Raw genomic sequence first — 576,716 nt, 5'->3', positions numbered from 1 at the left:
GATCTTCCACTTAATGCTTTCAAAGTGGTTTTCAACAGTCTGTTGTACCTCTCTGCTTTGCTTGCAGCTGGTGCATGGTAGGGGATATGGTACACCCACTCAATGCCATGTTCCCTAGCCCAGGTGTTGATAAGACTGTTCTTGAAATGGGTCCTGTTGTCTGACTCAATCTTCTTAGGGGTACCATGCCTCTAAAGGACTCGCTTTTCAAGGTCTAGGATGGTGTTACGGGCTGTAGCATGAGACACAGGGTAGGTTTCCTGCTGCATTGTTCACAGGGGTCTTAGGATGAGGGAAGAGACGAGAAAGTTGACTCCATGTTTCAGAAGGCTTGGTTTATTATTTTATCATGTATAATATATTAAAACTATACTAAAACTAACTATAGAGGAAAGGATTTCATCTGAAGGCTAAGCTAAGAATAGAAAAGGAATGAATAACAAAGGCTTGTGTCTGACCGAGACAGTCTGGCCAGAGGACTGTGATTGGCCATTAATTGGAAACAACCAGATGAGACCAATCACAGATCCCCCTGTTGCATTCCACAGCAGCAGATAAGAATTGTTCTCAATTTGTTCCTTAGACCGCTCACCTTCTCAGGAGGGAAAAATCCTAAGGAAAGGATTTTTCATAGAACATGTCGGTGACAGGTTTCCAACCACCTAGTGGCGGCTTCTACTATGGTCAGCACGTAGCGCTTCCCTTGGCATGTCTGGGGCAGTGGGAAGTAGTCAGTGTGCCAGGCATCTCTATACTTGTACTTGGACTACTGCTCACTATACCATAGGGGCTTCACTCGCTTGGCCTCCTTGATGGCAATACACGTCTCGCAGTCATGGATGACCTGAGAAATACTGTCCATGGTTAGATCTACTTGTCGGTCTCGTGCTCGCTTTTAGGTGGCATCCCTGCTCTGATGGCTTGAGGCATCATGGGCCTATTGAGCTAGGAATACCTCTCCCTTGTGCTTTTAATCTAGGTCTATTTTGGATACTTCTATCTTTGCAGCCTGGTCTACGTGCTCATTGTGTTGGTGCTCCTCATTGGCTCTACTCTTGGAGACATGGGCATCTACATGGCGGACTTTCACAGGTAGCCTTTCTACCTTGGTAGCGATGTCTTTCTACTCATTAGCAGCCCAAATTGGTTTTCCTCTACGTTGCCAGTTAGCTTCCTTCCACTTCTCTAGCCATCTTTACAGAGCATTGGCTACTATCGATGAATCAGTGTAAATGTAGAGCTTTGGCCACTTCTCTCTGTCAGCAGTGTTTAGGGCCAGTTGAACGGCCTTGAACTCTGCAAGTTGGCTTGATTTACCTTATCCTTCAGTGGCTTCTGTGACCTGTCGTGTGAGGCTCCATACGGCTGCTTTCCACTTTCGTTTCATTCCTACAATGCGACAAGAACTATCAGTGAAAAGAGCATAGCGTGTTTCTTCCGCTGGCAGTTGATTGTATGGTGGAGCTTCTTCAGCACGTGTCACTTCTTGTTCTTCTTCATCAGCAAGACTAAAGTTTTCACTTTCTGGCTAGTTTGTAATTATTTCCAGAATCTCAGGGCGATTCAGTTTTCTAATATTGGCGCGCTGTGTAATCAGAGCGATCTATTTGCTCCGTGTAGCACTGGTGGCATGGTGCGTAGAGGGAACCTTTGCTTTGAACATCTACTTCAGTAATGGTAATCGGGGTGCCGGGAGGAGTTGTGCTTCAGTGCCTGTTACCTCTGAGGCGGCTTGGACTCCTTCATAGGCTGCTAAAATTTCCTTCTCTTTTGGGGTATAGTTGGCTTCAGACTTTCTATAGCTTTGACTCGAAAATCTTAGTGGTCGGTCTCGAGTCTCCCCAGGCAACTTCTGCCAAAGGCTCCAGGACAAGCCATGGTTCCCGGCTGCAGAGTAGAGCACATTCCTCACCTCTGGTCCTGTCTTGACTGGGCCAAGGGCAACTGCATGAGTGATCTTCTGCTTGATCTGGGTGAAGGCTTGTTGCTGCTCGGGGCCCCAGTGGAACTTGTTCTTCTTACGGGTGACCAGGTATAGAGGGCTCACGATCTGACTGTACTCAGGAATGTGCATTCTCCAAAAGCCTATGGCACCTAGGAAAGCTTGTGTTTCCTTCTTGCTGGATGGTGGAGACATTGCTGTGATCTTGTTGATGACATCAGTGGGAATCTGACGCCGTCCGTCTTGCCACTTCACTCCCAGAAACTGAGAAACTGCATCTTTTGAGCAGGTCTTTTGACCTTGTTCTTTTTGATGGCGAAGCTGGCTTTCAGGAGAATCTGGATAATTTTCTTTCCTTTCTCAAACACTTCTGCTGCCGTCTTTCCTTAGACAATGATGTCATCAATGTATGGCAGATGTTCTGGAGCTTCACTCTTTTCTAGTACACTCTGGATCAGTCCATGGCAGATGGTGGGTCTGTGCTTCCACCCCTGGGGCAGTCGGTTCAAGGTGTACTGCACACGTCTCCAGGTGAAGGCAAACTGAGGCCTGCATTCTGCTGCCAGAGGAATGGAGAAAAACGTGTTAGCAATGTCAATAGTGGCGTACAACTTTGCTGCTTTGGACTCCAGCTCTGGAGTACTGGAGTTCCAGCATGTCTGGCACAGCAGCCCTCAGAATTGATCTAAACTGTCTTCTCAGTGGTGGAGTCACTTCATTCAATGCACGGTAATCCACAGTCAATCTCTATTCTCAGTCTGGCTGTTCAGTCCAGAGCAGGTTTAAACAGGTCTAAAGAAAAGGGAAAAAAGGGAATAAAACCCCACAGGCTAGGGAACTTCTTTGCTTCAGCTAGCTAAACTAACTAAAAGCAAAGGAGAGCTCTGTCCCGCTGTCTGCCCATCCGCAGGCAACACAGTCTAGGAACAGGAATGTGTAGGAGTGAGTGCAGTGTCTGAAAACAAACTGCACGCTTCTTTTCTCTTCTATTCTTTCTCTGGAACAAGTCTTAAAGGTGCAAAACTTATTATTCAGCACAAAGAGAACAAGACGATTGGGGATAAAAGCATCAACCTAGGACACGTGACCAAGAGAAGAGTTTTGCTTTGCTTTTAATTCAAACAAGCAGCAGAGCTGGAACCTGTTGAGAAGAGTCTTTTCACTTCACAGCTAAAGAAAACTGCCACGGTTCTTTATTGAGCAATATAAAATCTATATTTTAGGTATATACTCCTGGCAAGTAACCGATGGAAATGAGGGATTTGGGCTCTTTGGGAAGTACTGACCAGTTGGGCATTGGCTCTCTGAAGCTCAGTCTGTAATAATCAGTCTTTTTCAGAAGAGAATGTTCAGTTTCTTCCTGGTACTCACTCTTGCGTTTGTATTCAAAAACACTCTTGAAAGAAATTTACAACAGCTCTTTATGGTCCCTTAGTTGACTTTTCTCTGTTTCTCCATAGACGCCAATGAAAACCTGGATGATTCCATTAAAAAAGCTGCAGAGCAGATCCTGGAGAAGAGGGCATACATCTGCTCCCACCCTCTGGACAGGACCTTCTGAACCCTCCCTGACAGCAGGCACTCAAGAATGTCAGTCAGGGAGGAATTCGCTGCAGTTTCCATATTCGACACCTTAAAAGCATCTGTTATTTTCTGTCTTTACTAAATGTATCTCTTTAAAATAAAACTTCTTTCTAACTACTACTTCATAGCAAAAGGATAAATAAAGAGATTTTATTTAAAGCTGAAGTTATTTTGTTAGCTAGATAGATAGATAGATATAGATATGTCTGTTCCTCTTGGAGCTGGATAAAGACAGGGGAGGTTTGGACAGGGAGATGTTTCTTCCCATGGAAGGGATTGTGTGGTTTCTCAGTATCTTTGCACTTCAATCAGCTGCTCATTCACTGAGCAGGTCTGAAAGACTTGGGCAATCTGAACACTTCTGTTTGAGAGGCACCTCCATCTCTCTTGTCCAGCAGCACCATCAGGACACTGAGTTCCCAGTGTCCAGGGAGGTTTTGCTGTCACCCTGAGAGAGACCACTGAGCACTGACATCCACTGGGCCTCTGAGCCATTGACCACAACCCCCTGGATGTGACCAGCCAGGCAATTCCTCCTTCTCCAAACTGTGCCTCCATCAGATCCACAGCTCACCAAAGGAGGGACAAGGATGCTGGGCAGGGCTGGTGTGTCCAGGGCACTACAGAAGTCCGGAGTGGTGGCATCTCTACCTCTTCCCTTGTGCACTGGGGTGTTGTGGAGTGTTTCTATTGTGTTTTCAATTGCAATTCAGTTTCAATGGTCGGTTCTATAATCCCCCACCCTTGTCATTTGTATTCCTATAGCATATTTTATCCTTAATGGACTGTTCCTTTGCACCTCTGTGATTAATTTTGCCCTGGTTTTCCATCTTCCCAAAGACTTGACCTTTGTTCCTGAATGTTCCCTGTTCCTCCTCCTAGGAGGAACCATGTCAGTCCCTCCTGCCCCTTTCTCCAGAAACTTTCCTGTCATTATTGTAACCCTCGAGGTCCCATTGGGTTGTTTAAACTGTTCCCCTCCCCTGTAATTCCCAATTAGTTTAAGCACTGTATTCCCTGCCTTATGCTTCTCCCCAGGTTTCTCCCAATTGGTTAAAGTTCTGTACCCTCCCTTTGATGCTCCCCTGTTGAAAAACCCCTTCTACAGCCTGGATTTGTGTCTTTCAGTCCCTGACCTTCCTGGGAATAAACACCTTTGGGAATGATACAGAAGGCCTCTCCTTGTTCCTTGTCCCTGCCCCCGATGCATTCCACCTGTGCCATAGAGCAGTTGTGCCCTACAGCCGCACCCCGAATTGTGTGGCTGTTTGGGGGCGGCGCCCTCCTGGTGACAGTGCTGGGAGCAGGCCCGGCTGAAGAACTCTGGCACCGCGTCCCTGAGGCAGCCACTCCGTCATGGGAGGCCTCTGGCTTGCTCAGCCTGCACAGACCCACCGTGTGCTCCTCAAGGTTTCCTTTGGCATATCAAAGCATTGAAGAGGTTGGGTGGTTTTCCTCCCTGTTTTATTGACTGACTGTGTCCTTTCAGGACCAGAAGAGGAAGCAGAGCCTTCGATGAAACCAAAGGGCTGTGTAAGCCATGGGCCCCCCAAGGTACCGAAGTTCCAGCTGGGAAGCTGCTGACAGGAGGGAATGTGGCACTCGTCTCCAGCCAGAGACCACTGACTCCTCAGCATCCTGGGCTGTGGCTGACAGTGCCTGAGGAGGTCAGAAATCCTAGGATGTGATCTCCTGTGCCAGTGCCCAGAACACAGAGCAGTGAGCTTGAATTCGGGGGGGCAGGCCAAGCCTTTGGACACAACTGCCAGGCAGGATGAGCTCCCTCCCCAGGAAGGAAAATTCCAGTGCTGAGGTCCATCCCCACCCAGGCCATGAGGTCACAGCAGGATTGTGAAGTCACAGCAGGCTCTGAGGTCACAGAGCCCTGTTGTTCTACAGCATCAAAATATCCAGCTCCTCAGTCCTTAACAACGGTTGCTGACATTGGGACAGCGGTGTCAGGACAGCGGTGGCAGCAAGAGCTGCGGGACTGGCAGAGGGCAAGGCACCATGGCCCTTGCTCTGCGCCTCTTCCTGCTGCTCCTCCTGGCCGTGGCCCTGCCTGCCAGGGCTGCCCAGGCTGCTCCGCTGCAAGTGCGGGGAGCAGGTGAGCCGGCAGCGTGGCTCCCCTTTCCCGGGACAGCGCTCCCTGCTCCCCGGGAAGGGCTGGGGATGCTTTTCCCCAGGCCTTTAGGGAGGGTTTCTTCTGGGGGAGGGAGAGTCCCCACGGGGCTGGGGCTGGCCCTGTTTCCTCTCCAGGGATGTTGCAAAGGGCCTGCAAAGTGGGTGGAGAGTCAACAGGAGCCAGCCCAGATCTCCTCAGGCCCTTGTGGAGTTTTGGCCTTGTCCATTCACATCTGGTTCCCGCGGCCTTACCTGATCCCCTTGCAGTGCCCAGTTCCCTAAGGCATGAAGGGGATCCAAGGCCATCATGTAAATGGGTCTGGTCTTCGCTCCCTTCTAGATGAGCATGCTAGCATGTTTTCTCCAGCAGCTCGGCTCCATGAAGATTTGCAGCCTCTTAAGCCTCCTGCCGGTATGTTGTCCATGTTCCCCTCAGAGAAAAATCATTGACAACCTGGCAGGAGTCAGGTGACAGAAGTTTCTGTGGCTGTTGGGTTACAGGGGTGTCTGCAGGGAGGACTTTTCAAGCTCCTTTCCTGGTTGCTGCTCAGAAGCCCAGCTCCCATCGCAGGGGTGAGTAGTGTGTCCCTGCTGACCCCACAGGCAGAGCCCTGCTTTTGTGGGATCCATCTTGGGGAAAATGCAAGTACATCTCTTAAGGTCCTCCAAGAGAGAGGAAAAACCTAGAGGAGACAGTAAGCTTCTAGAGGCATCCAAACATACGGATAAGAAGATGAGTGATCTGGAGGGGTGCCGTGGTGGGTGCGTTTCCCTCAGCCTTCCCCTGGGGCTCAGCAGCCGGGGGCTTTGGCTGCACAGCTGGACACGCCGTGCCAAGCACAGCGGGAAGGGATCCATGGCAGCCTCGCTGCCCTGCTGCTGCTTCAGCACCCTGCAGGGCTGTTCCCCAGCCTGGCCTGGCTGCAGCTTCTCCCCAGCCTCTGCAGGAAGGCATTTGGCATCAGCTGACAGGGAGCCCAAATTGCACCAGGGGCCGGACATGCCTTAAGATCACCTGCAATTGCCTGGCAGATCTCTGGGCAGATCAGGAGGGGTGGTGGTTTGCAGAAGGAAGAGCCCTGGCCCCGCTCCAAGGCTTGGATGATTTCCTGAATGTTATTAATGACTTTGACAAGCATTGCCTCCTGAAGATGCCACCTTCCCATTGGGAACACACCCACCTGATCCTGTTCTCCCTTTTCCTTCCTACAGAGATGGAAAGAGAGGCTGTGCTGAAGGCTCAATTTCCCAGAGGAAGCAGGGGCTCATTGGCAGCCTCCGCTGCCGGAAGGGAGGCGATGCCCAGCACATTCACAGGAGGTAATTGCTGTGCCTCTGGGCCTGAGCCCTGCTGAGGCTTGAGCTGCCTTCTCTGCTGCTTGGCACTCCTGGCACACAGCATCATCTGACCTCCTTGGAGTGCTGGGTTCCCTGTAGAAGAAGGAGATCCCAGCACACCATGGAAATGGGTCTGCTTTTTGCTCTCTCCTAGACTGGCATCGTGACATGGCATATATGGAAAAGCTGGTGAAAGACAGTTTGAAGATTCAGGGGCATGGTAGAGGCAAGTTCTGTGTGTGCCTTTCCTGACAAAATAATCAGTATCCATGTGGCAACAGCTCACTCATGGGCCAATTCCCGTAAGTTAAGCTCGGAGAATAAGGAATCTGGAAATCTTGCCCTGCTCCCTTCTGGAGGCCTGAGGGATCCCACAGGATCAATGTCAGTGGGCAGAAGGAGCATTTAGCTGTCCATCTTCCTCCCATGTACAATGCCAGTGTATCTTTCTGCGTGCTCTGTGCAGCCATGCAGAAGAGCAGAGAGGGAAGGGGCTGGTCCCAGGGTTGTGTCCTGGGGCTGAGCCTTTCACATCTCCTGTTCCAGCCCAGGGAGCCTGAGCTGCTCCTGCTGCCACTGCCAAGGCCTGGCCCTGCCTGGGGCTGGGTTTAGAGCTGCTGGCAGCTCCAGGGAGCCCTTTCTGCCCTGACTGCCCCGCAAGGGGCTCCTTCCATCCCAGTGTGGGGCCACTGCAGGGATGTGGTCCCCCTGCCCCTGTTCCTGAGTGGAAGGCAGAGCCAAGGGAGTGCCTTGGAGGGCAGCAATCACCCAGGTGCCTTCACTGCAATTCAGACCTGAAGGAGAAATGGAACTACTTTCTATTAAGGTCCTCCGAGATGGAAGAATCCAGACACAGGAGAAAAGAAATCCCTAGAGGCAGCCAAACATCTGGACCAGATGCTGAGCGATCTGGAGAGAAGCCGTGGTGGGTGCATTTCCCTCAGCATTGTCCTGGGGCTCAGCAGCCGGGGGCTTTGGCTGCACAGCTGGACACGCCATGCCTGGCACAGCAGGAAGGGATACATGGCAGCCTCGCTGCCCCACAGCTGCTTCCACGCCCTGAAGAACTGTTTCCCAGCCTGGCCTGGCTGCAGCTTCTCCCCAGCCTCTGCAGGAAGGAATTTGTTTGCATCAGCTGAGATCCCCTGCAATTTCCCAGTCTCCAGGCAGATCAGGTGTAGGGCCTGATTCGATGAGGGAGGGCCCTGGTCCAGGCCCAGTAACCTGGCCATTTTCCTGATCCTTATCTATGACTTTGACAAGTATTGTCTCCTGAAGATGCCACCTCCCAGAATGCTGAATCATTCCATCTGATCCAGGTGTCCTTTTTCTTTCTCAAGCAATGGATCAAAAGTCCGTGCCATATCCTACAGGAAGCAATGGCTCTGTGCCAGCCTCTGATGCTGGAAAGGAGGAGATGCCAGACATGGGCACAGGCACAGGAGGTAATTGCTTTGCCAGGCTCAGCCCTTGGCGGGGCTGTGTGGCAGCAGCTCTTCCCCCAGGGCCTGCCCTCACACGGCCTGGCAGCAGCCAAAGCTGGAGGTGCCCCTGGAGGCTTGGAGGCCTCTGGAGCTCGTTCACAGCCCCGGGGAAATGGGATTCATGCACCAGCGTCCCTCTCGCTGCAGCTGCTCTGGAGCTGGCCCTGAGTGCCCAGAGGCCCAAGGCACAGGAGCAGCCCCGAGCGGGAGCCCTGCTGTGAGCCCAGGGCCAGAGCCAGCCCTGGCTCCCGACTGGGCAGGGGCTGCGCTGGGTCCTGACAGGGCCTGACTCTGTCCCCTGGGGCTGGGGGAGCTGTCACGGGGCAGGGAGGGCCAGGGCTGGCAGGGGCTGCTCAGGGATGGGTTTGGCCCGTGTGCCTCGAAGCAGCGACTGCCCAAGCAGCTGCGCTGGCCCCGGGCTCTCCTCCCGGCCTGCTGGGCTTGGTTGGGAGGCACAGCCTGTGCCAAGGGGCGGCAAGGTGCCTGCAGGCCCCAGCTCTGGGGGAAACGGAGAGCGTCCTGCCCGGATCCAGCGTGCTGCCAGCTCAGCAGTGCAGCACAGCACGGGCTCACACTCCCCTTGCTCCCACAGGAGTGGGAGCAGACACAAATGCAGACACAAATGCCCAGAATCCACGGAACACCCTGAGAATATTCTGCCCCTGAGATGTGCGCAGGTCCTGCATGATAGGCACGGTAGTGACACTGTTCACTGTGCCAGTTTCCATGGTGATCTGCTATGTTGGGTTCCAGTGGTGGAAGGAAAAGAAACGGTAAGTTGCTGCTGATCTCTACCCTTCAGCTTCTTTAAATGCAGCTGATAGCAAGGGAACATTCCTAGTGAGGCTGCAGTGGAGTTGTGGCCAGTCCATGACTGTCCAAATAACTCTGCTGAGGGTTCTGCTGCTGCCCAGTGCTTTCTGTGGCCTCTTCATTGCTGGGCCTTGTCCTGGGGGGCCCGCTGGGGCTGCAGCCAGTGCTGGCTCCCACTGAGGCTGCCTGGCCAAGAGCAGCCCCAGGGGCACAGGGCAGAGGCAAAGCAAGATCAGGAGGAGAAAGAGCAGGGATGAGCTTGCCCTGGAAAGGCAGAGGCGCTCTGGGGCCCGCTCCTGGCCAGGGACCCTGCCCAGAGCCGTCCCCTGCTCGCCGGGGCCGTGAGGGGCAGCTGTGCAGCTGGGCCAGGCTGTGCCAGCAGCTCCAGCCGTGCTGGGGAGCCTTGCCAGCTCTGGGCCCTGCTGTGCAGGAGGCTCCCTGTGTGCCACTGGCAGCTGCGGCCTCAGCCACCTCCTCTCTCCACAGTCGCACCTCTGGACAGCCACTGAAGGACAGTGGCTCTATCTCACACCCATATAACTTGAGCAGCTCCTGCAGCAGTGAAGAGGACCCTGGCAGCCCCATCAAAAGCCCTCAGAGGACAACCCCAGAACAGCTGCCATCTAGGAGGAAACAGCCAATCCCCGTGGAGATCCCCGTGCCACCTCCACTCCCCACAGGAATCCCTGAGCCTCCTCCACTCTCCACAGGAATCCCTGAGCCTCCTCCACTCCCCGCAGGAATCCCTGAGCCTCCTCCACTCCCCGCAGGAATCCCTGAGCCTCCTCCACTCCCTGCAGGAATCCCTGAGCCTCCTCCACTCCCTGCAGGAATCCCTGAGCCTCCTCCACTCCCTGCAGGAATCCCTGAGCCTCCTCCACTCCCTGCAGGAATCCCTGAGCCTCCTCCACTCCCTGCAGGAATCCCTGAGCCTTCTCCAGTCCCTGCAGGAATCCCTGAGCCTCCTCCACCCCCTGCAGGAATCCCTGAGCCTCCTCCGCTCCCCACGGGGATCTTCAGTATGCCTCCACGCCCTCCCAGTCCATTCTAACCTGTGCAGCGAGCCCCGTACCAGTTCGGCACCTTCCATACCCAGCTGAGACCACCACGTCCCACTCCTCCATTCCCAAAACCTTCTGACCTGCCCTCCAAATGACACTGAGGGTGCCTCCCCCACCCCCCACCCCCATTCCAAAGCTTGGCCCAGCTTTTCTGTTGAAATAAAGAGATGGAGCTGTAACCTCAGTGTCCGGGTGCTAGCACCAGCAAAGCCCACCAGGCACCAGCCCTGGCTGAGCTCCATGCCCAGGGGCAGCCGTGGATGCCCACGGTGTGGGCAGGCAGGAGCCAGGCAGGGGCTGCTGTGAGCAGCGGCGGGGCCCCGAGGGCTGGGGGAGCCCAAGCTGAGCGTCCCTGGGCTGAGGGCACATTTCCTTCCCTGGGATCATCTGGGCCTGCACCTCATCCAGTGGCAAGGCCAGGAAAAGAGGGAAGACATCAAAAGCATCTCCAGGGACACAGCCTGACCAGCAATGTCAGCAGGAAAAACAAAAGTTTTGCTGAGCAATGGCCCTTTGATGAAGGAAAACATTTACAATCAGAGCAGTCCATTCATACAGATGGGGCTGCACTCTGGGGGTACAGCTAAGGCCATGAGGTCATAGCAGGCTCAGGGGTCACAGCAGGCTGAGGTCACAGCAGGCCATGAGGTCACAGAGGTCCCAGAGCCCCGTGGTTGCACAGCAGCACAAGGACCCAGCAGTCAGTCCCTGAGCACAACTGTTGCGGCAGCAGCGGCGGTGGCAGCAGTGGTGCTGACATTGGGACAGCGGTGTCAGGACAGCGGTGGCAGCAAGAGCTGCGGGACTGGCAGAGGGCAAGGCACCATGGCCCTTGCTCTGCGCCTCTTCCTGCTGCTCCTCCTGGCCGTGGCCCTGCCTGCCAGGGCTGCCCAGGCTGCTCCGCTGCAAGTGCGGGGAGCAGGTGAGCCGGCAGCCTGGCTCCCCTTTCCCGGGACAGCGCTCCCTACTCCCAGGGATGGGCTGGGGATGCTTTTCCCCAGGCCTTTAGGGAGGGTTTCTTCTGGGGGAGGGAGAGTCCCCACGGGGCTGGGGCTGGCCCTGTTTCCTCTCCAGGGATGTTGCAAAGGGCCTGCAAAGTGGGTGGAGAGTCAACAGGAGCCAGCCCAGATCTCCTCAGGCCCTTGTGGAGTTTTGGCCTTGTCCATTCACATCTGGTTCCCGCGGCCTTACCTGATCCCCTTGCAGTGCCCAGTTCCCTAAGGCATGAAGGGGATCCAAGGCCATCATGTAAATGGGTCTGGTCTTCGCTCCCTTCTAGATGAGCATGCTAGCATGTTTTCTCCAGCAGCTCGGCTCCATGAAGATTTGCAGCCTCTTAAGCCTCCTGCCGGTATGTTGTCCATGTTCCCCTCAGAGAAAAATCATTGACAACCTGGCAGGAGTCAGGTGACAGAAGTTTCTGTGGCTGTTGGGTTACAGGGGTGTCTGCAGGGAGGACTTTTCAAGCTCCTTTCCTGGTTGCTGCTCAGAAGCCCAGCTCCCATCGCAGGGGTGAGTAGTGTGTCCCTGCTGACCCCACAGGCAGAGCCCTGCTTTTGTGGGATCCATCTTGGGGAAAATGCAAGTACATCTCTTAAGGTCCTCCAAGAGAGAGGAAAAACCTAGAGGAGACAGTAAGCTTCTAGAGGCATCCAAACATACGGATAAGAAGATGAGTGATCTGGAGGGGTGCCGTGGTGGGTGCGTTTCCCTCAGCCTTCCCCTGGGGCTCAGCAGCCGGGGGCTTTGGCTGCACAGCTGGACACGCCGTGCCAAGCACAGCGGGAAGGGATCCATGGCAGCCTCGCTGCCCTGCTGCTGCTTCAGCACCCTGCAGGGCTGTTCCCCAGCCTGGCCTGGCTGCAGCTTCTCCCCAGCCTCTGCAGGAAGGCATTTGGCATCAGCTGACAGGGAGCCCAAATTGCACCAGGGGCCGGACATGCCTTAAGATCACCTGCAATTGCCTGGCAGATCTCTGGGCAGATCAGGAGGGGTGGTGGTTTGCAGAAGGAAGAGCCCTGGCCCCGCTCCAAGGCTTGGATGATTTCCTGAATGTTATTAATGACTTTGACAAGCATTGCCTCCTGAAGATGCCACCTTCCCATTGGGAACACACCCACCTGATCCTGTTCTCCCTTTTCCTTCCTACAGAGATGGAAAGAGAGGCTGTGCTGAAGGCTCAATTTCCCAGAGGAAGCAGGGGCTCATTGGCAGCCTCCGCTGCCGGAAGGGAGGCGATGCCCAGCACATTCACAGGAGGTAATTGCTGTGCCTCTGGGCCTGAGCCCTGCTGAGGCTTGAGCTGCCTTCTCTGCTGCTTGGCACTCCTGGCACACAGCATCATCTGACCTCCTTGGAGTGCTGGGTTCCCTGTAGAAGAAGGAGATCCCAGCACACCATGGAAATGGGTCTGCTTTTTGCTCTCTCCTAGACTGGCATCGTGACATGGCATATATGGAAAAGCTGGTGAAAGACAGTTTGAAGATTCAGGGGCATGGTAGAGGCAAGTTCTGTGTGTGCCTTTCCTGACAAAATAATCAGTATCCATGTGGCAACAGCTCACTCATGGGCCAATTCCCGTAAGTTAAGCTCGGAGAATAAGGAATCTGGAAATCTTGCCCTGCTCCCTTCTGGAGGCCTGAGGGATCCCACAGGATCAATGTCAGTGGGCAGAAGGAGCATTTAGCTGTCCATCTTCCTCCCATGTACAATGCCAGTGTATCTTTCTGCGTGCTCTGTGCAGCCATGCAGAAGAGCAGAGAGGGAAGGGGCTGGTCCCAGGGTTGTGTCCTGGGGCTGAGCCTTTCACATCTCCTGTTCCAGCCCAGGGAGCCTGAGCTGCTCCTGCTGCCACTGCCAAGGCCTGGCCCTGCCTGGGGCTGGGTTTAGAGCTGCTGGCAGCTCCAGGGAGCCCTTTCTGCCCTGACTGCCCCGCAAGGGGCTCCTTCCATCCCAGTGTGGGGCCACTGCAGGGATGTGGTCCCCCTGCCCCTGTTCCTGAGTGGAAGGCAGAGCCAAGGGAGTGCCTTGGAGGGCAGCAATCACCCAGGTGCCTTCACTGCAATTCAGACCTGAAGGAGAAATGGAACTACTTTCTATTAAGGTCCTCCGAGATGGAAGAATCCAGACACAGGAGAAAAGAAATCCCTAGAGGCAGCCAAACATCTGGACCAGATGCTGAGCGATCTGGAGAGAAGCCGTGGTGGGTGCATTTCCCTCAGCATTGTCCTGGGGCTCAGCAGCCGGGGGCTTTGGCTGCACAGCTGGACACGCCATGCCTGGCACAGCAGGAAGGGATACATGGCAGCCTCGCTGCCCCACAGCTGCTTCCACGCCCTGAAGAACTGTTTCCCAGCCTGGCCTGGCTGCAGCTTCTCCCCAGCCTCTGCAGGAAGGAATTTGTTTGCATCAGCTGAGATCCCCTGCAATTTCCCAGTCTCCAGGCAGATCAGGTGTAGGGCCTGATTCGATGAGGGAGGGCCCTGGTCCAGGCCCAGTAACCTGGCCATTTTCCTGATCCTTATCTATGACTTTGACAAGTATTGTCTCCTGAAGATGCCACCTCCCAGAATGCTGAATCATTCCATCTGATCCAGGTGTCCTTTTTCTTTCTCAAGCAATGGATCAAAAGTCCGTGCCATATCCTACAGGAAGCAATGGCTCTGTGCCAGCCTCTGATGCTGGAAAGGAGGAGATGCCAGACATGGGCACAGGCACAGGAGGTAATTGCTTTGCCAGGCTCAGCCCTTGGCGGGGCTGTGTGGCAGCAGCTCTTCCCCCAGGGCCTGCCCTCACACGGCCTGGCAGCAGCCAAAGCTGGAGGTGCCCCTGGAGGCTTGGAGGCCTCTGGAGCTCGTTCACAGCCCCGGGGAAATGGGATTCATGCACCAGCGTCCCTCTCGCTGCAGCTGCTCTGGAGCTGGCCCTGAGTGCCCAGAGGCCCAAGGCACAGGAGCAGCCCCGAGCGGGAGCCCTGCTGTGAGCCCAGGGCCAGAGCCAGCCCTGGCTCCCGACTGGGCAGGGGCTGCGCTGGGTCCTGACAGGGCCTGACTCTGTCCCCTGGGGCTGGGGGAGCTGTCACGGGGCAGGGAGGGCCAGGGCTGGCAGGGGCTGCTCAGGGATGGGTTTGGCCCGTGTGCCTCGAAGCAGCGACTGCCCAAGCAGCTGCGCTGGCCCCGGGCTCTCCTCCCGGCCTGCTGGGCTTGGTTGGGAGGCACAGCCTGTGCCAAGGGGCGGCAAGGTGCCTGCAGGCCCCAGCTCTGGGGGAAACGGAGAGCGTCCTGCCCGGATCCAGCGTGCTGCCAGCTCAGCAGTGCAGCACAGCACGGGCTCACACTCCCCTTGCTCCCACAGGAGTGGGAGCAGACACAAATGCAGACACAAATGCCCAGAATCCACGGAACACCCTGAGAATATTCTGCCCCCGAGATGTGCGCAGGTCCTGCATGATAGGCACGGTAGTGACACTGTTCACTGTGCCAGTTTCCATGGTGATCTGCTATGTTGGGTTCCAGTGGTGGAAGGAAAAGAAACGGTAAGTTGCTGCTGATCTCTACCCTTCAGCTTCTTTAAATGCAGCTGATAGCAAGGGAACATTCCTAGTGAGGCTGCAGTGGAGTTGTGGCCAGTCCATGACTGTCCAAATAACTCTGCTGAGGGTTCTGCTGCTGCTGCCCAGTGCTTTCTGTGGCCTCTTCATTGCTGGGCCTTGTCCTGGAGGGCCCGCTGGGGCTGCAGCCAGTGCTGGCTCCCACTGAGGCTGCCTGGCCAAGAGCAGCCCCAGGGGCACAGGGCAGAGGCAAAGCAAGATCAGGAGGAGAAAGAGCAGGGATGAGCTTGCCCTGGAAAGGCAGAGGCGCTCTGGGGCCCGCTCCTGGCCAGGGACCCTGCCCAGAGCCATCCCCTGCTCGCTGGGGCCGTGAGGGGCAGCTGTGCAGCTGGGCCAGGCTGTGCCAGCAGCTCCAGCCGTGCTGGGGAGCCTTGCCAGCTCTGGGCCCTGCTGTGCAGGAGGCTCCCTGTGTGCCACTGGCAGCTGCGGCCTCAGCCACCTCCTCTCTCCACAGTCGCACCTCTGGACAGCCACTGAAGGACAGTGGCTCTATCTCACACCCATATAACTTGAGCAGCTCCTGCAGCAGTGAAGAGGACCCTGGCAGCCCCATCAAAAGCCCTCAGAGGACAACCCCAGAACAGCTGCCATCTAGGAGGAAACAGCCAATCCCCGTGGAGATCCCCGTGCCACCTCCACTCCCCACAGGAATCCCTGAGCCTCCTCCACTCTCCACAGGAATCCCTGAGCCTCCTCCACTCCCCGCAGGAATCCCTGAGCCTCCTCCACTCCCCGCAGGAATCCCTGAGCCTCCTCCACTCCCTGCAGGAATCCCTGAGCCTCCTCCACTCCCTGCAGGAATCCCTGAGCCTCCTCCACTCCCTGCAGGAATCCCTGAGCCTCCTCCACTCCCTGCAGGAATCCCTGAGCCTCCTCCACTCCCTGCAGGAATCCCTGAGCCTTCTCCAGTCCCTGCAGGAATCCCTGAGCCTCCTCCACCCCCTGCAGGAATCCCTGAGCCTCCTCCGCTCCCCACGGGGATCTTCAGTATGCCTCCACGCCCTCCCAGTCCATTCTAACCTGTGCAGCGAGCCCCGTACCAGTTCGGCACCTTCCATACCCAGCTGAGACCACCACGTCCCACTCCTCCATTCCCAAAACCTTCTGACCTGCCCTCCAAATGACACTGAGGGTGCCTCCCCCACCCCCCACCCCCATTCCAAAGCTTGGCCCAGCTTTTCTGTTGAAATAAAGAGATGGAGCTGTAACCTCAGTGTCCGGGTGCTAGCACCAGCAAAGCCCACCAGGCACCAGCCCTGGCTGAGCTCCATGCCCAGGGGCAGCCGTGGATGCCCACGGTGTGGGCAGGCAGGAGCCAGGCAGGGGCTGCTGTGAGCAGCGGCAGGGCCCCGAGGGCTGGGGGAGCCCAAGCTGAGCGTCCCTGGGCTGAGGGCACATTTCCTTCCGTGGGATCATCTGAGCCTGCACCTCATCCAGTGGCAAGGCCAGGAAAAGAGGGAAGACATCAAAAGCATCTCCAGGGACACAGCCTGACCAGCAATGTCAGCAGGAAAAACAAAAGTTTTGCTGAGCAATGGCCCTTTGATGAAGGAAAACATTTACAATCAGAGCAGTCCATTCATACAGATGGGGCTGCACTCTGGGGGTACAGCTAAGGCCATGAGGTCATAGCAGGCTCAGGGGTCACAGCAGGCTGAGGTCACAGCAGGCCATGAGGTCACAGAGGTCCCAGAGCCCCGTGGTTGCACAGCAGCACAAGGACCCAGCAGTCAGTCCCTGAGCACAACTGTTGCGGCAGCAGCGGCGGTGGCAGCAGTGGTGCTGACATTGGGACAGCGGTGTCAGGACAGCGGTGGCAGCAAGAGCTGCGGGACTGGCAGAGGGCAAGGCACCATGGCCCTTGCTCTGCGCCTCTTCCTGCTGCTCCTCCTGGCCGTGGCCCTGCCTGCCAGGGCTGCCCAGGCTGCTCCGCTGCAAGTGCGGGGAGCAGGTGAGCCGGCAGCCTGGCTCCCCTTTCCCGGGACAGCGCTCCCTGCTCCCCGGGAAGGGCTGGGGATGCTTTTCCCCAGGCCTTTAGGGAGGGTTTCTTCTGGGGGAGGGAGAGTCCCCACGGGGCTGGGGCTGGCCCTGTTTCCTCTCCAGGGATGTTGCAAAGGGCCTGCAAAGTGGGTGGAGAGTCAACAGGAGCCAGCCCAGATCTCCTCAGGCCCTTGTGGAGTTTTGGCCTTGTCCATTCACATCTGGTTCCCGCGGCCTTACCTGATCCCCTTGCAGTGCCCAGTTCCCTAAGGCATGAAGGGGATCCAAGGCCATCATGTAAATGGGTCTGGTCTTCGCTCCCTTCTAGATGAGCATGCTAGCATGTTTTCTCCAGCAGCTCGGCTCCATGAAGATTTGCAGCCTCTTAAGCCTCCTGCCGGTATGTTGTCCATGTTCCCCTCAGAGAAAAATCATTGACAACCTGGCAGGAGTCAGGTGACAGAAGTTTCTGTGGCTGTTGGGTTACAGGGGTGTCTGCAGGGAGGACTTTTCAAGCTCCTTTCCTGGTTGCTGCTCAGAAGCCCAGCTCCCATCACAGGGGTGAGTAGTGTGTCCCTGCTGACCCCACAGGCAGAGCCCTGCTTTTGTGGGATCCATCTTGGGGAAAATGCAAGTACATCTCTTAAGGTCCTCCAAGAGAGAGGAAAAACCTAGAGGAGATAGTAAGCTTCTAGAGGCATCCAAACATACGGATAAGAAGATGAGTGACCTGGAGAGACGTCGTGGTGGGTGCGTTTCCCTCAGCCTTCCCCTGGGGCTCAGCAGCTGGGGGCTTTGGCTGCACAGCTGGACACGCCGTGCCAAGCACAGCGGGAAGGGATCCATGGCAGCCTCGCTGCCCTGCTGCTGCTTCAGCACCCTGCAGGGCTGTTCCCCAGCCTGGCCTGGCTGCAGCTTCTCCCCAGCCTCTGCAGGAAGGCATTTGGCATCAGCTGACAGGGAGCCCAAATTGCACCAGGGGCCGGACATGCCTTAAGATCACCTGCAATTGCCTGGCAGATCTCTGGGCAGATCAGGAGGGGTGGTGGTTTGCAGAAGGAAGAGCCCTGGCCCCGCTCCAAGGCTTGGATGATTTCCTGAATGTTATTAATGACTTTGACAAGCATTGCCTCCTGAAGATGCCACCTTCCCATTGGGAACACACCCACCTGATCCTGTTCTCCCTTTTCCTTCCTACAGAGATGGAAAGAGAGGCTGTGCTGAAGGCTCAATTTCCCAGAGGAAGCAGGGGCTCATTGGCAGCCTCCGCTGCCGGAAGGGAGGCGATGCCAGGCACATTCACAGGAGGTAATTGCTGTGCCTCTGGGCCTGAGCCCTGCTGAGGCTTGAGCTGCCCTCTCTGCTGCTTGGCACTCCTGGCACACAGCATCATCTGACCTCCTTGGAGTGCTGGGTTCCCTGTAGAAGAAGGAGATCCCAGCACACCATGGAAATGGGTCTGCTTTTTGCTCTCTCCTAGACTGGCATCGTGACATGGCATATATGGAAAAGCTGGTGAAAGACAGTTTGAAGATTCAGGGGCATGGTAGAGGCAAGTTCTGTGTGTGCCTTTCCTGACAAAATAATCAGTGTCCATGTGGCAACAGCTCACTCATGGGCCAATTCCCGTAAGTTAAGCTCGGAGAATAAGGAATCTGGAAATCTTGCCCTGCTCCCTTCTGGAGGCCTGAGGGATCCCACAGGATCAATGTCAGTGGGCAGAAGGAGCATTTAGCTGTCCATCTTCCTCCCATGTACAATGCCAGTGTATCTTTCTGCGTGCTCTGTGCAGCCATGCAGAAGAGCAGAGAGGGAAGGGGCTGGTCCCAGGGTTGTGTCCTGGGGCTGAGCCTTTCACATCTCCTGTTCCAGCCCAGGGAGCCTGAGCTGCTCCTGCTGCCACTGCCAAGGCCTGGCCCTGCCTGGGGCTGGGTTTAGAGCTGCTGGCACATCCAGGGAGCCCTTTCTGCCCTGACTGCCCCGCAAGGGGCTCCTTCCATCCCAGTGTGGGGCCACTGCAGGGATGTGGTCCCCCTGCCCCTGTTCCTGAGTGGAAGGCAGAGCCGAGGGAGTGCCTTGGAGGGCAGCAATCACCCAGGTGCCTTCACTGCAATTCAGACCTGAAGGAGAAATGGAACTACTTTCTATTAAGGTCCTCCGAGATGGAAGAATCCAGACACAGGAGAAAAGAAATCCCTAGAGGCAGCCAAACATCTGGACCAGATGCTGAGCGATCTGGAGAGAAGCCGTGGTGGGTGCATTTCCCTCAGCATTGTCCTGGGGCTCAGCAGCCGGGGCCTTTGGCTGCACAGCTGGACACGCCGTGCCTGGCACAGCAGGAAGGGATACATGGCAGCCTCGCTGCCCCACAGCTGCTTCCACGCCCTGAAGAACTGTTTCCCAGCCTGGCCTGGCTGCAGCTTCTCCCCAGCCTCTGCAGGAAGGAATTTGTTTGCATCAGCTGAGATCCCCTGCAATTTCCCAGTCTCCAGGCAGATCAGGTGTAGGGCCTGATTCGATGAGGGAGGGCCCTGGTCCAGGCCCAGTAACCTGGCCATTTTCCTGATCCTTATCTATGACTTTGACAAGTATTGTCTCCTGAAGATGCCACCTCCCAGAATGCTGAATCATTCCATCTGATCCAGGTGTCCTTTTTCTTTCTCAAGCAATGGATCAAAAGTCCGTGCCATATCCTACAGGAAGCAATGGCTCTGTGCCAGCCTCTGATGCTGGAAAGGAGGAGATGCCAGACATGGGCACAGGCACAGGAGGTAATTGCTTTGCCAGGCTCAGCCCTTGGCGGGGCTGTGTGGCAGCAGCTCTTCCCCCAGGGCCTGCCCTCACACGGCCTGGCAGCAGCCAAAGCTGGAGGTGCCCCTGGAGGCTTGGAGGCCTCTGGAGCTCGTTCACAGCCCCGGGGAAATGGGATTCATGCACCAGCGTCCCTCCCGCTGCAGCTGCTCTGGAGCTGGCCCCGAGTGCCCAGAGGCCCAAGGCACAGGAGCAGCCCCGAGCGGGAGCCCTGCTGTGAGCCCAGGGCCAGAGCCAGCCCTGGCTCCCGACTGGGCAGGGGCTGCGCTGGGTCCTGACAGGGCCTGACTCTGTCCCCTGGGGCTGGGGGAGCTGTCACGGGGCAGGGAGGGCCAGGGCTGGCAGGGGCTGCTCAGGGATGGGTTTGGCCCGTGTGCCTCGAAGCAGCGACTGCCCAAGCAGCTGCGCTGCCCCCGGGCTCTCCTCCCGGCCTGCTGGGCTTGGTTGGGAGGCACAGCCTGTGCCAAGGGGCGGCAAGGTGCCTGCAGGCCCCAGCTCTGGGGGAAACGGAGAGCGTCCTGCCCGGATCCACCGTGCTGCCAGCTCAGCAGTGCAGCACAGCACGGGCTCACACTCCCCTTGCTCCCACAGGAGTGGGAGCAGACACAAATGCAGACACAAATGCCCAGAATCCACGGAACACCCTGAGAATATTCTGCCCCCGAGATGTGTGCAGGTCCTGCATGATAGGCACGGTAGTGACACTGTTCACTGTGCCAGTTTCCATGGTGATCTGCTATGTTGGGTTCCAGTGGTGGAAGGAAAAGAAACGGTAAGTTGCTGCTGATCTCTACCCTTCAGCTTCTTTAAATGCAGCTGATAGCAAGGGAACATTCCTAGTGAGGCTGCAGTGGAGTTGTGGCCAGTCCATGACTGTCCAAATAACTCTGCTGAGGGTTCTGCTGCTGCTGCCCAGTGCTTTCTGTGGCCTCTTCATTGCTGGGCCTTGTCCTGGGGGGCCTGCTGGGGCTGCAGCCAGTGCTGGCTCCCACTGAGGCTGCCTGGCCAAGAGCAGCCCCAGGGGCACAGGGCAGAGGCAAAGCAAGATCAGGAGGAGAAAGAGCAGGGATGAGCTTGCCCTGGAAAGGCAGAGGCGCTCTGGGGCCCGCTCCTGGCCAGGGACCCTGCCCAGAGCCATCCCCTGCTCGCCGGGGCCGTGAGGGGCAGCTGTGCAGCTGGGCCAGGCTGTGCCAGCAGCTCCAGCCGTGCTGGGGAGCCTTGCCAGCCCTGGGCCCCGCTGTGCAGGAGGCTCCCTGTGTGCCACTGGCAGCTGCGGCCTCAGCCACCTCCTCTCTCCACAGTCGCACCTCTGGACAGCCACTGAAGGACAGTGGCTCTATCTCACACCCATATAACTTGAGCAGCTCCTGCAGCAGTGAAGAGGACCCTGGCAGCCCCATCAAAAGCCCTCAGAGGACAACCCCAGAACAGCTGCCATCTAGGAGGAAACAGCCAATCCCCGTGGAGATCCCCGTGCCACTTCCACTCCCCACAGGAATCCCTGAGCCTCCTCCACTCTCCACAGGAATCCCTGAGCCTCCTCCACTCCCCGCAGGAATCCCTGAGCCTCCTCCACTCCCCGCAGGAATCCCTGAGCCTCCTCCACTCCCCGCAGGAATCCCTGAGCCTCCTCCACTCCCTGCAGGAATCCCTGAGCCTCCTCCACTCCCTGCAGGAATCCCTGAGCCTCCTCCACTCCCTGCAGGAATCCCTGAGCCTCCTCCACTCCCTGCAGGAATCCCTGAGCCTCCTCCACTCCCTGCAGGAATCCCTGAGCCTCCTCCACTCCCTGCAGGAATCCCTGAGCCTTCTCCAGTCCCTGCAGGAATCCCTGAGCCTCCTCCACTCCCTGCAGGAATCCCTGAGCCTCCTCCGCTCCCCACGGGGATCTTCAGTATGCCTCCACGCCCTCCCAGTCCATTCTAACCTGTGCAGCGAGCCCCGTACCAGTTCGGCACCTTCCATACCCAGCTGAGACCACCACGTCCCACTCCTCCATTCCCAAAACCTTCTGACCTGCCCTCCAAATGACACTGAGGGTGCCTCCCCCACCCCCCACCCCCATTCCAAAGCTTGGCCCAGCTTTTCTGTTGAAATAAAGAGATGGAGCTGTAACCTCAGTGTCCGGGTGCTAGCACCAGCAAAGCCCACCAGGCACCAGCCCTGGCTGAGCTCCATGCCCAGGGGCAGCCGTGGATGCCCACGGTGTGGGCAGGCAGGAGCCAGGCAGGGGCTGCTGTGAGCAGCGGCGGGGCCCCGAGTGCTGGGGGAGCCCAAGCTGAGCGTCCCTGGGCTGAGGGCACATTTCCTTCCGTGGGATCATCTGAGCCTGCACCTCATCCAGTGGCAAGGCCAGGAAAAGAGGGAAGACATCAAAAGCATCTCCAGGGACACAGCCTGACCAGCAATGTCAGCAGGAAAAACAAAAGTTTTGCTGAGCAATGGCCCTTTGATGAAGGAAAACATTTACAATCAGAGCAGTCCATTCATACAGATGGGGCTGCACTCTGGGGGTACAGCTAAGGCCATGAGGTCATAGCAGGCTCAGGGGTCACAGCAGGCTGAGGTCACAGCAGGCCATGAGGTCACAGAGGTCCCAGAGCCCCGTGGTTGCACAGCAGCACAAGGACCCAGCAGTCAGTCCCTGAGCACAACTGTTGCGGCAGCAGCGGCGGTGGCAGCAGTGGTGCTGACATTGGGACAGCGGTGTCAGGACAGCGGTGGCAGCAAGAGCTGCGGGACTGGCAGAGGGCAAGGCACCATGGCCCTTGCTCTGCGCCTCTTCCTGCTGCTCCTCCTGGCCGTGGCCCTGCCTGCCAGGGCTGCCCAGGCTGCTCCGCTGCAAGTGCGGGGAGCAGGTGAGCCGGCAGCCTGGCTCCCCTTTCCCGGGACAGCGCTCCCTGCTCCCCGGGAAGGGCTGGGGATGCTTTTCCCCAGGCCTTTAGGGAGGGTTTCTTCTGGGGGAGGGAGAGTCCCCACGGGGCTGGGGCTGGCCCTGTTTCCTCTCCAGGGATGTTGCAAAGGGCCTGCAAAGTGGGTGGAGAGTCAACAGGAGCCAGCCCAGATCTCCTCAGGCCCTTGTGGAGTTTTGGCCTTGTCCATTCACATCTGGTTCCCGCGGCCTTACCTGATCCCCTTGCAGTGCCCAGTTCCCTAAGGCATGAAGGGGATCCAAGGCCATCATGTAAATGGGTCTGGTCTTCGCTCCCTTCTAGATGAGCATGCTAGCATGTTTTCTCCAGCAGCTCGGCTCCATGAAGATTTGCAGCCTCTTAAGCCTCCTGCCGGTATGTTGTCCATGTTCCCCTCAGAGAAAAATCATTGACAACCTGGCAGGAGTCAGGTGACAGAAGTTTCTGTGGCTGTTGGGTTACAGGGGTGTCTGCAGGGAGGACTTTTCAAGCTCCTTTCCTGGTTGCTGCTCAGAAGCCCAGCTCCCATCGCAGGGGTGAGTAGTGTGTCCCTGCTGACCCCACAGGCAGAGCCCTGCTTTTGTGGGATCCATCTTGGGGAAAATGCAAGTACATCTCTTAAGGTCCTCCAAGAGAGAGGAAAAACCTAGAGGAGACAGTAAGCTTCTAGAGGCATCCAAACATACGGATAAGAAGATGAGTGATCTGGAGGGGTGCCGTGGTGGGTGCGTTTCCCTCAGCCTTCCCCTGGGGCTCAGCAGCCGGGGGCTTTGGCTGCACAGCTGGACACGCCGTGCCAAGCACAGCGGGAAGGGATCCATGGCAGCCTCACTGCCCTGCTGCTGCTTCAGCACCCTGCAGGGCTGTTCCCCAGCTGGGCCTGGCTGCAGCTTCTCCCCAGCCTCTGCAGGAAGGCATTTGGCATCAGCTGACAGGGAGCCCAAATTGCACCAGGGGCCGGACATGCCTTAAGATCACCTGCAATTGCCTGGCAGATCTCTGGGCAGATCAGGAGGGGTGGTGGTTTGCAGAAGGGAGAGCCCTGGCCCCGCTCCAAGGCTTGGATGATTTCCTGAATGTTATTAATGACTTTGACAAGCATTGCCTCCTGAAGATGCCACCTTCCCATTGGGAACACACCCACCTGATCCTGTTCTCCCTTTTCCTTCCTACAGAGATGGAAAGAGAGGCTGTGCTGAAGGCTCAATTTCCCAGAGGAAGCAGGGGCTCATTGGCAGCCTCTGCTGCCGGAAGGGAGGCGATGCCCAGCACATTCACAGGAGGTAATTGCTGTGCCTCTGGGCCTGAGCCCTGCTGAGGCTTGAGCTGCCCTCTCTGCTGCTTGGCACTCCTGGCACACAGCATCATCTGACCTCCTTGGAGTGCTGGGTTCCCTGTAGAAGAAGGGGATCCCAGCACATCATGGGATGGTTCCCAACTGTGCTCCTTTCTAGACTGGGATCCCGACTTGCGTCATTTGGAAACCCTGATAAAGCACGGCTTAAGGATCTTGGACCTTGGTGGAGGTGGGCTATCAACAACCCTTTCCTAACAGGGTAATCATTGCCCAGAGTAATGTTCCTGCGTCATTTCCCTTAAGATCCTCCAAAGTTTGATGGATTCTGGAAATCCTGGCCTCCAAATTTCTCCTCTTGTGCCCAACCATGAACCCGCAGGATCACTGTCAATGGGAGGACGTATTTAGCTGTCCACCTCCCTCCCGTGTGCAATGCCAGTGTGTCCTTCCGTGAGCTCTGTGCAGCCACGGAGAAGAGCAGAGAGGGAAGGGGCCGGGCCCAGGGCTGTGTCCCGGGACTGAGGCTTTCACAGTTCCTGTACCAGCCCCAGGGAGCCTGAGCTGCTCCTGCTGCCACTGCCAAGGCCTGGCCCTGCCTGGGGCTGGGTTTAGAGCTGCTGGCAGCTCCAGGGAGTCCTTTCTGCCTCGACTGCCTAGCAAGGAGCTCCTTCCACCCCAGTGTGGGGCCACTGCAGGGATGTGGTCCCCCTTCCACTGCTCCTGAGTGGAAGGCAGAGCCAAGGGAGTGCCTTGGAGGGCACCAATCACCTAGGTGCCCTCACTGCCACTCGGGCCTGAAGGAGAATCTTCAGCAGTGTCACGGGAGTTGTTCTGTCCTGCCTTTCTTTGCAGATGAACCTGATTATGAAGAAGATCCTGATGATGACGATAATGCTTTTTACAAAGAGGATCCTGTTAATGAAGATGATCTGGATTCCCAACCAATAGTCATTATTGAGCCCCGGAGACATGGTGAGCATAGGTCAAGGCCTTTCCCTCTGGGAGAGCTGCCAGCTCAGAGCCCAAAGCTCGGCCAGGGGGGCATCGCTGCAGGTGCCAGGACGGAGCCATGCACGTGTGTGCCCTCGCCCTGCGCCATCCCCTCACCGCTCCTGCGGCTCAGTGGTGCCTGTGCAGAGGAGCAGAGATGGCAGAAGCTTCTGTGGCTGTTGAGTTACAGGGGTGTCTGCAGGGAGGACTTTCCCAGGTCCTTTGCTGGATGTTGCACGCAAGCGCAGTTCCCATCGCAGGCGTGAGTAGTGTGTCCCTGCTGACCACACAGGCTGAGCCCTGCTTTTGGGGGATTCATTTCTGGGAAATGGAAATATTTCTCTTAAGGTCCTCTGAGAAGGAAGAACAAACCTATAGGAGCTAGTATGTCCTTGGAGGAATCCAGCCGTCTGGAAAAAAAACGGAGTGATGTGGACAGCCAGCGTGGTGGGTGCATTTCCCTCAGCCTTCCCCTGGGGCTCAGCAGCCGGGGGCTTTGGCTGCATAGCTGGACACGGGGTGCCCGGCACTGTGGGAAAGGGATCCATGGCAGCCTCACTGCCCCGCTGCTGCTTCCACACCCTGCAGGGCTGTTCCCCAGCCTGGCCTGGCTGCAGCTTCTCCCCAGCCTCTGCAAGAAGGTATTTGGCGTCTGCTGATAGAGAGCCCAAACTGCACCACGTGCCTGAGATACCTTGTGATTTCCTGCTCTCTGTGTAGATGCAGAGAGGCAGCTGTTTGCAGGACAGAGGGACCTGGAGCAGCTCCAAAGTAATGGGCATTTTCCTTGTCCTTATCTATGTCTTTGACATGTATTGCCTGGAGCAGAAGGGCACAGCAGAGAAGAATTATGGTGCACAGGCTCAGCGGTTCGCTTACTCAGCTGTCCTGTGCCAAGGGGCAGCAAGGTGCCTGCAGGCCCCAGCTCGGGGGGAAACAGGGAGCAAGAACGTCCTGTCTGGATCCACCGTGCTGCCAGCTCAGCAGTGCAGCACAGCATGGGCTCACGCTCCCCATTGCTCCCACAGATGCAGCTGGCACCTCAACACATGCTGACAACATCGGGAGAAGAGTTTTCTGCTCAGGAACATCTTGTTTGACTAAGTTTATGGCCATTGTGGCTGGTGCAGCACTTTGCCTGATGATGTTCGGTGCCAGAATCTGGTATTGCTGGAAGAGAAAAGAGTGAGTGTTTTGTGATTCTCTACCTCACACAGCTTCCTTTAAAGGCTGCTCATAGTCAGGGAGCATTCCCAGTGAGGCTGCAGTGGAGTTGTGGCCAGTCCATGGCTGTCCAAAGAACTCTGCTGAGGGTTCTGCTGCTGCCCAGTGCTTTCTGTGGCCTCTTCATTGCTGGGCCTTGTCCTGGGGGGCCCGCTGGGGCTGCAGCCAGTGCTGGCTCCCACTGAGGCTGCCTGGCCAAGAGCAGCCCCAGGGGCACAGGGCAGAGGCAGAGCAAAGTGGGGAGGAGAAAGAGCAGGGATGAGCTTGCCCTTGAAAGGCAGAGGCGCTCTGGGGCCCGCTCCTGGCCAGGGACCCTGCCCAGAGCCGTCCCCTGCTCGCTGGGGCCGTGAGGGGCAGCTGTGCAGCTGGGCCAGGCTGTGCCAGCAGCTCCAGCCATGCTGGGGAGCCTTGCCAGCCCTGGGCCCTGCTGTGCAGGAGGGTCCCTGTGTGCCACTGGCAGCTGGGGCCTCAGCCACCTCCTCTCTCCTCAGGTGCTCCTGTGCATCTTCAGAAGAGGAGCCTAACAACTCGGGCAGAGAAAGCTTCCCCTGTGATCCCAGCTGTCCACTTATGCCCCTATCTGCCCTGCCATGGCTGCAGCACCGTCACGAGCCCTTCCCAAAACCCACACCTCCAAAAAGAGACCCTCTGCCCCTGAGCCCCCTGGTCCTGTTCCCTGGCCAGGAGTGAAGGTTGGCAGGCTGTGTCTGCCTGGGCAGGGCTTGGCCCCCATTTTTTCTTGGAATAAAATATGGAGTTGTTACATCTCTGTCCGGATGGTAGCAGCAGCAAAGCCCAGCCGGCACCAGCCCTGGCTGAGCTCCATGCCCAGGGGCAGCCGTGGATGCCACAGTGTGGGCAGGCAGGAGCCAGGCAAGGGCTGCTGTGAGCAGCGGCAGGGCCCCGAGGGCTGGGGGAGCCAATGCTGAGTGTCCCTGGGCTGAGGGCACATTTCCACATTTCCTTCCCTGGGATCATCTGGGCCTGCACCTCATGAGGCACACAGAGAATTTTTTGGGTTTCTGCTGAGGGTGCAGTGATCCCTTATGAAGCACAAAGGAGTATTGATGGCCTTTCCTAAGGTGTGCTGGGATCCCTCATGAGGAATGCAGCGGGGTTACATTTGAGGGGGTTTTTTACGCTTCTCAGCACAGCAAAGGGTCCCTTGGCCGAGGTTTTGCAGAGCTGGGAGAAAGCCTCTTGCAAAGCCTCGGGCCCGGCCTGTGGGCACAGCGGGCGGGCGGAGCCCATCCCCTGCGGCCACTCCGGGCTGCTCAGGCCGGGCCAGCCTCGGGCCCCGGCAGGGAAGGGCCGCGGCCCTGGGCTCTGCTGAGGCTGCTGAGCTCCGCCCTGGCCCTGTGCTGCAGCCCAACACATTTACAGCCAGGGCCGGGCCGCAGGAAGGCACCCGGGGCCACAGCTGAGGCCGTGCCTTCTCCCACTCAAGGGGGCTGACTCTGTTCCTTCCGAGGATCCAGAGCCCTGTACCTTGGCCTGATGGTGCAAAGATCCCCCCAGCATCCCTCAGTTTGCAAAAATAAAGGCTTTGTGCTGATTAATATGAAAAGCTGTGTGGGTGGCCTGCAGGTAATGTTCTTTTGCTGCCTGGACCCCAGTCAGTGCTCGAGTCTAAATCACTGACCCAGCCCCGAGCTGCACTGAAGACTGATTTGATCAAAGGGACTGAAGCTCTGTTGACTGCAAATTCTCCAGGAAAACAAGTACAGGAACATGGATAATGTTGGTGACAAAAGCAGAGTGCAGAGTTGAACCTGTGAGGCCATCTCACTGCCGCCTCCCCCAGCCCTTTTAATTGATTTAATATTCTGAGTGCCAGCTCTTGCATGAAATGGGCCCTCAGCAAGGAGCTGCTGGGCCTCCTGGGTGTGTCCCTTTGTGCTCCCAGTGCTTCTGGTCTGGTTTGGCTGGGAAACTTGTCCATCCTGCCTCTGTGTCTGTTTCCTGTCATTCCAATGCAGAGCCCTTTCCCGCTCCATGGCATTTAATTACTCTGAATATTTTATTGGATAACTAACATCTTGCACTTCATGACATTAAATTGTGTTAATCAGACTCGGTCCTATCATCAGTTTCTGGAACACATTTACAAGCCTTCCAGCTGTAGCCCAAAGGAAGTTGTTTCTGTTTTGCGTGACAAAATTGGAAGGTTTTTTGCAATGACAGCCCTATAAAAACAAATTGCTTTGTGCATTATCATCTCAGGGGCTGCTTTTAAAGACAGACGGGAAACAGCCCTGCAGGGTGAGAAAGCAGCAGCGGGGCAGCGAGGCTGCCAAGGATCCCTTCCCGCTGTGCTGAGCCCGGGGTGTCCAGAAGTGCAGTCAAAGCCACTGGCTACTGAGCCCCAGGGGAAGGCTGAAGGAAATGCACCCACCACGGCACCCCTCCATAGCACTCAGCTTCTTGTCCAGAAGTTTGGCTGCCTCCAGAGATTTCTCGCCTCCACAGAGCACACGGAAGGACACACTGGCATTGCACACGGGAGGAAGATGGACAGCTAAATGCTTCTTTCTCCTACTGACATCAATTCTGTGGGATCCCTCAGGCCTCCAGAAGGGAGCTGGGCAAGATTTACAGATTCCTTCAACACTGAGCTTATGTTTAGGGAAAGGGCACATGAGTGAGCTCTTGCCACATGGACACTGTTTATTTGGTCAGGAAAGGCACACACAGAACTTGTCTACACCATGCCCTAGAATATTCATACTGTCATTTACCAGCTTATCCATATAAACCATGTTGTGATCCCAATCTAGAAGAGAGCAAAAAGCAGAACCAGTTCCATGGTATGCTAGGGTCGACCTCTGACTTAGGAAAATGAGACCTGCAAGTGGGTGGGTAATTTTGTGGGAGACAGATGTCAATGGACAAGGCCAAAGCTGCACAGGAGCCTGAGTGAACCTATGGCCTCCTCCTGCACATTTTCCACCCTCTTTGCAGGCCCTGTGACACATCCCTGGAGAGGAAATGGGGCCAGCCCCAGGCCCGTGGGGGCTCTCTCCCTCCCCCAGTGGAAACCCTCCCTAAAGGCCTGGGGAAAACCATCCCCAGCCCTTCCCGGGGAGCAGGGAACGCTGTCCCGGGAAAGGGGAGCCAGGCTGCCGGCTCACCTGCTCCCTGCACTTGCCGTGAAGCAGCCTGGGCCGCCCTGGCAGGCAGGGCCACGGCCAGGAGGAGCAGCAGGAAGAGGCGCAGAGCAAGGGCCATGGTGCCTTGCCCTCTGCCAGTCCCGCAGCTCTTGCTGCCACCGCTGTCCTGACACCGCTGTCCCAATGTCAGCACCACTGCTGCCACCGCCGCTGCTGCCGCAACAGTTGTGCTCAGGGACTGACTGCTCGGTCCTTGTGCTGCTGTGCAACCACGGGGCTCTGGGACCTCTGTGACCTCAGAGCCTGCTGTGACCTCATGGCTGGGGAAGGATTTTGTGGGAATGGAATGGATCTCAAGAGGTGCCTTTCCAGCAGGAGAGTATGTCCCTCCCAGTAGATCTTTGCAGTGTTGTGTTTTTTCACACAAGTGACTCTTACAATATTGGACAAGTGAGACTTTTCGTGGTTCTACATACAACAGCAATGTCAATTCCACAAGTTGGTGATTCCCCCTATTGCAGGCAGCAGCAGCCCTGCCACACTGACACCGAGTCCCTGCTGTGTGATGTGCTGGCCTTTGGCCCGCATTTAAGAAGTGAAGGACTTGAGGCCATAGCTTCCAAAAATAATGCACCACAGGCCATCAGGGGAACTGCTCGCTTTAGGGGACACCCTAACCCACTGCACATCCTATGGGGGTCCTCAGCCGTCCGAAACTCCCTCTGTGTGCCTCATAGAGACCCCCAAGCCCTGCTCAATTTACAGCTGTCCCTCGGCCCCTGCACACCTTTGGACATACATTAAATTCCCTGCACAACTTTTTTGTGTCCTCAGTCCCCTGCACAGCACAGAGGTGACCCAAAGGCCCTGCATGCCTTTAGAGGGCCCCAAACATAACACTCAGGGGGCAGCAACAGTGCTGAACCATCTTCTGTGTGTGTGTTCACCAAGTGTCCCTGGGCGAACAGGTGAGGCCTGGGGGGCAAATCCCCACTCTGCTCGAAAGAGATCCGGGGCTGCCACAGGCCCAGTGTCTGTGGGCCTCTGAGCTCATCCCTCAGGCTATAAAGGACTTCCTTCAAAGTCCAGCCTCACACCATTGTTCTCAAGGCTAGCACCTACTGATGGCTTCCCTCTTTTCCTGAACTTGCCACTGGAGGAGATCCAGTCTGACATGATCCCAGGGAAGGAAATGTGCCCTCGGCCCAGGGACGCTCAGCATGGGCTCCCCCAGCCCTCGGGGCCCTGCTGCTGCTGCTCACAGCAGCCCCTGCCTGGCTCCTGCCTGCCCACACCGTGGCATCCACGGCTGCCCCTGGGCATGGAGCTCAGCCAGGGCTGGTGCCGGCTGGGCTTTGCTGCTGCTAGCACCCGGACACTGGGGTGACAGCTCCATCTCTGTATTGCAACAGAAGAGCTGATTTGGGAAGTGCTGCAGTGCTGGATTTCTGCACTCTGACTAGCTGCCAACACCAACAGCGAGCGTGGGCTGTCCCCAGAAAACTCTCGGCTCTGGGCTTTGGCTGCAGGGCACAGCTGCTTTACAGCACAGGTGGGCGGCATTGGGCATAGGGAGAAGAAACAGGGAGAGGTTTTCTGTATGCTCACTGCCCAGAGAGTAAGGGACAGAAAAACGCTGAAAAAAAGGCACACACCAATTTCTAAACTGAGGAGGTCCCAGGGCAGGATTCAATCTCTGGCCAATTGGGAGAAACTGAGGGTGGAACACAAGGCGGGGAATACAAGGTTTAAACCAACAGGACATTACAGGGGAGGAGGACAACTTAAACAAACCAATGGGGTTTCAGGGGATACCAAATTGATAGGGAAGTTTCTAGAGAAAGGGGCAGGCTTGGGGAGGGATTGACATTCAATGGGAGGAGGAACAGGGACAAAAGGGCAGGTCTTTGGGGAGATGGACAACCAGGGCACAACCAACAACTCAGGGGGGAATGGAGTAACTCATTAGTATGCTTTAATAGTACAAAATAAAGGGGGGCTATTACAATACAAAATAAGGGGGAGTTTTTAAACTGACTACTAGGACCTAATTACAGTCAAAAACATGCAACGCAACAGGGAAGCTCTCAGTCAGGTTTCAGTTTAGCACTTCCAAATCCCTTCCTGGCAGAAAAAGAAGGCGACACTTGCCCTTATCTCAAGCAAACAGAGTGTTCCCCAACAGCAACCCCTTCCGAGCCCCTGTGAAAAATGCGTATTTTATGTTTGGCTTTTTGCAAATATTAAAATGAATATTATATGTGTTCTGTTAGTAACTTATGCTGTATTAATTTTCCTAAGTAGCGTGTTAAATATAGTTTTATGTTTTACCATAATGTTAAAATAGAAACTACGCTATGTAAGATACTTTTTTAAAGACTCGCAGTGTGATAGCAGCCACAGGACACCTAGGTCTTTCAGAGAAAGAGAATTTATTGCTCTCCTGTCAGAGGAAACAAACTTCTTCCTGCCTCACTCAGCCATGAAGACACTGTTAGGATGAAGAGGAAGAAAGTGACGATGACCAGACAGAATCCTGTGTTTGAATGGAATTTATGCATCGTGTATGAGATGTGTGAATATGCAGCAGATTATTGTTTGGAAGGGTAAATCCTCTGTTAACATGAGTCCTTTTTCGGGCTTATGCTGCCCAGGAAAAGGTACCGGATGTCTGTAACTCTCTGCTTTGATTGTCTCATGTTGTCCTAATCCAAATTGTCCAAAATTTTAATTACTCTAATTATATTGCGATTTTAAAACCCATTTTATTACTAATAAACTTTAAAAATTTTAAAAACAAGTGATGGGCATTTTTCACACACCTTCTGGGAATAGGGAACACGTGCTGTGGGGCCGGCTGCACCTGTGGGAGCAATGGGGAGTGTGAGCCCGTGCTGTGCTGCACTGCTGAGCTGGCAGCACGCTGGATCCGGGCAGGACGCTCTCCGTTTCCCCCCGAGCTGGGGCCTGCAGGCACCTTGCCGCCCCTTGGCACAGGCTGTGCCTCCCAACAAAGCCCAGCAGGCCGGGAGGAGAGCCCGGGGCCGGCGCAGCTGCTTGGGCAGTCGCTGCTTCGAGGCACACGGGCCAAACCCATCCCTGAGCAGCGACTGCCAGCCCTGGCCCTCCCTGGCCCGTGACAGCTCCCCCAGCCCCAGGGGACAGACTGATAAAAAGTCTGCAGCCAGCAAAGAGATGGTCCCAGTAATTGTGTGCTGCATTTTCTCCCTGCACTTGGTCCCAGAATCATCCCTCACACTGCTGTATATGCCCACACATGGGCTGACCAGCCTCTATGCTTTTCCAGTCTGCTCTCAGAAAGTTTGCAACAAATCCACCAATAAATTCCAGGCTACTTCTGTGAATTGCACACTACAGTTTCCTTCATTTTTTCCCCAATACCTGGAGGCTCCTGTACATAGTACTGGTCTTGAGGATCTCTGATTCATTTCAGCAATTTTTTTGTATGGAGACAGATAAAACAGCCCTATTGGTTTTAGTTTTGGCAGGTCTGGTTTTTTCTTAGCATGATGATTTACCTATTATCTACATGTAAACTTATTTGCATAGATGTTTTTTTATTCCCCAAGCAATTATTTTGACAATCTCTCATCCAGTTCTTAGTGAATGTTCCATAGATGAACAATTTGGACTCTCTTTTAATAGGCATAGAACAATCTCAGCAAGCTGTGTTTTTAATTTTGATGACACCCTTTCTCCCCCCTCCCAGCTTCTACAATGATCCTTTTGGAAACATCCCTGAGGATAGGTAGAGTTGCTTGGGAAATGCTTGGCTTTACCTGGGAATGGATTATTATTATTTTTCGTCCTATAAACCTACATTGCTTCAGGCTCCACAGCCACAGTACTGATTTGGGGCTCAATGCATGGATGCCTGCCTGAATTAAAACAGTGTTTGTGAGGCAGCTGAAGAGCTTAGACCTCAGAGATGAAAATTCCTGGGAGGAGGAGGAGGAGGAGCAGGAAGAAAGGGTAAAATCGTGTTTCAAAGTCGGTTTTTTCACTTCTAGTATGCCAGAAGCAGGGTAGACTACACCTGTCTTCAGATGTCATTTCATTACAGAACAACTCTCTACAGTGCCAGACACCAGGACAAATTCCTCAAGACTTTGCCTCCCAATGCATCAGCTTTAATTCTAGTGAGAGGCAGGCCTTGCTTGCAGTCTGATTAGAGCAAATCCACAAAGCAATCTTGCCACTGTGGGAATGGCAAGAAGAATTTGCTTGTGAACACATGAATACGTCCCACTCAATCAGGAACAAAATTTGCCTTGACTTGGAAGAAAGTAGACAAGGAGCAATGCAGTATTTGGGTTTTATCCAGTGATAAATGGGGCAAGAAGCTGTAACAACTTACCTGTTTGACAGAACACACGTACGGATACAGCCAATAATGCACCCACACGAAGGGAGGATCTTCAGGACATTCCTTTATTTCTTAACAAGGAATGGGCAGCAAAATGCTGGCATTTTCCTGAACTAGAAGGTCTGCCCCTCTCCTGTTTCTCCTTGAGCACACTGTGTGTTATTTGCAGATTTCACTGCGATGCCCATGAATCCTGTTGTGGCCAATTGCTAAATGACACAACTACCAAAATACAGGGGCCAGCATAATCACCCCAGCACTGACCCAGCCCTGCTTTGCTGGTGCACAGGAGCACAGAATGGCTTGGCTTGGAAGGGACTTCTAGAGGCCATCTAGTCCAATGCCTTGTAGTGAGCAGGGACACCTTTAACTAGGTCAGGGAGCTCAGAGCATGAGCTTGAATGTCTGCAGGGATGGATGTCCACCTCTCTGAGATACTTGTGCCAGGGTTTCAAAACCTCCCATGTAAAATATGGCTTTCTTTCATCTAGTCTGAATCGTCCATCTTTTAGATGAAAACCATTCCCCCTCTGTCTGGTCACAAAAGGCTCTACTAAAAATTCTGTCCCATCTCTTTTACAAGCGCTCCTAATGTCCTGAAAGGCAGCAATCAGGTGTCCCTGGAGTCTGCTCTCTTCCAGGCTGAACACCGCCAGCTCTCCCAGCCTGTCTCCAAAGCAGAAGGGCGCCAGCTCTCGGAGAATTTTGTCCCTCCTCCGGACTAGAACCAACGTGACCATGTCCTTCCTGTGTGGGGAACCCAGAGCTGGATGCAGTACTCTGACGTGGTAGAGCCGGAGACAATACAAAGACACATACTCCGTTTCCAGAAGGCTTCAAACCCTGTTTCTATTGTAGCATGCCTGCTTTTTCTACATTCTTACAAAGCTCCTAAGTTTACACTTTGCTCATCGGTCACGAGAGACAAGCAAAGTGCTTCTTGGATTAGGCAGTTACACGTTTCTCCTATTTATCCTTCTTTTTTCAGGTTTCTATGTCAACAACCGTGGAAAAAAATTCTTTCAGGAATAAACACGGATCCTCTTGTCAAACATCTCAATGGCTCAAAGAAGTCCCTGTAAAACCTCTTAGACAGTACTCCAGGTGGAGTGTCACCAGAGCAGAGGGGTGGAATCACCTCCTTCAAGCTGCTGGGCACTCTCCTTTGGATGCACATGCCTGGCTCATGTCCAGCCTCTCATCTAGCAGCACCCACAAGTCATTCTTGGCAGGGCTGCTCTCCATCCCTTCATGACACAGCCTGTGAGATCAGCGGGGATGGGACTTTGTCACAACCCTTGGACAGAGCAGCTGGGCAGGATGAGCTCCCTTCCGAAGAAGGCAGATCCCACTCCCCACACAACTCCACCCTGGCCCTGAGGTCACAGCAGGCTCTGAGGTCACAGAGGTCCCAGAGCCCCGTGGTTGCACAGCAGCACAAGGACCCAGCAGTCAGTCCCTGAGCACAACTGTTGCGGCAGCAGCGGCGGTGGCAGCAGGGGTGCTGACATTGGGACAGCGGTGTCAGGACAGCGGTGGCAGCAAGAGCTGCGGGACTGGCAGAGGGCAAGGCACCATGGCCCTTGCTCTGCACCTCTTCCTGCTGCTCCTCCTGGCCGTGGCCCTGCCTGCCAGGGCTGCCCAGGCTGCTCTGCTGCAAGCACGGAGAGCAGGTGAGTCGGCAGCCTGGCTCCCCTTTCCCGGGACAGCTGGGGAAGGGCTGGGGATGGTTTTCCCCAGGCCTTTAGGGAGGTTTTCTTCTGGAGGTGGGGGAGAGCCCTCATGGGCCCTGGGAGACCCTGTTTCCTCCCCAGGGATGTGTCACAGGGCATGGAAAGAGGGTCGAGAGTGAACAGGAGCCAGCCCAGAGGTCCCCCCAGGCCCCTATGCAGCCAGGCCTTTTTCATTCACGCCTTGCTCCCACGGCCTTACCCGACCCCCTTGAAGTGTCCAGTTCCCTAAGGGACATGGGGATCCCAACACAGCATGGAAATTGGTCTGATCTCTTCTCCCCTCCAGATTGGGATCGCAACTTACTTTATCTGGATGACATATTGGATGAAAGCTTGAAAATATTGGAGGATGCTGAAGGTAATTGCTCCGGGTGCCTTTCCTAAGGGAATAATACATGTCTATGTGGCAACAGCTCACTCATGAGACATTTCCCTTAGCATAATCTCATGGTTGAAGGATATTGGAATTCTTGCCCTGCTCCCTTCTGGAGCCCTGAGTGATCCCACAACATCGTTGTCATTGGAAGGATGGAGCATTTAGCTGTCCATCTTCCTCCCATGTGCAATGCCAGTGTGTCCTTCCGTGTGCTCTGTGCAGCCATGGAGAAGAGCAGATAGGGAAGGGGCCAGGCCTATGGCTGTGCCCCAGGGCTGAGCCTTGCCTGCAGCCTGAGGGTGTCCTGCAGTGCCACGGGTGCTGTTCTGTCCTGCCTTTCTTTGCAGCTGAACGTGTTGGTGAAGGTGATCTGGCTTCCAAGCCCACGACCTGGACCGAGCCTCTTGGAGATGGGCAGGGTAGGTCAAGGCCTTTCCCTCTGGGAGAGCTGCCAGCTCAGAGCCCAAAGCTCGGCCAGGGGGGCATCGCTGCAGGTGCCAGGACAGAGCCATGCACGTGTGTGCCCTCGCCCTGCGCCATCCCCTCACCGCTCCTGCGGCTCAGTGGTGCCTGTGCAGAGGAGCAGAGATGGCAGAAGCTTCTGTGGCTGTTGAGTTACAGTGGTGTCTGCAGGGAGGACTTCTCCAGCTTCCTTGCATGTTACTGCACACAAGCCCAGCTCGAATCGCAGGGGTGAGTAGTGTGTCCCTGCTGACCCCACAGGCTGAGCCCTGCTTCTGTGGGATCCATTCCTGGGAAATGGAAGTTTTTCTCTTCAGGTCCCCTGAGAATGAAGAACAAACCTAGAGGAGACAGTAAGTCCTTGGAGGCATCCAAACACACAGAGGGGATCCTGAGTGACCTGGAGGGACCCCCTGGTGGGTGCATTTCCCTCAGCCTTCCCCTTGGACTCAGCAGCCGGGGGCTTTGGCTTCACATCTGGACATGCCATGCCCAGCACAAGGGGAGGGATCCATGGCAGCCTCTGCCTGCTGCTGCTTCCATGCCCTGCGAGGTGGTTTCCCAGCCTGGCCTGGCTGCAGCTTCTCCCCAGCCTCTTCAGGAAGGCATTTGGCAGCAGCTGACAGGGAGCCAAAACTGCACCAAGGGCCATTCACACCCTGAGAGCCCCTGCAATTTCCCAGTCTCTAGGCTGATCAGTGAGGGCGGGTGTCTTGATGAAAGTAGGCCTGGCCTCCCCAGAAGGTTTGTGCCTTTGACAGGCATTGCCTCCTGTAGATACCACCTTTCCATTGGGGAAGAGCCCCAGGGGATCCAGCTCTCCCTTTTCCTTTCTCCAGAAGCAGATGGAGAGGCTGTGCTGAAGGCAGCATTTCCTGGAGGAAGCAGTGGCTCATTGGCAGCCTCTGCTGCAGGACGGGAGGCGATGCCAGGCACAGTCACAGGAGGTAAGTGCTGTGCCTCTGGGCCTGAGCCCTGCTGAGGCTTGAGCTGCCCTCTCTGCTGCTTGGCACTGCGGGCACAGCCAGGACAAGATGGGCACAGCCCAGAGGAATTATCTCTAGCAGGCTCAGGGCACTCGGGTACTGAGCAGTCCTGCTGAGGTCCCTTAATGGGAGACACGTCCCAAAACCTGGGAGCGGCTGCCCGTTGTGGGGAACGGGCAGAGGGGGAAAGCAAGGCTGCAGTGGATCCTGAGAGGGCCTGGCTGTTTGCCCTTGGGCTGTGGGAGCTGTTCCACAGGCAGGTGGGCAAGCAGGAGAGAGTGACAGAGGGACAGAGGGTTAGTTGTGGCACTGCCTGCTGCAGATTTCCCCAAGCATTTAGTGAGGGTTTCCTGTGTGGGAGTGAGAGAGCCCCAGGGCCCTGGGCTGCTCCAGCTGCGCCTCCTGAGATCTCTCACAGGGCCTTCAAAGAATGGGGATCGACCAGGAACTAGCCCAAAGCTGCCCAGGCCTCTCCGCAGCTTTGGCCATGCCCATTCACATGTGGCTCCCACGGCCTTACCTGACCCCCTTGCAGTGCCCACTTCCCTGATGCAGAGGGGGATCCCAGCACACCATGGAAATGGGTCTGGTTTCTGCTCCTTTCTAGATTGGGATCGCAAATTGCATTATCTGGATGCCCTGCTGGATGATGGCTTGAAACTCTTGGAGAATGCTGGAGGCAAGTTCTCCTTGTTCCTTTCCTAACAGTGTCAATATCCTGGCATCGCTGCAGGTGCCAGGACAGAGCCATGCACGCGTGTGCCCTCACCCTGTGTGATCCCCTCACCCCTCCTGAGGCTCAGTGGTGCCCGTGCAGGTGAGCAGAGATGGCAGAAGCTTCTCTTGCTGTTGTGTTACAGGGGTGTCTGCAGGGAGGACTTTTCAAGCTCCTTTGCTGGTTCCTGCAGAGAAGCCCAGCTCCCATCGCAGGGGTGAGTAGTGTGTCCCTTCTGAGCCCACAGGCTGAGCCCTGCTTTTGTGCGATCCATTCCTGGGAAATGGAAATGTTTCCCTAAGGTCCTCCAATGGGAAAGAACAAAGGTACAGGACACAAGAAACCCCATGAGCCACTCAAAATCATGAGGCAAATGCTGAAGGAAATGCTTCAGGCAGAACAAGGTGGGTGCATTCCCTCAGCCTTGTCCTGGGGCTCAGCAGCCGGGGGGTCTGGCTGCACATCTGGACACGCCGTGCCTGGCACAGCAGGAAGGGATCCATGGCAGCCTCACTGCCCTGCTGCTGCTTCCACGCCCTGCAGGGCTGTTTCCAGCCTGGCCTTGCTGCAGCTTCTCCCCAGCCTCTGCAGGAAGGCATTTGGCAGCAGCTGAGAGGCAGCACAAATTGCACCAAGGGCATGAGATGCCCTGCAATTTTCCATCTACAGTCTGATTAGTAAGGGTGGGTGTTTTGATGAAAGTGGGCCCTGGCCTCCCCAGAAATTTTATATGATTTCCTGATATTTAATCATATCTTTCACGAGTACTGGCTGCTGAAGATGCCACCTTCCCAGTGGGGAGCAGCCGCACCTGATCCTGCAGTGCCTCTTGCTATCTCCAGAAGCGGATGGACAGGCTGTGCTAAAGGCAGCATTTCCCAGAGGAAGCAGGGGCTCATTGGCAGCCTCTGCTGCAGGAAGGGAGGCGATGCCAGGCACAGTCACAGGAGGTAATTGCTGTGCCTTTGGGCCTGAGCCCTGCTGAGGCTTGAGCTGCCCTGTCTGCTGCTTGGCACTGCAGGCACAGCCAGGACAAGATGGGCACAGCCCAGAGGAATTATCCCGAGCAGGCTCAGGGCACTCGGGTACTGAGCTGTCCTGCTGGGTTCCCTCCGTGGGAGACACGTCCCAAAACCTGGGAGTGGCTGCACGGGGTGCCCTTGGTGGGGAAAGGGCAGAGGGGGAGAGCAAGGCTGCAGTGGGTCCTGAGAGGGCCTGGCTGTTTGCCCTTGAGAACTGGGATGTGTCCCAGCAGAAGGAGGAAGGGCAGTTGGGAGGAGAGGAGGGAGAGAGTGTTCGTGGGATATTTGCAGCACTGCCTGCTGCAGGTTTCCCCAGGGATTAAGGGAGGGTTTCCTTTGTGCAACTGAGAGAACCAAAACGGGCCCTTGGCTGGTCCGCCACCACTGCAGGGATGTCACACAGGGCCTGCAAAGCGGGTGCAGAGCAACCAGGAGCCAGCCCAGAGCTCCCCAGGCCCCTCTGCTGGTTTGGCCATGTCCATTCACATCTGGATCACAGGGCCTTACCTGAACCCCTTGCAATTCCCAGTCCCCAGAGGGAGAAAGAGATCCCAGTACACAATGGAAATTATTCTTTTCCATGCTCCCTTCTAGATTGGGATCAGGACATGGATTATCTGGAAGCCCTGCTGGATTATGGCTTGAGTCTCTTGAGAAATGCTGGAGGCAAGTTCTCAATGCACCTTACCTGACAGAATTTGCAGTGACCAGGTGGCAAGAGCTCAAACATTGGCCCTTTCCCTAAAGACCATCTGAGGGTTAATGAATTCAGGAAAATTTGCCCTGCTCCCTTCTCATGCTCTGAGTGAACCCACAAGATCTCTGTCACTGGGAGGAAGGAGTATTTAGCTGTCCATTTCCCTCCCATGTGCAATGCCAGTGTGCCCTTCCGTGTGCTGTGTGCAGCCATGGAGAAGAGCAGAGAGGGAAGGGGCCGGTCCAAGGGCTGTGTCCCAGGGCTGAGCCTTGCCTGCAGCCTGAGGGTCTCCTGCAGTGCCATGGGAGCTGTTCTGTCCTGCCTTTTTTTCCAAATGAACCTGTTGGTGAAGGTGATCTGGCTTCCAAGCCCACGACCTGGACCGAGCCTCTTGGAGATGGGCAGGGTAGGTCAAGGCCTTTCCCCTGGGAGAGCTGCCAGCTCAGAGCCCAAAGCTCAGCCAGGGGGGCATCGCTGCAGGTGCCAGGACAGAGCCATGCACGTGTGTGCCCTCGCTCTGTGCCATCCCATCACCGCTCCTGCAGCTGGGGCTTGGTGGCTGTTGGAAAAGGGAGAGCCTTGACCCTGCCCCAAAAGCCAACATATTTTCTGAACCATATCCCTATATCTGGAAAGCATTACGTCCAGAAGATTCCAGCACCCAAATCAGGAACGCTTCCATCTGATTCAGCTTTCCCTTTTCCTTGATCAAGGAATGGAACAAATATCTCCACAGAAGGGGGCACATCCTGGAGGAAGCAGTGGCTCATTGGCAGCCCCTACTGCAGGAAACGAGGAGATGCCAGACACAGCAACAAGCACAGGAGGTAACTGCTGTGCCAGGCTAAGCCCTCGGCAGGGCTGTGTGGCAGCAGCTCTTCCCCCAGGGCCTGCCCTTGTCACGGCCCGGCAGCAGCCAAAGCAGGAGGCACCTCTGGAGGCTTGGAGGCCTCTGGAGCTCGTTCACAGCCCCGGGGAAATGGGATTCATGCAGCAATGTCCCTCCCGCTGCAGCTGCTCCGGAGCTGGCCCTGAGTGCCCAGAGGCCCAAGGCACAGGAGCAGCCCCGAGCGGGAGCCCTACCGTGAGCCCAGGGCCAGAGCCAGCCCTGGCTCCCGACTGGGCAGGGGCTGCACTGGGTCCTGACAGGGCCTGACTCTGTCCCCTGGGGCTGGGGGAGCTGTCACGAGGCAGGGAGGGCCAGGGCTGGCAGGGGCTGCTCAGGGATGGGTTTGGCCCGTGTGCCTCGAAGCAGCGACTGCCCAAGCAGCTGCGCCGCCCCCGGGCTCTCCTCCCGGCCTGCTGGGCTTGGTTGGGAGGCACAGCCTGTGCCAAGGGGCGGCAAGGTGCCTGCAGGCCCCAGCTCGGGGGGAAACGGAGAGCGTCCTGCCCGGATCCACCATGCTGCCAGCTCAGCAGTGCAGCACAGCACGAGCTCACGCTCCCCATTGCTCCCACAGGTGCAGCCAGCCCCACAGCACCTGTTCCCCATTCCCAGAAGGGCACTGGACAGGGTTTCTGTAAGGGAACAGGCTGCTGGCTAGGGTTAATAGCAGGCCTGCTTTTTTTGGAGCTTATCTTCATTTTATTCTGTGTCCGAATCTGGAACCGACGTAAGAGAAAACAGTGAGTGTTTTGTTCATCTTTCCCTCAAACAGCTTCTTTTGAAAGACTAATGTAGACAGCAAACATTCTTAGAGAAGCTGCAGTGGAGTTGTGGCCAGTCCATGGCTGTCCAAAGAACTCTGCTGAGGGTTCTGCTGCTGCCCAGTGCTTTCTGTGGCCTCTTCATTGCTGGGCCTTGTCCTGGGGGGCCCGCTGGGGCTGCAGCCAGTGCTGGCTCCCACTGAGGCTGCCTGGCCAAGAGCAGCCCCAGGGGCACAGGGCAGAGGCAAAGCAAGATCAGGAGGAGAAAGAGCAGGGATGAGATTACTTTTGAAAGGCAGAGGCGCTCTGGGGCCCGCTCCTGGCCAGGGACCCTGCCCAGAGCCATCCCCTGCTCGCTGGGGCCGTGAGGGGCAGCTGTGCAGCTGGGCCAGGCTGTGCCAGCAGCTCCAGCCGTGCTGGGGAGCCTTGCCAGCCCTGGGCCCTGCTGTGCAGGAGGGTCCCTGTGTGCCACTGGCAGCTGCGGCCTCAGCCACCTCCTCTCTCCTCAGGTGCTCCTGTGCATCTTCAGAAGAGGAGTCTAACAACTCGGGCAGAGAGAAGTTCCCCCGTGTTCCCAGCTGTCCACTTCTGCCCCTATCTGCCCTGCCCTGGCTGCAGCACCGTCACGAGCCCTTCCCAAAACCCACACCTCCAAAACGTGACCCTCTGCCCCTGAGCCCACTGGTCCTGTTTCCCGGCCAGCAGTGAAGGTGGGCAGGCTGTGTCTGCCTGGGCAGGGCTTGGCCCCCAGTTGATGTTTAAATAAAGAAATGGAGTTGTTACAGCTGTGTCCGGGTGCTAGCAGCAGCAAAGCCCAGCCGGCACCAGCCCTGGCTGAGCTCCATGCCCAGGGGCAGCCGTGGATGCCACGGTGTGGGCAGGCAGGAGCCAGGCAAGGGCTGCTGTGAGCAGCAGCAGCAGGGCCCCGAGGGCTGGGGGAGCCCATGCTGAGCGTCCCTGGGCCGAGGGCACATTTCCTTCCCAGGGATCATGTCAGACTGGATCTCCTCCAGTGGCAAGTTCAGGAAAAGAGGGAAGCCATCAGTAGGTGCTTGCCTTGAGAACAATGGTGTGAGGCTGGACTCTGAAGGAAGTCCTTCATAGCCTGAGGGATGAGATCAGAGGCCCACAGACACTGGGCCTGTGGCAGCCCCAGATCTCTTTCGAGCAGAGTGGGGATTTGCCCCCCAGGCCTCACCTGTTCGCCCAGGGACACATGGTGAACACACACACAGAAGATGGTTCAGCACTTTTCACTGTTGCTGCCCCCTGAGTGTTATGTTTGGGTCCCTCTAAAGGCATGCAGGGGCTTTGGGTCACCTCTGTGCTGTGCAAGGGACTGGGGACACCCAAAAGTTGTGCAGGGAATTTAATGTATGTCCAAAGGTGTGCAGCAGCGGGGGACAGCTGTAAATTGAGCAGGGCTTGGGGGTCTCTATGAGGCACACAGAGGGAGTTTCGGACGGCTGAGGACCCACATAGGATGTGCAGTGGGTTAGGGTGTCCCCTAAAGCATGCAGCTACCCTGATGGCCTGTGGTGCATTATTTTTGGAAGCTATGGCATCAAGTCCTTCACTTCTTAAATGCAGGCCAAAGGCCAGCACATCACACAGCAGGGACTCGGTGTCAGCGTGGCAGGGCTGCTGCTGCCTGCAATAGGGGGAATCACCAACATGTGGAATTGACATTGCTGTCGTACGTAGAACCACGAAAAGTCTCACTTGTCCAATATTGTAAGAGTCACTTGTGTGAAAAAACACAACACTGCAAAGATCTACTGGGAGGGATATACTCTCCTGGCTGGAAAGGCACCTCTTGAGATCCATTCCATTCCCACAAAATCCTTCCCCAGCCATGAGGTCACAGCAGGCTCTGAGGTCACAGAGGTCCCAGAGCCCCGTGGTTGCACAGCAGCACAAGGACCGAGCAGTCAGTCCCTGAGCACAACTGTTGCGGCAGCAGCGGCGGTGGCAGCAGTGGTGCTGACATTGGGACAGCGGTGTCAGGACAGCGGTGGCAGCAAGAGCTGCGGGACTGGCAGAGGGCAAGGCACCATGGCCCTTGCTCTGCGCCTCTTCCTGCTGCTCCTCCTGGCCGTGGCCCTGCCTGCCAGGGCTGCCCAGGCTGGTCTGCTGCAAGTGCAGGGAGCAGGTGAGCCGGCAGCCTGGCTCCCCTTTCCCGGGAACGCGCTCCCTGCTCCCCGGGAAGCGCTGGGGATGGTTTTCCCCAGGCCTTTAGGGAGGGTTTCTTCTGGGGGGAAGGAGATAGCCCCCATGGGCCTGGGGCAGGCCCTGTTTCCTCACCAGGGATGTGTCACAGGGCTGGCAAAGAGGGTGGAGAGTATGCAGGAGCCAGCCCACAGCCCCTCAGGTCCTTGTGCAGCTTTGGCCTTGTCCATTCACATCTGGCTCCCACGGCCTTACCTGACCCCCTGGCAGTGCCCAGTTCCCTAAGGTGGGGGGGATTCCAGCACACCATGGAAAGCTCCCTTCTTTGCTCCCCTCTAGATTGGGATGACAGCATGGATTTTCTGGATGCCCTATTGGATGATGGCTTGAAACCCCTGGAGAATGCTGGAGGCAAGTTCTCCTGTGCCTTTCCTGACAAAATCATCAGTGTCCATGTGGCAAGAGGTCACTCATGAGCCCTTTCCCTAAACATAATCTCACGAATGAAAGAATCTGGAAACCTTGCCCTGCTCCTTTCTTTAGCCTGAGGGATCACTCTGTGGAGGTCCTGGGGGGCATCCCCTAAGTTACAGCCCTTTGGCTCTTTCCCCTGTCCCTATGTTCCTGAGCCACTGCCTCCCCTTTCCTTCATTGGCCCTTATCTTTGTAGTGCCTTGAGACCAAGGTCAGCCCCCAGGCCCCCAGAGAGAGAAAGCTGGACCCACCCTATTTGTGTGTCTGGGATCTGAATATATCACCGCATGGCTGAAATAAACATCTGTGGATAGTTTGCAAAGGCCCTTTTTGCTTCTTTATCATGGACTTTACTAGCAGCAATGAAGGCTGCAACATCCCAAAGGATCACTGTCAGTGGGAGGAAGGAGCATTAAGATGTCCATCTTCCTCCCGTGTGCAATGCCAGTGTGTCCTTCCGTGTGCTCTGTGCAGCCACGGAGAAGAGCAGAGAGGGAAGGGGCCGGGCCCAGGGCTGTGCCCCGGGGCTGAGCCTTTCACAGTTCTTGTGCCAGCCCCAGGGAGCCTGAGCTGCTCCTGCTGCCACTGCCAAGGCCTGGCCCTGCCTGGGGCTGGGTTTAGAGCTGCTGACACCTCCAGGGAGCCCTTCCTTCCCCAGCTGCCCCGCAAGGGGCTTCTTCCAGTGTGGGGCTACTGCAGGCACGTGGTCCTCCTCGTCCTTCTCCTTGGGGAAGGCAGAATCGAGGGAGTGCCTTGGAGGGCACCAATCACCCAGGTACCCTCACTGCCACTCGAGCCTGAAGGAGAAATGGAACTACTTTCCATTAAGGTCCTCCTAAATGGAAGAATCAAGACACAGGAGACAAGAAATCCTTGGAGGCAGCCAAACATCTGGACCAGATGCTGAGCGATCTGGAGAGACGCCGTGGTGGGTGCATTTCCCTCAGCCTGCCCCTGGGGCTCAGCAGCCGGGGGCTTTGGCTGCACAGCTGGACACACCGTGCCAAGCACAGCAGGAAGGGAACCTTGGCAGCCTCGCTGCCCTGCTGCGGCTTCCACGCCCTGCAGGGCTGTTCCCCAGCCTGGCATGGCTGCAGCTTCTCCCCAGTCTCTGCAGGAAGGCATTTGGCATCTGCAGATAAAGAGCCCAAACTGCACCATGGGCCACACATGCCTGAGATCCCCTGCAAATTCCTGGCCCCTGGGTAGATCAGGAATTGCAGCTGTTCAGAGAAGGGAGTGCCCTGGCCAATCCGAAAAGTTTTTATGATATCCTACTCCTTATCCGTCAAGTTGCCCAGTATTGCCTCCTCAAGATGCCACGTCCCAGAAAGGGGAACATCTCCATCTAATCCAGCTGTCCCTTTTTCTTTCTCCAGAGATGAACCGAAAGGCTGTGCTGAAAGCAGCACTTCCTGGAGGAAGCAGGGGCTCATTGGCAGCCTCTGCTGCAGGAAGGGAGGCGATGCCAGGCACAGTCCCAGGAGGTAATTGGGCCTCTGGGCCTGAGCCCTGCTGAGGATTGAGCCACCATATCTGCTGTGTGGCAGTCCTCCAGGGATGTGTCACAGGGCCTTCAAAGAAAGTGAGGAGTGACCCGAGCCAGCCCAGAGCTCCCCAGACCCCTGTGCAGCTTTGGCCTTGTCCATTCACACCTGTCTCCCATGGCCTTACCTGACCCCCTTGCAGTTCCCAGTTCCCAAAGGCAGAGGGGGATCCCAGCACACCATGGAAATGGGTCTGGTCTGTGCTCCCCTCTAGATGAGAGTGCTGGGATGGCTTTGCCAGCAGCTGGGATGGAAGATGGGTTGGAAACATTGGGAGCTTCTGCAGGTAAGTTCTCAGAGAATATTCATTGACAACCTGGCAGGAACCAGGGGTCAGAAGCTCCTCTGGCTTTTGAGTTACAGGGGTGTCTGCAGGGAGGACTTTCCCAGGTCCTTTGATGGATGTTGCTCACAAGCCCAGCTCCCATCGCAGGGGTGAGTAGTGTGTCCCTGCTGACCCCACAGGCTGAGCCCTGCTTTTGGGGGATCCATTCCTGGAGAAATGGAAAAACTTTCTCTTAAGGTCCTGTGAGAGGGAGGAAAAAACCTTCAAAACAGAATATATCCCTGGAGGAATCTAAAAAACTGGAGCAAATCCTGAGTGACCTGGAGAGACGCCGTGGTGGGTGCATTTCCCGCAGCCTGCCCCTGGGGCTCAGCAGCCGGGGGCTTTGGCTGCACATCTGGACACACCGTGCCTGGCACAGCAGGAAGGGAAGGGATCCATGGCAGCCTTGTTGCCCCGCTGCTGCTTCCATGCCCTGCAGGGCTGTTCCCCAGCCTGGCCTGGCTGCAGCTTTTCCCCAGTCTCTACAGGAAGGCATTTGGCATCAGCTGACAGGCTGCCCAAACTGTACCATGGGCCTCAAATCCCCTGCGATTTCCTGGTCTCTTGTCAGATCTGGAGGGGCAGCTGTTTGGTGGAGGGAGTGCCCTAGAGCAGCCCCAAGAGCCTTGGCCTTTCCCTGATCTTTATCCATGTCTTTGAGAAGTGCTACTTCCTGAAGATGCCACCTCCCCAATGGGGAAGGGCTCCACCTGATCCATCTGTCCCCTTTCATTTCTCCAGAGATGGAGCAAAAGGCTTTGCTGAAGGTAGCACTTCCTGGAGGAAGCAATGGCCCCATGCCAGACACCAATTCAGGAATCAAGGAGATGCCAGACAGTGCCACAGAAGGTGATTGCTGTGCCAGGCTCAGTCAGGCTGAGCAGTCCTGCTGGGGTCACTCCGTGGCAGACACGTCCGTAAACCTGGGAGTGACTGCAAGGGGTGACCATGGTGGGGAAAGGGCAGAGGAGGAGAGCAAGGCTCCAGTGGGTCCTGACAGGGCCTGCCTCTGTCCCGTGGGGCTGGGGGAGCTGTCACGGGGCAGGGAGGGCCAGGGCCCTATATATCTATCTAGCTAACAAAATAACTTCAGCTTTAAATAAAATCTCTTTATTTATCCTTTCGCTATGAAGTAGTAGTTAGAAAGAAGTTTTATTTTAAAGAGATACATTTAGTAAAGACATAAAATAACAGATGCTTTTAAGGTGTCGAATATGGAAAGTGCAGCGAATTCCTCCCTGACTGACATTCTTGAGTGCCTGCTGTCAGGGAGGGTTCGGAAGGTCCTGTCCAGAGGGTGGGAGCAGATGTATGCCCTCTTCTCCAGGATCTGCTCTGCAGCTTTTTTAATGGAATCATCCAGGTTTTCATTGGCGTCTATGGAGAAACAGAGAAAAGTCAACTAAGGGACCATAAAGAGCTGTTGTAAATTTCTTTCAAGAGTGTTTTTGAATACAAACGCAAGAGTGAGTACCAGGAAGAAACTGAACATTCTCTTCTGAAAAAGACTGATTATTACAGACTGAGCTTCAGAGAGCCAATGCCCAACTGGTCAGTACTTCCCAAAGAGCCCAAATCCCTCATTTCCATCGGTACTTGCCAGGAGTATATACATAAAATATAGATTTTATATTGCTCAATAAAGAACCCTGGCAGTTTTCTTTAGCTGTGAAGTGAAAAGACTCTTCTCAACAGGTTCCAGCTCTGCTGCTTGTTTGAATTAAAAGCAAAGCAAAACTCTTCTCTTGGTCACGTGTCCTAGGTTGATGCTTTTATCCCCAATCGTCTTGTTCTCTTTGTGCTGAATAATAAGTTTTGCACCTTTAAGACTTGTTCCAGAGAAAGAATAGAAGAGAAAAGAAGCGTGCAGTTTGTTTTCAGACACTGCACTCACTCCTACACATTCCTGTTCCTAGACTGTGTTGCCTGCGGATGGGCAGACAGCGGGACAGAGCTCTCCTTTGCTTTTAGTTAGTTTAGCTAGCTGAAGCAAAGAAGTTCCCTAGCCTGTGGGGTTTTATTCCCTTTTTTCCCTTTTCTTTAGACCTGTTTAAACCTGCTCTGGACTGAACAGCCTGACTGAGAATAGAGATTGACTGTGGATTACCGTGCATTGAATGAAGTGACTCCACCACTGAGAAGACAGTTTAGATCAATTCTGAGGGCTGCTGTGCCAGACATGCTGGAACTCCAGTACTCCAGAGCTGGAGTCCAAAGCAGCAAAGTTGTACGCCACTATTGACATTGCTAACACGTTTTTCTCCATTCCTCTGGCAGCAGAATGCAGGCCTCAGTTTGCCTTCACCTGGAGACGTGTGCAGTACACCTTGAACCGACTGCCCCAGGGGTGGAAGCACAGACCCACCATCTGCCATGGACTGATCCAGAGTGTACTAGAAAAGAGTGAAGCTCCAGAACATCTGCCATACATTGATGACATCATTGTATAAGGAAAGACGGCAGCAGAAGTGTTTGAGAAATGAAAGAAAATTATCCAGATTCTCCTGAAAGCCAGCTTCGCCATCAAAAAGAACAAGGTCAAAAGACCTGCTCAAAAGATGCAGTTTCTCAGTTTCTGGGAGTGAAGTGGCAAGACGGACGGCGTCAGATTCCCACTGATGTCATCAACAAGATCACAGCAATGTCTCCACCATCCAGCAAGAAGGAAACACAAGCTTTCCTAGGTGCCATAGGCTTTTGGAGAATGCACATTCCTGAGTACAGTCAGATCGTGAGCCCTCTATACCTGGTCACCCGTAAGAAGAACAAGTTCCACTGGGGCCCCGAGCAGCAACAAGCCTTCACCCAGATCAAGCAGAAGATCACTCATGCAGTTGCCCTTGGCCCAGTCAAGACAGGACCAGAGGTGAGGAATGTGCTCTACTCTGCAGCCGGGAACCATGGCTTGTCCTGGAGCCTTTGGCAGAAGTTGCCTGGGGAGACTCGAGACCGACCACTAAGATTTTCGAGTCAAAGCTATAGAAAGTCTGAAGCCAACTATACCCCAAAAGAGAAGGAAATTTTAGCAGCCTATGAAGGAGTCCAAGCCGCCTCAGAGGTAACAGGCACTGAAGCACAACTCCTCCCGGCACCCCGATTACCATTACTGAAGTAGATGTTCAAAGCAAAGGTTCCCGCTACGCACCATGCCACCAGTGCTACATGGAGCAAATAGATCGCTCTGATTACACAGCGCGCCAATATTAGAAAACTGAATCGCCCTGAGATTCTGGAAATAATTACAAACTAGCCAGAAAGTGAAAACTTTAGTCTTGCTGATGAAGAAGAACAAGAAGTGACACGTGCTGAAGAAGCTCCACCATACAATCAACTGCCAGCGGAAGAAACACGCTATGCTCTTTTCACTGATAGTTCTTGTCGCATTGTAGGAATGAAATGAAAGTGGAAAGCAGCCGTATGGAGCCTCACACGACAAGTCACAGAAGCCACTGAAGGATAAGGTAAATCAAGCCAACTTGCAGAGTTCAAGGCCGTTCAACTGGCCCTAAACACTGCTGACAGAGAGAAGTGGCCAAAGCTCTACATTTACACTGATTCATCGATAGTAGCCAATGCTCTGTAAAGATGGCTAGAGAAGTGGAAGGAAGCTAACTGGCAACGTAGAGGAAAACCAATTTGGGCTGCTAATGAGTAGAAAGACATCGCTACCAAGGTAGAAAGGCTACCTGTGAAAGTCCGCCATGTAGATGCCCATGTCTCCAAGAGTAGAGCCAATGAGGAGCACCAACACAATGAGCACGTAGACCAGGCTGCAAAGATAGAAGTATCCAAAATAGACCTAGATTAAAAGCACAAGGGAGAGGTATTCCTAGCTCAATAGGCCCATGATGCCTCAAGCCATCAGAGCAGGGATGCCACCTAAAAGCGAGCACGAGACCGACAAGTAGATCTAACCATGGACAGTATTTCTCAGGTCATCCATGACTGCGAGACGTGTATTGCCATCAAGGAGGCCAAGCGAGTGAAGCCCCTATGGTATAGTGAGCAGTAGTCCAAGTACAAGTATAGAGATGCCTGGCACACTGACTACTTCCCACTGCCCCAGACATGCCAAGGGAAGCGCTACGTGCTGACCATAGTAGAAGCCGCCACTAGGTGGTTGGAAACCTGTCACCGACATGTTCTATGAAAAATCCTTTCCTTAGGATTTTTCCCTCCTGAGAAGGTGAGCGGTCTAAGGAACAAATTGAGAACAATTCTTATCTGCTGCTGTGGAATGCAACAGGGGGATCTGTGATTGGTCTCATCTGGTTGTTTCCAATTAATGGCCAATCACAGTCCTCTGGCCAGACTGTCTCGGTCAGACACAAGCCTTTGTTATTCATTCCTTTTCTATACTTAGCTTAGCCTTCAGATGAAATCCTTTCCTCTATAGTTAGTTTTAGTATAGTTTTAATATATTATACATGATAAAATAATAAACCAAGCCTTCTGAAACATGGAGTCAACTTTCTTGTCTCTTCCCTCATCCTAAGACCCCTGTGAACAATGCAGCAGGAAACCTACCCTGTGTCTCATGCTACAGCCCGTAACACCATCCTAGACCTTGAAAAGCGAGTCCTTTAGAGGCATGGTACCCCTAAGAAGATTGAGTCAGACAACAGGACCCATTTCAAGAACAGTCTTATCAACACCTGGGCTAGGGAACATGGCATTGAGTGGGTGTACCATATCCCCTACCATGCACCAGCTGCAAGCAAAGCAGAGAGGTACAACAGACTGTTGAAAACCACTTTGAAAGCATTAAGTGGAAGATCTTTCAAAAACTAAGAGCAGCATCTGGCAAAGGCCACCTAGTTAGTTAACACCCGAGGCTCTACTAACCAAGTAGGCCCTGCCCAATCTGAGCCTTTGCATTGAGTAAATAGAGACAAAGTCCCAGTGGTACATGTCAGAAGTTTGTTAGAGAAGACAGTTGAGATCAATTCTGCCTCGAGTGCAACCAAACCCATTTGTGAAGTTGTCTTTGCTCAGGGACCAGGTTGCACATGGTAGCTAATGCAAAGAGATAGAAGAACACGATGAGTACCTCAGAAAAATCTGATTGTTGAGTGAGACCTATGTGTAAATATGTCTAAATATCACTGTTTGCTAAATGTTGCTACCATTGTCTGTGTATAGCTGTATATTGAATGTATGGTGTATGTGTTTATAGAGTTAAAATATCTAGTTTTAGTAGTAAGCTGACGATATGAAAATAAGAAGTAAAATGTCCTAAGTTGACTACATGATGCTTTTATCCCCAATTGTCTTATTGTGTTTGTGCTGAATAATAAGTTTTGCACCTTTAAGACTTGTTCCAGAGAAAGAGGAGAAAAGAAGCGCGCCGTTTGTTTTCAGACAACGCACTGACTCCTACACATTCCTGCTCCTAGACTGTGTTGTCTGCAGATAGACAGACAGCAAGACAGAGCTCTCCTTTGCTTTTAGTTAGTTTAGCTAGCTTAGGCAAAGAAGTTCCCTAGATTGTAGTTTTTTTCCCTTTTCTTTAGACCTGTTTAAACCTGCTCTGCACTGAACACCCAGAAGAGCACCAGCAGCTCACATCTGCGGCCACCGGGCCAGGCCTGGGCCGCGGCATTTCCATTGCCGGAGAGACTGATAAAAGACTGAGTGAGCTGAGCTAGAATCTGAAGAAAAGATTTTCTGAGTTTGTCATCACTTTTAGAGCAGCAAAAAGTTTTATTGTTTAATATTTTTTACGCTTTATTGCTTAATAAACAGGCTTTTTTCCACTTTTCTCCAAAGAAGTATTTTCTCCCGGACCAGTTGAAGAGAAGAGCCAATGAAATCTGCTTTCCTAGAAGAGCCCTTTAAGAGTTCTCTCCCAAATTTGCCCTGAACCAGGACATCACGTCAAAGCAACATAAGTTTCATGAGTCTGTGAAAGATGTAAGAGGGAAAAGATAATTTCATTTTTTAGTACTTACAGTCTTCTAATTCAGCCATGGGATAATCATGCCATCATTCACTATATCAAATAACTGTAAAAAGCACTGAAAAAGAAGTTATTTTCAAAACAAAGTTTATAAAAAGTGAATGAATTTCATCAAGAAAACCATGTGGAAAAAACACAGCAATTTAAACTTCTCAAAGCCCTTTGATATTGGAGCCCTGATGCCCAGTCACGTGCAGTGAAGCCTCAGCTGTCCCTTTGAGGCCAGAACTGCCAAGGCTCAGGGCTGGGATGAGCCTTCACCCAAAACCAGCTCCCAGACTGATTGGTAATCGATCCAGAACAGGGCTCACACAAAGAGCAAAGTCTCACAGCCAAAGCCAAACCTTCATCAGGTTGGATTAGTTTTAACACTGAACTGGAGCTAACTTGCGTGTCCTGCAACACCAGTGTTCCCAGGAAACTTTACATGAGCTACTAAATGAGCACTGTCCTGTCCTGAACTGTGCTGCCCAAACACTGTTGAGAACTTGCTCTGCCTCTGCCCTGTGCCCCTGGGGCTGCTCTTGGCCCGGCAGCCTCAGTGGGAGCCAGCACTGGCTGCAGCCCCAGCGGGTCCCCCAGGACAAGGCCCAGCAATGAAGAGGCCAATGAAAGCCCTGGGCAGCAGCAGAGCCCTCAGCAGAGTTATTTGGACAACCATGGACTGGCCACAACTCCACAGAACATGACTACGAGTCAGGCTACCAATGCCATGAAGCAGAGTTACAACAAAACAGTGGAGAAAATCAGCAACTGACCGTCGCATCTCGTACAGCTTGCGAATGCCAAGATAGCAGCATATGAGCACAAGTGGCACAGTGATCACTGTCACCACCGTGCCTATCATGCAGGACCTGCGCACATCCTGGGGGCAGACAATTCTTGGGAGGCGCACTGGATCCGGGGCATATATTCCTGCTTCAGTGACAACATCTGTGGGAGCAATGGGGAGCGTGAGCCCGTGCTGTGCTGCACTGCTGAGCTGGCAGCACGGTGGATCCGGGCAGGACGCTCTCCGTTTCCCCCCGAGCTGGGGCCTGCAGGCACCTTGCCGCCCCTTGGCACAGGCTGTGCCTCCCAACCAAGCCCAGCAGGCCGGGAGGAGAGCCCGGGGCCAGCGCAGCTGCTTGGGCAGTCGCTGCTTCGAGGCACACGGGCCAAACCCATCCCTGAGCAGCCCCTGCCAGCCCTGGCCCTCCCTGGCCCGTGACAGCTCCCCCAGCCCCAGGGGACAGAGGCAGGCCCTCTCAGGACCCACTGGAGCCTTGCTCTCCTCCTCTGCCCTTTCCCCACCATGGTCATCCCCTGCAGTCGCTCCCAGGTTTACGGACGTGTCTGCCACGGAGTGACCCCAGCAGGACTGCTCAGCCTGACTGAGCCTGGCACAGCAATCACCTTCTGTGGCACTGTCTGGCATCTCCTCAATTCCTGAACTGGTGTCTGGCACGGGGCCATTGCTTCCTCCAGGAAGTGCTACCTTCAGCAAAGCCTTTTGCTCCATCTCTGGAGAAATGAAAGGGGACAGATGGATCAGGTGGAGCCCTTCCCCATTGGGGAGGTGGCATCTTCAGGAAGTAGCACTTCTCAAAGACATGGATAAAGATCAGGGAAAGGCCAAGGCTCTTGGGGCTGCTCTAGGGCACTCCCTCCTCCAAACAGCTGCCCCTCCAGATCTGACAAGAGACCAGGAAATCGCAGGGGATTTCAGGCCCATGGTGCAGTTTGGGGTGCCTGTCAGCTGATGCCAAATGCCTTCCTGCAGAGACTGGGGAGAAGCTGCAGCCAGGCCCAGCTGGGGAACAGCCCTGCAGGGCATGGAAGCAGCAGCAGGACAGCGAGGCTGCCATGGATCCCTTTCCGCTGTGCCAGGCACAGCGTGTCCAGCTGTGCAGCCAAAGCCCCTGGCTGCTGAGTCCCAGGGGCAGGCTGAGGGAAATGCACCCACCACGGCGTCTCTCCAGATCACTCAGGATTTGCTCCAGTTTTTTAGATTCCTCCAGGTATATATTCTGTTTTGAAGGTTTTTTCCTCCCTCTCACAGGACCTTAAGAGAAAGTTTTTCCATTTCTCCAGGAATGGATCCCCCAAAAGCAGGGCTCAGCCTGTGGGGTCAGCAGGGACACACTACTCACCCCTGCGATGGGAGCTGGGCTTGTGAGCAACATCCATCAAAGGACCTGGGAAAGTCCTCCCTGCAGACACCCCTGTAACTCAAAAGCCAGAGGAGCTTCTGACCCCTGGTTCCTGCCAGGCTGTCAATGAATATTCTCTGAGAACTTACCTGCAGTAGCTCCCAATGTTTCCAACCCATCTTCCATCCCAGCTGCTGGCAGAGCCATCCCAGCACTCTCATCTAGAGGGGAGCACAGACCAGACCCATTTCCATGGTGTGCTGGGATCCCCCTCTGCCTTTGGGAACTGGGAACTGCAAGGGGGTCGGGTAAGGCCATGGGAGACAGGTGTGAATGGACAAGGCCAAAGCTGCACCGGGGTCTGGGGAGCTCTGGGCTGGCTCTGGACACTCTCCACTTTCTTTGAAGGCCCTGTGACACATCCCTGGAGGACTGCCACATCGCCAAAGTGGCGGCTCAATCCACAGAGGGGCTCAGGCCCAGAGGCCCAATTACCTCCTGGGACTGTGCCTGGCATCGCCTCCCTTCCTGCAGCAGAGGCTGCCAATGAGCCCCTGCTTCCTCCAGGAAGTGCTGCTTTCAGCACAGCCTTTTGGTTCATCCCTGGAGAAAGAAAAAGGGACAGCTGGATTAGATGGAGATGTTCCCCTTTCTGGGACGTGGCATCTTGAGGAGGCAATACTGGGCAACTTGATGAATAAGGAGTAGGATATCATAAAAACTTTTGGGATTGGCCAGGGCACTCCCTTCTCTGAACAGCTGCCATTCCTGATCTCCCCAGGGACCAGGAATTTGCAGGGGATCTAAGGTATGTGTGGCCCATGGTGCAGTTTGGGCTCCCTGTCAGCTGATGCCAAATGCCTTCCTGAAGAGGCTTGGGAGAAGCTGCAGCCATGCCAGGCTGGGGAACAGCCCTGCAGGGCGTGGAAACAGCAGCTGGACAGCGAGGCTGCCAGGGATGATCCCTTCCCGCAGCACCGGGCACGGCGTGTCCAGATGTGCAGCCAAAGCCCCCGGCTGCTGAGCCCCAGGGGCAGGCTGAGGGAAATGCACCCACCACGGCGTCTCTCCAGATCACTCAGCATCTGGTCCAGATGTTTGGCTGCCTCCAAGGATTTCTTGTCTCCTGTGTCTTGATTCTTCCATTTAGGAGGACCTTAATGGAAAGCTGTTCCATTTCTCCTTCAGGCCCAAGTGGCAGTGAGGGCACCTGGGTGATTGGTGCCCTCCAAGGCACTCCCTCGGCTCTGCCTTCCACTCAGGAGCAGGAGCAGGGGGACCACATGCCTGCAGAGGCCCCACAATGGCATGGAAGGAGCTCCTTGCAGAGCAGCTGGGGAAGGAAGGGCTCCCTGGATGTGCCAGCAGCTCTAAACCCAGCCCCAGGCAGGGCCAGGCCTTGGCAGTGGCAGCAGGAGCAGCTCAGGCTCCCTGGGGCTGGCACAGGAGCTGTGAAAGGCTCAGCCCCGGGACACAGCCCTGGGCCCGGCCCCTTCCCTCTCTGCTCTTCTCCGTGGCTGCACAGAGCACACGGAAGGACACACTGGCATTGCACACGGGAGGAAGATGGACAGCTTAATGCTCCTTCCTCCCACTGACAGTGATCCTGTGGGATGTTGCAGCCTTCATTGCTGCTAGTAAAGTCCATGATAAAGAAGCAAAAAGGGCCTTTGAAAAATATCCACAGATATTTAATTCAGCAGTGCGGTGATATATTCAGGTCCCAGTCACACACACAGGGTGGGTCCTGCTTTCTCTCTGGGGGCCTGGGGGCTGACCTTGGTCTCAAGGCACTACAAAGATAAGGGCCAATGAAGGAAAGGGGAGGCAGTGGCTCAGGAACATAGGGACAGGGGAAAGAGCCAAAGGGCTGTAACTTAGGGGATGCCCCCCAGGGCCTCCAGAGAGTGATCCCGCATGCTCCAGAAGGGAGCAGGGCAAGGTTTCCAGATTCTTTCAACTGTAAGATTATGTTAGGGAAAGGGCTCAAGAGTGACCTCTTGCCACATGGACACTGATGATTTTGTCAGGAAAGGCACAGGAGAACTTGCCTCCAGCATTCTCCAGGGGTTTCAAGCCATCATCCAATAGGGCATCCAGAAAATCCATGCTGTCATCCCAAACTAGAGGGGAGCAAAGAAGGGAGCTTTCCATGGTGTGCTGGAATCCCCCCCACCTTAGGGAACTGGGCACTGCCAGGGGGTCAGGTAAGGCCGTGGGAGCCAGATGTGAATGGACAAGGCCAAAGCTGCACAAGGACCTGAGGGGCTGTGGGCTGGCTCCTGCATACTCTCCACCCTCTTTGCCGGCCCTGTGACACATCCCTGGCGAGGAAACAGGGCCTGCCCCAGGCCCATGGGGGCTATCTCCTTCCCCCAGAAGAAACCCTCCCTAAAGGCCTGGGGAAAACCATCCCCAGCGCTTCCCGGGGAGCAGGGAGCGCGTTCCCGGGAAAGGGGAGCCAGGCTGCCGGCTCACCTGCTCCCTGCACTTGCAGTGGAGCAGCCTGGGCAGCCCTGGCAGGCAGGGCCACAGCCAGGAGGAGCAGCAGGAAGAGGCGCAGAGCAAGGGCCATGGTGCCTTGCCCTCTGCCAGTCCCGCAGCTCTTGCTGCCACCGCTGTCCTGACACCGCTGTCCCAATGTCAGCACCACTGCTGCCACCGCCGCTGCTGCCGCAACAGTTGTGCTCAGGGACTGACTGCTCGGTCCTTGTGCTGCTGTGCAACCACGGGGCTCTGGGACCTCTGTGACCTCAGAGCCTGCTGTGACCTCATGGCCAGGGTGGAGTTGTGCGGGGAGTGGGATCTGCCTTCTTCGGAAGGGAGCTCATCCTGCCCATCTCCTCTGTCCAAGGGTTGTGACAAAGTCCCAGCCCAGCTGATCTCACAGGCTGGGCCATGAAAGGATGGAGAGCAGCGCTGCCAAGAAGGACTTGGGGGTGCTGCTAGATGAGAGGCTGGACATGAGCCAGGCATGTGCATCCAAAGGAGAGTGCCCAGCAGCTTGAAGGAGGTGATTCTACCCCTCTGCTCTGGTGACACTCCACCTGGAGTACTGTGGAAGAGGTTTTTCAGGGACTTCTTTGAGCCACTGAGATGTTTGACAAGAGGATCCGTGTTTGCTCCTGAAAGAATTTTCTTCCACGGTTGTTGACATAGAAACCTGAAAAAGGAAGGATAAATAGGAGAAACGTGTAACTGCCTATTCCAAGAAGCACTTTGCTTGTCTCTCGTGACCGATGAGCAAAGTGTAAACTTAGGAGCTTTGTAAGAATGTAGAAAAAGCAGGCATGCTAGAATAGAAACAGGGTTTGAAGCCTTCTGGAAACGGAGTATGTGTCTTTGTATTGTCTCCGGCTCTACCACGACAGAGTACTGCATCCAGCTCTGGGTTCCCCACACAGGAAGGACATGGTCACGTTGGTTCTAGTCCGGAGGAGGGACAAAATTCTCCGAGGGCTGGAGCCCTTCTGCTTTGGAGACAGGCTGGGAGAGCTGGCGGTGTTCAGCCTGGAAGAGAGCAGACTCCAGGGACACCTGATTGCTGCCTTTCAGGACATTAGGAGCGCTTGTAAAAGAGATGGGACAGAATTTTTTGTAGAGCCTTTTGTGACCAGACAGAGGGTGAATGGTTTTCATCTAAAAGATGGACGATTCAGACTAGATGAAAGAAAGCCATATTTTACACGGGAGGTTTTGAAACCCTGGCACAGGTTGCTCAGAGAGGTGGACATCCATCCCTGTGTTAGCGTTCAGGAACACATAATCACGAGAAATGATTATATGCAGGTGCTTTTATTGAAGAGCTCTGGGTGTCAGGGGTAAAGACCCAAATCTGACTCCGACATGGGTTCGGGATAGATATGCTTTTATATTCTATCGTTATATAACTTTCATGTTAATTATTAAACTTACATTGTTCTATAGTATACATAGGTTTCAGCCAAGCATGGCCACCTTAGACTAGGAACATACAGTTTCTCATTGTTCTTCTTATGATTATACATTAATTATTTTAATCACTAAACAATCATTTCAGCTAGCAATTATACTACTTACACAGGTAAAACACAAGGCTTAACATTTCAGAGTTTATCTTAGCATTTTCCAGGGCACCACTATCATTATCCCCCCTTTGAAAGCATTTTCACTTCACTATAGGTGTAAATGTTTTCACTTGATACAGTCCTTTACTTCTCAATTTATGCTTGATGTTCTTCAAATCCAGGGTTGATGTAAAAGTTGTCGTGGATGCTATCACGGGCTGGAGAACCAGAAGATAGTGGGTGTGGATCTCGTGTCAGTGCCTTAATTATTTTCTGGTTCCAGGACGTTTTCTTCTGTATTTCTCTCCTTAAAATGCTGTAAACTAACCAAATTGCCAAGAGTACAATTAGTAAGATTATCACACTCTCAATGATAGATTTAATCCATGAACTCACATTCCACCCTAACCCTTTAAAGATTTTTCCTAACCAGCTTGTAGTCAAATCCTTCTGCTCTTCTTGTGCCTCATGCTCTATTTGTTTCAACTGATTGATGTCATATCCTACATCTGCAGTTACATTTGGGATGTGAACGCAGCAATGATCAACTCGTCCCTTTAAAAATCCACATACTCCATGCTCCTTCAGGAGTAACAAATCTAAGGCTAATCGATTTTGCAAAGTCATTTTTGTGGTGGCTTGTAATTGTACATTTAATTCTTTAAATCCTTCCCGGGTGATTCTTGCTAGTCTATCTACTTGGCCTGTAAGTTTGTACAGCATCTCTCTATTCTGATAGTTTGCTATAGGACCGAGTAAAGACTCTCGGGCCCACCCAAGTTTCACTCCACTAGAGGGTTCTTGCCAAGTGTCATCTGGATTTTTGTTGTCTAGAACTTCTCGTCTTGCTCTTATCTGCAGAAGTTCATGTTTTCCATTAAATGGGGACTTTTTCCAAATTGGACATAAGGTTGGGAGGCCCAAAGTAATTTCCTTTACTTTCCCATCTACCGGCAGATGTGTTGTCCAGGTACCATCGCTTGTTGCCCATACAAATTGTCCTGGACTTTTAATTGTACTCCTGGTACATCCTATAATCACTTTATAATTCATTTTGCCTTGTTTATGTTTGATCCCTCTGCAAGCACAACCAATCTGTAGGGCTATTGCCAGGGGTGGTATCTGTTTTATCTCTGCATCATCAGAAGTGCAGTCATAAGTTTTATTGCATGCCCACCAACTTACTTTGTCTGCCCACGTTCTGCTACTAGTGGCAGTGTATGTTACTGCTGGATCTGTTTCACTCTCAGAACCTTCCCACTTAATACACCAAGGGGTGTTTGCCATATATTGGAATTTTTGAAGTATACTCACAGACCACGCACTGTCCCAAGGCTCTATCTGATCTTTCTGATCCTCGGCCTCACACTTCCATACCAGAGTGGTTTCTGTAACATTTTCTATGATCTTTTTATAGTGTGGCAAATAGCATTGCCATTGTGTGGTGCCTCCTGACTGTCCCGTAGAGGTTCCTAGTATGCCATCACTTAGAATACAGTCTTTCTGGCTCATAGGTCTCAACCATGTTCCTACTTTCTCCCAAGTTTCCTTGACCACCTGTCTCGGTTCAAGTACCTGTTTGCATGCAATTGTTTTGTTCTTTTGTATTTCAGGTAGTTTTGATGTTATGATTCCCCAGTTTACTGGATCTCCTGCTGCCTTAGGTATTGGCAGACAGGCAGTTATTCTACTGGTGTTTTGTATTTTGGCAAAATCTTTAACTAATCCAATCATTACATTCTCAGCTCGAACTGCGTTAGAGATTTTTATCACTTGTGTTTCTGCCTCTCTCTTCATTCTAGAATGAAGAGTGGTTAGTTGATCTTTTTGCATCCCACATCCCAAAGACGTTAATGACCATAACATTAGCACAATTACTAATAACATTCTCAAAGTAATTAAACACATCTTATCTGCAGTCTCGGTTCCACAGTTGACACAGTCTGTGATCCAGGATGGACTTTCTTCACTCGGGTATAGTGAATCCAGGGGTCCACACCGGCTACTTTCACTGCTGTAAAGGTGGTCAGCAGTACCTGATAGGGTCCATTCTACTTTTCTTTCAGCGGTTCTTCGTTCCAGTTTTTAATGTACACCTCGTCTCCTGGAAGTATGTTATGAGCTGGGTTCTCGAGAGTTATTGGTCTATTCTACACGAGGATGCTCCGGAGCCGAGCTAAAGTTTTCCCAAGAGACAGAACATAATTATACACTTCCTGTTTTCCTGTAACGTGTACATTAGGGTTAGGCTCAGGAGATTCATATGGTTTCCTATACAATATCTCATCCGGACTGACTGACATCCCGCTCCTAGGTTTTATCCTAATCCTTAACAGTGCTATTGGCAAAGCTTGGGGCCACTGCAGCTTGGCTTCTTGGCATATTTTACTGATTTGCCTTTTTAGTGTCTGATTCATCCTCTCTACCTGTCCACTTGACTGGGGTCTCCACGGTGTGTGGAGGTCCCAAGTTATCTCCAGCAATCTACTTACTTCTTTTACTACTGTAGCTATGAAATGGGGCCCCCTATCTGATGATACCCTTAGGGGTACCCCGAACCTGGGAATAATTTCCTGTAGTAACCACTCAACTGTTTCCTTTGCTTGGTTTGTGCGACAGGGAAGGGCTTCTGGCCATCCGGAAAATGTGTCAACCCCTACTAACAGGTATTTGTATCCTCGAGTTCTCGGCAATTCTACGAAATCTACCTGCCAATAGTCTCCTGGCTCTATTCCTATCCGAATCCTTCTTAGCTGGGCCTGTCGCCTAGCCACTGGGTTGTTTTTCAAGCAGATATCACATTTTGACATGACTGATTTTGCCATTGTTAACATCCATACCGAAATTAAATTCTGCTTTAGCAATTTTACCAATGCCTCTGCACCCCAATGACATTCGTTATGTTTAATTTGTAGAACTTCTCTCATTATCAAGGGGGGTACCACTATTTGTCCTTGTGCAGTTAAATACCATCCTTCCGAGTTCTTCTGTGCATTTAGTAAACGTGCCAGTCTCTCATCTTCTACTGAATATCTTGGTTTTGGGGGCAGATTAAATTGGGATATATTGAGCTTTGAAGGTATCAATGCCATTGTTGTTTGCACCTCTCGAGCAACTTGTCGGGCTGCCCAGTCTGCCTTTCGATTTCCTTCACAGATTTTGGAGTTTCCTGATTGGTGTGCTTTACAGTGTATAATTGCCACTTGCTCAGGTTTTTGTACTGCTTTTATCAATTGCAGGACTGCATCTTGGTGTTTAACGTGTGTACCTCGAGAAGACAATAATCCCCTTTCTTTCCACAGTGCTCCGTGTACATGCACCACCCCAAAGGCATATTTTGAGTCAGTCCGTATATTTACCTTTTTCCTTCACTTAATTCTAGTGCTCTGGTTAGAGCAACTAGTTCTGCCTTCTGGGCAGATGTATTTGGTGGTAATGCCTTTGCTTCTACTACTGTGCTGACTGTTGTTACCGCATATCCAGCGTATCTGGTTCCGTTTTCCATGAAGCTGCTCCCATCTGTAAATAGCTCCCACTCTGGCTGCTCTAGCGGGACGTCTTTCAAGTCTTCTCTTGCTGAATAGGTGTACTCTATTACCTCTACACAGTCACGTTCCAATGGGCCTTCTTCAGTTGTGGTACCTAGGAACAAAGCTGGATTCAAAAGGTTAGTTGTTTTTAATGTGACATCATCCTGCTCAGGCAGGACTACCTGGAATTTTATCATCCTGCTTGGAGATAGCCAATGGCGCCCCTTTTGTTTTTTGTTCTAAGACAGTGGTTACCATGTGTGGCACATAGACATCTATGTGTCTTCCCATAGTAAGCTTCCTGGCTTCTTGTATCAGCATCACAGTGGCTGCGACCGCCCGCAGACATGGAGGCCACCCCGCACTTATGTTGTCAAGTTGTTTGGAAAAGTAGCCCACCGGCCTTTTCCAACTTCCCAGACGTTGGGTCAGGACTCCTAGTGCTAGGCGTAGCCTTTCATGTACAAACAGCTGAAAATCTTTAGACAGATCGGGTAAATCTAATGCTGGAGCAGTCGTCAGTGCTCTTTTAGTTTTTAGGAAGGCTTCTTTCTGTGGCTTGCCCCAGGTGAATGGCTGCATCCTCTGAGCTTCATACAGGGGTTTCGCAATCAGTCCATAGTCCATGATCCACAAGCGACACCATCCTGCCATCCCGAGGAAGACTCGCAGCTCATGTAAGTTCTGGGGCTCTGGAATAGCACAAATAGCTTGGATACGGTTAGTACCTAGTTTTCGTTGCCCTTGTGAAATTTCACATCCCAGGTAGATCACAGTCTGTTGGGCAATTTGTGCCTTTCCTCTGGATACTTTGTAACCTCCCATTCCCAGTGAATTTAAAATCTCAATGGTTACCTTTATACAGGTTGCTTTTCTTCTGTAGCTATTAGTATATCATTAACATCCTGCAACAATAGGTATTGGTCTCTTGGTACTTGCCCATTTTTGTTCTAAATCTCCAGCTCCTTTGCCGGTTGGTTTCTGAATACGGTTGGCGAGTTCCTGTCCCTTGTCGTGTCCAGGTGAGTTGGGTCTTTCTTCCGTTCCCTGGGTTTTCCACTCAAAGGCAAACTGTTTTTACTTTCTTTGTCAAGGGGGATGCAGAAAAAGGCATCTTTTAAATCAATTACACTAAACTATTTCTATATCTCTTTTTCACGGATGTTAGCAATGTGTAGGGATTTGTTACCACTGGCTAAATGTCTTTTGTTATTTTATTTATTGCTCTCAAATCTTGCACTAATCTATATTCCCTATTTGGTTCCTTTACTGGAAATATTATGTCCTAACCTATTTTACAAATTCTATGTTTAATCAGTTGCTATATTCTCTCAATACCATCGCCTTGGTAACGTTTTCTTGCCGTAACTGATTGCCCTGGTGAAACTTGTCTGGGCACTCTCGTTTCCAGTGCTCTTCCCGCTTGCAATACGCACTTTGATTTAGGCTTAACTTTTGCATAACTGGTCCTCTACTACGACTACCTCCGCCACGTCCCCCGAAACTTGGGTTCTCTTTTCCTTCTACCACTGCTAAAGATTTTGCTGCTGCCCCCCACCAGCTTCTCTTTCGCAATTATTATACACTCTCCAGGCCACCCCCAGGATTCTGAGTTTTCATAACTATTTTCACTACTGGTGCCACCTTACCAGGACTTTCTCTACAAGTTTTAGCTGACCGCCTCTAAATAATCAAATCTGCAGGGAAAAAAAAGGCACTTCTACAAACACTGACCCCTCCACTCTCACAGCTTGTCGCAAGGGAGCAATCACAGTCCGTTTTTGTCTGCCTGTGTCTTTTCCTTCCACAACCAGGGCAAGCTCCAACCGGCTTCGGGTTCCGCGGGCCACTGGGGTCGCTGATTCATTACCACCACCATCTTTTCACCTGCATCCCTCTCCCTCCTTTCTATCATAGCCAGGCTTTGCCCAGCTTTCAAGGAAGAGGAATCAGGTGACTATGGGAGAGGAGGATAAAGAGAGAAAGGCGTACTAGATGAGACAGGTTTAGGATCAGGTGAGGTAGGGGCAGGCAGTGGGACAAGGACAGATGAAGCAGGTGGATAGGGTTAGGTTCTCTTGATCTTATTGGAGCTACCTGTAAATCAATATCTGTATAATTTTCCCTATTCAACGCCAAACGTTTTAGACAATGTTTCTCGCAAACTCCACACTTATCACTTGCTCTAACCACCATTAATCTACATTCATCCCACCATTCTGGCTTTCCCGTAAATAGAAAAACAAATCAACATACGAAACCTCATCCATTGTTGTTTTTTTTTTTTCCTTGTTTTTTTCCTTTTCTTCTTCTTTTTTCTTTTTTTTTTTTTCCTTCTTGCTTACGAAACGACATTAACTGTGAAATACTGTTATATTGCAAAGTCCCGTATTTTGGCCATTTTCTGCCATTCTCCAAGATATATTCTGGCCACCATGTATTACAATAATCAATCAACTTAGCTTTACGTAATTCTTCCCCAAAATTACCCTGTTTCCAATGTGCTAATAAGCACCCCAAAGGAGAAGTTTGTGGAATAGAGGCATTGCTGCCCAAAATTCCTTTGAGTTTCTCCATCCAGAATACCAAATGCCGAACCAGCAACGCTTTCGCGATTGTCTTACGGACGGTGCCTAGGCAATACCACCAGGAATTCCTTAGCCCAACTAAGCGTAGCTTTCGCTGCGTCTTACTGGCAGGCACCCAAACCAGAATAAAAGCACCTTACCTCTCTCCCGGGGACGTTGTGAGCGGCAGAGGCGGTCGCGGCCGATGGGCTCCCCGAGAATCCCTCGGTGCCGGCTGGAGCGTGATCGAGTCGCGAACTCGCCCAGCAGCACTCACAGGGTCCCACCTGGGTCGCCAAAAATGTTAGCGTTCAGGAACACATAATCACGAGAAATGATTATATGCAGGTGCTTTTATAGAAGAGCTCTGGGTGTCAGGGGTAAAGACCCAAATCTGACTCCGACATAGGTTCGGGATGGATGTGCTTTTATATTCTATGGTTATATAACTTTCATGTTAATTATTAAACTTACATTGTTCTATAGTATACATAGGTTTCAGCCAAGCATGGCCACCTTAGACTAGGAACATACAGTTTCTCATTGTTCTTCTTATGATTATACAATAATTATTTTAATCACTAAACAATCATTTCATCTAGCAATTATACTACTTACACTAGTAAAACACAAGGCTTAACATTACAGAGTTTATCTTAGCATTTTCCAGGGCGCCACTATCACCTGCAGACATTCAAGCTCATGCTCTGAGCTCCCTGACCTAGTTAAAGGTGTCCTTGCTCACTACAAGGCATTGGACTAGATGGCCTCTAAAAGTCCCTTCCAAGCCAAGCCATTCTGTGCTCCTGTGCACCATCAAAGCAGGGCTGGGTCAGTGCTGGGGTGATTATGCTGGCCCCTGTATTTTGGTAGTTGTGTCATTTAGCAATTGGCCACAACAGGATTCATGGGCATGGCAGTGAAATCTGCAAATAACCCACAGTGTGCTCAAGGAGAAACAGGAGAGGGGCAGAGCTTCCACTTCCAGTAAATGCCAGCATTTTGCTGCCCATTCCTTGTAAAGAAATAAAGGAATGTCCTGAAGATCCTCCCTTCGTGTGGGTGCATTATTGGCTGTATCCGTACTTGTATTCTGTCAAACAGGTAAGTTGTTACAGCTTCTTGCCCCATTTATCACTGGATAAAACCCAAATACTGCATTGCTCCTTGTCTACTTTCTTCCAAGTCAAGGCAAATTTTGTTCCTGATTGAGTGGGACGTATTCATGTGTTCACAAGCAAATTCTTCTTGCCATTCCCACAGTGGCAAGATTGCTTTGTGGATTTGCTCTAATCAGACTGCAAGCAAGGCCTACCTCTCACTAGAATTAAAGCTGATGCATTGGGAGGCAGTCTTGAGGAATTTGTCCTGGTGTCTGGCACTGTAGAGAGTTGTTTTGTAATTAAATGACATCTGAAGACAGGTGTAGTCTACCCTACTTCTGGCATACTAGAAGTGAAAAAACAGCCTTTGAAACAGGATTTTACCCTTTCTTCCTCTTCCTCCTCCTCCTCCCAGGAATTTTCATCTCTGAGGTCTAAGCTCTTCAGCTGCCTCACAAACATTGTTTTAGTTCAGGCAGGCATCCATGCATTGAGCCCCAAATCAGGACTGTGGCTGTGGAGCTTGAAGCAATGTAGGTTTATAGGACGAAAAATAATAATAATCCATTCCCAGGTTAAGCCAAGCATTTCCCAAGCAACTCTACCTATCCTCAGGGAGGTTTCAAAAAGGATCATTGTAGAAGCTGGGAGGGGGGAGAAAGGGTGTCATCAAAATTAAAAACACAGCTTGCTGAGATTGTTCTATGCCTATTAAAAGAGAGTCCAAATTGTTCATCTATGGAACATTCACTAAGAACTGGATGAGACATTGTCAAAATAATTGCTTGGGGAATAAAAAAAAATCAATACAAATAAGTTTACATGTAGATAATAAGTAAATCATCGTGCTAAGAAAAAAACCAGACCTGCCAAAACTAAAACCAATAGGGCTGTTTTATCTGTCTCCATACAAAAAAATTGCTGAAATGAATCAGAGATCCTCAAGACCAGTACTTTATACAGGAGCCTCCAGGTATTGGGGAAAAAATGAAGGAAACTGTAGTGTGCAATTCACAGAAGTAGCCTGGAATTTATTGGTGGATTTGTTGCAAACTTTCTGAGAGCAGACTGGAAAAGCATAGAGGCTGGTCAGCCCATGTGTGGGCATATACAGCAGTGTGAGGGATCATTTTGGGACCAAGTGCAGGGAGGAAAAGCAGCACACAATTACTGGGACCATCTCTTTGCTGGCTGCAGACTTTTTATCAGTCTGTCCCCTGGGGCTGGGGGAGCTGTCACGGGCCAGGGAGGGCCAGGGCTGGCAGGGGCTGCTCAGGGATGGGTTTGGCCTGTGTGCCTCGAAGCAGCGACTGCCCAAGCAGCTGCGCCGCCCCCGGGCTCTCCTCCCGGCCTGCTGGGCTTGGTTGGGAGGCACAGCCTGTGCCAAGGGGCGGCAAGGTGCCTGCAGGCCCCAGCTCGGGGGGAAACGGAGAGCATCCTGCCCGGATCCAGCGTGCTGCCAGCTCAGCAGTGCAGCACAGCACGGACTCACACTCTCCATTGCTCCCACAGGTGCAGCCGGCCCCACAGCACGTGTTCCCCATTCCCAGAAGGTGTGTGAAAAATGCCCATCACTTGTTTTTAAAATTTTTAAAGTTTAATAGTAATAAAATGGGTTTAAAAATCGCAATATAATTAGAGCAATTAAAATTTTGGACAATTTGGATTAGGTCAACATGAGACAATCAAAGCAGAGAGTTACAGACATCCGGTACCTTTTCCTGGGCAGCATAAGCCCGAAAAAGGACTCATGTTAACAGAGGATTTACCCTTCCAAACAATAATCTGCTGCATATTCACACATCTCATACACAATGCATAAATTCCATTCAAACACAGGATTCTGTCTGGTCATCGTCACTTTCTTCCTCTTCATCCTAACAGTGTCTTCATGGCTGAGCGAGGCAGGAAGAAGTTCGTTTCCTCTGACAGGAGAGCAATAAATTCTCTTTCTCTGAAAGACATAGGTGTCCTGTGGCTGCTATCACACTGCGAGTCTTTCTTTTAAAAAGTATCTTACATAGCGTAGTTTCTATTTTAACATTATGGTAAAACATAAAACTATATTTAACACACTACTTAAGATAAATAAAACAGCATAAGTTACTAACAGAACACATATAATATTCATTTTAATATTTGCAAAAAGCCAAACATAAAACACATTTTTCACAGGGGCTCAGAAGGGATTGCTGTTGGGGAACACTCTGTTTGCTTGAGATAAGGGCAAGTTTGGCCTTCTCTTTCTGCCAGGAAGGGATTTGGAAGTGCTCAACTGAAACCTGACTGAGAGCTTCCCTGTTGCGTTGCATGTTTTTGACTGTAATTAGGTCCTAGTAGTCAGTTTTAAAACCCCCCCTTATTTTGTATTGTAATAGCCCCCCTTTATTTTGTACTATTAAAGCATACTAATGGGTTACTCCATTCTCCCCTGAGTTGTTGGTTCTGCCCTGGTTGTCCATCTCCCCAAAGACCTGCCCTTTTGTCCCTGTTCCTCCTCCCATTGAATGTCAATCCCTCCCCAGGCCTGCCCCTTTCTCTAGAAACTTCCCTATCAATTTGGTATCCCCTGAAACCCCATTGGTTTGTTTAAGTTGTCCTCCTCCCCTGTAATGTCCTGTTGGTTTAAACCTTGTATTCCCCGCCTTGTGTTCCACCCTCAGTTTCTCCCAACTGGCCAGAGATTGAATCCTCCCCTGGGACCTCCTCAGTTTAGAAATTGGTGTGTGCCTTTTTTTCAGCGTTTTTCTGTCCCTTACTCTCTGGGCAGTGAGCATACAGAAAACCTCTCCCTGTTTCTTCTCCCTACCCCCAACGCAGCCCACCTGTGCTGTAAAGCAGCTGTGCCCTGCTGCCAAAGCCCAGAGCCGAGAGTTTTCTGGGGGCAGCCCATGCTTGCTGTTGGTGTTGGCAGCTAGTCAGAGTGCAGAAATCCAGCACTGCAGCACTTCCCAAATCAGCTCTTCTGTTGCAATACAGAGATGGAGCTGTCACCCCAGTGTCCGGGTGCTAGCAGCAGCAAAGCCCAGCCGGCACCAGCCCTGGCTGAGCTCCATGCCCAGGGGCAGCCGTGGATGCCACGGTGTGGGCAGGCAGGAGCCAGGCAGGGGCTGCTGTGAGCAGCAGCAGGGCCCCGAGGGCTGGGGGAGCCCATGCTGAGCGTCCCTGGGCCGAGGGCACATTTCCTTCCCTGGGATCATCTGGGCCTGCACCTCCTCCAGTGGCAAGGCCTGGAAAAGAGGGAAACCACCAGTAGATGCCAGCCTTGAGAACAATGGTGTGAGGCTGGCCTCTGAAGGAAGTCCTTCATAGCCTGAGGGATGAGCTCAGAGGCCCACAGACACTGGGCCTGTGGCAGCCCCGGATCTCTTTCGAGCAGAGTGGGGATTTGCCCCCCAAGCCTCACCTGTTCGCCCAGGGACACATGGTGAACACACACACAGAAGATGGTTCAGCACTGTTGCTGCCCCCTGAGTGTTATGTTTGGGTCCCTCTAAAGGCATGCAGGGGCTTTGGGTCACCTCTGTGCCATGCAGGGGACTGAGGACACCAAAAAGTTGTGCAGGGGATTTAATGTATGTCCAAAGGTGTGCAGGGGCCGAGGGACAGCTGTAAATTGAGCAGGGCTTGGGGGTCTCTATGAGGCACACAGAGGGATTTTCAGATGGCTGAGGACCCCGTTAGGATGTGAAGAGGGTTACGGTGTCCCCTAAAGCGAGCAGCTACCCTGATGGCCTGGGGTGCATTATTTTTGGAAGCTATGGCATCAAGTCCTTCACTTCTTAAATGCAGGCCAAAGGCCAGCACATCACACAGCAGGGACTCGGTGTCAGCGTGGCAGGGCTGCTGCTGCCTGCAATAGTGGGAATCACCAACATGTGGAATTGACATTGCTGTTGTATGTAGAACCATGAAAAGTCTCACTTGTCCAATATCGTAAAACTCACTTCTTATAAAAAAAACCTAGATTGCAAAGAGATACTGGGAGGGACATACTCTCCTGGCTGGAATGGCACCTCTTGAGATCCATTCCCTTCCCACAAAATCCTGCCCCAGCCATGAGGTCACAGCAGGCTCTGAGGTCACAGAGGTCCCAGAGCCCCGTGGTTGCACAGCAGCACAAGGACCAAGCAGTCAGTCCCTGAGCACAACTGTTGCGGCAGCAGCGGCGGTGGCAGCAGTGGTGCTGACATTGGGACAGCGGTGTCAGGACAGCGGTGGCAGCAAGAGCTGCGGGACTGGCAGAGGGCAAGGCACCATGGCCCTTGCTCTGCGCCTCTTCCTGCTGCTCCTCCTGGCCGTGGCCCTGCCTGCCAGGGCTGCCCAGGCTGGTCTGCTGTACGTGCAGGGAGCAGGTGAGCCAGCAGCCTGGCTCCCCTTTCCCGGGACAGCGCTCCCTGCTCCCTGGGAAGCGCTGGGGATGGTTTTCCCCAGGCCTTTAGGGTGGATTTCTTCTGGGGGAGGGAGAGAGCCCCCACGGGCCTGGGGTTGGCCCTGTTTTTCCTCTCCAGTAATGTGTCACAGAGCCTGCAAAGAGGGAGGAGAGTGACCAGGAGCCAGCCCACAGCCCCTCAGGTCCTTGTGCAGCTTTGGCCTTGTCCATTCACATCTGGCTCCCACGGCCTTACCCGACGCCCTGGCAGTGCCCAGTTCCCTAAGGTGGGGGGGATCCCAGCACACAATGGAAAGCTCCCTTCTTTGCTCCCCTCTAGATTGGGATGACAGCATGGATTTTCTGGATGCCCTATTGGATGATGGCTTGAAACCCCTGGAGAATGCTGGAGGCAAGTTCTCCTGTGCCTTTCCTGACAAAATAATCAGTGTCCATGTGGCAAGAGGTCACTCTTGAGCCCTTTCCCTAACATAATCTTACAGTTGAAAGAATCTGGAAACCTTGCCCTGCTCCCTTCTGGAGCATGCGGGATCACTCTCTGGAGGCCCTGGGGGGCATCCCCTAAGTTACAGCCCTTTGACTTCTCTCCCTGTTCCTATGTTCCTGAGCCGCTGTCTACCCTTTCCTTCATTGGCCCTGAACTTTGTAGTGCCTTGAGACCAAGGTCAGCCCCCAGGCCCCCAGAGAGAGAAAGCTGGACCCAGCCTGTGTGTGTGACTGGGACCTGAATATATCACCGCACTGCTGAATTAAATATCTGTGGATATTTTTCAAAGGCCCTTTTTGCTTCTTTATCATGGACTTTACTAGCAGCAATGAAGACTGCAACATCCCAAAGGATCACAGTCAGTGGGAGGAAGGAGCATTAAGCTGTCCATCTTCCTCCCGTGTGCAATGCCAGTGTGTCCTTCCGTGTACTCTGTGCAGCCACGGAGAAGAGCAGAGAGGGAAGGGGCCGGGCCCAGGGTTGTGCCCCGGGGCTGAGCCTTTCACAGCTCTTGTGCTAGCCCCAGGGAGCCTGAGCTGCTCCTGCTGCCACTGCCAAGGCCTGGCCCTGCCTGGGGCTGGGTTTAGAGCTGCTGGCACATCCAGGGAGCCCTTCCTTCCCCAACTGCTCCACAAGGAGCTCCTTCCATGCCAGTGAGGGGCCAATGCAGGCATGTAGTCCCCCTGCTCCTGCCCCTGAGTGGAAGGCAGAGCAGAAGGAGTGCTTTGGAGGGCACCAATCACCCAGGTGCCCTCACTGCCACTTGGGCCTGAAGGAGGAATGGAACAACTTTCCATTAAGGTACTCCTAGATGGAAGAACCCCGACAAAAGAGGCAAGAAATCTCTGGTGGCAGCCAAACTTCTGGACAAGAAGCTGAGTGCTATGGAGGGGTGCCGTGGTGGGTGCATTTCCTTCAGCCTTCCCCTGGGGCTCAGTAGCCAGTGGCTTTGACTGCACTTCTGGACACACAGCAGGAAGGGATCCTTGGCAGCCTCGCTGCCCCGCTGCTGCTTTCTCACCCTGCAGGGCTGTTTCCCGTCTGTTTTTAAAAGCAGCCCCTGAGATGATAATGTATACAGCAATTTGTTTTTATAGGGCTGTCATTGCAAAAAACCTTCCAATTTTGTCACGCAAAACAGAAACAACTTCCTTTGGGCTACAGCTGGAAGGCTTGTAAATGTGTTCCAGAGACTCATGATAGGGCCGAGTCTGATTAACACAATTTAATGTCATGAAGTGCAAGATGTTAGTTATCCAATAAAATATTCAGAGTAATTAAATGCCATGGAGCGGGAAAGGGCTCTGCATTGGAATGACAGGAAACAGACACAGAGGCAGGATGGACAAGTTTCCCAGCCAAACCAGACCAGAAGCACTGGGAGCACAAAGGGACACACCCAGGAGGCCCAGCAGCTCCTTGCTGAGGGCCCATTTCATGCAAGTGCTGGCACTCAGAATATTAAATAAAATAATAGGGCTGGGGGAAGGCAGCAATGAGGTGACCTCACAGCTTCAACTCTGCACTCTGCTTTTGTCACCAACATTATCCATGTTCCTGTACTTGTTTTCCTGGAGAATTTGCAGTCATCAGAGCTTCAGTCCCTTTGATCAAATCAGTCTTCAGTGCAGCTCGGGGCTGGGTCAGTCATTTAGACTCGAGCACTGACTGGGGTCCAGGCAGCAAAAGAACATTACCTGCAGGCCACCCACACAGCTTTTCATATTAATCAGCACAAAGCCTTTATTTTTGCAAACTGAGGGATGCTGGGGGGATCTTTGCACCATCAGGCCAAGGTACAAGGCTCTGGACCCTCGGAAGGAACAGAGCCAGCTCCCTTGAGTGGGAGAAGGCACGGCCTCAGCTGTGGCCCCGGGTGCCTCCTGCGGCCCGGCCCTGGCTGTAAATGTGTTGGGCTGCAGCACAGGGCCAGGGCGGAGCTCAGCAGCCTCAGCAGAGCCCAGGGCCGCGGCCCTTCCCTGCCGGGGCCCGAGGCTGGCCCGGCCTGAGCAGCCCGGAGTGGCCGCAGGGGATGGGCTCCGCCCGCCCGCTGTGCCCACAGGCCGGGCCCGAGGCTTTGCAAGAGGCTTTCTCCCAGCTCTGCAAAACCTCGGCCTAGGGACCCTTTGCTGTGCTGAGAAGCGTAAAAAACCCCCTCAAATGGAACCCCGCTGCATTCCTCATGAGGGATCCCAGCACACCTTAGGAAAGGTCATCAATACTCCTTTGTGCTTCATAAGGGATCACTGCACCCTCAGCAGAAACCCAAAAAATTCTCTGTGTGCCGCATGAGGTGCAGGCCCAGATGATCCCAGGGAAGGAAATGTGGAAATGTGCCCTCGGCCCAGGGACGCTCAGCATTGGCTCCCCCAGCCCTCGGAGCCCTGCCGCTGCTCACAGCAGCCCCTGCCTGGCTCCTGCCTGCCCACACCGTGGCATCCATGGCTGCCCCTGGGCATGGAGCTCAGCCAGGGCTGGTGCCGGCTGGGCTTTGCTGCTGCTACCATCTGGACAGAGATGTAACAACTCCATATTTTATTCCAACAAAAAATGGGGGCCAAGCCTTGCCCAGGCAGACACAGCCTGCCAACCTTCACTCCTGGCCAGGGAACAGGACCAGGGGGCTCAGGGGCAGAGGGTCTCTTTTTGGAGGTGTGGGTTTTGGGAAGGGCTCGTGACGGTGCTGCAGCCACGGCAGGGCAGATATGGGCAGAAGTGGACAGCTGGGATCATGGGTGGAGTTCTCTTTGCCTGAGTTGTTAGTCTCCTCTTCTGAAGATGCACAGGAGCACCTGAGGAGAGAGGAGGTGGCTGAGGCCGCAGCTGCCAGTGGCACACAGGGACCCTCCTGCACAGCAGGGCCCAGAGCTGGCAAGGCTCCCCAGCACGGCTGGAGCTGCTGGCACAGCCTGGCCCAGCTGCACAGCTGCCCCTCATGGCCCCGGCGAGCAGGGGATGGCTCTGGGCAGGGTCCCTGGCCAGGAGCGGGCCCCAGAGCGCCTCTGCCTTTCCAGGGCAAGCTGGTCCCTGTTCTTTCTCCTGCCCACCTTGCTCTGCCTCTGCCCTGTGCCCCTGGGGCTGCTCTTGGCCAGGCAGCCTCAGTGGAAGCCAGCACTGGCTGCAGCCCCAGCGGGCCCCCCAGGACAAGGCCCAGCAATGAAGAGGCCACAGAAAGCACTGGGCAGCAGCAGAACCCTCAGCAGAGTTATTTGGACAGCCATGGACGGGCCACAACTCCACTGCAGCCTCACTGGGAATGCTCCCTGACTATGAGCAGCCTTTAAAGAAGCTGTGTGAGGTAGAGAATCACAAAACACTCACTCTTTTCTCTTCCAGCAATACCAGATTCCGGCACCGAACATCATCAGGCAAAGTGCTGCACCAGCCACAATGGCCATAAACGTAATCAAACAAGTTGTTCCCCAGCAGAAAACTCTTCTCCCGATGTTGTCAGCATGTGTTGAGGTGCCAGCTGCATCTGTGGGAGCAATGGGGAGCGTGAGCCTGTGCTGTGCTGCACTGCTGAGCTGGCAGCATGGTGGATCCAGACAGGACGTTCTTTCTCCCTGTTTCCCCCCCGAGCTGGGGCCTGCAGGCACCTTGCTGCCCCTTGGCACAGGACAGCTGAGTAAGCGAACCGCTGAGCCTGTGCACCATAATTCCTCTCTGCTGTGCCCTTCTGCTCCAGGCAATACATGTCAAAGACATAGATAAGGACAAGGAAAATGCCCATTACTTTGGAGCTGCTCCAGGGCCCTCCCTCCTGCAAACAGCTGCCTCTCTGCATCTACACAGAGAGCAGGAAATCACAAGGTATCTCAGGCACGTGGTGCAGTTTGGGCTCTCTATCAGCAGATGCCAAATACCTTCTTGCAGAGGCTGGGGAGAAGCTGCAGCCAGGCCAGGCTGGGGAACAGCCCTGCAGGGCATGGAAGCAGCAGCGGGGCAGTGAGGCTGCCATGGATCCCTTTCCCACAGTGCCGGGCACCCCGTGTCCAGATGTGCAGCCAAAGCCCCCGGCTGCTGAGCCCCAGGGGAAGGCTGAGGGAAATGCACCCACCACGCTGGCTGTCCACATCACTCAGCTTCTTGTCCACGTGTTTGGATGCCTCTAGAACCTTACTGGCTCCTCTAGGTTTGTTCCTCCCTCTCGGAGGACCTTAAGAGATGAATTTGCATTTTCCCTGAGATGGATCCCTCAGAACCATGGCTTAGCCTGTGGGGTCAGCAGGGACACACTACTTACCCCCGCGATGGGAGCTGGGCTTTTGAGCAGCAAGCTGGAAAGGAGCTTGAAAAGTCCTCCCTGCAGACACCCCTGTAACCCAACAGCCACAGAAACTTCTGTCACCTGGTTCCTGCCAGGTTGTCAATGATTATTATCTGAGGGGAACATGGACAACATACCTGCAAGAGGCCTAAGAGGCTGCAAATCTTCATGGAGTCGAGCTGCTGGAGAACCCTTCCTAGCACGCTCATCTAGAGGGGAGCAAAGACCAGACCCATTTCCATGGTGTGCTGGGATCCCCTTCATGCCTTGGGGAACTGGGCACTGCCAGGGGGTTGGATAAGGCTGTGGGAGCCAGATGTCAATGGACAAGGCCAAAGCTGCACAGGGGCCTGGGCAGCTCTGGGCTGTCTCCTGGTCACTCTCCTCCCTCTTTGCCGGCCCAGTGACACATCCCTGGAGAGGAAACAGGGTCAGCCCCAGGCCCGTGGAGGCTGTCTCCCTCCCCCAGTGGAAACCCTTTCTAATGGCCTGGGGAAAACCATCCCCAGCGCTTCCCGGGGAGCAGGGAGCGCTGTCCCGGGAAAGGGGAGCCAGGCTGCCGGCTCACCTGCTCCCCACACTTGCAGCAGACCAGCCTGGGCAGCCCTGGCAGGCAGGGCCATGGCCAGGAGGAGCAGCAGGAAGAGGCACAGAGCAAGGACCATGGTGCCTTGCCCTCTGCCAGTCCCGCAGCTCTTGCTGCCACCGCTGTCCTGACACCGCTGTCCCAATGTCAGCAACCGTTGTTAAGGACTGAGGAGCTGGATATTTTGATGCTGTAGAACAACAGGGCTCTGTGACCTCAGAGCCTGCTGTGACCTCACAATCCTGCTGTGACCTCATGGCCTGGGTGGGGATGGACCTCAGCACTGGAATTTTCCTTCCTGGGGAGGGAGCTCATCCTGCCTGGCAGTTGTGTCCAAGGGCTGGGCCGGCCCCCCCAAGTCAAGCTCACTGCTCTGTGTTCTGGGCACTGGCACAGGAGATCACATCCAAGGATTTCTGACCTCCTCAGGCACTGTCAGCCACAGCCCAGGATGCTGAGGAGTCAGTGATCTCTGGCTGGAGACAAGTGCCACATTCCCTCCTGTCAGCAGCTTCCCAGCGGGAACTTCGGTACCTTGGGGGGCCCATGGCTAACACAGCCCTTTGGTTTCATCGAAGGCTCTGCTTCCTCTTGTAGTCCTGAAAGGACACAGTCAGTCAATAAAACAGGGAGGAAAACCACCCAACCTCTTCAATGCTTTGATATGCCAAAGGAAACCTTGAGGAGCACACGGTGGGTCTGTGCAGGCTGAGCAAGCCAGAGGCCTCCCATGACGGAGTGGCTGCCTCAGGGACGCGGTGCCAGAGTTCTTCAGCCGGGCCTGCTCCCAGCACTGTCACCAGGAGGGCGCCGCCCCCAAACAGCCACACAATTCGGGGTGCGGCTGTAGGGCACAACTGCTCTATGGCACAGGTGGAATGCATCGGGGGCAGGGACAAGGAACAAGGAGAGGCTTTCTGTATCATTCCCAAAGGTGTTTATTCCCAGGAAGGTCAGGGACTGAAAGACACAAATCCAGGCTGTAGAAGGGGTTTTTCAACAGGGGAGCTTCAAGGGCAGGGTACAGAACTTTAACCAATTGGGAGAAACCTGGGGAGAAGCATAAGGCAGGGAATACAATGCTTAAACTAATTGGGAATTACAGGGCAGGGGAACAGTTTAAACAACCCAATGGGACCTGGAGGGATACAATAATGACAGGAAAGTTTCTGGAAAAAGGGGCAGGAGGGACTGACATGGTTCATCCTAGGAGGAGGAACAGGGAACATTCAGGAACAAAGGTCAAATCTTTGGGAAGATGGAAAACCAGGGAAAAACCAACCACAGAGGTGCAAAGGAACAGTCCATTAAGGATAAAATATGCTATAGGAATACAAATGACAAGGGGGGGGGGAGGATTATAGAACCGACCATTGAAACTGAATTGCAATTGAAAACACAATAGAAACACTCCACAACACCCCAGTGCACAAGGGAAGAGGTAGAGATGCCACCACTCCGGACTTCTGTAATTCCCTCGACACATCAGCCCTGCCCAGCATCCTTGTCCCTCCCTTGGTGAGCTGTGGATCTGATGGAGGCACAGTTTGGAGAAGGAGGAATTGCCTGGCTGGTCACATCCAGGGGGTTGTGGTCAATGGCTCAGAGGCCCAGTGGATGTCAGTGCTCAGTGGTCTCTCTCAGGGTGACAGCAAAACCTCCCTGGACACTGGGAACTCAGTGTCCTGATGATGCTGCTGGACAAGAGAGCTGGAGGTGCCTCTCAAACAGAAGTGTTCAGATTGCCCAAGTCTTTCAGACCTGCTCAGTGAATGAGCAGCTGATTGAAGTGCAAAGATACTGAGAAACCACACAATCCCTTCCATGGGAAGAAACATCTCCCCATCCAAGCCTCCCCTGTCTTTATCCAGCTCCAAGAGGAACAGACATATCTATATCTATCTATCTATCTAGCTAACAAAATAACTTCAGATTTAAATAAAATCTCTTTATTTATCCTTTCGCTATGAAGTAGTAGTTAGAAAGAAGTTTTATTTTAAAGAGATACATTTAGTAAAGACATAAAATAACAGATGCTTTTAAGGTGTTGAATACGGAAACTGCAGCGAATTCCTCCCTGACTGACATTCTTGAGTGCCTGCTGTCAGGGAGGGATCAGAAGGTCCTGTCCAGAGGGTGGGAGCAGATGTATGCCCTCTTCTCCAGGATCTGCTCTGCAGCTTTTTTAATGGAATCATCCAGGTTTTCATTGGCGTCTATGGAGAAACAGAGAAAAGTCAACTAAGGGACCATAAAGAGCTGTTGTAAATTTCTTTCAAGAGTGTTTTTGAATACAAACGCAAGAGTGAATACCAGGAAGAAACTGAACATTCTCTTCTGAAAAAGACTGATTATTACAGACTGAGCTTCAGAGAGCCAATGCCCAACTGGTCAGTACTTCCCAAAGAGCCCAAATCTCTCATTTCCATCAGTTACTTTCCAGGAGTATATACCTAAAATATAGATTTATTATTGCTCAATAAAGAACCGTGGCAGTTTTCTTTAGCTGTGAAGTGAAAAGACTCTTCTCAACAGGTTCCAGCTCTGCTGCTTATTTGAATTAAAAGCAGAGCAAAACTCTTCTATTGGTCACGTCAAACCAGTAAATTTAATGAGTCTGTGAATAATGTAAGAGGGAAAAAATGATCTCATTTTTTAGTACTTACAGTCTTCTAATTCACCATGGGATAATCATGCCATCATTCACTATATCAAATAACTGTAAAAAAGACTGGAAAAGAAGTTATTTTCAAAACTGAGTTTTTTGATGAATTTCATCAAAAAAAACCATGTAGAAAAAACACAGCAATTTAAACTTCTCAAAGCCATTTGATAATGGAGCCCTGATGCCCAGTCATGTGCAGTGCAGCCTCAGCTGTCCCTTTGAGGCCCGAACTGCCAAGGCTCAGGGCTGGGATGAGCCTTCACCCAAAACCAGCTCCCAGACCGATTGGTAATCGATCCAGAACAGGGCTCACACAAAGAGCAAAGTCTCATGGCCAAAGCCAAACCTTCATCAGGTTGGATTAGCTTTAACACTGAACTGGAGCAAACTTGCTTGTCCTGCAACACCAGTGTTCCCAGGAAACTTTACATGAGCTCCTAAATGAGCACTGTCCTGACCTGAACTGTGCTGCCCAAACACTGTTGAGAACTTGCTCTGCCTCTGCCCTGTGCCCCTGGGGCTGCTCTTGGCCAGGCAGCCTCAGTGGGAGCCAGCACTGGCTGCAGCCCCAGCGGGTCCCCCGGGACAAGGCCCAGCAATGAAGAGGCCAATGAAAGCCCTGGGCAGCAGCAGAGCCCTCAGCAGAGTTATTTGGACAACCATGGACTGGCCACTGCTCCACAGAACATGACTACGAGTCAGGCTACCAATGCCATGTAGCAGAGTTACAACAAAACAGTGGAGAAAATCAGCAACTGACCGTCGCATCTCGTACAGCTTGCGAATGCCAAGACAGCAGCATATGAGCACAAGTGGCACAGTGATCACTGTCACCACCGTGCCTATCATGCAGGACCTGCGCACATCCTGGGGGCAGACAATTCTTGGGAGGCGCACTGGATCCGGGGCATATATTCCTGTTTCAGTGACAACGTCTGTGGGAGCAATGGTGAGCGTGAGCCCGTGCTGTGCTGCACTGCTGAGCTGGCAGCACGGTGGATCCGGGCAGGACGCTCTCCATTTCCCCCAGAGCTGGGGCCTGCAGGCACCTTGCCGCCCCTTGGCACAGGCTGTGCCTCCCAACCAAGCCCAGCAGGCCGGGAGGAGAGCCCGGGGCCAGCGCAGCTGCTTGGGCAGTCGCTGCTTCGGGGCACACGGGCCAAACCCATCCCTGAGCAGCCCCTGCCAGCCCTGGCCCTCCCTGCCCCGTGACAGCTCCCCCAGTCCCAGGGGACAGAGTCAGGCCCTGTCAGGACCCAGTACAGCCCCTGCCCAGTTGGGAGCCAGGGCTGGCTCTGGCCCTGGGCTCACGGCAGGGCTCCCGCTCGGGGCTGCTCCTGTGCCTTGGGCCTCTGGGCACTCAGGGCCAGCTCTGAAGCAGCAGCAGCGGGAACGACGTTGCTGCATGAATCCTGTTTCCCTGGGGCTGTGAATGAGCTCCAGAGGCCTCCAAGCCTCCAGAGGCCCCTCCAGCTTTGGCTGCTGCTGGGCTGTGTAAGGGCAGCCCCTGGGGGAAGAGCCGCTGCCACACAGCCCCACCAAGGGCTGAGCCTGGCAAAGCAATTACCTCCTGTGCCTGTGCCCATGTCTGGCATCTCCTCCTTTCCTGCATCAGAGGCTGGCACAAAGCCACTGCTTCCTGTAGGATGTGGCACCATCTGCACCGACTTTTGATCCATTGCTTGAGAAAGGAAAAGTACACCAGGATCAGATGGAATGATTCAGCATTCCACGGCCGCCCCTGGGCATGGAGCTCAGCCAGGGCTGGTGCCGGCTGAGCTTTGCTGCTGCTAGCACCCAGACACAGCTGTGACAACTCCATTTCTTTATTTGAAGATCAAATGGGGTCCCAGCCCTGCCCAGGCAGATGGGGCCTGCCCAACTTCACTCCTGCCCGAGTGACAGGACCAGGGGGCTCAGGGGCAGAGGGTCTCGTTTTGGAGGTGTGGGTTTTGGGAAGGGCTCGTGACGGTGCTGCAGCCACGGCAGGGCAGATATGGGCAGAAGTGGACAGCTGGGATCATGGGTGGAGTTCTCTTTGCCTGAGTTGTTAGTCTCCTCTTCTGAAGATTCAAAAGAGCAGCTGTGGAGAGAGGAGGTGGCTGAGGCCGCAGCTGCCAGTGGCAACACAGGGACCCTCCTGCACAGCAGGGCCCAGGGCTGGCAAGGCTCCCCAGCACGGCTGGAGCTGCTGGCACAGCCTGGCCCAGCTGCACAGCTGCCCCTCACGGCCCCGGCGAGCAGGGGATGGCTCTGGGCAGGGTCCCTGGCCAGGAGCGGGCCCCAGAGCGCCTCTGCCTTTCCAGGGCAAGCTCATCCCTGCTCTTTCTCCTGCCCACCTTGCTCTGCCTCTGCCCTGTGCCCCTGGGGCTGCTCTTGGCCAGGCAGCCTCAGTGGGAGCCAGCACTGGCTGCAGCCCCAGCAGGCCCCCCAGGACAAGGCCCAGCAATGAAGAGGCCACAGAAAGCACTGGGCAGCAGCAGCAGAACCCTCAGCAGAGTTATTTGGACAATCAAGGACTGGCCACAACTCCACTGTGGCCTAACTGGGAATGCTCCCTGACTATGAGCAGCCGTTAAAGGAATCTGTTTGAAGTCAAGAATCACAAATCACTCCCCATTTTCTCTTCCAGCAATACCAGATTGCTGCACTGCAAATTAACAGGCAAAGTGATGCACCAGCCACAATGGCTATCAACTTCAACAAACAAGGTGTTCCCCAGCAGAAAACTCTTCTCATGCTTTTCCAGATGTTGTCAGCACGTTTTGAGTTGCTAGCAGCATCTGTGGGAGCAATGGGGAGAGTTAGCTCATACTGTGCTGCACAGCTTAGCTGGCAGCATGGTGGATACGGGCAGGACGTTCTCACTCCCTGTTTCCCCCCGAGCTGGGGCCTGCAGGCATCTTTCTGCCCCTTGGCACAGGACTGCTCAGTAACTGAACCCCTGAGCCTGAGTGCCATAATCTGTCGTAATAGAGCACGACATGATACAAAAGTACACAACTCCATCAAAAGGTGCAAGAGGGCGATTTATTTTAGCAACGTTGCTTTTATACTTTTCAAGACACTTACACCCATCCAGCATACACATTCAGTGCCCATTGGTCATATAAGAGAAACAGAGTTTCTGGTAGGTGACCTGGGAGCCACATCACTCTGTGAGCTAGCCAGAGTCCGTATCTCTTAACTTTCTCTCCTCCACTCTGTCTCCATGGTGACAATCTTGGCCTTCCTTCAGGAGAGATATGGGGCTTCTCCTTTTCTTCAGGAGGCCTTTGCTAGCTCACGAGAACAGAATGTCTTTCCCACAGTTCCCCCTTTTTGTATTTGACCAGCAAATACAACTGCTAAGGACTTCTGCAGGGCCCTTGCAAAAATCCAAGCAGATGAAGGATCCATTCTTCATTCACTTACAAATAACCAACCTCTACCAACTTCACAACACATACCCTCACAATCTAAAGGTTCATATACAAACAAAGCACATCAAGACAGATCTTCAAACACCATTACAGATTTCGCAATTTCCGATGACACATTTGTAGCAGAATGACGTCTTGACCTCTAATCAAATAACCTTCTCCTACACAGAGTCAGAGACCAAGTCATCTGCCTAGTCACCACTCAGAACTAAGTAGCATCCACTTAACCTTGCAACTGGTTGCTGCTCTCATAATGGGCAACCAACCTAGTTGCTCAAAGTGTGGACTTCAGCTACTAATTCGATTCCTATGCAAAGGCAACACTTCTCCCTTAGGTACATTAAATTCCCCTATTTTGGGACCGTAGGTGCCCTGCAAATGGAAATGGTACAAGACACATTTCTCAATACTACCAACCTCTCTATAAGAGAATTCAAGGAAACGAAGCAAAAGTGACATTTACTATTTTAAATTTTGATTTTTCCAGCGTAGGCCTGTAACTTCCTTTACTCTGTCTTGGATTACCATCTTTATCACACATTCCTTGAGGGTCCATGCTTCCATCTATCTAATAACCAATGCAATTACCACTTCATTTTTCTCCCACTGTAGAACCACTCCTTCTGTCCTTTTCTGTGCGCTCCAAAGAAGGTTTGACACAATGGGCAGAGATCCAATGAGGGCCATTTTCTGTTAAAACACACGTGTATCCTCTTCCCCATGTTACTAATTCTACTGGGCCAGTCCACTTTCCCGTGATTAAATCTTTCACCCATACCTTAATACCTTTCTTAAAGTTCAGCTGGTTTGAATTTAAAGATGAAAAACAGTAGAATATAGGGGAGACTTGTAAGTCAGGTAAAGGACACAAAAAGTTTAAGACATAAATGGGTTTGTCTAATCTCACTTGAGGCGACTCCTTCTGCATTCCCCCTTTTTGTTTTTGTACCTGGCGCTTCAACACACCATAAGCACGTTCAATAATTGCTTGGCCTGTTGAAGCATGAGGAATACCAGTAGAATGACCAACACCCCAGGCACGAAAGAACACTTGCAATTTCTTTGAGACATACACCGGGCCATTATCCGTCTTTACATGTGATGGCACGCCTAAGATGGAAAAGGCGTGACAGAAATGACGAATAACATCCCAAGCTGTTTCACCTGCCAATGCTGAAGCAACCATGGCATGAGAAAAGGTGTCACTTGTGACATGAACATACTTTAAACGGCCAAATTCGGGCCTTTTTGTAACATCTGTTTGCCATTCTTGCAAAGGGAGTAAGCCTCTAGGATTAGTGCCGTAATATTGTGAAACATGAGACATATGACAATGAGGGCAAGAAGAAATAATTGACTTTGCTTCACTATGTGATAATTTAAATTGCTGCCGTAGTGCCTGAGCACCCTGGTGAAAGAATTGGTGAGATAGAACAGCTTGCTGTAACCCATTAGGCACCATTTTTACTGCTGAGGCAGCCACAAGGGAATCCACATAGGCGTTACCTTCAACAAAGAATCCAGGTAGCGATGTATGGCTACGAATATGCATAATAAAATAAGAATGCTTTCGATTACGAATAACGGTCCACAATTTCTACAACATAACAAAAAATGGTTTCTCCTTTACATTATACAACACAGCTTGATCCAACTGCTTCACTAAATTAGCAACATAAACAGAGTCAGTAACGATATTTACGGATCTAGGAAATAAGGTAAATGCTAAAAGTACGGCACAAAGTTCAATTAACTGAGAGACCCTTGTTAACCATCACTTCATGTTCCCAGTGGTCATCTTTCTTCCAGGCTACAGCAGCTTTAGCAGCTTTTCCAGTTCTTCCAGATCCATCTGTAAAAACTGTTGTGCCTTCCACTGGTACTCAAGAGCAAAGTTGTTTCCCCTGAAAAGGAATCGTCTTAGTAAAATTCAAAATTGGATGGGAAGGCAAATGATATTCTATTTGGCCTGTAAAAGAAGATAAAGCAGATTGCAGCTCATGATTGTTTCGAAAACACAACTCAAAATACCATTGTTGTACTGGTATGAAAATAGTTACAGGATCACGGCCTAAAATCTCACGGCAGCATCTGTGACCTTTAGTGATGATGTCTGCAAAAAGCTCGTACAGACCTGGAGCGGTCTTTCGGGTCCTGAAAGACAAGAATATCCACTCCAAAAGATGCAATTTATCTTCCCATTCATCATTCCATTGACACAACAATCCGCATGGAATTTCATCATCTCTCAAAACAAATAATTGCACACCAACAGAAACATCTATCCTAGTAACAAATTTAGATGCCAACGCCAATTCAATATCTTCTACAGCCTTTTTTGCTGCAGCAGTCAAATGTCTCTTGTCCATAGAGGAAGTTATCCCTGATAATAAGTCATACAAAGGTTGCAGTTGATGATTGGTTATTCCCAAGTAGGGCCTAAGCCAGCCTATTGCACCAACCAATTTCTGCACGTCTACAGTGATTTTAATGTCAATGTCCAATTTTACAGGTTGAGGCACAATTTATGTATTGGTGATTATCAACCCCAAATATTTCCAAGGCATCTGTCTCTGAACTTTCTCCGGGACGATAACCAAACCAAAGGCTTCTAAATTTTTCCCAGCACATTGTTCAAGAGCCAACAATTGTTGTTTGGTTTTGGATGCCAACAAGATATCATCCATATAATGATAGCAATAACAATTGCTAAATTGCTCTCGGACCGTGGATAAAGCCTGTGCCGCAAACCATTGACAAATACTCGGATAATTTCTCATTCCTTGAGGCAAAACGGTCCACTGATATCTTTGGGCCGGTTCCTCATGGTTTACAGAAGGCACAGTATAGGCAAATTTTTCCTTATCCTGATCAGCCAATGGAATTGTAAAAAAGCAATCTTTCAAATCAATGATAATTATTTCCCATCCTTGTGGAATCATTGTAGGTGTTGGGAGACCTGATTGTAAAGCACCCATTGCGGCCATCACAGCGTTTATCTGCCACAAATCGTGCAAAAGTCTCCATTTACCAGATTTCGTTTTTATTAATAACACAGCTGTATTCCATGGGCTAAATGAGTTTTCAATATGTCCAGCTAGTAATTGCTCTTCCACTAAGCCTCGCAGGGCAAGAAGCTTTTCAGTAGGCAGGGGCCACTGATCAATCCAGACAGGCTTATTTGTCAGCCATGTCAAGGACACAACCAGACGTTTAAAGCCCTGCATCCCAGTGGCCCCCACTAAAAATCCGTGGTAATTTTAACACCTCATTGGGTTAAGCAATCACGTCCCCATCAACTAGGTTGAGCATTAGTAACATATGGTCTAATGTTAGCTTGTTGGCCTTCCGGATGTGTTACAGTGATCGCGATCGCAGATAAAGCACCCGCAGTTGACCCACCTAACCCAACAACTCCAAAGGTTGATTGGGTGAGGGGCCATGTTGGAGGCCAAACAAACTGCGAAATTATAGTTACAACTGCTCCTGTGTCAAGTAATCCTGATATTGTTGTAGTTTCTGGGTGACATCCCTTAGCAGAAACCAAACATTGTATTACCGGACGTTCATCTGTCACCTTTTGAGTCCAGAGAACCTGAGGTGGTCCTGTAGATCCAAAACCTCCTGGGCCACGACTCCATTCCACTACAGTTGGAACACAACTCATAAAAGGAACAAGTTGACCTTTTTGAATCACAACAGGAGGCTCACTAACAGACACCATAGCCTGAATTGGTCCCACATAATCAGAATCAATAAGACCCAAATGGACATTAATATCTTGAATAGTGCTACTAGATCTTCCCATCAAAAAGGCACTCAAACCTTGGCCTATAGGACCATAAGCATCAAGAGGCACTTTACACATACCTCTTGTCACTGTGTCAGCTATTGGTATATCAATCCCTGCCGAGCCTCTTGTGGCCCCTGTGTATCGGTCACCAATGGAGGGCCTTGCAGTGCGGGCAGGGCTCGCGATTGTCGTCAGGGTATTTCTATCTCCATGCGCCCCTTCACGTTCCTCCTCCAGTTTCCCTGCGCGTGTCGACCACCTGGAAAAGATCTTAACTTACAGAATTTAGCAATATGGACAAAGTTACCACAGCAATAACAAGGCACTTTACTGGTCCAAATTACCCTAGAGTGTGCACATCGTCCAGCAGTTTGAGGGCATTGGGTCTTCACATGCCCTGATCCTTCACAAGCAGGACATCTGGGTGAGGACTTCATGACTCTTGCCAAAGCAGCCACTTTATGTTCAACCGAACCAACCTTTGAGCAAGCAACTACAAGATCAGACAGTGAAGGATCTCCTGGCAAAGAATCAATAATTCGCTTACAATTGTCATTCGCATTTTCTTGTGCTAGCTGTCTGCATAAAATTTGCCTCAATTTGTCATCTTCTACTTGCTTCTCAAGGGCTGCAGCAACCCTCTCCACAAACTGCAGAAAAGGCTCCTTCACCCCTTGCTGGATGGTAATGGGAGCTGCCATCTCCATTGTCTTTTAAGCGAGGCACTCATACCCAGCTGCTGGGCCTGTGCAAGAACCAGGGGGTCCCATCTGGCCTGCACATCTGGGTTAGAGAATGGTTAGAGAATGCCATTGCCCAGCAAGGCATCAGCTCCCACAGCGTGACATGGATCCTCCTGAGGGAACTGCATATTGTCCAAAGCTGCTCTTTCAACCATTTGTCTCCATGTAGCTTGAAACACACCATACTGCACTGGTTGAAACAGAATTGTAGCAAGGTGAATATCATAAGGTGCAAGTACATCAGCATTTAGGACACGAATCACTTGCATCACCTGCGAAGAGTTAACACCATACTGATCTACTTTAGACTGCAGGTCTTGTACAACCCTCCATGCAAAAACCTGATGGCTAACTTCTTGGCCTGAATTAGGAGCAGCTTTGAAAACAGGAAAAGCCACAGGCCCACCAAAAGCAGTAGGAGCAGCCATCCCCATCTTTTTAGGTGGACCTATTTTCTGCAACAAATTCCAGTCTCCTATTTCAGCTGCTTTAATTCTCACGTGCTCCCAAAATTGCAAAGGGTGTCGAGGAGTCACAGCCACGTGGCAGGGAGGCAGAGTCCAAGAAACAGCAGACCTGGATCTGCTATGATGTCTAACAGAAACAGATTCCTTTGTCTTTTTTGATGTACTTATAACCGGCAGTTCATCTAGACAGGGAAGGACACAATGTTAAAGATTGCATTTGTTCGATCAGTTCGGGGTGGGGGGGTGGGGGGGGCGGGCAGAGGCTCAATGGGGGCTGGAGCAGAGGCAGACAGCTCGAAGGAGGGCAGTGCGGAGGTGGATGGGTCAAGGGAAAACGGAGACGAGGCAGATGGCTGGAAGGAGGGCAGTGGTGGGGTGGATAGGTCAAAGGAAAACGGAGACGAGGCAGATGGCTCGAAGGAGGGCAGTGCTGGGGCAGACGGCTCAAGGGATGGGTAAAGGAGGGGCAGCTGATCCGCGGGAGGGTGGGGGGAGAGCAAACAGCCCAGGGCGAGACAGAAGGGCTGATGAAGCAGCCTGTTTTTCACTTCACTTCTTCTGTAACTTCATTTCTGCTAATTGCTGCGCCGGCGTAAGATACTTTGGTTTAGCACTCAGCTCAGCTAACTGCTGAGCAGGTGAAGTAGACACAGGTTTAACATAGTCTTTTGGAGATAAATACGGAGGAACAGTTTTAGCCTGCCGTTTGATTCTCACGATCACAAACCCTGGGGGACTTTCACAGAAACTGCAGCAGCCTCCTCAGGGGGAGATACATGGACAGGCTCAGCCTCATCTTCCTCCTGTTCCTCTACTCCAGTTTCTTGCTCTAATTCCTGTTTCTCCAATTCATCCCCTCTATCTTGTTCTACTTTCCATTCCTTCAGTGCCTCATACAACAGTCTTCAGGTAGTAGCCAAATCAACAGCTGTCTTATCCCCCTTGCATATCACTTCCCATAGTCTCTTCCCAACCCTTTTCCATGCACGGACACTGAAGGCAGTGTCGGCATCGGCTTCAAAGTCCTGTGATTTGCACCATACCAGTAAACTACGAAGATCATAATCAGAAGTTTGAACATATTTTCTTTTCAGTACAGTTTTCCACATGGACAAAACAGCATTTTCCTCGTTTGACAAACTATTTCCCATTATTTTCCCACTTGCTCACCTCAAATCAGACGTCTGAATTAGGTCCGGAGCACCGCAGCATCCCTGCTGCCTTCACTCATTTTTAGGGTCCCCTTCAAAATTTTTTTTTCTTTTTTTTTCCTTCTCTTTCTTTTTACAGTCCCGTTGCAATCACGGCGGACGGCCACCAGGTGTCGTAATAGAGCACGACAGGATACAAAAGTACACGACTCCATCAAAAGGTGCAAGAGGGCGATTTATTTTAGCAACGTTGCTTTTATACTTTTCAAGACACTTACACCCATCCAGCATACACATTCAGTGCCCATTGGTCATATAAGAGAAACAGAGTTTCCAGTAGGTGACCGGGGAGCCACATCACTCTGTGAGCTAGCCAGAGTCCGTATCTCTTAACTTTCTCTCCTCCACTTTGCCTCCACGGAGACAACCTTGATCTTCCTTCAGGAGAGATATGGGGCTTCTCCTTTTCTTCAGGAGGCCTTTGCTAGCTCACAAGAACAGAATGTCTTTCCCCCAATAATCCCTCTCTGCTCTGACCTTGTGCTCCAGGCAATACTTGTCAAAGACATGGATAAGGACAAGGAAACTGTCCAAGGTATTGGAGCTGTTCCAGGGCCCACCCTCCTGCAAACACAGCTGCTTCTCCGCGTGTACCCAGAGACTGGGAAATCACAAGACATCTCAGGCCCGTGGTGCAGTTTTGGCTCCCTGTGAGCTGATGCCAAATGCCTTCCTGCAGAGGCTGGGGAGAAGGTGCAGCCAGGCCAGGCTGGGGAACAGCCCTGCAGGGCGTGGAAGCAGCAGCAGGGCAGTGAGGCTGCCAGGGATCCCTTCCTGCTGTGCCAGGCACAGGGGCTGGACATCGTGATGCTCTAGAACCAGAGGGCTCTGTGACCTTAGAGCCTGCTGTGATCTCATAATCCTGCTGTGACCTCATGGCCTGGGTGGGGATGGACCTCAGCACTGGAACTTTCCTTCCTGGGGAGGGAGCTCATCCTCCCTGGCCGTTGCGTCCAAGGGCTGGGCCTGTCCCCCGAATTCAAGCTCACTGCTCTGTGTTCTGGGCACTGGCACAGGAGATCACATCCAAGGATTTCTGACCTCCTCAGGCACTGTCAGCCACAGCCCAGGATGCTGAGGAGTCAGTGGTCTCTGGCTGGAGACAAGTGCCACATTCCTACCTTTCAGCAGCTTCGGAGCGGGAACTTCGGTACCTTGGGGGGGCCAGGGCTAACACAGCCCTTTGGTTTCATCGAAGGCTCTGCTTCCTCTTGTAGTCCTGAAAGGACACAGTCAGTCAATAAAACAGGGAGGAAAACCACCCAACCTCTTCAATGCTTTGGTATGCCAAAGGAAACCTTGAGGAGCACATGGTGGGTCTGTGCAGGCTGAGCAAGCCAGAGGCCTCCCATGACGGAGTGGCTGCCTCAGGGACGCGGTGCCAGAGTTCTTCAGCCGGGCCTGCTCCCAGCACTGTCACCAGGAGGGCGCCGCCCCCAAACAGCCACACAATTCGGGGTGCGGCTGTAGGGCACAACTGCTCTATGGCACAGGTGGAATGCATCGGGGGCAGGGACAAGGAACAAGGAGAGGCCTTCTGTATCATTCCCAAAGGTGTTTATTCCCAGGAAGGTCAGGGACTGAAAGACACAAATCCAGGCTGTAGAAGGGGTTTTTCAACAGGGGAGCTTCAAGGGCAGGGTACAGAACTTTAACCAATTGGGAGAAACCTGGGGAGAAGCATAAGGCAGGGAATACAATGCTTAAACTAATTGGGAATTACAGGGCAGGGGAACAGTTTAAACAACCCAATGGGATCTTGAGGGTTACAATAATGACAGGAAAGTTTCTGGAAAAAGGGGCAGGAGGGACTGACATGGTTCATCCTAGGAGGAGGAACAGGGCACATTCAGGAACAAAGGTCAAGTCTTTGGGAAGATGGAAAACCAGGGAAAAACCTCCAACAGAAATGCAAAGGAACAGTCCATTAAGGATAAAATATGCTATAGGAATACAAATGACAAGGGTGGGGGAGGGGTTGTAGAACCGACCATTGAACCTGAATTGCAAATGAAAACACAATAGAAACACTCCACAACACCCCAGTGCACAAGGAAGAGCTAGAGATGCCACCACTCTTGGTGAGCTGTGGATCTGATGGAGGCACAGTTTGGAGAAGGAGGAATTGCCTGGCTGGTCACATCCAGGGGGTTGTGGTCAATGGCTCAGAGGCCCAGTGGATGTCAGTGCTCAGTGGTCTCTCTCAGGGTGACAGCAAAACCTCCCTGGACACTGGGAACTCAGTGTCCTGATGGTGCTGCTGGACAAGAGAGCTGGAGATGCCTCTCAAACAGAACTGTTCAGATTGCCCAAGTCTTTCAGACCTGCTCAGTGAATGAGCAGCTGATTGAAGTGCAAAGATACTGAGAAACCACACAATCCCTTCCATGGGAGGAAACATCTCCCCATCCAAGCCTCCCCTGTCTTTATCCAGCTCCAAGAGGAACAGACATATCTATATCTATCTATCTATCTAGCTAACAAAATAACTTCAGATTTAAATAAAATCTCTTTATTTATCCTTTCGCTATGAAGTAGTAGTTAGAAGGAAGTTTTATTTTAAAGAGATACATTTAGTAAAGACATAAAATAACAGATGCTTTTAAGGTGTCAAATATGGAAAGTGCAGCGAATTCCTCCCTGACTGACATTCATTCACTCTGGCCACCCACAGGCATCAGGCGCTGGCAATTACACACTTTTGATACAATACCAATGGTAAGTATACAATTTCTTGAGATGTCTTTTTCCTCTGAAATGAATTGAACTCCAGCTTTTCAGGAAGGAATTTATTGAGGTTTACCTTTATAGTTGAACTGACTCACTAACTTAACAGGAATCGAAAAAGAAAAGCTGAAAGATAGTCCAGACAGAAACCTGAGACATTCATCAGAGTAGGAAGATCAGGATGGGCACCTGAAGAAAAGAACGATGAACTATTTGGTCAACTAGGCTGGTTTAGGAACCCAGTGATGTGACAGGGGCAGTTCAAGCCCTGGCACAGGAACCTGTGCACTCCGAAAAAGATCATGTTTAAGTCATACAGATTGCAGGAATATGAATCTGGAATATGAAATCAGGAATAGGTGATTATAATTACACACTCCAATTTAGGGCAACATTTAATCACTTGCAGGTACTTAAAGACTTGCTTGACTAAATGCAAACTGTTGTTTCCTGCATTAGGGATTATAACTTAAGGGCACGGTTGGGATTTCAGATCTAAGTGATTGCAAGTTGATGAAGGTCTAGAAGAGGGATTTAGATGCTAAAAGAGCTTTTAAAATCTGATCCTAAAAGAAGAAAGCATTTCCTTGATAAATATGAAACTATAAACAGGAGCAGTGTGTAAAGCTCATAGAGTCATTCTTGAATATGATCCTCTCTGGAAGAAACTGGACTTTAGCTGGAGGAAACCTGTGGCTCACCAAGCCAGACAGGGTGAATTCTCAGCAGAGATACCTGCAATTGTCAGTGCTTTCTGCAGAACACCCAAATCCCCCCATTCCTCTCCAGCCCTACCTTGCAGCATTAGCTCTTGCCAACTGCAGACCCTGCTCACAAACTCTGTGTGGCAGCTGGCAGGGGAGAAAACTGCTCACTGGAAAGGTGACTGAAACACAGGCAGACTTTAACAGTAAAGGTAACAGCAACCAAAAGACAGCCTGACTTAAGCAACAGGACAAGTGACACTCTTGCCAAGTGACAGCCAGAACCCTGTGGATTCCCAGCTGTCCCTCCCTCTCCATGCCTCAGCCAACCCATCTCTTCCCCTCACCAAGCACTCCCAGCAGCTCACCCGAGCCACACCCATGGATGTGGGCTCCTGCAGGTCAGGAGAAGGTGATTCTCTCGCAGCAGGAGGCGTTTGGGCTGCCTGAGCAGCAGCGTGAGCAAGCAGAGGGAGTGGGACAAGCTGGGACAGCCAAGGCTGCGTGGGGCAGAGCTGCTGCTGAACCCTTTCCTCACCCTAACACACAGCTCTGCACCGCTTATTCACCATTTTGTGCCGGTTTGGGCCCCTTGTGTGCCACTCCGGGAACACGTGGAGTGGTGGGATTCCCTGTGTTATGGAATATGAGCACAGGCATGCAAGTCCCAGTTATCATTATGCATCTCTAAGTTAAACTGTTTGCACCGAGAGCTGTTTCACTGGATGGGGAGGTGCAGGTGCTTTGTGGCCAACAGAGAATCTCAGAGGCTGAAAGCTGGCCTGGGCCACTGCTAAATGTGCTACAGGGCTAAAAAAGGGGTGTAGTTCCCACATGGTCAGTCCAGCACCATTCCTGAGCTTGACACTCACTTTAAATTAGCATGCAATTAAAAAAGAAGTATTACAAATGAAGGTTGTCTTACAAGGAGCATATAATTTACATTTCTAAACTGGCACTCTTTGTTTTGATGTAACCCATGAAGTTCCTGTTCTGCAAGGCCAGTGGACATTGTTGATTGCCTTTAACCTGTTTCAAGGTGATCTTTTTATCCTTCATGGTACTTTGGAAAAGCAATTCCATAGGACAAGACCCCATCTTAAACCTTTGGTGCCCATGCCAAGGAGAAGGTGACAGCCCTGACAAGCTGTGTGATCCCTTTTAGCACCAGGAGTTGTGTCATTCCTCCAGAGTCCCCTGACAGTCACCTTGAACGTTACATGCCCTCGCAGGGGTTTTTAAATCCTACAGGTGTTTAAAGAAATGCTTCTATTTTCTTTGATCTTCTGCAACCATGCATGTATTAACATTCACAATGCTGCCAGAAAGACACTGGATAAAATGGTTCTTTTTAGAACTTCCTCACTTCATAAAACACTACAATAGCTAGGATGCCACAAATAACTCACTATGAATTCTTCTTATAAGCAAACAGAGGAAGTGTGAGTTTAGGAAGAGGCAAGGACTTCAGAAGGTGCAATTTATTAAAATACTAGATTTAGCGTGTAAGTAAAAATATGTCTAGAAATACTGATTTTCTTTGGGTCAGTGAAAATATAAACTAGATTTTATTCCTTAGGTCAGTCTGGAACTTGGGCAGAAATGACTAACGCTTACTAACCATCGGTGAGTCCAAGTTTGGTCTGAGGTTAAAAGCAACAAAAGCAGTGGACTATTAAATTTGTGACCAACTTTCCGACTTCTGGAAGGATTTGTTTATGCCGTTGCAAAAGTGGGGTTTAGTTGGCAAGTGTTTTTTGAGATTCCCACTCTATTATTTTGTGGGTTTAGGAACGTTTCAGCTTCCCTCCTCTATCACTTGTTCTCTCAGTGAAGAAGCAATGAAGTCACAGCAAGTTTCCAACCAGCAGCCAGAAGTTGTCCTTGTGTGCTTTTCCCCAATTCCTAGGACAAGCTGAAGAGCTTTTATACAAAATGGAGAGTCAGCCATCTGATTACAGCTTGGGATGGGACCTAAGGACCAGGAAAGGCAGCGGAAAAAGTCTGTTGGAAATGGTTTCTGAAGGACGTTCAGCAATTTGTGTTGGGGCTTTCCTGAAGCATTAGCATGCTGAGTTCTGTTGTTGTGTGTCTGAGGAGTGACTTCAGCTCTCTGCAGACCAGCACCCTTTGGCCTGGAAGACTGCTAGATCTCCTAAAGACCCCTACCAAGAAAATGGATGAGCAGCTTCTAATTTCCCTCTGGCCAGATTTTACAAGGTGTTCTGGAGACATCTAATAAGCCCCAACCAGAGATTCTCAAACTCACCTGTGCCCCAACACTGAATTTATAGGCACTTTTTGTCAGACTCCAACCTACCTGCAGTGCTGCAGTTGTGATTCCAGCTGCTGGATGTGTATTTGCAGATGTGGCACCTCCTTAGCTCTCACTTCCAGCTCCTTCACTTTGCCAAGACTGTTCAGGACAGCGTGTCTGGCCTCTTCCACCTTCCTCCTCGTCTCTGCCTGCTCCCTCTTCAGGTTACGGTTGCAATCTTCCAGGCTGACCAGAGCTTCCTGAGAGCTCTTCAGCTCCTTCTCCAGCTCCTGGCTGAACCTGATGGCTTCTTCAATCTGCCCATCCCTGGAGCTCCGCATGAGCTCCATTTCCTCCAGGACACTTTGGAGGCACTTGGTTTGGGGAGTGCTTCTGTGTTAATGGTCTCTTCCTCCCTATGAAGCAGGATCCTCCTTCTCTATGGCTGGCATGGCTCTTCCACAGTCCCACCTGTAATGACCAGGAGCACAAAGCAGGGAGAAAATGATGGGCTTTAATGAAGACTGAAAGTGGCTGGATTGTGCTTTGTTGGTTTGGTTTTTTTTTTCAATCACATCGAGCTGATCAGTAACTAACTTTGCCAAATACAGAGACAAGGAAACAATCTCTGGAAAGTAGGTTTTAATAACTAGCTATGTATTTAATTTTCAACCTACACACTTATCATATTAGTGCACAAGTTTCTGTGTAGCTTTCATGTCATTACTATGGTCTGTACTCAGGAGTCAGGCAGTCTGCTGAAAAAGATATTTACAATGAAGTTGTGTTCAGAAGAAGAGAGCAGGGAGCAGCTGGGGGTGCTCTGAAGCTCTCCTCTTTGTCGTTTTCATTCATCCTGGGACCTCTGACTGGTGACTTTGTGTTTGCTGTTGATTTCCTTTCCCTTTTGCAGATGAAAATGGTAAAGGCGTCTCTGACCTGCCTTGCTGGACATTGGGAAGACAACAGTCATCTACTGCAAGTGGAAGTGTCACAGGTGGAGCAGAGTTCTGTCAGTGCTGTGTTAGTATCAAATCACACCTGGTGAGACCTGCCAGAACAATGGGTCCATGCTGCCCTTCCCTGCTCTGCCTGTTCCACGCTATTTCATGCCAGAGGAATTTAACTGCTGTTAAGTGTCTATGTGTGTCACTCGAGCCCGTACAGCAGAACCAGCAGAAACCAGCCCCGGAATTAATGGGGCTGTGCAGAGGAGCCCCAGACTATTCATCAGCCTGCCTGCAGAACTGGCTCCAACTCTGAACTCTTGTGACCACACTCTGAGGAAAACATCCTTCTAATATTCCTTACAGGCGCTTCTGACTGAGACACCGCTTGTGCTTGTGCAGGCAGGAATCCAAAAGTTCTGTCTCACTTCAGGAAAAACCCTGCACTGGTGCACATCCAGCGTATGCTATCAGCACATCCCGACTGCGCGTGCAGTAGAAGAAACAGCAGCATTGTACGCGTGGGTTTGTTAAGCCGTAGTCCCCTACACTGTAAACAGAGTGCTCTTCACAACTATATTTATGGTACACGGGTGCCATACATTTCTCCTTAAAGCCTCCCTGTAACCAAACTTTGCTAAAAAGTTAATGCCGAGGATGAACGAGCAACTTCGGTCTCAGTCTGGCAGCGGAGGGGTTATAAACACCGACTCTCCGAGAGCAGCATCTCTCCTGAAGCACTCGGGGCCAGCCGAGCCGCCCCCGGGAGGCCGCTGCAGAAGCCGGCCCGGACTCACCTGCAGCGCCAGGCACCGCGCATCGCTGCTCTGCAGGGCGGCGCGCATGTCCTCCACCAGCTCCCGCAGGCTGCCGTTCTCCTCCTCCAGCTTGGCCATGCGGTCCTCGGCCTGCTCCAGCGCCACGATCTCCTCGTAGCACTCTCGGGAGCGGGGCCCCGGCGGCCGCCGCTCGGCGCTGCCCGCGGCTCCGCGGCCGGCGGGGTCGGTGCGGCGGCGGCGGCGGGGGCTGCGCAGGCGGATCTGGGTCTCGATGTGCTCGCTCTCCCGGCCCAGCGGCAGCCGCGGCCCCGCGCGGGTGCTGAAGTGGCCGCAGAGCCGCGCGTGGAACTGGCGGAAGGTGAGCTCGGCCGAGAGCCCGTCCCACAGCTCCGCGCACTCCTCGGGCTCCGCCGCCTCCTCCAGCCCCAGCACCTGGCACAGCGTGCGGAAGTCCTCGCCGGGGATGCGGCCCGAACCGGCGCGGTCCAAGCGGTGGAAGATCTCCTGCAGGTACTGGTCCAGGCCGGTGGCCAGCACGACGATCTCGTTCTCCACGCCGCGGTCCAGCCCGTAGTGGTAGGCGAGGGCGCTGACCAGCCACTGCGTGCGCCGGGCCGGCCGCCCGTAGGGGTCCCAGCCCTCAGGCGGCTCCATCGCGCCCGCCCGGCCCGCGGCGCTGCCCGAGCATCCTGAGCTCCCGCCCGGCCGAGCGCTCAGCCCCGGCCCGCGGCGGGGCGGGACGGGCGGGGCGGGGCCGCCACCGCTCCAGCGCCGCTCGCCGAGCGCCCGGCTCGCCCCGCAGCGGAGCCGCGTCCGCCTTTGTCCGGCACCAAAGGGGATTCCGGCAAAGCGGCTGGGTGCCATCGTGCTCCGTTTGGCTGCCAAGCCTGCGCCCCAAGTGTCTTTCTCATTTCTTAACTCATTTCTCCCTTCTGCTTTCTCTTTAGCCCAAGCAACACAATGGCATCGCACAATCCACTTTGACAAGGAAGGCTTGTGAACGAGTGAGTGCTTCCACTAAACTAAAACCCCAATGTGCGTGAAAGCCCACCTTCTGTTCGCTCAGACCTGCTCCCCTATGTAGATGAGGTGACTTTATGGTGTTGCTGGGTGGGTCTAAAGAGGTCTGGGACAGAGGTGAGTAAGCGTTAAACTCGTTCAAACGAGCTGCCCAGAGCAGCGACTTTAGTCTCTCTTTGGCTGGGGAGTAGGACCGGCGTTGTTGAACGCAGGCAGCAGCACCAGCAGGGCTCCTCCACCAGCAGGGACATGCCAGGAGTCAGGAGGGGACCGTGGCACCAGCCGTGCCCAAAGGCTCAACAGGGTGCCAAAGTCAGGTGCTGCTAACAGGCTGCATTAAGAGCCCAGGCAAGGCGTGGTGAACAGCAACCAGTTTGGGAGCCATCCAAGGAGTTCTGTCAAGAGCAAATCATTCTAATATTCTCTCTAGGACAACAAAGGAGCAACCCAGTCTGGCTGATAGGTGAGGAAAGAGAATTCAACTTCATTTAAAGCGCTGCTCAATTCAGGGTTGGTTTTCTTTGAGTGAACTGATGCTAAGAAATATTTGCTCGCGTCTGATGGGGTTTCTCTGCAAACAGGCTTGGATGAGAAATTTCTGACCACATTTGCTTTTGCCCTTTAAGATAAGAACCTGAGTAGCTTGGTTGAGGAATGGAGAAGTGTTTGTAGCTCAGGAGGAGCCTTACATTTTAGCACAGGAGGAAGATAAGGCAAAGGTTGAAAAGCTTTCCCCTCCTGGACTGACACACTTCCAGAGGAGTCTGTGAGGAAAAGTCCCCTCAGCCACTGCCAGGGCTGTCTGCCTCCTCTGCAGGCTCAATATTCTGGGAGTTCAACAAGTCTCGGCTGCCACTGTATTTTCCTCTGAATATTTCTTGCTGTGCAGGACACAGGGGGAATATTTTGTGCTAGATTCTCCTCTGGGCTTTGAGGTAAATCTCAGTAATTCTGTTGATTGTTATGTCCAGATGAACATTTTATGGATAGCAATGAAAAGGGAAGTAGTAGTACCATGGAAAATTAAGCGCTCAAAATTTGAGTGTCATGGTTTGAGCTTGGCGCAATGCTAGTGCTTCTATGAGAATACTTTTTTTCTTGGTATCTATTGTGAGATGCGATCAGAGACAGAGCAGAGCAGGCTCTAACTTAAGATTGAAAGAAAAAAAAAATTAACTTAAAACTACAAGGAAAAACACACAGAACACAGGATGAAAACTTTCTAAATTTCCTCCTCCTCCCCCCTCTAAATTTCTAATTCTGTTACTACTCTTTAGATTAATTCGCTCTCAGTCTATCACCACCTTTTAGATAATTAATTCTCAATTCTTCGAGAAGAGAGGAATCTTTCCCTCACTACAGACTTCTCCAGGAAAGAGTCAAAATTTCTCGTGTTTCTGTGTCACGTGTGGCACCGCCCGAAAAACATTTGCCATCGTGACCTTTCTATGTCCTGTGCTCTCACCACTGCACATGGACTAGAGCTGCTTCTAGGGTTTTCTTCTTTAAGGACGTTTTATCCAGTTTTAAAAAGAGCACAGTCTCTCTCTTTTTGGGACACTTGTCCCCCCCCAGATTTCACTCCTTGGGGTTGAGGGGTCTCTTGAACAGAGATCATCTTCTTCTTCTTCTTCGAAGATGGAGGGCACTACTACTACTCTCTTCACTTGTCGTCTCTGTTTACACACTTTCACCGCACTCTCCTGGCTCTGAGCTATTGCTTTTCTCTAGAATGCAGTCTCTGTGTCACAGGAACTCAAGGGTTCTGCCATGGCTATTCAAGAAAAGTCCAGCCAAAGGCTACTCTATCACCTCTTCTTACCTAGGATTCTTCTCAACTTCTCTCAATGTCTTTCACTTGCTCATTTTCTTGCTATTCTACTCTATCTCTTCAACTTCAGGAAGAATCAGCATTTGCAAGGTTTCTATCATCTCAAGAAGGGTTAAAAGTCTCAGGCTCTGCCGGTTTGGTTCATGAACTCCCACGGCTGGCTGCCCTGCTGGGCACCCCCCTTCTCCTCTTTCACTCCAGCCACGCTATCACAGGCACAGGCTGCTCTCTCTCTCTCCCTCCGGGGGGGAAATGGGGGATGGCTGCCCGAAGCCTCGCCGTGCTCTCTTCTACTCTTCGGCCCAGGCTTGGCCTACCTCCCTCCGGCCACATGGCTCCCCTCCCCCACCACCCAGCTCGGAGCAGAGCAGGGGAAGGTCTGCTCTCTTCTAAGACTGGAACTCAAAGAGAGTTTCCTCTGGGAGTTCACAGCTTTTAACTGCCTGTGTTCTCAGAGGCGTATCCATGCTCTCAGTGGACAAACTAGGTGCCAGTATTAAAATCTGAACACCGACTGGCATGACTACACCATCCCACAAAAACTTCATTTCCTCTCAAACCACGACAGTGAACAGCCCAACCGCACTAAAAATGAAATCTAAACTGAAGAATTTTTTATTTTTTTTCCAGTGACAGGTAAGGTAAAACATGCAGTGTAAATAAAGTCTTTAAGAGATGCAACCAGCTCCCAACTGTATGAAAATCAAAGTGGTAAAGGATGAGAAAGGGCGTGGGAAGAATCTTCAGTCCTTCCTGTTGAAGGTCCAAGGGAATGAAAAGTGATTCTGGCTGTTGCCCATAGGTAACAGGGGCTATTTGTAGAGGAGAGCAGGTGCCCCAAGCTATTGGTGGCCCAAGCCCTGCGTGGCTGGCCCAGCTGCAGTCCTAGCTGGACCAGGGTGCTGAGCTTGGGAGGGGAGGAGGTGGGGGGATCTCGGGAGGCTTCTGCTTCAGGGCCAGGCTGGGGGGCCATGGGGGAGGCACGGAGGGCTGGTGCTCTGCTTTCTTGGGCAGCTGCTGCTGCCGAGGCCACGTGTGAGAGCTGGCAAACCCGACGATCTCTGGGCTCTCTGGGGGAGAGGCAGAGGCACGCCTTCTAAACCAGGATACTGGAGCAGCGGCAGCACGACTGTGGAGAGAGGAGGTGGCTGAGGCCCACTGCCAGTGGCACACAGGGAGCCTCCTGCACAGCAGGGCCCAGGGCTGGCAAGGCTCCCCAGCACGGCTGGAGCTGCTGGCACAGCCTGGCCCAGCTGCACAGCTGCCCCTCACAGCCCCGGCGAGCAGGGGACGGCTCTGGGCAGGGTCCCTGGCCAGGAGTGGGCCCCAGAGTGCCTCTGCCTTTCAAAAGTAATCTCGTCCCTGCTCTTTCTCCTCCTGATCTTGCTTTGCCTCTGCCCTGTGCCCCTGGGGCTGCTCTTGGCCAGGCAGCCTCAGTGGGAGCCAGCACTGGCTGCAGCCCCAGCGGGCCCCCCAGGACAAGGCCCAGCAATGAAGAGGCCACAGAAAGCACTGGGCAGCAGCAGAACCCTCAGCAGAGTTATGTGCACAACTATGGAGTGACCAAACTCCACGGCAGCCTCACTGGGAATGCTCCCTGACTCTATGCAGCCTTTAAAGAAGCTGGAGGGTGGAGATTAGCAGCAACTTACCGTTTCTTTTCCTTCCACCACCGGAACCCAACATAGCAGAGCCCAATGAAAACTGGCACAGTGAACAGTGTCACTATGGTGCCTATCATGCAGGACCTGCGCACATCCTGGGGGCAAAAAAGTCTTGGGGTGTTCGGTGGATTCTGGGCGTTTGTGTCTGCCTTGCCAAGAAATCCTGTGGGAGCAAGGGGAGCGTGAGCCCGTGCTGTGCTGCACTGCTGAGCTGGCAGCACGGTGGATCCGGGCAGGACGCTCTCCGTTTCCCCCCGAGCTGGGGCCTGCAGGCACCTTGCCGCCCCTTGGCACAGGCTGTGCCTCCCAACCAAGCCCAGCAGGCCGGGAGGAGAGCCCGGGGCCAGCGCAGCTGCTTGGGCAGTCGCTGCTTCGAGGCACACGGGCCAAACCCATCCCTGAGCAGCCCCTGCCAGCCCTGGCCCTCCCTGCCCCGTGACAGCTCCCCCAGCCCCAGGGGACAGAGTCAGGCCCTGTCAGGACCCAGTGCAGCCCCTGCCCAGTCGGGAGCCAGGGCTGGCTCTGGCCCTGGGCTCACGGCAGGGCTCCCGCTCGGGGCTGCTCCTGTGCCTTGGGCCTCTGGGCACTCAGGGCCAGCTCCAGAGCAGCTGCAGCGAGAGGGACATTGCTGCATGAATCCCATTTCCCCGGGGCTGTGAACGAGCTCCAGAGGCCTCCAAGCCTCCAGGGGCACCTCCAGCTTTGGCTGCTGCCAGGCCGTGTGAGGGCAGGCCCTGGGGGAATTGCTGCTGCCACACAGCCCCGCCAAGGGCTGAGCCTGGCAAAGCAATTACATCCTGTGCCTGTTCCCATGTCTGGCATCTCCTCCTTTCCAGCATCAGTGGCTGGCACAAAGCCACTGCTTCCTGTAGGATGTGGCACCATCTGCACGGACTTTTGATCCATTGCTTGAGAAAGAAAAAGGACACCTGGATCAGATGGAATGATTCAGCATTCTGGGGGGTGGCATCTTCAGGAGACAATACTTGTCAAAGTCATAGATAAGGATCAGGAAAATGGCCAGGTCATTGGGGCTGGGCCAGGGCCCTCCCTCATCAAATCAGCCCCTACACCTGATCTGCCTGGAGACTGGGAAATTGCAGGGGATCTCAGGGTGTGCAGGGCCCATGGTGCAGTTTGGGCTCCCTGTCAGCTGATGTCAAATGCCTTCCTGCAGAGGCTGGGGAGAATCTGCAGCCAGGCCAGGCTGGGGACACAGTCCTGCAGGGCGTGGAAGCCGCAGCAGGACAGCGAGGCTGCCATGGATCCCTTCCTGCTGTGCCGGGCACGGTGTGTCCAGATGTGCAGCCAAAGCCCCCGGCTGCTGAGCCCCAGGACAAGGCTGAGGGAAATGCACCCACCCCGGCGTCTCTCCAGATCGCTCAGCATCTGGTCCAGATGTTTGTCTGCCTCCAAGGATTTCTTGTCTCCTGTGTCTTGATTCTTCCAATTAGGAGGACCTTAATGGAAAGTAGTTCCATTTCTCCTTCAGGCCCGAGTGGCAGTGAGGGCACCTGGGTGATTGGTGCCCTCCAAGGCACTCCCTCAGCTCTGCCTTCCACTCAGGAGCAGGGGCAGGGGGACCACATGCCTGCAGTGGCCCCACACTGGCATGGAAGGAGCTCCTTGCAGAGCAGCTGGGGAAGGAAGGGCTCCCTGGATGTGCCAGCAGCTCTAAACCCAGCCCCAGGCAGGGCCAGGCCTTGGCAGTGGCAGCAGGAGCAGCTCAGGCTCCGTGGGGCTGGCACAGGAGCTGTGAAAGGCTCAGCCCTGGGACACAACCCTGGCTCGGCTCCTTCCCTCTCTACTCTTCTCCGTGGCTGCACAGAGCACAGGACACACTGGCATTGCACACGGGAGGAAGATGGACAGCTAAATGCTCCTTCTGCCCACTGAGAGCGATCCTGTGGGATCCCTGAGGCCACCAGAAGGGAGCAGGCACGATTTCCAGATTCCTTACACTCTCAGCTTAACTTAAGGGAAAGGGCACATGAGTGAGCTGTTGCCACATGGACACTGGTTATTTTGTCAGGAAAAGCACACAGAGAACTTACCTCCACCATGCACCTGAACCTTCAAACTGTCTTTCACCAGTTTTTCCATATAAGCCATGTCACGATGCCAATCTAAAAGAGAGCAAAAATCAGGCCCATTTCCATGGTGTGCTGGGATCCCCCTCTGGCTTAGGGAAATGGGGCCTGCATGGTGGTCATGTAAGGCCATGGGAGCCAGGTGTCAATGGACAAGGCCAAAGCTGCACCGGACCCTAAGGAGCTCTGGGCGGGCTCCTGGTCACTCTCCACCTCCTTTGCAGGCCCTGTGACACATTACTGGAGGGGTGGCTGGAGCAGACCAGGGCCTGTGAGGGCTCTGTCCCTCCCGTGCTTTACCAGGGTTTCACAAGTCATGATCCCAGTCTAGAAAGGAGCACGGATGGGAACCATCCCATGGTGTGTTGGGATCCATTTCTACAGGGAACCCAGCACTCCAAGGAGGTCAGGTGATGCTGTGTGCCAGGAGTGCCAAGCAGCAGAGAGGGCAGCTCAAGCCTCAGCAGGGCTCAGGCCCAGAGGCACAGCAATTACCTCCTGTGAATGTGCTGGGCATCGCCTCCCGTCCTGCAGCAGAGGCTGCCAATGAGCCCCTGCTTCCTCTGGGAAACTGAGACATCGGCACAGCCTCTACTTCCATCTCTGCAGGAAGGAAAAGGGAGAGCTGGATCAGGTGGGGCTGTTTCCCAATCGGAAGGTGGCATCTTCAGGAGGCAATGCTGGTCAAAGACATTAATAACATTCAGGAAGTCATCCAAGCCTTGGAGCGGGGCCAGGGCTCTCCCTTCTGCAAACCAACACCCCTCCTGATCTGCCCAGAGATCTGCCAGGCAATTTCAGGAGATCTTAAGGCATGTCCGGCCCCTGGTGAATTTGGGCTCCCTGTCAGCTGATGCCAAATGCCTTCCTGCAGAGGCTGGGGAGAAGCTGCAACAAGGCCAGGCTGAGGAACAGCCCCGCAGGGCATGGAAGCAGCAGTGGGTCAGCGAGGCTGCCATGGATCCCTTCCCGCTGTGCTTGGCACGGCGTGTCCAGCTGTGCAGCCAAAGCCCCCGGCTGCTGAGCCCCAGGACAAGGCTGAGGGAAATGCACCCACCACGCTGGCTGTCCAGATCACTCAGCTTCTTGTCCACGTGTTTGGATGCCTCTAGAACCTTACTGGCTCCTCTAGGTTTGTTCCTCCCTCTCGGAGGACCTTAAGAGATGAATTTGCATTTTCCCTGAGATGGATCCCACAAAACCAGGGCTCAGCCTGTGGGGTCAGCAGGGACACACTACTCACCCCTGCGATGGGAGCTGGGCTTTACAGCAGCAAGCAGGAAAGGAGCTTGAAAAGTCCTCCCTGCAGACACCCCTGTAACCCAACAGCCACAGAAGCTTCTGTCACCTGGTTCCCGCCAGGTTGTCAATGATTATTCTCTGAGGGGAACATGGACAACATACCTGCAGGAGGCTTAAGAGGCTGCAAATCTTCATGGAGTCGAGCTGCTGGAGAACCCGTCCTAGCATGCTCATCTAGAGGGGAGCAAAGACCAGACCCATTTCCATGGTGTGCTGGGATCCCCTTCATGCCTTAGGGAGCTGGGCACTGCCATGGGGTTGGATAAGGCTGTGGGAGGCAGATGTCAATGGACAAGGCCAAAGCTGCACAATGGGCCTGGGGAGCTCAGGGCTGGCTCCTGGTCACTCTCCTCCCTCTTTGCAGGCCCTGTGACACATCCCTGGAGAGGAAAAACAGGGCACACCCCAGGCCCGTGGGGGCTCTCTCCCTCCCCCAGAAGAAATCCACCCTAAAGGCCTGGGGAAAACCATCCCCAGCGCTTCCTGGGGAGCAGGGAGCGCTGTCCCGGGAAAGGGGAGCCAGGCTGCCGGCTCACCTGCTCCCTGCACGTACAGCAGACCAGCCTGGGCAGCCCTGGCAGGCAGGGCCACGGCCAGGAGGAGCAGCAGGAAGAGGCGCAGAGCAAGGGCCATGGTGCCTTGCCCTCTGCCAGTCCCGCAGCTCTTGCTGCCACCGCTGTCCTGACACCGCTGTCCCAATGTCAGCAACCGTTGTTAAGGACTGAGGAGCTGGATATTTTGATTCTGTAGAACCACAGGGCTCTGTGACCTCAGAGCCTGCTGTGACTTCATAATCGTGCTGTGACCTCATGGCCTGATTGGGGATGGACCTCAGCACTGGAATTTTCCTTCCTGGGGAGGGAGCTCCTCCTGCCTGGCAGTTGTGTCCAAGGGCTGGGCCGGCCCCCCCAAGTCAAGCTCACTGCTCTGTGTTTTGGGCACTGGCACAGGAGATCACATCCAAGGATTTCTGACCTCCTCAGGCACTGTCAGCCACAGCCCAGGATGCTGAGGAGTCAGTGATCTCTGGCTGGAGACAAGTGCCACATTCCCTCCTTTCAGCAGCTTCCCAGCTGGAACTTCGGTACCTTGGGGGGCCCATGGCTAACACAGCCCTTTGGTTTCATCGAAGGCTCTGCTTCCTCTTGTAGTCCTGAAAGGACACAGTCAGTCAATAAAACAGGGAGGAAAACCACCCAACCTCTTCAATGCTTTGATATGCCAAAGGAAACCTTGAGGAGCACATGGTGGGTCTGTGCAGGCTGAGCAAGCCAGAGGCCTCCCATGACGGAGTGGCTGCCTCAGGGACGCGGTGCCAGAGTTCTTCAGCCGGGCCTGCTCCCAGCACTGTCACCAGGAGGGCGCCGCCCCCAAACAGCCACACAATTCGGGGTGCGGCTGTAGGGCACAACTGCTCTATGGCACAGGTGGAATGCATCGGGGGCAGGGACAAGGAACAAGGAGAGGCCTTCTGTATCATTCCCAAAGGTGTTTATTCCCAGGAAGGTCAGGGACTGAAAGACACAAATCCAGGCTGTAGAAGGGGTTTTTCAACAGGGGAGCGTCAAAGGGAGGGTACAGAACTTTAACCAATTGGGAGAAACCTGGGGAGAAGCATAAGGCAGGGAATACAGTGCTTAAACTAATTGGGAATTACAGGGGAGGGGAACAGTTTAAACAACCCAATGGGACCTCGAGGGTTACAATAATGACAGGAAAGTTTCTGGAGAAAGGGGCAGGAGGGACTGACATGGTTCATCCTAGGAGGAGGAACAGGGAACATTCAGGAACAAAGGTCAAGTCTTTGGGAAGATGGAAAACCAGGGAAAAACCAACAACAGAAGTGCAAAGGAACAGTCCATTAAGGATAAAATATGCTATAGGAATACAAATTACAAGGGGGGGGGGATTATAGATCCGACCATTGAACCTGAATTGCAATTGAAAACACAATAGAAACACTCCACAACACCCCAGTGCACAAGGAAGAGCTAGAGATGCCACCACTCTTGGTGAGCTGTGGATCTGATGGAGGCACAGTTTGGAGAAGGAGGAATTGCCTGGCTGGTCACATCCAGGGGGTTGTGGTCAATGGCTCAGAGGCCCAGTGGATGTCAGTGCTCAGTGGTCTCTCTCAGGGTGACAGCAAAACCTCCCTGCACACTGGGAACTCAGTGTCCTGATGGTGCTGCTGGACATGAGAGATGGAGGTGCCTCCCAAAAAGAACTGTTCAGATTGCCCAAGTCTTTCAGACCTGCTCAGTGAATGAGCAGCTGATTGAAGTGCAAAGATACTGAGAAACCACACAATCCCTTCCTTGGGAAGAAACATCTCTCTGTCCAAGCCTCCCCTGTCTTTATCCAGCTCCAAGAGGAACAGACATATCTATATCTATCTATCTAGCTAACAAAATAACTTCAGCTTTAAATAAAATCTCTTTATTTATCCTTTTGCTATGAAGTAGTGGTTAGAAAGAAGTTTTATTTTAAAGAGATACATTTAGTAAAGACATAAAATAACAGATGCTTTTAAGGTGTCGAATATGGAAACTGCAGCGAGTTCCTCCCTGACTGACATTCTTGAGTGCCTGCTGTCAGGGAGGGTTCGGAAGGTCCTGTCCAGAGGGTGGGAGCAGATGTATGCCCTCTTCTCCAGGATCTGCTCTGCAGCTTTTTTAATGGAATCATCCAGGTTTTCATCGGCGTCTATGGAGAAACAAAGAAAAGTCAACTAAGGGACCATAAAGAGCTGTTGTAAATTTCTTTCAAGAGTGTTTTTGAATACAAATGCAAGAGTGAGTACCAGGAAGAAACTGAACATTCTCTTCTGAAAAAGACTGATTATTACAGACTGAGCTTCAAAGAGCCAATGCCTAACTGGTCAGTACTTCCCAAAGAGCCCAAATCTCTCATTTCCATCGGTTACTTTCCAGGAGTATATACCTAAAATATAGATTTATTATTGCTCAATAAAGAACCGTGGCAGTTTTCTTTAGCTGTGAAGTGAAAAGACTCTTCTCAACAGGTTCCAGCTCTGCTGCTTATTTGAATTAAAAGCAGAGCAAAACTCTTCTATTGGTCATGTCAAACCAGTAAATTGAATGAGTTTGTGAAAGATGTAAGAGGGAAAAAATAATTTCATTTTTTAGTACTTACAGTCTTCTAATTCACCATGGGATAATCATGCCATCATTCACTATATCAAATAACGGTAAAAAAGACTGGAAAAGAAGTTATTTTCAAAACTAAGTTTTTGATGAATTTCATCAAAAAAACCATGTAGAAAAAACACAGCAATTTAAACTTCTCAAAGCCCTTTGATAATGGAGCCCTGATGCCCAGTCATGTGCAGTACAGCTTCAGCTGTCCCTTTGAGGCCAGAACTGCCAAGGATCAGGGCTGCGATGAGCCTTCACCCAAAACCAGCTCCCAGACTGATTGGTAATCGATCCAGAACAGGGCTCACACAAAGAGCAAAGTCTCACAGCCAAAGCCAAACCTTCATCAGGTTGGATTAGTTTTAACACTGAACTGGAGCAAACTTGCTTGTCCTGCAACACCAGTGTTCCCAGGAAACTTTACATGAGCTCCTAAATGAGCACTGTCCTGTCCTGAACTGTGCTGCCCAAACACTGTTGAGAACTTGCTCTGCCTCTGCCCTGTGCCCCTGGGGCTGCTCTTGGCCAGGCAGCCTCAGTGGGAGCCAGCACTGGCTGCAGCCCCAGCGGGTCCCCCGGGACAAGGCCCAGCAATGAAGAGGCCAATGAAAGCCCTGGGCAGCAGCAGAGCCCTCAGCAGAGTTATTTGGACAACCATGGACTGGCCACTGCTCCACAGAACATGACTACGAGTCAGGCTACCCATGCCATGAAGCAGAGTTACAACAAAACAGTGGAGAAAATCAGCAACTGACCGTCGCATCTCGTACAGCTTGCGAATGCCAAGATAGCAGCATATGAGCACAAGTGGCACAGTGATCACTGTCACCACCGTGCCTATCATGCAGGACCTGCGCACATCCTGGGGGCAGACAATTCTTGGGAGGCACACTGGATCCGGGGCATATATTCCTGTTTCAGTGACAACGTCTGTGGGAGCAATGGGGAGCGTGAGCCCGTGCTGTGCTGCACTGCTGAGCTGGCAGCACGCTGGATCCGGGCAGGACGCTCTCCGTTTCCCCCAGAGCTGGGGCCTGCAGGCACCTTGCCGCCCCTTGGCACAGGCTGTGCCTCCCAACCAAGCCCAGCAGGCCGGGAGGAGAGCCCGGGGCCAGCGCAGCTGCTTGGGCAGTCGCTGCTTCGAGGCACACGGGCCAAACCCATCCCTGAGCAGCCCCTGCCAGCCCTGGCCCTCCCTGCCCTGTGTCAGCTCCCTCAGCCCCACGGGACAGTGGCAGGCCCTGTCAGGACCCACTGGAGCCTTGCTCTCCTCCTCTGCCCTTTCCCCACCATGGTCATCCCTTGCAGTCGCTCCCAGGTTTACGGACGTGTCTGCCACGGAGTGACCCCAGCAGGACTGCTCAGCCTGGCTGAGCCTGGCACAGCAATCACCTTCTGTGGCACTGTCTGGCATCTCCTCAGTTCCTGAACTGGTGTCTGGCATGGGGCCATTGCTTCCTCCAGGAAGTGCTACCTTCAGCAAAGCCTTTTGCTCCATCTCTGGAGAAATGAAAAGGGACAGATGGATCAGGTGGAGCCCTTCCCCATTGGGGAGGTGGCATCTTCAGGAAGTAGCACTTCTCAAAGACATGGATAAAGATCAGGGAAAGGCCAAGGCTCTTGGGGCTGCTCTAGGGCACTCCCTCCACCAAACAGCTGCCCCTCCAGATCTGACAAGAGACCAGGAAATCGCAGGGGATTTGAGGCCCATGGTACAGTTTGGGCTGCCTGTCAGCTGATGCCAAATGCCTTCCTGTAGAGACTGGGGAGAAGCTGCAGCCAGGCCAGCCTGGGGAACAGCCCTGCAGGGCGTGGAAGCAGCTGTGGGGCAGCGAGGCTGCCATGGATCCCTTTCCGCTGTGCCAGGCACGGCATGTCCAGCTGTGCAGCCAAAGCCCCCGGCTGCTGAGCCCCAGGGGCAGGCTGAGGGAAATGCACCCACCACGGCGTCTCTCCAGGTCACTCAGGATTTGCTCCAGTTTTTTAGATTCCTCCAGGGATATATTCTGTTTTGTAGGTTTTTTCTTCCCTCTCACAGGACCTTAAGAGAAAGTTTTTCCATTTCTCCAGGAATGGATCCCACAGAAGCAGGGCTCAGCCTGTGGGGTCAGCAGGGACACACTACTCACCCCTGCGATGGGAGCGGGGCTTGTGGGCAACATCCATCAAAGGACCTGGGAAAGTCCTCCCTGCAGACACCCCTGTAACTCAAAAGCCAGAGGAGCTTCTGACCCCTGGTTCCTGCCAGGCTGTCAATGAATATTCTCTGAGAACTTACCTGCAGAAGCTCCCAATGTTTCCAACCCATCTTCCATCCCAGCTGCTGGCAGAGCCATCCCAGCACTCTCATCTAGAGGGGAGCACAGACCAGACCCATTTCCATGGTGTGCTGGGATCCCCCTCTGCCTTTGGGAACTGGGAACTGCAAGGGGGTCAGGTAAGGCCATGGGAGACAGGTGTGAATGGACAAGGACAAAGCTGCACAGGGGTCTGGGGAGCTCTGGGCTGGCTCTGGTCACTCCTCACTTTCTTTGAAGGCCCTGTGACACATCCCTGGAGGACAGGCACTGCCACACAGCAGAGATGGTGGCTCAATCCTCAGAGGGGCTCAGGCCCAGAGGCCCAATTACCTCCTGGGACTGTGCCTGGCATCGCCTCCCTTCCTGCAGCAGAGGCTGCCAATGAGCCCCTGCTTCCTCCAGGAAGTGCTGCTTTCAGCACAGCCTTTCGGTTCATCTCTGGAGAAAGAAAAAGGGACAGCTGGATTAGATGGTGATGTTCTCCTTTCTGGGACGTGGCATCTTGAGGAGGCAATATTGGTCAACCTGATGGATAAGGAGCAGGAAATCATAAAAACTTTTGGATTGGCCAGGGCACTCCCTTCTCCAAACAGCAGCCATTCCTGATCTCCCCAGGGACCAGGAATTTGCAGGGGATCTCAGGGCATGTATGGCCCATGGTGCAGTTTGGGCTCCCTGTCAGCTGATGCCAAATGCCTTCCTGCAGAGGCTTGGGAGAAGCTGCAGCCAGGCCAGGCTGGGGAACAGCCCCGCAGGGTGCTGAAGCAGCAGCAGGACAGTGAGGCTGCCATGGATCCCTTCCCGCAGCGCCGGGCACGGTGTGTCCAGATGTGCAGCCAAAGCCCCCGGCTACTGAGCCCCAGGACAATGCTGAGGGAAATGCACCCACCACGGCGTCTCTCCAGATCGCTCAGCATCTGGTCCAGATGTTTGGCTGCCTCCAAGGATTTCTTGTCTCCTGTGTCTTGATTCTTCCATTTAGGAGGACCTTAATGGAAAGCTGTTCCATTTCTCCTTCAGGCCCAAGTGGCAGTGAGGGCACCTGGGTGATTGGTGCCCTCCAAGGCACTCCCTCGGCTCTGCCTTCCACTCAGGAGCAGGAGCAGGGGGACCACATGCCTGCAGAGGCCCCACAATGGCATGGAAGGAGCTCCTTGCAGAGCAGCTGGGGAAGGAAGGGCTCCCTGGATGTGCCAGCAGCTCTAAACCCAGCCCCAGGCAGGGCCAGGCCTTGGCAGTGGCAGCAGGAGCAGCTCAGGCTCCCTGGGGCTGGCACAGGAGCTGTGAAAGGCTCAGCCCCGGGACACAGCCCTGGGCCCGGCCCCTTCCCTCTCTGCTCTTCTCCGTGGCTGCACAGAGCACACGGAAGGACACACTGGCATTGCACACGGGAGGAAGATGGACAGCTTAATGCTCCTTCCTCCCACTGACAGTGATCCTGTGGGATGTTGCAGCCTTCATTGCTGCTAGTAAAGTCCATGATAAAGAAGCAAAAAGGGCCTTTGAAAAATATCCACAGATATTTAATTCAGCAGTGCGGTGATATATTCAGGTCCCAGTCACACACACAGGGTGGGTCCTGCTTTCTCTCTCTGGGGGCCTGGGGGCTGACCTTGGTCTCAAGGCACTACAAAGATAAGGGCCAATGAAGGAAAGGGGAGACAGTGGCTCAGGAACATAGGGACAGGGAGAGGAGTCAAAGGGCTGTAACTTAGGGGATGCCCCCCAGGGCCTCCAGAGAGTGATCCCGCATGCTCCAGAAGGGAGCAGGGCAAGGTTTCCAGATTCTTTCAACTGTAAGATTATGTTAAGGGAAAGGGCTCAAGAGTGACCTCTTGCCACGTGGACACTGATTATTTTGTCAGGAAAGGCACAGGAGAACTTGCCTCCAGCATTCTCCAGAGGTTTCAAGCCATCATCCAAAAGGGCATCTAGAAAATCCATGTCGCCATCCCAATCTAGACGGGAGCAAAGAAGAGAGCATTTCCTTGGTATCCTGGATCCCCTTTATGCTTTAGGAACCAGGCAGTGCAAAGGGGGTCAGGTAAGGCCGTGGGAGCCAGATGTCATCGGACAAGGCCAAAGCTGCACAGGGGCCTGGGGGGACCTATGGCCTCCTCCTGCACATTTTCCACCCTCGTTGCAGGCCCTGTGACACATCCCTGGAGAGGAAATGGGGCCAGCCCCAGGCCCGTGGGGGCTCTCTCCCTCCCCCAGTGGAAACCCTCCCTAAAGGCCTGGGGAAAACCATCCCCAGCCCTTCCCGGGGAGCAGGGAACGCTGTCCCGGGAAAGGGGAGCCAGGCTGCTGGCTCACCTGCTCCCTGCACTTGCAGTGAAGCAGCCTGGGCAGCCCTGGCAGGCAGGGCCACGGTCAGGAGGAGCAGCAGGAAGAGGCGCAGAGCAAGGGCCATGGTGCCTTGCCCTCTGCCAGTCCCGCAGCTCTTGCTGCCACCGCTGTCCTGACACCGCTGTCCCAATGTCAGCACCACTGCTGCCACCGCCGCTGCTGCCGCAACAGTTGTGCTCAGGGACTGACTGCTCAGTCCTTGTGCTGCTGTGCAACCACGGGGCTCTGGGACCTCTGTGACCTCAGAGCCTGCTGTGACCTCATGGCTGGGAAAAGATTTTGTGGGAATGGAATGGATCTCAAGAGGTGCCTTTCCAGCAGGAGAGTATGTCCCTCCCAGTAGATCTTTGCAGTGTTGTGTTTTTTCACACAAGTGACTCTTACAATATTGGACAAGTGAAACTTTTCGTGGTTCTACGTACAACAGCAATGTCAATTCCACATGTTGGTGATTCCCCCTATTGCAGGCAGCAGCAGCCCTGCCACGCTGACACCGAGTCCCTGCTGTGTGATGTGCTGGCCTTTGGCCTGCATTTAAGAAGTGAAGGACTTGAGGCCATAGCTTAGAAATATAATGCACCACAGGCCATCAGGGGAGCTGCTCGCTTTAGGGGACACCCTAACCCACTGCACCTCCTAACGGGGTCCTCAGCCATCTGAAAATCCCCCTGTGTGCCTCATAGAGACCCCCAAGCCCGGTTCAATTTACAGCTGTCCCTCGGCACCTGCACACCTTTGGACATACATTAAATCCCCTGCACAACTTTTTTGTGTCCTCAGTCCCCTGCACGGCACAGAGGTGACCCAAAGGCCCTGCATGCCTTTAGAGGGCCCCAAACATAACACTCAGGGGGCAGCAACAGTGCTGAACCATCTTCTGTGTGTGTGTTCACCATGTGTCCGTGGGCGAACATGTGAGGCTTGGGGGGCAAATCCCCACTCGGCTCGAAAGAGATGCGGGGCTGCCACAGGCCCAGTGTCTGTGGGCCTCTGAGCTCATCTCTCAGGCTATGAAGGACTTCCTTCAGGGGCCAGCCTCACACCATTGTTCTCAAGGCTAGCACCTACTGATGGCTTCCCTCTTTTCCTGGCCTTGCCACTGGAGGAGATCCAGTCTGACATGATCCCAGGGAAGGAAATGTGCCCTTGGCCCAGGGACGCTCAGCATGGGCTCCCCCAGCCCTCGGGGCCCTGCTGCTGCTGCTCACAGCAGCCCCTGCCTGGCTCCTGCCTGCCCACACCGTGGCATCCACGGCTGCCCCTGGGCATGGAGCTCAGCCAGGGCTGGTGCCGGCTGGGCTTTGCTGCTGCTAGCACCCGGACACTGGGGTGACAGCTCCATCTCTGTATTGCAACAGAAGAGCTGATTTGGGAAGTGCTGCAGTGTTGGATTTCTGCACTCTGACTAGCTGCCAACACCAACAGCGAGCGTGGGCTGCCCCCAGAAAACTCTCGGCTCTGGGCTTTGGCTGCAGGGCACAGCTGCTTTACAGCACAGGTGGGCGGCGTTGGGCATAGGGAGAAGAAACAGGGAGAGGTTTTCTGTATGCTCACTGCCCAGAGAGTAAGGGACAGAAAAACGCTGAAGAAAAGGCACACACCAATTTCTAAACTGAGGAGGTCCCAGGGCAGGATTCAATCTCTGGCCAATTGGGAGAAACTGAGGGTGGAACACAAGGCGGGGAATACAAGGTTTAAACCAACAGGACATTACAGGGGAGGAGGACAACTTAAACAAACCAATGGGGTTTCAGGGGATACCAAATTGATAGGGAAGTTTCTAGAGAAAGGGGCAGGCTGGGGGAGGGATTGACATTCAATGGGAGGAGGAACAGGGACAAAAGGGCAGGTCTTTGGGGAGATGGACAACCAGGGCACAATCAACAACTCAGGGGGGAATGGAGTAACCCATTAGTATGCTTTAATAGTACAAAATAAAGGGGGCTATTACAATACAAAATAAGGGGGGGTTTTAAAACTGACTACTAGGACCTAATTACAGTCAAAAACATGCAACGCAACAGGGAAGCTCTCAGTCAGGTTTCAGTTGAGCACTTCCAAATCCCTTCCTGGCAGAAAGAGAAGGCCAAACTTGCCCTTATCTCAAGCAAACAGAGTGTTCCCCAACAGCAACCCCTTCCGAGCCCCTGTGAAAAATGTGGTTTATGTTTGGCTTTTTGCAAATATTAAAATGAATATTATATGTGTTCTGTGAGTAACTTATGCTGTATTAATTTTCCTAAGTAGCGTGTTAAATATAGTTTTATGTTTTACCATAATGTTAAAATAGAAACTACGCTATGTAAGATACTTTTTTAAAGACTCGCAGTGTGATAGCAGCCACAGGACACCTATGTCTTTCAGAGAAAGAGAATTTATTGCTCTCCTGTCAGAGGAAACGAACTTCTTCCTGCCTCACTCAGCCATGAAGGCACTGTTAGGATGAAGAGGAAGAAACTGACGATGACCAGACAGAATCCTGTGTTTGAATGGAATTTATGCATCGTGTATGAGATGTGTGAATATGCAGCAGATTATTGTTTGGAAGGGTAAATCCTCTGTTAACATGAGTCCTTTTTCGGGCTTATGCTGCCCAGGAAAAGGTACCGGATGTCTGTAACTCTCTGTTTTGATTGTCTCATGTTGACCTAATCCAAATTGTCCAAAATTTTAATTACACTAATTATATTGCGATTTTTATAACCATTTTATTACTAATAAACTTTAAAAATGTTAAAAACAAGTGATGGGCGTTTTTCACACACCTTCTGGGAATGGGGAACACGTGCTGTGGGGCCAGCTGCACCTGTGGGAGCAAGGGGAGTGTGAGCACGTGCTGTGCTGCACTGCTGAGCTGGCAGCACGCTGGATCCGGGCAGGACGGTCTCCGTTTCCCCCCGAGCTGGGGCCTGCAGGCACCTTGCCGCCCCTTGGCACAGGCTGTGCCTCCCAACCAAGCCCAGCAGGCCGGGAGGAGAGCCCGGGGGCGGCGCAGCTGCTTGGGCAGTCGCTGCTTCGAGGCACACGGGCCAAACCCATCCCTGAGCAGCCCCTGCCAGCCCTGGCCCTCCCTGCCCCGTGACAGCTCCCCCAGCCCCAGGGGACAGACTGATAAAAAGTCTGCAGCCAGCAAAGAGATGGTCCCAGTAATTGTGTGCTCCTTTTCCTCCCTGCACTTGGTCCCAGAATCATCCCTCACACTGCTGTATATGCCCACACATGGGCTGACCAGCCTCTATGCTTTTCCAGTCTGCTCTCAGAAAGTTTGCAACAAATCCACCAATAAATTCCAGGCTACTTCTGTGAATTGCACACTACAGTTTCCTTCATTTTTTCCCCAATACCTGGAGGCTCCTGTACATAGTACTGGTCTTGAGGATCTCTGATTCATTTCAGCAATTTTTTTGTATGGAGACAGATAAAACAGCCCTATTGGTTTTAGTTTTGGCAGGTCTGGTTTTTTCTTAGCATGATGATTTACCTATTATCTACATGTAAACTTATTTGCATAGATGTTTTTTTATTCCCCAAGCAATTATTTTGACAATCTCTCATCCAGTTCTTAGTGAATGTTCCATAGATGAACAATTTGGACTCTCTTTTAATAGGCATAGAACAATCTCAGCAAGCTGTGTTTTTAATTTTGATGACACCCTTTCTCCCCCCTCCCAGCTTCTACAATGATCCTTTTGGAAACATCCCTGAGGATAGGTAGAGTTGCTTGGGAAATGCTTGGCTTTACCTGGGAATGGATTATTATTATTTTTCGTCCTATAAACCTACATTGCTTCAGGCTCCACAGCCACAGTACTGATTTGGGGCTCAATGCATGGATGCCTGCCTGAATTAAAACAGTGTTTGTGAGGCAGCTGAAGAGCTTAGACCTCAGAGATGAAAATTCCTGGGAGGAGGAGGAGGAAGAGGAAGAAAGGGTAAAATCCTGTTTCAAAGTCGGTTTTTTCACTTCTAGTATGCCAGAAGCAGGGTAGACTACACCTGTCTTCAGATGTCATTTCATTACAAAACAACTCTCTACAGTGCCAGACACCAGGACAAATTCCTCAAGACTTTGCCTCCCAATGCATCAGCTTTAATTCTAGTGAGAGGTAGGCCTTGCTTGCAGTCTGATTAGAGCAAATCCACAAAGCAATCTTGCCACTGTGGGAATGGCAAGAAGAATTTGCTTGTGAACACATGAATACGTCCCACTCAATCATGAACAAAATTTGCCTTGACTTGGAAGAAAGTAGACAAGGAGCAATGCAGTATTTGGGTTTTATCCAGTGATAAATGGGGCAAGAAGCTGTAACAACTTACTTGTTTGACAGAACACAAGTACGGATACAGCCAATAATGCACCCACACGAAGGGAGGATCTTCAGGACATTCCTTTATTTCTTAACAAGGAATGGGCAGCAAAATGCTGGCATTTTCCTGAACTGGAAGCTCTGCCCCTCACCTGTTTCTCCTTGAGCACACTGTGGGTTATTTGCAGATTTCACTGCCATGCCCATGAATCCTGTTGTGGCCAATTGCTAAATGACACAACTACCAAAATACAGGGGCCAGCATAATCACCCCAGCACTGACCCAGCCCTGCTTTGATGGTGCACAGGAGCACAGAATGGCTTGGCTTGGAAGGGACTTCTAGAGGCCATCTAGTCCAATGCCTTGTAGTGAGCAGGGACACCTTTAACTAGGTCAGGGAGCTCAGAGCATGAGCTTGAATGTCTGCAGGGATGGATGTCCACCTCTCTGAGATACTTGTGCCAGGGTTTCAAAACCTCCCGTGTAAAATATGGCTTTCTTTCATCTAGTCTGAATCGTCCATCTTTTAGATGAAAACCATTCCCCCTCTGTCTGGTCACAAAAGGCTCTACTAAAAATTCTGTCCCATCTCTTTTACAAGCGCCCCTAATGTCCTGAAAGGCAGCAATCAGGTGTCCCTGGAGTCTGCTCTCTTCCAGGCTGAACACCGCCAGCTCTCCCAGCCTGTCTCCAAAGCAGAAGGGCGCCAGCTCTCGGAGAATTTTGTCCCTCCTCCGGACTAGAACCAAAGTGACCATGTCCTTCCTGTGTGGGGAACCCAGAGCTGGATGCAGTACTCTGTCGTGGTAGAGCCGGAGACAATACAAAGACACATACTCCGTTTCCAGAAGGCTTCAAACCCTGTTTCTATTCTAGCATGCCTGCTTTTTCTACATTCTTAGAAAGCTCCTAAGTTTACACTTTGCTCATCGGTCACAAGAGACAAGCAAAGTGCTTCTTGGAATAGGCAGTTACACGTTTCTCCTATTTATCCTTCTTTTTTCAGGTTTCTATGTCAACAACCGTGGAAAAAAATTCTTTCAGGAGTAAACACGAATCCTCTTGTCAAACATCTCAATGGCTCAAAGAAGTCCCTGTAAAACCTCTTCCACAGTACTACAGGTGGAGTGTCACCAGAGCAGAGGGGTGGAATCACCTCCTTCAAGCTGCTGGGCACTCTCCTTTGGATGCACATGCCTGGCTCATGTCCAGCCTCTCATCTAGCAGCACCCACAAGCCATTCTTGGCAGAGCTGCTCTCCATCCTTTCATGGCCCAGCCTGTGAGATCAGCTGGGCTGGGACTTTGTCACAACCCTTGGACAGAGGAGATGGGCAGGATGAGCTCCCTTCCGAAGAAGGCAGATCCCACTCCCCGCACAACTCCACCCTGGCCATGAGGTCACAGCAGGCTCTGAGGTCACAGAGGTCCCAGAGCCCCGTGGTTGCACAGCAGCACAAGGACCCAGCAGTCAGTCCCTGAGCACAACTGTTGCGGCAGCAGCGGCGGTGGCAGCAGTGGTGCTGACATTGGGACAGCGGTGTCAGGACAGCGGTGGCAGCAAGAGCTGCGGGACTGGCAGAGGGCAAGGCACCATGGCCCTTGCTCTGCGCCTCTTCCTGCTGCTCCTCCTGGCCGTGGCCCTGCCTGCCAGGGCTGCCCAGGCTGGTCTGCTGTACGTGCAGGGAGTAGGTGAGCCGGCAGCCTGGCTCCCCTTTCCCGAGACAGCGCTCCCTGCTCCCCGGGAAGCGCTGGGGATGCTTTTCCCCAGGCCTTTAGGAAGGGTTTCCACTGGGGGAGGGAGAGAGCCTCCACGGGCCTGGGGCTGGTCCTGTTTTTCCTCTCCAGTAATGTGTCACAGAGCCAGCCCTGAGCTCCCCAGGGCCCTGTGCAGCTTTGGCCTTGTCCATTGACATCTGCCTCTCACGGCCTTACCCAACCCCCTGGCAGTGCCCAGCTCCCTAAGGCATGAAGGGGATCCCAGCACACCATGGAAATGGGTCTGGTCTTTGCTCCCCTCTAGATGAGCGTGCTAGGAAGGGTTCTCCAGCAGCTCGACTCCATGAAGATTTGCAGCCTCTTAAGCCTCCTGCAGGTATGTTGTCCATGTTCCCCTCAGAGAATAATCATTGACAACCTGGCGGGAACCAGGTGACAGAAGCTTCTGTGGCTGTTGGGTTACAGGGGTGTCTGCAGGGAGGACATTTCAAGCTCCTTTCCTGCTTGCTGCTGTAAAGCCCAGCTCCCATCGCAGGGGTGAGTAGTGTGTCCCTGCTGACCCCACAGGCTGAGCCATGGTTCTGTGGGATCCATCTCAGTGAAAATGCAAATTCATCTCTTAAGGTCCTCCGAGAGGGAGGAACAAACCTAGAGGAGCCAGTAAGGTTCTAGAGGCATCCAATCATGTGGACAAGAAGCTGAGTGATCTGGACAGCCAGCGTGGTGGGTGCATTTCCCTCAGCCTTGTCCTGGGGCTCAGCAGCCGGGGGCTCTTGTTGCACATCTGGACACGGGGTGCCCGGCACTGTGGGAAGGGATCCCTGGCAGATGCGCTGCCCCACTGCCGCTTCCATGCCCTGCAGGGCTGATCCCCAGCCTGGCCTGGCTGCAGCTTCTCCCCAGCCTCTGCAAGAAGGCATTTGTGATCAGCTGACAGGGAGCCCAAAGTGCATCAGGGGCCGGACATGCCTTAAGATCACCTGCAATTGCCTGGCAGATCTCTGGGTAGATCAGGAGGGGTGGTGGTTTGCAGAAGGGAGAGCCCTGGCCCCGCTCCAAGGCTTGGATGACTTCCTGAATGTTATTAATGTCTTTGACCAGCATTGCCTCCTGAAGATGCCACCTTCTGATTGGGAAACAGCCCCACCTGATCCTGTTCTCCCTTTTCCTTCCTACAGAGATGGAGAGAGAGGCTGTGCTGAAGGCTCAGTTTCCCAAAGGAAGCAGGGGCTCATTGGCAGCCTCTGCTGCAGGAAGGGAGGCGATGCCAGGCACAGTCCCAGGAGGTAATTGCTGTGCCTCTGGGCCTGAGCCCTGCTGAGGCTTGAGCTGCCCTCTCTGCTGCTTGGCACTCCTGGCACACAGCATCATCTGACCTCCTTGGAGTGCTGGGTTCCCTGTAGAAGAAGGGGATCCCAGCACATCATGGGATGGTTCCCAACTGTGCTCCTTTCTAGACTGGGATCCCGACTTGCGTCATTTGGAAACCCTGATAAAGCACGGCTTAAGGATCTTGGACCTTGGTGGAGGTGGGCTATCAACAACCCTTTCCTAACAGGGTAATCATTGCCCAGAGTAATGTTCCTGCGTCATTTCCCTTAAGATCCTCCAAAGTTTGATGGATTCTGGAAATCCTGGCCTCCAAATTTCTCCTCTTGTGCCCAACCATGAACCCACAGGATCACTGTCAATGGGAGGAAGTATTTAGCTGTTCACCTCCCTCCCGTGTGCAATGCCAGTGTGTCCTTCCGTGTGCTCTGTGCAGCCACGGAGAAGAGCAGAGAGGGAAGGGGCCGGGCCCAGGGCTGTGTCCCGGGACTGAGGCTTTCACAGTTCCTGTACCAGCCCCAGGGAGCCTGAGCTGCTCCTACTGCCACTGCCAAGGCCTGGCCCTGCCTGGGGCTGGGTTTAGAGCTGCTGGCAGCTCCAGGGAGCCCTTTCTGCCTCGACTGCCCAGCAAGGGGCTCCTTCCACCCCAGTGTGGGGCCACTGCAGGCACGTGGTCCCCCTGCCACTGCTCCTGAGTGGAAGGCAGAGCCAAGGGAGTGCCTTGGATGGCACCAATCACCTAGGTGCCCTCACTGCCACTCGGGCCTGAAGGAGAATCTTCAGCAGTGTCACGGGAGTGGTTCTGTCCTTTCTTTGCAGATGAACCTGATTATAAAGAAGATCCTGATGATGACGATGATCCTTTTTATGAAGAGGATCCTGTTAATGAAGATGATCTGGATTCCCAACCAATAGTCATTATTGAGCCCCGGAGACATGGTGAGCATAGGTCAAGGCCTTTCCCTCTGGGAGAGCTGCCAGCTCAGAGCCCAAAGCTCGGCCAGGGGGGCATCGCTGCAGGTGCCAGGACGGAGCCATGCAGGTGTGTGCCCTGGCCCTGTGCAATCCCCTCACCTCTCCTGCGGCTCAGTGGTGCCTGTGCAGAGGAGCAGAGGTGACAGAAAGTTCTGTGGCTGTTGAGTTACAGGGGTGTCTGCAGGGAGGACTTTCCCAGGTCCTTTGCTGGATGTTGCACGCAAGCGCAGTTCCCATCGCAGGCGTGAGTAGTGTGTCCCTGCTGACCCCACAGGCTGAGCCCTGCTTTTGTGGGATCCACTCCTGGGAAATGGAAATATTTCTCTTAAGGTCCTCTGAGAAGGAAGAACAAATCTATAGGAGTTAATACTTCCTTGGAGGAATCCAGCCGTCTGGAAAAAAAACGGAGTGATGTGGACAGCCAGCGTGGTGGGTGCATTTCCCTCAGCCTTCCCCTGGGGCTCAGCAGCCGGGGGCTTTGGCTGCACATCTGGACACGGGGTGCCCGGCACTGTGGGAAAGGGATCCATGGCAGCCTCACTGCTCCGCTGCTGCTTCCATGCCCTGCAGGGCTGTTCCCCAGCCTGGCCTGGCTGCAGCTTCTCCCCAGCCTCTGCAAGAAGGTATTTGGCGTCTGCTGATAGAGAGCCCAAACTGCACCACGTGCCTGAGATACCTTGTGATTCCCTGGTCTCTGGGTAGATGCAGAGAGGCAGCTGTTTGCAGGACAGAGGGACCTGGAGCAGCTCGAAAGCAATGGGCATTTTCCTTCTCCTTATCCATGTCTTTGACATGTATTGCCTGGAGCAGAAAAGGCACAGCAGAGAGGGATTATAGCACACAGGCTCAGGGTTTTGGGTCCTGAGCAGTCCTGTGCCAAGGGACAGCAAGATGCCTGCAGGCTCCAGCTCGGGGGGAAACAGGGAGCGAGAAAGTCCTGCCCGGATCCACCATGCTGCCAGCTCAGCAGTGCAGCACAGCACAGGCTCACGCTCCCCATTGCTCCCACAGATGCAGCTGGCACCTCAACACATGCTGACAAAGTGTGGAGAAGAGTTTTCTGCTGGGGAACACCTTGTTTGATTAAGTTTATGGCCATTGTGGCTGGTGCAGCACTTTGCCTGATGATGTTCGGTGCCGGAATCTGGTATTGCTGGAAGAGAAAAGAGTGAGTGTTTTGTGATTCTCTACCTCACACAGCTTCTTTAAAGGCTGCTCATAGTCAGGGAGCATTCCCAGTGAGGCTGCAGTGGAATTGTGGCCCATCCATGGCTGTCCAAATAACTCTGCTGAGGGTTCTGCTGCTGCCCAGTGCTTTCTGTGGCCTCTTCATTGCTGGGCCTTGTCCTGGGGGGCCCGCTGGGGATGCAGCCAGTGCTGGCTCCCACTGAGGCTGCCTGGCCAAGAGCAGCCCCAGGGGCACAGGGCAGAGGCAAAGCAAGGTGGGGAGGAGATAGAGCAGGGACGAGCTTGCCCTGGAAAGGCAGAGGCGCTCTGGGGCCCGCTCCTGGCCAGGGACCCTGCCCAGAGCCATCCCCTGCTCGCCGGGGCCGTGAGGGGCAGCTGTGCAGCTGGGCCAGGCTGTGCCAGCAGCTCCAGCCGTGCTGGGGAGCCTTGCCAGCCCTGGGCCCTGCTGTGCAGGAGGGTCCCTGTGTGCCACTGGCAGCTGCGGCCTCAGCCACCTCCTCTCTCCACAGTCGCACCTCTGGACAGCCACTGAAGGACAGTGGCTCTATCTCACACCCATATAACTTGAGCAGCTCCTGCAGCAGTGAAGAGGACCCTGGCAGCCCCATCAAAAGCCCTCAGAGGACAACCCCAGAACAGCTGCCATCTAGGAGGAAACAGCCAATCCCCGTGGAGATCCCCGTGCCACCTCCACTCCCCACAGGAATCCCTGAGCCTCCTCCACTCTCCACAGGAATCCCTGAGCCTCCTCCACTCCCCGCAGGAATCCCTGAGCCTCCTCCACTCCCTGCAGGAATCCCTGAGCCTCCTCCACTCCCTGCAGGAATCCCTGAGCCTCCTCCACTCTATTCAGGAATCCCTGAGCCTCCTCCACTCCCTGCAGGAATCCCTGAGCCTTCTCTAGTCCCTGCAGGAATCCCTGAGCCTTCTCCAGTCCCTGCAGGAATCCCTGAGCCTCCTCCACCCCCTGCAGGAATCCCTGAGCCTCCTCCGCTCCCCACGGGGATCTTCAGTATGCCTCCACGCCCTCCCAGTCCATTCTAACCTGTGCAGCGAGCCCCGTACCAGTTCGGCACCTTCCATACCCATCTGAGACCACCACGTCCCACTCCTCCATTCCCAAAACCTTCTGACCTGCCCTCCAAATGACACTGAGGGTGCCTCCCCCACCCCCCACCCCCATTCCAAAGCTTGGCCCAGCTTTTCTGTTGAAATAAAGAGATGGAGCTGTAACCTCAGTGTCCGGGTGCTAGCACCAGCAAAGCCCACCAGGCACCAGCCCTGGCTGAGCTCCATGCCCAGGGGCAGCCGTGGATGCCCACGGTGTGGGCAGGCAGGAGCCAGGCAGGGGCTGCTGTGAGCAGCGGCGGGGCCCCGAGGGCTGGGGGAGCCCAAGCTGAGCGTCCCTGGGCTGAGCGCACATTTCCTTCCCTGGGATCATCTGGGCCTGCACCTCATCCAGTGGCAAGGCCAGGAAAAGAGGGAAGACATCAAAAGCATCTCCAGGGACACAGCCTGACCAGCAATGTCAGCAGGAAAAACAAAAGTTTTGCTGAGCAATGGCCCTTTGATGAAGGAAAACATTTACAATCAGAGCAGTCCATTCATACAGATGGGGCTGCACTCTGGGGGTACAGCTAAGGCCATGAGGTCATAGCAGGCTCAGGGGTCACAGCAGGCTGAGGTCACAGCAGGCCATGAGGTCACAGAGGTCCCAGAGCCCCGTGGTTGCACAGCAGCACAAGGACCCAGCAGTCAGTCCCTGAGCACAACTGTTGCGGCAGCAGTGGCGGTGGCAGCAGTGGTGCTGACATTGGGACAGCGGTGTCAGGACAGCGGTGGCAGCAAGAGCTGCGGGACTGGCAGAGGGCAAGGCACCATGGCCCTTGCTCTGCGCCTCTTCCTGCTGCTCCTCCTGGCCGTGGCCCTGCCTGCCAGGGCTGCCCAGGCTGCTCCGCTGCAAGCGCGGGGAGCAGGTGAGCCGGCAGCGTGGCTCCCCTTTCCCGGGACAGCGCTCCCTGCTCCCCGGGAAGCGCTGGGGATGCTTTTCCCCAGGCCTTTAGGGAGGGTTTCTTCTGGGGGAGGGAGAGTCCCCACGGGGCTGGGGCTGGCCCTGTTTCCTCTCCAGGGATGTTGCAAAGGGCCTGCAAAGTGGGTGGAGAGTCAACAGGAGCCAGCCCAGATCTCCTCAGGCCCTTGTGGAGTTTTGGCCTTGTCCATTCACATCTGGTTCCCGCGGCCTTACCTGATCCCCTTGCAGTGCCCAGTTCCCTAAGGCATGAAGGGGATCCAAGGCCATCATGTAAATGGGTCTGGTCTTCGCTCCCTTCTAGATGAGCATGCTAGCATGTTTTCTCCAGCAGCTCGGCTCCATGAAGATTTGCAGCCTCTTAAGCCTCCTGCCGGTATGTTGTCCATGTTCCCCTCAGAGAAAAATCATTGACAACCTGGCAGGAGTCAGGTGACAGAAGTTTCTGTGGCTGTTGGGTTACAGGGGTGTCTGCAGGGAGGACTTTTCAAGCTCCTTTCCTGGTTGCTGCTCAGAAGCCCAGCTCCCATCGCAGGGGTGAGTAGAGTGTCCCTGCTGACCCCACAGGCAGAGCCCTGCTTTTGTGGGATCCATCTTGGGGAAAATGCAAGTACATCTCTTAAGGTCCTCCAAGAGAGAGGAAAAACCTAGAGGAGACAGTAAGCTTCTAGAGGCATCCAAACATACGGATAAGAAGATGAGTAATCTGAGGGGTGCCGTGGTGGGTGCGTTTCCCTCAGCCTTCCCCTGGGGCTCAGCAGCCGGGGGCTTTGGCTGCACAGCTGGACACGCCGTGCCAAGCACAGCGGGAAGGGATCCATGGCAGCCTCGCTGCCCTGCTGCTGCTTCAGCACCCTGCAGGGCTGTTTCCCCAGCCTGGCCTGGCTGCAGCTTCTCCCCAGCCTCTGCAGGAAGGCATTTGGCATCAGCTGTCAGGGAGCCCAAAGTGCATCAGGGGCCGGACATGCCTTAAGATCACCTGCAATTGCCTGGCAGATCTCTGGGCAGATCAGGAGGGGTGGTGGTTTGCAGAAGGGAGAGCCCTGGCCCCGCTCCAAGGCTTGGATGATTTCCTGAATGTTATTAATGACTTTGACAAGCATTGCCTCCTGAAGATGCCACCTTCCCATTGGGAACACACCCACCTGATCCTGTTCTCCCTTTTCCTTCCTACAGAGATGGAAAGAGAGGCTGTGCTGAAGGCTCAGTTTCCCAAAGGAAGCAGGGGCTCATTGGCAGCCTCCGCTGCCGGAAGGGAGGCGATGCCAGGCACATTCACAGGAGGTAATTGCTGTGCCTCTGGGCCTGAGCCCTGCTGAGGCTTGAGCTGCCCTCTCCGCTGCTTGGCACTCCTGGCACACAGCATCACCTGACCTCCTTGGAGTGCTGGGTTCCCTGTAGAAGAAGGAGATCCCAGCACACCATGGAAATGGGTCTGCTTTTTGCTCTCTCCTAGACTGGCATCGTGACATGGCATATATGGAAAAGCTGGTGAAAGACAGTTTGAAGATTCAGGGGCATGGTAGAGGCAAGTTCTGTGTGTGCCTTTCCTGACAAAATAATCAGTATCCATGTGGCAACAGCTCACTCATGGGCCAATTCCCGTAAGTTAAGCTCGGAGAATAAGGAATCTGGAAATCTTGCCCTGCTCCCTTCTGGAGGCCTGAGGGATCCCACAGGATCAATGTCAGTGGGCAGAAGGAGCATTTAGCTGTCCATCTTCCTCCCATGTACAATGCCAGTGTATCTTTCTGCGTGCTCTGTGCAGCCATGCAGAAGAGCAGAGAGGGAAGGGGCTGGTCCCAGGGTTGTGTCCTGGGGCTGAGCCTTTCACATCTCCTGTTCCAGCCCAGGGAGCCTGAGCTGCTCCTGCTGCCACTGCCAAGGCCTGGCCCTGCCTGGGGCTGGGTTTAGAGCTGGCAGCTCCAGGGAGCCCTTTCTGCCCTGACTGCCCCGCAAGGGGCTCCTTCCATCCCAGTGTGGGGCCACTGCAGAGATGTGGTCCCCCTGCCCCTGTTCCTGAGTGGAAGGCAGAGCCGAGGGAGTGCCTTGGAGGGCAGCAATCACCCAGGTGCCTTCACTGCAGTTCAGACCTGAAGGAGAAATGGAACTACTTTCCATTAAGGTCCTCCTAAATGGAAGAATCCAGACACAGGAGAAAAGAAATCCCTAGAGGCAGCCAAACATCTGGACCAGATGCTGAGCGATCTGGAGAGAAGCCGTGGTGGGTGCATTTCCCTCAGCATTGTCCTGGGGCTCAGCAGCCGGGGGCTTTGGCTGCACAGCTGGACACGCCGTGCCTGGCACAGCAGGAAGGGATCCATGGCAGCCTCGCTGCCCCACAGCTGCTTCCACGCCCTGCAGAACTGTTTCCCAGCCTGGCCTGGCTGCAGCTTCTCCCCAGCCTCTGCAGGAAGGAATTTGTTTGCATCAGCTGAGATCCCCTGCAATTTCCCAGTCTCCAGGCAGATCAGGTGTAGGGCCTGATTCGATGAGGGAGGGCCCTGGTCCAGGCCCAGTAACCTGGCCATTTTCCTGATCCTTATCTATGACTTTGACAAGTATTGTCTCCTGAAGATGCCACCTCCCAGAATGCTGAATCATTCCATCTGATCCAGGTGTCCTTTTTCTTTCTCAAGCAATGGATCAAAAGTCCGTGCCATATCCTACAGGAAGCAATGGCTCTGTGCCAGCCTCTGATGCTGGAAAGGAGGAGATGCCAGACATGGGAACAGGCACAGGATGTAATTGCTTTGCCAGGCTCAGCCCTTGGCGGGGCTGTGTGGCAGCAGCAATTCCCCCAGGGCCTGCCCTCACACGGCCTGGCAGCAGCCAAAGCTGGAGGTGCCCCTGGAGGCTTGGAGGCCTCTGGAGCTCGTTCACAGCCCCGGGGAAATGGGATTCATGCAGCAATGTCCCTCTCGCTGCAGCTGCTCTGGAGCTGGCCCTGAGTGCCCAGAGGCCCAAGGCACAGGAGCAGCCCCGAGCGGGAGCCCTGCCGTGAGCCCAGGGCCAGAGCCAGCCCTGGCTCCCGACTGGGCAGGGGCTGCGCTGGGTCCTGACAGGGCCTGACTCTGTCCCCTGGGGCTGGGGGAGCTGTCACGGGGCAGGGAGGGCCAGGGCTGGCAGGGGCTGCTCAGGGATGGGTTTGGCCCGTGTGCCTCGAAGCAGCGACTGCCCAAGCAGCTGCGCTGGCCCCGGGCTCTCCTCCCGGCCTGCTGGGCTTGGTTGGGAGGCACAGCCTGTGCCAAGGGGCGGCAAGGTGCCTGCAGGCCCCAGCTCGGGGGGAAACGGAGAGCGTCCTGCCCGGATCCACCGTGCTGCCAGCTCAGCAGTGCAGCACAGCACGGGCTCACGCTCCCCTTGCTCCCACAGGATTTCTTGGCAAGGCAGACACAAACGCCCAGAATCCACCGAACACCCCAAGACTTTTTTGCCCCCAGGATGTGCGCAGGTCCTGCATGATAGGCACCATAGTGACACTGTTCACTGTGCCAGTTTTCATTGGGCTCTGCTATGTTGGGTTCCGGTGGTGGAAGGAAAAGAAACGGTAAGTTGCTGCTAATCTCCACCCTCCAGCTTCTTTAAAGGCTGCATAGAGTCAGGGAGCATTCCCAGTGAGGCTGCCGTGGAGTTTGGTCACTCCATAGTTGTGCACATAACTCTGCTGAGGGTTCTGCTGCTGCTGCCCAGTGCTTTCTGTGGCCTCTTCATTGCTGGGCCTTGTCCTGGGGGGCCCGCTGGGGCTGCAGCCAGTGCTGGCTCCCACTGAGGCTGCCTGGCCAAGAGCAGCCCCAGGGGCACAGGGCAGAGGCAAAGCAAGATCAGGAGGAGAAAGAGCAGGGACGAGATTACTTTTGAAAGGCAGAGGCACTCTGGGGCCCACTCCTGGCCAGGGACCCTGCCCAGAGCCGTCCCCTGCTCGCCGGGGCCGTGAGGGGCAGCTGTGCAGCTGGGCCAGGCTGTGCCAGCAGCTCCAGCCGTGCTGGGGAGCCTTGCCAGCCCTGGGCCCTGCTGTGCAGGAGGCTCCCTGTGTTGCCACTGGCAGTGGGCCTCAGCCACCTCCTCTCTCCACAGTCGTGCTGCCGCTGCTCCAGTATCCTGGTTTAGAAGGCGTGCCTCTGCCTCTCCCCCAGAGAGCCCAGAGATCGTCGGGTTTGCCAGCTCTCACACGTGGCCTCGGCAGCAGCAGCTGCCCAAGAAAGCAGAGCACCAGCCCTCCGTGCCTCCCCCATGGCCCCCCAGCCTGGCCCTGAAGCAGAAGCCTCCCGAGATCCCCCCACCTCCTCCCCTCCCAAGCTCAGCACCCTGGTCCAGCTAGGACTGCAGCTGGGCCAGCCACGCAGGGCTTGGGCCACCAATAGCTTGGGGCACCTGCTCTCCTCTACAAATAGCCCCTGTTACCTATGGGCAACAGCCAGAATCACTTTTCATTCCCTTGGACCTTCAACAGGAAGGACTGAAGATTCTTCCCACGCCCTTTCTCATCCTTTACCACTTTGATTTTCATACAGTTGGGAGCTGGTTGCATCTCTTAAAGACTTTATTTACACTGCATGTTTTACCTTACCTGTCACTGGAAAAAAAATAAAAAATTCTTCAGTTTAGATTTCATTTTTAGTGCGGTTGGGCTGTTCACTGTCGTGGTTTGAGAGGAAATGAAGTTTTTGTGGGATGGTGTAGTCATGCCAGTCGGTGTTCAGATTTTAATACTGGCACCTAGTTTGTCCACTGAGAGCATGGATACGCCTCTGAGAACACAGGCAGTTAAAAGCTGTGAACTCCCAGAGGAAACTCTCTTTGAGTTCCAGTCTTAGAAGAGAGCAGACCTTCCCCTGCTCTGCTCCGAGCTGGGTGGTGGGGGAGGGGAGCCATGTGGCCGGAGGGAGGTAGGCCAAGCCTGGGCCGAAGAGTAGAAGAGAGCACGGCGAGGCTTCGGGCAGCCATCCCCCATTTCCCCCCCGGAGGGAGAGAGAGAGAGCAGCCTGTGCCTGTGATAGCGTGGCTGGAGTGAAAGAGGAGAAGGGGGGTGCCCAGCAGGGCAGCCAGCCGTGGGAGTTCATGAACCAAACCGGCAGAGCCTGAGACTTTTAACCCTTCTTGAGATGATAGAAACCTTGCAAATGCTGATTCTTCCTGAAGTTGAAGAGATAGAGTAGAATAGCAAGAAAATGAGCAAGTGAAAGACATTGAGAGAAGTTGAGAAGAATCCTAGGTAAGAAGAGGTGATAGAGTAGCCTTTGGCTGGACTTTTCTTGAATAGCCATGGCAGAACCCTTGAGTTCCTGTGACACAGAGACTGCATTCTAGAGAAAAGCAATAGCTCAGAGCCAGGAGAGTGCGGTGAAAGTGTGTAAACAGAGACGACAAGTGAGGAGAGTAGTAGTAGTGCCCTCCATCTTCGAAGAAGAAGAAGAAGATGATCTCTGTTCAAGAGACCCCTCAACCCCAAGGAGTGAAATCTGGGGGGGGACAAGTGTCCCAAAAAGAGAGAGACTGTGCTCTTTTTAAAACTGGATAAAACGTCCTTAAAGAAAAAAACCCTAGAAGCAGCTCTAGTCCATGTGCAGTGGTGAGAGCACAGGACATAGAAAGAAGAAGTCACGATGGCAAATGTTTTTCGGGCGGTGCCACACGTGACACAGAAACACGAGAAATTTTGACTCTTTCCTGGAGAAGTCTGTAGTGAGGGAAAGATTCCTCTCTTCTCGAAGAATTGAGAATTAATTATCTAAAAGGTGGTGATAGACTGAGAGCGAATTAATCTAAAGAGTAGTAACAGAATTAGAAATTTAGAGGGGGGAGGAGGAGGAAATTTAGAAAGTTTTCATCCTGTGTTCTGTGTGTTTTTCCTTGTAGTTTTAAGTTAATTTTTTTTTTCTTTCAATCTTAAGTTAGAGCCTGCTCTGCTCTGTCTCTGATCGCATCTCACAATAGATACCAAGAAAAAAAGTATTCTCATAGAAGCACTAGCATTGCGCCAAGCTCAAACCATGACACTCACCTTTTGAGCGATTAATTTTCCATGGTACTACTACTTCCCTTTTCATTGCTATCCATAAAATGTTCATCTGGACATAACAATCAACAGAATTACTGAGATTTACCTCAAAGCCCAGAGGAGAATCTAGCACAAAATATTCCCCCTGTGTCCTGCACAGCAAGAAATATTCAGAGGAAAATACAGTGGCAGCCGAGACTTGTTGAACTCCCAGAATATTGAGCCTGCAGAGGAGGCAGACAGCCCTGGCAGTGGCTGAGGGGACTTTTCCTCACAGACTCCTCTGGAAGTGTGTCAGTCCAGGAGGGGAAAGCTTTTCAACCTTTGCCTTATCTTCCTCCTGTGCTAAAATGTAAGGCTCCTCCTGAGCTACAAACACTTCTCCATTCCTCAACCAAGCTACTCAGGTTCTTATCTTAAAGGGCAAAAGCAAATGTGGTCAGAAATTTCTCATCCAAGCCTGTTTGCAGAGAAACCCCATCAGACGCGAGCAAATATTTCTTAGCATCAGTTCACTCAAAGAAAACCAACCCTGAATTGAGCAGCGCTTTAAATGAAGTTGAATTCTCTTTCCTCACCTATCAGCCAGACTGGGTTGCTCCTTTGTTGTCCTAGAGAGAATATTAGAATGATTTGCTCTTGACAGAACTCCTTGGATGGCTCCCAAACTGGTTGCTGTTCACCACGCCTTGCCTGGGCTCTTAATGCAGCCTGTTAGCAGCACCTGACTTTGGCACCCTGTTGAGCCTTTGGGCACGGCTGGTGCCACGGTCCCCTCCTGACTCCTGGCATGTCCCTGCTGGTGGAGGAGCCCTGCTGGTGCTGCTGCCTGCGTTCAACAACGCCGGTCCTACTCCCCAGCCAAAGAGAGACTAAAGTCGCTGCTCTGGGCAGCTCGTTTGAACGAGTTTAACGCTTACTCACCTCTGTCCCAGACCTCTTTAGACCCACCCAGCAACACCATAAAGTCACCTCATCTACATAGGGGAGCAGGTCTGAGCGAACAGAAGGTGGGCTTTCACGCACATTGGGGTTTTAGTTTAGTGGAAGCACTCACTCGTTCACAAGCCTTCCTTGTCAAAGTGGATTGTGCGATGCCATTGTGTTGCTTGGGCTAAAGAGAAAGCAGAAGGGAGAAATGAGTTAAGAAATGAGAAAGACACTTGGGGCGCAGGCTTGGCAGCCAAACGGAGCACGATGGCACCCAGCCGCTTTGCCGGAATCCCCTTTGGTGCCGGACAAAGGCGGACGCGGCTCCGCTGCGGGGCGAGCCGGGCGCTCGGCGAGCGGCGCTGGAGCGGTGGCGGCCCCGCCCCGCCCGTCCCGCCCCGCCGCGGGCCGGGGCTGAGCGCTCGGCCGGGCGGGAGCTCAGGATGCTCGGGCAGCGCCGCGGGCCGGGCGGGCGCGATGGAGCCGCCTGAGGGCTGGGACCCCTACGGGCGGCCGGCCCGGCGCACGCAGTGGCTGGTCAGCGCCCTCGCCTACCACTACGGGCTGGACCGCGGCGTGGAGAACGAGATCGTCGTGCTGGCCACCGGCCTGGACCAGTACCTGCAGGAGATCTTCCACCGCTTGGACCGCGCCGGTTCGGGCCGCATCCCCGGCGAGGACTTCCGCACGCTGTGCCAGGTGCTGGGGCTGGAGGAGGCGGCGGAGCCCGAGGAGTGCGCGGAGCTGTGGGACGGGCTCTCGGCCGAGCTCACCTTCCGCCAGTTCCACGCGCGGCTCTGCGGCCACTTCAGCACCCGCGCGGGGCCGCGGCTGCCGCTGGGCCGGGAGAGCGAGCACATCGAGACCCAGATCCGCCTGCGCAGCCCCCGCCGCCGCCGCCGCACCGACCCCGCCGGCCGCGGAGCCGCGGGCAGCGCCGAGCGGCGGCCGCCGGGGCCCCGCTCCCGAGAGTGCTACGAGGAGATCGTGGCGCTGGAGCAGGCCGAGGACCGCATGGCCAAGCTGGAGGAGGAGAACGGCAGCCTGCGGGAGCTGGTGGAGGACATGCGCGCCGCCCTGCAGAGCAGCGATGCGCGGTGCCTGGCGCTGCAGGTGAGTCCGGGCCGGCTTCTGCAGCGGCCTCCCGGGGGCGGCTCGGCTGGCCCCGAGTGCTTCAGGAGAGATGCTGCTCTCGGAGAGTCGGTGTTTATAACCCCTCCGCTGCCAGACTGAGACCGAAGTTGCTCGTTCATCCTCGGCATTAACTTTTTAGCAAAGTTTGGTTACAGGGAGGCTTTAAGGAGAAATGTATGGCACCCGTGTACCATAAATATAGTTGTGAAGAGCACTCTGTTTACAGTGTAGGGGACTACGGCTTAACAAACCCACGCGTACAATGCTGCTGTTTCTTCTACTGCACGCGCAGTCGGGATGTGCTGATAGCATACGCTGGATGTGCACCAGTGCAGGGTTTTTCCTGAAGTGAGACAGAACTTTTGGATTCCTGCCTGCACAAGCACAAGCGGTGTCTCAGTCAGAAGCGCCTGTAAGGAATATTAGAAGGATGTTTTCCTCAGAGTGTGGTCACAAGAGTTCAGAGTTGGAGCCAGTTCTGCAGGCAGGCTGATGAATAGTCTGGGGCTCCTCTGCACAGCCCCATTAATTCCGGGGCTGGTTTCTGCTGGTTCTGCTGTACGGGCTCGAGTGACACACATAGACACTTAACAGCAGTTAAATTCCTCTGGCATGAAATAGCGTGGAACAGGCAGAGCAGGGAAGGGCAGCATGGACCCATTGTTCTGGCAGGTCTCACCAGGTGTGATTTGATACTAACACAGCACTGACAGAACTCTGCTCCACCTGTGACACTTCCACTTGCAGTAGATGACTGTTGTCTTCCCAATGTCCAGCAAGGCAGGTCAGAGACGCCTTTACCATTTTCATCTGCAAAAGGGAAAGGAAATCAACAGCAAACACAAAGTCACCAGTCAGAGGTCCCAGGATGAATGAAAACGACAAAGAGGAGAGCTTCAGAGCACCCCCAGCTGCTCCCTGCTCTCTTCTTCTGAACACAACTTCATTGTAAATATCTTTTCCAGCAGACTGCCTGACTCCTGAGTACAGACCATAGTAATGACATGAAAGCTACACAGAAACTTGTGCACTAATATGATAAGTGTGTAGGTTGAAAATTAAATACATAGCTAGTTATTAAAACCTACTTTCCAGAGATTGTTTCCTTGTCTCTGTATTTGGCAAAGTTAGTTGCTGATCAGCTCGATGTGATTGAAAAAAAAAACCAAACCAACAAAGCACAATCCAGCCACTTTCAGTCTTCATTAAAGCCCATCATTTTCTCCCTGCTTTGTGCTCCTGGTCATTACAGGTGGGACTGTGGAAGAGCCATGCCAGCCATAGAGAAGGAGGATCCTGCTTCATAGGGAGGAAGAGACCATTAACACAGAAGCACTCCCCAGACCAAGTGCCTCCAAAGTGTCCTGGAGGAAATGGAGCTCATGCGGAGCTCCAGGGATGGGCAGATTGAAGAAGCCATCAGGTTCAGCCAGGAGCTGGAGAAGGAGCTGAAGAGCTCTCAGGAAGCTCTGGTCAGCCTGGAAGATTGCAACCGTAACCTGAAGAGGGAGCAGGCAGAGACGAGGAGGAAGGTGGAAGAGGCCAGACACGCTGTCCTGAACAGTCTTGGCAAAGTGAAGGAGCTGGAAGTGAGAGCTAAGGAGGTGCCACATCTGCAAATACACATCCAGCAGCTGGAATCACAACTGCAGCACTACAGGTAGGTTGGAGTCTGACAAAAAGTGCCTATAAATTCAGTGTTGGGGCACAGGTGAGTTTGAGAATCTCTGGTTGGGGCTTATTAGATGTCTCCAGAACACCTTGTAAAATCTGGCCAGAGGGAAATTAGAAGCTGCTCATCCATTTTCTTGGTAGGGGTCTTTAGGAGATCTAGCAGTCTTCCAGGCCAAAGGGTGCTGGTCTGCAGAGAGCTGAAGTCACTCCTCAGACACACAACAACAGAACTCAGCATGCTAATGCTTCAGGAAAGCCCCAACACAAATTGCTGAACGTCCTTCAGAAACCATTTCCAACAGACTTTTTCCACTGCCTTTCCTGGTCCTTAGGCCCCATCCCAAGCTGTAATCAGATGGCTGACTCTCCATTTTGTATAAAAGCTCTTCAGCTTGTCCTAGGAATTGGGGAAAAGCACACAAGGACAACTTCTGGCTGCTGGTTGGAAACTTGCTGTGACTTCATTGCTTCTTCACTGAGAGAACAGGTGATAGAGGAGGGAAGCTGAAACGTTCCTAAACCCACAAAATAATAGAGTGGGAATCTCAAAAAACACTTGCCAACTAAACCCCACTTTTGCAACGGCATAAACAAATCCTTCCAGAAGTCAGAAAGTTGGTCACAAATTTAATAGTCCACTGCTTTTGTTGCTTTTAACCTCAGACCAAACTTGGACTCACCGATGGTTAGTAAGCGTTAGTCATTTCTGCCCAAGTTCCAGACTGACCTAAAGAATAAAATCTAGTTTATATTTTCACTGACCCAAAGAAAATCAGTATTTGTAGACATATTTTTACTTACACACTAAATCTAGTATTTTAATAAATTGCACCTTCTGAAGTCCTTGCCTCTTCCTAAACTCACACTTCCTCTGTTTGCTTATAAGAAGAATTCATAGTGAGTTATTTGTGGCATCCTAGCTATTGTAGTGTTTTATGAAGTGAGGAAGTTCTAAAAAGAACCATTTTATCCAGTGTCTTTCTGGCAGCATTGTGAATGTTAATACATGCATGGTTGCAGAAGATCAAAGAAAATAGAAGCATTTCTTTAAACACCTGTAGGATTTAAAAACCCCTGCGAGGGCATGTAACGTTCAAGGTGACTGTCAGGGGACTCTGGAGGAATGACACAACTCCTGGTGCTAAAAGGGATCACACAGCTTGTCAGGGCTGTCACCTTCTCCTTGGCATGGGCACCAAAGGTTTAAGATGGGTTCTTGTCCTATGGAATTGCTTTTCCAAAGTACCATGAAGGATAAAAAGATCACCTTGAAACAGGTTAAAGGCAATCAACAATGTCCACTGGCCTTGCAGAACAGGAACTTCATGGGTTACATCAAAACAAAGAGTGCCAGTTTAGAAATGTAAATTATATGCTCCTTGTAAGACAACCTTCATTTGTAATACTTCTTTTTTAATTGCATGCTAATTTAAAGTGAGTGTCAAGCTCAGGAATGGTGCTGGTCTGACCATGTGGGAACTACACCCCTTTTTTAGCCCTGTAGCACATTTAGCAGAGGCCCAGGCCAGCTTTCAGCCTCTGAGATTCTCTGTTGGCCACAAAGCACCTGCACCTCCCCATCCAGTGAAACAGCTCTCGGTGCAAACAGTTTAACTTAGAGATGCATAATGGTAACTGGGACTTGCATGCCTGTGCTCATATTCCATAACACAGGGAATCCCACCACTCCACGTGTTCCCGGAGTGGCACACAAGGGGCCCAAACCGGCACAAAATGGTGAATAAGCGGTGCAGAGCTGTGTGTTAGGGTGAGGAAAGGGTTCAGCAGCAGCTCTGCCCCACGCAGCCTTGGCTGTCCCAGCTTGTCCCACTCCCTCTGCTTGCTCACGCTGCTGCTCAGGCAGCCCAAACGCCTCCTGCTGCGAGAGAATCACCTTCTCCTGACCTGCAGGAGCCCACATCCATGGGTGTGGCTCGGGTGAGCTGCTGGGAGTGCTTGGTGAGGGGAAGGGATGGGTTGGCTGAGGCATGGAGAGGGAGGGACAGCTGGGAATCCACAGGGTTCTGGCTGTCACTTGGCAAGAGTGTCACTTGTCCTGTTGCTTAAGTCAGGCTGTCTTTCGGTTGCTGTTACCTGTACTGTTAAAGTCTGCCTGTGTTTCAGTCACCTTTCCAGTGAGCAGTTTTCTCCCCTGCCAGCTGCCACACAGAGTTTGTGAGCAGGGTCTGCAGTTGGCAAGAGCTAATGCTGCAAGGTAGGGCTGGAGAGGAATGGGGGGATTTGGGTGTTCTGCAGAAAGCACTGACAATTGCAGGTATCTCTGCTGAGAATTCACCCTGTCTGGCTTGGTGAGCCACAGGTTTCCTCCAGCTAAAGTCCAGTTTCTTCCAGAGAGGATCATATTCAAGAATGAGTCCAATCTATGAGCATTACACACTGCTCCTGTTTATAGTTTCATATTTATCAAGGAAATGCTTTCTTCTTTTAGGTTCAGATTTTAAAAGCTCTTTTAACATCTAAATCCCTCTTCTAGACCTTCATCAACTTGCAATCACTTAGATCTGAAATCCCAACCGTGCCCTTAAGTTATAATCCCTAATGCAGGAAACAACAGTTTGCATTTAGTCAAGCAAGTCTTTAAGTACCTGCAAGTGATTAAATGTTGTCCTAAATTGGAGTGTGTAATTATAATCACCTATTCCTGATTTCATATTCCAGATTCATATTCCTGCAATCTGTATGACTTAAACATGAACTTTTTCGGAGTGCACAGGTTCCTGTGCCAGGGCTTGAACTGCCCCTGTCCCATCACTGGGTTCCTAAACCAGCCTGGTTGACCAAATAGTTCATCGTTCTTTTCTTCAGGTGCCCATCCTGATCTTCCTACTCTGATGAATGTCTCAGGTTTCTGTCTGGACTATCTTTCAGCTTTTCTTTTTCAATCCCTGTCAAGTTAGTGAGTCAGTTCAACTTTAAAGGTAAACCTCAATAAATTCCTTCCTGAAAAGCTGGAGTTCAATTCATTTCAGAGGAAAAAGACATCTCAAGAAATTGTATACTTACCATTGGTATTGTATCAAAAGTGTGTAATTGCCAGCGCCTGATGCCTGTGGGTGGCCAGAGTGAATGAATGTCAGTCAGGGAGGAATTCACTGCACTTTCCATATTTGACACCTTAAAAGCATCTGTTATTTTATGTCTTTACTAAATGTATCTCTTTAAAATAAAACTTCTTTCTAACCACTACTTCATAGCAAAAGGATAAATAAAGAGATTTTATTTAAAGCTGAAGTTATTTTGTTAGCTAGATAGATAGATATAGATATGTCTGTTCCTCTTGGAGCTGGATAAAGACAGGGGAGGCTTGGATGGGGAGATGTTTCTTCCCATGGAAGGGATTGTGTGGTTTCTCAGTATCTTTGCACTTCAATCAGCTGCTCATTCACTGAGCAGGTCTGAAAGACTTGGGCAATCTGAACACTTCTGTTTGAGAGGCACCTCCATCTCTCTTGTCCAGCAGCACCATCAGGACACTGAGTTCCCAAGTGTCCAGGGAGGTTTTGCTGTCACCCTGAGAGAGACCACTGAGCACTGACATCCACTGGGCCTCTGAGCCATTGACCACAACCCCCTGGATGTGACCAGCCAGGCAATTCCTCCTTCTCCAAACTGTGCCTCCATCAGATCCACAGCTCGCCAAGAGTGGTGGCATCTCTACCTCTTCCCTTGTGCACTGGGGTGTTGTGGAGTGTTTCTATTGTGTTTTCAATTGCAATTCAGTTTCAATGGTCGGTTCTACAATCCCCCCCCTTGTCATTTGTATTCCTATAGCATATTTTATCCTTAATGGACTCTTCCTTTGCACCTCTGTTGTTGGTTTTTCCCTGGTTTTCCATCTTCCCAAAGATTTGACCTTTGTTCCTGAATGTGCCCTGTTCCTCCTCCTAGGATGAACCATGTCAGTCCCCCCTCACACCTGCCCTTTTCTTCTCAAACTTTCCTGTCATTATTGTATCCCCCCAGGTCCCATTGGGTTGTTTAAACTGTTCCCCTGCCCTGTAATTCCCAATTAGTTTAAGCATTGTATTCCCTGCCTTATGCTTCTCCCCAGGTTTCTCCCAATTGGTTAAAGTTCTGTACCCTGCCCTTGAAGCTCCCCTGTTGAAAAACCCCTTCTACAGCCTGGATTTGTGTCTTTCAGTCCCTGACCTTCCTGGGAATAAACACCTTTGGGAATGATACAGAAGGCCTCTCCTTGTCCCTTGTCCCTGCCCCCGGTGCATTCCACCTGTGCCATAGAGCAGTTGTGCCCTACAGCCGCACCCCGAATTGTGTGGCTGTTTGGGGGCGGCGCCCTCCTGGTGACAGTGCTGGGAGCAGGCCCGGCTGAAGAACTCTGGCACCGCGTCCCTGAGGCAGCCACTCCGTCATGGGAGGCCTCTGGCTTGCTCAGCCTGCACAGACCCACCGTGTGCTCCGCAAGGTTTCCTTTGGCATATCAAAGCATTGAAGAGGTTGGGTGGTTTTCCTCCCTGTTTTATTGACTGACTGTGTCCTTTCAGGACTACAAGAGGAAGCAGAGCCTTCGATGAAACCAAAGGGCTGTGTTAGCCATGGGCCCCCCAAGGTACCGAAGTTCCAGCTGGGAAGCTGCTGAAAGGAGGGAATGTGGCACTTGTCTCCAGCCAGAGATCACTGACTCCTCAGCATCCGGGGCTGTGGCTGACAGTGCCTGAGGAGGTCAGAAATCCTTGGATGTGATCTCCTGTGCCAGTGCCCAGAACACAGAGCAGTGAGCTTGAATTGGAGGGACACGCCCAGCCCTTGGACACAACTGCCAGGCAGGACGAGCTCCCTCCCCAAGAAGGAGAATTCCAGTGCTGAGGTCCATCCCCACCCAGGCCATGAGGTCACAGCAGGATTCTGAGATCAGAGCAGGCTCTGAGGTCACAGAGCCATCTGGTTCTAGAGTATCAAAATGTCCAGCCCCTGAGAAAGATGCCTGCAGGACCCATCTCGGGGGGAAACAGGGAGCAAGAACGTCCTGCCCGTATCCACCATGCTGCCAGCTCAGCAGTGCAGCACAGTATGAGCTCACACTCCCCATTGCTCCCACAGAGGCTGCTAGCAACTCAAAATGTGCTGACAACATCTGGAAAAGCATGAGAAGAGTTTTCTGCTGGGGAACACCTTGTCTGATGAAGTTGATAGCCATTGTGGCTGGTGCAGCACTTTGCCTGTTAATTTGCAGTGCAGCAATCTGGTATTGCTGGAAGAGAAAATGGGGAGTGTTTTGTGATTCTTTACTTCAAACAGATTCCTTTAACGGCTGCTCATAGTCAGGGAGCATTCCCAGTTAGGCCACAGTGGAGTTGTGGCCAGTCCTTGATTGTCCAAATAACTCTGCTGAGGGTTCTGCTGCTGCCCAGTGCTTTCTGTGGCCTCTTCATTGCTGGGCCTTGTCCTGGAGGGCCCGCTGGGGCTGCAGCCAGTGCTGGCTTCCACTGAGGCTGCCTGGCCAAGAGCAGCCCCAGGGGCACAGGGCAGAGGCAGAGCAAGGTGGGCAGGAGAAAGAGCAGGGATGAGCTTGCCCTGGAAAGGCAGAGGCGCTCTGGGGCCCGCTCCTGGCCAGGGACCCTGCCCAGAGCCGTCCCCTGCTCGCCGGGGCCGTGAGGGGCAGCTGTGCAGCTGGGCCAGGCTGTGCCAGCAGCTCCAGCCGTGCTGGGGAGCCTTGCCAGCCCTGGGCCCTGCTGTGCAGGAGGGTCCCTGTGTTGCCACTGGCAGCTGCGGCCTCAGCCACCTCCTCTCTCCAGAGCTGCTCTTTTGAATCTTCAGAAGAGGAGCCTAACAACTCAGGGAAAGAGAACTCCACCCATGATCCCAGCTGTCCACTTCTGCCCATATCTGCCCTGCCGTGGCTGCAGCACCGTCACGAGCCCTTCCCAAAACCCACACCTCCAAAAAGAGACCCTCTGCCCCTGAGCCCCCTGGTCCTGTCACTCGGGCAGGAGTGAAGTTGGGCAGGCCCCGTCTGCCTGGGCAGGGCTTGGACCCCATTTGATCTTCAAATAAAGAAATGGAGTTGTCACATCTGTGTCCAGGTGGTAGCAGCAGCAAAGCCCAGCCGGCACCAGCCCTGGCTGAGCTCCGTGCCCAGGGGCAGCAATGGATGCCGACGCGTAGGGCAGGCAGGAGCCAGGGAGGGGCTGCTGTGAGCAACGGCGGGGCCCTGAGGGCTGGGGGAGCCCATGCTGAGCTTCCCTACGCTGAGGGCACATTTCCACTTTTCCTTCCTTGAGATAATCTGGGCCTGGATCTCAGGAGGCACTCAGAGAAGTTTTTGGTTTTCTTGCTGAGGGGTGCAGGGATCTCTCAGGAAGCACAAAGGAGTATTGATGGCCTCTCCTAAGGTGTGCAGGGATCCCTCATGAAGTGTGCAGTGGGGTTCCATTTGAGGGGGTTTTCTACGCTTCTCAGCACAGCAAAGGGTCCCTTGGCCGAGGTTTTGCAGAGCTGGGAGAAAGCCTCTTGCAAAGCCTCGGGCCCGGCCTGTGGGCACAGCGGGCGGGCGGAGCCCATCCCCTGCGGCCACTCCGGGCTGCTCAGGCCGGGCCAGCCTCGGGCCCCGGCAGGGAAGGGCCGCGGCCCTGGGCTCTGCTGAGGCTGCTGAGCTCCGCCCTGGCCCTGTGCTGCAGCCCAACACATTTACAGCCAGGGCCGGGCCGCAGGAGGCACCCGGGGCCACAGCTGAGGCCGTGCCTTCTTACACTCAAGGTAGGCTGGCTCTGTTCCTTTGGAAGGCACATCCTAGATCTCAGTTCCTTTTGTGAACCTGCTGGGGTGTCGCGGTGCACGAAGACCAGGGTGACCCAGCTCGGTGATAACAGGGGCACAACAGGCCCAAACTCAGCAGAATCCTAGCTACCAATAGAGGTTCTGCGCAGGAACAGAAAGGGAGCAGCACTGGTCCTGCGACTGACCTGGGATGGTTTTATTCAGTGATAGTTTTCCCAAATCTAGGACTCCAAGACACCCCTACCCCCTGAACACTCAAGACCTCAACTCAAGGTTAACAAAAGTTTTTATCGCATTTTTCAGGAGGAGGGCTTTAGGATACAAACCAATAGGGATATGGTTGGGGAGGGGTCTGAGGGAAGGTAATTCATACTTAGACCAAGGAAAGAGCATGAGGGAGGGGAATAACTTGGGTAAACCAATGGGGTTCTAAAGGATACAAAAGTGACAGGCAATTTACTAGAAGCGAGGGCAGGTTCAGAGAAGGATTGACACCTAGGGGGAGGAGGAGTAAGGAAGGTTCTGGGGAAAAGGGTAGGGACAGGAGAGATTAACAACTGGGAAGGGGAAGGCTTTGAAACTTGGCAGGGAGTGGCCAGATAACAAACAGGAGGACTGACAATTAACCAAACTGAATAACAATGAGGGGGCAAGTCCAAGTTTAGAAACATGAGGTACAAAATGGGGAACCTGTGCCACTCCAAAGGCAAGGGGAGAACAGTAGAAAGGGATTGTAAAATCACAAATTAGCAGTGAGCCTGCCAAGAAACAATTAAAGAAAACACACTGCAACATCTCCCCGTTTCTTTTTATAAAAGCAAGGGAAAGGTGTTGGAGTTTAAATAGTTTAATTAAAGGTATCAGCATAATTAAACACAATTCTTACTTCAGATGACCACACTTGAATTCATAGATAAATACTTTACAACATAAGATACGAAACTGATAGAAAAATTGAGAAACCATCAGAAAAGAAACCATTGATTAGAAATATGCTTAGTTTGATAACTGCTGGATAAATAACTCAATGAACCTTTTGTGAAATAAAGTAGGTTTCTCTGCAATGATTACCAAAAAGAACTGAAAATTTTCTGTGCCTTGTAGTTGCTCTGGGGGTCAATTATCAATAAAACTAAACTAAGATATTCCACCGAACAGTCCACTGGGAGAAATGTTAGAAAATTGGGATAATGATAAAAATTTAAAGGAACTGGATAAAATTAAAATAAAATACTGTGTTGAAATTTGGCCGCAGGAAAGTATTCAAGAGGGACCCATCTATTGGCCTTGGTACGGGTCAAAAGAGAAGTGGTAATGCCTAGCTTTAAATAGACATGTCAATAGAAGAGAGATTCCAAATGAAGAAGAGATACAATAAACAACCTGTTGGTTAGAAAATGAAATTTGGGATAAGAAGATTAGAGTACATAAAGTATCTAAAGAGACTAAAGAGGAATTTGCAAAGAAGGGGAATCCATTGGACTGTCTCCCACCCCCCTCCCTCTCCTGTGTTCCCAGCAGCCCGTTCTCCTACTCCTCAGTTACCTCTTCCTTTCCAACCCATAACCCTCCCTGCCCCTCCAGTACCCCCAATTGCCCCTCCCCTATTATTCTCCCTATGCCCCTCCCTACTCCCACTGTCCCCCAGCCTCTCCCCCTTAATCCTCCTCAGATACCCCAAGTTTCCCCTGTACCTCCTCCTGCTCCTTCTATATTTCCGGCCCTCCTCCCTAATATCTCCTTAACACCCCAGGTTTCCTCAGGAGTGTCACTGACTAGTAAAGAGAGTGAACAGGATTTACAAATCAACAGAATTCCCTTAGTGAAGGTGTAGTTCATTCTTGTGATTGTACAATTGTGGTGTGACCAAAGGAAGAAGCTGAAGTTTCAAGGGTCCACTTACAATACCTGATCCCAGGCGGGGAAGTGGTTACGAAAGGGAGAGATAGTGGAAAAGTTACTACCCTTAAGGGAAGTCCCTGTGGGAGGGGATTGGATATGTGAATGTGCCCTTGACTGCCTCAGAAATTTTAAGAAAGAGAATAAAACCTTATTAGAAGATCCTATAGGTATAGCCAGCCAGGTTGACCAGTTTTTGGGCCCAAGTATATATACTTGGGAGGAACTTAATTCAATATTAGCATTCTTTTTTCCTCGGAAGAAATACTAATAGGCTAATAGGAGCTGGTATGAGGATATGGGAAAGGGAGAACAGGCCTGGCTCTCCAGGGGATGAAAAGATATCTATCAACCAGCCTGACTGGGACCCAAATGACGAGGTTGGACACAAAAACATGAGAGATTATACATCGTAATTATCAAAGCTCTTCGGGACTGCTATAGGCAGTCCCTAGGAGCAGTAATGCAAGGTTGGCTTTTGACAGCCAACAAGAAAAAGATGAAACTCCCAGTGCTTGGTTAGTGAGATTGAAGTGAATTTTTCAATTGTATTCAAGCACAGATCCAGAGGGTCCTGAGGGGCAAGTGCTAGTGAGGGTGCAATTTGTGACAAGAGCATGGAATGACATCAGAGGAAAAGCTAGAAAAGATGGAGGATTGGAAGCAGAAAGGTTTGAATGAGTTGTTGTGAGAGGCACAAAAAGCATATTTGAGAAGGGAGGAGAAGAAGATGAAGTCAAAGGCGAGGATCATGGTTGCAGTGGCTAGAGTGAGCCGGAACAGAGAAAGGGAGGAACAAAAGGAAACAGATAGACAGAAAAGGAAAGAGACTCAACAACTGTACAAGGATCCCTGAGAGGGGAAGTGTTTCTACTGTGGAGAAAAGGGTCACTTCAAAAATGAATGGTTATGGAGAAGGGGACCAAAGTGTATCTCCTATGTAGGTGAGTTATCTTGCAAACAGTATCTAGTAACCAATGACACCCATCAGTGGTGGATTCCCTGGGCTACCCATTCATATTGGTCTAAAAGACAAAACTAAGGATGCTCTTACATCAAGTACGAACAATTATATTAATGCATTACCAGAGAGCCCAACCCTTTTTATGATGAACCCCCAGTCTCTAAATTCTGAAGTAAGAATGTAATTATTACTATAGAACCTCTGAAGTTTTGGAGGGCCCCCCCGAAAGAACTCTTTTGGCTCTGTGGAAGAATGGCTTATGTAATGTTACCCAAAAATTGAGCAGGAAGTTATACCCTAGGTATTATCAGACCTTCCTTCTTCTTACTCCCAAGAGGTAAAGGTCAACATTTAGGAGTATGTCTCTATGATGAATTGGAACGTAAGAAGAGAGATTTATTTGGTGGAACCCAAAAGTGGGGGAAGAGGAATGGCCCCCAGAAAGAATAATAGATACATATGGCCCTGCCCCCTGGGCCCAAGATTGTTCATGGGGTTATAGAACTCCTGTTTATATGTTAAATCGAATTATCCAGTTAAAGTTTACTGGAAATAATAACTAATCAATCAGCTCTAGTCTTAAATTTTGTCAACGCCCAATCATGCCAAATGAGAATAGCTATCTACCTGAATCAACTAATGTTGTATTGAGATTGATGATCACGGGGAAACTATTAAAAACATAATTACTTACATCAGAAAGTTGGCGCCTGTACCTGTACAGAGGTGGACCCCTTTATTAAAAGCTAATTGTGAAACAACCTTAACCTTCAGGAAGGAGGGTGGTAGAAAAAGATCTTACTTGTCAGAGGAGGAGGTGTATTAATGAGCGTTAATTTTCTCCCTCTATTATACCTTGTTTAATCTGCATGATTACTAACATTGTTCAGAATTCTTTAGAGAAGTTAACTGATGACAAAATTGAGAAGATCATGATGGTGCCCTGACAGGGCCTGACTCTGTTTCCTGGGGCTGGAGGAGCTGTCACGGGGCAGGGAGGGCCAGGGCTGGCAGGGGCTGCTCAGGGATGGGTTTGGCTTGAGAACTGTCTTTCTATTCCATCAGCGTAATTCCAGGTTGTCACCATAACTCGACAAGAACTGGACCAGGGTGAGGACCTTACACAATGAACAGAGAACGTCCTGCCCGGATGCACCGTGCTACCAGCTCAGCAGTGCAGCACAGCACGGGCTCACGCTCACCATTGCTCCCACAGACGTTGTCACTGAAACAGGAATATATGCCCCGGATCCAGTGCGCCTCCCAAGAATTGTCTGCCCCCAGGATGTGCGCAGGTCCTGCATGATAGGCACGGTGGTGACAGTGATCACTGTGCCACTTGTGCTCATATGCTGCTATCTTGGCATTCGCAAGCTGTACGAGATGCGACGGTCAGTTGCTGATTTTCTCCACTGTTTTGTTGTAACTCTGCTTCATGGCATGGGTAGCCTGACTCGTAGTCATGTTCTGTGGAGCAGTGGCCAGTCCATGGTTGTCCAAATAACTCTGCTGAGGGCTCTGCTGCTGCCCAGGGCTTTCTGTGGCCTCTTCATTGCTGGGCCTTGTCCTGGGGGACCCGCTGGGGCTGCAGCCAGTGCTGGCTCCCACTGAGGCTGCCTGGCCAAGAGCAGCCCCAGGGGCACAGGGCAGAGGCAGAGCAAGTTCTCAACAGTGTTTGGGCAGCACAGTTCAGGACAGGACAGTGCTCATTTAGGAGCTCATGTAAAGTTTCCTGGGAACACTGGTGTTGCAGGACAAGCAAGTTTGCTCCAGTTCAGTGTTAATCCAACCTGATGAAGGTTTGGCTTTGGCCATGAGACTTTGCTCTTTGTGTGAGCCCTGTTCTGATTTATTACCAATCAGTCTGGGAGCTGATTTTGGGTGAAGGCTCATCCCAGCCCTGAGCCTTGGCAGTTCTGGCCTCAAAGGGACAGCTGAGGCTGGACTGCACATGACTGGGCATCAGGGCTCCATTATCAAAGGGCTTTGAGAAGTTTAAATTACTGTAGTTTTACTACATGGTTAACTTTATGAAATTCATTCACTTTTTAAAAACTTAGTTTTGAAAATAACTTCTTTTCCATTGCTTTTTACCGTTATTTGATATAGTGAATGATGGCATGATTATCCCATGGCTGAATGAGAAGACTGTAAGTACTATAAAATGAAATAATTTTTATACTCTTATGTCTTTCACAGACTCATGAAATTTATGCTGGTTTGATGTGACCAACAGAAGAGTTTTGCTCTGCTTTTAATTCAAACAAGCAGCAGAGCTGGAAGCTGTTGAGAAGAGTCTCTTCACTTCACAGCTAAAGCAAATGGCCAGGGTTTTTTTTTCCAGCTCTGGCCAGGAAGATAAAAATCTCTCAGCAGTAAATACTCCAGACAAGTAACTGCTATAAACTAGGGATTTGGGCTGTTTGCTCCCTAAGCCCTGAGTTCCTGAGAGCTGCAGCTCCCTGTTCTCTTTGCAGACAGGGGCTGGCTATGGATGACAGCCACATCTCTGGCCTGCTGCACACCAGGTCCACACACGAGCAGAGGATCATCCTTGCACACCGCATCCTGGAAGAACCCAGTTCATTGATAAATCTGACACAGTTTTTTGCATGGCAGCGACGGAAGGCACAATAAAGGCTGGAAATGGTACCATTCCAACCGCTTGACATTTTGCCGTGTGTAATGGAGACAGGAACTACAAGTTTCCTATTCATGCACAATTTGCTTTCTGACAGCACTCTGTTCTCAAAATCAAAGGGTCTTGCAGGTCTGTGTCTGAGATGACTTTAAAACCAGAAAACCACATTTATTTGCAACACCTGTGTATCAAAACTTCACAATACAAATCACATTGGTTAAGATTTCTGTTGTTAAAAAGATGAAAACAAATCTAAAAAACAAAAAACAAAAGCAAAACTGTGACCAAATAAACCAGGCAAACAAAGCAACCCCCAAGAAAATTCAAAACCCCACACAAAATACAAAAATCCCCACAAATCCAGAAAAAGATAACAATCAGGTGAAGGAGGCAGAGATCCAAGAGCAACAAATGGGCAGAGGAACTACAGAACTACAGAAAGAATAGAAAGGAAAGGAGAGATAATAAGTGTGATAGATGAGCAACGCAATGATTGACTCTCACAAGTAAAAGACAAAAATCATGTATATATGTAAAGAAAAATTTTACAGATTTATAGTTATGTTGTACCCCCTTGTGTGGTTTTCAAGGGATGACTGGAGTTGGGACATCTAGGAGGGCCAGCTTGTCACTGTGGCGACACCTGGCCTCCAATCAGGATTTGAGGAAGAGATCTCCACCACTGGGCAGCGAAGAAGGGGTTGATGGACAGAACTTTGGGAGGAGTTAAAGGGTTAAAAAGGGAAAACCTCCATTGTGAGGGGGCTGAGCACATGGCAGGGAAAATCTTTTGCTCTCAGCACCATAACTGTTTTTCTTTATTCAGTCTTCTGTTGTATTTTTTATAAGGTTTAATAAACCTTCTTAACTATGTAGAGTGAGTGGCTATTTCTCACAATAAGTGGCTATGGCACCAAAATAGCCAGGGGACCTGAGATATTGTTCTCACCCTTCTGAAAACATTCTGGCATCAAAAAAAACTGAAAATCAATTATCAATGATTCTGATAATGAGAATCTCCAGGTTTAGCTTTAATAAATCCATTGTGTGTGAGTTCTGTGTTTCTTATTAAGTGACATCATCTGGCAAGGGAGCTTTTCTGTCCAAAGAAAAACACTAAAGTGGAAAAGGTGGCCAGCTGGGAAAACATTAAAAACAAGAGCTAAAAATAAAGTACTTTTCAAAAACATGTTGGTTAGTTGGTTTGCTGTTTGTTCCTGGGCTTTTGTCATTCTTTGAAAGCAGCCCCTGAGATGATAATGCACACAACAAGTCCTTTGTAAAGGGCTGTCTTTGCAAAAAACCTGCCAATTTTGTGATGCAAGACAGAAACAGCTTCTCTTGGGCTACAGATGAACAGCTTGGAAATGTGTTCCAGAGATTCATGATAGGACCAACTCTGATTAACACAATTTAATGTCATGAAGTGCAAGATGTAAGTTATCCAATAAAAAATTCAGAGTAATTAAATGCCATGGAGCGGGAAAGGGCTCTGCATTGGAATGACAGGAAACAGACACAGAGGCAGGATGGACAAGTTTCCCAGCCAAACCAGACCAGAAGCACTGGGAGCACAAAGGGACACACTCAGGAGGCCCAGCAGCTCCTTGCTGAGGGCCCATTTCATGCAAGAGCTAGCACTCAGAATATTAAATAAAATAAAAATAATAGGGCTGAGGGAGGCAGCAATGAGGTGACCTCACAGGTTCAACTCTGCACTCTGCTTTTGTCACCAACATTATCCATGTTCCTGTACTTGTTTTCCTGGAGAATTTGCAGTCATCAGAGCTTCAGTCCCTCTGATCAAATCAGTCTTCAGTGCATCTCGGGGCTGGGTCAGTCATTTAGACTCGAGCACTGACTGGGGTCCAGGCAGCAAAAGAACATTACCTGCAGGCCACCCACATAGCTTTTCATATTAATTAGCACAAAGCCTTTATTTTTGCAAACTGAGAGACGCTGGGGGGATCTTTGCACCATCAGGCCAAGGTACAAGGCTCTGGATCCTGGGAAGGAACAGAGCCAGCCCCCTTGAGTGGAAGAAGGCGCAGCCTCAGTTGTAGCCCCGGGTGCCTTCCTGCGGCCCGGCCCTGGCTGTAAATGTGCTGGGCTGCAGCAGGGTTTCAGTAGAAACCCAGAAATTTCTCTGTGTGCCTCATGAGGTCCAGGCCCAGATGATCCCAGGGAAGGAAACGTGGAAATGGGCCCTCGGCCCAGGGACGCTCAGCATGGGCTCCCCCAGCCCTCGGGGCCCTGCCGCTGCTGCTCACAGCAGCCCCTGCCTGGCTCCTGCCTGCCCACACCGTGGCATCCATGGCTGCCCCTGGGCATGGAGCTCAGCCAGGGCTGGTGCCGGCTGGGCTTTGCTGCTGCTAGCACCCGGACACTGGGGTGACAGCTCCATCTCTGTATTGCAACAGAAGAGCTGATTTGGGAAGTGCTGCAGTGCTGGATTTCTGCACTCTGACTAGCTGCCAACACCAACAGCGAGCGTGGGCTGCCCCCAGAAAACTCTCGGCTCTGGGCTTTGGCTGCAGGGCACAGCTGCTTTACAGCACAGGTGGGCGGCGCTGGGCGTAGGGAGAAGAAACAGGGAGAGGTTTTCTGTATGCTCACTGCCCAGAGAGTAAGGGACAGAAAGACAGTGAACTGAAGGCACAGACCAATTTCTAAACTGAGGAGGTCCCAGGGGAGGATTCAATCTCTGGCCAGTTGGGAGAAACTGAGTGTTATGAATGGACTCAAAAGGAGTGAAATTTCCAATTTGAATTTATTAATTCAGGGCATACAGCATAAGCAAAAGCTTTAGCGCTGGACGGCAGGGGAGTCTCCGCTCCACCAACTGCCGCACCCTCATCCCCAAGGACCCCCCTTTTTAAGTTCTTAATGCTTCCGGACTTCTATGTCATCTTGAAGTACTCTGCGCCTGCGTTGATTGTTGCTAGGGGGTCTTCTCTCGCCTCCTGGTGGTCGATGATGAAGGTCTTGGTTGTCTTCCTCGGTTATGTCCTTTAACCTGATTTCATATTTAGTAAAAAGCTTTGCCTTTTCTTCTATAAAACTTACTTAAAATCTTATGATTATCACGCGATTATGCAAGCAAAAAAAATTGTGCAAGCTATTGTGCAAGCTACATGAATCAAACAGGCACTTAACCACAATTTCTATTTTTGTAACGAACAAGAGGTTTTCATCTGCTTCAATCCCCCCTTTCTCTTTTATCCTTTTGTTCGTCAAACCTAGCTAATGCGTATCGACTTAGTTCTAAGTATTCTCCCCCTTCGGCTTCCCGCAAATTTTTGTATTCTGAGCGTATCACCATAAGGTGAGCTGCTTCTAGCCTTCCTTTAAAAATATTCACTATTTTATTAAAAAGGCAAGGTCCAAACGTAAGTCCTAACATTAACAGTATTACTGGTCCTGTAATAGTTGACAACAAAGTAGTAAGCCAGGGGGAGTAATTGAACCAAGCTTCATACCAGCTTCGTTGAGCCTCTCTTTCTTTTTTCCTCTGTTCTATCCCTTCTCTAAGTTTTGCCATTGAGTCTCGAATGACCCCACTCTTGTTGACATATGAGCAACATTCCTCTCGTAAAGCCATGCATAGCCCTCCTTGTTGTAAGAATAAAAGGTTTAGTCTCCGCCTATTTTGTAATGCTATTTCTGCCAGGGAATCTATGATTCTGTAAGATCTCTTATGGATTCTTCGATTTTTTTCAAATCTTTATCTACGGATAGTCTAAGTTCCTGAAACCCTTTATGTTGTTGTATTAATGAGGCTACTCCTGTTCCTGTTTCAATTACTCCGACTCCCAATAACATGGCTACCGTGAGAGTAGTGAAGACTTCCCTTTTTACTAAGTGATGTCCTGGCCCCTGATATTGATCATAAACGTAGTCGGGTGAGTGGTAAGTTATCCTGGGCACGATTAACACTTGAACACAGAATTTACTGGTTCTGTTAAATTTTTTTATATTTATACAAGGAGTGACTTCTAAAGTATTGCAAACCCATTTTGTGTTTATTGCCGGGAGTAGCCATTGTGCTGGCTTTGCTAAATCTCTAAGTTTCTCATACTCAGCATACAGATGGTGTTTTTTTGGGGGTATTTGTCCTCCACATTTCCCCTTTCCTGTGACTTTTGCTAAAGTTATTCCTTTCTGAGTATTCTCTTTCTTCCACAGGCATCTTGCAGGGTTGGTGTCATTTATTCTCTTAGCTTTTGCCGTGATTTCTATTGCCTCATAAAAAGGGGGTTTGAGTGTGTAGCATAGTCAACAGTCTGATGTCAAATTTGGGTGGGTTTCGTTCAGTACTTTAAATGTGGCTTGCAAAATTTTTCACAAATTGTCATCTCCCATTCCTAGTGAACTGGATGTAGGGGTTGGAAATGTAAAATTTACATCAATGCTGAAATCATCTTCCTGTTCTGTAACCATCTTATTACTTATCACTCGATTTGGTCCCACAGCTTCTGGTGGGTCATTGGGTATAGGACTCTTCTTTATCAGGAAATGTCCCCCTCTGTCTCTTCTTCCTGGCTCGTAAAGTCTAGCCCCCCACATCTTCCCTAGTAACCACACAGAATCATCAGGATTGGTAATATTGATGTAAATGTGATCGCAGTTACTGTCTTCTACGCTTTCTTTTGCTTCTATTCCGCCAATCGGACTTGGTGTCGTGCACCCGAAAGGTCCCCACCCAGTGGTGATAAACTTATCAGTGCTACCCCATCCTGAAGAAATAGTTTCACAACCCCAGTAACCACAGTAATAATGCCCAGGATAATTACAATAACTCTTTCCAGGATTTGAGCTTGGGCAAAAGTAATAGTTATTTTGATTCAAACATGGTTCCACAGGTATAATGTCGCACAATGTAAGCAAAAAGCTAGGTTTTCCTGAAGTAATTTTTGTTTCTAAAACTTTCTGATCTTCCCATCTAATTAGGGACCATTTAAAGGGTTCATGGGTCTGAGCACAGGATATCCTAATCACTATACACATCAGTATTAGCTTTGTCCAAACCGGGTGGTCCACATGGTTGGAATAGGACTCATTTGTTGTCTTTTCTTTTTCCCGTTCCCTTTCCCTTAGTGGTGGCTCACCAATCTTGCGGTAGGACTGCCAGCATCTCCTGAACTTCCCACGGAGGGGTCGAGACTTCTGATTGTCTCCACGGTCTATTACCCCTCTGCCTCGCTCGACGACTCGGTTGCTGCGAGCCTCGAGGGTGACCATCTTCTCGGCAGCAGGGGTATTCTTCAGGAATCAGATAATTATGATTGTCTCTTCCCCACCTTCTCTCTAGGCTAGCAGCCCAGTTTTGGTATTCTTGCTCCCACTTCCTTTTACTAGCAGCCCAGTTTCTGGCTTTTATTAGTGGGATATCACACCGTATGGTGGGAATACTTCTCCTGCACACCACTTCGAGAATGTCTAGGATGAAGGGGGCCGGTCCGTTTGAGTGATAACAGAACCGCTCGGGGTTTATACCCTTTGAGAAAATCTCCCACCACTGATTTGACCCAAGCTTTATTTCTCCTGAGTCTATTTTATAATTAAGGATTGTAGAAGTTAGTCTCCTTTCATTAGTATAACAGGGGTTGCAAATGCCCCTAGGAACCTGTCCTCTCCGACAATGAGTCCACCACGGTTTAAAACACAGCTTACAAGAAAAGCATAAAAATGGGTAACAATCACAGTCTAAATAATTACATTTGAGTCTTATTTCTTCACATCTAGCTGACTCCCCTCCCCAGGTTTGTCCTTTATATTCGAGGCGAGGAGACTTAAAGTAAGGCTTTCCCAGTTCGTCCTCTAATCTTTTACAATATCCCGGTGATTGCCTGTTTCTTGTTAAGAGGTCTTGAAGATATTGATTGTCCCCTACCCAGACTATGGTCCAAATCATGAAGTTCGCTTTAATTTAATCGTGGTTTCTCCAGGGACACTGCAGACCTTCCAGTTGTCCGGGGGTTTTACTGGTCCTTTGATACGGCTAGCGTGAGTCCACCCTTTCTCAACAGTTCGGACTGCTGCATCTGTTGTAATAAGTACTTGGTAAGGTCCTTCCCACTTTGGTATCAAGGGGTTTTCTTTCCAGCTTCGGACCAACACCCAATCCCCTGGTTGCACTTGGTGTAAGGTAAAATCTAAGGGGGGTTTTTGTGCAAGCATCCCTTTTTTCCACAAAGTCTTTTTAAATTTGTTTAATTCTGCTAAGTATTTATTTATGTATTGATCATTAATAACTGAATGCTCCTGAGGTCCCTCAAAATTGTATGGCATTCCATACAGCATTTCAAAGGGAGATATCCCCATATCCACTCTAGGTCTGGTCCGTATAGTTAATAGGGCTAAAGGGACACATTTTACCCAGGACATTTTTGTTTCCATTACTAACTTAGTTAGTTGCTTTTTTATTTCTCCATTCATTTTTTCTACTCGTCCTGAACTTTGAGGATGCCATGGAGTATGTTGTTCCCATTTTATTCCAAGGGCCTTGGCTAGGTTCTGGGTTACCTGAGATGTAAAGTGTGGTCCCCGATCTGAATCTATAACTTCTGGGACCCCATATCGAAAAATTATTTCTTCTAGTAATGCTTTCACAACTACTTTAGCAGTTTCCCTCGGGGTCGGGAATGCTTCTACAAAGTGAGTAAGGTGATCTACCAGGACTAACAGATATTTTATCCTTCCTACCTTCGGGAGTTCAGTAAAATCTACTTGAATGTGCGAAAAAGGTCTTTTCGCCAAAGGTCGCCCTCCTTCTGGCAACTTCCTTAGGTTTTTCCTATTTGTTTATAGGCACAAAAGGCAACCCCTAGTTACTTGTTTAGCTATGTCCCAAATCCCCATACTTATATATTTGGTGGCAAAATAATCTACTAATCCTTGTGATCCCCAATGGGTCTTCTGATGAACTCTTTCTAATAATCTATAGGCCATAACTTTCGGTAATACTTCCCTTCCATCAGGTAGAAACCACCTCCCTTCAGAATTTTCGGTTGCTCCGATTTTTAACAGCTTTTTCTGTTCTTCTTCTCTAAATTTTATAATTTGGTCCTGGCTTTTTAAATCAGCGATGTCTTTGTCTCCCTTCAGGGTCAGGATTCGTAGTGCTGCTCGCTTTGCTTCTTGATCCGCTGCATTATTTCCCCTACTCTGCAAATCTAATCCCCGTTGGTGCCCTTTTAGATGGACTACTGCCAACCTTCAGGGTTTCCTTAGTGCTTTTAAAACTTCTGCAATAAGACTCCTGTGAACTAAATCTTTTCCTTGAGAATTGACCAGCCCCCTTTCTTCCCATATTTTTCCAAATGTATGTACTATTCCATAACAATATTTGGAATCTGTAAAGATAGTTCCCTCTTTTCCTTCCAAAAAATTTAATGCGCGCAGTAAGGAGTATAGTTCACATGCTTGGGCCGACCAAGATCTATCTAGTGGCCCTGACTCTAGTATTTGCAACTCAGGTCCCCTAATGATAGCATACCCTGATTTCCTTGTCCCTTCTATAACCCTTGAGGAACCATCTACAAATAACTTTTCTCCTGTGTCTAATTCTTCCTCTTCCAAATCGGGTCTTATTTTTACTTGTTCCTTTATAGTAATTATGCAATCATGTTTTAATGGTTCTGCGCCCCATCCTCCATATAGGAACTCAGCTGGGTTTTGCAGAGCTGGGGTTTCAATTGTTAAATTTGGGGCTTCTATTAGGATCCCTTCGTATTTGAGGAGTCGAGCATCAGATATCCATTTATCAGCTTTTTGCTGAAGCACCCCCCTTATGTTATGGGGAGACATTACCCTCAATGTACTGTTTAAAGTAATTTTTCGTGCTTCTTCCACTAACAAAGCACATCCTACCACTGCTTGTAAACACGTGGGCCACCCTTTGCTTACAGGATCTAGGAGCTTAGATAGGTACCCAATAGGTTTCTTTTTTCCTGCCCAATCTTGGGTTAATACTCTGAATGCAATTCCTCCACTTACATTTATGAACAAGAAAAAGGGTCTGTTTGTGTCTGGGAGACTAAGCACTGGTGCATGCATTAGGCTCTCCTTCAGTATTTGAAGTTTCTCAGTGTCCTCCTGATTCCATTTTAAAATTCCTTTTTGTGTTAACTTTTGATATAAAAAGGCTGCCTTTGCACTGTAATTATCGATCCATTGTCGACAATATCCTGTTAGGCCTAGAATTTGCCGAATTTGCCTCTTATTCTTGGGGATCGGTAATGCCAAAATTGCCTGAATTCTTTCTGGATCAATCCTCTTTTCCCCTTTTGTCAAATAATGTCTTAAGTACTTGACTTCCTTTTCTACAAACTGTAGTTTCGCCTTTGAAACCTTTAATCCTTTTAGGCCCAGAAAATTTAATAATTTAATGCTTTCTTTTCTCACTTCCTCTTCTTGTTTTCCGGCCAAAAGCAAATCATCCACATATTGCACTAATGTGACTCCTGCGTCTGTCTGATAATCTTGTAGAATTTGTTCTAAAGCTTGCCCAAATAAATTAGGAGATTCCGTGAACCCCTGTGGTAATACAGTCCACCTCAATTGTTGTCTCCACCCAGTATCTGGATCTTCCCACTCGAAGGCAAAATAGTCTCGGCTTTCCTTTGCCAGGGGACATGCCCAAAAGGCATCCTTTAGGTCTACCACACTGTACCACAAGTTATCTGGCCCCACTTTACTCAAGAGTGTATATGGGTTAGCCACTACCGGAAATGGGGCTACTGTGCGTTTGTTTATTTCTCTTAAATCATGCACTAGACGGTAAGTACCATTTGGCTTCCGAACGGGAAGAATGGGCGTATTAAAAGGAGACATGCAGGGTTCCAGTAGCCCTTTGTCCAATAATCTATCGATTTCAGGTTTTAATCCTTTCCGCCCTTCCAGAGACAAAGGGTACTGTTTTATTCTAATCGGAACATCTGGATTCTTAATAGTTACCGTAAAAGGAGTAATTTTTAACTGGCCAACACTCTCAGGAGTGTACCATACTTTGGGATTGATTTTTGCCTCATCCTCCACTCGCACGGGACAAAGTTTTATTTTAAGTTCTTTTTCTTCCACATCAATTCTAATTCCTAGTTCAATAATCATATCTCGACCCAATAAATTATATTCTGATTCGGGAACCAACAAAAAATCCCCTATCCCTATTTTTAAATCTGTTTCTATTACTACACCCTTAATAATTTTTACTTCAAATGGTTCCCCTTTTGCCCCAATAATGGTTGCAACCTCTTTAAACAAATTACATCCTTTTGGTAAAAACTGAATAGTTGACCTCTCGGCCCCAGTATCTACCAGGAAAGGTATTTCCTGGTGTTGGGGACCCACCTTAAGTTTTATCAAGGGCTCTTTAGGTGTTTTTCGGGTCCCCAATAAATAGAGCCCCTGACCCCTCTAATCCATCAGGAATTCCTTCTCATCTTTAATCCTCACCCTACATTCCTTTTTAAAATGCCCTCTTTTTCCACAATAAAAACAAATCCTCTGACTTGCTGTCTCTTTGGGCTCTCCCTTTCTGGGATTCCCAAACCTCCTCTCTTCTCTTTCATTCCTCCTATTCTCGCTTGTTGCTGCCACCATCAGTCTAACTTGCTTCCGATATAGTTCTCATCCTCTCTCCTAACATACACTTTCTGTGCTTCCCTTAAAAGTTCATCCAGCCCTCGGTCTTGCCAATCTTCAATCTTTTGTATTTTCTTTTTTATATCTTCCCATTATTTTGAAACAAAATGTACCTTTAAAAGAGCTTGTCCGGCTGGTCCATTAGGATCCATACCGGAGTATAGCTGGAAGTTTCGTCTTAACCTTTCTAACCAATCTGTGGGTGATTCATCTCTTTTCTGTCTGTCGTTGAAGGCCTTATCTATATTCTGGCCCCTCGGGACTGATTTCCTAATTCCTTGGACTATAATAATTCTTAAATCCTGCATATGCGTTCGATGGGCTGGGTTTTGATGATCCCATTGCGGATTTTGCAGGGGCCACTTAGTATCCGCGGCGGGACCCTGGGCATGTTGCGCATCCCAAATACGCATTCCCTCCCTCCTAATCATATTTCGTTCTTCAGCCGAAAATAAAATTGTTAAAATCGACTGGAGTTCTTCCCATGTATACATGTTTGGACCCAAAAATTGATCTACCTTATCAGCTACTCCTAAAGGATCTTCTAGTAAATGTCCCATTTCCTTTTTGAATTCTCGAACATCAGTCGAACTCAGGGGAACTGAAATAAATCCTATTCCTGCCTGCGGACCCCCCATCGGCATTTCCCTTAAGGGAAAAAAAGCCCCGTCTGTTGTTCCTTAGTTCGACTCCTGGTGATTGGACCCCTGTAATCTGGTTGGTCCGAATCACTATCATTACTTTGAGATGGGGGCACCGGTGCATTTAGCACTGGAGGAGGTGGGGGTGGGACATAAGGAGGGGGTACTATTATAATTTCATCTCCTTTTCCCTTCTTCTCCTTTTTCTTATTTAGTTCCCTATTTTCCTCAGTTAACTTAAAGATGTATACTTCTGGTCTAAACACCCAGATTTCTGCATACTCGCTTTCTTCTGGCGAGGTATGTTCTTTAGAGTTTACCCAAATATTTAATGTCTGTCTTACCCAATCTTCCGATGATCCGAAGATGGGCCAATATACATTCTTAAAAATTTCCTTCCCGCCCCAAACTTCTACACAATAGTGTATCATTTTAGCCCTATCTTTGCTTTCAGTTCCTGGGAGGTGTTTCCAGTTACTAAGCAAGTATCCCAGAGGGCTGTCCCTTGGAATGGGAGGGAGCTTAACCCGTACAGGGGGCTTACTCTTCCCCTGTCCCATTCTTCCGGAGTGCCTTCTTACACACACGTATCTTTCACTTCCCCTCTTTCGTGGCCCGAGCCCTCGCGGGTCTGCGGGAACCGCACTACTGGAAGGTCCGCAATCGCTTGGAAGATCTGGCTACCAGTCCTCCTCTCATTCACACATCACATCACCGCACTCCGGGATCCCAACCCCAACCGGACGGATCCCGTTCCTCCGGAGTGCCCCCGCACTCCGGGATCCCAATTCGCAAATACTCACGCGTCCTGCGTCTTCGTCCGGACCCTGTGCACAGAAGATTAAGGGGTTCACCGGTGTCTCCCTTTTGTTTATGAGTATAGTTTAGGTTCGTCGGATGGGGAGGTGGAGGTCGTCCAGAGGGGCCACCTAATTAGGTTAGGTGGGGCGCCTCCCTCTCTGGAACAACTTATCCAATTCAACTCCCGTATCCGAGTCACGGCACCAATTTGTTATGAATGGACTCAAAAGGAGTGAAATTTCCAATTTGAATTTATTAATTCAGGGCATACAGCATAAGCAAAAGCTTTAGCGCTGGACGGCAGGGGAGTCTCCTCTCCACCAACTGCCGCACCCTCATCCCCAAGGACCCCCCTTTTTAAGTTCTTAATGCTTCCGGACTTCTATGTCATCTTGAAGTACTCTGCGCCTGCGTTGATTGTTGCTAGGGGGTCTTCTCTCGCCTCCTGGTGGTCGATGATGAAGGTCTTGGTTGTCTTCCTCGGTTATGTCCTTTAACCTGATTTTATATCTAGTAAAAAGCTTCGCCTTTTCTTCTATAAAACTTACTTAAAATCTTATGATTATCACGCAATTATGCAAGCAAAAAAAATTGTGCAAGCTATTGTGCAAGCTACATGAATCAAACAGGCACTTAACCACAATTTCTATTTTTGTAACGAACAAGAGGTTTTCATCTGCTTCACTGAGGGTGGAACACAAGGCAGGGAATACAAGGTTTAAACCAACAGGGCATTACAGGAGAGGAGGACAACTTAAACAAACCAATGGGGTTTCAGGGGATACCAAATTGATAGGGAAGTTTCTAGAGAAAGGGGCAGGCTTGGGGAGGGATTGACATTCAATGGGAGGAGGAACAGGAACAAAAGGACAGGTCTTTGGGGAGATGGACAACCAGGGCACAACCAACAACACAGGGGGGAATGGAGTAACCCATTAGTATGCTTTAATAGTACAAAATAAAGGGGGGCTATTACAATACAAAATAAGGGGGGGTTTTAAAACTGACTACTAGGACCTAATTACAGTCAAAAACATGCAACGCAACAGGGAAGCTCTCAGTCAGGTTTCAGTTGAGCACTTCCAAATCCCTTCCTGGCAGAAAGAGAAGGCCAAACTTGCCCTTATCTCAAGCAAACAGAGTGTTCCCCAACAGCAACCCCTTCCGAGCCCCTGTGAAAAATGCATATTTTATGACTGGCTTTTCGCAAATATTAAAATGAATATTATATGTGTTCTGTTAGAAACTTATGCTGTATTAATTTTCCTAAGTAGCATGGTAAATATAGTTTTATGTTTTACCATAATGTTAAAATAGAAACTACGCTATGTAAGATACTTTTTTAAAGACTCGCAGTGTGATAGCAGCCACAGGACACCTATGTCTTTCAGATAAAGAGAATTTATTGCTCTCCTGTCAGAGGAAACGAGCTTCTTCCTGCCTCACTCAGCCATGAAGGCACTGTTAGGATGAAGAGGAAGAAACTGACGATGACCAGACAGAATCCTGTCTTTGAATGGAATTTATGCATCATGTATGAGATGTATGAATGTGGAACAGGTTATTGTTTTTAAGGCTAAATCCTCTGTTAACATGAGTCCTTTTTCGGGCTTATGCTGCCCAGGAAAAGGTACCGGATGTCCGTAAATTTTTGTTTCTATTCTCTCATATTGTCCTAATCCAAATTGTCCAAATATTTTATTGATGAAAGTATATTGCTATTTTTATAACCATTTTCTTACTATTAAACTTTTAAAATTTTGAAAACAAGTGATGGGCGTTTTTCACACGCTTTCTGGGAATGGGGAATACGTGCTGTGGGGCCGGCTGCACCTGTGGGAGCAATGGGGAGTGTGAGCCCGTGCTGTGCTGCACTGCTGAGCTGGCAGCACGCTGGATCCGGGCAGGACGGTCTCCGTTTCCCCCCGAGCTGGGGCCTGCAGGCACCTTGCCGCCCCTTGGCACAGGCTGTGCCTCCCAACCAAGCCCAGCAGGCCGGGAGGAGAGCCCGGGGCCAGCGCAGCTGCTTGGGCAGTGGCTGCTTCGAGGCACACGGGCCAAACCCATCCCTGAGCAGCCCCTGCCAGCCCTGGCCCTCCCTGCCCCGTGACAGCTCCCCCAGCCCCAGGGGACAGACTGATAAAAAGTCTGCAGCCAGGAAAGAGATGGTCCCAGTAATTGTGTGCTGCATTTTCTCCCTGCCCTTGGTCCCAGAATCATCCCTCAGATACTGTAAATGCTCACACATGGGCTGACCAGCCCCTATGCTTTTCCAGTCTCCTCTCAGAGAGTTTGCCACAAATCCACCAAAAAATTCCAGGCTACCTCTGTGAATTGCACACTACAGTTTCATTCATTTTTCCCCAATACCTGGAGGCTCCTGTATATGGTATTGGTCTTGAGGATCTGTGATTCTTTTCAGCAATTATTTTCTCTTGAGATGGATGAAACAGCCTTATTGGTTTTAGTTGTGGAAGGTCTGGTTTTTTCTTAGCACGATGATTTACTTATTATCGACATGTAAACTTATTTGTGTTGATGGTTTTTTTGTTCCCCAAGCAATTATTTTGACAATCTGTCATCCAGTTCTTAGTGAATGTTCCAAAGATGAACAATTTGGACTCTCTTTTAATAGGCATAGAACAATCTCAGCAAGCTGTGTTTTTAATTTTGATGACACCCTTTCTCCCCCCTCCCAGCTTCTACAATGTTCCTTTTGGAAACCGTCCTGAGGATAGGTAGAGTTGCTTGGGAAATGCTTGGCTTTACCTGGGAATGGATTATTATTATTTTTCTTGCTATAAACCTACATTGCTTCAAGCTCCACAGCCACAGTCCTGATTTGGGGCTCAATGCATGGATGCCTGCCTGAACTAAAACAATGTTTGTAAGGCAGCTGAAGAGCTTAGACCTCAGAGATGAAAATTCCTGGGAGGAGAAGGAGGAGGAAGAAAGGGTAAAATCCTGTTTCAAAGGCTGTTTTTTCACTTCTAGTATGCCAGAAGTAGGGTAGACTACACCTGTCTTCAGATGTCATTTAATTACAAAACAACTCTCTACAGTGCCAGACACCAGGACAAATTCCTCAAGACTGCCTCCCAATGCATCAGCTTTAATTCTAGTGAGAGGCAGGCCTTGCTTGCAGTCTGATTAGAGCAAATCCACAAAGCAATCTTGCCACTGTGGGAATGGCAAGAAGAATTTGCTTGTGAACATATGAATACGTCCCACTCAATCAGGAACAAAATTTGCCTTGACTTGGAAGAAAGTAGACAAGGAGCAATGCAGTATTTGGGTTTTATCCAGTGATAAATGGGGCAAGAAGCTGTAACAACTTACCTGTTTGACAGAACACAAGTACGGATACAGCCAATAACGCACCCACACGAAGGGAGGATCTTCAGGACATTCCTTTATTTCTTTACAAGGAATGGGCAGCAAAATGCTGGCATTTTCCTGAACTGGAAGCTCTGCCCCTCTCCTGTTTCTCCTTGAGCACACTGTGGGTTATTTGCAGATTTCACTGCCCAGCCCATGAATCCTGTTGTGGCCAATTGCTAAATGACACAACTACCAAAATACAGGGGCCAGCATAATCACCCCAGCACTGACCCAGCCCTGCTTTGATGGTGCACAGGAGCACAGAATGGCTTGGCTTGGAAGGGACTTTTAGAGGCCATCTAGTCCAATGCCTTGTAGTGAGCAAGGACACCTTTAACTAGGTCAGGGAGCTCAGAGCATGAGCTTGAATGTCTGCAGGGATGGATGTCCACCTCTCTGAGATACTTGTGCCAGGGTTTCAAAACCTCCCGTGTAAAATATGGCTTTCTTTCATCTAGTCTGAATCGTCCATCTTTTAGATGAAAACCATTCCCCCTCTGTCTGGTCACAAAAGGCTCTACAAAAAATTCTGTCCCATCTCTTTTACAAGCGCTCCTAATGTCCTGAAAGGCAGCAATCAGGTGTCCCTGGAGTCTGCTCTCTTCCAGGCTGAACACCGCCAGCTCTCCCAGCCTGTCTCCAAAGCAGAAGGGCGCCACCCCTCGGAGAATTTTGTCCCTCCTCCGGACTAGAACCAACGTGACCATGTCCTTCCTGTGTGGGGAACCCAGAGCTGGATGCAGTACTCTGTCGTGGTAGAGGTGGAGACAATGCAAAGGAACATCCTCAGTTTCTAGAAGGATTCAAAGCCTATTTCTATTCTAGCATGCCTGCTTTTTCTATATTCTTACAAAGCTCCTAAATTTACACTTTGCTCATTGGTCACAAGAGACAAAAAAAGTGCTTCTTGGAGTAGGCAGTTACACGTTTCTCTTATTTATCTTTCTTTTTTTCTGGTTTCTATGTCAAAGACCGTGGTAGAAAATTCTTTCAGAGGCAAACATGGATCCTCTTGTCAAACAGCTCAATGGCTCAAAGAAGTCCCTGTAAAACCTCTTCCACAGGACTCCAGGTGGAGTGTCACCAGAGCAGAGGGGTGGAATCACCTCCTTCAAGCTGCTGGGCACTCTCCTTTGGATGCACATGCCTGGCTCATGTCCAGCCTCTCATCTAGCAGCACCCCCAAGTCCTTCTTGGCAGAGCTGCTCTCCATCCTTTCATGGCCCAGCCTGTGAGATCAGCTGGGCTGGGACTTTGTCACAACCCTTGGACAGAGCAGCTGGGCAGGATGAGCTCCCTCCTGAACGAGGCAGATCCCACTCCCCACACAACTCCACCCTGGCCATGAGGTCACAGCAGGCTCTGAGGTCACAGAGGTCCCAGAGCCCCGTGGTTGCACAGCAGCACAAGGACCGAGCAGTCAGTCCCTGAGCACAACTGTTGTGGCAGCAGCGGCGGTGGCAGCAGTGGTGCTGACATTGGGACAGCGGTGTCAGGACAGCGGTGGCAGCAAGAGCTGCGGGACTGGCAGAGGGCAAGGCACCATGGCCCTTGCTCTGCGCCTCTTCCTGCTGCTCCTCCTGGCCGTGGCCCTGCCTGCCAGGGCTGCCCAGGCTGCTCCACTACAAGTGCAGGGAGTAGGTGAGCCGGCAGCCTGGCTCCCCTTTCCCGGGACAGCGCTCCCTGCTCCCCAGGAAGCGCTGGGGATGCTTTTCCCCAGGCCATTAGGAAGGGTTTCCTCTGGGGGAGGGAGAGAGTCTCCACGGGCCTGGGGCTGGCCCCGTTTCCCTTCCAGGGATGTGTCACAGGGCCGGCAAAGAGGGAGGAGAGTGACCAGGAGCCAGCCCTGAGCTGCCCCTGACCTCTGTGCAGCTTTGGCCTTGTCCATTCACATCTGGCTCCCACGGCCTTACCCGACCCCCTGGCAGTGCCCAGCTCCCTAAGGCAGAGGGGGATCCCAGCACACCATGGAAATGGGTCTGGTCTTTGCTCCCCTCTAGATGAGCGGGCTAGGAAGGTTTCTGCAGCAGCTCGACTCCATGAAGATTTGCAGCCTCTTAAGCCTCCTGCTGGTATGTTGTCCATGTTCCCCTCGGAGAAAAGTCATTGACAACCTGGCAGGATCTCGGTGACAGAAGTTTCTGTGGCTCTTGGGTTACAGGGGTGTCTGTAGGGAGGACTTTTAAGACTCCTTTTCTGCTTGCTGCTCAAAAGCCCAGCTCCCATCGCAGGGGTGAGTAGTGTGTCCCTGCTGACCCCACAGGCTGAGCCATGGTTCTGTGGGATCCATCTTGGGAAAAATGCAAGTACATCTCTTAAGGTCCTCCGAGAGGGAGGAACAAACCTAGAGGAGCCAGTAAGGTTCTAGAGGCATCCAAACACGAGGACAAGAAGATGAGTGATCTGGAGGAGGTGCCACAGTGGTTGCATTTCCCTCAGCCTTGTCCTGGGGCTCAGCAGCCGGGGGCTCTGGTTGCACATCTGGACACACCGTGTCAAGCACAGTGGGAAGGGATCCATGGCAGCCTCGCTGCCCTGCTGCTGCTTCAGCACCCTGCAGGGCTGTTTCCCGGCCTGGCCTGGCTGCAGCTTCTCTCCTGCCTTTGCAGGAAGGCATTTGGCATCAGCTGACAGGGAGCCCAAACTGCACCAGGGGCTGTACATGCCTTCAGACCACCTGCAGTTTCCTGGCAGATCTCTGGGTAGATCAGGAGGGGTGGTGGTTTGCAGAAGGGAGAGCCCTGGCCCCGCTCCAAGGCTTGGATGACTTCCTGAATGTTATTAATGTCTTTGACCAGCATTGCCTCCTGAAGATGCCACCTTCCCATTGGGGAACACACCCACCTGATCCTGTTCTCCCTTTTCCTTCCTACAGAGATGGAAAGAGAGGCTGTGCTGAAGGCTCAGTTTCCCAGAGGAAGCAGGGGCTCATTGGCAGCCTCTGCTGCCGGAAGGGAGGCGATGCCAGGCACATTCACAGGAGGCAATTGCTGTGCCTCTGGGCCTGAGCCCTGCTGAGGCTTGAGCTGCCCTCTCTGCTGCTTGGCACTCCTGGCACACAGCGTCACCTGACCTCCTCAGAGTGCTGGGTTCCCTGTAGAAGAAGGGGATCCCAGCACACCATGGGATGGTTCCCATCCGTGCTCCTTTCTAGACTGGGATCCCGACTTGCGTCATTTGGAAGCCCTGATAAAGCACGGCTTAAGGATCTTGGACCTTGGTGGAGGTGGGCTATCAACAACCCTTTCCTAACAGGGTAATCATTGCCCAGAGTAATGTTCCCGCGTCATTTCCCTTAAGATCCTCCAAAGTTTGATGGATTCTGGAAATCCTGGCCTCCAAATTTCTCCTCTTGTGCCCAACTGTGATCCCACAGAATCACCGTCAGTGGGAGGAAGGATCATTAAGCTGTCCACCTCCCTCCCGTGTGCAATGCCAGTGTGTCCTTCCATGTGCTCTGTGCAGCCATGCAGAAGAGCAGAGAGGGAAGGGGCCGGGCCCAGGGCTGTGTCCCAGGGCTGAGCCTTTCACAGTTCCTGTGCCAGCCCCAGGGAGCCTGAGCTGCTCCTGCTGCCACTGCCAAGGCCTGGTCCTGCCTGGGGCTGGGTTTAGAGCTGCTGGCAGCTCCAGGGAGCCCTTTCTGCCTCGACTGCCCAGCAAGGGGCTCCTTCCATCCCAGTGTGGGGCCACTGCAGGCACGTGGTCCTCCTGAGTGGAAGGCAGAGCCGAGGGAGTGCTTTGTAGGGCACCAATCACCCAGGTGCCCTCACTGCCACTCGGGCCTGAAGGAGAATCTTCAGCAGTGTCACGGGAGCTGTTCTGTCCTGCCTTTCTTTGCAGCTGAACCTGATGATGAAGAAGATCCTGATGATGACACTGATCCTTTTGACGAAGAGGATCACGTTAATGAAGATGAACTGGATTCCCAAGCCATAGCCATTACTGAGCCTTGGAGACATGGTGAGTGTAGCTCAAGGCCTTTTCACCCTGGGAGAGCTGCCAGCTCAGAGCCCAAAGGTCCGCTGGGGGGCCATCGCTGCAGGTGCCAGGACGGAGCCATGCAGGTGTGTGCCCTGGCCCTGCGCCATCCCCTCACCGCTCCTGTGGCTCAGTGGTGCCCGTGCAGATGAGCAGAGGTGACAGAAAGTTCTGTGGCTGTTGAGTTACAGGGGTGTCTGCAGGGAGGACTTTCCCAGGTCCTTTGCTGGATGTTGCACGCAAGCGCAGTTCCCATCGCAGGCGTGAGTAGTGTGTCCCTGCTGACCACACAGGCTGAGCCCTGCTTTTGGGGGATCCACTCCTGGGAACTGGAAATATTTCTCTTAAGGTCTCCTGAGAAGGAAGAACAAACCTATAGGAGCTAGTACGTCCTTGGAGGAATCCAGCCGTCTGGAAAAAAAACGGAGTGATGTGGACAGCCAGCGTGGTGGGTGCATTTCCCTCAGCCTTGTCCTGGGGCTCAGCAGCCGGGGGCTTTGGCTGCATAGCTGGACACGGGGTGCCCGGCACTGTGGGAAAGGGATCCATGGCAGCCTCACTGCTCCGCTGCTGCTTCCATGCCCTGCAGGGCTGTTCCCCAGCCTGGCCTGGCTGCAGCTTCTCCCCAGCCTCTGCAAGAAGGTATTTGGCATCTGCTGATAGAGACCCCAAACTGCACCACGGGCCTGAGACGCCTTGTGATTCCCTGGTCTCTGTGTAGATGCAGAGAGGCAGCTGTTTGCAGGAGGGAGGGCCCTGGAGCAGCTCCAAAGTAATGGGCATTTTCCTTGTCCTTATCTATGTCTTTGACATGTATTGCCTGGAGCAGAAAAGGCACAGCAGAGAGGGATTATAGCACACAGGCTCAGGGTTTCGGTTCCTGAGCAGTCCTGTGCCAAGGGACAGCAAGATGCCTGCAGGCTCCAGCTCGGGGGGAAACAGGGAGCGAGAAAGTCCTGCCCGGATCGGATCCACCGTGCTGCCAGCTCAGCAGTGCAGCACAGCACGGGCTCACGCTCCCCATTGCTCCCACAGATGCAGCTGGCACCTCAACACATGCTGACAAAGTGTGGAGAAGAGTTTTCTGCTGGGGAACAACTTGTTTGATTAAGTTTATGGCCATTGTGGCTGGTGCAGCAATTTGCCTGATGATGTTCTGTGCCGGAATCTGGTATTGCTGGAAGAGAAAAGAGTGAGTGTTTTGTGATTCTCTACCTCACACAGCTTCTTTAAAGGCTGCTCATAGTCAGGGAGCATTCCCAGTGAGGCTGCAGTGGGGTTGTGGCCAGTCCATGGCTGTCCAAATAACTCTGCCGTGGGTTCTGCTGCTGCCCAGTGCTTTCATTGGCCTCTTCATTGCTGGGCCTTGTCCTGGGGGGCCCGCTGGGGCTGCAGCCAGTGCTGGCTCCCACTGAGGCTGCCTGGCCAAGAGCAGCCCCAGGGGCACAGGGCAGAGGCAAAGCACGGTGGGGAGGAGAAAGAGCAGGGACGAGTTTGCCCTGGAAAGGCAGAGGCGCTCTGGGGCCCGCTCCTGGCCAGGGACCCTGCCCAGAGCCATCCCCTGCTCGCTGGGGCCGTGAGGGGCAGCTGTGCAGCTGGGCCAGGCTGTGCCAGCAGCTCCAGCCGTGCTGGGGAGCCTTGCCAGCCCTGGGCCCTGCTGTGCAGGAGGGTCCCTGTGTGCCACTGGCAGCTGGGGCCTCAGCCACCTCCTCTCTCCTCAGGTGCTCCTGTGCATCTTCAGAAGAGGAGCCTAACAACTCGGGCAGAGAAAACTTCCCCCGTGATCCCAGCTGTCCACTTCTGCCCCTATCTGCCCTGCCATGGCTGCAGCACCGTTTCGAGCCCTTCCCAAAACCCACCCTGCCAAAACGAGACCCTCTGCCCCTGAGCCCCTTAATCCTGTTCCCCGGCCAGCAGTGAAGGTGAGCAGGCCCTGTCTGCCTGGGCAGGGCTTGGCCCCCATTTTTTGTTGGAATAAAAAATGGAGTTGTTACAGCTGTTTCCAGGTGGTAGCAGCAGCAAAGCCCAGCCGGCACCAGCCCTGGCTGAGCTCCATGCCCAGGGGCAGCCGTGGATGCCACGGTGTGGGCAGGCAGGAGCCAGGCAGGGGCTGCTGTGAGCAGCAGCAGCAGGGCCCCGAGGGCTGGGGGAGCCAATGCTGAGTGTCCCTGGGCTGAGGTCATATTTCCTTCCCTGGGATCATCTGGGCCTGGACCTCATGAGGCACACAGAGAATTTTTGGGTTTCTGCTGAGGGTGCAGTGATCCTGCGGCGGAACCTGGTGTGTTTTGTTCATGTTCTGTTCACTAAAGGGCTAAAGATAGAGGGAATAAAACACTTAGACCTAAAACCACGTGTAACCAAAACCGCATACAATCACAAGTATATTCTTGCTTAATGCTTGCTCAATAAACCATAAGTTCTAGAATTTTAAGTATGAGCACTAGATGAGGAGGAGTCGACCGGAGGACGGCCGGGGAGGACTAGCAGCCTTCATCAGACAACTACCAGCAGAGGAGGACCCCTTAGCACCAAGAAGACACATGGGCAGAGTACTTTCTGGACACGTCCCCAACGAGAAGAGATAAAGTATAAAAGCTAGACTGTATCAAACAGTGGGTGCGGCAGTCCTTGGTGAGCGAAGGCTCCCCTGTCGTCCAGCGCTGATTTTGCTTATGCCTTGCTTGCTGTAATTAATAAATTCCAATTGGACTAAGCTTATTGGAGTTTTCTTCAATTCATAACAATCCCTTATGAAGCACAAAGGAGTATTGATGGCCTCTGCTAAGGTGTGCTGGGATCCCTCATGAGGAATGCAGCTGGGTTACATTTGAGGGGGTTTTTTACGCTTCTCAGCACAGCAAAGGGTCCCTAGGCCGAGGTTTTGCAGAGCTGGGAGAAAGCCTCTTGCAAAGCCTCGGGCCCGGCCTGTGGGCACAGCGGGCGGGCGGAGCCCATCCCCTGCGGCCACTCCGGGCTGCTCAGGCCGGGCCAGCCTCGGGCCCCGGCAGGGAAGGGCCGCGGCCCTGGGCTCTGCTGAGGCTGCTGAGCTCCGCCCTGGCCCTGTGCTGCAGCCCAACACATTTACAGCCAGGGCCGGGCCGCAGGAGGCACCCGGGGCCACAGCTGAGGCCGTGCCTTCTCCCACTCAAGGGGGCTGGCTCTGTTCCTTCCCAGGATCCAGAGCCCTGTACCTTGGCCTGATGGTGCAAAGATCCCCCCAGCGTCTCTCAGTTTTCAAAAATAAAGGCTTTGTGCTGATTAATATGAAAAGGTGTGTGGGTGGTCTGTAGGTAATGTTCTTTTGCTGCCTGGACCCCAGTCAGTGCTTGAGTCTAAATGACTGACCCAGCCCCGAGCTGCACTGAAGACTGATTTGATCAGAGGGACTGAAGCTCTGTTGACTGAAAATTCTCCAGGAAAACAAGTACAGGAACATGGATAATGTTGGTGACAAAAGCAGAGTGCAGAGTTGAGGCTGTGAGGTCACCTCATTGCTGCCTCCCCCAGCCCTTTTATTTTTCTTTTATTTAATATTCTGAGTGCCAGCTCTTGCATGAAATGGGCCCTCAGCAAGGAGCTGCTGGGCCTCCTGGGTGTGTCCCTTTGTGCTCCCAGTGCTTCTGGTCTGGTTTGGCTGGGAAACTTGTCCATCCTGCCTCTGTGTCTGTTTCCTGTCATTCCAATGCAGAGCCCTTTCCCGCTCCATGGCATTTAATTACTCTGAATATTTTATTGGATAACTAACATCTTGCACTTCATGACATTAAATTGTGTTAATCAGACTCGGTCCTATCATGAGTTTCTGGAACACATTTACAAGCCTTCAAGCTGTATCCCAAAGGAAGTTGTTTCTGTTTTGCGTGACAAAATTGGAAGGATTTTTGCAATGACAACCCTATAAAACAAATTGCTGTGTGCATTATCATCTCAGGGGCTGCTTTCAAAGACAGATGGGAAACAGCCCTGCAGGGTGAGAAAGCAGCAGCGGGGCAGCGAGGCTGCCATGGATCCCTTCTCGCTGTGCTGAACCTGGTCTGTCCAGAAGTGCAGTCAAAGCCACTGGCTACTGAGCCCCAGGGAAAGGCTGAAGGAAATGCACCCAGCACAGCACCCCTCCATAGCACTCAGCTTCTTGTCCAGAAGTTTGGCTGCCTCCAGAGATTTCTTGCCTCTTGTGTCGGGGTTATTCCATCTAGGAGTACCTTAATGGAAAGCTGTTCCATTCCTCCTTCAGGCTCAAGTGGCAGTGAGGGCACCTGGGTGATTGGTGCCCTCCAAGGCACTCCCTCAGCTCTGCCTTCCACTCAGGAGCAGGAGCAGGGGGACTATATGCCTGCATTGACCCCTCACTGGCATGGAAGGAGCTCCTTGCGGAGCAGTTGGGAAAGGAAGGGCTCCCTGGAGGTGCCAGCAGCTCTAAACCCAGCCCCAGGCAGGACCAGGCCTTGGCAGTGGCAGCAGGAGCAGCTCAGGCTCCCTGGGCTGGCACAGGAGCTGTGAAAGGCTCAGCCCCGGGACACAACCCTGGGCCCGGCCCCTTCCCTCTCTGCTCTTCTCCGTGGCTGCACAGAGCACACGGAAGGACACACTGGCATTGCACACGGGAGGAAGATGGACAGCTTAATGCTTCTTTCTCCTACTGACAACAATTCTGTGGGATCCCTCAGGCCTCCAGAAGGGAGCTGGGCAAGATTTACAGATTCCTTCAACCCTGAGCTTATGTTTAGGGAAAGGGCACATGAGTGAGCTCTTGCCACATGGACACTGTTTATTTGGTCAGGAAAGGCACACACAGAACTTGTCTACACCATGCCCTAGAATCTTCATACTGTCATTTACCAGCTTTTCCATATAAACCATGTTGTGATCCCAATCCAGAAGAGAGCAAAAAGTAGAACCAGTTCCATGGTGTGCTAAGATCCACCTCTGCCTTAGGAAAATGAGATCTGCAAGTGGGTGGGTAATTTTGTGGGAGACAGCTGTCAATGGACAAGGCCAAAGCTGCACAGGGGCCTGGGGGGACCTATGGCCTCCTCCTGCACATTTTCAACCCTCTTTGCTGGCCCTGTGACACATCCCTAGAGAGGAAATGGGGCCAGCCCCAGGCCCATGGGGACTCTCTCCCTCCCACAATGGAGACCCTCCCTAAAGGCCTGGGGAAAAGCATCCCCAGCGCTTCCCGGGGAGCAGGGAGCGCTGTCCCGGGAAAGGGGAGCCAGGCTGCCGGCTCACCTGCTCCCTGCACTTGCAGCAGACCAGCCTGGGCAGCCCTGGCAGGCAGGGCCACGGCCAGGAGGAGCAGCAGGAAGAGGCGCAGAGCAAGGGCCATGGTGCCTTGCCCTCTGCCAGTCCCGCAGCTCTTGCTGCCACCGCTGTCCTGACACCGCTGTCCCAATGTCAGCAACCGTTGTTAAGGACTGAGGAGCTGGATATTTTGATGCTGTAGAACAACAGGGCTCTGTGACCTCAGAGCCTGCTCTGATCTCAGAATCCTGCTGTGACCTCATGGCCTGGGTGGGGATGGACCTCAGCACTGGAATTTTCCTTCCTGGGGAGGGAGCTCATCCTGCCTGGCAGTTGTGTCCAAGGGCTGGGCCTGTCCCCCCAATTCAAGCTCACTGCTCTGTGTTTTGGGCACTGGCACAGGAGATCACATCCAAGGATTTCTGACCTCCTCAGGCACTGTCAGCCACAGCCCAGGATGCTGAGGAGTCAGTGATCTCTGGCTGGAGACAAGTGCCACATTCCCTCCTGTCAGCAGCTTCCCAGCTGGAACATCGGTACCTTGGAGGGGCCCATGGCTTACACAGCCCTTTGGTTTCATCGAAGGCTCTGCTTCCTCTTGTAGTCCTGAAAGGACACAGTCAGTCAATAAAACAGGGAGGAAACCACCCAACCTCTTCAATGCTTTGATATGCCAAAGGAAACCTTGAGGAGCACACGGTGGGTCTGTGCAGGCTGAGCAAGCCAGAGGCCTCCCATGACGGAGTGGCTGCCTCAGGGACGCGGTGCCAGAGTTCTTCAGCCGGGCCTGCTCCCAGCACTGTCACCAGGAGGGCGCCGCCCCCAAACAGCCACACAATTCGGGGTGCGGCTGTAGGGCACAACTGCTCTATGGCACAGGTGGAATGCACCGGGGGCAGGGACAAGGAACAAGGAGAGGCCTTCTGTATCATTCCCAAAGGTGTTTATTCCCAGGAAGGTCAGGGACTGAAAGACACAAATCCAGGCTGTAGAAGGGGTTTTTCAACAGGGGAGCTTCAAGGGCAGGGTACAGAACTTTAACCAATTGGGAGAAACCTGGGGAGAAGCATAAGGCAGGGAATACAATGCTTAAACTAATTGGGAATTATAGGGGAGGGGAACAGCTTAAATAACCCAATGGGACCTCGATGGATACAATAATGACAGGAAGGTTTCAGAAGAAAAGGGCAGGTGTGAGGGGGGACTGACATGGTTCATCCTAGGAGGAGGAACAGGGAACATTCAGGAACAAAGGCCAAGTCTTTGGGAAGATGGAAAACCAGGGAAAAACCAACAACAGAGGTGCAAAGGAACAATCCATTAAGGATAAAATATGCTATAGGAATACAAATGACAAGGGTGGGGGAGGATTATAGAACCGACCATTGAAACTGAATTGCAATTGAAAATACAATAGAAACACTCCACAACACCCCAGTGCACAAGGGAAGAGGTAGAGATGCCACCACTCCGGACTTCTGTAGTGCCCTGGACACACCAGCCCTGCCCAGCATCCTTGTCCCTCCCTTGGTGAGCTGTGGATCTGATGGAGGCACAGTTTGGAGAAGGAGGAATTGCCTGGCTGGTCACATCCAGGGGGTTGTGGTCAATGGCTCAGAGGCCCAGTGGATGTCAGTGCTCAGTGGTCTCTCTCAGGGTGACAGCAAAACCTCCCTGGACACTGGGAACTCAGTGTCCTGATGGTGCTGCTGGACAAGAGAGATGGAGGTGCCTCTCAAACAGAAGTGTTCAGATTGCCCAAGTCTTTCAGACCTGCTCAGTGAATGAGCAGCTGATTGAAGTGCAAAGATACTGAGAAACCACACAATCCCTTCCATGGGAAGAAACATCTCCCTGTCCAAACCTCCCCTGTCTTTATCCAGCTCCAAGAGGAACAGACATATCTATATCTATATATCTATCTAGCTAACAAAATAACTTCAGCTTTAAATAAAATCTCTTTATTTATCCTTTTGCTATGAAGTAGTGGTTAGAAAGAAGTTTTATTTTAAAGAGATACATTTAGTAAAGACATTAAATAACAGATGCTTTTAAGGTGTCGAATATGGAAACTGCAGCAAATTCCTCCCTGACTGACATTCTTGAGTGCCTGCTGTCAGGGAGGGATCAGAAGGTCCTGTCCAGAGGGTGGGAGCAGATGTATGCCCTCTTCTCCAGGATCTGCTTTGCAGCTTTTTTAATGGAATCATCCAGGTTTTCATCGGCGTCTATGGAGAAACAGAGAAAAGTCAACCAAGGGACCATAAAGAGCTGTTGTAAATTTCTTTCAAGAGTGTTTTTGAATACAAACGCAAGAGTGAGTACCAGGAAGAAACTGAACATTCTCTTCTGAAAAAGACTGATTATTACAGACTGAGCTTCAGAGAGCCAATGCCTAACTGGTCAGTACTTCCCAAAGAGCCCAAATCCCTCATTTCCATCGGTTACTTTCCAGGAGTATATACCTAAAATATAGATTTTATATTGCTCAATAAAGAACCATGGCAGTTTTCTTTAGCTGTGAAGTGAAAAGACTCTTCTCAACAGGTTCCAGCTCTGCTGCTTATTTGAATTAAAAGCAGAGCAAAACTCTTCTGTTGGTCACATCAAACTCACCTTTCTTTCAATCTCACAGTCTTTCTCACAGAAAGACAGGAGAGTGTAAGAGTTATTTTATAGTACTTACATTTTTCTAATTGAGCCAGGGCATAATTATTCTTGAAATAAGCTTCTGTGCAGAAGATATTTGTAAGAAGCACCTGGAAAAGCAGTAAAACTGAGTTAAAAAACAGTGAATGAATTTCATCAAGAAAACCATGTAGAAAAAACACAGTAATTTAAACTTCTCAAAGCCCTTTGATAATGGAGCCCTGAAGCCCAGTCATGTGCAGTGAAGCCTCAGCTGGCCCTTTGAGGCCAGAACTGCCAAGGCTCAGGGCTGGGATGAGCCTTCACCCAAAACCAGCTCCCAGACTGATTGGTAATCGATCCAGAACAGGGCTCACACAAAGAGCAAAGTCTCACAGGCAAAGCCAAACCTTCATCAGGTTGGATTAGCTTTAACACTGAACTGGAGCAAACTTGCTTGTCCTGCAACACCAGTGTTCCCAGGAAACTTTACATGAGCTCCTAAATGAGCGCTGTCCTGTCCTGAACTGTGCTGCCCAAACACTGTTGTGCTTATGTGTTACTATTAATGATTATATGGAAAGAGCTTGGGAAGAACTGCATGGTGTTAAAAGATTTTAGAGAACATGCAGAGTTGTGGTGAGGTTCTAAATGTCTGTGTATGGGTTAAAGAAGTATTTTAATAATGTTGAGAGTGTGCAGCTCAACAAGCAGAGCCCCTGAGAGGCTCCTGCACTCTGGCATGTTTAGCCACGTTCTGCTGCACTTTTATGGGAGAGTTTGGTCTAATTCCCCAGAGATGCAGCCTGCCTGCTCCCAGGAGCACAGCCTGAGTGGGAATGGCTGGTCCTGAGGGACACTCACCTCGTGGTCATGGTTCCTGAGCCCGATGCTGATGGAGCGGCTGGCCCGGGAGATGGCTGCAGTCATTGCATACAAATTAATCACCACATCTGCCACTCTCTTCAGCACCAGCTGCTCCTCCACTATTGTCTGGGAGAGGGAAAATCATTATCAGCTTGTGGTTTGTCAGTTCAAAACTTTAACCAGATATTACTGTCCCTACTTTGTGTTTAGGTCCAGCTTTATTTTGCATAAACTGGTTCTAGCCTAGGTCAGAAATTATCATAGTTAGTTTTGAGTTTACTAAGCTGCATGTTTTAACAGTCTGCTTGCAAAACTGTAATATTGATGGGTGCCTTAAACCACTTTGCTAAATGCCTGCAGCAGCAGGATTTGTGCTTACACGAGGAGAAGAAAACAACCAATTCACTGAGGGTGCTGGTGCTTTGGCTTTGGTTCTGACAACATAACTTTTCCATTACAATGAGGTACAGAACATCAGTGTGTTTTCTCACACCCAGTGAGAAGGTGTCATGAGAAGGAAGTGCCACACTCAGTCCCTTGCAGGTTCCAGACAAAATAAATAGTTACCTTGCCAAACCTACTTAGCAGGCCCCTGACTGTAGTTCCAAAATAATACACATTTTCTTCAAGTTTCTTGGCATTCTCCTATAAAATAAAACACAAAATAGAACAATTTGAGTAGTCTTATAATAGAAAAGCAACATACCCCCACCCCCTTTAAAGAGGACACTGGATTTTCTCTTTTTTAACACCTTGCTGTTGAAAGCCAGACAGGCACTATTCTTTCTCTCAAACATCCATTAAAATTCTCTGGAGTTTACTCTTGGTAACTTTCAGTATAGGCTTATGCTGACAAAAGTAACTAGCAGAACACCCCATGAAAAATATACCTTATCTTTTTGCTATTAATAGAACATTCATTTTTGGTCATAAAAACCTTTTCCTAAGTGATTAAGCAAGTACGTTTATGTGTAATCCACAGAAATTCTTACCTGAAACTCTGTTCAAATTAAAAAGGAAAAACTCCTGTTTTGTAACTCCTTACAACAAAGGGCAGTTATTACAGACACTTTAATATGATGAAGGATCAATTTATACAAATTATCCAAATGGATCTAAACCTGGATTTGGTATAAACACAGGCTTAGAGCAGTCTTCATCCTCTCTTGATACCTGGACAATAATTGTAAATTCTTACCCTGTCATGGTGCCAACATTTGCTTACCCTGGAAAATCTCACTGCCCCTAAGCACACATTTTGGTTTGCAAAAACAGGAGATTAAATTGTGACAAGGAGCAAAGGGAGCAAACATGAGAGCTCAGCAAAGAGGCCCTTACCTGGAGGCTGGGATGCACCACCCCAAGGTCACCTACAAGCCCCAGATCCACCTTCCTGCCCAGGGTGTCCTGTAACCTGGTCAGGAACTCCCCCAGCGCCACTCCCATGTTTCCTTTCTTGATTGCTCTGAAATGTTGGGGAAAGAACAGCTGTTAAAAAAATTCCAGGAGGTTCAGACACTGCCAGTTGGAATTCCAAATGCTTTAGCAAAATGCCTGCAGCTTGTCCGTGAATTACCAAGTCCTGATCCATTACTGCATTACTGTGAAGTCTGGAGAACAACTGAAGAGCCTTAAGAGTCATCAGCTGCTCTCAAAGACACCCACAAGGAATTTCAGAGACCAGTAACTCAATATGCACAATGCAGCTGTTGTGCCAATACAGCTTCATTCAGCTACAAAATATTCATTACTGGTCTTGAAAGAAATAATTACAGCTTGTGTAACAGTTCAAGATAAAATGCATTAGATGCTACAACTCCTAAATCTATGAACCCTCCCATTAAAAAGACAAAGAGCCCCTGTAACACTGAACTTTTACAGATAATAAATAGAAAACACTGTAGGTTTTCCCTGCAGTTTCTTCTCTTATTGATAAAGTTATCTGATTCTGTTTAGTTTATTTAAAACTATTAACAGTAAATAAGAACATACTTAATTTTGTCAGTTAAGATCTTCCCTGCATGCTGCATCCCTGTCAGTGCAATGTATAATCTCAGGATTTCATTGGTTCCCTAGAAAAAGTAGAAGAGAAAGTGAGACAGGTGGGTAACCAGAGTTTACAGCAGTGAGTGTTTTCCAAACAGGTCTGTTGTGCCCCTGTGCCCTTCCCACTGCTCCAATCCCCACACACAAATTGCTGCCTTTTGCTTTATCTCAGTTTTAATTCTGATTTCATGGGGCATTGCAGAAGTCAAGCCCCTCATCATTAAACACACAAATATACCCCAATGAAAAAGAAACCAGACTAAATGCATTTTGATTAAAAATGTTCTGCACTGTTCCAGTAAAGGAACATTTGAATAGTTGTAGAGCTGCTCAAAATGAGCTGAGTTAAAATCAAGTCCGGCAGTGACTCTGATGTGCACTCGGTGGGTCACTGACAATCCAGCTTGGAAACAGAACAAGCTTCAGAACCAACCTTTCTTTTAATTTAAATGCCCATCAATAAGTTAATTAAATGTCTGAGATCTTTTATGAGTTTCCCTGCTTCACTTGTGAGAAGCACAGAAGAGGAAAGGTCACTGCTGTAACTCACACTGTGGTCAGTCCCTAAAAGCCATCATAGCGTATTTTACTACAGGGAACTACTATTGATATTCCAAAGAACACAAGGTTAGTCCTGCAGTCTTACTGTTACAGACTTTGCAGCTGGAGGAACAAAGTCCTGGTCAATCAAACCTTCAGGTTTCTGCTCACCTTTATAGGAGGTGTGAACTGCAGTTTGCAGTAAAAACAGGATCCTGGTACTTGCCTCAAAGATGAGCAGGATCCTGGTGTCCCTGAGGAAGCGCTCATAGGGATAATCCTTCATGTAGCCAAGGCCTCCAAGGATCTGCAGAGCCTCACTGACACATGCCCAGGCACCTTCAGAGCTGAACACCTGCCATGGAACAGGGTTCGATCAGCAGTGAGAAGATAATAAACAAGCAATAAACACAGGATGCCCTGCTCTGGGGTTCTAGCCACAGGACACTGCTGCAGTGTTTTCCGGGTGTTACACCAGTCCTGGAACTGTGTCCCTGCACCTCAGGGGGTTGTCAAATTCAGTGATGCAATGCACAAGGCACTCTCCAAAAGGGCACATTCTAGGGACAGGGGCAGCCCCACACGGGCAGAACAGCTGCAGTTGCTTGGCTCGAACCCAGAGCAGGAGTTTTCTGCAGTGACCATGAGAGACACCCTGGTAGCCACAGCCTGGATATTCCACAGGGTTTGTTGTGCCACCAGCTCCCTGGGAAAGCTGGCACAGCAGCAGCTTGGCCAGGCTGGCAGCTGGAGTGTGAGTGTCCCTGTACTCGTGCAAGGCCTCCTCAGACCCCAGCTCAGGGGCTCTGACATTCCCAACTTGTTCCCTGCAGGTTTTGCACGAGTCTGAGCTTGTGGGATACAGACAGACCAGTATCTGTCATTTCACCTAGCTGCAGTGCTTCTCTCATCTGTCTAAATGCAGCCCTGAGCTCTCAGCCCTCTGCAGCCTGAACACTGAGCCCTTTCCCAGCCCTGGTTACCTTGACCATGGCAGCCTCCACGGAGCAGTCAGGGAAGCCTGGCCTGTCCATCATCCCTGCAGTCAGGTAAGCCATGCTCTCCATCACGTAGGCTTTCACAGCCATCAAACAGAACTTCTCCTGCCACACAGCAACAGGAGGAATCATACAAAAGTTCAGATGCAAAAGTCCACAAACAACCCTCAAATTTTAAAAAACCTGCATTTTTTAAAAGTTTTACATAATCAAATTAATCAATCAATAAAAAGTACCACTTCGAAACAACAATAAATAAAAAAATACTTGTATCATTCTGGATATTTAAAAGATCAGTGTACAGAAGTCAGCACCAGGTTCACAGAAATTTCTAGCAAATCCTTTAAACCAGTACAGCCAAAATACCCCCAATGCAATCTGTGTCCTGGCACTTAGCACAGAGATTTAGGTGTTTCATTTTTTGTTACCTGAATTAATCCAAACTGGCTGAGTTTCTTATTGAATTGTTTCCTGGTGCAAGCATACTCTGATGTCATCTCTTTAAAGAAAGAAAAACAAATCCATCTCAGAAGGGCTGTGACAGACCATTCCAGCTGCTGGTGTCCTTCCCTGGATGGTGAGGCTCCAGTCCATGCCCAGGAGCCCCCGGCTGTTCCACAAGCAGCACTTTGTGAAAATCACCCTCACACTGATGGTGTTGACTGAGTCTGGGACCAGCCTGACACAGGCTTTTGAACCAGAGGTGTGAACTTGTACTCTTAGAGAAGGAATCAGTTTTGCTGCTAATTGATTAGAGACTTCTGTTACTGTTTTGGCTAATTATTGGCAGAAAGCAGTTTTAGTCCTAATTACTGTGTCCAGCTTTGAGCCAGTTATTCAGGTGGGGGGTTCTAGGAGACATTATACCTTCTGAAAGCAATAGTACTGAGGTTTTTTTCTTGGGAAGAACATTTTACCTCAAGGAAGTCCAACAGAGGCAATAACCTCCCACTCTATGAACTGAACCTACACTCTACAAAGGGAAAAATATCTTTATTTCATAACCTCTACAAGCAGGCTTTTAATAACTATTTTTCAAAACCATATTTTAGTGGTTTAAAGATTTCAAAGCGTGTTAGGACAAGGTCAAGACTCCTGTTCCCACTCTGAATGTCCTGCATGATTTGCCTCAGGCAGAGCAGTTTCTGCTGGCACCCAGCCATGCAGAGCACCCACTTCACCCACCTATCAACTTCTTAATCATTCCAGCAGAAGCACTGCCCATGCTAAATCTTCCACTGTTGAGGATATTCATGGCAACCTGTGAAGAAACAGATGGGGTTTAGGCCACATTCTCCTTAGGCCATGCTGGTCACTTCTGCCTGCTTCAGTGTTCCCTGGATTTCATTCCTCACTGGGACACACTGCCAGTCCTGGGAAGTGCCCTCACATCAGCCACCACAGCTCTCAGCATCCCAAAGAGACTGCTTCAAAATTGGGCTTTTCCTACCACCCACTGCATCCAATTTTACATCTGAAGTAGATGATCCAGTGACTTGGAAATAATCTCTATTCTAATTACATGAAGGTAAAATGTAGATAAAAATGCATTTATCTGCAGCTGACAAACAACATTCCAGCTGGACAGCACTGTTCCAGTTTATTAGATGAAGAAAACCACAATATTTCTCCCTGCAGCTGACCTGTGATGGCTGCTCTCTGCCTCAGATGCCTTTCAGCAACACACCACAGAAGGGACAAGAATGGAGATGTAGAAATGAAATACAGACCAATAATGTACAAAAACAGATCTTGGAGTCTGGTGCTGTTTCTCAACATGGGTGATTCAGGTCAAAGCCTGTTAGGAAAGAAGTCACTGTCCTACATTTTAACTTGTCAGGAAGACACCATAACAATCTTCTTTTCATCTCTACTACATTAAGGAAAATTATTTCATTTAGCACTTAGGCCTGGACTTGCCTGCTACAGCAGGAGTAGGAAATGGAGAAGGAGAAAGAGCAGTTTTGCCAACCCCCAGCTGACACTCTCAGAGAAAGCCACAGGTGGCCTTGCTGTGTAACCTTTCTCTCCCTGAGTCCTGCCAGCATTTCCCTGTGCAACAGTGCAGCCCTGGAGAAGCAGCTGACATGCAGGGCACCTTGGAGCTGGGCATGTCTCCAGCACTCCCTGTGACACTCACTGCCCTGACTCCCTTCCCACATGCTGCTGTTAAACCAGCAGAGGACATGTCCCCCATTCAGGGCAGAAGGGCAGCTGAAGTCACTCCCTTTTCTGAGGGGACACCACGAAAAACAACCAAAAGCCCAATAAGAAGAGAAAAAACACAGAAATCTGAGGTGATGGCACACTGTGCACTGTCCAGTGACACCAATGTACAGATCAGTGGGGGAATCTGTCCTCCTGTACCCTGCAGTGTGGCAGTGCTCACACCACCCACGAGGAAACTTCAGCACAGGGGGAAACAGCCTCCTTCAGGCTTCTACAAATCACCAGTAGTTATTCTCCACAGCTTACCTTAAATCCCCCTCCAACTTCTCCAATTACATTCTCTATGGGCACTTTGGTGTTTTCAAAATGTACTTCACAGGCTGAAACACAGAATTAACACTTGATCAAATATGACACAGAAATATTTAAAAGACATTCAGGAGCAAGTCACTATTTGTAGCAAGAAATTAAGTCTTCCTAATGCACTGTTTATGACAGAATTATACATGCTTTGCCAAAGAAGTGGGAAAAGGCTGTAGTTGATCACCTCATCAATTATTGATGTAAAATATTGAAAATGTTATGAATATACACCGTGTAAACAGATAACTACAGTTTGGTCTTTATTTTTAGTTCTGAGGAACTGACTGAACAGTCACCAAGATGGTGAAAAGATGTAATCACTACAAAGCTTAGAAGAGGTGAAGAAAGTGGAAAATAGATAAATCTATTGGCCACTGAATCTCCTGAGTCACTTCTTTCACCACACAGTGAATGAACTCCACAAAATGGATTCTTATTTCAGACCCTGTGTCAGGAAGGACTCCTAGGAAAAGCCAGCTAAAGAAACAAGAAACTTATACTGTAACATGGAATAGGTATTGATTTGCCTCTGAATTCAGATGATCCAACCAAAATAAAACTTTAAACTAGTAAAACAATTTCTGCTAAAAATGGTAGGTGGTTCTTACTGTTGGAGCCCCGAATGCCCAGTTTATCCTCGGGCTTGCCGTGGGTGACGCCCCCGAAGTCCCGCTCCACGATGAAAGCAGTGATTTTATCCTTCACCTGCCCGTCCCTGTCCACAACCTCTGTCCTGGCAAACACTGTGAAAATACTGGCCAGGCCACCATTGGAGATCCAGACCTGTTTTGAGAGAGGGATGATGTGAAAGAAATGTAACTGTGCTGATTTTGTGAGCACAGCTCTCCAGGATTCTGTAATAGGCTGAGCAAAGAACAGAGTGCTGAAAAAATTGCTGCTCCTTCCCTTCAGCTCTAATGAGGGCCTGCTCCCACCGTGAGCACATTTCTGAGGAGAGCTGACCACACGTGTTAAGCTTAGAGCTACTTTAAAACCAGAATGTAGTATCAATATGTATTAAATTAAAATCCACAGTGCATTTCCACAAAAGCTGGTGCCTCCTGCTGATGGCACGTGAGAGATACAGGGGCAATGTGGACTGGACAAACCCTGTGCCCAAAACTTAACTCTGATGAGAAATTCTCTGATCAGCCTCTCCCCAAGGGTAGGTCTCTTCACACCACAAATGAATCAACATTGCATCCAATGCATCCAATACTGCTGAATCCAGGACATCTCAGATTTCTTCAAGACTGGCTGTTGTCACTGTTTCTTTCAACAGAAAGGTTCCAAGCAGCCCTATTTCTAATTAAATATCAATAGCCTGAAAAATGAAGAGATGCCAAATACAGGTTTAAGTTTCCTTTTACCTAAGCTGTCATGGAGGGGGCTGATTTGCTAACTAACCAACCCTCCCTGAAGCTGAACACACAAGTGGGCAATAGAGAAGGAACCTGGGGTAGTTTTCTATTTTTCTTATCAGGAGTTTAATGCAGTAATTCTCTAACAATAATTTTCTGTTCCTTTTGTGCCTAAACCAACAAGAGTTATCCTTTTTGACAGGGTCCTTCTCCTCTAGCTTGGAAACCTCCCAATTCCAGACTGGTGCAAAGACAAGGACATTTCCTAGACTTGTAACAAACCCCTTTCCTGTTCCCAGTCTGTGAGTGGGTACCTTGGAGCCATTTAACAGGAAGTGCTTCCCATCTTCACTCAGGGTTGCTCTTGTCTGGATGGATGCAGCATCACTCCCACTAGAAAACAAACAAGTTATTCCCCCTCTTCCCATTATGTGCAAAGGAGGCAGCCTTAAATAGCAGTATATCAATTTTAGCTTTCAACTAACAAGGAAGCTCACTAGATTGAACAGCTCTAAAAGTTATCTGAGGGGACATTTCTTCTCATTACCATGTTATCTGGATTATGACCTGACCAGAATGTGCAGAATGCCACAACAGCAACATTTTGGAGCTACACTTTGAGCTATGTGAACACACAGTGAGCCTCTCACTTAAGTGACACCAAAAATTCTTCCTTTTGTTTTTGGTAGCTCCTTCAAAACAGGCTTTTATATTTTGAATAGGAACTGAAAGCATCCTAGAACAGTCAGAGCACATTATTTCTGACATAGCACAAAGCATCCTTTCAATTCATGGGAGAAATTAGGTAAATTAATTCCTGGGATGAGAACAACAAGAGTCAGGGATTTCACGGACACTGCCAAAAGAAGCATGCTGGGGAAAGAGTAATTTGAGTGTTTCTTTAAAAACTAAAACTAAGCCACAGATTTATATACTGAAGCCATGGGCCCCAAATAATGAAGATTCAAGGTATGAAGCAATGCAGCTAAGGCAGTGAGCCCACTGTGGAGCTGGGGGCAGCAGCACCTGCCAGGCTCGGTGAGGCAGAAGGCAGCAATGTGCTCCCCCGAGGCCAGGCGGGGCAGGTACTTGGCCTTCTGCTCCTCGGTGCCAGCTATGAGGATCCCCTGCAGAAACAAGCACAGGAAACTTGGCAGCACCACCCTGTGGGAAAAGAGAGGGAGCTGAGAAGCTCCAGCATGTTCAGAAAGCTTCATTTGCAAGTATTATGGGACAGCAAGAGACAGTTTAATAAACAACAGACTGTATTATTTGTCAGTTGTTAAACTATCTTTTCATTAGCATTCTCTGCTCAATTCCACGAGGAATTTTCTCTTACTATGACAAAATGAGTGTGGTTTCAAGCTTCTTTCTGCCATCCATCCACCACTAAAAGGTAAACACCCATGGCTGTATTCAAGTTCAAAACTGACACACTTGCTCTCAGATGAATTATCTCCTCTAGGCCCCCCCAACACGCAGCCCCAGCCAGCCAAAGTTGCTCTCTTCTGAATTCTGTCCTTCCTTACCACCTGAGCCCCCCTGATATTCTATTTCAATTCTATTTATTCTAGCTATTTTAAACAAGTTTGGTCAATTAAAAAAAACAAACAAACAAAAAACATCAACTTGGACTCATTTAAAGTAGTTTTCCTAAGAATAATTATCCTAATAGTAACTTTCTTGTCTGCTTCCTATCCAGCCTTTCTGTCTTACACTGAACCAGTGGTACAGGCTGCTGGGGACACCAACAACCTGACTTTTGCTTCCCCAGTAATTCTGATTTGCTCCCTCCAAGCCCCACATTTTTCACTTCACCTTTTCCATGCAATCTGTGCAGAAGCCCTGGCCCCAGAGCAGCAGCATTACCTTCAGCCCAATGGCCTGATGAGCTGCCAGGGTCACTGCAATGGAGCCATCCAGGGAGGTGATTTCTCCCAGACGTGCATACATGGTGTTTGACAGGCCCAGCCCACCTGGAACAGGCACCAGGTTTTATTGTAGTACACTTTTTGTGCCACTTCCCCACTTCCCCCCCAAAAAATGAATTCCAAGCACAGAAATACAAGAATGTAGCAGCTTTAACTGGAGAGCTACAAAAGTGGCACAAAATGCACCCCTAAATGCTCAGGGTGTTCTTCTGTGATGTTTACTCACCATATTCCTCTGGAATCTGCATGCCAAAGAGACCCAGGTCCTTCAGTCCTTGTAAGGTTTCAGGTGGGATTTTTGCATCTTGATCGATTTTCTTAGAGTCCACTACAAACACAGGATTTTTCTCATTTAACACTGTGTTTCTCAGTGCCCAGGGCAGCTGGGAGGCTGCAGGATTCCCCCAGCAGGGCCAAGGTCACTCATGAGACTTCTCATCCCCAGTTCCACAAGAATTTCTTCTTTCTAGCTTCAGCCTGATTCTCCTGTTTGTCCTCACAACATATTCAGAAAAAAGACTTTGAAGTGGGAAAAATCCAGTATTTATTTCATTTTCTCAAACATTTCTACTGGTTCTGCATGCCAGCAGATTCCCAGACTGTAATAAGCAAAGCATTTCCAGGATTTTCTATCTGAACCAAGTCTAGGTCATGAATACAAGGGAAAAAAAAAAAAAAAAAAACCAAACATAAATGAGGTAATTAGAAAACCTTGCTCTTAGGAGTTTTTAGATCCTTGGGGAATTAAGAGAGCTGTTCTGTACCAGGGCAGTGAAAACAAACAGGAATCATATTTTCTCCAGACTCCATAATTTCACCCTTTTATTCCTCCCCTAAACATCAGGTTGTGTACTCCATAAATCATGTTCCTCCACAGAGCAAAGAATTAAAAAATGTAATTTGAATAAATTCTTTATTTACTGTCAGTGAGCAACACTACAAATTTGCCCTTAAAATCACCTGGATCTCACAAATTGTGATGTGTGACAATCAGTGGCTTCTCCAAACTCCTATAGTGTTTGGAAAACCTCTGTCAATGGGAAGTCTGAGTCAGTGCTGTTTAACTGCCCCAGAAATTGCTGTCTGTGCAAACCAATGTTCTGCATTGCTCTGGAATTGGCTTATCCATGGCAGCACTAATGGAAGGAACACCCTGCACTGCTCTCTGGAATGCAGATGGGTAATAAGGCCTTTCCCATATAGAATTATTACTCTAATGCTGAAAAAACAGAACTGCTTTTGATTTTTCATAACTCCTCAATGAGCCAGCATTTTTGAGTATCTTAGCTGCATTCTGCCACAGTCAGTTTTAGCAGAGTAGGACAGTTAAAAAGTTTTAGGAACTAGAACTAGGAAAAAAAAAATCACAATATATGAAGTGGTTAGAAACACAATTCAACTGAGCTAAAACCAATTTCACATCCTATCTTTATCCCAGAATTCTTATACATCCTTGGTTTTTTTCCCTGTTTTGGAGATTTAATTCTTCTGATCAGCACCAAAATACTTCCCAAAAAAAGCCATAAATGGACATGCTACAGAATCAACATCACTATGTGAGCAGCAATAAATGTATAAACTAAATTAAATGTTTTAAGTATAATAATTTTATTCAACTGCTATAGCTAAATCATTTGTAATCACTAAATCCCTTGCATGCATAAAACCACAATAATATACCTTCTTCATTGAAGAACTTTTCCACAGGTCCCACAAACTGGTTGATTTCTGCCAGTTCTTCATTGCTAATTTCTGGGTAAGGAAAAACTTCTTCCTAAAATAGGAGATTTAATAATTTTTAATACATGAGCCATGCAGGTGAAATAAAAATCATGGGAGATATGCCTTGCAAAGACTCTAAAACACTGTGCAAATTAAGAATTGTGGAAAATGTTCCAAAACAGAGCTCCCCAGGACCCAACTTTATTACACACCAAAACCAGACCAGAGGGTGTTACGTGAACAGCAGAAACATGAGGGAGAAATCGAGAGATCTTTTAAGAACTACGAAGACCCAAAAATCCTTCATCACCCATGAGCTTTAGCCCTATTTAGGGACTGATAAAAAATGATGTTTTAATGTTTACAAAGCTCAGTGAACACTGCCCCTTGCAAACACCTGGCACGTTTCACCTGTTAATGCCTCGAGGACAAAGGTGAGCGAGTCCCACCACTCCTTATCATCCCCAGGGTGTTCTGGCCATGAACTGGGAGCAGCATGGCCTGACAGGTTTGAATTGGTAAAAAATCCAAGCAAGGAGCACAAGGAGTGGGAGGCTACATGAGAAGCACACTTCTGATTTTAACTGCCTTTCCCCTTTCAAGCACAAGAATTTATCTCTGTCTACACAAATCTGTTCATGATACTCTGAGCAATAATATCAGCGTCAAAAATTCAGGACCTGGAAAATGCTGGAGGTTTTCAGAAAGCTGTTGTATAGAAATTTGAGAGAAAAAACACCCCAGACATATCTGAAGAGGGGTTTAACACAGTGGAGCCTGAGTGCTGCCTGTTGGAACACCTAACCTGACAAGCCCCGTTGCAGGAGACTTTACTGTTCAACTCATTTCAGTGGATTTGAGTTATTCCTTCTTTTCATTTACTTCACCCTGCAATCTCTGATAAATGCACACTCTAAGCCTTGCAGTAACAAACTGCTTAATACAGCGTTCTATCTCAGACTTTAACTTCTTTGTCCAGGGCCATCTCAAGGCACCACAAGAACTTCAATCCTTCCTATCAAAACTGTAGGAGGCAGAGATTTACATGCATCCTCGATCCTTGAAGTACAAGCAGAGGATGAAGCGATCCAAGCTCAGCGGCGTGCCCAGAGAGGGCGCACAGAGACACGCGTGTGCGCCGGGGACCTGAGGGGCCGGCAGGCACAGGGGGCTGCGGCGGAGCGCAGCTCTCGGCCACATGGTTGTCTGGGTCACTCTGAGCTCCATCGCGTGTTTTGTCTGCAAAGGGTCCCTTCAGATAACCCGGCTGCAGCTGAGGGGCACCGGGACACACAGAGAGCCTCTCGTCCCTCCGTGCCAGGGCAGGGAGCTCTGCAGGGCACCGGGCCGGGCTGGACCCGCGGGCTGCGGGACAGCCAGGCCGGGGCCGGCCCTGCCGTGCGCTCACACCAACGCCGGCAGCCCCGGGCTGGCATGAGCAGCTGGAAAAGGCCCTGGCGGTGCTGCGGACGAGCCCGGGCGGGCGATGACTCGGTGTGTGCCAGCCCCGCCGCGCCCTCCCCCCTGTCGGCCGGTGAAAGGGCAGCGACCCCCGGGCACGGACGGCCCCGGCCCGCCCCCATCCCCACTCGCATGCCCGCGGACCCACCTTGCGCAGGGCACCGAGGAACAGCTCCTTGGCGAAGGCACGGCGGAGCACGGCCGTGTGCAGCCCGCGGGCTGTGGGGCCGGCCCGGGGCCGCGGCCGGGGCCGGGCGGCGCGCAGGGCCCGCAGCAGCAGCAGCACGGCGCTCATGGCCGCGCTCGGCGCTCCGTGACGGCACCACCGAGCGCCCGGCCCGCCCCGGGGCGGGGCATGGCCCCACAGCGCGACAGCCCCCACAGCGCGACAGCCCCCACAGCGCGACAGCCCCCACAGCGCGACAGCCCCCACAGCGCGACAGCCCCCACAGCGCGACAGCCCCACAGCCCGACAGCCCCACAGCCTCAGTGAGCGGTGCTTCGCTCGCCGGGACCGCGGGGATGGGGGCATCCCATCAGGGCCTGTCCCACCGGCCCCGGGGCGGGCACGGCCCCAGGGCCCCACGGGGCGGCGCCGGGCTCGCAGGGCCCGCGGGCACGGCAGTAACGCCGCTCACGGCTTCTCCCGCCCGGCCCCGGGTCCGGTTCGGGCCGCCGTGCCCTCCCCTCCCCGGCCCGGCAGCTCCTGCCTGAGCCGCACGGTGCCCCCGGGAAACAGCTCTTGGTGCATGCAGGGTGCCTTTGAATCGCCTTCCTGAAGCGAAAGCAGCGGCGCAGGCCAGGCGGGGAGCACCGCCACAGGCAGGGATCGCTGCATTCCCGGCTGGAGCTGCGGGATGCGCTGGGCTGCAAACCGAGCGCGTGGAAATCGCCCCAAAATCTCCTAAATCCAAGCCTAAGTGCCCCTGCTCCGTGTGTCAGGAGCCGGAGCAGGATGGTGTGGGCAGCTCCAGCCTTCCCCTGAGCGGCCCTGCACTCCTGCAGCCCTTTCCCCGCATAAATAAGTGTCAAAGGCCTGAATGCTCACTGTGCCCTGCGGTGAGCGCTGCCCTGCACCGAGCATCCCCTTTCCCCCTTCGCTTTCCCTGCCATCCCTCTGGCAACGGCTTTTGTCTTTTTAAAAAACCTAGGTGCCAAAGCCGTGTGAAATTACTGATGTTCAGTGAAATCTGGCTGAGAAGCACTCACTGCTCCCGTTCTGCTGGGAGGTCACGGTTTGTGGCACCATCACCCCACAGCCGCTGCCTCACCTGCAGGTGGCTGGCACTGCTCACCGACACAGAAGGGCTTTCTGCGTGCTAAGCAGAAAGCTTAGCAAGGGTAGAATTAATGTATTTGAACTATTTCTTTCAGATGAAGTAAGCCCTTTAAAAGCTGCTGCTACTCCCTCATTTTAGTCATCTCCACGTCCACCTGCCTTCACTTTGCTTTGGTCTGTGTGGAACTGCAGAATGTGACAAAATGGCATTTGCAAAAAGAACAAGTAAACACAGGCTTAATGAACTCATTTTACTTGCTTTGCTTTTGACTTGTAAAATAAAAAGCCTTTAATCTTGTAACCCAAATAAATTGCCATGTTGGTTTCCTCTCGACTGTACTGCAAGTAAAGACCAAGAAGGGCTGAGAGTGAGGGATCAGGAAAAGGTGACGATGTGCTCAGCTCTAGTTAAGTGACATTATTCTGCTTCTTTTTGTTTTGAAGAGTGCAAAAACAAGACGTGATGTCTGATCCTACCAGGCAGGAAACAACGGGTGGGGAACGCTGAGCTGGGTGCAGCACTTGGCAATCTTTGGGGTGCAGTGATGAGGTGTCAGTGCCTCCAGAGGGAATCCACAGGTGATTGATGGTATGGATAGAAGGGGAAAAGCCTCAGCCTCTTGACATATGGGGTTAATGGGGCAGAGCCACACCATGTCCCTCTGAAGGGACCTGGGTGTCACTGCCGCACCAGTGTCACATCCCAGCTCTGGGCAGGAGAGGTAAAAAAAGGTAAAAAATGAGGGTTTTTTATCTTCCTGGGGGTCAGGAGAGGTGTAGGTCCCACAACACCTCCCAGACTGAATGTCAGGGATGAAAGGGCTGAACTGAGGCCACCCTCTCCTGAGACAAGTTGGGCAGGTTCTGGTGATGTAGGGGTGATGAGGCAGCTTGAAAGAAAGGATAAGCAGAGCATGGTAAAAACTGCGTGAAGAAAATGATCCAAAGAGAGAAAACAAGGCTGGGCAGTTGGGAAGCTCAGGGAAAAGATGCCTCATCAGGAAGTTCACAAGAACTGAGGCAGCAGCCAGCACACCCCACCTTGTGTGTTCAGTCAGCAAGCATGAGGAAGGCATTGGGAGTGTATCCTAAATAAGTAAACACCTGGGGTTTTCCAGTCACAGGGGATGATATCACACCCACAGCATGAAACTGCACGTGGGCCATCACTGGCACAGAGAATGCTCTGTCCCTGTGCTGGCATCAGTGGTGCCACACCACAGATTTTGTCCCATCCAGTGCTGTGTGCAACCACAGCTGAAATCACACTCTTGGCAGCTTCAGTTCCCTGCAGAATCCCTCCACCCTGACCTGACACTTCTTCAAACTGCCTTGCACAGAACTGCACCATCTACTGAAAAGAAGAAATATAAAAGTCAGTATTTTTGTCTTTTGCTTCAGCAACATGCCCAACCTTTTCCTTTCCCTGCTTTTATTTATGACTCCTCTCTGCTGTCTCTGCCACTGAGGAATTCATCCACGTGTTCCCATCATTTCAGATTCCCTCCCTGGGCCAGCTAATCCCTCAGCTGTTACAGCTCCTCATAACTCACATTTTGTGAACCACCACAACTCCCACAGTGATGTCCATTTCAGCCCATTCCACACTGAAGTGGAAGAATTCCTTCCTGAGAAGGAATTAATGCAAGAGATGTAGAGATAAGTAAATTACTACAATAAAATTACCCTTCAGTTTTCCTTTTTATTCTTCCATATTTTTCCAGCAGCTGCTTAAAAAGTGATGTTCAATATTAAAATGACCTGATAACATTTAGCTCTTTGAGACATAGATATTTTATTTACTGAAAATGTGTCACTAAGTTACTTTACAAAAACATTCACCAGGCTTTGCAGCACTTCCAGGAAAATGCATAAAATTCCTCCTCTCTTTATGCAATCATTGTTTGCTCCTGACAGATGGTATGAAAGTTTTGCTCTTGACATCCATTATTGTCTTTCCCACAGGCGTGTGCTCACTGATGATGTGCTCATTGCATCACCTCCTGGCTTGGGATATTTTTTTAAAAAGCTGGTTCACAAATGAAATCCTGGGAAAGGTGAGGACAGGAACAGGTATTTCCACTTTTGCTCCTGGTTACGTGCTGTGCAAGTGATGTGATGTGTTTGAAACCCAGATGTTAACATGGTCACTGTATAAATACATCAATAAATTTGTCCAAGCTCTTGTCCATCCACACTGACTGCACTGTGGCCATCTAAAAAAACACCTGAAAAATGAAGATACATTCTGTTAGTGAAAGGGATTCCTCCCAACACCAGGTGGCACTTGCAGGGAAATTGTCAATCAGCTCTGCCACGTTTGATTAAAAGGAAGCACTAAATTGCCTCATTATTTGAAGTATTTTATATTTTATTTCACATTATAATTTCTTTTTAACAGCCAAGTAAGATTTAACTTTTTAAGCAAGGGAAAATGGGCCAAACAATGTATTGAAATCAAGTGTCTGGCTCAGCGAGGGGAGATAACCTGAGCTCAGTGCAGGAGAGAAGCTGTTGCTGCGGGATTGCACCCAAGGAGCTGCAGGCCAGCCTGGAGAGGGCTGCCTTCATGTCACACAGGGGACAGTGATGAGTGAGAGGCCAAGGCTGGCTATAAAAAGACCTTGCAGTAACTGGATAAAGCACATCTTGGCACTATTAATGAATGCAGAGGGGAGATGGGTCAAGAACCTCTTTGCCAAAATAAACTCCATTGCACTGTCATGCTGGAGAGAAGGAAGGAGCTCCATGAGCTCAAGAACATTTCATTAATAATGATTAGTATAATAATAATTATATTAATTTTTTTGTATTATGTTACATAATTTAAGTGTTTATATTATTTATGTTAAATAATTTATATATTTATATTTTTATATTCTTAATTTAATTAATTATTTAATTATTAGTCCAATGAGGCATCTGTTTTTCCCTTTTCACATCTGGGAAGAGAAACAGATGACCCAAAATGCCAGTGCTTTTTCACCAGCTTTTTTTCAAAGTAATTTCAAATTCCTGCAGTCAGAGGAATTGCTCAGGACATGTCCCCTGTGGTTCACTACTAACTACTAATATATAGACAGGTGTGTATATATTTTTTTTTAATTAGTTGTTTTTTTTGTTTGTTTGTTTGTTTGTTTGTTTGTTTTTTTTATGAAGCTATGCTGGCAGTCTGGAAATTTGTGAGCAGGGTCATGGAATATTGCAACAGCCCAGAAAGCCACTGTTGCACTAGTAAGAAAAAAATAGGAACAGCAAAAACAAAGTGTCCTCCTCCTTCAGGCATAAAATATGCAAACAAATTATTTTGAAAATGTACAGACGGGCATAGCAGAGGAGTTAGCATATCATCAGGGACATTTTTAAAACCTGCTGAAAGGCCATGAAAATTCAGAGATATGAACACTTGGGATGCTCCAAGTCTGAACTGGACTATTCTGCACATTTGTCACTGGGCTGGAAAATGTTGCTGCTCTTCCAAACTCAGGGGTTGAAGGACAACAGAAGCATCTCAAACTCTGGTGATTGCAGGGGTGTGCCTGGTTGGTTGACTTTTTGGGGTTTGGTTGGGTTTTTTTGGATGTTATTTTTAATTATAGCAGTCATTTTTTGGAGCCTGGTGTAAGGGCTGAGGCAGAAGCAGAGACATGAGACTACCAGAAAGATGGCAAGGACAATATACAGGATGAATCCTTAAATAAAAATGTTCTTTCTTGTTGGAGATGGACATAAAGAAATATTAGCCAGCAAAGTGAAGGAATTATCAGCCAAGAGCACACAGGGAGCTGTGGAGGGGGAGGATGCTCAGGGGGTGGGCACCTCCCTGCAGGGCCCCGCACTCAGCTGAACTCTGCTCCTATAAAAAATCACTACAAAATCAGACTGGCAATGCTTAAATGAATTAATTTCACTCTGGTCCCACTGCTGAGTCACAGAACTCCTGCACAGTGCCTGCTTTTCCCACTTCCCTGGACACACACCCAGGGCCCATATCCTTGTCAGAAACCAGGCATTGTGCTGGGGCAGAGCTGAGAGACTGCAGAGAAAAGACATTTCCATCATGCATTCATTTGCCTTGGAATGAATGTCCCCTGCTCATCTCATTAAAGACAGATTATTCTTGCTTTGCTCATTACACAGACCTGTCTAAAGCACTGTGTCCAAGTATGAAAAATAAAGGAAAGCTCCAGTGGTGCCATTTCCCAGCAGAGCTGATGGATTGCACTCTCCTGTGGCTGCTTTCAGCTGCTGTGTCTCCTGAACCATGCTGCTAATTTCACAAGTCAGTTACTGCAAAAATGCTAAATAAAGGCTTTTTTTTTTTCTTTTTCATTTTATCTCTAAAAATGTGCATTTATTCACATGGCAAAAATGATAAATCTCAAGATTTGAAAAAAGTGATGGCTTCAAGTCAGCATCACCCACACAACTTTCATTTAAGTCTTGCTTAGCTGAGGAAGTACTTCCAGCACAAATATTAATTTAAGTTTTCCCTAACTTTCATGACCAGCCTCATCCTGCAGTTGATTTACTTTTGCTGAGTAATACAGGATTTGGCTTTAATTCTTGAAATCATAGGAAACAGAAAGAAGGCCTGCTAAAAATTTACACCTAAAATGAAATTTTTGTGTGGTTTAGATATTTCTATTAGATTGGTTGTGCTATGTTTCCTTCCAGGAATTTTATGTCAACAAAATACAGCAGCAAAAATCACTAAGTAGGGTAAAAATCCAGAAAGATTCCTTTGGAAAAGGCGTATTTAATGCAGCTGTAACATAGGGTGGAGATGAATAAAACACTACACAACTATTAAAATAAAATAAATATATGGTTAAATACCATACCTGTTTTTATGAAACTCTGAATGAAAATCAATCATTAAGGCCAACTGCAAAAAACAAAGTTAAATAGAATTCATTGATTGTTAAGTCAACAAAAATCTGAAGAAAAATACATTTAAAACATTTAAAGTTCTTTATTTTGTTTTTCTGTCCTTTTAATCTTGCATTTCTTTATTTCAATTAAAAAAATGCAAAAAATACTTGGGGAAGAACCTGTTATTAAAAAGCTGCTATCTGGAAGAGCTTGAGAAGTTGTTTATTACATGACAACTCCTTCCTGCAATCTGTGTGTGCAGACCTCTTGTCTTCTCAAAATCTAAAATTCTACAAATCCTAATTTCTAAACCAGGAATAGAAGCATCAGTGAAGAACAGCTCTGCAAATTCTTCTTTTTCCACTAGAGGACCTTTCTATGACCAGAGGCACCAGGCACCTTCAAAGGGGCCCACAGCTCAGAGGGTGGCACAGAGGAGGATGGAAAGTGGGTACTTACCTATAAAAAAAAATCATTGATGAAGATGCACATCCTGAAACTACAGCCCTCCAGAAAGAGGTCATAGTTGACTATTCCCACAAAATAATTCAAGAATCTCCTAAAATTCATAGAAAACAGAAGCACACACAGTGTTTAGTTTAATTGTCAGCTGAGCATTAGCTTGGCCAGGCTTTCCAGAGCACACTACAATCCCTGGCAAGGCTGGAAATGCACCAAGGTCAGAGCACAATGGATTGTCAAACTGGTGATTGTCAAACTGGAACTGCAGTTCAAATACTGGGAGGCCCCGTGAGGCAAGGGATCCTTCAGGGCTGGGAGCTGAGACACACAACAAACAGCACAAGGAATAACTGGGAAGTACTTACTCAGGACTTACTCAGTGCTGGGCTGAGGGCTCCAGGGCTCCCTGCCCAGGGCCACAGAGGCACTGCCAGCTCCTGGGGTTCCACAGAGCAGCCCAGGACTTGGCCCTGGCAAGGACAAACAGGGCCCTGCCCAGGCAGGACACAGGTGCCCTGTACGGGAGCTCCTGAGGCTGCCTGGGGTCAGCTGGACACACAGCCCCTGGGCCAGAAGGTTTCAAAGCTGCCAGCACTGCCCAGGGCTCCAGGGCTTTGGGAATTGTCCACCAGGGCCTCTGCAGTGCCTCCCTGTCTGCACACCTGGCTGCTGGAGTCACTGTCTCCCTGTCTGCACACCTGGCTGCTGGAGTCACTGTCTCCCTGTCTGCACATCTGGGTGCTGGAGTCACTGTCTCCCTGTCTGCACATCTGGGTGCTGGAGTCACTGTCTCCCTGTCTGTCTGCACACCTGGCTGCTGGAGTCACTGTCTCCCTGTCTGCACATCTGGGTGCTGGAGTCACTGTCTCCCTGTCTGCACATCTGGGTGCTGGAGTCACTGTCTCCCTGTCTGTCTGCACACCTGGCTGCTGGAGTCACTGTCTCCCTGTCTGTCTGCACACCTGGATGCTGGAGTCACTGTCTCCCTGTCTGTCTGCACACCTGGCTGCTGGAGTCACTGTCTCCCTGTCTGTCTGCACACCTGGATGCTGGAGTCAGTGTCTCCCTGTCTGCACATCTGACTGCTGGATTAATTGCTCTTTAGTTACTCTAGAAGTCAGTTTATTTCAGCACCACCACACCAATCCAAGCCGAGTGAGGAGGGGTCACAGACTCCACTCACCACCTCCTCCACCTGATCCTCAGTTCCTGGCCCCTCTGAAGTGAGCAGCACAAATCCCACTGCCTCAGCTGGACCAGGATAGCATTGGAAGGAATTTCCTTCATTTCAGATGTGAAGAGTTGAAGCTCTTGGATTGCATGAAATGAGAAACAAAGAGTTTTAAATGATTTATTTGATTTCTCCACATGATCACAGTTATAGTTTTACATCAATAGGGTCTGTTACTACTTACAAACAGAATGCATATTAAAATGAAAGCACTCCTTTCTTCCCCAGAGTTACAAAAGGGGTCTCGAGCCTCCCCAGAACAGAAGCTTCTTGTAAGCATAATGATTTTTGAAGTCTTTAACAGTCTGCATTCAAGACCTAATTCTAACAGTTTAATACAACTCAAAGCTGATTTAAGTTCCTAGCAGGAGATAGGCAACCTCAAAGTGACTGCAGACTTATAGTAATGCTAATTTACACACTATGTACAATTTAGAGAATTCTCTGTTCCCCCTACTGGTCCCATTTTCACCACCCCCTTTTCTCTTTTCTCTTTTCCAAATTGAATCTTGTTATTGGTTCCACTTTTCTTTGAAATATATACACGAGAATCCATTTTGCAGGCAAGAAGTGCGATGGTATTTTACAAGGGAACAGCAAAATGCATGCTTAACTGCAGAAAACACACAGCTTCATATGGAACAGCAAGTCAACATCTAGAGATTCAGTGTTTAAATATCTGCTGACTGTCTTTCAGCTCATTTTATCAAGAAACAAGAGGCTTCTGCTGCATGCAGTACATGATGGGAAAATCATTCTACACTGTATGTTAGACTCTTTTTGTTTTAGCAATACAAGATGCACATTATATTAGGATGAACTTTGATTTTTTGTTTTTTACATTGTTTTACATTTCATTCTTAACTTAAAAAAATAAAAACCCCAAATATATATTTGATTGTTGTCCCAGAAAAGATTTTTTTTGTTGTTGCCACACCTTCATTTTTTACATTTCCCTTTCATTTGTTCAAATCAGCATTACTGCTTTGCCACATTGTTTATGGGAAGAGAGAACCACGGCCACTCTATGCAGTTCTGTACCAGTTAGTAATTGGAAATGGCACCTAAGAAAAAACCCTCTCCATTCTACTCCTGTCTGCAGGCTGAAGAATTCATTTTAATTCATTTTCTTAACCCCATGCAATGTTAAGTGCTGGATATCTCCTACTCTAAGCATGACCCACACTGCTCTAAGCAACTGTTGATCAAGGATGGAGTCAGAGAGGTTTTACTATGACCCTAAACAAGCAGCAAAGGTCTGGAGACTTGTGCTGACACCAAGACACATTTGTTTGGTTGGAGTACATAGAAACACACAGTCTAAGAAACAAAAAAGAACAAAACTAGGGGGTAAAAAAAGTCAAGTCCACTGATTCTCCTCCTTGACTTGAAAGAACAGTTTCCAAATGCTGTGCCCTCAGGTGACGAGTTCTGGTTTGTAACCAGCCTCCAAATGATCTGTGATTTCACACTCCCTGCACACCCAGGGCAGGCACAGCCTCCTCCCCAGTGTCCATGGAACCATGTGGAAATGTTCTGTACATGCACGTTTGTGACATCTCCTCAACACTTTGGTTCACAAATACATTGCACATGGAAAATCAGTGGGCAAGCATTAAACTGTGGCTCACTGTTCAAGCACAGAATACTTAGATGTAACTCTAATTTAAATGAATGAAAGGGTTTTTTAAGCATAAAGCAAATGCAGATCTGGGAGATTTAACATCTTCAGTGTTAATCAACACAGTGAGTCAGATTTTCCTCTCCACTGCTACTGCATATTCTGCCTTTATTCCATATACAGAATTTTACTTCCATTATGCCTCTGCATCTGAAACAAGTACAGACTCTGTCACCCAGTGAAGAGGAGCTTTCTTACCTCTGTTTTAATTAAAAGATGCAGTTTCTCAGAGATGTTTGCACCTAAATGGTTCTTCATCTTTTCTGGAACAACCTATAAATTACAGTTAGACTCTACTATTGGTACAGATGTATGAAGAAAAGTCTACATATTGAAATATGTTATCACTTTACTTCAACTAATATCAACAGGAACACTGATATATTTTGCAATTATACAATATGTAGAGTGTAGCCTCACACTACTAACATTAGATGACATGCAGACAGTTCTACTTTCCCTTATAAGAACAGTATATATTTTTTAAACTGCAAGGAACAGAGCCTCAGGGGACCCAGGCGAGCCCTCTAAAGGTAAGCCGCAGAATTTAGAATAGAATGAGTGACACAGAAAAATAATAATCACTTGTTTTCTTTTCATGGAGATCATTCTGAGGAGAAGGAGCAGAAGGGGAAAACATATTGCACATGTGTGAAACAAACGTGGACTGCTGGAAACAAAAGGCTAAACTCTAGATTGCTGTATTTGCTCTCTGTGGAGGTGAACAAAGTGCTCAGTTTGCAGTTTTGCTGGTATTGTGGCATCCATGGTATGAAAGGGGAAAAAATGACTGAACCTCTCCCATCCTCCCCACGCTAGAGATGCCATGAACAAGCCAACAGGACAAGTCACTCTGTTGCTCCCATGTTCTCCCGATTTGGGACACTTTTATTAGTTTGTTTTCTGTTACATGGAAACCTGACGGGTTGGAGCTGTGATTACTTTTACCCATCTCTCACTGGAACTTTTTGCTCATCCTCTTCAAAGTTTGCTTTTAGGCTGGTACAGTTTTGCAGTTGTGATTCCTTTGTCTCTACTGTTTAGGTGTTAAGTCCTTGCAGTGGCTCAAAGTGCTGAAACTACAAAGTAGGCGCCATGGATAACTTTGTACAGGATTTCGGGATACAAATTGTAGAGAAATTTGCAAATTGTTTGGTTACAACACATAAGCAACAACAGCACAGCCTATTTTATGTGATGTCTTGCAACTAACTGGACTATGGAAGTGAGGGTTTGAGCATAAACTCAGCCTGCTGAGTGCTGGGTGCTTCAAACTAACAAATGTGATGAGTAAAAATGGTAAAGCCACTTCGTTGCTAGCACATGGCTACATGGAATTACAGATTTTAAATTTTTTTTTTAATATATATATATATATATATATAAAAAAACCCTATACTAAATTCTAAAACAAACCTTCAAGTTTTAGAGCACTTCCACTGGAAACACTCTGGACTAGAATTCAGCTTTGCTGGGGGTAAAAATGAGCAGTTATGGTGAAGAGGAACCAAAGTAGCTGAGAAGGATGGAGGTTTGCCATTTTCATGTTTGAGATGAATGTTTTTGCAGTGTTTACATGCACCTGGCGGAACTCTTCCCGTGTGCTCGTTCAATCCATATGCTTACAAAAGAAATGTGGATCATGTAAATTCACAGTTATCACAGCCTTTAAAGTGTCTAAGAACTCGTGTGACCAATGCTTGGAGGTGCCCTCTGGTAGGTGGGCACCCTCCATTGCTACGGAATAATTACTGCATCTTAACGAGTTTGCTTACCTGAAATAGCAGAGCAGCTCTAATACTGATTACGTATGATATCATCGTGTTAATAAAATAAGGATTTATACAAAGCAGTATTGGACTACAACATTTAAATGCTATGTTACTTGGCACATTTAGTAATGATTGCTTAGAAATCTTAACAAGTCCAGGGGACTTGTGATGAAAATACTGAAATGTTTGAAATTGGTTTCTAACGTTTAATGTTTTTGGTCTACTCTTTCATATGCTATTCATCTATTATACTGTCCTATCAAGTAAGTGGAATTCCTTGTAAAGTCTATATTGCTAGTTTTGTGGACTGAAAAAATTTCTTTCCAAGCACAAATGTTAACTATACAGTATATATATATATATATATATATATATATATATTTATATGTATATATTTATATTATATAAAGTTTACTTACGTACTTTCATCAACCATATCAGGTCTACTTATTTTTTTTGCCCATTGAGAATAAAAGAGCAAGAATGCAACACTTGGTTCTGTCTGATTTTTCTCCCTGTTTTTGTTTTTTTTTTCCATAGGCTAGCTTTTCATTATGTGTGTAAAACTGTCCAGGAGTTTGGTGTAAAAGGTAGCTTTCCTCAGATTCAGCAAGCAGCACATTTTCAAGGCAAGTTTGGAAATAAGAACTAACCAGATGGCGGTGAAACATCTATCCAGTAGATAAGTAAAACCAGTATGGCCTGGGCTAACTGGAATTATTTTATTTAGTAACAGCAAGCCTTTAAGCTCATTAAACGGCCTAGGTAAAAACTGACGGTGTGATTTTGTTGCTTCCTGTAAGTGCCTTTGCAGCTGGGTTTAGAACTAGAGTCACGAGGAGGGTCTTTAGGCCTAGACTATGGTGCTGATGCCGCTGTGTTTGGGCTTGGTGCTGGAGGCAGCGGGTGGCGGGGGCGGCCCGTGGTGGTGAGGGACGTGGTGTGGGGCGTGGTGCGGGGCGTGCGGCAGGTACGGGCCGTGCCCGTGCCCGTGCCCGTGCTGGTGGTACTGGTGCGGGTGCGGGGGCGGGTGGTAGTGGTGGTGGTGGTGGTAGGGCGGCGGGTTCTGGTGGCAGAACTGTGCGTGGTGCGGGTGCGCTGCTGCCGCCGCGCCCTCCACGTGGTGCGGGGGCTGCGCGGCCGCGTGGCTCTGCGAGGGGGGCTTGCCCCTCTTGCTACCGAACAGGGACCCTAGGAGTGAGGAGGAGTTGGGCATAGTCTGGTGAGGGCGAGATGGACACTCTCGGGTTGATGTAGCTCTTCGGCGCATGTGAGGACTGCTAATGATGGACCCCTAAAAAGAAATTAATAGAAAATAAAAATTAAAAAAAAATCTTGAAATGTTCGAAAAGGAAAAAAAAAAAAAAAAAAAACGCAAAAGTTCACACTGACCCACAAACTCCTCCTTTAGGTTTGGCATGTGTGGATTATGTTAGAGAGTTCCAGGGGAAATTTTATCTCCACCTTCCCTAAGTGGCCAATGGGGCACTCATGGCCCTTCTTGAGGGATGTTAAGCACTGGGTGATTTTCTCTCAGTATTTTGACATCAAGAGACATGACTTCAAATTAAAAAAAATGTCACGGGAGAGCAACATGATATAAGACCTATGAGTGTGTTTTTAAAGGAAAAACATGTTTTAAAATACTGCAAAAAACACCATACTTGCTTTTTTACCACCAAAAAAAAAAAGCGCTACATTAAATGCAACCTAAATAGTTCAACATACAGCAGCAAATATTATAGTTACAGCTCAGATTTTAAAATGGTATTTAAATCTTTATTTATAGCAGTTTTCCACTACTATACATGACAGTGCTGCTTCTCAGGCCTACCTCTGCATTTTGTGTTAAATGGAACCATACCATTTTTGCCACTAAGATTTCTATGTGCTTGTCTTATTCTGACCTGTATTCCATCATTCTCTATTATTTAGCCTGGAATTTAGTTGCTGAAGTTCGGGGTTTGTATTTTTAAAGAGTTACGGGACACAACAGTACTTAGGCAAAGTGTGCTAGATTTAAACTGTAATCTACCTAAAGCGAACACAAAAAAAAAAAAAAAGAGAGAAAAAAAAGAAAAAATCTGCAAGCTGAATTCAGAGACATGAACAGTATATATAAATGGTTTGAAGATGAATGAAATCTCATGAAATCCACATTGAATTCACCTATCTGAATAATTTTTTTATCCTCCCATGCCCTATCTGTGCAATTCCATGGTGTCATGACTGCATACATTTAGCAATTGAACTCGAAAATAAGCAATGGGGATGGAGCATGACAGTCAATAGTTGTAGCTAAATATCAAACAGCAAGAACAGTGTACTTGGTAACAAAGAGCAAGTGGGCTTTTAAGCTGGGACCAGACTGAAATGGTGGCAAAAGGACACATCATATCCATTTAACCATGCTTGCAGGAACAAAGGGAACAAGGTTAGCTCAAACCAAAAATGGCATTGCTCTAAAACAAGCTGTCAGTGCTTTGTAAGCTGGAAGAATACAGAGTGAATAGCCTAGGCATGCATTTTATTGATGGCAGGCAGGTTATATATATATATATATATATATGTTAGAAGAAAAAAGAGCAAAAAAATATGTATGTATATAAAAGAAAGGTTTGAAATGCACATCATCACATCCAGCTAGACATCAGGAACTTCCTACTTACTTCCATATTGCTGTCTAGCGATCCTGCACTGCTGCGTCGCCCACGCTTGCCTGCCCAGGACATGCAACAGCAGAGATTAGAGACTGTGACACGACCGGCGCCCAGAGCTGCGGCCCCACAGCCCCACAGCTTTGGGGCCAGCAGGGACTGCAACCCTCTGCACTGCCTGCGGTTCTGGGGGGCACTGGGAATTTGGAGAGGTGGTGGTGTTGTTGGGAATAGGCTCACATGAGCGGGGTGTGATGTTGTTGGTAATTTGCACAACTCTCGAAGTAGGTGTGTTTGGGCAGCTGGGTTTAGTGCGGCGCTGGTGATGCTGAGCAGCGAGGATTCTAAAGGGTTTGGTTTCCTGGAATCTGATCGGCCATGAAGGTGTTTTTTTTCTTTAAACATTGAGATACAGTTGTGGGGTGGCATTAACTCAAATGCAAAATTTAATGCTGAAATATTCTGAACTTCAGTGTGGGGCACTGTGAGGGGCATCGCTTTTATCACTTCATCGGTTTTATCACTTCATTGGTTTTATCATTTCAATTTCAGCTTTGAACCTCAGTGGATTTCATATAATCTTCTTTCATGAGGTTTTAAAAAAACTAAACTTAATTTTTGATCAGTAAATCTGGAATCTGTCTTGACATTATGGCTAGATTTTGTTTGTTTAGCTGTGCAGTGCTTTATCTTTAAGCAGGTTAGATTTGTATTCCAAGAGTGTCAAACTGCAAAAACTTTTGCCTAAACCCACACGTGAAACTCCAGACTGTTTCCCTAACGATACAGAAAACCTTAGTGGCTGTATAGGACACAGGATCCCAGATTTTCTTTCTCACTTCACAGCAGAGAAAAATAGCATCTGGCTGCAGTGGAATCAGAGATTTTTAGAAGACAGCTTGTGGAGCTTTGCTTTGAAAAGTTTCAGAACACTTTCCTGGCAGGGTGCAGAAACAAAGCTGAGCTTTGAGGAGCCCTCCTGGTGCTCAGAGCTTCCCTAAAATCTGCACGGCTTTAGAAACCAAAGCTTTCTCAGCACTCTCTCCTTGTTTTCCTGCAAGGCCAAATAGCAATCTCCACCCTGCGCTGGCATGTTGCTGCCTTCAGAATCTTCTACTCTGAGAAGTAGTTTTGGGGGAGAATCTGAGGATTTCAGCATCACTGAACCAATTAATGACGTACACTCATCACAGACACCCCAAAAGCACCTGGGATCAGAGCTAGGGAGCAGTGGAACTGCTCATAGGGCAATTCAGATTACCCAAACGATCAGGATGATCAAAAACTACCACCTGCTGGATTTATAAGCATAACATTGACCTGGTTGGTCACAGGACACTGCCCTGAAACAAGTTTCTCTTAAGAGCTACAGTTCCAGGCTACTGGAACATTTTCCACTCTTAAAAAGAGTTGCTCCCCAGTACAGCCCCCTCTGCAGTGACATTAAATTGAGGGGAAGGTGTTTGTGGTCAAGGTGTTGTGTTTGACTTGTGAAATTTATTGAGATTTGGAACAATTCCCCTGGGTGGGCTCTTTGTCAAAAGCTCACTGCTTCTTCTCCTGCTGCAGTTTTAGCCTCAGCCAAAGCAGAGCTGTGCTATCTTATGAGTCCTCCCAAGAAAAGCTGGGTTTGTTCATCCCTTATTTTGACTCCGAGTCAGGTTTGATATTTTTCTGCTCTGATAACAGGATTAGTACTGATTAACACTCCAACCACTCTTGCTTGCTGATGCAAACACACTGCAGCAGCCACCTCAGAACTTAGCAGTCAGGGTTGCAAATAAGACTGAGAGCTGACACAGGGCATTAAATGTGGCCAAAATGAAGGAAAACACAACAATCCAATGCCTTTTGCATATGGCAGGAGTCACAGTCTGATCAGATAACCACGGACACAGTAAATACGGACAGAGAGCGACAGATGGAATTTTGCTCAGAATAATTCCAGGGCAAAGTAGTACTTGCAAAGCCAAGAACAAACAGAAAAATCCTCCTTAAAATGCCTGTGATTTCCTTCAGATAGGCACTATTGCTGTGCAGAGGCTTCGTTCATTTTCTTAAAAACAAACCAAACCCAATTCTGTGCTGACATGCAGTGTGGTGGGTTTACTCAGTAAATCCCCTGGAGCATTACCCCTGCCAATGTGTGTTTATTCCAGACTGTTCCCTGTTTGGGATAGCATCCCATCCCAGAAATGCCTCCCTGCAGCTCCAGCCTCACATGCACCTCAGGGAAATTCTCAACTAGAATTGCATCTAAGCATGTACGGCAGGATAATTCGTAGCTGTGGTGCAAAGCAAGGTGGTATTTATCAAATCTGAAGATTAGTTTTGCTTATTATATTATGCTTACTTTAATTTTTTAAGGCTGTTAGGGTGGACTTTAATTTATAAAATTAAATTTCAGTCAATTTAACCTTATCTGTTAGATATTAATATTCCTTGTACGAAGTATCTTTAACTTACACAAGTCCACAAATGAACATATGTCCCACATATGAACATGCATTATATGGGTCCAAGAATATTTCAAATTTATAGTAGAAATATGAAGTGATTACAAGGTTTTTACAAACTTAACCATGCCAAAAGAATATTGAGCTTCATTAATAAAAGCCATTGCACCTTGCAGAATGGATGTGTGCAGGACACATCACAGGATGTGTGGTGATCTCACAGCTCAGGCTGCAGATCAGCTCAGTACATGGAAATATTTCTCACTGCTCCTCTGTAGCTCTTGAAACTCTTCTGGGCCAGTGAGATAATTGATAGCTAAACACTATCAATGATTTGATATTATGACTTTGTATTATGATTTGGCTTTGAGTGTCTTGGGGGAAAAGCCTGGAAAAATGTTTTAAATTAAATTGCTCACTCCAATCATTAGAGAGACCACTTTTGAGGGGGAAAGTACTCTTTGTCACATTTTCATCTTGTTTCTGTGTGAAACCGGTAGAATCTTAAGATCTCACACTGAAACAGAATTATTTTAATCCTGGAGATACTTTTTGTTTGGTTTTGCAGTAATCTTTTTTGGTCTGTGGCTGTTTTAGACAAGCCCAGTTCCCAGTAATAGGAACCACTGGGCCACCCTCACCTGGGCAGTACTACCTGGCTGTGCCAGATGGGGAGTACTGAGGCAAACAAGAAAATTGCATTTTTTAAACCAGTTCAGGGTGTAAATATTATTCCCACTTTACAGGTTTGGGGATGTGGGAATAAAGTTTGAATTACACTGTAAACTCAATGTAAAAGCACTGGGTCCCCCAGCAACTCAAAGTGGCTGGAATTCAAATTAAAGAACCTAAAATCAGTCCAATGGGACTGTTTCTGGGAGAAACAGAATGGGAAACAGACCAGTCCAACCCTTCCTGCTCTGCTTTAGTGACCAAATCATTCTTTCTGTGGAACAATAGCCATGAGGGGACATCACACTTTTCCCATCTTTCTGTAAACTCATAAAGCTCAGATTTAGATGGATTAAAATTTGTCTGGCTTCTAATATTTTTATAAAAATTAAGAATTTCAAAGTCTGGAACAAATAAATTCAGTTCTTCCTTGACTATAGCTCAAGAATGTTCAATAAAAATGAAACATTTCTCTTTAGAGAAAAATAAAGCTCTAAATATTTTTAACATATTCGCATCTTGAAACACTTGGATGCCACATTGTGTTTTATATTCCATGGAAAGAACTGGCAATGCACAAGGAACAGCAGCATCTCTCAAGTGAAGAGATCCTCAGCACACCCTTCCCACAGCTGGGAGTTGAGCTGTTGTGGCCAAGGCATGGAACCACTCGCAGGAAAGGATTCCTGATGGACAAATCCTGCTTTCTGTGCATTCCCAGCTTAGGAGCAGAATCAGTCAGGGTATCAGCATTTGTTAGATCTCAGAAGCTTCTGAATTGTCACTCAGAGAAATTTAGTCACTTTCCACAGCCTCCATTTACTGGGATGTCTGGGGGACAGCAACGGATTGTTTACTTAAATAATTCTGTCAAGTACCTGTGCAGCCAAATGCTGTTCAGTCACATTTCCTTTCACTGAAAAAAGTTAAAATTTTGAGTTTGCAACGTTCACTGGACATTTAACTGCCTTCCTGCGTAAATATGCAACCAGGTCATTTTCTCATGTTTGTTAGATTTATTTCTGATTATATGTAGAAAGGGTATCTCTAAAAATCCCCTTTCCTACAGGCCCACACACTCCTGTTCCTCTTCCTTGTTCATCCTGTGCTTCATCCACAAAAGGATTTGAGGCAACCTAACTCAGACCTGTTTTAGAGAAGCAATTTAACATGGGATAATCACTGGGTGCAGTATCTTCCTAACTGAAAGAGATTTCTTTGCTTTTCTATGGATTACCTCTCCCACATTAAAAATAAAATTATCCTCACATGCAAGCTATTCCCTGAGAGAAGGCAGGGAAGTTATGGATCATCTCCCTGAAGTCACTCCACCAAACAACAAAGCAAATAACAGGCTGGTTGTTTCTCAAGTCATTTGCACTGCACAAGACCAAACAGAAGCTGTCCATAATTCTCAGCTATTTCAAGTTAAAATTAAGTTTAGTTGGGTTTAACAAACTCATTGATAAACCCTGCAGTCTGTGAGTGATTTCTAGTTTTTGTCATGGAAAAAGGTTATTTTTAGTAATAAGCATGCCAGTTGTAGGCATGCCCTGTGAAATGTGTTTGTGATTACAAATGCTGGTTTGTTGAATTAAACCCATAATATGAATTCAAATACATGGCAGTGTTTGAAAGAGAGGGATGAGTAATTCTGATGGAATGAAAAAATTAATCAGAAATCACATTTAAGGGTACAGATACCCACTGAACTCACATATTGACAATATGGTAGTTCTCATTCTAATGAAATAAAAACAAAACAACAGAAAAGGATGATGGAGTATCCTCAAATCTGAGAGATAAAAGTGGTTAAGACTAGGGCTTGATCTAAAATCCACTGGAGCCAAGCAAGCACCAATATTCAACTTCAGCCTGATTTTGGATCAAGGGCCTAGGTCTTTTTAATGAAGCACATGGAGATGTGAGTATGAAAGCCTAAACAGAGAAGAAAAGAATTGAAAGAGCTCACTCTCTACATATTTGTATGCACATACATATACCCACAAAACACAGGCTATCATTTCAGTTTACAACAATTTTATTTACTGCAGTATAGCTAAAATCTCTTCTTTAGTTAAAAGAAAAGGAAATAGGTAAGTAGTGTCTACTACCAAAGACATACAGAATATTGAAATTATGACTACACTGTACATCATCACTGCAACTGAAAGAACAAAGCAACACAGCCTAGGAACTAAAAAACAAAAAAAACAGAGTTGCTACTTTCTCTGGAAGTACTTTCAGAATAGTGGACATAGTGTTCAGATAAGTTCTTGTCAGTGACAGGACTCTCTAACACTGAAAGATTACATGGCTATGCCAGGTGTGAGGCAAACCATCAAATAAAAACATGCCCAACTTCCCCTGGCTTGCTTTGGCTAAAAAAATCACATCACCACTGCTTTCCAGTCTTTAATCAGTTAATAAAACTTAAGACTCATCAGTGGTTTTGTGGGTTATCAGCATCCTTGTCCACTAGGGCTTCTTTGGTTCTGTTGCCAAGAGGACTTCACAACAACCTCTTTTTGCAAGAATTAGGAACTGTGTCTGAGTTACAGAACAAGAAAAGGGCATCAGGGGCACACTGGTGATACACAGATCTAGAAAGAATTTAGTAGGGCTTCACTCAATTTCATTCATCCAGGTGGTAACACAGGTACACTTGAGCACAGCATTCACAGAAAGTGCTCGTTACACAGAGACCAGGAGCTTTCCTTCCCTTTCTAGGCCTACTCTAGGAGGGGGGAAAAGCAAAGGAGATGAAAAAAAAAAAAAAGAAAGGAAAACTAAGTGAATCGCTCCTAGCACAAGTCAGTCACTTCAGTTTTAATAAAAACTTACAATTTTTCCTCTGTCTTCACTGTCCTTTAAAAGTTTCTATAGCAACCTACAACGGCTTAAATGCTTTCAAACAGTGGCCGCTTAACAGAACAAAGGTTAAAAAAAAAAACCAAACAGAAATTAACCACGAGCCGGGGCTGGACGGGGAGAGTAAGGAGCTATTTGGAAGTGTGAGATTCCAGCACTGCTGTTTGTGGAAGCCCAGAGCGAGCTGGGCTTTGCCGGCACGCTGGAGGCAGCGGTGCGAGGCGGGGAGGAGAGGCAGCGCTTACCTGCTTCGGACAGGTCCCGCAGGGAGGAGCTGAGTGCACTCCGCTTCAGCCCCTCGCCGCCCGCGTAGCTGTCGTCCAGGCACGCCCGGGGCAGGCTCCCGTTACCCGAGTCCTTCTTCAGGCTGGAGCACTGCGACATGCTGGGACGCACCACTCCCTTCTGCTTCTCCAGCTCGGCTGCAACACACACGGGGCTTTTTACATTGGTGGTTGTGGGCATGAAACGAGCCAGAACATCCCTTGAGACATAAACTTTAGGGACTTGAGAGATTTTAGAGGAGCTAAGATTATAGTTAGAGATAAGCTTTATTGGAGTTAATTAAAATAAATGGGTAGGCCTTGATGAAGTTAAGAGTTAGTAATTAACTAATAATTGATTGCTTGTCAGCACGATGTTTGGTTAGCTGGGTTTCTAATGAAGAATACAGAAACTGATAAATAGCTTTTAGGAACATAAGACAATTACAGGCCTCCTCTGTTCTAAAACCAATTGAAGGCAGGGAATGGGAGTTCTACCAAGGGTTCATTTGTCATATTTGCATTGAAAAGGTAGAAAGGTCAGAACGAGTAAGACTTCATTTACTCCCTCATTTTGGGACCCCTCTCCATGAAAGGGACCACCGACCCATTTCGAGGAACAAACGACGCATGCTTAATGGCTTTTGAACTAACCAGCATATGGAGAATGGGATGTGCCAAAGTTATGAATATGCATTTGGATTTGGGGTATTCAATACTTGTATAGATAAAAGGACTCTGTAATCACCTATAAATTGCAGTGTGTATTTGGGAGCTATCCCACAATAAACATACACTTTCTAACTCTAAACTGTCAGAGAGTTTTGTCCATCACAGTTGGAGATTGGTACTAGATCAATATCTGTATTTTTAATAAATCACCCTGTGCCCAAAGGCAGCTTCACCCCTCTGCCCACAGCTGGATGTGGAGCAGGGCCTTTTTTTGGAAAATGGGATAAAATTTCATCTTCAGACACTCACGGGACTACCAGCAAAATGTATCAGTTTGGACCATGACTTCCTTATTGACTGCTGGAATTGTAACACGGAAATGAAGAAAAATTCAATGAAGCTTATTGGAAGGGTCTTCATTGGGAATTTCAGTGTGAGGTAAATTCCCCCTAAAATTCCTAATTTGTGATACAAATCACAGATCCACCTCTCCTCTGTCCACATAATCCCTAAAATTCTTACTGGAATTTATAGTACAAATCACAGACCCAGCTCTCTTCTGTCCAAATTATTCCTAAAATTCTTGCTGTAATTTATGCTACAAATCACAGACCCAGCTCTCCTCTGTCCATTGTTAGTTGCAGCTTGTCCAAGATAAATTCCACTGCAGCTACACTGCAGTAAATAGGAGTCAATGAACTCAGCTGGGGCTTAAGCCATTATTGGCTTTTTCCTCCTTCTTGAGACAAATTTACAGAAAAACCCGCATTATTTTGAACTTTTAGGGAGTTCTAATATGTTATACACTTATATTATTTTAAATGGTAATTTTTAATTTAAAATTTAATTTTTCCAAGGGCACTATTAGTTTCTATTATTTTGATAGGCTGGAAAATGCTCCATTATATGTACCTTTGTACTTACACTCTATTCTGTGCTTTTCCATTTCTTGAACTTCTGCAATTGATTCCCTCAAATCATCTGTAAACTTCTTCCTGTCCTGAGGATTTGGTGCATTGAAATTTATGAGTACTTTGATATCTGCTCCTGGAACAGCTGATGTGAGCCGAATGCCATTGGGATAATCTGGAAGAAAAAGGCAAGAAAAACTAAGCTCTGATTATTACAATTACTTTTCTTTTAATAAAAATACCCACCAAAACTGAAAGCTTTTAGTGGTATTACCACAGAGGATACAAAGTCAGAGAAATAGAAGTCTGACAGCACAAAATTAGAATAAAAATCCCTAAGGTACATTGGAACAGCTTAACTGTCAAATACTGAACAAATATTGAGAGATATCTTTATGAAGCTGCTACCCTTAAGGTATAATATGCATTATATATCAAAAACAGTAGGAAAAAAAAGGCAAAAAGCTAAGGGGATCATTTTTCTTTCATGGAACAGATCCCATGACCTACCTTACCCACTTGTGACCAAAACTTTGCTGAGTGTAAAGACTACTTGAAGACATTTCAAATGCTACAAATTGTCTTTTACTTTTAACTCACCATTTGCAGGAAGAAAACACACAAACAGGTACATTTAGTATTTCCTATTGGATTGTGCTCCCTGTACATCCTACTTTCCTTTTTTCTTTTAAATAAAATTAAAAGTATCTGTGAAATCATATACTGAAGAAGTAAAAGGACTGATTTGGTTTTTTCACCCTTCTTTGGACCCATATTATGGACTTTTAATAATAAAAGGCAGATGTTTCAGGAAACTGTCTTTGCCTCTTTTCTAGGTGTACTTCTGAATTTTAACAGCTGGTCAAAAATATCTCCTGGTTGAGACAGAAGGTTCATTTACAGAAAGATACTCAGAATGAAAATATGTTCTGCTGTAGAAAACAAATCAGTCTTTGCTTGAAGCACGGACCTGGAGCAATGGGGTGTCAGCAAACCTCAACGTGTGCATTTTAACACAATGTTTTCTTCTACTCAGCTGCCTTCCCCTCTTGGTTTGCTAAAGCTCTCAAATATTTACCTCAGTATTTGAGCCCAAGCTCAAGGGCTCCCATGTACCAAAACCTCCTTCCCTCTCTCAAGAGCCAGCAGATGAGGTGAGGCACTCCCTCCCTCAAAGCCATGAGGTTTCAACAAGACTTCAGCTATTGAGAAACCAGCACATGTGCTTGGCTTTTTTAGGGTACCTAAATTCCCAGATCAAATCTGCAACTAAAAGTGAAGCAAGTCCATTTACAGCCCCCAGGGAAAATAGAGGAACTGCCCTGAGGCTCAAATGGTCCTGAGGGGAAGGAGGGAGGGAGGAAGGATTTGGGTGTAGAGGGTGATCTTGTCCCCCAGTGAGTGGCAGCTGGACCAGTTGCTGAAGATTGGAGGCGGGCCTGATCTTGACAGGCCACACCTGTAACCAGCAAGAACGAGTGATATATGAGTAAGGAAAGAGGAGTAAGGGGAGTCAGATTACTACTGCAAGGACCTGGAACAGTCAGTGTGTGGAGGAGCTGCCTGTGAGGAACATCAAGAAGGTATGAAGCTCTGACAATATGAAATCCTTGCACTATGATGATGCTAGAACTTGTGATATCTAAGACAACATTTGGGAGTTTTGCTGGGATTTGCTGCCAACACCTCACACAGGAGAACAGGCAAAAGGTCCCAGAGCTGGGCAGGCTCAGGTAGGGTGCTGGGAACATTGGCACAGGGAATGCAGCAAGCAGCTCTGCACCACTCCAGGGGAAAGAATAAAAACGTTTACAAAACCTGGCAAGCCCAAAGTCACCAGGGCTGCCCCCACACACGAGCCAAGAAAGAATTTCCACATAAAAAACACATGTATTTTATTACCAGAGGTACTTCTCTGCACTTTATTGATCAAGTATCAGGAAACCCTCACATCAGTATTTCTTGATTTCAGTCACACTCTCTCCTAAGTGATCTGCTCCCCCTCTATATTTTGTTGGTGATTTTGACTGAAAATGGAAAATATACTTTCCATATGGCCTATTTATTTACTAGAGGTATGTGACATTGTTTTTGCTTTTGCAGCTCATCCATCCCTCAACATAACTGACTTCCATCATTAAAAGCCAATTTTTCTATCACCAGTGCCAGTCATTTGTTCAACCTCACCAGCAGCCAAACCAATATTTTTGTTGCTTCTGTTTTAGCAACATTGACTTTTATTCCCTTGAAACTAGGGAACAGCTGCTCCTCGCAGAGTTACTGATGGCTCTGGACAAAACAGCCCAAAGCTTGCTGGGGACAGGGGAGACCAAGAATATTGACTTTTACAAATCAGAGGGGACAAATACTTCTCTTTCCCAATTGGAAAATTGTGCATCCCACCTGAGAGGCACCAATATTAGAGTGCAGTCTGTTCACTGATTCACTGCAGTGAATTCAGAAGCCCTCCTGAAGTGCCTCAGTTAAAATGTCTCCAGTTCCCTGGCAGGAATCCAATCCTTTACTTCTTGTTTCGCTACAGATATTTTTAAATTGATCTCATTAGTGTTTCTACTTATCATGCTTTATTTTTAAAATATATTTTATTTAACATGGCATTAGAGAATTATAAATCCTTCTATCTTTAGTAGAATCCAGGATAGATGTATTTGGCCTTCCCCTCCAAAACTGAATTTTATATCATATAATGTGCTCACAAGAGAGAGAGAATGCATGTGTTAGCACAGAAACAATCTATGGGCTACAGAGCTGCTGTGAGCTCTGCAAAACCTTCCCTTTGGAATCTCCAGAGGCTTGTAGTAACAGCAATGAATTTTTAGGGAGCACATTCTCAAGGACAAATTAAACCTAAGAACCTTCCATGACAGAACAGCACAGGAACAGCTCACACTGGGCTGTACCCAATTTATCAGGGGGTGAAGTTTTGATCACAAAATATGAGTTCAGTCAGGCTGTCTCCCTATGTACCATACCAACAACTCTGCTCTGCTGTCACTACTGATGCTGTATTTGGGCTCAGAAACAGAGTTTGAGCAAATTATTTGGGTTTTTGTCTGCTAAGAAGCACTAAATATAAAAAGAATATTGGACTGATGTGGATTGTAAGAGACATAAATAAAAGGTGCCAGAAAATGAAAGTTTATGCTTTGTATTTAAATTTGAGGTAGCATACATTATCTAGGCAAAGTTAAGCCATAAATCAGGAAATAGTGTTTTGAATTACAAATATCATTATAAGGGTCATTATTATCACTCAGTTCCAGCTAATGGTACCACTGACTCAGCAACAGATGTTTTTTTTTCTTGGCAATCCTTTTATTCTTTACAAGTAATCACAAACACATTTGGGGAGATTTGACTCCTGACTACAACCAAAAACCTCTGGTTTCTATACTGACAGCAACTTGTTTTAAATGTCAGAACAAAGTTAAATCCAAAGCAATTTTATTCCTAAACTCAGGATCAAGTCTTGTCCACCCCTTTCACTTAGACCATTTTGTTTTATTTATGGACAAAGTGGTCCTCTAAAAAGAGAGGAAACACTTACACTGGTTCTCAAAGAGAAGAACTTGCATTCCATAGAGGGAAAAGGACTGTCGAAAACTGTATGTAACAGAGTTCTTCTTCTTCTGAAAAATCTTGGTCACCTGAAAGGGATCAGATAAACAAAGTGAAATACTCATTCTACCAAAGGTGCCTGTGGAAAATCAATGCTCTGAAGAATTAGCATAAGAGAAAACATTTTATTTAAAAGAAAGTTATGAATCTGTCAGAAAAAATGCACTTGTCATTTTTTCCCTTTTTTTTTTTAATGAAACTGATGTATAATCTCCTGCTACTGAAAAAAACCCCAAAGCTCTGTAGCATCATCTCTCTAAAGCAGAAGGGTTAATATTTTATCCAGACACAAAGCCTTTGTGTTCTCTCTCCTCCAGAACTCTGCTTCTTGAAATTCCAAAACCTTTGGCACACTTTGGACGCATCCTTTCTGTGCTAGCAAAAAATGAAAATACATCTAAGTTATCCTTAAACCCCCCAAATTTAGGGGCTACCACACTGACAAATTTGGTCTATATTATTCCCCAAACAGTTTGATAGAACTACTGATATCTGAGTAAGTAATAAAAAATAGCAGAAAACAATGTTCCATCAGTTTCCACTCAAGCTCCCATTTACAACTCCTAGGTTATACTCAGAAGCAAGAGGATTAATGTTTTTTATTTAATCCCTGGTTTAAGGTCTGCAGGTAGGCAAAAAAACACACAGAGTAAAATTGTGTAGATGAGATGTGCCTTTTTCCCAACAAAATATGAAATATTTGGTGTAGTTCTCCGTTTTCAGGTAACAGCCAAGTGCATTCCAAATGGGCTGCAACAAATTTTCCTATTTTTAAGAGTAACTCAACCAAATAATTCCAAGCTGTCCTGAGTTCTGTGTGTCTGCTTTTCAAAAGACTGGGTCAAGTTAAAGTCTTTGAAGGTAAATGCACACTAAAAAATAAAGTCAACTGTAAAATCTATTTCAACAGATCCTATTCCTATTTCAATGCACAAACTGATCTGGTTCATAGAACATCTGGGGAACACAAAGGAGGATGTAATTTTGGTTTTCCACAAGTACCTTGAATTCATTATTCATGAAATAAATAATGTCTCTGTTTATCCTTTAGGACAACGGGTGAACTGGAGGTGAGGGTTTTTTTCTCTGTAGTAAAAGCTACTGCATCAAATACCTTCTTGCAGAGTGTAGCCATTAATAATAGACTTCAGTTTAAAAGCAAATTATACAGAATTTAAAAATTAAGATACAAATCTCTTAATGATCCCAGGATTGTTGGAATAGAGGATAACGGATATTTATTTTTAGGAATGCTCATGTACTTAATTGCCAGTGATTTCGTGGAGATAGGATTTCTGAATACCTCATTCTCTCTGCCTGGAAATACATACCACGAGGAGATCATTAAATAAAAATATTTCTCGTTGGTGCAATCCAAGCTTCTGAGGTTTATTTGGATCTGGAACTTCAAACAGCCTACAGTAGCAAACAAGCCTCCGGTGGGGGAGAGAGAGCACCTGCAATACAAAAATTCACAGTTCATATAACAGCGTCTAGCCAAGAAAGAGCATTTTTATACACAGAATCTTTTTTCTTTAACACTTCAAATATTTTTACCTCTAAGCCCATTAGACCTTTTCATCAAAGGACCAACAACAGGAACATAAAGAATTTATGCCACAAACTTGCAGGACATTCAAACTTCATCAAAGTTCCTTTTCACGAGCATTTTTATTATCATTAGAAGATAAGATGCAAAGCAAGTTTAGCTTCTGTGACATGCTGTGAGTTACTTTTTGTCAGCCACCAAGTTAATTCAATTTTCTCATTCCCAAATACCAAGAAAATGGTGACATCAGGACAAAGCAAATGCATTTTCAATCTGCCTTATTTTCTCAAGCCAGCAAGAAAATCAAGACTGAGTTTCCATTTTCTTATTGGAAATGTCTGCTGAAGGTGTCTCTGAAGCTGACAAGTGAGACTTAATTTCTCTCAAGTGCAATGATGAGATCTCGTTAACAACACCAAAAGAAATCCATAAATTGGTGCATTATAAGAACAGTTTATCTTTATTACTGACCATGCCTTTAATTTAAATCTGGAATCAATATTTTCAGTGTTCATCTACCATTCAGAAGTGAACTTTAACTGGCAGTATCTTCCCAGAGTATCATTAAATTCTCAAATGGACCAGAAAGAATAAACACACCAAAGCTCAGGTGGAAGGTGAGGTGCAAACTGTGATTTTAATAATTTGTTTATTCCTTACTGGCTAACTTCTACAGTGATAATAATATTTCAAATAAATAAAAAGTCTACTAAAAAGGTCTAGAAGACCCTTGACAATAAATTAAGCAGCCTCTGAGAAATAAATTTTTAAGAAAATCTTTATACTTTGGAGAGTTTTTATTATAACACAACAAAAATTTTGCCTGAAAGAACATCAGTAATTTAAAATTTTAAAATGTAACAATGTCTTATTTCCAGTTTAGGAAAATGCCAGTTAAAATGACTATAAATTTTGAAGGAGTAGGAGAGAAATACCTACACAACCAAGTCCATGGTGCAGAGATCCAATCTACAGTAGAAAGACACATACAAGTTGATTAAACTTCAGAGAAACACAGAACTGTATCATAGCAAGTAAACACGGCACACTCTGACTATGACTAAATGCCTATAAAGTAAAAACAAATAGAGCTATCAATAAAGACTCTTGCCTGGTCCCCTGAATCCCTTGCACACAGTTAAAAAGTCTCCCACCAGAAGAATCCTTCAAGCTAGGACTCCACCAAGGGCATTGTTTTCTTAATCCCATTTAATTTACAAGGTCAGGATTAGTTTTAGGATTTGAATTGCCACATGTCTGAATAAAAAAAGAAACATGGAAAGAAAACAACTCCCACAGAAGCCTTTATATAAACTTAAATCCCCAATTACAGAAACAAATTTTCATATTAAGCGCATGAATACTGACTTCAGAATATTTATTTCCCTTCCTCTCAAAAATAGATACAAGCTTCTATAAAAATTTTGCTTTCTTTCCTCTGCTTCTTCAAAGAGATCTCCTCAGCATATTCTTTACTGGAAACAGACCAAAATTAAATTTTTAGTGGTCCCTCATTCCCTTCCCCCATCCCCTGACTAAGGCTTGTCTGAGAAGAGATTACAGTTCAAAGCCCTTTAACTGTAATAGGGAGAATCCTGAGATCCACATTTGGAGGCAAAATGCTGTGGCCTTTCTTTTCTCTCTCCTTTTCCAAGAGATGCTTTGAAGATTCATTTATACAGCAAAATATTTCAGGACTCTTCCCACAACAACCTTATCTTTGGATGTTCAAACCCAGCACCAGAATCCCTGGGACCTGATTTCAGATATGTCCTGAGATAAAATGACCCCATGTCCCCTTACAAATCCCAGGTCATGGAGGCAGCTGAGCAGGTGACAAAGATGCTGATGTGAACAGAACTTCTCTGTTACTCTTGTAAATTATGGAGCCATAACTGGCAGTGCACATTTTGAAATACAGTTCTCTACAATATCACAAAAACAAAGCACTTTGATTCTTTAGAAATAAACAAGAGAACTGCCTAAAATACAGATATTTCAGAATTGTAAAGCTTCACAATAAAGGATTTTAAGACTCCTAACATGTGACCCCTGACTGCAAAACCAAAATTCATCTGCATGGACACTCCAGAATTTAAGTCAAGCTTACAGGGAATGATTTTGACAGTGTCTGCCCTTTGCCATCAGTGGGCCAGTCTGCAGTGGGGAGCAGCCCAGCTCTGCTCCCCTGCCCTGCTCTGCCCTGTGGCAGAGCAGAGGGCACTTGTCACTGACATGTTTATGAAAAATCCTTTCCTTAGGATTTTTTCTTCCTGAGTTGCTGAGAGGCCTCAGGAACAAACTGTAAACAATGATTACCTGCTGCTGTGGAAGGCAACAGGTGGATCTGTGATTGGTCTCATCTGGTTGTTTCTAATTAACAGCCAATCACAGTCCAGCTGTCCAGACCGTCTCGGTCAGAGACAAGCCTTTGTTGTTCATTCCTTTTCTATTCTTAGCTTAGCCTTCTGCTGAAATCCCTTCTTCGATTCTTTCAGTATAATTTTTAATATAATATATATAATAAAATAATAAACCGAGCCTTCTGAACATAGAGTCAACTTTCTCATCTCTTCCCTGATCCTGAGACCCCTGTGAACAATGTCACAGGCACTCACCGGTTTCTTGCCCACGATGAGCTTCTCCACCTTCTGCACCTGGGACACGTGGTCCTCGTTGGTCTTCAGCTCGCGCTTGCGGATGCGCTCGTAGATCCCGATCAGCATCTCCCGCGGGATGTCCTCCCCATCATCCACCCCTGCAGGGCCAAGCTGCTGTTAGCAGGGATCTCACCCACACAGAGCATGAAATCCTGGCACTCTCTGCTTTCCTGCCCTCCCAGTGCTGCCTGCCTGGGTGTTCATGCTGCTTTCTCCCAGCTGCCAGCCAGCTCCTCCTGTGTGTCCTTGTGCTGCCTCAGCCATGCAGAAGAAGTGGTGTGAACATGATTTAAACACTGGTTCTGGTCCAGAAGCTCACTGCCCATACACCAAGACATTGATGGAGATCACCTAGGTCTGGGGATGTTTTGTTTTAAAACTCCCATCTAGAACTAAGACATAAAAAGGCTGATTTCCTAAAGGATTGTTTTCCTTTCACACCTCTGTTTGGTATTAAAGCTACAATGAGTTAAATTCCTTTTTAGACACTAAAACCTCCATATGACATTCTCCTAGGAATAAACCCCTGGGAGGAAGCAGAAGAACCATTTCATTTTGCCTCTGTCTCTTACTCAAGGTTCATGAAATAATTTCCTATGTGAGAACCTTATGAATGCATTAAAATTATTTAACCAATATGTCATATAACTTTTCAAAAAGAACTAGTTTAGTCTGGACAAACAAATCAACAAAATAGCCCAGATCCAATATTATTGTTTAGCACTGTGTGATTATCATTGGCATGGCATTCTAACAAATGCCACATCAATGGCATGAATGCTTGATCCTGAATTTTTAATAGCAATGGAAGGAGTCCAATTTCACTAAGTGACTTTAAGTTGGATTTTCTGGGGACAGAGGGCTGCATGTCTCTTTTTTAAACATGTTTAAAGCAATAAACTCTTATCTCCCCTTCAGAAGCAAAGATACAATATTTTGTCACTCCAGTGCAACAACTGCTCCCATAAAAAACACAGTGATAAAATACAATTTGTTTGCAGATAGAAGCAAGCAGAGCCACCTCTGTTCTGTGCCACATGGCCAAGCCTTCCACAGCCCACCCTTTGTGATGCAGTGATTTACTGCAGCAAGGTAGCCTGTTACAGAAATGGCTGCAGTATCAAGAAGTGCTGGTGTGCATACTGCAGTTCAGAGAGAGTGTGCTGTGGCTAACTCCACAAATGTAACTGCAACATTATGCTAAGAGATGCATATCAGGCCTTTGGAGTATTTGTAGATTTTACAATGAAATCTCAGCACTAACTTAAACTTTGCTAAGCTGGAACATCTGCTAAGCACAGGTTGTTCATTGCTGCCTTATATAAATCTCAGGGAATAAAATCACCAACCAGGACTTTCATTTTCAAGATCTGAAATTCCAGAACACCAAAGGTATTTTGGTTTTACTGGTCCTTAAATGAAAGGTCCTGACAATACATCCATCCACTCAAGAAAGACAAGATAAAAATGACAGGATATGACACAATTAATTCTGGTTTTGCCGTTACAGAAATGACTGAAGTCTGTCCAAACGGCAGCCAGGGGACAGCAGTGTGAAGTTGTTCCCAGAAGACACAGAGTGTCCCTGCAAGGCCAGTGACAGGGAAAAGCTTTGAGGAGCTTTGCCCTGAGGGTCTCTTACCCCTGAGGTTCTTGATGAAGTCCTCCAGCTTCATCTTGCGCTCGGGTTTGACGTTGGGGCTGTACATGTCGGTGTTGAGCAGGATGATGGCGAAGGCCAGGATGAAGATGGTGTCGGGGTTGCGGAACTGCCGCACCACGCCCGGGTTGCAGATGCAGTAACGCTGGCTGGGAACACCAGGGAGGCTGTCAGGGCTGGGAGGCACTGCTCAAATGCACCAAAGAACCCACCTGCTGCATTCCAGAGCCTCAGCAACCTACTGCTCCCTGTCCACACACAGCTTTAGCTTTCCATCCACATGTTTTCCTTGAATGTGCAAGGAGTTTGTTTGTCCTTAACTGTAACTCCACTTACTACCATAACTTCTGTATCCCATTTTTTTCAGTGATTAATACCCTGACAGCAGGTAAGAACACAGCATTGATTTTGGCTTACTGCCGTGTGGTTATTTCCACCTTATCCTGCCCTGGATACACCTCTGTCAGGACTGATAAGTGACTCCTCTTTCTCCCACTGTTGTTGAAGTATTTAATGAAAAGTCAGGAGTATACATACCCTAGAAAGTGCATGGGCTTTTACTTCCACTCATATAAACTACTAAATCCAAACATATTATTAGAGATGTTCAAAAGTCCTTGAGTACCTTTTCAACTGAGGCCAGAAAGAACTTCTGAGAAAGTTCTATTAATACAAATGCCACATGTGAACAACACCAGCAAATGAAACTTCCTATTCCATACTTAGCAGCGTCCCCGCCCAAAACAAAACATATTTGAAAGTGTTTGTACAACATGATGACACTGAAAATACTTAGGAAAGTAACTTGGATAAGCCCAAGTTCCCCAGTTCTGCAGTCTGAGTGTAAAGCAGCAGGTTATGGTGACTGAGGGATTTACTTCACATCCTACCTAAAAGCTTCAATGAGCCGCTCCACCTTCTGGGCTTCTCCTTGGACACGGATGTGGGCCTGAAATTTCCTGAGTGCTTCATCCAGCTCCATTGTGGAGAAGTCCATCTCATCCACCACACAGCTAGGACAAAAACAGATTCACATCCTGTCTCTTCATTTCTAACAACACAGTACCAAAGGGAAGATTTTGAAACGGAAAAAACTTCTCAATTTTCCATCTGACGGAGATTCATGGAATTGTTTTTTAAACTTTCAGCAGCAATTGCAATAATTGCAGGTAAGCTGTGAAAGGAGGTTGAAAATAACAGCTCAATCAGAATGTGCACATGTGAGCAGACCCTTGTGTTTTTTAACTGAAGAGCCACTGGAAGGACAAATGTCTGATCATTGTAAATGATGTACCACTGCCACAAATAATTATTACTTCTGTGCTTCCAGGCCCATCAACTATCACAATGCCTCCAACAATAATAAATAGTTTATATTGCTCAAAATATAATATCTCAGACAGCCTGCAGCAGGCACAATAATCTGTACCAAATGGCTCTGTGTCTAGGAACATTCTTAATTGCAGAGAGAAAAAATAACCTTGTTTGGATACTCTCTTATTATTACTGTAATTCTCATCTCCCCATCATTTGCCATGACTTTCAGTTAACATTTATAGAGAAATAATTATTTTCTTGCTCTGAAAATACAGTGCTGACAAAAAATAAACGGGTACCATTTTAATATAATCAGCAACGTGAATGATATCTAGTGATTCTAGTACTTTGTTTAAAGACTGCTTTAAAATCAGAGGCTTATAAATTTCCTTTAAGCTTAGCTTTTAGTTTTGAAATGACCAGACATGAATCACTGCAAGTAATGCAGCACTGTAATGCAGAAACCACAGAAAGCACCATCCACTTTTAAAAGCTTTTTCTTAAATGTATAGATATACAATGACAAATTGCAGTAACTCGTATTTTTCTTCCAGTAACATTGTAGCTAATGTAGATTAACAGCAAGTAATTTATTCCCCTTGCTTTTACTATTTTTCCTTTTATGCAAAAAGCACAACGAAACAATGAGCCTGGCATTTCTCACACCCTTTCCAATCCTCACCTAAACTTTATTATCAGTTCTGCAGTAATGCTCACAGGCTTCCCATTATTGCAAGTTCTGTTAGAGTGTCAAAAGCTCTTTTCCTATTCCTGGTGTAAATGGTGCTTTCCCATTCCAAGGTGTAAAGCACGTGTGCAGACTCCAAATGAAGCAATTAGCACAATTAAGGACCCCCAGGAACACGCTGGCCCACAACAGGACGGGGAGGGGAATGGAAGAGCATTTCTGTGACCGTGCAGACAGCAGGTGTAGCAGGGAGGGCAGGGCTCACCCCTTCCCCACACAATACTCACTCCAACACATCCCTGTTGAACTGCTTCTGCCGATTGCCCAGGAACTCTCCGATCATCTGCCTGCTGAGCCCCTTCCTCTGCAGCAGGAAGTGCGCAACCCCAACCGGAGTGTCGGGCACAAAGCCCCGCTCGATCAGGTACTGGACTCCTTTCTCGGGTTTTCTGAGGAGAAATGACAGGGCAAAAGTATGACTTTCCTTCCATTCCTCCTGATCACATTTGATTAAAATGCCACAACAGTTCTGTCAATGATGGTCAATATATTCAGCCACTTTTAACCAGTGTCCCAGCAGGATGGGCTAGTGCAGCTGCAGGAATGCATCCAGCTGAATGCATTGCTCACTGCTAAGAGCTGACAGCTCTGAGATACATCTTCGCCTGTTTTCACACATTCCCTGCTCCAAAACCCTTCCAGGGAGAAGCTCTGGATGCAAACAGCCTCCCTTGCCAGTGAAACAAAGCCCAACACCAGCTACTAAAAGCTCCTGTTGCTGGGAGAGAGGCACCTTCCAGAAACTGAACTGAAAAGCTGCTGCTGAAAAACAAGAAACAAGGAGCTCCCCCGACCTCCCCCTGCCTGCTGGCAAAAGTTAAACTTCTTAAATAAAAACATCTGAAGTGGTGTCACTTGCAAGCCAAGAGAACAAAAAATAAGGGGGAAAACTACAGCCAGTCAAGCAAAAAATCCCCAATTAAAAATGGTGTAAGTCTCATCAAAGACTTTTAGTTCCTTCCTTTAACACACCCACTGCCCAGATTTCCCTCCCTCAGACAAGCACCTTCCCAGTTTCTGCAGTGTTTTACATCTCTTTACACAGCTCCAGATTTAGCTGTAACCACTTTCACATCCCAAAACAAAGCAAGCCAAAGGCACTCATTTTAACTTATTAAGAAGTGTGTGCTGAGGAGGAGGGATGGGACAGACCTGGCAATAAAAGATATTGCTTATAAAGCCAAATGCTGCTTTATTCTCAAGTGCTGCAAAATCCCCCTTAGAGCACACACTGTGCACTGCATCATCCAGCAGTGCAACACAGCAGAAAATCATCATTGCTTTTAAAAATATTCAAGGAGAATCTTTACAGAACCAGTAATTCCATCATCAGCTTTATTTTGTATGGAATTATGCTATAATGCCCACCTGTAAGAGTGGGTGGTTTGCAGCTTGCTGGATGACCTAAGAGATATTTCCTTTAAGGCAAGCAAAATCAATCAGAGAGGACAAGGTGACCGTGCTATTTTTACACAAGGTTGATCACACATCCATAACCCTTCCCCAGGGTTTTAATTGCAAATAACATTGCTAAATACAGCATCATTCAGTTCTCCTACTCTTTTACATTCCATTATTATATACTTAATACCCTATTAAGAATTAGACAGATCAGAGAAATATATATAATTTAATCAAAAGGGAGTTCTCAAATCTCAATTTCTTGCATCAGCTTTGTGGCTCTTTTCATCTGAAATAAGATTACACACACGGTCATCTTCTAAACCTAATCTCCTTCATCCTAAAAAGTCCCTTTTCTGTAAGTAATGTAATTGCTATGTTCATATGCTTTTAAACTGTATTTCAGAATACTTAATCTTTCTAACTTTAAATTCACAGCACCCAACAAAAACAGGAAGAGTTTTCTCCATCCCCCTTGTTAGTGAGCTGCATTTGTCCAGTAATTCAGAGAGATACAAACCCAGGAGAGCTCCTCTCCAGTAACTGTCAAAGTAGAAAACAGCACTCAAAATCCACAGCCTAATCCAAAGATCACCTTTCCCTGACATATATAAAATGCTGGATCATTACTTACTGTACTAAAAACCAGTTTGAATTCCTAACACCTGCATAAGCCTGAACATTTAAAATCATCACAAGATAAAATAATTTCTTTTTCATCAGCCCCTCTCTGGTTGTATAATTTTACATAAGTCAGGATCTGCTTTTTCACCTAAGAAGCTTTGCCCTGGTTTGGTAATATGAAGCCACTTGATTCAAACACCCTTCAAACCAGGCTAGATGAGTGTCCAAAACAGAGTTAAAAATCCATTTACAAAACCCTGGAAGCCAAGAGCTCTTTTCCCATCAATATTCCCCTCATACTGGAGTGAAATATCAGGGAGTTTTGCAGTCTGGGATTATTTGAAAGCAGTCTAGGATTATTTAAAATAGTCCAGTTTGTTACAAAAGCTGTAACCTGGCAGCAATAATATGAAAATAACACCTGAACCCCCAAGCTGTAAGAATGAAGCCTGCTCCTTCCCTGTTTGATCAATCACTGGTAAGTAAGGCAGGCTCAGGGTTTATTGCTGTTTTAAGCTCCTTCCCACCTCCCACCAGGAGGGACATTATCTTATTCACCAGGAAAAGTACTTACCAGAAAATGATGACTCTTCCAGAGTGTTCTGAAGTGCTGTATTTCCAAGGAAATTTTACTTCAAAAGTGAAGTTAACAATAGGTTCAGAGAAAAATGTACTCAAGGGGGCCTTCCCTTTCTGCTTTTAACATAAGCAGCATTTTGTCTCTTTTCAAAGTCAGAGAAACTGCAGAACTAAATAGGATAATGGAAATTTAAGTCACCTCCAACACCAGAAATTTCAAATACCACCAAGTCTGAAGGAGTAGCTCCCTAAATGCACCAGGAGGATGTGAAGCTTGTGGTGCTGATCTCCAGCAAACCACCAGAAACTCATTTGCTCCTTCCCAAGGTGTTTTTTCACACCAGGGATCTGCCAGGCTGTGGGGAGGGCAGGTTTGAAAAACACAAGCAGCCAGGGATTCTCTGCTGGCAGACCCAGCTGTTCTAAAAACCTTCCTTTTCAGCAGAGCCTGACTTTTTCAAGTGTCTGACTGGATGCAGAAGGAGGATAACTTATCCAGGTGTCCTGTCCTCTTCAATCCTGACACAAGGGTCAGGACACCTGGATAAGTTATCCTCCTTTCTGTCTGCTCACAGTTGGGCACAGACAGTTTTGTACTTACAACTAAGAGTCTTTTGTGATTAGGAAAATTCCCACTGATGGCTTGTTAATTACACAGACCAATAACAGACAAGATAGGAAATCTATAAATAGCAATGGAGGAAGCAGCAGAAGCAGAGCAGTTATTTTCAGTTTTGAATACATTAACTAATATCAAAATAAACCCTCTAACATTAGCACCTTGCATAGCTGATGATGTAGTTATTTAGAGAACTTTTGATATTTACAAGGTTGCTTCCAAAATAAGTTTAAAAAGGTCTTCTGTCTCAAAAAATCTCAACAAAACAACCTAAAATGAAACAACCAATCAAAAAAAAAAAAAAATCACAAGGATCTACTGAAAGAAGAAGAAAAAAATCAACACCAGAAGATGTGCAAAATTTTGTCATAAGATTCTCAGAGGTTGATTAAAGGACTAAGGATCTTTCCAGAAACTGATTAATATCAAGATATTTAGGCTAGTTTAAAGTGACTTCTAAGGGAAATAAAATGATGGAAGGATTAATACAAACTTCAAAATAACAGATCAAGCCAGTATATTTTAATAAACTCATTTCTTAGAGAGTACTGGCCAGATCCAGAAGTGCTCAAGACCTTCCAGAGTTTGAGAAGGGAGGCAGACACAGCTCCTCCTTGGAAGAAGGGAAGGGTAAAACCTGACTGACTTCCTATACATATCCAAACTGCTCTCCTTAAATTTTCAAGAAATATTGCTTTTACAAAAACACTGCAGTAATTCTGAAAAATTAATTTGGTGGAGGAAAAGCTTTTACTTGGATTCTGGATGGGAAGAGGGATCAGCACAGGATGCCCTGGTATCTCCTGGGTTTACTGGTGCAGCCAGTCCTGGGGCAGGACAAGCCCAGTAAACCCCAGTGCTGAGCTGGTGAGCACTCCAGTGGCACTGCCAGCAGGCTCTTCTCACATTCCTGTTGCTGACTTGGGACTCCTGACAAACTGAACAAAGCCAAAAAGGTGTTTTGTGTGTTTTGGTCTTGGGTTTATTTTTTATTTCTTTTTTTGTTGTTGTTGTTGTTTTATGTTTTGATTTTGGTGCTTTTTTTTTTTTTTTTTTTTTTTTTTTTGCCAGCTTGGTTTGATTTGGCTTGATTTTTTGGGGGTTTTTTGTTTGTTTTTTTAATCCAGTCAAGCACTCCCCACAGCTACACTATCATTGCAGTATCCAAGCCACAGTGTGGATAAAGGGCCTGTGTCCACAGCAGCCAAGAGGAGAGAAGGAGTAACAAGCACTGCCTCAAACAGAAACCTGCCACAAAACCACAGCACAAAGGTGGATAAAGCCTTGCCCATTCCTGATGAGCTGAACATGTAAAGCTTACAAACACCCAAAACCACACGAAATCTTTGTATTTCCTTTTACAGCTCAGACAGTAAGAGAGCTGTAAAATGAGAGCATTAATTAACAAATGAGCATTGGCCATTTCCAATACCCAGCAATGCCAGAAGCATCATCTGAATTAAAGCAGGGATTTATGAACAGTGTAAATAACCACAAGCACACTGCTCCAACAGCTGACTGAGGCAAGGGGGCAAAGCCACCCTGACTGAGAGTGAGAAGCTTGGTGAAACTCCTGTAACTCCAGGGTTTCTGAAGGCATACCTATGTTTGCTGGTTCCTTGTCTCTGCTACAGGGAAACTGAGACAATTTGAAAACGAGCAAACCAGAAGTACAAACATTTCTTAGAGGCTGTTAGAAACCCATTGCAAACAGGAACACTTCACAAACATACAGCTGCCAAAGAAATCTTCTCATGTCAGAGGTGGAGTGTTTAATGCAGCTATGATGCCAGCCCTCTGTAAAAAAAGAAATAATAATAATAATAATCTAACTTGCCTTTGATACCAGCGATCTCACTTTGAAAATATTTACAGATGTCACAAAAATAAGCATTACTTCAACACTAAAAAACAGGGATGGCTTTTTTAATGCAAGAACCTAAAACTTTTCTTAGAATCATTTAAGAAGTTAAATATTTTTAAATAACCAGGCTGGCAATAACAAGCTAGTTGAACATTCTCCTTAGTCTGGCACACAGCTCAGTTCTGTTCCTATGGTTGTACTTCTTGCTTTGCTTTTGCTGAAGAGCCCACTGCTGCTGCAGTGAAGCCAAGAGAATCCCTAGGTCTATTTTAAACCTTCTAGCTAAGAAGGAAAAAACCAATATCCTTAAAATACTGCCCAAACTAGTGCCAAAACAACTTGTCAGAGTCCACTCCACAGTGAGGCAAAAGGGGATTGAGAGGAGGAAAATGAGAGGAACTGAGTGGGAACCCTGAGCTGTACTTTTCTCAATTATACAACTGTTCAATGAAGAGAAGGAAAAACTGGCTGTAAATTGCATCTTCTGGTAATTACAAGAAAAAATCCCAGGGTGGGGAAAATAAGCCAGGAAAGAGCACATTTCTCCCCTCTGCATCTCATGGAAACAGGAAGATAGTTATTCCCATGATTTGGGCAGATGCACTACAGGGGATGATTTCTCCCACATTAGGATATTAATTCTCTGAAGTTCATTGAAGACCTTCCACCACAGATGGAAAGGTCAAGGTACACTTGCAATCACACCAAATTACCTGGAGCAACCTCTGTTCACGAAAAGTTAATTTCCACTCATGCCACTAAGGAAAGAATTCAGCAGGAAGTGATCTCAGTGCCTGGTTCTGTTTGGTGGGGGAGCAAAATAAAGAGAGCAAAACTCTGTAGATGTATATTTTCATGAAATTGGGCAACTGACCTACGTGGTTCTACCATGACTTTCTGCCTGGCCAACCAGTGTCTTTATGGCATCATTTCCTAATAAGGTGCCAGGAAATTATATATTGAACATTATTACTGCTACTGGATGTTTAGGTTGGTCTGAAAAGTATTGCTTGAATCAGAGCTGATTATAAATGGGTAAAAAGTGTATCAAAGGGCAAAAAGTGTATCAAAGGCACCTAAAGGCCCCCAAGCAGAAAGTCTGGCTCATTCTATGAAAGGAGTGAAAAAGGATTTTCCTGTGCAAGAGGCATCACTCCTGAGGAACAGAGCAGGCAGCACAGTGGAGAGGCACAGAGGCACACCCCAAGCACTCGCAGTGCAGTAGCTGGACATGTCCTTGCTAGTGAAAACAGCCCTGAGTCATCCTGCCTCAGCGTTTCCTACCTCCTCATCATTCCCTCTCTTGGCTATGGGCAGCCTGCTTTTTTTGTCCTCCCCACTCCTTCCTTCCTCACAAGAAAGAAGGCAATAAGAAGGAAATATTTTAGTTAAATTAACCGACCAAAACACTCTGTGAGGTTGCTCTCACCTCCTCTGACCCTACTGCATTTCTCACAGAGCAGGGGCAGGAGTTTGTAGCTGCCAGCAGAGCAAAGCACATTCCAGTTCGGGACAAGAAGTATGGAAAACTGGCTGCCTCTCTCAGAACTGTGTGCCAGGGCTGAGTATTGCTCTCATGTTTATGCAAGTGTTGTCAGGAACAACACTTTAGGATGACTGTGTCCTTTAAATTAAGGAACAGTCCCTGTCTTTATGTCTTCTCGTGTCCCTGCCCTAAATCCTCTTTCCACACCCTCACCACACTTACACCAAACAGAAGAACTTCAGCTTCAAGTTCTGCAACTCTTAGAGTAAAAATGGGAAACTCTGACAGTCACATTCCCTTTGAAAGGGACACCTTATGTGCAAGGACAGTTTAAACATCTCCTGATTTGCCAATTACAAAACCCCAATTCAGTTGGTAGATATGAACTGTTAGACAAGAAAATGTTGATGGGACCCTCCCTTCTTCTCAACTCTTTTTTCTACACAGCCTTCCCATGTCCCTATTCCAACTGTCCCCTGCATTCCTGCAAAGGCAGCTGGTCACATTTGTCACCCTCAAAATCTGACCACTGGAGATGTTTGGCCAGAAGGAATTCCAATTCAGGCACCTGGAGCCCCATCAGCCGCTGTCTGGAGCTGCTCAGCAAGCAAAATTCCTCCATTCATGGGCTCATTTTCCAACAGGAGGCACGCAGGCATTGTCAGAGCTCAGCTCCCATTCCTGGCACGTAGCAGGGAGGCAGGAGTGTGCCTGGAATGTTTAAAGGCAGCAGGAGCTGGAGGCAGGGATGAGGTAATGGCTTGCAGGGACTCAGGGCCACTCACACTCACTATTGCTGCTTCCAGCAAAGCCACATTTGCTTCCAACATTTAAGAAAGTTTATATTGCCTTTTAATGGCAATAAAAGGAATTCCCGTGCCCATATTTGAACCCAGCACTTCAATTTACTATTGGTTCTACATTTCAGCTGGTTTGGATGGGATATAATTTATGCTAATCCAAGCACTTGTTTTGGAAAAGAAAGGAGGAAAAATGGCTCCTCCGGGAGAAAAGATAAAACATGCACAGAACAAAGCAAAACACACAAAGCTTTTTTTTCTTTGGGTGTTCTCACTTAGGGCTAAATGTTTTTAGAAATAATGAGAGTCATACTAAGAACATTCTTCTCCTCTTACTAACTCCTCGGCATGTTAGAGGACGAGTTACATGGAGTGCTTTGATTTTAATTTTTGTTGGAACCGACTGCGCCTGAATAATCTGCAGTCCAGATGTTGTAACAACAGTGGAGTCCCTCTCAGCACACACACGAGGACAGCAAATGGCTCTGTTGTGAAATCCTGGCCGAGCTTCTTCTTCCCCCTTCCTCTTTCTATCAAATCATTCCAAAAAATCATTGAAGATATTAGGGATCAGCTGGCAAAATAAAAAAATCGGTCTAAAGGTAAGGAGAACGAACTCAGTTTGATTTACACATTCTCCCTCCTACTCAATCTGTATTTACAAAGTTTAAAATCATTAGAAATGTCTCCAGTCAGCTTCCAAATTCAAATTGAAAGGAGGACAGTCCAAAAGCACATGTTTAGAGACCAGGTATTAGAATGGATGAGACTGACTCTAAGCAATACAGAAGTATGTTCAGCATCTTAACTGAAATTCATTATGAGTATGATGGGTGTAAATTGAGAACACCAGATTAGTGCACTTATTACAGGAGTTAAATTAATGACTACTTGCAAAACTATTTTTTAAAAACCAAGTAAGCAACATTTGGCAACTTTTAAGGATTTCAAATAGAAACCAAGCTTGCAGCACTTTCTGAGTGTGACAGTACTCAGGAATCCATATTACCTTCAGTCTCTATCTGGAGATGGAAAATGATGGAAACCTCATACCTCTGTTGAACAGTTAAAGCTGCTTTCATGGAAAATGAAAAATGTGCTTTCTCACAATATTATTATTGTGTGACTCAGATTTCCAACAAGAATTTATCTAGAAATTGTAATTTGTAATACTGTCTTTGGTATAATCCCACCAGCACTCAGCAAATTCCTTTCATATCTGCTTAGTAAAATAAAAAAAAAAAAAACTTCTCAAATTAATATTCCGGGGAATCTAGAAATGTTGGAAAAAGTCTGCTCCTGGAATTAGTATCCAATTCATATCAACAGTGGGTTTTAAATTGGAATAAAATCATCCCCAATGTGCAATAAAGGAAGCCAGTAGGGCTTTCAGGGCTAATGATGATACATCATTGCATATTGCAAACAGATACTGAAGACTTTTTATCTCTGTCAATAAATCCTTCAGGAGAACTTTGGAATAGCAGGAACCTTGATAATGGCCCGTTATAAAAGAAGCTACAGCAAACCCTTCAGCACAGAGCATTGTAATGCACTTAGGACACATGGGGAACAGTTCTCCATCTGTCACTGCCCTTTCCAGAGAGGAAAAGAGCACAAAAGAAGGGAGGTGGAGGCTGAAAGGCATCTGGGAAAATTTACTGTAAAATTATTGCTGGCCCAGGCTCTGTTCTAGCACTGTAAAGTGGTGTCATGTTCATGTATCCCCAAGAAGCACAAGTAGGATTAGGATGAAAACCTAAACTATGCCCTGGCATCAAGCTCAGAGCAGTGAAACAGCCCCTGACCTGTACTTTGCAGCCTCTCTTCACCAGCAATGTCAGCAATCAGCATCAGCAAGACTGGCTCCCATGGCAAGGAACACAATGCCACAGGAACCCTGCCAGATGGGAGGACCATTTACAGTGCCTGCCAACAGCTGATATCCCAAAGGAGACGCTAAACATGACTCCAGGCTCTGCCAGATTAAAAACTGAGTCTGAGCAATGCCAACCCTTATCTCCCATCTTCTATAACACCAGGCACAGCTGCAACAAGTTTTCAAACCACTCGGCTGTTGTCCCCGATTTGCTGACACTGCTTTGTTAGCTCAGAAGGTGTTTGTGCCCCGTGCCCAGGAGTGCTGAGCAGGCACTGCCCTGTCCCTGTCCCTGTCCCCACCACTGCCCTGCCGGGTGTGTCACCGCGGGCAGGGGACACAGTAACCCCAGGCAGTGATAGCAACAAACACACCTGGCAGCCACAAACTCTTGGCAGGGACCCAGAGCTGCTGTCACCCCCCTGGTGGCAATCCCCGTGCACAGAATGCCAGCCCTGCACTGCTGACCCATGGGCAGGACACATCTCACACTGCTGAGGTTAAACACTTCTAGTTTATCTCTCAGAACCATCAGTGCATCAGTAGCAGGATGGAACCTGAAAATCCTAGCAGAATGGGGTGCAATAACTGGTAAACCTGGTATTTCCAGCCTGCAGTCAAAACAAACAGGAGAATGAAGTCACAGCTCTTTTTTTCTCCTTGTTTTTGTTTTTAAAGCAGCAGTCAAAAGGCCTCTTGAAGCCTTGTTTATAAGCAAACCAGTCTCGAAGGCTGGATTTGCATTGGCAGGATTTGCAGCCTGCAAAATAAACCTTTCTAGGTAGTGTTTTCCTTCTGCCTGTGAGGGAGGAATGATTTCCAGTGCATTTCTCCCAGTCCACATCTCTTTCCAGCTCTGCTGAAGAAAAAGCCTAATTCAACACAGCTGGCCTGCCCAAGGCTCCCTGGGAGCTGCTGCACTCTGGGCATGCACCTGCAGCCCTTCCTTTGGAGAGGAATGAATGGGAACACACTGCCAGCCCACTGCCAGGGGGAATCACTGCTGCCATTCAGAGCCACGGCAGTGCACTGAAGCTGTTACTCACTTGCAATTTCTTTGGCAGAAATCATTCCATTTTGGGGGATACTTTACATTCTAGCTTAGGGGCCACTACAAAATGCCTTTGAAAAGTGAAAGTGCACTTCTTTAATCAACACTCAGGTTCCACATTGAAGGCCAAGTTGCACTTTGAAAACAATTCCATGATCAAGTGATGATCATGGAGTCACAGAATGGTTTGGGCTGGGAGGGATCCTGAAGATTTCTTCCAAACCCTCTGCCATGGGTAGGGACACCTTCCAATAGAACTCCCAGAAAAGTGATTTTCAATTACCTATAATTTTTTCCCAATGTCCTGTGTTGTCCATTCTCCAGGGAGCTCTGTGCTACTGATGTTCTGCATCTATCAGTTATTAAGTGAACAGGACCACCAGCTGTGCTCAACTTTTACCCTACCCATAACTGCCTATCCTAACAAAGAGCCTCTGATAAGAAAACTGTCCTTTGGCTTCTGAAAATTGTTATTAAAATAGGAAAGCCAGAAAAGCTAAAAACTGAAATTTCAATTGAGATGATAGTGACTTTCCATGCTTTTAAAATCTTAATCCTTTTTACCACTTCTGCTGAACAAAGCAGAAGTATTTGCTATAATTCATGCACTTATTTAAGGTTCTTAATTCTTTGCATTTCAGCCAAGCTTCATGTACCACAAAGAAAGGACATTTGTTAATTAAGGCTTGGGATCTTAATTTGCAAGGAAGATTTCAAAGACACTACAAAATTAGCCTGAACTCCTTGTAAAAGATGTGCCTAAAATTTCCTCTGGTAGATGCAGACATTTGGGGAAAAAAGTTGCCTTCTTGTACTAGCTAAGTTCAAAGCCACTGCTTTCAGAGCTTCCTCCTGGGTGGAGCACACATCCTCCCTGGAGCTGCTGCCAACGCTGTCACTGCTCCCTCGTTTCATGATCACAAATCTGTTGTGAAGATAATGTGGTGAAAAGACAGTGAAGTGACTCTGCTGCACTGACCTGGCCACTGCACTGACCACGTGCCTCAAGATGCAATTTGCAATCCCACCTCATGCACTCTCTAGAGACTCCTGAGGCTGAACAAGAATAAAGCTTTGAGAGTTCTCCAGCTCCCTTTTGAAAAGAATTTATAGACTTATGTACCATCACACTCTATGATAGTTCAATACCTGACACTGCATATTAAGGAAAATGTCACAATCCTCAGACTTGAAGGGCCACAATCAAAACACAAGACATGTGGGATGTTTGGGAACTGTCTGAGGAATCAATAGAACCACACTGACTTAGCAGACAGTAATGACAATCTTCACTTTGCTTTCAATGCTGGAGATAAAATGCAGTGGAGAAAAGGAAATCATACAGAGCAAAATTTGCCACTCAGAGGTGCTGCCTGGAGTTCTGCAGAGTCCTGTCCTGCAGCACTCACTGCTGAGGAGCTGCCCATCACCTCACAATAAAACAGAAAGCAGGTTTATCTTTGTGCAAATCTGTGCAGCAAGGTCACTTTGATCTGTTTCAAACAACTGCCTCTATTCTTGTCTGTTCCTGATGTTTATTTTTCACTTTCAGCCTCCTACTGATGTGTCACTAACAGCACCTGACAGCTTCCAATGCTCTCATTCACCCCTGCATGCTGTCTTAGCACTTTTTCCATTCACTTTTTCCCTACACCTTCCTGCAGCTGACTCAAAAGACTCTTACCAAGCCTGAGGCTCACTGAGCATTGACTGCTCCAGGTTTAATTGCTGTTCAAAACCCCAGCAAACACCAAGTGTTAAATGTCAGCCAAGACTTTCCTCCCCACCTGCCCTGCCAAGGATGTTATTTTCAAATCTTCTAAAAAAGAGCTAATTGATGTATTTTCCTACCCATTCAACTTCACAAGCAGCAATCCTATGACTTGAATAATTCCAATTGGCTGGAAGCTCCCATAAAGGCATTTTCACCCTGATTAAAAACTAAACCTCAAAGTGTTTACAGCCAAACTTGGGGCTGTAATGCACAGCTCATGTGATGGCACCAAAACGCTTCAATTGACTGCAATGTTTTAACAAATACATGATGAACCACCAGCCTATCAATCCAAACACATCAAAGCATTGCTATCTGAAAAGGAGGCCTGAAATCACTCAAGCCACAGGGAAAACATAGGAAAACTATTAGTCATAGACAGAAATACAAATTTTGTGATAGTTCTGTGATAAATGATAAACATCCATTTAGTATAAAAAATATTCAGTGCATTGGCTTTTAGCATCACAGTTTTAATGAAATCTACTGAACAAATTCCAGGCCCTGCCAGTGTTAAACAGGAAACTCATCATATGCTGCATGCTGTTTCTAATTCCTGTCTGATGAGTTTTACACCACCTACATGATTAGGGCAGGAAGAAATCTGATTTTTTTATAACATAACACCAAAAAATGGATCAGGATCAAGCCACCATATTTTTCCCCAAGAAGGGAGTTGGATTAATCTTCTGGTAATTTACTACTACTTCTATACTTATAATTATTTATATTTTTCTCCTGAAGCTGTTAGACTATGAAGACATCAACTTAAACTTGAACATAAACAGTCACCACAAGCACTTTGTCTATTCACTGAAAGGTCAGTACCAGACACCAGTCTTACCTTACTTGATACAAGAAGAATATTCCTGGTTCATTCTCAGTGACCCTGAGAGGAAGGCAGGAACTGCTGTACTTACTTGTTAAAAAGATTCAGCCCAATCCTATAATGGCGTTTCCTGATAACATCGTTACTGAAGGCAGGGGAATCCCAGCTGTTGCGAGTCTCTTTGTGGTAGGTTTGTTTGCTCAAGGTTTGCTCCCTTAGGCTGTCCCTAGAAGAGGATTCTGAGCTGCAATTTATTGTATCATTGGAGTTGGAAGTGCTGTTGATGCTGTCGTTGTCTCCATCAGAGTAATCAGACTCTGATTTGCTTTGCCTGTTTGTCGTGCCATTGATGGCCAAGTGACTGTCTATGGGCCTAGCCCTGTGCCTGGCCTCCTGCTCCTCCCGGGTGATGATCTTGGCAGGAATGCTGTGAGGGATATGTTTAGGGCTGCCTTGCTGGCTGGTGATGCCTCGGTCATACGCATTCTGTCTCTTTAATGAGCCCCTCTCCGAGCGATCGCTCAAGTCCACGGAACTGTCACTGGGTGGCTCGATAGTGAGCAGGGGGAGGTGATCCATCCTCATCCTCTGCTCCTGGCATTCCAGTGATGGGGTACTCCTGCAGCTTGTATCAGTGTCTATCTTATCATCTTTGTGGGTCATGGACCAGTACTCTTGGGAAGAGTTCACGGAGCGGAGCCTCAAGTCCGACTCTGTGCTGGACGGCCTGTCCACGGACTGGGAGAGCGGCAGGGGTGGGGACAGCTCCTCCTCGTCGATGTACAACGTGACGTCGCTGTAGGATGCCGTCATCTCGTCCAGCTTCCTGTGATCCACATTGTGCATCACTGGTTTGCTCGGGACACAGCTCTCCCTCTCCATCTCCCGGCTCCTGGCCTGCTCCGCGCTCTGGATTTCATCCGAATGCAGGCTGCGGCAGTTCAGCGCGTCGTCGATGGATTCCGCCAGGGATTTCACCTGCCTGGAAAAAGCATCCTCCAGTTCTGTTATAGCATCAGTGAAATCAGTGGACGCTGCCGGGGACTTCATGGTAGCCGTCTCCCCGAGCTCATTGCACTCCGACGGTACCAGGGAGCCCAGCTTTGACCCATCATTCGTAACAGAAACTTGCTTCCCCTCGAAGTAGGAGCTGTGGACTTTCTCAGGTCCTTCAAAGGAAAACTGCATTCTCATATTGGACAGGACGATGCGCCTTGACATGCGGTTCTCAGACATAGAACTGCGCAGGCGCTCGAAGTTCTTGTTCATCTGATACTGGCGGAAGGCGGTCTGGATGGTGCGGGCAGCATGTCTGGTGATCAGACGGCCCCCATACTTCCGTTCTAGCATCTCCACCTGCCAGGGAACACAGGCACCCCTCGTCACTTTGTGCAGCTCGGGACAAGGGTGAAGTCTCACAAAAACATTTAACTCTCGTAACCTCTTTAATATACTTTATACGTATTGGTTTTGAAAGTATAAACTCAAAACTGCAGTGATGAATGGAATAGTCATCTGCAAATTCCACCATAAAATACAAAAGTATATTAATTCACCTCACAGATATAAGAGAGTATCAGTTGCAATAAGTTCTTCCTTTCTGTGACAACAAAAACACCTGGGTTTCAAAATGACTCATTTTTTTAGAAAATATTTTGCATGATTACATTCTAGTACACTCCTGGAGCCTAAAATCTCAGTTCCAAGAACTGTTTTTACTTCTAACAGTATTAACTGCTAAAACGACTCTATCTTAATTAAACTGTTAATATCTTTTACACTTTTCTCTCGGAGGTGGGAAAGGTGTATGAGACAAAGAATAACAGAATTAAAAGTCCCAACTGAAGTGATGCTAGAAAAGACTCCTCCCAATTCACAGACACAAACGAGGTACCAGAGCTCAAATACCTGCTTATCCTGTAGGTCTGAAGAGAGTTCATAGCTCTCGGAAAGCGATCTGGACCGTTTGATGGCCTCCTCCTCGGCCTGTTTGCGCAGGATGGAGGTGGAGTGCTGCAGCTTGGGCCGGCGGGCTCGCTGCTGGCCAGGCGCGACGGAGTAGAGCCCGCAGGGGTGCTCGTAGTGCTCGGGGCTCAGGGCGGAGCTGTGCGTTATGGGGCCCTGCGGGTAGCCGGACGGGCTATCCAGAGACGTGCCGGTCTCGCTGCTGGGAGCCTCCCCCTCAACGCTGCACAACAAAAGAGAGACGGCAAAAGCCCCGGGTGAGCCCAGCACACCAAAATTCTCCACAGCAAACAGCACGGTTCTGCTTCAGTTTCATTTTGTGTAGGCATCTATCAAGTTTTGCTGTGGGCATGCAGGTGTTACAAGTAACGTGGCTTTCATGGCAAACCCCTCAGTTTTTCTGCAGTTTTTGCTGCAGTTTTTGCAAGTCTCAATCTGTCATGCCTGTGACATCTTTAGAGCACGAGTCAAACAGGAGAATGGAGGTTTCAAGCATTATTTAACTTTATACACTAATTACTAATAACATAGTTCCTGAGTAAGTCCTCAGGAACTATTCTGTAAAATGAATGAAAACTTCTAATTTCTTATAAGACTGCTTATTTCCAAGCTTCTCTAATCAAAATAACAGATGCTTATTTATGTCTTTCTTTGCTTTGACCAATTAAGCAACATTTTCTTATATTACCCTTATATTACAATTTAACATAAAAGGATTACTTTCATGGAGATGGGGATTTAATTTGAAAGCTATGATGTTTCCAAAAACTGAAGTTGGGGAAAAGTACTTGCAAGAGAAATCTCATTTATTTCCCTGCTAGTGAAAGACTGCTCCCATGGGATACTTTTGGCAGGTTTTGGAGTAAAAGCATCCCAAAGAACAGTGATTCTAGCTAATGAAAGCAACATGGTTTCAGGTGAAGAAAGCTCAAGAGCATCTATCTAGCAAGGAGACTACTTTGTTTTCACACAAATGCTGTTATTGCTAAGGAATAAAGGAAAAGAAAAACACCTTTTCTATTAAAAGGGTTGCACACAATAGGAAACATTTTAAAACTGAGCCCTAGATGTATTCTGAAGTAGTGATGACTAACAGCAATTTGTATTTGGGTTGTATTTGCAGGAGGGCACGCTCACATTGCAATACATGCACTTTCACTCTTCCATCTTTTCATGTTTCACTGCACTATTTACTGTCTCATCCTGTGTACACAGAGCATTGACAGTAAAATGAAACTGTATTTTTTTTTTTTTTAATTCCTGAAAAGACTCAGTAAACACTTCATACATGCACCAATACAAGCAGCACTTCTCCTACCTTTTGTTTTAGGAACGGCACATCCAAACTGAAAAGAAGTAAAACTCCACATTCCCACCATGCCCTGTATTTTTTTCCTTCATTCATCTATACTTAAAAACCAAAGCCCTCCTGTTGTCTTTCAGCTGTCCCTTCAAAAAGTACAGAGCAGTTTCTGAAAGAATGTTCTCCACCAACTGAAGAACTGAGGGTTAACCCCGGCCAAACTCTCCCAGCTTGAACAGTCTGTACTTTTTAAAGGGAAGGAGGAAAAAAAAAAGCCCCTTAGATTTCTTAAAATGCTTCTATAAACATGTAAAACTGAAAGCAAATCCTCTCTCTTTGCCCATCAAAATATGACTCCAACCAAAAGGTATTTTCAAACATACTTAACCCAAGCTGGAAATATTTGCAGTGTACACATTGCTTTTTCCAAAAAGGAAGCTGACAGGAAACTAATCCCTTTCCCTCTGTGATACAGCTGGCTTTCAACTTAAAAATGATAAACTATCCAGAGTTCTGCTGGTGACATTGAAACTGGGTAACCACCCGCTAAAAACAAACAGGTCATTCTCTCTGAAGCATCCATTAAAGACATGGTACGATACTGAGCTGCTTCACTTCTCTCTTTAAACACTGAAATTCCTTCCTCTGTTCTGCCAGCTGTGAGCTGTGCTATTTTGGACACCACATCCTAGCTGCAAGTTTATTTGTAAGTACTTTCCATACAAGCATGGCAAATTTGTTTTTAACAGGAAGGCTGGAATTATCTTCTTAGGTTCTGTTGACGTGTTCTGCCTTCCTCACCCTTGCATTGTGAACTATTTAATAACCTTCCATGCTGATTATAACCTCCTGTTGACATTTTAATAACACTATCTTCGATGGATCCCTTAACCTTTTCCTCAACAAAAAGGGCACTGCCCTAATCACAAGAAGTTGGAAGGATATCTGCCCAGAGTTCTGACTAAAGTTAAGGGTTTCTTCTTGATTTTTAGTTTGCCTTTTGTACTTTTTCCAGATATGAATGTGATGCTTGACTGACTGTAATGCTCGATCTCATTTTGCTCATGGGCCTATTCCCTGCCACCTGACCTTTGAAGCATGGAAGTGATTACCTTTCACAAGAGGCACAACAACAGCCCTTCCAAGCAAACACACGTGCACAGGCTTTAAGGCTTGCCCCCATTCAGCTCTTCCCGGCCTCCCAGGAGCAGCTGAAGCTCCATATGAATTACTTCATTAAAGTGAAACTTCACTGGCAAAGAAAAGCAGCTTGCTTTCTCCTTCTTCTACTTTACATATGTTTGGAGGAGAAAAGTATGTCAACAAATATGACTTGTGTGAAGCTGCAAGGATGGCAAGTTGGCTTGCTCCACTGAGGGAGCAGCACAGAGCTGGCAGCAGAGCTCACTGAACCAACTCCCAGCACTTCCCAGCAGGCCTGGGTCGCTGGATGTTATCAAACATGAAACACCCATCTGCAAGAAGGGTGGGAAGGGCAGTCTGGGGAACTCCAGATGTGCCAGCCTGACCTCAGTGCTGGGCAGGTCACAGAGCAGGTCACCCTGAGTGTCAACACAGGACAACCTGGAGATCAGGTCTGGCCAGCTTGGGGCTGGGAAAGGCAGGTCCTGCCTGACGGACCTGCTCTCCTCCTGTGACAAGGTGACCTGCTTTAGGGTGAGGGACAAGCTGTGGATGTCACCTGCTGGGACTCCAGCAAAGCCTTTGGCACTGTTCCTCCCAGCCTGCTCCTGGAGAAACTGGCTGCTCTGGACAGGTGCTCTGTTCCCTGGGTGGGACAGTTTAAAATCCACGTGGATGTGGCACCTGGGGACATGAGGCAGGGATGGCCTTGGCAGTGCTGGGGAATGGTTGGACTCAGTGGCCTGAGAGGGCTTCTCCAACCCAACAATTCTGTAACACAGACTCAGAACATGAGCCAGGCAATGCAGGGTTACAGGGGTGGTTTTTATCTATGCACTTACTAAAACTGCCAGCACACAAAAATGTCAAGGACTCTGCTCCAGGCTTGCAGTGAGAACCAGGAGAAGTCTCCCTGCGGCTGAGGGAGTAGCTGAGACACCTCTCCAGCCCTGCTTCACCTCCACACCCTGCACACACTGCCTCTCTCTGATGGGTGAGACATTAAGTATATTAAGCACACTACAAAAATGGACAATGTAATACTGTTAATTACTATTATTTATGCTTTTACTATATATACATACATATATATTATATTAAAGAAATGTTAATTAAAAATCCCAACTGGAATTAGGAATTGCTTCTTAATAAAGGTGTCCAGTTTGAGGCATCTGCTACCTACCAGACATGTCCAATACAATTACTGATAATTTCATTGTTTAAAAAAAAAGTTCTAGTGGATTAATTTGGTTTATCTCCCTGCAATGTGCAACTGCATCTTACTAGTAAGCCCAGCAATCTGTTGAATATTCTAATTGTGTATTATTAGGAGAATGCAAAACAGCTGAAATTAACCTATAAGTCCAACTGTTTTATTACACTCCTGTTTCAGCAGAAAATAGACATTCATTATCTGCCAAGCCAGAAAAAGTGAAAGGCTGCTAGCAAGTATTTTACAAAGAAGGAGAGAATGGAACAGCTAAAGAATGAAAATGAAATATTTAAAAATAATTAGTATTACTAATATGACTTTGCATGAACAAAAATTTAAAACAGGGCCATTGAAAAACTTTATACAACTAAATAACTTTTTGAAACAGTTGCCAGCACTGATTGAATCAGCATTTTGTCGGAAACTGAAAATTTCTTCCTGCATAAACCTCGGCTTATAATGCTGTTAAAAAAATACAGGCTGACAAAAAGGAGAGGAGCTGCTGTTGCTAGGAAAAGGTCCTGATTTTACAGGCATTTCCCACAATTCAGGGATGAGTTCCTTTCAAGAACCTACCGAATAAGAAGAAGCTCTGTCTCCTCTCTCCCTCTCCAGTTGTGTGGTTAGCCATGACCAAAGCAAAACATTTTCTCTCTAGGCATTTTAGCAGCACAGGCCTGGCAGGTCTTTTCTTCCCTGGCTCTCATTTTACACTTTCAGTTATTACTTCTAATTACAAAGGCTGTAATTAGCACCAGTACGTTAAATCCACTACCATATCTTAAAACAATAACATATTATTCAGGATGTTTGACTATCTACTGTCGTTCTTTATTTTTCATTTTTATATTCACACCTCCCTTTTCCTTCAAATCTTGCCAAACTATTAGCAAAGCAAAGGAAAAAAAAAGTACAATAAAGACAAAATAAGAGAACTTCAACATTTGAGCTTAAAATGGAAACCTTAAAAAAGACCTGAATTCCAGTAAGGAGCAAACCCCAAGCTTTTCCCCAAGTATGGATTTATCTGTTCCACTGACTAATGGCAAAATGACCAGAGGAGCTGCTGGCTTGGATGCAGAGGCACAAGAATTTATCTGCCAGAGAATTTATTCTATGAAAGACAGACATTTGATAACCAGAAAAGCAGAAAGTCCCTTTCCTCCTGAGGCCCAGAACCTTATCTTTAAAACTACATGCATATAAAAAGGAAGTATATAACAATACCATCACATGCAAGCAATGATTCAGTGCTGCTTCTCACCCCAGAAACCCCCCAGTTTACAAGCAGTCAAGTGTCCCTGTGCATTTTTAGAACTGAAATATGAAGATAATGGGAACATATGCTTACAGAAATCACCCAAATGTTCAAACTGGTTTGCTGCAGATTTAGTATGGAACAAAGAAATGAAACATTTTTCTAAATAATGCAAATGCCAAACCCAAACTGCATGCAGCATTCTAAAATAGAAGAAGATCCTCCCAGCAGAACAGAGCAAATGCTTGAGAAGCTGTTTTACAATGAGCATTCTCTGAAATCAGAATTATTTTCATCACTCTTTCAGAATGGACTTTCAGCAGTGTAATATGAAGACATGAAATTGAAAACAGGCCCTAACTGGATAGTACACACATGAGAACCAATCAGCATTATATTAATCCTGTTAAAAAATTGTTTTGGACACAAAGAGAAGTATGGCAATATAATAAGTTTGTGCTGTTACATCTTTAAAGATTTTTCCACAGCATTTCAGATCCTTAGAAGCATGAACACATGGGTGCACAGAATAAATTTCTTTTCTTCTACATTGTGGAAAGGCAGCATGAGTATTACAAATACAGCAACAGAAACATGCCTAGTTTAAAATTCTAGTCAGCACAAGGTGATAAAGCCACTCAGCTTGGCCACGACCATGCAAGGGCTCTGTTCTTCGGGAAGCAGGGAGGTTTTAAAGCAGGGCTGTGGTAGAGCAGCAGTAAAACTGCAGGTAGTCAGCACAGCCTGATTTCAAACTGAGATGAATGAAGAATCGATACTTTATTTTATTTTTTGCAACAGCAAAGCATTTGCATGAGTGGATCTTCACGAAATTCCTTCTCTCACTTGCCTCCTTTTCTCTGGGTCCATGTAATTTATTTCCCTCTTCAAGAAAAATGCATGTAAAGCTGGTTCCCTTGAAGTCACATCTACTCACAGAACAATTCAGCAAATTTATCTTCTTCCTTTGTCCCAGAAACTTTTCTGCCCATAAACACCAACATATCCACAGCTGAAGTATCCAGATACCTTCTTGGGACACTGCCTTAGGATTTATGAGATGGATTTAAATGCAAACCACAGAGTGAAGCTTTTTGCACTAAAATCTCATTTCATAAACATCAATTCCAGTAAAACTTCTGCCTCACTTAAAAATAAATAATCTGTATAAAAAGGTCCAAATGCCCAGGGAGGAAGAATTGCTACGCATCTGTTTTACACCAACCATCTTTTAAAATGTGGAGGTTAAAACCAGTCAAACTGTGATCTTAGCTCCTAATTATAGATTTCCACTTGAAATAGATCCAAATTCTCTACCTAGCCCAGAGAATGCAGACCAGAAGTCGCCCGTGGAACTAAGTGGGTAACAGAGAGAAGCAGGATGGCAGCTGCTGCAGCAGCTGGTGTGGCCAGACACTTCCAAAATGACGGCTGAAACAAACCACTCAAATTTCAAAAATGTTTAGGCCAAATGTGGGCATTCCACATAGGAACAAACCTCTCCTAAAGTCAATGTCTTGCACATAACTTTGCTTTTACAAGTGCAACAAAGCCCTGGTTTGAATGTGTAATTTTAAGTGACAATTGCAAGCAGAACTCTGCTCTCCAGAGCTGTGCCTCCCCACACAACTTCACCTCACAGATTACTCCTTTGGCACAGGGTACACCCCACTGCTTCAAAGCTGCCTCGTGCTTCAGTACCTGTGCTGCTCTCTGCCATAAACGAGGAGGTGCATTTAATTAAAGCTCTGATGTGTGCACTGTATTATCTCCAATTATCCCACCAAACGTTCTCCATTAACTTCTCAAAATGCAGAACTGGCCATATGTACTTCACACAAGCCATGGTTTAGCATTTTTCTCCACCCCCTAATACCATATTCCCCACTGGAGTGAGAACATTTGAGCAGAAGTTTATTATTAGTGGAGTTTGAACTAGAACCTAGTCCTTACTGCCATGGCTGGTTTGTGCTGTCTAGTAAACAGAAGTCAATTATATTAAGAATTTACATAAATCCCCGAATTCAATAAGCACAATAACATTAACAAACCAATCTACTTTCAAATACACCCTGCCAAGAGTTCAAAGCCATTATGATGGACAACAGCATTCACAGGCAGTGACAAAAGCTTTGATCCGGGAGAGAAATATTGACCAATGTGTTTCACTTCCAATGCACTCTCAATTCAGCTGTTTCTGTTCAAAACAAATGAAACCTTTGAATGCACATCAAAGTAATGTCCCAGGTAATTCATCTGACTGAAGTTAAATATCATTGCAAGAAAAATCCAGACACCATTTGCATGTGTCTCAGAAGCAAACCCTTACAAAGCAGTCACTTATTCTGTAATATTCTGTGGTGAGAGTGCCAATAACAGCAGCCTGACTCAAACAGTCTGAGAGCCATTGAGGGAGGGCAGAGCTCCACAGGCAGGTACCCCTGCGTGTCCTGTAAACCTGCAGCTGTTCCCTGCTCCAAGCCCTGATTCCCAAAGCACACAACAACCCCAGTGCCCATGCCCTGGCCACTGCCAAGCTGTAATTCTCACCAAGTAACCCCATAAAAGGCATTATCAAGAACACTTTTTGGAAAAGGGCATTTTGACCCACACTCTTAGATGCCATCAGTAACAGCAGAGAGCAGAGTGAAAGATGAGAGGTTATTTTCTCCCCACTGAAGCAGATTGCAGGAATGAATTCACTGTCTCTTCTGACATGGAGATGGACAGCAGCAAGATGGAAATAGAGCCAAACGACCCACCCATTTTAGGCAATAACACAACAGGGTTAAGAACTAAGAATATCCCTTTGGGAAAAGCTTACTGAGACTACCTTCAGTTTCCAAGGAGCACAAGGAAGGTTAACCAGCTCTCAGATCACCTCTGTCAAACAGTGGCAGCATACTGGCCATCAGACACAAGAACGTACAGAAGGATCCACCCAACCAACCCTCCCCAGTACCACTCAATGCCTCCTGAAACTCCCTGCTGAAGGCAAAGCTGTATTTTACTGTCATTATTTAACAAGAGTAACAAGGGGACTAGCAGCATCAACAGAACCTGGGTACAGCTTACAAATGTTCACTTCTATCTCAGGTGAAGTCAGCCAGCATCACTCGCTGCCAATCTGTGTTAATCATCACCCAGCATTGGTTTATTCAGTAACAGCTCTTTAAAAAATGGGTATTATGAAAAGATGACTATGGGGTGATAATTTGAGGCTTGTGGCTCAAACCAGCCCAAGTTTTAGAATTTCTGAAGTTTTTTTTATGGCCAGTTCTTCTTTTTGATGTGTCAGCATAAAACACATTAACATCCGAAAATGTCCTGTATGCTTCAAAAGGATGCTTTGTTTCTTACATGGACTAAAGCTAACAATTTTAATGTAACTGTGGTGTCTGTGGGATGGATCACTTCACAAAATCTGTGAAGGTCTGCCTCCCACTGCAGACTTTGTCCTGTCCCTGCTATGCAAGCTTTTACACAACATGATAAGCTTGAAAAATTTGTGGAGTTTCTCAATGCAGCTGTAGTAGAATTTGACCTCAACTCTTTACAATTTATTTAGATACACCATTCAGCAGCAGAAATCCTCTTAATTTAGCAAACCCACACTATATATGACATGTACTGAAGATAGCAAGATATTAGCACACATTCCACTGTCTATATGACACGCCCTTCAGACACTGCTAAGTTTAAAAAGGAAGATTTAGTGTCTGCAGCTGAAATACCCTGATCTGCACACGCAGCTGAAGCAGCATTGATACAATGCAAGAATCCTTGGTGTCCTGTGCCAGCCATCCTCCTCTTTCACCTCTTCAGCTGTTGTGTCAAGCCTGTCCCAGGAAGGGTGAGAGAACAGCACTGCTGCTGGGCAATCAGCTTGCTGGCAATCAGGTTTTGTCAGAGACCAGCACTAATTTCCTCTTCCCAGTCAGGTCTTGGTGGATAAAACCCTTCTTTCCCCTTTTCTGTTCCATGTATGATAGAAACATGAACTGCTTTGAAGATGCTTAAAAAAATCCTGTTTAATGAGCCAATGTTTCAGGCCTGGAAATGTCATACCTAGAACATTCTAGTTAAATAGATAGTTAAAACTATATCATCTTAGATAAAATATAAATCAAATTCATATAAATCAAATCAATGTAACAAAAAATAAATATAAATCAAATTAGATCAAATATCGATCGAATAAAGCCTAACACTTGACTCATTTTAAAGGTTTGTCCCTGCACCATTTGAGATGCTTACAAGTACAACACAGTACAGAGCAGTAGGAACAACTTCAGAGTAGACCAGTCTTTCCCAGTCTGTGAGGGAAATTAAAAATCAGCATAAAAAAAAGCGTGTAGAGGGTCCATGCAGCAGAAATGACAACAAAACCATCTTTCTCTACTGGACACTGCATTGAGTAAAGTCTCAGAGCACTAACAACTGTGCTCATTTAGACCATATTTTAACTTCTGTAACAAATGAATATTGAACAGAAGGACCTATTTAGAACAACCAAAGGATTTCCTTTCAAAGACTTATTCTATATTGTTATTATCTAATGAGTTGTGCTCTCAAACAATAGCACTGATGAACATGAGATACTTTGCTGTCTCTCTAGGATTTAAGAAATAGTTGGTCAAAATTATCTTCTTTTAAAATAAGAATGGGACTGTTCAACTTCTAGTGGTTGGTTGACTTCCCTCTGTAGTTACATATAAAACTCAAAAAATTACCGAGTAACATACTTTAAAAAGCCAATCCAAAAGGAGGATGGGCTGTTACAAGTCTGATCAGAGAAACCTTTCACTGACCTAACTGAATCTGAAAGTATATATAATATACAAGTCCCACTCCATTTTAATCACTGCACACACCCTCCACTTTGCCAGCTTTGCTGTGCCAAGTCTCAAAAACTAAAAACCAACCCAAAAAGAGAATGAAACCCTACCAGTTTTCTCTAAGGGAAAACAATGTAATTTTGAAATGCTTAAGTGCAAATGGGCATGGGAAACTCTCAGGTAGGAAAGCAAAGGATGAGAACACAGCACTTGTTCCAGCTCCCAGGGAAGCTCAGGGTGTTGTTACCCAGCCAGTGAGAGCAGGAACTGGGCTTGAGCACTCTGCCCACACCAGGAGAGAGGTGTTGTAACTCACTGGAACAGGAGCACTGCTCACCTCTCTGTAATCACAAGCATCCTCATAAAAGGGAGATTTTATCCTCTGCTGCACACCCAAGGTTTATATCAGAGTGTACAGAACATAGTGTTTAAGGAAACCAAATAATAGGAGATTTTTTGTTGGAAGTATGGGGCTTGGTGAAAAACAGTGTTGTAGATGATCCTTAGGTTCAAGGCAATGTGTTCAAACACAGAGGGTATTTGCAGACATACTCAAAGATACCACACATAAATCTTCCCTCTTGAACAAATGAGACCTCAGAAGATTGCTCATAACCTCTAAATCAGCCAAAGAGCTGACAGATGCTTTTTCTCATTCACAAACTTCCTTCCTTTTACATTTCCTCCCCATTATGCTGAGTCTATACATTTTACAGCTCTTTCTCTGTCAGAGAGGAATTAAGTGTAGGCTTTCAATAGAACTTCTGACTCACCTCAGTGATGACAGAGTAACCCAGGTAGCAGTTCCTGCCTTGGAAATCTTTTACTGCACACACAGAGAAGAGGAGCAGTTTCTGGGCTGTGCAGGCCATGTTGCAGCTTCCTCTGGGTGCAGCACAGCTGCCCAGCGCTGCCTCCCAGAACCATCAACACCCTGCACTGCCTCTAGCTTACAGCTGGACTGAGGATCCCTGCGGGTCCTCCCAGCTCAGGAATATTCTGTGACAGTGTCTGTGATGGGGCTGCAACTTGGCTTAGCTGGGCCTGCAAGTGAGGCTGCTCAACAACAACAGGAGCCTAAAATACACAACTTGGGTAACTCTTGGTCATCTGTAGGCTCTTCATCACAGCAAAGTTCACAGATCTTTCCACAATGGAAAAGTGTCTTTTAGGACAGGGGTAGAAGTCAGGTTCCTGAAAACAAGGGTCACCACTTTGTGAAATGAAAATGTGATATTGTGCAAAGACAGATTTTGAAAATTGCAACCAAAGACAGTGAGAAATGGTCTTGTGTAACATGCTGCACTGTGGTAGGAAAACCTGGAACACTTTTCTTCTAGACTAATCAAAAACATCTTAATGACTTCTTAATAACAAATAAAGAATCCAAGTTTGCATCACAGTGTCATCATCTGGGACAAGTTCCATTAAGTCCAGGTAATCCTCTGTTCTCTCTCCCTTCACAAGGTATTAATGACTAGTATTAAGAGAAAACTATCAGCTGTAAAGTCCCATTTTCTCAAATCTAAGAGAATTAAAATCAGCTCCTTCTTCAGTTTCTACTAATGCTCAACATCACTGCTATCTTCTAAACATGACTCACAGAGTAGAATACAAAAAATAGAAAATACAAACAATAATATTGTTCTTGGATTCATTAACTTCCTTTCGTGAATCCAAGAACAGCTGACATTATCTAACATTTAACACCTTGTGAAAAGGTAACTTTGAAGCAGAGAATCACCCCAGACACGTCTAGAATGGAAATTACAGCCAATTCACAGCACATTACTATAATGAAGAACCACACAGAAAGAAAAGGAATTTTATTTCTGATTGAGAATATAGAGTGATGTTAGATTGAGAGAAAGCCTATTCTTAGGCTGCAACATGCCCAGGGATTTGTGCAGGCCTGTTCTCTGTACTCAGATCCCTGGGAGCTGCAGCTGGATCAGGAACACTGCTGTCCCTTTCGTTTGAAGGATGACTTCCTGAGCACAACCCCCGAACCAGGAGGGAAACCCAGTCTCTGGTACTGTCTTTAAAGGCAGGCCAGCTTCCAACTAAATCATCCATTCCTTCCCATGGGTGTACCCTAGGGATTCTGTGCAGGCACTGCCATGGCCTGTCCCAGCCTGACCGTGGCAATGGAATGATCTCTCCTGTAACCACTCCCACTCCAGGCTCCCAAAAAGCATCACTGCACTCCACTTAAACCCAGCTCAGGGTCCTGCTGCTGTTTCCAGCTCTCTGTGTGATCTGAGATGGAGCTGGACCCATTCTGCTGTAAAACTGGGGAGTGAAAATTAAATTAAAAACAAACTGTGAATGCTCCTGGAGTGCAGAGTCAGGGCTGGCTGCAAACATTCCCTGTGACAGAAAACCCTTCAGCTTTGCATCCTCGCTGCCTTTGCCTTGTGTGAGGATGACTGGAAAGGTCATGGATATATTAACAAACAGAAGGAAGTTAGTTTTCTTTTCCTGTGTTCATGTTCTTGTTAACCTGGTGAGTTTTAAGGGCCACTGCAATTTTTTTGGACTAAATAATGCAAGCATTCCCTCAAAACAAGCTTAGGATTCTTTTTCTATGGCCATGCCCTGTATGCAGCCACTGGTGTAAATGCAAGTCAGATCATAGCTGGGGCATTTTGTTTGTGCTTGCACAGCAGAAGGCAACTGGGAATTGTGTCCTTTGTTTATAAGCACAAGTTTAACTGGGATGACACTGAACTACTGAAAGAATCTTATTAACAGATATAATACATCAATTTCCTGCACTAAAGGCTATCAAAGCCATCATTCTAATTTTCTGCTTCTCTCACAGGGACTAAATGGTTTGGGGTTTTTTTTATAATACCAAAGCTTGTCTTTTTTACTTTATTTTTATTAAAGACATCTCTACAACTATTTCATGAGAACGATTCTAGTCTTTTGTCTATTGTAAGGAAGCAAAAGGATTTATTTAGCTAAATTTGCATTCCCCTTTAATGTAATACTGGGGCTTTGTGCTACAGTGGATTAAAGCAGCATCTGTTCTTCTCTGGAAACCTGGAGTCAAATCACAGCAGTGCAGTGAAGTTGCCATCTCTGTCTGTACCCTAAATGGAACCTAAATAAAATTCAAATGGATTCCCAGAAGACACGAGAAGGGCTATGTAAGTGAAATATTTTTGATTAATAAATCTTGCTAAAAAGTCCATGATCAGTAACTGGTTTTGCATAACAAAGATGCAGGAATTAAACAAAACCTGTATTTACATAATTTTTGACATAAAGTGGCAGTATACAAGACACTAAAAGTGAACTTTTAGTCCCAAACACAGGGCTGATTCTGCTCTTGTTACTACACAGCCTTCTGAGGCAACAGAAATAAAGCAGCAAACTCAGGAATATAAATTTGGCTTGTGGCCTGTACCCTGTTTAAACACACATGACATCTAAACAAAGCACAGTTCACAAAAGCAATGCACCAACACACTTTCCCCCCTAACTCATGAGCCACCTCCTCATAATTCCAGGTGCTCTGTGGATCAGGCAGTGTCTGGGTTAGGGGCACATCCTCACAAATTTAATTTAACAAACAGAGCAATCAGGGCTCCACCTTGGTTACAGTTTCTGAGGTCTCCTGAAGTTCTGTTATTAAATAAACATTAAAAGAAATAATTGATTGACAGCTGCTGTGATTCAAATATGCCTGACTCCGAAATGAATGATAAAATTACCATCAGGTCTAACAGAGGAAGAACCATGTAAACGCTGAAGGAGCAAAAAAATTGCATCCTGAAAGACCTTAATGAATTATGCTAAATCCTTGCAATGAAAAGCCACAACAACCCAGACTCGGGCTGTGGTGCTTCACAATTTTTTTAAAAATCCAATTTTCAAAAATACAGTACCTTAAACCCTCCTTTGCACCTCTCAGAATCCTGCTGGAGCTGGAAGCCTCATGGCTGAGAAAGCAGCTCCTCACTTCCAGCACTTGTGTCCCAAGGTTTTTTTTCCTGGACTTTGAAAAGCAGCGGTGTTAAGCACCAAGGAACACAAGTGTGTGAGCAGCTGTTTAATACCTACAGCTAATGGCATCCACCAGCAGAGCACTGACTACCTCTAGGCCAGCTTTATTATTCTTCTTCTCACTGGTGCTCAGGGCAGGCACAGTTTGCAGGCATCCTTAGAGCAATCACCCAAGGGTGCTAATCAGCTACACCATTATGGGATTTGCCTCTTCTCAGAGCTGGAGCCCTGAATTGACAACTTTAGACTCCAGGGAAAACATACCTTCATCAGTATGAAGGTAAAGCGTTGTTTCAAAGGAGGTGTTCCACCCAAAGTCCTTGCATGGCTCTTGAGGCCCTCAAAGGCATCAAACAGCCCCAGCCTCCAAGCAATGGAGAAGTTTTCTCCTCATGAAGACCCAGTACTGGGAGAAACACTTTCTACAGCCATATGAACACATTCTCTTGAAAGATTTTTCATTTTGCAAACATGAAATGGTCACAGGGTGAGAAAACCCATGTAAGACCATGAAATCCTAAGAAATCACTTCCCATTTCTCCAGAGGAACACCCAGCAAACCACTGGTGAAGGCACCTTCTCCAGCAAAGAATGTCTCCTTGCCCAGCAGGCACTCCCTGGATCCAGTCCCTGCAACCTTCCAATACAGGAACAACAAATCAGAGTTACTGTTCAACTTGGTATTTGCACTTTTCAGTGCAAAAACCAAATCCTTGGGCTTCCTTGCCTGAAAGCTGCCAATTATTCCATGAAACTGAACTGCAGGTTGTTTATTAACTGCACCAGGACTCCCAGAGGGCTTCTAAAGGGGCAAAGAAGCTGAATGCTGTTGATGCTGTTTTCACTGGTCAGCTCCAGATCTTGGATTACAGTATCTTGGATGATAATGAATTATTTCAGATTGGTAGAAATAGAAAAAAAAAAGGATGATAGATGACTTCTCATGGGAAACCCAAACATTGAGCTTCTATTTACCCAGGAGAAAAAAAGCCTAGCTGACTACTTTGTAACAGTACTCTCAATATCTTTCAGGAACTAGAACAGGACATCTCAACGGCAAAACCAAATCTGGTACAAAAGTAGAAGTAAAATGGAAAATGGGTCATTTTATTCAGCATGGCTGTAGTTCTCCCAAAGCACTCGATAGATGTAATGAATTCTGTGTTGATATGAAGGATATCTGCCACAAGAATAGACACAGTTAAATACCACCATCCAAACTAAGTACTCAGCAATTCCTCTTTTAGCACATCAGGCAGAATAATCAAGTTTAACTGAAAGGAAGTGCATAGCAATGTACAAATGGAGGAAAAAAGTCTGAAACAATGATGAATAACAGAACATTACTGTGTAATAGGCAAATCTGTCACTAAAGTAACTGTTATGAATTATGTTTTTAACAAGCCATGCAAAGGTAACATCACTTATGCAAACATTGCCAACTCCACACAGGAAACTTACATTATTCTTTTCCTTAAGGGTAAAAAATGGGCTGAAGGATCCTTAAATGTATGACTAAACTGTACTATGAAACACTTCTCTTTATCAAAAAATATTTTGCCTTTTTTTTCCTAGAAAAGCAACTGTTGCATTCATACACAGTTACACTGAATCCAGTCATTTCCTCCTTTTATATTTTTCCACACATGCCCACACCCAATTTAAGATGTTTTCTATCTTTAGCTAAATTGAATTTTCTTTAACAGTCAAACAGTTCAGCATTTGGCTGAATTACTTCGTGGAATGAACTTCCCCAGTGCATCGGAGATAAATTCACTTTGCAAGTGCACTGCAAGTGCAGGATAACTTTTTTTGTTTATCATAAATCCACACACAGCATCACACCAGAAAAAAAAAAACTCGTTTGTGCCTGGAGTTTTCAGGCAGTTCATGAACAGAGCTCTGTGTTGCTGTGCTTTTGACAGACATTGTTTTGGTAGTTAAGAACATCCTTACAACAGGGACCATATGTGTTAACATGACAAATTCGCACTCTGTTTCTTCTGTGTCAGTTATTCAAGTATCTGTACTTTAAAGGCCTTTGAGCTGAACTTTTTTTTCTTTTATCTTATTTTCTGGCTGAGGGCACGAGTGGCAAATGTTGATTTACCCCTCTGAGTGTGACACACCTTGCTATGCAGCCAGGACAAGGCCAGGTCTCCGGCCGGCCCCAGACACCGGGAACAGCCTGTACCAGAGCTCTGCAGTCAAACTCACACTGGTTTGACACAAATCATGTGATTCCTTGCTCTCTGCCGAAAAGCAGTGTTTACACATCGGTGTCTGGAGCGGCACACGCCAGGTCAGCTCACAGCCTGCTGCCACAGCTGCCGATTTATGGCTCTGCCTGTCACCCACAGCCAGCACAGCGCGGCGGGGCCGCCTGGGACGCTGCCGTTGAATCGCGGAGATTATTTAACCCTCGACTCCTGCAGGGCAGACAGAGCCTCCGCCTGTCCCCGCTCCCGAGCCGGGACACGGGGAACGAGCTCCCGATCGCCGCGAGCCGGAGACATCCCGGGGACAGAGGGGGTGACCCCAGGGCCAACCCCCAGGGACAATGGGGTGACCCCCGGGACAATCCCCAGGGACCAAGGGGTGCCCCCAGCGCCAGCAGGACCCCCCAGTCCCATCCTCCCGCACCGCCCCACAGCGAGCCCGGGCAGCGGCGGCGTTGGCAGCGCGGAGCCCTTTGTGCGGCAGCGGCGGCGCGGGGCTCACCCCCGCACCCCTCGGCAGCGCTCACCAGCTGTCCAGCTCCAGCTCCAGCAGCGACTGGGTCCGCTCCGAGCTGCAGTGCAGGCACCACATGGCCGGGCCGGAGTGTCGGGCGGGGAGCTCCGCGCCACCATAGCCGCCCCTCGGGCCGCCCCGCCCCGCGCCGCTCCCGCTCCCCTCAGCCGCCGGCGGCCGGGCAGGGACGCGGGCAGAGCGCACGCGTGGGGCGGGATTCCCGGGAAAAGCGCGGCTGTGAGGGTCCCGTCACTCCAGCAGCCCTCACACCGCTGGCTCTGCGCGGGGAGTTTTCTGTGCGGCTCCAGCGGGCACGGTTCTCCAAGAGCTACCCTCACTCCAGCAGCCCTCACACCCCTCACCGTGCCCGGGGACTTCTCGGTGCGGCTCCACCGGGCACGGTTCTCCAAAACTCCGCTCACACCAGCCGCCCTCACACCCCTCACCCTGCCCGGGGGTCTCTTCGTGCGGCTCCAGCGGGCACGGTTGTCTAAAATTCCGCTCACACCAGCCGCCCTCACACCCCTCACCGCGGCCGGGGGCCCCTCGGGCCGGGCGGTGCCCGCCGGAGCCCGGCCTGAGAGGCCCCCGGCCCCCCGACAGCAAAATCGCAACACCCTTCCCACCGTTTCATACCCTGTAATAACACAGCAAAGCTCCGTACGCCAAGCTCTGTATTTTGGGGAAACTTCAGTCAGGAACTGAAAGTACTGCTCGGGCGAACCGGGTGCGAGGAGGAGCACGGCGCAAAGATGCGCGTACGACATATCTCGTATTGCTGCATGCCATGAGGGCTGATCACGTCTTTCGGGGTGGTGAAAAGAATCGAGGCAATTTTAGTTAAACCCCCTTAAACATTTGGATGGAGCGCGTATTGTGCATAGTTTCCTAAGGAAGTGTTAGCATAGATTCCAATAAGCCTGGGTTTAACTAGCTTTCAGTGAAACTCAAACACGTTAAGGAAGGACACACCTACACCGGCTGTTTTCTTAGGAATGTCACTGCAAGACTCTAACCAGAGACTATTTACGCTGCAATGCCTGCTTTCAACATCTAATGATTATCCAGACAGCCTCTTCCCCGAAGAACGTCTGGGATCCACAACAACCCCACGTTTTTCTGGTCCTGACTCAACGCCTCCTGCATCAAGCTTCATCTCTACTTGTAAACAGAGACAAATCCAAAGCAGACACAGGCAGTTCCCAAAAGTCAACTTCTCCCTCGGAAACCAGTTTCCATTTAGGAACCAAGTGCAGACAGTTTTAGCGTGGGCTGTGAAGGAAGGAGACACACTGGAAAGTGCGGCTGGAAAGCTCTGACCTCCAAAGCAGTCACAGAATTTTCTGAAGAATGTGCTTTCCTGAAGCCACTTCAAACACAATCTTCCTTCCACAGATACGATCACGCTAGATCAGCAAATAACCAAGCAATACAAACACATCCCATTCCAAACACTGCATTGATAGTTGTTACAGATGGCTTTCCCCCCATCAATGTCAAGCATCCAGAATTCCCAATTTAGTTTTGATCATTCAGGTACAAAGTTTTTGTTAGATCCCTTTTTACTTGAATATGTTGTTAAAGTTTAATGTGGAGATTAAATGCCCAAATCATCTACACATTTAAGATCTCGCATGTATTCCAACGGGGGGAATTGAACACAGAAAAACAAATTCTTGCTGCACTACGCAGACAACATTGTGGTTTCTGAGTTGAGGAAGCCTGTTGCAGTTATTTTTGGAGGGATTTTTTCTGAATGTTTCAACATTCCAAAACCATTTTAATTCAACCATAATCAATAGCATACATTCAATTTTCCCTGGAGTAACAATAACTGTAATGCACACTGCACAATCCACCCTGTCTCAGGTGGTGATTTAGCAGAGATCTCAAAGTCTATGACTTCTTAAGACAATTTTTGGTGGCACTTAGCTAAGTATCTTTGCCATCCTGATGGCAGAGGTGCTGAACACACAGAGCTGATGTTTCAGGCTTCAGAAAACAGGGGCAGGAGAGGCTTTTCTACCAAAACAGAGCCAAACCTGGGCTTCTACAGCACTTTATTGATCTGCACTTCACATAGGAAGCTCTGGCAGAACCAGTAGGATGTATACTCTCTGTTGTCCTCCTGCTGCTATTTTGACACCAACTAGCATTAGATATTGTGGAAATTTGTAGTGCAGCGTAAGGAGGTCAAAAAGTGACTTTTCATGTCCTACTATCCTTATTCCTGGCAATTTGTTGGAGCACAACTAAGAGCACAACACAAAGTGATCTTTGCTCCGCTAGATCAACCTGACTTAAGCACAATTGAAGGAGTTGGGAAATCTCTCTGAAGAGGAAGTAAAGAAAAATTTTAAAGTGTGATTTTATACTTTCCAGAGCAGCCCAGAAGTCTGAGGGAAATAATTGTGAAGCAAGTGGGCTGGCTGACCTCGGGAAGAGTTTACTGTGACAAGCAGCTCACTCACTGCAGCTGCTGCTTCATTCACTTTGGACCACTGCAGTTTCCAGCCAGTTGCCCAACAAACAGCACTCTCAAACTACAACATCTCAGCAGTGAATGACTTCCTCAGACCATTCAACCCTCCTTGCTAAAGCTAAACCTATTTCATTTCTAATAAAGAAATAGAATTAAACCTTAGATTAAACACAACACTGAAATTTTGGTTTATCTAGTAATTTACATAAATCACTGCTATTTAATGTGTTAATGGCTAAAACAAAGTTTGTAAACCCCCAGAGTGCAACAAACTCAATTGGTAATTATGAGCATACAGCCATTTGTACAATATGCCATCTACAGTAATTATGACCCTGCTTAAAGGGTAATTCCCACTTTAATCACATTTAATACACCATTATTTCCAAGATCTGAGAAGGCTGAAAAATAGGCATTTGTTTTGCATTTTGCTTGAATAAAAGCAAAGGGTTACACAGGCAAAAAAAAAAAAACCCAGAAGAAACTACTAGGGAGTAGTTTTCTTCCTGCAGAGTATAAATACAGCCATGCAGCATTGTACAATAAACTGCATATACAGGTCAAAATACCTGTTATTCCTCTCACAGTGGGATTTGAGGAGATATTAATGAAAAAAATATGGTAACTCATGTGGATCCTCCACGTCCTGCCTCCCATGGTGAATTCTGTTTCTCATGCTCTCCCTCCACCCATGCTTTACCTGTACACCTAATGTAAACCTAAATATAATAAGTATTCAGTAAAAAAGATTGGGATAGATCAGTTTCAAGGATGTACAGCACAATCCTCTTTCACATTATTCTCTTCTGTTGCACAGTGAGAATTATCAGTGAACAGTAATCAATCCTCTAACCATATAAAACATCATAATGTTCCCACATGACCTGGAATGACATGGGAATTCTCAAGTATGCCAAGGAATTCTTCAAAAGCTAACATGCTCCTGTACTCATCCCAGTTTTGCGTCCCCCCTAAGTGGATTTATCTTTTCTCATACATATTTCTGCATTTTCCATGGCTCTGTACTAGATTATTTAATTTTTAATGCCAACACACAAAAATCAGCATAAAAACAATAACTACAACTTCAGTTCATTTCTTAAACTGAACTTATAAAGCCTTTAAACAAACACATCTGGGAAAAGGCTTTATGCTGTCAGTTGCTACAGAGAAGGCAAAACAACGAATCTTTGTAGTCTTTTTTGCTCTCCAAAGAACAAATCCTAAGTCTATTTAAGGCAAAGGAAATCTTCACTGGTTTCAAGGGTTTGGAGACCCCAAAGTGGTGCTTTTCTTCCATGTATCTCAAAGCCTCTTACCTTTACAAAACCTAAACAAGTTTATTGCTGTGTGAATGATGGGAATGCTGAAGCATAATGATTATAAACCATAGCAGAGGAAAATTAGAGTACCTTCTCTCAGTTGCCTTTCAGATCAGTGGGAGAACTAAAGTGAAACACATCTATCTACGTGTTCTGCTTCTTTATCCCCTCCCACAAAACAAGATGCTGCACTCTACAGAGGGAGGAGAGTCCGGTCTGTGTTGTTGGCCCTCAAAAGAAACCTTGCCAGAGAAAGGCTGTGCTCTCCAGCAAAGTGTCTCCATACCCTGGCTAGAGGATCTGGATAAGAGCAGCAATTTTGGGACAAAGAAGGAAATTCCACGTGATAACAAGGTTTCAAAATGCTAAGATACACTGATTTACAAAGGCTGGAGCATGCAAACCAAGCAACCCTGCAAACTACAGCAAGTTATGAAGCACATATACAAAATCTCAGCGCTGAGAGAAACAATGCCTAAAGAGGCTTAGACTGCAGACAAACCATCAGACCAGAGCCAGGATTCCTGACTGAAAATTCCCTGCTGTCACTACTCTGACCTGGTTTTGTCTCTCAGAGTCGGTAGTTGATCCTACAAACCCTCATTTGTGCTAGAAGCTATTGTAAACTGTATTAGTGGTGCACTATAACACTGCCTGACTACATCCACGGCAACAACACTGGGAAAAGTAACATTAGGCAGAGCTTTTTGAACATGATTTAGGTTTGTCTCTCAGACAGCTCTGAAATGCTGCTCACGCTGCTTCTGAGCTGATGTGTTCATCCTCTGGCCCTGTCTCTGCTCCCCATAGTGTAGCTCACAGCAAGACACAGTTTTGGTTTTCCACAAAATCAATTCATTACTAGATAACTGCATTTCATTATAACACTATCAAGAGATGTAAAATTTCTCTTAACACATCCATAGGCACGTTAATTTTTTTTTTTTTTTTATAAATACCAAATACCTCCCTTTGAAAAGAATTTAGGAGAAGCCTTTCTGCAGCTGTCACTGTTGCTGCCACTCACCCCAGCAGTGAAACAATACCTGAGGAGCAGAAGCTGCCAGAAAGGTCAGTCAGCACTGAGGGGTGGTTCTTCAAGAGGAAACATTTCTTTTTCATAAATCCATGGACAGAAGGATAGTCTATACTTGGAAATCCCCCAAAGGCAGTACAGAGGCTGACAAAGAGCCAGAGAGCCCCCTTAGAAAAAAGTTCATCTGGAAGCTAAGAAAGCCACTCTGTTCACCAGAAATAGTAGATGGAGTAAAAGGGAAAGGGAAATCTCTGTTCTGAATCAGTGGGGCAATAAAGGCAGGACTCTGTACCAGGAATGCAAGGTGACTGCAATTATAGCTCTGCAGATACCCTTACGTGTATAAAACTCCTTCATTCCTTCCAATGAAATATGTGCAGGAGGGGCTCCTTCATTCTTCTCACATGGAGTGGCACCTTCTCTGTGGAATCCAGAGTTCTCACAGCCCAGGGCACACCTAGACATTTGCAGCACCAGGTCACTGGGCTCCTGTGGCTGTGTGTTTGGTGGCACTGCTGAGCAAGAGTGGGGGGCACCGAGGCCCTGGGGGTCAGGATGGAGAAACTCAGGAAGTAAGGAACATATCCTGCTGCTTTAAACCAGCAGACCTTACAGAGGGAAAGCTGAAACCATGGGCTCCCCCTTCCAGAATGTTACTTAGCCTTAATAAAAGTCTGAAAAAGTAATTGTTACTGAATAAAATACCTTGCAATGAATTTGGACAGAAAACACACATTGAGATGATACAAATAATGGAGGTGGGGTTAATGCTCTTGAGCACCCTGTGTAAACCAACTGAACCCAAATCAACCTTTAAAAATATTCCAGACCAGAAGGTTCCTCAGAGCTTCCTCTTTTTTTCCTGCTTTCATTTCATGGCAGTAATAATGTATTTTCTGCAAGAAGCATTTCTTTGGGATTAATGGCAGTTGAGATTAAACATTTTCTAGCTATGCTTCATGTCATCAACATCTCAAAAGCTCTCCATCCCCAAGAAAAGCACAATTATGTGTACTTGATATTTAATGTTTGGGGGTTTTTCCCAGTTTGAACAATTCATACATTTACTGAGATGAGTGAGCTTCAGTGTGCACACTAAAATCAAGCACGAAGACACATGACTGATTTTAACATGTTTTTACAAATATCTTCCACTTCTAAAAAATACAGAATTGTGTTTCTTTGAACACATATGTGAAAATAATTACAAACCCCACAGACAGTGGCTGAAAGCTTGGGAACATAATTACTATTTAGCATTAAAGTAAATACTGGAATGTTGCTACTTCAGATCCTGGACAGAACTGTCTCTCCAGCAGCATTTGTGACATCTGGCTCAGGATAATGTGCTGCTCTCAGAGATCATGTGTGCAGCGTGTGCCATGCAGAAGGACATATTTTCCATGAGTGCCATTCTGCAAGCACCATTCGAAACCAAGGAATTTTTCTACTTGAAGCTCAGACTGTGTTACAGTTGTTTATTTTAATAGCAACACCAAGTTTAAACTGTCAGTAAAATGACAAGCATCACTGCAATTCCCATATATAAATAATAATTTTTGTAAAAATTAGCAAAATCCATTTTTAAGGTAAAGAAATCACTTTTTCACTAACTGCATATTTAAACACATGGGTAAGAAGAAGATTACAAGGAAAATCTTACTATTTACCTAATAAAGTTAGATTTAAAGGCATTTCACAGAAATAGTTTCATGGTTTCTGTATTAGTGCATGGCTGCGCAGTGCAACCACTTTTAAATCCAGAAAAATATTTGTCTACACTCCCATTTTGTCAAATCCATCAGCACTGAGTTGCACTGTAGTACTCAGATAGAAAACTTGATTAAAATGCAGGAATATTTACAGACACTTATTTTTGGCATTGCACATCTCTCAGCCGATCCTGCAGGTGACTGTGCCACCAGTGTCCCTTTGCACACAATGCAGCAGAGGCCTTCTGCTGAGGCTTTCTGCAGAGTGCAAAGGGTGTGACCATGGCAAACCAAACCAACAAACCCACATTCCCCAGCAGTGTTCATGCAGCAAAATGAGTCCTGGGCTAAGGTTACCTCTGCAGACACGGGTCAGGGTGTATGTGTGTGTGTGTGACAGAACTGTGCCAACAGAGCTCAGCCTCCAATCACCGACTTCAGGCCATGGACCACACTCAAGAACTATAAAAACTCAATCCTAGCTGAAAGTAACAATAGATATTGACCTTTTCCATGGTAATCTTTACAGGGAATAGAAACTTTCATGATGTAAACAAAAGCAGGAGTGGAAACAAGTGGAAACAACACACCTTGGAGAAACACTCCATACCAACACAGAATGAAGAGCATAAAAAAAAAGGAGTATTTTTGTTCTTGCTTCCTGACTGGAGGCTGGAGGGTAGCACAGCAAGTTCCAGTGCCCTCTCTATGGAACATGCTGAACTCTCAGAAAAAAGGCTGGGCAGCTCAGACTGCTTTCACAGGGAGACAGGGCACCTCTGCCCATCCTGCCCGAGCTCTGGATAAAATCTGGAATAAAAAAGCAATCTGGATAAAAAAGCAAAGGATCCCTCTTGCTTTAAGGGGAGAACAGAATGGTTTCACTGAATGGCACAAAGACAGGGCAGCCTGACCCCCTCTCCTTTTCCCTCTTCTGAAGGGGTATTTCCACACACCACCAACCACCACCTGCCCCACAGGGTGTGGGGTAAGGTACCTATACTTAAACCAAAGCATATTTTAAATCACTGCCTTCAAAAGGCAAAAAAAGGGCAAAAGAAAACACATTTCTCACACCCAAAACAGCAGGGCTAAGACAGGGCACCTCTGTGTGCCCACTGAGCTGAGACAGAGCACCAGTGTGTGCCCCTTGTCCCACTGGCTGCTCCAGCCAGCTCCCCATCCCTATCATAAACTGAAAACACACCTACTGTCCATCCCTCTAAACTTGGAAAAAGAGGTGAGGTGTGAAAGGGTAGGACAACAATGCCTTATCTTTCCATCCACTGTTAAACCAGAAGGAAGAAGCAATCAGAAAATACCAAATCTAAATGGCACTGCTGCATTTTACATGCAATGCATCAGGGACTGAGAGGCAGGGCATTTACAGAGGGATCAGTCCAAGCTAAGGAGACAGGTATTTGTTGCTTGGCACCAGTCCTGCTGAGTGTGCTAGTCCAGAGCACAGAGCACACGTGACACCTTCCCATTGTCTTCTCTATCACACTGACCTACACAGGGTGGTAAGGGGAAAAAGGACCAGGAAAACCCCTCTTTCAAACTCTTGGGTGCACATAACTGATTACATTTGCCAATATGTTAAATGAAAGAAGAAATGTGTGTCCCCAGTGTTAGATCTCTGGGGAACACCCAGATTTGCCTTAAATCTCTCCTAGGCCCCATTAGCAAAATACCAACAGAGAGAACAATTTGCACATGAGTATGCACAGTAGATCTTTGTTCACAGATGAGCAAGATATATTTTGTTTCCTTTTGTAAATGCATAACTCCTGAATTTTTTAACAACAGTTATACTCTGGCAAAACTGCATACTGGCACCGAAGACATCAGGGTGCTGAATTTTCATCTTTTAAAATTGTTACTTATTTTGCAGTCCTTGTATTGAATCTGGATAAAAAGGCAAAGGATCCCTCTTGCCTTAAGGGGAGAACAGAATGGTTCACTGAATGGCACACACACAGGGCAGCCTAACCCCTGGATAAAAAGGCAAAAATGGCAAAAGGAATCACATTTCTCACACCCAAAACAGAAAGGTTATTTTGCAATAAACTATAGCACTGAAGTGAAAATTCACTGATGTGAAAATTCACTTTTAACTTTTGATTGACCTTTTGTCCTGTCACAGAAAACATTTAATGAATTAAGTCCCATCTAAATCTTAGACAAAAAGAAAATTAAAATCCATTATGTTAATTAATTACATGGCACAATTCAGGGTAGGTGTCCTTTCAAATGCAAACAGTTAATTTACAACTAGAACCACCCCAGGTGCCCTAGGAAAAGCTGCTAACCAATCTGGAGATTAGGAATGGGAAGTAATTTGAAATGTGAATTCATTTGCTTTATATGTTCTTTCCTCCCCACACCCCCAGTCTAGGTGCCCATACAACTTACAGTTTGTATCTTAGCAAATAAAACTACCCTGAGGCAGTAAGAGAGACAAAGAATGCATTGTAAAGGGATGATCTTTGGCATTCACCAAAGATTGCTCAGTGAATCACTTTATATTAATGTTACTTATCTTCACCAATGTGCAGGAAATATAGTCTGGACTCAAAGGGACTCCAATCTCTGCTCCTCCTCCTCCTCCTCCTACTCTTCAGCACACACAGGACTGCAAGAGCACTGGCAATTTAATCAATTTGTATTTTGTGTTATCTGACCAGAGAGATTTCCTCCTCCTCTAGGGTAGGATTTATCCTGCTGCACTCAAAGCTCTGTTTGCTGAGAAGCCAAAAACTGAATTACAAGAAACACTTTATTTTGTTGATGGGATTGCAGAGAGGTGACTGGGGGCAGAGCACGGCCATTTCCTGGTACCTGCCATCATGGGCAGAGGATGATGGAGAGGAGGGATGCAGTTCCAGTCAGGGCTGTTCTATGGAAACCACAGTGAGCCTGACAGGGGCTGACAGCAGAGCTGAAGATGGAGCAGGCTGTTTCAGAGAGGGGGAGCCATCCAGAATCCTCAGGGGGTTTCTAGTATGAACAGCATTTCATGGCCTGTGGATCTGAGCTCCTATCCCAAACCAAAATTTAGCTAGGCTTAAGATGCAAACTTGGCTATGGGTAAGAGACCCCAGCAGGGGAGACCAAACAGGTGACACAACCTAACACCTGCTCACCAAACCCCTTCTCAGATGCTGCAGGTGTTCAGTTCCTGAACAACCACGAGGATAAATTTTAGTCTTCTAATTCTCCCCTACGAATTCTCCAGCAGTGTCAGAGAACATCACCCAAATGTGATATACAGGGAGCAGGCCCAGAGGGACATAGAGAATATTTACAGTATCAAACCTCCCATCACATTCACCATGAGCATTGTAACATAAAACCAGCACACTGAGGTTTGCAACCGCACTGCAACAAAGCAAACAGTGGAGGACAAGCACTTCCATGTGTAGTTATCAACTAAAAATATTGTTTAATTCTAGGAAGAGAATTCTGACTTGCTAGAGACAGAAGAAAAATGAAGATAACTGCAGCTCAACAAGAAGTGTTGGAAACCTGTTCCATTTCCTTGATTGGATCACCAGCTTGGATATTATGCCATCTTTCGTTTAAATTATGAATTGCAAAGTAATTGAAATGTGAAGTATTGCTCAGTCAGTTTAAAATTTAATCTCAAGAAATTCAGGCATACTTGATTTACAATTATTTTTCTTCCTACCAAAAATACCAGAAAAATCTGAAAAATTAAGAACTTTTAATCTTACAGCTCTGTATCTGATACTCTCAACTGACAACACAAAATCCTCCAGTTTTTACAGAGAGATGAGCACAAAGTTTACTGAAACAATTGCCCAAGCAGTGGAGTGTGTCCAAAGTGTATCAGGTCCTTGCTCTACAGCCATTCCAGGAGCTTCTCTCCCACATCACTCCACAGGCTTTTGTTACCCACCACAATGAGTTTCAACAAGTAACTTAAAACTGGCAGCAAAGATGCACCTTTATTTACAGGGTTCTCTTTCCACACGGTGTAGACAAAGCACCTTCCAGTGCTCAACAGAAATTAAATCATCCATTTTGCTTTCAGGTTGCTTATAAAGTCAGCAGAGCCTGTCCTGAAGTTCTTTAGTGATGTTTTCTTACACTTATTTTATATTAAATATCTACTTACAGCCTATTCTTGCTATTGAGGATGAGGGTATTGATAGCAGGAAGGTATTTGTTGTGGTTTGGGGTTTTTTAGTCATCAAATTAGCTTTTACCAATGGAGAAATACTCAAAGCATCCCTTTTCCTACTGTCCCAAAACCTCCCCCATAACCCAGAAGGAATGAAACAGCCAAACAGTCCAACTGGAGTTATTTCCAGTGCATTCTTTTTGACATTCACAGCAAAATGCACATTCTGAACAACGTGGAAAGATCACCTGACAGACAATCCAAAATTCTGATTTTTTTTTTCCTGGAATGGATTCTGCCAGTGGCACCAATGGAGCTGTTGCCAAGAGAGGAGGAGTTTAAAGTTCCTGCCATCAGCATTCAATGACACAGAGCTGAGAGCTGGGATTTGGGCTTTGGTTAGGTCTGAAGAAAGCACTCACACTGCCACACACCACAGCAGCAGCACAGTTCTCTGTGTTAGGGCTGTTGAGAGCAAGTTCCACTTTAGGATTGCTGGAAGGAAGAGGCACCATTAACACCGAGGAAAGGTGACCCTTCCACGCTGTGACAGAATATTCAAGGCTGGCCTTAATCTACACCTCCTCTAAAACACAACCTTGAGAGCTCTAACAAAAACCTGCCTGTCCACAGACCTGGATTTACCCTCCCTACAATGCAAACAAATATAAGTAGAGCAAAAAAGAACCCCAGACATTCAAAACGAAGCACGCTGAATTCAAGCCCCACAGGCACTCTGCAACAATATTCCATGCAGAATCAAAGATGGACTTCAGAGCAGAAATCTTCTGAAAATCCCTGCAGATGCTGTCCAAGGCATAATGCTACAGTGGTGATGGGACATACACCCTTCAATTATTTCACTTCTAAAAATGAAGGATTAATTATTTTAAACCTGATGAAGCCCAGACACTTCGGCAGAGTTTTCAAATTAAAAATATCATCTTGTCTGTGATGAATTTTATCACACTAAGAAAATCACCATAGAAAAATCTCAGGGATTCATTCTTTACTCAGACTAATTCCAACTGCTTGCCAGATTTTCTCCATGCAGAATAGAGTTTTCCTTAGAAAACTCAGCTCTGTACTGAGAGGGCTCCACGTGCCCATGTCCTCACACAAACTCTACAGAAAGCATTACATGAGCTCATCTACAACTGTGAGATATCAACAGCAAAAGGGAGGCAATAAACATTCCAAAAAATTCAGGGGGTTTTATTTTGGAGAAGATATCCCTGCATTTATGCTCCCAGAACATGCTGACTCACATGTGCAGCTTGAGCTGGCAGAACAGCATCTCCCTCGGAGGTGACAATTCCCTCTGTGTTTGTGAAGGAAGCAGAGAAGATGTGACTTTGCACGAGAGGAAAAGCAGCAGAGTTCGGAGCTAAAAGCAGCTAACCAGGCTGTCTGGATGTCTGGTCACCACAGGCAGAGCTCTGAACAGCTCTGCCAGAGGAGAGGAGTTTGGCAAAATCCCAGATGGGGAACAAACGCCCGGAGCAAGTCAGGCTCTGCGAGGGAAGCACCCGGAAACACACTGAATGTTCCCAGTCTGCACCACTCAAAACACAATTTAATCCATTTACCAATGCCATTAGAATGTTTCCCTCTGGGTAAAAGACAAAGGCACAAAAAGCATCTCCTCTTGGCTCGTTTCTATGAAGTGTGGTCAGACGTACTTCCATCAAGAGGCCAAACAAAAATGAGCATGAGGCTGAAATTAAGTCTTCCTGGCTGCTCTGGTAAAAGAATTTAGGATGCAATTTTTATTTTAAGTATACACTGTTAGTTGGTGCATTAGCCATGTTTTGAAAGTTTTTCTTCTCTGCACCGTTCTCTCTTTTTGGACCCCAGAGGGTTTATTAGAACCAAGCTACCCAGACTCTCTCTGCCATGCTGTCAACACAGCAGTTATGTAAACCTGATCCATTTAATTTGTTGTGCTCAAAGCCCAGCTACTGCAGCCAGTTTGGAAACAATGCTAATATTCCATGGGCTCAAACAACAGGCACCATCAGTTCCAAGGGAGCAGCCTGCCCAGCAGCTGCCACAGCTCCCACTGCCTGGCCTGGGAAGGGGGCAGGATGCTGATCTTAACCATTATTGTTCTATTTATGGCTAAAGCATAACATACATCAGGTATAAACCCCAAATCTGTGTGCAGCTCTTGGGAACTGTTCCTAAAAAGCTGCAAATCTAAAGCTCTGAAAGTAAAATGCAATCTCAAAAATGAGTGGAAGTTTGCTGGGAGAAACAACCTCTTCATCTAATTCTTTTTAAATGGTACAAAATAATATGGGTTTTCCAATTAATTATTCTAAAATAGATTAAAGACTATAATTTCCAATAAAAGGTTCAACGTGGATGCACAAGTTTGGTTTGCAGCATAAATAATCCAAGTGACCTTTCAGGTTGAAGCAAGCAACATGGTGCCATAATTCCTCACGCAGGATAAAACCACCACAGAGCTGACAGTAAGCAGAATAACCTGAGAGCTTTGAGACAGCTGCTGGAACAAAGACTCTACTGAAATAGCTCTGTATTTATACCCAGCTCCTAGAAGAACATAAGAGATAAAACTCAACCACCTTTGCTCGACGAAAGAGGAAACAATTTCACTTTGAGAGGCACGTCTATCTCTGCTGCTTTCTGTTCAGGTAAACCTGGCACTTTGCATTAAAATCCTGCAGCCAAGCAGACTGGTTATTATTTCACCTGACACTGCTAAAGAGCATTTAGGTCAGTCTGCACAAAGAGCCAGACCTTTCCTGATGCCAGTTTTCAGCACTGCTGGACGTTGAAGGGTTTTGTGATGAAGCTGTCATTCTCCCACCTGGGAGAACTGAAGATCCGGTGACACACCACACATTTTGCTGACGTTGAGCTGGTTTAGGAAATTAAGAGCTTATCAATATTTGCTTTGGGAAACGTTTCTCCCCAAATCTCTCAGATGCAGCTTGCTAGAACTTCCTCCTGCTGGCAAGAAAGCACTGTGCAGTCACTGCCACAATGATGAAATGAGGTCCCTTCGTGTTCACAGATAAATATGCATTGAAATCATCCTGCTGCAGTGGGGTGAAACACACAGCAGCTTTCACAGAGCCTTCCCTGAACAAAAGATTCAAACATCTTTAGGGACTTTGTCTTACCCTGAGATGGAGAGAGTATTCTGGTTGTATGAATATGCATATGGATAAACAGGATTTTTAGGGCATGAGACCCCAAGAAGGTCATTATCTGCAGCATTATTCAGCTGGTTTTTTCCAATATGGTTTGTTTCAGAGTTGTTCTTGATAAACAGATGAATAATGAAACAGGTGTGATTCTGCTGAAGCAAAAATAAATAAAATGAAGGCAGAAACACTGGAAAATGAGACAAAAACCACAGTAAATGCATTCAGCAATGTCCAACACTTTAAAAAACCTTGGTAGTTCCACTGAAACCGCAGTGGCTGTTATCAGCCACCAGCTGGGAATCCCAACTGATGAGAGTCACAAACACTGTGCTATTTTGTTCATATTTTCCAAACAACAGACGGAAAAGAGTGAATTTCAGAAGATTAATAAACACATCATGTTGTAATTATTTTGTTCCTTCTGCATGTAGTAAAAGCTAATGTTTTTTTTTACTACATGTTCTAACTGAGATTTTGTATTTGCTAGATTAAGGCACTGTAAGGAAATATAAAACCTACATTAATGCCTTATGTGTGAGCCTATTTTGTTGAAGGATTTATAAATATTAACAAGATAAAATTTACAAACGCAAAAGACACCATTTGCAGCTGTAAATGTTTAATTCTGAGGGAACAGGAATAACATTTTCATCTTCATGCAAGTCATGAGCTATATTAGAAGAATTCTGATGTACAAAGTGTTAAAATAGCAGGACAAGCCAGAAGTGATCAGAGGTGATTCAAAGTCTTTTCTGCTGCCCCTTCTAGCCTCAGTTTAATGTATGACTTTTAGGTCCAAAAAATCTGCTTGGTATTGGCACCAATCTGGAAAGTGGAAGCCCAAATGATAATATTAGCTTTATTAATTCAGTATCCCCTTCCTCCAGGTCAGTGGTCACTCAAAGTCAACATTTTAGATGGCTAAATGGGAAGTTATGCCATAAACTACTAAAATCTAAACTCCTTATGAAGAATACTTCCAGCATGGCAAAGGGATAATGGAAGGCCTTTGTAATCACTGCAAAGAGAACTATTTATTTAATTTATTTAATTTATTTCTTCACTCTCACTAGCATGAGGCGTGGAGATGGTTTTATTCCCTTGCATCTGTCACTTAACACAGAAGTAAAGAAATGACAGCACAGAAAGAAGAATGCAGGGTAGGAGAAGAAGAGTCCCCACAGGCTGTGACACAGAGCAAGCACCACACAAAGCAAAGCATTCAGTATGAAATGGGAAGGAAAAAGAAGATTCTTCCCTGTAATCAACCTGCCATTCTGCCTAGGCCAACTCCTGCACCATCAGCAGTAAATACTTGCTGATGTGACACATCACCCAAGTGTCATACCGTCTCTGAAGAGAATTTGTTGATGAAGGTATTTTCCAGACCGGTAAATAAACAACAACATCACAACCTATTTCTCAGGTATAAACACCCAGGCAAAGGGAAGATGAGCTGCATATTGTGCTATTAAACTCTTTAAGTACAATTTACAGCTAATTGCCTTTCACAGTGGGGGAAACCCATCCCTCCCCAACCAGCTCCACGCTTGATTTTTTTCTCCAGCTTCCCCAGGCTTTAATTGCCTGCTCAGACTGGGATGGGAGGCTCCAGCAGCACCATCAACAGGGGCAGCTCAGCAGAAATGTGCAGTTTTAGTGCTTTGCTGCAGGCCAACAGTTCCAGGGAGGGACAGCCTCGTGTCTTCTCCCCCTCATCAAATACTGGCACACCATGGTAATTACACAATACCACCCGAGAGGCCTTGCAGTTTTTTTCAAGGTCCAAAAGGCAGCTTTGACATTTTAGTTCACAAACAGAAGAATTGAAATATGGTGTTCTAACAAACATTGCAACTATTAGGGCTGCATTTATGAGGTGATGGATGCCCAGAATCCAGTTGGCTCTTTGGCTCCAGTCATTTCACCACAACACAAAATGCTGTAGTGGGGTCTGGAAACTGCTGGAATTACAGAGTCCTCTTGGCCCTGAATTACCCACGGTATTATTCTTAAATCTTTCAAGAGTAAACAACCCTTTATTGATGAAATTGCTTTTAAACCCGTGCTTTAGTCCCTTGATTTTAGGTGTGTACATGTAATTTTGCAGACAGACACAATATGCTTGGGTTTTTTTTATCTCTACAGAATGTACTTGCTCTCAAACCCCAAGGGTGAGGGCAATGAGACAGCAGTGCAGGCAAGGATGCAACAGCAGTTTTAAATTATGCTGCATTTGACTTGAGAGCAGCATGTGAAGCAATGTCCTGACAACTGCTGAAAGGTCTTTAATGATTTCCAAAGCAAAAACATTCACTTCTGAATTTTCCCTTGAGCAGGTGCCCAAAATGGTGCAGTGCACACTGTAAACAGTTCTGCCCTGTGAATGATAATAAAGAGAAATCATTTATGAGATAGCCATGCTCCACAATATGTGCTGTACATCACACACTGCAGGGACTGCTTGGCTATTTTAGGAAATGTTCTTATGCTGACATATTCTCCTTTAGCCCATGTGTACAGACACAAACATCTCCCAGCTCTCACAGCTCTTTACCTGCACCAATTCCCCACAGCCCCTGGGCCTGTCCTTACCTCCAGGTTGTGTTCATCTTCAGGTCAAGCCTATGATAATAAGGAGCATTTTCTTCAGCAGTTTTATATTGTTAATCTGCTTCCATTATCTTCAAATCAAGCTGTAAAAGTGCATTTAGAAGTCCTCACCTCAAATTTATTTACACAGCATGGATATACACTGGATAGAAACTGAGCAAGGTCTCATCTGGCTTTCTGGAAGGAACAATAAAACTGCCCAGTCCCCAGTGTGAGATTAGGTTTTCTTTATGATCCTCTGTCTAGGAAGTACTCCTGTTTTTACAGCCCAGCACAGTGAGGATGAGATGATTTTGGATATGGGCATTGCCACATGTCAACCCATCCACAGAAGAGCCAATTTCAGTAAAACTGAAATATCTCCTGTTCTTTGCCCTGACCCTCCCTCCCACCTGCAGGAAATAAATTCTGTGGGAGGCAATTCATGATGTAGGGGAAGAAAAGGTCACATCTCTGTTTTGAAAGCCTTTCCTGGACCTCCTCTCTTCTCTACACATGTTGGTATTTTACTCTGCCTCGGAGGGGCAAGGGGAGAGTCAGCTGGTCAGAGCAGGGTGCTGGTAACACCAGCTGGGGCTTCAACCCCTGGATGGGCCATTCTCTTCAGGACTTGGTGGTGCCTGTGGGTCCCTTCCAGCTCAGAATATTCTGTGATTCTGTGTGAATCTGTGAATCCTGAGCCAGGTTTCTGTGAGGGACAGGGGCCACTTCCTCGCCAATGCTGCAGCAGCTCAGCAGGACAATGCCCAGGCAGGGGGGACAGCTCCAGGTGATCCAGGCTCCTCCACAGGGAAAGCACAACTTTTTCTCCACCCAGCAGAGCCTGCAGCAATTTCAGGAATGAGGAACAACAATGTGATCCCTTTCTGCCTTGCTGTCATGACCCAAAGACAGGCTCACAGCCTGGAAGATGCTCTGGGTGTCCAAAGCAAACCTCAGCCATGCTGTGGGTCACTCCAGGGCACATGTGGGTGTCTGGGGCTCCTGGCTTTGACCTGTCCCAGGGGGCTGCCCGTGACACAGGCTGGGAGCAGTTTCCAGGGTGTTGGTGATGCCTTGTGCAGGCTGCCCTAGAGCAGAGGCTGGACAGAGCAGAAGAATAAAGCAGGGATTTATTAAAATGCCTCCATGGATGCACCTTGGGCAGCACCAGAGCCCAGCCAGGGCTGCACCCAGGATGACCCAAAATGGCCCCAAAATGCACGGCCGGGCACGGGGTCTCTCCCTGGGATCAGCTCTGCTCCATTGGCACCTTGCAGTTCATTGTCCCAGCCCAGCTTTAGCCCAGGCACTCCCACCCTGCTTGTTTTTCTCTCTCCAGCCCACGGGGTTTGTGCTCCTGGGCTGGGATTTGGGTCATTTGTCCTTGGTGCCCAGCTGGAGCAGGAATTGTTTTGTCTCCCTGCTCTGTGCACAGAGCTCACCATCCCCTCATAAAAAGGCCAGACCCACACACAAAAGCAGCACAGAATCTGTAAAATAGAAAAGCTAAAACCTGAGACATCATTTTCCCCCTGGAAAGGACTCCTCCAGCCAGGCAGTCTCCCTGAACTTGTTATGCAACAGGCCCACAGACAGTTCATTCAGCACAGCCTGAGGATTAGTCTGGTTCAGCTGGACACTTGCAGCTTAATCCTGGCCAAGCAAGAGAGTGTGGCAAAGGCATTCCTCGGATTTGCTGACGGGAAGAATCCATGGCCAGAAGCCAACCAAATATGTAAACTTTGAGAAAGCAGCATTTCCTCAGACACTCAGAGTGTCCATTCTCTATTCGCCTCCCAGTAATCACATCAGGAAGTGTCAGGAGCCCAGCTCGCTCCAGGAAAAGCATGGAAGGTGGCATTTCAGTCCTATTGCAAACGACAGCTCAGGGTCAGCAGCAGGCCACAGCTGGAGGGAGCTGAGAGAGGAGAATCTCACAGTGCTGGCACTAAAAAGGGCTCTGCCTCAAATTTTACTCACAGTTTGCTCTGAAGCAAAGCAACAGTTCTGCTCTCAGTGAGCGAGGACGGTGTTGTCTTGGCTGCCTGTCCATGTAGGCACATTTAATTATCACAGATCCACAAAAGAACCAATTATGTTCCAAATTAAACTCCCTCTCTTGTTCCTGCCCTTTAATGTGCTGACAAATAAAAGCATGAAATGATTTGTATTCATCATCAGGATGGCTGGGAGAGGTTCAGAGCTTGCAGATGCAACCAGGCCAGGAGAAAAATGTTTGTGCTCAGAAGGGAATTTTAATTGCAGATGTTTTGCACAAGGTAACGAGGGACCTGTGTGTGAGGCTGCAAGGAAAAAATACTCTGAGGATTCTCTTCCAATTTAAACTAAATTTATAGAATTAAAAAAAAAAAAAAGGACATTAAATTAGGATTACATCACCACTGAGCCAATACCTCATCCCTCTTGGTGATGGTGATCTCAACCACAAAACTCACTACTCCACCCTGTTTTGGCAAATAAAAGGAAGCAGTTGTTTGGAGCATTTTATGAATATTGAAAATGTATTTCCTCATACTTTGGCTAAAAGTTTTTGTTGGTTTTTTTTTGTGTTTTTTTTTTTTTTTGTGATAAAAATTAAGAGAGAGAGAGCTTCAGTTATTAGAAAACTGCATTTCAAGTCCTCTAAGGATGTTTCTGGAACTTTACTGAGAGGGATCAAACCTGCATTTGTAAAGTCCTGCTTCAGATCTCTATATTGAGAAATAAACAGATGTTATTCTAACCAAAAATTCCTCCCTCTAAATTTAGAGGTCCATCAATGTGCAGTGCTTTGGCAGCCAAACAAAACAGGTATTTTCACACAAAGAAACCCTTCTTGACTGTGTTATAGAGAGAGCCTTGGCACGAATCTGTAGCAGAGCTAAAACTGGTCCTGCACTGAAGGGAAACTGCCTGGTGGCTCCTCCATGCTGACAAGGCAGCTGTGCCATGGGGGTGGGAGGCAAAGGCTGGTTTAAAATCAATTGTTTAGTGTGGTAGCCAGGCCTGCAGATGCAGTGAGCTGATGTGCCCTGGTGTAGAACATCCCCTGGAGGTCCTGCTGAGCAGGGGCAGTCCAGGGCTGCTGGGCTTTGCAGGAGCACCACGGAGCTATTTCAGCTTGGAGCACAGAAATGTTTGTCCAGTTAAAGCCCTTGTCCAAGAGCAGCTTTTGTGGTTTCTTCACACACTGGGGCCACACAGCCATAAAGCCATGCCCTTATGGCAGAGCTGCAGTGCTGAGCTGAGCTGCCCCACGTCAGGAACCCCCCCAGCAGTGTGCAGGGATAGGACCCTGCTGTTCCTGCACCAAAAGGCTCTGCCACACAGCCTTTACCTCAGAGTGGCTCAGCTGGCCAGGCTGAGCTCACCCCGGCTCAGAAGGGTGCCTCAGAATTGGGCAGATGAAGGTCAGACACAGAGAAGGGAGCTGGATCCTGCACAGGCATAATTTAGTGCCACAGAAATGCCTTCCAGAGCTATCCCACCATTCTTCAGCTAATAGGGGGCTATTTAAAGAAAGAAGGCTCTTTGCAGTGATCCAATCATTTGGAACACGACTGCTGTGTGACCAGCTTTGCTCACACATCTTTCTATTCTTATTTAGGGAACCGAGACCATCTAGTTATTTCTGCTCAACTGAAGGCATCAATTAAAATATTCATTCCCATTAGCTCTGATTCTCTAGAACACTTGCAGACAGAGCACCTGCCAGAACCACACCACAGCCAGCAAAATGCTCAGGAAGGGCTGAATAGTTTGGTATGAAGTCTCAAGTATTTTCATTTCACTTCATGCCCACAAGCCTTTCTTTCTTTTTCACTGCAGTACGAGGCAGTCTCTGCTCTGTCTGTCAGGAGAGTCACAAATTAGTGTCTCTATGGCTGGTGAAACAGTGCAGTGACAAGTACAATAAGGCAAGGCAAGCTCTCTCATTAAATGTTCAGATGCATGAAAACAGCATTTTTTCCTCTAGGACCTGCAGGAGTTGAAACACACCAACCTGAAGCTGTGAAAGATCACATATGCAGGTTTAAGAGCTGCAGAGAAGTGTGGGAGATGCCCACCACATCTCCTCAGAATGTCACTGGTTTTGTCCATACTCAGACTGCTCACAAAATAGATTGGGAGGCAGAAACACAAAGTATCACACAGCCAGTGCAAATTCCCCTTCTCCAGGAATGGCATTTCCTGGCAGACTGTGTCTGATGGCTTAAGGACTCAGATGCTCATTATTTGGCCATTATTACCCACTGCTCCAGATCAAACCCCCCAGTGTCCCTCTTCCTCTCCTCAGCTTTTCCCACGGAGGTACCAGAGGTGTGTCCCAGCAGGGGAGGGTCTCTGCACACCCTGAACAGACAGAAACCCTTGGGCAGCACTTTTCAGCACCCAGCAGCCTGAGGTTTGCCCTCAGCTGCTCTTGGTACAAAGCCTCAAATCAGGGTTGCACCTTCCTATGCTTGAAAAGTGTGAAGGTTTCTCCCCTCAGACACACCTCCTTGTCTTCTGCTTTGCTTTCAGCTGCCTCAGACTGCATCTCCCAGCCCTCAAATTCAACACTGTTGGGTGAGGCACAGGTGTGCACTGAGGTAATGCTCTAAAGGGGGCTCAGCAGGAGCACTGACCCACCCAGGAGGTGCTGGGAGCCCCACTCGTGTCCCTCACGGTGCCCTCGGGGTTGCTTGAGACCACCCTTGGTGCCAAAACCAGCCAAGAAACCCCCCCAGAGAAGGATCAGCCACGTTGAACTCAATCCTGAAAGTCTTAAGTCAGACAAGTTATGAAGGGGATGGAAGTAACAGCACAAACCTGGGGAGGAGAAAACATCTTCCAAGCCAGGAATTGACAGGAATCAATTTGAGAGCATCCCACTGAGATCTCCATGGGGGCAACTGCAGAGAGAACTGGTCCTGCAGAGGAGCTACACAGCAAAATATGGATTTTCTCTGATGTGCCTCAGTAACCTCATCACTGCCCCCTGCAAAGGAGTTGCTTTTGCCTGCATTTCCTGGCATGATCCCAATGAATTTTCCTCACGTGCAACACTGGAGAGAACAGACCAGCAGCTCCTGGACAACCTCCTGGGCAGCTGGAGAACTGAGATCAACTGAGAACATGAAAATGGCACGTGTGCAGGAGACCCACACCACCACATCTACTATATTTGTACATTTTTAGAAAAAAATTGTTACATGGCATATATTTTTTCACCCAATAAACTACGTATTTACAGCAAAAAAACCCTTTTTCAAAATTCTAAAGCACAGAAAAAGCATAAAGCCAAACCTATGCCTATAATGCACATACTTTTAAAAAAGTGTACAGAAAGCATTAATATTTGATTTTCCACATGCGGCCTACTATTTCACATTTTACAATTTGTTACTCCAAGTAACCCAGCTCTATTAGATACAAACCTAAATTTAATCCAGAGCACCCAGACAATCACTACACAGCCTGTGAATCTGAGAGACAGAATTTACTCAATTCAATTTTAATTTCTATTGTGTGTAAAAGTGTTTAGAGTGTGAGCCTCGCTAAGAAATGACAGTATATCATTATACAGTAATTCAAATGCTTTCAAGACTGCTAAGAAACCTCTACTATAATGACAGGCCTTGTGAAGTGCTTAAGAAATGCTGTTTCATCCTTTCCAGACGGGTTTAGGATAAGAAAATGCATATAGTAAGATGATATATTTGCAGCACACAGGTTAACCTTTAAACTTGCTGCAATCATATTATCCAGCACGGGATCAGACCTGCAGCACTGGCATCACATGGTCCTCCTGAGCTGAGATTTGGTTTCGTTTGCTACGAGAAGCAGAAAATCTGGGAGGACATTCTCACGAGATGGGCTCGTTCTCCTTGTCCAGGTCCTCCTCTCAAGGGCTCTGGAATTCCTCAGCAAGGCTGAACATCAGCTTCCCACAAAAGCACTGAGCTCAGGAAAGGGGAAACAGCTTGACTTAGTCTTCATGTGCCAAGATAAATAAGAATGTCAGAGGAAGTGAACGTTTTAGAAGATTGGGTAAACACACCCTGTGAGGGTGGCTCACTTTTCCTAGAATGTTCAAACACCCACACATTTTTCATACAAAAATATCAACTGGAAATGAAATCTCTTCCATGGCACAATTCCACTGTGATTACAAGCAAACAAAGGAATGCAGCCTGTGCCCAAGATCACATTTGGCTCCCAGCAGATACAGTTTCTTTTCCCCAGAGCTAGATTTCTGGTCCTACCATGATCTGTGTGGCACCCACAGGCTGCTCTGTGCTCTCCAAAATATCAGCCAGCTGAAACTGGGATTTACAGAGAACCAATCTTCTCTGGTTCAGCCAAGAAATAAGTCAATCCAGGCAGTAACCACTATATACAGCTTTATCTATTGAGTTCTGAGCAACAGATAAGGGAGACAGAGCAGCACCATGATGATAAATCAAGGTACACAGTTCTCCAGGTTTCCTTCAGAGAATAAATGAATGAATGATCTCATCAGGGACTGCCCCACTCCAATACCAAACTGGAGACCTGAAGGATCCTGCCAAAGGAAATCCTTTAGAAATATATTTATATATATAGATCTCAGGATTGTGTTAACCTTGGGTTTGAATGCTGCTTTCCCATTTACAGATAAACAGTTTTCAAACTGAAACAAATTAATAAAACTCAACTTCTTACATATCTCTGCTGCCACACTTGCACTGTGAGCTGCAGTTCATGCTCTGAGCAATGAGAGGCTCCTTGCCCAAGCTTCCAGAACAGCTCATAATGACAGGCTCAGGAACACTGAGTGTGCCAAGGCAGCTGGAGAAAGGGACAAACCTGGCTGTTCACAATCCAATTAAAATCTAATTGTGAAGAAAAAAATTCTCATTTGCTGGTTTGGTGCACAGGCTGGATTCCTTTGAAGAGGTCCTGTTTAGCTCCATAAGGAGCCAGCTCCTCCAGGCAGAAGCAGCTGGGCTCTGCTTTGCTGGGTGCTGGGATCCTTGTTCAGCGGGCACAGCGATCAGATGAGGTGCTGTGAGCAAAGGATGATGTAACCCTACCCAGAGTGCCATGGGGAGGCTGGAGCCTTCACACAAATATCTGGAGCTCACCAGAGAAGAAAGCTTGCACAGCACACACAACACCGACTGCAGGCTCAGGGGTCTCAGCCCTGCTGCTGCTCCTGACCTCCAGCACCAGGTCTGTTCTGTTCTGCCTCAAAGCAAGCCAGCAAACCCTTCTGCTATTGATATGCAAACATGCACACCAGGCATTTGCTTTATTTCAGCCTTCCCAGACCTGACACTGCCTAACAAACAGCTTGTACTGGGTGCAGAAAGCTCAGCAATGTGAATTGCTCCAGTTTTGCTCCTTTTGCATACCAACACTTTGTATTCTAGAGCTGACAGCTCCCTCATTCATTTCCACTGAGGGCTGAGCTTGGAGCCAAACAGAAGTTGCACATAAATCTCCTCTCTGGTTTTCCTTATCTTTTCACAAAAACAGCGGCTGTGAAGGCTGAACTGGAAAGCTGGGGCTGGGCTTTTGCTCACTGCCCTACAGGAATGGGGACAAGAGCAAAATCAAAGCTCCTGGAGCTCTGTGCAGGCTGGAGGCAGAGGGGTGCAGGCATCCAGCCAGGGACTGCTGCTGCTCAGAACTGGACTGGGACTCCTGGGGGAATACAGAATTCCCGCCCTCGTCCGGCTGTGGAGCACCTGAGCCAGCACCTGGGAGGGAACAAAGTGCTCTGCTGTTCTGTGCCCTGCCCACCCTGTCACTGCAGCCCCAGCTGGAACGTGAGCCCTGTGAGCCCTGTGAGCCCTGTGAGCTCTGTGAGCCCTGTGAGCTCTGTGAGCTCTGTGAGCTCTGTGAGCCCTGTGAGATCTGTGAGCCTCTGTGAGCCCTGTGAGCCTCTGTGAGCCCTGTGAGCCTCTGTGAGCTCTGTGAGCCCTGTGAGCCTCTGTGAGCCCTGTGAGCCTCTGTGAGCCCTGTGAGCCCTGTGAGCTCTGTGAGCCTCTGTGAGCCCTGTGAGCCCTGTGAGCTCTGTGAGCTCTGTGAGCTCTGTGAGCCCTGTGAGCCCTGTGAGCCTCTGTGAGCCTCTGTGAGCCTCTGTGAGCCTCTGTGAGCCTCTGTGAGCCTCTGTGAACCTCTGTGAGCCCTGTGAGCCCTGTGAGCCTCTGTGAGCTCTGTGAGCCCTGTGAGCTCTGTGAGCCCTGTGAGCTTTGTGAGCCCTGTGAGTCTCTGTGAGCCTCTGTGAGCTCTGTGAGCCCTGTGAGCCTCTGTGAGCTCTGTGAGCCTCTGTGAGCCTCTGTGAGCTCTGTGAGCCCTGTGAGCTCTGTGAGCCCTGTGAGCCTCTGTGAGCCCTGTGAGCCTCTGTGAGCTCTGTGAGCCCTGTGAGCCCTGAGCTCTGTGAGCTCTGTGAGCCCTGTGAGCCTCTGTGAGCCCTGAGCTCTGTGAGCTCTGTGAGCTCTGTGAGCCCTGTGAGCCCTGTGAGCCCTGTGAGCCCTGTGACCTCTGTGAGCTCTGTGAGCCCTGTGAGCCCTGTGAGCCCTGTGAGCCCTGTGAGCCTCTGTGAGCCCTGTGAGCTCTGTGAGCCCTGTGAGCCTCTGTGAGCTCTGTGAGCCCTGTGAGCCCTGTGAGCTCTGTGAGCCCTGTGAGCCTCTGTGAGCCCTGAGCTCTGTGAGCTCTGTGAGCTCTGTGAGCCCTGTGAGCCCTGTGAGCCCTGTGAGCCCTGTGACCTCTGTGAGCTCTGTGAGCCCTGTGAGCCCTGTGAGCCCTGTGAGCCCTGTGAGCCCTGTGAGCTCTGTGAGCCCTGTGAGCCCTGTGAGCTCTGTGAGCCCTGTGAGCCCTGTGAGCTCTGTGAGCTCTGTGAGCTCTGTGAGCTCTGTGAACCTCTGTGAGCCCTGTGAGCCCTGTGAGCCCTGTGAGCCCTGTGAGCTCTGTGAGCCCTGTGAGCCCTGTGAGCTCTGTGAGCCCTGTGAGCCCTGTGAGCTCTGTGAGCCCTGTGAGCCCTGTGAGCCCTGTGAGCCCTGTGAGCTCTGTGAGCCCTGTGAGCTCTGTGAGCTCTGTGAGCTCTGTGAGCTCTGTGAACCTCTGTGAGCTCTGTGAGCCCTGTGAGCTCTGTGAGCTCTGTGAACCTCTGTGAGCTCTGTGAACCTCTGTGAGCCCTGTGAGCCCTGTGAGCCTCTGTGAGCTCTGTGAGCCCTGTGAGCCTCTGTGAGCTCTGTGAGCCCTGTGAGCCCTGTGAGCCTCTGTGAGCCCTGTGAGCCCTGTGAGCCCTGTGAGCCTCTGTGAGCCCTGTGAGCCCTGTGAGCCCTGTGAGCCTCTGTGAGCCCTGTGAGCCCTGTGAGCTCTGTGAGCTCTGTGAGCCCTGTGAGCTCTGTGAGCTCTGTGAGCTCTGTGAGCCTTGTGAGCTCTGTGAGCCTCTGTGAGCCCTGTGAGCTCTGTGAGCTCTGTGAGCCCTGTGAGCCCTGTGAGCTCTGTGAGCCCTGTGAGCCCTGTGAGCTCTGTGAGCCCTGTGAGCCCTGTGAGCCCTGTGAGCTCTGTGAGCCCTGTGAGCCCTGTGAGCTCTGTGAGCTCTGTGAGCCTCTGTGAGCCCTGAGCTCTGTGAGCCTCTGTGAGCCTCTGTGAGCTCTGTGAGCCCTGTGAGCCCTGTGCTGACAGGGCTGCTGAGCTTGGACATTTCCAGCTCAGTGCTGCACAGCCCCCCCTGGGAGCTCCACAGCAGCAGAGCCCTCTGGAATCCAGGCTGGGCACCTGCAGCACCACCTGCTCCAAAGGCTCCTTGTCCTCCCTGCCAAGCCGGGCCAGCCCACAAGGCACGTTCCTGGGCCCTCAGGGGCTGTGCAGGGTGAGCAGCAGCCCTGGATGGTGCTGAGCCAACACAGCCACGGTTCCTGAGCCACAGAGAGAGGAGATGAACGGAGCAGGCAGGAGAACTGGGAAGAGGCAAAGTCCAGGTGAGATGAAGAGACAAACAAGTGGCACTGCAGAGGAGTCCCATGACAACGGGGCTCACAGCAACACACAAACAGGAGGGGAAGGAGGGAGAGCAGAGCGAAATTTAACCCCACAATTATTTTCTTTGGCTTGTTTCCTTTCCAGCCAGCTTTCCACACTTGGATCAGCAGGTTAATGCTCCCATCACTGATCCCCCAGCAGTGCTTTAGAAATTCGGGTGTGCCACTGATTTAGGAGCAAAAGGGCCCAGACAAGCTCCTCTCTGGATACAAATGCCTCATGCTCTGACACCTAAACCAGGGTGTTGCTCTGCCCTGCCCCTTTCCCACCTCATCACTTCTGTTCCTGATAACAGAACGGTGTTTTATTTTTCCATTGGGCTATTCATCACATTAATCAAGAGATACAAAGCATCACGGTTATACTAACATGTCCCACAAATAGTATCCACCTAGTAAGGTCTGGTTACCAGGAAATATTTTCCTGTGGCCCTTTGCTGGAAAGAAACACATCTGAGGCCACCCCTCTTTGGCAGCAGCTCTCAAACAGGGAAAACAAGAGCAGTGTCTAAAAGGAAATACAATTTTTTTTCCCCTTTTGGAACTGAATCCAAGAATATTCTCTGGGTGAAGCCCCGTGGAAGGGGCACACAGCTGCACCAACAGCCTTTGCTGCACACTGAGTAACACAATAAACACACACCAGGCCATTTTCTCTTTGATCCCTGCCTTCTCCTCTGCTGATTGCTGCCTTGAAGAATCTCAACTGATCCAAATCCTGGCTGAAATCTTAGGAAAATGCTGTTGGAGTGGACAACATGAGTATGAAAGGCTCTGCCTGGAGCCCAAGGAGGTCTTCACAAGCCATCCCCCTGAAGCAGCTGGGGCTTTGTCCTTCAGTGTGATCCCACCACAGCTGTGCTGCTGATGCTTTCTGCTTCTGCACTGTGGACTGCAGCACTGCACTAATGCTTGAGAAAATTGGGAGCACTGGGAAAAATCTTTTCCTGAGTGTCCTTTCCCCGTGTGCCTGCAGATATTGGTTGTTTCCAAAGCTATTGGAGCCATTCTACTGCTGTGCTCATTGTGGGAGTTCAGGGCAGTGCAGCTGTGCTCCCCTGGATTTTAACTACACCAGAAGGAGCAGGATGCAGCCAATGCTGTCATGTGGAACACGTGATTACACCCACTCCAGTTATCCTGTCAATTCTGCAAGGCACTGAGGGGAGCTCACCTGGAGAGCTGCTTGTACCTAGAAGAGCTGGAAGTGTTTGCCAGGCTCTGTGTTCTGCACATCTCACGGGCACACACACAGAATCACACCTGTAAAAATGCATTTCTCCATCTCACTGATCAAGCCCGTGAAACTGATCCTGCCTAGTGCTCCCAGGCTGCTGGGAGAGCACAGAACTGAAATGAAGGTTTCTAAAACCCAACTCTGCCTCTAATATCAACTTTCCCCTGCAGCTGAACAAGCTGTCCTCTCCTTTCCTCTCCCTCAGTCATTCCATCTGGAAAATGAAGACATTTGCATCTGTGCTGTGCATTTCAATCAGCAAATGTTTATAAAAATCATTTCAGGAGGAAAATCTACACAGCTCTGATTTAATACCTTTATTTATGTTTTTGTGGAGCAAAACAAAACCCAGCAAAGCCCACAAACCCGGGATCATTCACCAGGGATCTGATTCATTGTCCGTGGAATTAATTTTCCTTAAGGTTATGGCACAGGCACCTCAGGCCTGATATTAAATATGGAGGAGTTCTTATTGCAACTCCAGATCCACCAGCTATCACAACAGACAAAATGGTAGCAGGCAGCAGAGTTAACTCTCCTCCCCCTCCTCCAAACCACATCCCAGTCCTGGAGCTCTGGATACCTCCCCACTGAGCAGGGCTGGCAGCTCCCACACTGGCAATTCCTGCTGGAAAAGGAACTTCCCCCTGGACAGCATCTCCTTGGTACATGTTCCACTGCCCACATTAGAAAACTTCTAAGTGCCCAAAACACTTCCTGAACTCCAGGCTGCTCAGTCCTCACAAGGTCTGTGAAATTTTTTTCAGAGACCTAAAGGAATGAGGAGTCTGGATTAAACTGAATTTCAGCAGGATTTTTTACTTTGGTGAATGCAGCTGTTGGAGGAAGAAGCCAGCTAAGCTGTTTCTTGCAAGAGGCACAGACATACAGTTTTGCCTTGCTGAAAAGCAATTTTTTTTCCCCCCCAAGTTGTTTCTTTTCCTGTCATCTCCCTTTTCATGCTCAGGAGGTGACTTTTTTCACCTTCAGGAGGTGAATTTTCCAAAGGGCACGGCACAGCAGCCTGGCAACCTTCTGTGCTTTGCCAAATCTCAAGTTCCTGTTCCTGAAGGAGCCCCCTCTAACAAATGCAGAGGCAAGACCCAACGTCCCTGCCATTCTTTCCTTCCCAATTAAAAATTCTCTCCTGGAAAATGTGAATTTCCCTCCAAAGGTTTTCAGTTCCCTGCAGGCTGGGGAAGGAGTGATGTCAAACCCATGGGATTTTTAACAGCACACCTGCACAGCTGAGTTTAAACCTGAGCTGCTCCTGGCACTGAACTCCTGGCTGCCCTTGCAGAGGATGCATTTCTGCCCTGACAGCACTGCCAATCACAGGCAAGAAGTCCAAAAAAACGGTGCCTGCCCATGGAATGCTCCCCAGCAAAGCACTGGGTGCCAGGAACACCCTTCCCCTCCCTGCACTGCCCAGAAGAGCCTCCTTGGTGCCCACAGCAGCACAGAAGCCCAGGGATGCTGAGCAGCCCCAGCCTGCCCGGGGTGCCCAGCCCTGGTGTCACACACATACTCCAGGCACAGCAGCACAGGGTGCCCAGCCCTGGTGTCACAGACACACCCCAGGCACAGCCAGGCTGCTCAGAGCCCTGCAGGGGTGCCCTGGCTGCTGGCACTGTCCCCTGTGCCCTTGCCCAGCCTGGGCTGGGACTGGGCTGCCCCTCAGCACTGTGGCTGTTCCCTTTTCCTGGAGCTCCTGCAGGGCATGGCTTGGCTGGGAGTGAGACCTGCCTCGTGTCCCTGCCCTCCAGAAATTCACATTCCAGCAAGGACCTGAGAGCCCCCAGTTTCCCCCTCAATATGTGTATGGAATACCAAACTTTCACAGCCAATGTGCACAGTCTTCACTGTCCAGGTTACAGGAAAGCCAAAAACATGCTCTGGATGTTCAAATACCTGATCAGGTATATAACTACAAGTACAAAAACTGCAATGCATTTTTAAATTATATATATATATAAATTATATATTTATGCATTATATATAAATATGCATTTATAAATTCAAGACCTCGACTTTTCCTTAGGCTGCAGACCAGTATCTTTTAGTACCATTTAACTGACAAAACCCCTGTTTTAACTTATTAATTAAAAAAAAATAGAAAAAAAACCAAGATTATTCCTTTCAAATGGTTCTGTGTTTTAAACCAAATGATAATTTAGTGGGGGAATAAAGGTCATTTTTAGTGGTATTAAGCAGTATTTTTCTCTTCCTCAAGCACTTAAAAAAGCACAAAGCAGAGTTTCTCTCTTGCTGGGGGGACCCCTGGATGCTGCCCATGGGTGAGGTGAGTGACCCATCCCTCAGGGACCCAGCCCAGACCCTGGCAGGCACTTGCCAAAGTCCTGCCCTGGCTGAGAAGAGCAGTGCCCACATTCCTGGGCTGCCCAAGGCCTAGGAAAACACAGGAGAAAGGGGAGAGTTCAGACCTGAGTGTCCCTGTGACCTTCTCCCAGTGACAGCCTTTGAGCCAGCGACACCTCCCAGTCAGCTCGAAGAGAGCCCAGATTTCCTGGCACTGCCATCCCACCCCCAGCCGTGCTGCCCATGAGCCCTCACCGTGCACAGCACTCAGGGCCAGAGCCCCGGGGCTCATTCCCAGCCCTGCTCCTGCTCCACAGCACAGAACTCTGCTGCCATTCCTGCCAGATTCCTGCCAGCCCATGACAGGCCAGGGCATGTCTCATTCTGCCCCCGAAGATCCCCATAAAGCAGCACCCTGGCTATGAATTTTAATCCAGTTTATGACTCCAGGGGGGTTTCATCCCTTTACTTCCAGCGGCATGTGGAAATGAAAAGCTCCATAAGATCACCATCTCCCAATCAAACTGCTGTGCAAAGCCTGACAGCATCGGCTGTGATCCCGTGACTTTCTGACCAGCAGCTCCTCCAGACCTTGGGTTTTTAAACGGGAATTTGTAACTTCCTGCCCCGGTGCTGAGCTCGGGCTCCTGCTTCCCTCGATCCGTTCCCCGCAGCTTTCAGGGAACGCGGCCAGACCGAGCCCGAAGCAGTCCCACCTAACCGGTACTTGGCAAACCCAGCAGCGATTAGCACCTCATTAAAATAAAGATATATCAATCTACTATCACTAATCTAATATCTCTTAAACCCAATGACTCTGACAGGAATTAGAAAAATTGTCGTAAAAATGTATTATGCCCAAGAAATGTATTACATACACTAAGAGCTATAAAAACAAACGACGCCCCCTAAATCCCAGCCCTTACATAAGGACAGAGCACCCACGGACACAGGCTGTGCTCGGGGACCTCTGCTGAGAATCCATTCTCACGTCTGTCCCATGGATCCGCACCTTCCCATGGACAGCACGGCCGGGAGATCGATTTTATCCACCTGAACCACACTCATGGTTTGCATAAACCCCTCCTTCCCCAACTGCATGGATTGCAGCGATGGAACCGAAACATTCTGCTCCCTCTGCTGTAGGATTGCTTGTTGGCCCGATGATTTATTTAGAGGCAGATACACAAAGAAGAATAAATACATCCAGCAACAAAATCAACAGAAATTCACCCGAAGGGATTCAGGGTGGGCACGGGCTTGATTGACTAAATGCAAATAAGAAACCTGAACCTCCAGCCTGGAATCAATGCCAGCAATCTACATAACACAGCACATCAGCTGCGATGATTAACACCCTTATTTTTCTGCTGAGAACTTGATATGCATTTCTAAGGATGAAACACGACATTCCGTTAATTCCAGCAAGTTAAATGAGTAGCTCTGCCTTGAAAAGCCTGGCTTTCTGTCATTACCGGGGAAGCAAAACCTTCGTACATGACTACTTCAGGCATAACAGAAAGCTGTATAATTAGAAAATGTCATCTGCTGCGCCCAGAACGCCGGGCTTGCCTCCCCCCAGCCCAATACACGCAGAAACAGAATTTATTAACATTTCCCCCCGCCGCCAGCCCGACACATTGAATCACCCCGGTAGCGAAGCTCCCGCTGCAGCAACTTCTGCACTGCATCATTCACCCACCTCTGACTTCATTGTTCCGCGGGCCGGAATGAGCGAAATCCCCGCTCCAGGTGGGGCTGCCACAGCTGCCGAGCGCGGCGGGTGCGCAGCCGGAGCTCGGCCGGGCGCTGCCGGGGCCGGGGCTGGGGCCGGGCAGCGCAGGGCTGGGGGCTGGCCGGGCTTCTGTGCAGCTCAGCACATTTGCCGAGCATGGTGCGAGGGGCCGGCCCCAGCGGCAGCCCCGGCTGCGGGCACAGCCCGTGCAGCTGTGCGGGAACAGCCGCACTGCAAGGTCAGCGCCCCGCCAGCCCTGCAGCGCTGCCGAGCGATGCTGCTGCCGCCCGAGCCTCCCCCAGCTCCGCCGCCTCTGATCCCCGGCGCGTTCGCAGGTGATGCTCGCCTCCCGTGCCGCTCAGCCCAAAATGGAGCGTTGTTAGCATTGTTAGCAACTCGGGCTCGGGGTTTGGAACAATACCGGCGACGCAGAAGCGGCAGAATGCCGTAGCGTAACTTTCACGCCCAAGCAGAAAGTGTTTTGTCTTCTGACTGCAATTTTCTTCGTCATTATTTTTCCTCCGGGTTGTCCTCTAAAACGCCCCTGGAGCAAGCAGAAATGTATCAGCCACTCCGAGCTCCCACGGTGCTCCCTGAACGTGCCCCTGGCCTTGTGAAGCTTTGTGCAGGGCACTGGGAGGGCTGAGCTGGGCTCAGGACCTGGCTGGGGCTCACTGGAGGAAGGCACCCACCCTCCTCCCTGTTAGACCCCCCAGGCTCCCAGGCTGGTCTGTTCTACACTCTGAGAACCTCTCAAAAATGTGTGGGTCAGGCTTCTCCTCCACCCAGAGAAAACAACTTTGCCCCACGTCTTCTCTCCTGCAGAGCCCTCTCCTTTACCACCGAAATGCCGGCTCTGTGCTCGTGTTACTGGGGCATTTCAACGCTGCTTGAACTCATCCCCAGAGCACAGGTCAGATCACTGATGTTTCTGGGTGCAGGGCAGCCCAAAGAAATTTAGGGCTTAAAATCGTGGATTACATTAAAAAAGTAACTCTGTTTTTGCTGTTTCTGGTCAAACTTGAGTGAAGTATTCACGTGTGCTCTTTAGCACAGTCTCAGCACAGACTCTTCCAGTGATGCTCACCAGTTGTCATGGTTCAAACAGCAGCAAATTACACACATGTAAAGAAAACAGTAAACCAAGGTCTGGCCAACCAACTGCCAGATCTTTTCCACTTTCTCAGAGAAATCCCTTGGAAAGGAAATTTTTTGAACAAGAATTTCTCCACTACTTTTTTGGAGTTTTGCAAATGGGGTGGCAGGTCAGGAGCTTGATGTTAGGAGTAGAATCCACAGAAACAGCATCTGAAGGACTTCATGCAGTCTCTCAGACATCTGTGCAGCATCTGTGTGATGATGGTACCTGACTGCAGCATCCTACTGACTGCCTTTAGCCAGAGGTGGGGAAGTGCCCCTGTCCATATCTGGGACAGAAATACCACCAGTTCAGCTGGGCTGGACTCAGAGCCCGAGGCTTTTACAGCCCTTTTCTCAAATCTGAGAAAGGGTTTCTGTGAACTGCTACAGTTCTTACTCCTCTGATGATAAAATCACTGCATTTCATTCAGCTCTGTTAGTTTTCTGGGCTGGCATCACTAATGGTGACTTTCAAAGTCACTGCAAGGTACTGGAAGCTCCTCCAAGGGCTGGGAAGCATGGCAGAAATGTGACTCAGGACTGACAGCCAAGGTGTTCCCCCTGTGACAAACCATCCCCAGTCCCTGGAAAACAGGGGCTGCACCAGGCTGCCTGTCCCAAACCCCACTGGGTCATCTGCTGGCTGTTCCCTCTCCTTCCCTAATTTTTGTCCTGGTCCCTCCTCAGGCACAGGAAATCTCTCCAGTTTGCTGTCCCAGGGACTGCTCCTTCCTACACCCCCATCACCCCCAGCTCTTGGCTCTCCTCTGCAGGGGCACATGGAGTGGATGCTTTTAGGAGATACAGGGGATTTTTCATCCCTTTAAGAAGAAATGTCATGCCATTTTAGGAGAAATGTGATGTTCCAAGGGCCTGGGAGCTGAGGTGTGTTTGGGACAAAGCCTTGGCCACCAGGTGAGCTCCCTGCAGGGCCATGGCCACGGGAATGTGGCCACACAGAACCAGGAGGTAGGGAATTCAGCTGGGAAGGGAAGTCCAGAAACACAAAGACCACAGGAGCAGCCCTGTGTGCTGGGCTCCTGTCCCCTCATCCTTCCCAGGTGTTGCTCTGGCACGAGCCCAAGCCCTCCAGTGCAGCCAGGACCTGTGTCCTGTGTGAGTCCCTGCTGGATGACAGCCCCTTCTGCAGAGAGGTGATCTGGGACAGGCTCCCTTCCTCATCCTGGCCATGCAATCTGTCACTGAGCAGCACACAGCTCTCTCCTCAGGGTTCAAGGTCAAAACACACCCAGCTCAAAATCTCAGAACTCTTCCCCGTGACTGAGGCACCTCCTGCATCCTCCTGGATCAGCTTTGCAGTAAAGATGGGGGAAAAGAACAGCAAAAAAACCCTAAAAAATCTGAATGTGCTGCCTCTCCAAAATCAGAGAGCTATCAATCCACACCAGAGGTCCTGACCAGCCTGTTTCAGCTCCCCCTGAGGAAAAACTGGAGATGATTTCCACTGCCTTCTGTTCAGCACTTCTGAGATTTTCAATGCAAAGATGCAGAATAAGTGCAAAATGTTATTGAAATCCATATTGGTAAGAACAATTTCTATCACTGCTGCAATAATTAGAATAAAACCCAAGAGTATCAAGGCTGCATGCCTCCAGAGCAGCTGGAGCTGGAGTGAGGGTGAGCAATGAGCTGGCTGGGGCTGACTGGAGGAGGGCATCCATCTCCTGCTCCCTCAGAGCCCCGAGCTGCAAACCTGATCCCTTTTCCACTCTGGGAACAGCTTGGCTCCTTGGAGTTATTTTTGCTGCACTGCTGAAGCTGTTTGGGGAGATGGAGGAGGTCATTTTTTCATAAGAGCTGATTCACTTCTCCTCATGTTTTCATCCTGGAACCTCGCACTGACTCTGTGGGCTCAGCCCGTTTGGAAGCACATCACTTGTGATGTCACCAGGAGGATTTTGACCTTCAGAGGCAGAAAAGTTCCCAGTGTGGAGCTCAGACACCTGGGATGAGGCACAGGGGCACGGGAAAACCAGTCAGAGTTGAGGAGTCCAAAAGGGCTCTGCTCCCAGGAAAGGCAGTGTTTGCAGAAATCCTGATAAAAGTTGTGCAGTGTCACTGGAGTGGCTGTTTGCTTTTAAACAGCATCATTTGCACCTTTTCATCAGCTAAAAGTCCAGCACCTTCTCAGGGGGGTTCTCCCTCAGAGTCAAAGCAGGCAAAGCTCAACACCACGCAATTCTGACCTCACTTTTCTTCACTCCTGGAAAGTCAGGAAAATCCTAACAAGCATTTATCAGAATTACTCTTGTCCTAAAGCAGGCCCACAGACAAGATAAAAGTGTCAGGAAGCTTTGCCTTGACTGGCTGCAGATTGCAAATGGCAGCTAAAAGAGCATCAGTCTGAACTGTGCTTCCTTCCTGCCCCTGGGCTGCCCCAGCTCCTGCTCAGAGCTGCCATCCTGTGTGCCTGCCCCTCCAGGGGTGTGGGACAGGCCAGGTGAGGGATGGGCCAGGTTTGGGCTGGGCCAGTGAACAAAATCCCCATCCCAGCCCTTCCTGCCCTCCCCAGCCCCCTGCACAGGCAGGGCACACAGCCTGTGTATTTCACATTTTAGCAGAGCCGAAGGAAACAATTCCCAGCTCCTCCCCAGCCAGAGCCCCTTCTGTGCCAGCACTGCAGAGAGCCAAGGCAGCTGCTGGCCACCAGTGACCAGGGCTGACCAAGCCATTCCAACAACCCTTTGTTTCCTGTGTTTCCTTGGGAAACCTCAGCCCAGGACGTGGCATCATGCTCAGACACTGCCTCGGTTCTGCAGCCCAGAGCAAACCACTCCAGCCTGGCCTGTGAAATCCAGCACTGCAGGGCTGGACTGGGGCTACCCCAGCTGGGATGGATTTAATGCCCTGGAGGTGAAGGGTGAGGTGTCCTGGCTCCAGTGCCTGGCCAGGATGGTTCTCTAGCCCATAAACACAACTGCAAAAGGTCTTGGAACCTTCATGAACTCAGAAACCTTCCCTCCATAAGCATATTAATAAAAGCAGATCAGCTCAAGCAAATGTTACCTGCTGGGTGCAGCTGTGGCCTCTGAGAGTTACAGGGGTCACAACGAAATCACTCCTGAGCAATTCATTTTCTCTATGATTTTTTCACCATAATCTCACAGGATTTAATTTTTTTAAGATAAATTCAAATAATTTTTTTTTTTTTTTTATTCTGGACTACTGGCTGCCCAAACAGAGCTGAAGGGAGCACCTATGTGCTGACACCCACAGTGCCATTTTAATCACCTTTAGAATAATGCCCAGGCAAGAGGTGAGAGATGACAGCACAGAGGGCTGGGAATTAGAGGACAGATAGCAGCTTTAGCTGTATTGCTGGCAGTAATTTAGCACAGCAATGGAGATATGCAAGAACATTCAGCCAGATGATTTCATTGCTGCTGTCTGTGGAAGCAGTGATGAATCCTGTAGCTGAACCTTCCAGCTCATCTGCAAAGAGGGGAAACTGCTGGGGACTGAAACAAAGCTCAGCCAGTGCTGGGCCCTGTGAAAACCTGGGAAATAGAGAAATATGTTCCCTGTATATATTTTAATTTTCATCCTGGCTGATCTGGAGGCAGCCCAACAGTGAGTGAGTGGCTGTGGCTGTGGGCAGCTAGGCTGGAGCTGTGCTGCTGGAGGTTCAGCTCAGTGAAACTGGCTCTGCAGACAGGGGCTCTGGTGCTGCTGCAGCACCTGAGATGGGATCAAACATTCCCCACTGCAGGGAAGGAGCTGCCAACCCTCAGAGCACTGGCTGAGAGAGGGGCAGCAGCCCTCAGCACTGGCTGTGCTTCACAGATGGGGAAGCACAGGAAAAAAAAACAAAGAAAAATGTCAGAGACAGAATTTTGGTTAAAAATGAAGAATCACTGCACACCCCATAAATTCCTTAAAAATAAACCCCAAACAAGTGGTATCCATTCAAATGCTGAACAGCCTTACCAGTGCCAGTGAATCACCTTGGGGCTGCCTGGAGTTTGTACCTGCTCCCCTCCTGCAGGCTGGTGACTGCACTCTGCAGACCCTGCAGCAAGTGTGGGGCATTTCCCAGGGATGAGAACAATCCCTGCCCCCTTTGCTGGGAATGTTGCTCCCTTCCCAGAGGAGAGATCCATTTGTTTGTGTGTGGGTGAAGGCCCCCCTCAGTCAGAGGCTGCCACAGGCTCTGTAACATCACTGGCCTTGCAGGGACTCTTTTTGTCACTTTGCTGCAGTTTATTTGATATATGTTCATTCCTTTAGTGAGGCAGCCTCAGCCATGTTCTCCTTATTTCCCAGCTGGAAGTTTAATTGCTGGCAGGGCACACATTGAGGGGGGCATGGGGACCATGAGGATGGGCCTGACTGCAGTCACTGCACTCCAAAATCAGAGTGATCCAAACCAACCAAGCCACCCTCAGCAGCACAGCACTGCACAGCTGGGAAAGCACAGCACGGGAAAGCTGAAGCAGATTCAAATGTTGACACAAATATATTTGAGGAAATGCATCAAAGAGTTGGCTGAGGGCACTCTCAGGGCAGCATAAACTGGGATGTAATAGAAGAAAGAAGTTTTTTTACAATGAGGGTGGTAAAACATGGGAACAGGGTGCCCAGAGGAGCTGGGGCTGCCCCTGCATCCCTGGCAGTGCCCAAGGCCAGGCTGGACAGGGCTTGGAGCAGCCTGGGACAGTGGCAGGTGTCCCTGCCATGGCAGGGGTGGCACTGGATGGGCTTTGAGGTCCCTCCTAACCCAAACCAGTCTGGGATTCTGTGGATTAATACTTGCATTGGGTTTAGTGCAAGCAGAAATTGTTTCTAAATATCCAAGTTTTGCAAGAATTTGACCTCTGTTATTTGGTTGATTCCACTTTGATCTTCCTTATTGAGACTGGTCACCCTCAGCCAATGCTCCCTCCTTCCTCCCCTATCCATGCTCCACATCCCCCAAAGATGGGCAGGTCCAGGAATTTGGGCAGTTCCAGGAATTTGGGCAGGTCCAGGAGCACCCTTCCACCCTGCCCGTTTTGTGTCTCACAGCCTGACCTGATGTTGGCAGGTCCCAGCTCCCCAGGTCTCCCCTCCACCAGACCCTGGAGGATTCTGCTCTGTCAGTTCCCATGGAGCCTTTCCCACCCTGGCCTCTCCCAGGACCCTTCCCTGTCCCACTGCATTTGCTCCTGGCTCCTCATCTCCTCTCCCCAGGGCTTTGGGAAGGTTCTCAGCAACCTTCCCCTCACCTACTGCACCTCAAGTGCTTCCCAGAATTCCAGTTACTCCTGCTGTTCCTGAATTCCTTGGCACTCCTGCCCCACAGCCTTGGCAGCTGCATTTGGAATATCCTGATCATGGTTATGTTTAATTGCTTACTGAAGCAGAGGTTGTGATTTAGCTGCACCTTGAGGGCTTCCAGCACCAGGTGAGTCAGGCAAACCCTCTCATGTCTTGCTGGGATAAAGAGCCCACCTGCACATGACCATTCCTCAGGAAAACAAGATGAATTTGGTCCTTTTTCCCAGTTTCCAGTTCTTCCATGTTTGCCTTTTTTTCTCTTCTATACTTATGGCCACAAAAGAGCAAAATCTCCATTTAATTTTTAAGACTTCTCCATATTTAACTACAGTTTGTTAAGGCTTCCCAGCACAGCCCTGCTCATTTGTATCTCCTCAGAACTGGTCCAAAATGCAAGTCACAGAAAATCATCCCTAGGACCTGTAGCCCATGAATGTACAGTCGTGACTGATATAAAATTTTAATACTTGACTGTGACTAAATGAGATAAGCATATTACAAAGAGAGAGGTTCATAATAAAATTCATTTTCAAAGATCCATTTTGCAAAAAGCAGCTCATCTCTTTCTCACAGGGAACAGCACTTAGACTTGAAAAAAGGGTTTTGAATCTGAATCATTGGGATTTGCTTTCTTTGTTATTGAGATTTTCAGCCTTTTTTTTGTTTTTAACTAATTTTTCAGAAAAAAGGAGACTCGGGTGCAGAACAGCCCAAAGGAAAAAAAATGCACAAGAAAAATATTGGCCTAGAATAAAAAGGAAATTGGAGTTTAACAGAAATTTTTCTACATTCTTACAAGGAGCAACAACTGGAACAGAGGTTCTGGGGGCTGGGCTGTGCTCAGGTGAGAGCCTCTCACTCAGGTGTGCTCAGGGGCTTCTAACCCCCACCAGTGATCAGTGAAAAGTGCAGACCTTATGGAGACTCAAGATTAAAATTTTGTGGGCAGCTTTTGCTTTGCAGGACAATTCTGTGGATTGTTTGACTGGGCCAGAGTCTTGTATAGTTCAAGGAAACCACATTAAAAGATAAATATTTTGAATAAAATAATTTCAAATCTCTTCTTCCCCTTTCTGCAGATAAGACACAAGATGGGGCAAGGTTAAGATTTTGACACTACTCTCAGCTGTTGCACAGTGACAAGGACCAGGCAGATTTCTGGGTGGAAAACCCAACCCCCTCATCCATCCCCAAACCCTCCTTGCTTTCAGGGGTGTTTTTTAGGGTTTTGGTTGGGTTTTTTTGGGAGGGGGGTTCAGTTCCCCACTGGTCCCTGGCTCTCACGGGTCCTGCAGCTGCTGCAGCTCATCCAGGACCAGGAGCTCTCCTTTCAGAGCCCTTTGGAATGTGTCCCCATGCCAAGGAGCAATCAGAAGCAGCCACAGAGCTGGAAATAGAGCCCTTGACTTTCAGTCTGGCTGTAACAATTAATTTTTATTCACTTTAAAAACCCTTTTTCTCCTCCTCCTCAGTAAAGAAGAGAGGGTCTCTTTCCATCTTTCCAGAAAGGAAGAGCAAGGGAAATAGGGCTAAAGAAGGCTGTAGGAAGGTATTGAAAAAATATTTATAATACTGGAAAAATTTTGGAAAAGAGGAAAAATATTTACAGTTCTACTTCCTGTCTGCCAGACTTGCCCAAACCTTCTCACTGAGCTGCTTTCCCCCCTCCCAGCACAGACCTGCACATGCCCAACAAATGCACAAGTTATTATGTGTAACTCATTTTCAGAAACCTGTGACTTTCAGTGCCTTACAATCACAAACTACCAGAAAAATCACCAAAAAAAGAACATTCCCATCAATGTCAACATTGCCTAAAGGAGAGATTTAACAGGCAAAGTGCTCCTTCCTTCACCTGCCCCTCTGTGCTTTCTGTCTGATGGGCTTTTACCTGCAGGCTCCTCCTCCCACTCTCTCCCAGAAGATGAAGACAAGAACTTGATTAATTTTTCAGATAATGTGTTAAAGGACTTGATCTATAAAATCAGAGATCTTGTAGCAGGTGCAGCACAACTGTGGATCTTCTGTGCTACTGCTCTGCCCCATCTCCGTAGATTAAATGAGGTATTTTGGAGCAAATGATGAAATTTATTTCCAAAGCCTTTTCTCTTTCTTTCTCTTTCTCTTTCTCTTTCTCTTTCTCTTTCTCTTTCTCTTTCTCTTTCTCTTTCTCTTTCTCTTTCTCTTTCTCTTTCTCTTTCTCTTTCTCTTTCTCTTTCTCTTCTCTTCTCTTCTCTTCTCTTCTCTTCTCTTCTCTTCTCTTCTCTTCTCTTCTCTTCTCTTCTCTTCTCTTCTCTTCTCTTCTCTTCTCTCTTCTCTTCTTTCTCTTCTCTTTTCTCCTAGGACTTTACTCCTCCAAAGTCTTTAAAGTGAAGAAACAGAGGGAATGCCTGTGGGATGTGGATGCACAGGTAGAGCTGCACAGCTCCTCCAGTTCCTGAGGAGTTTGTTGGAGCTCCCTGGCAGTTTTCCCACAGCAATGAAAATCCCAGAGAAACAAATGAGGCAGGCTGATGCTGCTGTGGGGATTTTCAGGTGTGGTACAAACCACAAGTTGTAAAAATCACATGAGGCTGGGGAAGGTTTTGTTTATTTTTTCAGGAGAACTGTCAATCCAAGATCAGGGACATGAGGAAAAGCCTGGGAATTAGGCACTAAAAACCCTGAGTTCATTAATGTTGGAGTGCCAAGGGGCTGCCTGGCCAGGAGCCCCTGCTCTGGAACCCTGGAAAATGAGAATGTCAGTTTCTGTGCTGCCAGGCACTGACCCCCAGGAGAACACTGCATTGACCTCAGGCCCTGGAGAAGCTTCCAGAATGGAATGACAGAACTGGGACTGTGCGTGTGGAGTTTGATCAGAAGTGTGGGATATCACAGGTGGGAAACTCAGAGTTTAAGGGTTTATAATGTAGTAATAAATATAAAGCAAGATGGAGGTTTTAGGGTGGAGGCTGCTCCTCCTTCTTTACCTTCTCCTTCCCCTTCTTCTCCATGGTTTGGGTGGTTTTGTGTCATTGGATAAAAAGTCCCCATTGTGGGCACAGCTGGTTGGTTATTGGGTTAAAAGTAACAATAATTTCGGTGTCTTTTCTTAATTGGACAGTTTATCCTTAAAAGGCCTTGCAGAGTGGGAGATGGGGCTCCATTTTTTGTTTGTTGGAGTGAAGTGCTGCAGAACTCAGAGTCTGTGAGACTGTAATGTAGATAAAACCAATAAACATCTGAGTCCCAACCAGAAATTCCATCTCACCATTTAATCCTGACCCTGGCAGAAAAGAAGATAAAACTTCACAACCTGCCAGCTGCCCAAGGGTCTCAGCAAGGTCCCTGCACCAGGACTTCCCTCTGGGAATGCTGCTTGCTCCTGATTTAACCTCACCACCCTGTCTGCTCTGCTGTGGGACAGGGCTGAGCCTCTGTCCAACCCAAACCTGAGGAAAAGCAAATCCCACCTGGCTCCTGGAGGAGTGGGAGCTTCTCTGTGGGCAGCCAAGGAGCCCAAGGGTGCCTGAGCCCCACAGAGCCAGAGGAAGGTCAGAATGGCCTTTTCAGGGCAAGCTGGGGTGAGAACATGGGCTGGAAATCCAAAATTAGCATTGTCACAAGAGTGCATGAGCTGGAAGCGAATTAAGACAGAAATGAAAAGATTTCTAGTTCTGTGAGCAGCAAAATGTCAAACATGACTGAATTATGAAAAAAAACCCATACAACATCCTTGCTTGAAATGGAAGGGATTAGTGCTGAAAGGCCAGAAATTCTCATTCCAGCCTCAGCTCCCTGGAATTGCTGCTTTTCCCATGTTTATCCATCACCCAGAGCTCCTGCCCCTCTCACCAGTGCCAGGGCTGGCACACCCTTCATTCTCCTCCTGTCAGGGTGTGCAGGGCTGGCCAGGGGCTCAGGGGATTTCCACCTCCCACTCTGGCCCTCCTGATGTGCCCTTTGGCCAGAAATGCTGTCACCTCTTCCCCAGGGGATCCCTGCCCCAGGAACCACCCAGCACCAGCTCTGACAGAGAGCACAGATAGAGCTGCCACTAAAAAAATGTAAAAATCAATATATTTTGAAAAGAAAGCATAGGCACAGGTGACTTTCAAGCTGCTGCAATTTTCCCAGGGAGTAGCTGCTCTTTGGAAATAAATACCAGAGTGACAAGTGGGACAGGAAGAATAACATTTTTCCATTTCCCTCTTGATGAGTGTGCTTTACAGTCCATCAATCCAGCATATGCACAGCTCTTCCCAGGTGTAATACTGATTCAAAAGATCAATTCCTTAAATTGATCTGCTAGAAAAACTGTTTTATTGTTTTACCAGCCCTTTCTCCCCTAAATGAAAGAAATCTGGTGCTACATACAAACTCAGGAAGCTGCTAAGGAGAGCTGGAAATAGAACTCTTGACTTTCAGTCCTGGATATGATAATTAGTTTTTATTCACTTTAAATAACTTTAAATAACCTTTTTTTTCCCCTCCTAAGTAAAGAAGAGCTGGTCTCTTTCCACCTTTATAAACAGGAAAAGCTGGGAAACAGAGCTAAAGAAATCCACAGGAAATATCAATATTGGGAATAACTTTCCTTTGTCTGTACTAGTGGGTGTGTGTTTGCTTGTGTGACTGCTCAGAGCTTTGGAGAATCAAGCAAAGAGTTGGATCATGAAAAATGATGCCCAGCAAACAGGAATTTATCCTTTAGTTTGGAACCAGGTCAGCTCTAAAAACCCCTCCTGCTAAAAAGCCAAGTGCTCAGCTGAAGGATGGAAACACAGAAAGAATGGTGCTAACTCACAGCTCCTAAAAATAGCTGTATTTTCAGATGTGGAGATGAAGGTAGGGCTGGTCTGGTGTCCTCTCATTATGTCAGCTTTGCCAGAGCCATCACCCCAAGCCCTGGAGGGATCCTTCAGCCCCACCCCAGCCCTGAAGGACAGAGGCTAAAGCTCTTCCAAAGGCCAGGGCTGGAGGAACATGAGGGCAGCTTTTCTATTTCTGTTTCCAAATGCTCTTTCCGTGCCTGTGGGAAGAGCTGAGCCCCCAGTTAACCCCCCATGACCTGCACTTCCATTTCCTACAGGGGATGTGAAGCCTGGCAGCAGAAACCAGAGCCAGAGCAGCACTGCAAGAGGTGGGGAAAGGGAAATGGCTGCATTCAAAGGTGTCACTGAGCAGGGCTCTGTGCTGAGCTGGCACAGGCTGCAGCCTGTCCCCTTCTCCAGCAAATGAGCAGCATCCATCTTCCCTCCCTGCTCTTCAGCAAGCTTTTCCTCTGGGGGATGAATTGGCAAAAACAGCACCCTGGGAATGTTTTCCCAGGCAGGAACTGTTCTGCTGGACACTGAGAGAGGGAATCAGCTTTCATTTGCTGTGGGAGGAGCAGGCTGGAGCCAGGACCAAGGACACAGCCCACCTTGGGCAGTTTGGGGCTCTGGTGCCAGCAGCAGTGCTCAGTGCTCCAAGTGGTACCAAACTCCCCAGGGGGAGGGCTTGTGCCTCTCTTTATAAAGACTTCCTGCTGTGAACAGTAACAGCCAGCAGTGCTTAAGCCCAGTGTTGAAGTAAAACAATTATTTTTTACAGTTAAGATATTCAGAATGAATTATGAGGCATGAGAAAGACCTGCCCATTTTCAGTGATGGAGCCCTGTGGCACCAAGAGCTGAGGTAATGCTGGAGGAAATCCCCTGGGGAGCAGGGCAGTGGAATGGGAGGCTCTGAACCAGCACTCTGCCCACAAACTGGGCTTTTTTTAGCCCAAAATGGGATTAGTTTGTACCTCTGCAAAGCAGGTGCACACCCTGCCCAAATCCCAGCTAAATGAAGTCATGGTGGGGCATAACATCGATTTACACAAATACCCAGAACATGCAGAGGTCAGACCCTTGCAGGGGGTGCCCAGCACCTCATCCTTCCAAGCCAAGTGTGATGTGTGATGTGTCCTACAGAAACCCAGGAATGTACAAACTGGACATTTGTCATTTACATTCACTCCAAATGTACAAACTCCCACTGCCCAGGGGTGGCAGGAGGTCCTTCCCCAAGAGCTGGAACTCTGAAGGCATTTACACATCTTCATTACAGCTGGAAATGCCTTACTTATTTATACAGATTTTTTTTTAAATTTTATTTATTTAAATAGATTTATTGCAGTCTGACTGCTGGTAAAGCCTGGCCCCAGGCAATAGTAAGGGAGAGTTTGGTTTGCCATGGGAGGAAATCATTAGAAAACAGAAAAACCATCCTCAAACCCCCAGCCAGGGCTGATTGTGCAGCTGAGGGTGTCAGTTCCAAGGCCTGAGTCCTTTGTCTGCAGCAGCAGCTGATGATGGGTGCTCCCCATCCCTGTGCTCAGCCTGTCCAAGCTGCAGCTGCCTCTGAAGCATCCCAGCCTGTGTGCTGGGGTTATTAATGACACTGTCTGGCAGAACACAAAACTGGATCTCAGCAGCAATTTGTCCTGATACCTGAAAACACATCCCACACACTGAGTTTCCTTGGGGAGAAGCCACCAAAATCCTTCCAAGCCTTCCCAAACTCTGGAGGGACTCAGAGCAGGTCTGAGACAACCTTATCATATTCAGTCTGTCTCCACCAGAGCTCCATCTGCCTCTCAGCAGCTTGCTGAGCTTTACAGAACCAATTCCTTGGGACAGGATTCCCACTCAGTGTGGGCTCCAGCCCCAGTTACAGACTCTCTGCTTTACATTCACCTATTACCTATTAAAATTAAGATTGCCTGTCAAAATCACCTATTAAAATTTGCACATTGTTTGCTGGGACTCTCCTGCCCAAAGTATCCCAGAGCTGTCACCTCTGGCCCTCTGTGTCCCCACAGACTGAACCCTGATTGTGGAACAGAAAATTAACATTTCTGTAGTGCAGATCCTTGTGACTCCACTTGAACTCAGCTGCTCTGCAGTAATTCTGATTTTCAGCCATCGTTGGGGAATTATCAGAACTCCATCCAAGGGTTTGGAGAGCACTGCCTTGGACACCTGGCACTCTGCACAAACCCACAGCAGGCTCTGAGACAGAAGTCAAGTCTATTTCAATTCAAGCCCATAAATGCCCCATCAATTACAGAGCCAGGCCAGCAGAATTAAGTTGCATTCTGGCTGTTCCACAGTTCTGTCAAAAATCAGTAGCAGGTTCCCACACATTAGCAATTGTCTAAATCATTCCTCTCTCCTCCAAGATCAAAATTACATTAACTTGCACTGCTCTGGCTTCTGTTTTCCCCATCCCCATAAAACAACTAATTACATGTTGGAGAGAATTCCTTGGCCACTCTTCTGAAAGCATTTGGATTCAGTTTATCCAGATGTGCTGCTTGGACAGGTGCTCTTTGTCTTGTGGAAAGCAGAATAGAAAATATTACTCTGCAAGAAGTGACAACATTTCCTCACCTGCCTTCCAAAGCACAGGAAATGAGCTGAATTCCCCTTTTCTGCTTTTAGTCACGAATTTACCAGCTGCAATTAATGCCATTCAAATTCTTTTTGCATTAATAATTAAAATATTGCCCTGTGATTGCATGGATCTGCAATGCTCTGCTTATCACTGGGAGCAGCTCCTGGATGATGCATCCCCAGTCACCTGCCTCTCCTCCACGTGCCTGCACTTGGATTTTTATGGGTGCTCACATCACCCTGAGCCACTTAGATAACACAGCAGCTTTTATTTGATCACAGCAGAGCCACTGCTGCTCAGAAATTAATCATTACCATTCCTCAGCCCAGGTTAACCCCTAAGCAAGTACTGCAGGTCACAAACCACTTGATCTATGTGGGTTCCTTCCAGCTCAGACTGTCCTGGGATTCTCCCTCAAAAATCTGAACTTGGGACCATTCAGATGCATCAAGACTGCAGGACTGGCTTGTGGCAGAGGAAATGATAAATCAGGATTTCTTTCATTATTAGTTAGATCAGATGACAAAATGCATGGTGGGTTAAATTTTAAGGGAATTGAAGCAAAAACTGAGTCTGTTCTGGTTTAAGGGCACCAGCAGCTCCATCCCTGGCTAAGGATAGAGCAGCTCCCTGGAAGCTGGGGGGGATTCCTGGGTGATGGCACCACCCTCATCCTCCTGCCCAGGCAGCTGGGACTGAGCCACTTCTGCTCCCACACACATCCCTCCTGAAATCTTTATTATTGCATCCCTTTTGTTCCCACTGGAACACAAACTCCCTTTTTCACTAGAAAACGAGGAAGATGTGCACTGCTTGTACAGGACACACACTGTACTGTTCAAATTATCATCTAATTTTTTGCATGTATGTTCCAAAAAGTTGCCTTTCCTTGCACAGAACCTCCTGAATGCATGATAAAGCAGAGCATTTTTAGCTTTTCTAATTTTCCACGTGCATCAACACTAAATGGAACCTTCTGCAAGAATTAAGCCTGTTTTGTAGTACTAAATTTTCAGGTTCTCAAGGTCTCCTGAGTGGGAGTGAGTGCAGAACAGAGGATTTTCCACGAGGCCAGCAGAGCACTTTAATGGGACTTTAAAAGGCTGAATAATTCCCCCAGCCAGGGACACTGGGGGTACTGGGCAGGGCTGACTGTCTCCTTCAATTATCTGTTCAGCTGTGGCATTTCACACTTCATATTCCTGCTAAATAAAGAACTTCCCTTCAGATGCCACAGCATCTTCCTTTAATGGTACAGCTGATGCACTCACTGCATTTTTAACTAAAACCAGCTCAGAACCAATACTCAGCCCTCCTCAAACCTATTAAAGGTCACACCTGGGTCTCAATTTTGGCCATTAAAGTTTTCAAAGATTTTTCTCCATCTCAGGAATTTCAGCCTAACTCATATATGAGGATAAACATGAAATATCCAGCCCAGAGAGCAGGCAGGACAGACAGGCTTTGCTGGGGACTCCAGCACTGAACTGAATGAATTTGGTCCCACTTTGAAACAGTAAAACTTCTTTTGAAGTCCTGTATAGATTGTTTTATCTGTAAATACCCACTGACACACACATATAATGCAGTTCTCCCTTACCTGGGCAGGCAAGGTTTCATACTACAGGTTGGATGAAATATTTAAAGTGTAAATATCTTTCAGCTCTTCATACTTTTTCTTTTGGTATCTCCTGCAACAATTCCACTAGCCAGATGTGTGATTGCCTGAGTGTAACTATAATTGTTACCTCTGTAAAGCAGTGTAATTGCCTGTGGCTGCTGTTGCAGCTCTTTGCCATCTGAGCACACACTCCTGAACTCCAAGCCACCAAAATATCCCCATTATGTGTCCCTGCAATGAGGCCCAGAGGAAGGATGACCTTTTGCAAAGCAGTTGATGGCAAAGGAGGGCAGCTTGGCTCAGTAATAAAGACTCAGGGCTTAAATGATTCCCTTCAATCCCTCAGGAGATTTGAGCTCTCCCCAAACATCTCTTTCCCCCCTGCTCCAGCTCCCCATTTCTTCCAGAGCCTTGTTCCAAGCTGACATTGCCTCTTCCAGTACTTGGTGCTTTTTTCCTCTTCATCTTTTCCATTCTCTGTTAACCCCCAGTGGAGGAATAATGGCCTGAACCCCATGGCTGAATACAACGTGACCACCCCAATTACCAGTCACCCCTTGGTCTGCTTTTGTTCCACCTGAAAATGCTGTGGGATGCCTTGTAGATAACATTTTAGAGAAGGGGTGAGAGGGAAAGAAGAGGTGTGGAGTAAAGAACAAAGTGAATTTCCCTGTGCTCCCCAACATGTGCCAGATCCAGTTCCCTCAGGAACAGTCCTGGATGTGGGGCAGGTTTGGGCAGAATCCCAAATCACACCACCTTTTATGGCCTCTGGCATCACACAACCTGCCAGGACCCTCTCAAATGAGCCCTGGCAGGACACCAGCCCTGAGTTACTGCTCCCAGGCACAGACAGCACGTGTAGCTCTTCCTGCAGTCTGGAGAAACCCAGTCTGAATTCCCAGCACTCCCCTGCCCTGCCCCACCAGGCAGTTTACTGCTCTATCAAATACACTTCTTGTTTCATTTCAGCCCCAAAGCTGCTAAAACTCACCCCAAACCCAACAGAGAGCAGTAGCTGATGAGGCAGAAGCAGAATCCCAAATTTCCATTGCTGCCAAAACATCTGCATCTTCATCACATGAAGGTTTTGCAAGCTTGCTCACCATAACATAAAGAATTTAATAGCCTAGAAATCACAGAAGATAGAAAATCACTGCTTTATTGTTAAAGCATAAACAATCTCTGCAATCCTACCATCTCTGGCTGCAGTTTGTGCATTTGGATGATTGTTTTCACATCACATCTGGAGCTGTGGCACTAAGGAACTGAAAACCCACGTGTCTACAGTAGCTGACATTTCAATACTGCCTTGATAGAATTTCCAAACTGCTCTTTGGACTCTCCAGCTGGGCTTGGGAATACTGGAGGAGGAAGGAGGGGTGCTTTGAAGAGGGGAACAGATATAAAACCTATACAAGTACAGGGCAAGGGCTGGGAAAAGCAATTATCTCAATGTCTCAGCTGCAAAGTACCAGAATCTTTTTTTGGGGGGGAAAACCTATTCAGGCACTGCGTGGGTTAAAGGGAGGACTATTAAATAGCAGGAAAATTAAAGCAAAGGCAAGAAAGGAATGTCTCTTGCAGGGTTATCTCCAGCCCCTCACAGTGAGAGCAGCCCTGGGAGCCTCAGGGAAAGCTGGAATTCTGCACAGCACCCGAGATGAAAGGGGAAGGTTTAGCATCTTTTGTTGCTCATTATTGATCCTGGCTGAGCACACTTCACACTGAACAGGGGTAATTTTCAGCAAACGACTGTCCTGAGCTGCAGAACACAAATGAGGGGATGCACACACATCCTCCTGCCTGCCCACTGCCTTTGTTCCCCACAGCCCCGGGACTGCTGCATTACACAGCTAAGCAGATGCTAAAACTGGTTTTAATTTTGCCTGGAAGACAGATTGCTGTCCGTGGGGCGCTGGGGGGAGCAGGGTTTAGTTTACATTGAACTGAGGGAGTGAAATTCAGCAGCTGCCCAGGCAGCCAGTCAGCCCCTCTGCTACTGCAAGCAGCCAGGAAGTTCAACACATGCACAGCTTTCATTTCTACAGCCAAATTAAAAAAAAACAATCAACAAACCAAGCCCCAGAGCAGGAGGCATCACGTGCAGAGCAGCCAGGACCCCTTTGGGGAAGGGAATTATCAATTCACATCACTCTGTTCACCTGCTAACTGGGCTGAGCACTGGAAATGTAAAATAAGTGGAGTTGCTTGGTGTTTGAAAGGGGAATCAGGGATGGAGGACAGGGAGAAACTGAGAGGGGGGAATAAAAATCAATTAGATTTCCAAAACTCACCCATTATTCCCTGCAGATCAGCAGAAGCCAAAGTGCTCCTAGGAGAGCTCTTATTTCCATTCAGTTCCTCTATCAAGTTTTTAATAGATTCAAACTGCAATTTATTTCTTTTTTTTTAAATTTTTAATTCTTCCTTCAAAGCCAGTTTTGGGTAAATAATTTAAAAGCCTGTGAGCTGGAGGCTGTATGACTGCAGCCAGGCTGGGAAGGCAGAGCTGGAAAACTCTTTGGAACCTCGTGTCAGCTTTAAACATCACTTCTGAAATTAAGCACGTTAACTATAATTAAAACAGATTATCAGCCACCTGTGCTGAGGGCTTTAGCAAGGTGCTTGGCCGGGGCACCACTCCATTAGAGCAGGCAGAGAAGTGAGCCCGCATCCCCAGGAAGCTGTGGATGGAGAGGGGAGAGAGGGAACTCAGCTGGCAGCTCCTGGAATTGCATAAGGTGCTGATTTTATCGAGGTCTGAGTGTACCTGGGAGGGAGAACTGCACTTCTTACCCAGACACAGAGCTCATCAGCCTCAGGCCCAGTGCTGAGCAGCTCTTCAGAGGCAAAGAACTCCTTAAACATACCAAAGCCCATCTATTTTCGTGGCTAATGTCATATAAGTGTGTATCTATCGATATCTATCTATATGTGTATATATACATATACACACACATATATACATATATATGTATTCTTATGCATTACCTACACTATATAATCCATATATTAGGTATTTATATGTATTTTTTGTAGGTGTATATATTCTTTTTACCCCAACTTTGGAGTTATTTTGTCCTTGAACACCCTGTTTTTGTGACAAGCCAAGGTGTTTCCTCAGAGCCACCTCTCCCCTCCCAGCCAGGCTTGGTGGTTTCAGGGACTGAGGATCTGCTCCTAAACCTGCTTAGAGGAGCTAAGCACCAGGGCACAAAATGAGGTTTTCTCTCCATTAGAGCACCCAGCTGGGAGGTTTGCTGAGGCATTCAGCACATCCCAAATCCAATTGCTTAAGCAGCTTTCCTGGGATCTTGTCTGCTGCACTCCCTGTGCTCCTGCCCTGAGCCACACAGGCACAATCAGAGGGTGCAGAGGAAAAGCTGGAAAAGCTTTCCCTTGGAACAACCACCCAGTGAATGTTTGAATGTTCCTCTGGGACAGCGCCATGCTGCTGCACACCTTTAATTGAATCCACCCCTGGAATGTCTGAAAGCTAAAAGAGAAAAAATCAGCAGAAGAGAGACAACACAAAATTGGCCAAGTGAGTAGAAATTGTTACCTGCAGACAAGAAAGAGGATTTTCTACTCATCCTGTTAAACCAATTGCTGCAGCTTTGGGCAGCCCAATTTGGATCTGGTGGTACCTGCCCTGCTCTGCACAGTCAGAACAGACCAGACCACAAACTACCTCATGTAAGAAATATTTCATTGCTACTGGAGCAAGAGCTGCAATGTTTGCTTTATTTTGAAAATAAAGATAACTGAAAACCATAAGAAGCAGAATGATTCCAAAAGCCATCAGCTTAAGGGTACACTCTGTACCATTCTCCAGGTTCACTGGTTGTCTCCTGAGGGCAAATGTGAAATCCTGGTTGAGTTAGTGGGAGTTTCCCCTCTGACTCTCAATGGCATCAAAGCAGTCCCTTAAATTGCATTTTCATTCACTTGAACCACATGTAAATAACAGGTTTATTCAGAGATGGACCTAACAGAAGAGTGATCACAGCAACTGGCAGGAGGAAAATTCCTCCCTGCTCCTCATGCCCTGTGCAGACACAAATAGCACGGACAGACTTCACAGGGCACCACAAATGTCCTGGCAGAACCCTCCAGCCTTGGCATAAATGTGCAAACCAAGGAAATTCATGCATGTTTATGCAAGTTTCAGCTTTTAAAGTGGGGATTGGTTGATTTTTGTTGGCTTTTTTTTCCCTCCTTTTTTTGTGTTTGGCTTTTTTCCTCAATGCCAAAGCAGAATACTGCACCTTTCCAACACAGACCCACAAAACAACTAACCAGCACTTCTCCAAAACATTTAACTCAGCTTCTAATTTAACCTTGAGTTTGATCTGTAGTTTTGAAGGTATTTTGAATACTCTGCACTGTTTGGGAATGGGATCAGTTTGGCCTCTGCACTCCATGCAATGTAAAATAGATCACAGAAGAGCACTGATGCAATACCCAGCTTCTGTTCAGACCTCCTTGCCAGACTTCCCAGAGTTCAGAATCTCTTTCTGTCTTGCTTTCTGCTTATATGCAAACACTGAACCACAATGTCTGGGGAATTTGAAGCAAGAGAAACTCCCACCACGCTCTCTTCCAAAACTCAGAGAGGCTCTAAACATCAGGAATTAGAAATCTAAGTCCTCATCTCCATGAAAGAACTCACTCTACAATATTGAAGATTATTTTAAAAATAGATAAATCAACACATCACCACATCCATTACCACAGTCACAGGATCCCAGACTGGTTTGGGATGAAGGAACCTTAAAAATCATCTTGTTTCCCTCCTGCCATGGGCAGGGACACCTTCCACTGCCCCAGGTTTCTGCAAGCCCCGTCCAACCTGGCCTGGAACATTCACAGGCTGTTTAATTGTAGAATATAATAAAAAATAACCCCAAAGACAGAAGCTGCATTGCTGCATTTTTGTTTAGCTACCAGTGATGATAAACTTTACAGCCAAGCTGTGCTTCAGCAGTGCTGAATATCAAAATGCTTTGAAATTTGTATTGATCATCCTATGAAATCACACAGGCTTTAACTGTCCACAGAAACAGTAAAAGTAAACATTAACATTATCTTCATCTGATGCTTCTTATTCCTGCCCTTTTTTAGGGCACCCTTGGAAACTCCAGCTGTAGAAATGGATGGCAAGGGGGTGCTGAACAAAGCAGCTCCCAAGCAGCAGAACCTGTGCTCTGGGGAAAGCTCCCTCCCAGCCCAGCAATCCTCAGGAAAAGTCAATGGACAAACCACATAAATAATTGATAGCAACATAACAAACTGCCTCAATACTGGAAGGGTGAGGGGAAAGAATTAAAAAAATCCAGGGCACATGTGAAGCTCTCTGGTAGATAAGTCATGTCCTGATATCACCATCTGGGATCTGAACCCTGGAGCTGCCCCTCAGCTGGACAGCATTTGTTGCCTGAGCTGATTAATTAGAAGGGTCTCCAGCTTGAAGAGGAGGAAACACTTGAAAAATATTTGCCAAAGAGCCACAAGACTCAGTTTGAGACTTTTCCAGAGCCTGTCTTCCATTCAAGAACTAACAGAGTTATGTTTATTTGCATGTGAATTGATTATATTAAGGCTTTTGCAGCCTCTGCAAGGAATTACTTTGTGACACATAGGTTGGAGGGGGGAAAAAAAGCTTCAGCAGCAGCAAATTCCCCAGACACACCACAGATTCATTCAACAGAAGTAATTACTTTAGCAAATGTTGGTGGATTTTAATGCCAAGAGGAGGATTCCAGGTACTTTTAAAGCTTGTCAGCCCGGCTGATACCCAGAAACATCTTTAGTCAGTGTGATGTAACATTGACACAGCACTTAATCAGAAAAATAGGCTGTTTCTCCAACAAAGGGATTTTAACAAATGCCACATTTCATTTTTATTAATATATTCCAAGCTGATGTCATGTGGTCTCTAGATTTCCCCTGGAGATACAGATTTGAAAAGTCCTGAGGGAAATGATAATTCTGTACACTGCTTTGTTGACATATGAGCTCTGAAATTACCATTGGAAAAAAATCCCAAGGTCTGCAAAGATAATTTCACAACCCAGAGTGCTCCTAGCCCTGTGCTGAGGAGTTATAAAAGCTTTTTGAAAGGAAAGTTATGAAGAATGTATGACTAGCACAGATTCGGGCCACATTTTAAGGCCATTTTTTAAAGCACTGAGCAAAGTTCATCTCCCTTTTTAATGAACACCGACTGTTTGGACAAAATGTTTCCCTCCCTTCCCTCTCAGCAGAGTCAGACACAGTGAAATTCATCTTCTGTGCTTTGATAGACAGGAAAAATTAGAGACAGAGATGGAAAAGGCCGAGACTTCCTCCGGGTCTCTTGTTTTCTTAGCAGTCCATCTGTTCCAGACACATCTGGACATCAGCACCCCAAGGACATGGATGGCTCCTTTCTCTGTCTTCCCTGAGAAATCAGGGACACAGCTCCTCTTATTAATGGCATCATTAGGCAGGGGCAGGGAGGAGGCACAGAGCAGGGTCTGACCCCTCAGTCAGTGGAATGAGGGCCACAGGAGCCCTGGGAGTTACTGCTCTGAGCACAGGGCAGGTCAGCCCCTCACCCAGCTGGGAGGGAGAGGGGCAGCAGTGCTTTGTCACTCCCTGAAAGTGGAACAAATTCAGGGAAGGTTGTCCTCTCCTCTGCTCAACTTCTTTGTTTGCATTTTGGAAAGCTCGTCTTTACCCTGCCCCAGAATTCCTGCAGAGAACCAGAGAGCCCAGGAACTCCTTCAGAGCCCAAATTCAGGTCACTGACAGCCACCAACCACCAGGAGAAAATGGCTATAAAATTATTGTATTAAGGCTTGAAGACTCCATGTCTTAAAGGCCTTCTGAATGCTCATCTCCAGGGTTTCCTAATTCATTATCTAAACTACTCACTGAACAAACCCCAGCACCAAACCATCCACCCTCAGTGTACTTAAAATACAAACCAGGGGATTTCTCCTCCTCAAAACAGCTTCACACCATTGAGCACTCAAGTAGGTACCCTCGGGTGCTCAGAGCTTTCCCTAAGGCTCTTAAGTGCCTTAGTGAAAAGTGTAGTGAAATACACTTTTCTTTTCCTCAAAGTCAGAGGAAACGATCAAATATTGATACAAAACTCTGCAAGCCTGCAAAGCTCATTGAACAGTTGAATACATGCTATGAAATACAAAGTATCAGATACAGAAATAACTTGCAAAAGGGCTTTTTGGGTGTGGTTTTTCTTTTCTTGGGTTTTTGGGGTTTTTTTACTTGGTTTAAAGAAGCAGCAGAACAGCCACATGCCTGCTATAGTGCTGTTTGATGTCTGAGTCCTCCCTGAACAGCACTGGGACTTGGATTAACAAGGAACCACAGAACCCCAGACTGGTTTGGGTGGGCAGGGCCCTTAAAGCCCATCTCATTGCAACCCCCTGCCATGGGCAGGGACACCTTCCACTGCACCAGGTTGCTGCCAGCCCTGTCCAGCCAGGCCTGGAACACTGCAAATGTATGATTTTAGTTCTGGATATCTCTGCATGAACACCCAGCCCCATCTTTGTTTGAAAGGGCACACACAGCACAGGCATTCAGTGGAGTCCGCTCCCAATTTCCATGAAAGCTCCAGTGTTTCCCTGTTTTGGAGGAAATGGCCCTTCCAGCCTGTTTTTATGTGGATTCTTTTCCTTATCTCTCACCATGGATTGTTACAGTCAAAAACCAACGTGTGGGGACAGAGAACACAGGGCAGCACAGCAGGGGCACAAAAGGCACTTACAAAGTGTCATTTACACCCTTTCCAGCGTAATTTTTCACTCTCCATCCCACTGTTATCCCGAGGAACACCAACAAGACAGGCATTAAAGGGATTAGTCTCCCTTTAGACCTGGATTTGAGCTACTGTGCAAGACTCAAATCATCTGAGACACAAATCTGCTCAAGCACTTAGAATGTGCAGGTGGAATAAGCTGCAAAATGCAGAGGTTCCAGAGCCTGGAAAGAGGAGAAACAGCGTGGGACAAGTCTCTCAAGAAGCTGCCTTTATGGTCTGAGTTCTTCTGCATGTGTTTGTTTTTAAGGAATTAATGCTGGAAATTTTAAAGAATTAACCTTTGGAAAGCAGTCAGGTATTTATCTGCATTCGATGGCCCCTTTCCTCCTCAAGTGTTTGCTACATTAACTTGGAAATGCAGTCAGTGAAATTCTACCATCAGGTCTTTGTGTCCATGGCCAGAAAAAAACCCCAGCTGAGCACTCCAAGGCTCCTTGTGGAAAAGTGCTTAAATTCAGGGCTGTGTGCCCACTACAGCAGCAGGGTTAGGCTCTCCTAAATAGTCAGATTAAGCAGTGTGCCTGGCTTTCACTCATTTTGAAACATCAGGAGATAATTTTAAATGGGTAATAAGGTGCTGAATAGATTGATCTGCCCCAATCTCTGTGATTTGGTGGAATCACAACCACTCTTGCTGGTTTAAACATGGAAGAGGATTAAGCCATACAAACATCTGCTGATACAAACACACCTACCTGTGCAGAATCCCTGTGCAGCAGTTGCAGATCCTTGGTGGACACCCAACAGTTCCAAGGAAATTGGAATTGAGCTTTAACCCTAAGCTGAACACACAAGACTAAAAATATGTAATTTAACACATAGTATCTCCTAATTTCATTGTGAGACTTCTGTTAAATCAGCTTCTATTTCTTAGGAACACAATAAACCCCACAACAGCAGCCTGGGGGCTTCTTGATGGGTTTTACAAAGGCTTTTTTGTAACTGGATCTGCCAATAGCTATTGCTTCTGTGCCCTTCTTCCCAAAGGCAAGCAGGGCTTGCTCTTAGATAAGAGCATCCAAGGCAAAGTACAAATGTGCCTTTTATCTTCCCAGAGGCATCAGAAGCTCAGCATCTCCTTCTCACAGCTTGCTCTGAAGCTGCCTGGATGCCTCGGCTGCAGGAGCGCTTCCCAGCTGGACCCCGAGATAATCACGGAATCATTTCCCAGCATCACAGAGCCTCAGAATGGCTTGGGTTGGAAGGGACCTTAAATGTCACCTTGTTCCACCCCTTGCCATGAGCAGGGACACCTTGAGCTGGGCCAGGCTGGTGCCTCTGGCCATGGCAGGACTGACCCTGGGCACTCCCTGCCCCAGCAGCTCCGAGAGGAGAAAGAGCTGAGGAACCACTCCAGGGTCAGAGCTGGGACAAACCTTCAGAACACCTGAGACAAAGAGATCCTCACCCAGGGCTGTGGGCAGCAGAGGAGACTGCAGCACACTGTCCTTTGAACAGGGACATATGTTGTCCACAAGGCTTGGAACACATTCCAAAGGCTCCCGAGCGGCACAAAGGTCGCGCTTCCCTCCACACTGGCTCCCTGTGGGCTGAGCCTGCCCAAAGTTTTGGAAATGCCTCTTGCTCTAGCCCAAGGAGGCAGTCAGGCTGCAGGGAGAAGAGCAGGATCAGTCTGTGCCCTGTCATGGGGGCACAACGTTCTGGCACTGCCGAGCTCTGAGCTGCCTGAGCTGTCCCCCAGCCCTGCGCCGCTGCCCTACACTCTCTGAGTGTCACAGGTCCTGCAGGGGCACGTGCCACCTCACTTCAGCCTAAGTGCTCCAATTTCTTAAATCCTAATTTCTTAAACCTTAAACCCTAGGGAATCCTGATTTCCAAGATCTCCTTGGAAAGATGGCTTTACTATAGCATCCAAACACAGTGAAGTGGCTCTCAGGAAGGTGAATGGTGACACAAGTGTGGCTGTGATTCAGCCTTCAGGATGATGTGGGAAAGCAGTGTCAAAGAGGACTCCTGTGTTAGAAAACCAATTTATGTGAAAATAAATGGCTTTCAGGAGAGCTGAACCAGAATGCTCTGTGTCAGGATGTAATTCCCCCGTGTAATTCCCAGACATGGAGTTCTCCCTGTGCAGAGCAGCCCCATCAGACCATGAAAGTGGCCCCCTGATGCCATGAAGGAGTATCATTCCTTGCTCTGGTACCACCAGCTAATGAGAATTCATTGAATGCAAAATGCCATGCACGCTGCTGAGACTTTTCCAGAAGGCCAAGGCAGGTGTGACTAAGTCAGGAGCATATTTAATTGTTAATTGATCAGCTTGCAGCTCCACACCCCAGCACCCTCAGCATGGAAATGCAGCAGCTCGGGCTGCCCTGCCTCGCCCACCTCCAGCTCTGCTTAAGTGTCATTAACCAGCCGGTAAATAGGAACGTGAGGAGCTTTGATTTTATTTTAATTTATTTGTCTGTTCCTGCAGTTGTCACCAGAGCCTCATTAAGCAGCTCTGCCACGCCCCCCCCAGCAGTGGTGAGCACAGGAAACCCCCCAACAACCCAAGCCCACTCCAAACACCTCACACACTCGATACCTGTCAGGCAGTTAATTATAAACATGAATTATTGTCTCTGCTAAAGATGACTGAACGTGTGACACTTTGCTTACTGCATGAATTCCTGCTGGTTTTATGATTACTGTCAAGGAAAATGATTAATAGGCAGATATTGCATCAAGGACAGCAAAAACACAGCAAGAATTAGAATCTATAGTTGTATAGCAAAATTAATTCCTATCAGGAAAGGAATAAAACTCTTACCAGACATTTAAGCAGAAGACAGTTTCCTTAAAATCATTTCCCACCCCACTTTTTCATACTATGACCAATCCCCAGCACAGATGTTAATGATATGATTCATAAGCTTTACATTGATCAGTACTTACCAATTCCTAAAACGTCATCTGACTCCTTCTGGAAAATGCATGATCTTGTTAAAAGCAGATAAGCTCAGAGCTTTATGTTCTCCCTACCTAATTTGCTTTGCAGTCCACTGTAAAGGTAATTCTGTTCAAGCTGAAGAGCAGGGAATGCTCCCATTTAATTTATTTCTTTGGACATTCAGAACAAAAAGACCCAAGCTCACAGGCTACTTCAGGAGTTAAAAAATATCAAAAATACAAACAACTGAGTAATTGAAGGACAGCAGCAGCAGCAGCACCCTTTCAGAGCAAAGCCTGAATGCCAATTTCTAACTCAGTCTGAGGAGACAAGGAAAAGCAGGAGCAGCAGTGGAAGCAGCAAAAAACTCAAGCTAATTCTGCCCAAAAAGCTGCCATGTATATTTTTACCATGTGCCTCACCTCCAGCAAGCACTGAAGTACAAAAAGCTGCCTTGAACAGAATGAAACTCCTCCACCACTAGACAAACAATTCTACCAGCTCAGTAACCCATGGTTCTGCTCCAGCAGGCTCTTTGGAAAGGTCTGTGTAAATAAATAATAAAACAGTCTGTTAACTTCTCTGGACTGCCCTGGATTAGGTTTCTGACTTCTAGGGTTTCAGTGCATGTCATTAGACCCTGCACCCTGCAAGCACAGAGCCCTGACAGAGTCCAGCCCAGGGTTGCTGGAAGCTTGAGCAAAACTTTGATGCAGTAATTTTAATGCAAAGACATTAAAACTCAAAAGAGTGCTGGAAGTTGATTTAATTTTTAGCTACTTAGCCAAGCTGGCTTCTGGCCCTTTCATACCTTTCCTTTCCATGGAACAACATAAGCTTGGAGATGCAGGGGGTGAGGGCAGCCTCTAGCCCTCACCCATCACTTCCACATTCCAGAGTCAGGGATTGGGTAGGGGATCATCCATTCCCACCTCCCTGCCCCAGAATATCTCCTGCAATTATCTGAGCTGCCCTAAAACCCCCACGTGGGAGTTCCAGGAGCCCCCAGCAGCAGCAGTGCTGCAGTGACAGTGCCTGTTCAGGGCAGCCACCCTCACCTCGAGGGTTCTGTGCAAAGAAACACTTAAATACCTGCAAATATTGCAAACTCTGGTGCTTTCCACCATCCCTCAAGCAAGAATTAATCTGCAATCACCTGCTGCCTCTACCAGCCCCTGCCTGTGCATGTCGAGCTTTTATCAATAATAATGCAGAGTGCAAGACAAAAAGAACACACAGAAGTAAAAGTGGGAGCATTTTAACGAGTGCTCATGACAAAAAAAAAGGGCAGGAGGAGCTGATGAGGTTCTGGCCCTCTGCTCTAAGAGGGCTGTAACCCGTAACCAGCTGAAGCTCACTGAACCTAAACCACAAACCTCTCATTTACATGAACTATCAGATTGAAATAACCCAGCCGTGTAAGCACTCACCCACCCTGGCTGAACACAAGCAACATTTAAATGACTTTTTAAAAATAACAATTCCAAGCAGAACCCAGCAGAGTAATTCTGCCCTTGAACGAGCTGCTCCAGGTGGAGGAATTAATGCCACGGTGATTCCCTGCAGCTGCCTGTGCACAGACCCGGCACAGCAGGGCAGACACTCACCCAAATAATTCATTTTAGGATGCAAAATGCACTGGACACACTCACACACCCCCAACACAGCGTTCTGAGGGCACCAAGATGGTGCCACCCTGGCCATGATTCATTCCACTGGCACTGGGAGTGCATCAAACATTCCCCAGCAGCGTGGGGCTGCCAGGCTGAGCACATCTCCCAGCAGAGCAAGGCTCTGGGACAGCCACAGCCCCACCACACCCAAACACGGCACTAAAGCCTCCAGAAAACCATCCCTGCCTGAGGATTAAAGCTCAGAGATCAGTAACAATGACTGGCATTTGGCTTTGTCTCATAGCTTCTCAAGTGCAGCATTTTGCAGTTGACAAAGAAACCCACTTAGAAGCTGAATACAGAAATATACAGGTTGTGGAGATAAATACGGATATAGCTGGGTTTGGGGCTCTGGCTTTTCTTTTTATTCTTATTAATGAATTTTTAGTAATTCTCATTAGTGTTTAAGCCATAAAATGGCTACGGAAAATCACACTGGAAATGTCTGATCTTAATGAAAGGTGCCAACTCCACTGCTCCCCACTGTATCAATACAGAACAGATATTCTCCTTGTCCAGGGGAGCTTCACAAACATCAACCCTGGAGGTGCCAGGAGGAACAGCTGAGGTAGGTGCTGGAGTTGCCATTACAGGGGAAAACTGACAAGCACAAATGAAATATCTGATTATCTACCCCATTAGCTCTGGTCACATGTCAGCTGCTGATGTTTGCCCATGAACTGCAGAGCAAACTGTGCTCAGCCCTGGCACCCAGCCTACACTTTTGCACTGATCCCAGTGTAATTTAGAGCAGTCTGGAAGTTCAGAACATTTATGAACAACCCCCTACCCAAGTTTACACCAAATTTTATGTGCTCCAAGCTTCCAAATTTTATGAGCTCCATCCCGACACCCCAGCTCCAGTAGCTGCCCAAAGGCCACCAAAGCCCAAAGGGGACCTGCTCGGGGTGTTGGTTTTCTTTGATGAAATCACTGCATTGTTCCATCAGTCTTCAGAAAAAAAAGAAAAAAAAAAGCCCAAGCAGACAACTAAAAATAAAGTATGACCAAACCAAAATGGAAAATGTTTGTAGCAGAAGGAAAATGAGGAAAGAAACTCCCAGACAGCTCAGACTGAGGACTAATTCTTACTTTTTTCCAGATGTGTGGAGCACTAAGAAGTAACTATTGACTGTTTTCCTCCATTACTTGCACTAGAACTTGAAGATGCAAGCTGAAAACTATGTGTTACCCTGCTATAAACCCTGTAATTTATTCTCTGTGGGCTGGGATGTGCTGATTCAGATGGCTCCAGTCTCCAACCACTAACCCCTTGCTCAGAGCTGGCTGGCACAGGGACCTCAGCAAGGATGAGCCATTCCCCTGCAGGGTCTGCTCCCACTCCTCTCCAACACTTGTTCCTCTGCCTCAAAACTGCCAGGATCCTACAAACAACCGGGCCAACCTGAACATATGGACAAACAATTCCCTGATTGTGCCTCTGCCTGTCCCCCAGCTGGGGGGGGGTCACTGTAGTGCAGCTGCAACAGAAATAAAAGGTGAAGGGAGCTTCCCCAGCCCTGCTCTCAGGCTTTGCCAGCTCCCTGGTTTTGGGGAAGTTTCCCCTCTGTAAGTATCACAAGTGGGGACCCCCAGAGGAGGAGAGCATGGCTTTTTAGTGCCACAGCCCCTCACTTCAGGGGCTTCAGAGGAGTGGAAGGGCAGGGTCATCCTCGGCAAAAGGACTGGGACAGTGATGGAGTGGCATGGAGGGCGAGGGACTCTGCAGTGCTGTGGTGACAGCACAGCCACTGCCACCCCTGCACCTCCTCGGGGGCTGGCACACATCCCTGATCCCATCCCAGAAACATGGGAGACAGAGCTTTGGGCAGAACACTGAGCAGCTTGGTGCAGGCAGGGACTGCAGCCACCAAGGAGAGCCCAAACCCCTGGTGTGACACGAGCCACTGCTGGGCAAGGGAAGGGACAATCACCCTGCATCCCGCCAGTACCAGGACAATCACCCTACATCCCGCCAGTACCAGGACAGAAATGACAACTCTCCCCTTGGGCACTGTCCTGGGGCTCAGGAATTACCCTCTTCTCTGCTGTAGGGCTCAGGCAAATCCTGCCCCTCTTGCCCAGAGCAGCTGTGGCTGCCCCTGGATCCCTGGCAGTGTCCAAGGCCAGGCTGGACAGGGCTTGGAGCAGCCTGGGATAGTAGAAGGTGTCCCTGCCATGGCATGGGTGGCATGGATGAGTTTTAAGGTCCCTTTCAACCCAAGCCATGATGGGATTCTCCCCTGCTGTGCCTTGGGAAATAACCTGGCAGTAGCGAGGCTTCCCTGGCTCAGAGCAATGAGCTCTGCAAGGACACAAGTTCCACGTTAAGTGCAACAAGCTCAGCTTTGGCACAACAGCAGAGAAATCCCTCCATCTTTTTAACTGTTGCAACTGTGCTCTAGGAGCTGGCCAACAGCCCCCAGCAGGAAAAAAGGCACCATTATTTTTAAGCAGTGCAGTGTATTTCCACACTGCTGTCTCCTAAGCTGATTCCAGCACCCCCAGGACTCCTCTGGGCCTGAACCCTTTCCTGTGCACAGTGCCTGCCCTGCAGACGGCCATGGCCCACAGGGCTGGGCTCTGCCCTGCACACCCAGGCACAGGACGTGGCCATGGCCCCACAGGGCCGGGCCCTGCCCTGCAGACGGCCATGGCCCACAGGCCTGGGCCCTGCCCTGCAGACGGCCATGGCCCCACAGGGCCGGGCCCTGCCCTGCAGACGGCCATGGCCCCACAGGTCTTGGCCCTGCCCTGCAGACGGCCATGGCCCCACAGGTCTGGGCCCTGCCCTGCAGACGGCCATGGCCCCACAGGCCTGGGCCCTGCCCTGCAGACAGCCATGGCCCCACAGGCCTGGGCCCTGCCCTGCAGACAGCCATGGCCCCACAGGTCTGGGCCCTGCCCTGCAGACGGCCATGGCCCCACAGGGCCGGGCCCTGCCCTGCACACCCAGGCACAGGATGTGGCCAAGGCCCGCAGGCCTCACAGCCCAGAACAGGCAACAAAGGTTCAGTCAAATATGTTTTCCTAAAGCTGCTGCAGTCCAATGCAAATAAGATCAACCCTAAAGCCTCGTTTTCCTTTTGGAATGGGGCTGTTTTCTCAGGCAGGCACAAATGCCCTCATTCATCAGGGCTGCAGGACAAGCGGCCCAGTGTGTGCAGGCAGGGGCTGTGCCCAGTGTGGGGCACCAGGGTGGGCAGGGGGATCCCAGCAGGGCAGGGCAGGGCAGGGCAGCACCAACCTCCCTCTGCTGCTCCACAGCACAGCCAGGCTCACTGCAACCTCCAGCAAGGGCTGCACAGGCTGCAGTGCTTCCCAGAAAAAAGAGAAGAGGCAGAGAGGGAGAAGGACTTGGATGGATGAGAACCAGAGCCCCAGGGGCTCTGTAGTCTCCCAAAACACAGGGAGAGTTCCAGGGTCTCTGAATTGTGTCACAAAAGCAGCTAAGGGTGGTAGAGAACTTTTTCCACTTTTTTTAAAATTCTCTTTAACTTCTTGGTGTTGCTGCCAAAGAAAGATAGGATCTGTCAAAACAACCAAAAACATTCATTGAAAATGCTCTTGTTAGTCTGCATCTCACTGCCTGTAAGAGCCACCAACAGCTCTATAAATAAGCCCTGCTGTGAATAACTCAGCTAATATTCAACCCACCCCACACAGCACTAAGGTCACTGAAGAAATAAAGAACTGGCTGTTTACAGGACATCACAGTTTGCATGTCAAACTTCAGGAAAATCACCACACCCAGGCCTCTGAGGAACTTTTAAAGTTTAGTTTTCCTGGGATCATCCACCCTCAGGGCTGAGGGGTTTGCACAGGACTTGTCTCAGGCAGTTCCAGCAGCACCAAGCCTGGGATTAACATCTGGGCTGCAAAGACTGCACTCATGTGCTTCTTTCAGGCTTTCCCTCTGCTTCTGGTTCTAAACCCAGATCATAAATAAAATTATTTTTATCTTAATCGAATCCTCTCTTGGGGATTATTGCCAGTTTCTATTATATTGACTCTGCTGGGAACCAAGAGATTTCTTAGCCTTATTTTGGTACCCCGGTGATAAAAAGCCTTCCACAGTCTCATTCCGAGCTGTAATGAGAGTCCATGCAGGAATTCAGGCTCTGTAAACTATTTCCTCAGCCCGGAATAATTATGCAGTGTGAAATGCAGTAATTACTTGGATTACACGACCTCTCCAGGGGATCTGGCATGGCCAAAGGTACCACTTAGCCCAGGCAGCTGTGTCCCCCCAAGAAACCAAGGCCTGGGACTGGGAAACTGTTTAGAAATACACAAAAAAATCGCGGTGAGGATGCACAATCATCAAGTGTCTCTCATTCCTGCCATGAGCTCTGCTGGAATCCCGGGCAGCTGCTCCTGGCAGGGAGCAGTGTCCAACACCCCGGGCTGTGCCCAGCTGGGCTCAGCACCCACAGCCCAGCCCCTCCTTCAGCCCCTGGCTTTGCCCAGGTGGGCTCACAGAATACACCAGCCTGGAGGCAACAGACACTGAACCCAGGGATTTACCCTGCCCTAAAAGCCACCTTCTTTAGACCCCCCTTCCCCACAAGTGATGCTTGAAGAGCGCCAAGAACAGCTGCTCAACCTCTGGATTCGGGAGACAGGACAAACACAAAATTATGACAGGCAAGCATTCAGTAGAGAAGCAGAATTTTTGAATTTTCACTTGCTAAAATAAAGTTTCTTTCGTATTCCTATTTTCTCCTGCTTGCAAATGAGACAGAAAACTCCACAGTCCTGGAAGATTTTTTTTCAATAACCATATAATTTTCTTTCTGTACATTCAGTATAAGTCTGAGGAAGAAGAATTTACCTTAACAGCCCTTACAGGCTGCTGAGAGTTAACTCTGCAGGGAGCAGGAGCCCTGCAGCAGCTCAGGCGAGCTCTCACACATGCACCACTCAGCCTCCCAAAACAGAGCTTTACAAATGTCCCCATACCTGATCGTCCTGACAGAAATGCAGTATTTCCACATCAGGTTCCACATGGCACTGCCATCCCCCTTCATGGCCTTGCCCGTGGTGTTTGCAGAGGAGAGGATCCCAGGAGCCCAGGACGGGGCTCGGCAGCACAGCAGAGCCAGCCCCAGCTCAGGCAGCAGCCCAGCTCTGATTCACCAGCTCCAAGTGATTCCTCCGACCTCCACTCAAGTGAACTCCCAGGGAAGGCAGCTTCCCATCTGAAGGCTCGGGTTACTCCTTTCTCTGTGATTTATAAGATTTGGTGTTTACATTATTTGCAAGCCAGAAGAGATTATTAGAGGCTGTTCAGAAAGCGCCGTGTTACACTCGCTGCTCTGAGCTGCCAAGTCAGAAAACCCTACCTAGGCAGCACCTGCAGAAAGTTATTCCCATTTATTCCACTTCAAAAAACCCCCCAGCCCAGTAACACTGCCCTAGAAAATCCCTTATGAGAGCTGCAAGTGCTAACCCAGGACATGCTCCATCAAATGCCTCAGGCTGGAGGAACCCTCAGCTGTTTGCAGAATTTTCTGTGTACTGTAATAAACTTTTTGGTGCCAAAAAAAAAGTAGTGAGTCATTTTCCAAAGCTGGATTTGAAGGCATACGAAGAAGTCCTGGCTCTCAGTGGTGAGTATCAGCTGTGACACTCAGCCTGGAAATGACAGCAACAGTAAAATGGCAAGATCTGATTAAAAAGAAACCCCAAACCAACCAGCCAACAAAAAACCCCTGAGAAAACCCCCAATCAACGAAAAAAACCTCCCCAAAATAGATGATGTATGTGGAATCCTTTTGCTGTGCTGTGTAAGTTCAAACACACAGCATTTACTGCCAAAAGTTTCAATGAATTGAAGCCCCAGCACACACTCACATGGCAAAAACTTTAGAAAAAAGTATTGTTACTGTTGTTGTAGAGACCAGCCCTTTAATCCTGCCCTGGCATCTCCAAGACCACCCTGAAAGTCAGAGCTGTTGCTCTGACAGATTAAAGTTCCCTGAGCCTTTGCTCAGCCCACACTCCCTTCTCTGCACAGGTCAACAGCACCATTATCAGGGGCCCTTCTGGACATCAGATACATGTTTATATTATAAAACTTAATTAAGCAAGAAACCAAGTTCATGCTGTTTCTTCACAGAGCAGAATCAGCCCGTGATTAACTGTCTGTTTGCTGTTGCATAACTCCATTTTCTCTAAGGCCATTTTGCCCAGGGTCTCGTGACTGTTCCCACTCTTTGAAATACATTCTGCTTTGGGAGTTCCTGATAACTGTTCCTGGAGCAGGCTATTAGATGGCTGGTTAGGAAAAGTCACACCAAGTTCCACAGCACGCTGTACATTTAAATCAGCTGCCCTAATGAAGGAAAATTACATTAGAAAACTTTTATACATCTGTTCCTAACATAATCACAGAAATACATTTCAAAGCTGGAAAAAGCTACATAAGATCAGGCAGCCCAGCTGAACCCTGTCCCTTCCCTAAGTTCAGAGATGAAGTGCCTACAGGAGAGATTTTCTGGGTTTTGTACCCTGTACACTTGCAAGATTTCATGTGGCATAAATAAACCCATTCTATAAAGAGAATAAAAGCAGTAGATTCTTTCCTGTGCAGCACAGAGGTATCAAACAGCACCCTCAGCTGTGTCCCTCCCTCCCTCTCCTTGAGCTCAATCCTGAGCCCTCAGTGTAATTGATGTATTTAGATTACACCCTCCTTGATTCCCCTGCAGTCCCAATATTTTGACAGCACCAGCATCTGCAGGAATAGTGTTTTTATCTGTCTCTAAAGATAGATTCAGTGGATGAGTTCTACAAGAGAGCAGAGTTTTCATCACCTCCTTCAGCCACGTTTCTAAATTTTGTGCACAACCAGTGACCAAAGGAATTAAAACAACGTGAGAACATCATGGGGCAGAGGTGAGATGCTGCAGGGGACTGGTTTTTTATTTGGTTTTTAAATCATTGCTGCAGCACTTCCCATGAAAACCAGTCCATTAAATAGTGTAGAGTGTATTTCAGCTCCTGAGCTGAGCTTGTCCACTGATTTCCCAGAAGACCTGGACAAATCCAAGTAGCGTCTCCTCTAAGTAAGCAGGGAATATTATTATTATTTTTGTTATTATTATTATTATGCAGGAAATACATATCATTTAATACACATCCAGAAGATGCTGCCCACTGTGCAAATCACACCATGTGCTAATATAAGTCATAGCTCAGTTCTGTGATTAGAGCTCTGCTGTGAGAAAGTGCTATTTATTCTGCTGCAAATGTGAAGAAAGGATTGATGTGAGATGCTCCTTGGGATGATATTTGAGGGGAATATTCAAGCCCACAGCATCCTGCAGAGCCCGGGGAGGGCAGGGCCTGGCTGGATGTGCCAGCAGCACCAGGGAATAGCTGCTGATTGCTGTGAAGAACTGGATATTAATGCAACCTGATTCAGTCTCTCATTTCCTCCAAAAGCAGCTTCTCTGGGGTATCATCACTGAGGAGGTCCTAGAAGGGATGGCCAAGAGGAACTGGGCACATGAGCTGTTTGTCAGTAGCCAGAACAATCCCACCCAGGAACAGAGGAGCTTTTCCAGGAGCAGTGGGACAGTGAGGCCCTTTTGTCTGGGCTGTTTACTTCCCTCCCCTTTGTTCCAGCGACATCACTGTGCCCCAAACAAGGCACACATTTGCATGTCAAGTGATTTCACTGTTTGGAAGCCTTGTTTGCCTTCCCTTCAGGACAACCAGGATGAGCCCCAGCGCTGCAGGGGCCCTGTCTGCCCTGGACATGGATTTTCCATTTTGTGCACCCATCACCACCTCTTGTCACCACTGCAGTGACACTGCACCCCACACTCACACAGGCTGGGCTGTTTGGAGCTGCTTGCCTGGGCTGTTCCTCCCCTCTGGGTGTGGATGAGAACTTCATCACTTATCTCTTTCCCTTGCAATAAAACAGATTCCATTCACAGCACATCACTGCACCCACCCGAGCTCAGCTCCCCACACAGATTTACTCATTTGCTGATTTTTTTTTCTCCCTGGAAACATTTTAGCTCTGCCCTGCTTGCAAGAACCCACAGCAGCTCTCCCTCCCTGCAGCCCTGTGTGTCTGGACCCATGACAGTGCCCCATGGAACACAAGACTTGCAACAGGAAGGTGCAAGAAGTTCTGCCTCCTTCCAAAATTTCTTCCCACTTCAGGACTGTTTTTTCCAAACCCAGCATCACTAGTGGCCACACTGGATGCCTTGGCCTTGCATGTTGCTGCCTGTAAACCAGGGAAAGTGACTCTCAGCTTTGCAAAACATTTTGCATCTCTTCTAGGATGAAATCTTTAATTGCAACAGCCACAACCACTTACTCAGAGATGATGCTGTGGCTTTTGGGAGCTGTGCACACCATGGAGGCAGCTGAAGGTGGGTCCCCCTGAACTGCAGGGTCAGCAGAAAGGCTCTGCTCAGCTGCTGGGGCTGCAGGGGAGCTGCTGATGCAGGAGGGTATGCACCACGGCAGACACACAGCTTTGGTTCTGCTGACTGCACACAGGATGAGTGAGCTGCTGCAGGGCAGGGAAAACAGCTGGAAGAAGCAATATCACAGAAACACTGGGAAAAATTCACCGAGTTTGTCAAAGCCCTCAACTTGGCCAGTGGCAAGCAAATGCCACCCATTTTAGGGACAATAATGGGATTCTCCCAATGGTTTTGATTCCTAAGGGAACCCAGAGCAATGCAGAGCAGTTAGAAATCCCCCAAAACCCCAGTATTGGGGGATGGGGAGGGAAGGAAAGGCAGAATAGAAGCACAGAATCATTTAGGTTGGAAAAGCACTCAAAGATCATCGAGCCCAACCATTCCTCAGCACTGCCAAGGCCACCACTGATCCATGTCCCCAAGTGCCATGGGGGCTCCGCCACTGCCCTGGCAGCCTGTTCCAACCCCTTCAGTGAAGAAATTTTCCCTGATATCCAACCTAAAACCTCCCCTGGCACAGCCTGAGGCCATTTCTGAGGAATGGGAGGTTTTTCATCTATTTTCTAATTTTCACATTGGAAACAAAGCTGCTGCAGGCAAAGACACCACAAGGGACATAAATCACACTAAGTATTTAAAAATGCTGGAGCTGAGGTTCCTTTACAAGTTGGAGGTGGTGTGTTACTTTTAAATGCTATTAATAGAAATGCAGGGCTCAATTTGGAGTCTGACACTCCATCACTCTCCCCCCTCTAGAGATCCACTCCTGCTTGGCAGCAGGGCTTGCAGGAGGATAAGCAGAGCTTGGTGGGTACAAGCAGGGAGAGGAGCCCAGAGCAAAGCAGGACCCAGGACAATGAATCTGGTTTGGCTCTGGATAAAGCTGAGTGCCCTGGATGGCAGCATGCCCTCACCCACAGTGTGTGAAGAGATCAGTGCTGCCCCTGTGCCCAGGCCCAGCCTAAGTGAGCTCAGCACAGCATCCCTGCCACAGGGAACCTGCCCTGCTGCAGCCCTCAAGGGGGAGGAACACGATTTGCCTGGATTTTTGAAGCGTTACCACAATGAAATGGTCCCAAACCAGGATTTGACAGCATTTCTGTCCTGATGTATATTACATTTGTAGGTCATTTGACAAAAGGAAAATGTGACTGCTGGAGCCAGCCTGGTTTGAGTTGTCAGTGCACTCCCAGACCTATTTTTAACTTAGGTAGCACTCCCCTTATACAATAGCTATTACCAATTAAGGATTGCAAGGAGTCTTACAAATAGATGGAGTTGAAATTTTTCTCTGAAAAAGCATTCTGGCTTTTTGGACTACTTGGGGCATCTTTAACTCTTCAACCTGCAACAAGCCAACATTTTGACTTAGAAGGTTTTAATAAAATATCTTCACCACTATTTTCTTCCCAGCCTCCACTGCATTCTTTTCCATTCACTTTGAAACCTCCTTTGCTGATTTTTCACAAACATTCCTAAGGAAATGCAAACCCTGGTGTTTCCTGGGAGCTGACAGCAGTGACATGCACATGCCAGTCCTGCTGGGGAACAAAGCCAGCCTGGACTTGGCATTTTGGTAAAGGGCATCTCCCCTCACCCCAAAATGCTGGAGAGTTTGGGATCCTTGGCAGAGCCCCTCCAGCACCCTCCAGGCTGCAGCTTCTGAGAGACTCCTGGGATGTCTCCAGGCCACCACCGGGCTCCCTGTGCTGTGACTCAGACTTGGACAACGATCAAAGGGAACTCAGAAAGCTTCCAATTCCCCTCTGCAGGGCACGGAGCCAGAGGCACAATTAAAATGTGACTGCTCCAGGGGCTGCCCATCAGCTGCATCCAAATACAGGAGAGACTGGAGAGGGAAAGAAAAGCCTGGCAAACTCTTGAGTGCTCCAGGGATCCAGCTAAAGGGCAGGAACTCTCAGCACAGGCACCCCAGTTCCAAAAAATCCCCCCATCAGCCTTCAAAGGTGTCTGTGGAAGGTTAAAATCTGTGCAAGAGTGAGGAAGGGAGAACCTGAGGGGTCACAGATGGTTCCTGGGTGAGAGGGAAAGGGGTGGAGAAATGGAAAGTTTTAGGAAGCCTGGAGGATTGATGTCATGAGGACTGCAGAGAGGCAGGGGAAAGGTGGGAAAAGATGGGAAAAGTCGGGGGAAAGGAAGGAAAGGGAAAGGTGGAAAAAGGGAGGGAAAAGGGAGGGGAAAGGGAGGGGAAAAGGAGGGGAAAAGGGAGGGGAAAAGGGAGGAAGAGAAAAGGCAGGGAAAGGGGAGGAAGGGGAAAGGTGGGAAAAGGCAGAGAAAAGGTAGGGAAAGGGGAGGGGAAAAGGCAGGCACACACACAAGGAACTGTCAAACTAGGTTTCAGACCTAACCCAGTTCTAGCACAGGTCCAGGGAGGCATCACAGCCCAACAAACTGGTGCAGGATTTGGCTCAGCCATGCCCGAATCCCACAGCTCACCTCGGTGAAAGCAGAGGTGTCCCAGGCAAACCAAAAGTGTGGATTTCAGGCATGTGAGCGATGAACACCTGCACAAAGACTCTCTTTCAGACACAGAAAACCATTAATGATATGGCAATGAAGGATTCCACCAGATTAGCAGGTATTTGGTGTATTTTCATGAAATTTCTCAACTTGGAATCACTCCCCCAAACACAGAGAAATCCTCTGATGGCTTTTAAGGCATTTTGTTACTTTGTGCATTTATTTGAGGGTTTGCTCCTGATAATTTTTCTGCTGACTCTGGGAATACTGCAATGTGTGCTGCTTGCAGGCTGTGCTTGCAAGAGGGAATGGATTTGAGTGGTGGGGGAAGCTCTCAGCTGCTCTGCAGCTGCAGCAGCCTGGCCAAAGGATCCTCTGGAGAGGGAGCTGCTCCAGGGGCACATGACTCAGCCCTGCTCTGGATGAAGTCACTGTCGAGTGAAAGCAAACTCTATTTGTTTCTACCAACATATACGGTGAACTCCAAATGCGAGTTCAAGGCAGAGCCCCAGTAATTCTCCCCACCCACTTTGTTTTTGTTTTGTTTGAGATGCTGCAAAGGAGCTCAGTTTAAGTGACAGCAAGGAGATGCACAAACCCACTGACAGCACTGCCCAGCACTGTGCAAAAGCACTTCCCTGCCCTCATGAACCAGAACTTCAAAGATTTTTTTCCTTACTCCTGTTCCTGAGGTCTGTAATTAGTATGCAGCCATCACCTCCAGGAATGTGGGATTATAGGATTGTATACAAGATTTTCCCCCTTCATTAAATCTGTTTTTAAATAATTAATTTAATTATGTAGTGACCCGTGGCCAGGGAGTTCTTTACACTTTTTTTTATGCTGCCTTCCCCTTAAAGGGAGCAGCAGCATGCTCTGTGCCAGTTACCCAACACATCTGAGGCCACCTCACACAACCCCAGAATCAGAGTCCACGCTGGCAACACCAGGAATGAGGAACAAAGCCTCTCAAAGCACATTCTTTTTAACAAAGAGTTAACCCAAAGGACAGCCCTGACACAGATCACTTCAAGCCCGTGTGCTGCCTTTGAAACAGCATCTAAATTAAGGCTGGCAATTCCTTTCATGGCTTCAAATGCTACACATTTTTCTAGGATAAGAAAGTGGGAGAGAGGATGAGCACAGAGCTGCAGGTGCCCTGCAGAGTGCAATATCAGAGTGGCTTCAAGTAGCTTCTGACACTCAGATATTCTGATATTCCAGGGTGGCAGCAGTAAGCTGCTCCTAACAAGCCAATTCATGAAAGCATTTTCATTTTTAATCAACACTGAAACATCCTCATGGGAATGAATCATACACCAAAATACAGACCTATTTTGCCCAGAGATGGGCTCAAGCACATGAATCACCCTATCCTGAAGCAGGGTGCTGGAACTGTGAGTCCCAGCTGAAGGGTGGCAGAAACAATTCCAGCTAATCCCTGGCTTCAAAGAGGCAGCCACCTCTCCCTTTGCTTATTCCACTGGGGTGGCTCATTACAAATGGCCCTAATTGCTCTGGAAGGGACTCGTGCCTCCTTTGGAGAGACCAAACCAATGAAAGAAAAATTGAAAATGACAAGAAATAATTTAAAAACAGTTTTGTTTGCCAAACAAGGCATTCCAATAAAACAGCCTTTACAAACTTGGCACTTGCTTTATGTTTTTTGAAATCCTCCTGTTTTAGCCAGAAGAGAGAAGATATTCTGGGAGGGAAAATCTGCAGATTACAGCTGCCCTCAGTGCCAGTCACACATTTCCTCACCTTCTGCTTGATCTTTAATGCAATGCTAATGGTAACAATTTCTAGCCTGGGCTATTACCCACCAGCTGGCAGCAGCACAGCACGGAGCTTTCCCCCCTGGCTAAGGAAAATCTTCACTTTCACATGCTAAACCTGGACTCACATGGGTTTATAATAATCCTGGAAGTAAAGCACGAGACGTTCATCCTGCCAAGCCCACAGGAACCTGGCAGTGATTTGCTCATCTTACACTTTGATCTGCCACAGAAACACATCTCAGCATCCTCAGTGTTTGTATTCAGAGGGTACCAAAAGCAGCCCTCAAGTGAGGGGCTCTGACCAAAATGCACTCGCTGTTACTGGCAACTGAAGAACACTGAAATCTCATTTTCATGAATCACTGAATTACCAAACATTTCCTGGAGCAGGTTTCTACCCCAGTCCCCCGAGTCTGCTTTGTGCAATTTGCTGACACTTGGATAAATCAGTTTATCTGCTGGTTTACAAACACATTACTGGAGGCACAAGCACTCTTACCTTGCAGTAACTTTGTTTTGTGAACATACATGGGATGGGCAAAGTCCTGGTTACTGCAGGTGCTGCCAAATTCAAGGAACAGACTGCAAGTGTGGTTGGTGAATTTCTCCCAATTTCCCCCTCCCCTGGCTGTGCTGAGAGAACAAACTCCAGAGAGGCTCTCTCTGTACAAGTGGTGTTTGCCCTTACCTGGCATTTCTTTAGGAGTGCCACATGCCCAACTTGCTATTTTGGAGCTGGATTTTATACCCTGTATACATAAATAAACTTAAAAACCTGCCCCAGTTCTCCTTTCTCCCATCACCCAGGCTCAGTGTTTGCTTGCAGTGCCCCAGCTTGCACTACAGCCACAGCCAGGGAGGGGGAATGGATCATTTTCCTTGTCCCCCATCTCTCCCAGCCCCACAGCTCTGGGCAGTGGGGCCACCACAAACCCCACCACACCCTGCATGGAATCCTCTTCAAGCTCATGAATTTTGCTTCCATAGAAGTGCACCCCAGACCAAGATAAAATTATACCAAAAATCAGAATTGCCCAGGCCAGGCAGCAGACCCAGAATCACTGAATTCTGGCTGGAAAAGCCCTCCAAGGTCATCGAGTCCAACCATTCCCTCAGCACTGCCAAGGCCCCCCCCAACCCATGTCCCCAGGTGTCACATCCATGTGTTTTCTGAACATTTCCAGCAATGGGGACTCCACCACTGCACTGTTCCAATGCCTGACCACCCTTTCCATGAAGGAATTTTCCCAAAATCCACCCTGAGCCTGCCCTGGCCCAGCCTGAGGCCATTCCCTCTCCTCCTGTCCCTGTTCCTGGGAGCAGAGCCTGACCCCCCTGGCTGTCCCCTCCTGTCAGGAGTTGTGCAGAGCCACAAGGTCCCCCCTGAGCCTCCTTTTCTCCAGGCTGAGCCCCTTTCCCAGCTCCCTCAGCCACTCCTGGTACCTCAAAACCTTCCATAGCTCCATTCCCTTCTCTGGACATGAACCCACAAGAATTCCCTGAATAACAAAAGCTGGAAAACACAGCTGGACATCCCATCATGGAGCAGCAAGTCACAGCTTCCAAACCAGGAACATTTTCCACAGCTCTGAGCAGTGACTGCAACTGAAAATCAGAGTCAGGCAGTGCACAGAAGGAAAGAGCACGGTCACTCCATGGAAATGTTACCCAAGCCCTGCTTTGGCTATCTGTTACCTCATTTTATACACAAAAATAGGAAATATACACACGGGGCACACACAGATCCTCCCCACTGCCCCTGGGCTCTTTTCCAAGAGCATTTTAAACAATTTACAAGCACTAATAAAAAATAATTGAAAGTCTCCAGAAAGTTTTTTCTTTCTTTTTCATATGAACTTCCTTGCATTTAAAGTTTGTTATTCTGCAGTTTGTTATTCTGCTTTTCACCCTTGTTTATGCTTTAACCAACAAATTATTTTGTTTCAAACGTGAGGAAGTCACAACTTTCCTTCAATTTTCTTTTCTTCTCAAAAAGATCAGAACAAAGTGCCTCTATGTGATGCTGAAGTGCTTAAGGCCTGGTTTAGTGCTGCTCATGCAGACAGAAGATTCAAGCACATCCAGGCTGTGATGGCAAGTAAATTAATTCTCTGGAAGGAAATAAATGGGCAGCCCTATTGCAGGGATTTCCATTAGGAGATGTAGAATAACTCCCCAGTAAATTCATTTGCCACAAAGCTGGGATTTTGCCAGGAACCCAAGACAGAAAGCTCAAGTTCAGTATTTATTTGTGTCAAAACAGTCTGGCTCCATTTCTATTATTTTATATGGTTTCTCAGCAAGGAACACATCACAATGGGCTGGGACTAGGTTGGCTTGGCAGTGGAATCTGTGAAAAACTCCAAGGAGAGGAGAATAAAGCTATCTTTTGAAACTTCACGAGCCAGTGGTCACAGATGAGGGTCCCGTGTTACTCAATGCAGAGAGTGCGGGGCACCCCCGAAACCTTGAAAAAGATTGGAACAGTTCCCTTTGCCAGCCTTCAGTCGCTGCATGAAAAATTCAACTGCAATTAGCATTTAGCACAAAGCACTTTCTGTAGGCTGACAATAGGTAGCCAGGGCAGAAAGTGTACGTAAGGAGAACGGAATCCTGTTTTAGAGAATCGCACGGGTTCGGTTCACAGCAAAGGGATCCCCACTTTACCCCCAGCAAATTCAAACCCATCCAATTCCCTCTGCTCAGCAGCATAAATCAAGAGCAAGGAAAACGAAGTGTAGATTAAAAACCATCAGGGTAAGTTCAGGGACATGTTAAATGGAATTGCTTATTTTGCTGTTCCATTAAATGGGCAAGCTCAATGCATCTGACACCCAGACCTATTCTTTAGGATCACCATTCACCATCAATCATTTAAGCTGGGTGTCAGACCTGTCTAAGTGAAGTGCCCACTGCTCTGAATGACTCTGATGTGCACTTTGTGCTGGGAGGGAGAGGAAAGATGAACTATTATATTGCTAAGTATCTCAGGGAAATAAAGGGTCTTCTCTGAGTTCCATAAATTTCCATGACATTTCAATTAATCTGCCAGTGTCGTGTACAGTGTGGACACTCCAGCACGAGCTACTGTGCCTAAGGATAAAACAGCAGGGAAGAAAAAGTCCTGAGTCTTAGGTGATGCGACCTAAAGTAGAGGTTAAAACCAAACAGCACTCTCACCTTCACATCTGCATGCACAGAGACAACAGCAGCTGATAATTAAAGCAATTAAAAAAAAAAAAAAAAGAAAGAAAGAAGCAGCTTTACAATCTTTGTCACAAGTTCTAATTAATTGCTACCACTCCCTTCTCCCTGGGAGCACAACAGCGAGGAAAAACCCTGGTGGCATTATGTGCTGAAGAGCATTGCAGAGTTAACGTTTTCTTACCTTTTATAGAAACCATGGAGAGGCTGGAGACATAAAAACTGCCAGTAATCCAAGCAGAAGGCCTTTAACTTCAGCATTTTCCGGCACTCCTGCCGCCGCCACCGCGGTCTGCAGCGGGCTTTTAGCGACACAAGACTTTTTTGTTAGTGTTTGAATGACTCAAGCCCGGTGAGCAGCCGGGTGTCCGTGGCCCATCCCGGGGCTGTGGCATCGCCCGCAGCCGGGGCAGCCCCGCCGCCCGCTCAGCACCTGCAGCCCCCGTGCCCGGCTCGTACAAAGAGGCGGGCGCACAAAGGACACGAATTCATGGGCGCTCTTTGATCCCGCTTGCCGCTCGTCTCTCCCACAGCCCCCAGTCCTACCGGGATCAGTGGTGTTACACAGAAATCCCACTTCTGCTTTCGGCTGTTTTAGGCCGTTCTGAGAGCTCCCCGGACTAACAGCGTGGAGAAATCCCAGCTGGGGGCTTTGACGGAGCCTCGGAAAGCATCCTTAGAGCTCCCAGAACTTCGGAAAATGCAGGCAATTATCTCGATGGGCTGTGACACCACTGCCCGGTACCCAGAGCAGAGCTGTGATCTCAGCACACGGGGCTGCAGGCGTTTACCCTTTTCCCTGTTTTTCCCCTTTCCCCCCCTCGTTAATCAGCTCCTCCTGTATCAGCACATCAGTTCCATTGTCTGCGGCACCTCGGGAGCCGGGGGCTTCTCGTGAGGGGAGGGGAAAGGAGCGGAAAAAAGGAAAAAAGCAGAAGAAGAGGGGGAAAAAAAAAAAGAAAAAAAAAAGAAGGCAGGCAGGAGCTCAGACCCTCCCGCTCGCACACCAGATTGTGCTTATCTGTTCCCAACGCGCTTTGCCAGGGAGCGCAGGGGGGAGGATGAACCAACCCCGAAGCGCGGGGCGGCAGCGGGACAGCCCCCGGGGCGCGGGCACGGACGGACGGACAGAAGGACAAACGGACAGAGAGCCAGGCGGACAGACAGGCAGCCTGCGGCAGGACAGACAGCCCCTCCGGGGAATCCCGGCGGAGCATCCCGGGGGATCCCGGCAGCCGCAGCCGCACCGGAGCCACCCCCGAGCCGCAGGCTGGGAGCTGCCGGGGCTGGGGATGGCAGAACAGCAGCGATTGCTACCGAAACCTCTGCCGGGCGCGATAAACGCGGGTTGCTTTTGTTCTGAGAAGAAAGGAGCACAATTCTTTAACAATTTCTATATTTTACCATGGCCCAATTCTACTGACTCCCTCCCCTCCTCCTCCTTCTTTCCTCTCTATCCCAACGTGAACTGCGACGGCTGAGAATCCTGGAATGGAATCACACAGGGCAGGGTTAGACTGGAGATTATGTGGGAATTCCTCCTGTGAGGGTGGGCAGGCCCTGGCACAGGGTGCCCAGAGCAGCTGCGGCTGCCTTTGGATCCCTAGAAGTGTCCAAGGCCAGGCTGGACAGGACTTGGAGCCACCTGGAATAGTGGGAGGTGGCTTTAAGGGCTGGGCTTTAAGGTCCCTCCCAACTCACATCAGTCTGGGATTCTATCAATCTCCTGGGATGGAAGAGACCCACAAGGATCATTGATCCAGCTCCTGGCCCTGCACAGACACCCCAAAAATCCCACCCTGGGGACCCTGGGAGTGTTGTTCCCTGAGCTCTGGCAGCCTCGGGCCGTGCCCATTCCCTGGGGAGCGTGGGCAGTGCCCACCACTGGGGGAAGAACCTTTCAGAGCTCCAGCCCTTCCCTGGGTGCTGTCCCTGGTCAGAGAGCAGAGATCTGTGCCCATCCCTCCCCTTCTCCAGGCTCACAGGATACTCTGTGTTGCTTCATTGCAACACACAGGACTGGCACACAAGAACTTCAACAGCAATTTATCTTTTGAAAAAAAAAATTAAATTGTTGCTGTTGTTGAATAAGAAGCGTCCTGAGGGAGACCAATGCTGGTGTGCAGTTTGCTGTAAGTTTACTCTTCCAGCAACTACAATTTAGCTGTTTTTGATTCTGTTTCATTTCTGAAAATCCCTCACAGGGAACACCTAGGCTACAGCTTGCACTACTGTCAAACAGGTATAGAGGGACTTGAGAGTTCAACAGTCACAACAACAAATGCTTCTGACTAAATGCTTCAAAACCACTTTGGCACTTGGACAAGTGTTTAAAACAAAACCAACAAACAACCAACCAAACAAAAAAACCCCAAACAAACCATAAAACACCCCCACAATCCCATCCCCAAAATGCCACAAGAATTTTAACACTGTTTCAAAAATATGCAAAGAAAACCAAAGCCCTAAGCCTCAACCTGAGGCTCTTTTCCATGTGGACCTATCTAGTTCCCCAAGTGCCTGGATAATAAGCTATATTTAGGGATCTATATAAGCTATATTTAGGGGTTCTGGTTTTTCTCATTGTCACTGTGCAGTTACAGAAGTGCCTTGAATCTTCTTAGAAAATTGCCTTGTGCAAGTTTAATTAAATGAAATTATAAATACATGTGAGTAAGAACTAGCAGTTTCTTTAGTGCAGTAAAGAATTCAGGGGGTTATGCTTAAACAGGGTCACACTTTGTGTGGTATCTCCCTAAAAACACCTTATACAGGACAGGGCAGGTGGTGGGAATGACCAGATCATGAGAAAAGCAACTTGGAGTGAAAAAATATGTATTTGACTGGAGCCTTTAAAAAAATTTTCTTGTGAAGATTCTCTTTCAAGTACATCTTTCTGTCCTTTCCTTGTGCTGCCTGCACTTATTTGCTGGGATTTCTTTCAGAGCAGCACCAGAGCTGGTGACTCCTAAGCAAACACAACTGGTTATCTGTGAGAAGCAACATCCCCCCAACAACACAAAACACTGCCCAAATCCAAGCCTATTTATCTTCCTGGACTCATATTCCCTTGGGCTTCATTAGCTTGGCAATTTTCAAGTCACTGATGCCATCATGGTGAGGATATTTAGATCTCCTTATCGAAACTCTTTCATCCCTGCTTTTCATCCCTTGTTCTCCAGGGTGGTTTTATCTAAAGAGGAACTGAGGGAAGGCCCTGGAGACCCAGTGGCTGCTGGTGAGCCCCAACCTCCTGGCACTGCCTCCTGCCCTGGGTTTGGTACTGCCAAGATGACAATGGGAAACCCTTTTTCCTTTGTTTCCACAAAAAAAAATCAGCACAAGAAAAAAAAAAAAAAGAAAAGAAAAGAAAGAGGAAAAGAAATTGAGTTTTCCCAGTTGTAACATTCTAAGAAAAAAAGAAGGAAAAAAGAAAGAAAAAAAATGCTACATCCCATAATCAAGGCCAGCTATTCCCAGGATCAAGGAAAAAGGGGAAAGCCAGCCCAAGACAAGTAAGCTCAGGAGACGCCAGCCAAAGACTCAATCCTGAAATGAGACTTTTCAGGAAACTTCCCTTTTGTCTGTTCACACTGCAAAGCTATTTCTTTCTCAGCATCATATCCTTTCCAGAAAAAAAAAAAAATCCTATTTATCACCCTAATTATCTATTTCTAAGCAGTGGGCTGGAGCAGAGGAGCCATGTACCCATGGATTTCCTGACAGCATCCAGCCCCGATTATCCCACCCTGCAGAGAAAATGCTAATGAGGACTTTTGCAAATGAAAAGCCCCACGCTCTCAACACGTTCTTCATTTTCACTTGTCTTCCAGAGGAAAACAACAAAGGAAATTAAGCTTCACCTCACGGCTCAGCCGGGATGTAGAACTGGTTCTTTCAGAAAGGCATTTACCGAAACCTTTGACTTGGAATTCCGAGGCCTAACACAAGCAGGGATTTTTGGATGTGCTGCAGCTCCAGCACTGGAGCTGTAAGCAGTTTGCTGAGAATTTCTGCAGTCACTCAGAGTTCAGCCTCTGACAAGGTTTTCAAAAACAGCCCCTAAAAAAGGACCAAGTGGAAATCGAACATTGCACCACCTCCTTTTTTAGGGGTGGTTTTCTTGCCAACCCCTGGAGCTCTGAGGCTGAAGGAAAACAATCCACTGAGGGATAAAATAACCCCAGCATGAAGCCAGTGCCTGCTGGAGTTCCTGGGGTACTGCTTTCAAAAGTTGGGCAGACCAAGAAAATTTACTTATCTGGTGACAATCTTTCACAAAGTACTAATATTGAACTGCTGTTATTTACTTAGTTAAACTTTCAGAGTGATATGCCAGGAACAATCCTGAAAGATATTTCACTTTCCCAGAAAAAGTGTATCTCCCTATTTAGGTGGAGCACAGAAATTGCAGTAGTTCAATTGTTTTCCACAAGTCTTTCAAGACTCCAGGGTGAAACACTCAACTGGCCACACACAAAAATTCATGGTAGCCACTTGTGTATTGTGGGGTTCAGGAACCTCACGGGACCCAGAGAGTGTGGATCCCCCATTCATCCATGATACCCTGCACACACCACATTAAAAATGGGGGGAGTACAGAGCAGGGCTACAAACCAAGGGTTTGGGCTAGTGAAGAGATGCTGAAGTTCCTCCTGGAAGTTGTAAGGCCTCGCTGCTCACAGGACACCACAGCACACAAAAAAAGGGCACTAGGTGGTCTCCACATCAAAGCTGGGGGGAAAATTCCTGGGCTGCACAAAGAATAAGGCAAATGTTGGTGTTCAAGGCTCTGGCAAAGCAGATGTCCCTCCCTGCCCCTTGCAGGCAATCCTGGGTAGCACCCCTGGAGCATCTCTGCCACACCAGGGCAGGTGGAAGAGCTCACACAGAGCCCTTAGGCTTGGGGACAACTGGAGACACCCCAAGGTGTTGGTGACAAGCTCTGCAGAGATGCCCAGAAAGTCAGGACATAAATCCAGGTCTCTTCCTTCCATATTGACTTGAAGGGCAGCTCTGCTGCCTAGAAACCTTCCAGAAACTCAAAACAAAGTTCTTTGGCTTCAGAGTTCTGCACTCCCCTGCAGATGAATTCTAATCACCACTTGATCCCACCCTTTATTTTTGGTTATTAAGCCACTCAGCTGCCAAAGTATCCATGCAGAAGGGTAGGAAGAACTTTGCTGTTCTCTTAATCCTGACTGTCCCTTCTGCACATCTGTTCCCTGGGCTCACACAACCACTGGCTGATCATTTGCTACAGAAGATAACAAATCCGCCCCAAATATCTGCAGAGCTCAAACATTTAAATTTCCAGCTAATTTGGAACAGGCCTGGCAATTCAATCCTCCAGAAGGGCCATGTTAAAATTTAGATACTAGGAAACAAAATATTTTTAGATGCCAGCTGAAAGCTGACAGAGGCCAACTCAAAATATCCAGAATAAATCCCATGCAGGCTATGAAAGAAATTGTGCCAACCAACATATACACAGATATAATATGCCAATTTTTACATGTTTTCCTCTTTATAATGGACAGAAGTAATATATTCACATTAACATTTACTCTTTCCAGCACTGAGGGGAAATGTCCCTTGTGATGAGGATAGGACACTTGTGAGCAGGTAAAATGCAAATAGAGTACCCTGACAAGGAAATATATGACAGGGCACTGGGTAGGGCCATGTTAATTGGTACATCCCATTTTCTGGGTTGTTCAAAGGCCAATTTGCTCAACAGCTTCATGAGAACACATCCAGGAACAAGAAGCCTTCCATTATCTTTCATTGTGCTTAATAAATAATGGCCTTAATTCTGTTTAATTACAGCTCCAGAGCAGGCTTACTTGACTGGCTGAAGTATGACATGCTCTTCCCTCTGTAACTATTTAACACAAAGAAAAATTCTCAATTTTATCTGATAAAATCTCAACAGTTTTCTTCAATTTCTCCTCTGTGACTGTTTCACTCCATATTTTTTACACTTCACAAAATTATTCAATTTGTAGTTAAAGAGTGGCATTTTTACATCCTTGTCTGGTCACCCCCAGGCATTATTTCAGCCCAGTCCTCAACACTCAGAAGGATTTACTGCATGCATCTAATTCTTCTATATTCCTCACTGATACCCTCCTCCCATGGGAAAAAATACTCCATGGAAGAAAAAACATTGTAATAAAATCCACTTCCAGACTGCAATAAAGGTGGCAGCAATACCTGGCTCTGGTAAATCACACCCCAGCAACATGGTGCTCTTGTTAAAACAGATTTGCAGAGGAGCAGAGCAGGGGGAAGCTGGGATTTTTGCTGCATTGTCCTGCCAGACAAAGGCCCAGTGTTCCCAGCACACTGGCAATGGGACAGAAGTACAGTGGGGACTGAAGGTCCAGTGCTGTGAGAGGACAAAGGGAATATCACAGCAGAGGGGGAGGCTGCTAGGAAATGGCAACAAGGCAAATGCTTCACTTTCAGAAGACTTTACACTGGGTAAGAATGGAAGATTAATTACAGAGGGGCCTTAATTTGAATAAGGTTAAACAGAGCAGCTCCCACCGTTGTGTTCAAGCAAGGTTCAAATGACATCATGTGGGAAAAAGTCACATCCTCAACCCAGAGCATCTCCAAGGGAAGACTTGTACCAAACCAGCTGCCAATTTGAGAGGGAGGGACCCTGCCCCAGCTTTATCAAAGGAAATCTGTGCCTTTGATGCACTTTTCAGTGTGTAGGGATGAGAATAAAAGATGCAAGGTACCCATTTGATATGCAGTGTTAACAGGGCCAAACATTTCTTTCTAAATGGAGTGATCAAAGTAAAACCCCAGTTCTGGCAGTGCCTCCTGTGACAGAGCTCCCTGAAGGGTGGGTGCTTTTATCAGAATGCTGAGCAACAGAAACACCAGTGACATCTCCACACAACTGTCCCAAGGCAGCACAGACCTGCCAGGACAGGACAGGTCCAACACTGGCAGCATGGAGGTTGTAAAAGTCTGAGAGAGGTGGTTTGTGCACAGACACACCTTCTGTCCCTCCCCTTTGTGTTCCTCCCAGAACAAACCCAGGCCTGAAAGCTAGAACTGAATTTCAAGTGGGAATCCTGGAAAAGAGCAAATTATCCACTCTTAGGAATATCCAGCCATCAGGTCAGTGCCTTTGCTGGCTGGGCATGGCAAGGTGAAGCTGTGAGATGTGCAGCTGCTGCAGAGCAGAGCATTTCTGTCAGCTCAAACCTACAGCTACCAGCTATGATTGCTACAGTACCTGAGTGGGTCAGTGGAGACGCTGCTTCCTGTTTCCAGTGAAGTCCTGAGGTGACAGCAAAAGAATAAAATTATGAAGCATTAAAGTATAAACCAAATTAAAGCATGAACTATTCAGAAATTCTATGTCCTTAAATATCAACAACTTTACATTACCTTCCTTCTTACTGACATTTCAGAGTACTTAGCATGCCATTAAACATGGGAGTAAATAAAAAAACCCAACCAAAAAAACATCACTCTTTCCTAGATTAGAGAAGAAGGAATTAGAGAAACATTTGTCTGAATAAGCCACAATCTGATCAATCTTCAATATTCTAAAAGCACTCCATCCTTCTGTATCTGAGTGACTTTTACACTCTGGGGCTTTCTGCTCTCTACCCAAAAAGGCACCTGTGGAGTTGTCCTGCAGAATTATTGCAGCACAGGGTTCAGGTAATTGTAGGAACTGAAGAAGCTCTCTAAGTATGCTGACTTTTGAGCAGCAATATTTAACATGCAGTGTGGTGTAATTGCCCTTGCTCTCTCTGAGCATGACTCCAGGTTTATTATAGCAACATTATATATTTATAACATAGAGTTATATTTTGAGGGTGAAGCCAGTTTTTTTCACAGGCTGTAATAAAACATCAGCCAAAGCCCCATCATTTTTAAATGGTTACTTACACTCATCCAATTCTATCCCTTACACAAATGGCCACAGATCAACCTTTGCTCACTAAGCCATAAACATGTACAGTCCGTGGAGGTTCATAAAATTCACATTAGAATTGCATTAATTATATTTACAGCAGCCATTCATAAATCAATGGCAAATCTTTACTTGGAATCCCAAGATTCCTAATTTGTTGACAAAAATAAACAGGGCGGTGTGAAGGGAGGAGGCCACAAAAGCAGCAAGAATTAGCTGTACAGGAATGGAAACAAACCATATTGTCCAAATAGCTTTTAACTAAAGCACTAAAGCTTGAAAATAGATTTGGGGAGCTTCTGCCACCCTGTAATTTGTTTGTTACCCCAGCTCAGGGTCTGTGAATGGTGCTGAATTTTGAGGGGGTGGCTCACATATGCCAACCTTGTGGCTGGGTGTTGGTTTAACCATGGAAAAGGGTGAACTTCACTTACTTATAATTCAGTTTCCTGCTTCCCTCCGTGTGCTGTGGAGGTGCCAGCCTGCTCACCCAGTGGGGCTTTGCCCTGCTTTTAACCCAGACTTGCAGAAAAAATTGGCTGGGAGCAGTTTTGGCCCTTGGTGCTATGAATAAATATTTCTCAGACAGTGTCTTTGTGCAGCAGGGATGTGCTGTGCATATTGAGGAGATGCTAATTAGCAGTGATTAGCCCCAGCCCCAGCACAGCCCTGATGACACTGAGCACTCCTGACCTGGGGACTCCTTGCACAAACCCCAGGAGCAGGATTACAGCTTCATTAGGAATCCTGGCTGTCCTTCCTGAAGTCAGGCATCTCAGGTACTCCCCAGCACCCAAACCCTCAGTCAGGAGAGGCACATGTATTTCTGTATATAAATACACCTATTTTAATATATAAATAATATCTTATTATATTAAGTAGTTTAATATATAATAAATAATGTACAATATATAATATATTAATATACATTAATGAATACTATATTATATATATTTCTATATTAATATATATAAAGAATATATATATTTTAATATACAAAAATACACCTGAGAGCTCAGCTTTGAGCAAAAATACCCCTCTTATGGTCACAAACCACAGGCTCATCAGGGCTGGAAAAGCCCTCCAGGATGAGTCTGTTCCCCTGACACTGCCAGGTCCATCCCACCACGTCCCCTCAGCACATCCAGATGTTTTCTGAGCACTTCCAGGGGTGCTGATCCCAGCACTGCCCTGGGCAGCCTGGGCCACTGCTTGTCAACCCTTTCAGGGAAGAAATGTTTCCTAATGTCCAACCTAAACCTCCCCTGGTGCAACTTCCATATGGTTTTTTAGGTGAAGATCAGATATAGGAACGGTGGCAAAGACAGGAGAAGCTTCTGGAGCTGATGTGGAGAAATTCCCTGGATGAGACAGGTCCCCACACTGTGGGAAGAAAGATGGAAAACAAGCCCCACACAGGAGGGCTACACCCTCAGAATTCTTATAGCTCAGCCTTTTTACCTGGCCACCCAACCCAGACTCAGCCTGGAACTGTGGAAAACCTCAGGAGCAGTCTGACAACATGAAAACCAACATTTAGTGGCCAAAAAACCCCCCAGTAGAAACAGGAGAAATCAAATTTAAATTCTACCAAAAGATCTGGATTTAGGGTACAGAAAGTTATTTAATTCTAATTGAATTTACAGAATAATATAATCACATCATCACTCCCCTTCTTTCTTCCCAGCTAAAATCCCATTTAAGTATTTTGGTTTCGATCCAAACTGCTCAAAGATGGAAAATTAATTAAAAACATAAAAATAACCCAGATTCTGAACACAATGTCATTAAAGCTGCAGCAAACCAAACATCTCATTGCTCATGGGGTCACTTCAGGAATGATAAAAATATATCTCATTTAGGTTACTTCAAAATAAGGTTTGTTAGTTTTGTTCTGCTTTTTAACAAATTGACTGGACAGGAAAATAGAATACTGCACTGCTGTGAGCAAAGTGAGCTGGAAGGGCTGATACTCCTGTTTATTCCTAATGGGCACTGGCTCAGGACATCTGTAGGCCAGAAAGAAGCACAGACAATATCTAATGATGAAGCCATTAAAAAGTTATTGTTAAATATAACAGACTTCTCTATGTATAATTTCCATGGGTATTAATAAAGATAATTTTAAAAATTCCCAAATTACATTAACTGCAGAACTGTGCCCAAGGCTTGGAGTGAAAATTGAGCTGAGACAGAGCACAGACTGCAGAACTGCCTGGAATTCTCAGGGAATGCCCCAAACCACCCTGGGGGCTGTTTGGTATCTCCAGTTGGTTTCCATGGAGTTTGCAAGGTCCTTCCAGGTGTGAAGTGGAGGAAATCTGCCCCAGTTCCAGGGTGACTCAGCTGAACTATGCACATTCCTGGCATTTCAGGGAAAGGCAGAGGAATGGTGGCATGAACTGGAACTAAACTGGGCACACAGAGGGATTATTCACTGCTAACGTGGTCAGCCTGGAACCTGAAGAATGTGTGCAATTGTTGGTAGTAACAACTGCTGTCAAGGCTAAAAGGATTATCCAAAGTAAGGTTATCCTCAGCTCCTGGGTGAGGAGCTTGCCCAGAGCTTCCATCTGTGTCCATCAGCACAGGAATCCTGACCAGCCCACTTCTGCAGTGCATCATGCAGGAGAAGATACAAATATTTCCAAGAAACCATTGATCTAAAATCCAGACAGTGGGCTTTGGGTATCCACAGACAAAAACTATAAACACAATTCTAGTGGGGAGTTCTGTCCTGGAGCACAAAACAAGGCCACAGGCTCCAGCTCTTGTTATTGGCACTGTGTGGTAAGCAGGGAGCATTCCCAGCAACTGGGTGTCTAAAAGATGTTACTCCACAATGGTTTAGCAGATTGAAGGGAAACACACAATTAGCTCTTGGCATCTTGAGCCATCATACAAAGCTCTGGTTTATTTTGCTGGGTTTTGTGATGAAAGAAGCTGGTTTTTGTGAATACAAAAATCAGTATGACTGCAGATTATTTTGGAAATAGTCCAAGATGGAGCTCCTTATATTGTGTGACACAGAGAGGGTAGGGAATGAACACTGCAGAAGTGAAAACCTCCAGAGGTGTTTTGCCCAGCAGTGACAGCAGACAAGGAGTGTTACTGATCTGGGACTGCTACAGAGCCCTTCAGCTCCTGCCTCCCTGTTTGCAGCAGTGACAGTGGGAAGCACTGAGGGTTTGGAACATGTCCCTGTGACTGCAGCAAGCCCCAGTGTGACAGAGCCACCCAGAACTGTGCCCTGGCTGAGGTGGATGAACAGGGACAGTCCCTGCACAGCCCAGCCCTGTGCCCACGCTTCAGCCTTGGGTTTACCTCTCAAGAGGGAGGGCAAAGTTCTGAGGAGGTTCTTGCTGGGCTGAGGGGATAATCCTGGGGGAGTCCCCACTCTGATGGCTCAGCCCAGCTACCTGCCCTCCTCAGGGTCCCCTGGGCAGCCTCACCCTCCAGGCTCAATTTGCCTGGATAATGCTGAGCTGGGGCAGCAAAGTCCCTTCCCATCAGTGCAGATGGCTGCAACTGCTTCATTAGCTGCTCACCAGAGGACAGAGGAGACCCCAGCACTACTCCCTTACTGCTGGCAGAGCCTACAAATAACCACACAGCACAAGCACACATCGTGCAAGCAGCCAGAAAAATATCCAATTTGAGCAAAGCCAAGATATTCTTCTGGCACAGAAATGCACAGTGGTGACAGATGAAATAATTGCAGTTGAAGCAAACCCCCAGCTTGATCCCAAATAAAGACTGCTTAAATATATCATCTTTTGGCCAAGAAGGGAGATTCACTTGGAGCATCAGAGTACAAAGATATGCTGTCTGCAGGCAGCAGCTCAGAGGGGTGTGAGGGGAAAAGGCAGCTCTGAGCTCTGTCAGAGCCTCGGTGCTTGCAGCACAGCATCCCTCTCACACTGAGGGAAGGAATGCAGAATAACACATTAAATATTTAAGACCCTGTCTGGGGTGTTGCTCAGCGAATAATTGCTGCTGCTTGGCACAGTTTCTCCCCAGGAGCTGGCAGCTCACAGAAGAAAGGGAAACCTGCTTGCTGCAGGCTGGTGCTGTGATGCTCCACATGCTCACATACAAAGGAGGACTTAAACTATTTCTTTGTACTCCAAAGTGCAGCTTCACCAAATGGAAATCTTCACCCTTGCTAGAGGGTGGTCTGGCACACCACCCCAGGGTCAGTGCTCCGTTTGGAAGGAGAGCCCAATGCATCCAACCCAAACAGGCAGAACGAAGAGGACAGAAGGATCATTCTCAGCCAGGACACCCCATCCTTCAGAAACAAACCTGGAAATGATAATCCAGCCATTTAAAGAAAATCATCCCTTCATATGCCTTGGCAGAGATCTGGGAGGGCTCATTCCCAAAAAACCCCAAAGACCCTGAGCTCAAGGGACCCAGGGCCTGGCAGTCCAGCTCCTGTCACTCTCCTTCACCTGACCTCCCAACAAAGGCTCTGACGGAGCAAGCTGAGGGCAATTCTCACTTTGGTATCAGGAGCAGAAGCTGCTGAAGGCCTCGGTCTCCTCCAGAGCTCGGGGGGATCTGAGGGAGCCCCGCAGTGAGTCGCTCTGGCTGGAGCGGCCTTCACCAGCCCTGCAGCCATGGCCTGCACTAATTATTGCACATTAACAACGGGAGTCAGCCCAGGCACTGCCAGGGGCCCAGGGCACTGCTGCCTTCCCTGGCCCAGCCTTGGCACTGCCAGGGCCTGTGCCAGCCATGGCTGCGGTGCTCACACGCCCTCCCGGCCGGGCCGGCGTCCCTGGGCCGCCCTGCAGGGACAAAGCCGGGCTGGGGCACAGGCAGCAGCTCCCAGGGAAGCTGCAATGGCTCCGGCAGCTGCTTCAGCACATCCAGGTCAGCAAAGCTGCCTCAGTGCAGAGGTAGAAGTGGAACGGCCCTGCTCCAGAGGATCCCGCAGGATTGTCCTGCCCTGCTCCTGCAGGTGAGCGGGGCAGAGGGAATCAGCACTCCATGGACAGCAGTCATTGGACACAACCTGAAAATGCACCTCCAACTCAGCCTTTCTGCTGCACAGACAGTTTAAAAGCTGTGCTTAAAGAACTGGCACTGCTCACCTATGGAAAGGCAGCTTTCAGAGGGAAGGGCCTTAAAGGATACCATGGAAATTCCTGCTTCTCATTTTCTCTTCTCATACATTTTGTTCCAAATATTTTAATGAACCGTTTAGACAAGGCAGTATTTAAACACATGCTTAATGCTGCTCTTAGAAATAAAAAACTTTCCTTGCTGGGGGCTGAAGGGAATTGCATTCCCAAAGCTGGGAATGTGCAGGACCCCTGGCTGGGTCTAAAGTGCTCCCAGCACTGGAAATGGAAAGCAGCTCCCCTGCCTGTCCTCAGAGCACAGCTTGTTTGCCCAGGTCACTCACACAGAAGTGTGCCCAAACACTCATTTTTATAACATGCTTTCCAAATCAAAATAAAATTGCAACATCTCAAAGAGATTTTAGATCTGTAAGAAAAACAATGTCCAGGAAACAAAGACCAACATGACCCTGAAAGCCAGGAGGAAATAGCCAGACTAGCAAGGCTCAGCTGGCTTCCTTAATTTCAGAACACTGTGCAAAAGTGAAATTGAATTTCTGTGCAGGGGCAACAGAATTACATTAAATAAAAGCCATTTGTGCTTGCAAACTTGGGACCTGCATTCCTAGAGCAGTCTGCAGGAATAACAACAGGGGGACCTGCAGAAGCAGAAATGCTGTAATTTCTGATTTGTAGTAACACACACCCTGTACAGTGAAAATGTTCCTTGAAAACTTAAATTCCAAAAACTTCCATGAGCTAAATTAACTCCTAGAGGTTAATGGCCCTGATGTTTAGGATTTCACTGCTGTGACTGCCTGGTATTCAGGCAGCCCAGCCTTCTGCTGGGTTTTCCAAAGAAGCTGTGAGCCCTCAAGCCCTGAACTCTGAGAAGAAAAATAACTTTATCAGGGACCCATTCCAGTGACAAGAAGCAGTTTAGAATTTATTATCTGCTGAACATCTACCCGGCATTGTTTTTCAAGGTGCTATCTTGCCAGAGGCACTGATTTCATATTGAAATATTGCAGTGATGTGGGTTTGGCTCTGTTAGAAGTGAAGCCCATCATTTAAATTGCACTTATTCCCAGAGTTACACAAAGATCAGATGTTTATTAACAAGCTTCTCTACTATTTGCAGCTCAAATTTAGAACCCTGAAAACAAAACCAACCCATACATGTGGCGTGGGAATTGGGGTTTTCCAAAGAAGGAAGAGAAGGAGCATTGTTATAGCAGCAGCCAATTGTATATAACTCAGTTTGAAGACATAAAAGCTTCCAGATCTGTGTTTAATCCCCTGTGAGACCAAGGTCCAGCCTGCTAATGTAATCTGAGAGATGAACTGTTTGAAAACATCTTGTTCACCAACATGGTTGGACAAACTTGCTCTCCACCAAGAGGCCTCACTGGTGTCCCTGGCCAGCAGCAGCTTTCCCTTTTTGTTTGTGCAGCATCTGCACAGAAAGTGATGCTTGTGAGAGCCACAAATCCCAAAGCACTTTCACATTATGTGAAAGGTTCCCTGATGGCTGTAAATGGAGCACTGGGAGTACCCGAGTTAGGCAAACTGCTCTTTTCTGGGTGAGCAAAATCCCAGCCAACAGCCCAGAGAGACACCCTGCACAATTTCCCACAGCAGGACCCACCCAGGGACCACAAACATCCCAGGCCTCCAGGTATCCTCCCATGGCATTGGAGAACACCCTGCTGAAAAACAACAGAAAACAAAGGCTGGGGAGTAACCCTGACCTGGAGGTGTAATCTGTGTTTGAATCTCACGTGTCCTTTCAGCAGCTCTATCACTGTCTTCCAAAAGCAGCCCCCAGCAGCTCTGTGCAAGTGATGCAGGGGAGGATAAAACCCTCCCCAAGGTGAGCACACAATGAACACACCCCAGCCTGGCCACATCACATCACATCCCAAGGCAGAGACTCACCACAGCATCACCTGAAACTCAGCCTGTTCTCTTGGTGCAGGTGCTGCAGGTGTGTTGAAGCTGCACACTGTGACAGCTCCTGCTGGCACTCAGGGCTGGCTCAGGGACACATTCCCCTCCACTTTTCCCTGGTTTTTAGTCCAAAGATTTGTTTCTCACCTTCCCATCAGCAGCCTCTACGTGCCCAGCTCAGAGTGGGAGCTGGGGCATGTCTGCAGCTGGAGCAGCTCCCTGCACTCTGCATCCCACAGGGACAGAACAGGGGGTGGGCAGGAGAGCCACAGGCAGCAGGAGCCCAGTCTGCACTGCCAGGGCTCATCCATCACCTGCCATGACAAAGCCACTCATTCCTGCAGCTCTCCAGAACCATCAGCACTGCCAGTTCAGCACTCACATGACTTCCAACCTGTTTCCATACATCCCCTCCCAATCAATGAACATTCCCCTGCACGCCAGTGCTGCTCCTCTGCTCACCCAGAATTTCACAGAGCAGCACATTACAAGACTCTGTGGATCAATGAGCACCCCTCTTTTGTTTCCCAGGAAATACACAGAATTACACATGCTGCTAAGTGCTTTCAAAGACCTACACTCCATGCACTGCTTCCCTATTATTCAGCAAAGCTGCATTTATTATCTTAATCCCATCATTTCTCAAAAGGAAAATTGACAAAGATATTTCAGATAAGCAGATTCAATGGCTTAAATTCTAGTGCACTCTGTCAGTCTGTCAGAGGTTATGATGCTTCTTTTTAAAGACAGAAAACAACCTCTTTATCACTACACATGCACAGTCAATGTTTCAGTGATCCCACTCCTCTGCAGGCTCAAACCTACAGGCTGCAAGCAGGTTTAGATTTTTTTAAAAAAGCATCATTGCTTTCTGGAAGCAAAGGCTTACAAACCTAAGTTAAATAACATGCAATTAGCAAGCTAGCACAGAATCCAAACCCAAACCCAAGTGGAGCTATGTCAGCAGGTCTGTGGCCAAACAACAAAACGTGGGGTTAGTGGTGTGTATGCTGGGAAAGGGATGGGCAGCTACAGGGCAGCTCCTCAACTGAAAGGAAACAGGATTTTCCAGCAAGTAAACTGGCAGTTTACTTTTATCAACTTACAGTAATAATAATTCTCACTGCCCTGAACTTTGATATTTAAACAAACCAGTTGAAACCACAATAAAATGACCATGGGATTTACACAACTCAAGAGCTCCTCAGTGCTCCTCATACTCATCCTGAATTCCAGTACTTACAGCAGAACAGCTCAGGGTGCCTTTGCACCCAGTAAAACTCCTGCAGCTTCAGTGCAAACCCAGAAATCAGGATGTGCAGCCTCAGATGCATCCAAAGGTTCTGGCTGCCCTCTGGATACAGCTGGATGTGTTTGGAGGCCAACCCTACCTGGAAAATGCTCTGTGTTCTCACACACACACACACACACACACACAAACACACACACACACACACACACACACACACACACACACACACACACACACAGAGACAGAGAGAGAGAGTGCTGAAATTCTTTGGAAAAGTCTTCAAAACACAAAGAATGTGGAAGTAAGAATGTCAAAGTAAGCTTCAAATGAGTCCTCCCCATTCTTCAGTTTTACTCAAAGTCCATTTCATCATTTACCTTTTCCACAGCAGAGAATCAGATGGAAGAAACACCTGGCAGAAATCTGCCCATCTGCCTGGAGGAGGCACCACTTCATCTCCAGTTTTGACCTCCACAGCCCCAGGTTTTCCCACTCCAGGTTACAGATAAAGCCTCTGACATGGACACTACCAAAAACTGCCTCCCAGTGCTCCTGCTCCTGACCAAGGTAACTGTGGGCTCTCTGCAGGGGGCTCAGTGCTGCGGCTAAGACAGGTCCTGTAGTAATTACATATCCTCTGAACAGAGAGAGACATAGTTCTCCCAGGATTTTAGAAGCTGTGGGAAACTTAGAGGAAAGAATTCAAACTGTTATTATTTCTCTTTCTGTAACCATTGTTTATGGATATGGTTCTTCAGAGTGTGCTATTCATGGTTCACCAACAGTGTGAAAGGCCAATCAGGTCTTAGTCCACCATTGTTTCTATAAGAACTGTAGATTTCTAATAATAAAGAGTCTTTTCATGCCTTCTGATGATGGAGTCTGTATCACCTCTGGCTGTCCCTGATGCCCCTTCGGTGATAAGGTCCCTAAAAGGAACTTGATAGCCAAGCTCAGCATCCATTTGGCCTCATCTGGAATGAAGTCACAGACTTCCTGCTGCTCCACCACACACCTGAACCTTTGCCTCCCTTCAGGGCTCTTTGATCATCCTTCAGTCTTTGATGAAAAGCATCAAATGAGTTGATAATGCCTATTTGTCGCTTTCAGCTTTACTTCTAAAAGCAGCGGTTGTTTCCTGCCTTAGCCTTGGCTGTTTCCTTCCCTCCACCAAGGGAGCAACTGTCCCGACCCAAGGACAGCTCCTGTCCACATCTGCCTTGGAATCCAGCATAAAATGAAACACAAATCAAAAAGAAGAACAATTTTAAAAGATGACTCAATACTAAAGTTATAAAGTGTGGAAGAGGTTTTACAGTGACTTCTGTGAGCCATTGGGAAGTTTGATAAGAGGATCCATGTTTACCTCTGAAAGAATTTCCTACCAAGGTCATTGACATAGAAACCATGAAAGAAAGAAGGATAAATAGGAGAAACGTGTAACTGCCTATTCCAAGAAGCACTTTGTTTGTCTCTTGTGACCGATGAGCAAAGTGTAAACTTAGGAGCTTTCTAAGAATGTAGAAAAAGCAGGCATGCTAGAATAGAAACAGGGTTTGGAGCCTTCTGGAAACGGAGTGTGTTGCTTTGTATTGTCTCTGTCTCAATTAAAACAATAAAGAATGTCATGGTGAGAGGACAATAAATAATGTCCTGAAGAGCTCCAGGCATGTGGAGAGCACCCCATCCCCAGGCTGGATGCTGAAGGTACCTCCAGCACTCCTGAGAGTGGTGGGCACAGCTGAGAGTCACCCTAAGAAAGGATTGAAGTGACTTTAACGAGAGCAGCCTGAGCCCAGCACACAACCTGGTCTGTCAGGGCCATCTGCCTCGGCAGGGACGGCACTGGCAGAGCCCCCGAGTCAGGAGACAGCTCCTGATTAATGACAGCCCTCGCTGGGTGACAGGGAAAATGACTGGAGCAACACTTCCTGATCGAGATTAATTATCTCCCCACCCCAGCCCCTGGCAAACGCCTGGGTAAAGCAGCAATTACAACTAATTGAATCCTCCGTAAAAATGAATTTAATTGAAGAGAGCAAGATGGATTTCAATGCTATTTCATTTTCAGGTGTGCAATGCTCCAGTGATTGGCTTGGAAAAAAAATTCAGAGGTGAATGAGATGTGACATACTTTCTTTAGGATAAAATGCTTACATTAACGGGTCATAAATTGGGTTGATTTTATGCATTTGTTCTAGGAATGCATCAGCCAAAGATCATTAAAGGCCAAAGAGCACACAAATAACATAAAAAAGGCTAAATACTTGAATGGGTAAGAACAGGAAGGACATGCTTGAAGCACTTGAAATTAGAAAGGGACATATTTTCACTATATTGTTTTGTACATTTTCACTTGAATATGGGAAGTAAACGTAAACCAAAGGAAACAGCTTTTGGTTATTTGAAATTCCAGCTTCCCAGCTTGTTTAGCAAATAAAGATAATTATTTTAAAATCTTCTCAAATCTCAGGTCTAAAGGGAAAACAGCAACACCAGCTTTTTACAGAAATGACTGAGAGAAAACATGAATGACACATAAAGGTATTAGCTGGGCACAAACAAGGGAGCCTTGCTCATCAGAACTCCCAGAATGACCAGGCTGGAAGAGACCTTCAAGATCATCGAGTCCAACCCAGCCCCAACACCTCAACTAAGCCATGGCACCCAGTGCCACATCCAGGCTTTGTTAAACACACCCAGGGATGGTCACTCCACTACCTCCCTGGGCAGGCCATTCCAGAGCTTCATCTCTTTTCCGTGAAAAACTTTTTCCTAATATCCAACCTATATTTCCCTTGGCACAGCTTGAGGCTGTGTGCTCTGGTTCTGTCAGTTGCTGCCTGGAAAAAGAGACCAAGCCCAGCTGAGCAAAGCCACCTTTCAGGGAGCTGTAGAGTGACAAGCTCACCTCTGAGCCTCCTTTTCTCCAGGCTAACAACCCCAGCTCCCTCAGTATCAGGGTCTGTGGAACCCTCCCACACCAGCACATTTATATCACAGAAACTTTAACCCCAAATGTTTGCCTTGCACTCACTATGGAACCAAAATATTTTGGGTGGGGCCTGAGCAACCTGCTCTGGGGAAGGTGTCCCTGCCCCTTGCAGAGGATGATTTTTCAGGTCCCTTCCAGCCCAGCCCATGCTGTGATTCTGTTTCATTCCACATCAGCTGCACAGTTACTCTCTTCTTCTGACCTTGCAGTGTTCTAAAACCAAAACTGACTGTGAGGAGTCCCTCCCATCCCCAGGAAGGTCCCCAGGGTCTCTTTGGAGGGTCAGTGCCCGGACAGCTCTGGGTCACAGCCAGGGAGCTGGGTGGTGGCAGGGCTGGGGCACAGAAGGTCAGCTCATGGCTGGGAGCAGAAGGCTGGAGAGGATCCAGACACAGCCAGAAAAACTCTCCCTGAAGTCATTAATGGCATTTCTCCTTGTGGATGGACTCAGTGCAGTTCTGCCTCTCCTCATCCATCCATCTGTGGCAGCTCAGCACAAGGAGGGATCCCTGATTCCAGTGAGGATCTGGAGTCCCAAGCTCCCTGTCCCAACCCCGGGCTCATCCTGAGCCCCAGAGTCCCTTCCCTCTGCCAGAAGGGTGAGCAGGGGGAGAGAGGGGGATAAACACCCAGAGAATGGGATAAACACCCACAGAATGGGATAAAACACCCAGGGAATGGGATAAAACACCCAGGGAATGGGATAAAACACCCAGGGAATGGGGATAAAAACTCAGGGAATGGGATTAACACTGGGGAATGGGATAAAACACACAGGGAATGGGGATAAAAACTCAGGGAATGGGACTAACACTGGGGAATGGGATAAAACACACAGGGAATGGGATAAAACACACAAGGAGTGGGATAAACACCCAGGGAATGGGATAAAACACCCAGGGAATGGAAAAAACACTGGGGGAATGGGATAAACACTGGGGGAATGGGATAAAACACTGAGGGAATGGGATAAACACCCAGGGAATGGGATAAAACACCCAGGGAATGGAAAAAACACTGGGGGAATGGGATAAACACTGGGGGAATGGAATAAACACTGGGGGAATGGAATAAACACTGGGGGAATGGGATAAAACACTGAGGGAATGGGATAAACACCCAGGGAATGGGATAAAACACCCAGGGAATGGAAAAAACACTGGGGGAATGGGATAAACACTGGGGGAATGGGATAAAACACCCAGGGAGTGGGATAAACCACCCAGGGAATGGGATAAAATACCAAGGGAATGAGATGAAACACCCAGGGAATAGGATAAACACTCAGGGAATGGGAATAAACCCCCAGTGCTGTTCAGCCCAGCCCCTCCTTGACAGGACCCTCCCATCCTTGAGCAGCTGCTGCAGTTTGGGGAGTTAAAAGAAAATGGGAAACCCAGCTGAACCATGGAATCATTGAAGTTGGAAAAAACCTCTTAAGATCTGAAGTCCAAATATCAGCTGAACACCCCCATGACAATAAACCATGTCCCAAAAACTGAGGGGAAAGGCTCGGAATGCCAAACACCTTGTAAATACAGGTGTGATACCATTAGCTATTATACATTACTTCAGTAGATGTAGCACAATTAACCTGGATTTTCTGCTGATTTTCAGCAGATATGCTCATCTAGCAGTATAGAATCATATTGTTTCATACCTTTTAATAATCAATTTCTTTATTGGAAGACCTACTAGCCTAGGAGAGGTATTGCTGTGTGTCTGTCCTGTTCTCATAGCCTTTCCCAGACAGCCACCAGTGACAGTGGGATGTGACACACCCCCTGTGGCTTTTCCTCGGCTTTAAACACAAACCTTCCCTGGAACACATCCTGCATTGCACTCCAGAATGGTGGGGGCACAACCAAAACAGCCTATTTAGGGTAATAATTATAAAATTTATAGACAACATTTATGATAACTGTTATAAAACATATAAATGACATTGACTGTAGGGCATCCTGGGATATATATCCATAGATATCCATAGATATCCCATCTTTAGTGTTCACAGGGTGCAGAAGTGAATGGAGCTGGCTTCCTCCCTCCTTTGCAGCTCCAAGGATGAAGCCCGGCAGCAGTGATTTACCGGGAAAGCTCCGGGAAGGCTGCATTGGAGCTCCCTCTAGCCCCCACGCCAGGAAATAGTCAATTATTGCAAAAAAAAAAAAAAAAAAAAAAAAAGGTAAAAAAAGAAAAAAAATTCTATCAGCACCCGCACGCAATCCTTGCACAACACAAAGGCAGCTCGGGCTCCCACGGATGTTGGGATTTGTGGTTTTGGGGTCGGATTCTCTGAGACTCCCCACTCCATCTCAGCATTCCAGGTGAAAAAGGAATTGGTGCTGCACATCAAATGGGCCATTTGGCAACTAAATATTCCAGAATGCAAATGTTCCTGTTCCGCTTGCAAAACTGTGGCTCGCGGGGTTCCAGAGGGGGCTCAGCCTTTCCAAGCAGGGAATTCCAAGTCCAGACCTCTCACCAGTGACCTCAAGTGATGTCCCTGTGCTGCTTCATTCCACCCCTGATCATCCCATTCCATTCACTGCCATCCCTGGGCACTGCTCAAGGATGGAGCTGCCTTGCCCATAAATCACTTTATCATTCAAACTCCCCACGAGTCCTGAGCTGCCTGGAATGGTGGCAATCTCTGTTCCATGGCACAGCTGCTGGCTTGGCTAAGGGAGCATCTGAAAACCTTGACTGCAGCCGTGCTAAGATCTACACCCTGCTGCATTTTTCAGGGGATAATTCCTTCTCCTACATTACACAGCATTTTCATTCAGCTAGTTAAAATCTACTTTGAGAGATGAATATCTTAATTTATCTCAGTTGAACTGGTTTGGTTTGGGCTCTTTTTTTTTTTTTTGCTCCATCTAGTGGTGCACAAAAATCCATCCCGTTCCAGCCCAGTGTCCACACACTGCTCTGAGCTGTGTTAGGGAATTCCCACAGCTGTTAAAGGAGAGAAAATAACACATGCACAGAAAATAACAGCAAGGCAGTGGTTGCTGTGCAAAGCTGGAGTCTCACACACCTATTTCAGGCAAAACCACGTAAGAGCTGAATATGTTTGCACAGGAAAACTCCACACTGCAGAAAAAACCAAACCAGCCTGATCCTAAACAGTGCAAGTGTCTAAAGTGCTGAAGGAGAAGTTTCCCATATGAACTTCCTCAGAGCACCAGCCTTCTCGAAGCCCTCTGAGTTCATGGAAGGAGAAAATAAGAAAAAAATTAAAATGCCATTTCTACTTCACCTTCCATCTCAAAATGCACAATAAGGCAGCCTTCACGCTTCACAAAAACAGTGCAATTCACCCAGGAAGGAGAATTTTTCTGCTGGTACCTTTCCCTGTTTTATAATTTTCTGCTGGTACCTTTCCCTGTTTTATAATAGCATGCAGCATTTTAGGTCATCTACTTCTAACTCTGGTTAGCTAAGAGAGCCCCTACCAGCCTCTGCTGCTAAACCCAGGGATGCACAGCATGTTTTATTCAGCCAGCCATGATTTATTCAAAGAGGGAAATGTTTACTCCTGCATTTCTGGCTTCCACTGCAGCAGGGAAGGTCAGCTCTCTGTGTGCTCCTGAAGAGAAAATGCCACAATTCAGGGTTACTACAGCTACAAACTTAAACTGTTCCAAATCCCAGCAACCCCTAATTACCTTATTTCCTCTTAATTGGAAAACTACTGGATAGAAACACCCCATGCCAGTGTCCTGTGACAGCCAATAGTGCTGGGCAGGCTTTGCCTTCATTTATTCCTGAGCCTCATCATTAACTGCAGCCACTTCCAGGGTAATCAACGCTGGCCCTTCAGGCTGGGGGGCTGAATTTGCAGGATTAAATCAGTCTTGCTTCTTTGTTTTCCCTTGCACAAATAGATAAAAGGTACTCATTGAAAGATTGGACAAACCCTCCCCTCTGCCAGGGAATAATTACAGTGCTCCACAGTTCAGTTCACTGAGGAGAGAGTGGTAATCACTGTTTACATCTGGGAGGGAGATAAGCAAGTCAAAATATCAGAAATTCCTGCTGTTTCCATCTTTGGGAAGCAACTCTGAGAAACTTAATTACAGAGTAAAAGACCCAAATGGTGAGCAGTGTTCAAACATTTCAGTGTTTTGCTCTGCCCAGTAAACATCAGAGGGATATATATATTCCAGGGAATATAATTCCAGATATATATTCCAGGGATATAATGAACTGCAGTAAGCCACTAGACTATTTTTACATACATTATTTTGAAATTCTACAGTGGGAATGAGTGTTCTTCCTCTATATTATAATGAAAAGTGATTAAGAAACGTGTGAAACTGAGAACATTCAATACCAAGGCACAGCAGCAGCCACAGAGTGTGAGCAGTGAGCAGAAATGATGCAGAAAAACTTGCAAAATCATGAAGGCAGATTATTCTTGTGCCAGCAAATCCCTGCCCAGGCCTGGACACTGCACAGTCACAGCCAAGGGAAGCACAAGGGAACATTTCACAGACAGGACAGAGACACTGGATCAAACCTCACAGAAGAGCAAATAACCTGTATTCTGTATTTTTGGAGATTCCTTTGGGGAGAATAAAGCACATTGTAAAGATGAGAGAGAGCCTCAAGCTGCCTTCACAGTTCTTCCCTCCTTGATCCTGGTGATTCTCCTTTTATCCCATCCTCAAAGCCACACACAAGTACAAATAAATTCCTGCTTTTCACCTGCATCAAGCCACTTCTGCCTGTACACCAGCCCCAGACTGTGGGGAGCAATATTTTGCCTCGTGACAGCAACTACAGATTTAAGATTTTGCCCCCCTCTCCCAGTCCTTCTTCCCCATTATTTTCAGGGTAGTAAATGCCACTGCAGAGAAATTCTGTTCTCTGCTGTATCTGCTTGCACTGGTTAAGCTGGAAAACCCAACCAGCAGAAATTGTCTGGTTATTTTAGAGCCACAGGATGTGTCTGGAAAGGTGCAACCAACCAAGAGCCTTGTGAGCAGTGGGGACTTGGACACCCATGGACACAATCTCATTTCTCCAGCTGAAGTCATGGGGCTGTGCAGCTGCAAGTTCATTCCTTCAGTGACAGCTGAACCACAGCTTTGAGAGAAATATTTTCACTGATGAGGCAACAGAAGCAGTGAGCAGCGACCTTTGGTTGATCCAAGCCTTGCATGGAGGCCAAGGAAAGGAGAAGACAGAGCTCAAAGCAGCTTAGGATGGAAGCAGGCATGGAGAGAGATGTGCTGCCACAACAGAAAGGTGCTGGCTCCTCAGAACCAGCACCAAGGAAGGGAAGAAGGGTTCATCTCCAGCAGCAACATCCATAAAACATCCCATGGTGGTGTTTGCCCGACCTTGAAACAAACTCAAACCAGCCCAACAGAGATCTCACAACAGCTGCCCTCCCACCCCACATCTGGCAGAGAAAAAATCCCCTTGGGCTGTGCCCTCCACACCACAGAGCCACGTCCAGATAGCAACAAAACTCACACTACACCTCAGGGCTTATGGTACCATTTATTTGAGCTCAAAATAAACTGTGCGCTGGAGGAATCTGTTCACAGCTGGAGTGTGTCCTCAGCACTGGGCAGGAGGAGAGAGCTGTGGGGAGCCTGGAGAGGAGGCATTGCTCAGACTGGCAGCACGGGGTCCCAGGGCAGGTGTGCAGTGCCAGTCCATGCCCACAGAGAGGGAGGAGAGGAGCTGGGCTGGGCAGAGGAGCAGGGGCTGCAGCAGAGCCCAGCTGCGCTGTCATCTCGAGGAGGGGCTGCTAGAGCCCGAGGGTGGGCAGCAGAACTGGTGCAGGACACTATCCTCCCTGCCAAGGAGGGGGGCAAGAAAGAAAAGAGACAGAGGAAGAGAATCACAGGGAGCAGCATTAGGAAAATTCAGCTGGAAATCTGTTTGCTTTTGTTTTCACATCCACAAATACTGTGAGCTGTTTGTAGGCACCACCCAGTTAACCCATTTCCATCTCAGAGACAGGACTCTCCACAAAGGGAAGAACAGCCCAACGAGCCAAGGCCAACGCCGATGACTTAAACTCTGAGAAAAACCCTGCTTTGAAAGAGCCACTTCTGGTTTTCCCATTAGAAAAATTACATTGGGCTGTCATTTACATACCCAGCCTAATGTGGCCAAGGCCCCTTTATTTTTAACATGCTCAGAACTTCCCACAGGTATTTTCACTGCCCACATTCTACTGGAAATGCAGAACAGATACATCCCCTCTCTGAGGGAGGGTCACACACAGAATTCCTGGTGATGACCAGGTCTGCTCCCCACCCCCTTCCCTCCCCAGGGGTGAGGAAGAGCTCTGTCTCCAGGAGGAGTTGCCAGCATCATGAATGGTGCCACATGAGGCAGGAGCAGTTTGGAATACCCACATCTGTAATGCTGGAAGTGCTTTATGGCAGGGAAGGAGATGCTGGCCTAGCAGAAGGCTCCAGCCACTTCTGAACCAGTGACACAACCACAAGGGGCCACTTCCTTTAAAGTAAAGAACAGGCTAAAGGAGGAGGATGGAAAGGAACACAATGAAGGAAGGAAAACAAGAAAATCCCAAACCAAATTTCAGGCTGTTCTGCCAGTTCTCCTGACTGTGCTCAGGAACAATCCACCATTTGTACTCCCTGCATCACGTAGGCATCAAGTGGAAAATTACAAGTATTACTCTAATTATGCCAGCTTTCCCTTGCCATAGGGTTTGAGCACAGATGCCTTATGCAATCAGCTGAACCTCACACTGACTTGGGGCAGGATTTGGTCACAGTTTGGATCTGGTTTGCTCTGTCCATCTGCATCCTGCCTCTCTGGGCAACGTGCTGCTGGTCTGGGCCATGCTGCTCTCGCTCCTTTGCTCAGTCTGAGAATTAAAATACCACCAAGCTTTTATATCTCTGCATATTCTAGAGAGAGCTTAAACAGGCTGAGGTATACAGCTAGGCAACTGCAGTTAGAAATCAGATCCCTATTCAACATTTTTTGGTAGAAAATGTCAATGCATATTACATATGAAATGCCATATCAGTACTAAAAAGAATTCTGAAGTGTAGCTCCTTCAGATATGTCCTTACCTGGGACTAAGCACTGACTGGCACCTGCCACAGGGCCAGGGGCTCTGCTGCATGGTGTGGGATGTCTCCAGAGGTGTTTGTAGGGAGGACACAAGAAGTATTTGCTTGGTGTCTCAGGGAAGAGAATAGTGCCCAGCAGTGGGAAAAAATAAACGGAGAGTTGCAAAGTACATTTATCTATAAAGAGATATTTTTTGTGTTAGAGGTATCAGCTATTTCCCAGTTTTCCCTGGCTGTGTTAGTGTGCAAAAATCCCCACTGTGCTCTTGAGAAGAGTTAAGGAAAACCAAACCACTCAAATACATGATGGAAGCATCTGGAAGCTCAGCATTGTTGCAGGGGAGCCTCTGTGTTAACCAGTTATGGTGGCAAAACAGCTCCAAAGCCTCCCAGGGGCTCAGACAGAAAGAAATAGCACAATCAATCTTTCTATCATTGTCCACACTGTGGTTTGTTGCATGTAAGCCAACATTACCTGGTGAAACAAAGATTCCACATTAAAATTTCACACAAGTACAGTATTTTCAGAATGATGGTTTTACCTCCCAGAGGTGCTGATTAAACATTAAGCAGGCAGAGACTGCAAGAAAATGATGGGATTTCTTTGGTACTATAACATCCTTTGCATTATCATTTTGTTTTCACAGGTCTCACTGGGGAAAAAAAAGAAAAGAAAAGAAAAGAAAAATCTCTAGCTTCACAATTTAAAAAATGGTCTTTGGACATGATAAGGGCATCTAATTTGAGATTAGAAGGATGGAAGGTAGAGTGGATGGAGACAGGAATGAGTGACAGCCAACATTTCATGCAAATCAGGATGAGGAAGTCACAGTTATGAAAAAACACATCAGATGGAAAGATGCTCAGACATTAGTGGTAAGCAAATCTGTCCACAGTTGCAGTTTGCACACATCAGCCTTTCCATACCCACACAGGGAAGGCAGAAAGGAACAGGGCTGGATATCCCGAGCAGGGGCACTTCTGTACATGGAATTTTGCTGTGTGTGAGGTTCCTGCACAGATGGGCTGAGGGTCTGACTGAAGTTTGCCTAAGGATGTGTCACAGAACCCCAGACTGGTTTGGGTGGGAAGGAACCTCAAAGCCCATCCAGTGCCCCTCCATGCCATGGCAGGGACACCTTCCACTGTGCCAGGCTGCTCCAGCCTCAGTGTCCAGCCTGGCCTTGGGCACTGCCAGGGATGCAGGGGCAGTCCCAGCTGCTCTGGGCACCCTGTGCCAGGGCCTGCCCACCCACCCAGAGAAGAATTTCCTGCCCATATCTATTCTAAACCTACTCTTTGTCATTTTAAAGCCATAGAAAGCATGTTTAGAAAATGCTGTGAACAAACTTCCTCAGCCAGGACACAGAGCTGATGAAATTCCCTTTCTGCAGATGCCATTTTGGTTCTGGGCTTTGCTCAGCTCCAGCTGCAAGGTCTCTGAGATGATGTTGCAGCTGGATCAAGCTAGAGGCTCAGCAGCTGAAGTACAGGACTACCTGGATTTCTATTTTGGAAGTCTCTCTGGGTGTTCCACACTTCCTTTACTTTGCTCTTCACACCAGATATAAAATCTGCATTCCAATGGTCTCTGACAAACTCAGAGCAGCTCCTGGAACCTGCAGCTTCCAACCAGAGGCTGTTGTTTTCAAGGCTCTACTCGGGAGGCAGGAAGGGGAAGGGAGTCAGAGAAGCCAAGCTACAGACATTGCTGGTCTATTTTTTAATTCCCAAACAGAAATAACCCAAAAAGAGCAAGCATAGGAGGCATATGGGCTAACTGGAACCCAGACAAGCATCTAGCTGGAAGGACACAACATGCTCAGGCTTCCCAAGATTTCCCTTGTAATAGGAGAATGCAAGATAACTTGTATTATTTCTGTCTCTTTTGAGCATTGTAAAATGAGTGAGGGATTTACTTCAATAGCTGCAGTTATTAAAAATGCATTATTTCCCTATTAACGATTCAAAACAGATGCCAAAGATCGTCTCGACTAGAAATAAAACTGCTGGAGTGAATAAAACATCCAGCAATTAGCTAACAGCAAATCAGAGATGCTCCAGATTTCACTGTAGTGCATTCATTAATTGCTTCTTTCAGAGCAAATTTAATTTTTAATTCTGGGCTACAAAATTAATCCCTCAGTGTATTTTCTAAATAAAGCCTCAAAACTGCAGCCAGACCAAAGCATCCACGTTTGTTAGTTTTGTTTTAATGGTTTCTATTTATAAATTGATAAATGGGAAGACTAAAAGCTAAATTTAATACCATCATGTGTATGTAGGAATGCAGAGCCCAATCCTGATAGAGCTCTAGTAGCTCATTTTCATTCACAGCAATGGGATCCCCATGTACAGGTCCTGCACAAAACCAGGTGCATCATTTGCACTTGACTAAGAGATCACAGTTGTGGGGATGGCAGTTTGGATTTAACAACTTCAGAAATTGAAATTATGGGCAAACCAAACCAATTCCTGCCACGAGGATAATGGTAACAGCCTGGCTCCAGCACAGTAGCACATCTGTGAGCAGGGACAGCATAAACATTGCAGTGTAATTTGAAATTCAATCCTATAGACTAAAATATTCTGGTTTGCAGCTCTTTTAATCCTTCCCAAGAAGAGAGTGCTGTGGGGTGAAGGATAATTTCTGTTAGGAGGGACTGGTGGAGGTGTGGACAGTGCAGTCCCTCCTCAGAGCAGGTACAGTCAGTGGTGTGCCACTGACCTGAGCGTGGCTGGGGACAGAGACCCCACGTCCTCTGCTGGCCTCTGTTCCAATGTTTGGCCAAGCTCATGGTGAAATTCCCTCACTCCCTACCTTGTGTCTAATTGGAATTTTCCTTACTGCAATTTGGTTTGGTTGCCTCTGGGAGAAGCTGGCTGCAGCTTTTCCATATTCCCCCTGTTCACAGAACCCCAGACTGGTCTCTGGTCTGGGTTGGAAGAACCTCAAAGCCATAGGCAGGGACACCTTCCACTGTCCCTCCAACCCCTCTCCAGCCTGGCCTTGGGCACTTGCAGGGATCCAGGGGCACCCACAGCTTCTTTGGGCACCTGTGCCAGGGTTGGACAGCTCTGAGTGAAGAATTTTCCCTGATGTCCACCCAGAGCCTCCCCTGGCCCAGCCTGGGGCTGTTCCCACTCCTCCTGTCCCTGTTCCCTGGAGCAGAGCCCCATTTGCCCTGGATGTCCCCTCCTGGCAGGGAGCTGTGCAGAGCCATAAGGTCTCCCCTGAGCCCAAATCTCCTTGAGAGCAAACAAGGCCAGGGATGAGCTCCTTCCCACTCCCCAGTCCTGAACCATCAGCTGGAGGTCCCACAGCACTTTGAAACTGCACAGGCTTTACACCCCCAGAGCAGGGAATTCCTGTCTTCACTGCACAAAAAAAACCCCAAAGAAATTCAGATTTTTCAAGCACAAAGTTTAGCTGCTCTAAGCTTTAATTCCAGAAGAAATATCACTGATAAAGATAACACCCTATGTGGAGCAAGACACTGAGACATTCAAGGAACAGCTGGTTTTCCCATCAACATCCCAACAGGAAGGTCCTTAAAATTAAAGCACTATCAACTAAGGACATAGAAAAACTAAAAGGCTCACTAAAAAGCAAGCAGAGAATCTAAGAGTTTTCAGACCCTGCTCCTCACCAAAGGAATTTGAGCTGTCTTACAACTCAACTATGGACTCACTACCACCAAATAAATGAAGGGCTCTGATGGGAGAAAAAAACCAAACACACAAACAGATGCTGCAACACAAACCAACAGGGTGAATCCAAGCATGCATGGATAGAAGTAACTAGGGGATGAAATATTCAAACCAGAAATATGTTTATGCATTTACAGATTTAGGATTCATTGTTTGCTTTTGTCTTTCCTTATTACCCGTGCAAAGTGATTTTGATTTTTCAGCACCAGGCTTCCAATATTTTGATGTTAATATTATTCATGAGCTGGCAATTATCACTAAGTTAATTGCTAATAGCAGAAGTAAAAATTCAAGACAATATTTTCCATGGCATGCACAGTTTTTTAACAGTTTTCACATTTCCAATGACTGAGACTAGCTGCCCCCTGATGCTTCTCTAAGATGTTACAATAAACACTGGCATTGACAATACACTGTACTATGGGATGTAATTGCTGCTCTCTGCTTTGGATCAAAGAGAACACATAGATAGTAAAGGCATCTATGTTAAAAGAAGCAATTTGAGCTGGAAAATGTGTATTTTTGGTGTATTCAGGGCCTGGATGTGTTTAAAACCCCCTTATTTCACTCAAATCCAAGGCAGTGCTGAGCCCTGGGCAGGTCCATGCCTTTAACCTTCAGAGGGTTAAGCACAAGGATGAATTCCTCAGCTACTGGCAGGGGTGAAAAAAAAGTCTTGCTCAGGACAACATCAATAAACTCCATAAATTATATAAATATTTCAGTGTATTTGTCACGTGAGAGCTCAGCCTGCGCCTCCCTTCTCCCTACCCTTGCAAGCCCAGGGGGGATGTGCCCCTTAAAGCACATGACACTCATTTTACAGAGTAATTCCAGAGTGCCTGAGAGAAGGACTCACTGTAGTGATGGTTCTATCCACAGCTACCCTACAAGACCTCAAAAATATTGGCTATTTATTCCAATATTCTTTTTTTGTTTTTTTTCCTTTTAAAACTTAAGCAACTATTGCTTGTCTCGTGTCAAATGGCAGCACCAGATCTCCCTCCAAAGAGCAGCAGAGGGTGGAGCATGTCTACTCTTACCTGTACTCTGAGTGTGTGGCAGGGACAGCTAGCTGGGAATGGTACAATGGAGCTGGACAGCAAAACTGGTGCAGAGTATTTAAAGACCTACGACACAAGGAAAAACACAAAGTCAAACCAGCAGCTGTTGAGAAAGGGGCTCTTGAGGGGAAGGCAGGTGCTGACAGGATATTGGAACTCACAAGAACTGAAATTTGAGGCACAGCTGTCAGCTCTGGATCTGGGGGACAGAGGGGAACAGTGCCAGGGTTAAATGCACACACCACAATGACGGTGAGGAGCTGTTGCAGTGAGGAGTCAATCATAGGTTTGTTGCAGGATTAAGATCAAATGCCAATTTAAGGCTTGGGGTTTGCCTTGCCACAGGAAGGAAGGCAAAGCTGAAACACTGAGGGTTAAAATCCCTGTGGAAATGAAGCTTTAGGCTTGCACCTTACTCTGCACCAGTCAGGCTGTTCTCTGGTCGTGGAATTAATGCACAGTGCTCTGCATGAGGAGGGACAATGCAATGGACATGGACACAAAGCTTTCTTCAAGCCCAGTAATGACAAACATATTGCAAAATAAGCCACTTGAAAATGTGAAAGAACCCAAGTTTCACCCGTGTTTTAAGCAATATTCAGACCTGTGCAATAGCAGTTTGATTGTTCAAATTTGTTCATTTGTTCAAAGCGCAGAAAGAAAACAAAAAAATCCTTTACACACAAAGATATCCTGCACCCCAGATCATCAGACTGGTATTGTTTCACTAAAACAAAACCAGACAAGGGGTTTCCACCTCTGAAGGAAAGCTTGGAAAATCTTTAAGTGCCACACAGAACACATCTCTGTGTTCCTGGTGCTTGTGCCAGGAAACATTAAACAAGGCTCAGCACAGCAAGTCCTCCATGATAAATCCACCTAATCAAATTTCTCAGGACACAGCATTCTTCTAGGAAATTATAAAAAAAAAAAATCAATATCTCTTAGCTCTTTGAGTGGAAGAGGGAGCTGTTAAATTGAAAATCCTTCTTTAACTTGTGAGCATCCAACCTGACAGTTAACAGAGGGGGTGTGTGTGTGTTTGTGTACACAAATGCACTTTTTAACCCCCCATATTGGGGTTTTGACAGAAGTCTCAGAAGATTGATTTTGATTCTTCTGCATCTCTGAGGCTTAAAGTGAATCCTGTGAGGTCACTCTCTTACGAGATCAAAGAGAGTGGTTAAGCAAAAAGAAGTCAGGCTTTGTTCAGGAAGGAGTAAGTTACTAATCCTTAGGAAAAAAGGCAAGGTCAGCCTGTTCTGATTCCTGCTGCCAACACTGTGTCAGCAATTGCATGGCCAGGATCAGCTGGATTTTCTGTTCCAAGGTGGTAACTCCTGTAAAGTACTCTAGCTTTTGGGGACACTGCTCAGCCCAGACACAAGGCACCACCCCAGCGTGTGATGTACCCTCCAACACCTCACGGGGCACAGGTACACATGGGGGAACCTTCAAACAGCTTGGAAAGACAAAAAATTCAAACCGAAGATGGAGAACAACACTGAAAACACTGATGGGCTATATCAAAGCAACCAAAGATGGATTTTTCTGTCAGGAAAGGCACACAATGTTCCACATGAGCTGCTCCACTCAGTCCTTGGGCTGCAGGGCACGAGTCTCACACTGGGCAGGGGAACTGCTCTCATGGAGGAACCTGCTCCTGCCTTGGCATACCTGTTTTTTTTTTCCAGCAAAAGCAAAAGAAGGAAATGGAGAAAATCAGCAGGAGAGTGCTCCAGATTCCATTCCCACCATTGTTCTTTTTCCACACAGATGTCTCTTTCTTCAGAGAATTAACCAGTGAAATATGAAAGAATATGAAAGAATCTCTCTGGATTCAGCTCTGCTCAACAAAGCTTTTTGAACAGAGCTTGCTCCTGCCTCTTTCAAAACCATTCTGCCCTCAAGGCTCCCTGGACCTGTCCTACTCCATCATTCCTGGGCTCCAAAAGAACCTGAACAGAAAAAAAGGTGGTGGAATCTTGTCACCATAGTATTTTCTGAAAAATCCTCCTTTCCCAGGATTCTTCTCCTGGGAAGCTGAGAAGACTCAGAGAAAAAGGAAAACAATATTACCTCATTTGCTTCTCCTGTGTTTTGCTGCTTTGGAATGTGGTTTGGACATTGTTTATCCAACAGGTGCTTGTTTGATTGTTTTCGTGTGAATTGTTTTTACTTAATGACCAATCATGGTCAGGCTGTGTTGGGACTCTGGAAAGAGTCACAAGTTTTCATTATTATCTTGTTAAGCCTTCTGTCTGTATCCTTTCTCTATTCTTTAGTATAATATAATATAATATAATATAATATAATATAATATAATATAATATAATATAATATAATATAATATAATATAATATAATATAATATAATATAATATAATATAATATAATATAATATAATATAATATAATATAATATAATATAATATAATATAATATAATATAATATAATATAACCTTCTAAAAACATGGAGTCAGATTCATCATTCCTCCTCTGTCTGGGGACCCTGAAAATACCACAGAATCTGAAATGTAAGGAACCCGTAGAATTTTGGGGTTGTGAACTAAAGTTTAAAATTAAACATTTCATTTGAGACCTTGGAAAAGGTTTCTAAACTTAGGTGTTAGAAATGAGAATGTGGATTTATAGTTTGAAATAGAGGTATGTCAAGTAAAGGAAAGTTTAGAGTTTTAGAGTTTAAGATGTAGAAAAAATAAAGTAGTTACAGAGGTAAATAAGGAGCTTAGAATGCAGTACTGTAGGGTTGTGTGCTATTACATGATTGGTTAAGAAAGTTAATGTTGTAGAATGGGTCTGTAAGATGAAATATTTAAGGACTGGGTTAAAAACATAAATATATTTGTTAGTAGTGTTTTATTAGTCAATAATTCCTTAAAAGGTCTTGTCACTAAGGGTCTTGTGGCCTTCTGCACCATGCTGTAACAATGTGAGCCAAACTCACCCTTCCTGCCCATGTAGACGATAAGAAATAAACCACATCATCCAAAAACCAACTCACAGATCCCACCTCAAGTTCCTTCTGTAGTTTCCCACGAGTGAATTATCACAAAGAGAAGCTCTGCCCATGCTCTGGTTGTGGTTTGTACACACCTGTGGCACAGCCATGGGCTCAGGAGCTCGCCTGCCCCGAGTTCCCAGGAGCAGCAGGAGCGCAGCAGTCCCGTCCTGAGAGCAGCAGGGACCTGTCCAAGGAGGTCCTGACACTGCCACAGGCTGAGGAGGTGACACGGGGGACAGGGCTCAGCTGCAGGCTGGCACTGAGGGGCCACCAGGTCTCTGCTGTCCAACACAGCAGGCTGGATCCTCAGACAGGATCCTTGTCCCACCACAGGCAGAGGAAACACAAGGTCTGGGCTCTGCTCTGAACTTTGAAATTCAGAATAGATCAACTCTGTTTGGGTTCCCCCAGATCTCACTGACTCATGGCAGCCTGACAATGATGAGGCTCAGGCTTTACAGCCCCTGACTAATACTAATTCTACCCAAGGCAATGGGGTAAATCTGCCAATGCAATTTAAGATTCACATGTGCCATTTTGTGCCTTCAATCACCTGCCAAAACAGCACTTGCAGTCACCTACCCCTCTGTAATATACCAGAGAATGTTTACAGTTCCAATCGATCTCTCTTTTTTTTTTTTTTTTTGGTTTGGTTTGGCTGGAGTTTTAATTATTTTTTAAACTTCATAGCTATATGTTGCAATCAGCCTTCAACACAAGTTTACATTCAAACTAGAATTCATTTATTGATTTTTAACACCTAAAGACATCAGAAGAAATCCATTTCAATCATTTGGAGGAGAATTAATCACTTCTCCTGTTCACAGTCTCACAGATACTCAGCCCTGTGAAGATGAGTTTCCACATCTGTAGCTGCTGTTCTTCAAAGGATGATTTAGGATTACAAAGAGAGCACAGGTACTTCAGCACCACCACAAGACAAATGACAGCTGACAAATGCTGCTGCTGGTCATCTCAGTTTCTGGCCCATTACTGCAGCATCCCAGTGCCCATGGAAGTTTGGCCATTTCCCACTTCCAGGCCAAGTTCCTTCCAGCTCTTCCCTTGTGAGAGGAACCCCCTGTGAATCCCTGGACGAGGTTCTTGGAAGAGCAGATGAGTCTGCCAGAAAAACCAGAGCCAAGTCTGACCCAAACCCTTGAATCTCACTCCCCCACAGAACAGGAGGAACCCAGCTCCTAACGGAGCACACAGCCCCCAGGCAGCCCTGGCTGTGCCTCTCACCCCTCTGTAAATCCCTTTGTTTGCCATTAGAATCCACTCGTTTCAACAGCACTCTCCTGTCCATCAACAAACAGAAATGACAATTCTTTTTAATCTTCCAGTTTTAGAGCCTTGCTCAGATGTACAAATAAAAAGAAATTGACTACTGGTCATCACATATAGTCAGAACTATTTTTATTTTTTCTTTCATTTTCTCTTGCAATCCCCAACAAGCCTCCCAAACTCAGCAGACAATTTTCTCAGTATTGGTTTTTAAACAACCTGGGAGAGCAGAACACAAGGCCATTAACCTGGAATTGCTTTTGCTCTAGCAGGTCATCCTCTGCTCTCACAATGTGCTCAGAGCCAGCAGATGCTCCTGGCAGGATTGGGAGCCTGGGGGCAGCTTGTCCCCTCTCCCTGCCCAGGACACCATGGTGGCACAGGACATCCACTCACCCCTGCTCATTCTGCTGCTGTTGGATTTTCAGCAGAATTATTAAACTATCACTGTCTGAGAGCTTCTTCCTACAAGAGCTTCCAGCCAGAAACCCTGAGACTGAGGGGAACAGAAGCAGGAGCACAGCTGGAAGGAGCCCGTCTGGAGTTAATGATGTGGCTGATGAGAGGAGCTGCTCAGTCCCTTCCCTGTCCTTTGCTGCTGCCCTCTCCAAGAGCCACGACTCCATTCACCATTCCTCCTGTGGTCTGGAACAACAATCTGTTCCCCTCCATCTGCCAGGATTCTTCCCTTTCTTCTGGCACATTTTTCCATAAAGTGCACGTTGCAATAAGTATGTGGAAAAAATAACCCCAGCACAGGCTGCTGTCCTGGATACCTGTGTGCACCTATCCTTCTGAAATCAGCTTGGGAACAGCAGGAGGGACAGACAAATCCATCCCCTGCTTCAGCCCATTCCCTCCATGTCAGCTGAGGTAGCCAAGGATGGTTTGTTTGATTGGAACTATTAAAAGGAATATTTGCATTTCCCAGTGTTTTAACCTGTTGAAGAATAACCTTATTTTACAAGTAGAAATTTTCTTTCTCAAGTTGATCCAGAGTTATGGCAACAGCTGAGATTAGAAAATACTGTAGTTAGAAACAAATAAAGTCTGTCCTGTTCTTGTTTAATAAATCCAACCATTAATTTCATGAGGAACAACATTTGAAATATAATCAAAGGATACCCAAAGAAGAGATGAACAGTGAACTCACATCAACTCCAGCTAAATGCTTGATTAATTAACAATTTTAGTAACCTGCTAGAAGGGCTTCCAGAATGAAAACCCTGACCCAGGCCACAGGACAAGATTTGCAAAGCAGAGAAAGCAGCAGGAAGCTTTTCATGGCAGTTCCCACTGTCCCAGCCCAGCTTTGACTGCAGCTGTCTGTGGCTGTGGCCACTTCCAGGTGATTAAGCACATGACACATTCCCATTTCCAAGGACAAATTCCTACTGTCCTTTACCCAAAATACACAGGGCAGTATATGATTTTGGCTTTTGCAGCAGCACTGTAAAACCTTCTCTTCTTTCCTCTTCATTTCACCCCACTGTATGTCCAGCACTCTTGCAGCCAAGCACATCACTGAGGGGCTGTGGGGCACACAGACAATATTATGGTTTTTTCACACTGTTGTTATTATTAATTAATTTCCTGGCATGGCACTCTTTTGGGTGGCGACCCCACAACACTAAATGCTGCCATTGCTTTTATGGTTGCACCCATAAAAACCTTCCAGTTCACAGCAGAGACCAGCACACCCTGCAGGAGAAGCACAACTCCTCCCTTCATTGCCTGGGCACGATGGGAACGTGCCCAGGGATTGCTCTTTGAGCAAGCCTTTGGTTTGCTCTCAAGGAGCCCAAGATGGCTCTTTGGGCACAGCTTCTTGGACACCAAGTGCCAGGGAGGCAGCAGGACAGCTCCTGGCAGATAAACACCAGTGTAATTACTCTGCAGGAGTTTGAGAGTCAAAAAACCTCACCCACACATCACAAGCAGCACAGCCATATGCTGCAAAGCTGCTCTGCTGGCATCTCCCTCCTCCCATTCCTACCTCCCCTTCCATGCAATAGTCAGAACCTGGCTAACAGCATTCCAGAATTCCATTTCCTCTTCCCAGCAGTGAAAGATGTTTTCACCAGCAACAAGAATGCTCAATAAAAGCTGCAGTTCCAAACGACCAGCACACACAGTCCAGAGTACAGACCACTGAATTTTGTTCCAGAATTCATCAAATCTGGTTGTCACTGAAAAGATTTAATAGCAAGATTTGTACATGGCGCAGCAGAAATGCAGACTGGGAGCTCTTGTCTGGAATAATGCTTCCCTTTGTGTATTCCCAGCTCAAGTGCCCACAGCTGGATTTTTCAATGGAATCATCAGGCACACTCTCACTGACCTCTCCTCCATCAAAGGGCCTGTAAATAATTATCATCTCCTGGGAGAATGGAACCACCACAGGCCCAGCATACTAAACAAGAAACAGCCATTATTTTGTCCCATCCTAGAACACAACACTTATTAGCATTACAGAGAATTAGAAATAATTATTATAAACTTTTTTTGGTTTCATGAAAATGCAGTACCAGCCTACACAAACAGGCAGGAGGGATCCTTATGCATCCCTGCACAGTTTGCTCCAATCCTGGGTTAGCTGGAACTAGGGTGAATTTAATTAAGACTATTAATATGTAGATGCTTTTAATTAGAAAAAATTCCTTTTAAGTCTTAACTAGAACCCCATCTATGGTGCAGGGTGATGTAGAATAATTCACAGGACTCGTAAGATGCACTTGTGTCACTTGTGCTTACTGGGAGCTGTCAAAATCTGTAGAAAAAACCCCACACAGTCCAAACCCAGGAATAAAGGGCAAAGAGAAATGAGAGAAGGAAAGCATCTTTTAGATTAAATCAGAGAGTGGATATATTCACCACATCTTTTCTTTATGTCCCACATCATTAAATCAGGTTCCAGAAATCCTCAAGAAACTACAACTCCCATTGCAGAGCACAGGCACGTTTATAATCTCACAGAGCAATAACCACAGCAAACCCAAAGCTGAGCAGTGCCAGTTATACATATTGGATTTGCAGCTGATGAAAGAGGCAAAATAGCAAAGTACAAAGAATGAAATTACCCAGATACAGCACGAGAGATTTACAGCAAGGCAAATCCTGTTACTTAAAACAATGCTCCAGTGACATATGTTCCATTCAGTGCAGCAGCTGAAAAAACTGCTTTCACTAATCCAAGTAGTGTGACACTGTTGTTCAGCTTTTCTTTGAACAGCAACAACCAGGCTTTCTACACTTCAGGATGAAAAATATATTTTTATCTTAAAAAAGATACTTTCAATGGCAAAGATCTTTGGCATATATATATATATATATATATATATATATATATATATATATAAAAATATATATATTAAAAAAAAAATATATATATATTACAATATTACAAGAACACTGCCAGAGTTGTTATATGTAAGGTTTCATCTGAAAACTTACTCAAGCATTGAAGGACTGGTGTATAACAGTTTAACAAACATTTTCAGTATTGAGGACCCATTAGTTTTAAAGAACATGAAGATTTTCATTATACATGTGTTCTTAAGAGTAAGTTCTTTAAAAAAATTCCCAGCTTGCATTTTCCCATTTCCAAACATCAGCATCAGCTCTCTTACATAGGAGTTAAAACACAGAATTATAGTAGGAGGCAGAACCCACATCTTGTTTTCTACAGCAACGTGCTGAGGTGGGTACAAGATACCAAAGGTGTGAGCAGCAAAATAGGAAAATCCTACAGAAGATGGGTCTGTAAATAAGACTGCAAGCTCACTGTTAAAGACAGCAACATACTGGGATTAAATATCCCTTACCCCCACATAATGAGCACTCTGTGAAATCCATTCCCTGCTGAGAGTTACAGAATCCCCAAATCCCAGGACCCAAATTAAAATGGAGTCCAACACAACCAGAACTATTCTTCTGTGGATAAACACACAGCAGGATGTTTCAGGCTGATCCATGCATACCTGGGAGGCTGCAACCTGTTCTCCAAGTTTACTTATTTCAACTCCCTACAAAAGGCTCCAAATTTATTTTGATTTTAAAACATTTCAACTTTACCATTCACCCCTTCAGCCCAACACAAAAGCTAAAGAAAACTCTAAGATATACACTAATATTCTTTTGTTATTGTATTTGAGGAGTCTGGTTTTGAATGGTTTTATTTACCCTGCCTGTGTGTGGATGGTGCTGCTGAATGTGGAGCAGATTTACTCAAATCAGGCTGCTCAGAGGCACTGCTAAAATAACTGGAAAAGGCTGGGGGTGACAATTACATGTGTTTCAGGCAGGATCCTCTGGAAACCCCAAATTTAACCTAAAGGGAGTGGATGGTTAACCAGGGTTCAGAACTCCAAAAAGAAGTACAGCAATTCCAAGCCCCTGGACTGGGAGTGAAGACAAATCCAAGGGCCCATCCCTGCCTGGTTTGGTGCATTTTGGAGCAATCCTCCTGTGTGTCCCATCCATCCCTGCCTGTTTGTGCCCATTTTGGAGCAATCCTCCTGTGTGTCCCATCCATCCCTGCCTGGTTTGGTGCATTTTGGAGCAATCCACCTGTGTGTCCCATCCATCCCTGCCTGTTTGTGCCCATTTTGGAGCAATCCTCCTGTGTGTCCCATCCATCCCTGCCTGTTTGTGCCCATTTTGGAGCAAACCACCTGTGTGTTCCATCCATCCCAGCACCAGCATCATCCTCCAGACTGGCTGAGTCCTGAGCCCCAAGCCACGGGCTCAGCTCCCACCAGAGTCTCCTCAGCCCAGAGGAGAATCAGCTCCTGTGTCTGGCCTCAACCCTCCAGAAACTGCTCCAGGGAATAATAATCAATGAATGTTTCACCTTCATGTTTTGATCAGCACAAAGGAACAACAAAAACACAGGGAATTTTGCCTCCTGGCTATGACACTGCTCAGGGCTGCACTGCATGTCCTGCTGCTTATATTTTATTTCTGTACTGAAAAGACAGATTGCACTTTAATACGACAAAGCATTCCAACAAAATGGAAGAGAGATCCTTGACTCATCACAGACAGAATTCCTAGCACCCTGCATTGCTGCTTAGGTGCAAAGTGAAGAGTTTCCTCTTTTTTTCCCCCTGCTAAACACAGACTACTCACTTTATTACGCTGTATTTTTAAATTCCCATATGCACAATCATCATCCTCATCATCTGAACACATTCAATATACAGAGCATTCATCTACCAGAAAAGGTAACACCCTAAAAATGGTTCATGGAAATAAACGTACCCAACAATAAACTGATCACTACTCCCACTTCTGGAATCCTCAACACAGAAATCAGAGACGTGACGACAGATGAAGAAGGAAAAGGTACTCACAAATAACACCTTCTGCAAGCCATTCTTGAAGGGGGGGTGGCCTCGGAATTTATCTTTTCTTTCACGCAATCTGAGGTAGAAAAGCTCTTTCTCAAGGAAAAAAAATAAAGTAAAAAAAAAGCCAATCACATTCACAGCTTTTGCACACTCATTCAGGCTCAGCCACGGTGGAACATCACTGATAAGTAAACTGGTGATGTAACCAGCATCAAACACTGCATCAGATAAACCCAAAGGCTCTACAGGGTTATATTTTGCAAAGCCAAAAGGTTTTTCCCAGAGAGGAGGTTTAGCAAGCATAAACCAGCCACGCTGTCCTCACATTCCTGGTGGGCTCGCTTTCTGCTTCCAGAAAAAGTCCCAAAGCTGTATTTATTATTCAACTTCATCACCAAGAAGGAACAATATGCTTTCTCATTTGCTATTTAGACGGAAATATCAAAGCACCAAATGTTGCATTTTCGAATGCACCATCTCTGCCTGCTCACTGTAGTACAGTCCAAACCAAGAAAAGGCCATTGGTCCTTTTATCTCCATGGAAACAGCAGCATCTGTGAAGACGAACGTATTCCCTCCTCACTGCAAAGTCAATTTATAGTCACACACTATGACATAAACTGATAAGACAGCAAAGCTAATCAGCAACTAGGAGAAACAGCAACCTAAACATGAGATTAAGCTCTTGCTCAAGAGGATATTCCTCTGTATACAGCATTTCTCCTGTGAAAACTGCAGAATTAAGGAGCAAATCAAGCTGTTCCTGAGAGCTGCTGCAGGTTGGGGATTTGTGAACTTCCCAGTTTGGCTAAGGAGGAGAGTGGCTGAATATTTTATACAATTAGCTTCTGGCTTGAAAATCTAGTTAAATCCTACTACATGGGAAGAGATTTAAACAAAGTTGCTCATTGCAAAAAAAAAAAATTACTGAAGAATTATTACTCCAGTGTTACCTTTTCCCTGCAGAAGAGCTGTCATCTTTAATAGCAACAGCAGAGTGAGAAGTTTCATAACTCTACAGACGACTGCCTCCCCATCTCCCCCCTTTTTAGCACCACCAGAGGTGCAAACACTTCAGCACCATCCTGCTTGTGCTCTACAAACCTCCTCTCCAGGGAAGGATCATTTCTGCAGGCCTGATGAGTCACCTCTACTTGATTTTATTGGATGGTACTTTGTAAAGGAGAAAACCAAAGTAAAAGCCAAACCTGCAGACCCCAGAGAGTACAAAACTGAGCTCTGTTCCTCCCCTCCCCTGCCTCCTGCCTAGCTCTGATGCTCAGCACTCAGCCCTGACGTTCCCAAGCCAAGCTGCCTCCCTTCCTTCAGGAATCAATGCAATGACCATCTGCTCACATTATTAAGTTAGATATGCACCAGGACACACTGATGAGGGCGGCTCATTTGCCATGGTCACGTGATCAGCTCCATGGCCATTGTCCCATTTCCAGAGGGGCAGGGGGCAGCCAACCCTCCTGATGCACCTACACAGCTCCCAGGGCCCAAGGGGAGCAGGAACTGCCAAAGATGCTGCAAAACTTTAAAAACATAAATAAAAAATGGGGGAGGCAGGAGATCTTTGGTCTAAACCAATTTGCAAATGAATTAGGCTGACCTAACTGCAGCTTCACTGTACCTGAAGGAGCCAACAAGGAAGATGAACTATTTTAAAGGGCCTGGGGCAACAGGACAAAAGGGAATAGCTTAAGACTGACAGAGAGTAGGGATAGATGGGATATTGGGCAGGAATTGTTCCCTGTGAGGGTGGGCAGGCCCTGGCACAGGGTGCCCAGAGCAGCTGGGGATCCCTGGATCCCTGACAGTGCCCAAGGCCAGGCTGGACACTGAGGCTTGGAGCAGCCTGGGACAGTGGAAGGTGTCCCTGTCATGGCAGGGGTGGCACTGGGTGATTTTTAAGGTCCCTTCCAACCCAAATCACTCCCTGATTCCATGGCTCTGTCTAGCAGAGGAGCACTTTGGTTTACAAAATTAAATTTGATGACAATTTATAGAATTGTCAGAGCAGGTACAGTCCTCAAGTCACATCAGCATGTGCTGGTGCTGTGGAATGCAATAAAAACCAGAGGGGAAGCAAAAGACCCCAAAATTCCCCATTCCCCCACAGAACTGGCCCGTAGGGCTTGGATCCAGCACCAACAGTGCTCCAGCAGGATTCCTCTTAAAAAAACTCCATAAATATCCACTTGATGTGGTGCTGCCCCACCCAGCAGAGCGAGCTCCAGGGAATCCAGACTGGTGTAGCCATCCCCAAATATCTTGGGGCAGTTCTGTAATCCTCCCCTGGGAGCTTGATCCTGTAACTCCAAGCCCATGGGCTCATGGCAGGGGTCAGGCTCCAGAGCAAAGTGTCCCCATGCCACCCTGGAGGCCTTGGTTGGCACAGCCATACCTTGAATACAGATAAGCTACCCCAGGAGGCACTGACATGATCACAGGTACCTGTCAGCTTTGAAAGTTGAATTATCTTTTGCACAAATTAAGGTAATTCAGAGAAATACAGATTTAGATGAGTGGGTTTTTTTTCTGCTGCACAGCCTAAAGGCATCCTGCCTTCCAGGGAAGCTTTATAATGATTCAAATACTGCTTCATTTTTAGCAGATACCAAACACAGAAGACTGGAAAAGTACAATTTCAAAAGGTGCTTGTGTGTCCTGAACTTGCACATCACAGCCACCAATACATCAGATAAATGATAAATGCCTGCTGAGGAAACAACACCATTCCATAAAGAATGCCATAAAACAGCTTTCCAAGCCACTGCAAAGTCAAGTACCTCAATCACCAGCAGCATATGGGGAAGAGAATAAACAGGCTTGGCAGCTTGCATTCTTCTGGTGTTAATTCCAGTTTTCTGCAGATGGCTGGCAGGGCACAGGTCAAATGAAAAGTGAGGAATGACTCAGCCAGGTACTCAGAAAGGTGCTCCCTGGGTGATAATCAATCCAGTTCAAGGAGGACAGGATAATAGGAAGCTTTTCAGGGCATGGCATTGTTGCTTGTGTTTGGGACAAGCTTTCAGTTCAGTTCTTGGTTTTGGTTTTATGTGTCTGGATAAAATTACTGAGGAAACAACTACCTGGCTCTAAACTCACCTAAACTCCACAGCTTTATTCAAGATAACAGACTCATTTGCATGATTTCTGTTAAACACTGCTTTAGCCAAGCTCAGTCTCCCTCAGCTCTCCCCTGGAACAATGGGCTGATGAGTAAGTGTGGGATAAAGCCTGCCCACGTCTGTGTCTTAGCAGAATGAACTCAAATGTTTCACAATTGATTGAGTACTACAAAGTGAGGAGTTAGTAACTGCACAGGCTGTTAGGCCTTAGCTTTTAACTTTAAAAAAGGCTTTTCTTTATCAAAAAATGCAGTAAGTAGGGCAGAACTGGGGACACCAGGGCCGAGTCCTCCCCAGCACTACAAAGTCAGCTCAGCAAGACTCTTGAACAGTCACTGGATGTCACTGTGTGAAAAGAACTGGACATAAAATGCCCAAGTCATTATCCCAATCACTGTACAAGCTACAAGTATCAAAGACAAGGACTCTGATCCCACTGAAGAGCCTGGGAAGAACTCCACGGGGCTCAGCACAGCCAGGCTGTCCCAATAAATGCCCAGTGACAATGCTGAGGGCTCTGGACACTGACACCCTGCCAACATCAGTGACCTGCACAGCCACAGGACTGGCTGTCCCCAAAACCCAGTTTTCTCTGCTGAGGGTCCTGCTCTGCCCATGGCTGTGAGGAATAAACAATATCAAACACAGATCATTGTTTGTTTCCAATGAGGGCCTGAATTCAACTTCAAGGTTTTGAGACAGACTCAAAAGCAAAGCCATTTGTTACCAAGCCAGTTATTGCATTTTCCTGGTTATTATTAACATGCTGGTCTCTGCAGGATTAAGAGGCTTGGCTATTGATTCATCCTAGAAAACCAGAGCAAAGGCAGTTTGTGGTTGGAATTCTGGGAGAGGCCACAGGGCACGAAGGACAGAGCCCTGCCCCAGCCCAGGAGGTCCCAGACCATCCACTCAGACACAGGATGAATGCTCAGCTCCTCCTCGCTGATCCCCAAATAAAACCTCACCCTGCCTGCTCCTGGCGCAGCCCCCAGAGGTTGTCACTTGGAGCTCAGAAGCAGAAGTGGCTCGATGAGGGCTCCTTCCCCTCAGGTGGCACACACGGACACAGAGCTGAGCGCCGCGGTGCTCACACTGCGGCCTGGGAGCTGAGAGACCACTTTTATTATTACAAGCTAAAATAAACATCCACTCTCCCACCTGGGACTGATCTCTGTGTGGGAGCAGGCTGGCCTGGTGAAGGTGTCCCTGCCATGGCTTTGATGTCCCCTGCAGCCCAAACCATTCCATGGCTCCAGGCCTGCAATCCTGGGCCTGTGGAGGCTCCATCCAGCTCCTGAGGAGCAAGGCTGCCACAGGATCCAAACCACTCCTCACCAGGCTGGCTCCAGCCCCTGAGCCCCAACTATGTGATTACACACTGCTCATTCCTCTGGGCACTTGTACCTGTAATGCACAAGCTGTGTCTCAGAGTGAGGGGGAGAAGCCCAGGGGCTGCAGCAGAGATGCTGATGCCTGGAATGGGATGGGAAGGATCCAGCCCATGCTCCCTTCCCTGCAGGCTTGTGTGCCCCCCGTGGAACATTCCCTGGCCATTGCTGCACTGATAGAATATCGAAGCTCAAAGCAAAAGTAAACAGCTGTAGAAGAACTGCCAGAAATGTCTCAGGCCAGAGTACAGTATTTTCATTTTCAATCACATTTTGAAATGTTTCTCATGAGCGTTTGTAGTTCTGTCTGAAGCCTCTGAATTATTTTTTCCTACTGTTTATTTTAGCAAGATGCCCCCAAGCTTGTACTGGAAGCTGCTTTTAATTTTTAGCTTGGTTGTTACTGATGAGTTGATGCACATTTGCTTGTGTTGAATTTCCTCTGTAATCATTTTAACCCTGTATGTTCTGAGCTTTATACAGATGCTAAATGCATTTCTCTCTTGTATCTTATATCTTACATGCTTTCCATTTACCCAAAATATAGTTAGAAGTGGTTATTAAACCTACTCCTTGACCAAAATGAGGCCTCAGCTAAGCATCATTTCAGTGTCTCTTGAATTAATTTTACTGTGTCTCATCACACACAAAAAAAATCCCTTGCAAGTATTAAACAATGCTGGCAGCAGTTAGAGTTGTGGAAAAAGCTCTGTGTTATCACTCACAATAAATCCTTTTCCAACTTGTACCCTGACATTACTATTAAAACACCATTTGTTTCCTGCTAAACAACCTGAGCCCCAAGTAACAACCTCCTTTTAAGAACTCTGCTAAAACAAGGCTCTAACAAAGTATTTATACCTCCTCCCACCATGCAGAACAACTGCTTTTAAAAGGAAGCCTTTGAAAAGTAAAAGTCTTTCCCAACCAAATTAAAATTATTTTGCAGCCTTCAGTCAGCAACTTCCACTGAAAATGCTAAAATGCTTTGCATTAAATTGATCACCTTAAAAAATCTCTCTGTTAAGATTTTATGTGACAGCTCTCAATTCCCCTTTTGGCACCTCTGGTTTGTGCAGTTTTGCTCAGTTCTCCAAGCTCCTCAAGCTCCTTTGCACTGCATGTAACTCTGGAGAAAGGATCTCCTCTTTAAAGTAATCTGAACTCTCAAGTAACAAATTGGTACATTTTAAGGTAAAATGTTAAACCCTCATGATCTGCAGGCCCTTAGTTCACTCCTGACCCTTCCCTGGGTAATTCCTTAACTGTCCTAGACTTAAAGGCATCCCATGGATTTGCTTTCTCCAGGATAATTGGTTCCCTGGCTGGCAGGAGGTGGAACAAGATGGGCTTTAAGGTCCTTTCCAACCCAAACCAGTCTGGGATTCCATGAAAATGCCAAGAACAGAGAACAAATAAAGAAGTCTATAAATTTACAGTTGTGCATGACTGAACAACAGAATACTGAGGAAAAACCCAGGCCTGGACTATTTCAGACAGAGGCAGCGCCAGCAGCAGGAATCCCTGGAACAGCCTGGGAACAGCGTGGACAAGGAGCCAGGAGGGGTTTGGGCCTGAGTGCCCAGTGGGCAGCTGGCTGCTGAAAAAAACAGCAAGAAATAATCTGCCTGGAGTCCTGGGAAGCAATCCTGATGCTGCAAGCCTGGGAAAGGATTTTCATTGCTTGGGTTAATTTGAGACCTATTTCATCCCCTATTCATTGCAGAAGTACAAAATATTTGTTTTGATGTATTTGTTGAGGTGCATTCCTTCATCCTCAGGACAATGGAGCTGCAAAATCCAGGATGGATCCTCCTGCATGGACCTTTCAGCTGGGAGGTGATGCAGGTACAGCCCCAAAAAAGGGCCAGCAGCAGAACAAACCCTTAATGAGTAGGGTTCAATTAACGCCTGCTCCTGGTCTGGTCTCTAAGTGGAGCCATATCTGCCACCAGCAGAGGTTTCCCAAACATCAGGGAATTAATGGGCACTGTAATCATTAATCACTGCACAGAGGTGAGAGAAGAAGCCTCCAGCCCAGGACACCACGTGTCCCTGACACTGCAGGTGGTTTTATCCTTTAATGTGTTTTTCTGCCCTAACCCAGAATGACAAAGTCATTTACCCAACAATTAGCCCAGCCAGAAAAGCAGCCAACTGGGCTGCAAATGGATCAAAGAAGTTCAGAAGTGTTTCCTACATCCTTGGTGCACATTAATCATGTATTTTATTCCTAGCTTTAAACTCTGACTGCAGCTGCTGTTCAATGGGTCTTACATAACACACTGGCATTAAATTTATTTGTTTCATCTTTTCTACATAAAAATAAGCTGGGATTTTATGATTATTCCTCTGCATTTATTTTCTGTGAAGGCATTTTAACTATTTTGTCCTTAACTGTTGCAATAAAATCCAGCTTAAGCATTTTAGATAAAGCAAAACCACAAATTAAGGATCATTAAATTATTTTGGCAACCACACTCAGGCAGATTCCACAATCAGAGGCTGAAATTCCATTTTAGTAACAAGACTAGCAGGAATATTTGTGCCAGAATTATTAGCTAGATGTTCAGCAGATCAATTTTATTAATTAAACAGGCAAGACTGAAGACAACTGATGTCAATAAATCTGTCAATATGTTAATACAGACACCAGTGTCACCTCTCTCCACAGGGTAAATACAAACCAAACATCAGTTGGGTATTCCATGGATTCAGTGCTGAAATGTAAATTCACTACAGGCTCATAGGAGAACATGAGGATGAGATAAAGAAATCCCAGCTGAGGTCTCGAGTCACCTGCTTCCCCAAGGGACTCCTCCAAGTCATGCATTTACTGTATTTGTTTTTAAAATGTGTTTTTAACTTAGAGGAAGGTCAGCAAAGGGATTTTCTGATTTGGTCACATGAAGTGACACCAGTTTGGTGCTGTTTGCTGATGCAGGGCCATCCAGTCAGTAATTCCAAATAAGAATTTTTCAGTGGTATAATCCCAGAATCACAGGATGGTTTGGGTTGGGAGAGACCTCAAAGCCCATCCAGTGCCACCGTGGGCAGTGGCACTTTCCAGTGTCCCAGGTGGCTCCAGCCTGGCCTTGGACTCTTCCAGGGACCCAGGGGCAGCCACAGCTGCTCTGGGCAATGAGGAATGAATTTCAGAACTGGAGGAATGCAGGAGGAGAACAGCTCACTGCACGGCTTCACCTGAAGTTGTAACTCACAGAAGGAGAGCAGTGGGATATCCAAAGGGGATTTCCTGGGAGAAAAAGCCCTGGCAATTATACATGGCACACATAGAGAACCTGTGTGATGGGCAAGAAAACCTCAGCTGCATGTGGAAAAGCATCTGGAATATTCTCCTCATCTGTTACCTGTAGAAAAAGCAGGGGACTGACACTGCACAGCTGAATCTGCAGAATTATGGCAGATTTTAGACAGGAACTTTTGGACAGCTCTAAGACAATGGAAGTTTAAGAAGCCCCACTTGTATTGCCTAAAACACTCAAGAGCACCAATATTCAATGTATGCTCTCAAACCTGCATTCTCCTGCAGCCAGAGTGATTTGAGATGAGTCAGCTGAACACGAGAATCCAAACAACATGTGCCTCAGCACGTGCTGCCCAGGGCTGCAACAACAAACCCACAGCTCTCTGCTTCCAGCCATCCATCCAAACACCTTCCCCCCGAGAGCCCACCCCACATCCCACCCCACCAACACCCCAGGTGCCTCCTGCCCCTGCCCCACAGCCCCACACACAGAACTCAGCCTGGGCTTCAGGGACAGAGGAGGCAACAACAGCCTGTGCTTAAAACAGCTCAAATCTAAAGGCATTTAACTCTCAAAGTTTCTTTCCACCAGCATTTCCCCCCTACACACTAATACATTTTAAAAAAATTATTTAAATTACTAACACCCTTTAAAAAATTATTTAAATTCATTGACACCCTTAAAAATATTATTTAAATTCACTAACACTCCTTTTTGCTCCAAATGATACAGAACTGTGGATAGTGGTAACTCTTGGAATATTTTTGGGTTTTCCCACTCTGGTAGAGGATTCCCTTGCCAACCCTCTTGCTCTTCCCCAATTTTTGTTTATTTTTACAATGCAAGTTATGATTGGGATAAAGTCTTCATGCACACCACAACTCCCAGCAGTACCTGAAACAGGATTAATTTTTTCCACCAGGACTCTTCAGTTTAATAATAATTTTAATAGAATTTTAATAGTAAGTTTAGCTCCAAACCAAGCATGTAGATGCCAGTGCTGGTTCTCTGGAGCTTCTAATATAGAATTAGGAGGGCAGGAAGAGACCTACAAGACCAAAAAACCTCAGATCCACTAAGCCACATCTCCCAGGGCAACATCTGCTCCTTTCTTGAGCTCCTCCAGGGATGGGGATGCCACCACTGCCCTGGGCAGTCTGTGCCAATGTTTAACTCTTCTCTCAGTGAAGAAATGTTTCCTGACATCTAACCTGAACCCCCACTGGCCCAGCCTGAGGCTGTTGCCTCTCCTCCTGTCCCTGTTCCCTGGAGCAGAGCCCGACCCCCCCAGCTGTCCCCTCCTGTCAGGGAGTTGTGCAAAGCCACCAGGTCCCCCCTGAGCCTCCTTTTCTCCAGGCTGGACAACCCCAAATGTCCCCAGGCAGATTATTTTGGTGAATGAAGAGCAAGTGAAAAACCAACCCTCCATCCCCTCCAGGCCCTCCGGCACGTTCCTCACAATCCAGCCCTTGTGCACCGAGCTCGGCGTGCCAGGCAGCAGCTCCCAGCCTGCACACAGCAGGCTCTGTGCCTCCCAGAGCAGCACACCACACAACCACTCCTGCAGACACAAAACCCCCTCGAGTGGCCTTGGCCAGCTCTGTTTGCTGGCAGCAGCCTGGGCTGGCCAGCAGCTGCTGCTCATCCCAGAGCCGGCTGGGTGCCAGCCACGCTGGGAACTGTTGACCTTGGGAATGCAGGGATGCACCAGAATAATCCTAAAAACCTCTACACACCAGCTTTCTTTAATACATTAGCTATTGCAGCTCTTCCTTATTCATAGCTGCAAAGCCCTCTCTGGTTATGCATATTAAAAGCATATTTAAGGAACTTAAATGAACTTCCAGACCAACAAAAGCAATTAGGACAGCTCCTAGCAAGCCTCTGTTGTGAAACCCCCAGAAATGGGAAAGCTGCAGCAGATGTTCCCATTTCAAACTGGAATTTGAGATATTGAGCAGTTTAACCAAGGGCAGCATCTTGAAAAGTTTGCAGGTACAGGGTCAAGCCATGGAATTTTCTGTTATTATTCTTTTATGTGCAGAAGTGGTTTGAAACAATGCCAGAAATTCTGATACTATGCCAGAATAATTAATACAGGAGCAGTCCTGTGTGTTTATCCCATTTCAATTTTCCTCTGCAGAAAGCAGCTACCAACAGCACACACTAGAAGTGATTTGGGGAATTAAATATAAAGTGCATACCAAATTTTGAGTTTAGTGTACATGTCAGAACTCTTTTAGGGCATAATTAATAACACAATTAGAATATATTACTGTGATGTTTGTTCTGCTTGTCATGAAATTCAAAATAAAAACACTTTCAAAGCAATTCTTATATAAAGTGCACAATTCTATAAGAGTAGAAACCATAGAAATATTATAATGAGTTCTAACCATAAGCTTCTTGAACAGCACTCTGTCTAAAGCAATGAGTCTCTCTCCCATGCAAATATCTGAAAATAGAACAGCAGGTTATGAAACAATTTGTTGTCTATTTGTGTTGTGGATCACCAGAGAACACCCTTAGCAGGGACCACACCATGGGGACACACTTCAGTTTGGTGATTTCAAAATCCATGCACAAAACATGAGAACAGTACTCAACTTCACCATCTATTATTATTAAAACAACCAACCAGGAAAAAAAAGAAACAACCCAAAACAAAAAAAAGAAAACCAACCAAACAAAAAAAATCCCACCAAACCAACAAAACCACACACACACACACACACACACACACACACACACACAAATCACCCAAGATCCCGACAAGAACTGTAAATTTTTTTTTTAAAGTAATGAAAATACAAAGTTCTTGACCTTTGTTTCTGACAGAATAAAAGTCTTCCTAAACCAGCAATTCCTGAGGAAGTCTCAGCTTGGCAAGGTCAGTTTTGTCCAGCAGACCCCACATCTCACAGACCCCCCAGGGAATGGGACAGGAGGGAAGGAAATTGGGGCTGTTTGGCCTGGAGGCAGCAGCAGCTTTGGGGTACCTGGGAGGAGGTGACTGAGGATGGGGATGGGACAGAAGCCAGGCTAGGACAGGGAATTCTGGACTGAAAAGTCCTTTCTTCCTTCTGAGGGTGACAGAGCACTTGAGGAGAGCCCCAGGGCAGTTGTGAGACCTTCAGCTCTGGGGGTTTTCAGGATCTCCCTGGACAGCCCTGAGCAAACTGCTCCAGCTCCAGGCTGATCTGACTGTGAGCACGAGGCTGGAGGAGATGCTGCCCAAGGTCACTTACACTGCACAGTGCTGCAATTTAATCATATTCTGCTACTCCCCTGTGGCCAAGAACTTACAGCTCAGTGAGTCCCCAACCATGGGAGCATCTCAGAAGTTAATAAACCTGGGTACATTTTTTCATCCATGACTGTCTTTGAAATCTGAATGGATTCAGTATCAAACACCTTCTGGGGCAGAGCATTGCAAAGTTCCACTCTGCTTTACAAGAAAAAAAAAAGTATATTTTCTTAAGCAAACTCACTTTGAGCTCAATAGCTATGGTTCCAGGAGAGGGTGAATGGCTGCTTCTCATTCCCTCTCTAAAATCCTCTTTAGAGAGCCTTGCCCACACAGTTGCCCTTTGCAAAGAAAAGACCCAACAAAATTGTATTGCATGGCAGGATCTGTGTTTTGTTTCCTCCGAGGAGGAGGATGATTGAAGGCCCCTGAATAAAAATGCTGAAAGGAACTTCACCAAGCAGATTCTTGGGATGTAACCTGCAGACATGAATAGCTCTGGGCTCCTCAGTGCTCCCCTGTGCCACTGTCACCAGTCAAGAGGGAGCCAGATGGCACTGGAGGCAGCTCAAAGCTGCAGCAGGTAAATCTGTTCTGTCTGCAGAGCTGGGGGATTTCAGCTGAACTCCAGAAAATCATCCCTCTTAATCCCAGCTCCGCCAGCCACAGCAGGGCAGGGTTTTTTCTTTTTAAAAATGCATATAAAGATGTTTCAATGAATGGTTTGTGGTTGGAAGAAAAGTTCATTGGCTTCCAATTTAAGAAATAATAAACTAGAACTTTCTTGTAATGTTTGCTCCAGAAAAATATTAATTTTAGCCTAACTTAAAATGCAACCAAAATAAAAATCTAGAACTAGCTGCAAATATATCAGACCACCCAGCAGTAGTTTTCTGACAATGCTAATACAATTATGATGGACTATCCAGCTGGCTCCTGACCTCTCAGCCTCATCAAAAAGCTTTTTCTTAGTGATAGTTTTTCTTTATGCCTAGAAAATAATGGAGAAAACAAAAAAGAAACAAATTCTTCATATTTAGCCTTGTATTTCAGATAACAAAGTGGAGCTGTGGCCTTCTAGGCTGCAGGCTTTGTGAGAGAAGCACTTTCCTCTGCCTTTGGATGGGCCCAAACTGAGAGCTGACACACTTAGGATTGGAATGTTCAACTCAAAGGACTTTTAATGTCTGAAGACAGTCTAAATCTTTCAGTGCTGAGGAAGATTACAAAGATACATGTGGATTGCTTATATAGGACAAAATCAGCATTTCCTAAGGCTGCTGGGAGAAATCCATGGGCAGAACAAAGGCAGCAGCTCCCGAGGCAGCTCAGCAAGCTGAGAAATCCCACAAAAAGCCTGTTCAGTGCCACAGCAGAGGGGGAGAGGGCTGGAGGTCATGCCTTGAGAGGGATGGCAAAGCAGGAGGAGTGGGGTTTTCCTTTCAAATCAGCCCTGCATGCCCTTCCTCTGAGGGGGCTGCACGAACTGGGACACACAACCCCAAGTGAACATGGAGAGAAAGTTTCATCAGCCAAGGCTAATAGGGTCAGCTTAGGCACAATAAATGCTCTACATTTGAAAAGCTTCTCAGCCCAGTCTGGATTTCATAGACATGGGTAAACACAGGCCTTTTTTCATTTTTAAGCAAACAGCTGAATATCTAAACCTACAGGCTCAAACCCAAGCTCCTGCAGGCAAGAGAAGCTTTCCTGAGTGTTTGGCGCAGAGTCCAAAGCCTCACTGCTCAAACCCTGGCTTAGTGTAAGTATTTTGGAGTGATGGTTGGACTTGATCCTAGAGTTTTCCAACCTTAATGATACTGTGATTTCCTTAGTGATCTGTCATGAGATCTTTTCCATCTTTCATGGGAAAAATCTTGCTGGGGTTGGGACTAAACTTCCAAGCAATCCATCCATCCTCCCTAAGCCACAGCAGGTTTGCCTCTGTGAGACCAAAAGGGGAGCTGAGAGCTTTGGAGGCACAGCCATCCACCCTGGGAGAAGGTACATCCACTCTGGGGAAGAAAGGAAAAGGAGAAATGAAGGCAAAAGGAGAAATGAAGGCTGTGCCATCAAACCTGACGTGGCCACTGAATGTTCTGCCTGCTTGAGTTTGGGCAAGGCTGGTTCTGGCAAATGAGGAAATTTAAATGCCAAGAGTGAGTCATCCCTTGTAAGCAGAGCACAACAGACTTGCCAGCAGCTCTGAGCTGATCTCTCCTTTCTCAGTGTCTGGTGAACACTTCATTACCAGTCTGGGGAGCTTCTCCAGAAGGTTTAATTAGAGGCACAGATATAAGGGAGGCTTTAAAAATAAAAATAGAATGGAGGCAAGTTATTAATGTAGGTGGTTCAGATTTTAGTCTTTAATTGAAACTGAAGGTTAGTGTATGTGAAATAATAAGTCTGGAACTCCCTATAGTGCTATTCCATGACAATAAAGTGGGAAAAACAGAGGGCTGCACTTTAATCCAGGGCAGTGTGTGTTCCAGGAATAGTCATGGTGCAGTAATACATAATTTTGTTGAGGGAGCAGGTCTGCACAAAATGCAAAATTATTCAAAGTGCAAAGGCTCTGCTTTGCCACAATCAAAGAGGAATCTCCTCGTTGCTGTAACAACAGGACCTGCCAAGGTGGGAAAACCCAACTGCTGGCCTGGGGCAGCTCTGGGGCACCACAGGCACTGCCAAGGCCCAGGGAAGCCCCAGTTCCTCCTCTCAGGAGGAGGGATTTCAACCTTAATGCTTCCTGTAGCAAGTGAAGGGATGAGTCCAGCACCTCGGGAAGGGCCAGATGGCCACAGAACGACTCAGGGCGAGGACAAAAATGGGCTCAGAAATTATCTCTGCTGCAGACAAACCACAGCATCCTCAAAACCAGAGCATTCCCTGCTCCTGACAAACCCCAGGTTCCTCAAAACCACAGCATCCCCTGCTCCTAAAAACACAGAGCATCCCTGCTGCTCCCAAAAGCCACAGCATCCCCTACTCTCAAATAAAAAGAGCATGCCCTGCTCCTGAAAAACCCAAGCATCCCCTGCTCCCAAAAAACCAGAGCATTCCCTGCTCCTGACAAACCTCAGCATCCTCAAAACTACAGCATCCTCTGCTCCCAACAAACCCCAGCATCTCCTGCTCCCAACAAACCAGAGCATTCCCTGTTCCCAGAAAAACCAGAGCATCCTCAAAATCACAGCATCCCCTGCTCCTGACAAACCCCAGCATCCTCAAAACCTCAGCATCCCCTGGTCCCGAGAAAAGCCCAGCATCCCCTGCTGCTGCCAAAGCCCTGTTCCCTGCCCAGGCTGCCTTCCCCAGCAGATGGATGCTGAGCAGAGCCCAGCTCTGCCGTGAGTCACCGCCGTGAGTCAGTTCTCACCCGCGCTGCCTTCAGACACTGATACAATATGGCACAAGTCTGCCTGGGCTGGGGTATTTATAGCAGCCTGACTCACGGGCTAATGAGAGCTGCCCTGCTGAAATTAAACATTGGTTCTGTGTGCACAGGATCCCAGCTCGGGGCTCCGCAGCACCGGGAGCCTCTCACGGCCACACCCGAGCCCAGCCGGATGCAGAACTTGCTCAGCACTGCTCCTTAATGAGCTGTGCCTTGCCTTCCTCAGGGCCACGGCTTTTGATGTGTGTTTGGGTGACTTCAGATAAACCCTCACAGCTTTCACTGTTTCTCACTACTCTTCAAGCAGCTATTGCCCAGAAGCTTTGTTTTGGGAATACAGTCTATTACCAACACTAGAGCTGGTTTAGGATCCACCTCCAGCCTAACTTCTTGGGGACAGGAAAGGTGCAAAGCCAAAATGAACAAAATGGGAATTTTTAAACAAAGATAAAAGGATGAAAAGCTTTAGGCAGGAGCTCATCCTTTTTTCAGAGCTTTCTACCCCAAAACATCACAGCCCAGACTGATTTTAAAAGCTGATGGAAACAGGATTCCCCTGCATGGGGTTACAAAGCATTCTGATAAACAAACAAGCAAAAAGTGGTACCTGTTATAATTTGTATAGGATCACTTTCTAGATGAAAATAACACCTGTAAATGGCAAAAATGCAGTTTTAAAATGTGCTTTTAAATAAAAATTATTTGCAGAGCGTGTGTCTGTCTAAATCTTAAGGGTTCAGTGAACATATTAGATAACTTAAATGTAGAATTCAGGGCAAGGTTTCAAAGTTTTCCGTGGCAATAACTCAGCTCATATAATGCAGGACCATTCATTCATGATGATCCTTGCTATAAGAGGTTAACAAAAATCTGTGACTCCATTTTAGAAAGAATTGCTGTACATAAAACTGTGAAACCTCAGAGATTAAGAGGTGAAGGAGTTGTCTAGAGACAGAGCAATTCAGCGTGATGGTACTGCAACTGGCTGGCCAAAAATCCTGCCTTTAAGAGGTGCAGTCCCTGCAGTTGCATGGTGCAAGGAGAGAGGTTTGCAGCAAATAGAATACACATAAAATCTGTCTGGATGCAAAAGGAGAAGGTTTTGGAGTTCAGCTTCAGGTTTGTTTTGTTGGGTTTTTTCTGGTTTTTTTTGTTTTTTAATAGCTCAGAGAAGTCCAGCACAAAGCCTATCTCACCATGTACTCAATGTGGTTATTTTTGGTGGTCTCAAAATTAGAAATGTGGTTATGAAGGGGTTTGCTGCTTCCACTCTACTCCCACCCTCCCTTCTGCTGCTGCTTGGAGCAGGATCAGATGTGGAAGCATTTTGTTCTAACAGAAGCAATTCCCATACCAAAGTGCCTGTGGAGGTTTTTACAAGTACTCACTTTGCACTACTTAAGAGAGTATGAAAATGTCAGATATTTTCAAACCAGAATGAAGCAAACCAGTGAGATCCCACTGCATCAGAATAAACTTCTATCCCTGGTACCAGAGATCCTGAACAAAACAGACACAGCTTCTCAGGAGACTCAGGGAACTGCTGAAGTGCTATTTCCCCCCTTTTCAATACAAAAAGCTGCTGTTAAAGCAGTTGTTTTGATCAGCTGCTGACTGAAGGCTATTCACCAAGCCCGTGTTCTTCAGAAGTTAAACAACCTGGCAGGTTTCAATTGTAGATGTTTCAGAGGAATACTGTCATTATCTTCTAAACTCTTCCCTTACCTATAGCAGATTTTTTTCTTCCCCCACAGAAAGAGATCTTAACACAGTCTATAGAAAATATTTTAGTCCACTAGTCAAAGTTCATTCTAAAAAAGAAGGCTAGATGTTCAGCAAAACATCCAAATGTGAAGCTTCAAAGCCCAGCCTGGTTAACAGAAGGGTATTTATAGTGTGCATATACTCCACGATCCCAAGGATCCTATTGAACTTTTTATAAGTAGGGTATTCTCTCACACAAAGCATCTGCTGAAGGGAGGCAGATGAGCAGATTGCTTTCTGCTAAAAACAATGCTGCTTGAAGCACCACTCCATTAAAAATAACCCTGCTGGTGAGTCAGCAGATGAGCCCCTTGTTCGAGGAGTTTTGCTAAGACAACGCTTTGAATGAAATCATTTTATCCCCTCAAGCGCCGTTCTCTCACCAGACACGTTCTATTCAATTCCTGCGGTTCCTCAAGGCGGGAAAGGGATGATGGCAGGGCAGAGAGATGATGGATTTCGAGAGGCTGGGATGGCGTTTCCCAGATTTTTCACGGTTCCTGCAGGATCCAGGAGAGGGCAATGTCTGCCTTCGGAAGAGATCCCTACTCTGCCACGGTGTGCCGTGTGCCGGAGGGGATGAACAGCAGCGCGGGCAGAGAAATCACAGCACCCCTGGGACAGGAGCTGAGGGCGAGACCCACTCGGCTCCTGCTGCTCCTTCCCAGCCCAGACACTGCACGAAGGACAAAACCCAGCCAGCAGGGCAGCACCTCATCCCTCCTCCCGACCAGGGGACCAGAGACCATCCACCCACAGCTTCCAAACCCACATTTTAGTTTGCTTGGCACAAAAACCTTGTAGAAGTTATGCCAAGTCTCTGTCCCAGCACTCTGGGGTTTCTCCTGACTGCATGGCCAGAGACCATCGGATACAGGGTCACCCCAAGGTTTGGGAATGATTGGCAGCTGACTCCACTGCCTCAGAATGCTGAACAAATGCTTTATTAAAACTATATTATATTACATTATTACTGTATTATAACTGTACTAAAGAGATATAGTTTTTGTATAGTATTATACTATACAAAGATACATCCTAAAGAAAAACCCATGAGTGTCTGAGACAGCCAGGACACAGCTTTGACCCAACAGGCCAATTAATATAAACAACCATCACCAGAACCCAACTGAGAACTCTCTTCAGGTAAACAATCTTCCTAACACGTTCCACGTGTGCAAAACAACAGGAGCAAAGAATAGAGATAAGGCTTGTTTTCTCGTCTCTGAGGCTTCTTGCTGTTATTCCCAGGAAATGTCCTTGGGAAGTTGTGCCTGCCTGCTCTCTATGAAGACAGCTGTGGCTACACAGAGACCATCTACCAACAAACCCAAAATTAGTTAGCTAAAACTCAAATTTTATTTAGTTTTCCAAATGCAAATTTTAGTTAGCTTGACACAAAAACCTTCTGGAAATTACCCCAAGTCGCTACCCCAGCACTCCTCTGAGCCCTTCTGGTAATTTGAGGCTCTCACCAATGCCCAGAGAAACACCAGGAAATTTTTCTTCCAGGGAAGGAGCAACAGTATCTGCTTTAAAACTCCAATCTTTTCTGGCACCACATCCTATAAGCTCCTCATGGTCAGGTAGGACAGACCCAGAAAACCAACACAAGGGAATTGAGCTAATTCATTCATCTCCCACCATTTTCCAGGACCAGTTTGGGCCTTCTCAGACACCCAGAAAAGTTTTTAGCATGGCAAAAGTGGGTACATCAAAACATTGCTTCAGGAACAGTAAAGTCTGATGATTTTATGTACTACACTTGGGAAACTTTTAAGTCCATTCAGCAGAAAATTCTGCTTGAAAGTGCTGTGAGAGAAAAAAAAAAAAAACCTGAGGAAATTAAGGAAAAGTACTTGAGTATTTATCAAAGCACCTAGAAATTCAGGGGATTTTTGAGGTTTAAAAATGTAAATGTTTTCAAAATTCATGCAATACAGGACTCCATCAGTAAACCTAAGATCAGAACCAGCTGTGGGAGATGCAAAAGGAAACTTTACAAATTGTGAATAAAATAAAGAAGAGCAGCAGACCCAGTTTTTGACCTGATGGATGCCAAGAGCTGCAGTGTTGGTCCAATTCCTGATTAAGCTCTGCAAACCAACCCTTATGCTGCCTTTTCCTTATGGAAGAATAGTCCATACATCAGGACCACCAAATTTTGTCAGCCAGGATAGTTTGTTTGGGGTTTGGTTTGGGGTGAGTTTTTTGTTTTGCAGGAGTTTTTTGGGTTGGGTTATTTTGTTTTGTTTTTGTAGGAGTTTTTTGGGTTGGGTTATTTTGTTTTGTTTTTGTAGGAGTTTTTTGGGTTGGGTTATTTTGTTTTGTTATTTACAGCCTCTGAAACCCAAGCTCTCCAATGTGTGACTGCAAGAGATTGCTGAGAGCTGCCTTGAGACACCCCAATTGCTGTAACTGCATTATAAAAATCGATCCCTTTTCACAGCACAATAAACCATTACCATGGTGCCCTTGATGCATTTCAGAGGCTGAAAAAAAGTGTTGTAAAGAGTGATGAACTTCAGCTCCTTGAGGTAATAAGTTGTTGAGTGCAGCCTCAATGTCCTGAAACGCAGCAAAACTTCATGTATCAAATGTGTCAACCACACATATATCAAGTGTCCATCTTCATCTTCACTCACTTATTTGTAATGGCATAAAATATTTCAGTGTTATTTTTAAAAATTTGTTTTCAGGACAGAGAAAAGACTACTGCAGTGAAAAAGCATAATTTCATTAGCAGAAATAGGTATGAATTGGCAAAGATAAGTAGGGACTGGATGGAAATGGGGCAGTTTGAAGTTCTAAGACAGCCTTGGCACAAGGAACAACCCTTGTGAGCTCCAGCCAGGAGCAGGGAACAGGGAAATGGGACTTCACACTCAGTCCTGAGCTGGAGTTAATGGATATGAAACAATCTGAGTGAGCCATGCCTTGTTTCCTTTCTTTGGAGAAGGAGCCTCAATTCATTGCCAGCCCCAGAACTGCCCTCAGACACTCTACAGCTGTGGTGAGCAGCAGAAAACACTCATTCCCTGAAGTTTGTAATGAGCATTCACTTGTGCTCTGGCAGCAGGACCTGCCAGGCTTCTGCCACAGGAATATGTGTGCTGGATCATCTAAAGCTGTCAGCTCCCTTTCACATTAATGTTTTCCATAAAACACCATGTCTTGACCAATAAATGGCTTCAGTTAATGCCATTGACCCAAACTCCAGTACTATACAATTTCAGCAAAGCTTCTGTGCAGCTGAACATAATTTATAATTCATCAGTCACTTCAAGTATTTAAATCAAGTGTGTGAAAGTAATGAAGCTGAAGTGTTTATTTTAATGCCAAGTTAGACAATATGAATATTCCTTAGAGGGTTTTCTGAGCAGGGAGATAAAAGATGGAGAGCAAACTGAATGAGAACTGACCTATGGGGTACATAACTTAAACTTGTGGTTTTGACATGCCTCAAGTACGCTGAGCTTCCCAGAATGACATTGAGAGGAGCAGTAAGCAAAGGGAAAGAACAAGGAATTTAATTGGATAGAAATCTTCACCACTCCATTGGGTGCAGTTGTGGGAAGTTTGGGCTTCTGACCCAGCTCAGCATCCATCATAATGAGACAGCAAAAGATAAAATAACGTCAAAAAGAAATTACTTTGTACCATCTTTTCACAAAAGCACCACAGAGCCTCCAAGCCCCTCCCAGCCCTCTCAGGGGTTTTGCTGGTTTTACTGATCTCTAGGAACTCAGAATTTCTGCTGGTTTTACTGATCTCTAGGAACTGAGAATTTCTGCTGGTTTTACTCATCTCCAGGAACTCAGAATTTCACCTCCCCAGCTGATGCACAAGGGAAAAAGAGACACCAGTGTGTGAGCCAGATAGGATCACTGCTCCCACAGAACCTTTCAAAGGCAGGGTGAGCCCTGCAGTAAGATGTGTTTCTGCCCAGAAAGAGAGAAGTTTTACACCTGAGAATACAAATTGCTTGGAAAAGATCTGAGAGGTGTGGGATCACTGACCTTCATGTCCATCCATCACACACCTGAAAGTGCTGGGAGAAGCATGGCTGAGAGCACAAGGTTTTTCTCCAATTTTAAGTTTTTCCCCAAACCATGCTGGTTATGGCTCACTGGGGGAAAAAAAATCACCTAAAAATAGGAAAAAGTTCTTTTATGCTGCTGTTTTCCAGCCAATTCCTTTGGAGTGTGGCCATCTCCCTGTACTAAGAAACAAAAGAGCTCAGCTCAGTGCATCCTCAGCTCTCCAAATGTGCTGCTGGGACAGGTGATTGACTTGAAATACTAATGCTGCCTCTGGCAAAGATTTCCATGGGTAAGAGAAATATAGATCTGAGCTTTTAATTACTCACCTCTTGTATTATCAGTTTTTTATACCAATTTATATAACAGTGAACTACACAGAAATATTACCATATGAAATATAATAGCTATACAAATTCCTGAATTCCTGTTTAGCATTAGAAATCAAAAGCTTTTTTAGAGGTTATGACAAGCTCAGCCTAACTAGGCATGAAATAACAAAGCATCAGGGGTGTTTAATTTTATGCTTTAATTTTTCACATTATGGGGTTTTTTTCCACATGTGCTGATTTTTGCTGCCTTCTCAAGTGCTTGCAGTGGGTTCTCCAACCTCCAGCACAGGACAGAAATGCCCACAGCCTGCAGATGGCTAAGGCAGCACCACTCTGTGGCCTGTGGCTCCCAATCCACACAGACCAAACTCCAGCTGCCTTCCCTGGGTCACTACTCTGGCAGCTTGGGAGTATTAAGCTCTTAATGCTTCTTTTCTTAAGCCAAGTGTTCTGCATTGTTTGGATTTTCAATGACTGTAATCAGCTCATGTAGTGCTACAAATTACACTTTTCTACAGGAATATTCCTCATAAATAGGGGTTTTACTGCCTTCTCTCTGGAGCTGGCTGGTGACCAGCTAGGTGGATAATAGCTCTCACAATGCTTGGACAGCATGGGGGCCTCCTACTTCCCTTTGAGTCCAGTGTCCATCATCCAAGTGCTCTGGGACTCCAGCAGTCCTCTGGAGGTGTGGGAAACATGACCCCCCTCAGGTTTTTGCCACACCATTCATCAGCTGATATTTAAGCATCAAGGTGACAAACTTTTTTAAAATCAACAGGAGAGAAACATTTTTCCAGATTCTTTCTTTGGACATTACTGGCATGACCAAGGTCTAGAACTGGAAGATGTTGACCCACAGCCCACCTGCAGGTGGGACAAGGTGCCAACAAGATTGTTCAAATGATCACCTTCCCATCACCACCTTTTATTTGCTTCTCTCTCCAGATAAGCCCCAAACCCTTTTAAGACTTGGGGGGGGGCTGCAGTCAGTGCCCCGTCCCAGGAACAGCAACCTGAGGGATTTTCCCTGCTGGAAGTGAAACCCCTCCCTGTTAATGCCATTAATTAGGTGACTGCTTCAAGTGAAACATGGATCTGGCTCACCCAGACAAAAATCTGCTCTGAGCAAATTATCTGCAGGCAGATTTGTTACAGGCCAGGGCTGGACTGCTGCACCCCAGCTCATTAGCAGATGCTGATCCCACTAAGTAATTAGCAGGTTTCTTTAGCTCTTAATCCTGCCCTGACACATAGCAGAGGGAAACATCCATGGGAAAGACAGGCAGTGGTGGGGACAGGGAGCTCTGGGGGAAATTCAATGTAAATCTGAGCCTCAGTGGCTGAGCTTGGGCTCAGGCTGGGCCCTTCTGCAGCCCGGCAGGGCCTGGGAGCGAGGGACACTCCTGGCAGGGCCCGAGGGCACAGCTCTGCCAAGCCAGCAGCCAGAACACCTCTGCAGGAAGGACTGAGGGCCTGCAGGGCTGGGGGGTCACCGGGGTGAATTAATTGTGAACTTCCAGTGCCTGGAGGAGCCAGCAAGGAAGGTGGGCAGAGACTGGGACAAGGGCCTGCTGTGACAGGAAAAGGGGAATGGCTTCACTCTGCCAGAGGGCAGGGATGGGTGGGATATTGGGCAGGAATTGTTCCCCATGAGGGTGGGCAGGCCTGGCACAGGGTGCCCAGAGCAGCTGGGGCTGCCCCTGCATCCCTGGCAGTGCCCAAGGCCAGGCTGGACACTGGGGCTGGGAGCACCTGGGACAGGGGAAGGTGTCCCTGCCATGGCAGGGTGGCACTGGGTGGGCTCTGAGGTCCTTCCAGCCCAAACCATGCCAGGGTTCTGCAATCACCACAGCAACAAGCTGCTTTGCAACTGCTCCAAAACCTGTGAGATTTTCAGGACTTCACAAAATGATATCAGCTCTGTCTGGGAATACTCAGAAAATTCACTAGACCAAAGTCAAGGCAAAACTGCTGGGCAAGCATCCTAGGTGCTCTACAAAACCCAACATCCTGCTTTAAAAGAAAAAGTCCATTTAAAAAACCCAAAGCAGCCACAGGAGTGGAAGGGAGTTTTCCTCTGTTACCTGAGGGAAAGCAGCAGGCTCTCAGCAGTGATGGAAACTCAGAAGTCTAACATGGCCTGCAGGACTCAGCTCTCCAGGGCTGCAGGAGGAATTCCTCTGGGCTGGGACAGGAACCATCCCTGGCCACTGGCCTGAAATGCTTACAGCCCTTGGGAATTCCCCACTCCATGACACAAACCTGACACTCCTGAGTCAGCCCCTTAAGCCCTGTACACTCAGAGAACTTCTGGCTAAACACATCTGCAATTAACTAATTACAGCTAAAGGCATGTAGGTTAAAATTCCTGCTATAAATGCAGAATCCACTGAAAACCAAGCAACCCCACTCACTGGTTGTGACTTACTGGATATTGATCAAGAGTTCCCTGTTGTTACCATGGATTCACTCTAAATGGTCCCAAGTCCAGTGATTTGTGATAAAATCAGATTCCTGTGCTCAGCTGCAGCAGTTCAATTCCTGAAGTGATTGGTGCCAAGAACAAGCTTTTATTAATTTAAGGGACAATATTGCCCAGCCCCATTACAGACACCCCAAAAGAGAAGGCAGGTGGGAACGGTTCCCACCTGCCATAAACCAGGTTATCTCACTTGCACAGATAACTAAATTTTTTCCTTATCAAATGATACCGGTGAGATGATATTTTTAAAAATTTTAAAAGCAGTCATCCAGTGGTACTTGAAACCAGTTTCATTCAGACAAAATGAGCTCCTATAAATATTAATGCTGTTGATTTTATACTCCATGTAAAACAAAGGTGCTATCTGCACTTTTAAAAGCAGTTCTTTCAATCAAGTCTGTTGTAATTGAATAATTCAGCTTTAATAAACTCTCCCTGAAGTGTACAAAGTAACATAAATCTCAATGCCCATCCTCTCTCTGCAAAGAGACTGAGTGTTTCCTACCTCCCTCTCTGCTTTCCATCAGTGTTATCAGCTCTCCATTAAAGGGATCTATAGCTTCCTCCAGTCAATTTTTTTTCCCCATCAACTTCTCTTTCAAGAGCCTTAGAAATTCCTGGCAGCAGTACAATAATTCCTTCCATTTTCACAGGCACAGCTGAAACAACCACATGAGTGTTTATCTTGGAGTTACACTGAAAATTAATTGAGGAGTGTGCAGCAGGAAGGCTTGAGATGGGAGATAATCAATGCAAAGGCACTGGAGGTTTAATCAATTGTTGTTATCTGTGTCCTGTCAATACTGGTGAATGAAGGCAGGTGAACAGGACCAAGGTGTGTTTTCCAAAACAATCTGAAAGAGTCGTTGAGCAATTAATGGTGAAAACACCCAGGCATCCCTCACCCCCAGCTGCCACCCATCTCCAGCAATTTTAAATGTTAATTGCTCCTCACAAGATGGCAATCTTACAATCATTGAAGAGTTTTAAGCACCTGTCACTGCAGACTTTTCATTGATTTGATGCACAGTTGACCCCAATTATTTATTAACTCAAGTTCTACTAACCACAGGGCTCAAAAAGCTGCATTCTTGAGGAAAGCAGGAAAAAATCCGAGTGCCAGTGATCTGACATTATTTATTCATAGATCTGCACTCACTCACACACTGTAAGGCACCACTGATCTCCAGAGTCAGGTTTAAGTGGAGTCATCTTCACCTGATCTTGTGCAGAGTCAGGGAAACAGCAAGAGTCAGTCAGGGGGCAGAAGGGCAGGAAAAGAGCAAAGAGATGAGCAAGGCTTTATCTCCCACCCCCTCCAGAAGAGACAGGGCTGCAGCCTGGAGGGAAAAGGGAAAGGCAGGTCCTGCCCAGGGAAAGCCATGGTGAGAAGAACCCAGGCAGATCAAACCACTGCACACAAATTAATGACAGGAAAACAGAACTGTGTATTTTCCAGGCAAAGGAGGAAAAGTCAGAGCTGCTTGTTACAATAGCAGACAAGGAATTAGAAGCACATCATCTTAAACTATGAGATAGCAAAAGGCAAAAGCAGGAGTTTGAGTCCCTGGAAAGCTTCAGAGGCTGACAGACACCTTCAGAAACCTGGAAATATTCAAGAGAATTTTTAAGAGATGGTACAGGTCAAACTGCAGTGAGTTTTCCCCGTCCTTTTATAAAGTTAAAAACCATGATGTTTTCAAAGAATAGTATTTTTATATACACCAAATGGATTTTAAAGTAGTCCAGGAAAATGCAGTTCACTCTTTATGTTCAAATGTATTTGCTCAGGCCTCCGAGAGGCAAAACCATATCAGTTCTTATAAAATAACTTCTTCCTCTCCTTGATGTTTTCCACCTTCCCCACACCCACATGAAGCCCAGTGTCACACCTGGCTGTCCATTTCCAGCTGGTAGCTCTGGATCTTTAGGAGGAGGGAGTGGTGCAGACCTGTCCCTGCCCTAGAAAGCAGCAGAGCTCTGTGTCTGCCCTGCTACAAGGCAGGGAAAGGGAAAGCAGGGCCAGTGACACAGGGGACAGCTGCCACCACGGCTGTGTCACACTGAGTTTCAGTCCCCAGATGCAGTGACAGCCCAGTGGTGCCAGGCAGGGGTTACCCAGCTGTTGAGTTTGTGAGGTTTCCAGGATGAGGTGAGAGCTGAGAATCTGACTCTATGTTCTCAGAAGGCTGATTTATTGTTTTATGATGCTAGATTATATTAAAGAATGCTATACTAGAACTATATTAAAGGAAGAGAAAGGATACAGACAGAAGGCTTAACAAGAATGAATAATAAAAACTAGTGACTGACTCCTCAGAGTCCAACACAGCTGATGGTGATTGGTCATTAGGTAAGAACAATTCACATGAAACCAACCAAACATTGACCAGTTGGTAAACAATCTCCAGACCACATTCCAAAGCAGCAAGCACAGGAGAAGCAATCAGATAATTATTGGTTTTATTCTTTTCTGAGGCTTCTCAGCTTCCCAGGAGAAGAAATCCTGGCGAAGGGATTTTTCAGAAAATATAACAGTGACACCCAGCTGCTTTGTGAGTTCTGGTTCACCCATTTTGCCAGACTCAGGCTGGACCTCTGAGGTCACCTGGGCACTGCTGGGCCAGGCTCAGTGGCAGACAGGGTGTCCCCACTGCCTCCAGCAGTGCAGACCGAAACCAGGCTGCCCAGCTGGACTATCTGCCAGAGGGGCAGCCTGGGATCAGCATTTTGTGTTGCTCCTCCAGAGCCCCTGTGAAATATGTGTGGTTTATGATTGGCTTTTTGCAAATATTAAAATGAATATTATATGTGTTCTGTTAGTAACTTACGCTGTTTTATTTATCTTAAGTAGTGTGTTAAATATAGTTTTATGTTTTACCATAATGTTAAAATAGAAACTACGCTATGTAAGATACTTTTTTAAAGACTCGCAGTGTGATAGCAGCCACAGGACACCTAGGTCTTTCAGAGAAAAAGAATTTATTGCTCTCCTGTCAGAGGAAACGAACTTCTTCCTGCCTCACTCAGCCATGAAGACACTGTTAGGATGAAGAGGAAGAAAGTGACGATGACCAGACAGAATCCTGTCTTTGAATGGAATTTATGCATCGTGTATGAGATGTGTGAATATGCAGCAGATTATTGTTTGGAAGGGTAAATCCTCTGTTAACATGAGTCCTTTTTCGGGCTTATGCTGCCCAGGAAAAGGTACCGGATGTCTGTAACTCTCTGTTTTGATTGTCTCATGTTGTCCTAATCCAAATTGTCCAAAATTTTTATTACTCTAATTATATTGCGATTTTTATAACCATTTTATTACTATTAAAATTTTAAAATTTTAAAAACCAAGTGATGGGCGTTTTTCACAGCCACAAACAGCCCTGTGCCTTTGGCAGCTGCACCTTCACCATGGCATCCACAGGAAGGCAAAACCCCTGCATGTTTTAATTGCTACATTGATAACACTAAAGCAAAATTCAGAGTTTACCAGGCCCTTTTCATATCTAAAACTTGTACTTGTCATATTATACACAGTAGGAGAGGCTTCCAGCCTTTCCATATTCTAATGTGATGAATCACACTGTGTTACTGAGCTACTCTCAGAAGTAATCCAAGCTTTAGAATAAAATCACTGACTACAGCAGCCTCAAGAAGAAGAAGAAGAGAAAAAAGATCAATAAAAGAGATTCACTGGAAAATAAGCTTCTGTGAATGAGGGTGAAGCAATTTCATGTCAAAAGGAGAAGATCTTTCATGTGTTGTGTGTCTTTGTAACAGGTTACTTTTAACTGAAGCCTTTCTAGGAAGGCATCAGTTGCAGAATTGAGGAACTTCAGTGACCCCATGATAGGCTGGCAGGGTTCACCACTCGTAGGGAGCTTCTCCAGCAGGGGAGGAATCCAGCCTGACCACACCTGGAGTGCTGAAACAGGCAGGATTGGATCTGGGACAAGCAGCAGGATTGTTTTGACTCAGGGTCAGGGCTGCACTGCATCCCTGCCTCCATGCCCACGTTCCCCTGGCATCACTGCACATGGACAAGGCTCACCTGACCCTGTAAACCCACCAAGGCTGCCACCAGGTGAAAATCAGACCTGACAATGCTTTGGTAGAAGTTGAAAATCAAAGGGGAGAAAAACCCCAAACCAGCTTTGATCACTTGTTTTTGTAGGGCTGAGGTCTGATGTGCCCTGTGGGAGGCAGCCCTGGATGTCAGGGAGCAGTGCAGGTGCCACCTGGGAGATGACAAACAGGAGGAGGCAGAGACCAAGGAATGATGCTCCTTCCAGGTGAAACACCCAATTCCCAAAGGAGAGACAGTGAAACAAACAGAAACAAACAGAATTCAATGCAATGGCTCATTCCAACCCTCTGAAGCAGGAATAACCCATAATAACCCATCAAACCCACAGCAGGAGGGGCTCAGCCCCAGAACCTGCCCAGTCTGGGTCTGCCAGACTCCAGCTGGGAATCCCAGGCCCACTGCCACTCCTCCATGCCAGCAGCTCCTGTCCCACTGCCACTCCTCCATGCCAGCAGCCTCTGTCCTTGGGTTAGTTTTCTTTGGATGCAGTCAAAGTGCAACAGCCACCTGCTCCCTTCCAAGGGATCCATGTGCAGGTGTCCCTTGGACAGCCCAGAGCAGGCTGGGCTCTGTCTGAGCAGGATTTTATACTGGGCACATGAGATGCTACACATTTCTGCCTCCTGCTCTTCAAGTCCACCCCAGCACTGCCAGGTAACAGATAGAGAGCAGATTCCCAAACCACATTTGTCTCAGGCAGGGCTGAAGCTCAGTGCTGGAATTCAAATTACAGAGGAGCCCATTATTCTGAGTGGGTTGAGGCACAGGCCAACCAGAAAGTGAAAATTAGTCTAATGGCAGGAAAAGTGTTTTCATTAGAGAAATGCTTCTAGGAAAGAAGATGGGCTGAAATGAGCTGGATGATTTGAAAGCCTGTTTCAAACTTATTCAAGTTTCTTGGATGGCTTATTTTTTTCAGTTCTATCACATCACTAGAACAGTAGGGTTTAATTTTCTTTTCTTTTTTTTTTTTTACATGTTATTTTCTTACTTATTTCCCTGACTTTTATGAAATTGGTTCTGTAACACAGTATGGCAGGTCGCTTTCTTCCCTTGGCAACCAGCACAGGACTGGAGCCTGCACCTGTTTTGGAGCTGAGGAGGTGTCAGTGCCCAGTTTCCATCCCTGCACTTCTCTCCCAGTAACTTCTCCAGCACTGACGCCAAAGCTCCCTATTGAACTGCATCCATGGTAATTAATTCTAATTTTAGTGCCACCTCTTTTAGACCACCAATAAATCCATGTTGCTTTGTAACCCAGAGCTGGGATATGTTCCAGCATGACAGAATTTGGCATTTTAAAACCATTTCTGTACCTCCACCCCAGCTGTCAGAACCCTCAATGTTTGGCAGATGAAAAAAATCTACCTGTGTGCTTTAGGGTTAGGTAAAGCCTGTGGGGTGGCAATTCCAGCTGCAATTCCCTCCTGGAACCCTAGGCACTGCAGCCCAGCCATGGCCTTTGGTGAGGAAATGGCAGAAGGAACAGGAGCTGGGTGTCATCACAATGAGCTGGGATTCCTCAAGGGCTCAGCCACTGGAAATGGCAATTCTCCTTCAAAAAACCACACTCACTGAAAATCCTTCCCTTGCTCCTTGTGTTGCTTTTATACAAGACAGAATTTTAATTCTAATAGCTAAACACCCTTTCTTTTCTTCTTTGGAGCCTTTTGGAGATCAGTAATGCAGAAAGATTGTTTTATTTGACTGCAGGCTGTTGTCCAACTATTCCTCAGGCATTTTCTAATCTAATTGTATTTCAAAGAGCTGCCAAAAAAATGTATTTTATTTAATTCAAGCAACAGATCTATGGATCCTAAACTATGCCTTGCTCAGAATCCTTCTGTGATGACAGCTATTACCTGCTGCTTTCATGGCAGGCAGCACCCACCTGAAATTTGGGGTTATTCCTGAGGAAATTGTTACAGCTGGTGTCAGACCAAGCTGACATGGTTTCAGCTTCCACACCCTCAGGCACCTTCCAGTTAGGCAGAGAAGACTTGCACTAATTTGAAATACAAACCAGTAAATAACTGGGTCTGAGTGGGGGAGCTCAGCCTACTTCCAGCAGCCAGCACTTGTCATGCTCAGCTCATCCAAAGGCTGCAGAGCCCCCGGCAGGGACAGCCACCCCCCGCCCCTGGGGGGGTCCCAGCCTCTCCTGTTGCCCTGGCCCAGCTGGAATTCTCCAGGGCAGAGGAAGGATGCTGTCTGCTCCCTCAGAAGCAGAGGAACCTGGATAATACAGTAAGAACACAAAGCACAGTAAAAGTGTAATTGTATGAAACACTTCAGACAGACTTAGAGCATGATACTTGTCCCACTTACACACATTTCCAACCTAAGTCACCACTCTGTAAACAGAATTTTGATTAATCCCACTGAGGATTCTCTCATCTGATATATATTCTGCAGCTCTCTGTGATATTCCAAACAAACACTCACAGCTGTTATATTTATATGAGGAAAGCTCAATTATTTATCCTGCTCAGCCCCTGCCTCACCTACTTTGGTAAATGAAAACCCAAAATACCTGACACTACAAACCCCTCCTGTTCCAGCTGCACATCCCAGAGCAGCTGTGGAACTTGTCCCACCTGCCACCCACCATGATGAACATGCAAATCTTTCTGTGTTTTGTCTTTTTCATTCAGAACAGCAGCACGAGACAAGGACAGGAGGGGGAAGTGCTGCTGCTCATGGGTACAGGATTTGCCAGGAGGGCTTTGGTTCAGCTCCCACTCCGTGCTGCCCTGAGGAGGTGACATGAACGGGGTGCTCAGTGTGCACACACCCCTGATCCTGCCTCCAGCTCTGAGGGTCTTCCTGAGGAGCTGAAAGGAATCCCACTGTTCCCCAGGCACCTGGAACAAGAGAACTTCACAGAGATAAGCTACACAGAATCCCTGCAGGGTCAGGCTGAAGGGAGCACAGTGGGCAGCTGGTACCACCTCCCTGCCCCAGCAGGGCCATCTCAGAGCTCAGGGCACAGCAGGGTGTGCTCACAGCTCTGGAATATCCCAGGGAGGAGACCCCACGGGCTCTCTGGGCACTGCCCAGGGCAGAAGTTCTGCCTCCTGTGCAGGGGGAATTGCTGGGATCAGTCCCTGTCCATCCCTCTGGTGCCATTCCCACATGCTGCATTCTCCTGGCAGCATAAGGAGAACGTGGCCTTCACTGTAAAGAAGGCAAAAAGAAAGAAAAGTCTTGTTTTACAGAAGTCTTATTGTAAAGAAAAGTCTTTCTTTGCAAACTACAATCAAAATTGAAACATCTGCAGATTAATAAATGCTCTAATTAATATGCTTTTAAATCACTGCATGCTGAGCTATTATAAGCTTTGCATTTATGGGAGGTTACCCCGGCAGGTCTCATTACAGTGGAAATCAAACCCTCATCTCCAACCTGCCACCACAGCATCACCCTCTCTCTGATTTAGCTATTTATGGGATAAAACCCTTCCTCTTGAACACCAGACAAGACATTTTCTTTGAACCTCTTTGCAGCTTCTTGTAAACTGAAGAACATTCAATCCCTCCTGAGTGTTTTCTGAGAAATAACAGCACTTGATGCTGTAAGAGAGATGGAGGTGTCCAGGGTTAACAAACACTCTGGTGATAGAATGAAATGAAATGAACCAGGGGCAGGCTTTTGTCTCTATCAAAAGAGTTCTGATCCCTCTGCAAAAGGACAACAGCTTTATTTGAAGCAGTTTATTTCAGACAAAAATTATCCAGATATGCTCAAAGTCTCCTCCTTCCCAAACTTGTTTTTGCAAGCAAAAAGGGGTGAGGATGATGCTGGGCCACTGTTTTAGAAGTCTAAATTGAGGTATTTCAATTTATGCTGCTTTTAGGCAGAACTGCCATTTTCACTGTAACCTGTGCTCCTGATCCTTACCTGGAGGAAATGTTCTGGCTTAAGTCTTGAGGGAAAAATCCAGATTGCTTTGAGATTAAATCTGGATTTAGCAAAGAAGACCAGAAAGGAAGACTCATGGGGCTTCCAGAGCCAAGCACTTCTTTCCTAGGTTGGAACTTGGGCATCCTGAACTGACACCAACCTCTGCTTCCCTGTGTGCCATAAAGGATCCCAGAATCATTTCCCTGGATTCTTCCTCCCTGGTAAGATGGGGAAAACCTCCCCCAATTTTATAAAGCCAAGTACAGCAGTGTTTATAAAGCCAGGTACAGCACACAGAGCGAGGCCCACAGTGCTGGTTGCAGAGCACTCACAGGATTATCTCAAGGTATTGAGATAAATAAATATTTATTTAAAATATTCACTGTCCCCTGCATGGAAACTCTCAGACAGTTGCAGCCCAGTGGATCTGGGTCTCTGCTGAACCTTCTCCAAGGCCTGGTTTATGCAGTGGACCATGCAGACAGGACATGGCTCATTCCCCTGCACTAAATCCCTCCTGCTTTTGAAATGAGCCACGGAATTTGGGACTGCAGCACCAAGTCAGGGTGAGGGTCCCAGCTGCCCAAGGGATTTGAACATGCACAGGAATTATGTGTTTGCATGAAATCTTCATGCACCTAATTTTGCAGAAAATATCTGTATTTTTGCCAGCATTGCTAAAAAGTAAATAAATACTGTGACCATGCTGTAATACCAGGGGCTTTAGATACTTCATGGCACAGCTGTGAGCTGACCCATTTTCAGGCCTCTAAAGCTAAAACTGCTTGGCAAAGAGGCAGAAATGTGTGCAGACATATCCTGCAGCAAAGAAACAGAATGACCCTGGTCAAAAAGATCTGAAACCCAGGAGAACAGGCTGAGATGCAGCCCTGGTGGCAGGGGAGGAGTGGGTGCAGCAGCACAGTCAGCACGGGGGTGTGACACAGGCTGCAAAGGCTCAACATCCTCACCTGGCTGGAACTGCCCAAGGCAGGGGGGAATCCCTGTCCCTGGAGGTGGCAAAAGCCATGTGGATGTGGCACCTGGGCACAAGGGTCAGTGGTGGCCTTGGCAGTGCTGGGGGAATGATTGGGCTCTATCCTAGACCTATTATGGCTGGGAAAGCCCCCTGTGATTCTGCTTTTCCTGCAGCTTGGGTTTGGTTTGTGAGCTCTGACAAAGACCCCTGCTGCAGGGTCACATAATCCAAGATAATCCATGCCAGGATACTGCACCAGAACACCTCCCTTCAGTGCTGGAAACTGACACCCCAGCAACTCCAAAGCAATCCTTCTGGATCCTGCTGGATCCCATCAGGGTCCTTGGCCTTGCAGGAACACAGAGCTGCTGGCCCAAGGAGCTTCAGCTGCAACGTGAAAAACACAGCTGTGAACAGAATTCCCTGCTGGAGCTGCCCCTCTGGCTTGAAGCCAAGATAAAATTTCCATTGGTTTGTGCAGGGGCTGGACTTGATCATCCTTGTGGATCCCTTCCACTTCAGGATATTCTGTGAGATATATAGATATCTTTATTTATTGAGACATGTATATTTATTTATTGTCCAGTGAAGAACCATCAGTGGTGAGGAGTCTGAGCCAGCCTGAATGAAGCACCTGGACACCGGGATGGTCCCAGGACTCAGCCCAGGGGAAGCAGGGTCCCTCCCCAGGCTGGACAGCTCTAGGGGCTGACAGCCCAGCCCAGGAGCAGCTCTGCTGAGCCCGGTCCCACAGGGCCAGCTCTCACCCCTGCTGGATTCAGCTCACTGAGCTCTTGCTGCCACGCACACTTAATCCCCTACTGCTCAGAGCCTGATGGCTCTTCCTGATCTGCTCTCTCTCATTACTAAAGATGGAAATTAATGAGCAGAACCTCTGCCACGGGAGCTCATCCCAGCACAGGAGCCACGGGAGTGGTGGGACCTACCCAGAGCCTCCCACTGCCCTTCTGCACAGTGACCAGCCCAGACTGATGGGATGGCTCCCAGAGCCCACTGAGCATCGCTGATCCACAGCCCAGGGACACTAAATTCCTTCCTGTTCCCTCTCAGGAAGACCAAATATTCCTCATGGTTTGCACTGAGGAAGCAGCTGCCCCTCTGTAGCCCCACATTTCTCTTCACAGAGAAAAGGAAGGCACACTTCTTCCCAAGAACATTTCTGGGTCTCACATTCTCTGAACAACAGAGAGAGAAAACACAATTCTTATAATTTGCTGTGCCTGTGTTTGTGCAAAAGTAGAATGCAACATGGAGATTGTTTACCCAGAGTGATGCTGTTTTGTTTCCTTGGCCTGTCAGGACCAGGTGTGTGTGTGTCAGGGGACAGTCATGAGATTCAGAGCAGTGTGTGCAGGGTTGGGTGCTTGGCAGGTTCAGTTTTAGAAGTACAGAATAATGAAATATAATGAAGTAATTAATTAGCCTTCTGCTATCCATGGAGTCAGATGCACCATTCTCTCCCCTCGTCAGGGCCCTCCCAGCATTGCCATACCCCTCCTTCCCCAGAGGCTGTTCCCATTTGGAGAGGGCTGCCAGCAGAACCAGGCTGGCAGGAGACACCTCCTTCAAGGAGCTTTGTCCCAGAGCAGCACTGAGGGGGCTTTTGGCAAAAGGACTTTTCAGGGGAATTGGCAGGACACGGGTGGCAAAGGTGTCCATCACACAAAGAGAAGGAGCTGGTGTGATGGACACCTTTGCCACCTGTAACCTCCCAACCTCAGCCCATTCCCAGGAGCCAAGGGTTTGGTCACCAGTGGGAACTGCTCATGAGACACTCACAAAGGGCAGCCTGGGAAAGGGCACGTGGCTTTTGGGGTCAATCCAGGAAAAACACAGGAACTGCAGGAACTGCATCTTCCTCTCTGAGCAAAATAGAGAGGGGAGAGTTTAAAGCTTCTCTGAGGTGAAGCAGCAGTTTTTAAGGCTGAACCATGACAGTGACAGCCCCTGTGCCCACATCCAGCCTCAAATCCTCCTGGCACAGGGGAACAGAAGCCCTGGAATGCACCAGAGATGCAGCAGCTCCTGCCCAGTCCTGGAGACACTCAGCTTGACCCAGCACTGCTGAGGGAATCCCTTTCCCCCCTGCAGGAGCCCCAGCTCCTTCTCCCCAGTTTCCCAGGAGCTCTCCCAGCAGGAGCAGGTACCAGGTGTGCTCTTCCACACACCCCTTGGTGGGAGGATCATTCCTTGGAAATCACATTGCTGCTCTTTGTTCAGCTCAGTTGTGTCCCAGAGACAAATATTTTGTTCCAAACTCGAGGTTGTTCTCAGCAGCCTTTCACAACCATTCAGAGCCCAGCAGGGCTGGCTGGTCCTGCCCCACTCAGCTGGATCACTGATCTCCCAGCACCACAAGCATTTTCCTCACAGATCACACCAGGAATGCAGGATCTCCTTGGAATCACAGCCCCACTTCTGCCTCGCACACAGGCAAGCTCTGGCACCATTCCTCAAACTTTCTACACAGAAATATTAATTCTGAAGCTGAAAAGCAGAAGGTCCAGCAGGTCTGAGGCTTCACCTGGACCATGAGCAGTGTTGCTGTTAGTACCACTCAGAGGAGCCCAAAACACATCCAGGTGATCCCTGTGGCTTCCAACAGTCTCAGAACACCTGAATGAGTCTCACTCCCCTTGGCAGCAATCTCAAAGTCACTTCCAGGCAGGTCAGCACGGTTTGTTTAGCACAGTGGCCACATCCTGGTCCCAGTGGCTCAGGAATTGCTCCCATGAAAGCAGAACTAATTCAGCAAAGCCATTCAAGCCCCACACACTTATTTAACAGATGTGGCAATGTCCGTGCAAGTCCACAAAGCTGATCCTGCCTAACAGTGGCAAAAATTGCAAATTCCATCCTCTAATTTAATACAGACACTCCAGGGCACAGGGGCTCAACCAAACAATCCTCACTCACTAAGGAAAATATCCTGGCTGCTTTCTCCATCAAAGGTTTGCACTTCCCAGCACTGCAGACTGCTGCACCCAGAGGGAGGAATGTTTTTTCTTCTTTCATTGATAGACTTCCTACAAACCCACGTTCACAGTGCTCAGGTGGCTCTGAGAAAACACAGGAAGATGTGACAGAGGCAGGAGAAACACAGTTTTTCCCCAGCTGCACCCAGAATATTTCCAATGAGCAAAAGTTGAACTTCCCCTCACATTTTAAATGTCTGTGAATATGTAAGGAAAAGCATTCTTGGGAAAATTTCCCTGATTTTTTTATATCATTTTTCTTGTAATCCTTATGTTACAACAGCAGGAAAAAAAAATTAAATATTAAATTCTTTTCCTTGTTATGGCTTTGCTGAAGGATGGGAGAGAGGGAGACTCCTCCCAGTAACATTCCAGGTTATTGCAAAGCTAATTCCAGTTATAAGCAGCAGGTAGATGAGGCTGCACGTTGCTGGACAAGAGCTGCAGGAAAAGTCCTAAGAGATTTTTGTTATATTTGCTATCAGCCAAAAACAGAGTGAAAAATGCTTCTCCAACATTGCATGAATTTGGTACCTCAGTGTTTTTCTTCATCCTAAAATTACCCTACTGATTTTTTTTGCATTTAGATTGCTGGGTTTTTGTCTAGCCATTTTTCAGCCTCAAAATTAACATTTGCATCTATTTGTTTGGGCAGTGGTGCACAGGAATAAAGAAAAGCTCTAAAACTGAAGGACTCTGGAGCTCCAAACCCCTGTAATCTTAAAATGACTCATTCCCAGTGCCAGAGCTTCTCAAAATCCTTCAGATCCTCTGAGCTCAGCAGCTCCTCCTCTGGAGGGATGGAAGATTCATGGCAGTGGGATTTACAGCACTTGGCTCCTGTATTTCAGCCCATTTATTCACCATAAGAGAAATTTAGAAGCTGCTCAACACCTGACAGTAGCAGCACAGAACAATTTAAGAGAATTAAAGACAATTTCTGTATTTAATTAAGAACCATCCAGGCAGCTAGAATGGCACAATACCAGAAGATCAATGGTGAATTTTGTATCTCATTCTCTGCAAAGATCAATGAGGCCTTTGCAAAGACCAGGAATAGTTCAATTTAACATAGAGGAGAAAAAGATGGGGTTTTTTTTGTAATTTCTGCATTCAGTCCCAAGTGTTACCCATTTTATATAGTTATAGGAACATTATTTTTGTGCATTAAGATTGAGATACCCAGAAATAAAATCTATTTTGCACAGGAGAGCCAAGAAAGGCCATGTCCTGCTGAACCCCACACAGGGTTTTGCCCTGCTTACATCTAAATACCATCTCCATAAAACCTTCACCTTTGCTGCTTTTACAACCAGCTCCTCTCAGCCACATCCTTTACATGCTCAGCTGTCCAGCAGCAGCTCCCAGGGTTGCTGGGTCATTCTGCACAGCCTTCCCACGGCTGGATGTGAGACAGGGAAATCATTTGGTTGCCAAGTCTCTCTCTTGCTGGAGTGCTGAAGCCCATTAAAGCCATGTCTCAGGGAGGGAAAACACGTTCTCTGCAGAATTTCTTGGAACTCAGAGTAGTTTCAATGCTGTACCATTAAAATCTGTATTATAATAAAGGTCAGGCCTCATTTTAATGCCATGAGCAGGTGGTAATGTCCACGTTGTGCTGCACTCACAGCAGGTCACTCATTAACACCCCAGCACCCCTCAGCCCTGTGCTAACAAGCCCAGCCTGGAGTATTACCCATGTCTGGAACAGCTTTTCAAGCACCACAAACAGAACATAAAATATCAGTTTGTGCCACCATTCAACATCACTGAGTTCATTTGCTGTGGATTTTTTAGCTACAGAGACCATTTCTCCTCCTAACGTGCCTAAATGTGAGAAAAAAATGCTGCAGCAGCTGAAACCCTAACACATAAATACAGACTGTTTTCCTAAAATATGTACTTAGGTTGTTTTCTAGACAATTAAACTTCTCAGAGGAAAGTATCAGCTGAAGAGAGCAAATATTTGAATGATATCCAGTGCAAAAAATGATGACTAATGGAACAGAATGGTGTAATTTCAGGAGCTGTACTTTATAATCATCATTTTGAGCAGAGCAGGGAACAGTGCTATAAACCACAGGGTAGAAACCCAGCACTGCTGCAATCAGCTCCTGCTCCTTCAGAGATTCTGTAGCCTTGTGGAGCTGACAAGTTTTTAATTCATTCTGCCCATCTGAAAAAAGAACAACCCCAAGCCACAGTTTATCACGAGTGCTATTGCAGGATGTGCAGCCATAAATGCACCACTCCAAGGGTGGGCAGGCCCTGGCAGAGATTCCCAGAGCAGCTGGGGCTGCCCCTGCATCCCTGGCAGTGCCCAAGGCCAGGCTGGACAGGGCTGGGAGCACCTGGGACAGTGGAAGGTGTCCCTGCCATGGCAGGGGTGGCACTGGAGGGGCTTTGAGGTCCCTTCCCACCCAAACCATTCCATGGACACTGCCTCTGGCCCTTCCTGCATCTCTTCCTGCTCTTTAGCTGGGTTTGGCTCATTCCCCGTGGGACATGAACCACTCCAATTGTTCCCTGTCCTCCTGGACCTCAGTCCTGTGTCAGAACTGACTCCTAGAGCTCTGGAGCAGCAGAGCAGCCCCAGCACCCCATGGCTTTCCTCAGGGGAACGCTGCCACACCACCCATCCTCAGAGGGGAGGGCAGAACGTGCCAGGAGACCTGTTCTGAGAGACCTGGCACCCTCAAGAAGTGGTGAGACAACCCCAAGGAGGATGGAGAACATCCCTGAGAGGGGATTTGCTGCAAGGAACAGAGCAGCACGTGAGGAGAGCTCCTGACCTGCCTCTGTCCTAGACTGCAAGGCAGTGTATTTGTGTAAATGTATTCTATTTGCCATCTGTTAGAGGTGGGGCAGGTATCTGCTGCTCATGGGGCAGTTTTCTTTATCTCTTCCATAGCCAATCCTCCTCCAGGAGATCTCTGCTGTTCATGGCCACTGAGTGTCCCTGCATGGCTGATAAAAGTACATCATCCCATTGGGAGAAGCTCTGCCCAGAGGGAGGAGCCAAGCATTCCTGTCTGGATAGAATCTGAGATTTTTGGGACACCAGAGCAGCCTTTCCATGGGATTCCCAGAGGAGCAGCTACCTCTTCCACTGGATCTTCAGAAGAAGACTACACCCTTCTACAGGATCACTGCTCCAACAGAACCACACCTGTCACTGTAGGAGGACTGCAGCCACCACTTAATGGGACTGTTGCCACCACCCTGACCCACTGGGTATCAGGTCCTATTCTTCCTCTGTCAGTGTTTTGCATTACTGCATTGTTTATTTTATTTTCTTCCCTAATAAAAGAACTGTTATTCCTGCTCCCATATCTTTGCCTGAGAGCCCCCCTTAATTTCAAATTTATAACAGTTTGGGGGGAGGGGGTTTACAGTTTCCAGTTCAGGGGAGGCTACTGCATCCTTAGCACACACCTGTCTTTCCAAACCAAGACAGCCCCTCAATCCTGGGAAAGGCTGGCTCCCATCCTGGGGGATGTCTCTGCCTCAGACACAAACCCTGCAAGGCTGCTGGAGTGTTTCAGGGCTGCCTTCCTGGGCTCAGCCCCTTTCCAGAGGCACCCTTGGGTGGAACAGGTGGAGCTTGGCTGCTGGACACTGGGAGACAGGACCCAGCAACCACACAGCTGAAGGGTCATTTCCCCTTCTCAGGGTGTGGGAACTCTTCCACAGACATGGAAGGGTTTGATTTGCAGCCTTGGAAGAAGCTTGGATTGATGTAAAAATACAATACACAGACATCAAGCAGAAAAATCATAAATTTATATTTCTATAGTTGTAAGTGAGAATATGCCTTAAGTGAGAAACTGTACTGATAAGATGGTGAAGGGTTTGTAGTGTAGTAATGTAACAGTATAGAGTAATAATTTTAAGTTATAATAAGAATTATTTAAGAATTTAAAAGTTATAATAAAAGCATATATTTAGACATGAGAGAGAAGCCCATTAGATGAAAGTATCTGCAGTGCAGCAAAATTAAATAAAGGTGATAAGTTAGAAAAGTAAAATAAACCTTGTAGCATCTATTCATTGGGTAAGAGAATTATAAATTGTCTTGTAACAAACAACTTGTGACTATTCTTGAGCTATGGCTGAATGCTTGCTCCTCTAAAATCTCAGGGCATGAGACTGCTATTTGTCTGAGCAATAAATTGTTCCTAGCTTGACAGTGGTCCCATCCTTTCATTAAAAGCAGTGATAACAATATCAGGGGTCTTCATTAGGGTCCCATCCCCGAGCATCCCCCCCATGCCATGGGAGCTGACAGCCCCAGGTGTGCTGGGAACCACTTTGGCCACCCCAAACTCCAGTGCCCCAACAGGAACAGGAGTCACTTGTGGTGCTGGGCTGCAAACTGGAATAAGGGCCTTTAGAACATCCTTTCCATCCCCACCAGGTGAAGGATCCCTCACTCAGGCAGGCAGCAGACTGCTCATGCATAATTTAAGAGCCTCCTCCAGTTTCCAGCAAGTCATTGAGAAATCTCCTACAACCCTTAATGTCAGGTGAATGGTGCCACAGGGAGCAGCTGCTGCTGGGGGCAAGAGGAGCCTGGCAAGGGGAGCTGAGCTACACAATTAAAGCAAAAGCAGCAAAAAAATAAAAATTAAACCAAATAATTCTATAGAGGAAACAGAAAGGTTACTTCCAATGGTTATAGCTTTGTGTTTCAAGTGACTGAAGGGTTTTTTATGACATTGCAGGACTTCTGGAAGGGAGCAGTGGCACAGCTGGGTGGGGATTCTCAGTGCAGGGATGCTGCTGGCACAGGACTCAGAATCTCCAGGGAATCTGTCAGAAAGGCAAAGATGCTTGTGCCACCCAGATCACACCAAACTCAACCTCAGCCATCAGGGTTTTGCTGCTTTTTCTAATTAAAAGATAAAACCAAAAAGCCCACACAAACCCAACCCACCAACAAGGAGAAAAAAAAAAAGGGCAAAAAGAAAACCTAAGTTATAAGCTTTTTTTATCCCAGTTACAGTATGAATTTGAAGGAGGGGAATGAGGAGGAAGGGGAACAGAACAATTTCCTGGCACATAAAGTGGCTGTTTTCTGCCAAGCAGAATTCTGCCCAGGCCCTCAGTGCTGCCCCTGCACTCTCAGATCCTGCCTTGAACTCCAGCACTTGCCAGGGCTCAGCCAATTTGACACACCAGGCTCCCTGCAGAGCAGACAGCTTGGATAACACATTTTAAAAGCTCAAAAAGGAGAAAATGCCACTTATGGCACTTTCTCTCCTCCTTGCTGGGGACTCCAGCCCTGTTTCCCTGGCAGGGACTCTCAGGCACTGGTTTTTAAGGACCACTGCCAGGTGGGAACTTCAGTCATCTCAGACACATCTGTGGAGTAATCTCAGTGTAAATCCACACCTGCCTGAGCAGGCCAGCCCTCAGATCTCTCACATATTTCAATATCTTCTTGGATCTGGGTTTCCCAGGAGCCCAAGGAAATCAAATCCTTCAGGAGCATGGCGACTCTGCCCTCCTCCAGTGTTTGTCCCTTGAAGCAGGAGGTGCTTGGCCTGATTCCACCTTTATACCATTCCACCCCTCATCTCATTGGCACAAGCTCATGGCAGTGCTTGAACAACTCCATCCCAGACAGAGAAATGCAGTGTTTCACAGATTAATCTGTGTGTTAAAGTGGAAGACAAAACCCTTCTTGCCTCGTGGCTGGACTGAGAGCAAGTGAAGTTTGTGCCACACCAGCAATTAACACTCATTTCCAAAAGGAGCAGCAAGTCCCCCCCAGCATCCCCCAGTGCATTTCCACCTCACAAACCCAACTACAGGTACAGCTACTTCATCCAGCTCACTTTTGTGATGACACAGGGTTTTTAAAGATCAATTTCAAGTACCCAGGGCTGCATTAAATTATCCATCAGCTCTCCCAAGGATCCCTCAGTGAGCAGCTCCCTCCTTGCAGGAGAGCCCAGCCCAGCCAGGACTGGCAGGGGATGACCTGGAGCAGTTAAATCAGCACTTCCAGACCCCATCAGCTCCTCCAAGCCCAACAGAAGCCCACCCCAGGGGGCTCTGACCTTGGCCTTGGGGTGAGCCCACAGGTGTGTGCAGGATGTCTGTCACAGACATATTTCCTGAAAAATCCTTTCACTAGGATCTTTTCTCCTGAGAAGCTGGGAAGCTTCAGCTTCTTCATGTCTGGCTGCTTTGGAAAGTGGTTTGGAGAACTGTTTACCCAGCATGTGAATTGTTTTTACTTGATGACCAATGACAGCCAGCTGTGTCAAGGCTGTGAGCAGTCACAAGATTTTATTATTCATTCCATTTCTTTCTTTGCTAGCCTTCTGATGTCTCCTCTCTCTTTCTTTAGCATAGTTTTAGTACATAATTTTCTTTTAATATAATATATATCATAAAATAATAAATCAGCCTTCTGAAACATGGAGTCAAGATTCTCATCTCTTCCCTTGCCCTGGGGACCCTCGAATACCAGCACAGATGTCTCCATGGACAGTCAGCACTGAGTGCTTTGCTGTAAATTCAAGTTCACTGCAGTGTCTCAACAGCTCTTTGAAAAGCAGGAGGTAGAGCAGGCCCACCTGGGCAGGTAAAACCAGCAAACAAGGGAGACTTCCCCAAGGGCAACACTGATCCTCTCATATTCCCAGAAAGAAAAGGGAATTTCAGCAGACAGCAGCCTGTGAATGGACCTGGAAATTGCATCTCCATCAGAAAGAAATTATTTCCAAGATTATTTCTTAGCTATAGTGCAGATTTAGGTGTTGGCTGCTTTTTTTTTTTTTTTTTTTGCTGTTATATGCTATGGAAAGAGTCCTGCAAACCACATTACAAGTGTTTACCCAGGTTTTGTTGCTTAAAAATATGATTTAAACAAAGGGAACAGAGAAAATGTAAAGGTTATTGAAGGCATCTGAATCTTGAGTATTAGTTTGCTTACACAATTTCTGGCATACTTTCATTTTCCTAATCTTATTGAAAGTACAGTAAACACATTTCAGGTAACAGCTTTTCCTACAGAATTACAGCTGTTCCTTCACTTCAAAATGTAGGACCTGTAGATATAATTTAAAGCTTTATTACTAGCATTCCTGTATTCATAATGAAAGTGATAACATTAGGATTTAAAATTTTCATTATACTGTTCACTAGCTGTTCCACATGACTAATAACTTCTATTTCCTACACAAAGTACAGCAGCTTTGGGGCTCTTCATGCACCATGCTCAGCTTCAGTATCATGAACAGGATTTCTTGAAAAGAAAAATACAATAAATGGTGCTAAAACCCTCCCCCCCCCCCCCAACCCATCAATATTCCCACCATGTGAATATTAAAGAAAAAAGAACTTTTTGAGACAGATCAGGAATCTTAATAAGTGGAAATAAAAATATGTTATTCATCCAGTTCTGTAAGGAAGTGCCTAAAGCATCAAAACCATCCTCTAACACCAGGACATCCCATCCAGATCATTCCCAAATCCCAGCCCACCTCCCATGGCCACAACAGCAATTCCTTCCACTTTGCAGAAAATGGGACAAAGCAGGGGGAAAGGGCTGGCACAGCCCTTGCACAAAGTGACACCAAAAAGCCACTTCACACATTCCAGCATCAGTTTCCCCCATCCACTCAGCATTTCACAGTGGGAGCTGCCCTGCTGTGACGTCTGCAGGCTGCACTTTTCAAAGCAGCAGATCTGTGTTGCTACAGGCAGGAGCTTGCACTGAGCCAGGTCCTTCCAAGGAATGAGCACATCTCCCCCTCCCAAATCCAGTTATGTAACAGGACACCGACCAGCAGCAGCAGCAGCATTAGTGACTGAACAGAGATCTCTGGGATTCTGAGATGGGAATTCATTATTCACAAACAAGCCCTCCTTAACTAAAGCCATTATTACCCACTTACACTGGAGAGCTGGGGTTTAATAAGCAGTGCAAGCACTGCAAACGGAAAATTACTCAGAGACAGCTCAAATCTGCTTCCAGAGCCAGCCCAGCTCCTGGCAGGACACACCTTAGGGAGCTTCTCCCAAACCCACCCCAGTGAGGGCTGCAAAGGCACTTCCACAAGGATCTCCCACTCAATGGAAAATCAGAACGAGCTCTCTGCACTGAAATAATCTACAAAAAACCTCAAATGCACCTCTGTGCCCTGGGCAACCTGGTCAAGGGAAGGTGTCCCTGCCCATGGCAGAGGGGTGGCAAGGAGATGAGCTTTGATCCCAAACCAGTCTGGGATGACGACTCAGAAAACAATTCCTCAGCAAGAAATGCTTATTTAATGATTTCTGAATGTAAGTGGTCAATATTCATTCCAGATCTCAAAAATCTCACGACTGCCAGCTTCAAAATTTGTTGTTATTAAATAGCACCTATCACACAAGAGCCAGGGAAACAGGGGCAGACTGCAGTGCTGGATAACCCCCTTTCCATGGCATTGTTCCATTATTCATCAGAAGGTGCTGAGGAACATGATGTTTGTTACTTGATCAAGCAGCAAGCTTCTAAAAATATTTTCAGTTCTATTTTATTGGGAACTTGTGTCTTTTTTTTTTTTTTTTTTTTTTTTTTTTGTATAAACCACTTGCGTGGCAAAGTGCAACACAAGCCTGCAGCCAGTGTCATAAACATGCCAAGGAGGAAGAAAAAGCTCAGAGGAATCATTTATGTGGCAGAAATCCCACAACCTTTAATAGGAAATGGAACTCTTTATCCAAACACAATCCCTAGGAAAAGAAGAAAGTGAGATTCCCTGCCCTGCCCCATCTGTGCCCACCACGACCCTCCCTGATGTTCTCCCTTCCCAGAGCTCATGCCCAGGAAAAGGATGGAATTATGGAATGTAGGACCACGGGATATCCTGGAAAGGAGCCACAGGGATCCCTGAGTGCAGCTCCTGGCCCTGCAGAGCCCACCCCAAGAAGCCCAGCAGTACTCAGGACATTGGTCCAACACCAGGACAAACTTCAGCCACGGCTCCTCCCTGCAGGTCAGTGCAGGCACTGGCTGAGCCTGTGTGCAGGCAGCACCCAGAACAGGGGCCCTGGCCAGCTGGAAGGGACTGCAGCCATCTCTGGAGGTGTTTCAGTCTAATGAGGAGCCTGAGGAGTCACCCCTGTGTGTCTTGGGACAGCCACTCAGGGGAGGGACACAGGAGAAACTGATTCACAGCCAAGTCAGCTCTGGGGGCATGGGGGGAGGCAGAAGAGTTGCACCTCCAGCCTGAAGTGAGAAGGAAATCAGGCAGTGATGGGGATAGGTCTTGATCTGCCAGCAGCTCTTACAGAGCCCTGGGACATGTTTCTGAAATCCTCAAAGCAGCTCATTTCTCAAAACAACCAGAAAGCCCAGCACAACACTGGTGAGAAATCATTCTGCTGTACCTCCAAAGCACCTGAGAAATCATTCTGCTGTACCTCCAAAGCACCCCTTCTTCCCCACAACCACCCACAGCCCCCCAAAGGGAACTCACAGTGAGCAGCCAGGAGTGCTAAAAGGCAGATGGGACAAAACCTGATTAACAAGAACAAGCTGGGCTCCTGCCCCAGCACAGCTGCTGGGTATTTATAATAACAAACATCAGAACAATCAGAGACCATTTCAAGCACAGAGAGGAGCAGTCAGGGCAGGTTTTCAGCCTGCATGTCCAGATGCTCCCTCATAACTGCTCACAGGAACAGGGACTGAAAAGGGACAAGGTGCTTCCAGCCAAGGTTCAGCAAGGGGGAAGAGGCATTTTACAAAATGTTATTAACTCAGCAATAAACAGACATAGTTTTATTCTCTAATAACATATAGAACATATATTACATATCTATGTTAAGCATCTCTAACCCAGCTAAAGCAGTGCACTCCTAGGTATTCATATGAGGATCCCAGGGATTTGTTTCTGAAGAGATTTTCTTAGGCACTTACAAATCCCTTCATTTTTAGACTAATGTCTTGGCTGCAGATACCCAGAGCTGCTTGCAAGTGGCCATCTGAGCCTCCACAGACACTTGGAAGATGCTTAATTTTTACTTAATGTTAACATCTAATGAGAAATAGGGAGAAAGAATAAGACACTTCAAAGTAATAAATTCTGGCTTGTTTTTTAGCCAGGTGTTGAAGTTGTTTCTAAGCCAGTTTAAAGCACACAGAGTGGCAGTGAATGAACTTTTGCTGCACAGTGCCTTTTTAAGAGTGAGGGACATCCATGATGAAACTACAGAAAGCAGCAATAGTAAACTCTATTTTGTGTTTATCTTATCACTTGACATATCAAAATACCCACTTAGTATCAGCATAACAGACAAAAGTGTCCACAAAAGCAGAATTCTGCTCTGTGCTAGGAATACTTGCCCTTATTTCAATGGCAACTCTCACTAACAGGAAAGACTCTTAACTGCCCTTTCTGAGCATTTGTGACCCTGCAGCCCTTCCTGCCTGCAATGAGAAGAAAGGTGAGATGTGAATGGGGTTTAAGTGCAGCTCAGTAAATATTTGGCAAAGGCTGCTGTTCCTGATGCATTCAGCATCATCACTTCACACCACAGCTCCTCGGGGAGTGTTTGGTCAGGACTGTCCAGGGACACACTTTGGAAGGGAATTCCTAATGAGCAACTGCATTCCAGCATTCACATCCATCTGCTTTCATTAACCTTACAAAGGAGATGATTTATTCATCATAAAGATATTAAAATGCACTAAGCTTTCTCTTATCTCGAGGTATCTGTCATTGTTTTGTACAGAAAATGGCACTTAGGAGGCTGTTTGAAGTCACAGTCACTTCTTTTTAATTTCAGTTTACAGTTAATGGGCTCCTAGGGGAGAGACTCAAAGGGGCTGTGGCTGAACCAGGGCTCTGAGAGGGCACAGGTCTCACCCCAGCAGCTGGCAGGTGAAATCCCACTTTCCCTCACCCCCTCCCTTGTGCTTGGTTACCTCCAGCCCCTCCTGCCCCGAGCAGAGCCCTGGGCTGGGTCACAGCCCCAGTGCTGCTCACACAGCCCCCTGTCCTCAGGAATCCCAGGACAAAATCCCTGCTTCACATCAGGCAAGGTTATTTAAAACCAGCTGACCAAAACCTTGAATCACAGAGTGCTTTGAGTTGGGAGGGACCCTAAAGCTCATTTTGTTCAACAGGCAGGGACACCTGCCACTGTCCCAGGCTGATCCAGCCCTAAATGTCCAGCCTGGCCTTGGGCACTGCCAGGGATCCAGGGACAGCCACAGCTGCTCTGGGCACCCTGTGCCAGGGCCTGCCCACCCTCACAGAGAGGAATTTCTTCCCAATATCCCATTTAAGCCTCTCCTCTTTCAGCTTAAATCCATCCCCCTCTGTCCTCACCAGATTCTGTGGTCCTCAGTGGGACTGAGCTGATGTGGAAGTTACCTGAGGTCATCAGGTTACCAAGAGCCATCAATGCCAAGTTTATCATTTCCTGCCAATTTGCTTTTTTCTGAACGTTTTTCCACCTCCCCACCATGGACACCCTGCACTATTTTATGCTCTACTTGTCCCTGTAAGTACAGGCATCTTTCATTATCATAGATATTGAGGTAATAGAATGCTGATATTCTGTGCTATCTTCTTCCCAAATACCAGCCCAGTAAAATACCTCTTCTGGAGACAGAGATTAAAAATCCTATTCATTTAACGTGCACACACACACACACAAAATCAGTGTTCACCTTTTCTTCCTAATTTAAAGTATTTTCTGTTTTGTCCAATCAGTTTTCCTGCTTACTGCAGCCTCAGTTTAATCACTTGGTTAAATTATTGATCAATCAGCTGAATCACAGATATTTTACAGCACAGGGCCCTCCAACAGGATATTCCCAGCCCTCCAGGGCAGAGCAAATCTTCAAGTGATTCCTTAATAGCTTTTTGGATTCAGCTGCGAGTTCAGGGACAGAGCAAAAATAAATTGGAAAGAATATTGGAATTCTTGCCCCGTTGCTGCTCTGGTGGAGCTGTGGAACAGCTTTTCCCTCCGTGCCCTTCACACTGCTCTGCCACCTCTTTTCTGTCCCCACTTTGCAACCTCACCCTCTCTAACCTGCCAATGCCCAGAGGAGAGGAAAAATGCTTTGAGATTCCTGGCAACTCTGTGGCTGTGAAGCAATTACACTTGGGAAGAGGAGAGAGGAAGGGCTACAAACACCTGGTTTAAAATCACTGTCCTAAAAATCTCCTCTCACAGCCAGCTCATCCCAATGCCCAAAGCAATAAGGAGCTTCAAGGTACTTTGGTTCTGATAGCAAGAGATTATCCCAGCTATGGTGCTACAGCTTTTTTCCTAATAAAAAACAAAACAAAACAACAACAACAACAACAAAAAAAACCACCAAAAAAACACGAGAAGCTAACCACAAATGAACCCAGACACAAGAAGCACAAGTCTGTCCTCACAGATCTCCAGGGAGAATCTTCCCCTGACACTGTGCTCCCACCTCCAGGGAGCTGCAGGAACAAAACCCCAAATAACTGGTATTTTCAGCTATTATGGACTCCCTGGGTGAACAGTGCTGCTTTCCTGCCCTTCAAGGTGGTACATGCCATTTTTAATCCAGACCCATCCACATGAATCACCCTACAAGCCCAAGCAGGTCATTCCAACTCCATTACTGGCACCCCAAGCTCTTCCTTAAGCTCTTCAGAATAATAAAGACACAGAAAACCAATTTCTTGGGCTGTTTTTTTTTTTCCTCTCTTTCCATTTCCACAACTTTTAGAATCAATACTTTCTCTCAAGGAGAACAGCTGTTAAAATTGAGTGTTGAGCTCACCATCTGTGAGGTGTTCTCTTGAACAGAGAATTTCTGAGTGTTTGGCTGATGGCTCCTGCCAGTGCTGCTCACATTTGCAAGTGCTTGCATGCAAGACAAAATGAACAAAGCCCAAAAGAAAAACCTTTCTGTTTTCAATAGAAATTACTGAGTAAGGTGGTACCAACAAGACTTCACGGAAATTTTCTAAATCTGGAAACCTAAAAATATCTCTCCACTCTAGAAAGGCTCGAGCATTCAAACCCTTCTGCTTTCATTTCCTGGTGTTCCAAAAATCAAATCGACATCACACCATCTCTCAACACCCCTGTTTTCATCTGGATTTTTACCAGCAGTTCATCCAAGCATCACTTAAGTGCACATGAAGCTTCAATGTGAAAGATGCTGCGTGTGCACAGCAACTGAAGGGTAAGAGCTCTACAACTCCATTTTTTAAACTTGTACCTCCCCAAAAAATGGGCACAAACAACAAGCTTCTGCTTCCTAATGAGAATTATTTACAGCTGCATGGGATCCATGTGGCTTGGACAGATGTTTGACCTTCATCAGACAGGCAGGAGTTCATTTGCTTTTCTAATGCTACAGGAAAACAAAGATGCTCCAGCCAGAGATCCCACACCACTTGGGGAATTTATGGAACGAAGGAAGGATGAGTTTAATTGGAAATAGCCCGGGGGTCAGTGCTGACTGTCCAGTGCTTAGTTCTTACATTTAAGAGGAAATTTCCTGCCCATCACACTCTGCACTACTGTTAGGAGAAAGGAGGACAAAGCAAGAGCTCAGGGTTTGTATGGCAGGAGCCAGAAATGAAAACTCTTCTTTTGCAGACCTGGTTAAGGGCACTTATTTCCTACCTGCATAATTTTATTCCCTAATATTGCCCACCTGTAGCTGGCACTGAGAACAGACAAGTTTCCGGAATCACGCTGTCCTTTCTGAATAAAGAACCTTAATTAATTTACAGTCTTATTGTACCTTCCCACCCTCCTTCTATTGTTAATTATCCACTGCCTAATAGCCTCCCACATCCTTTCAAGGAGTAGGTATCAATTTTGCCACTGGCTAAGTGCAAAAAAAAAAAAATTAAGAAATAATCAGCTTTTATGATTCCCATCTAATCCTACACCTTTAGGATTGACCTGTTCTGGCTGAGAAACAGCACCAGTACGTTTGGCCTCCAAGTGATAATTAAAAAGCTCATTACTGAACCCCATTAAAGACCTCCATAAAAGCCTGAGCCTGGCTGAGGTGAGGGAGGGCAGGGCTGGGGAGGACTCAGAGCCCCGGCTGCCCCTGGAGTTTGGGGGGCAGCACTTCCCTGTTTAACTTGGTCCACGAGGGAGCTGATCCCACCCAACCCTCCAGCATGGGCTGTGGGACTTGGGGGTTATTTCAGGTTGTGGTTTTAATGATCCAGTGTAAATTAGAACTGGGGTCACTCTTGGAGGGCACAAGGTACAGGAGGACTCAGTGAGCACAGGCTGAGAGTGTCCAGGACTCAGCAGCACTGAAACTGAAACACATCTGGGAAATCTCTGCACTCAAACACTGCCATCCAGGAGGCTGAAGGTGGGAAGGACAATCCTGCTCCTCCTACATCAGGTCTGTAAGTCTGTCTGTCTGTCAACAACCTCTCCAAAATAGAGACACAGTGAGGTGAAGAGTAACCCTTGGGCTTTTCCTCCAGCCTTGCTCAGCACATGTTGGCACTGCTCTACTACAAAATGAATTCAAATTAAAAGGAAAGAAAAATATATTAAAGTTTCCACTCTTTTTGCCTCCACAGTTCCACTAACAAGCACATACATATGTCTGCATCTGCTGTGGAGCTGAGACAGGAAACTAGAAGAATATTCTTTTTAAGATTAAGATACATGGAGTAATGTGTATTTAAATGCCTTAACAATTCTCAAAAACATCTTTAAATACTTAAGTCATTACCTATATTTAACACTGACATAAACCAGGACTGCTTCTCACTAGGACTTAAGTCAACTATTTCTTATGAATCTGGATTTGGAAAAAGTGACTTTTCTTTGACTTTCAAATGCAGGTGAATCTCCAGAAGAGATGGTTTAGGCTATGAAGGGAGCTCTATTTGTGTTATCAGTTTGAAGTGCTCTTTGCCTGGTTCCTCCTCATCAGCCCAAAGCATCCCACACAGAACTTCCCTCCCCTGCACAGTGCACACCCCTCAGTGATGGCAGCTTTTCCCAGCTACTCCTCTGTGCTTCCCCAAGGTCTGTCAGCCAGGCAGTGAAATGGCTCTGGTACCTAAATCCAGCAGTGCCACCTAACTCACACTGCAATCATTTGTGGAAGTGCAGCCCATTTCAGAGCCATGGGATTGCCAATTCCATTGCAGTGCACAGCCACAGCTCTTGAAAGACCAAGGGTTATTCACAGCAGAGGAGGTGCACGACCAAAGCAAGGCTCCAACACCCTCCTGTCATCTCCTGGCTGCTCTTCACTCCTCTGTGGCTGTGCCTCAAAGGCTGCTGTCCCCTGGCAGGGGCACACCTTGGGCAGGAAGTGATTTACCAGCAGCTCCTTTCAAAACCAACAGCAGCAGAAATAGATAATGACAAAAAATCAAGAGCTGTAACAGCCCAGGCAAGGCAGGCTTATCTCAGTGCACTGTGAGCACATAATAAATGACAGTGGGGGAGCTGCAAGGCTCATCTTCATTGCAGAGTGGAAACTTCCCTCAATTTATGCATCAAAGCAGAAGGGTTATGAGAAGGCCAGCAGCTGAAATGAATTCTTGCTGGATTTCTGATATTTGCTTAAGCACAAAGGGATGGTTTTTTTACCCAAAACAGAATAATGGTAAGTCATCCTAATTCATGCACATGATGGGTTTGCAGTACCCAGAAAGGAAGGATGTGATGGATTGGAGTTCAAGGTTCATTTTAACGAGCAATACACTCCAACCTTTATCACTTCTGAACTCTTAAACATCAAATTTCCTTTGTATAATAAACAAAAATGAGTGAAGAAATGGAAAGCCTGAGGATACCCAGAGAACATTTGCTCACTGTGCTCCTGGAAGAGTTCAAAACATGGCTCTTGACCATGGGATTCATCTTTAGAGCACCATCCACAAGGCAGGTCAAAGAAAATTTGACCAGGAGCAAGTCAGTTCCTGCCTATCTTCTACAGACCTGTTGTATGGTAAATGTACATAAATGTACATAAATGTACAGTATTTCATGCACCTCTAATAATTTTAGCTCTAATCTCTATTTTTGTGTACAGATACTGCTTCTTGAATTAAAATTCAGAGGAGGAAATCTTATTCCCCTGGTACAGTTAATTATTATAAATAAATTACAGGGGTATCCCAAGTAATGTGTTTGATTTAATCAACGAAAAGTTAATGAGGCCAAATTGATGCAGAAGTTAGGCAGGACTAAGCTGACAGGGATTTAAAGATCTGTTCAGCTCCTGAGACTGCAGGATCAATATGGGATTTGAGCAGTGAGGGCATCCATTATGGAGACAAGGGAAAGGCTTCACTTTCTGCTCTTCCCCTCCAGAGAAAACAGCTCAGGATGGGGCAGAGGAGGAGGGCATCAAAGGTCACAGCTTCCACTCAGGAGGTTTTACCAAAGAACTCCCAGCTTACACTCTTCACTGAGCTTTAATAACCAGGAATCTCCAGCAAAGCCTTTCTTTTACTGCCTTTTGTTCATCTTTGAGAAGGGACAAAATCTACAGCTTCACTTAAAAACTCAGCTACAACAACATCAGCATAATTTGAAATCAATACAATATTTGGCTGCTACAGTTACAAATGCAAATGAAGCTTTAGCCTTGACTCCAAGAATTTATAATGCATTTGGTGGAAACCTGAAATTTTCTTTTTGTCTTTATGTTTTTAGTAACTGTTCTCAGCTTCTCCAACACAGTTTGCTCACTTCATCTTCCATTTATTGACAATTGCACTTACTGGAACACTTCCAAAAGCATCATTAAAACAGCTCAGATAAGGAACTAGATACCTGAATCATGGTTAATTCCTAATCCAAGGACCATTCTTGAGCTACCTGGAGGCATAAAACCACCTAAGATACAGATTAGGAAAGCAAAAAATAAACAGGGGCTTTGAAAGTTATCAGATTATTTTCACAGATCTCTTTTTTTGCTGCATATTTTCCTGTTGGGTGGAATTAATCTAACCATGACCACCTACATAAAGCAATGAGAGCAGGAAGAAAAACTGGGGGAGATCTGCCTTTTATTTAAATTGTTGGTGGGCAGAGCACTACAGGAAAATTGCTTCAGCTTCAAGTCCTATCTAGAAATGTCTCATACATGAATTCTTTTCAAAGAAACAAATTATGTGCAAGGAAGCAGAGACTTTTTTCCTACCAGTGCATAGAGGCAACTCCTCACCAGAAGTGCCTGTCTCCTACTCACGATCCCAGCAGTTTGCACATGGATTTCCAATAGCTGGTGCAGAGTATTTTCAATGTTCTGCAGAGAAAATTAATTCTGTTCCTGAAGTCAGGTTTTATTCCTGTCCTCACAGGGCTCTGTGAATAACACCACATCTCCAATACAAATTAAACCCATAAACAGAATAACTGCTTTAAACCCTTAAGAGAGCTTCAGACCACACCCTGTCCCCTCTGGATCTCTGCTACAGTGGGGTTGGAGTTGGACTTTGAGATCCTTGTGGGTCCCTTCCAGCTCAGGATATTCTGTGATCCCAAGGGGTTCTGTTGGATTTGCTGTGTCCCAGTTCTGTTTTGCCAGACCGAGACCCCTCAGGCAGCTGCAGGTGGCTGAAGGAAGGGAGAAATGCACATTTCTCCTGCCCACAGCACAGATCAGGGGAAAAGCCCTCCAAGAACACTACAGAGCACACAGAAAGTACAAAACACCCCACATTTCCCCTTTCTTTATACTCCCATTCCAACCCCAAGATTCACCCAGCTTTTCCTGTGACTTCTAACAGAAAAGAACAAAGGCAGCCCAAAGAGAATGGCAAAACAATGAAGCAAACTCAAAGAACTTTATAAATTCCAAAGAGCAATCCTCTGGCGCTGCAAGCCCTGGGCTCCCTGAATTGAGCTGTGCACACATGTTGCTCATTAAACAGCCTTATCTCACAGATAACCAGAGCAGCCCTCCAAGAGCTGGACTGAAATGAGCTGCACTGAATTAATGTGGAACACTCACAAAGCTTTGTCCTTCTGAGATTGCAAATTCAAGAACCGCCGGCCCGTCGGGAGAATGCTGTGGAGCACCATCAGCACTGCATCCATAAATTACAGCTGTCTGTTTCCAGGGGAAATAACTATGGGCAAAATGCTTGCACGTGCTGCTTTACCCACATGGGGGGCATCCAACATCCAGCCAGACTTGATTCCACTTTTCAGCAGAAAAAGCAGAATTGCAGCAATTCAGAAGTCAAACTATTAATAAAGTGCATGGCCTGATGAAAAAACTTCATCTGCTTGCAAAGAGACACCTACCTGTGCTTACACAACTCCTGCCAAAAAACCCAACATCCCTTCTTCCTCTAATTCACCCATTCACAATGCTCTTGGACTTCCCTGAGGATTGAGTCTGAGGGATTGGTATTAAGGGTTGAGCTGGGTGTGAATTCAACTACCCTCTCTTAGAGGTGGGCAGGTATCTTATCGTCAATGGACAGCTCTCTTTATCTCCTCCACAAACCCATCCTCCCTCCAGGAGATATTTTCTGTCCATGGCCAGTGAGTGTCCCTGCAGGGCTGATCAAATTCCACCATCCCATGGGGAGATGCTCTGCCCAGGGGAGGAGCCAAGCATTCCTACCTGGATCCAATCTGCCCTGGGAACAGCCCAGCAGCCTTTGCCCACTGCATTCCCAGAGGAGCAGCTTTCTCCTGCCCTGCATTCCCAGAGGAGAGCAGGCCCATCTCCAGCAGCCCTGGAGCTGCAGAGGAAAACTCCCCCCTTGTGCAGGATCCCTGCTCCAGCAGCACCACAGCTGGCACTGCAGGAGGGCTGAGCCCCCCTGGGATGGGACTGTGCCACCAGCCTGAGCCCCCCTGGGATGGGACTGTGCCACCACCCTGAGCCCCCCTGGGATGGGACTGTGCCACCACCCTGAGCCCCCCTGGGATGGGACTGTGCCACCAGCCTGAGCCCCCTGGGATGGGACTGTGCCACCACCCTGACACACAGAGCTCAGGGCCTGCTCTGACTCTGGCAGTGGGTTGGTTTGTATCACTGCATTTTATTTTCATTTTCCTAGTGAAGAACTGTTATTCCTATTCCCATATCTCTGCCTGAGAGCCCCTTAATTTCAAAATGATAATAATTCAGAGGGAGGGGTTTTACATTTTCCATTTCAGGGGAGGCTCCTGCCTTCCTTAGCACACACCAGACTTTCCAAACCAAGACAGGGGGAAAACAGATTTTGTTCATGCAGGACATTTTTGTACAATACACTGGTGGTGGTGTGGCTGTGACAGAATCATTTGTAGCACCTGAAGCCAAAGTGATGAAACATCATGAAGGGACTGAAGATTCTCAGTAAGAAATCCAGAAAAATAAAAATCCACATAAAGCACAGAATTATGGGCACCTTGTGACCCCCATCAAACCACAAACCCATCCCTCCTGCTCACCAGCACGTGCAGCTTAAGCTCCACAGGGAAGACTGAAGTAAGGAAATCTGGTTGGCTCTATGTTTCATACAGTTTTTTGGGGGAAAAGGATTTTTTTAACATGACAAATGTATCATCACTGTTAAAGATGACATAGAAGCAGTTCTGACAATTTGATGAATGCATCACTGTCCTTTCATTCTGAAATTGACTAAATCTTCATTTGAAAGCCACTGGCAGCTCCACAGCCATCTCAACTACCAGAAGCTGTTTCCATATGTTTTATTTCTGTTAACAGCAATAAAACTAATTTAAACTAACACCAGGAGACTCATCAGATTCCACTCCACTGGAGAGGGTCAGCCTGACATTTATGTAAAAAATCGATTGGAAGAAAATTTGGGAGGTTTTAAAATTAATAACAAGTGATGATTTTGCACATTTTAAGGACTGCTGATAAAACTGTAGCACAGTGATTACAGAATGATTAAAACCAGCCAGAAAAGTCCATTTTTACATACAGACACTGAGTCATTTAGAAGGCACAGCAATACATTCCATCTTGAAAATTAGTTTTCCAAGTCCCTCTGTGTTTAATTGTACTTTGCAGGTTCTCAGGGAGGAGCCTGAGTCACACAGTTCAAGCAGAATTTTCCTGGAGTAAAACAAAACAGAGTTCCTAAAACTTTGCTTCCTGCTGGACTTTCTGTGCTGCTGCCTCCCTGCAGTTGCTCAGGGTCTGTTTCACAGCCAACCCTCCCCCTCCACCCAGCACAGAATGAGGCTGATACTCCACAATTCTCTAAAGTAAATGAGACAACTACTGTTCCACTTCATCTCATGTGCACCTTTACAAGGAATCAGCCATTCTGTGTCATCCTCAACAGACACAACTCCACTCATTTCCTCCATTACAGACTGGGAAAAATAAATCACAGTTTTCTTTTTGTTCAGCTAAATAACTCAGCTGATGTTTTCCCCATAATTAGTACTTCAGCTGCCCTTTTTTTTCTTTCTTCTTATTTTTAAATTAGCCCTCAGCTTTTTCACTCTTCCTGGGCCTATTTCACAGCTCCTCCTAGGACCCCACAACTTTCTGGCAGCAGCCTTGGCACCTCCCAGCTCAGGAGCCATGGAAGTCTCTCCTTTTATGCAGTTTTGTTACAACTTCCTTCATTTTGTACCTTGTTTCTCCTTTAAAAGCACACAGCTAGGAAGGAGCAACTGGAAAGCAACCCAACCCCTCAAGATGCTGTTTCTGGGCAGGTTTCAGAGGTTTGCTCATCAGAGCTGCTCCCTGAACCCCTCTGCATCCTCTCTGCTCAAATCCTCCACTCTGGTGATTTTTAAGCACACAAGGCCTGTGCAGAGGGAAAAGGAACATCTGCTACTAAACCTTGAGACCATCTCTGCAAACTTTGACAGGATATCCTGCACAGACATGTCCATCGTGGCTGTCACCTCACACCACTAAATATCAAAATGCCTTGTAAAACAAATTGCATTTTCTCCTGGAAACGTGTGAACAAAGACAGCTCATTAAAGCAGCTCCTCACACTGACAGCTCCACGTTGTGTGTGTGCACTGCACCTCAGAATGCAAAGTGGTCAAAGCCATCTCCCCATTTTCACAGATGTAACAAATACCTCGGGGTCTGGCATTGCCCAAAGGGAAACCAGCTGAGTTTATTACAGTACAACTGTATTATAGGCAGGAAGAATTTTAAGGGCTTGTACAACAGGATAGTTCATGGCTTTTTGTCACAATGAGAAAGCCAAATGAAAGAAATAAAGTCAATCTGATTTTTGGTTGCTTTAATGTATTATTTGGAATCATATTGCTTTGCTGTGTCAGCCCTGTCTGTGCACAGATTCTGTGTTTTCTGCATTTCACAGCACTATAAATCATCTTGTGGATGCAATTTCCTCGTTACAAGCAGCTATAAAGCCACTGAAAACAAATCCACCAGGGCAATATCCTTTGCAACTGAGCAACAGTGTAAAATTCCAGGGCATCACTTGTATTGGATATTCCATTCCAGCATGAAAAGCAGCAGCTATTCCAGACCAATCTCTGGGTCAGGATTGCACTCACCCTGCTGGGAGAGACCAACATCTCTGGCTGCATCTCAGGGTATGTGGAGTGATCCTCTCCTGTCTTCGGTGCCAGTGGCTGGGACTCCACCAGTCCTAACCAAGATCTCCATTTGCTGCCCACCAACACAAGCCCTTCTGGCTTCACTCCAGCTGCATCACTGGGACAGGACATTCCATCCCTGCCTTCCCACCTGCTCGGGGCTCCTTGCACCCCTTGATTTCATGGAGCCACTTGGCTGGCCAGCATTTGGGTTTTCTGCTCTTTTGCTGATGCCTCTGTGAGCAGAACAAAGATCTCTTCAGAGATTAGGCACTATTCCCCAGACTGCCCTGATCATTTCACTTGAGATAATTACATTTCATCTTCATTTGCCAGAGAGAAAGGGAAACAGTAGGAAGCAAATTAACCACAACATAAAGATGCTGCCCAAGCACCAACAGAGCTTGGGGAGCTTTTGCCCAAGACAAGACCACAGCTGACCAGGATGCTGTGCAGGCAGAAACACAAAAGCACAGCCTCAGTGACATTTCACCCCAGAGAAAATGCAGCCTAAGAGGGAGGATAGAGAATTTACACTGATTGCCTGCTACTGCATCAGTCTGGTTAAAACCAGGCTGCCAGAGAAGGCTGGAGCTGTCTTGGAGCAGCTCAAGCTCACAGTGAGTAATGGAATCAATTCCCTGAGCAGCCTCACAGCAAGATGGGAGCAGCCCCAGGGCTCAGCCTGGCTGCCCCAGGTGTCTGTAGAGCACAGGGTGCTGGTTCTCACCAGCACAGCCAGGTGGGATGTGCCCCATGGGGCACTGCCAGGTCCCAAAGGGGCACCAGCCCAAACAGACCTTCCTCCCAGGTGGGAAAGGCTCTGGCAAACCCCTTCCAGCAGTGTCCTGTCAGTGCAGCCACCCTGACGAAACACCCAGTGCAGGACAGTGCCTGGCAGGAGCCAGGGCTGGAGTTTGGGTTTCAGGCAGCACCAAACCAGAGGGTTTCAGCTGTGCCTGGGCACTGCCTGAACCCCCCAGTGCACTCTGCAAGAGAGGAGCTCCACACACACATCCTTGGAGCAGCCAAATCCCACAGGAGGCTCAGGGACACACAAGAGTGACCACCGAGGCTGAAACACAACCACACTGCTGGAAATCCTCCTGCCAGGGGCATTGCTCCTGGCCAGCACTAGTCCTTCCACAGCCTGCCAGCACCTGGCAGCTCTGCTGGGAGCTGAAACCCCAAGGACAGAATGCAGTGATGCCCAGAGGCATCTCACTGCAGCCTGGGGATTAGATCCAGCTCAGTTGCTGTGCACTGGACAGATTCCCACCTCACCCTGCACAGCCTCCAGCTCAGCTCCACACCACACTGACCCTGGGTTCTGCTGAAGTCAAAAGCACCTCAGAGGATCTTTAATCCTTTCCTACAGACTTCTGGATTTCTGACATCTGACTGTTCTGCAGCTCACCTGTTCTTGGGGATAGTCTGCACACCTGTGGGTAAGAACTGGATCTTAATGCTGCAAGGGAAGGTCCTGCCTTGGCTTTGGGGTTTTACAATAAATAAACACAATGCCTTAAGATGTAATGTCCTGACAGTCCCCAAAACACCCTGCAGGAATGCTGGTGAAGCCAGAGTCAATACCATGGACCTTGTTATCACTGATCAGTAGTCACACTGCTGGGGAATCACAGCATCTGCTTAATGGCAATGCTCTCATCAATATGGAGCACTTCAGATTCAAGGATGATTTTTAACTTCTCAGTCCTGTTGAGAGCACTTTTGCAAGCCCTGCAAGCTTGACTCAGCCACGTGTGCAGAGAGGTAGGAACAAAAACCACCCCTGAGTGTAAAACACCAAGGGAGTAAGCTGGAAGTAAAGTATCTGATAATCACATGAAATTCTGCACCTTATCTGAACCTCCCAAGTGCAGAATGAGCATTGTAACACTCAGTCAATGAAGGCTCTCCCTGTCAGGTGCAAAAGAGGAGACTGCTAAGAAAGCCAGAACAAGTCCATGGATGTCCCCTCAGCACAGATGCTGCCCCAAAGCTGGCAGGCAGCTGGCACACAGCTCCCAGGCACAGGGCTGGCAAGCAGGAACTCGGACTGGGAACACCAGGAACTCACCATAAATCTTTTGTAATGATCCAAACTAATCCCTCACTCCCAAACCACACTGGAGACAGAATCACTCAGTAACTTCTCCAAGGGAGAATAACCTTTACTCAAAACACCAATGGCATGCTAAGCACAACCAATAATGCCCACATTTAAAAAACCAAAATATCTGTTTCTATTTAATGCGTTTAAATAAAGTATTTTTTTAGAACAAAGACATCAAGATGATGCACACATACCTGAGGCTTCTTGAGCTGTCACCTTCAGACCTGTAAAATAATACACAAATACTTAGGACACAGTTATTTCCAGCATTTATCATTCAAAAGCCCATGTACCTTCTCAAGCATGCTCTCCCTCTGCATTCAGTGAGTGTCTCTGGGGCTTGCTGTACTTTTTCTGCTAATAAGACATTTAGAAAAGAAACACATCTACTTAGGCTTCGAGGAAATCTATTAGAAGCTAAAACCCAGTTAACAGCTGAAGTCAATAACTGCAATATTAAAACAGGTGACACCCTCTGAATCCCAATAAGGATCTTCCTCAAACATGCACAGAGATTTATTTTCCATCCATACCAGTGGGAAGCAACACTCTGACACTATTCTAGAAGCAGATTATTTTGTACATTTTAATTTTTGTCTTCATCTCTTCTTAACACTTTAGCTGAAAAGGTCACAGGCAAATAGTTCTGGAATCCAACACTCAGCTTTATCAGACACTCAGAAAGGGCCAAGGTTGGCAAATAAAGGTAATTTAAAATCTTTAAAACCTCACGCTTTTGTGAATGTCAGAAATGTGCAAAAAGGAGGGATAAGAGGTCTTAAGTTATAGAGGGGCAGGTTAAAGGTGAGATAATTTTATCAATCAAACATGGAACCAAGGCTCTCCTCTTTCCCCAGTATTTTTAAGCAAAGAAACTTGATTTAGGATTATTCACACTGAACAGGATTTCATCCCCAAGGAGAAATGGGAACATAATATTCAAATTTCAGGACCAAAAAAAAAAAAAAAAAATCCAAAAGAAAACATAGAACCATTTGCCCAATTCCTTTCCTCCCTCACTCCCAAAGCTGCTTCCCCAAAGACAAGGGGAGTTCTTTAGGAACTAAAAAACAGGTAAAAACCAGTTGTGTTTGATAGACACAACAACTTCAAAGCAGTTTTCTCAACACAGAAGTCCCACGAAGCTGAGCTCAGCCCTGCACTCCCAGGAGTGATGAAAAAATTAATGAATCCAGTGTTTAGGTGCCACCTTCCCACACTCAGCTCTCAGCAAACTCCATCTGGCAGAGCACACTCCTTACTGGGAAAGATGTTCCTGTAATTGCTTGTGCTTTCAAGTTCCCAAATACAGGAGACAGCAATTAATGGCTTAATTCCCTGCCTTTCCTCTGGGCTGGAATAACAAACTCATCCAACAGGGAGCACACGTCCCAGTGCTCGGAGCATGCCAGTGTCACTGAGGTGGCACCAGGCACCCCAAATCTCTGTTCTGCTGCACATTTCTGCTCCCCCTGGAGCCCAGGACTGTTTCCAGTGAGGTGAGGTGATCTCCAGCTGATCACCTCCCAGGCCAGCAAACAGGCAAGGGGGGCCCACCACCCCTTCTTTATTTGTTTTCAGCTTTCCCAGGAAAGCTGGGAAATTTCTCAGCTGCTAAATTTGCATTTTCAAGGGTAAGATTTACTTGAGTATGCTCTGAAGAGCTGTTCAGAGCTGGTCAATTTTTACTCAGGGAGTGAGTAATTGATGAGCCGAGCTGAATGAACACAGAGCTGAAAGAAACCACTGCTTTAGTTTGAGGCAAAGCATTCGATTTTCTTTAAGCATTCTTTGAGAGGCAGGGTTGGGGATCGATATTTAATGTTCCTGCTCACACAGGAAGCATGTGCTGGGCTCTGGGTTAGCTTTTTTCCTTTTGACCCACACAAAAGAAATGATACTGGCACAGCTGAGACAAGGAGAAAGGTGAAAAGGCTTCTGGCAGTATCTTGCATGATTTATCTCAAGGTGAAAAGGAAAAAAAAAATTACAAGTCCTCAATATATAGAGTATCTTCTGTGCTGTAGTGCTTGGGGCAGCACAGATTCCATTTAGATATCTGAGTTGTATCACTGATGAGATAAATGTCACACAACGTTCTCCAAGATTTCTCCCCTCATCCCTGGATGGTTTCCAAGATTTCATTTTGAGTAGATCTAAATATTACAATATCACACTCCTATTGAAGTACAAGTTTGCCTTCTTCCTGACCCCAGGAATTTCATTCTTAGTAGGAAATACAGTGAAACACATCCTTTTTGACATTGTTATAGCCAAGAGAAACAGAAATTATTTTCCTACCAGTAGTAATTACTGTAATTTCATTGCAAGCAGAGGCCAGGAGGAACAGGTACCACCATAACAAACCTTGAACCAAAAACCAAAGGTAAAGAAAAACAAAAACCCCAGCACTTGAGGTTTACAGGGGGCTGCAAACCAAAGCGACCACTAAAATCCTGAATGATTTGTGAGTTTAACTAAGTACTGCCATCACCAGCTGCCAGTCCATATCCAAAACATGGATATTTCAGAAACCAGCTCCACTCACAGCACCACGAGCATTTCTCTTTGTCACCACTACCCTCCTATAAAAACCCCATGCAGCAGAACAACAAGCCAGCTCTCTTGGCTTCCAGTTGCTGACTTGGTTGGCAATTTTCCAACAAACCATCCTTGGTGGGAAGTGTCAGCTCCTAAAACCTAGAAGCCATTTACAGGAATAACACAATTTCTAAGAAAACGTTTGGAAAAGCACAAGATGGAGAAGCCCTTCAGACTGGGAATGTGAGAGGTTCCCATTCCCAGGTCTCCTCTTCCCTGAGGTGACAGCAGGACCTCAAAACCCCAGCAGTAGCAGGGCTCCTTCAGTGGCTCTTCCTCATCCCAAAGATTTCTGCTCATGCCAGAAGGGAACGTTCAATTCTTGTTATCCCCCCCAAGAGCTACAATAAACAAGCTGAAAGCCCTGTGGCATCTGATTTGTTGTTTACACCTAAAGCTGCACTTAGAAATGAAACAGCACAAGGCAGAGCTGCTTCCAAAGGCAGCTCCAGGACCAGCTTTTCCTCTTGCTCATTAAAGTAATCATTTTCCACATTAAACACTGCTCAGAGCCATCAAGGTGTGTGGTACAGACTGAGACACACCACTACCCTCTGAGCAGACACTTTATCTGGGCAGTGAGTCATGGCAATGTCCTGCTAAAGAACACAGCAAGTAGTTTTAACAGTTTGGAACTCTGTTTGTCTAGGATTGGTGCTCGGGAGTGCAAAATGTGGTACAAGAGCAGCCAAAAGCAGAAGTGAAACCTTTCTGCAAGAGCCCACAAGTGGACAGGGCTTTAAATAGTTCACAGAGCCACCCTCGTGGTAGGAATCCCACTCAGATCTCACCTCCTTGGAGCTGTCACTTCCATCAGAATAAAAAGAACTGGGGAAGAGCCAAGGTTTCTAACAGCATGTCAAACATCCACTGAATAATCAGACTCCATCTGAAATGCATCTTCTCACAAGGCACAAGGACTGATGGTGCTGTAGGAGACTCTTGGAGTACACAGTAACCACGTATTGCAGAGCATTCCAATTCCATTTTTCACAAAAGGAAAAGATTGAACTGAACCTTTACACAGCCCTGCAAGGATCAATGCATTTGATTAAGCCTTGCTTTGAGCACAGGACGTGCCTCAAAACCAAAACTGCACCCAGCACAGGTTGTTCTTCTGTAGTGCTTGAAATCTTCCAGCATCTGTAATGCAGAGGAACTGATTACCCTCAAGGGAGAGAGCTCCAGAGAGAAATCACTGATGGCTGCAGAAATTTCACTCCTGGTATGAGGAGCAGGGAACAGTGTGAGGTTCCTGCAGGTGAATGTTCTGAGCAGCATTTCAAACCCAGGCAGGTGTTGCCAGGAAACCTCCAACCCCATCTGAAGGCCATTAGAGCTTTCCAGGATTGTTATTTGAGCCTGCTGGGTGTGAATGATGTTCATACCCCCGTGGATCCCAGCAGATGTGCAAAGCTCTGCCAAGGAAAGCAACACTCTCCTCCCAGGAGTCTGGGAAGAGCAGCCTCAGGCACGGAGTCAAGCTGGAGTAAAACCTCCCAGCTCAGCCCCTGACCTGCCCCGACACTGTGGCCACATTTCTCTTCACAGAGCAAAGCAAGGCACAACTTCCCAAGGATATTTCCTGGGAATTGCAGTGAGGAGCCTCAGAGGAAAAAAAACCAATTCTTATCTCATTTGCTACTCCATTTGTTTTGAACATGTGGAATGTGCTGGAAGATTGTTTACCTGAAGGGATTGCTTGATTGGATTCTGGTGGTGGTGTTTTGATTCATTGACCAGTTGGATCCACGTGTGTGAGTTTTCAGTAGTTAGTTAGAAGTTAGTATGAAATAGTATATATAGTGTCTCTCTGTTATAGCTGTAATGTAATATAGTGTAGTTTTAATAAAGAGAGTGATGAGCATTTCAGAGCCTTGGAGTCAGATGCCAACCATTCCCAGATTTGGGGTCGCCTGATTTTACAATATTACACCCCTGCTTAAAGGGTCTGGATCAGCACCAGAGCACTGCCAGCAAGGTATAAACTCGGAATTGAGTTGGAAGGGACTTTAAAGGCCATCTCCCAGCAGACCAGGCTGCTCCAAGGCTGTCCCACCCAGCCCACATTGCACAGACACAGGCAGTGGAGATTCTCCTTCCCAAGAACTGCTGTGGCCAGCAAGGCTCTGTGTGTTGGGTGGAGTCAAAAGATTCTACCAGGCTTAAGACTTGAAAGAAGGGGTAAAAAACCCAATAAGAACTGCCCAGTCAGCAGCATTTTAACAAGGTGAGTGTCAGGATGAGAAAAACCATGACTTTCACCACTAATTAAGCCCCTCCAGCAAGATTCAGTCACTATGCACACCAGGGTGAGCACCTTTTCATCAACACAATTAAACAAACTCACCACAGCCTCCCACAAAATTCCAACTAAGCTGTAATGGTACCAACCTCACACTGAAGTCCCTGGACTTTGGGTAACTTCAAGACACAGAAAACCTGTATCTCTGATCATATGCCATGTTTTCAAACACTGGCTGGATGTCATGGTGAATGCATCAGAAGCCTTCTGGTTCATTTGTCTCAGTGTTCCAGACACTTCAGCTCACTGGGCACCAGTCCACTGCTCCCACCCTCAAAAAAACCCATAAATACATTCTGAGTGCAGAGAGCAGTTCAGGAGTGATTTCCCACCACCAAGCTGAAAAAGAAGTTTCCATCAAGCCCCAAACAGATTTAAAAGTCATATCAGCAATACACACAAGCTAAATTTGGGCTGCTGCTTGGCCCATGATCTTGTGGCAGCTCGAGCATGAAAGGACAGCACCTCCCACATGGATGGCATCATGCAGAAAGTTAATGTGAGCTAAACCTGTGAATCACCCACTGCAGAATCCAAGGGCACTTATGTAAGGAGCATTTTCAGGCACCATTTTGAACAAAAGGCAGAGGGGATGTGCCCAGTTCCTGCTGTGTGCCATGGATACCCACCAGGTACTGCTGGAAGCGCTTCCCCCAAGACCAGACAATTCCCAGGAGCACCCACACAGGGCAAGGAGCTCTGCTGGCTGTGGGGTGAGCTCTGTGCTACAGCACAACACAGGACTGACTGCTTAAAAAGAACCTGTTTGCTAAACTGACTGGATTTTACACCTACACCCACCAATTAACCCTGTTCAATGAGACAGCACAGAATTTCACCCAGAACATCACTAATCACATTCTTTTTGTCCTTATTTTCTCCAACTCCCATTAAAGAAATGAACTTTTTAGCCATCTTAAGTAACAGTTATCATTGCTGATGGCCTTTTTTAACACAGATGTGCTCTGTGCAGACTGTGTGCACTCCTGTTTGTGCAGAGCTCCTCCAGCCTCAGCAGAATCCCCAGCCCAGCTCTGGGAATGCACTGCTCCTGTGGCAGTGGCCACAAAAGCTCTTCAGTCCTTACAAAGCTGTTACACACAGACCATGGGGAGAAAAAGGCCTTTTTTTTTTTTTTTTTTTTCCCTTTAAAGTGAATTCTAACTGTGAGCCTGGACAGGAGCACTGAAAAGAGCCACTTCCACAGGTCCCATTTCTGTGGCCCCGGCAGACACATCCCAGCCCACGAGAGGCAGCAGCCACTTATCTCCCACAGACAACTCACTGCATTCCCCACTCCAGCCCAGCCCTCTGGACACAATCCTGAGCTCCAGGGAGCCCTGCCTGAGCAGGGAGTTGGCCTGGATGACTCCAGTGGTCCCTTCCAACTTGAGCCATCCTGCAATCCTATGATAAATACCATGGAAATGCAGCTCCTGGCATATGGGCTCCATAACAAGCTTGTAATATCCATTCCTGGACTGCTTTCAGCCACTGCTGTCCAAGAAATGTCCCTTCCAAACTCTCAGAGATCTCTGAGGAGGGATTTGCAGGAGCCCAGCCTGATGTCCCTGCCCAGGCACCACTGTGTGCCATATGCTCTGAGTGGAGCACAGCCCTCCCCACCTCACCTGCAGCCAGCAGCGGGTTTGCAGTATCCTGGGCTCTCCTGACGCCTGGAAATGGTTTGGAGGAAGAGCCAGGCTGCAAAGCAGGCAGTGCTACTGCTTCCAACCCGGTGCTTCCCACCCAGGCTGTTGGGACCATCTGTGTGCTGGGCAGGGCAGAGCAGCCTCCCCAGCAGGGACAGGGGCACCTGGCAGGTGCTGCCCCAGCCCCACCTGGGCAGCCTGGAGCTGCCTCCCAGAGCAGGGCAGCCCCCACAGCCTGCTGAACACACGGGAAACTCAGCCTGCTGTGCCTGACCCGAGGAATGCTGTGAGCAGGGCAGGGACGTGCCATTGCCCTGGCACACCCTGGGCAGCCCAAAGCTGCTCTGCTCTAAACACAGACAAGCTTGTCAGTCTCTCTTTGCTCTGTGCTCTGCCCCAACCATATTTTGGTTCTGCCCAGAGTGTTTGGTGTCCCCTCTGGAAGGTGGAGCAGAGCCCAGCAGCTGCTCTGCCCCGTGTCACCACACTGCCACCAGTTCTGGCCACTTCTGCCCTGCCCTGTCCTCAGCACAACCCCTCCAGGTGCGCTGAGAAGCCCAGAAAATGGGCTGGTGATCAGTGGGATTCCATGGCATGGAAACACAGCCAAGCAGGGCACACAGCAGGAAGCTTTGCTCCCCCTTTCCCCTCCTGCAGCAGATGGGGAGTTTGGGGTGTGCAGGGTCTGGGGGAGGGAAGGGCTCCAGGAGAGCCCATCCCTGCAGCCTGCTGCCTCTCCCCAGCTCCTGTCTCACCCATCCCTGCAGCCTGCTGCCTCTCCCCAGCTCCTGTCTCACCCATCCCTGCAGCCTGCTGCCTCTCCCCAGCTCCTGTCTCACAGATGAAGCCATTAGGCTGCACAGAGCAGCCAACTGATGATCTAAGTAAGAGCCCTGCCAAAGGGCCATATGGAAGGGAAGAAAATATTTCGCTTTGACAAGCGAAGGGTGATCTTAAAGTCAGCACCAGAATGAAGACTTGAATCTCCAGTGGTAAAATATGAAAAAAAAAAAAAAATCCTTGGTTTATGAGCTCTCAAAACCATTTTACCTCTTTTACTTGCTCCCTCTCCTCTTCAATTGTTTATAATTTGCAACAGCTTTTAAGAAAAAAAAAATTCCGGAAACTGAAAGGCTGCCTCCATTGTGTTTGAAAAACACCTCATTCTTACTCCATTTATCATTTTACAAGTGAGTCAATTCCTTATTTTCCCCTGCAGCTGAAACTTTCCAATCCAGTTATTGCTGCACCTTTGACCTGCAGCCTTGTCTGTCCCAACCCCAGCTCAGGGAACAGCAACTTCACAACCAAAACTCCTTAAAATGTGCTTTTCCAGCTCAGTTCATTAACAGAGGTGTGCAGTGGCTTTTTAACAGCTGAGGGAGAGAGCTGCAGTTTAACCCCACAAGTACTGGGGAGCTGCACAGGAAATTTTTCACATCTAACATCAGAAATTCCTCCCCAACATTCCTGCCACCAGTTATTTTCTGCAGAAGGACAAGGCAGCATTAAGGAGCATTAGCCTGTGGCAAACACCTGCACTGAATGTGGACTATTGAATACAGAAGGCATTATTTCAGCTTGAATTAAGGGTGAGCAGAAGTGGAAAGCCACAGCACAGGATTATTTCAGACCTCTTTCCATTTCCAGGTAAGGCCTTACAAAGAAAGAAAAATCTCTCTAAAACTGGGGTTTAAACAAGCAGCTCATCCTTTTATCTTACACTCAGAAAAAGTGAGGCTTTTCAACAATCATGGCTCCAATTGTGGTCCCTTTTAGAGATCCTTCCTGCCTCCAACAGCAGCTAAATGGTTCTCAGACTCTGAAGATACAGCAGAACACTTTATCATCTATTCAGCCTCTCCACATGCAATCATCAGCCATAAACATTAAGAAAATTATCAAATCAAGTTCCATCTTTCATTTGTATCCAGTGTTTCTGTGTTCCTTAATAAAATCCTCTGCCTGCAGAGGGTTGTTGTCAAAATGTACTTTGGATACAGGCAGGATCAGAGAGTTAAAGGCCAAGAGCCCTCAACAAGAATGAGACATTTTCTGCACATGAAATTTATGTCCTTAATCCTCAGGCTTTGGAGACCATTCCAGCTCTCCCCTTATCTTTCATACAAGACAAGATCTCTGTGTATTCCATGAGGAGAAAGAACAAACAGTGACACTGATGGGGACAGCTGCCATCAACCCTCCAGCCCAAGAATTCATTCACAGACCCAACAATAATTACAAAAGCCAGCCCTGGAAACCTCCCTAGCCAATTTCAACTGAGGCCCTTTATGGATGAAATTTTCAGGGTAAACTACACCCAAGTCCTCTTTCCAGGGGCATCTGCTCCTTAAATTCCACACACAGATTTTTGAGAAGTCTGAGTGATTTGCCATTAAAACAGCAAAGATATTTTCTGGGATAAAATGGATGGTGCTTCTAGAGAACAAACTAAATGGAACACAGAGATGTAAGAGAAGTGCTAAAGCCTCAACACACTCACCCTCTGGATTTACCTCACTGCCTGCACGGGCAGTGCTCAGGGTGGTGCCAGACATGAAGAGACCCAGAAACATTTGAGTCATGAACCTGTCCTCAGGACTTGCTGTGACCTGCCCTGGGAAGAGCCCTGTCACCATGCAGGGCAGGAGCTGCTGGGCTCCACAGACCATTTCTGGAACATCACAGAATCCCAGAATGGTTTGGGTGAGACAGGAGTTTAAATCCCACCCCTGCCATGGCAGGGACACCTCCCACTGTCCCAGGCTGCTCCAAGCCCTGTCCAGCCTGGCCTTGGGCACTGCCAGGGATCCAGGGGCAGCCCCAGCTGCTCTGGGAATTCACCCTGTGCCAGGGCTGCCCACCCTCCCAGCCAGGAATCCCTTCCTAAAGGATGTTTAAGTCCAATCACTTTGCTGACTGTGTTCATCTGCCCCCCAAAGCCAACCTGAGCCCCTTGGGAATTCCAAATGCCACAGGAGTTCTGCTGCCTTTGATGTAACTCTTTCCTCCAATTAAGACTAAATTAGAAAACCTGAAAAGATTAAGACAAAACCAAGTGTGTGTTCTACTGCTATAACTCACCAGACAGACTGCATAAAGAATAGGATTTAGGTCTTCAACTTGTTTTATTTCAACTCTCAGTTAAATCTATAGAAACACTGTAATTTGTAACTATTAAGTCTTGCATGCAGAAGCTACAAAAACACCCAGACAATCCCATAGTCGGGATTCTTGGCTTCTCTCTGGATGCCTGGAGGCCTCAGTTTCAATTATAATGGCTGTACTTACAGCTAATGGTTTTCTTGCTATTAGTCAGCTTCCATCTGTCCCACAACCTGCAGTGGTTACTGGCACAGCCACCCCCACAGAAATGTCCTTCCTTGGAAAATCTGGAGGTTACAGGTTTTTGAAATGATCTTGGCACTGAATGGAGCCACACAGCCCAGCTCTTCACTTCTGAAAACGCCTCCCAAGGGTTTTGGAGGGTTTTTTGTTGGCTTTGTTTGATTTTGGGATTTGTTTCTGTGAGGTTTTTTGATTATTTTTTTAGGGGGCTGAGTGGGGAGAGGCAGTGTTTAACATGGTTTGTGGGGTGGCTTTTTTCCTTTCTTAAAATCAGTCCCCAAACACAACCTTCAGTACCATCCCAACTTTCAGGGAGAGTTTTAACCACTAATCCATTCAGCTTTTAGAAGCTTTACTTCAAATACCTTCTTTATCCCCCCAAGTGTTACTCAAACATTCCCTGAGAGATTCCTGCACACTCAGCTCTACCTGGTTTTCCCTCAATTCACAGTTTGATATTTTCAATTCCTCTTGACACTGCCACATCTTATTTTTGTCCTTCAGGTCAAAGCACTCTCCAGCAGCTCACACTGACCGGGACACAACCGAGGAGTCTTCAGAGGTTTTGTTGTTGAAGGAGAGTTTTTGGTGCTTTATTGTTTGTTTGGGGTTTTTTTTAATCCTCAGAGAAAAAAAAAAAAAAACTTTAAAAAAAAGTGTCACTGTTCACAGTAATATATTTCACTCTTGCTTTTGGTGGCACAACTCCCCTAAGTGAAAGCAGATCCTGTCCATCTCCACTGGCCCCTGGCAAGAAAACATTCACAGTTCTGTACCTCTGAGGTGAGTTCTCTCTGCTCAAAACCACTTCATAACCTTTTACACTCCTCCTATTTAAAACAAAAACAAAAACAAAAAAAAAAAGCAAAACACCAGGTTGCCCAGGATGGCTGCTCCATCCCTGGCAGTGTCCCTGGGCAGGGCTGGAGCAGCCTGGGACAGGGGAAGGTGTCCCTGCCATGGCAAGGGTGGCACTGGGTGGGCTCTGAGGTCCTTCCAGCCCAGCCCAGTCTGGGGTTCTGTGGTTTCCTTGGCCATTACCTCACTAAGCTGACAGACTGCATTCTGGCCCATCTGCTCCACCTCAGCCACAAGAACCCAGCTGAGAGCACCCAAGCCCTGGCTCCGCCTCTGTTTGCTGCCCTGGCACAGAGAGCAGAGGGCAGGGCTGAGCAGGGCTCAGCTCTCAGCTTGGGCAGGAGATTCTCCACACATCTGAGAGGAATGATGGATTTGTCTCTACAAACCAACTTTAGGTTTGCTGATAAATGAAACTGGACACTGAAAGATGAAAGGAACAATGGGGAAAACCCCCAAATTCCATCAGGGTTAAAAGGGAGGGTTATACATTAGAGGGAAGTCTCTGGTGTCAGGTGTTCTGGGGATTCTGAACCTCTCAAGTGCCTCAGCCAAGGGGGAAAGAGAGAAGGGAAATGCAGCCAGGGATAAAAAGGGAGGCTGCGTCCTCCAAAAATCTGAGAGACCCCAGGGGATGCCCCATGGCCTCCCCCTTTATTCAAACAAAGTCAAAGGACTCCTCTGTCTCCTTTTTGGACATCAACCTCTGGTGTTTGTGGGTTAATTTTCCTGACACATCCCTCAGAGAGAGCTACAGAAGCCCAGTTCCTACAGCAAGTCAGGCTATTCCCACTGCCACCCTCTCAGAATTATTTTTACTGCCAAGACATTTTGTCTCAGCATTTGCCCCTCTTACAAGAAGCATTTGTTCATTCCAGAGCTCCACACCCCAGCATCTCACAACTGGAGATACCACAGCTGATGTCATTTGTCCTCCTCCTTATCTTCCTTCACCTCCTCCTGTCCTTGAGCTGAAATACCGTGAAGATTCCCACTGCTCCCCTGCCAGGAAGCCCAGGTGACCTCTGGAGCACTGCTGGACTTGTCCAAGTTCCCTCTGATTTATGGACATGCCCTCAAGGACTCAGGATCCCTCTCTGGAGCTCCAGCCCCAAGCACTGACAGTTCCCCTGCTGTCACTTTTTGGTCTCTCTTTGCTCTGTGCTCTGCCCCATCAGCACAAAGCAGGGGCTGCAGGGGCTGCAGGGGCTGCTGCTCACCTACAAACACATCCCTGTCCTCCAGCAGGAGCACACTGCCCTGACAAAGCTTTCAGTGGAAATAAAACAGGGGTGGGAGGGGAACAGCAGCTGCAGAACCAACCCCAGGCACCTACAGCCACACTCCAAGGGAGCCCTCAGCTGGCTTTGTGCCTCCTGTTCAAAACAACACAGTGTGGGTTTATTTGGCTGTTGTCAAAGAAGTCTGTAAACAAATGAATTTATTTTTAGCTGTGCTTGAGCTGCCAGTGAAATTTAAACAACACCCAGTAAGTGGTACTGGCACAAGCCAATGAAATGATGATAACATTTATCTGGCACTCAATCATTAATTGCTTAAACAGCTTTGCCTTCTCAGGGGTCAGCTCTTAGCATGTGTAAGAAATGTAATGCCTTCAACTCTGTAAACCAACACAGCACTGAAGTTTATATTCAGTAGGTGCAGAGCTGGGGGAAGAGCATCCTTTTGGATGCTCATCCATCAAGAGCCCAATTTTATAGTACTCTGACATTACAAAAGCAATAACATTCCATTCATGGAAACAGCTGAGCTCAGAGATCAAACATGGATGATACTCCAGAGGCTTCTTTACATAGATATTGAAATTTAAGATTCCTTTCTTTTTACAATAAATCAACAGTCTCCACCTGAGCAGTCACTTCCGTTTGTGAAGTGATTTTGATGGATCACTGCTACCTGGAGCAACGAATTCCCAAACAATCCTCTCCCCATGGAGGGCAGCTCTGGGGGGTAATGACTCCAGAGCCCCAGCCTGGACCCTGTAGATTCTGGCACTGGATCCCTGCTGACCAGAGGTCCAGGAGAGCAGAGATGACAGGACAAGCACACCTCTGTGCTGGGAAGCACCTCTGTGCTTGCAGGCTGTACAAAGTTTGTGCTGTGCAAACTGCCCACAGACCCCTCTGCAGCTCCAGATGGGCTCCAGTGCAGCCCCTTGGGACAATTCCTTCCTCAGGGGAGCAGCACCTCCTCAGGGCTTAGCAGCCCCCATGCAGTGGCAGAGACTCCTGTGACTCCTGTGCAGAGGTGGCAGGGACTGGATGTTTTTCTCTGTGCTGGGAGCCTGTCCTGATCACTATAAGGATGTAAAAGTTGGGCCACCATGAGTGTGGTATTCACATGCCCTCTGATCAGAGAGAAGCTGTGAGACAAGCAGAGAAGAAGGAAAACACAGTTCTTATCTCGCTTGCTGTGCCTGTGTTGTGCTGAAGGAGAATGCAATATGGAGATTGTTCACCCAAAGTGAGGATGTTTGGTTCCCTGGGCCTGTCAGGGCCAGGTGTGTGTGGGACTGTCACGGGACAGTCACGAGAGAATCAGAGAGGAGTGCAGTTCTGTGCCCCTGTGAGCAAGAGTGAGTGCCTGGCAGATTCAGTTTACATGGAATGTACACAGTGTAGTAGAATAAAGTAATTCATCAGGAATTCATTAGGAATTCATTAGGAATTCATTAGGAATTCGTTAGGAATTCATTGGCCTTCTGATGATGGAGTCAGATGCATCATTCTCTCTCCCCTTCCTCGGAGTCGTCGTTGATTTACATCAGGAGCTGCAATTCCTACCCAATCCCAGCAATCCCAACTCAAACCTCACTGGTGCTCCTGCTCAGGACAGCAGCAAGGACATGGTGTGGCAACATCAGCACAGAATGTGCCAGCTCTGCTGAGAGCACTTGGTCTTTCCTGGGGCAACTGAAGCTTTTCCTGCTGCATCCTCATTGTTACAATTATCTGAGCTGCTCTGAGGGGTTTGGAACCTGCCCATTAGCAGTGGCTTGGAGTTTTTTAACCTGAAACAGAGACTGACATGTTTGGGATATTATACATGGAGATGTCCATGTTGGAAGCATTGAACCTGCCCATCTCCTTTCTTGGCAATCAGTGGAAGGTTAAAAGGCACTTACTGGATGAAATTAGTCCCTGGTTTAGGTGCTAAGAGAATAAAGATTGGCTGTAAATTGAATAAACTGACACCATTACAGATACATTCAATTTCTCAGGCCATGCCCAGTTTTAGATAATTCAGACTAAGGCAAAGAGGAGACTCCACTAAAAAATTTATGAAGTAATATGGTATAAAATGTTCACAGAGTGGGAAGATTTGTCTCCTCTTCTTCACTCACAGCTAAACATTCTACACAGGTTGATTTTATCATTTCACTGAATGTAACTCTAAGCTGGGAAAATTACACTGACATCACTGCTAACTGCTGGAGGAAATTACAGAAACGCTGAAGCACTGTAGTAGTTTTATCCCAATTTCTCAAGCAATAACAGCAACTTGAAAAGCCAAGAAAAATAGCAGAAAGCTTCCCCTGAACAAACATCAAGGTAAGGTCTCACCACAGAAAAATGTGCCCCATCCTCCAGGTCAGGTTCAGCAGCAGGTACCCCCAGTTCAGTCTCTGGGAGAAGAGACCAGCAAGGATTCACTAAAACTGGGACTTTTAAATGGACTGGTGAGCCTTGAGAAAGGGGTGCCTGAGCCTGGCTTATGTTTAGTGTCTCCAAATTTGTCCAGAGATGAGAACATTCCAATAGAAGCTCATGAAAAAAATACTGGAGAATTTTCAAATACGGCCCAATGATTTAATGTGGGAAATAGTAAAGGTGAGAAGACTCCCAGAAAGCTGCAAAAGCAGAAACAGAAAGAACAGAAAACTTAGAGCTAGCTACAGCTGCAAAGTCTGAAAGTAGAAAAGTTGCAGCAGGCAAGGACATGAAACAATAGCTTGAGTTTTAGGCTTGGCTAAGACAGACCTCGAGACTGCAGAAAAATATGTTTAGCATGATACCAGAGGGTTTTAAGCTTAATAATGAAGCATTGTGCATTGTTAATAGAAATAAAACTACCAACACAACTTCAGTAGAGACATTCCATTCCTAAACAGCCCCTTTACAAAGTTTTAGCACTTTAAAAGCAATCCCAGGTTATTCCAACTCCAATTCAGTTCCAGCAATTTCCATCATGACTTTCTTCACCTGCTCCCATCACGTGTTCCAAGTGTTTACAGCAATTGGAAGGGCTGTGGTGGGTTCCTGTAAACAACTGGAAAAGCAGGATGCACTCTTTTTGTCACTTCCACAGAATGGGAATGGCACAGTTTGAGAGCTTGTTTTCCATGCTCTTTGTGAAAGGTGCCTTGTCACACACACCCACAGTGTTATTAAGTCAGATGATTTCATTCTTGACATTTAAACTTAAAAATTAAGCTTGTAAAAGACTTGAAACATTTTGTTTGTGCCTTGTAAGTTAATTCAGAGCTGCAGGTGATGGCTGAGGATGTGTGAGGAGATGAGTGCACTGCTTTCACAGCCTCTGAGTAAGATCATTCAAAGGCAAACAGCTCCCTGAAATTCCCAGAGCCCATTAGAGACAAGGCATAATTTCCTTATCAAGGTTGGAACACGTCATTACACTGATGTTTGTTGATCGTTTCTGCTTTCATTTCAATGTGCACAAATGAATCCCCACACAGAGCAATGTTAAATTCTAACATATAATAGTGCTTAATTGCCTTCACCCTGAACAGAAAGCAGCAGAGGGACTGCATTCATCACTGTTTGTCAGGTAGTCAATAATACTATAGAATTCATTTTGAGAAAATAGACAAGCTATTCTATTAAGTGTTGATCTTAAATTTCCAGTATTTACAGGTTCATTTTTTGCATCCATGCAAACAATAATCTGAACAAATGAGTACCTAGCCAGTGATTTTCATCCCTCTCAATGCTCTCTTGTATTTATCATCTATCTGCTGTTCAACTGTCACATGAAAACCTCTACAGAGGCCTTAGAGGAAAAGAAAACCACAAAAAGAACATTGCAGAGGCAGCAGGGCCTGCAGGTTTCCCTGGGGCTACAAATCCAAAGCCCTGCCAGGACTTCAGGGTGGCATGGAAGGGGTTAAGTCACACTTCTGCCCTTCTGATCTCCAAATTCTAAATAAAAATTCACAGATTGTCTTGTTCTGAAAACAACTGACTGAGCTTGAATATATTTTATTTCCTCTGTGGAATTTGTGCAAGGTGGACAGGACAGAGCCAGGAGAAGCTGGATCCCTGCTGAGGATCCCATCAGACTGCACAGACAGCACAGGGAGATTCAGGGGCACTTTTCCAGCTGAGACCCTTCCAGAAGATACCAAACCCAGGAGGTTTTGGTCCAGATGTTTCCAGAGACAGCTCAGTCAGTTGTGCTTTCCTGCAGGAGTGAAAAGCTGGAAGGGGAAACTTCAGTACTTGGATACTGATGGGCATTGAGGATATTGGGGAGAGCTCAAATGATGTCACTAGGTAAAAGCATTAGTAAAGACTCTGCCACACAAATCTGCCTCTTAACAAGGGAAAGACTTTCAATATCCAGTGTACAGGAATTATATAACTTACTCTGCCCTTACTTCTCCATTCCCCAAGGCAAAGAGTTTACTCTCAGGTAGTTCATCATAACCTAGAGAGCAGCTGAATTGTGTGTATAAGGCCAAAGGACAGCAAAAATCTGCATTATTCTACAAATAACAGAAATGACAGCCTCAAAGTGTGGCAAATATCACCTTTTAAACTCATTTCTGCTCCTTTCTCATTCCATTCCCTTCTTCCAGTCACAGGCATTGCTGAGCCACAATTCTCTGTGCAATTTGGAGACACATTTGGATTCCAGCCAGCTGGATCTCTCTTTAAATGCTGCTTGTGCCTCTTCTTTGGCTGTCACCAAACCACCTTGACCATTCCATCCTGTGGATTTCTGCTCCCACACCTGCTCACATGGCTGCAGACCAGAGAGGAGCAATCCAAACTGTTCACTGGAAAACTGGCACAAAAGGCTTGAGAAATGCTGCAAAAAATTCCTGCTCAACACATGCCCCAAGGCAACAGCCTCCAGGAAAACATGGCCAGTGGCACAGCCAGAAACTCCCATGGTTTCTGTCCTGTGAAACTTTGGTGTGAAAACAAAAACAAACAAAAAAAAACCCCACCTGGATGTGCTGCACAGCATCAGGGAGTGTGTGGGAGACTCCACACCCTGCTCATCCCTGCCCAAAATGGGGCTCCAGCTTGGGCTGGCAGTGGGGTTTGGTGGCAGCAGTTCTTTACTCAAAGCTCAGGAAATCATATCCAGTAAAAGCACTTTGGACTTTAACCCAGTACTCCACAGAGCAAACCATCCAGCTGAAATGAAGGTGAGGGGATTTCAGGGCAGCACCAAGCTGCTGAAAGCCTGCTCCTCCAGGGGGAAAGGGAACCCCTTCCTCTGGGCACTTGGAGCTAAAACCAGCACCTGAGAAAGAGCCCAGCACATAAGTGATTATGTTACCAGGAGCTTCCCTGAGGAACCTTGCTTCAGAGGGGACAGCTCAGATCTTCAGCTTATTTGGGCTGGTTTCAGACAAGACTTCAATTCTGCAATGTTCTTCTGCTGGAACTGCACTAGAAGAAGTCAGAGCTCACACTGGACTGTCATTCCCACATGAGCCCCAAAACTGAGCCCCTAAACCCACATTTCCAGATTCTGGAGAGGTCAGAGCCTGGCTTTGTTCCAAGCCCAGCTCCAGCTGGAATCTGCACTGAGAGGATTTAGCAGAACCTTTTTAAAATGCCACCAGATCACCCTGGGCTGCCTCTCACTGAGGGGACAAGACCCAGCCCCTGAGCAGCACTGCTGGGGACATTCCTGGTGCTGGGGGTGACTCCCTACCCCGTGGGACCAGAAATGTTCTCTGTCCCACAGCTCATTCCCCAGGCAAGTGCCAAAGCCACCAAAGCAGCACACAAAGGCTGGTAAAGAGCAGAGACAGTGAAATGATGAAAAGGTAAATCCTTTCTGCCAGCTCTAAGTATCCAATACACTTCTTTCAGAATGAATTTAAATGCAAGACACTTGGAACTAAAGGATAAAAGTGATCTTGATATGAAATGAGTATACAGAAACACCATTTATCACTCTCCACACCACACTTACAGTAAGGCCCAATTATTACAATAATTAATATCCCATTTTCCAGAAGCTCATGACATTTTTTTCACACAGTACTTAACAATTAAGAGTCTGGTGATGCATAGATCATTCTTTATGACCTGGAGTTGTACAATGCAGGTAAGAGTCCAAATATCCTATATTCAGAAGGCAGCTGCTTTAAGAAAATTAACTTGTACAAAGTGAGGTGGGTAGGGGAGATCAGGTAACCCAGAACAAGTGTTCATGTAGTAAATCTGAGACACAAAGCTGATCTGAATGGTGCCTGGGAGCAGCTCCCTGGGGCAGCCAGGCCTGGCTCTCCCCAGGAGCAGGATCAGACATTCCCCTGCTGAAAGGCAAACCCAGAACATGGAGAAGTTCCCCCACTGAGCAGCTTTATCTCTGTGTGCTCCTGTCCCCAAAAACACAGCCCTGCTCTCCCCTCAGGCTGCCAGCACACCTTGGCTCTGGCAGGTGCAGGGGCCAGGGGGGACAGATGCCACCCCAGGACACTCAGCCCGTGGAAGTCTTTGCTCATCAATTATGCAAAGCTGGCCAAGCCCACGGCAAGAGCAGGGGCTGAGCCAGGGCACCACTGCCAGCCCAGCCCTGAGCAGGAGGAGATCTGGGAGCCCTGGGGACAGGCTCAGGTGCTCAGCTCCTGCCTTGTGTGTTTAATGCAAGGAAAGGGGTCCAGGTCCTCCCCTCACTGTGCCACAGCCGGAGCTGGTGGGCAAAGGCAGCACCACAGCCAGTGCCAGGGCTGCTGGGGCAGGATCCAGCACTTCCAGCTGCATTCACAGCAGGGACATTCCCTGTGCTGCTGGCTGAGCTCACAGTGCCTGCTCAGCTGAGCAGCAACTGCTGCCAGCAGCCCAGAGCACAGCAAAGTCGGAAGCCAGAAGTCAGAAATGCCTCTGGATATCAGAGAGTGATGCCAGGTACCAGTGCTCCAGAGCATTTTCCTCTGGAGCCAGGAAAGGCCAGTGCTGCTGCTAAACACCAGGATGTAAAATGCAACAAACATCACCAGAAGCACAGGTGATTTCATGTGGAGTATTTCCATGAATACTTGCCACACTTCCTAAGTCAGAGAATGTTCTTACTGTGGGAAAAGAATTTGTAGAAAGTTCTCAGGGCCTGACAGCAGACCCACACTGTATGCATCTGTATGCAAAATTTGAGATAAGAAATGCTGACTTAGAAATGCCATGGAATATGACAGATATTGTTAAGAGAGAGCTAGAAAAAAATGGGGCTAGAAAAAAGTTTCAAAAAATGGCCTTACAAACAAGACTAGATACTTTAGAGAAATGGAACTATGAAAGATGCATTGAAGTAGGACCCATGAGGGGTAGTTTTAGACAGTTGGCTTTAAGGCATCTACAGCATGGTGTGGCAAAAAGCTGATAGCCAAGAAATGCTTATCGTGTTTTGTAATTAAGAAATAGTTAGCTTCTGATCGTGATAGTGTGAATTGTAACATCTGTATTGTCTCACCCTTCTCATGAGACTCATGAAAATGGAATCAAAGGTTTTAAAATGCCTCTCAGTTACCCCATCTCTGGCTCAGAAAAGGGAATTGTCCAACACTTACCAAAACCCAGGAGAGCCCCACTCACACGTTTTCAGCTTTACTGCTGTGGCAGAGACAGAAGAGAGGTGAAGCTGAACTCAGGTTTGCTACACATTGGTTCCCATACAAAAAAAAAGGGTTCTGAACCTGAGGAACTGCCTCCCCCCACTCAGATGGGTTACTGAGACCCCTGCTCAGGTCTGTGGCATGGAAAGGGTTACACAACAGTTCAAGCAGTAATTTGTGTGACAGCACTGCCAGAACCCTTCATGGAATCACAGGACAGCTGGGGTTGGAAGGGATCTTAAAAATCCTCTGGTTCTGACCCCCTTGCTGTGGGCATGCCAAAGATGGAAAGCATTTCTCTTCCTAATAAACATTCACTTCAGGGAAAGAATTAAGGCATGATTTTACAAACTTGTAGAAAACAAAAACCCAAAACTCTCTGCCTGCAGTAATTCTGTACCTTGATCATCAGTTTGATACTCAGGGCAGCAGAGCACAGTGTCATCCCCCCTAAAAAGCCCTGTCAAAGAGTGATCTCCCCTCTGGGGCTCCATCTGGAGCTGCCCCAGCCAGGGCTCCTCCCAGCTGTGTCCTGCACTGAGGGCAAAGAGGGATGCTCAGCTCCTGAATCAGATCCTGCCCATTCTCTTCCCATCAGCCATGGAAATTTACCTCCCAGCCAAGACTAAAGTGACTCCAACACAGAGAAGACTGATGAGGACAATTCATGGCAGCAGGATTTATCACAGGTCTTGATGCTTCCCAAGATGAGTCACAGAGTGAAACATGGGAGCCAAATTCTCCATTTGCATTGTGGAAGTTATACATCAGGAAAACTGCCTAATTCCAGGCCATTTTTGAGTGGTTTCACAGAAAATGCCATTGCTTTGGTGTCCTTAGAACGAGATTCTGTCATGGACTGAAAGCTTCAGGTGTTTGAATCCATTTTGAATCCAAAGCTTCAGGAATTTAAGTCCATTTGTATTTGGAAATGGCTTTTGGGCATTTGCAGCCACAGCCAGAGCTGGTGTCAGGGTTAAAGGCAAGAGGCACTGCAGCAGGAAGCCCTCCACCAGCACCAGAAAAACTCCTCCATCTCAAATTAATACTCAGACAGTCAATAATGATATTGCTGGAGATCTTTAGTCAGTTATGACACCAAAAATTCATCAAGCCTGACTCAAAGTGCTTCCCAGCCCAGCAGCAAGTGGAGCCCTGTCCCTCTTGCAGCTGGGTTTCCTGGGAGGAGGAGGGGCTGGAATTTGTCCAGAGGCAGCAGACAGGGCAGGGCCAGCACCAGGAAAACAGCCATGCCTTCCTCAGCCCCCTCTGGCCAAGGGGCCAACCCAAGCAATAACAATGTCAGGAGTCTCTCCCTGGCCATTTGGTCTCATCATCCTCCATCACTCAATGCAGTTGGGAAATCAACCACAGCACCTTCAGGCTGATGCATTTCTCACTGAAACTCTGTGCAGTCATTATTTCCACGGCAGCAGCACCTCTGCCTGTGATTTTTCACCTGAGATCTGTGTCTCCTGTCTGCATAACTCACTCAGCTTCCAGGGCTTCAGATCCAAAACAATTCAAGGTTGGTGGCTATTTTGGGTAAGTGCTGAGGAGAGTTTTGCTACAACCATAAGTAATGTTCTCTCTGTGTCTGCAGCAGACTAATTTTCTGGTTTGGTTTATCTCAACACCATAACTAAACCCAGCCATAGAGAAGCACAGAAGTTATTTATCACACATGGAACACTTCAAATAAAACACCATTCAGATTTATGCACTAAGCTGAAGCATTTTTTTTCTTTTGAAATAATAGCAAATGGATTTTTTTTTTTTCTTTTGAGACAGAGAAGAGCAAATTTGGGTTTTTTTACTTTTTTTCATTGCTGGTGGGGTTTTTTTCAGCAGCAGAGAAATGTAAAACAAGTTTTCTCAGTACAGTACAGCTGCAAAAACCAAAAGCTGCTGCCCTTCCTGCTCACCTGACAGGGGCTCTGTACAGGAGCTCAAGGACAAGAAAACATTTCCTCACCTTTGCCAAGGAATTTCTTGGCTCAGCATCCCCAGGCTCTGGCTGCCTTTTTGTCTCTCCCATATTCTCTCAAACATTCATTTCCCTGGGCACTGGTGGAGTCACCATCCCTGGGAATGTGCAAAAAAACAGGGATGTGGCACCTGGGCATGGTTTAGTGGTGCCCAGGGTGGTGGTGCTGGGTTCATGGTTGGGTTTGATGACCCTGAAGGACTTTTCCAAGGTGGATTCCATGTCCCTGTGAGTGGAGGGCAGGACAGTGTCTGTGCACCTGCAGTGCCAGGAGGAGCTGGAAGTGCAGGGTGTGAACACAAACAGCAGTGCTGGTTTGACAAAGACATTTTCAAATGAATATGTAAATCATCCCAAGCTTCTAAAAATACCTGGATACTTCTAACCACAAGCTGAATGCACAAAATCAAAGTCTGATTTATCAACAGTACTCCCACAGTCAGCACATCTACTCCATTAAAAATCCAGCTCATACATCAGTGTCAATATTATCAATGTCCTCCATAACTTAAACAGTTCATTAATTGCCCTCACAGAAAATGATCATTACACAAAAGGCAGGGGCTTATGGTAACCACTGACCCCATCAAGACTCCTCATTTTGTCTTCACAATTCTGATGACAAGAGCAGCCCTTGCCCTGTGATCAGGTATTAATCACTGATCTATTCTAAAAAAAAAAAAAAAAAAAGAGCTTTCTATTGAACACTGATGGGCAGTAAATAGCCTTGTATGGCTTAGCTGCAAATTACTGCTGCAAAGGATGCAAAGGAATATTCTGATTTACGTCCCAGTTGTGCAGCTGGATTGGGTCATCACTAAACTCTGCTGCTGCAGAACGTTTTCTATGAAACACCTGAAATTGTACCTCAGAGCAGTACAGGAAGAGGAAAGACACCCAAGTTCTGCTCCTCTTGTTAGCCAGGTTTTTATCACATTCCCAGGGCAGAAAGGAAAACCTGAGCCTTCCTTCAAGGGCATCTTTTGGGGAATGCACTGCCTGCAGCAGAGCTGCAAATCCATGGGGCTCCCTCCAGCAGCAGGCAGGTACCCAGGGCACTGGGAATAAGCTGCTGCTGGCTGCAGAAGGAATTCCCAGGAGGAATAAGTAAATAAATACATATTGTAACATTTACCATTCAAGTCTCTTCTCAGTTAACCCCAGGTCTGACTCCAGAGTCCCTGGAGGGGAAGGATGCTGAGGTGCAGGAGACTCCTGGCTCCACCCGACCTCCCAAGGGAGGCTCTGGGTGCTCTCTCTGCCTGCTGGCACTGGGGATGGAACAAGGTAAGGAAACAACTGGGAATCTCAGCTGTGTGCTCAGGCAGGCCAGGGCTGGTGTGCTGGCAGTTAGGGGCAGGGCTGGCACCCCCCAGGAGCTTCCCTCACCCTCCTGCACAAGGGATTCTCTCCTGCATCCCCCCGGCTCCTTCCATCCCACTGGGCTGGGCTGCATGGAACAAGGAACCAGCCAGGGGGAAAAGCCTTGCAGGTGGAGTCCAAACATTAACCCAGCACTGCCAAAAATCCATTAGCTCTGATCCAGCACCCCCATGAACAGGATAAACAATCCCAAGAGCACAAGCAAAACCACAGCAGTTTTCCTCTGAAAAATCAAATGGGATCAACTTTCCCCTAAGCAGATTTCCAGTACTTGAGGCTGAGTACTTCTGGTGAGTCCTGCAGAGATTTTACAGTGCTGCTCAGATCCCCAGGGGTCCCTCCCAGCTCAGAATACCCTGAGATGGTTTAAAATATCATCCTTTGGGGAGCAGCACCAGGAGGAATAACAGGAGCAGGTGCCCAGCCCAGGAGGAGACCTGGAGCTGCAGGAGCTCTCCAGAAGCAGAGAAGGAGCTGGAAAAGTGAATGAGGAGCAAACTCCATCCCCACACCAGCAGAAAACCTGGGGGCCCTCCCTGTGAGCTGGGAAAACACTGGATTGAGCAAGAACAGCCATGAACAATGAACAGTCCCCCAGCAATGATCCATCAGAGGGGCAGGAGGCAGCTTTGGAAAGTCACCTGTGAATCCTAAATTTTTTCCAAATATATATTTAATTACTGCAAGTCTCTATTGTCCATTTTAAAGAAGGAACAAGCAAAAAAGCCAAATATTTCTCCCAAAGCAGAGTTTCGAGGAGTTATTCTGTTATTTAATTAGAAACCTGTTTTGCTTGGGAAACAAAAAAGCTGTCCTCCTCACTGCTCAAGGAAGGGAGGAAAAATCATATTCCCTTATTATTTCCCCTTCAATACAGCTAATTTACATGATAAAGAGATATTATTTCAGGTGAGCAGTAAATTAATTTCCAGCAGACAGCAAAAACCATTAGATTTAATCTCAAAATCCACGACCCATGATTTCCTCTCCATTTTAGCACAGGAGGAAAGCTGACCTGTGAGGAAACAGAGCAGGGCACCAGAGCTGCACTGGGTCTGTCTGGGGAGAGCAGTCTGGGGACAATCCCCACAGCCCCCTGGGGCAAGGACACGGCCCCTTGTGTGCCAAGGAGGCAATTTAGCACCAAGAACAGAATAAAACCTGCTCTCTTGCCACCCCAGCAGTGCCACTGAATGGCCATTTTGGGGATTCAGCCTCCACCCACAAGGGCTGCTCATGAATTGCTCCATCCAAGGCAGACAGAGCCCCGTGTGAGAAGGACTGGTTTACATCTGTCTGCTCCAAACCTGACACCTCCTCCTGGAAAAAAACGCCTCTGAAATGTATTCCAGGAAGGATTTAACAGCAATCTGTCCCAGTTGAGGCATATTTTGGGAGAATATGGCACATGGATGAAAAACAACTGTTGCCAAAAAGTTATGGAATAGATTAAGAACATTTTACAGCCAGTATAGAACATGAGATATTTTTTTAACCATGGGGCCAAGAAGCTGCTTCTTTCCCAGGCAATGCCAGTCCCTTTTCCACGTGGCACTCATCATTAACATGACCAATGTTAATTTAGGATGATCAGCACAGACTCCTCAGACCCTACACACACAAAACACTGAATTGAAAGACAAATTCATGTTTATCCACCACTTCCAGGCAATGAGTACCTGACAAGAAGTTTCTCAGAAAACCAACACCCACAAAGTTTATCATGTCCTCGTCTCTCACATTGCTCAGACCATTTTTTTCTCCCCTTCTTTTCACCTTCATTGCACTTACAGCTACACTGCATCGTACATTTATAGCTGTTGCATTATATTCATACATGAGAGTGCCAAAGTTCTCCAGTGCATGTTTTTGGGCAGAATTTACAGCACAAAATCCAACCACAACCAGCACAATCACTGTCAGCACTCAGGAATCTGCCCCATGGGAAAGCAGTGTGTAATTAAATAGAGATTTACCTGGCCCTCCATCTGGCCAGCACTGAAGTCAGCACAGAGCCCAAATAATCTGCTTTAGAGTAATCTGGTGCATGTCTGTGGTAAAAAGTCAGACTTCAGACAATTTCTACCAAATCCCAAAGACAATTCTCTGGGAGGGTGTTTACAGTGTTTATTATCACTGTGCTATTAAGCATCTAATTTTCACCCAATTACTTTCATATTAAATTAATATTAATTACACCAGTTGCTACTAATTATAAAAGTTATTATATAAATTATATAATTTCTAGTGTGGTATAAATTAATGCCAACTAAATAAAGCAGTATTTATCCCCATCACTGACTCCAGGTGGCTGCCCCCAGCCAGGGGGTTCAGGAAGCTGCTGTTTAACATTTCCAGTTTTACCAAGGGGTAAATGAAGTTTCAAAGTTGCTGACAATGGTTCACTAGAACCTGTTTTCCTCTTACTTAATATCTTTAATAATCCCATTAAGAGCTTTGCACTTCCCTTCCTCACTTCCTCCAGAATTAAGTTTGTTTTAGCAAACTTATGTTCATCAATCTTTGTTGGCTACTGTCACAGTCATATTTTCTGAAAAATCCCTTTGCCAGGATTTCTCTCCTGGGAAGAAGCCTCAGAGAAGAAGGAGAACAATATTGTCTCATTTGCTTCTCCCTGTTTTGCTGCTTTGGAATGTGGTTTGGACATTGTTTACCCACAGGTGCTTGTTTGATTGGTTTCATGTGAGTTGTTTTCACTCTTTGGCCAATCAGGGCCAAGCTGTGTCGGGCTCTGGAGAGAGTCAGGAGTTTTCATTACTGTCTTTTAGCCTTCTGTCTGTATCCTCTCTCTATTCTTTAGTATAGTTTAGTATAGTATTCTTTTATATAATATAGATCATAAAATAATAGTTTGGCCTTCTAAGAACATGGAGTCAGATTCAATCCTTCCTCCCTTCGAAGGGGGTCTCAGAAAATACCACAGGTTGCCAAAATTTGACTACAAACCCCCAAGGGACCACCCTGCCGAGATGATCCAAGGAAGGGCACTCTGGGAATATCTTCCAGCAGCTCAGCACACACAAAATGGGAACTTACCCAGTTCAACCAAGCTGGCAAGGTTTGAATCCCACACCCTGGAGCAGCTCTGATGTGGTGCCAAATCTGGAAGTGCTGAACAACTGCCCTTTTCAGTATCTCCTGCAACCCCTCTGCTCATCCAGCAAGAACAGGGAGCCAGGAACAGCCTCTCAGCTGAGAGCCCAGATGTGGAGGATGTGTGGGGGATCCTGCAGGATCTCTAAACCACAGAATGGGATGACTTTTCCCCTCCTTACACATCCAAACTAAACCAACACTATAATATATTAACCAAAACTAGCATTTGCAATGTGAGAGAGCTCAGCACCAGTGAGTGAATTTGTGTTCTCCATTTCAGACACTTCCATAGAGATTTACTGGAATAAACCACTCAAACACCACAAGTTCCCACTGTAGCCTGGCCACAAGGTGAACACTGAGAAGTCCAGCAGGCCAGGAGCTCACAGTTAGCTCAATATTAACAATTAATTGCTGTTGTCTTCCTTCTCACATGACAGTGTCACTGAGCTCCAGTTGCTGCTGTCCCTCCTGCTGACACACTTCCCAAGATGTGGAAGGTCAGATAAAGGGTGGGGGAAAAGGCAATGGATGAGTGGGATGAGAACAGCTCCAAGGGACTCAGTTCCTCCTACAGAAACCAACTGCATTTGTTGAAAAACAGCTATTTGGGAAATAACATTTGAATTTGCAGGGTGAACAACAATTGCTGCTCATCAGTGGAAGAACAGCATATAAATCAGAGCTTCTTCTCAGAAGCAATTCCTTCATTACTTTTTAAAAGTTTACTTTCAAGTTCCAAGAAGTTTAAAATTTTAAAGGCAGAGGAGACAACTCTCTGTGTTTATATCAGCACTGAGGCTTGGGAAGCCTCTAGGAGGAAGATGCAAAACCATCCCTGATCAACCTCCTCCCCAAGGAGACAGCTCTGAGTGGTCCTGATAAAGCTTCTCCAGGGAAGGTCTCAAAGCCACATGTACAAATGTTGTATATTTGGCTCTACAACTGGTTGGGTTTTACTCAACACTGATGGTCCATCATCCCCCCCCTCCCCACACACACTTCCCACAAGTCAAATGCTTTCTCCAAGAGAAAGGGAAGAAGAGCTTAAGCCTCTTCACAGTACTGTCAATGCACAATGTGCATCCTTTTATTAAAAACTGGTATGATGAATTTCAACCACCAAACTGGGCTGAAAAATCTTTATTCTTGAACTTTGTTTTAAGCCCTGAGGGTTTGCAGCTTTAGAGAGGTAGAAAATGGAGCAGCACTGATGTTTGCAGTGTGTCTCAGGTAAGGGAATGAAAACTTTGTGGGAGAAGAGAAAAGTGCATAAAACAGAGAGAAATGTAAACCCTCAGAAAAAACAAACCAGAAAACCTCCGTGACTATAACAGAAGGTTTTATTGGATTAAATCCACCATGAAAATAGGATTGCTGGGTTAACATATCTATCCATTTATGCTGAGAGAGAAGAGAATTCCTCTTCCATCCCATCACTTTTGACAGCACAGAGGAGAGAATCATTTCACTTGCTGATGACAACCAAATGGTGCTAAGGATGAGATGTGGAAGCACTTGAAGTGCTTTAAGCTGAAATTGAGCTGGTACCACACACAGTAGTTCTGATCAAGGCTTAGAGACTCCTGCCTAAAGAAGTTGCAGTAACAATTCCTAAAATTGAGGTTTGTTTTCAGGAATTTTGCATCCTCTTTCTTCCAGCAGACACCAGGTGTTTTCAGAGCACTTCTCCCAACGAGTCACCACCCACTCTGAGCCCCAGGAACTGACAATGTGTTTGTGAGCATGTCCCTCTTTGTGATGGAATTCCCATTTGCTCACTGCTAGAAGCTGTGAAAGGATCTGCTCTGCAGGAATTGGGTTCTCAACCAGCTCAGACACAACTTTCCAGCCCCCTACCAGTAACATTTTTTTATTCTCAAACGTGCAGCCAACGCTGCCTTTCACACCTCTGCTGAGAAGGGCACTGGCTGACCTGCTCTGAACTGCATTTTTACAAATCAGGCCCCTACAAATTACACATAGGTGGGAATGTTCCCTTTAACTCTGCCCACAACATTAACTAATGCTGCCCATAAAGACTAAACATGCTTTACATGCTCTTAAGCACCTCTGCTGTTCATCATGTGACTAAAAGCTGTTTTGGACAGCAATTCCCCTTCTGCTCTAAGGAAGACTCTGTCCTTGGAGCCAGCAAAGCAGCAGCACTCAGACTGCAGAGGCACATTTATATCTTTGATTGCACAGTTAACTCCCAATTTGTTTCTCTAGTTTATTTCTCTGTAGCTTTTATAGGTAAAAGCCAGGGCTCTGAGGAGTGAATTGCCAGTTAATCACATTCAGGGATTATAGTACAACCTAATAAGGAACTGCAAACATCATTAGGGTAAGGACTACCTGTGCAGACTGCTCACACACCATTGCTGCTCCTCTGGCAAGAGCAAGAAGGGCAAGACTGCTCAAAAAGGGCTCAAGTTTTATTTCCACAGGCAATCATCAACAGAATTGCTGCTCAAAAGTTGTCTTGGGGGCAAACCCCCCCAAGTTAGTCTTACTTCAGAATAAAAAGAGTCAGTATGTGAGCAGGTTACCACTACTCCTTCCTACTATGTGTAAGGCCAGAACCTTACACATAGTTTAGCTGCTGAACATCACCTGATCAATGCCAGAGAGCACCTGCACAAAAGGCATTATTGCATATCCTGGCATGGGACAAAAGGATTGGGGAATAAAGTTAACTCAAGTCATTCATAATCATCCAAGTTATAAAATATTAGGATGTAACTGTCTCAAATGCAAGCTTAGTAGACTGAGGAGAAAAACCCAAAACTCTTTAGAAGCAGCAGAATTTTGTGTAGTATTTCACTGCAGTTCAATCTGATTAAAAGCCCATTTGCTGTGCAGTGACAGATGCAGGAATCCCACCTAGTCTGGACTCTGCTCCCTTGTTTTCTGCCAGGACTCCAGAGGAGGCAGCACAGCTGAATTTTCCTCTGCCCTCCCTCCAGAATCCACGATTGCATTTTTGCTCGTGGGCTATTTTTAGGTTTGAAGTTAATCCAGCTCTGAGCTGCTCCAGCAACGACGTCTCCGCTCAGCCTCCACACAGAACTCCAGACTCTGCCACAGGGAAACTCTGCCCAGGCAGCAGGAAAAACCAAACCAGTGCTTCTCATCAGTGACTGCTTAACTGCCTCTGCTCCCACCCAGGCATTCATGGGTGCAGGTGCCTGGGCACAGCAGGGTAATGCTGTCCCCCAGGGAAGAGTTTTCAGCTCAGGGTGGAAATTGTTGTCACCTAAACTCCTGTCCCAGTGAAGAGCTCTGATCTGGAGTTTTGACACTGATACTCCAGTGTGGCATTCTCATTCTCTGAAAAAATCCCTTCGCCCAGGATTTTTCGCCTGGGAAGCTGAGAAGCCTCTGAGAAAAGGAAAACAATTCTTATCTCATTTGCTTCTCCTGTGTTGTGCTCATGTGGAATGTGTTTGGGGATTGTTTCATTGCATTGTGCTGTGAGTTGTTTTCACTCTTTGGCCAATCAGGGCCAAGCTGTGTTGGGACTCTGGAGAGCGTTACAAGTTTTCTTTATTATCTTTTTAGCATTCTGTCTGTATCCTTTCTGTATTCTTTAGTATAGTACAGTATTCTTTAAGATAACATAGTACCATAAAGTAATAAATTAGCCTTCTGAGAACATGGAGTCAGATCCATCATTCCTGCCTTCATCAGGGCATTCCCTGCAAATACAATAATTCCAGCACCAACCAGAGCTGTTAGGAGAAGCTCAAGGCACATACTGCTAAATACCCAGACCAGCCTTTCAAGGCAGAGCCTGCCAAGGGGAATGGATTGTTCCATGGGAACACTGGGAATTGCTGAATGACCCATCAGAGCTCAACGCTGGCACCAGCTGGCAAATGGAGATTCCTCAAAGGAGGGTGAAGCAAATTAATTTTTCCTCTGGTTTTAAGGAGAATGAAGATACAAAGTACACACTGCAAGAGGTAACTCCAAGTACCAGGTAAAGAGACAGGATTCTAAGGCTGGGCTTTTAAAGTCAAAGCCTGTTCTGAGATGTCCAGGCCAGTGCTGTGTTAGGAGTGCTAGAACAAGGGGAAGGGCTTTGAACTTTAAAAGTCAGTTTAGATGGGATATTGGGAAGAAACTCCTCCCTGTGAGGGTGGGCAGGCCCTGGCACAGGGTGCCCAGAGCAGCCGTGGCCACCCCTGGATCCCTGGCAGTGCCCAAGGCCAGGCTGGACACTGGGGCTGGGAGCATCTGGGACAGTGGGAGGTGGGTTGTACCTGGGTCATCTTTTAGGTCCTTCCAACCCAAACACTTCCATGATTTTGTGATTCTGGGTTACATTCTGTTCACCCCAGGAGCACGAGAGGAAAGGCAAGAGGGAGAGGGAAGGTGAACACTAAGGCACTGTCTGAAATTAAACCAGGGTGCTTACACCCCCTTTTTGTGCTGAAAAAGTACACACATTTGGCTTTCCACGAATTTCATAACCAAAATCCTGCAAACATTTCACTTCCTACTTCAGAAAAAGACACAGAGCCTGAGGGAATGCTGCTGCAGGAGAAGGGATGGAACTCTGAACTTCATTCCGGACACTCCATCACTGCGTGCTGCCTTCTCCCATCTGGGGCATCACAACTGAACACACTCAGGCAAGAAAAGCACATCCATGATTGGGGTCTTTGCTTGTAAATCCAAGAGATGACTCAAAATTGAGCTAAAGCTGCAATTCCAGGTCCAGCTGCTGAAGAGGCACCAGGGCTGCCCTTCCCACAGCAGCACCAGGATGAAGAGCTCACAGGGGTTCTTCTGAGCAGCTGATGCCCTTCAAAGAGCTGTGCCAGGGCTGGATTCAGGGTGCAGCTGGGGCTCCCTCAGCCCCCCAGGACCTCACTGGGGCAGAGGATTTCACCTGCTTGTACTGAGAGGGACCCAAACTCTGGTGCCACCCAAACACAGGCTGGCTGGGGTAGCTGTGGGCAGCCAGGATTTCAGTGCAGCTCCTGTTTCCCTGAGGGGGAAAAGGGGGAAGGGGAAAGGGGGTGTGACGGTGTTTGCAGGGGTCCCAGGAGGGAAGAGATGAGAATATTTGACTCCATGTTTCAGAAGGCTTGATTTATTATTTTATTATATTTATTATATTAAAACTATACTAAAAGAATAGAAGAAAGAATTTCATCAGAAGGCCAGCTAAGAATAGAAAAAGAATGATAACAAAGGCTTGTGACTGACCAAGAGAGTCCGGACAGATGGACTGGGATTGTCCATAAATTAGAAATAACCACATGAGACCAATCACAGATCCACCTGATGCATTCCACAGCAGCAGATAAGAATTGTTTACATTTTGTTCTTGAGGTCTCTCAGCTTCTCAGGAGGAAAAAAAATCCTAAGGAAAGGATTTTTCATAAAACATGTCTGTGACAAGGGGGAAAGGTCCCTCCTGGCAGGCCCATTATCCCCAGCCTGTTCTGCAGGAAATGCTCCCCTGCAGGAGCTGCTCATGAGCCAGGCTTTTACTGCTCCACCTAGGGTTAGGGTTCAGAAAACCACAAAGCCCAGAGCTCCAGGCACACTGCAGCTGCAAAAGGCATCCCAAGGGGAACACAGAACTGCTGCAACAAGGCTCCCTCCACAGCTTTCTCCATGGCACCAGCCTCAGCCCAGACTGGTTTTGCTGCTCTGCCTAGGGTTAGGGTTCAGAAAACCTCAAAGCCCAGAGCTCTCATCCAGCAAATTCAGCTCTCAAACCCTCTAAGCCAAGGCTCAAACTCACTGCAGAGGGGTAAAAGTGAGCCCTAGAAATTCCAGTGGATTCTAAATGTACCTAAGCTCTCATCCTAAACGTCCTTCCCAGTTCCTTTCCCCACATCTCCTGCCTCCCAGGCATTTATCCAATAACACTTTGAGGTGTTTCTCCCACGTGCTAAGGCAGAAACAGAATTCCATCAAGTGTCTCTTCCTTCCAGAAGGAAATTCCAATGGCACTTTGTTCTTATGGTGATGAGGAAAACCTTCACCTGAGGGACTTCCACACAGGACCACGACTGAAAGGGATATAAAGGCACATCCTGGACCCAAATCTTTTCCACTTGTTCTTAGACAACACCTCAGTGAGGTAGTGTTTTCCTGCTACCAAGAATCAAAGGAGATACAGCACCTACTGTTACTCCAAGTGCCATTTAAACCATACCTGTATAAATAAAATTGGATTATATTACGGAAATTTAAATTGTTTCCAAACGCATCCAATTTTCAGCTTAAAAATCAAATCCCATTTTATACAATAACTTCAGCTCTAATTATACAAGGATATAGAAAAAGTACAGCCATTTGTAACACAAAAATAAGTTTTTTCTTCCCTCCATCACCCTAAGAATCCATATGTGGCAGTAGCTTTGCTCAGGAATACCAGGGTGCCCTATGGAACAGGTGGAAGAACAAAGCAGGGAAACAGCCCTGCTAATCTGGTATTAGCAGGGATTGCTTACAAAGAAAAACAATTTATGCATGAGTTTAAAGATTAAACAGAACTTTATGCTGAGAGAATGTTCAGGTTATGTTTTCTTGTTTTATTTTAATAAGGGGGGGGGGGGGGAGAACTGTAGAATGGTTAAGGTTGGAAAAGCCCTCTGAGATCATTGAGCCCAACCATGAAGCCAGCACTGCCAGTTCCACGTCCTCTTTAGCTCACCTTTAAATTCAGACAGGCTACAAACACACTCAGCTGTTCTTTTCCTGAGGACAGCTGAGAAATTCATCTACCAGCTATGAGAGTCTGGTTTAATGCAGCAAAACTCCAACAGTTTGCCAAGGTTGCTTTTAGGTTTCCCTCTCTTCAGTTTCTTTAAAATCCCACTACCACCAGAATAAAAATTAAAATAAAATATAACTCTTACATTTTTTGGGAAGGTAGATTTGTTATCAGCTGCTGGGCAGACTCCTACCCTCCCATGCTCCCAAGGCTCTGGCACTGCTCATCCAGGCACAGTTTAAGCACATCCAAAGCCCTGCCCTGGCTCAGCCCTCACGTTGGGCACACACAGGTACAGCCACAGGAGCTCCTGTGCAGCCACCCCCAGACACAGCCTGGGAAATGGGATCAGTCACACCTCATTTGGGCACAGCCCTGTGACAAGGTGAGTAACAGCTGGAGATGGACACAGAGCCCCTTCAAAGTGTAATTACAGCAGGAGTGCCCAAAGTGCCACTGGAAGTTCTCTCCTAACAGCCACCAAATCAATTTAATTTGCCCTGGTTCCACTTGAATCACTGTTATAGCCATTTAATTATCCTCACCTGATGCAGAGCTTTGCACAGGTTGCAAATGATGGCATTTAAATAACTTCACAGTGGTGCCCTGGGAGCTGCTGGTGAGCTGAGGGAACCCAGAAATGGGTCAGGGTGACATAACCCAAGAGCTCATCACGTCACTGCCCCTGGGAGCCCTGCAAACATCCACTGCTGCATCCTGGATAATGCTTAGGTCATAAACTGCTTGGAGATCACCTGAGCCAGGGCATTCCAGGGCTGCTCCAAAGCCTGCTGAGTGAGATTTATACCCTAGGGTGGGCCCCAGGGAAGAGAGGTGACAAAAAGATGCCACCAGCTGAACATTGGCACCTGATACAGAACAGATGAACTCACTTTATTAAGCTGACTACTTACTAAAAGTCTATCTCAGCAAATAAAAAATGTGAATTCAATGCTGTCCCATTAAGGAGTTATTTGTATTTCAGCTGTAAATGCTGCTGTTGCTCGTGCTGCTGCTGAGGATTTAGTGATTTTTAAAAACTGCACTAACCCCCATGCTTCTGCAGAACTGATCAATTGTGCCAAAATTTAAGAGCCCTATCTGTTAAACCTGAGCTTTGCAGTGAGGAAATCAGTAGCTCCCCTAGAAATCCATGAAGCTGAGTCCCTGTCCTCACAGTGCTGCCCTGAACGTGGCAGGGCTTTGGCAAAGGCTTCAGCAAAATATTCTCCTTCACAAATACAAACACGGGCCAGTCTCTCACTTGTGGCACTTCACTGCAAGCAAACATTTTCCCCCAGAGAAGCATGAAAATCTAGTGTGTGCCACAGCAAAATAGATCAAAAACACAGCCTGAAAAGATCCTCTCAACAGGGCTGGGATTCTAAACCATGCCTGCAGTATGTGGAAGTTCAAATATTCAATATTGTCAGATTTGACAAACATTCCCATTTCCTCCGCACAACAATCTTCACCCTCTTCCTTGTGCAGTCCCTAACTTGTGCTCTGGGAGGTGTCTGATCTCTCCAGCTCCCTACCACAAGAGTGTGAATCCATCTCATTTTACTGATTCCAGGATGTTCTGGAATGACAGCCATCAGCAAAGAGGGCAGCCCCCACCAAGGGAGAGGAGTGATGCATCTGGCTCCACTGATATCAGAAGGTTCATTAATTACTTTATTATCTTACATGATTCTATACTATATTACACTATATCTAACCTGAAACTGCACAAGTGCTCAGCTCAATCAGAGTCTCGTGCCAGCTGACAGTCTTGACACACACATGGACTCAACTGGTCAGTGAATCACAACACTCACACCAGAATCCAATCACTAATTCCCTTCAGGTGAGCAATCTTCCACAGTGCACTCCACTTGTGCACAACAAGAGGAGCAGCAATTGAGATAAGAATTGTTTTTTTCTTTCTCTGAGGTTCAGAGAGTCTGAGTCCCAGAAAGTATCTTTGGGAAGTTGTGCCTTGCTTTTCTCTGTGAAGAGAAATGTGGCTGCAGACAGCTGTGGACAGGGAAGTCAGGAGAGCTTCTCCTGCATGTTCCCCATGCAATTATTTTAAAACACTTGCCCAGCTGCCAGCTTCTCCTCCTGACAGCTGACCCTGGCTCCCTCCACAGAAGATTCATCCAGAGGCTGGAGAGATGCATTTGGAACAGACTGCAGAGATCTGGAGCTCTTTACAGTTGGTTTATTATCTTTTCTCCATCAGTTCTAGAGAGCACAAGCATGCTTTGTGTCTGCTGAACGCTCTGCACAGGAAGGAAGATAATGGTGCAGAGCCCTCAGGCAGATGAACGGGGCAGTGCCAGCCTTTCTTGGTTATCCCTGGAAAAAGCACATCCTGGTTCAGCAGAACCCTTAAATGCAGTGCTTCCAGTAGTCCCACTGACTTCATTAACTACCTGTGTGCAGTTTAACTGTTTCTGAAGGATTAGCAAAGCTTAGCCCTGCCTGATGCTGAGCTTCAAACAAATTTGGCAGGATAGAAACTGAACACTTGGAATCAAACTGTTAAAGGAACCGCACGAGAGCATTTATTCCTAACAAGCCACACTTGAACTTACAGCCTGCAATTCATAAACCCCAGCTCCCTTAAAGCCCTAAGCAGTTATCTTCACAGCTCTAAAAGAAACACACAGGAGTGGTGAGGTCAGCCCCATCTTTTGAGCATTTTACTCCCCAGAAAAGCCCCTCCAGCAGAGCAGAACAGCCTCAGTTTTCCATTTCAGAGTGTGTTAAATTATTTACACTCCATCCCAGTTTCAAAGACAAAGTGGGTTCCTAAACACATTTCCTAGGCGAGTGTTAATGCTGGGTAATTTGCAAACACCTATTGTGAGATTCCAGCACAGCTACACAGGCTCCTACATCAAGGATAAACCCCTGCTCTGTTATTAACAAACAGCTCCCCACTTCCCATCTGCAGCTCTTGTCAGGGACAGAGAAGTCAATCATGGCACTACTCCTAAAATTCCAAGCAAAGCTATGCAGGTTTGTATGAAGAGCCCCTTAGTGCCAGGCTCCAAAATGTCCTTTTCATGCTTCTAAACCAAGATCTGCTTCCCCACTGCTGACACTCAGCCTGCTGATCAACCCTGGGAATTCAGATAACACCCTGCAGCATGCACTAATTACCTCAAGCATCAATTACAAGCCAAATAAAGCCATTTGCAAGGAGTGACAGTCAGGAGCTTGCTAGGACTTGATGTCATTCAGCATTATTAAATTTGAAATCCATCCTCATCCTGTGTTGTGCAAGCCAGACCAGAGCTAAGCAGATTTACCACGTCAGGTTACACTTCATGGCCCTGAAACACACGATCTGGAAACAGGAGCAGGGTCTGTAAAAAGGCACATAAAAGCAGCTCTACCAGAATCTACCAGAACACACACAAGATAAGAAAAGAATCATTAGTTCAATATCAACACTGTATTTTAAATTTGCTGGGGTAAGAGAACTGTAATCTCTTCCAAATAAAGCTAAGTCAACATCTACAAATAAAAGCTACTATATTTATTTGATACCATATTTATCCTCTTGATCTACCACACGTGGTTTTTATAACACATTACACTTGTAAGAACACAGCCAAACCTGAGAAGAGGCATCAGTGCATGACAGTCTCAAAAAGATCAGGGAAGGATGGCCCAAAAACGTGGTGTGAGGGTAACCTTTGGCAGCCAAGTTCACATCTAACAGAATCAGAAGACATTAAGAATTAGAACAAAGTGTCTTCACATTATCTGTGTTATTTGACCCAGTGCTTGTATCAGCAACAGTCCATCAACCAAGCCCAGAATTTCCCTGCAGAAAGGTGATCCCTTCCTAAGAGGCAGAAATAACCAGAACAGCTGCTCGTGTGCTCCAGGTGTTTGAGGGAGGGAATGGCAAAGAGAACAGGAGCAACCCCCTGGGTTAATGAAGGACATTCAGAGCCCAGCCTCGGCTGAAGGCAGAGCTGCCCCCCACTGATGCCTGGAGAGGCTGCCCAGAGCAGAGGGCAGAGTTAAAGGAATAAAGCAGAGATTTATTAAAAGGCCTTCACAGGATGCACCCTGAGCAGCACAAGAGCCTGGCCAGGGCTACACCCAAGATGGACCCCAAGTCACAAGTTCTCACACTTCCATAAGTTTTGGTTCATTTCCATATTGGGGTTAATTGTCCAATTCCAGCTCCAGGGGATGCTGTCCCACCCTCCCAGGCTGCTCTCCTCCATTCCCTGTTGTTTGCACTTTTTGGGCCTGGAGCTCAGTGGTGTCCTTGGTTCTGGATCTGGAAAAGGATTGTTCTGTGGGACTGAGCTGTGAGGAGAACTGCTGACACTTTATGTCAAGTTCAGAGTTACACACTAATGCAGGACAGAATCTGGAAAATATGAAAGCTCAAACTTAAGGCATCAGCAGCTCTCCGAAAGTGAGCAAGTTTTCCAACAGCCTCATCTTTCACTGGGGTGGGCACAAAACCAGAAGTGAACAAAGCCTGGAGCCCCCTCCTGATCCTCTCCTCAGAACATCCTTCCAGCACTGGTGGCAGGAACACAGTAGTAGTTTTGACTTGGGATTAAAAATACCAGAGGATGTGTTCCAAGCAAGACAAGACATTTAGTCACAAACCCCTTCTAATTGCATTTTCACGTGGCATTTACAGTTGGGTTCTCTGAATCCCTTTTTAGGAGGGAGGAGAGGAAAGAGGGGGAAGTCCTGTGTTTTCCAGGCTGGCTGTTCTGGGAGGATTTTCTTCCATAAAGAACAAGCTCTTCATTACTGCCAAGGATCCAAGAGCAGATGGTTCCAGCAGTCAGCACTGCTGCTATAAGTAGGTTCTCTACACCCACTCCATGGAACTGGAATTTCAGCAGCACTGAAATGAGAATTCACTGAGATGTGAATGGCAGAACTCCCTCAGAAGTGTGGCACAGCCCCTCCCAGCTGCATCCCACGGATCAGGGCCAAATCCTGCCAGCTCCAGCACTCCTGTGACAGCACAGAGAGCTGCAAGTCAAACAAGCCACTCCTGGCTACTCGGGAATTCTGCTGGCAGCTCGAGCAACAAAGGAAATGCAGGCTCAGCACTTGAATGAATGTCCTGGTGCTTTGTCAGCAGCACTGGCCACTGAGAGCCCTGGCTAAACCTGCCACACTTCTTAGTGCTTCAGGTTGATCCATTTACTTAATTATAAACAAGAGATCAGACAGCAACTCATTTGGCTTTGTTAGGAGGTGGGGGTTTTTTTAGGTGTTTTTTTTTAAGTCATTAAGTCCAAGTTACAGCAAGCTTTGTGCTGTTCCCTTTTCTACTGCAGTGCTAAGATTTTTCTCAGAATAACCCAGTTGTGAATTTCCTTTAAGTTCACTGTGTGCTTTAAGTGTTGTATAGTAGCAAAAAACTTCTGAATTAGAACAGCAGCTACCCACAACTGCAGGTAGCTCTCTCAAGGAAGTCTGTCCCCTTGCTGGATCTCACCAGATTTCAAGTATCATCAAAATAAAGGAAACATCAAGAAAACACAATTCTAAAAACACAGAACTGCCAGTGTACCTGAAATCACTGGAAGTATCAGTTGTAAAGTGTTCTCCAAGAAAAAAAAAATCAAAAACCAACACCTTCAGCTTGAAGTATTTAAATACCCAAAAGCAGAAGAAAATCCAGCTAGTAAATACAATGTGGCTGCTGTGCAGGAAGACTATTAAAGGCTTTCTGAGGTAAAACTGTATTTGGATAATTCCTGAAAAACCCAAGGTCCAATGGACTGCTTAGTCAAATACACTGTAGATATTACTTTTTTTTTTTTTAACAAAAACACAAATATCAACATGAAATCTCACCGTAGCTCATTTTCACTGCCTCGGCTCATAAGTTGTGCCATATCACTCTTGTTTGCAAAGCTCTAAAATTCCATTTTCATGAGGGGAAAAAGAGCAGCTGGGGCATCCCCACATCTCCTGCCTCTGATCCAGGCAGGCTTCATGTCCCAGCCCTAAAAGGCAGCAGAGAAACGACACAGCCAGAAACATCCAGAGTTACAGTGAGGATGCCCCCAGGCAGCCAAAACACTTCAAGCTCATTTTTCAACCTCACTGTGGTCAGAATGAGCTTCCCCAGGCAGCACAGGGAGTGCAGAGGGATGGGATGGGGATGGGGATGGGATGAGAATCCTCCAAGAGAATTGAGAATGCTCCAGGAGAACGGGGAGCAGGGAGAGGTGTCCCAGGCAGACACAGCTGATTTCCTCCCTCAGCACTCCCCTGCTGCATTTAGCACAAACTCAAATTGTGCAGCCACCATGGAATATTCTGTTTGGTGAGGAAGGACAAAAGGATGGCAGTGGCTGTTTTGCCACATTTGGTTGATTGAGGCAAAATAAAGCACAAGGTGGGAAAAGCCACCAGAATCTGAGATTTTTGGTGAGTTTGAGGGTTGGGTTGTTTTGAGTTTCTTGGGGTTTTTTAGGTTGGGGGGGGGGTGTTTTGTTTTGAGGCTTTTTAGTTGGTTAGTTTGGTTTTTTCATTATGTTTATTGGTTTTTTAAGAAAAACTAGGGCGTAATGGGAAGGCAGGTTTTGCAAAGTACAAATTATTGTTCACACTACTTTTATGAAGGGAAACAGGATTTTTTTTTTCTTTCTATCAGAGCAAGTGAGTGAGCAGGGCTGGGTTTTTCAGCTGCCCTAAGTAAGGCAGCAGTGATGTATTCCTTCAGCTCACTCTGCAGCATGAAAAATCACATTGTCAGAGGTGCAGAGCATAACCCAGCCACCTCAGCAGCAGCCTTCTCCCAGAGCTACCAAAACAGCAAACCCTAAAGCAAGAGTTTTGCACAGAAATACCATAATTAATAGTTAATGAGTGGTGCTGTGCAGCTGCCTTCTGCTGTTTGGAATCCTGTCCTGCCAACAGGAAGCCTTCCATGTGGACTTTGATGCTCACCAGTGGATTACTGGTCACAAGTAAATAAAAATATCTGCAGCTCCGTGGGTAGTGAGACATCAGAAGAATTAGACATCGGTGTTAAGTTTGAAAATAAATGTAAAGAACTCACATCCCCAAGAAGGAAGTGAAAAGAAAAGCCTGTACAAAATTGTCATGTGAGGCCAAGCTAACAGATGGACCCCAAATATAAACTCCTGGAGGTTAGGGAAGCTCAGCAAAGCCAAAGTTAAATCTGGAGGGGTATCTGCAGTGCTTCTAGAGGAGCTGAGCAGAGCAGGGATGGCAGGAACCTTCCCAAAGCTCTGTTTTCCAGCTGAACAGGGAGAAGGGCTCTGCTCTAAATGAGGAAATTCCCCGAGAGCACTGGGGTTTACAGCAAGAGCCTCAGCCTTTCTATCAGAGAAAGGGATTGATCAGTGGAAAGAGAAATTCACAACAGGAACAAAGTCACTCACTCTCCAAATGATGCCCTGCAAGGGGAGATCATAAATTAAGCAGATAAATAATTCAGTCTGCTGCCTGCTCTGTTTGGGGATGTGGTATTTTGAGACAGGATTTTTTTTTTAAACACTGAGGAATAACAGAACAACTTGCTTTCTGGGCACCCTGTGCCAGGACCTCCCCACCCTCCCAGGGAACAATTCCTTCCCCATATCCCATCCATCCCTGCCCTCTGGCACTGGGAGCCATTCCCTGTGTCCTGTCCCTCCATCCCTTGTCCCCAGTCCCTCTCCAGCTCTCCTGGAGCCCCTTTAGGCCCTGCCAGGGGCTCTGAGCTCTCCCAGAGCTTTCTCCTCTCCAGGTGAGCACCCCCAGCTCTCCCAGCCTGTGTTCTGTACAAGAATAATTGCCATTCCAAGGATCCCCCAGGAGCTCTGGGGGGATCCTTGGAATGGCAATTCCAAGGATTCAGGAGCTGCAGAGCAGCAGCTCATGCATTCAACCCCTCGTTGCTCACACCTTCTGCATAGGCAGAGCACCAGTACCTCCACACTTGAGATCAAACACAAAATTAGCCAAGAGAGAAGAGAACTTAGCAGCTTTGCCAGCATCCCAAGCTGCCCCATCCCCAGGCACTGCTGTTGATTTTGGCTGTTTCCACATCCTAGACAATAAAATTATTGCAGCTCAGAACTCTGACTTCTTTCAAACAGACAGCTAATTAGAGATTTGAGTTCCTCCATCTCCCAGGAATTGAACACATGGAGATCAAGCCACCCCACACTGACATTGCTGTTCAGAAATAAAAGCAACCTGCTTTAGTTAAAGAAAGATATTGTTGATTCTGAGCAAGAATTCTAGTAAAACTCACTCCCTGATCAGCTGGCAGAAAGTCAAGAAGCAGCACACTTGAATCTTTCCTGTCACTTTGCCTGCCTTACAGAAATTATTGCAATTGGTGAAGGTGAAGTTGTGTAGTGAATTATGAGTTATTCAGGCAGACTTCCTGCAGAGTCCCATCCTTTGAGAAGGAGCAGATCTGGGGCAGTCAGGAGGTCCCTACCAGCAGCAGTTCCTGCCTCACTGGGACTCCTGCCCTGGTAATTCCAGCAGCCCACACCAGCACTCAGCACAGGCAGCCAAGGGGAAATCCTGTGCTCAGTTGAACAGGTGACATAAATTTGAGATATTTTGTTGGCATTTCAGCTACCAAGGAGCATGATGGCTTACAAATTGGCTGTTTGTCTCTAAATGCTCTTTCTAGGTCCTTTTGTAAGAGTTTTAGAGGAAAGCTTGCAGAGTTTGGCTCAAAAGGCTTTGAGTGTTTAGTTTGTTCCAATCCATCACTGCCCCTGGGGGAAACAGAACCAGTTGTGATTATTGGTCACTCTTCTGAGGACTGGAATCACCCCAAAATCACCGAGCCAATCACACCACTTCCATGGCATTTATTATTACAGCAGCAGGCTGCTGAACAGCCACTTCACACAGTCTATTCCTAGACAGAATACCAGAGCACAAATCAGCACAATGCACAAAAACTGACCAGGTTCCAGACCTGCATGGGCTGAATTGTTCAGCAAAGCTCTGGTGACCTTTGCCAGGTGCCTTTGTAAGGTTAGTTAAGTATGTTGGTGGTGCTGAGGTTCATTGCATTGTTAGCATGAGCAAAGTATGGTCCCAAATAAATCACATTAGCTGGAAAAGGGCTCTTCATCTCATTCTGAGATGTTCAAGGATTTCCTTCACTCACAGCAAGATGACTCAAGCAGCCTGAGACGTTCATGCCAAGCCACCCAGAAACCACCTCTGCTCCTTGCTCAAAGCCTGGGAAGCAGCTATTGAAAGGCAAAAAGACACTTAAAGCAAGAGCTTGTCACAGGAGCAAAGCTACAGACTCAGACCACACACAGCACTCTCTCAGCTCAGACTGGCACCTGATTTGCCAGCAGTTTTCCTTACTCCAGAATAAAATACTCCAACGAGGTCCTAATAGTGCCCACAGTCCTCAGAGCCAAGTGGGGTCAAGGAAATGACAGGTTTTTCATGAGCAAGTGGAGGTGAAGATCATGGCTTGTGTCAGCAAGTTCTGGTGATGTATCACATTTCATAATAAGGAAAGCTCAGTGCTGGGAAGCACTTTGCTTGAGAAGTTACATAACTCTGCAATGTGTGTTAAAGAATTCTCCTTTCTTGCTTTCAGAGCAAGCAGGAGAGAGGGCAGAGAACCCTCATTCCCCTGAGCAGGAGCTCTGATCAGATGCATTTGGGTGGAGATCAGATCACTGGAGGAAGTTGCCAGATGGGTGAAAAAAAGGCAAGTGAAGAAAACAAAAATTAAAAAAAAAATCACTGCCAGCACATAAAAATGCCCTGTGAGATGAGAGCCTGGTATCTATTTTGGAGCACCAATAGCAGCAGCAGGCTCTCAGTGATGAGTTCCAAGACAGGAACATTTCTACCACCCTAAAGTTGTCACTATGTTGAAGGAGAGCAGAGAGTAGGGAAAACCACACAAACCACGAGGTTCTCTGTGCTTTTCCAAGGACTCTTGGCTTCCTCTAAGGCATGAATCCCCCAGGAGACCCTGAGGTGTCCCTGATCCCCTTGGACAGCCCTGAGCCCTGCCCAGGCTCCAGCACACCCTGCTGAGGGATGTGTGCTCACACACCGAGCAGCTCCTGAGCTCATCTCTGCAGCCCCCAGAGCTCCCCCAGACCTGCCCCAGGTCCAGGGGGACACAGGGACACTCCACAGGGAGCACAGCCTGCAGGGATCCCCTGGGTGGCCTTCACACTCTCTGAACAGAGAGAGTCATAATTCCTTCTCTCAGGTTTTTCCCAGAGAAGCACAGAGATCAAAACAATTCTTATCTCATTTACTGCGCCCGTGTTTTGGAACATGCAGAATGTGTTTGAAGATTATTTACCTGAAGGAATCTGCTTGATTGGATTCTAGTGTGAGTGTTTTGTTTTCCAGACCAATCTCTGCAAGCCGTGTCCTGAGGTCGGTCAGGAGACAATCAGGAGATTTGGTTTTCAGTGCTTGTGCAGTTTCAGTTTAGATGTAGTGTAATATAGTATAAAAAATATAGTATAACAAAGTAATTAATTAGCCTTCTGATATCCTGGAGTCCTCCTCATCATCATTCCCTGGTAATCCCATCCCCCTGGTCCTGGCAGCCTGAGGCTGCAGCCACCACCACCCCCCTCAATGCTGCACAGGACTGCACTGCTGCAGCACTTGTGCACGACCAAAACCCACTTAACCACTGTGCTCTGAAGAGATTTCAGCAGATCTCCTTTTTAGGATTAAAAGCAACCTGTGCTGCTCAACACAGAATCCAGATCCAAGCCCAACCATTCTCTTTTTAAGCACCAAAGGCCAGGAAATTTGTAAGGCACAACCCTGGCAACTGAGGAAAGCAGGAGCAGAAATTAATGTCCCTGCCTCCCTCCTTCAGTTCCAGCAACCTGCACGCCAGGCTCTGATTAAATATTAAACCAGCACTAAGGTGAGCTCCATCTACCACAGGACATGGTCACAGGAGCCTGGCATGGGCCTGGCAAGCTGCATGCCACTTGAAATAAATATGAGCAGGAAGATCTCTTGACCTTTGATTCAAGAGGTTTCTCCTAGCTTATGTGAAGTAGTTTCTATCACCCTTTTAGAATTCCCTTGCAACACAAGCCAGGAGCAGCTATTGAATTCCATGCACAGTCTCTGATCACTGCCTTCAAAGTTTTCCTCCCAAGCCATTGGGAAAAAAGGTCACAGGTAAGTTCCTTCACTCCTGATGCTCCTCCCTTCCACACCTGGCACTTTCATCTCCAAACACTTGCCTGGCACAGCCCAAACACAGCCCAGTGGGCAGGGGGAGTGCTCCATGTCAGCACTAACTCTGTAGAGCACCGGTGTCACAACCTCAGCAAACCTGAAATAAAGAGAGCTTCCTCCCTTCCTGAAAGGCAAAGTCATTCTCCCAGCCCTTGAGAACCCCAAGCACTCAAGAAGTGGTGGACTCAATTAAAAGCTTAAAATAGAACCAAGCCTGAAAGCTGAACATAGATTTTTTCCTTATTCAAATCTAGCTGGATCATTTGCATTAGATCCCAGCCCCCCCTTGCACAGCAGGCCCTCACTCTCTGGGTCTCCATCAGGGAGATCAGCACCAGGAAAGGCTGTGCTAAATGAAGAGGAAAATCCTACAGGAAGGAGCCATGGGAAGGGTCAGACATCCCCACTTTACTTCCTGTAATGAGAAGCTGCTCCCCTCTGTGGCGTTGCACACCCAGGAAATGAGCATGAATTGAGATACAAGAGGATAGAGGCTATTTCTGCCTTTAAAGAGATCAGGACAGAGGTTTGATTTTAGCAGTGAATTTTACCAAGAGTCACACTGAGGGTTTGAGAATGCCCACCCACAGTCCTGCCTAGGTGAAGCAGAGAGCCAGGCAGGATGAACAGACTAAAGCAATGTCCTTTGGAGTGCACTCAGCTTCTCCAGCTTGAAACAAAATCAAATTCTTCTTCTGCCGTGGGCTGCACAAAAAGATGGAATGCAAGGAAAAGTCAAAATACACCTATTCTCCACAACACAGAGCCATTAATCAGAACTCCCAGCAGCAAATAAAGCCCCCAGAGGATATTCCTACAACTGTGAGTTCCCTCTTTGCTGTCACTACAAGGACTTTCCACACAAACAGCCCAACCTGCTCTCAAAGGACACCACAGCACGAGCTGGAGAAAGGCAGCCTAAAACACAGAGCACACCCACCCCAGGTCATGGAGCCACTGGATCCTGGGAGCCAAGAATTTAAACTAATGATCCGTCAGGGTGCTTTGGGTTTGAACAACAATGCTTAAATTTCCAGAGGAACACCTGCCTGCCTCCCAAGGCAGCCATGAGGGGAACAAAGGAGCATCAAGCAGAATGTTTCTGAGCCAGCTCCTGCTCTGAATTCCCTGGCAGAAGGAAGATGAAGGGCCAGGGGAGCAGCAAGGATGGAGAAGAAGGATGGCTCAGGGCTCTGCAATCCCCTGAGGTCCCTTCCAAAGCCAGCACAGCACAAGGTCCCAGCTGCACCACAGGAGGGGAATCCCACCTGCAGCCTGCCCTGGGCAGGGGACTCAGGGCAGCTCACATCCCTGCACTGCCCTGGACCTTCCCCTTCAATTCCCTGCTCTGAGCACCAGCTCCAGCACAGCACTGAGGAGAGCATCCCCAGAGCAGACCTGGCAAACAACACCTGCAACAGCTCTGGGTGCACCCAAAGGCTCAGTGCTCTGCCTGTCCTGCCAAGAAACCATGCTAGGAGAACATTGTTATCTACCACAATCCATTACAAGTGGGTTTGCTTTCTTATCATTTGTCAAAAAACAAAAAAATCACCTTAATTCTAGTGAAATATAACTTTCTAAATTCAGAAAACCATACCAAGAGATCAAAGCTGCAGATTGATGGGATCTGAACTGGAAGCCAATCGTTTGTCTGAAATGACTCACATGCATCCCTGACATTTTGCTGTATTTCCAGGACCATTAATAGCACACAGAAGACAAACAAACAAGATTTTATACTCCCCACGTGTGAGCAGAGAACCATCACATTCACAGAAAAACAAAATGTTGCTGCAGTGAACCTCTGAAACTGAGGCAACCTGGACCAGTCAAGCACAGAGAGGTTGTGCCCACCTCACATTAAAGGATTTACTCACATTAAAGTGTCCATTTCTTACCTGTACCCAGCCCCAGCAAGGCACTGAGCTCTGCTGACCCAAACGTGCTGTTCAGCTCTGCCCAGCCCCAGCGTTCCCCTGAGCACTGAGCTCCCACCAGCTCCTCCTGGGACACTCACCTGCAGGCACTCAGGTCCCACTGCCACCTCCCTAGTGAAGGTACCACTCAGAGCTGTGTTTCATTAACTCAGTGATTACCAACTCTGGTAGTTGAGATGCAGTCAGAACTTCAGAGAGGTGATTCTTTGGTTACACAAGAGCTGAGTGGCCTCAGCCCCCTCCTTGTCCCAGGTGACCAGCTATGTTTCCTTCTGCACAGGGCCCACGTTTTCCCAACCATTCCCTTTATCACTGACATTCCTGTAGAAGTTTACTTGTTGTCCTCGATGTCCCTGGGCAGATTTAACTCCACCAGGGCTTCAGATTCCCCAACAGAATCCCTGAGGACAATCTCCCTGTGCTCACCCACAGCTCCATGTTCCATGCCCAAAAGGAGCAATTAAAGCTCCTGAGTCAACTGCAGTCACTGTGAGCCAGAAGAAATCCAGCAAAGATGGAAAACCCTGACAAACATCAACTGCCAGCTGCATGCAAACCCTGCAGAAGGCCAGGAGATTGTTTCCCCACCTTCCCCTGCTGCTTTCTTTGCCTCATCACAGAATGAAGTGAATTCACACTTAGTAAATCTGAATTGCTGTGCTGCAGTTACAGATGTATGACATGCATGCCTTTGTCTCCATTTGTGTTTGCCGGGGAAGTCTGACTAGAAATCTTATTAACATGCAAATAATGTATATTATATTTCAATCAGTCGCTATAGAGAGCTACTCATAGCAGCATTTTTCTTATCTAGCACAGCAGTAGCACTCTCTCTACTCAGACACCTCGCAGCAGAATAATTCCTTTCCTGCGAACGTTCTAAAACGGCACCACTTGAAAAGAAAGTTTCCCTCGGCACTTCAAGACAAAACTTCGCTCATGAATCTTCAGCTGCGCTCGCAGCAGCCCTTCCGCCGTCTGGGGAGACGCAGAGGAGCGGAGGTGGTGCCGTTGGAAACAGTCCCACGCTCCAGATGTGCCTCTGCAGCTGAGCAGGGAGAGCGGAGCCAGCAGAGGGAGCACGGCCCGGGAGCGGGATGGGGACAGGAATGGGAATGGGGACAGGATGGGAATGGGGACAGGGATGGGGATGGGGACGGGATCGGGATGGGGAGGGATGGGGACCGGGATGGGGGAGGGATGGAGATGGGGACCGGGATGGGGATGGGGATGGGGGAGGGATGGAGATGGGGACTGGGATGGGGATGGGGATCGGGATGGGGATGGGGATCGGGATGGGGAGGGATGGAGATGGGGACTGGGATGGGGACCGGGATGGGGATGGGGATCGGGATGGGGACGGGATCGGGATGGGGACAGGATCGGGATGGGGAGGGATGGAGGCTCCCCCAGGGTCACAGCTCCACACCTGACAGGACCCAACAGCCGGGAGTAAAACCCGCGAGTCGGGGATTCAGGTTCTGCTGGGAAAACTGCTCTGTTCTGCAGCGCTTCACCCTCTTCAAATATTTTGGCCACTTCGGAGCAGAGTCAGCTCTGGAGCCAGGCTGGGAGTGCTGGGGGTGCTCACCTGGAGAGGAGAAGGCTCCAGGGAGAGCTCAGAGCCCCTTGCAGGGCCTGAAGGGGCTCCAGGAGAGCTGGAGAGGGACTGGGGACAAGGGATGGAGGGACAGGACACAGGGAATGGCTCCCAGTGCCAGAGGGCAGGGATGGATGGGATATTAAGAGGGAATTCCTGCCTGTAAGAGTAAACAGGCCCTGGCACAGGGTACCCAGAACAGCTGGGGCTTCCCCTGGATCCCTGGCAGTGCCCAAGGCCAGGCTGGACAGGGCTTAGAGCAGCCTGGGACAGTGGGAGGCGTCCCTGCCATGGCAGGGGTGGAATGGGATGATTTATGGTCCCTTCCAACCCAAACCAGCCTGGGATTGATTCTCTGATTTTAACATTGTTAGTTTTTCCTGCCACAAACCACACAAACAACATCATTAAACTCAAACAAGTTGGTTTAGAGCCACGAGGGCACCCAGGATTTTTAGAGGCTTGTTTGTCTCAAGTGTGCCGCTCAACACAACAATTTCTCAGCCCAGCTGAGCAGCCCATTAGGAGAAGATCATTAACTCTGACTTGCCCAGCTGTAAAAGAGCCATCAGTCCCCCTGCTCCTTGTGCCAAGGGCGAGAACAGGGCAGCAGGAGGGACTGAGAGACACCTCCTGCTCCTGCTCCTGCTCCTGTCCTCAACCACAGGGCAATGACCATTAACAGCAATTCCTACCCACATTTCTGGGCAGCAAAACCAGCATCTCCCATTGCAGCACAGTAGCTACAACAGCTGAGAATTCCAGTGTTTTAAGAAATGCTGTGAAGGATCTGGAGAGGAATTCCTAGGAAGGAATGTGGGGAAAGAGCTGCCCAGGGACAGGTACCCAGCAGCCAGCAGGATGCACCATCACATCCATCTCTTCAAACCACACTGCTCTGCTGCACCAGAGCCTGCTCACACTGTCTCCAGTTCTACAATTCTACAATTCTGCTGAGAAAAACAGTGCAATTAGGCAGGGACATAGGCAGAAAGGAATTATGACAACCTCATTCACAGGCTCGCTGAGCTAAGATGAAAGGCAGGAGTGCCGGCAGGTACAGCCTGAAAGTATCTGCAGGCTGCAAAACACACCAAAAAAAAGGTGCAATTAACATAATAGAGAGGGCCTGAGTCGGAATGAAGGGATCAAATTAGAATAATGCAAGTGTAGGCTGCACATCAGGAATTACTTCTGACCTGCAAAATCCACTTACCTAAGCAGCTTCCCACACACCTCCTTGGGGCCTGGGCTGGCATGGCATGGCATGGCATGGCATGACCTCCCTGCACCTGCACGCAGGAGTCTGGGGCAGATCACATGGAACAAACCCACTGGTACAGGCTGCCTGCTCTGGGGCAGCTCTGCCCAGACTGGGGAGGGCAACCCCAGCTGAGCCCCCAAACTGGGGAGGGCAACCCAGCTGAGCCCCCAAACTGGGGAGGGCAACCCTAGCTGAGTCCCCAGACTGGGGGCTGTGATCCCAGCTGAGCCATGAACTCCAGGCACACTCAGTGCACTGTGATGCTCTGTGGGTCTGCAGCACAGCACAGCCACCAAAGTGAGCAGTGTCAAGCAGGGGCTGCTCCTCCTGCCCTTCAGAAATCCCTGGAGGAAGGCACAGCCTCTGCACTCCCTCTGGGCTCAGCTCAGCACCACTGACCAGCACATCAACAGCCAACTTCTTCTGCTGGGTCTAAAAAAGCACATGAAGCTCTTTGAGATGCCGCTGGCAAGAAGGATTTAAGAATTTACTATTTCAGTGTTAATAATTTAGTCCTCTATCAGTATGCTGTAGGAAAACACCTTGAAATGCCTGGCTCTTTTCCTTTCAGAGCTTCTGTGATCTGCCCTCAAATCAGCTCTTCCTGAAGACACTTTTTGGGGCGTGCTGTGTTTTGCTTCAGGTTTTCAAAAGAGCTGCAACTGATTTTTTTTTTGCCAGAACACACCTTCCCCCTAAGGACTGGAGGAGCCTTGTCCTCCTAAGCAAACAAGCAGGGCAAGGAGGCTGCAGGTTCAGAAATGTGCATGTCTGTTCTTCAGCTGCTCCCCAAGGTTTGTCACTTGGAGTGGACAAAGCTCAGCATCCCTCACATCCCTCACCCAGCAGGAAGCTCAGAAGCAACACTGACTTTTAGGGCTGACCCCAAAAACATTTCCCGATGCACCAACCCAAACCTGCCAAGTTCTGAGGAGCCAAGGACAGACCAAGGTGCTGCAGTGAGAGCTTCCTTCCCCAGCGCCTTCCTGGTCCTCTGGCTGCTGTGGTTTCTGGTAAAACCCAGCAGAGACTGGTACTACAGAGCAGGAGAGGCCTTCCCTTGCCCTCCTTGGGTGGGCACAGCCAGCAGTGCCCTGCTGGAGCTCCACACCTGTGTGTGCACAGAGCAGCAGATCCAGGCTGGCCTGGAGGGAGGGCTTGGAGAGAGGGAAGGGAGGTTCAGACCTGGCCCTGAGAAATCACAGCAGCTCTCAGGGGCTCACCAGGCCCCAGCATCCATGCATATTGCCAGATCTTTTCCAGAAGTGCATCTCTGGAAGTGCTTTTCAGTTTCCTCGAGAGTGAATTCATAAGGAAGGCCATCAAAGCAGCAAGGAGCACAAAAATGCACTTTGTTCTTAAAGTTCAGAGCACAACTGCAAAGTTGGGAGGCTCAAAAGCTGTGCTCTGTGTCAGCACAACAAAAAGCTTCCTCAGAGGAGGATTCCACATCCAGTGAGTCCTGGCAATTCTTTGGCACTGCCCTGCTCTAAACGGGACGTGTTTACTTCAAGTTGCAAAACCATCTTTAAAGCTATTGTGTTACAGGATGGGTTACTTTCTGCTACACTGGTTTTTCTCTCCCAAAACAACACTCTATTTCTGCTGTTCTTTTTCTGGACCACGTTCTCCCTACCCTTCTGACTTCCCAGGAACTTTATTGATAACCAGCACTCTGCTCTGTCATCCCTGTGCTCCTGGCACCCCCTCCCTGCCTTGGTTTATTGATTATACAGCAGACATCAGCTTGCAAATGAATTTGTCTTTATGTGTTATCATTTAGCTTAATGTTTAGCAGATATTAAGTACCAGAATTTGCCAATATTTCAGAGATCCAAAATAATTTAGCTGAGTTTACTTAGCAGGTTCACATCTTCTTACACATCCTCACACTATTGATTTCCTGCAGCCTGCCAGCACCACAAATGCCTGTTCTAAGGGATACTCACTCCTGTGCTGCTGTCCAAATCACGATAATGACCCCAAAATGAGGGCTTCAAAAGCAAAAGCACTCCCTTCAGTATGAAACCCTCACACTCAGGGCTCAGCAGTCCCACTGTTCCAGTTATGGACTGAAAATGAAGCAAACAGGGTTCTTTTAAGTTATTTGGAGGTGCAAGGTTCTGCCCGAAGCTGGAATCACACCATCCCTGCCTGCTACAGGGCTGACAGGACACAGAGCACCCTGCAGGAATAACCTGCTCACCCTGGACACAACCTGTGCTTCCCACATGGATGCATTCCTCACCAGCTGAGCCAGACAAACACACAAGGGCGCACCCCTGGTAAGAACTGCCCTGGCACTGCAGACTTCCAGCCACAAACCACACTTCCCCAGCAGCTGCTGGACAAACAGGAGGCAGCAGCAGCGCTTTGTCTCCATCCCTCCTGCCAAGGAGGCAGGGAAGGCAGAAGCTGCCCAAGCGAGAGGCTGCTGGAGCAGCCGCTGGGTACCTCCACTGGAGCACACAAACACAAACACGCTGCTGCTCGAGCGCGGCGCGGGAGGGAGATGGGATTTACGTCATTCCCACAGCCTGTCTCAGCAAAGGACATCTCTGCAGGGAGAGAAAACAAGCTGGTCTGTACACTAATGCAATGTCTGCCCTGCTGCTGAGGCTGTGCAGGGCAGCTCAGCCACAGGCCAAGTCACAAGCTGGTTTATGTAGGGCACAAGGAGCCTTCACATGTGACTGTCGCCAGAGCAACAACTTCAGCTGCTCCCAGCACACCTCGGGACCTCAGCGTCTCCCAGACACTCTAGGGGTGTCTCACAGCTCCAATCCGGGGCTGCCGTGGCCCAGAGAACAGAACCAGACCCAGATTCATTTAAAAATAATAAGCCAGGCCAGGTGCAGAAGTCAGACTGAGCTGCAAACACAGCCCCTTCCTTCAGACTGTTCTGTCTTAGCAGACAGCTCTGCTCTGCCTCCTGCTCTCCTCTCACCAGGCACCTCCTCCGTGGAAAAGCAGCACAGTTTTTAACTTGATTAGGGTAAGCACAAACATCCCTCCCTAAGCTGAGAGGGGCCAGTGTTGAGTTCTCAGACACACCAAGCTATCCTTGTAGAGATGTGAGAAAATGCAGTGCATTTGGGTTTACACCCCAAAAAAAAGTGCATTATTGAATTACACCGAGGAGCTGAGCCCTAGAGGCTCTTGCTGCTTCTCAAACATTAAATGAAATGGATTCATTCAAAATTAGTCTTATGCAACTCAGAGTTAAACACCTTAATGAGTTAAACACCTATTGTTATCTTCCTCATGCTGATTCATCACGTCTAACAAAGCCTCCTTACCAACATTTCTCATTTCCACCGGTGCATTTTAATGCTGATTTGCTCTCAGCAAATCATTGTAAAATCCGTGAGCCTGCCCCCAAAAGTTTTTTGGTCTGTCCTTGTGGGATAAGCAGCACACCTGCACCTGCTCACCCAGCCCTCTGCTCCTCCCTCCCTTCTTCCATCAGCAAATGGCACAAAAGAAACTTTTTTCCCACTCTGGGATTTTCTGGAAGTGCATACACCAGCTTATATTTATATATTTATATGCATAGTATTCGACTGAGTTTCTTTCTTCCAGAAGTCTGTCTCAGGGCTCATTAACAGTTCCCCTCCTCACAAGCTACAGAATTTCTATAACTACAACAGCTTTTCCAAATTATTTCAGCAGCCTTCACCTGTATATTCCTTCCATTGTAAGAACTGAAAACTTTTAGGACTTGTGGGGATTTTGTTGTTTAGGTTGTCAGGTTTCTTTACTATCTTTCATTAAGACCCAACCACAGCCATATTATCTCACATAACTTTTCCATGCTTCCTTTTATGCAAGTTAACCACATCTGGCAACATGGGACCCCTGTCAGGGAGCCACAGCCTCCTCACACAGGTAGAGCTGTGCAGGACAGGAGTCTAAGCAGTTTAGAAAAGTTGCTCAAGTCAAGGTACAAGACAATTTCTAAAAGCTTTGGTATTTGACTTAGAGAAGCCCAATTTCCTTTAAAAATGATTCCATTATTTTTAGCTTTGAAGTACAAAAGTGTCAGGAGGAGCAGTGGTCACTGCCCATTTCAGCATCACCGGCACCTGACTCTGAACTTAGCGAACAAGGGATCCTCATGCCCACCCACACATCCCCAAGGTGAATGAGACAATTAGGTCAGAGGAAACTGAGGCTGAGCTCCTGAGAGCAGAGCTCCAGACCCCTGGAACCTGCAAGCTGGGCTCCTGGGAAGCTGAGGGAGAAGCCTTTAAAACAAGGGCATTATTCTCTATTTTCCAAGCTGGAGACTTCCTCCATCTTTTGCATCCAGCCAGAGAATAAAGGGATGCCATGAGTGGCTCCTGCCCCTGCTCTGGACAGCGTGGGGCCTCAGCAGCCACAGCCCCTGTGCCAGGCCCACGGGTGTGACACAGCCACCCAGACAGGGCCACCTGCAGAGAAGAAGGGGCTCCCTCCCCTCGGAGAACAATTTTGGGGGAGGAGAGGGGACAACAGGACTGCTCAGCTGAAAGTAGCCCTGAGGCTGTGGCTCCCCAGGCAGGCACGTGGGCCAAGGGCCCGGCCAGATGCACAGGGCTGGCTCCCAGCTCCCCACTAAGCCCCCAGGCTATGCCTCAAAGCAATACAACTCTGCCATAAATATCCCAGATTAATTCTGATCCCAGCATCAAATCCACTTAAGAGACTTAAAAGCCTCTGAGTGCCCAGAGCTGCCTGCCCAAGGAGGGCTCTGCAAATGAGTCCTGAGCTGCAGAGCAGAAATATTATCAAACAAGGCAAGCCATTTGTACAATTTTTGGTAATGTCGTTTACAAGAGACAAATGGGACAAGATAGCTGAGTTGACATCTTGTACTACAAGCACAGCCACAAAATCCTTGGGTACTGGACATGGAGGCACAGGATAGGATTAGTGTAAATATTCCATGTTTTCTGGAAACACCTCTTTCTCCTTAAGGGATTGATTGAATGACTGATTGATTGAATGATTGATTGATAAATTACAGCATGCTCTCCAGTTTATTAAAGGAGCTATTTACTTTCAGAGAGACATCTCTGTTTATAAAAAAGACTAAAGTGATTACCCCAGCATCACAGGAAAAGAAGCCCTGTTATCACTGACAGCAAGAAGGGCACTGGGGAGGCAGAGCCACTTCCCTTCCCAGTCTGCTCCCCTGGCCAGGGGCAAGGCTTGGGAGCAGGAGCAGGCAAAGGGGACACTGAGGGACCAGAGACCCTTCTGAAGCCTCCACAGCAGCACTCAGCAAACGCTGCTTTGGAGCGCCAGCACCGCCGACTCGGAGCGCAGCAGCGGCGGCAGCAGCACTTCCACCGTGCCGGCGGGAGCTCCCGGGACATCCCTGCCCGACACCGCTCTCCAGAGGGCGATGCTGCCGAGCCCAGCGGAGCTGCCCGAGCCGCTGCCCCGGGCCCCGGCAGCCCCCGAGCGAGCGAGCGAGCGGCGCCTCCCGCAGCGGGACGGACACCCCGGGCACCCCGCACGGTGCGGGGCTCGCCCTCGCTCAGGCGATGCCGTATCCGCATCCCGGGGCTGGCGGCGGCCGGGAGCCGTCGCGTCTGTATTTATAAACCGGAGGAATTTGAGCGCAGCGGATCACAATCAGCCCATTGTGCTGTGTCAAGCAGCGAAGTGGGCTCGTAATCCCATGCATGCTTTTCCCACTCCGCTCCGGGAAAGCCAAGCCTTAAATACTTTTCCAGAAGTAAAAACGCGCCGGGAAAGCGCCGACCTTAGTTCTTGCTATTCCCGAATCCCTGCTGCTTCGGAACGGCGCAACTAAGCGGCTTTCGCAGCGCTGGGGAAACGCAGACGATTAATTACAGCTTAGAGAGGCTGGAATAGATGCGGCGGCCGAGAGCGAAGGCGGCCCGAACGGGGCGAGCTGGCGCTGGCCCGGGCCAGCCCGCCGGTGGCGAGCGGCCAATGTTTACTGACCCCTGGCCGGGTCACTTTCGATAGCGGCCGGAGCCGCGGGGCATCTCCCGGGGGACGGGCGGCTCCCCCCGCCGGGTACCCCCGCTCCCCGCGGCGCTCGGACCGGCACCGAACGCGCTCCGGGGAGAAGGGCAGGGGTCGCCCCGCTGCTCCCAGCGCCCTGCGACCGCGGCTCTGCCCGGGGCATCCCCCGAGCGCCGCGGGCGGCAGCGGCCGCAGGGACGGCCGTGGGCACGGCCGGCGGGGCAGCCGGGGAGCCCCGGCTCAAAACCCCCCGGGACCCCGGCCAGGGAGCGAGTGAGACACGGGCACCGAGGCTGGGGCCACCCATCCGCAGCCCATTGCTGTCCCCCGAGCCGCCCGGGCTCGCCCCGGGGCACACCCCGCAGGAAGTCCCGCTGCTGCCAGCCTCGGGCGGCCGAAGGCGGCAGGGGAAAGGGAAGGGAAACCCCGCTAGGGAAACCCCCTGCGCGAAAAAGGGGCAAAGAAAGGCGGACAGCGCTTACTTCTCGTGCCTGGCGTTCTCCTGGATGGCGCTCAGCACCCCCGGGGGCACGGGGGGGACGCCCTGCTGGAGCCGGCATGTGGCCAGGTGCCGGTGATGCTCGTCCTGCAGGCAGGCGTTTTCGTGGTACAACTTGGCCACTTGCTGCTCCAGCTCGTCTATCCTCCGCTTCTGCTTCTCCAGCAGCTCCTGCTGCGTCTCGATAATCTTGTTCAGCTCCTTCAGGTACTCGGCCGCCTTGCTGGGGTTCTCGGCGGGGCTCTCCATGGCCGCCCCGCACCTCCGCGGCGCGGGGGAGGGGGGGGCAGGCGCCGGCCAGCGCGCTCCGCTGGCAACTTAAGCGAGAGGGGAGGGATAAATAGCCCGGCGGGGAGCGGCGCCCCGCGGCCCCGCGCGTCCCCTCCTAGAGCCTCGGCTGCCCGGGCGGGCGGCGGCCCCGCGCCGCCATTGCTGCCGCTCGGCCCCCGCCGCCGAGCGAGGGCAGGGCCGCCGGCCGGGGGAGCCGGAGCCGCCGCCGGAGCCGCCCGGAGCCGCCCGGGCCCCGGTGCGCGGGCGCACGGCGCTGTCCCTGAGCCCGTCCCGCCCTGCCCGCGCCGCAGCCGGGCTCGCCCGTCGCCTGGCAGCGCCCGCGCCCCCGCCGCGCTCGGAGCCGGGCATGGGCAGGGGCGCGGGCCGTCCCTGCGCCGAGCCCGCCGCTCCCCGCCTCCCCCGCCGCCGCCGGGATGCGCTTAAGTAACGGCAGCCGCTCCTCCGGGGGGCCGGCGGGGGCTCGGCAAGCGCCCCATCCGCGCACCGCATCCCCAGCTCTGCATCCCATCCCCACATGTCATTCCTGTATCCCTTCCCCACATCTCATCCCTGTATCCCATCCCCATATCCCATCCCGGTATCCCATCTCCACATCCCATCCCCGCATCCCATCCCCACGCCCTATCCTGCGCGGCTCCGGCCCCGTTCCCCTCGGCGGGAGAGCCCCGGGAGAGGTGCGGGAGCGCTCTCGGGAGCGGGGCCCCGGGGCGGCGCGGGGAGCAGCGCGCTGTGCGCGGAGGCGGGCGGGGACCCGGCCTGCGAGACCGGGGCCGTCCCCGCCACAGCTGGGGAGCGGGCTCCCGTGGCGGGGGTGGCAGCGGGGGTGGCCCCCCGAGCCGGGCGCCCCAGCAGCACGCCCCAAGTCAGGCAGCAGAGCCCTCCGCCTCTCCCATTAGCAGCCCTGGCGTTAAAACCTCTGTTGGTGGAACGCTGCTTCCCGCTAAGGCTGCATCAAGCCAAGAAAAGTTGCTGAGGTTTTGGGTTCTGTATCATCCCAAGTGTGTGTTGGGAATGCTTGTGAGAACCGGGAGTAGGAAAGGGAAACGGGGAGATACTGCAGGAAGAAGATAGGAAGCTGAAGACATAATTTTTCTCCTCCCTTCCTCTTCATGTCTCCTTTTTTACCCCCTAATTTTTCTAACTCTTCTTTCCATTTTTCCACTTTCAAGTTCACAATTAATAAAATTTTCTTAGAGGGGTTGTTCTGCTGTCACTGACGCCCCGACCCTTCGTGGTGGAGTCTGTTCTTCCTCGCCTCTGCCAGGACGCGCCTTTGCTTCAGGAGCGCGGCCGGTGCCGCAGGGCGAGGGGCTCCGCTCCCGGGGAGCTGCGGGCTCCGCCTCGAACCCTTCGGTGCTCGGCAGGGCTGCGAACGGAGCTCCCAAGCACAGGCTAGCTGTCCCAGCTGCTGTCCCTGTCCCCTGCCTCCCGCAGTCACCAGGGGAAAAGGGGCGTGAGGGGAGGCTGCAGCCACAGCCAGACCCGTCTAGCAGCGCCCAGGGCCACTCGGGCTTCAGGCAGAAATAACTTCCTGGCAAAACTTACTTTTGCTCTGACACGAGTGCACGAAGGACTGCTGTGACTGTCGAGGTGACTGAAGCACGAAAGACTAATTTCCAGTCCTGGTGGGGATCCTGACTTCACAGACACATCTTTAGCTGCTCTCTGAAGAGACCAAGCCTCCTTCCCAGGAACTTATTAGTATTTCTCTGTAGAATTCTTGAAAATATTTCTTTCCCTAATACTGTTCATTCAGAATGTATTTGCTAAGGTGCAGTTTGCTCTGCTCTGTGAGGAAAGAAATGCCTATCACGGTATCTCACTGAGGCAACCTGCACAGTAGCAGGCAGCCAGAGTATTTGTCTGGTGTTAAATCAAAAAATAAATAAAGCAAGTGAACTGGTTTCTTATATGCAAAATAAACTGCAAAGTAAGACACTTAAAACTTATTAAAGGATGTGCAGACAATAAAAGCTTATTAAGCGTTTCACAGCAAGGACAGTGGAAGTGGAGCAACACAGCTCCTGCAGCGAGATCTGTTTGAAGCGCCCCTTTTTGGGCAGAAATTCCTGAGTTCACAGGACCCGTGAGCACTGCTAGGGAGGCAGGAGCCGCGTTAAGCTGAGAATTTTCTGCTCTCTTGTCCCGCGAGCAGGGTAAAGGCTCCATCCCCGCCCGGAGAGCTGTGCTCGGCTCGGCCGCCGGGCGGGGGCGATGGCTCCGGCCGGGACCCGCTGCTCCCTCCGGGGGCTCTGCCGGACTTGGGGGCTTTCCCGGAGGGTCACACCAACCTCACCTGCCCGGCTGCTTTCCCACACAGGACATGGAGCAAATCAAACCTGCTGGGAGTCCTCTCCACAGGAAACCATGAATTAGCCTGAAAAGTACATTAAACCCTGAGACATGCCCTGGGGCTGGCACCTGGAGCCTGCAGCATGTTCTGGATGTTGCTGCTGCTCAGCACTGAAAGAGGGAGGAGGACTCTGTGCCTCAGGGATCGTCTGTGCCCCTCCAAAAGCCTGTATGCTCCACCAGGCTCCGTGAATTAACAAGGAGAGGTAAACTTAGAAGATAAGCATATTCATAGAATCAATAATATATTCACTCTCTATCTGTGGAGACACAGATTGTAAAAGCAGATCCAGCTTGTTCAGATTTGCTCAGTTAGAAAATTAAGTGACATCAAGCCTAACCTTTTAAAATATGAAAATCATCAAAATAACATTCTTATTACTTGCTAACATCCTACCTCAGACAGTCCCTTTCCATAAGCTACACAGCACATGGTTAATTCTTGCCTGGGAAAGTGCCAGGGAAGATTTAAATATGAAAGGGAACGTTGCTCATTCAGTAAGTAGGATTCTCTTACTCATTTATTATTGGCAAGAGAGAAATCACAGAGATGTTGGGGCTGGAAGGGACCTCTGGAGGTCATCCAGTACAACTTCCCTGCTAAAGTACCCCATTACCCTTTGGGAAAATCTTAAAGTGTCTCGAGTTTTGGTATTTTCTGGCAAATCAATACCCTGCAGAGGATCCTTTTTGAGTGTGCAGGGTCTGGTCCAGACTCAGAGTCGCATCCCTGATGCTCACAGGCTCTTGTGCTGTTTGATGCCCACCAGAGATCAGGCACAATCCTGGTCCTTGAGCTGCCGGAGCTCAAGGAGGGTTTGGACAAGGCTCTCAGGGATGCCCAAGGTGGGATTGTTGGGGTGTCTGTGCAGGGCCAGGGGCTGGGCTGGGCTGGGCTGGCTGATCCCTGGGGGTCCCTTCCTGTTCTGTGTTTGCCTGTCCTGTTCTGAGAGCCTGGCTCTTGGACTCACTGCCCAGTTTGGGTGGATTGTCAGAGTTAAATTTATGGTTCTGTGTAGAGGCTGAGCACGAAATGTCACTGTTTCACAAATGGCTTGGTGTGGCTAATAATGCCATGGGTGAGCAAACAGCTGAAATAATTTTTTCAAAGGAAGATAAGAGCAGGAAAAAGCCTGTGATACATATTTTTCTATGTAAAATTAATTAGGCCAGTGTAATATTAAAAAAACAAGAATCCAGAAGTCATGCAGTGATTTGTGCTCAATCCTAACTCTGCCCTCCATCCCTCTCTTTTAACAGTCTCTTCGAAGCCTCTTCTTTCTTGGTTGCATTTCTCTCCTAGTTCCCCCTCAGCCCCCTTAAATCTCTGCCTCACTTCTTGGTTCTGCTGCTGTGTTTAGACACTGAGGAATTTTATCCTGCTGTTCAAGTTTATCCTGTTGTTAGAATTTATATGTAGGTCAAAGAACTCACAAATGGATGAGGGTGGAGGGACCTCAAAGCCCATCCAGTGCCATCCCTGCCATGGCAGGGACACCTGCCACTGTCCCAGGCTGCTCCAAGCCCTGTCCAGCCTGGCCTTGGGCACTGCCAGGGATCCAGGAACAGCCCCAGCTGCTCTGGGCACCCTGTGCCAGGGCCTGCCCACCCTCCCAGCCAGGAATTCCTTCCTAACATCCCATCCCAATGTCTCCTCTTTCAGTGTCAGGTCCAGGCCCCCTTCCCACCCTCTATTTAACATGTGTGTCCCCTCCTGGTGTCCCAAGGCAGGACAAAAGTCCTGCTCTCATTCTGAGTGCTCTCCACACACCCAGCAGTGCCTGCTCCTCTCCAGTGGATCAGCTGGATAACACCAGGAAAAACAACATTCTGGGGCCTGTTTGCTGCACTCTTTGGAGGTTCCTGGGGGAAAGAAGGAAATAGGAATCCCACTGCTGACCAGGACCACGGCCCCCATAAACCAATAATGCCTGGGAGATGAGACCTGACTCTCAGGGATTAAATAAGAAAAAGGAGAAAGCACAGCCATAAGGACCTGAAATCTTTTAGGAACTGTGATGTTTCTGGTTTTTTCTCTCTCCTGGTTAAATATAACCCACTTCTAAGACCTGATATCTTATTTCTCTTAACAGTTTATTTGATTTCTACTTAAAGGCATGAAGCTTCCTCATGCCTTTTCCTACCCCAAATCCTTTTCATTATAATCTCTTGTAAAATATTATCATATTACACTTTTTTCTTAGTTAAATGGAATGCATTTGGGCTTGATCTATGTACCTCAACCCCTCCTCTAAAAAGGGAGAATACCTGGCCAACTGTCAGGAGTCTCCTGGCTTGCTCCACCCCACAGTGCCTGTCTGGCTTGGATGGCACTTGGAGAATTAGGCTGTTCTTACCCTGACCAGCTCCTAAAGCATTTGAAATATCCCAAGCTAAGCATGGCAAAATTACAGGCCATATTTTAAGGTATCTTCACAAGGCAGTAGAAAGTTCAATTTTAATTTTCCAAGTCTGATCCTGAGTGGACTGATCATTATTGTTTGTAGGAATGGCCTTTTGATTTATGAAAGAAATTATAAATTGGCTCCTCCAGGTTCTGTATCTGTATCTGGAGGTTTGCCTGCAAAGTGTGGTCCAGAACTAATCCATCTAAGTGTGCAGCTTTAACCAAGCCTTCATTCTAATGAGCCTTTGATAAAAGATTTCCTTTGTGCTTTTGTTGGTTTCTGTGATTTCTGCCTCCATATCTTGTTTTGGTAAGTGATATCAGGGAATGTTAGCAGGCAAAAACCAAATGTGTCCTCTTGTGCAAAGTCCTTGGGAAAGGACTGTGTCCTTGTGTCCTGGAAAATAAAACGCACTGTTAATGTAAGGTATCAAGCAACCCAAACATAAAAGTGATAATTTAACAGGGATAAATAACAATGATATCAACACATCCCTAATATAAAAGGGACAAATTAGCAAGGGGGAAAGAGGAAACTTTGCTTCTCTGGGGAAAGAGGAAAACTCAGTGCTGGGTTTTAAAGGGCATGCTGGAATGGCTCCCAGCTGTCCCTGGGGAGTGGCAAGTGGCAGTGACACCAAGGGCAGAGCTCACACAGGACCTGGCTGATACTCTGGGCTCTGGGGCTCTCCAGAGGGAAATCAAACAAGAACAGAAGAAATTCTGCCATGAAATTGGGAAGTAATTTTATAAAAGGGACTAAATGGAACTTATAATTCTAATTTAGCAATAAAGAAATTGAAATTTGGAGTATGGTGTTAATTGAAGTTATTTTATAAATGGTGCAGAAAATTTTTTCTTGGGGCTTGAGCTGAGATTGAAGCCAAACCAGAGTTGGAATCAAGGACACCTTTTATGAACACATCATATTTTAAGTTGTGGGATAAACTGTGACTGGAGGAGATTAATTCTTGCTGTGGTACCAAGTACCTGGGGCAAGAGCAGAAAAAGCCAGAAGAAAACATTTCCCATCCCATAAAGGTGAAAAGCACAGGGACAAAAACCACAACCTTGGCATCAGGGTGGGAATCTGAATCCTGGAAGAGGAAAGGAAACAAATAAACCCCTCCCAAAATACAGCTTCAGAAACTCCCTGAAAGCAAGGAGAAGTACCAATGCTAAACGAGCTGATTCCATGTCTTGTCACCACTCCTTGTGGTTCCACGATTTCATTGCAGTGTGCTCCTTTTGTGAGCTTATAAAGCAATAAATTATCAAATAGCAGCATTTCAGTAGAAAATAAAAACCCAAACCAAAGTTTTCATCAAGTCATTTCTGAACAAAAACTTAATAAACAAACTTGCTCATGGAAATCAGAGGGTTTTGTGTGTGTTTTGTTGGATTTTAAAACATCATTTAAAGGATTAATTACCTAGGCTGCCAAAGTTGCCCACTATTTTCCATTTTAAGATGTTTTATCCCATTTTGATTCCATACATTTCCATTCTAATATTTTTCTGGGCTTTAATTGGTCAGAGTCAGTTTTTCCATGCTTACCATATCCATGCTTAGACTGAATTATCTTGGCAAATTTCAGCAAACGCTGCTTTTCAGAATAAGATTATGAGGAAACATGAAAATCAGATCATATTCCATTCCTTTTTAAACATCCATGGGAACAGAAATTAGAGAAAGGTCAGACTAAGCAACTGTGATAAAGTACAAAGTCTTCAGAAATACAGATTTCTTTTCATAGAATCATGGGATATTTCAGAGAATCTCCTGAGCTGGGAGGGAGTCACAGTTCACTGCTGGCTCTGCTCAGACTCCCCAGCAATCCCACCCTGTGCATCCCTGAGAGTGTTATCCAAGTTCTGCCACTGGCAGTTTAAGTTGGACACCTCCACTGGTAAAAGGGATTTTTATCATTAATTTCTTGTTCTCTTTTCACCTCTGTAACTGGCATGTTGCTCCCAAGAATGCCAGGAACAGAAAGTCACTTGGATGGCACAGCAATATTTTTTACATTAGGAAAATAATTCTGCCTTCCAAGAGAAGTTTAAAATAAAAAAAAAATTTAAAAAAAAGGTGAGACATCCTGAAAAATCAGTATCTAATCATAATTCCAGCATGTATCCTGTTCATTCCATCTGAATCCAAGGGGTAAAATCACAGTTTGAAAGCAGGGCACACCATACTGTGTATGTCTTTGTCATCAACAAAACTTGAAGGAAAAATATCCTATTTTACTCATTTCACATGAACTGCAGCAGCCTATACCTTCTGCAGACTTGGGTTCCCCACCTTTCCTGCACCCAGACCACCTTTTATTGTATATATTTCTATGGTTTTAATGGTGATGTGGAGCATTTCATCAATTTTTCCAATTGTGCAGCACCCCCAGGACAGCTGCACTATCTGCTGATGAGATCAGCACACAAAAATACAACATTTTAGTGTATCATAGCAGGTAGAAAAGGGCAATGTTAATTCAGGCAGTCATTAACTAAAACAGGGCATGAGCTAATAAAGTTGTGCAATGATTAAAGGGGTATATTTTTGATTCTGTGGTCATTAAGGTATATTTGTACCAGTGCAATTAGAGCAGCCCAGGTTTGCTCTGACTCACTGTTTTTATCAGTCTGCAGTTGTTCAGATTTCCACCATATCCTTTTGTTCTTGAGAGAAACCTGTAATATATCACTCTCTATATAAATATACACGTGTGAAGAGAAGGAGAAATAACATTTCATTTGTACAAAAGGAGGAAAAAAATCACCCCCCAGCTTTATCGCTGACAACAGCTGAGGGAAATTTAAGTTCTTTCATTTTATTTGCAGCAAGGCTTAAAAATAGACTTGCAAATTCAGACTGGAAACTCTTCTATCCTTTTCCAAAAAAGAAAAGCACATCACAAAATGGACAAATCAATTCCAATTGCTTCTTGCCCAAAGAAACAGCACTAAACCTCAAGGTGTCTCAGGTAAAGATTCCAAATCAGGAAATGAAAAGCTGAACAAGAAAACGCTGAGGTCAGGCAGGCTCAGCCCTTCCTTATCGCTTTTTTATCCCTTCTCTTTCATGCTGCTGGGAGGCACATGGAGGGATGGGAGGTGCTGGATCATTAGGAACAGTCTGTATTTACAATTTCAGCCTGGGAGCCTCAGCCAGCCCTTTGGAGCTGCCCTGGTGTGTGCTGCTCCAGCCTCTTCCCTCCTTGGCAGCCCCAGAGCCAGGAGTTCAGCTCTGCTCAGCTGGGGAAGTTGAAGGGTAACATGGTCATTTCTGTCCAAGCTTACACGAAAAAAAGTGTTTGCCACATCCTGATTGCCAAATATTGCCTTTTTTCTGGTCTTGCACAAGGAAGGGCAGTGAAATGCTGTGAACAGTGGGGGAATCCAGCCCACGGGGATGCTGGCCTTATGGAGAATGTAGCTCTGGTTGCACATTTCCTGTTACTATTAAAAGCTCACAATTAAAATGCTCCCATGGACGTGGTGCAACCCCAGCCTCTTGGTGGTTGGTCATACAAACAGAGCTCTTGCTGTGAGCTGAGGTTTCACTTGGATCAGAACTCCTGAAAAGCATTGATCCCACTCTCTTTAGAAGTGCAGTAACTTCTGGAAGCTTTTCCAGTTGAAATGCTAAAAAAAAAAAAAAAGAAAATAAGAAAAAAAAGTACTTGCTTTTGGAAGCTTTGGGATTCTCTCAAGAGGAGGCTTCATCACAGCCTATAAAATATGTTCTAGGGAATGACAAAGCAGCATGGCAGCAAAGTGCTCAGTGAACACTTTGGAGGGGGATTGCAGACTGGCAGAGGGAACAGTTTTCTAAGCCAGGATCTTCCAGAACTGACCCTGCCAATGAGTAGCTTCAGGCAAAAGCAACTTGATTCACTCTAAAGATGAACTGGAATTCTACTCGAAAGGAAAAATGAAAAGGGAAAGTGCTGCTGCTACAAAGAAGAGATGGAGATGTAAGTTCTGGAAATGCAGCACAGAAAGAAGGAGCTTCATTTTTCATGAGTCTCTTTGTACATGTTCCTTTGTCAGAATTAATCTGTGTGATTTATCCAGAATAATGATCTGAACCAGCCCTGAGAGCAGCAAAGTGTTAATCAGCTCTTTAGAGCCTTCCCCTTGGGCAGGCCCTGAGAACACAGGGAGAAACTCCAGATCAAACAAGTCCTTAGCACGAATGACAAATGCAGCTTATTCCCAGTCCCTTGGAGGTTGTAGACTTGTTAAAAACATGGAATGGGCTAACTGGGAGCTGGTGACAAACTGCTGAGGGCTCCCCCGAACCCCAGCTCTGTGAGGGAGTCCCCAAACCCCAGCTCTGTGAAGGCTCCCCCGAACCCCAGCTCTGTGAGGGAGTCCCCAAACCCCAGCTCTGTGAGAGCTCCCCCGAACCCCAGCTCTGTGAGGGAGTCCCCAAACCCCAGCTCTGTGAGGGAGTCCCCAAACCCCAGCTCTGTGAAGGCTCCCCCGAACCCCAGCTCTGTGAGGGAGTCCCCAAACCCCAGCTCTGTGAGAGCTCCCCCGAACCCCAGCTCTCTGAGGGCTCCCCCGAACCCCAGCTCTCTCTCTCTGAGGGTTCCCCTGAACGCCAGCTCTGTGAGGTCTCCCCCAAACCCCAGCTCTCTGAGGGCTCCCCTGAACCCCAGCTCTGTGAAGGCTCCCCCAAACCCCAGCTCTCTGAGGGCTCCCCCAAACCCCAGCTCTCTCTCTCTGAAGGCTCCCCCAAACCCCAGCTCTCTGAGGAGCTCACTCCAGGAGGTTTCCCGAGGAACAGCAGCACACAGAGACAGACTGCCGTGCTCGGGCCCCTCAGCTGCCGGATCTGTGAGGTTTGTGCGGCTCTGGCCGCCTTGGGGAGGATCCCTGAGAGGCCACACACCGCGGGAGGAGGGCACAGAAATGCAGGGCCTGGGAGCGTCCTCCATCCCAGTCAGGCAGAAGCTGTGGAAATGATTGTTTGCGAAATCCAGGGCAGCAAAGGTCCATAAGGGCCCAGATATTAGGGAAGAAGGGAATGGGATCCATCTGTGTTTTCAGCCAGGACCAAACCCCAGCAAACCTGCAGGATCTGACCTGCGGGGGATTCCTCCCTTCATGTGTGGGCCCCTCCGTGTTTGTGGCACTGCAGGGCTCAGCCCCAAAGAGAGGGCTTGGACAGAAGAATTGTCCTGGCTTTAAAAACCTCTGTCCCACCCTTCTGAGTGAGTATTGATTCCATTTTCTTCATAAGAGTTTTGATCCTCGAGCTGCTCAAGACATTTTCTTTTGTCTGTGTGGACAAAAAAAGTGAATTTCTATCTTCAGAAATGCCTTCTTAGCAGAGAAGGTGCAGTTTAAATTATGTGATAAATCTGATCCATTCCCACATGGAAAAGCTAATCCTGATCCCCATATAAAGCCTTTCTGAGCTCTGTGTTCCACTGAGCTCTGTGTTCCACTGCCCCATGTAATCAATAAGTATCCTCTGTATCTTGAATTAATTCATGTCAGTAGCTCTTTACTGAAGCACACAAGTGGCACTAATCAAATACTTTGGGGTGAGTGATCTTGAAACCTATCTTTGAGGAATTCTGTGGCAGGGCTGGGAACTGGGAACTTGGTTTTACTGTCAGTGATCCTGCATGTTAAAGTCTTTTACTGCATTTACTTGCTGAGTTACTACAGGGAAAAGATGCATTATTAATGTTTGGCTCTGCCTTTCACCTGAAAAAGATATTTTCCAAAAAGGAATGTAAAGAGAAGATCTCATAATTGTATTACTGTATTTGTATTACTCAGATCTGTTGAGGAACATAGTTCTGCCATTACTTCAATGGCCTGGAAAGACTTTCCCATTGCAAAAAAATTCACTTTGCAGCTACATTTTCTCAAAAACTGGCTGTCAGAAAGTCATCCCTGTGTCAGTTCTGTGTTTGATGCTGGCTATAAGCTGACAGTTGAAATAGATCTTGAGGAATTTCTGATGTCGAATGAAATAAATGCATCCTTGGAAACAAAAAGGGCTTTCAAAAAGGTGCAGCTATGACTGGGAGCAGATTTCAACTCATTCTTTTTTGGCTTCTGTCATTGTCTGTTGGGTTTTTTTCCCCTTTAATCTCCCAGAATTTCTGCCACTGCTTTTGCCACGCTTGCTACGAGGGCGAGCGTGGAGCATTTCCCCAAAACAAACAGGCTCCAAAGCAAAAGCAGAGCTCAGGAAATCACACAGGCCTTTGCCCAGGTGTTCATTCCCATTTCAGAGAGCTCCTGAAAAAAGAGATGTATCTCTGTCATATTCAAACTCAGAAATGAAGCAGACAAAGCCTCATTCTGCTTGCTGCAACCACAGCTGTAACCCAGCAAGAGATTTTTTTTCTCCTTTATTTTTTCTTTTTCCTTCCCTTCTGCCCCTCTCCCCCCTCCCTCTTCCTTCTTCATTCCCTTCTCCCCTTTCTTCTTCCCACTTTTATTTATTTTTAATTTTCCCTTTTATTTTGCATCAGAAAGGTGGTGATGACATCATTCATCAAGATTGCACTTCAGAGCAGTTACAGAACCTTGTGAACTCAAGGTCAGTAAAACTGTAATTCAGACACTCTGCTCTTCATCTTGCTCTGTTTGGTGCAAAATTAGGAAGAATTCTTGACAAGGTCTGCACACCCATAGAATTCCTTCTCAGCTGATGACAGGGAATGTGCTGCTGATGAAGCACTGCATATCAGCTCTCACAGCATCCAACTGGCAAAGAAAGCAGGCCCTTGTTATGCAAAATCCTTGTTTGTAAACAGTGTTCTGCCTTTAAATTTATTTTAATGCTCTGCCTTGGAGAGCTCCTGCACTGATTTTCCCAACAGAATCCACCACAAGGGCCATCTGGTGGCAGCAGCACATTGAATCTGCACAAAACCTGGCAGGGAGTGATCCAGGGGTAAATTTCCAGCAGAATGCAAAGGGCTCGAACCCTGCACTTTTCTGAAGGAGATATGTGCTGTAACAGACTCTAGGTTGGAAAAATTCCCACAAACTTGGAGGGAAAAGATAACTTGTTCTGTGGCTGTCATCCCAAGATGAATGTCAGTACAGATATTAGAATGTAATAATTTTCTATTTTATATTAAAAATTTAAATTGTTTCCCTTCCTGTCCCTGTCCCTGAGCTGTCCCCATTCAGGGATTTTTGCTAATGGACTCCTCAGTGCCTCTTTTCAGGGAGGAACATCTTTCCTTACTAAAGGGAAAACACCCAGGACTGCATTGCACTGCTCAGTGCTGTAGAGAGTCTCATTTGGTACCCACAGCTTTTTACAGATACCCAAAACCTTCAGGTTTGGGAGCCAAGACTTTAATAAATTTCATGCTTGAATCATCAATGCTTTACAATTATGAAAAATCCTTGGGGAGAACTATTTGAGATTCAGTCTCTCAAGGTAAATGTAAAACTTTTTCCCTGGGGATATTTACCTGGGGTATTTTGGCCTGTGCCTGTGCACATCTGGCAATGGAGTTTCCTGCAGTGAGGTAAATTTGGGGTGGTATCAGTGAGGTGGATCTCAGACACAAGTTCCATGTTCTTTTCTTAGCACTGGGGGGATGCTCAGGCTGGGGCACACAGATGCTGTGTGGCAGCCTTTCATCTGTTCCCAGATCCCTTCAGGAGGAGAGCACTGGATGATCAGCAGGATTTGCTTTCTCCCTGTCTCTGGAAGGCAGCTCTCGAGGCAGAGGTGCTGACTCAGGAGCAGTGTTTGGTGTGGGGTTACAGCTCTCAGAGGAGCTGCCTCAGTCCTGTGAGAGCTCTTCTGATACACAGACCCCCCTGAAATCATCCCAGCAAAGCACTCTGGGTCACTCAGCAACGCCCCATGGAGAAGATAACCTCATTTTGGATTGAAAACCTCCTGTTCTGGCTGGAAACATTTCAGTCTGCACAGCCAGCATTCAGCCTATTCCATCCAGCAGCTTTTCCTTAGGCAGAGTGACTGCTGGTGTCACTACCAAGCTGTGTCACACCAAGCTGTGTCACCTGCCCTGTGTCTGTCCCTGCTCTGCACAGGGGTCCCAGCCATGGGCTTGGTGCTCTGAAGCCACCTGAGTTCCCGGGGCTGACCCCTGTGCCACACCAGAGATTCACCCCACCCCACCAGTTTGTCACTGGGGGGACCAGGGGACCCCTTCCAGCCATGCCCACCCTGGGGCTGTGCTCCCGACTGCTCAGGACAATGTGCAGTTGTATCCCAGTCTGCCAGCTGTGTGCCTGGCCCCAGCCCCAGGTGATATTAACTTCCAGATTTGCACACCATGGTACAAAGCAAAAGTGGCTCAGAACATTTGTGTCTGGCCCAAGAACATCAAAGGAAATAAGAGTGACCTCCAGCATTTGGTGGAAAATTGAAGGTGCAAACTATTTCTTAGTCCCATGCTTTCATGGATTTGAAATAATCAAAAAGGATGGTCATGGACAAGTGTGATGTAAAGGACAAAAAATAATCTATGTAAAGGTTTAGAAACCCATCCCAGATAAAGCCTCTTTCAGTTGCTGAAACAACAGCAAGGGATGAAGTCATCCTGGATGCCTCAACAAGTGCCTGTTGTGCTGCTCTGTGAATCACCCTCAGAGGCAGGAACCTGTAATTTCCACATGCAGAATGTCCAATTTCAATGCAGTGAGAAGTGAGAGGGAGGAGAGCACCCTGGGCTGAATCACTCACCCACAAAAGTGCCAACAGGTACTGGCAGGTGAGTCACCAGCAGGGCTGGGGCTGGGGAGGGTCTGCTTGTGGGTACCTGGCAGAGAAAATATCCTTGAGCCCTCCTGGCTCAACTCCCCATCCCTGGGCACCCTGACAGAGGCAGCAGGCTGCTCCAAGGGCAGCATCCCTCTGCTGGCAACACTCCTGGGGCAGGGAGGGAGTGGGGAGGTGGCACTGGAACCCATCCCAATCCTGCTCCTGCCCCCTCCCATCCTTGGCTCTCTTGGTGCTGCAGCTCCCCCCACTCCAATCCCAGCCATGGAATCACTGAGTCAGTAAGGCTGGAAAGGACCTCAAGGTCATCATGTCCCACCTTGGATTGGGTATTCCATGGCCTCTAAATCACATAATGAAGTGCCACACCCACTGTTTGTGGGTTTGGTCCATTCCCATCATGAGGTAAAGCCTTAATTTATGTGCAATCTTGTGCTGATTTTCTGAGCTGAGAAAGCTGAGGAAGTCATAATGCTGCAGGAGATACAGGATTTGCACAGCACTGCTGAGAATGCCTGTGCACAATGAGCACCAGCACTAAGACTGAGGGATAGGGCAGGAAGGGTGAAATCCCCATGCCAGAGAAAAGAACAAGGTGTGAAGATTAGGACAACACAAGGAAATTCCAGCATTTTAAGCAATTTAAGCCACTGAGGCTTTCTCTTGAAAGCTTTTGAAAACTTGAAAATTTGGAAAGATGTCCCTAGGTGAGAATCCAGAGCTTCAGGCCTGGCATCCTGTGAGATCTCTGAGACATTGAACTGCTCCTGTGAGAGAGAATTCCCTGGCTGCACCCCTCAGCTACCATTTCTGAGAGCAGGGGAGCCAGGAGCCCCTCCTGCAGCCCTGAGTGAGGAGCCCAGGGGTGCAACTGTGTCCCAGCTCTGCTGCCAGGACACATCCACCCATCCCCTCTGAGGGGCTCTTGGGGAGACCTTTGAGAGCAGCTTTGAGAGCTCTTGGTGCAGAGTTTACCGGCCCCAGCTGTTCTGCACCTCCCCAGCGCTGATTAAGGCTCAAGACTTTCCCTTCTGCTGCCTCTGCTTGTCCTCATCATCTGAAAACCTCCAAGCCCTCCCAGAAGAGCTCTGACCTTTGCTGTGATGAGACCACTGGTTTTTAACACATTCTGGCCATGTCCCTGCTGATCCTGTCCTGCAGGAGCTGCCCCAGGACACACACACACTTCTGTCAGGGCTAAAATGATCAATGATTGGGCTTTATAAGCTGTCTTTCAGGTAAGACACCTCAGTTTTGCTACAAGTCGTTCCAAAGCTGACCCTTCCTCAGCCCCAGTATCTGCTGTATGGATACACTGCTGTATCCACAGCAATTCCAAGGGATTGGAGATCACCTCTTCATTCTCATTGTAAAAATCATCCACAGGAGAGCTCCTACACTTTTTTAAAAGCATGAAACCATGGCTTTCTGCAGAATAGTTCCTCTACCTGTTGTAAGCAGTAAATGTCGTAGGGTGGGAATGTGTAATGTTTATGTGTTTTATCAGGGGGAAATGCAAGATTCTGAAAGTCATTACATTTTATATGTGTGATATGTATGAATAATTTGACCTAAGCCACCACTGGTATATACAATCACAGCAAATGAATTTGTTGTATTGTGCAGTTTGACACAGTAAGGTAAAAAATATTTCCACCTGAGCAGCATTTCTTAGAATTGTAACAAAGCAGTAAATCTTAAACAATCCATGTTTTTTCAGTGGATGTTTTCAAGGGCTCCATTGTGGCAGGAAATGCTAATGTTATGAACTGATATGCACTAACTTTACTCATGCAATGGGCTTTTAAAACCGTAATTTAACATAATGGAAATCTCCTAGAAAGGTAGATATTAATTTTCAAAAAACTCTGATCGTCCATTTGAATTAAATGCACACCAGTTCATTCCTCAATGTGTAATGCAAGCTTCTATTTAGAAGACAGATGCCATAATTTACCCAGTGCAGAGATCCTCAGCTAATGTAACACCTCTGTTTCAGGCAGCAGTAAAAATGTCTTAATTAAGGAAATGCCAACAGATTAAAATCTTCTCATGGTTCATAAAATATTTTAGAGGGTGGCTTGGCAGCATTAGTACAAATGTTGTGCAGCCTGGTGAGTTTGAAGCTTATGCTCTGCACTTAAAAAAAAAAAAAAGATGTTGTGAACCATGGAAAAAGATGGCAATGTCACATTTCTATTGCCATATGTTGATATATGCAGTTATTGTGATTATTTAGTGGTTACAGTTCCTATGTGGTCACATCTCAGGGTCATCACTGAGTTTCTGCTGTGCTTTTACATCTCTAGTAAGTTCCAGCCAGTGAAGGAGCAACAGCAAAAATTCATCTAAAGGTAAGGATGAAATTGGAAGATAAAAGGAGCTGAGAGAGGGCTGGGTGAAAGAAAGAAAAATTCACCATAAGAGGGACAAGCTTTCCTTCAGTTCAGGGTGCAATGAATGAGGGGTTTGCAGGAGATGAATCCACAGCACAGCACCTGACCTGACTGTAAATAATACATATGTACATGGGCAAACTAATTTCATTTAAGCCACAGCTGGTAGCAAAAATCTACATAACTGGGGGCTGTTGCAATCAGCACTGAAGTTTTGAGTGAGCAAATCAATTAATTATGCATTGATTTTCCCAGGCATGTTTGTTCCAGTGGTGCACAACTGCCAGCTTGGCTCCAGAGTGCTGAAGCATCTGTTGAATATTTGCATCCAGCTCCTGAACACAAGCTCAGTGCTGCTTTCCTGGCTGGAGGCACCACGGGCAGAGGAGGGAGCAGCTGTGTGCAAAAAGCACAAGCCCAATTACCTGCAGAGAGTTCTGGGCTCCAGCACGGCCCAGGGGAGGGAGGGCACCTTGTCTGTTTGCTTTTAGGCAAGAATCATAATAGGTGCATCTATTAATTTAGTAGAACAAAACAGAGAGAAGGGAAATATGTGTCTTTTCATTAATTAATGCTGGATGTTACTGAATAAAGCAGAAAGGAAGTGGAGATAAGTTTTCCTTCTTATTTCTGAACTTTACAGGAAAATCTGTTTGCACTTACCCATAAACTCATGCACAAAGTTCTGTGTTCCATGAATATAATCCTGAGAACACAGTTCCCTTTTGCACTGAATCTGTCAGATCTCATTGATTTTAACACTTACTGAGGAAAAGCAGCTCCTTGCTGGGCACTGAGTGAGTCCTATCCCAAAGCATGGGCTGGAACCTGAGCACAGGGCTGCTGAAATAAGTACCTGAGCAGCAGCTAAAGCTAAGGGAAGTGAGTAAAAACAGAAATTAATGGGAAGTGATGACTGAACAGGGATAAAATAGAGAAGTTAAAACAGATGTGATGTTGGAAAATGAGACTTTCTAGTTAGGATTCAAATATCTGTTACAGAGAGTTTAATGAAGTTTATGCCCTGGCAGTGCTGTATAAATCTAGAGCAGAAGACAGATTTAATCCCATTAAATATTTGTCAGGGATTTAATGTAGTAGATTGTCGCTAAGGAGCACGAAAGAACACAGGCACACACCACTGCTCAAAGGTGAAGAACAAAAAGGGAAGTTTATTTCCTGACTCTAACATTTATGTTTTCCAAAAGTGACAGTGAATTGGAGGGTGACAGTGCCACCTCTCCAATGCCACGGGGCAAACTAACAGTCTATCAAGTCTCTCCTCCTCCATAAAGGAATGCAAAACAATGTGTTATCTACAAACAGTGTGTGAGAAAGTTCTCCACAAGAATGTAAACATCAGAAGGCTTAGAAAATCCTAAAAAATCAGGGTGACAGTCGATAATATAACAAGCACTATTGGACCTGGCATTACAATTTCCCATTTTTACCAAGTTCTGTGGCTGCAGGCAGAGCTTTGTCTGGGACAGGGCTCAGTGGCTGGGCTCATGTTTCTGTTCATGGATCCCAGGTAGGCTCTGGAGCTGCTCTGGGCTTCCCAGCTCCTCTTTCCATGCACTCAGAACTAGCTTTGCTCCCTGCCTGCAGAGATGGCCACTGGAAATGCTGTAACAGGGAGATTTCCATAACCTTCCTTTTAAGAGAATAGGCCAATTTGACCTGCTGGTTCTGTATGTTTTTTCTATTCAAGAGCAGAATATCTTCATCAGCCTCCTCAGAGTCCAGCAGCTGCTGCCAAAACCAACTTCCTTTGCTGAGACAGTGACACACCCTGGTCCTGCAGCCCACTTCAGCCAGAATCTCCAGATGGTAGCTCAGGGAATGCCTGTCTTCCACCTTGCTTGTACATTTTATTTTCTTGTATCATCTCAGCTTTTATGTTTGGCTGAATGAAAATAAGATAAATAAAAAAGAATTTGAGCTCTGCAAATGTGGGGAATTTTTATTACACCCAAGAACTTGGAATGAATGAGGCATCACTGAATTTCTTTTCATTTATACAGATTAATTTATATTCTTTGGTTGGTTAGTGAGTTGGTGTTTGAGGCCTTGTGCAGTCTGTAGCAGCTACCACCACACAGCAGATGGAAACTGCTTTTTAAGAATACCCTACTGCTCTATCTTCAAATCTTGAGTTTCTAGGTCATTATAATGATTTCCCTGGCAATTAAAATGCTGGGGTTCAGATACTTGGTTGTTGTTTTTTTTGTATTTTTTTAATACAATAGTTCTCAATTAATTAAACAGAATAATTAATTCTTCAAATTTATTGTTCTCTTGTTTAAAACCTTTTAGCTGTCAGACCTGAGAGAACACTTGGTGACTGCTGATCCTGAAGAGCACTAAGAAGGGTACATTTCATGGCTGAAGGAGGTGGCTTCAGTGCCATTTATTTGAGGAACACATGGAAAATGAATATTTCCAATATGGGCCAGCTCATAAAACTCTGGTTGTTTTCACTTGTGCATAGTAAAAGTTGGGCTGGAGACCTTTTCATGCTGGGTTTTGTGGCCACTCATCAGGTGATGTTTTCTGTCTAACAATGGAAGGAAGTGAAATAGAAGATGTGTTATCATGAACTAGAAGTGTTTGGGAAATTCATGCCAGGTTTCATAGGAAGATAAATCATACCCAGACTGTCCAAGCCTACATTTTCCACGGACAAGCTATCAGCATCCCAGGAAAAGTGAAACTACTGCTATCTGTTAAAAGTAAACCCACATTTTTATTAGTCCTTTCTCTAGAGATGTAACTCAGCCTTCCCAGGATTTGCAGCTGTGTAAGAGGCAAAGTCAGACACAGAAAAGCTAATTCCTGCCCTCAGGACAAGAAAGTCTTGGTGCAGCACAGGGAAGCCCACTTTTCCTGTTTTTTACAGCAGAAGATGGAATGTTGCTGTGTCCCCTGTGTCTGGCAGCAGGTTTGGAGCCCATATCTGCAGAGGAAGGATGTTCTGAGCCTTGGAGTGCTGGGGCCAAGTCCCCAGGGCTTCCTGAGTGATGAGCAAGTGAAGCAAATGTCATTTCCCTTCTGGAGCCTGGGGCTGGAGCTCAGCAGAGCCCCCAGGCAGGGCCAGCAGAGCCCCCAGGCAGGGGCAGCTCTCCAGGATGTCCCCAGGGCTGTGGCAGTGCCAGGCTGGCTCCTGCTCCCTGCTGCACAAGGGGAGGCTCCTGCAGAGCTGTCCCCGAGGCCTCCACAGGGAGGTTTTTCATTAAAACTGTTTGGACAAAGAAGGGATTGGAAGTTCTGGAGACCCCTCAGATCTGTGGTGCTGCACTTGCTGCCCTTCCTCTGATTGCTGCTCTTGGCCTCCCCCAAAGGTCCCTTACATTCTGTACTTCAGCAATTCCTATCAGAACTTTCTGCTGAGCTGATGGGAAATGTCCCCCTTCTCTGGCTCCAAATCCTTTACTTTTCCTCTGATCCTAAACATTCCCCCTCTTCTTCCCTTCAGCAGGATGAAACTCTGACTTTACTATTTCTCATGGTGGATGGGGTGGGAGGGAGTGGGGGCATTCCCAAGGAATGATCTGGAATTTGGGCCAATTCTTTTTAAAGCAAAAAGATTCCACTTTAATTCACACTCTGAACTGAATCAGGATCTCACACATGGCCCAGAGTACAGCATAATTATGACTAAATGTAGTCCTCTTGCTCCAGTGAAAATTGTGGGTATTTCATTACACAGTGAATGTTTATCTGAATTCTCACAGTAAAAGACAGATCTCACTTGAGAAGTGGAAATACTCACTGGAGTAACACATTTCTCTAAAAGCTGTGTGTAAAGAATAACCAGGCCAGAGCAAGCAGGCTGCCTTGGGAGTGGGGATGTGTTACAGCATTTTGACTACACAGCTTCACTCCTGGAGAGAATCAGGCAGATTAAGAGGAATTTTTAATGGATACAATCATTGTTTAGAATGATTTAAGTATTAACTTCAAGGAAAAGGTGTTGGGATTAGGCTGTGCCAGTGTCCCCTGGCACCCAAAGGGTGGCCAGAGCCCATGGGAAAACAGGCAAATGAGAGATGTGATCTGTAATTCCCAAGAGACAGGGTTCTTGCTTTTCTGAGAGGCCCAAGTGTAGCTTTTCCAACCAAAAATTAATAGTTTTAATGACTTCAGTAAAAATTAAATTCCTATGGAGAAAGAAACACCAAGTGTATTGTATTATCAAGACTATCTTTTTGAAAAATCTGTTTCCCAATCTGTGAAATGCCTAAATACTGGAAAAGATAATTAAGAAGGATAATTCATACTTACAAGGGTTATAAAAGGCAATGAAGTAATTTAAATTTCAATCTCACAGTTCAGCAAATGCACTCAAAAAGCTACAAAGGAAAAATTCTTGGATAAAAGGTGACAAGTTCGTGGTGTCATCATTAAAGCCAAACGTGTCACAAAGCAGCACAACAAGAAAATTCAAGTGCAAACTCAAGAGAAAGAGAAATAGCTTTTTGTAGATATCTTAGTGCAAGCTGTCACAACAGCTCCTTTGTTTAAAAATAATCTAAGAAATATTAAGATTCCAAGCAAACTTGGAACAGCTGATATGAAATCCACTGTTTGCCTGCATGCCTGAAGGGGAATATTGGGAGCACCAGTGAGGATATTTCACAGCTGGAGCAGCCCCACCCTTGCTAGCAGAGATGAGGGGAGGGCCAGAACTCTTGGGTCAGACTCACACTCCTGCTAGAATTAAAACTTACCCTTGTTGCTAAAAACCAGTTTAAACCTAGAGACAGAAATGGCATTTTGTCAACCAAGAAAGACATTATGTCTAAGGAGTCAGGAAGAATCAAAAGAAAGACAAAACCATATATATGATCATAAAAAGTCCTGAAAGCTCAAATTATACCAGATGCATATAAATTAGCAATATTACTCAGATAAGACATTCTTTAATAAGGGAGATAACACTATTAGTGTAATTACTGACTGCCTGGTCCAGCGCAGGGAAAGAATTAAATACATTACACTTCTGGATAAAGCCAAAGTAATTATGAATTTCCAGTTCTTTCCAACTTAAAGAACTGTCTGGTGACTCTCTAAATGAGTCCAGTGCATCCATCCTGATACCAGTGCTGCTCTAAGCCCCAGTAATCACTCCAAGAGCCAAGAAATCCCCAGTTTGCCAGTGCTGGATTGCCTTTTGCTCCCTTATCTCACAAGCTGCCTTCCAACCCCTCTGCTCTCCAGCTCTCCTCACTCCCTGCAAGTCAAGCCCAGCTCTGGTGGCATCAGTGGTGGACTGACTAGCCCTGGGAGCATGGCTCCAAACAGGGCAGAGAAAGCTGAGTGCTTCCTTCAGGCTCTCCTGGCCCTGCACTGGAGCAACCTGGAGTTCATCACTTCAGCTCTTGCTGCCTTTCACACATTGCTCTCCATCTTTATGAGTTATGGGGGTTCTAGATGTCCCTCAGGCTTTGACTTCTCACACAGTGGGGCCACAGTGGTTGTGTTTCCCTCTCTTCATGACTTGCCACTGATGAAGTGTCCCTGTTAGTGGTGACTTACAGCCCCTGCCATGCTTGGCAGATTTCCTCTTGCTCCATGTGTTATTTGTTATCAAAGGAAACTGCAAATTTTTCCAGGTGACAAAGCTTAGAGAGCAAGTCTGTCTTCTCTGTGCTGGAGCCAAGGTATTTCTGTCCCCTGCCTTGTTCTGCTTTCAGTGCAATAATATTTTTGTGAAGGAACAGAGCAGTGCAAAGGAGAAGGGATGCAGAGTTTGGGTGGGAACTGATTTGTGCTGGTGGAGCTTCCAGGAGCTGCTCAGATTTTACCTGCACCCAGCATCTGTTCTACCTGTCCCCCCAGTGGGTCTCCTTCCTTCTCTGGAAGGCTGGAAAGAGCCTTTCAAAGGTCTGTTTGAATTTGGAGCAGCATTTCACAGGCCTTCCCTTCACCTTCCCAGTGTGTCCTGCCCCTGAGGAGTGGAGCCTCCAGCCTGGCATCCCCTGTGTGCTGAGCAGGAGCCCTCAGCCCTCACCCAGGGTGTCAGCAAAGCTTCCAGTCAGTGTGTCACCATGGTATTCTGTGAAAAATCCCTTCTCCAGGACTTTTCTCCTGAGAAGCTGAGAAGCCTCAGAAAAGAAATGTAAACAATAATTATCTGATTGCTTGGAATGTGGTTTGGAGGTTGCTCACCAACAGGTGCATCTTTGATTGGTTCCATGTGAATTGTTTTTAATTAATGACCAATCCCAGCCAGCTGTGTCGGGACTGTGGTCAGTCATGAATTTTTATTATCATTCTTTTCCAGCCTTCTGATGTCTCCTTTCTCCTTCTTTAGTGTGGTTTTAGTGTATCATTTTCTTTTAATATAATATAATATCATAAAATAATAAATCAGCCTGCTGAGAACTTGGAGCCAATTCTCATCTCTCACCTCATCCTGGGGACCCTCACAACAACACCACAACACCAGTGGGCACTGGCTGGGCCTTTATTCAATCCAGCTTTCCTGCAGTTATTTTTCCCTACCCCTGGAGCCCCATGCCTGGGACGCTTCCCTGCAGCCCAGAGGCTGTGGTGCCCAGACAGCACAAAAGGAACTTTCTGCCATGGAGAGCTGCAGCAAGCTCAGACAAAACTGAAGAGGCAGAGTGATGCCCTCCAGGAAGAAATCTGACAGAGAACATTATTAAAGCATCAAAACCCCCACAGTTTAGAAGTATGCAAACCTCAGAGGGGAAGGGAGCAGGAAAGTAACCTCAAATCCCTTTTTTTGGGCCATGGAGCTGCAGACACTGAGGATGCTTTGCACCAGTACCTCCTCTTCCTCTTACCCTCACTGTCACCTCGTGGAGGCTCTCAGGATGCTGTGCTTTGTTCCTGGCTCTCTGTGCTTCACCCAAAAATTCAGGAAAAACTGAGAACTGATTGCTGCCATGCAGAGGAGCTCTGGGAATGTGTTCATTCCTCACGGCAACACAAACTCCTCTGGAGAGGTTTCCAGTGCACACCCCCATGCTGGAGCTATCCCCCAAAACATGAACCCTTATCAGCACTCAGATTTCTGCTGGGCAGATCAAGGGTTACCCACAGGCACCTCAGGAAGCCAAGGGTGCTTTAAGGAACTGGAATACCTTGAAGGACTAGTAAAGAAGAATCAATTTAATTACTGGTTTATAGAGAATTAATAATAGAATATGCTCGAATAGTCAAGTGTCAAAAGATCATTTTGACAACTTATCCATGTATTTATAATCATCTGCAGCCCTACGCTCAGGTATTACATGCTAAGAGTGGCTTTGATTTTGTCACTCAGTGACTGAGACATCTGGCACACTTCATTTCCCTGAATCCATTTCTTCTGGGAAATTGTAAATCTTTTGACAGAAAGTGCCTGACAAATCTAGCTATTACTCCACACAAGTACCCTTAGCTTCCCCTGCTCTCTGAATAGAGTTTGGAAACTTTTCTTTCTTTAAACATAAATCAGATGCCTTCAGATTTTTCACACTGATTTATGGCATTATTTAATGAATTATAGCAGGAAACAAAAGAGAAGTTGTTTCAGAATATATTTTTACCACCACTGACTTATGTTATTCATGTAGAATTGCCAAAGAAATCCATATGGTCAACTAAATCCTTGCTGTACCACACAGGTTAATCTCCTGCTTTGGCAGTCAAGCAGAACCTGATTTTTCAAAACAAATCACTCAGAGTGCTCAGTTGTATTATTTTATTGTTCATGGTTCCTGACCACTTGGGTTAGGCGTCCACTGTAGTTTGCTTTAGATATTTTGGATTTTAATTCCAGTGTAATAGAGCAAACAACGACACTGGGACTTGAAAATTAGCAACAGTGAAAGAAGCAGCTGAATCCAGCAATGGACTGAGGAGAGTGTGGGGCAGAACCTGCTGTTGGTTTCCCACTGGTTACAGTTTGTCATCAAAATAAAATCCTCCCACTGGGACTGGGAAGAGCAGAGCCAGGCCTCGTGTTTTGGGATGAGAAGTGTTGAATCCACCTCTCTATCCAAAGCCTCCCCAAAGGGTGACCCCATCCTGCAGCACCCCAGCCCTGCCCTGCCCCAAGCCCCAGCTGCAATCCCTAAGGGCCAGACCCTGAATTCTGCATTCCTGGTGTGCCAAACAACCCCAGAGCCTTCACCAGCAGCTTGGCAGCCCCAGAATGGTGGAATATTTTTAACACAAGGGGTAATAAAGAACAAAGACCATAACCTTGGCAGATCACAAGTACTGGTGCCCCATGGGGAGCAGGAAACAGACTGGAGAGGGTTTGGTTTAATCAGGATGTGCAGCCCTTTGTTTCTCATGCCATTAACCTTTGCACTTTTATGGTGCAAAACCTCTGGTGGCAAAAGCCTCTTATAATCATGTTTCATTTAAATTTTATATTCCTTTATATACCTGAAGTTACTAAATGCAATTCAGTTTAACATAAAGCACCTGAGTAAAGTCTGTCTCCAAGAAAATCTGTATTTACACTATTGTCCTCCCACCTCATAAAATAAAAACTCCAAAGAGAGGAGAGAACTTTCCTTTTCCTCTCTTTAACAACATCCTGAACTTTAAAATAGTTAAGTGATCCTTCATTTCCTGTATAATCACTGGCACTAAATGAATTTATCCTTATACATCCTGAACACAGATTCCTATACTCATCTTAAAATAAAGGTTTTTGTGGTCTCTCATTTCCATCCTGCCATTTTTCTTTTCCCATAATAAGTCAAAACAAAGGACAGTAGAGTTTCTGCCTGTTTTCTCTTCATACATCTTTCCCTTCCTTGGGCTCCACATGCCTGACTGCAATTCCACAGCTCCTGCACATCCAGGTGCCTCTCCCTGATCTCTTTTGAAATTTCCTCTTTTTCCCATCCCCAGGGAAGTCCAAGGGGATCACAGCTTCTGGAATTAGCTCTGGTCCTAGACCAAAAAGCTTCTGGTCTAGACCAAAAAAAGGAGAATTGAGGCTTAATTTAAGTGCATCATTCTGAGAATATATCCTCAATCTCACCCAGACAGCTGTTATTTGCTATTTGACAGCAACACTGGCTCCAAATTCTGCTCCCCTGCCTGGGCCCTGCTCAGAGCCCTCCCTGCAGCCAGGGACACCCATGGCTGAGGGCCCCTCTCAGTCTCCTCAGCCGGTGTCACCCACGCAGCTCTTTGAAACAAAGGACAAAATAAATAATAATTTTCAGAGGGACAAAATAAAAAACACGTGCAAACCCTCCAAAACTGAGTTTTCTACCTGGCCCACAATGATTGGAAGGTGCTGCCTCATTCCATGGCTGAAAACCTCCCTTTGAGGCAAGCCAGGAGCATAAAGGTGGCACATTTTAAATCCACATTCACTTTGTCAGAGGGCACATCCCCCATGAAGCTGTGTTTGCTCTTGCTCAGGACAAACAAAAACCCCAGCCCCCTGAGGGTCCCAGGGGAGGGAGGAGAGCAGGTTCCACACTGAATGCTCGTGGGGCTGAGGACTTGGGAACAATTTCCCAGTTTGTTTCTGGGTTGGTTTGGATCCTTTCTACACAAAACACAACTGCACTGAATCTGGCACTCTGGAGATGATGTTTGCAAGAATCTCCATAACTCCAGCTTATTTCTAATATATTACAAAAGATAGTTTAAAATGAGCTCAGCACAATACCTGCAGGGGAAAAGGCACCAGAAAACAAAGCCAGGAACTGGCACCATTTCAGCTCTGCCTTGGCTCTGCACAGTCAGGGAGCAGCAGGAGCAGCTGCCAGCTCTCAGCAGAGAATAACTGATGAAAACTCCCAACTCCTCCTCATTACAGGCAGACTTTGTCACCACAGCAAAGTTCCAAGCTGCAAATCAAGTGTCACAGTGGCAGACACAAAAACCCAGGGACAATAGCTGCTAAATTCTGTCTCGTTTGTCCCTCCCACAGTCAAGATGCTTTTTGGCAAGTGGCTGGTGTTTACTACTGACTCCTGTTTTCTGAAGCAGATGAGCAGCCCAAGGCAGGAATTAGAGTTTTAGAAGACTCAGGGAAGCAGGTGGAATATTTATAGCTTGTACCATCATTTCCAAGTGTCCCTGGCCCCTCTGATGTTAGCAGGGCTGCAGAGCAGGTCACAAAGGCTGGATGCCCTGTTTCCCTGGCATTCAGCCTCCTCTGGATGTTCTCCTTTGTAACAGAAATCTTTTCTTCAATTTGCTCCTCAAGACTCAATGCCTAAAGAGGAGCTTGAGTGCCTCATGGTACAGCTGCTTTATTAAAACTTCTACCAAAACTCCCAAAACTTTAATGCCTCTCTTTGTTATTCTATTTCATCTGAAAGAATCCTGCCTGTCACCTGGATGTCTCTGTCATGACCCTCCACTCACTGATGCATTTGGGATGGGATATTTTTGGCATGAGTCCATCATTTGAAAAAACTGACCTTTGGCTTGAGGTCCTGCTTTTGGGAAGGGTCTTTTGCTTTTCCATGCTGCAGGGCTGCATTAAGGTGGGGATGGCACCACTGGCCCCTGCACTGCAGCCCCTGGTGTCCCAGTTTGGATGCAGCCATGTTTATCCAGAAAAACCCACGACAAGACCACAATCTGTTGGGAAGGATGAAAGTTTGACAAGAAAGTCTCACAGATGTGTGTGCCTGGCAGAAAGATTTTTAAATGTAGAGTGATGAAGGAATAGAGATGGAAGCAAGTTTTGATCTAGAAGAAAAGAATTGCTGAGCCAGTCTGACTGGATAACCAAGGAGGCAAAGGGTATGTTAGTTAGAAGGGGCTTTTATGATTTAGAGCAAAGGATAAACCCACCCCAAACAAGAAGATGTTTTTACCAAGCAGGAAGACAGCACAGGCAAACAAGGCAGCAAATGTGGCAAGTAGAAAAAAGGGCTCAGAATTTTCCACAGCAAGAAAACTGAATAACAACTTCTAGCATAAACTGTAATGTACTGACTTTTAGTGATTGGAGAACAGTGACATGAATATGCTAATGATAGTAGTTATGGTGGGCTGTAGGTAATAGTTCAGGTATAGATTGGTTCTACTGTATGAAGATGCTCAGCAAAGAAAAGTATAGAATGCACTGTAACCAAACCAAAGGGTGTCCAGGCCTGCCTGCAGCTGGAGCTGACAGCTGTGGGCACAGCTCTGCCACCCACCACCCTGGGCTGCTGCAGCGTCTTGGATGGAATAAAAACCTGCATTTTGGATACAATAAACTGCATTTTGGATACAATAAACTGCATTTTGGATACAATAAACTGCATTTTGGAGAGCTGCCTGAAGTCCTGCATCCCTCATTTCGGCTCTTACAACGATCCAGGAATGAGTTGTCCCTGGTGCTGCAGCACTGTCAGCAGCTGCCAGGCCCTGCTGCTCTCAGGCTGGGGCTGGTTTGTGCCAGCAGAGGGGCAGACAGACTGACAGAGCCGGGTGGGTGCTGAATGCTCAGCCCCAGCAGGGCTGGCTGTGCTGGCACTGCCAGCTGTGGGAGGCACCCCTGGGTCTGGGCAGCCCCAGCAGCCCACAGGGCAGTGCCAGCAGGGCAGTCAGCCACAGCTGGGCACATCTGGTGCCTCAGACCCTGGCAGCTGCGAGTCTGCTCCCTGCCTGTGAATCAGCAATTTCCATTGAGGAGGATTCTCCCAGCCAGGCTGGATTCCCCTCCCTCCAACACTCCCTGCCTCAGCTGCTGCACCGACGGGCTGCATTTCAATTCCTCTCGGCTCTTCACTTCCCAGTGAGCTGCCTGATGTGCAGGAGAGCAGTGCTGTCATTTTTTATGTTCTTGACATTCTCTGATAGGCTGCTATCAAGGCAGGCCATACATTTCTAAAGATACAGGGCTGGTTTGATCTCCTTCCAGTGTTTATCATTAGGAAAGTGAGGTTAGGAAGAAACTTCCACAATTCTGACACATACCAAAAAATTAATCAAAACCAAAGCACGCAACATTTACACCCAAAATCAAAACATAGGAAATATAAGACCCCAGAAAACTACGTTGAGGAAATGTCTGGATAAACATCTGCAAATGAGCATGGACAGGATGATGCTTTCACTTGAAACAGCTCAATCAGAATCGATGAAAACATTTCCATTGATTTCAGTGAGAAATTAATTAGAATTCCAGCAGCTTTGGACAGGACTCTACAGCTAACTGAGGCCAAGAGGTTGCTGTTGTGTGCTGACCCATGTAGAATTGTGTGTTACAAATATACAATAATTATTATTGTATGCATGGGAAATATAGATTATTATATAATTAGTATCAGGGTGCAGATCAGAACATGAAACCTACTTCTACCTCAGAAAACCTGTTTATTCTGTTCTGTTCATTCCTTCACAGGGGACAGGAGAGCTCTTTTACTTCCCAAATCTCAGATGTAAAAACAAATCCCAGGCTCTTGGTTCCAAAGCTCAGAACCACTCTGCTCTAAGAGCAGGAAGGTAAGAGCCACGGAAGGTTAATAATTCATGAGAAATGGTTCAGTGCATGAGCAGTGTTTGTGCACATTGTACCTGAAGGAAGGAGACACCCAGGATCTTCTCACAGCTCTGGGTTTATGTGACGAGTCCAGACACGGACTTGGGAATGTCGTGTTGTGGAAATGTCAGTGATTAACTACAATAAAATTCAAATGTGAAGGGACTGTTCTGTGCCAGGCCGGGTTGGACAGGGCTTGGAGCAGCCCGGGGCAGTGGGAGGTGTCCCTGCCATGGCAGGGCTGGCACTGGATGGGCTTTGGGGTCCCTCCCAACCCAAATCAGTCTGGGATTCTGTGACTGAGGGTGCTCCTCTCAACAAAACCCAGTTCTTTTAAGGCTCTGCCTGAGCTGTGTGGGCACAGTGGTAGGACAGGAGCAGAGGGACAAAGCTCATGGATTGGCAGTTCCAGTCTTGATTGCTGAGGAATTCCCTCACTGATTCCCAAAATAAATATGCTCTGCCTGAGAAACACCTTGATTTGTAGTCACCTACCTTCACCACTTTCCTTTCTAGCTCTTTTCACTGAGATACTAATGAGCAAACTACATTTTGTTTCATGCATTATAGATGCTTTAATGTTACTAAAATAAAACTCTACACAAAAAAAAAATTGCAAATGGGAAATACCAAATTATGAGTAAGTGTTCACAGAACACGGTGGGGAAAAATAGATCTGGAGTTTCTGGCAGCTCAGAGTAAAGCATCTGATGGCAGACTGTGTAAAGAGGAGATCCATACACATGAAATAAGAAGCAATTATTCCCTGTTTACTTGATGAAGGAAGGGCCTCGCTTGGAGTGCTCCATCTGGGGTTTGTGTGGCAGAAATCATGCACTGCTTAAAACAAGCACTGCTGGGAATCCTAACCAAGGAAAGAGCCTGGGCTGTGCTGGAAGAGCCAAGAACACCAAAACCACCTTTTCCAAGCATTCAGTAAATGCAATATTGATTGTTCTATATGACAGTTTTGTGTCATAGAAGAAAACACCAGGTGGATTCAAGGCCAGCCCCAACCCCTCCAAACCAGAAAACTCATGTCCCTTCCTCTCCTGCCTATCCATGAGCTAAGCAGAGCCAGGGACACTTCAGGGTTCCAGAAAATCTGGGACACCCATCAGACCTGCTGCTGCCTGGGCGTGCTCCAGCAGTGGGCAACCCCACAGCCTTTAAGACTGAGCTTAAATAAAGCATCTCTAAAGAGCAGTCTAGCTTTACCTTCTCCTCCTCTGCATGGCAAGCAGAGCTAAGTGATCATTCATGGTCTCTACAGCCCTAATGTCTTTAGAATCATAGAACCATTAAGGCTGGAAAAGCTCTCCAAGATGATCAACACCAACCTTTAGCCCAGCACTTCCAGTTCCAGATCCAGTCCAACCTAGATGAACCAAAATTATGATTATGGAACCCCTAGCAGACATTTGTCATGGATGAAAAGGAAGATAAATGCAAATCAAACAGAAAAACTAATGAAGGTTATATTACATTAATCCTAAATAAGTGGAGAAAAGGCCATTCACAGCAGAACTTGATGTGGCAGCCCCATGGAGATCAGGGAGTGCTGACACATCCTTTGGCTTTAGTATCCTGAGGAGGACACAAGTCCTTCCTCTGCTGCAAGGAAAAGCTTCCATATAAACAGAGCCCCCCAAGCAGTGAGCACCACCTGGCTGTTCTGCAGTCCCAGCTCCCAGCAGAGTGCACAGGGTCTCTCTGAGGGTGCTGGCACTCTGGGGGCTGGGTTTTGGCACTCCAGGTGCATCTGCACAGCCTGAACTTTCCCTAACCTTAAAAAAGATTCAATGCACTTATTAGCAGAGTAATTCTAAAGTTCAAAGAACGACAAATACCAATTCATCCTACTGGCTTTCTAAATACCTTGTAATTAAGATTATTTGTTCCTTGCATGCTTACAGAGCAGCTCTGAGCAGGGATCAGGGAGAGGCAGGGGATGTTCCCCCTGTAAGGCTCAGGGCTGTTAGCACAGCACCAGGATGTGCTGGCACAGGGACAGCACAGCCATAATGAGCATTCCTGACAGTGGGACTGACACTGTGGGCTGGGGTGGCATGCAGGGAAATGTCCCCAGTGCAAATCACCTACCAGAAAGCTGCAGCAAGTTGTCCCCAAGGGTTCTACCTTTGCCAGCAGAGCAAAAAAAATAAGGAACCCCAAAGTTAAACTGGAGTTCAACACCCTGCAGGTGATTGTGTTTGCCAACCAGTCACTTGTGTCTTGTCTTGCTAAGCCCAGCTGGATGGGGGCACCAAAGGAGAACTTCCTCTGGATCTCACAAGGCTGAGCCTCCTGAGCAGAAGTTCTCTCCAGACATTCAGGTGCTGCCTGTGAATAAATTTGGGTAGCACCAGCCCTTCCCTCTTTCCAAGGAGGATCCCAGCTGCCTTCTCTCCATAAAGGGAACAGGACAGGCTCATCAGCTTCCTCTGCATCACTGCCAGAGACTGGGAAGCAATTCCTACATCCACATGGATTCAGCTCTTTGCTTGCTGGGATGGCATTTTGCACCTCCCTAGTTTGCCCAATTCAGTATATAGTTATGCCTCCTAGACCAGAGAACATGGCCTATATCCCTGCAGCCTGAGACTGACCCCTGAGAGTATTTCTGGAAATGGGATGTTTAACTGTTTTGTGTCCCAAGGTCACAGCATTTAGTTTGAAACACTTTTCATCAACTGGTCCAGAATTCAATTTATTTTTTTAAAACTGTTTTCTCTTCATATTATCATTTCTATGCAGGGCTCTAAAACTTATTTTGTGAGATTCCAACCTGGAGGTGTTATCACTGACTTACAATGAGCCAGACTTTTACCCTTCGTTTAAGGTTACTTTATCTGTGCCTGAGTATTTACAACATCCATGTGGGAAGCAAATATTTTCTGTCAGGGTCCTTTTCAGCAGCTCTCCCCAGTGCTGGAATTATTTCCAAGGTTAGCAGAGATAACAGCTCCCAGTCTAACAATAACAAGGCAGGCTGGAGCTGCTGGCAGTGTCTGCAGGGCACAGGCAGGCTCTGGAGCTCGGTGCTGCTCTGTGATTGCAGCCTGTCCCTGCTGCCTGCAGCCTGCTCTGTGTGACACAGATTTGTGTGTGGAGCTGCTGTGTCTGCACATCAGACACACACACACTGCTGGGATTTGTCAGCAGCAGTCCCAAGGATGGGGTTTTGTGTCACGGTGGCTCAGAACCAGGTGTCCCACACAGACCCAGGGACCTGAGCTGGCAGCCAAGCTGAGGAACCACAGCCATGAGAGCAGCACAGGTGACACTGCTGTGCCTGACAGGGACAGCAGCTCTCACCTCCCTTCTGGCAGGAGGTTCAGGTGGGACACCAGAAACCAACCCTGAATAATGCCAATTCTGGAAAGAATTCTGCATTCCCAGTCAGATTAACCTCCACAAGAATTTTACCAAAGCACAGTTGATGTGGGTTTGTTATCTGTTGGGAACACTGTCACTCTCAGCAGTGAAATCAGAGCCCAACTTCCTCCTCCTTGCCACTGTCACCCTGGTTCTGTGGGGAGAGCTGGCCTGTCCAGCACCAGCCTGTGCACCCAGCATGTGGCACGGGCTGGAAATGCAGAGATCCTGGGCACCAAAGCCTGAAAAGAGTTTACCTGGATCTCCTTCTTCACATCCACCAGACTGGGGAAACCACACCAATCACATCCTCATTGAAAGTATTGCTAACATTGACCCTACTCCCCACACACTGGGGATCCTTTTCCATCCCTTCTCTTCCCTCTGGGCAGACACCTTGTTCTGCAGACAAGGCTGCTGAAATCTGTACATTGCTATTATTATTCATGATTATATTATTACAACAATAATTATTATAGTATTATAATATTACACAATATTATTATATAACATTATGCATTATAATAATATTGTTGTTATACATATAATAATTATTATGATATTATTATTATTAATACGATTCCAGGATTTATCTATGTTTGGATTTTTTTTACTGCTGTGGTGCTGTCCTCTCATCCAAATGGGGGAAAAAAGTGCACAGACAAAACCCCAACTCCAGCCTGTCCTCCCCCCTGGCTGCCTGCAGCAGGGAAGGGATGCTGGGTCAGAGCTGTTATGTAAGAACTGCTTGCTGGGATTTTCTGGGCTGTGTCCTGGCCTGCAGTGCTCTCCAGCTGGAAGCAGCTCCTGTGCCTGTCCCTGAGCACAGGGCTGGGAGCAGGGGCTGCCACTGTCCCCTCTGGGCCAGCCCTGCCATTGTCCCCTCTGGGCTCCTGCTGCAGGAGCAGCCCTGGGCTGGGAGCTCAGGGCAGGGAATCTCCTCTGGGGCTCAGCTCCCATCCCTCCTCCACTGCCCAGGAATTGTTTTGTGCAGACCCCTGCAGGTCATGGCAGCCTGAGGAACCTGCCCACCACCCGCCAGCCAGGCAATGCCTCTTCTCACTGCTTAAATCATAAAAAATGCCATTTCAATAAAATATTTTACAGGCAACAGGAGGAACGCTCTGTTTTCAGTGATGACTTCAGTACCAGCTACAGACTGAGCTTTGTGCAGCTCTGCTTCTCTCATTATTTAACTATATGGCTTTATTCTGGCCTAATTATAATTGCCTACATTTTAAAAAAATAATAATAACAAAAGTTTGTCCTGCTTTTTCCCTGTAGTCCACCAGATAGCAATTTTCTGCTGGATTAAACATCTCAATATCCTTCAGGAATATGTACACATCAACTAATTATTAGGAAAAAAGATTTGTTTTTTGGGCTTTAAACATAGCAGGAGGCTTTTGAATTGCAGACTAAAATTTTAGGCAATTAAAAAAATTTTTCATGGATCTCCTTCTCTTCCCAAAGCCCTGATCTAGTACATAACAGCAGCATGCTGAAAAGCTGATGCATTTGAGCAGAAAAAACTTTAAATGGAACTAATTAACCAGGCATAATTTTAGATATATATTGAAGTTCTTGGATGAATCAGGCACAACATTTTTGGTTTCTAAATCTAAATAAATGGGGAAGAAGCCAGCAGAAAGTAAACACATATACCAGTTTATCCCAGATAAGAAGTTTTGATATTTAAATGGCTCAATACTTAAATATCATTGTGAAAAGCTGTCAAAAATCAGATTTAGAAACATATTTTCATTTGAAATACACAATGCTGCCGCAGTGAACCCAGTGGAAGCAGATTCCCACTTCCATGGGAAGTGAGCTGCCCTGGATGAGCAGCGACACACTTGAGCATGTGGAACAGTAAGGATAAATCAACACCAACTTCCCCAGGAGCTGCTGAGGCTCAGCTGCAGGAGCAGCCCTGGGGCTCTGGCTCTGCCCTGCCCGCTGTGCCAGGCTGGGCTGCAGGGAGTGAAGCACCCCTGGAGTGCCCTGGGCACAGAGCCCAGCAGGACCTGCTCTTCCTGGGCCCTGCACAGCTCAGCAGGAGGAAAGGGGCCTTTTGCCTGGCTCCTGGAAGAGTGTTCAAAGGTTCAGATGGGCTAGAAAATAAAAATAAATTTTAAAAATTTTATTATTATTATTATTATCATCATCACCACCATCATTATCGTTATTATATGGCCAGGCATAGCGAGCAGGGCAGTGCCAGAGCTCCAGGGCTGCTCCTGGAGCTGAACTTAGGCAGTTCCATGTGGAAGTTGATGTTTAATTTGTAATAATAATACTTGTTTTATATTTTATTTTATTTCATTTCATTTTATTTATTTTATTTATTTTAATTTTTATTTTATTTTATTTTATTTTATTTTATTTTATTTTATTTTATTTTATTTAAGTTTGAAAGTGGCTTATTGACCACTGACAGGTAAGGAGTTTCCCCAGTGGCTCTGGCCATATTTCAGCCCTGCAGGTGAATTATTTTCCATGGCAACCAGCAGGGCAGCTGAGGGAGCTGCTCAGTGCTGGCCCCGGAGTGTCCCTGGGTGCCTCCCCCTCTGCCAGCACTTCCCATTTGCACTCCTGTCCCAGAGCTCTGCTCTAGCACAGGTTCTATTTTCAGCCCTGCCTCTGCCCTGACAGGGGCCTTGGACAAATCATCTCCCTGTGTGCTGCAACCTTCCCAGTGATGAGAGAAGGATAATAATCCTGATTTATATCACACGTGGATTCTCAACAATAGAGTTCAAAACACTTCTCTGTTCTATATCAGCACTGAAATAGTGCTGTGGGCTCCAAACAACCCCTCCTTCCCTCCTTCCTGCTCCACACAAAAATCCAAACAAGTAGGTCCTCAGCTGGGAAACTTTATAGCTTTTGATATTTCATAAAATGTAACTTACAGAACATGCAAATATTAATGTTTACTTTATGGGGAGGGCAAATAATAGTATGAAACAGTTGGGAGATGATGGCCTGTAAAGTAAAACAGTGAAAAAGGAGGGAGAAGAACCAGTTCCAGGAGGGATCACGAGTTAAATCTAATTGTTCTTCTTGGGGATACATTTCTGCAAAATTCACCTAATGCAGTAGTGCAAGATAAACTGTGTTACAAGCTTGGGAAGCCAATGAAAGGATATCAGGAGCAAACAAAACCTGCTTTAATGCCTGAGACTAGGCTCTAAGCTCTCTTTGGACACTAGTGAAATGAATTCTCATGGTTTCATGTTTAAATTCTCATTAAATTAAAAATGAGAAGCTATTTATGAACTTTGAATAAATGCTTCTGCATTTTTATCAGTGACCAGGATCCAAGGGACATGCAAATTCCACAGCTGCAGGCAATCAAGGCACCAGGATGCCAGCAGCAAACTTGTCTCCTTGCACATGTAAATCCATGTAATGGCACTGAGTCACCAAATGGACCCACGGATTTACAGTCACACTAATCAAGATATACTGAAAAAAAAAATCCAACCAAAACCAAAACCAGACTAAAACTTTATTCAGGAGAACTTGTGGATGAGCAGTTGCAGAGTTGCAGACTCCAGGCTGCAGGATCCCGCTCCTCTTCCTCTTCCTCCTCCTCCTCCAGCCACAAGTCTGCAGCTGCTCCCCATAAATCCATCCCTGGAAAGCAAGTACAGCTTTCTACAAGAGCTTGAATTCCTGCTGCTGATGTTTTCAAGCAGCAAGCAGACCATGGAACCTCAGAGGCCCAGAATGGCTTGGGCTGGAAGATGTCAGGTTCAGGTATTTTCTGACTCAGAGATGGGGTAACTGAGAGGTGTTTTAAAAACTTTTATTTTATTTTTAGTCTTATCTGAAGGGTGAGATAATACAGATGTTATAATTAATGCAATCACAATTAGAAGCTAACTATTCTTTAATTATAATGCATTATGAGAACTTGTTGGCTTATTAGTTTTTGCTACACTATGTTGTAAGTGCCTCAAAGTCAATTATTTAAAATTACTCTTTGTAGGTCTTACTGCAATGTATCTTTCACAGTTCTATTTCTCCAAAGCATCTACTCTTATTTGTGAGGCCATCTTTTGAAACTTGTTCCCAGTTCCATTTCTGTCTCAGCAGTGTCACAGGGAGAGACCCCAGAGCTCCTCCTGGACACCTTCCCCATCCCAGGTGGCTCCAGCCCTGCCCAGGCTGTGACTGAGCAAAAAGGAAATTATCTGAGAGTGCAGACACTAAACCAATGCAAAGCCTGCTCAGTTAGAAGGCTGAACAAGGCTTATCAAGATGATAAACAAATTCATATGAATAGATCATTTAGTCACTCACAGGAGGTACAAGCACACCGATGTATCTGTGGATCTGAAGCATTCAAAGAACAGTGACTTAGCAGTTACCTGTTCTCACAGACAACATTCCTAAAGCTCATTGGCACTGAAAGTATTTTAATTTAGTAGTCTTTATTGCTTGAATTCAGCTGCATAATGTGCTGAGGTTTTGAGCAGCTGCAGGTGCTGGAAAAAATATTCACTTTAAATATTTTATTTATCTGGAATGAAACAACCTAAAAAATTAATAACAGAATTAGCACAGCCCTATCTGTTCAGACAGATGGAATGAGAGACATTTAAATTGATTAAGAGAACTCCTGAAGCACAACTGAACACACAGTACTGCAGACCTGGTGTCTAAGAACTTTATGGTCAGATTCCAGCTGCAAAACAAACTGGCTCACACAAAGATTCACCATTCAACCTGAAAGATGATGCAGAATTTAAGACAACTTCAATTCTTAAGTTAAATTACTCACAGGAAACCTTCCTCTCCCTCCTTGCTGTCTTCTCCCAGAGCTTTATTCCAGACATGCAGGCTCTCATAAAACTGGGAAATGAAGACATAATTCCCTTTGCCAGTCTCACTGTGTTATGCAAACCTACTGATGTAGTGAAAGTTGTCTCCCACTTCTCTGTATCTCATTTTCAGGCACTGCCCAACACCTTCAGTGCTGTGCTTCTGGGGCTTCTTCTCAGAAGCCCTGAATTTATTTCACTTTCAGAGATTTTTGCCTTCTCAGGTACTTTTACCTGAATGAGAATTCTTTAGGAACTCGCTTTAGGAGACTTTCTTTCCTCTCTCATCAAAGGTTAGCTCCAGCTATTTCAAAATTTTGGTTTGTTAGTCTTAACTGGAACTATTGCAATCCTCCACAAGCCTAAAAATCTTCATCTACTGAGCCTAAGAGGCAAAAAGCTTTGCTTTCTCTTGTAGAATTTAATTTGGAAAGATGTGAGCTGTACAACTAGATTATTCATATTTTACAGAATCATAGAACCAGAGAAGAGTTTGGGTTGGAAAGGATCTTTAAAGGTCATCTAATCCAAATCCCTGCCATATAGCTTATAATATATAATAATATAATATTGTATCATGTAATGGCTTGCCAAATCATATGAAGAAACATTTTTGTGAGTGCTCTACCAATTCAAAAATTTCAAAGTTGACAGGAATAATTTTAAAAGCAGCAAGACTGAAAGTTCTGTGGAAGCACAGCAGGTGAAACCTGGAGCAGGAGCATTTCCCTTGGGGTTACAAATTACCTGGAGCAGGAGATGCTGCTGGTGGACACTGGGACACCACAAAGCTCATCCCAGTAAAACACAATTGCCTAATTCCAAGCTCACAGGGTTCCAAGGATGTCTCATTCAGACAGGTAACATGAAGAGCTTGCTTTCTGCTGCTGCCTGCCCTTTCTACAACCACGGCTGCCTCAGGTCCTGGTTTTACTGCTGACATTGTTTCATTTGACAAGAGGCTTCACCTTGAAGATTATTTAGCAATAAGAATGGGAAAATAAATATTTAGGGTCCTATTCAACAGTGGGTTCTATATATAAAGTGGTTTATTTTGTTGCTGAAACCAAAGAGATTTTATTCACGATAGCAATCACTAATCATAACAGCAGGATGCTGTTTGAAGATAAGCCCACATGCAAAAGCCAGAATGAGCTGTGACACATTTACAATAGCATTCACAAAAGGCATTCTGCTCTGTAATTCTGCCTGCTTTGTTGTAGAGCACACTCAATGACTTTCAAAATGACATTTGACAGATTTCATGAAAATATGTGTTCATCCCAGTACACAGTCCAGCTCTGTCAAAATAGCTGCACTTCCACCTCCTGGGCAAATCAACCAAAGCACAGAGAAAGCTTCTTTTAGCAAAATGTTAAACTCCTCTGTTGGGGTCTGAATGACAAGGTGTAGTCATTGAATAAGGTTGCAGAGATATCTGGATAAGTCTGAAGGACACGAAGCCCTCGTTGCTGGGCTCTAAGAGTGTTATTACCTAAATGAAGTGCTATTTGCCAGAAAGCCCTGAATTTACAGGGCTGGGAACCAGGTGCTCCTGTATCATTAGATCAGCTCACCTGCTAAGGCAGAGGGAAGAGTGTTGCTGGCAGGTGCACGAGGAGCAATGCCCAGAGGATGAGTATTTGTGTACACAGAGATGCTGAGTTTGGGCAGGAGGCCAGAACCAGGCAGAACAGAGACCAAAATCCTGCTCGCTTTGGAAGGCAAACAGCTCACCCCAAGGGCTTCCTGCAATACCAGACTGGGGCAAGTACTGATCTCTGCTCTCTGGCCAGGGACAGCAGCCAGGGAAGGGCTGGAGCTGTGCCAGGGGAGGCTCAGCCTGGAGATCAGGAGAAAGTCCTTCTCTTCTTCCCCAGAAGGTGCTGGGCACTGCCCAGGCTGCCCAGGGAATGGGCACTGCCCGAGGCTGCCAGAGCTCCAGGAGCTCCCAGGGGTGCCCAGGGTGGGGTTGCTGGGGTGGCTGTGCAGGGCCAGGGCTGGGCTGGGTGATCCCTGGGGATCCCTTCAGCTCAGGATATTCTGGAATACTGTGAATATAATTTTTATCTAAGTCACATATCTAAAGTTCACCAATATCAAACATTCCACAGTTAAACTCTACACTGGGGCCTAGGGAAATTTCCAAATGCACAAACGGGCTGCCTTTCCCTGCCCTCCTCTGTTTAGGAGTGAAACTTCACTGTCCAGTGCTTTCTACACCACCTACTTCTGTGACTCACTGCTGGAGCAGGATTCCCCTTGGGAAATACTACTTTGAAAACACCTGATGTATTCCCACCCTGCTTTTACTGTATTTCATGGAACAATAGCTTCTCTTATGTCAGTCCTACTGCTTGGTAAGTCACTGCATGGAAGGTGTATTTACACTTGTACCCAGCTCTGGTCAGGCACCTGGGTCAAGGACACAAAGCACTTCAGATCTTTCCTAAACAGCAACTGAAAGAGGATAAAAGGAGAGAATATTATGAAGCAGAGGGAATGATTTCTGCCATCACTGCTGAGAATATGAAGCTGTGATTTGCTAAGTCAGATCATGGAGTGAGCACTAACAGGGATCTGTGACCTTACAACTCAGCACTGCTTTTTAACTTACTCATAATTCTGACATATTGCACTGTCACTTTAACCCTAATCTAAAAATCAGACACAAGTGTGATCTGTACCTGTCTGCTTTCAGAAGCACATTCAGTAAAGCTGGAACTAAAATGAAATTGCTGTATGATGTTTTATTCCTAAACTACATTCTGCTCTCCCAGCACCCCCAAGACAGCACTGAGCAAATTGTTAATAATTAACTGAAATCATTGGAAAGTGGTAGCAACTACTGTCTACTTCTTCAATTATCTCAATTCATCAATCTCTTCCTGCTGAAGGAGGTAGAATCTCACATCAGAGACACACACACAAAAAAAAAATCACACAGAAGTCACACTTTTTGTAGTAGGGGAGGAATATGGAAGCTGCAGCAATGGTGGTGATAATGTGTGTAACACAGATTCTTAGAGCCCAGCATGGCTGTGATGCCTCATGAAAACAGCACGCCCAGAACTAAGGAGTCAGGCACCAAAAAACCTCAGTAACAGCAACAAAACCCCCACAAAACACTCCAGCTGACCTTTAAACATCTCCAGTAGACCAATATTTCTTCAACACTATCAAAATAATCCTTCAGTTCAGCTGCTTATTTGGAATCCACTTCTGGCATTGCAAGGAGGATGTTTAGCCTTCAATGTTTGTGGACTTGCTGAAAATACTTCTTTGTTTGGCAATTTTATTAATTTTCCTTCCATGCAAGAACCAGCTGGCAGAGAGAATGCACCAGCTGGGGTCAGATGCTCAAGAAAACAGAGCTCTTTTTTTCTTCACAAGAGATCCTTAATTGTGCTAGAATCAAAGGCTGTTTATTCCTATTGGCCAGTCTTAACCCAGCATGAAATGAAATATTAATCTAGCAAATGAACAAACCCCCAAATATCCAGCAAGACATGGCCACAGCTTCAGATCCAAAGATGACCTGTGAGGCAGGAGGAAAGAAAGTCTGGAAAGATAAAAAGTCATAGGAGCAATGACAAAGTACTGAGGCCAGATCAGCTTTACTGGCTGTGTTTGGTGACTTGACCAAATTGTGTGTGGCAGGAGAGTTCAGGAGCTGGTAAGGGCTGGATCATAATCCTGAAACTCCAGGATTCTTAATATTCTTCTAAGGAGAACTTTGACCCAGCTTCCACTAAAGACAGGCTGTTTGGCTTTTATAGAAAAAGACAATTGAAAGCAGCCTCTTCTATTATTTTTAGGGAAAAAAAAATTTAAAAAGCACTTTTGGTGAGTTAGTATTTCAAATAAGCTTAGCCTGTTCAATGGCCTGGTGCCTTCTTAGCAACATTTTGGGAGATGTAGTTTCTTTGTACATTTTGAAAAATAATTCTTTTGGTGCCTCTTCTATTCATGACTCATTCATAATAACACAAGTGACTCATGCTGTCAAATTACAAGCTATTACTTTGGAAAATTATTTTTTCCCCTTCCTTTTGGACAAAATATGACAATTTTCACTATTTTGTTACTAAGGGCAGCTTCCTACTACTTAAGAGAGTCTCAGAACTTTATTTTCTAAGTAAAGCACATGCCACAGAAGACAAAAGCATCTCCCACATCTTGTCTCACTCACAGATGAATACATGTGAAAAAGAACAATAATTTAAAACTACTTCCAGAACTTCTGAGCTTGTTGATCAGTAAACTGAACTTCAATCACCAGATTTTATCCAGACAATACTGCTTCTGTTTGATTTAAAGATGGTCCCTGTAAGCCATTAGCACATGCTGGCCTAAAGTTATTTTCTAGGGCTGCCCTTGGCACAGGTTCTCCATTGCAGGGATTTCTGGTCTGACTCTCCAGAGAAGTTCTGTGGTGCTTTCCCACCCAAAGTGTGAAAGGAATGAAATTAAAAAATGAACAAATGGTCACAAAGGAGACCTTGGCATATCCATAAGCACAACAGCTTGAAATAAATTTATTTCTGCTAAACTCAAAAGTAAGGCCTGGGATAAAGCTTTGAACTGAGCAGAATGGGAACAGCACTTTAAACACAGCGTGGCAAGTATGCAGTGAGAAGGGAAGAGTGACTGACTGGGTGAACTGCAAACATGTACACAAAGTCTGCTCCATGGAAAACAGCAACTGCAGCTGCCAGTCTGTTTGGGGATTATGGCAAAGCACTGAGAGGGAGGCAGCACACACAGCACAGCACCACCAGGCTGTGCTGAGGGCTGGAGATGGTAGAAATGGCAGCAAACAATTTATTAATACACAGAGCTCTGGAGCAGGCCACCTGCAGAAGTGGGATAAAAACTGCTCTGGAGGTGGACAGGACAGGAAGTGTGAGGGAAGATGTGGAAAGCAGCTTACTGCTGCTACAGCTACAGCTCAGTGCCATGGGAGAAACATGAATCAAGGAGAAAAATTAGCTTCCCATTCTTGTTTTAATTCTGCAAGCTTCAGGAGAAGGTCCTGGGAAACTGTGTGCCAAATTTACACAGAGAAGTTGTCTCATTGAAGTTAACAGAGGAAAAGTGAACCCAGCTTTGTTCAAACTGAAAATAAAGCAGAGGTTTTTGAGTTTTGCCAATAAAATCAATAAAAATAGAATATTTAATATCACTCAAAGACCTAATGTCAGATATTCATCACTTTCTAAATGATGAATCACTTCCTTTTTTCCCAGCTTAGAAATGGATGCATTTCCTATGACAGCACAGGGGCTGTGCTGTGGAGAACACAGGCTGGAGTTTAAGGCCAGCTATACCCTTAAACTTGAAACTGATACAAGGAAGAAACAGCTGACAAGGAATGGTTTTAATCAAACCACCAATACTACACAGAGTTAACACAGAATCATAAAGCTAAATACACAAACAGGTGCCTTACCAGAGGGAAAAAATCATTTTAAGAGGAATTAACTGGAGAGGACATACCTTGCCTGTTAACAAAACACCATCTGTCTCCAGGGCTGCTCCAAGGAGAGCTCCTCCCTTGGAGAGGATTCCTGCAATCCCTGGGACACAACGAGACACAGCCCAGCACAGCTGTGTCTCTAATTGGGGAAACTGGGATGGGAAAAGCCCCCAAGGTTCCTGGGGTCAGAGGATGCTCATGAATGACTGCCATCTGCTCATGAATGCCAGAATCAACAACCAAACGTGGAAGGTAAGAATGCCTTTATCTGCAGGGGTGAGCCAAGAGTGCACTGACACCTGGAGAGCTTTAATCCTTCATCTAAACTACAAAAGGCAGCTAACATGCTGCCAGGAAAACCTTGCCCCGAAGCAGCACACCATCATCCTAGCTGCCCATCAGGAAGAGCTCTTTGCTGAAAAGGTGTGTGCAGTGTTTCATTCATCATCTGCCTTGCCTTTTAAAGGGGGTAGATGGAGAAATAAAGATTAGGCTGTGTTTGGGATGCTGTGTTAGGGAGCAGATTGGCTTGAAGAGCAGTATTAACTTAGTCTTGCTAACCTTAATCTGACTGAGTAATTCCCTGGGACACACCTGTTGATCAGCTGCTGGCAGGCAGGGATTTTCTGGATGCAGAAGTCAGCCTGGCACAGCTCAGACATTTCAACTCACATCAGGCCTGGACCTTGGAACAGACACATTCCCAGCAGCCCTTCTCCCTCTCAGGGGAGAAAACAGGAACAAGCAGTAAGTGAACAGGGGGGGAAATCAGCATTAAATGCAAACCCCTAAATCTCACTTTATTAAATAAAAGATAGATCTTTACATTAGCAGCAACCTGCTCAGAAAAAATTATATCCTCAAATGCCCCTGGCCCCAGGAATGGCCCCACAGGTCAGGTGAACTCCTGGAGGCCAAAGCCTGGTTCTTGCTTGCAGGAGGTTGGCTCCTGATTCATACTAGCTCCCTACTTCATTTTTATTTTTTTCTTCTTGCCAGGAGACTGCAACTACTTGCCTGAAGAAAGGAAATAACCGGCGAGCATTTGCTGAAGTACTCCCACCACTTGGAGCAGTTTGTTTTTCAGAACATTCAGTGCCAGACTGCTGAATGGAAAAGAGAAACAAAAGGAGAGCAAAATCTCTCCTTTAATCATTTCTGAAGAGCTTATCACAGTAGCACTGAGACATTCACAGCTCGTTGGCTTCTTCTTGAATGCAAATGGAAAAAAAAATCACATTTTCTTTTAAAACCCAAATGAGCAAAATGGGAAGTTTGAACAAACCTGGAAAATTAAGAGCTGCTTCTATAGTCATCACTGATTTCAGCAGGAATTGAAGATGCTTAGTGAAAACTGGGAGAAATCCCTGACAACAAATACTAGTTGAAAAACTGTCAAAATATTTAAAAACATTACATTGTCAACAGAAGAGAAAATTAAGATTGGAAAATCATGACTGCAAACACTAAGAGGCTGTAGGAAGTGAAGTTCAAACAACAGCCCAGTGCTAAATTCTAAACAGCCAAACCACAGAAAATTCCATCAATAGCAAAATAAAGGAATCTTTAAAAGCTTTATTTAATAATATAGATTTAAATAATATAGTCCAGTGCTGGACTCTGAACAGCCATACCACAAAAAAATTCAAAACAAAGGAGTCTTAAAAAGCTTTAATACAGATTCAAATGATTATCTACATCCAAACTGACCTTTTAAAGTAGTACTAGCACTTAAGGCACAATTTCTCCAAAGCTAGCCAGTAAGTTGAACAAGACTCAGTACAATTACATGTAACAATCCTTTTGTTTTTAACACTGTGAGAAACCAAAACTCTATGCCATGCACTGGGTTTGCATGCCATTCATCTATTTGCCTGCATAGTTCTGCACACAAAGTATTTTGCATGAAGTATTTTGTTATTTCACTTTCCTTATGGTCCTTAGGAAAGTTCAGACAGCCAGAATATTATTCACAGTTAAAACTGGGATGCTTGTTGTATGTAAACAAAACCTTTATCTGATAGCTGCAAAACCCTGTTTACAAATAAAAGTGACTGGGATGTGATTCTATCCTCAAAATAAAGGATTCCTACCAGAAGAAAGGTGCACTTAGAAGGCATATGCTTTCACATTCCCAGGTCAGAAAAGTGCTTACAGTACCAAGGAATACTGCAGTTGTACCCAAAGGAACTCACACTAAGTTCTGGGCTTCTTTTTTTTCCTTTTCTAATCGTTGTTGCAAAAAAACTTCTAAATTATTCACAGTTGTTCCAGCATTCCTCATGCTAAACCAGCATGCTGTGCTGGTGAATCCCAGTGTAAGGCTAAACATAAGAACATCACCAGTGCAATACATTCCTGAGTTTTTGGAATACAAAATAAAAACCAGTTCTCCAAAATATACAATCCTTCCAATTTTTGGCTCATATTCCACTTGTTTTTCTAATTTTTCTTTACTTAAAAAAGTTCATTGGAAAGAAATTTAATTTTTATAAAAAGTAAATAAAAAATTGTTATCGGTCTAACTTAGATATAACTTCTAGTTGCTTAAAGAGTGCAAAAGCCAGACTAGCATAAACACTGCTTTTTGTGCAGGCAGCAAAAAACAGATAAAACAAGCTTTTGAGAATGGAAGCACTGACATAAAAACAAACTCAAAGAGCCCTAAATAGTAAAAAAAATAAATAAATTAAGGACCTAGTTATATTCCAGAGCAAACCTGAACTAGATCCCAGCTGCTAAAGTTTGCCAAGGCACTGAGTTGCCCATTTCTTTTCTGGGCCACGAGGAGGAGCCGTGCTGCCCCTAGCGAGAGGCGTAGCCCGTGCTCCAGAGCGGCGCCGCGGGGCTGCTCTGCCTGCTGGAGGCCTGCGAGCTGAAGGAATGTGCAGGTGACACCATGGAACCTGAAACACGGGAAGGAGAACACAACAATCAGGCTCGGGAATGCTGGGAAAAGGAACAAACAACTGCTCTTGATCATCTGCTGAACACTGGCATTGAACCTGATGGCCCATCCCAAGTGAAATCGTCCCCATAGCTCAGTGCCTCCTGAAAAGGTATCCTGCAAGTATCAAAAGCTTGTGGGTCTTCCTGTTCAGGACTAAAGTCTGAGGGGAGTTCAACACATCTCCCCCCAGCAGGTGACATTCACTCGAATTTGCTGTATTTTATCTGAAGCACCAGGCACTCGTGTTTACAACCAGGCCTGCAGCTCACTGTAACTTAAATACATCTGTAAGAATGTGAATTATTTTTCATTGCCACTCTTGATTACAGACCTTCCTACATTCAATGCCAGTGCAATTGCCAGACTAATCAATGAATTCACTTCTAACTGGGTGACAGCTGCTTACTGTTAGGGCTGTGCTGAAGACTTGTCCTTGGGTGGAACACTGGCTGATTGTGCTGTTCATTTGGTGAGAAAAATGCATGGTAGACTGCAAGACAATTGAAAAACAAACCAAAATAATCTCACATGGCAATCATTCCTTTTAGTCTTACAGGTAACACACTGTAAGAAGCTATGGAAAAAAATTCTTGGGCAATCTTTCCTTCTCTTACCTATGATCATAACAGCAGTCCCTGCTAAGAGTGCAAAAAGCGTGAAGATCATCACCTGGTAAGACTCAACAAACTGCTGGAAGAGAGTGGCTTCATCTGCAGAATTGATCAAGAGGAGGCAATATTCAGTTAAAAGGAGCATCTTCTCCAATCTGCTTAAAGAATTAACCTCATAAACATCAGAGAAGCTAAAGGTTTCTGCTGGCATATGGAGTGCAGAGCTAAACTTACATCTCATGGGTGCAGTGGTTTTGTCAGTCAGGTAGATCACTGTCACTGGGATGGTGATGGACTGGTCTGTCATGGGACTGGAGACAGTCAGAGTGGTGGACAGGGAGCCCTGGCTAGGAACTCTGGGATCAGCCAGGCTCACAGTGTACACCACATAACTGGGCAGCCCATAGAACTTCTCCTTCTCCAGCACCTTCACTGCTGGGGACTCGCATTCCACCTGCACAGGGAACATCCAACCTGGAACAGACTGCTGGGGCAGCACAGCACAGCTCCCTCTTCCAGGCCAGCTGCCAGCAATGGGGGATTCCACAGAAACCCTGAGCAATTCACCCCTCCAGAGGAGTAGGTGCACCCTTACAGTGACACCTGCAGCATTTCCCCCTGCCTACTGCCAAGGCTGCCCCCTCCCACAGGTCTGGGCCAACCCCACAGACCCTCAATGGGCTGTGTGAGCTATGGGCAGTCACTCACACAGACTTGGGCAAGACTTCCCCTGCCACAGGGGTCAAGCAGGTTTTTGCTTCCTGACCCACGAGCTGGTTCTCGTGTGCCAGGCTGTATGCCCAGGTGAGCCTGACACACCTGTACTATCCCAAAACCCAGGGCCAGGCTGGATGGGCCCCTGAGCAACCCAGTGAGTGAGTGGCATCCCACAGCAATGCATTGGAACAGGATGAGCTTTAGGGCCCCTGCCAATCCAAACCATTCTGGGATCCTGTGAAAAGTGAAAACTGAGGAAGAATCATCATTTCAAAATGAGCACTTCCAAATCATCTCAGGAGCAATCTCGACACGGTAAAGATGGCAGGGAGTGCTTTGCCTGTAACAGCTCAGAATGCTTTCAGCTGGGAGCACACTCACCTCCAGGCTATCGAGGATCTCACTGGCACCAAAGACTTTCAGCACGGAGCTCATGTCCTGGTTGCTGAGCAGCATCTCAGCCTGGTCAGCGTAGAACCAGCGGTTGAAGGGCACCTCGGTGCCCAGCTGCTGCCCGGCCCCCGCGCTGCCCCGCAGCGCCGCCGTCACCCGCAGCGCCGCCTTGCTCCTGCTCAGGTGCTTCAGCTGCTTGTCAGTGAGGCTGTGCATCCTGATGGAACATGTGTAGTGTCCTGCAGAAAGGAGACAGCTGGGGCTGCTAGCTGCTCACCTTGGAGGGTTTTTCTCCATGCACAGCGAGATTGCTGGGACATCTTCAGAGAAAAGCCAGGAAAGGTGGTAAAGCTCAACCAGCAGTGATGAGGAGTGCACAGATGGATTGGGACACTGTGGCTGTGGGGTCAAACATCACAATCCCAGCAATATAACTACAGAATTGTTCCTTGTCCCAAACTGAACATCATGAAAAAAAACACTATGCTGCTAACTTCCAGTCATATTTTATTCTAATATGCCACTGAGACTCAGTTCCACTTTGAACATAACACACTAACACTGAAAAGCTTTACTGAAAACAAGACTGAAAATCCTAGTTCATATTCTTTTCAACTAGTGTTAAAATTTTAGCCACCTACCATCACGAAGTCTGTGAAGATGTAGTTTATTTATAAAAGCTCCTTTAAAATGTATATATTCACCATGTTTCTAGTCTCTATATGGGACCAATTAATCTGTTATTAGCAGTAAAGGGAGTAAAAACCTCCCAGAGAATGGAAGATAAAGAGCATCAGTAACAAGGAGAACTTGCCAGGTGCATGTTTTCCCCTTATTTTCTTCCCCTAGCTAAGTGACAGAGGCATATGCAGGGCAGAATAGGGGTTTACACAACGGGTGCAGGGATGAATCTAACAGATAATTAATGTTCTTTAAGTAAAGCCCATGGTGGTTTGGTGCTGTTCTAAATCAAGTTACACTTTCAAAACATTAACACATTTTGTAGACTTGACAATTTTATTTCCACCTCCACAGTGTCTGGCAATTTCCCCCCCTTTTAAGACCCAGTTCATGATGTTTTGGGGGTACATTCAACTTTTGGAATACTTGTCACCTGAGTGTTCCTTTGCTTCTTTTACCTCCTACAAAAAACTCTGTAAAACATGAAGTGGGCTGCCAGTGACTTCTGGCTTTCTTTGAAAACCAACACAAGATTTTGTCACAGGCAGAAAACCCAATGAAACAAGAAGTGTCCATGTGAGCAACTCACTGAGGCCTGAGCTCCTACACAGCAAAGCCCAGAGGCTTCAGAAGGAAAGAGAGGAGGTTTATATTGGATACTAAAAAAAAAAAAACCTTCCCTGGGAGGGTGGGCAGGCCCTGGCACAGGGTGCCCAGAGCAGCTGGGGCTGCCCCTGGATCCCTGGCAGTGCCCAAGGCCATGCTGGGAGCTTGGAGCAGCCTGGGACAGTGGAAAGTGTCCCTGCCATGGCAGGGGTGGCACTGGATGGGCTTTAAGGTCCCTCCAACCCAAGCCATGATGCTGGGATTCTGTGGAATCTGCTGACCAAAGAGCTTGTGTTTGTCTGCAGCATGGCATCTTGTCACATCTTACCTGAAATTGCATCAAATCCAGGTTCGGCCACAAAAATATCCTGTGCTGGGAAGTCAAAGGCATCACTGTTGAAATCAAGATGGCAACTGATAATGGACTGGGGCTGTAACTCAGCAATGGCTTCAGTCTGAGCAGGTGAACACTCCCCTAGGAGGAAGGAAACAATTCATCTCTAATTAATTACAAATTGTAACTCATTAAGTTAAATTAATTAAAAGCAAAGTCATGACTTGCAGCATTGGGTTATTCCACCACCTTCTGAAATAGTTTCACAAGGTTAAGAGGATCTTAAAATCACTGGAAATCACAGACAGCTGCCCTTGCTCAGGGTCTAATCCCAAAGAGACAGCAATGAAAATTTTATATGTTGTGGGGTTTTCTTGACAGGAGTATTTTATTTACAGGAAAGAATAAGCTGCAGAGAATTTTCTGCTCAGATGTCTCTTGAATAACTTATATGATCCTGGGAGCCTCGAGTTAGATTTTAGTATCTGGTGAGATGATTTTTTGGTAGGCTAATAATTTACACATGGCAAAAGAAAATACTATTGGAAGAAGTGCTAATTGTTAAGCTAGAAGCTAAAAGGATCTATAATCACAAAAAATGCAGCATATTAAATAGAGGACACAATATGATGCTTAATCTTTGTATTGATTCTAACTGGTGATAAGTTCTGTAAAGATTTAAGGATGGTAACTAAGTAAGAAAATGTAACAACACCAAAAAGGCAATTGCAATTAAACATATAAGCAATTAGCTGATTGCCCATTAACTGTTGTTTCTATGATCAGAAATGGTACTTCTATTGAAATCTACTGGTTTTGTTAGTTGTGAAATATTAACAGTGCTCCAGAACACCTTCCAAATTCTGTCCCATGGCTCCTAGAGCTCCTGGGACTCCAGAAAGGCATTTGAGGTTACTGGGGATCTTGTTACCCTTAAACAACAAACAAAAACCCTGTAACACAAACCAAAGCATCATGAATCCATAAACACACAATCAACCATCAGCATAAATATTTTTTAATCATACCTTTCAAATTTTTGTTTGTTTCCCCAATTGAAACTATGACTTTTGAGACTGCCGCTCCCTGCAAGCTTGCCTGCATGCCACTGACATGCATTGCTGTGGTCCTCTGAGGTGCATTAATCAAGATCTGAAGAAAGGATGAAGCACATTGTTACCAAAAAACTGTTTCAACAAATAAAAATTAAGGCAAAACCACAAACTGCATTGGTTGTGAAAGACTCCACTAGGTGATGTTTTTCTTTGTAATCCCACATTTCTCTAATATTAGAAACTGTCTTTCCAAGCAATTTAAACTAGCAAAAACATTTTGTCTTCCTACTCAACCCCCAGAAGTTAATATGCAAAAAGCTCTCTGTCTAAATTTAATTTAAAAAGAATGTCTAGTGCTTATGCTGGCTGATGCAGTGCATTGTGTCAACAGTACGACTGCATAGCAGATAAACAAAATAATTTAATGGAGTACTTCTGATCCGTGATGCATGGCACAACACTAGAGCAAGTTATTGCTGGCATCTCATCCTGCAGTGAAGCTTCATTCATAACAGCAGCCATAGTCAAAAATTGGTTAGCACCTGGAAACAACTTAGCCAACAAAGGAATCAAAATGTTCAATATAAGAACAGTAAAGGTGAAAAATCAAAATGGCTATGCTACATTTTCCTCCTTAGCACAGATGTTTAAAAAAAACATGATGTTTTTGGACACATACCAAATACTTCCCAACCCTCTGCATTTCTAGAACAACATTTCTAAATATTTATAACAAAATAAAATTCCACAGAATGCAGTTTGGTGAGGATCACCCCAACTAAACCAATCTCAGCAGGAACAGAAGAGTGCCTCACCTCTCTGTAGGTTTTCAGTAACCCAGGGATCTCATAGTAGACAGTGACCACCCCAGAGTCCCTTGCCAGGGCCACGCCAGTCTTGGGGTCCACAAGAAGTAGAGCACTTGAGGAGGAGCTCCACACACCTGGCAGGCCTGGAAAACACCACAGGGACACTGCTCACTCCCTGCTGCCAACTGCAGCATTTCCTGGGCACTGGTGTCTTAGAGTGCCACTGCCCAGCAGTTACTGTGGCACAAGCCCATTAATACAAACCATCAAACAGAGTGAGTGAAGGCAGGCCTGACTCTGCAGGAGTCCCACAGAGCCAAGCCTATCCAGCCAATGGAACAGAAATGTCTGAAGTGCGATGATGCTCAGGAATTCAATACAAGGGATCTACTGCACGGTGCAATTACAATTAGAGGAGTTAATCAAACCTATTTTTATCATTAACAAGAACAGTGACATTTGATTCTGATTCTGAACAAGCATGGTAAATTATGCATTTAGTTTTGCTGAGCCTGGTGTCCCGTGGAATAGCTGCTAACCCACACAGCTGGAGGCCACTCACCTTCCTGGGCTGTCAGCAAGGTCCTGAGGCACAGGACATCCCCCACCACCACGTCTGGGAGCTCCGGGAAGATGGCATGCTGCACAGGCAGGGGGATGTAGTCTGCAGAGCCACTGTGCTCTGCATCCCACACCCTGAGCAGGGTCAGCCCCACGTTCACAGTCCTGACCACAAAGGTGTTGTTGGCAGCTCCCTTGGCGATCTGTACAAAGTCATCTCTGCACACAAACACAAGTGCTGCTGCATCAGGGAAGGCTTGGCAATGGCTCTCTCCAGCAGGAGAGCTATCAAACTCTTCAGCTGGCTGACTTGTTTTCAGGAACAGTCATCTGATGAAGTCCAGCAAAGTAAGGAAATTATAAAAATTATTTAGGTGCCACTGAGGCAAATTACAGTTCTCAGTTCACCACTATGCTGAGGCAATACCAAGATCATAATTACTTCTTAATTATGACAATTGTAGAGCTTTAGAATGATATCATCTGTCTCTTTTCCCTTTTCTCAAAGGAGTTAGGAAGTTAAGAAATTTGAACACCAATATGCAACTTCCCAGACACTGAATGGCCACTGGATGGCCAGCTCTGGTGCCCACCCAAATTCAGCAAGGCACTCTGCCAAAAACAAACCGTGTTTCAGTAACAGCATTAGTGGTACTTCACTGAAGACCACAGCAGGCAGCTCACAACATTTATTCTGTGTGGCAGAGACCAAAGGCCTTTTGAGGCTTGTCCCTGCTGTGGGAAGGCTGCACAAGCCTATCTGAGGAGACAGCCCCTGATCCAGAACGTTCCCTACCTTACATAAGCCCTCAGTGCGTCAGTGGAACATAGCAGTGGGAGAGACAGATGCTGATGGATCAGTTGTTTCTCTGGGCCACTGCTGCATGCAGGGGGATGATTCAGAGTCACTCAGAGCAGAGCACGGCTCCTGCAGGCCCCGCTGAGACCATGCTTATTATCTGGGCAGCTTTCCATGGCTGGGAATATCAATTGCTAACTGCAAGTCTCCTTCCTGCCGCTGCCTCTGAAGGCCACAGAGACAAATCCCTTGCCTTGCTAATCCCAGCCCAAGCTGCATGCTCACTTGGTATCTCTGGAACCATCTTTGTTCTGTGTGTGTCTGGCCTTTTTTTGCTCTGTGTAATTACCACCCGTGATAGACACCCACCTGTTGGTGGCAAAGTTGAGCACAGCATTGTGTGCATGGAAAGTATCTCCAGAGTTGTCATGGAAATGGACTGTAAATGTCAGTGTCACACCCAGGGGCAGGGCCTGCAGAGCCTCTCTGTTCTGGGTCAGCAAAACGGGCCTCATGGAGAGCCTGAGGTAGGAGATGGGGCAGACCTGGAAAAACATCAGCAGTGAGAAAGAAAGTTAAATTGCTTTTCATAGTGCCCCTATAAAATAATCTAAAAGAGTTCTTTTTTATAAATATCCAGAGCTGCCTTTATGAGCCATTTGCATTTAGCCACATGCCAGGACTAACATGTGCAGCTGTTGTTATCACTATCTCCATTTCACAGGTTGAAAGGGGTCTCAGACTCTGTCTAGTCCAGTCCCCCACTCCAGCTGGGTTCCCCAGGGCCAGCTGGCCAGGACCATGTGCAGGCAGCTCCTGGGCATCTTGGATGGAGATTGCACAGCCTCCTGCACTGTGTGCTCAACAGCCACACCAGTAAAAAGTGCTGTCTCATGTTCAGACTGCGTTTCCTGTGTGTTCCCCTTGCCCTGTCATGGGTGAGAAAAGCCTGGTTCTGTCTGCTTCGTACCCTCACAGCTGATATTTCTTAGCCCTTTTCTCCTAGTACCACTGGGAACTGAAACTAGCAATAATCATACAGAAACATACATCACACACAGACTTCAGAGAACACATTACTATCCTTTCAACTCAAACTGTTAAGATTCCCTTGATATGCAAGAGAAGAAGTGACCCCATGACCTCTCTCCTACTAATTCCTGAAAGAAAAGGTGCAATTCATTGCCCGGGTATTAGAAGGGTAACTCACAATGTATGAATAAGGGGATGGAATAGTCACTGTTGCCCAGCTCCCCTGCAGCAGCTGAGAAAGCCAAGCTGTTCCAGGCAGAGCTGGCAGCTGACAAACCCTGGGGGCTCAGCAGGCTGAGCTTGCTTCCCCCAGTGCCCCTCCTCAGCCAAGAGAGAAGTTGGGAACTGCTCTGAACTCCTCAGGAGAGCTTGCTCCATTAACCATATGTGCATATCCCCACATTTCTGCAGTAACACTCCAGTCAAAAAAGCTTTTCTGAAGACAAAGACTTGACAACCTAATCTTCTGGCTTTTAAATAGCATATTACTATTCTTTATTAACTTACCTAGGTTAATGAGCAAAATTACCCAACAAAAATAATTATATCTGCTCTTTGTTACAGCTGTTGGAAAATAAATAATAGATGGGCAGAGGCTAAACTCAAATATACTGAGAAAACTATTTTAAAAGAAGGCCTCAAGCTTATCTTGTTGAAAAATCCCTTTATTTTCCTGACCTAAGAGGCTCAGCCAAAACGTAAAACTCTGCAATCTGAAAATGTACATGTCAGAACTTAAAAAGGAAAGGACAAATTTGGCCTCAAGCAAAATACATCTTTGGTGAATCCAAAAAAAAAAAAGAAAAAAAAAAGAAAAAAAAAAAGTGGCTATAAACGTCAGTATATCCCACTGTCTGCTCCACAGGCTGGCTTCATCACTTAAAATCTCTGTGCATACAGATCTCTGCCCAACAAGCTGTGGTTACAAGCCAACAAAAACCCCATTTCCCTGACAGATTATCAAGCTTGCTGTACTTTAAAATCTCAGCAACTATCCCACAAGGGACAACTGCTAAATTTAATGCTGATGAAAACAGCCTTTTACTGTTAAAGCATCTCAGGTCTTGATGTATTTTTTTTTTAATTCAAGAAGAAATAAAATAAAATACTGAGTACAGCAGGTCCAGGCAAGTGCTGAGCTTGGTCCCAGGCTAAGCTCACTGTCACTCCTTCTTCCCCCAGCCTCCCTGGCTTATGTAAGAGCCCTTCTCTGAGCCAAGTTCAAGGTCTCAGTGTTAAGTGATGCTGCAGCAGCAGTTTGGTTCTTAATTGTGTACACTTGTACACAGACAATACCAGACCTTATGAAAGAAGGACAAAGTGAAGGAGAGAGCTTTGCCTTGGAATGACACAATAGATTCAAGCTCATCTCCAGCTCTGTCAAAGTTCTCTGACATGACCTTTGGCAGAACCTCTCAAGCTCTCTCAGCTCTTCAGCCATACCTCATGAAGTTAAAAGTATCATTTCCATCAAGGCACTACAGTTGTAGTAAGTACAGGAAAACAAATGAGCTGTACAAGGTGCTGAACTGAGATGGGTTCTACTACAGAGAGCTTTGTATCACCATCCTGTGTACAGGACAAACTCACAGAGGGGGATCTGACTTCAGTCCCACTGGGTGCTGACTAAATGGCATTTGAGGCACCCCAAACTCATCAGACATCTTTCACTTGCCAAAGGGAAGAAACAAGGTCATCAGTTACAGAGCTGGAGAATTCACTGCCACCACCTCGCAGCAGGGGTGGCTTTAGTGACACTGGGCCCCATTTCTTGTTTCATTCCTCACCCAGGAGGACAGAGCCACACCCTGTCCTACAGGCAAAATTGAACATCATGGGAAATACCAAAATCCTAATTAAAAAAATTCACCAAGCCCCTTCACAGTGATTACAGGAGTTAGAAATAACTTAAAGCACTCAATTGTACATTTTTCTCCTTTAGCTGGGACAGAGGGAAGATGCTGACAGTAGAAAGGGATAGGAAGGAGGCAGGGAAGCAGTGGTTCATGCTGCCAGATGCAGGAAGTTCTTGGCTCAAGGATTGTTTGAACAGAGATGATGGGCTTTCATTCCCTGGTGTCCCACGGTTCAAAGCTCAGAGCTGTTAATTCCTGCACTGCTCATTTTTCACAAGTGAAGTTCAAGAAGTGCAGCCAGCAATCCCTGTTGCAGCAGTGAAGATGTACTTGAGGAAACTGCAAAGGAAGGGAGCTGACAGTACCTTCACAGCAGCTGTGATGGTCTGGTTGATGCCAAACAACTCCTGTGAAACCACTTCAATGGTTGAGGATCCGATCACGGAGCCAGAGACAAGGAATCCTCTCTCATCGATTTTCACCACAGGGACTTTGTCTGGCCCATCCAGGACACGGTAACTCAGGGAGGCCACTCGGTCCCTGAAGCAAAACAGAAAGTAAGGAACCCCTTAAATGTGTAAAACCATATTTAGGGTCTCTTCAATACAAAACATTCTGTGATTCCATGAAATTATGGGTTCCATCCCCCTAAAATGTAAATGCTTCTAAAGCTTTGCCCTCAGTGTGTGTCCTACTGTCTCTATCTGACCATTATTATGCTGGGAAAACTACATTTCAAGCCTGGTATGAGTCTAAAATGTCAGTCTTTGAAAACAGATTATGTAAAAAGAATTTCTCATTTGGAAATGACATTTTAATCTGAAAATCCAGCCATAACCTCTGTGTGCAAAATACACAGAATTATATTCCACAAAGCCTCAATCACGCATCAAAACCTCTAGAGGAAGCAGGCAGCAGGATACTGCTTTAACTGGCTCAGCTGCTTTTAAAAAAAGGATCTGAAAGTTCCCAATATTGAATGAATTTTCCAGCTACAATCTAATACAAGATTTGACAAAGCCCGAGAGAACAGTAAGATATCATGAACCAGCAGGTAAGTTGTGTATTAAATGGATGAACAGTGCTACTGAGAGACTGAAACAGCTCCCTTAAACCCAACTGCCCTGCAGTTTGGATACAGGGGTGACACAAGCCACAGTATGGAAACTGAGCACTGACCTGTTGGTCAGAAGTTTAATAAAGGAATTTGGTGACATGCGGATCTGCTCTGCTTCTGCCTCTGGAGTGATGAGATGAAGTTTTTCAAACACCTAGAAAGTAAGAGGCATTTTGGCCCAATGTTGAGTGCAGACAGAAATTTACTTTATTTATTTCATCTTCAAAACAAACAAACATGAACAGAGCTGTAATTCTTTTTCTTATCTTGTATAATATATATGGTAAAATAAGACAACTGAACATGAATATTTGAGAATAGGAGAGCCAGTATCGTCTACAAGTTATTCTGAGAGTATTTATTTCCAGGGCTATGGCTAAACTGGCTTGTAGTACGTTCAGGAATTTTCTTCAGCATGAAAACAGAAGACTTCTCAAGGGAAAAGGTGTTGGGAACCCCATATTCACCTGAGTTACTTTAGACCCCCTGCCCCCATGAGCCCATGAACTGAATGAGCTCCAATGAGGAACATTATACAAACAAGAGTAAGGGCTCAAAGATAAACCAAAGCTGGAGCTACTCCTGCATTTCAAATTCCTGATTTCAAAGACAGACTTCAGTCCAGTTCTGAAAGAGATACTTCAACATGAACCGTGTAGAAAATCATCCTACCTGAATCTGGATTTCATCAGACAGTTCTCTTGCCATGTTGTGGAACTGGTTGGCTGCAGCATCGAGGACCTTCACTACAACTTTCAGGCCTGTTCTTCCCTTTACTCTGCCATAAACATCCACTGCAAAGTTGTAGTTTGCAGGAAGCTGAAAAGCAGCCTTGGACAGGAGAAAGGGATTAAAGTTGGACTCATGGAAAGCCCAGACATTGGCACCGAGGTGCTGACAACTGATCCTGGATTTTGAGGCAGTGGAGGCTGCAGTATTCCCTGCATTGCCCTGATGTGGCCGTTTCCTTTTCCCAAGCTGCACACACATGCACTACACACACACACACACTTTACCTCACTGTGCCTTGTCCTGACATCCAGAGTGTCCCTCTTGGTGACAGACCAGTGGAATGTTAACCCTGGCACAGCATTGCCAAAGGAGAAAGGAGTCTGAGTGCTGGTGATGCCCATGACATACACTGGCATCTGGAAAGAGAGAAACCAGCCTGCTTAGGTAATGCCAGCATGCAAACCAAACACCTGCCCATAGGAAAGAGAATCAAACTTAAAATTTAAGTTTGATCACTGATCAAGGGATGGGGTCTCTTACGAAGAAAATGGTTCCTGCCAGAGCTGCAGTGCTGTCACCAGATGATGTGACAGCAATGAGCACAAGCTACAGGTCCAGCATGTGAAGGGACAAAAGACAATCCCAAACCAGCTCACCTGAGTACCAGCTTTCATTCGTGTGATGGGTGCCCGAATTCTCACAGCTGTCAGCTGTACCACCTCAACTTCCACCTTGTCCTGGGAAGGAGGAAGGGAAGACTCTCTAAGCACTTGTCAAACAGAAACCAGATTTCACTTTCAGGCTCTATAAGCCACTGTTTTGCTGTTATCTAATGACTGTTGCTGTGTGATTAGCATGACTTGTCAGAGGAAATACAGACAGACAAATTCAGTAGGACTGTAAAAAACTAAAAAGGATTAAATTTTGATTGATAAGCATATAAATGAATTGAAAAAAACTAATCCCCTAAATTGAAAAAAACCAATCTGCTCAAAATTACTGATGACATGAATGTTTTTGCTGTGAGAGACAGCAGCAGACAAGATCACAGGGGGCCCCAGCAGAAGACAGATGAAGAAACCCAGGGGTAAAGGAAGATATGGAAAGGAGTTAGAATGAAATGAGGATTGTAGAGCACTAAATGGGACAACTGAGAATAAAAGGATGATGTTTGACTCTGATATCTCCTCTTCACATATCCAGGTATTCCTGATAGATTTTATTCCTGCTATATACTGGGGAGGAAAGGTCAGATCTGGACCTCACTGGGCAGCAGATTGACTTTTCAAGTTCACTTTGCCTCCTGTCACACCATCAGGGCAGACTGCTGCTCATACATTAAAAAGCAGAGATTTCTAGATATTTTTTAAAAAACTTACTTTGTGTCTTCCTGGACTGTGCTGACACCTTTCAAGCAGCAGAGCTTTGTGGGTCACAGCAGCTGTACTGCCCTGAGCTCAAAGGAAGAAGTCATAAGATCTGCCCAAGTTCTCTGAGTCTCATGCAAGTCCCAGGGACTTGTGCTCCCTTGCAGACCCGCCCACCTCTCTCACACTCAGCTGCAGGAAAATCTAAGGACACAGACTCTGAGGGAATATCAGGGATTCACTGCTTGCACTTCACAGATGGGTTCAGACCACAACAAGGGGTGTGACAGTGTTCTATACAGGCTGCTGCAGCTTAGGAGACAATGTGTGTTTTTTTCAGCAACAGCTGCCTTCTGGATCCTCCTGACCTAAGACGGGATGCAGACAAGGACAACCTTCTGCTGTGCTGGAAAGGCTTCTTTAGATGGGCTTTTCTAGATGCACCAATCCTGAACCTAACCAACCCTGAAGATACCAGACTAGTCAAAAAGCCCCCCTGGTTATCTGTGAGAGTCTGGTTTAAGGCACAGCAAGATTTACCTACCTGTTCAAAGTACCACCTGTGCCAATACCTGTGTGAGTTCACAGGCCAGGGAGAAGGAATGAGTTTGCATCTTCAGGAAACCAGAGAAGTGCACGAGGTAACACTGCTCATGCAGAAAGACTCTGTGCCCCCTTTCAGAGCCAAAGCCATGAGTCAGAGAGCCCCTGTCAGCCCCCAAGAGCACCACAAACATTACCTGGGACACGGCCACAAGCTTCTCTGTCTCAGCATCAACAGCCTGCAGCACTCCTGTCACCACCCCACTGCCAATGGCCACTGCTCTGACCAGCCCAGAGCTGTTCACTGCTGCAATGTGCTTGTTGTCAATGGAGAAAATGATGTTGGAGAGAGGCTGGGGGCCTCCCTCAGCAGTGATCTGTCAGAACAGCACAGAGAACAGCACATGAACACTTCAGACAGCTCTTCTGGTCACCATTACAGTGCACACCCTCCCTGCTCAGCACCACAGTAACTTCAGTGCTGCCTGCACCTTCCCAGGACAGCTCCAGGACCATTGCCCCGGTCCTAGCAGGATGCCAGCCTGGGAAATGTGTGAGCTGAGCACACAAGTGAGCTCTGTGCCTCACAGAGTGTCACAGGCTGATGCCACCTCCCCTCCAGAAAGTGTCAGTAAACTTTACCTCCCCTCCTCCTCAGCACCCTGGTGCAGACCTCTGCTCTGTGTTTCAGTGTGTACAACAAGCCCACTATGCCTAACTTCATGGAGCTGGCAGATTTACTCATGCTGTGCTGGTATTTAACACCAGAAAAGCTGACACTCAATTGACAAAAGCAAATACAAATCCTTTGATCCAGCAATAGAGCAAAACAGAAGCTGGCTCAAGAATGACACTGTTCTTGTTCACAGGAGTATTCATCACAGAAACACAATGGGCTGGGTTGGGAGGAACCTCAAAACTCATCTGGCTGCTCTGGGCATCCTGTGCCAAGGCCTGCCCACCCTCATAGGCACCAATTGCTTCCCAATATCCCATGTGACCCTGCCCTGCATCAGGGTTGAAGCCACTCCCCATGTCCTGTCACTCCAGGCCCTTCCCAAAGTCCCTCTCCTCCAATCCTGTCAGTCCATTCAGTATGAATGCAGATAAATGTCAAGTTGAGTATCTACTGCTGAAAATCCAGTTATGAAGATTCATTTTACAACATAAATTACAAAGTAAAGAAAATATGTAAGAAGATGCCTCACCTGAATCATGGCCCCAATAATTAGGGTCACTTTCCTTGGCAGTAGTCTAAATGGGGCAAAGACCTAAAAACAGAAATATGAATACCTGTGTTCAGGAACCTTCAGTCAGATAAATTATGCCACAAAACAGTACAAGTGTACAAGTGTACAACTGAGTCTTTAGCTGCTTAATCACAGTAAATTGAGCATGCAGAAATTTAACTCATCATCTGCAGTTAAACGACACTGAAATCTGACTGGAATCAGGTCAGCTTCCAGACAGAATGAATTTAATGGCAAATTGATTACCATACTGTAACCATAATTTATGTATTCCTCTTCCATTGTAGCACAGACTTTCTTTATGCATGCATCTTATCTGAAATTATTTACTTCAATCTGCTGTGGAGCAGAGTTGATTCTCTGTCCTCTTCTGTCAGCCACAGCTGCCACCAGGCTCGTCTGCCCAATGGTCATCCCACGCACCAGGAAAGCAGCAGTGTGCTCATCCAGAGCCTCCCTCAGGGGGCTGCAAAGAAATCCATTAAAGAGATAATAAATTACTGACTAAATTACAAATAGCAAAGCAAGGGACTCATTTAGTGCCCAGCAGTTTTACCACAAGGCTAAGTGACTCTGTCTGAAGCAAAGTTAAGGAAATTATCACATTTTTACACACAATGGCTCTTTGCAACCTGTGATTTATTGTAACATTAAATACCTGAAATGAAAATGAAACAAGTCACAGACACAATGAGTTTGAAAACATCAGATGTGCCTTCACACAGCACTCTTCACCTGACACTATTTGGCAAGTCACAGCTTCCAAGATGCACAAAGCTTCATCAGTCATCACACGGGAGGAATGCAGACTCTTTCATCAGCCAGCAATATCAAGGCTGTTAGTTCAGGCAATTTCCCTCAAAAATAATAATCTTTAACCTTTTACCACGTAATTAAGACTTCACAAAAATAAAATAAATAGAATCTCAGCCATTGTGCATTACCGTGCCTTTAACCTAATACCTTTATTCATTTTTTGCCAATTCTTACTCACAGATTAATTTCAAAAATCCATTAACTTACACAAGTGAGACAAGCTGAGATGCTGCTCTGAGACTGAGATCCATGACTGGGAAGTATTTTGCTGGAAAAGGTTTCTTTGAATCATCCAGAACTCTGACATAAGCCTTAACCGTTTTTCCAATCTCCACCTGAAACAGACACATCCAGTCATTCTGCATTCAAACCACTCCTATTTATTAGCATAAACATTTTCATTTTATTTTGTATTACACTTGTAGTAGGGTAGTGGAGACAGAGCCCCAAGGTTACACTAGCACTGGTTTTAAAGACTACTCCCTGCCAGCTAGAGTTGGTGTCAAATGAAATGAATGAACTCAGGTCCTTCAGCTGGCAAGGGCATAATTAAAACATCCAGAAATATCAACACTTATTTTGTTTAAGGCATACCCAAGCAGGCAAGAGCAATGAGCTGGACTTTTTTCTGTTCAGTTTTAAAACCTGACATATGGAAAATGACCTTGGGGCAAAACCTACTCTTAAAAGAATTGCTCACATGCACTTTAAACAGGAGGAAATGTAAATGAGTATGTTCATATAAATTATGGATTAATACTGCTGTGTAAATGCAAAAGTTGAGATTGCTGCCACACAGAACATGAACAGATACCTGATACTCTGAGACACTTATAACCTAAAGGGATAACTTTGGGAGGGAGAAACAGAGACACAGGGAGATTATAGTTGTTTCTCTGTTGTAGCATCTTGTCCATGTCTGATCTCTGTGTTCAGGACCAGCACAGGGAGTCAGGGCAGCTCCTAATGCTGCTTCCAAGGCACTGACCTTGTCAACAACTCGCACGTACAATTCCTGGATATCAGACACATGAATTTCAGCCTCAGCTGGGGCAGGGAAAGCCAGACACAGGTCATGAATCATTACAGTCACTGATCCTGGGAGCAGAGGCTGCACCTGCAATGCCAAAAGAAAACTGCATTATAGCACTTCTTTCCTGTAGTTCACAGGATAAAATTTGTATCATTTTCAGGGGAGAAGCAGTTGGATGCAGAAATCTCCAAGCTTAGGCACAGAGAATTCTTCCACCAAAATAAAAATCAAGCTGTAAAATGTATGTAAAAAGTATCATGCTACTGAGCTAGTGCAAACAGCCCCCAGGCACCAAGGGAATTAAGAGCTCTTCATCTGGAACAGTCTGACATCCTGTTACTCTCCCACCATCAGGAGAAAAAACATACAAATCATTTAGAACAAAACTCTTCTTAGTAGAGTGAAAACCAAAGTGATAAGGAAAAAAAAAAACCAAGGACAAAGATTATGCCTGTAAAGCATTGGTATTGCTTCCTGTAAGATTTGTACTCTACTGTCATTGCTTTTCATCTGAGCAGCCAAAACCTGGTGGTAGATCCTGGCAAGTAAGAGGACAACTGACAGATCAGGGGTTTCTTTAATAAAACTATTATTCCATTAATTTTAAAGAAAGAGAATGTTACACTTCTTAAGGGATAAAGAGAATAAAACAATGAAGAAAGAGACCTCTGGTCACAAACACGAGGCCTCAGAGCTAAGCACCCATCCCAAAGTCCCCTCTCCCAAGGCCAGGCACACACCCTGCTCACATCAGCTCTGCAGTTCTCGTGCAACTCCCTGACCTTGTCACAGACCTCAGGGCAATCCCAGCTGTTCTCCTCCCTTTGGCCAGGGACAGCAGTGAAGCTGGGTGTCCTGTTGTGTGCTCTGAACTCTGAACAAGGGGAGATGGCCAGGCCCCCCAGTGCAAAGGAGTTCAGTGAACTCTCAGCACTGCCCAGCAGCACCACAGGACTCAGCAGCAGAGCAGTGGGGAAAACTGACATTTTGTTCTGTGAGAGCACTACTCCAGTTCCTGCCTCAAAATAGAAAGGGATGTGAAGTTTTAATAAAGGTCAGCTTCCAGAACAGCAGCAGCTCCCAGGGAGGATGGCTAATACAGGGGCTGGGCAGATGTGGCAGGGGAGGGATCTGGAATGGAGCTCACCTGGGCTGGGAGACCAGAGAAAGCAGACAGGGAAAAGGTCAAGCACTAGAACTTTTAAAATGCTTCCTGTCTCAGCCACCTCTGCTGTTCTCCTCTCCCATTAGGTGTCCAGTGGCTCCCAGTATCCAGGGATCTTGCACTGCTGACCACTCTTCACTCCTCCCCTGCTACCACCCACCCATGCCCAGAGAAGCTGTGTCAAAACCAGAGGGAGAGGTACAGAATTCCTCCTTGGCAGCCCCATTGGAAAGTCTGGGAATCCCTGCTCCAGATCACTTGAATTTAGTTTCTCAGAAGAGTTTACTCATCCTCTGTCAACTTGGCTGCACTGGTACCTGCCATGGCAGCAGCCTGACAGAGCCTGCTGATTTCCCAGGCCCTTCTGCTGCTTCCATGGAAAAATCCAGGGCTGGAACTGGGATTTAACCCAAACACAGCACACAGGGCTAACAGACCTGCCAAATGTGTGTGGGGCTGCATTTTAAAAAAAAATGTGTTTAAAGTGGACTTTTCTCTCCTTTAACATGACAGGCAGTTAAATCTCTTCCTACACTTCACAAAGCCAATCTTGTTGTCACTTCTCCACTCCTGAATTCCAGACAAGAGCACTGAACCTACCTCATGTACATCAGTTAAACCCATCAGGGAGACCTGACTAAAAAACTATTAAGAGTTTGCACAGTGTACTATGTACAAAAAACTCCTCATCTCTTCTACTTTTTTCTCACCTCTATGCCTAGTTGAAAAAAATATTCCCACCTCACACTTATAACAGTTAGAGACAATCAAAATGTTTCACAAATTCTTTTGATAGTCTAATTTCCACCTTAGTTACTGTTATTTCACTAACTTTATCAGCATTACTTCTTAAAAGGTAAATCTGTAAATTATACATTTATAAAAAACACTCTTTAGAGCAACTTGTTTCATTTCAAGTTCTTGTCTAATGAAAGCAGCAATGCAAACACACAGTTTTACTGGTGTTCACTGCAGAATGCATTTCATATCCTGGGCCTGATGAAGTCAAGCATACCTTCACTTTAGTGGCATCTTCTAGTGGAAAAGTGCATTAGAAACTTCATATGGAGATCAGAATAAACTCTTGAATTCATTCACAAAATCGGGATGCAATACTGTGATTAAAAAATACCCTGAAACAGCACTATAGGACAGAAGAATTTGATCTACTGGCCCACAGCAAATACTCCAGTATTACTCTGGAAACCAATTCATCTTATGTGTAGCTTCTGAATAATTCTGTCATGTTACTCTTCGTGGTGTGTTTGTGAAATCACGAACAATTTACTGCAAAGTTGTAATGGGTGAAGTATTTGGAACTGGCTTTTATCTTATAAGAAAACCCAAATCCATCACAGCTGTAATGAAACAACTTCCTGTACCTGAGACTACACCTGAAAGTGCCAGTGCAAAGAGCCCCTGCCTGAGGCACAACTGTGACAGGCAAACACATCCAAAATGCAGCTGCTGCCTTCTATCCACACCTGCTGCAAAATGCCCAGGAGTGCTGAAGCTGCAGAACAATAACCTGGTTGCCAAAAAGGTGTAAAACCACAAAATACTTCACTCACCAAAGCAATGCCTTGAGTCTCCTCATGTGTCACTCTTACAATATTTGGCACACTGGTATTAATGAAAAAATATCCAGAGCCTTGTTGGATGAGAAGTTCTGCCTGCAAAACCAGAAAAGCATCCAGGATTAAGACTGTATCTTTCTAGTAAAGCTGTCTCCTCCCACACCTTCTGTAATGTGTGATGTTTTCCTCCCCGCAGGAGGAAAGCAGCAGAGAACTCCTCACCTGGATGTCAGGGTGGCTGTAGATGGAGAGCCCAGTGGGGCTCACCTTCACATCTTCCACGAGCATCAGTTCAATGGTGGCAGGCCCTGGGAGCACAGCTTCGTGCTGCAAGAACAAAGGCAGCAGTTACAGCAAAGAGGCACAGCACTGCCAGAGCCCTGTGTGTGCAGGCAGGATGTTTAAAGCAGGCAGCCAAAGCTCAGAGCACAGGCTGAAGGATGAGATGCCCTCAAGATCCAGAGGGCTCAGTCACTCATCCTGCACAGGGAAGGGCATCCTCAGGGCTGGTCTGTTCTGCACTCCTGGCCAAGGCAGAGGACAAGGGCCCAGGACGTCAGGATCAGTGAAGGATGTCTGACAAGCACAGACAGGATATTAACTCTGAGCCATGGCCTAAGTTCATACAGAATGATAAGGCAAACACAGAAAGTTTTCTAGCTCTAACTCATCTTTTCATGATTCTTCTTAGCAGGCCACCAAGGGAAATTCTTCCTTAAATCTAAGTGCATGAACACTGAACCAAATGCAGGTTTAATCACTCACTCACAACAACATTAGCTCAGAAAAGGAAAAAGGTTTCTAGAGGAAGTCACTAGTCTGTACACATTCCACCTCATTAGCAGAATTATTTCCTTGATGTAGAAAGGATGTCATCTTTCCCTAATGACATAATAGGGTGTTCCACTTAAACGTGGAACAACACTCAAGACATCTTAATATCCCATCTACTAGAGTTTTGTTTGTGTTTTTGGCTGCAAGAAAGGAGAATGGGCAGGTATGAAAGCAGAACAGAGCAGCCCATTGCTGATGGACTTGAAAAATGCAGCCAGGTCACCTCATTTGAAAACACAACTCATGAGCCCACAAAGTGCAGCAGGACTGGCATCTACAGCTACCAGAGTCCTCCCAAATTTAAACACAGAGAATAGAACTTTAGAGAACTCCAGTGTTCTCTCAATTCAAGGCAAAGTTTAGAGCATTTGCTTTACTAATTATTTCTAGAAGTAAGAAAGAATGTAATATTGGTTTAACAAAGCAGAGCACAGTGAACTACAAAACGATTGTAGAACATCAAGTATCCACATTACAGCTCAATTTTTAAGAGAAAAAAAAATAGAGACACAACCAAATAACTTCAGTAGCAAAGTAACTGTGTCTCTGCAGTAATTCTCACTGAGCTGTAGTCAAATTCTTCAGGGGAAATGCAACTACACCACACTTCCCAACAGGAGAAGAGTGGAAACCTCACAGAAAAGTCAAGAACCAAGTGGCAAAACAGATCACCTCTCAAAGAATTTACAAAGCAGATGCCACACCTGGGCCATGTTGAGAAGAACATGGCCCACAGGGTATTTCACATTACTGGTGCCCATCTGCTACCTGTTTTGCTTAAATCCTGTAACCTCTCATTGCATATTTTACTTTTTGCCTCAAGTCAGTTTTCAAGGTACTGCATCTAGCTCAAACCCATTTAAATCTTGTTTAACAAGATTAAGTAGGAATTCCAGTTAGGAAGAGGAATATTTTAAGAATCAGTTATTACACATGTCAGGTTATTCCACAGGCTGAAAACTGCCCTTATATTTAGCTTACAAAAGTGACATAAACAGAAAACTGCCATCTGTTTACACCTGCCCTCTTTGTTCATCATCACTACCTTTTACTGTTTTTCTTCCCTAGGTTGAGTATCTACACACAAAGTATTTCAAGGAGTGGCTAATGACTTGTAAAATGAGAGCCTGGGCTTATGGCTGGCATTGTACAACGGAGGAGAATCTCAGGAAAAAAAAAAGAGAGCATTAGTCAGAGCCCAGACTAACGTATGGTCCATATGAGGAATCAGTCAGCTTTTGCTTTGCTCATGCAGAACTTTCCCACCCAGATTTGCAGGGGCAATAATCCATTCGTTTTCCCCAGTGACAGCTGCACAAAGCACATGGCTGCTTTAGTGAAGGACAAGCAGCAGAGATTCACCAATTCATTAAAAAACCCTAAACTTAAACAAAACCAACTGAAATACTTTTCTGTAATGCCCTTGCTCAGATGGTTAAAAAATCCCAAGGACTTGGGCAGATCTGATATGAGTAGCAGCACCTAGTGCAGAGGAAAGCAGGAAAACCACAAACCAGTATCAAACCTCTGCAGAATGAACCAGACTCCACCAGGGAGCTGCCTCGTTTGTACAGTGCTGTGTGTGGAGGAAATAAAGCCAGCAGAACACTGGGCATTAACCACAGGGAAATGGCAACCCCCCCAGGTGCTGTTACCGGCATTTTGGCTCTGGCTGCCTTCAGGTGGGGCTGCTGGAACCCAGTGGCAGTGGCAGAGATGGCAGCAGCTCCAAACTCACGGTCAACTACCACCGTCTGTAAGCCTGGAATGCAATAAAGATGAAAAATACACTCAGTTCCTCTGGATCATTCTCATCAGGCAAGAACTTTCTCTCTCAAGACAGGCTCTAGGCACTGGACTTGGTTCCTTTTTTCTCCTCTCTTTAATAGCACACAATAAAAAATGCACATTGATGTTAAGCTGAAGTATGACTGCAGATTACAGTAACTTCTTTAATCAAGCTGAGACATTGCCAAACAGATTTAATCCTGCCCTTCAAACAATGAAATGCTCATTTCAACCCACTCATACCATGCATTTTCTTCTGACCATTGCCCTCTTCCTTCAGAGTCAGCTCCATTGGCAGCTCCAGCTCTATACGAGCAATGGCCTTATTTGTGGATTCCCACACAACACTAAGAGAGCTGAAGTTATCAAATTTCCTGCCTTGCTGATCATAGGCAGCCAAATCCAGCATTGGATTGCGGTAATTGGAAACAGGGACCTGAAAAAGAAGGAATGTTTTGAACTGAACAGATACAACAGGATTTTTTAATCATTAAAGGAAATGCATGCTGAGTTCCATGAGGTTTGTTACAACATCAATACATGAGGAATATTCATTAAAAGGAGCCATCAGTGCAAGGCACCAAGATGTGCTCCAACAGCCCTGAGATTATCTCAGCTGGTCAGAGCACAGTGCTGCTTACACCAGGTGGGTTCAAGTCCTCTATGGGCCATTTAGAGTTGGACTCCATGATCCTTGTGGGTCCCTCCCAACTCAGAGCATTCTGTGAATCTCTGAACTCTAAGGGGGGTTTTACTAGACCATGGATTTGGGGTTTTTTTTAGCCAGTGAATTATGTTTAAACAAACAAACAACTCCAAACCAACAACAACAAAACTGAACCACAGCTCAACGAAATTGTTTTTAGAATACAAACAAATTATGACAAACACTGCTGTTTGTTATAGCTCAAAATTCTGATGTTGCTCTGGTGAAATGCATTAGCAACAGCAGTGCACCAAGGTAGGCTGACACATAATGGAGCCAGAAAAGCAGGTGAGCTCTGAGGTGGCTAATAATACACAAAAATCTCCTTCTCCTCTTGTTATTACATAGAAGCTCTTTAAAATGATTCATTTCAGGGAAGGAGGATGACTTTTACATTTGCCTGGGAATATTAACATGACAAAATGTGGTTTACTCAGCAGCCAACATGTGACAACATCCATTAGGAATCAAAACAGAACAGCAAAGTTCTTTATGCCTGATAATGTACACATATCCATTGTCCACTTACTGCAGGACCCTCCCAGCCTGCTGTGTGCAGGAGCTCCCAAGGGCACCAGTGTGGCCACAGCTCTCTTGCAGCAGCTCAGATGTTTTATTTCACACATGGAGCTCCAAACACTGATTTTTCAGCTGTAAGAACACTTTACTTTCCTCTCCTGCCACTTCCCAGACTTACCACTTGCTTGTTCTGCTGGAGCAAAGGGCAGGAGAGATCCAGCTGAGGGCTGCCGTAAACAGGAACCAAAGTCAGCCGGGAAGGGACAGCACAGACAAACTTCACCACAGCAGGCTCAACCACTGGGAAAGGGTTGGTGACTGTGGGGCTGTTCCCAACTGTTAAGGTAATAACCTGAAAACAGCAAATGAGGAAAGAGTTGAGTTCAGGCATGCTGTATTTCCACAGGTCTCAGTTACACTGTGATATCAGAATGAAAAGCAAAAATACAATTCTTGGGGATTTACAGCAGTATTAAGACACAAGATGTAAAAGGGGGAGCATATTTCAAGAACAGGTCTTTATCTCTATGAAAATACTGTTCCTGGGAGCTCTTCCTAGGTGTTCATGTTCATTACTATCAAATTTGATTCAAACAACAAATCTCTTGTAACCGAAAAAGGAAACACCAGGTGTTCTTGCAGAGTGAGAACAGAACAGCCCAAAGGCAACATTTATAGTCACTTCAGTGTGTTTAAAAACACCTCATCTTTTATTTTCCACTCCTTTCTTAGCCTTCAGCAAAGTGAAGTGAATACAAAACCAGAGAAGGCTGAGGCAGCTATGGCCACCTGCCCCATCCCCCCATGTACTGGTGCTGGGGACAGCCAGCCTTGCACAGACCTGCACATCAACACCAAGGCCAGTTCCTTTTGAATGCGCACTTAAACAGCTCCACTTTGCTAAGTGTCCACTGAGGAAATCAGTGGAACTTGGCAGCCCAACCAAAATGCTTAGGCCTTGCAGAATTGCCGGAGGAAAACACTGCATTGAGGCTAAAAGCTTCATGGGCTGAGGAGGGTGAGTACAGCAGGAGAAATCACTTCTGTGTGTTGGTGAGAACAAAACCAGTTGGAGGAGCACAGCCATGCTCACCAAGGCTGCACAGAGAGCAGAGCAGTCAATTCCAGTGGCTGCCATTTGTTAGAATAAACAGAATTACACTGGAAGGTAACACAGTTCAGACGAGCAGGTCAGACAGAGGAGTCAGCCTGCTCAGTAACCTTCTGCTCTGATCCTGTTCGTGCAAACTGAGCCTGCACTAATCAGGATGTTCAATGCATCCCACAACATAAGGCTTCCACAACTTGGGTTTATGGTGCAATAAACCCATCATAAACCACTTTTTAACATAATGTTGTGAAATGCTCACTCTAAAATCTGCACCATAATGCATAAACAGTGTACTTACCCAATTTCTTTACTGGCTCATTATAAAAGCATCTAGCTACCTAACAGGCATATGGCACCATAAACCTGTCAGGAGCCAGTTCTCAGTGCCTGATGGAGGGCAACAGTGAGCCCTCCTGGCACTCACCTGCTCTCCCAGGCTCCTGCACAGCACCCTAACCCAGTGCTGGTTGCTGTTTCGAGGTGTGGGAGGTTCAAGTAACGACAGGGCAATGCTTTCTGCATCCTCAGCAGCAACGTTCCTGAAGAACTTGGAAGGTTCTGGGACCCACGGCCTCGGTCCTCCTTCAAACAACATATCCTTAGAGGAACCCAGAGTCACTAAAGTGACAGATGGTGGATCGATAGCCTGTAACCAATTAATTAATTAAAAATTAGTAATCTGTTTACACCGTTTGGTTGTGCTCTGCAAAATAAATCTCCTTCTGAATGGAACAGCTATACTTGGATAAGGCTGTGATTTCTCCCATGCAGTGGTCTGTCAGCACACTTAGTGAAAAACAGAGCTGCACCAAAATCCACAAGGATTCTGTCCAGCTGGATTAGATTCAAAGGAAGCCATGGATCCAAAGACAAGTTTTAGCTGCATTCTAATCACATCTCTCTCATGAAGAATTACAGCAAAAGCGAGACCCTTAATATATTCTTCTGAGCACAGAGAGATAGTATTCTGCTACACTTTTAAATAAGTGTTTAAAAAAAATGAAATTATGTCACATTGTACTTTCACTTGACAGTGCTCTCTCCAGAACAGTTCTGTGTATATAGTTAGTCTCCTACACAAGTTTTACTTTAAACTTATCCAACAAATTCTGCACTGATGTGCATCCCTGGGACAGCCTGGGCTGCTCACCACCACAACAATTAACCTGACATTTAGTACACAAAAACCATTTCCAGTTTGTGTTTCATAACATCATATTACATTATTATAACCACAAATCTGTGGGATTTGCACTAACATTTTTTCCCTATTGAAGGAAAGCTATGGTGAAATACTCAGACTTCAGCCAGCAGTCAGTGCTAGGCCGCTGCAGATGAGGTAACCAAGCAGCCTCTTCTGTATTTCTGCCTACTGACCCCGGACTCAGCTTCTTTCACATTTTCTTCACTGAACCAGCCAGGGGTGGAATGTAAACCCACCCACCTCGGTTTTTCAAACCTATTTCTTACACAACCAGTTCCCTGCCATGTGAAGGTGTTCCAGTGCTGGACCCTGGATCTCTCCAGGAGCAGAGGAAGCAGACTCACTCTCAGTGGGAGATAGGCGGCGATGGTGATGCTGGCACTGAGGCGCGTGTGCCCGTGGGTGTACACAACCACCAGCCTGGTGTACCCCTGAAATTCAGCCTTCACTCTCACTCCACTGCAAAAATCAGCACTTGGCTTAAGTCTTCCTGTCAGATAAATTAAAAATATACAAGAGCTTATTTAAATGCCCAGGCATGTTCATCAAATTCAACACGGCTCTTTGAAGGAAGCCTACGAGAAAGATAGAGAGAGCTTTTTACAAGGACATGTAGGGACAGGACAAGGGAGAATGGCATCAAACTGAAAGACAGAAGGTTTAGACAGCATACTGGGAAAGAATTCTTGGCTGAGAGGGTGTCAGGGCTCCGGCACAGGGTGCCTAGAGAAACAGTGGCTGCCCCCGGATCCCTGGAAGTGCCCAAGGTCAGTCTGAACAGGGCTTGGAGCAGCCTGGGACAGGTGAAAGATGTCCTTCCCCATTGCAGGGGTGGGACTGGATGAGCTTTTAAGGTGTCTCCAACTCAAACCATTCTGCATAAAAAAGCAAATACATCCTCAAAATAAAACTACTTGGACCCCCTCCCCTCTGAGGTTTGGCACTTCTGTGGGGATACTGTACAGAGCTATGAATCAGTGCTTTAAGGGAGAAGTGTGACTTGGTGACTTGGGAGAGGTGTGACCTGTCACCAATCTAACTTCCAACCCAGGGAGGGAGTTAAAGCACCTTCAAGTGGGCTGAACACGCCGGGGCTCTCCAGCTCCACTGCCAGCTCCAGCTGTGAGCAGTCACTCAGGGGGAGCAGCTCCTCCCCGTCCATGCTGGTCCGGCCACTGATCCTCAGGGGCAGCTCCAGCACCTGCCCCACGAATGCCTCCACCTGGCAGGGGGTGAACTCCATGGCACTGGGCTCGCTCACGTACACCTGCAAGGACAGGGCTGGGTCAGTGGTCTACTCCCACAGCAGCTCGGTGAGCCTCCCTTCTACTGCTGCTCCTGAAACTCTCTCTTCTGCTTTACAGACTTTGAAGTGTGCACTAAGTTGTGTGCTATCTCCAGGAGGTACCATCACCAGCTGGGAGAGGTTTAGCATGCATTAAAGAATCCACCTCAGACCACAGATTTCACAGCAATCACTGTGATCAAAGCTTTTATTTGCAGTATCTTTAACTACTTAATCTTCTGCAACTGGCTTCAGGATACCAAACCATATGGGAGAGAGTTAAAGCTGTAATCTGTGTGGATTAACTACTCCTAAAACTACTACTACGAAAAACTTGTTCACTGAGGTCAGTAAACAGAACTCTGAAGAGCTGTTCCAGAAAGAAAGCAGCTCCTAACACAGGAAGAAAGGGATTCAAAAATAACCTATTCAGATTGTGCAATACACTGCTCTGAAAGCTCACATGGACAGAAGGCTTCTTTCTGTCTTCAGGCTTTGACTTATGTTTGAGGATAAGAAGTTTAAGCTGAAAAAAAAAAAAATCTTCATTCCTGTGTCTCCAGCTGGTAACTGTTGCACTGCTAAAAAGCAGCATCCTGGGTTGTTCAGAGAACTATTTCAGAGTGAGTGTGTAAGCCAAATTCTGAACTGATTTTAATTAATGTCACACCCCTCTCTTTGGGGCCAGCAGATGTACTGTTCCTGCATTCTCCTCACTCCACAACACACACTGACCACTATGACCAAAGAACAGGGGATGGTCTGCAGAGACCACAAAACTCCTCTTGGGATGTAGGTTTTTCATGGCCATTTTCTCCTAATTTTCCTAAAATACTGTTTTTTCTTGGCCAGCTGAGGTATCTGCAATCACTCTGTGCTCACTTCAGTTACTTCTCCAGACAGAAATTTCCTTGCACATCCTGATAACAACTGCCACCCTTTGGTATCAAGGGAGAACACCCACCTATCACCCTACAGAATGAATTTTTAGTTTGGTTTGTCTGCTTAGATGACCAGGCCTGGAGTCAATTACCATTTCCTTCTTGCACTTAAAACTTCCAACAGGGAAAAAGACTTGCCAAGGAAATCAGGAAGGGGAAAAAATGGGAGTACAGTTAATGCACTGGACAGTGTTTGATTCCCTAAAGCAAACACTGAAACTAATAACCTGCCACAGGGCAGAAAGTGGAAGGGGAATGCCTATGGCATTCTCAGCGCCTTGGCTGTTCCCAAAAGCCATGCTCAAGAACAATCACTGAACAATGAATCTCTGACCTTCATTTCTCCATAATGCAGTGGATTCCGCACGTCAAGTGCCTGAATAATGCTGAGCCCAGGATCACTCCCCGTGGTCATCACTCCTTTGACTGTCACTGTGGCTACTGCCTGGTTAGAAGAGGACCAGCTGAAGTTGCCACTTCCACCCTGAGCCTGAAATACAGAGGGGAAAATCTTTCAAACATTTAATCAAGTACGTGGCTCTCACATTCCACAGCTTTGGATATCTTGCCTTTGGATATTTTGCATGAAAACCAGGAATGCACTGAAAACGGGACATACAAATAAAATAACATCTCAGAACTTAATAAGCAAGAGAGACATAAGATTTCTACCCTTCATTCCTTTTAATTTCAGCTTCTTTCACACCCCAAAACAAATGTCAAAAGTTCCATGAGAGTAAAACACAGGTGAACACTGGAGCTGTTTTTTAATGTATATTATTTTAATTTCTTTAACTTCCTCAGCATTTCCTTTAACCTATTTCATCATTAAAAGTTAACAAGGTGATAAATCTTGTCTAGAGGGACAGTGTGGAAAACAAACAAACCTAAATTATGCAGGAGCTTAGCTAGTAATTTTTACCAGGGAAAGAGAACAAAAAGAAAATGAAGAGGAGGGTCATTTCCCTTCTTCCTTCCTCTGAGCACGTGCACAACCTGATTAAAGAAGGACACAGACAAATTAATAAATAGGTAGTGGTGTGTTACAGGAGATGCATGGGAGGAGATGAGAAAGGCTAAAAGAATCCAAGAGCTCAGCATATTTGTGAAGGTATTTTAGTTGAAACAGGGAGATGAGTAGAAAACATAAAACAGAAATACCCAATTCCTAATAACTGCATGAAGCCTCATGAGCATCCCTGCCATAAACCCCAGACACCTCACTACATTTTCTCTCTCTGGCAGTCAGTCTGCACAGAGGAGAGGAAGGGTAAAGCAGCTTCCCCTGCAGCCTCATCCATACCCAAAGCCTGGCAGGGAGTTCCACACAGCTACTGTGAGCAATGCCCTCCCCAGGAATCTCCACGTGCTCAGCCTCACTGAGCTGGGACTGCACCTCTCACGCGTGCACTGAAGGAAGGCTACAGAAACCACCTCATTAGCACAAATATGAACAAAGCAACCCCCAACAAACCAGACAGCTGCCAAAGGAAAACCTGCCAGGCATTCTGATACCATCTGGAGGGAGTTACTTCAGCTATAAACAGAATTTGGCTAGATCCAAAAATCCCTTTCCATTTATTTTCAGAAAAACTTTATTCACCCATTTGAAATAGCCTGACTGAAGCTATGGAGTGGGAGGTAAACTCTGATGGAGAGGCAGGAACAGCTCAGCTGTGTGTATGCTGTTGGCCAGTGGTATTGTGGGATGGAGAGACCAGAAGAAAGGTCGCAGTTTCAGCAAATTTAAATCTTGGGAGAAAAATGTTTCTATGTTTTTATATAAGAAGATCAGAGTAAAGTAAGAACAGCGACATAATTATTGCAGTACCATGAAAGAATATTCTCTAGTGAAATACTTCATTATATATGCAAGATAAGATCAGAATAGAACTGTGAGAGAGGTAGGAAACAAAACTACATTTCCTCTCCCTTACTGGGAAAACTCCAGCAGAATTATGAAGTACTGAAAAGCAGATTTAGTACTAAGAATTTTTACCACACTCTGCTGGTGTGGTCAGGAATAGCATGAAGCAAACCAAACTAATCCCACAGAACAGACAAGTAGAAATGCAGGGCTTAATTCAATGGAGCTGCCCCTAGATTTCCACTGGAGAATGCAGTTTAATCCTATGAGACTGGTTCTCTCCATGGAGTCACTGAATGAGCAAGGCTGGAAAAGACCTCTGAGATCATCACCACTGAACCACGCCCTCAGGTGCCACACTCCATGATTTTTAAGCCCTTCCAGGGATGGCGACTCCACCACTGCCCTGGGCAGCCTGTGCCAGTGCTTGACAACACTTCCTGTGAAAAAATGTTGTCTAACATCCAATCTAAATATGAAGCTGTTTCCTCTCGTCCTGTCCCTTGTTACCTGGAAGAATAGTCTGGCACCGAGTGTCCTGCTGCCTATTTGGATATGGCTTACTTAACACAGATCCAAAACTGAGCACCACTTTATGCTAAAAGGGAGAGGTAGGAGTTGTGCATCCAACACCCGAGTGCAGGGTCTGTGTATCACTGGCCTGGGATAAAAGTCTGGGCTGAGAAAGCACAACTTTCTTTTCCCTACTTAGACTAGAGATACTGGATACTGGAACAAAAACCATTTGCTTCATGAAGCATAAGGAATAACTGACAGCTTGGAAGCAAAGACACACCTAGTAAACATGGAAATCATCCCTTCTGTAAATGAGCTGTGGCTTTTGCCTCCCTGGAACTTGGTATTAGGAGCACGAGGTGTGTGACCAGTGAGGAATACTGATGTCCAAAGCTGGCAGAGGGCTGGTAATTAATACTGTCATGCCCTTTTTGCAGTCACTTCACACTCCCATTCATATTTCCCATCCTTGCCAGCAAAGGGCAGCCTCTAATGATTGCTGTGGATCTTTGCATATAGGATGCTCCTGGAATTCCAAACCATTCCAGGCATAGGTGTGTGGTGCATGCAGGAGGGAGGGAGGAAGGGAAGACAAGAGGTGGAAGTCAGTGGAGTTTTTTATATTTGTTGGTTTCTTGGTGCTTTTTTTTGAACTGTGTATTAATTCCTAGGGTATTCACATTTTTTAAAAATTATTCTTTCGCTTAGAGTTTTTTTCTTGGGAAGCTGAAAGGCAGCAAGAGGCTTCAGAGAAAAGAAAAACAATTCTTATTTTATTTGTTTTTCCTGTGTTGTGTTCATGTAGAATGTGTTTAGAGATTGTTCACTCAAGGTGATTGCTTGATTAAACTCCAGTGTGAGCTGTTTTAACCCATTGGCCAGTTAGGGCCAAGCTGTGTCAGGACTCTAGAAAGAGTCAGGAATTTCCATTATTATCTTTTCAACATTCAATAAGTATCTTTTCTGTATTCTATAGTATAGTATAGTATTCTTTAATACAATATAGTATGATGAAGTAATAAATTTACTTTCTAATAGGATAGAGTCCTCCTAGTTCCTTCTTTCACTGGTAGCCCTGCATTTACAATAAATTCCTGTAACTAATGTGCCATGAAGTTCCTCCAAGTTACATTTTGGATGCCACCATGCCTGAAGTATCCAAAGTCAACCCTAGCTCAGTGGTGTCAGGCCCCAGTGTGCCTGCCTGAGCTACATCCCTGCAGCTGGGTACTTCTTTGGCATACCTGGATGGTATACTGGTAGACTCCTGCTTTTGGCTGCCAAGGAAACATCAGAATGCTGGGTACAAGAAATACTGGAACATAGATCTCCACGTCCTGCTGGTTTTGCACTGGAACTGGTAAGGTATGAACACCTCCATCCTGCAAAGTGCAAAAGCACAGAGTTATAAATGGCACCATAGAGCTTCCCAAAGTTAATGTTTAGTCCTTAGGTACAGACAAGTCCTTGAAAACACCTCAGAGAGGAAGGAAAACTATTTAGGACCACTTATGAACAGAGTTCCTAGTGAGCAAACAGCTCCTGGCAGCAAGGTATTAAATGAGTGCTATTACTATGAAGATCCAGGTGCCCACATTAATTTAAGACGCAAGAAGAAATACACTCTTCCACTGCTCCTATTTTGAGACCTCATTTGGAGAACCAATCTGGTGGCTCAACACCTAGATTTACTCTTTGCTCATCTCACTGGGTACAAAATTCAGCCTGAAAGAGCCATTGCTCAGCCCCCCAAACACTGGCCTTCACAGCTCTGCTGTCACTGCAGTGCCACAACCCTGTGGCACAACACAGTTACTGCAGTTCTGAGGGAAAAACAGGTCTCAGGGGATGCCTTTCCACCAAAGAGAACATCTCTGACACAGAAAATGACCGTGGCTTCTCACACTGAAGGAGCTACTAAATCCTGCTCAAGGAATCACTAAAACGATTTCACAGCAAATGGGCTGAAGTGTTGAATTTTCAAGCAAAAGCAACTCACTTCCACACCACGTGCCCTAGTTAGCTATACATTCAGCAGCCTGCCCAACCAGCAGAAAGTTAATGAATATTAATTTGGAGAAATGTGCAGGCTGATACATTTGGCAGATTGTCATTCCAGAGTTTAAGGTCACTTACCAATTGATAGCAAACTTCCCCAATGTAACTGACTGCAGAACAAGGCCAGGGTATGAGTGATGATCCTACCACAATAAAGTGTAAAATTCCCTCAGCCTGTGAGAGGCCCCTTGCCCAGCACAAGGATCTGCCACGAGAAAAGAAATCAGTGCTGTGCACCACTGCCTTAACAGGAGTTTGCCACATGCTTGGGAGCAAAATCCCACAGTCTTTAATTTAAGCAAATCCTCTGTTGACTCAATTGACAGTTTTCATGAAGAAAGGATTTTAGAATTTGGTTCTTAATCTGTTCAAACAAAGACAGCTCAGACCCATGTAATTCTTAGGTTTCCCTTTGCTAGGAAGTCACTACTGCACAGCTCAATTATTTTTAGGCCTACCAGTGAAGCAGAGGAGTTTTCACAAAGACACACCTGATCAACTACTGATGTCAGTGCAGCATCAATCACGGTTTGACCTGCCTTCACAGCCATCACATAATGATAGGAGCCATTCAGAGAGGACTGCAGCACCTCAAAGTGTTCTTTGGACAGCTCTGTCGTAATCCGGATATTCTAAAACCAAAACATGCAACAGAAATTGCCACAGGTAACTGACATCAATGGAGGACAGAAAAACCTGATCATACAACAGGCCAGGGAGCAAACCACTGCCTAATAACACAGCTCAAAGACACGCTGCTGGAACTGATCAGAACTCTCCTTATGGAAGTTTCAGTCTTTCAGAGAGATTTTACCTTTGGACATAACATTAACTCCACAGAAAGTTTTTTCTTAAACTATCAGCAACACGTAATTTTAACATGAAAGTAGCCATATTGATACCACTAGATAATTCATATTTTACAGTATTCTACTAATCTTTTCCTTCTTCAACACAAAAGAACACATTAATATATTGCCTCAACAGCACACCGCTGAGCTCTAGCTCAAACTCAGATTTGTATCCCAAAAAGCAATTATGGCCAAATAAAATAACATTCCCCTAGCTCCAATACTCTGAAAAGCAGTAATTTAATAAAATTTTTCTTGTTGCAACTGAACTATTTAAATTTAGTTTCTTTTGCAGTTTTTTAAGAACTATGTATATTTGCTACCTGGTACATAGAATTTAGGAAGTAGCTCTTCCCTGTGAGGGTGGGGAGGCCCTGGCACAGGGTGCCCAGAGCAGCTGAGGCTGCCCCTCGATCCCTGCAAGTGTCCAAGGGCAGACTGGATGGGGTTTGGAGCAACCTGGGACAGTGGAAGGTGTCCCTGGAATGGCAGGGGTGGCACTGGATGATATAAGGTTGCTCCAAGCCTCATCCAACCTGAAAGATTTTTCCAACTTCCATTTTTTTCTGTATCATTTAAGACTCCAATAATTTCACATGAATCACCAAGAGTGCTTTATTTTTAAAAAGTAACGACAACAAAACAAATGGAAAAAAAGAGAAGGCAAGAAACAACAAGCTTTGCACCGTCCTTATCTCAATGAAAATAAGAAACCACTCAGATAATTGCAAAGCAAGTCAGGATTTAGGAGACAGTCACTGAAAAGTATCTAAACATTTCAACTTACATCAGACAAATACACCTTATTGCTTGATTTATCATACACTTCAACTGTAATTTCATAAAGTCTGCCCGTTTCCAGGACCCATCTGTCACCTGGATGAACTGTAAATCCTGCAAAACAGGAAATATTGAAAAGCACAAACCAACAGCTTCTTTATCTAATGGAGAAAAGCATTTTGCTTCTGGTGCCCACACTCTGCCGATGAACATTCATTATTTTAAACTGCTGACTAGAGATAAAAGAAAGTACATAAAACCTATTTCACATTGAGCTACTTTTATGAATAAAATACTTTTCTGTGAAAACTAACACTGAACGGAAGCGTGGAGATACAGCATGAAAATCAGCAACGAGGGCAGAAATTGCATTAAGCAATCAGAAGAGTGCAGCAATACCAACCCAAATATGCAGGAGGTACCACATAGACAGTGCTGTTGGGCAGCCTGGACACCCCCTGCATGCGGATACCTGAGGGGCAGTCAAGGAACACACAGCTTCTGCACAAGTCAAGATCAGCATCCTCCTAGGACCCCTCCTGCCTCCTTGGCTATTTTAAAGCTAAGTGTATACTGCAAATAAACATTATCCCCACTTCATTGCAAGACAGTGAGCTCTTTGGAGAGATCTCACTAGAGAATATAATGAATGAAATATAAAAATTAAATAAAGCCCCATACATTTCTACAGTGACTGAGGGGAACAGACATGACTTAAGTGATCTTTTGCCAACCTAATTTGTTAAAACATTCCAAGGCATCAGACAGCTCTGCTGAGACTGAATTCACAGTAGTGCTGCTTTCCATGGCTCCTGATTTCCAGACTCTCGGTACAAATGAGGATAACTTGATCTTTCTATGTTGCCACGGATGGAAAGCTTGTCTCCTGCCACAGAGTGGTGGCTGGAGAAGCATTCCTGAGGAAGGATACTCTTGTGCACCAGGATGAGGTTGGTTTGGCCCTGCTGCAATGCAGTCACAGTGGATGTTGCCTGGTCCAGCTTGGCAACTGGCCAGGAGGGATCTCCCTTGGGATGGAGAATGTTGTTCTGGAGCTGCAACTTGTACTGGTCTGATGGCATTGCTATTTCTGGAGGTGAAACAAAACATAGGAAACAATTAAAGCAGGTGTGGCAGTGTTTAGCTGCTGCTAATTATTGCTGATTATTTTTGTATTGATGTCTAGTGCACATATTAAATCAGTATTTTCAGTGTCTTGTAAAAATAGCACTTTTGTCATGGCATCAACACACACACACAAAAAATTAGCTTCTTGGCAAATTTAATATCTGTGAAATTGCAATTCCCAACTAATATCATCTCAGTATTTAGACCTAACATTTAACTGATTTCCAGCGTCAAAAGGAAAAAAAAAAAGACAAAAGGGAAAAAAAAGGAGAGAGGAGAGAAAACTCATGGTACTGCATTTTGAAATGGGCATAAAGCCAGGTAACCCACATTTATAAAGGCTTCACTTTGTGGAGCAAATCCATTGCCAATAAAATATTTCCTGTTAGAAAAGTTACTAATCTAAATTTGATTTAAGTAAGAAAGTCAGTCAGTTCCTTAGTGACTGTCAACATCTAAAATGACAATGTTAGCCCCTATTTTAAGTTACTCTTGTCTCTACATCCTTGACAAATCTAAAAGAGTATATTCTTAACAGTCACAATTTTTTTGACGGAAAAAACTAAGCAGCTGTATCAATGTATGCCTTAGGAAAACAGTATTAAACATTAACAAAGCAGTTTAAACACAATTTTAAAAAATCTCAGCAGTTAAAAATTCACACAAAGCTTTAAAAAAAAAAAATGAGAAAAGAACAAACCTGTGATCTTCCCTTGCCTCAGTTTCTGAACTCTGTACTGAATTGATGTTCCTACCAGAAGATAAATGTCATATGCTGGATTTAAAAGGATGTTTTCCAAAATGAGCAATCTGACTTCTGCAGGGTGTACATCCTGTTGATGGAGGGGGAAAGAAGAGTAACCACATTAAAAGCAGCTCGTTTGTTTGAAACAGACCATGCAGCAGGAACTTAGAATCTGGAAGTGAAAAACATTATTTGCTGCAATTGGCTCTTTGGTTTCATCTCGACTTCCGTCACACCAGGGCAATGCAAGGGACAGCGAATGGTACAGAGATCTGCTCTGCGCACACAGTGCAAGAATCAAGAAAAAAAATCATGTCTGTATGAAGGTCATTTGTGGAGAAAACAGAAAAACTTGAGAAAGATGCTCATTCAGACATTCAGAAACCCATCTTCCCCCCGACATTCAGAAATCTTACCTTATAGATGCTTTCCTGCAGTCTTGCCTTTAATTTAGAACTCCCTGTTTTCATTCCAGACACCAGAATGGTATCTCCTTGCTTGGCAACTTTTTCCATTTCCAATATATACGAAGGTGGGATGTAAGTGGATTCTAAGAACTTGAGTATACTGAAAGGTGAATCACAAAGTGAACAGAAAATCGTTAAACAACTATTGTAAACCCATAGAGAAACACCACCAGCATCTACTCCCAGCCACTTCCATTTTTATGCCAATTTAAGACGTTTGCCTGGGACCAGATATCCAAATTTTACTCATTCTTTGAGGTATCTGCAGCTAATTTCTGTGACAGATAAGTTTGTCTGAAGCTTGCTTGTGAGCTATCAGAAGACTGCATATGTTGTCTACAATGACCCCTCCAGTTTGTTCAGTAGGTGAGACTGCAAAAACTCCCTATGTTGTGGAAGAACTGATGTGCAAGACCCAAAGCTCATGTTTATAAAGACAAACCCAGAACATAACTCTGACCTCCCTCAAGAAGCCAGGATGTATTTAATAAATGACTATGAAAATCATCTACAAGCAGAAAACTTGTAGTAACTGTTAGAAATTTCAGTGAAAAGTGGCAGAAGAAAGAGAAGGAATTTGCCATGAATGGGCAAATGACAGGAAATTTTGGAAAGAGAAGCATGTTTTACAGGGTGTCACCTTCTGTATGCACATGATCTGCTTGGTTTCATGTGCACTTTCAGAGTAAAACCAGTAGAGCCATATGGAGAACAATTATGGGTATGAACATATTCATGACAATTTATGATTTATTTCACAAAGCTGTACCACCTGTAGAACATTTTAATGCTGTCATAGTTTTGCTAAAAGTAGAGCATATATCAATATTAGTTTGGTTAAAATCACATCAGCAAATACTTATACTGAAAGAAAAAGCCCCATATGACTTGCGATATCCAGTCCCTCTAAGCCATTCATTCTGGCTCTCACTTGTACCTGCAGCTTCAGGTGTATTATGAGCTTAGCAGGCTTTCCCCAGCCATTGCTGCTTCTCTAAGGCTGCAAATTCAGGTTGCGTTTGCCCAAGAGCAAAGTCTTGCTGGCTCCTCCCACTCCACTTGCAGAGTGTGAATTTGAGGACAGAAGTTGGCTGCTAACCATTCTGCTCTGTAGGAGAACTGGTTTCCCACAAGGAATCCTCCAATTTCAACATCAGCACTAAGTGTCCACTGACACCTGAAACTCTTAAGGTTCGGAAAGCTCCTTTCTGAAATGGAAGGGGACTTTTTTTCCTTAAAAAGCTAAAAATAAAACTCTATTGAAATCCTGAGATAACAATCTTACTGATATATCTTCCTTTTGTATGAGATGTTTCAGCAAGATCAACAACCACATCTGTTTATTTCTAATTATTACATCAGAGCTACCAGAGCTGCTCACTAACACTATCAGCTAAACTAAACAGAGAACAAAGTGCCCAGGCTGTCAAGTAGGTTAAAAAAAAAACAACCTGAATCAACTGACCCTTAACATTATAATTTTAGGCATCAGTTCAATAAACTGCCTAGATGTGGGAAAGTATTTTTCATGCATCAGACAGAACAAACCTTTGAGACCAAAGGAAATGCCTTTACCGTAGAGCATTGTGAGAGTCTGAGAAGCCATCAGCCTCTGGGTCCTTCACCACTGTCCAGTCAAACACCAACCCTGCCAGAGTGCTGAAAGTGTTTCCTACAAATCAAACAACCAGATTAAAACAAAAATAGAGAACAAGCATAGAGTCCTCCTGGAACATAAACCATGACTTATTTTGCTGGGGAATTTCTCTATTTTATCCCTACAAGAAGAACCATGAACCACCCTCGAGTTTGCACAACACCAAGCCATGAATCCAGCACTACTCATAGGATAAAAACAAACTTACTTTTCATTATTAACGTATTCAGTATTAACATACTTCACCTGGCATTCATGGTTTACAAACACAGGTGGGATGGGCACAGTAACCAAAACAATTAATTCCACCTTTTATAGCAGCTTGACACATTATTTTGCTTCAGTAATTGTCCTAAAAATCCCTTGCTTGGAGTCCTATGCGTGCACAAAACTTGATTGTTGAAAGCATGAAATTCTTAGCAGATCATGGCTCTTTTTCTGATGATGCAGAATACAAAAAGCAGAAGTTTTCTGCTCCTATTAAATAGCAATGCATGCATAAATGCACTGACTCTTATGAGCCTAAATGGTGTGTCCCAAAAGTGAGTGTTTCTGTAGTACTTAAACAGACTGAGTAATAGGTGGTTAGTCTCAAACATCACCTCTGAACCTCCTGTCAGATACATGACTGTTCACAAAAACATCCTTTTGCAAAATTCTTTAGACTACCTCAGCTCAAAAGAAAAAAGAACAGACAACTTCACAATATAGTATCCAGAGAAACTCCTTAAAATTCTCCACTTGACTTCAAACAATCAACAGTGTGATAAATAAAGCTAGTGCATGTATCAGACAGCTAGAACTTTCAATATATATTTAACTTCCTACAAGCAGATCTCTTACCTTCTGAATCCAAAGCATGAATTTTGAGCTCCAGTGGTGAATCCTCAAGGTAGAGCTCTCTCGTTGTGGAAACAACTTGAATGCCATGAATTAAATCAACGATGGCATCACAGCGAATCACTTGTCCAGTCACTTGAAGAGACATCAGAAAGAGCACAAGAAAGCACAACACTGCATGTGCTCATCAAGAACAATGATGAAGTCAAGATGCACCTCAAATTTAGCCAGTGACACAAGGCACTGACACTGAAGGAACTAAAACTTGCTTGTGACCTCGATGAAGAAACTCGTGGTCAAATGGGGTGGCTCAGAAAGCAAGCAAAACAGTTCCCTTCCTCACTGGACTGCAGAAACTCTGATTTCCATCTACACTGACAGGTACAGTGGGAGTTGTCTGGGAGTGCTTGTGCAGAGTTGCTACAGTGTTCTCACGTCCCACAGAAATTAATGGCTCTTATCCACAGACAGTAAATGCCCATAAAACTCCTTCAGTTAGTGACTGCACGCCATTGAATTGGCCATCTGGTTTTGCCTCTCTGTCACTATAAAAACTAACCAGGTATATTGCATGACAGACACAAAAGCAACTTCCAAAGTATCTTTTTCAAATGCAAAGTATCTGAATTTGTGCTAGTCATTTTTATTAAACACTTTTTTATATTTCAGTCACCCCCTTTGATTTGTGGATTTTTGGGGTCAGGGATTTTAAGAATTACCTTTTTCCTGGGTGCACCATTAAAATCATAAACACTTCTGTGAGGCAAACAGAAGTTAAAACCCACACCCATGGAAAGCCTAAAATGACTGTGCATAGGAACTGAAATGTGCCAGCGCACCTCTAGATCTCAGCTTTGTTCCCTGAGCACGGCAGGATGCCCAGGGAGGCAGCGGTTTGCTCAGACTCACGTGTGTCCTCGGCAGAGATGATGGTGGTGAGGCGCGTGGGCTGCGAGGAGCGCGCCTGGACCAGCGCTCTCTGCGAGCAGCGGCAGCCGGCCGGCCCCAGCGGCTCGATGCTCGCCACCTCCGGCCGCGTGGATGACCTGCGGGTGGCGACTGTCAGCACTCGGATGGTAGCTCTGCCCTCAAAGCCACCCCAGCCATTCACCTGGGACGTGCTGCGTGGTCAGCAGCTGGCTCTGGGAAGAGCTGGATGGCAGCAGCTCCTCAAGGACCCAGCCAAGGCAAGCGTGGGCTGAGGACTGGGAAAGCTCAGGCCAGAGGCAGGGCAGGCAAGCTCAGCATTCTCTCCACCACGGAACCAACCAACCTTCCCCTAAACCCATGGAGCAGGCCAGGGCATTACTTAGTGAAGCCCAGCTCCCCCTTCCAGTGCACCAAAACCGTCAAGATAAAACAACAAAAGTCGGAGAGTTATTAAAAACCAAGCCTCCTGAAAGAAAATCTGAGCTAGCAGCAAGACGCATCTGAGGGGTAACTGCGGTGGAAAGCTCCAGCGGCCAAAGCCCTTGCTAATGGCTCCGGACCTTCAGCCCTGTGCCCGAGGCGGTCCCAGCTGCCGCTGCCCAGCCGCGCTCACGGCCCGGGGCTGGGCAGGGAGAGGGGCAGCGCCAGAAGCCAGCCCCGAAACAGCCCCCGCTGTGTGTCCGGGATCCGCTCACAAGGGCCCTTTGAAGGATTAAAACAATGAAAGCAAGCACTGATGGGTGACAAAGCTGCTCGGGAGTTGCTTCTCCGGATGATGACAGCAGCTCGGATGAAAACGCTGGGCTATCTGGTAAATGCAATCTAAACCGGGCACTGGTAAAGATGGGGAAGCTGGATGGGTTTGGACTTTTTGTCTGCAAGATGTACAAAAATGCCTACCTGGGATGTGTGGGGAAAGTTTTCTAATGGAAGGAGCAGGATGGGAGTTCCAAACAAACAGCAATGTCATGTATGCCTGAATCCCCAGATACAGACTTCACCTCCTCTTGCCAGCACAACCAACAAATCCACACCAGCGAAAACCTGAATTTCTCCTTAACTAAAATCCTATCTATTGAAAAACAACACATCACACCACACTCAATTATCTCAGAGTTAACAGCTGCAGCCCAGGTGAGCACAGACCTCTGCTTGTAGCCACTGCAATAAAACTGCAAATCCCGTTTCAAACCTTAAGCTCCCAACAGTATTTTGCTTGCATAAGGAGTAGTTTTAGAGGATTTTGAAACGACAATACCAACTGCTGACCCAGAATTTCAAAGTACTTTATCTGATCAAGTAAAAAACTGCCCACAGCAGTATGCAATGGGCAATTTAAACACCAATTAAAAGCGTAAACCTGCAAACTGGTTGTTTACATCTAATCTATATACCTAAACAACATACACAAATATGTGCATATTTTTTATAGTAGATTTACACTGTTTCTAAAATAATATGATTTTCTGTATTAGTAGCACACAGCTTTACTGTAAAAAATTAAAATATGTTTTAGAGATTAAAAGCAAGCAATTAGTTATTTTCCTGTTGTTCTGTTGTTCTCAGGCAACCATGAGGGAGTTTTCCAACACTGACAAGTTTCTTTAAACAATATTAGCATTCACAACAAGTAAGGCTTTTCCTCTACTTGCCTGGTTGGCTTTTGAAGCTGAGCATATGCATTTGACTTAGTCTGCATGCAGGTATTTTTAAGTAAGTATTATATGTAGGAAACTGACTTTTATTTAGCTCTTTACATTGCTTAATATTCTCTACCATTAGATATTTTTGTTATTAATTTGAGGATTTTGCATTCTTGCAGTCTGGTATTGATTGTGTTTACAACACAACAGAGCTTTCACTGTGGTTTGTATTTGTTCTTTTAATATCTGGCTATGAATTGCAATACAAAACCACTGTGGTTTGCACTAATAGCAGTGTTGTAAAATGGAATCTAATTACATTATACTTTTCAGACTAGAAAAAGGGAAGAACAAAGATCAACAAAAATTAAATTTCAACTGTAAACATACATACACTCCCCAATTTTAAAGGAACTTTCAAGCTTTTACAGCTAAAAGACAGTCACTGCAGTAGAGAAACTGAGATTAGACAATATTTGGCTTCTAGCAGTAGTTTAAGAGGTAGACTATCAGCTGAATGTATTTTTTCTTACACAAATTTACTCAAGTGGGCCTTTCTGAGGCTTGGTTTCATAGTGATTTATATTTAAAAACAATCTGCACAAGTAGTGGTTTTTTTCCAGCAAAACATAGGAAGTATCTGATGACCCCTCTATCACTCAGCAATACCAGAACCTCATTCTGTTTACAGCTACCTGGATGCAGGGCCAAGCACAGAGAGGCAAAGGCATTTATCAGCCAGGCTGGGGATTACAGCAGCACTACACTGGGATCACACTACTGGGTCCTAGATGGGCAAGAAAAAGAGACTTCAGCTTTAAGTGACAAAAAATGCAATTTATATCCCCTGCCAACTACAGCAGCTCTTCAGCAGCGTGTCAGCGTGTGACATTGAGAGCTGGGCTTGTCAGAAGGCAAAATTAGATCCTGGGAAGCATTTCTGGCACTTGCTCTGGATCCCATGCCAGTGCCTGTAAGAAACAGCAAGGCAGGGAGGAAGGACTTGAAAGAAAAGTGAGGAGGGAAGGGAAAAAAGCTCACAAAAGTCCCCAATTTGTGTTTCCCTCAGAGTAAAATCCTACTTGCTGAGGAATGAATGGCACCGGCAAAGGGGCTGCCAGTCCTCTTGTCAATTTCTGCTTCGTTCACCATTTCCATCCCCCTTCAGGGCCCCAGACACAGAGCCATGTGCCAAGATTGTATCCACACATCTACCCAAACCCATGCCTGTGTTCTTCATTGACTGGTCTGTAACACCACATGTCAGTACCTCACTAGTTTATACTTCATTTTCAGCTGGTTCAAAGATCAGGCACCTATTCCTGTTTCTCTCCCTGGCAATTCTCTGTTGATTCTCATTGCTCCAGTGTTTTATACTGTTCTGCCAGCTCTTCAGACTAAACTCAGCTGACTCAGCAAAAATCCACCTCTGCGGAGCTGCACCACGACTGTCAGCTGATCTGATCATTTAGAATTTTATCAGGCATTTGAGCCAGTATGCAGTCAGAGGGAAACTGGGCAGTAAAAGTTCCCAAGAGTTTGGGAAGATTGGACTGACCAATACACCAGGGACATTATATAGTCACTCTTGGGACTAAAATTGAGCAAAAGTCTAAAACATTTATTTCATGGGTGTTTAGTGATGAAATGTTGCCCAAAATCAACAAGTCCCTAATCCTTCTGTCTGCCTTAGCAGGCAGGTGACGCTTAGACTGAGAAAAAGCTTTTTTCAACAGTAAACTTGCACTGATATTTACACATAGCTAAGGGAAACAACATCGCTTCTTGTGCCTCCTGTGCTCTCTCAGAGCACTTCTGCTACAGACTCACATTCACCCCCTGCTCTGGTCCTGAGCCAATACTCTCAGGTAACACACACACCTGAGCCACAGCAGCACAGCCCCTCTCACTTTACCATCCAGCACACCTCAAACCAATTCTGAGCTCCTGCTGGCACTTCCAGGAGCCTGAAGCCCTGCTGGGAAAGCACAGGGAGGTGAGTCAGGGACAGGGAGAACATCCTGCTGCCCACTGCAATGCCTTACAAGAGGGAAATGCAGAGCAGGTGAGAAGCAAAGTGGGGGCTAACAAACATTTAAGATGCCACTTCACAATATGGAAGTTACCAGTATCTCACACAAAACATTTTTCAGTGAGAGTCAGACAGGTTGTTTTAGACCCATGGTAAAACAGGTGATCCAGGAAACAACACAACTCCCAGATTACCAGGGATGAAACTATTGGTCTTAGAGCAAAGCAACAGATCTCAGTGAACAACACTACTGACACAGAGTTTTAAAAGCACACAAGCCAGCACATGGAGAAGTATAAGATCAATTTACAACAAAAACACAACAAGGTAAGGAGAAAGAAAAGGAGCTTTGCCAGCCAACTACTGCTGCAGTAGCACTGTGCAGTGGGTTTGGACTCCCTGGGAGTACCTGTGCATCCCACAGCTCCAACACCACTCAGCCATTGCATCTCTCCCTTTACAACTGTGCCACCAGCTCCTCTCCCATGGCAATCACCGCAATACAAACCCCTCAGTGAGGGCTTCAGGAGCACACACAAACCTTTCATTAAGGTGGCAATAACTCCTCTTCAACTCCACCAGCCCTCACCACGTATCTCAATTTTACACTCCATGAAATAATGAAATATGTAAACAAATTTGTACACTGCAGATCATTTCTGCTACAAACACCCATCCATGGAGAGCACCTTGAGGGGAAATGGGATTTTTGTGGGGTGTGCTCCCTTCCCCCCCCCCAACAATGTTATTATGGTATGGCAGGTTTCAAGGAGAAAATTCTGCTTCTGAACGCTTTCCTTCTTTCAGGTGTAATTGATGGATTAAGGTAGTTAAAAGACAAATACAGATGCAATGTAAATGCTAAATATATCTGCACAGACTGTATTTTATGCCTGAAAATAGCACCACCTATAATATTTACAGATGGAAACACTGTGTGCTTTGAAAACAAAGCTTTTCCCAAAAAATAATTTTAATGTAAAGGCAACCCAAACTCCAGAAGGCATGAGCATCTTGAAAATCAGAAAATACTTTAGAGCCATGCTTGTAACTAGAACTACTCCCAGTCTGCTGGGATGATGATAGAATTTGACCTTTTCCCTCTCAATCAGTGGAATTCTCAGACACCACTACAATCACTTTGAAAATATCCTACTTTCAGAGGTAAACTTGAAGGCTGAAAGGGAAACTGGGAAGAAAAAAAAAGGTCACACCATGCTATAGACTGATCTTTCAGGAAATTGGACACTTGCCTTAGAATTCTGAACGTTTGAGATGAGTAATGCAGACCTTCAAAAGGTGTCATTTGTTATCAGATGCTGCTGTACAACCAGGACAGCACTCATAGGCCACCTCTAACCCCACAATCTCCCATATTACAACCCTCAGACCCCTCTCCAGACACAGAGGGCCTGAAGCTGACCATTTCCATTCAAATCCCTGCTTTCATGCACACGAACACATCCATCATTTCTCAAATGTGACGAAAAGTCACTCCTTCCCAAGCCATTGCATTTAGTACTTCCTAAATGGTTCAGTTCAACAGCCCCTGTCCAGAAACAGCTCCTTGAGACAGGAAGCACAGGAACCCTGCCAGCAAGGGGCTGTGCTGCTGCTCCTACAGACACATTTGTTTCTAACCCCACACAGTTCCAGGACTGTGGGAGAAGGATGCAGAGGGAGAGAGCCCCAGATGCAACTGCTGCCTCTGCTCAGGCACACACACACAGAGCTCCTGCTTCCTCCAGAGGGTTTACTGAGCACACGTTGAGTTTCACAACCCACATCCTGCCAGGCCTTGCAAAGAAGAAGTGAATAAATGCCCATTTACAAGCCACAGAAAATAACAGCACACAGAAGGTGAATTAGGTGTAATTTCCTTAATTCTCAACTAAAATTCTTCTCTGAAGGGCAGAAGGAGAGGATGGAAAAGGATGTTGAGGTCTTCCTGCATGAGGGATACAAGTCATTGCATTCTGGCAAACAGCACCAAAAGAACAGCTCTGAAGTGCACAAAAATCACCTCCACGAGAGATATTAATGTGGATCAAATCTGGCATTTCTCTGGAGAACAATCTTACATCTTTTTATTTGCAGACTTCAATGAGATTAGCAAGGATCTCCATGCTTCTGACAGCGGGACAGCACCTGGCATGAGCAGGAATGGCTGCAGCCAACCCAGCATCACCTCACAGCTCACTAGCAAACAGGAAAGGGAGTCTATACTTCCAGATTTTACTAGTGCTTTGATGAGTTTTGGGGTTTAGCTATATGCAATGTACTTTACCTCACAAACCAAACCCTTTTAAAGGCTCAGCAGCCTTAAAAAATTCGAGTAAGGAAAGAGAAAAAACCCTCAGTTGTGAGATTTTCACTAAAGCGATCCATTAAAAATTAAATTACATAACCACAAGCAGCTCATCTAATAACTTTCATTTAGTTGACTTCTGGATAAAATTACTTACTGCTCTTCTGCATAAGCACCCTCAAATATATAAATTGTAACAGACCAAAGGTTTGTACCCAGCACAGAGATAAGAAATATACAGCAACCAAGCAAAGAAATGAAGAGAATGAAAATACAGCCATTTAAGATGTATTTCAGTAACTGCTACATGCATCCATCTGGCACATTTGGAAGTATCACCCTAAACATACCTCGACTGCTGTTTCTTTTTCAGGCGGGTACCTCCTGCTCATTACCAATTAAGTTACCATTCTGGAGCTCAACAGAAAGGACAAGGAGTTGGCAACACTTGTTTAAGGTGAAGACTACCGTGAGCTTTCTGTATTTGCACATGTGGTAGGACTTGCCTTCAGCCTGTGTGCTCAACACTACCCAGTCCTGCCCCCTGTGCGAGGCAGGAAAGGGCTCCCAGCCAGAAGTTCCTGGAGTACATCCCACTGAGAAAACCGGGAAAGCTTTCACTTTTAAAACTCGACTTCACTGTCCCCAGGTGAAGTCTTAAGGGTGCTGTTACCAACACTGACAGCAGCAGTGAGAGGCTCCGGACTTAGCTACGACACATTTATGTCCACACCCTGAGCTCAAGGCTGTCAGGACCTTCATGACCGACTACAGCAAGAGAAGAGGCATTTCCACACCAGCAGGAGAGTTCTGGGTGCTGTCCCCGCACACGTGGGACTGTGGCCATGTGTGTGTGGTGGCACTGAGGCCGCGTGTGTTGCGTGTGTTGGGGGTGGCACTGTGGCCGTGTGTGTGTGTGTGTGTGTGTGTGTGTGTGTATGTATGGGGTGGCACTGTGGCCATGTGTGTGTGGGGGGGTGGCACTGTGGCCATGTGTGTGTGTATGCGTGGGGTGTCACTGTGCCCATGTGTGTGTGGGGGGGGTGGCACTGTGGCCATATGTGTGTGTGTGGGGTGGCACTGTGGCCATGTGTGTGTGTGTGGGGTGGCACTGTGGCCATGTGTGTGTGTGTGGGGTGGCACTGTGCCCATGTGTGTGAGGGGGGGGTGGCACTGTGCCCATGTGTGTGTGTGGGGGGTGGCACTGTGCCCTTGTGTGTGTGTGGGGGGTGGCACTGCAGGAGTGCGGGGCAGCAGGGTGAGCACATGGGGAGTGTGGAGGCAGAGTGGGAACGATACGTGGAGAGGCAGCAGGAGTGTTTGGGGGGTGTGGGGTACGAGGAGAAGCAGGTGGACGTGTGTAGGGTGGGTGGGTGGGTGCACACGGGGTGTGAGGCACATGTCGGGCAGGGAGCCATGGCGGGAAGCTTCCTTTACAAGCAGGGACCTTCTGCTCAGGGCACGGCCTGCAGACACTGCCACCCTCCAGCGGGTTTAACCCCCACTGCAAAAATAAACAACCTTTCCCCTCAGGGATTATCTCCGTGTCTGCTCCCACACTGCTGGGCCACCCAAACCCACCCGCAGCGAGGTAAAAGCGGTGGGAGAGGGCCCGGCTGCCCCGGGAGCCGTCAGGCCCCGCCGCGGGCCGAAGAGCCGCCGCAGGTGTCGGCGGCGGGAGAAGCGGACAAAGGGCGGCAGCACCTGCACTCACCATCGGTAGCAACCCTCGCTGGCCTCCAGCGTGAAGTTGACGCGGGTGCCGCGGGTGAAAGGGAGCAGCACCTTGGGGGTGTTGAGCTTGGAGGAAGCGGCGAGGTGCAGCAGGAGGAGGAGAGGCAGCGCCCCGGGCGCGGGGGGAGCCATGCTGCGCGCCGGCGGGACTGTGCGGGGCGCGAAAGTGCGGCGGGAGCGGCGCGGCGGGGCCGGGCCGGGCCGGGCAGGGCGGCCCGGGGGCAGGGCCTCCCCCCACCCTCCGCCCCCCGGGGCCGCGCCGCCCTGCCTCGGGGGAACTCCAGCGGCGCCAACAGCGAGGCGCCGGTAGTTCAAAAAACGTCTTTTTCTCCGGGCCAAACTCCAAGCATCTCGTAGGAGTCGTGCTCCAGACCCTTCCCCAGACAGGCTCCAGCACCTCAGTGTCTGTTTTGTCGTGGGGTACCAAAGCTGAACGCAGGGTTCGAAGTGTGGCTTCACCCGAACCCAGCACAGGGGGACGGTCACGGGCCTGGTCGTGCTTCCACACCAGTGCTGGAACAAGCCAGCTGCCATTGGCCTTCGTGGCCCCCTTCATGTTCCCCGGGCACACTGGTGCTAACAGCTACACTAAGCTACAGTTCATTCATTGTCACAGCATCTCAGAATGGTTTGGGGTGGAAGGGACCTTAAACCACCGACTCCCACCCTGCAGGGACACCTTCCACTTCCCCAGGTTGCTCCAAGCCCCAGTGTCCAACCTGGCCTTGGGCACTGCCAGGGATGCAGGGGCAGCCACGGCTGCTCTGGGCACCCTGTGCCAGGGCCTGCCCACCCTCACAGGGAGGAATTTCTTCTTAACGTCTAATCTCAAACACTTTTTCAGTTTGAAGGCATTCTCCCCAGACCCTTGCATATAGCCTCCCCCCATTTTTTTTGTCACTCCTTAAAGTACTGGAAGGCCACAATTAAGTCACCTCAAAGCTTCTCCAAGCTAAATAAACCCAACTGTCCCAAAACCCAATTGTATGAGAGATGCTCCATGTGTGGAGGATCTGCCTGTCCTTACTTATGACAGAGGGATGGTACATGTATGCATCAGGAAAATAGATTTCAGGAAGAGTGCAAGCTTCTTGGAGTAAAGATCATTAAATCCTGCCCAGAAAATCAGCCTGCTGTCCAGGGACACCAGAGTTTACCCAGCTCTAATTTAGGTGGTATTACTGAAGTTAACCAGTTTTCATTTATTCTAAGCAAGTAAACTTATGCAGGACGTTCTCTTTACACAGGAGCACTTTTTGCACAATTTATTCATCTCGTGTTTTATTTATCAGTACCTCAGCAATGCTGTTGCACTTTCTATCCTAGAGGAATGTGTACTCCTGGACAGTTCACTTCCCCCTGCAGCTTCTGTGTGTGTATTATTCATTTCCTGATTGCACATCATGAAATTGCGTGGTCTGATTTAGAGGAGAGCTGAACTTTGCAGCTGCAATTTAAGTCAATAGGAACTTGGCCTAGAAAGATGTGTAATGTTAAAGGTATTGGCAAATCAAGCCGTTGCACTTTAAATTGCTCCCCAACTAAAATACTGAGGTTCGTTTATTTTCTGTACTTTTTCTCTCAATGAAGTTGGAACCTTTTTTTGTAGGCGTGTTAGGAAGATAAGTTCAGTAAAGACTGGGATATTAGGGTGGAATGTGATAAAATCGCCCATGACTAAACAGTACAGTGTGTTTGCAGTTAGTACAATTACAACTGAGTAAATAAGAGGGAGACAGTGAGTACCTTGCGTCCTATGTTGTGAATGAGGTGAGGAAAGGTCTGTATCCCAGTACTTCCTAGCTTTAAAAGCAGGGTGTGCAATCTCAGAACTTTCCTTTCTCTCATCAGCAGTGGTGGTGATGAGTATTCAATGTGAGAACAATATTCTCCAGTAACAAATACTTCTTAAGAGTAATTTTCATAAGGACCAGCAAGGTGCAGTTAGGATCTTAAATCTTATTGATGAAACATGACAGTGAAACTGCCAGTGAACATCCAGCACATCTTTCAGAGCATACCAAGCAATTTTAAGAGCAGAGTAAGGCCGGAGACATTGATGAGCAAATCTGCAGTTTCCATTATATGGTAAAATTACCAAGTGAATTTTGTGCTCACTTGAACTGGAAATCCTGCACTGCAGCACTGTTAGCATTTCTTTTGGCCAGAGGAGGGTGAGCAGGGAGGCAGGCAGTGCAGTGTGTGCTCTGTGAGGAGTCCCTGCCTCGGGAATAGGAGTCACTTAAAACATCAGGGGCTAATTTAGCAGCTTTGCTGCACTGCTCTGCTTTCCCTTTCCACGCTGCTGTGAGATCCATAGGAGTCAGCACATCCCTCCTCCCAGGACAAACACCTTCTCTCAGGGTTACCTGGTGTGCTGCAGACTGGGAACAGGATACACACACCAGGAATCTGAGGCAATTTTACAGACATATCAATGTACACCCGAGTAAGTCTGATAAAGAACACAAATGGAACTGTCTTGGCCACAAAGAATGCGATTACAGAGCGATAAGAGGGAGTGCTTTAATGAGCTGCTTAAGGAGGGAGATTGGCAAACAATAAATGGTTGTTGCCTAAGAAGCTGAGCCTTTTGTGGAAGAATTTCAAGAGATTTTAGAGGCAATCAAAATACATGCAATAAATAACAAAACACCAGGTGCTGGCCATGTTTCTACTGGAATATGAAACTAAAAGGGAGAGAATTACTGGAAGATTTTACAAACTCACTCGGTTGGTCTGAAGATTTGAAAACACTGACAAGGAACCAGAGACATGTACTCTGATCAAATCTTTTAAATCTATCAATTTCTGAGGCAAATATATTTTTCATAAAGCTAGAGAAAATGTGTATCAATATATTATTAGGTGATCTGTTGGCAATGAAATACTTTTAAATCGTTGTTCAAGAAGAGGAAGTATTTGAATGGCACAGTGATAAAGGACCATCTGGACAAGAAACAACTGGCTTAATTTTTGGGCATTCCATATTTTTAAATGTCTGGGTAATTTAAAATATTTTAAATACTCATCTTCAAAACAAAAGAACACATCCCCCAAGAGAACCCAAACCCAGACAACAAAACCAACTCTGAATAAATGCAACTTAGAAGGTGAAACTTCAGCAAAATGGTAAGGCAATGAGGTGTGCAGGGTTATTTTAAAGTGTGCTGGGTGAGGCTGACTGAAACCAGCTCCAGTCCTAACCCCTGCAGGTATGTCTGTACTTGTGTTAACAGTGTAGGGCCAGCTCTGTGAAGCTTCAGCAGCTGAATGCATTAGGTACAATTTACTTGTAAGAGCAGTTTCATTAAGCTGAAAGAATCAGGGCTCACTCAGTAGAATGATGAAAAACATTCTCCATTATTACACTCCTGAACCTCTTAAATAAAATAATATTTGATTTAAAGGCTGAAGAATGACTGACAAGCACTAGTAATACATTTAATGAAATGCCTGTTCCTGTAGGGATGCAGCTCTGTTTGGGAAGAGAACAGGGAGTTGCCTACACCAAGCTGAGGAGGAGATGAAAAGGGCAGTCAATAGACTTGACAAAGAAGATGGTCTGGGAATAGTAACTTTAAAGCAGAATAACAGTGATGGGCCTCTTTTTTTGACTGATGCTGTCTGTGTTTACACTGCAGAGCAGAACAGCATCCTGCAAAAATCACTAGGAAAGATGGTCAGCTTCCTTCCTCCCTGGCAAGCTGCTGCTCCCCTTGTCCGTCTTACCCATCACTGAGCTCCAAGTACTTGTATTTCCCGACTGACCAGCTCAAAAGCTGTTACTGCTGGGCTTTTTTCTGCTTAATTAGCTGCCTGCTTCCATCCCCATAGCTGTAGAGCCTTGCAAAGTATCTCCACCAAAGGAACTTCAGTCAAAGTACTTAAAGCATCCAATATATTAAAAGGTGCCTAAAAACCAACAGCAGAGGAACAGCACTTCAGCCGGTTCCCCTTACCACCAGCAAAGGACTCAGGGAATCCCGGAATGGTTTGGGTTGGCAGGGACCTTCAAGCCCATCCCATGGCACCGCGCCATGGGCGGGGACACCCCCCACTACCCAGGCTGCCCTAAGCCCCGTCCAGCCCGGCATGGATCCTGGGCCCAGGTGCACGTGGAGCGGTTCGGGGTCAGGTCTCTGCTCAGCTGCTCCTGCTGCCTGCAGAAATTGAGCTGTAAGAGGAGGCGGGACACTGCATTACCTCGCAATGGGCATTGGAGACTTACAGAGTACAGAAAGTGTCCTTTTCCAGTTATTTCTTTATCACTTTCTCCACCAGTAATCACTTCAATTTACTGTATTAGACTTTTGTATCTTCATGCACCTTCATATGATAAATTTTATGAGAACATCCTCTCAGTCTTACTACTGCTTTCTACAGGGATTATGATGGACTGACAGTAATATGAAACTAAACATTTTGGTTATCCTGCCAGGATTTTCCTTCCTTCCAAGGTGTTAGGCCAAAGGAAGGCATAAATTCAGAAAATGTCCAAAATTAGGGCAGGCAGTTACTGATGTCAAGGAAGGAATATTTAAAATTGATCGAGGTTGAGTTTGTTCAGGTTATTGAGACAAGAGCACTTGAGTTTAGAAAATGGGTAAAATAAGAGCCTAGACTGCCTTTCCTTGCACAGACAGCCTCATATGCCAGGGATGCTACCGGGAGTTTTCCAATGTGTACCAGGTACAACTGAGTCCCCACAGAGAAATGCAGCTCTTTAGATCCCTGTTCCTATCGGATTAATCCATTCAATATGCAAGACTTTCCCAGATGGTGTAAAACCCCAAGACCTCTCTAATTTATGCAGGATGAGTCTGATAACATTGAGATTATGAAATAGCAGCATCAGATAAAAATAAATGTTTTTCACTTCAGAGTTTATCTACCTTTCTGATGTAAATTTATGGTTATTAATGGAGGTTATTTATAGGTGTCTTTTCAAGCTGTTACATAACAGTGCTTCTGCCCTGTGCCTTTGTACACAGATAGAAATCACATTAATGAGCTATTCACCCTATAACACAATGAATGCAGGAGTGAGGAGAATTCACAAGATGAGACAAGTAACAAACAAAACCCTCAACCTTTGTTTCTGCTTCAAATACATCAGGGAAATTTAGCAGAACACAGAAGTCTTAAATCTTGAAAACAATGAATACAATTTATGAGCAGGCATGTGAATATGTTTAATGACTTAGTTAATAGTACTAACAAAAGTGAATTTGGTTTTTTCAAGGTTACTTGGTTGCAAATTATGCTATGTACACCTCACAAATCTTAAGTAGGCAGTCCAGTACAACAATTCTAAATCTGTTTAAACAATAACACTCTTCTTGGTTTGCTATTTTTTATGCATTAAACACCAACATGGAACAACGTATAAAATCCCATAATCTTTTCTATTTTTCCCATTCTCTTCATGTAGAAGTCTTCTGATCTCATTTATCTCAGCACTGGCAGTGGTCTAGAGGGTGCTGTACCTAAACAAGGATATCAGACTTCTCCATCTACAGAGACACTAGAAAGTGTGCATTTCAACTGTAAAATTGCATTTCTTCATTTAAAATATTTTTTTCATTCTAATATATACATAAGTACTAAAAATTCAACTCCTTCTGCCAACCTTGAAGAAACCTAAATTCTGTTACATGCACAGTAAGTCCTTGAAAGGAGGCATCACTTCCTGCAGTAGAATGTCAGTGGAAAAGCAGGAGGTGCTGCCATACACCAGAGAATAT

At 47.3% G+C, this 576,716-nt stretch overlaps 5 protein-coding genes across 12 annotated transcripts; 1 reads left to right on the top strand and 4 right to left on the bottom strand.

The window, feature by feature from the left end:
- Positions 1-94,508: 94,508 nt before the first annotated feature.
- On the bottom strand, positions 94,509-95,319 carry LOC132332503 (EF-hand and coiled-coil domain-containing protein 1-like). The gene has a single exon (XM_059856925.1). The coding sequence runs from the start codon at positions 95,262-95,264 to the stop codon at positions 94,509-94,511; it is 756 nt and encodes a 251-aa protein (XP_059712908.1). The 5' UTR covers positions 95,265-95,319.
- A 33,905-nt stretch (positions 95,320-129,224) lies between these two features.
- Positions 129,225-131,600, top strand: LOC132332108 (EF-hand and coiled-coil domain-containing protein 1-like). The gene is given in 3 exon segments (XM_059856078.1): positions 129,225-129,915; positions 131,189-131,275; positions 131,277-131,600. Coding segments are annotated over 3 exon segments (1,047 nt in total). The 5' UTR covers positions 129,225-129,279.
- A 37,908-nt stretch (positions 131,601-169,508) lies between these two features.
- ACAD9 (acyl-CoA dehydrogenase family member 9) lies at positions 169,509-183,951 on the bottom strand. Its single transcript, XM_059856077.1, has 18 exons — positions 183,798-183,951; positions 182,147-182,240; positions 180,693-180,794; positions 180,405-180,511; positions 179,562-179,662; positions 178,850-178,928; positions 177,783-177,957; positions 177,118-177,191; positions 175,828-175,903; positions 175,071-175,141; positions 174,628-174,747; positions 173,871-173,999; positions 173,051-173,130; positions 172,397-172,523; positions 171,626-171,703; positions 171,056-171,184; positions 170,250-170,322; positions 169,509-169,791 (listed from the first exon to the last, which is right to left on the bottom strand). Exons 1-18 carry the CDS (start codon positions 183,942-183,944, stop codon positions 169,691-169,693), a joined length of 1,863 nt encoding a protein of 620 aa, XP_059712060.1. The 5' UTR covers positions 183,945-183,951; the 3' UTR covers positions 169,509-169,690.
- Positions 183,952-191,602: 7,651 nt separating this feature from the next.
- IQSEC1 (IQ motif and Sec7 domain ArfGEF 1) lies at positions 191,603-478,998 on the bottom strand. 7 transcript variants are annotated; one of them, XM_059856069.1, is made up of 16 exons: positions 478,656-478,998; positions 423,524-423,553; positions 354,988-355,074; positions 231,839-232,118; positions 230,022-231,286; positions 217,252-217,413; positions 215,850-215,972; positions 214,942-215,108; positions 213,258-213,397; positions 211,579-211,608; positions 210,422-210,547; positions 209,020-209,119; positions 205,453-205,626; positions 203,851-204,027; positions 197,619-197,668; positions 191,603-196,243 (listed from the first exon to the last, which is right to left on the bottom strand). In XM_059856069.1, the coding sequence occupies exons 1-16, from the start codon at positions 478,919-478,921 to the stop codon at positions 195,803-195,805; spliced, it is 3,618 nt and encodes a 1,205-aa protein (XP_059712052.1). In that variant the 5' UTR covers positions 478,922-478,998; the 3' UTR covers positions 191,603-195,802. The 7 variants fall into 7 exon arrangements, with proteins under 7 accessions (XP_059712052.1, XP_059712053.1, XP_059712058.1 ...); XM_059856070.1 differs by having other exon boundaries at positions 205,465-205,626; positions 478,656-478,993; XM_059856074.1 differs by lacking the exon at positions 197,619-197,668 and having other exon boundaries at positions 196,081-196,243; positions 478,656-478,997.
- Positions 478,999-522,576: 43,578 nt separating this feature from the next.
- On the bottom strand, positions 522,577-571,166 carry NUP210 (nucleoporin 210). Of its 2 annotated transcripts, XM_059856067.1 has the most exons (40): positions 570,950-571,166; positions 563,232-563,368; positions 562,326-562,457; positions 561,401-561,497; positions 559,775-559,925; positions 559,314-559,446; positions 558,417-558,575; positions 557,889-557,957; positions 557,493-557,599; positions 556,346-556,486; positions 555,041-555,178; positions 551,748-551,903; positions 550,256-550,454; positions 549,532-549,677; positions 548,408-548,629; positions 547,051-547,224; positions 545,891-546,083; positions 545,515-545,621; positions 543,248-543,352; positions 543,020-543,121; positions 540,239-540,367; positions 539,458-539,585; positions 538,765-538,900; positions 538,393-538,455; positions 537,382-537,561; positions 535,931-536,011; positions 535,559-535,690; positions 535,215-535,373; positions 534,605-534,696; positions 533,791-533,965; positions 530,907-531,082; positions 529,740-529,957; positions 529,184-529,320; positions 528,342-528,465; positions 527,308-527,454; positions 525,681-525,931; positions 524,817-525,036; positions 524,586-524,681; positions 524,378-524,461; positions 522,577-523,927 (listed from the first exon to the last, which is right to left on the bottom strand). In XM_059856067.1, the coding sequence occupies exons 1-40, from the start codon at positions 571,099-571,101 to the stop codon at positions 523,827-523,829; spliced, it is 5,649 nt and encodes a 1,882-aa protein (XP_059712050.1). In that variant the 5' UTR covers positions 571,102-571,166; the 3' UTR covers positions 522,577-523,826. The 2 variants fall into 2 exon arrangements, with proteins under 2 accessions (XP_059712050.1, XP_059712051.1); XM_059856068.1 differs by lacking the exons at positions 562,326-562,457; positions 563,232-563,368; positions 570,950-571,166 and having other exon boundaries at positions 561,374-561,496.
- Between the last annotated feature and the right edge of the window lie 5,550 nt (positions 571,167-576,716).

The sequence above is a fragment of the Haemorhous mexicanus genome, chromosome 11 (genome assembly GCF_027477595.1).
Source record: "Haemorhous mexicanus isolate bHaeMex1 chromosome 11, bHaeMex1.pri, whole genome shotgun sequence".
Classification (NCBI taxonomy): domain Eukaryota; kingdom Metazoa; phylum Chordata; class Aves; order Passeriformes; family Fringillidae; genus Haemorhous; species Haemorhous mexicanus.
Note: the sequence above shows the minus strand (reverse complement) of the source record. Positions and strands in the feature narration are given on the sequence as shown.

Coding starts and splice junctions, on each gene's coding strand:
- IQSEC1 (XM_059856069.1), bottom strand. CDS start 478,921: ATGGAGAGCCCCGCCGAGAACCCCAGCAAGGCGGCCGAGTACCTGAAG. Junction 209,120..210,421: donor TATTTAATGATCTCCTCGTG/GTATGTATTTCC, acceptor GATCCCTTTCAG/GTGACCAAGATTTTTCAGAA. Junction 197,669..203,850: donor GCGGGACCTGTCCGAAGCAG/GTAAGCGCTGCC, acceptor TGTCCTGGGCAG/GCAAGCGTGGGCGACGCAGC.
- ACAD9 (XM_059856077.1), bottom strand. CDS start 183,944: ATGAGCGCCGTGCTGCTGCTGCTGCGGGCCCTGCGCGCCGCCCGGCCC. Junction 177,958..178,849: donor TCCTGTTAAATGGCTCCAAG/GTACCCACTCAC, acceptor CTCTCAAAACAG/GTCTGGATCTCCAATGGTGG. Junction 171,704..172,396: donor TGGTGCATCCCAGCCTCCAG/GTAAGGGCCTCT, acceptor TTTATTTTATAG/GAGAATGCCAAGAAACTTGA.
- NUP210 (XM_059856067.1), bottom strand. CDS start 571,101: ATGGCTCCCCCCGCGCCCGGGGCGCTGCCTCTCCTCCTCCTGCTGCAC. Junction 529,321..529,739: donor CTTGCTGACAGCCCAGGAAG/GTGAGTGGCCTC, acceptor GGTGTTTTCCAG/GCCTGCCAGGTGTGTGGAGC. Junction 524,682..524,816: donor AACCACTGCACCCATGAGAT/GTAAGTTTAGCT, acceptor TCAATTCTGCAG/ATGAAGCCACTCTCTTCCAG.
- LOC132332503 (XM_059856925.1), bottom strand. CDS start 95,264: ATGGAGCCGCCTGAGGGCTGGGACCCCTACGGGCGGCCGGCCCGGCGC.